The sequence below is a fragment of the Arvicola amphibius genome, chromosome 4, assembly GCF_903992535.2.
Source record: "Arvicola amphibius chromosome 4, mArvAmp1.2, whole genome shotgun sequence".
In the NCBI taxonomy this organism is placed as follows: domain Eukaryota; kingdom Metazoa; phylum Chordata; class Mammalia; order Rodentia; family Cricetidae; genus Arvicola; species Arvicola amphibius.
Genome location: NC_052050.1, coordinates 43,732,644 through 44,285,930, shown reverse-complemented (window position 1 = coordinate 44,285,930; position 553,287 = coordinate 43,732,644). Strand labels below are relative to the sequence as shown.

Here is a 553,287-nt window from a genome sequence, read left to right as displayed (position 1 = left end):
ATTTTGCCTGGTGTATTAGTAGAAATCTTTTTTTTTTTTAAGTTAGGATCATGTACACAGTGTTCTGCCCGCATGTACGCCTGCAGGCCAGAAGAAGGCACTAGATCGCATTACAGATGGTTGTGAGCCACCATGTGGGTGCTGGGAATTGAACTCAGGACCTCTGGAAGAGCAGTCAGTGCTCTTAACCACTGAACCTCTCTAGCCCTGCAATGAAGGCAGAAGTGAACTAATCCAGGGAAGGATAGCCCATCACCGCCATACTAGGGAATGTGTAACTATTTCCCCTCTCTTGGGAACATAGTCACGTGGAATTGAGAACAAGACAGTTGAGGGAACAGGAGCACCCAAACCGGAGGATCACCTGTGTAACTTTTGACGTGGATGTTACTAATGTCACTGTCACTACTCACAGCCGCTGCTTCCAGCTCCTCAGTCTTACCTTCCCCCTCTGCACAACTTCTCTGACTTGTAATGTAGGGGAATAGTCTGTCCAGCCAACCAGCTCCAAAATAACCACACAGAGACTTATTACTTCAAATGCTCAACCAAGGGCTAGAGAAATGGTTCAACGGCTAAGAGCACTGACTGTTCTTCCTGAGAACCTGGGTTCATTTCCCAGCACCTACGTAACAATTCACAACTATCTGTAACTGCAGTTCCAGGGGACCTGACACCCTCACACCAATGTACATTGAATAAAATAAATTTTTAAAAAATTATTGGCCAGTAGCTAAGGCATTGTAGAACATTACTTTAAGGTGGGTGTTATATTTGTTTATGCTGTGGAACATTTGTTTTAATGATGCAGATGGTGTTGCATTCTTTTATGTTGCACTTGTTCAACTTTGTGAACCTGTGTTACTTTGCCTGTCTAAAACACCTGATTGGTCTAATGAAGAGCTGAATGGCCAACAGCAAGGCAGGAGGAAGGATGGGTGGGGCTGCCAGGCAGAGAGAATAAATAGAAGGAAAAATTGGGAAAGAAGAGATCTAGGAGCAAAAGAAGGAGACTCCAGGGGCCAGTCACCAAACTATAAAGCCAACCATGGAATAAGAAGAAAGGTACACAGGATAAAAATTAAAGTCCAGAGGCAAAAGATAGGATAATTTAAGAAAAGCTGGCGAGGAGGGCTGGAGAGATAACTCAGCTGTTAAGGGCACTGATTGCTCTTCCAGAGGACCATGGTTCAATTTTCAACACCCACATGGTAGCCCACAACTGTCTGTGACTCTGAGATCTGACACCCTCACATAGACATGCATGCAGGCAAAACACCAATGCACATAAAATAAACATAAATTCTAATTGATCTTTATAATAAAAACCTAGAGTCAGATATAAGGATTATTGCTGAAAGATCAGAGAAGCAGAGCAGTCAACCACTAGAGAGTTCTTACCTCTACCAATGCTCAGACCAAAAGGGTGATCCTGTCTCTACGAATCCTCAGACTATCCTAGCTCCTGTCCCCTCCTGGCTTACATTCCTGTCTGTACCCAGCCATATCACTCCTGTCTCCACCTCCCTTGTGCTGGGATTAAAGGTGTGTGATCCCAGGTGCTGGGATTAAAGGTGTGTGATCCCAGGTGCTGGGATCACCTTTGTGTGAGCTCTGTTTCTCTTTTAGACAGAGTCAATCTCGTGTATCCCAGTATGGCCTTGAACTCACAGAGATTCATCTGCCTCTACCTCCTGAATACTGGGATTAAAGGTGTGTGCCACCACTGCCTGGTGTGTGTGTTAAAATTCCTTCCCCGAGGAAATATGAACACCTACCCCTTCCTCCTAAGCTCCCAATGACAAACAGGTACCATTCCACCAAAGGTCACTCTAGAAACCAATGAGTTTATTCAGTTCCCTTACATAGCACTGGTGAGGCGTTAGGGGCAGGCTCATAGGTGACCTTAAAGCAGCCACAGTGGAAGTCTGTGCCCAGCGTGGATGGTAAGGCTCCCATGGCTGAACAGTTGGGGTCTCCCCTCCCAGACCATCCCTGCCTATGGTTATATTCTCAGCTCCTCCTGGAGGCCAGGATTGGGGCAGAATTGCAAACAACTGATAGGTGGGGTGGCCAGATACTCAGGTGGGAGTCCCAGTCCTCCATGTGCCTTCTATGAGGGAACAAGCTCAGCTGTGGTGACCTTCTGCAAGCAAACACAGCTGATCTGATAAAGATGGAGGCTCCAAGGATAGTCCTCATAACACCCAGGCTGGCTTCAAAGTTGCTATGGAGCCAAGGATAATCTTGAACTTTGGATCCTCCTGCTTTCGATGCCCGAGTGCTGGGTTTACAGTTGTATGCCAGTACACTCAGTTCTAAGTGGTGCTGGGAATCATTCTCAGGGCTTTGCGTTTGATAGCCAAGTACTCTACCGACTGAACCGTATCCTTGGGCCCAGTTACGTATGTGTTTAAGACATGATTTCATCTTGCTCAAAGTAGTCTTGAGCTCCCAGTTCCTCCTGCCTTTACCTCTGGGTGCTGGGGTACAAACCACCCCAAATCTTTATGAGATTATTAGGGGAGAAGTCTTCTGATTTAATGGGTTAGGAATGTTTATAGAAATTCAGGAAAACTGGTTGCTTTATTATATTTAGAATACCACAACATAGGGAATAAGAGGCCAGTCACAAGAGATCACATATTTTGTATGATGCCTCTTATATTTGTCAGACAGGCAAATTCATAAGGAAAGTAGAATGGGGGCTACATGTGGTGGCATATGCCTTTAATCCCAGCACTCAGGAGAGAGAGGATGGCAGATCTTTGTGAGTTCAAGGCTAACCTTGTCTACATAGTGAGTCCCAGGCCAGCTAGGGCTACGCAGTGAGATTCTATTTTTTTAAAAAAAAAAAGTTTAAAAATAATAAAAAGTAGACTGGTGGCTACCTAAGGCAAGAATAGGGGAAAATGCTGGGCACGGTGGCGCACACCTTTAATCCCATCATGTGGGAAGTAGAAGCAGGCAGATCTATGTGAGTTTGAGGCCAGCCTGGTCTCCATAGTGGGTTCCAGAACAATCAGAGAGCTACATAGTGAGGCCCTAGCTTGAGAAAATAAAAAAATAAATAATAAAAAGAGCGGATAAAAGTGAGGCACAACTGATGGTAGATATGGGGGTTCTTATTGGGGTGGCAAAAATGTCCTAAAATTGCTACGACGGCAACACAATTCCGCGAGCCTGCTAAAAACTGTTGACATGCGTACTTTAGATGAGGCGGATGTTATCTGAAGCATATTTCAATAAAGTTGTTGCAGGGCCAATAGATTCTTTCTAACTTATGCTGCTGAGCTGAAAATCAGAGCCTTACACTTGCTAAGCAAGCACACCACCTCTGAGTTACACCCCCCAGCCCCTGGAGCCTTTTCTGGGTCCCTTAGTGTCTCGACTCTTCCCACTGTTTCTAGGTATGCTGTAATCATAAAAGAAAATGACACGGTAAGTGCCATTGTGCCTGTGTGCTATAAGGAGTCAGCTAGGAAACCCCATCAAGGTGGGGCCGGTGAGATGGCTCAGTGGCTGAGAGCACCGGCTGCGTTTCCAGAGGACCTGGGTTTGATTTCTAGCACCCATGTCAGATGGCTGACAACCACTGGTAACTCCAGCTACAGAAGAAGCCAATACCTCCAATCTCTGCAGACATTAGCACTCATATGCCCATACCCATACACAGATGCACGCGTACACAAAATTGAAAACAATAAAATGAATAATTATAAAAAAATCCTTTTAGGCACCAGTAGCTAAGGGCACTTTCTGCCAGTTGATCCTACAAGTTGTCCTCTGATCTCATGTGTGTACTGTGACACACCCACAAAATAAACTAAATAAATATGTAATCATAATTTAAAACTAAAAAATCCAATTAATCCTAAGTAAAACTATAAACAATAAGAACAGTTATCAAGCTGTATCAAGTTATCATTTACATTCACAATATCCAGTCCATCTGCATTGGGCAAATTTAAAGAAAATACTCTATTATTAATCCCATCTTGCTGAGTCCAAAGTTTTGTACCTAAGTTCCTTCTATTATAACTAAGGAAAACTATAACTATCTAGTTAATTCCATCAAAGACCCCAGAAGGATATACTATTACCCTGGTAAGCAGAAAGTGCAGTGCAAGCCACCTCCAAAATGACAGAGACACTTGGCTTCCTGGACAGTCACCCAATGTTCCTCTGCCACACTGGGGCATCCAGTCTTTAGCCTACAGGCCTAGAATATCTGGAAGGCTTTTCCATGAAGCAGGAATTTTGAAGGATTGTCCTACGTTGTTTTTGCAAAGTTCAACAGTCTTTTTCTCTTGTGTCCTGTTTATCCAGTTTGTACAGCATACTGGCAGCAGTCAAGGCAAGAGAAGTTTCTTTTCCCAGTGGCTAACTTTGCCACAATGAAAACAAACTTCAGATGGAGTTTCTCTGATTCCCATTATCTTCTCTGAAGTAAATTGGTGTTGCCAGGAGCAGACATGTCTCACTGTCATGAAAAGTCTCAGGTTATTAAACATCTTAAATGTTTTATATATATATATATATATATATATATATATATATATATATATATATAAAACTTCATAGAGAATTTATTGGAATGACTTATAGGCAGCAGCTCAACTAATCCAACGATGGCTAACTGTGACTGGAAGTCCAAGAATCTAGTAGCTGCCCAGTGCCACAAGGCTGGGTGTCTCCACTGGTCTTCTGTGTGTGCTGGGATCCTGAAGAAGCAGGCGTCAGTGCCAAGGAAGGACTGGCTGTGCTGACAGGTGAGGGCAAGCAGGCAAAGAGCACCCTAGTCCTTCTTCCATTGTCATTATATGTAGGTTTCCAGCAGAAGGTGTGGCCCAGATTAAATGAGTGTCATCCCACCTCAGGATACAGATCAAAAGCCTGTGTCTTTCAGCCTCAAGATCCGGATCACAGGTGTGCCCTCCATTTCTGGATTGAGTTCATTTCAGGTATGTGGAGGCCCAAAAATGTGAGCCTATTTCCCCCTTGTCTGATGTCAGAGAGTTTGGAGGTTGCTCAAAATGGTTGATAAGTGTAGCTACACACCCCGACTCAGGACATGATTACTTGGTTCTTTTGACATTTAATAATATGGCTCATACAAGTGTAGATCCATTCCATTCTGACACATGGTCAGGATATGCAAATGTACTTTTGTTCCTTCTTTTGAATTATAAGGTCACCTGGGGATTGGCTGCCTTCAGGATACGTGGTCTAGAGTAGCTTCACTGCCTAAACAACAGAATGCTAATGAGCTGATGTCTCAAAGTGTTAAAGCAGTTAACTGAGTTGTCCTTTGTATCATGTAAAAATAAAGTCTTTTGTTACCTTCTTCCCCCTTTTGAAATTGTGTGTAAAAGCAGAAGGAAACACAAACACAGGAACACGGGTGATGTCAGTATTCACTGGACTGCCTTCCCGGTACTGTAAAGTATTCTTTACTAATATTTCCAAACCCTGTGTCCCTACCCTGGAAAGTAGTATTTTTGTTGAGGCCGGTCCCTGACACAGATATAGTCAAGTTGACAACCAGGAATAGCTATCATGGTTGTTAGTACCAGTTCCAGGGCAGCTGATGACATCTCCTGACCACATGGTACACAGACATACACGCAAGCAAAACATTCCTGCATGTTAAATAAGTAATAAATAACTTTTTTTTAGAAAGCTTCATTATGGCATTTGGGTAGGCTCTAATTTAATCAAGCTTTTAATTTATTGTGCTAGATTTAGGTATCAAAGGTGGTTATTTATTCATTGTTATATTTTTAGTACTAGAGATTGACTCTAGGGCTTGCTACCTGCTCGGTATGCACTCAAGCTCTGAGCTACATCCATACGCTTTTTTTCTGATTTTGAGACCCCATTCACAAGAAATTCAGAAAAATTAAATATTTAGTAGCACTCAACATCAAAAGCTTAAAAATCAATACTTAGTCTTTTTTTTTTTTTTTAAAGCTACAGTCTGCTTTTTCTTTCTTTTTTTTTTAATTACTCAGATGGGGTTTCTCTTTGTAGACCTGGCTGTCCTGGCACTTGCTCTGTAGACCAGGTTAGCCTCAAATTCAGGTGCTTGTAGATGTCAGAACAATGTGTCAGAGCCCTGGAACAGGAGTCACAGATGGTTGTGACCCACTGTGTCGGTGCTGGGAACTGAACCGTGGTCCTCTGCAAGAGAAACACGTGCTTGTGACCTCTGAGTCATTTCTCCAGGCCTTGGTTCTTCACCTTCAAGCCTGTTGTCCTGTCAGGACCCTTCTTTCCGGTGTCACCTTTGCCCCTAGCATAGCATGAGCTCCATCCCTTTTGTGTTTCTCCTTTAGTTTAACCATTTTTTGTTCATATGGTGTTTATTGTGGCTGGGAATAGGGACCGCATTTCTCCCAATCTTGTTTGCAGTATCCCAGATAGACAGACGTTCCATTCCCAGCTCTGGCATCAGGAAGCTCACAATGGCCTTTAACTCCAGCTCCAGGAGATTTGATGCCCTCTTCTGGTTTCCACCGGCACCCACCCCCACCCTCACACAGTAAGCTTGTACACACAGAGACACACAAACACCCACCCCCACCCTCACACAGTAAGCTTGTACACACAGAGACACACAAACACCCACCCCCACTCTCACACAGTAAGCTTGTACACACAGAGACACACAAACATACAAATTAAAGTGGATTTGCACCCCAGCATATGAAAGTGTTTGTTTTTAATCTTTTAGCAAACCCAATTGAGATACTTCCTTTCCAGGGTTTCATTAGTGAACTGTCCACCTTGAAAACCGACAGCTCAATCTTTCTTTAAGCCTGTTTCCTCATTTATAAAGTGGTAATGGTATCAGAATCACTGCCTTTCTTGGGAAAATCAAGTGAGCTAGTCCGCAGCCATGCTCCAAACATGTTAAAACTCATGGAAGGGGGTGGGAATGCAGCTCAGTTGGTAGAGTGTTCACCTAGCATGCACAGAACACTGGGTGCAATCCCTAGCACTCCACAAACCAGGCAGGGTGATGAAATGGTGCCTGCAACTCAGCATTCAGGAAGTAGAGGCAGAAGATTCAGGAGTTCGAGGTCATCTTCAGCTACCTCGTGAGTTCTAGGCGCTACATGTGTCACTATCTTAAAAATAATAAAGCTGGGGATGGTGGCGCATTCCTTTAATCCCAGCACTCCGGAGGCAGAGCAGGCCAGTCTCGATGAATTTGAGGCCATCCTGTTCTATACAGAACAGTTTAAGTTCCAGGCCAGCCAGTCTTACATAGAGAAAACCTGTCTCTCTCTTTTTTTTAATGCTAAGATAAAATGTGGCTGGTGGAGAGACAGCTCCGCAGCTGAGAACACTGGCTGCCCATCCAGGGAAAGAGTTCAAGTTCTCGTGCCCACATGGCCCCTCACATTTGGTTGTGACTCCAGTCCCAGAGGGATACGACGCCCTCTTCTGGCCTTCTCTGGCACTACATGCAAACGATGCACAGACATATGTTCATGCAAACATTCATATGCGTACAATAAAAATAAGTCAAATACAAAAAAGAAGGAAAGTGAAAATAACAGATATCTTTTACACTAAGCCACAGAAAATGTAATTCCTGAAACCACAATAAAAATAGCCTCTCTGACGCTCTTCTTTCTGACTGTCTGCACCATTATTTGTACTCAAAAGTTTATTCTGAAGCCACCTGGATATACGACTATCAGTTTAATATCTTCAAGAACACTGTTGCTAGAAAAGTTGCTGCAAATACCTGAAAATGCCTCCCTCCAAACACAAAGTGGCCAATGTTAGGAATTTTTCCTAACGCGAGCTTTCTGCTGACACAAAAATCCCAATCAAGCCAAATCACAACAAGCCAAATTAAAAATATCCAGGTTTAATGGGATTCCAGAGCTCTCAGGTAGCCGTGAGGGGGAACCGGGAGGCCACAAAAGCGATCACCGTGGGTGAGAGGAAAGAGACCACATGTTTCTCCTTTGGGAGTTATCTTAAATACTCTGTGGGCGTGGTCAGGACCTGGCATGCTGGGATTTGGAGTCCAGACCAATACAACTCTCAGGTCTGGGGACTATGCTCCCAATTTAACAGCCAAGAGAAGTACCGTTGGTGGTGAGCTCATCTGAGACAAGATAGCTGGTAATACATGGCCGTCTAATCCGGAAAGGGTAAAGGGCTGCCCGTCTCCACTCTTTTTTTTTTTTTTTTTTGGTTTTTTTTCGAGACAGGGTTTCTCTGCAGCTTTTTTAGAGCCTGTCCTGGAACTAGCTCTTGTAGACCAGGCTGGCCTCGAACTCACAGAGATCCACCTGCCTCTGCCTCCCGAGTGCTGGGATTAAAGGCGTGCGCCACCACCGCCCGGCCCGTCTCCACTCTTAAGACACTCAGGACACATGGCAATCTGACAGCCTAAGAAAACAAAGCTTAATTTCACAAATTTTATTAAAAATGGAGTTTGTTATCAGATATCTTATTGCAAAGATGAAATCTCACAACACGCCAATAAAGTCTGCTGTAATAGCAAGCTTTGAAAAGATATAAATTCTTTTGTAGTTATAGAACTTGAGAAGTTTTGTTATTAAAAATTGATGTTTTCTTTATTCTATGAGTCATGGACAAACATTTCTCCCCCCCAAAAATTCTGTTCATTAAAATGATATCTGTGGCAGGGCACATGCTTATACTCACAGCACTCAGAATGCTGAGGCAGAGGGATCAGGAGTTCCAGGCTAGCCTCAGAAATACAGAGAGACTCTGTCTCAAACAAACAGTAATATAAAGGGGACTTCTAGATTGTCCGGAAAGGAGAGGTGAAGAAGGGATGAATGGGGAAGCCCAGAAACGTGAGCCTATTTCCACTTTGACCAAAGGTCAGAGAGTTGGAACTAACCTCTAGTTCCTTCAAGGTTATTGTGCTTCTACCTCAAGCAAAGGTCCCACCTGGTTGTAAATCAGCGCGTTCTGCTCTCTCAAGGTCATTGCCAACAGGTGAGGCTAACAGCCAGCCCTTGTGCTCCAGGAATAGAGAAGTGGATCTGTTCCTACCTAAAACTAGGGTCTAAGGATCCAATTAAATTCCAGTTCCCTTTATGGAGATAACTTGGAATTCTACCCAGGGAGTGGTTTGCCTATAGAATATTTTGATCTAGGGTGTAAACGTGACTTGTTTTGTTCTAGCAACAGAATGTTTAACTATAAATGTAGCCGTAACCTTCAATTGGTATGTTCATTTCCTTGTATCATGTTAATGCAGTTGGAAATTAATCGGGGGTGAACTTTCAGTACTCACTGGAATTCCCTCCCAATACTATCCTATATGTTTCTCCATTTTATTATTTTCATTCATGTGTTCATATTCTTTACTATATTTCTGAATTCCCATGCGTCTACCCTGGCAAGAGGTATTTTTTGTCAAGGCTGGTCCCCGACAGATGGTGAAGTAGTGTTTAGTTAGTCTTTGAAAAATTCTAAAAACAGTTACAAGTCCACTTCTTAAAATCTTTATTGTTTGGTACTCTTTTGATGTAAAAGCTGCCATTTCTGCACCCAGGCTCTCCAGTATTCATTATTTTGATATTTAAAAGAATAAGAAGCAATTTCCCAAACAGCCATAGTAGTCTCAGGTCAGATAGAAAGCGCAGACTGGAAGGGAGATTTTGAATACATTCTAGTACATATTCAGGTCCGTGTGACTATGGCCACCATAACTGCATACTCTTTAGATAAACTTCTCCTTAGGTAGCCCTTTTGGTTTTACAGAGTGCTGAGGTGAATGCCGGGGAGCAGAAGTGTCTATGGGGCATTCCTTTCCAGTTGACAACAGTTCGTTATTAACAGCATCGGACACACGTCCTAACTATAGTACCAGTCCTTAACGTTTCTCTGGCAATCATTTCTCTGAGAATTTTGCACAAGCAGAGGTATCACTCTTCTTGGGCAATGGAGGTAAAATACAGCTTTTCTGTTTGTCGCTTAGCTCCATGAGAGTTAAACAAACGTGTAACCAGTGGTACAGGAGTTCAATGACAAGATTGCCAAACTTCCATACTTCGATTCGAGAATGATCTGCATCAAGAAAGGAAAAGTTAGTATAGGTAATATTGTACTTTAATTATTATGAAATAAATTAAAATATGCTTAAAATTTATGAACTATGTGGTATATCAAAATCATAATAGCATCTCATTTATATATTTAATTATAAGAGAGATAGAATTTAATATTTTCATTTAATGGAATAATACAAAGCAGTGAATAGTGAAAGAATTTATATATATAAATTATCATTATATATATTATATATACGTATATATACACACATAATGTGTAGAATTTTATACATATTTGGGTATAACTCTTAAAAGTTTAAAAACCTGTAAGGTTTACGAATTCATAAAGATATAGTAAAAGGAAGTCAGGCAGTGGTGGCATAGCCTTTAATCCCAGCACTCGGGAGGCAGATTTCTGTGTTCAGGCCAGCCTGATCTACAGAGCGAGTTCCAGAATGGCCAGAGCTACACAGAGAAACCATGTCTTGGAAAACCAAAAAGACAAACAAACAAGCAAAAAAAGATATAGTAAAAGGAATAAATCAGGCATGAATTTATAAGTGTCACATTTATGAATGCATTACGAGAAAAGAGAATGGGACCAGAAGAGGTGGAAAGTTTCAAAGACACAGTCCAGATCTTTAAAAACCTCAGATTCAGATGGGCGTGGTGATTATCCCTGCCATCCCAGCTGCCCGGCAGGCTGGAGCAGGAAGATTGCTAGTTTGAGGCTAGGCTAGGCTAGAGGATGATCTTGAGCAGGGCCGGAGTGAGACCCTGTTGTAAACCGAAACTAGAAACGGGCTGAGGTGGAGCTAAGGGGTCGAGCGCCTGCTTAGCACGCATGAAGCCCCAGGTCACTGGCCGCATTGGAAAACAAAGTAAAATGAACCGAACTCAAACAAGGCATGCTAAGGTGGGGCATATTAGTTCATAATGAATACTACTATATTTTTAAATGTTCTTTAAAAATTGTTTTCAAATTACAGAGTTTGTAGTGTGAATTCTAGTTGGCGTTAATAAAAACCCATAGCAGGGGAGTGGTGGCGCACGCCTTGAGGTTGTCTTTCACTCACCCTTGCTGTTCCTAGTCTAACTGGGCCTGGACCCAGGTGAAGATCTGTTGATTTGAGTTGAGCAAACCATTATACACACACACAACCGCGAGAGTGTTAAATATCACTGTCCAAGAGTGTCTCAACCATAATCTCAATTACCTGCTAGACTTTTAAGACAGACATTTTTATTACATTTTGTTTACCGATGTGTGTGTGTGTGTGTGTGTGTGTGTGTGTGACCAGAGGACAAACTTGTAGGCATTCTCTCCTTCCAACATGTGTGTCCCAGGGACCAAATTTAAGTTGCTGGCTTGGTGACAGAGACCTTTAATCACGGAGCCATCTTATGCACAGACCCCAGAATATATGTTCTTGTCTTGTCTCCTACCAACACAAGCAGCAAGTTTCCCCGAGTCAGGCTTGTTTTTATCTTGGTTTTGAAGGAACCTCTACAAGCTAAGGTGCAGCATATACCAGAGAAGCCCCTGCGATGAGGAAATATTCACAAGTCTTCATTTTTGTTTGAAGCTGACTTTAAAACATGTGGATGCAATTAATTGTCTAATGTTCTCTTTTCACACACACACACACACACACACACACTCCCTCACCCCCCCCACAAGCACTGTTTTTTCTCATTCAATTGTAAGTGTTCAATAAATGTTGAATTGAAACAACATTAAGAAATAATTTAATTTATTTCAAGTCCTAAAAGTTTTTCCAGATTACAGCTCAATAATATTAGTGACAATTATGAATAAGAACAAGAATGGATGCTAGCCATGAGAACACAGTAGGGATATCTGATTCATCTCACTTTATGGGTAATTCTAGACCAATACAAATACCAGCTTAAAACCCAGAGTGCGCGTTTGTTATCATTGATCCCTCTTTGTGCTAATTAACTTCCTGGAAACTTTACAAAGAAATATTACTGATTTCCAGAGATTACTCTGATTATCTTAATGTTCCAGTGTTATGACTCTAAATTAAATAAGAGCCAAGTTCATCCCAGGACACTCCTAGTACCCATCCCAACGAATTTCCTGAGATAGGACAGCTTGGTTCTGTGTTTCCCAAATTCTTGACGAGGGCTCAGCTGCACCAGTGGTTGTTGATCTCGGCCGAACATCCCAAAGTGCAGACCCCTATCTTCCACCATCACTAAACCAGTCACCGTCTCCATGGAGATTCAAGGACAGGGGGACAGCGAGAGAGCAGAGCTCGTTCCCTTTTAAAAGCTTCTGTTGCTTACGTCCCGTTTTATTGTTACCAGGATAAAAGCTCCGAACCTGTCTGGGAGGTAGCTCCTGTTTCCCTGTCGTTTCCAGAGATGGATGTATTTACAGGGTCCCTATTGAGCCCTCTGAGGAAGCCTCCTGCAGCTGCTACCATTACCATTACCATTGGCTGCCACTGCCCTCTTGCGGTAGAAAGGCGCCTGATCGTCACAGCTTGGCAGACATCCCACACCGACCCTCATGCCGGTTCTCAAGAGAAGTCTACTTTTATTTCTTTTATGAATCTATGAAATTATGAGCATCCTGATTTGCCTTAGCAATGCTTACAGCAATATTTAAACTAAATTTAAGCTCTAAGGAGTAAGACTTTGAATATGTACAGGGATGTATTCAGAAAGCATTTATTATGGTATTTTTAGGTCCCATTTTAATCAAACTTTTAATTACACAGGGAATTCATTATGCTGGAAACATCAGGCTATAAAAAGCATGTTTTTAAATTAAACCTCAATTTGTGGGTCTCTGCTTTAACACTGGATTAATTAAGCTAAATCCTCCGGGAACCATAGACAATTAGTAAAAAAAAAAAAAAAAAAAGAAAAAAAAAAACAGGCAAAGCAAAAAGAATGGTATTTAACTTCAAGTTTAAAATGCTTCCTTCAATGACAACGAAGCCAGGACCAGCAGTATTCCTTGAATGTGTCCCTTCTCCATTAGCTCCTTTAGTTTGAATTCTCTGTTTTTTTATATTTATTTATTATGTATGCAATAGTCTGTGTGTATGTCTGCAGGCCAGAAGAGGACACCAGACCTCATTACAGATGGTTGTGAGCCACCATGTGGTTGCTGGGAATTGAACTCAGGACCTTTGGAAGAGCAGGCAATGCTCTTAACCACCGAGCCATCTCTCCAGCCCTGAATTCTCTGTTTCTATTGCTTCACGTCCCCTAAGTCTTTTTAAAATTTAGCATCTAGCATTACTGCTGGACACGGCAAGCTGAGGTCTGTCCAGCAACGCATACTGCAAGGATGTGCAGTCAAGCTGCAGCTGTTCTTACATCAGCACGGTGAACTTTGTAGTGACAGTTGGGCACTTGATACGTTGCTGTTGATTGGCTGTCATCTCAGAGGCAGACACCTCCCGGGCTGCGCATGAAACGAGCGGTGTTGAACAAGGAGGAAATCCCAGTTTTTGATTTATTATGGCTGAGGTGGAAGTTTGTTCCAGGATGAGTCACGAGTCCTCGCAAGCAAATAGTTCTGCATTATCGCTGCACAATAGCGCATATTCCGGGCTTTTACACAGCGCAGCCATAAATCAAATGTGTGAATTTCGGTCAGTGTAATTTTTTTAAATAATATTTTTATTGATTATTTGGAAATTTTACACCATGAACACCCAGCACACTCACTTCCCAGTCCTCTCAGGTCCACCCAACCTCACCTTTGTGACCCCCTCCCCCAAAAGAAGAAAAAGCAAGCAAACAAACAAGTCCAGTTTGTGTTGCCTGTATACCCACTGGAGCATGGTTAAACTCCCAGTGTTCAGCCCCTTAAGGGAAACAGTCCTTCCCCCCACCCTACCCTACCAGGAGCCATCAGCTGTGGAACGCTGCACTTCTGCATCCTTCTCTCAATCTTTAAGAGTTCTCTTAGATGCTTTCTGCTTAGGCTGCCACTTTTTGGAGGGGAGAAGGGTTAGGGCTCTCACAGAAGCGTTCTATGTCCACCTATCTCACCTGTGAGTCTGCAGTCATCAATACCATGGCAGAAAGTCGCTTGCTTGTGGGAGTGTGGATCACGGTTACACATGGCTTGTGGCCACGGCTCAGATCACAGACATCCACGTGGCATCGGCATGTGCCATGAACCTTAGCGTGGTCTCCAGTGGCAGTACAGACCAAGAATATCAACACAGTCTCTGCTGGAATTTTGGTCCCAGACATCACCATTGCCTCAGATGGTAGTGCAGGCCACTCACACTAAGATGGCTCAGTCAGTGTACTTTATCTTTACAGAAATTCATGGCTTAATGAAATAACTTCCGGCCTTTTAGTGACATACCCCAGGCAAACCTGTGGCTATGCTCCCTTTGTGGCACGACATTCAAAGAACTGTCTTCACTTTCCCCTTCATAAGCCATCTGTGACAGCTTGACTGTAGCTGTCGCCACAAGCTCATTGGGAGCCACACTATTAAGAGGTGTGGCTTTGCTGGAGTAGGTGTGGCCTTGTTGGAGGAAATAGATCACTGTGGAGCTTTGGGTCTCCTATGCTCAAGATACACCCAGTGTCTTAGGCCACTTCCTGTTGCCTGCAGGTCAAAATGTAGGACTCTCAGCTCCTTCTCCAGCACCATGTCTGCCTGTATGCTGCCATGTCCCACCGTGATGATAATGGACTGAACTGTAAACTACCCCATTGAATGTTTTTCCTTTATAAGAGTTGTTGTGGTTATGATATTTCTTCACAGCAATAGAAACCCTAACTAAGACAGAAGCTGGTACCAGGAACTGAGGTATTGCTGTGATAGGCCTGACCATGTTTTTGTTTGGAGGAATGTGAATTCTGGTACTTAGAGTTAGAAAAGCAGTGGAATGCTTTAAGTGCTGCTTAATGGACCTTATTAATAGGAGCAGGGAGACAGTGGTGCTGAGGATGCTTTAACTATGGGGGGTTGGCTCAAGAGGATAAGAATATTAATATGTGGACTAGAGATCATTCTCGTGATATTTTGGTGAAGAATGTGGCTGCTTTTTGCCTTTGTCTGAAGAGTCTGCCTGAGGCTAAAGTGAAGAGATTTGGATTAATTCCCTTGGCAAAGAAAATCTTGAAACAGCCTAGTATTCTTTCTGTTGTATGGTTATTAATAGTCACTCTTCTGCAGATTTATAATGAGTAAGGAAAAATACAAAATGTACGATTTGAGGAGAAAAGGGGCACTAGAAAGTGAAATAGAGCTAAATCCTGCGTTCAAGGAGATCAACAGATTAATAAATAGAATACAGGGAGTGGTAACCTCAGGGCAAGATACCACCAAGATAAGTTTCCAACTTGCAAAAAAGAATTAAAAGAAAAATTTAGAGTCAGGTGTGGTAGTACTTTAATCCCAACCTTCAGGAGACAGAGGCAATGTATCTCTAGATTCAAGGCCAGCCTGGTCTACAGACTGAGTTCCAGGAAAGCTGAGTTTAAGCAGTGAAAGATCACAGGAAACAGAAAGCTGGTGAAGATGTAATTGAATAAGGGTGCACGTTTCAGTCCCAGCAAGCAGCACAACCTGGCAGCTTTGGCTACATGTTTCTGGCTTTAGAGACAAGGGTAGAAGAAAGGGGCTATGGACTTTTCCTCCATGACTAAGGAAAGCTGTTGAGGCCAGGGATGTGTCAGCGGTGTCCCTGAATTTCCCAGAGCTTCATTGTGTGAAGCTGTGAAGGAGAAGCCTGGATTGCCTTGGAGACCCCAAGGTGTTAGAGATGCCAGAGCCATGGAATACTGTTGAGGCAAGCTGCTAACAGGGAGCGAAACCTGCCCAAGAAAGAAGTGTGTTGCAGTCAGCAAAACTGAAAACAATTGGCGATTTGAAGAGAACAGAACCCAAGTCCTCTGCTCCTAACCGCTGAGCCCCGTTCATCTCCTCTCCAGCCCCTTCACCTTGTTAACTTTAATTTTTTTTTTTTTTTTTTTTTTGGAGACAGGGTTTCTCTGTAGCTTTGGAGCCTGTCCTGGAACTAGCTCTGTAGACCAGGCCTCTATCTCACAGAGATTAAAGGTGTGTGACACCACTGCCTGTCAACTTTTAATTTTTAAAATAGGTGGGTACATCTGTGGAAGCATGCCTGTGGAGGCCAGAGGACAGGGTTTGGTCCTTATAAGACTTGGTTATCTCCTCCTATCATGTGCGTCCTGGGGACTGAACTCAGGATTGACATGGAGATGCAGAGTTTGGAGTTTGCCCAGCTGTTTTTCGGTCTTGCTTTAGGCCAGTACTTCCTCACTATGCTCCCTTCCCTACGTTTGGAATGGTAATATATATCCTGTGTTGGAAATATGTGATCCGGGTTTTGATTTTTATTTTATAAGAGATTATGGCTAAGAGATTGCATGAATCTCAGAAGAAACTTTAAACTTTGGACTTTAAAATATTGTTGAGACTGTGATAGACTATGGGGACTTTTGACATTGAACTAAATGCATTTTGCATGTGATATTGTTACAAGTTTATGGGGGCCAGGGAGTGTAATGTGGTAGTTTGAATGTAATTGGCCCCCATAAGCTCATTGGAAGTGTCATTATTAGGATGTGTGGCTTTGCTGGAGTAGGTGTGGTTTTGTTTAAGGAAGTATGTCATCGTTGGGGTGGGCTTTGAGGTCTTCTATGCTCAAGATACGTCCAGTGTCTCAGGCCACTTCCCGTTGCCTGCGGGTCAAGATGTAGGACTCTCAGCTCCTTCTCCAGCACCATGTCTACCTGCACGCCACCATGTCCAACCATGATGATAATGGACTAGACCTCTGAAAATGTAAGCCACCCCAATTAAATGTTTTTGCTTTATAAGAGTTGCGTGGTCATGCTGTCTCTTCAGGGCAATATAAACCCTAACTAAGACATCATCTATTGGCCAACAAATCTCAATTTTATATCCCCACCTAGAGCTCTCTCCAAAGTCCGAGCTCTTTTTCTAGCTACCTACTCCCTTTTCTGCTCACAGCCCAATAGACGCCCCAACCTCAGCATGCCAAATGTGAGTGCTTTAAAAATATTTACCTTATTTATTTATGTGTGTGCATACATGTGCCCATGCATGTGCGTGTGAGAGCCCACAGAGGTCAGAAAAGGGCATTGAATCCCTAGGAACTGGAGTTACAGGTGGTTGTGAGCCACCAGATGTTGGTGCTGGGAACTAAACTCCAGTCCTCCGCAAGAGCAGCGAGTACTCTCTCTGCACGCTAATGCATCTGAGCCACCTTTCCAGCCCCCAAACTTGAACTCTTCGTCTTTCCCCACTGAGTCTCTTCCCTATAGTGCTCTCTAATTTCACTAATGGCTCCTCTAGTCTTCCAAACCATAGTCAACTTTGGCTTTTGCTTTGTTCCCATTTCACACCCAAACTGTGGAGTTAGATTTTGGTTCTAACCAGAGTCTGTACTATGTTTACCTCTGACAGCTTTTCACTGCCTCTGTCGGGTCCACTCCCATTTGAATCCCTGCAGCAGCTCCTCTGATTGTTCTCTTTGACAGCGGCACCCCTCACCCCCAAAAGCCTTTTCATCACGAAAGCAGAATGTTTTTTCCTCCCTCCCTCTCCCCTTCCCTCTCTCTTTCTTTTTTTCTAGTGGGATCTTACTAGGTCTTGGGCAGCCTGGCACTCACTGTATATATAAACCAGATTAGCCTTGAACTCACATTGGTCTGTCTGTCTGCCTTCCAAAATTTGGAATTAAAAATGGGCATTGCCATGCTCAGTTCCTTATATTTATTTATTTTATTTACTTATTTTTTTTTTATATAGGGTCTTGCCATGTAACTCAGGTTGACTTTGAACTCATAATCCTTCTGCCTTAGCCTTTGAGTGCTAGAAGTATGAACCATTATCCCGGCCATCAGAGTGATTCTTTCAAAGGATAAGCCATGTCATGAAATACTTTCTGCTTAATTTTTTCTCATATTATATTATGATGGCATGATTGGTTGAGCCCACTCCCCAGCCCATCACTTCACCTTATATGTATCTCTAATTCTCTTTCTCTGCTCCTGACAGTGCCCTCTAGACTACTTCAGCACACCGCACACTCCTGCCTTCTACGGCCTTTGCATTGACTCTTTGCCCTGCCTGAAGCACACTCTGTAGAAGTTATCTATATAGCTGATTTCCTCACTTAAATTTCACCTTCTGACGAGGTCTGTCTGACTGTTTACATCTGCACTGCTTCGTTCAACAAGCCCTTAGGTGGGAGCCACAGCACCACCTAAGAGAAAACAAAATTCTGCCCCATGCTTCCTCCCTGTCTCCCTCAAATGCACACAATTGCTTTACTCTGCACACCTATTTTAGCATGCCTAGATCAAACTTACCGCATATCCCAGGAGCCTCTCAGGACTCAGACGGTGTCTAGATGCTGTTTAGGAAAGAGAGTTCTTAGGAATCCACCTCATAGTACAGCTCAGGGGGACTTCTCCCACTTCTAGAAATATCTCAGATAACACAGAGAGTTTCAGAGTGCGGCATTAGAACAAGCTGAGCGGCAGTTCTCTGATGAAGAGGGGGAGGATACTAAGATGTATTCTAAATATGGAGGCCCTGTAGACTTCCCCTCTAGGCTCTAGGATGTGGGAGAGTAAGCTGCTTCTGCTCCAGACAGTAAGGAAGAATCTTGTCACACAGGAAGCTTACAGATCAAGATAAAGAGCTTAGAGATGCATAGAAATCAGAAGTGACTTCATTCATACAGGAATCATTTAATCGGAGACTCAGAGATTCAAACACCAAAAGAGAAAGAAAGAGGAGAAACTCCAGGAAGGAGAAAACTTCAAGGTGCAATTACCAATGCCCTCGGAGACCTAAGCAAAATGTCAACAAGAGGCTGAAGAAAGCAAAGGCTTAGAGAATAGCAATGCAGGTGCCCTCAGACATCAAACACACACAACCTCCCCAGTCAATAAATCAGCAGAGGAGACTGAATTTATCAGCATGTAAAGCAAAAAGGTGAAAAGACGGAAAATAGGATGGAAAATAAGACATTAGTTAGCTCGTTAGCTTCATGCAAACTAGTAAGAGATCTGCGGAGCTGTACTCCAGCCACTAAAACTAGGATTTTGAAGACTGAGTCTAGAATAAGCAATGTCTGGAAAATGTGTTACAAAGAAGGACGATAGGAAAGGGAGAGGAGAGTCTCCATCAGTCTCCAGGTCACCTGTCCTGGCTAAGTGCACTGGCCTGCAGCGGGCTGAGCAGAGAAAAGGCAGGCCAAGGAAAAGATGCCTGTCCCTTCCGAGCAGACGCAGCTTCAAGCGAAGGCACACACAGCTCAGTGAGTGGAATCCAGGTTAGATTTAGCTGCCATTTGCCTCCTCAGTGGGGCACCTCTGTGCAGCGCACAACTTGCACAGCTGCAGTGGCAACCTTGATGCTCTGTAGGCATCTAGGAGGCGAGGTCCTGGATTTCACAATTGAAATGGCCCAGCAAACACCCAGAACATTGGGTGAAGACAGCCACGTCAAGGCTCATCATTAGGAAATGTCACAACCTTGGGAATAAAGTGATGATCCTAGAGCTTCTGGGGAGAAGCAAAACAAAGGTAACGTTTGCAAAAGGCTTCCAACACCTCAATAGCTATCTTGGAAGTTAAAAGGCTATGGAGACATTTCCACAGAAGCGGAACAGACAGCTATCATATGCCCGAGCGATTTCACTCCTAACTAAGGTCTCTGACCAGGAGAACAGAATATGCACATTCAAAATAAAAAACAAAAACAAAACTGTAAATAAATGTTCCTGGAAACACAATTCCAAGAGCCAAAACCAAAAATTCCAGAGGCTCATGAACTGATAATTGGATAAATTAAATACAGCTTATCAATATATAGATAATTCAGTCATAAGAAACAAACAACTAATACACACTAAAATGTAAGTGAGTCCTGAAAACACTACAGTGAGTAAAAGAAACCAGACACAAAAGGGCACCTATTACCTAATCGTATTTCTATCAAAGTCTGGAGATGGGCAAGCGCAGACAGAAAGCAGACCAGCAATTGCCCCGGCTAGAGAGGGAGGCCTGCTAACGGGGCTACAGCTCTGTGTGAAAATGTCATCAAACTAGGTAGTGGTGAGGAGTGCACAATTCGCTGTATTCTCCAAACACTGATCTGTATATTCCAGAAAGGTGTGATGTGCAATTTATGTCTATCATTCCTTTCTCCTTTCCTTTTTTTCTTTCCTTTTTTCTTCTCTCTCTCTCTCTCTCTCTCTCTCTCTCTCTCTCTCTTTCTCTCTCTCTCTCTCTCTTTGTAGACAGGAGTTCATATACTCTAGGCTGGCTTGAACTTGTTATATAACTGAGGGTGACCTTGGCTTAAGATTCCTCTGCCTTGGGCAGGAGAGATGGCTGAGAGGTTAAGAGCACTGGCTACTCTTCCAGAGGTCCCAAGTTCAATTCCCAGTACCTACATGGTGGCTCACAACCATCTATAGTGAGATCCGGTACCCTCTTCTGGAAACGTCTTCCAGATATAACAGAGCTGATACATAGATGAACTCACAGAGACTGTGACAACACAGACAGACCGAGGTTCAAGCTAGACAAAATTCTAGAGAGGGGGGACACAGACACAAAGTCCCACCCCTAGCCAAGAAGCTACTTGCAAGCAACACCTTACAGAAAAGAGAAAACGTTTTCTCCAATGGGATGTCACTGGGTCTATCAACCACACCCCAGGCTCCACGCCCTGCCTAGCAGCCCCAATCCCAGGCAGAACCTGCAGAAACTGCTGGTGCCATCTCAGGCTGAGTGGGCTTCCTGAATAGGAGCTTTCCTCAAAGTTACAAGAAGGCCACACAGATTTTTGGATAACAGTTGGCCCTGCCAAAATGGTCCTCTCCCAACACAAACAGGAAGACTGCCCAAAGAACACTTCCCCTTCCCTTAAACACGAAGCTCAGACTTTCTTGATATAACTTCATCTAAATGAGAGAGGATTGATATCCGGTGACCTATGAACTTCGTGGATTGCTATAGAGATTGATAACACGAAGGGGTTGCTGGTTGCATGAAAGGGAAGCCTGTTGGGTTTTGGCTGTCTCCCATTCTGTTACTTGAAGTTCTCATTCCTGCCACCCGAGGGCACTATTGGAAAGCAAAATGCCCCGGGAAGGCCTTTCATGGTCAAGGCGGTTGAAAGAGGGTAGGCGAGTTCAAAGTTGGGGCAAGGGGTGAAAATTTGCATGTGTTCTGAGTAGAGCCTGCACTAGCAGGTGGCTCTAACAAGCAAATCTGAGGCAGAGCCTTTGAGGCATTGGTGCCACGCCACAGAAGGAGCCTTTTGCCTTTCCCTGGGTGGAGGATGGGCTTATTAAGGGTGCAGCTGCAAGGTGCAACGGCAAGGCCTGCTCTTTATCCTTATTCCTTATGACAGAGGGACTGGACTGAAGACTGCCTATGCTTTTGTCTAAGGAGGGGAACATCACTCAGGAACACAAGGAACCCGGCAGCAAGGTCTGCTTCTTGGTTGAGGGAGGTGTCAGGTTGGTGGAGACCAAAGAGGAGAGTACCAATTAGACAAATTGATCCCATACGGGGTGGTGCTGCAGTTCATGGAGGGTGTTCATTCTCTCCAAAAGGAGGAACCAGAGACTGGAGACAGGGGGACTGGGGTTGGGACTAGACATCCTGGGGACACAGATGCAGATTTCTCTGGACTTTCAACTCCTCAAATATAGAATAAGTACATAAAAGTATACAGTGGATGGGTTGTAATCCTAGCCCCTCAGAAGACCCGAGGCAGGAGGATCGCAAGTTCAAGGTCTGCCTGGGCCATGGAATTCAAGAACAGTCTAGGCAAATTAGTGAGACTGTCTCAAAACAAAAAGTAAAGAGGGGAAGGGGTGTGGTTTAGAGGTAGAGTGCTCGCCTAGCATGTTCAATATTTAGTCTCTCTCTCTCTCTCTCTCTCTCTCTCTCTCTCTCTCTCTCTCTCTCTCTCACACACACACACACACATACACACACACATACACACACACACGCTCGGCAGACAGTGGACAGTGCCCAGGTTTATTATTGCTGTTGTTACTGATTCCTTTGAATAGAACTTTAGATCAGGCCTGTGGCACCTGTGAAGAGGCTCCCAGGAATGAGCTCGGAGTGATCAGCTGTTGCCCATGTAGCATCCCAGAGAGGAGTTCTATGCCGGACTCACATTACTCAAGAAACACATTAATTCTTCCTGAGTCTCGTGTCCTCTGCTATTCCCAAGCACACTCAAACTCCTGGGAGCACCTCACTTTCCTAGCAACATCTCTGTGACACCCATCCACCCAGCTCAGTGCTCTGCCACCCCTGTGCCTACAGTCTGAGGTCTGCGGCTGTCCTCCCCGACCTTGCCCTCATCTCTCCCTTGTCCCAGGAGTCTCTCAGATCTGTGCCTCTCAACCTAAACTATCACAGAAGATTGGAAGTGTCTGACTTGGTGGAATCAGAGAGAAGGAGGAGAGGAGAAGGAGAGGAACTGATTGGGCATCCAAAGAAGTATATACCTAGCTCCAGGCTCGGTTCTCCCCCCTACCCTCCCCCCCACCAGTTTTTTCTTTTGGAGAGTCTTCACAGAGCCTTTTCTCTGTTGGAGATGTTTTGTTTGTTTGTTTGTTTGTTTGTTTTGTTTTGGAGACCCTGTGTGGTATTGACTGGCTGGCGGTAGACCAGATTGGCCTTGAACTTGCAGATCTTTCTGCTTCTCCCTTTCATCCAATCAGCGATTAGTTTTTCCTAAATTGCAGGGAGGAAAACACATTCTTTCCTAAGTTCTCTTGCACGCCTGGCCTGAAGCATCTGGAGGAGGAATCCATACCGGTGCAGGAATGTGCCTTTGCTTTTAGACGTGGCTGATTCTCTGGGGCAGGTTCCTAGTTACCTCCAACCCGAGAGCCCCCTTCTCACTCTGCAGTCTTGCTGGCTCTTCTCCGAAAGGCTAGCATTACCAGCTTCTGATACTAGTGCCCTTTAAAATGTTTTTGTTCCTTATTGCAGCTAAAAGCAGAAGACGTCTTGACTAATGTTCCAGTCCTCACTGCTGCAGCTCCCCTTTGCTTGCTTTGAGATGAAGGTCTTGTAGTGTCTGGCCGCCCTGAACGTCTGGACTGAAGTGATTCTCCTGACTCAGCTTCCTCAGTAGTGAGATGCTAACAAATTTTGAGTAATGTAGTGAGTACATTTTGAGTAAGGAGCACATACGGAACTCACTCTGTAGACCAGCCTAGACTGGAACTCAGAGATCTGCCTGTCTCTGCCTCCCGAGTGCTGGGATTAAAGGCACGTGCCACTACCGCCTGGCTCACCTTTAAATTCTTTTTTTTATAGTTACATTTTTATTTATTCATTTATTTACTGTGTGTAGGTATGGCACCTTTAAATTCTTTTTTTTTTTTTTTTTTTTTTTTTTTTTCGAGACAGGGTTTCTCTGTGGCTTTAGAGCCTGTCCTGGAACTAGCTCTTGTAGACCAGGCTGGTCTCGAACTCACAGAGATCTGCCTGCCTCTGCCTCCCGAGTGCTGGGATTAAAGGCGTGCGCCACCATCGCCCGGCCGCACCTTTAAATTCTTAACGTGTGGCATAGACACCTTAGGGGATCGAGCAAATTGTTGATTGTATCCTTTTTAGAAAACTCATGAACATTTTTATTTTCGTGTAAACTCACTTGAAGAACCATTTGCTTCACTATAATGGAATCTCTCACAGTTGTTCTATTGGCATACATTTAAGTTACTAGGCAGACCCTTACCTTGGATGTAGTTCACAACAAGCTGTACATTAACCTTCACATTGCTAGCAGTTGGATCAAACTCACAAAGATCTTCAACTAAGTACTTGTTAATGTACTGCGAACAAAGAACCAAAGAGAAGTCCCATTATCACCAGTAGAAACACAGGGCCCAGCTCACCAGCTTACACTACTCCACACAGGGACATTCTCAACTGGCAGGACGAATTAGCTTTGGGGTGTGTAGTCTGGGGAGAGGGCTTGTGAGAAAGAATACAAAACACAGGTTTAGAGATGTCAGCTGTGTCGTCTGGGAACACAGAGGTGGGCTAGAGGATGTCTTTACTATGAAAAGGTTCCTGCATCTTGTATACCTGTGAGTTGTGCCATTATAATTTGTAGCTTCAAAACTCACAAAAAGACACCCCACCCAGCACTCGGGAGGCAGAGGCAGGCGGATCTCTGAGTTCGAGGCCAGCCTGGTCTACAAGAGCTAGTTCCAGGACAGGCTCTAGAAACTACAGGGAAACCCTGTCTCGAAAAACCAAAAAAAAAAAAAAAAAAAAAAGACACCCCAACTTACAAACTTCCACTTCTCCCACTCTTCCAGGTCACTGGAAGATTCTATCTCCTGCTGAGAAAACAGGACCACTCCTTTCAGGATGTCGTGCACGAGGACCACGTTGGCTTCTATATCCTGGGAATCCAGGTCATGAAAGAACGTTGAGTCCGTGTGGGGTTTGTGCTCATAGAGCAGCAATGATACAAAGTCCGTGGAGGTGAGGAGCTGGAGGCATTCCCGAAGCTCCTGCAGCATGGTGCGGAAGAAGAGAATGCCTGCCCGCGTGACTTCTCCCGTCTTCTCCATCTCTGCAATTACACACATTCTAGATGAATATACTATTCTTTCACAGGATTCTGAGTATAGTATAATATAAATTATAAAATAGTATAAACTATTTTTTCAGGCAAAAGAGAGCCATGTCCCATGATTTTAAGCAACTTTGGTTTCTCTAATCATGAAATAAAAAGCAAAAATAGAATTATATCTGATGGAATTAAAAACTGAAGAAAAACCCTTTAAAAATCTGAGTTTTATAGTTAGGATTTAGTTTGAAGACTTATAATTATTATTGTCCTTTGAATATATATGTAACACATATATATGTTTGTACACACACACACACACACACACACACACACATTCTTTTGTGGGACTAGGGCCAATACCTACTTCTTTGATGAGGCATAGGAATTAAAGGAATAGAGTTCTTATTCTTGTTGGTCCTGGTACCACAGACCTATAATCCCAGCTATGTGGAAGGCTGAGGCCAGGGGATTTTGAGTTCAAGGTCTTCCATAAACTTTATAGTAAGTTCAAGGCTGGCTTGGACGATGTAGTGAAACCTTGTCTCAAAATAAAAATTAAAAATAGGACTAGGGACATAGCTTAGTGGTAGAGAGCCTGCTTTGTCTCTGGGGCTAATCCCAGGGTTTCAGACAGAAGCTGTTATGTCTCAGGATCTGCACACACTGAACACTTACAGGACGTGTGTTTTTGTTTTTGTTTTCCCCCTTCCCTCCTTTATTTTCTTTCTCATCTTAAGTGATCCTCCTACATTAGCCTCTCAAGTAGCTGGGATCACAGGCTGGTGGTGCCACACTTGGCCTTCTTTCTTGTATCACACTCTATATAACAGCTACAAATCGATCCACTTTAATCCCACACACTGTGGCTAAATCTATTCGATTCATTCTAGCTGAGAGGTTTTACAAGCCTTCTTCTCAGCCACTCTCTAAGATGATGATGTGCTAAGAATAGCCTAAGGTACATAGAGTCACGAGGACTTGGGGGACTGGTCTTGGCCCAGCCAGCGGCTTGTTATTGAACCTTGGAAAAAAGCACTTTAGGTTTGTAGGTTTCAGCTCTTTAATCTGTAAAGTAAGATGTTCAAATTAAGTCAAAACCAAGTTTAAGTCCAGTTTTACCATCTGTTGTTTATTTTTACTGAACCTTACTTTCCACACCTGTGAAATGGGCTGTGACTATTGCCCTCCTAAGGTTATGGCAAAGGCAAGGAGAGTGCCTATTTTATATGTTTTGCAGCAGACGGGGCATCTCACCGTCTAAGCTAAGGTCCTGAGAGGATGGTGTATTGGACATGTATGGTCTATAACCCTTTGCTACATATGCACCAGGGAAGCCTGCACAAGGGCACCTTTTCACATGGAAAGATCTACATAGTGGAAACTACAGCCTTCACCTCAGTGTCTGTGATTCCCTCCCAGCAAACCACACATCCAGACTGTTAGCATAGCCACAATACCTATGACCTCATTCTTCATGATTTCTCCAGAGAATTCGCCCAGTATTTCATCGGAGGCATTTTGGATCATCTTCATCATTTTCTGCAGATCTTTATACTCTTGATACACCAGCATCCTAGTCTGGCCAATGTTAACATCGAGGACTCCCATAGCTTCTCTCGTTCTTTCGCGAAGCGGAATTGCAATGTGGGTTTCTCCACTGGTAGAAGCCAAAATAACTTCTGAAGTGTCTATGCACTTAAAGAGGAAATCTCTGAAACCAAACCAAATACATACAGGTCTATTACACGCCGGCCTGCTCACAACATTCCACCACTAGGCTGAGTTTCTCTTTTATGCCTTCCTTGCCCCAATGCGCCCACTATTGCTCTTTCATCTGTCTGGAGTGCTGCACCCCTCAATTTCACATGACTGTCCCTTGGCTCAGCTCAGTTGGATGTTTCTCTTCGTGAACAACCCTTTATCAGAGAGCCTTCCCTGACAAGTGTTTGGGTAGACATTTCACCTTAGCCCCTGGCATCCATATATCCAAAGAATCTGGTATGTTTGGATGGAAAATTCCATCCTAAGCCCCCTCCTCTGGGAGTTGCCTCAGTCCAGACTCCACCTCCGAGAAAGGCCGACAAATGATGACCCCTCCCCAGAGATGCTCAAGACCACTCCCACAGGGCATTTAAACTGACCCCCCCCCAGAACAAACAAGTGGTTTTTCCGGTTTTCTTTCCTCATCTCCTCTCTGGTGGGCTGGAAGGCCACCAGGGAGCATTGGCATCCATTAAACCCGGGCTTTTTCTAATTCGGTTTGATTTGGTCTGATTTTGATTATTGCGTCTGCAGAGAGGTTTATGGGGTGCAGAAACTTTTCAACAAGCTCACCTAAGGTAGCAGCCCCAGGTTGTTCTGCATCATGAGACTCTGCTTCACTGTGTAACACAGGGTAGCTGCAGTTATTTGATGGTGGCTTGTTTGTTTGGTTGTTTTTTAATGTACTAATAGTCTAAAAGGTATTAAGTGAATGCTGGAAGGCTCCCTAGAAGCAGAGCCTCAGACAGGGATGTTTATAAGCAAGTGCTTGCTGGAGAAATCAGGGGACTGAGGAAGCAGGGTTGGGCAGATTGGGAAAAGCTAAGGAAGTGCAGACCCAGTCTGTCCAGTCTAGCCCGAAGGAGGAGATCTAAGATGTCCACTATACCAAAGACTAAGACTTATTCCGAGGCGCGCGCGCGCGTGTGTGTGTTTGTGTGTGTGTGTGTGTGTGTATCCTAGCACTAGTCTGTCATTGGCTGCCAGCTGCTCTAGGTGTATGGTGGGGATCTGGGGTGGGAGAGTTCAAGGAAATCGTAACTCCTAAGGGGCTCTAATCACTTGAGGGCTCTTCCTTAGAGAGTTTCCCGGCAGGGAAGTTGCAGCAGTGGTCAGAGGCATGCTGGGGAGCTGGGCAGGGTGGCTACAAGGCCTGCTTCAGTGAGAGACAGAGGTTTTTTATGGAAATGTAGTAGCCGCCTCCTCTGGTGAGGCAGACACATCTCTTTTCAATGTGCTGCCTCTCCTGTTTGCGCTAGTGATGAGAAGAACACATGTATTCTAATCTTCATAGAACCATGAACAAAATAAGTGTTGTTTGGTAAATTTAAAAAATAATAAACGGGCTATTAGGACAGGTGTGCTAATAAAGGCAGAAGCGGCGTCCTCAGATCTGCGATCATGCCAGTCAGACGAGCCAGGTGTGGTTATACCTGAAGATGCACGACTTCCTCGAGATGGTTGGGGGTTCTGCATGGATTTCTGTTAGGCCCAGATACTCTGTAACCATCATTTTGCGTAAAACATAGCCTTCCTGAGAAAGAGAAAGTGATCTTGTTAGAAAGCAGTAATTGGACCTTTTGGGATGGGAAAAAGATAGGAAAGAAGGGAAGTTTAGGTGGGTTCTGGCTTTAAGGATATTGACATTGTACACATTCTGGGCCACTAAAGAACAATATCCCAAAAGGGAAATTTGAATAAGATTATTTTAATACATAAGTTTTTATATCTAAAAAAGCTATGTTTAGCTTTTTTCTTGTTGTCTGTTTTGTTTTGAGACAGAGTCTCTCTATGTAGCCCTGGCTGGCCTAGAACTCCCTATGTAGACCAGGCTGGCCTCGGACTCACAGAGATCACCTGTCCCTGCCTCCCATGTACAAGAATTAAAAACGTGTTCCACCACGCCTGGCTAAGCTGTGTGTTCATAGTGTTCCTCATATTAAAATGTGCCCCATGGGCCTGCTGTGATGGTGCATGCCTGTAATCCCAGCACTTGGGGGATGGAGATGGGAGGGCCATAAATTTAACATTAGTCTTGGCTACATAGGGAGTTCTCAGCTAGCCTGGGTGAGATGCTATCACACTAAACAACAACAAAAAGCATTGTAAAACATTCAAAAAAGTATAAAAACCTATAGAAAATAGGTGCAATAAAACATATTTTTCAATAAGGTCATGGGCCTACTACTTCACTACAACTGTTCTTGTCAAGGTCTAAGTGAGTCATCTTCAAGTCTATTGGTCAAACACTGGTCATCATCACCTACTGTTTGGCTATTCAGCAACCTTTTATTTTTTGAACATCCCCCACCCCCTTTTTTTGAGACAGGGTCTCACTGTGTCACTTTGGTTGGGACTTACTATGTCGACCAGGCTGGCCTTGAATTCATGAAGATCCATCTGCCTCTGCTTTTCCAGGGCTGGAATTAAAGGCGCGTGTCACCACACTGGGCATTTCTCTTTTTTAAGATTTATTTTTGTTTTTAATTATGTATATCTATTAGTGAAGGGGCCTTCAGAGGCCACAGGCATCAGATCCCCTGAAGCTGGAGCTACATGTGATTGTGAGTCATCTGATGTAGGTTCTGGGAATTGAACTCCTGTCCTTTGCGAGAGCAGGATGCACCCTTCACCACTGAGCCACCTCTCCAGCATAAAGTTCGCTTATTGATAAGCTTTTCTTCGTGTGGCTTTTAGGACTCCACTCTTCACTCTCCCCTGGTTCTTCTCCTACCAGACCATGATTCTTTCTCATTCTCCTCGTTCATCTTTACTTCCCTTACTTCTAAGCAGTTTTCAACTTTTAGCCTTTTCAATGTAAGTCACAACCTCCAAATGTAGTGGGGGGAGTCACATAAAATTTCATCATTAAATGTTTCTGGATGTGCAACAACCAACAATTAGCTAAAAATCAAAATGACTGAGATGTTTCCAGCAACCTTTGCCCATTTGCATCATGTGACATGAACATGTACACCGTGTTGTGCCACACCACACCAAGGAGTACTGCCTGAGAACACTGGCTCAGATTCAAGACTACTGTGTCATTAACCACAGAGATTTCCTTATATACACAGAATAATCTGCTCTTACAGAAGCGTCATGGTTGGATTGGAGAAAACAAAGACTTATGTATGTATGTATGTATGTATCTATCTATCCATCCATCTATCTATCTATCTATCTATCTATCTATCTATCTATCTCTCATATATTATACTGTGACCTAGCTTTCCCTCCCTCCCTGCCACCTTCCCTCTCCTCCAGATCCATTCCTCCTTCATTTCCCTTCAGAAAAGGACAGGCTTCCCAGGGATATAAACCAAACATGGTATATCAAGGTGCAATAAAACTGGGCACCTCCCTAATATTAAGGCTGGATGAGGCAACTTAGTAGGATCCTAAAAGCAGGCAAAAGAGTCAGATACAGCCCCCACTCCCACTGTTTGGAGTCCCACAAGAAGACCAAGCTACACAACCATAATATATATGCAGAGGGCTTAGGTGAGACCCATGCACACTCCCTGATTGTTGGTTCAATCTCTTTTAGGCCCTATGGGCCCTGGATAGTTGGTTCTGTGTGTTTTCTTGTGGTGTTCTTGACCCCTCTCCTTCCTCCCCTGCTTCTGCAGGATTCCCCAGCTCCACCTAATGTTTGGCTATAGGTCTTTTCATCTGCTCCCATCAGTTGCTGGATGAAGCCTCACTGATGACAATTACTCTAAGCTACTATCTACAAGTATAGCGAAGGATCATTAGGAATAATTTCTGTCTACAAGTATAGCAAAGGATCATTAGGAATAATTTCTGTCTACAAGTATAGCAAAGGATCATTAGGAATAATTTTATTGACTTATTTGGTTTTATCCCATGTCTCTGGGCTATCCAGCTTCTGGTTCCTGGCCTCCTAGCGGTGTCAGAGGAGGGCTCCCTCTCATGGCATGGGTCTCAAGCTGGACTTTGGTCATTCCCACAAGTGTCCCACCTTTACCCCAGCACATCTTGCAGACAGGACAAGTTGTAGGCTGAAAGTTTTGTGGCTGGGTTGGTGTCTCAATCTCTCCACTGGAAGCCTTGCCTGGTTACAAAAAATGGCCAGTTCAGGCTCTGTATCGTCCATTGATCTTAACTAGGGTCACCCTCATAGAGTCCCGGGAGTTTCCATTATACTAGGTTTCTCTCTCTCCCTGAAATGCCCCCAATTCCAGTCGTCTTTCTCAGTACTCTCTCTATCCTACCCTCACCTGATTCCTGTTACCTGCCCCCAGTCGGCCCTAGATATCTATTCTATTTCCTCTTCATCGGGAGATTCACGTGTCCCCTACCTTGAGCTCCCCTTGTTACTTAGCCTCTCTGGGTCTGTGGATTGTACCACAATTTGATGTGGGAGGTCCTTCTATATATGTGTTGCTCTTATTGGTAATGAATAAAGCTGGTTTGGCCTATGGAAGGGCAGAATATAGCCAGGCTGGAAGATATATAGAGAGAAAGTAGGTGGAGTCAAGGAGACACCATGTAACTGCCAAAGGAGACATATGCCAGACCCTTACCAGTAAGCCACAGCCTTGTGCTGATACACAGATTAATAGAAATTGGTTAACTTAAGATATAAGAGCTAGCTAGAAATATGCTTGAGCCATTGGTCAAACAGTATTGTAATTAATATAGTTTCTGTGTGATTATTCGGGTCAGGGTGGCCAGGAACGAAAGAACAGTCTCTGCCTACAATGATTATCCTTTCCTTTACAGCTAATATTCACATATAAATAAGCAATACCATGTTTATCTTTCTAGGTCTGGGTTTTTTCACTCAAGATGACTTTTTTCTAGTTCCACCCATTTGTCTGCAAATTTCATGATGTTATCGTTATTTTTTAACAACTGAGTAATACATTGTGTTCATGTACCACATTTTCTTTATCCATTCATCTATTGAGGGGCATCTAGGCTGCTTCCATGTTCTGGGTCTTATGCATAAAACTGCTATGAATATAGTAGAGCAAGAATCTTTGTGGTAGGATGGAGGGTCTTTTGAGTAAATGCCCGGGAATGGCACAGCTGGGTCTTGAGGTAGATCAATTACCAATTTTCTGAGAAACTGCCATACTGATTTTCAAAGTGGCTGTACAAGTTTGCACTCCCACCAGCAATGAAGGAATGTTCCCCTTGCTCCACATCCATGCCAGCATGAGCTGTCATTGTGTTTTTGATCTTAGCCTTCTGACAGGGGTAAGATAAAATCTCAGAGTCATTTTGATTTGCTTTTCCTTGATGACTAAGGATGTTGAACACTTCTTCAAGTGTTTCTCAGCCATGTAAGATTCCTCTTTTGAGAATTCTCTATTTAGATCTGTACCCCATTTTAAAATCAGATTATTTAGTTTGTTTTTGTCTAGTTTCTTGAGTTCTTTATGTATTTTGGATATTAGCTCTCTATCAGGTATGGGGTTAGTGAAGATCTTTTACCATTCTGTAGGCTTCTATTTTGTTCTATTGATGGTGCCCTTTGCATTACAGAAAATTTTCAGTCTCATGCGGTCTCATTTATTAATTGTTGATATCAGTGTCTGAACTATTGGTGTTCTATTCAGGAAGTTGTCTCCTGTACCAATACATTCAAGGTTATTTCCCACTTTCTCTTCTATCAGGTTCAATGTATCTGGTTTGGACTTGAGTTTTGTGCAGGGTGATAGATATGGTTCTATTTTCATTCTTCTACATGCTAAAATTCAGTTAGACCAGCACCATTTTCCATTGTATATTTCTGACATCTTTATGAAAAATCAGGTTTTCATGGGTGTGGGGGTTTACAGCTAGGTCTTTGATTCGATTCCATTGATCAACCTATCTGCTTTTATACCATTACTCATGTAATACAGAGATATATTACTATATCTCTGTAGTACAGTTTGAAATCAGGGGTGGTGAAACCTCCAGAAATTCTTTTAATGTACAGGACTGAAACAAAGACTTTAAGTATTTTTCTCCTATTATTCCTTGGCATATAAGAATTGAATTAGTGTATTTTGGATTATGTTGTGTTAGAATATTTGTTTAGAAATTGCTGTTTGAGTTGCTCATTTGAGTTTCATAAAAAATTTTTAAATGAATTTTAATTTGGGAATAGGACACAATTATCAACAAACTTCTGCCTTTTGTACTATGAAGTAAAGTAGTGTTTTTAGAATTGATGGTCATAAAATCAACACTTCAATCAATTCTGAAAACTGTTGAAGATGTTCTCTATACTACAGCATCAAATCTTCAGCCAAGATTCTAATCTTGCTACGCCTGATAATCTGAGTTTGACTCCTGCAACCCACGTGGTTGGGAGAGAACCAGTTTCTGAGAGCTGCTGTGGTCTCTGCCTTGCCATGCATCACTAAGACCTCGACTCAAGGCAGACTGCCTTCCCCTAACCTTTCAGCATGGTCTTCTCACTCTATGAATGGCCCTGTGTGGATGGACCGTGGCCCTTGTAGTTTTGCCCACGTTGTCACGATACTAAAATTAAACACTGGAAGCTCATGCTTCTTGTTGGCTGACTTGGCTATTTTGGCTATTTGCCCTTAGGTGTTTTATTTCTCAAAACCCTGAAAAAAATGCTTCTGAATCTTTCTTAGATCCTACTTTGGCCTCACTGGGCTAGCCCGATAGAAGGAGCAGATTGCTCTAGGTATGAGGGTAACTGAAAGCTCCTACTCCTATTCCCAATCTACCCCCCAGGAATGATGCAGAGACGAGATAGCCTCAGCATCTCTATCAAGCATCAAGAGTACTGTGCGTCTGCTCTCTAATCCCAAGGCCTCAACAGCTTGGTCAAGCCACTGAGAGAGGAAAACGGGGGCCTCACTTCTTTCCTTTCCTGTCCACGTCTCACTATATAGCTCAGGCTGACTTTGAACTCACAATTCTTTTGTCTCAGTCTCTGAAGTCCTGGGACTGTGAGCATGAACCATCATATCTGGCCTAGTTACTTTTAAAGATGTTGCCTTTTCATCCAGCCCCAAGATGTGGAAAACTCTAAAGCTAAAGATGAGTAGAAGGAAGCAAAGCAAACCTGGAGCAAGCTTTCATTATACAGACAAAGAGCCTTTAAATGTTTATTACTATGACGTAATTTGTCTGAGAGCAGCCTTCTCACCGCTTCCTCCCTGACTCAGACGATTCTGGCATGTGCTGCCTCCTTAGCCACTGGATGCATCCCAGGATGCGTCAGAACAAGTTTTCCTTCGTAGGTTTCAAAATTAAAGCTTAAAAATAAAGTTATAATTCATGTGCATGTATGTGTGCCTGCTTATCTGTAAGTGTATCTGTAAGTGTACCTCATGTGGAGTTACGGGCAGTTGTGACCCACCTGATGTGGGTGCTGGGAACTGAACCCACGTCTTCTGCAAGAATAATAAGTGCACTTAACCACTGAGTTGTCTGTTCAGCTCACCCAAATTGGAATATTTATTTATTTTATAATATTTAGGGGTGTGTGAATGCATGAGCTCATGCCGCGCATTGTGGCCCTGGTCTGCACTCTATGCGCTAGACCCCAGTTCGCAAGCTTCGGGCAAGGGGCTGGAGGTTGAGAATTCACACACAGAGACAGACCAACACGCAGACCTTCAAACACTGATACCAAAGCTCCCCTTTATTAGCACCATGGAGGCTTAAATACCATGTGTACCATGTGCATGCAGTGGCCTATGGAGGTCAGAGGAGGGTGTTGGATCTCCTGGAACTGGAACTGCAAATGGTTGCAAGAGGCTTCGTGGTTGCTGGGAACTGAACCTGGATCCTCTGCAAGAGCAGCCTGTTCTTAACCACTGAGCCATCTTTCCAGCCCCACCCTCCAAATGCTGGAACTTTTAAACTGTATCTTTTTCCTAAGTATCTTACTTGCCTTAAGGAGAAAGTCTATTTTCAGGAGGTCCTGGATCTGGTCATACTGGAAACCAACTAAATTCTCACTCACTGTCTTTCTCACCTACATGTATGTGTGTGTGTACGGGTTATGTGTGCCACATGTGTGGTGGTCAGAAGACAAGTCTCTATAGTTGATTCTCTCCTACGACCATGTCAGATCCGGGGATCGAACTCATCAGACCTGCAAAAAAGTGTCTGCATCCTCTGAGCCAGTTCCCCAACTGACTCGCTCTTTCCTCATTTTGTTCAAGCAATACTCTCTTTTTGCCTAAGGCAATTTGTAATATATTCTTCTTATGTGCAACCAAGAGTTTTGAGTTGGGGGTCAAAATTTTATTTGCTTGTTTCTTTTTTGTGTGTGCGGTTCCGGGATCAAACCCGGAGCCTTGAGCATGCTAGTAAGTGATCTTCCACTGGGCCACATCCCTGATGATATCACTCTTAAATGTTAGTGAGACATTCATATTTAATAATTGTGTAATATTGAAAAGGTCTAATATGGCCTGATTTTCCTACCTGCTCCGAGCTAGGTTCAATGAAGTACGTGGTGATGGAGCTGATGCCAGATGTGATCCTGAAGAGCCACCTGATGCCAGTGACCACAGTGTGCAGGACATGCTCCCTGCTGTGCACATAGTGATAGGCGGTGCTGAAAGCGTTGGCAACACCCTGGGAAGACAGACAGTTCAGCCTGCGTTTTTTAAAATTACAAAGTGGTCACTAATAATTGTCTCTTAAATCTATGATCAACAAATTAGTTAAAATCAGTTCTCAGGAGTCACTCTGAGATTCTGTTATGCAAAAAGGATCATCAATACCTTAAAAGTGTAGAGGGGACCATATAACCGTTTATACTTTATGAGAGATATGTGCTGTCAGAAGAAGATAAACTTAGAAAGGAAAAGTCATTTTGTTATTATTATCATTATTGTTATTGTTGTTGTTATTGAGATGGGTTCTCATTATGCGGCTCAGCCTGTCTAGCATGGAACTTGCTGTGTAGACCAAGCTGACCTTGAACTCATAGAGATCCACCTACCTCTGCCTCTCAATTTCTGGAATTAACCTGACTCCCAATATTAATTTTTTTGTATATATGACCTTTACCATTGGGTGGGTCAACAGAACAGAATATGTTTGATTTCAATACTTACAAATGCTAGTCACACATTCTTCCTATAAGTAAAAGACTGTTCCACAGAGAGGGGATGGATGGGAAGCCCATAAATCCCAGTTGTGGCCTTGTCAAAAAAATCTAGGGTAGTCAGGCAGTGGTGGTGCATGCCTGTAATCCCAGCACTCGGGAGGCAGAGGCAGGCAGATCTCTGTGAGTTCGAGGCCAGAATGGTCTACAAGAGCTAGTTCCAGGACAGGCTCCAAAAGCTACAGAGAAACCCTGTCACAAAAAAATCACAAAATAAATAAACAAACCAAAAAAACCAAAACAACGACAAAAAAACCAAAACAAAACAGAAAACTCTAGGATGATTCCTTGATAGGGGAACCACTTTGAGACTGGATGAAACATAATAAATCTTGTTGGCTTATGACTTATTATTACATGCCTTTCATATGGATAGATAGAGATTTACATTATAGTTTGGTTATGCGATCCAAAGGGACTTATAAAATTGACAAATGCCTTTTATCTGCTCAAAAATAGAACAAAAAAATCTTTAGCTAACTTGTGCACACCACACATTCCATAATTGTGTTAATACAGATATATATGTTACCTTTAAAAGTTTGTATGTGTTTTCAGGAAAAAAAAAGGACCAGGGACCAATAAAGACAAGTATCCCAAGTGATTCAGCCTCTCAGAATGCCTCTGTTGCAGTTTCCTCAAAATTCTGCATCCAGAACAGCTTCAAAACTGCTAGCTGAGAGGGTCTGGGATCACAGACTACTCTATCCAGGACTTCAGATAAGCTCTACACTTTCCCATCACAAGGAGACTGGATAACAAATGTTACAGCTAGTTTTCCCAGGGCTTGATCATTATCCCAGTTTTCTCAGGGTTCCCTAAAGATGTTATCACCCCAAGATGATGGGAAACAGTCTAGAGAACATGACACCCACATTCCCAAGAGGTAGGGAGGTGGTTTTTGGTCATTTGGTGGGGTATGGATGCTTGTCATTATTTAGGGGGGTTGGTTACAAATTGTTATTGGTAATGGGCAGAAAAAAACCAAACAAAGGATATTAGATTCAAGAATCTCTTTCTGAAGGGGGAAAGGGAATTATAATATAGAAATGATAGAATAAAAGGGAATATTATTAAATCTACCTTTAAACTAAAAAAAAACTATTAATCTCAAATATTTTATATTATTATGGATTTTTGTATATTGATACAAATTTAAGGTTATTTTTGTTATACTGTATAGATTTTTCTATTCTTGCTTTAGGTATTATATTTATGCAGCTTATTTAAAAATGTAATGCAAAGTTCTAGTACTTGAAAGCTATTTAAAATAATTTAGAAATACAGGTTAGTAGTTAGTCATCTATAATAATGAAACTTGTAGTCATATTAGATATGTTTTCAAGGTGAAACAGAGATATATATATATTAAATTAATTGGTGGTCTTCAAATACTTCAGAGACCTACAGAATATGGCATTTAAGATGTTTTAATAACCTAAGGATTTTCATGGCATTGAGACATGTCTGCTCCTGGAAGCACCAATTTACTTCAAAAAAGGATGATGGACATCAAAGAACCTCTATATTGAGTTTGCTTTTATTGTGGCAAAGTTAACCACTAGGCAAAAAATTGCCCTTGCCTTGACTGCTGACAGTGTGTTTTCCAAACTGGACAAGAAGGACTCAAAATAAACTTTGCCAAGACAAGATAGGACAGTCCTTCAAAATTCCTGCTTCAGAGAAAAGTTTTTCAAGATTTTCTAGATTTGTAGGTCAAAGACAGACGTCCCAAAATTACAGAGGAACCATGGTTGACTGTTCAGGAGGCCAGATGTCTATGTTGTTTCTTAGTTTTGGTTATTGCTTGCTCTGCATTTCTTGTTTACTCAAATAATATTATATCCTTCTCAGGTCTCTGAAGTGGTTAAAGAGAAGATAATTATAGTTTTACAGTTTTCCTTGTTACCAAATTCAGAAGAGAAACTTACATATGAATTACAAAGTTTATAAGGTTAAGAAACATAAAAGCTTAAGTTGTTTATCTAAGAATATTTTTTTAAGGTCTAAAAAGATATTTTTAAGATGGTAATATAAGCCGGGTGGTGGTGGCGCACGCCTTTAATCCCAGCACTCGGGAGGCAGAGGCAGGCGGATCTCTGTGAGTTTGAGGCCAGCCTGGTCTACAGAGCTAGTTCCAGGACAGGCTCCAAAGCCACAGAGAAACCCTGTCTCGAAAACCAAAAAAAAAAAAAAAAAAAAAAAAGATGGTAATATAAGTAATGATAGAAAATGGTTTAGGTATAAAACTTTGTACTCACTAAGATAAGATTAATAACATTACTTTCTCTGAATTTGACAAATACAAATAGACTGGATATTGTAAATGTAATTCTTACCTGATAATTGTTCTTATTGTATATAGTTTTATTATGTTAGAGTTAAAACCCTTCCTTTTTAGTTAGACAATACCTGATAATTGTCCTTATTGTATATAGTTTTATTATGTTAGAGTTAAAGCCTTTGCTTTTTATTTAGACAAAAGGGGGAAATATTGTGGGATATTTGTACACTGTATGAAGATATATTTGCTGTAATTGGTGTTAATAAAAATCTGAACAGCTAGTAGCTAGGCAGGAGGAATAGGCAGTATTTCTGGGGACAGAGAGGACTCTGAGAAGGAGAAAGGCAGAAACATCAAGAGACATGGAGAAGAAACAGGAGGTGCAAGATGGAAGAGCAGTAACACCATGTAATAGAACATAGATCAATACAAATGGGTTAATTTAAGTTATAAGAGTTAGTTAGGAACAAGCCTAAGCTATAGGCTGAGCTTTAATATTTAATTAATAAGTCTCTGTGTTATTATTTGTGAGCAGGAAATCTTACAACAAAATCTGTGAAGAAAAATCTTACAACAGACCACAGCATCCATGGCTTTAAATCTATAGCTTTATTGCAATTTCTACCCATAAAATTAGATAAAAATATACCAGCTATTTCACAGTCTGAAATGTGCCTGGCATTTTTTTTTTCTTTTTTCTTTTTTTTTGGTTTTTCGAGACAGGGTTTCTCTGCAGCTTTTTTAGAGCCTGTCCTGGAACTAGCTCTTGTAGACCAGGCTGGCTGTGCCTGGCATTTTCATGATCTAATTTGAAAACATGAATTCTCAAGAAAGATTTGGGCTTCTTCATTTTCCTCAAAAGTTAGAACACTAAACAAGAGCTGCAAGGATGCATATCATTATTTTTGTATCCCTTGTGGAGAGAACAAAGGAATTGATAGGGAGCACTATAATAAAAACAAACATATTTCTTTTTCCTAGCTTCATTTTTGCTGCTGTGAAAAAAATATCCTGACACAACTCAGGAAGGAGAGGGCTAACTCGAGACTGCAGTGCACTGTTTCAGGAACTTTAAGGCAGGAACTTAAAGCAGCTAAAGCAGTGGTTCTCAACCTGTTGGGCATGGTCCCTTTGCAAACCTCTGTCTCCTAAAGCATTTACATTATGATTCAAAACAGTAGCAAATTTTCAGTTATAAAGCAGCAATGAAAATAATATATGGCTAGGGTCACCACATCATGAGGACCTGTATTAAAGAGTCACAGCGTTAGGAAGAAGTTATTAAAGGTCAAGAACTGCTGAAAAAGCATCACATGCATGGTCAAGAGTGGAAAGAGAATAAACTTAAGCATCTTTGTTTGCTTGCTGCTAGGTTCAACTAGCTTCCTCCTAACACTGTTCAGGAGCCCTCTGCCTTTGGAATGGTCCTGGCTACAGATCCCTGTCTTTGAATGGTGCTGCCCACAATAGGTTGGATCTTCCTACAGCAATTAACAACCAAGACAACTTCTACAGACATGCCCAAGGGCTAACATAATCTACATAATCCCCATGGAGACTCTCTCCCCAGTTAGTCTGGCTGTGTCAAGATAACAGTTAAAGCTACCTAGCACACCCTTCTACATGTTCATTCCTATTTTGTGGATCTCAGGGGGTTAGTCATTAGTTCTGTTACAAAGCATCATTTTCTCTTCCTATGCTAGTGCTAGGAGAAATATGAACAATAGTCCCAGAGAGACTCGAGTATGGATGTGTCCAAGTCCTTCACAAATTATAATGAACATGTCAAAAGGCTGAGAATAAGGGCAACAGAACAAGCATGGTGACACTGTCTGCTTACAGCTTTACTCTCCTTCCCGCCTTCCAGGGTTGACCTTGAAGACCTATAGACAGAGAAGCTCTTGGCTACTGCTCTTGTAGTCTTCTAACTTACCTGATAGAATTTGATCTCATGAGGTAGGAAGATGTTTGTTTCATGAGGATCGCGAAGAGTGTCAACTGCCAGGACCCCAAAGATCCTCATATACACATCCTGAAGAGGCAGAGCCAGGAATGAACCATTATGCTCCTTCTTACTGCGGGTATTATTCCAGAAGAAGACGTTGCCATGGTGCTGAACTTGTGGGACATGGATTGGCTGGCCTTCATCCACTACTGTAAAGCTGTTGAAAAGGGATAAAAAGGATAGGGAAAAGTCACAGGCTTTAGATTAAACCACAGAGAAGACAAAATATATGTAGGGGAGGTGGATCAGGTAATATCACCAGTTTAGAGGATCTGACTTGGAAAAATTTAAAATAAATCTTAGGGCTAGAAGTAGTTCAAAGGTAGAGACCATGTGTGTGGCATGTGTGAGGCATGCAGTTCAGTCTCCAGTACCACGAAAGAGAAGCAGAAATAAGGAACCAACCTTAGATTCTAACAGAGGCTCCCAATTATAGAGCCAACATTGTAGAACCGAGCCCCTAAATGGTGAACCATTTCCAGAATGAGAAATGATCTGGTAAAACCAATTAGAATCACGGGGCTTGAGTGATGGATGGATCAGCAGTTAAGAGCACTGTTTCTCTTTAGAGGACCTAGGTTCGATCCCCAAAACCCACATGATGGCTCATAACTCTAGTTTCAGGGGATCTGATACTCTCTCCTGGCCTCTACAGGCACCAGCCATACAAGTGATGCACAGACAGACATACATCCCAGCAAAATACCCATATACACAAAATAAATAAATTGATTAAAAATACAACAACAACAAAAACCACTTAGGACTGGAAGCCCATCAGGTCCCATTCTGGAAGCGCTGGTGACTTAGAGACAGTTCTCTCTTGAGCAAATCACTAAGGTTCAAAGCCAATTCATTTCAGAAGGGAAAAAATTGTTTTAGAAAGATATACCCAGAGCCAGGCATGGTGGCACAAACCTGTACTCCAGAATGAGACCCTATCTTTAAAATGAATAGAAAGAAACAGACTCTTCAAGTTCTTACCTGATTCCCTTCATGTCCCTGTAGAGCACTTTGTTCAGTACAAATGGAGCATCATCTAGGGTACAAGCCACATTCCTCAAGAGAATGTTCCCTCTTTCTGGCAGGAGTATGTTTTCTTCTAAGAGGGAAATGTGAGCACTGATCTTCTTATTTCCATGAGCCTCAGCATCCTGGGACAAAATATTTCTGATCATGGATTTGTATTTGTCAAGGGCTACAGAGATCCCCTAATCCCTTTGTTAGCCTATTTGGGAATCTAGCACCAATTATTTCGTTGAATAAATCATGCAGATATTACCAACCATGGGCAGTGCAAAAAAGACATTGCCCTTCAAACCTGACTTGTATTTATGGGGATGAGTGACTTAATGTGTAGTTAGGTTGTTTTACTAAAAATAAACATAACCCAAACTGCAACAAAACCTCTTAACTCTAATCAAATTAAAGGTTCAAAACTTAGATCCTTTAGAATCACATTCCTAGTGAGGTTAGGGCCTCAGCAATGCGTATTGACTCCTGAGGGCGTAGCAAGAAGATGCCTTCATCCTGCTCATGTTTCCTTCTCCATCTAAACAGAAATGGAAAAGCAAAGCTCCTGAGGATCTGCTCTAAGTTTTAAAAAGATTTCTTTATTTTTATGTTATGTGTATGGCTGCTCTGCCGACATGCATGTGTGTGCTCCACGTGCTTGCCTGGTGCCAGCAGAGGCCAGAAGAGGACATTAACTCTCCTGGAACTGGAGTTACAGGTGGTTGTGAGTCACCAGGTGGGTGCTGGGGACTGAAGCTGAGTCCTCTGCAAGAGCAGCAAGTGCACTTAACAGCTGAGCCAACTCTTTCCCGGAGACAAAGACTTATAAGATTAGGTTTTACTGTGGCATTCGTCCAAGTTTGTTTTTGTTCTTTCTCCTTTCACCCACTCTTTCCTCCCCCCACTCCCCATGGCCTCCTTTCTGTTTTCATGCTACATGTGACCCTTCACATTTGCCTCTCTCTCTCCTCAACACTTTTTGTTCCCTTCTCATGGTCTCTCATTTAGTTTCACAGTCTGTACTCATTCCTGTGGTGACTATTCTTGATGTCAACTTGACTGCATCTCAAGTTAACCAAAACATAAGATGCTGGGTACACCTGTGAAGGATTTTTCTTGGTTTAATTATTTGAGGGGGAAGACCCACCCTAAATCAGGATCCTTTGAGGAAGATCTAGCTTAACTCTTGGCCACAACTTCTGGGGGCAGCCTATAAATGACATGGAAGAACAAAGCATTGCTCTTTGCCTGCTTGCTCTCACTCTTGTTGGCAAGGTCATTCCTTCACTGGTATTGAGTCTATTTATCCAGGATTCCAGTGGAAACTGAAGACCAGCTGAGACATCCAGCCCCATGGACTAAACAGCTACTGGAGTCTTAGGCCTTTCATTGGCAGACAGTCATTGTTGGACTAGCTGGACTACAGCCTGTAAGCCATTCTAATACCCCTCCCACACACACATCTTTTGTCTGAGACAGGTTCTTTCTATGTAATCCTGGAGCTCACTATGTAGACCAGGATGGCCTTGAACTCACAAAGATCCTCCTACCTCTGCCTCCTGGATGCTGGGATTAAGGGTGTGTGCTATGTGCGTGCGTGCGTGTGTGCGTGCGTGTGTGTGTGTGTGTGTGTGTGTGTGCATGTGTGTGTGTACTGTCAGTTCAGTTTCTCCATAGAACTCTGAGTAACACATTCCCTTTATTCATAGAGACACATTATTAAAAGTTAGGCTCTGCTTATGAGGGAGAACAAGCAATTCTTATCATCCTGAGTCTGGGTCATGTCACTTATTCCTAGAAAGCTCCATTTTTCTGCAAATGTCATAATTTTTTACAGTTTAGCAAAATTCCATGTGTACCTGTGTCACAATTTCATTATCCATTATTCTATTTATAGTCCTCTAGGCAGCTTCTATTTCTCTGCTGTTGTGAAAAATGTAGGAGTGAATGTGGACATGCGCGTATATCTGTGGTAGGTATAGAGTTCTTTCTTTGGTATATGCTCAGGAGTAATATAGCCAAGCCACATGGTGGTTCTACTTATTAGTTTTTTGAAGAACATCCACACTGATTTCTATAGTGGCTGCATTAGTTTATACGTTCATCAACACTGGATAAAGCTTCCTCTTTCCCCACATCCTCACCAGCTTTTGTGGCCATTTATTTAGTGATGGACAAGTTGTTCTTTCACCTCTACACACAAACCCTGGCATGCTCCCCAATAATAAAAATGAACTTTAAACAACTAAAAATTATTTTTTATGGGTAAATTATTCCACAAGCATCATGCAAAGTAAATGCAGCCTGCACTATTGCATATCTCCCTACTGACATTTTTCATTATCACTCAATTATCTAGTCTTGGCATATTTGATTCTCAGAACAAATATGTTTCCAGGATATCATTTATAGAACAAATAATAAAAACCCAGAGACAGATATTGGGGTTCAACCAAAAGCCAGAAAAGCAAAACAACCAAACTACTAGAGAAGACTCACCTTTCCCAAGGCTGAACAACTGCAGACTAAGCAGATTTAGCAGTCAGAGCCTCTCTCTCCTCTCATTTTATGTTCCCTCTAGTACTGGGATTAATGGTGTGAGGTACCAAAACATTTCTGCATTGATCTTGTGTAACCCAAGGTGGCCTTGAACTCACAGAGCTCCATCTGTCACTGACTCCTAAATCCTGAGATTAAAGGCACGTGCCACCACTTCCTGACCTCTAGTGGCTTAGCTTTGTCCTTCTGATATTCAGGCAAGCTTTATTTATTAAAACATAAATAAACATTACTATATTTCCCCTTTCCATCTAAAATAAAAAGAGGGTTATGACTAATATAAGAGAAACTATATACAATAACTATGTACAATAAATACAGAAAATAATTATGTCAACAATGTCTAGCCATTTGCATCTGACAAATTCAGAGAAAATACTCCATGTCTATCCTTTCTTGGTGAGTCCAAAGTCTTGTACCTAATCATAACTTGTTTTCTGTGTCTGGAAAACTGTAACTATCTAGTCTTCAACTTCCTCAGAGACCAGAGAAGGAAATAATATTATCTGAGAAAGCAGGGAGTGCAGGCAAGTGACTTCTAAAAAAATGTGAGAAATGACAGAAAACGCCGGGTGCCTGGATAGTCACTCAAAGGTCCTCTGCAATGTTGGGGCATCCTTCTTTGGTCTATGTGCCTAGCATATTCAACAGACTTTTCTGTGAAACAGGATAGTTAGAAGGGCTCTCCCTCCTTGTCTTGACAATGTTTGGCAGTCACTTTGTTTTGTGTCTTGCTTGTCCAATTATGACAACATACTGTCAGCAGTCAAGGCAAGGGCATTTTCTTGCCCAGTGGCTTACTTTTGCCACAAAGAAAGTAAACTCCATGAGGAGTTTCTTTAATGCCCATTATCTTCTCTGAAGTAGATCAGTGCTGCCAGGAGCAGACATTGTCAGAAAAAGAAGAACCTATGTTATTAAAACATCTTAAATGTCATATTCTGTAGATCTCTGAAATATTTGAAGATGACCTGTCTAGCTAAAACATATCTTTGTTTGACCTTGAAAATATACCTAATGTGACTACAAGTTCGATTATACTAGGCGATTAACTACTAACCTGCATTTCCTTATTATCTAAAACAGTTGGTAATAATAATTTTCAAGGACTAGAAATTTGCATTTCATTGCTAAGTGAGTGGTATAGACAATACTTGAAATAAGAGTGTATATATATATATATATATATATATATATATATATATAGTATGTTCTAACAAAATCCCAGCTTTATCTTACTTAGCTTGCTTTCTTTTTTATTTATATTTTAAAAGACAGAACTTTGCATAGATCAGTCAAGCCTCAAATTCAGTATATAGCCAAGAAAGATTTTAAATTCAGAGCCTCTTGGTGCTACATTTTGAGAGTTGAGACAGCAAATATGTGCCACTCATACCTGATTAATGAAGAGCTGGGGTTTGAACTCAGAGCTTCATACATGTTAGACACCCTAGCAATGGAACTACATTCCCAGCCCCTCACTTAGGTTTGAGTCATTTATATTTTTTGTAATAAAATAAATCATCTGTAGCATCACTCAGTGATTTGTTTTTCAAGCAAATTTTATGTGTTCCTCCTTTGTAGCCACTGAATATTACATGCTGTGAGAACATATTTCCTCTTACATTACTTTAGAAAGCATACCTGGGTGAGGGCCCTAAAGGTCTCAGTATACACTGGCTCCAGGGACACCCCACTTGTCTCTGCAGCATGTTGGATCTGATGTAGCCATTTCCGTCTTGCACAATTCCTTAGGCCCTCAGTGTGGCTCCTCTCTAAAGCACCCATCAGGAATTCCACAATGCTGTCCAGAACTTGGTCTTCATTGCCTCTGAGTTCAGACACAACCAACTCTATGTACCTCTGAAACTGCTTTGAAGACAGTTTGACTTCATGACCAGGATGGGACTTTGGAAATTGAATGTGCAGTTTAGCTAAAAGACGTAAGTGAGAAACAGAAAATGGACTAAAGTTTATTAACCTGAGAGAAAGCTGAAGCCCTCGCATGTATGTTCTATGGATAAGTGAGTACATTAAAGGGATTTCTGAGCACTGAGACTGACTTCCTGTATAAATTCAGTATGACTTCTATGCTGGCTTTGTTTGTGTTTTGATTCTACCTCCAGCCAGGTGAGTCCCTAGAGCCTACTGTAACTCCTCCTGACTGTTTGTCTTCCCAATCCTATCCTTCTGCTCTTTGGCACTGTCCCTTGTGGCCACTCATTTCCATTCCTACTTTTATAACCCCAAATAGATTTTATCACTTTATAGTAGGCTTACTAATAGTAAATGTATGTAAATTCATACATATTTTTAAAACTAAAAACACTACCTGTTGAGCGAGGACCATGTCTCAAGGGTAGTGGACTCGACTAGTATCCACAGAGCCCTGGGTTCAGTCTCCAGGACACATACATATACCACACACACACACACACCCACACACACACACACACACCACATATAATACTACAAATGCACATACACACACCACACACATACAACACACACATCACACATATAATGCCACAAATACACATACACATACCACACACATACACAAAACACACACATATAGTACCACAAACACACATATACACACCACACACTATACACACATACACATAACACACACAACATACACATATAATACCACACACATACACACCACACACACATACACATCACATCACATCCACACAAACACACACACCACACACTACACACAATACACATCACACACACATATAATACCATAAACACATATACACATCACACATACACAGCATACACACATACACACACACACACACACACACACACACCATACACACATGCACCACACACACGGCACACATTGCTTATATTTTCCAGGATTTAGGAGGCTAAAGCAGAAAGAGCCTGAGGTTTTGGAAATAGCCTGGGCTGCCTGAGAAGATCTTGTTTTTCTCAAAAGGCCAAACTAAAGCAACCCACACAGTTTGCATTATGCAATTCCATGATTCAAGTTCCTTCTTGAATCTAGCCTAGTTTCAAATCATACCTGCCCTCCGTACCATCAAAGAATGGTATTCTCTCCCTACTCATAGTTCCTGACTGCAGCTTGCATATATCTGCACCCGCACTTTAAAAAGCTATTGTTCTACCAGATATTATATTCTGGTCATGGTTTCCCCTCCTTCGTCTCCTCCTAGTCTCTCCCTACCACCTGTCCTAAACCCCAGATCTACTCCTTCAAAAAAGGGCAGGCCTCCTGGGGATATCCACCAAACATGCTTATCAAGGTGCAATGAAACTAGGCCCCTCCCCTCAAAATAAGGCTGGATAAAGCAACCCAGTAGGAGGAAAAGGGTCCCAAAAGCAGGCAAAAGAGTCAGAGACAGCCCCCACTCCCACTGCTTTTTTCTTTTTAAAGCAAGGGGCTAGAGAAATAGCTCAGAAGTTTAAGAGTATTGGCTGCTCTTCCAGAGGACTCAGATTTGATTCCCAGTACCCACATGGCATCTCACAACCATCTGTAACTCCAGTTTCAGAGGATCTGACACCCTCTTCTAACCTCCAAGGGCACAAGGCATGCATATGGTGTATATGCATATATATGCAAAAATGCCCATAGACATAAAGAATAAAAACTAAGTCCAGTCTAGGACTCTCCAGCCCCAGGGCTCTCCAGGCCCAGGGCTCTCCAGGCCCAGGACTCTCCAGGCCCAGGGCTCTCCAGGCCCAGGGCTCTCCAGGCCCAGGGCTCTCCAGGCCCAGGGCTCTCCAGGTCAGGACTTGTTTTTTCATTCAACATTAAATTACCAAGTTCATCATGTTATGTGTGCAGCTCTGACTCATTCATCTTAGCACTGTACTCATTATGTGAGTGAAACATCGAGTATTTGCTCTGGCAATATGCATTTCATGTATTTTTAGTATTTCACCCCTGGAAGCTGCATTATAAGCATTTTGGTACATGTCTCCTGGTGCATCTATGAAAGCATTTTGACATTTATTATACATTAACAAGTCAAACGGATGTGATGGCTTATGATTGCTAACCTGATATGATCAATTATTATCTTGGTAACAAATCTCTGGGCCTATCTGTGAGGGAGTTTTTAGATTGGGTTAATGGAGGCGGCAGGGTACATTCCTTGAGCTAGATCCCTTGAACTAAATAAAAAAGAGAAAGTGAGCTGAGTTCCAGCATTCACCCCTGTTCGCTTCCTGACTGTGGTAGCAATGACAATGTACCAGCTACCTCCCTCTCCTAACACCACACTTTCCTCACCAGGATGGCCCATGCCCCAAATTGAGAGTAAACCCTCCCGCTTTGATGAGGTACGCTGCTTTGATGAGGTATTTTTGTCATAGCAGAGGAGAGTAACTGATAGGGCACATGCCCTTTCCTTCTAAAGTGGGTCCTAGCTTTTCTCTCAAAATGTTTTCCTTGTGCTTTTTCCTTCCCTTTAATGATGAGAACATTCATCCGATACCATTTATTTGACAATTAAGAAGCACTACCTGGAACTTGCAGTCATTCTGTCATGTGCAAGCTCTTATTTCTGTAGTTAAGCATCATTGATTTTTAGCTCTTTAGCATCCACTGATTTTCTTCCTAGTGTTTGTAGTTACGGTTTTGCCTTGGGGAAACCAATCTCCTTTCATTGCTGTTCGTGGGTTTGAGTGGGATCCCTTGTAGTTTTAGAGGTAGAACATGTACTCCAGGGTCATACCAGCCAGGGCATGCTATGCGTCTAGTTAGAGTGGCTGGTTTAGTGTAGTATGACACCAGGTCTTTTCTGTTTGCTTGTTTTTTTTTTTTTTTTTTTTTTTTTTTTTTTTTTTTTTTTTTTTTTTTTTTTTTCCAGAATCTCACTATTCAGTCCTGGATAGCCTGGAACTTGCTGCATAGACTATGCTGGACTTGAACTCCTGGGCGCTAGGGTTAAAGGTGTTTGCCACCATGCTTGAGTGATTAGGTGGAGGATATTCCATTTTATCCTTGTTGACTTGAATGATCCTGAGATAATGTGAGTCTGAACCTGCTTACCACAAAGAAAAGGATTGTATGACAATCGGACCAAAACAGAGAAGAGAGAGGGCTGGGCTGAAAGCAAGAGAATAAGGGAAGAACTGGACACTTCCTAATGTCAGAATTTGAACCCCAAAATCTAGCTCTGAGCTACTCTGAACTAGATGTGGACATTACATATGTGAGTGGGTTCCTTTCTTTTTTGGGGGGTTGGGTCCTCTATTATTTGAACCAAAGCATCCTAAGTGTCTCACTCAGTAAACAGATTAAAAGTTCTTCAAAAGTCGGGTGCAGTAGGTGGTGCACACCTCTAATCCCAAGATTTAGGAGACAGAAGCAGGAGGATCTCAATGAGCTCAAGGCCTGCCTGATTTACATAGTGAGATCCAGGACAGCCAGGGCTAGAGAGATCCTGTCTCCAAAACAAAGCAAAGCAAAGAACAAACAAACAAACAAAAAAGTGCTTTGTGGTTCATCTTCTTACTGATCTTTGTCTGCTCTCATCCCCTTTTCTCCTTAGCAATCTGGTCTTCAGGCCATTGTGATGGGCAGAACAAGGGAAGCATCTGCTTTTGGTCAGAGAAAGTCAAAGTGATGTGGAGCAGAGTATCACAGGTGCTGAGAATGGCATCCTTGGAGAAAAGTTTGGATAGTTGTCAGAGCCTGAGCAGCGTGAGAACCACAGTGGAAGAGCAACCTTTAGCCTGTGTGGGCAGAAAGGTGGCTCTACAGAGACACGGGTGAGGTTTGGCGTCAAAGTCCCATTTAAATTCTGAATGCTGAGAGGAGTGAAAAGAGCATCCAAATGGAAGACCATCTGGTCTACCTACAGAGTCACAGCCTAAGCAAGATGCAGAGAATATTTATAGCCAAGGGAACTCCAATGTGAGAAATCAGTCTTAGTAAGACTTTCAGGTAGCAGTCAGCTCTGTGTCAGGAGCCAGAGCCTGAATGGGCTGAAGAGGGCATCTATGTGAAAAGGGGCCTTGGCATGCATGCAGTGTTAGAGCCGATGTTAGGCACGTCTATGGGGCTGATGTGACAAGGGGAAAGGATCTATAAAAGTAGAAAGAAATAAGAATGGTTGCTGTTGTTTTGAATTGAACATGGAGGTATTGGTGTGAACTCATGATTTTTAATATTAGTAGAGATGTGTTTTATATTCACATAAACATGCATGTGCATATGCAAATTTACTACCTCTGTCTCCTGAGAAACCAGAGAATAGTGCCTTCGGAGAAATGAGCATGTTCACATCTTGACTTCTAAACACTACCCTTCAATTAAAAAAAAAGCTAAGGTAGTTCCTGGGGAAGCTGATTATTCAGGATGGAAAGAGGCGAAGCATAGGATGCACCTGGAAGATCTTATAACAGAAAGCCAAGGAGTGCTCAAGAACAATGGAGACATTAACATGCTAGAGAGAACTGTCTACATTCCTTTAAAAAGAGAAAATACCTACCTGCACAGTGGTTCAGAAATCCTCAATGTCTAAGAATCTTAAGAAAAATCATGCTGAGTGCAAAGAAGCCTTACCTAAAAGAGTGTGTATCATATGATTCTGTTTTCATGAGGCTGGGCAGTGGTGGCACATGTTTCTAATCCCAGCACTTGGAAGGCAGAGGCAGAGGCAGGTGGATCTCTGTGAGTTCAAGGATAGCCTGGCCCCTCTGGAGCACACACACGTTCCTATTCGTCTGCACACGCTGGTACTCAACTGATTCTCATTTAACAGCTCTGAATTTCTGGGTCTGGTGGTATAGGCCTGCAATCCCAGTTACTCAGTAGGCTGAAGCAAGAGGATTGAAAGTTCAAGGTTGGCCTAGACTACACAGCCAGTTTAAAACCAGTCTGGAAAGCTTAATAAAACATTACATTTTTTTTAAATGGCTGGATAGTGGTGGTGCACATGTTTAGTTTAATCCCTGTACTCGGGAGGCAGAGGCAGGTGGCTCTCTCTGAGTTTGAGGCCAGCCTGGTCTACAGAGTGAATTCCAGGATGGCCAGGGCTACACAGAGAAACCCTGTTTTGAAGAAAGAAAAAAATAAATAAAATTTTAAAAACTAAAGAAAGGGATAGAAAGATACAGTTCAGAGAGCTTGGCCATCATACATAAGGCTGTAATTCAATCCCAGGATTGAAAGGAGAAAAAAAATTAAATGTATCAGCAAGTTTGGAACAGCTAACGTGCATACATCTGCGTGTGTGTGTGCGCGTGTGCATGCGTGTGTATGTGTGTTATATACATGTTTATGAGTGTGTGCACTTGTGCATGTGAAGGCCAGAGACTGATGTTGGCTGTCTTCCTATATTCGTTTCCACTTTATTTTCGAGACAGGGTCACCCACTGACTGGCTGACCACTATGCTCCAGGGATCCTTGGGTCTCTGCCTCCCCAGTGCTGCAATGCCTGGCTTTTATACAGATGCTGAGATCCAAATTCAGAGCCTAAGCTCTTATAACGAGAACTTTTCCAACTGAGTCACTCTCCACCTCTAATGCTTGTTTCTGACTTTGTGTAATGCACAGAAATGAGAAACTGAGTTATCACCGCCACTTACATAGGAAGATGCTAATATTTTACCTTTCTTCATGGATTCGCTCTCCATCCCCTCCTTATATGTGTACAAGAGATCGTCAACTTCACCCAGATTCAGGAAGCCCGAGCCATCCTTGTCCCACTTCTGAAAGAGGGCTTCTAGAAGAAGCACCCGTCGGATTCGGAAGGCGTTTTGTCGAGCCTAGGACACGAATGAGAAAATGAGCATGGGAGATGCAGTCTTTTTGTGGGGGCAGGCGGGTTGCATTTAAAGGAAGTGTAGCATCTATTTTTTTAAAAACAGCTTTGCTTTGGTGCTGAGATATCAGAGGGGAACGCGGAGTCTGATTTTAATGCCCATTGCCGTTTCCCTGTTTCACCTCTCAGCCAAACACACCGGAATTTGCTGTGCAAGACCAAAACACTGGATTAGAAAGGGTAATGCACTTTTGAAAGCACATCCTGCTGTTCTTCCAGAAAATCCACATTCCACATTAGGTTTCCAGCACCCACATCTGACCACTCACAACTGCCCATAACTGTAGCTCCAGGGGGTCCAAAGCCTCTGATCCTCATAGACACTTAGACTTGTGCGCGCGCGCGTGCGCGCGCGCACACACACACACACACACACACACACACACACACACACACACACACTAAATAAGTATCTTCTGGCTAAGGGAAGGGAATGGCATTTGAGGAGGCCAAAGGGATATCAAGCCTTGAATAAACTCAGTGGGACTAGTTCCTACATTTCCCACGAGACAGCGTAAGCTGCTCACTTAAGGCGATGTGTGTGTGTGTGTGTGTGTGTGTGTGTGTGTGTGTGTACTTATCACTCAAGAAGGCAGTAAGTCCTCAGGAATGTGTGCCACTGGGGGCCCATGAACACAGATACATACTCAAGGCATAAACCTACCCTAAAGTCTATGCATTGGCACACATATCTGCTCACACAGCAGCCCGTACGCGCACACTGTCACATCTACATCTATCTGCACCTCGGGCTTCAGGGAACAGAAACAAAACTGCACCCTGCGCCACCGCTTGCCAGAAGCCATCATTATCATTTTTAGGAAAGTGTGTTCTCTGGAGTGTGATCTTGACAATCGAAACGGTACTTAGTGGCTGTGCTGGTGGGAACACAGTGGTACACTCGGTCGTACATGTTTAAAGAGAGTGTACTAGGACCAGCTGAAGCTGGGGGATTTATGGCTAATGGTGACCTTACTTCCTGCATTGGTAAATAATATTCCCCACCTGTTCTAAGGCTTTCATTTTCTCTTGTTTTGTTTCAAAATAGTTCTTCTGAAAAAAGGAGGTGAGACTCTGGCTGACACTCAAGGGGGTATCTTCACCGACGAACGTCAAGAGGAGCTGCACAAACTGTACCAGATTGAGGGACACTCCATCGAAGGCGCTCCTCCCTTTTATCTCCTTGTAAGTCTGAGTATTCCTGATAATTGCATGGAGGTCTGCAAAGCAGGGAAATGCATCAGACAGTAAAGTAAATGTTTCTCTAGATTTTTTTTGGGGGGGGGAATAAGTCCCTGCCATGATAGAAACCCACCATCGCTTTGTTCTGGAGCAAGGGATTGGAATACAGGCTTTACTCATCCCAGATATGGACAGTGTCTGAGCTAAACCCTGCCTCCAGCACCCACTGGTTCTGCCTCTCAGGAATCCACACTCCATCCATGACGACAGCAGCCATCGTTTTCTTTGGGGAACAGTTCTCTTCCAGTGTCACTTTGGGGGAGGAGTGGGACGGCACAGAGCCCTCCTACCTTGTCCCGTGGGTGTATGATGTAAGGTGTGGCCAAAAGTTCATGTATGACAACAGGTGTAGCCCATGATAGGCCAATGAGAATTAGCTTCAGCATTATTTTGAGAACCACTAGGGAAAATTTTGTTTTGTGTTCTAATTGCTGAATTCGTAAAATGTGATACATAGTCAGATGCTCCTGTGGCCATTTTTGAGACAATGTGAAGACAACTGCCTAAAATTGAAAGTGACACAGAGAATATGGCTGAGAGATGCTGTTCTCTGTTGGAACTGGGTACACATAAAGCCAGCTATGTCCTGGACTTCCCACTTAGGCACATTAATAAATGCTACACACCAGCTTCTCTCCCTGAGGGTGTCAACTAATATCTTTGTCTTGGAGAGCACTGTGACATGAAGTATTTTTTTCATAAAATGTCAGCTTACTGATTCATGCTTCATTTATTCATTGATCCAATCACTCATGCCGTTATACCGTCTCTGTGGGATCTGATGTAACTTAGAAATGACTACTCATGAGATTTTAAAAACATTGCCAATAAAAGTGGACATAGATGAAGAACATGAACTTGCCACTCATAGGAACTTGACAAATGCTATGCTTGGTCATTAAAATATTTTGGGGACAGATGGTGTGTTATTTCTGCTCTGGGAAATGGTTCTATGGGTAAAGGGTTTTGCTGAGCAACCATGAGAAGCTGGGTTTAGATCCATGTAAAACCTGGGTGCAGCAGCGTGTGCCTGTAATCTCAGTGCCGTGTGGCGTTGACAGGCAGATCCTGAGGAAATGCTCAACAACCAGTGTAGGTGAACTAGCAAGCTCCAGGCTCCATCAGAGATCTTATCTATAAAATAGTAAGATGTCAGCAACAGCAAGAGATAAATCAATCTCTGCTTCCCACACATAACACAGGGATGCCTGCACCCGTACATAAGTGCACACGCATGCATAAATCACACACACACAAATACCAATCAGTTAATTAACTAATTAAATTGAAAACCAGGTTTACTATTTGATTTAGGCTTAAATGACAAAAGATTGAATGTAGAAAATAATCTTGATCTAATTATGATTAGATCTACCACTTAAAGTGATGGAGAAAATAATAAAATAGCATTTTAAAAAATATGAGCATTACTTGAAATAATCATAGCTATAACATGGATTACCTGAGAACTAAGAATTGCTCTTCCTTCAGTTCAATAGTTTTTTTTTTTGTTAAGTCTTCATAAACAATACATGCTGTATGAAGCTGCTTGTTCATTTTCCTGGCCGCCCAGACTCCCAAAATAATCACACAGAAACTATACTATTTATATCACTGCTTGGCCAATCACTTAAGTGTATTGCTAGCTAGTATTAACCCATTTCCAGTATTTTATATTTTACCATGAGGTTTGTGGCCTACTGGTGTGTCTATCTCTGGCAGGGCTACATGGCTTCTCCCTTGACTCCACCCACCTTTCTCCCAGCATTCAGTTTAGTTTTCCCTGCCTAGCTCTGTTCTACCCTAGCACAGGCCCAAAACAGCTTCTTTATTAACCAATGGTATTCACAGCATACAGAGGGGAATCCCACATCAAAGACACACTCACCTGTCTCACATGTTTGGGTGTAGACCTACTAGGGAAATAAATATATTTTTAATTGAGTTCTAATTTCTAGTGTGTGATTCCTTTTGTATGTTTGGATCATGTCTTTAAAGCAGCATTAGGGTATGCAACAGTTAAAAATAAAGTATACCAATGCCAGCAGTTTAAAGCCTGAGAACATTCACCGATAGTATTCGTCACCACCAAAAGCATACCACCACCCAAATGCCCATCTTTACTGCAGCTTTGTCAGTTCCCAGGGATGAGATGGCATAAGGACGTCAGTATGTCCTAGTTCAACCCAGCCTTCACCAGCGGGCACAGTGGTGAACTAGTGTCACCTGTGCTTCCTAGTGTCTTTTTACACACGTACCTGTGAATCTGGAGTCAGCATAGATCAGTTTTGCCTGTTCCTCATCTTCAGATTGGACATGCTTCATGTTCCAGTCAAAGATGGAGAATTCCCCTGTGAAAACACATTCCACCACACAGCCCATTTCATTTCACCTTGGCTGTGCTTTTCCTCTTGGGCACAAAGGAAAGGAGAGCTAAGGGAGCAGCTACCTGACCACTGTTTTCCTTCTACATGTTGGGGCTTCGGGTCACAGGCTTTGTCTTTCTGAGAGTCCTGTTTTGAAGTTTCTAATGGGAATAAAAGAACATGATAAGGCTGGTGTGACGGCTTCTCCGGTAAACGTTCCTGCTGTCAAATCCAACAACCTGAGTTTAGCCCCAAGGGTTCACAGGGTAGAAGGAAAGGGCTGACTCCTGAAAGTTTTCCTCTGACCTTCACACTTGTACTGTGACATGTGCACATGCATGCATGTACGTGCGCACATGCACACACACACACAGGAGAAAAGAAAATTCCTATGGGACAAATTCCTGGCATGTATAACAACCCCAAACTCCAAGACCTTCCCATGTATGTGTCTGTGTCATAATCAACCAAAATAAAATCACTTAATAATTTTAATTGTTGAGAGAGGCTGGAGCGAAAGCTGTTTGTTTGGCTATACAAAGTGAGGTTGTATTTCCCAGCCTCTCTTATAGCCAAGTGTTACTAGATGTCTGAATTTTAACCAATGAGATGAATACATACTGAAAATCAGGGCATTGGAGAGATGGCTTAGCCATTTAAGAGCTCTTGTGCTTGAAGAGGGTCTACTTTCTGTTCCCAGCTCCCAAAGGGTGTCTCACAAGCATCTGAAACTCCAGTTCCAGAGGCTCTCATGCCCTCTTTTGGCCTCTGTGAGTACTGCATACATGGTGCCAACATGTATACAAGCAAAGCACCCATACACATAAAATTTAAAAATACTTTAAAATAGTTAAAATTCAGAGTGTTTTTTTTGTCTGAAATATAGGTTTTTGGAAACTCTTATAGAAAAATGCAAAAATGAAAGAGGTAAAATACTGTTTGCGTGTTTGTTTTTCTGAGACAGGGTCTCTCTCTACAGTCTTAACTGGCCTGGACCTCACTCACTATGTAGACCAGGTTGGCCTCCAACTTACAGCAATTCAGTTTCATCTGCCTCCTGAATGTGAAAATTAAAGGCATATGGCACCATTCCTGGCCCATTTGTTGTTGAAATAAAAGAAAAATTAAAAGTGACTTGCCTTTAGAACAAAAATGTTTCTGCTTTCAAAAAACCATTGAAATATTCCTAGATTTCATATTGATGGACTTTTGGTATAAATGAAATCCTAGGCAAATTATTAATAAGCGTTCTGGCTTTCATCTAATTGAGCGTTCAAAGTCTAGGCTCAAGTGCTGAGCAGGAAAATACACCTGTGGCTTACATGATAAGATATGCCAGCAGAGGCACTAACCTAATGAGTGCTTTCTGAAAAGATCTTTTAACGGTCACTCCAGAAAACAAAACGCTGATTTGATGGAACTAGATAACTACCTGGCGGACGATCATCTTTACTGTACGAGGGAACTTCTTCACCCTGTTGGGAATCCATGGCAGCTTGTTCCTCCTCATTTATGACTGGCAAAGACTTTTCTTCTGGAGATTCCATTTTATCGAATTCCGAGGCTTCACTTTCTTTTGAGGTGTCGCTTTTTTGTGAGGTTGAGTCTGCGTCTTGTTCTTCTAGAATGGTGTCTATTGGTGGTCCTTGCTCTGCCTCAGACTGCGGCTCCTCCGTTATGGACTCTTTGTGTGATTCATACTCTGAAAATGACATTTTGTGTCCTGCTGACCCTTTGCGCTGACCTCCGGATCCTTTGCTCTGTCCTTGTTCTACCCCTGATCCTCTGCGCGATCCGGCTTCTGAACTACGAGACCCTGTATCTGCAGGTGATTTTCTGCGTTGTCCTGTTATTAATGTTCTGCGTTGCACAGGTTCTGAAACTGACCCTCTCTGTGATCCTTCTTCCTCTGTAACTGACCCTCTTTGTGGTTCTTGTTCTGACACCAATTCTCTGTTTGAGTCTTGCCCTGTCTGTGGCTTTTGTCCTGATGCCGACCTTCTGCGGGACTCTTCCTCTGCAACTGACCCCCTCTGCCGTGTTTGTTCTACCACTGAGCTGCGGGACCCTTGCTCTGCAACTGACCCTCCGTGTGATCTTGGCTCTACTGCCGACGCTCTGCGGGATCCTTGTCCTGAAACGGATGATTTGTGTAACCCTTTGCCTTGTTCTTGTCCTGTAAGTGACTCTCTGTGGGGTTTCTGTTCTCTGCTGATTTCCTGTTCTGAAGCCAGCTGTGTTCCTGGCTCTGTGGCTGACTCTGGGGATGGTTCTTTGTCGGCACTTGTCTCTTTCTGCTGTTGTGGAAGATTTTGATCTTCCTTTTCTTGGGGTTTGTCAGCAAGTTTTTTAGCAGCTAACACATTCATTCTTAAGAGCATTTCATCAAAGTCTTCATAAATGTGCTTTTTAATATCTGTATCGCCCCAGAATTCAGACCACTCTATCTCCTCAAATTCGGTTAATGGCCCTATTGCAGACAATAAAGGATTTATCTAAACAATCTATCTTACAATACAGAATCAGAATTATTGAATTAATGTAAAAAATAGCATTGAGGGCAGTCATTATAACATAAGCTTATTACTTTAAAAAATATCAGAACTGGGTGTGATAGCACATGTCTTTAATCCCAGCACTCAGAAGGTAGAAGCAGGCAGATCTTGAATTTGAGTCTAGCCTGGTCTACATAATGAGTTCCATACACAGAGAGAGTCTGTCTTCAATAACAACAACAAACCCACACAAAGAAACAAAATTAGGTACCTTTTGCTGCAACTCAACACCCAAACGAACATAAAGAATTCTCACTACTATGAATTATCAACTCTTCCTGAAAGGTGTGGTTTACAAAATGAACATGTCTTTTATTTTCATATTTGGAGAGTTGCTTGGATTGCTAAAACAAATGACCCTTTCTTTTGTGGTCCCTTTGCATGCAATAAGCGCAGTATAGAGATGGGGACTGTCTTTCCATCTCAAGTATCTTTTAAAGTATCTGCAATACAGGCTGGAGAGATGTGCTTGCTGCCCAACTCTGATGACCTGAGTTTGATCCCCAGAGCTCACACAGAGACAGAAGAGGAGAACTGATCCCACAAAGTTGCCCTCTGACCTCCGCATGTACACCGTGGCAGTCATGCTCCCCTCCCCCTTCAACACACACACATCACACTCATGTTCAAATAATAATAATTAAAATTGAAAAATCCTGTAGTATATAAGGAAAAACTAGCCTTATCGATGACAACCTTTCCCTGGGTTTAATTTCCATCCTTTCCCTTCAATTCTTCTTTTATTATTCAACTCTTCTTCCATGACTTAGGTGGACAGGTGGTTCAGAATTTTATGGAAAAGAGTTAGAGTGGAGCCCAGGGGTAGATTGTGTGCTTAATGTGCAATTTCCAGAAGAGAAGAAAGGAAGGGAGGGAGAGACAAAGGTAATGTAACTGGAAGTTCCTCTCCTGCCTGCCAATCCCCGATAACCACTTGGAGGTTTAATATTAGTCATAAACTCTTCGGCCTTTTAGCTCAGGCTTAATATTAACTATCTCTTACAACTTAACCCATTTCTATTAGTCTATATTTTACCATGAGGCTTGTGGCTTATTACCTCACATTTTTCTTCTCCAGCAGCTGATGGCATCTCCCAGACCCCACTTTCTTTTTCCTTTAATCTTTGCTTGGATTTCCCACCTGGATCTATTCTGCCTGGCTAGAGTATTGTGCAGAGAAGCAAGATGAAAGCAGCTAGCTCAGGGAAGAAGTCAGCTGGCCCTTAATATCCGGCCAAATAATCTGTAGCAGCTCTCCCAAGAAGTTGATTTAGGGAGAGGCTGCTCTGTGGAGCACCTCCCTTCAGAAGCTATATGGCCAAATCGGCTTCTTTATTAACCAATGGTAATAAAACATATTCACAGCATACAGAAGAGTATCCCACATCAGGACGAGATAGTGGAAAGAAGGAAGGACTTTAGGAAGAAAACTGGATGGTTTTCACAAGGATCTTGCTATTGATCCTAGTAACAAAATCTGCTGGATATGACTATACTGGCCATGACCCCAGGTGAGGGGGAGATTTATGGTCCCCAGGACTTACTCGGCTACATAATGAGACCTGGTCTGAAAAGGCACCCCCCAAATAAAATCCCACAAAATCCTTTCTGTCCCCATTCTTCTCAAAATATTTAATAATTAAGTTATAATATTGTGGCCCCTACAACTTTCAGTATACTACCTACAGATTCTTGAGTATCCAAGTAATAAGTCTGCACACAGAAATAAGATATTAATATTGTTTAACAAACGACCATTAAAAGGCATTCTCTTCAAAAAAATAAAAATAGAGCTGGAGGATGCCTCAGAGGTAAAGGAGCATGCTGCCAAGACAGAGGGAGGGGCTGAATTTGACCCTCTGACCCCATATGGTGGGAGGAGAGAACTTATAGCTGCCTTGTGACTTCAATGGGAACGCTATGGCACTCTCTCTCTCATAAAAATAATATAAAAAAAACAACAACCTTGTAAATGGTATTTATTGATAAACATACAAAAGAATATTTTAACATGTTAGTATACATGTATATTTTACCACAAAAGCAAAGTAAGTAAAGCTACTTCAGTAAAGGAAACACCTCTCACAGAAATCTTAGAATTCTAGGTTGGGCATTATAAATGGAATAACTATTTTTAACTTAGTTTCTAAGGCATTCAAAGTATTCCCAAAGCTTTTCTTTATTTGTTCTAGCTGAGTTTTGCGTGACAGAAGTTTGGATATTGCACTCTGATGAAAAACACATGTGTTTGTGAAGAAGAGTGAATTCTGTGGGAATATGAGCAAGTAGATAATGTATGGGTACCATGACTTAAGGATACAGTACAAAGAGATCCCTTGGGAGTAGAATGATCCCATGTTATCTACCATTGTCCTAAGACACCCAACTTCAGTGCACTCTTACCTCTGAACAGCACTTACATTGCCGTGGGTTTCGGAGTAAGCTCCTAGCAGGGTGTGAACTTTGATCATAGAATGTTTCCAGTAAGGCCAGCGTCCGCTGCCGATCCAGGGCCTTCACCTACACAGAAAGTTTACAACAAAGTAGCTGCAGTGGATTCAAAATTTTTTATGATGCTAGATCATGATTTTCTGAGTAATTTATCATTGTGGTCATCACCAGTTCCATCATTATTGTGAAAATAAAAACTACAGCATCAAAATCCATAAGCTGGATCGTATGATCATTTCTCCCTTTCGTTACATGTCAAAACACCTTGGGCTTAGCGGCTATTTAACAAATATTTGCAGTGACTGACTTCCCTTGATGAATTCAATGTACAGTCTCCAATTCTTATCTAACCTGACCTTGCATGTCATTACTTGTTTGTTTATACATTATTTTGGGAAAATTTTTATTACAGAAAAACAAACAAAAAATGGTAAAGCTAACACCACCTGTGATCTCAGTAGCTGGAACTCACAATTGTCCCAAGGAAACAAAAAACAAACAACACCCAGTGTTCTCCTTTGACTTCTACATGTGCATGCATACAAAGGCATGCACACATGAACATGTTTATACACACAAAAGAACACGCATAAAAGTGTATTAGACTGATAAAATATATGTATCATTCTTTACATTGTTATTTTAAATTGTGTTTTGGGAAGAGGGTTGAGGTAGCATCTTGTTATATAGCCTCATATGGCCTGGAACTCAATATCCACCTGCTTTGTCTTTCCAATGTATGCTACAATGTCTAGCTTTCAAAGTGATTTTTTTCCCCTCAATTAGATTTGGGAATCTAATTTTATTTTATTCACTTTAGGGGCTGGATAAATGGCTCAGAATTTAAGATCACTTGCTGCTTTGCAGGTTCAGTTCCCTGCACCCACATGGCAGTTCATAACCATGTATAGCTCCAGTTTCAGAGGATTCAACTCCCTCTTCTGGCACCTGTAGACCCCAGGCACGCATGTGGCACATTTATATTCATGCAGACAAAATATTTATACATGTAAAGTAAAAACTAAATAAACATCAAAGAAAAAAAGTATATTTTATCCATTTTAACTACTATGTAGTACAATACAAAAGCATTGTAATTTCTTAGCATTCTTTTATTAATAGAAATTAGGTTGTTTCTGGTATTTTGAGAAAAATATGCAGCAGTGAATAATCTTATATACACATCCTAGTGTGCATTTAGAAAAATTTTCATAAAGTAAATATGTGGAATTACTATCAGTTTTGCTTGTGCACTGGGTCTGTCCTCACTCTCCTCTGAGCTGTGGGACTAATAACAGGGCTAATACCAACTGAGCAGTAATGGAGGCTGTATTTTCCTAGCTCTGGGCAATGAATAGATGAGATGTCCACAACTCCCCACAGCCTGTTGTCTGGCCCTGGTGGATACATGCAGAGCCGACAGCTAGAAAGCTTTTGACTGCTGTAGGGCTTCAGCTTGCCTAGTCCTCGAAGATCACATGGTTGTGGTCTTCGCAGCTGCCATCTTCCCGTCTTCCGTCCCACTCTGGACGGCAGCTTGACTCTAAAGCAGCAGGCACAGAGCTTCTCCAGACATTCTAGTCGGGTCTTTATCTCATTCCCACACACTCCTTTAGAATTTGAGCAGTTTCGGATCTCTTTGAAATTCTTTACTTCTTTAACCCCGTGTAGTCATTCTGTAAATACACACACGAGCACAAGCGCGCACACACACACACACACAGAGCAGACAGACAGACAGACAGACAGACAGACAGACACACACACACACACACACACACACACACACACACACACACACTTCCTTTTTTTCTGATTTTTGGTTTGTCTCTCAATGTAGCCCTGGCTGTTCTGGAACTCACTATATAGGCCAGGTTGGCCTCTAACTCACTGAGATCCACTAGCCTCTGTCTCCCCAGGACTGGGATTAAAGGCGTGCACCACCACACCTGGTTCAGTTTCCTTCCTTCCAACAGTGTGATTTATTCAAGCCTTTTTCTTTGTAGAGAGCTGAGGTACTTCACCGGTACCGCTACCATCTCCATTTCCAAAGATCTTCGACCTGTTCCTCCTCGTCTTCTCCTAGCTTCTGAAGGGAGGTGCTCCACAGAGCAGCCTCTCCCTAAATCAACTTCTTGGGAGAGCTGGTACAGATTATTTGGCTGGATATTAAGGGCCAGCTGACTTCTTCCCTGAGCCAGCTGCTTTCTTTTTGCTTCTCTGCACAATAGTCTATGCTAGTTCATGCACAGATGCTCTTCTTGGAGTTGGAGAGCTCTTCTTTCTAGAGCTGTTCAACTTTGTTTTCTTTCTAGTATCTTCCTTCTATCCTCCCAAGTACTCCCAGTGATCTCCTAGACAGAATTTTATAGATCTTCTGGGATGTCTGGAAGGATGCACTGGGCAATGCCAGGCAAGATTTTGTAGTTGGGGAAGTTAAAAGGTTGGATTTCCTGACCTTATAATACAGCAAACTTAGCTTTTCTGATGGTGGCCTGAAATGAGACTCTGGGTCTTTCAAGAAGCTGATGTGCGATCACTGCTTCTCCTTCAATCAATATATTATCATTCTTAAAGCATCTCCTGAACAGGTAAGCATTCCCTCAATATCTCTCTGTGTCTCTCAATAACAATTCCATAAGAACCACCCTACCACATAGAATTTTATTCACCAAAGCTATTATTTTTATGAAATAAAAAATTCTGGAATGGGCTCAGTTGTTTGAAGTGCGTGCATGTGTGTAAAATAAAATATATTTTATTTATTTATTTAAATAGATATATCTAGTGCTGTGGAATAATGCTCTTGTACACTATAAAGATTTGATGCCTGTATTAGTTTAATAAAATGCTGGTTGTCCAGTAGTTAGGCAGGAAGTATAGGTGGGGCAACCAGACTAAGAATTCTAGGAAGAGGAAAGGTAGAGAGTCAATTGTCATCTAGAAGCAGGGGAAGCAAGACTGCCTCACTGAGAAAAGGTACCAAGCCACATGGCTAAACATAGATAAGAATTACGGATTAATTTAAGTTGTAAAAGGTAGTTAGTTAATAATAAGCCTGAGCAATAGGCCCAACAGTTTATAATTAATGTAAGCCTCTGTGGTGTGTTTATTTGGGACTGAGATGGTTTTACAAAGACACAGTAGTTATTAACTTTCATTAGAAATACCTGGGAAAATGTTTTCCCTCTATTGTTGAGTGATTCCAGGACTTGTGTGTTTGTGTTCTTTGTCCATTTCTCTTTAGGTGCTTAAATGGTGGCTGCCATTAGGGGCCAGTCATGGTGCTTGTTGACTGTGTGGTATACAGACCTCATGCTGCTTACCCCTTTGGAAGTTTTGTTACAGTTTTCATGTTCTGTGCCCTAGGTTGCCGTCTAGAGATGGTCCTGGAACTTCTCTGCACAGCCGACCCCCTTCCCAGTGCATATTTAGGAGTGCTAACCATTGGCTGCCAAGGTGAGTGGAAAGTGCTCTTGGGTCCATTTCCTTAGACCTCCTTCCACTGTTTTTAAATCCCCCCACCATGCTGCTTACTTGGGCTTTCCAAATATTTATAGTGTTACCTTCAGCCTCCAACTCCTATTAGAGCCAAGGAGGAATGGAGACTCAGGAAGTAACCTAACTTAGAGACCAGCTGACCTCTGAATTAGTCACCGTCTCCAGCCTCCTTCCACCACCTGGCCCCAGTTTCCTAGTAAGACAAACTGCTTGGATGCAATTTTTGGACACTATTATTTATCCTTCCTTGCTCTAGGATTCTCTAGTCTTTCTCAAGAACCCAGTATTTTTATGTTAAAATCCAGGCTTTTCTTTTCTTTTCTCTTTTTAATTCAGGTTTTCTAAATGTTTATTTCAGCCAGTGCTAAAAAAAAAAAAAAAATCCATTCAGAAATTCAGCTGACTTTTCTATTCTGGATTCTGCCTTCCTTCCAAGAGCACCACAGAGACTGTTTAATGATGAGAAGAAGACAAGGAGAACAAGCAAACCTCTACTAACTCCTCCAGAGAGCATCCTGCCATGTTGACCATGGCATTGGAGCTGCTGTTAAATTAGCTGGCCAACAGTGGTTGCCTTCTAGGCATCTTACCAGGAAGGAAAAATCTTGACACCAGAATAACCTGGCAGTTCGGACAAAAGGCACTGTTCGAAGAAGTGCTTGAAAGACAAATAGGCATTGCAGATTTTATAGACTATATTCCTGATTTAAGTTAAGTTAGTGGGGATCTGAGAATTGCATATTGTTATTGCAATATGTCAGTTTCCTTTTGAGAATTACTTTTTGCTCAGCTGGTTATGGCTATCAACATAACCCCGGCACACAGGAGGCTGAGGCAGGCGAATGTCTAAGTTTGAGGCCAGCCTGGTCTGTAAAGTAAGTTTCAGGAAATCCAGGGCTACACAGAGAAACCTGTCTTGAAAAACCAGAAAGAAAGAAAGAAAGAAAGAGGGGGGAGGGAGGGAGGAAGAGAGGAAGGGGGGAGGGAAGGAGGGAGAAAGAAAGAAAGAAAGAAAGAAAGAAAGACAGAAAGAAAGAAAGGAAGGAAGGAAGAAAGAGAGAGGGGGGAGAGGAAGGGAAGGAGGGAGAAAGGAAGGAAAGAGGAAGGAAGGAAGGAAGGAAGGAAGGAAGGAAGGAAGGAAGGAAGGAAGGAAAAGAAAGCAAGAGGCTATAGGGGCCAGCAAGATGACTCAACGGGTTAAGGAACGTGTTACCAAGGCTGCCAACCTGAGTTCAATGCCTGGGCCCCACGTGGTGGGGATGACTGCTGTAAGTTGTCCTCTGACCTCGCATGTGCACCAAGGCATGTGCATGGGCACTTGCACACATCCATAATAGACACATAAATTAGTACATATGTCCTAAGAAAATTAATTGATTCATTTATCAAGAGTACATAATAAAATAAACTCACTGTATTATACAGGATCTCTCTCTCTCTCTCTCTCTCTCTCTCTCTCTCTCTGGTTTTTCAACAGACTTCCTTTTTGTAACCTCAGCTGTCTCGGGACTTGCTCAGCAGACCAGGCTGGCTTCAAACTCATAGAGATGCCCCTGCCTCTGCCTCCCAATAGTTGGGACTAGAGGTGTTCACACCATGCTCAGCCACATAGGATCTCTTTAATGACTATCTTCAGGAGAAATATTTGGTTATACTTCAAACTTCAATCTACATCTGTTTCTATTTTTCCCTCTGTCTCTGTCTCTCTGTCTCTCCCTCTGTCTGTCTCTCTCAGACCTGCAGGTAGACATGCATGCATGTGGAGGCCCAAGGACAATCTCGTCTCTTCAAACAGGCTCTCTCGCTGGCCTGGAACTTACAGAATAGCCTAGGTTGTCTGGCCAGAGCACCTTGGGACCCACCTGTCTCTGCGTCCTCAGTGTTGAAATTTTAAGCATATGCCATTATGCTTGGCTTCTCACATGGGTTCTGAGGCTTAAACTTCGGTCCCCGTGCTTGCACGGCAAATGCCTCCACCAACCGAGCTATTTCCCCAGCCCCTCAACCCTTTCTCTTAAGCAATAATTTGTATTTCTCATAAAAGATGGCCCATGGGTATGTTTTGTTATTTGTCTGTCTCCCTGAGCCCTTCGCATTCACTGGCAGAAACCTTAGATTCAAACTTGAAGATAAATACTATAAAAATTTAGGTCACTGTGGCTAAATTATAGCTCCATTCAGTATTCTCTCTCTTTTGATTCCCTCCATTCCCTGAATTTTTTTTTCTATTCTTGTGATTTAAATCCTTTCTGGAGGAGGTTTTCACGGATGCAGCAGCATGGGGCTCACATTGTCCCCTGCCCTGCTCATACTAGTGAAGAATACTGTCAGGATAGTTAAAGGTGACCCCAAGAAGCCAAGGGTATGTATGATGTCTGTTCATGCCTTCTTTGTGTAGACTTGCAGAGAGAAGAACCTAAGAAGGAAAGCCCAGATCCATCAGTTTTGCAGAATTTTACAAGAAGCCCTCTGAAAGGTAAATGACAATGTTCAGGAAAGAGAAATGTAAAAGTAGATGAAGTACACATGAAATGAAATGAAGGAAATGAAGGATTATGAACCAGTTAAGGGAAACAAGAAGAAAAGAGATCTAATGTCACCCAGAGACCACTGTCTGTATGTTCTTTGATCCACTTTGATTGCTGCACTAAGATCAAACCTACAAACCCTGCCATCTCTATTGATGATATGACCCCAATGGTGGGTGACATGTTGAATGGCTCAAGTGACAGGGAAAAGCAGCTATGCATCACTCAGATTGTGATCATAGTTTAAAAGAAAGTCTGATGGCATAAACATCACACAGAAGTTTCCAGAAAAAGGCAGAAGAGGAAGCAAAGAAGGTGGCAAGGGGAAGAATTTTTTTTTAAAAAAAAGCCTATCCCTCCTTGTGAATGCCTTTGAGTAGGGATACACTGTTTTCAACACATCTCATTTTGTTTTGTTTTTTTTGAGCAGGATCTCATCTATGTAGTCCTGGCTGGCCTGGAAATCTCTGTATAGATCAGACTGGTCTTGAATCCACAGAGATCTGTCTGTTTCTACCTCCTGAGTGCTGGGATTAAAGGCATGTGCAACCATTCCTGGCTTTTGACACATCTCTCATTTGAGTTATGTCTACTGCCGTCATTCATTTTAATTATAAAATTCCATATTATAGCTTCTCCAGGTGCTAGTGGTTTACATGAAGTGGCCAGTGGTGTCTGGACACCTGAAGCTGTATTTTATAGATATTAACATTTTAGAATGAAAAGGTGGAGGCTGGAGAGCTGGCTTAGGGGTTAAGAGCATATATTAGTTCCTCTTCTGCTGCTGTGACAAAGCAACTTACAGAAGGGTTTATTTGGGCTTATGTTCCAGAAGATTAGAATCCAGAGTGGTGGGGACAGCATGGTAGCAAGGGCCATTTGACTTGTTGGCACGGCTGCTGGAGCAGGAAGCTGAGAGTTCACACCTCCATCCCATGATTCAGAGAGATCAGACTGGGAGAAGACAAGGTTCTTCATATCAAAGCCCACCCCAGTGACACACTTCCTTCAGGAAGACTGTGTAAGTGTTGCAGCTCTGAGGACCAGAGGGGACAGTTTGCCCCAGTGCAAGTGCTACAGCTCTCAGGGAAGAGGCTTCCCCAAGTAAGTGTTACATCTCTGAAGGGAAAGGAACACCACAAAGTCACACTGTACAGCAAGTCTTACATAAGAGATTTATCAGTAGAGACCCAAGGGGGTGGCTGCTTCTGCTCTGGCAAGAAGCAGCAGTGAACTAAGCAGAAGGAGGCTTTATATAGGGTTTCTTAGAGGTGGGTGGAGCTTTCCAGGGTGGCCTGGGACTGGAAGGATTATGTGGCCTGATCTTGGGGCAAGTGTGGGGATTGGTGGGATTTTGTGCTCAGGGGTTGGTGGACTTGGGTAAGTTTTTTCACCCAGAAATGGGTTCAGACCTTTTGCTCTACAGGCTGTACCTCCTAAACCTCCACAAATAGCACCATGAACTGGAATGGAGTGTTCAAATGTCCAAGACTATAGGGGACATTTCCCATTCAGACCATCACAGAACACTTGTTGCTTTGGCAGAGAACTTGGGTTCAGTTCCCAGCACCCACATAGTGGCTTACAACTTCCTTTAACTTCAATTGGAGAAATTACAGTGCCCTCTTCTGGCCTTCTCAGGCACTGAACACATGTGGTGCACATACATATAAGCAGGCAAAACAAGCATACATATAAAATTAAATAAATATTTAAAATAGGTAAAGTAAATAAAAGGCATTTGTGTTCTTACACCACAGTTTGCTCTTGGTGTGAGAAGGCACCTGGAGCTGTTTTGGGCGTTTTATTTTCCATTTGTTGATGTCTACTGTATATATCTAAGGTTTGTAATGAGAAGAAAATAAGTGAACGGGCTCCTGATGTACTTTCCTTGATGTGGAGGCTGAGGGGGAGATGCCTTTTAGAGGAGCTGTAGCTCAGGGGATGGACAGAGGCTGAACCTGTGGGCACTGTATGGGGCATTCATTTTGCCTCGGGTTGTCTCGGTTGTTGGTATTTTTAAAATATGGTAACATGGTATTCTGTTGCAGCTCTTAATGTAGGAAAGGGGGATGGTGGTCAGTGGATAGGAGAATATATGGAATTGTTTTTAGTTATATTCTGTACATTTCAAATTATTTACATATGTATTTATATACTTATTTATTTATAATCTAGAACTCTTCATCATCAGCAAAGCCTCAGACTGTTTCTCCAGTGGATGTAGAAGAACCTTGTTACCTTAAATAACTGGCAGTGCTCTGCCACTTCTTGCATGTTTGGAGTACTGGAATATTTGTGAAGTTAAATAGTGCTACATTAAAAATCACTACCGATATTTATCCAGAAAGTTGTCCATCTCTTTTAATTTTCCCAATTTTGTAGAATACAGGTTTTAAAAATATGACCTAATGATCTGTGTCTGTTGTCATGTTCCCCTTTTCATTTATGATTTTGTTAATTTGGATATTCTGTCTTGGCCTTTTGGTTAGTTTGGATAAAGGTTTGTCTATTTTGTTGATTTTCTCAAAGAACCAACTCTTTGTCTCATGCCACGACTGAAGAATTGATAAGGAAAATGTGGTACATTTACACAATGAAGTACTACACAGCAGAAAAAATAGTGAGATTTTGAAAATTGCAGGCAAATAAATGGATGGATCTAGAAAACATCATATTGAGTGAGGTAACACAGACCCAAAAAGACAAATATCATATGTACTCACTCATAAGTGGCTTTTAGACATAAGCAAAGAAAAGTAGCCTACAATTCACAATCCCAGAGAACCTAGACAACAATGAGGACCCTAAGAGAGACATACATAGATCTAATATACATGGGAAGTAGAAAGACAAGATCTCCTGAGTGAATTAGGAGCATGAGGACCATGGGAGAGAATTGAAGGGAGGGGAGCAGAGAAAAATGTATAGCTCAATAAAATCAATTTAAAAAGTAAATAAAATATCACTACCGAGCATGAGAATACAAATAAGCAAACATAAGGCTCATTAAGCAAACATATTTCACTTAAATCTGTGTCTACTGTTGCAAGTCCATTTGATGTCTTAGCTCAGGTCTCCTCTAATCTTATTCTTAGAAGTACTTTTGAACTGGATATGGTGGCACACACCTTTAATCCCAGCACTCAGGAGGCAGAGGCAGGTGAGTTTGAAGTCAACCTGGTCTACATACAGAAAGAGTTTCATAACAGCTGTTACACAGAGAAACCCTATCTCGAAAAACAAACAAACCAGAGAGAGAGAGAGGGGAGAGAGAGAGAGAGAGAAAGAGGGAGGAAGGGGGAGGGAGCGAGGAAGGAAGCGAGGGAGGGAGGGAGGGAGGGAGAGAAACACCTTTGAATATAAACTTTTAAGATCTAGCGTAAACGACTGGAGAGACTGCTCTGCGGCTGAGAGGACCAAAGTTCAGATCCCGGCACCTATATCACACACAAATGCCTGGGACTCCAGCTCCCAGGATCCACACCCTTTCTGGCCTCTGCTGGCACTTGCACACACAGGAGATTGACTTAGAACAGGTCGAAAATGCTGAAAAGCAATACCACTCGAGGTATGCTTCAGGGCGGGCCCATTCAATAACCAGAAAGTACAAACACAGAATAAAATCGAAAAACTTTACAACAATTTGAGAAAATAGCTGATAAGTCAGGCTTTAGCCAGATAATTTTTTAAAAAGTAGATTGCACTCTCTGTTTCTTTCCCCCCCTTAGTGATCAATGTCTTTATCAAATGGTGGTCAAGGGCCACCATTATCAAGTGTGACACAACAGGAACTTACACCACCACCCTCAAGCATCGTGTCAAAGCTGTCCCCTCGGGTCTCACCTACCTTCCCACTGTCACAATGCAGGAAGAGCTCAGCAAACATCTGTTTCTGCATGTCGCTTTTTATGATCACCCGGAACTCTTCTGCACGGTGACAAAGGTGTTTAAGGAGTTCTTCAAAAACTTCACTTTTCAAGTCTGCAACGTGTGAAGAGATGTACTGCAGAAAACAGTGGGACAGATGAAGAATTAAAACCATGTGCTTTGTTTGGGTTTTCCCAATGGTTTTCAGTCCGTTATGAATCATATGAATGATATCATATGAATAATATCAGCTATAAAATGTGTCCGCATCATTTGCTTATCACTTAAAGAGTTTTCATTTAAGTGCCAGTCTGTGGGCTTGCCTTGGCTCCCTCCTTATTGCTATGAAGAGACGCCATGAAATCAAACGAGCGCAGAGCGAGATGGTCTTGACACTCTCACAGTCCTTCTGGTCTACCCCCAAAGCCGTTGAATCAGGAGCATTTTACTATCAGCCCTGCTGAGCTGGTTTCTATTCTTGTAACTAACATGTAATTAACACGCTTGTGGAAAAAGTTCCATTTTAGTAATATGTCACTGAAAACAAGTCATTTTTTTTTTAAAATAGATCACGTCATGAGCACATTTAAAGTATTTCTATTTCAAATTTATTTTTATGTTATGTATATGATTTTTTTTCCTGCGTGTGTGTATGCTTACCACATGGATGCCTCGTACCTAGGAGGCCAGAAGAAGGCATTGGGTCTCCTGAACTTGTGAGTCACCATGTGGAAACAGGATGAAAGTTCAGTTCTCTACAAGGGCGACAAGTGCCTTAACCACTGGGCCATCTCTCCAGCCCAACATGAGGGCATATTTAAAGCTGATCATCTTCTCATCATTATCATCTGGGCACATTGAGGGGATGCAGTATGTAAAAGACATGTTTGGGGCTGGAGGGATGACTCAGGAGTTAAGTATACTTGCGGCTTAATCATGAGAACCAGAGTTAGAATCCCAGAACCCATATCAGATGGCTCACAAATGCCTGTAGCTCCAGTTCCAAGGGATCTGACAACCTCTTCTGACATCTGAGGGAACCCACACACATGTGTGTATATAGTCACACAGATGGAGACACTAGCACATATACATGTATACTTTTTAAAAAAAATGTATTATACTTGTAACCATGTAAATGAATTATAAACTATTACTCGAGTTGCAAAATAATGTTGCTTGTTTGTTTGAAGGCAGGGTCTCATCTTTAGCCTGACCTCAGATTCCTATGTAGACAAGACCAGCCTTAAACTTCTGAACCTTCTGCCTCCACTTCCTGGCTGCAGAGATTACAGTTATGCCCTACCATGCCTGGACTCTGCTGTGCTGGGGGCATGGTAGGAACCGTTCTACCAACTGAGCTACCAATTGTCACTGATTTGATGATGGATCAATGAACACAGTTAAGTTCTTCTCTGTTAACTGGAGAAGCAGAGTGGTATAATGGGTTAAAAGTTTGTCTGGGTTCAAAGCCTGGTTTCCATGCTCTTTCGCTTACAAAATGGGTATCACCGTGGCAGTTATCTGGAGGGACATGGTGAGGTCATAGGAATGTGTGCACAGTATGCACAGAATCTGGGCATCCCATGTAATAGCTTTATAGCCATTTTTCCTGTTTACTCCACAGTAGTTAAGAAATTGGTGAATGAGACTCTCCTTCCAGTGGACAGAAAATACATTCTTAGAGGAGGAGAGCTGAATGAGATCAGTGATTTTCACAGTGTGGCCCATACACCAACAGCATCGCCTGAGAATATGTTGGGAACACAGTTTGGAGTTCTGCCCTTGAGTTACTGCATCAGAAACCTTGGGGTTGAAATCAATCTGTGTTTTAAGAAGCCCTTATAGGGGATATAGGTTTACTAAGGTATGAGAACCACTGAGCTGGATGATGTGGGCTAATTGACCCAATTAGTTCAGTATGCTAAGATCTTATGTTTAGTACTAACGACTCTTTTCTTGATTAGTAGACATTTTATAATTTACTCATATTGTATAATTATTACATAATTGGCATTTTTATATTGTGGATCAATCCTCTAATGTTGAAGAAATATTGGTTCATGATAAAAATATCACATATTCTATCTAGCTTTTGGAAATTAATGCTAAAGCCATGTGAATTTTTGGGGTATGGGAATTCTACTAAATCAAGAATTAGCTAAAAACCTTTCTCTGAAAGACACCAGGGATTCATGACCTATAGGTTTTCTGAGTGAGCATATTCTAATTGTGGAAGGTGTCGGTTATATAACATAAAAAAGATTACCAGTTATCCACCTAACTGAAGATTCAGTTCTAACGAGAACAATTACAGAAAGTTAACCATGTCTTAAAGAACAGAAGAAATGTGAAAATACACGGGAGTCTTTATACCAAGGCTGTTTTTATACCCTTGCAAAGAATGAATCAAAACAAGTCTTTAGATTATTTTAGAACTTAATGACCTTCATTTTAAAAGCTCTGTGAGCTGCTTAGCATTTGAATTGCCCTTTGTCAAACCACCTCTCTGAGTCAGGACTTAAAAAAAAATGGACTCTGTCTGGGTTTTTCTATTCTGATTTGATGTTGAGAACATGGCAAATGCCACATTTAATAGATTGGTAACTGCAGTTAAGAGTCTACTGTGTTGGGCCATCAAGAAGCATGCTTGCTTAATTGTAGAAATAATGGAAGAGTTCACAGAGTAGCTAATGTAAGAGTAATGGGAAGAAAACCATGTTTGGAAACTGATTAGCTGAGGTATTAACTTCTGGATTGTATCTGTAAGCCTTGGTAGTTTCCGAGGAGTATGCAAACAAGGTGTATAGATTATAGTATTAGAGACTGTGTTTGTGATCTAGCATTGAGGAAGCAGTATGTTTGTACAGAAAACTACCTTTCCAGTTTCAGAGAGAGAGAGTTTAGACAAGAACAATTATTGAGAGTTGGGGATACAGATCAGTGGTAGAACATTTATTCATCACACACAAGGACATGTGTTTGGTCCCAAACACTGTATACAAAAAGGCAATTATTGCTAGTTCTGCAGTTAGCTAAGCAATCCTACTCTTGAAATCCTACTTTTAAAAATTCTTATCTAGCAAATGAATTAAACAAATGACACATTTAATAACCAATAAGTAAAAAAATCACTAAAATATACAGTGTTGCCCTTATTAGTGAAATATAACAGGTAATAACATGGACTCAGCGGTGTTTTTTCCCAAATTCCTGTTGCAGGCCCAATCTTTAGTATCTCAGACTATGACTATATTTAGAGATAGAGATTTTGAAGAGGTAATTAAATTAAAATGGGGCTTTTAGATGTAGGCCCTAATCTAGTAGGACTAATGTCCTTACATGAAGAAGAAATTTGAGCCTACACAGCTGGATGGATGTGTGAAAGCGTGGGAGATAATTAGTCATCTATAAGCCAAGGAGACCTATCATCACAAGGGTTAACTAGTCCTCTATAAACCAAGGAGACCTATCATCACAAGGGTTAACTAGTCCTCTATAAACCAAGGAGACCTATTATCACGGGGGATAGCTAGTCATCTAAAAACCAAGGAGACCAGTCACCACAAGGAATAGTCATCTACAAACCAAGGTGACTGATCATAACATAAACCAACCTTGCTGACATTAGTCTCAGATTTCTAGCCTACAAGGTCATCAAAAGTAAACTATTTGTTATTTAATCCACTCAATCTGTGGTGCTCTGCCATGGCAACACGAGCAGAGTATTACAGGTGATGAGGAACTGCTAATCAGTCAGTTCTGTTATGCATTTCTTACATAAGAAGACCATGTCCAGGAAGAGACACACTGACTAAAAGGCTCATTCACCCATCCCTTCTCATTTTTCTGGCATAGAATTCTCTCCCCTCACCCTAAGGTTTTGTATTTTCATAACATACTTTTACTGGGAATACTCTCCCAAAGCCACACAGCCGCCTTCTGTTCTACCATAAGATAACTCAGAGTACACGAGTGAAAGAAAATAAACAAAAATAATGACATAAATGAGCTAGAGGGCTGGAAGCCTTGAGGTGCAAATACTGCTGTGGCAGAAGTTTAAAGCTACAGTCTTTGGACAGTTTATGAAGCCTTTCTCTTTAAACTTAACAGCCACATCAGTTGGAAGGCCTCAGACTTAAATGATTGACATTAAACAACCCCATAAAAAAGGGATCATCCAGAGATGATACCACTAAGAAAGGAACAAGACTCAAAGAAGAGAACAAAGCAGAGGCAAGTCCTTTTTACTCCTGGCTGAGGAATTCATAGTTTCTCAGCTAAAGAACCGAAAATTAATATCAGAATTCCCTTACACAGTATCAATGTATATAATTATCTTTAAGATCATTATTTAATTCAGGAATGATCTCAGATTGTCTGAAGTCCAAACTTACTGAAGAATGATGTGGGATGCCCCTCTCTATGCTGTGAACATGTTTTATTACCATTGGTTAATAAAGAAGCTGATTTGGCCAGTAGCCAGGCAGAATAGAACCAGGCAGGAAATCCAAACAGAGATAGAGGGAGAAAGAAGACAGATTCAGAGAGATACCAGTAGCTTCTGGGAAAGCAAGATGTAAGGTAACAAGCCACAAGCCTCGTGGTGAGACATAAAATAATAGAAATGGGTTAATTTAAGTTGTAAGAGCTAGTTAGTAATAAGCCTGAGATAATAGGTCAAACAGTTTGTAAGTAATATTAAGCCTCAGAGTGGTTACTTGGGACCTGGCGGGCAGGAGAAACACCTCCGGTTTACAGAAGGATGCTCCCCAGAAACCAGCCTTTACTTTTATGCAGTCTCATGTTAATCAAGAACACATTGGGCTGTTTTCATTTGCCTCTAGTGAGCAGTTAAGTGTGTGGCATCTCCTCAATAATCAGATGGGCTAAGAAGTCAGGAAATGATGCAAGTGTCGGAGAGCACACCAACGGCTTCACTTCTGCTGGGACTTCACTCGTTTTAACACTGAAAACCCCACATCCCATCAAACTCCTAGTCCCAGGCAACCAGAATGACTTGATACCCTGCTGTGGTTTGAATCGGAAATATCCTTCCCTTGTCCCATCCAGCATATACATGCATCTATGTCATTGCACACAGAAGCGTGAACTCCTACTTGTACCTACAAATACACTCATTCCATTACAACAGAACGTCCTCATGATGCATTATTGTACCTAATAGCGGATGAACCAGGAGGAAATTTTCTCAAATGGTTACTTTGAACCTTTTAAAATAATAAACAGGATTAAAAAGTGAGTAGATTGTAGTCAATGAGGAGATGACTATCTACTCAGAAAGCATATACACAAGTACATGGTAGACACAGGAGCATCTGTGGGCTTTTATCCTTCCCTTTCTGTGTTCTCCTGTTATGACTCAATGATTGTGCTTCCTCCAAACATAAACATATTCCACAACCACAGGGCAACTGAACTGCCCAGTGCCTCTACTGGGTAGCACTTGTAGCTAATGTCTTGTCCTTAAGCTTAATAATAACTTATTTTTTTCCAGTTTCATAAGCAGGTGCTAAGAAAATACCCTTAAAGTAAAAGCAAGTGATGTAAGCCAGGTGCTGTGGTATGTGCTAGAAAACCCCTAATGCCAGGAGGCAGAGGTAAAAGGATGAAGTTAGTGAGGCCTCATCTCAAAACAAAACAGCAAGTGCTCAAGGAACCATTTCTGTGCCACACAGGATGGCCCAGTGATTTGTTGGTCAGATAGTTAAATATTTCCATGCAAGGTTTTCTTTGTTGAAATAGGGGCCTCACCATGTGGTCTGGGTTGGCTTAGCTTAAGAAACCTTTTCTTGGATTTTACCCAGGTACGTGTTTTCTGTAATTAAAGTGTCTGATTGTGCAATGCTTGCATTTAGGAAGAGGTGTTCAGACATGCTAGGAAAACTAATGTTAACAGCCTAACCCAGCAAATAAGACAAAAATTAATACGCACAATTAAAGGAGAAGACGGTGTAAGACTGATGAATGCCTTTTAGATCTGTTAGCATTCTACATAACACCTTTGCCAATGGGACCCGACCTAATGCTTCCCCTTCTCAACTCTTATCTTTGAGTCTTATCCTTACATATTTATAAAAAATTATCTTGTACCACATAGAAAAATGTATTTTTAGACTTTTACACCTTTGTGACTTTTCTGCAATTGTGTTCCATGATAACAACAGATAGAATAACGTCTGAAATGTGCCAAGAAATTAACAAAATAGGTGGTTATTCCCTTTTATAACTTCTTCGTCTGAGTATACATTTACCAGTAGTCCATAAAATTAGATAGAAGAGGCTGGGGGACATGGTTCAGTTCATAACGTGTTTGTTGTGTAAAGGTAAAAACTTGAGTTCTGATCCCCATTACTTACACAAAAAGCAGAGTGTGACAGCACACATCCATGAAAACCTTATCACTGGGGAGGCAGAGACAGGTCATGGAGCTAGGTGGCCAGCTAGCCTAGCCAATCAGTGAGTTCAATGTTTAGTCAGAGACCCTGTTTCAAAAAATAAGGTGCACAGGGTCCAGGGGAGGCACCTCAGTGCTGACTTCTGGCCTCCACACATGTGTTGCAGCACAAAGTAGATAAGTATAATCACAAGCTTTAAAGGCTAACAATAACAAATACTAGCAAGGACGTGGAACACTTGGAGTTATCTTCTTGCCTATAGGAATGGAAAATGGAACTCAGTCTGGGAGCGCTAGAAACACTGACCATGTAGCCCAGAAATATGCCTCTAGAGAGACACTCAAGAGAAATGGAAATACCTATCTGTGTTTTAAAAAAAACACAAAAATATTCCTGGAAGAATTTATTCACAGAGGTCAAAAAGTGAGAGCAACCCAAATGTCCACCATTTGCTGCCCAGATAAACAAAAGGTACAGGCCCACAGGAAGGAGTGCCATTGACAATATTTTACTTGGCAATAAAAAAGGAGCAACGTTCTGAGAAATGGATGAACCTAGAGAGCATCATACGTGTAAGACACTGAAAATTGCATTGGGTGATTCCATTTACACAAAACATCCCAATGGGCAAAGCTATTGAGACAGGAAGTACATTTGTGGTTGCCGATGCCTGAGGCTTGGAAAACAATGGGGAGTGACAATTACCAGGTGTGCGGCTTCCTTTTCAGGTGAAGGACATGTTCTAAAATAGATTTGGGATGGGAACATGAGCGCTCAGGTTGTGGGGAACATGGGGAAGAGTACTAAAAGAGACTACTGGAAAGCAGCGGTTGGCATTTTGGGGTCAGGTAAAAACCCGGTGCAAGGGAATCTCCTGTGAATCTACAGGAATGACCCCAGCTAAGACTCCTAGCAATAGCGGATATGGAGCCTGTTCTGGTCATCTCCTGACCAGATTGGTGCCTAGCCTGATTGTCATCAGAGAGGTGTCATCCAGCATCTGATGGAAACAGATGCAGATCCACAGTCAAACATTGGGGAATCTGCAGAAAAGGGGGAGGAAGACTTGTAGGAGTCAGACCATCACAAAACTCACAGAGTCAACTAATCTGGGCTCACAGAGACTGAATGGACAAAGCAGGGAGCCTACCTGTGACTGCCCTAGACACTGCAAATATGTTGCAGTTGCATAGCTTGGTCTTCTTGTGGGACTCCTAATGGCGGGAACAGGGGCTGTCTCTGACTCTTTCACTGACTTTTGAGACCCTACTTCTCATATTGGATTGCCTCGCCCAGCCTTAATACTTGGGGAGGTGCTTAGTCTGACTCGATATGCATGTTTTGTTGATACTCACGGGAGACCTGCCCTTTCCTAAACAGAAAGGGACAAGGAAGGAGTGGATTGGGGGGCGGGAACCGGGGTGGGGTGGGAACTGGGAAGAGGAGGAAGGGGAAATGGTGGCCGCCATGTAAAATAATTAATTAATTAATTTGAAACGTAGAGAATATAAATAATTTTTTTCCAAACATTCTCATACCCATCGACCACCATTCTCCTTTTCCACACAAAGAGTTGCAAAACAATGCCATGTTACTATATTTAAAAAAATTACTTTAAAATTGGTTACTCTACTTTGTAAACATACTAAAATCCATTAAATGGGCATAAGGTATTGTATAGTGGGCAGGATAATGACCTGGAATTATCATCAGGACCCTGAATCTGTAAATGGCACCTTACACGGAAAAGGAGTACTCTTGTATTTGTGGTTAAACTAAAGTTTCGGAGTGGGGAAACTGAATTATCCAGGTAAGCCCTAATGCAATGGCGCGCATCTGTAAGAGAGGGGGTTTTCTCAGCAAGGCAGGAAGAGGCAACATGGCTACAGAGGCAAGGTCAGCAATGCTGCAAGCAATAAGACCCAGGAGCGCCAGGAAACCGGAGGTGATCCTCCAGAGGGGCTACATACAGCCTTGCCAACTCCTGATTGTGACCAGTGATGTTCATCTTGAACTTACGGTCTCCAGGTCTGCGAGAGAATAAATTTTTGTTGTTTTCATAAACAAACTTTGTAGAAATGTGTTTCCGTAAGATTTAAGAGAGTCCTATCATCTTTATAAATTTTATAAGTGTAATGTTTTACCATTTAGAAGTATAAAAAAATCATTTTGATCTGATTGAATTACTTTTAATTCTGGAACCTGCTCAGTTTTGTTACTTATCTCATTTGTCTGCTGTTCCTTTACCACTTCTCTCGTACGTTTTGTCATTCTATAATAGACGAGTTGTTTATAAAACAGATAAGGTGCCATCCCCCATCCATTATGAAAAGCCACAGATCCTGACGACGAATGATTGACTAACTTTAAAACATTTTGGGAACTGGAAAGGAGGTTTATTAAAAGCACACAATGAGTGCCAGGTGCATCTTATTTTAGAAATGCAAAAAGACTATTCATCTTAAAATTGGGAAAACTGGTTTTTAAAGTCATAGCCTTGCTCTGTATCCCAGACTGGCCTTTAATTCACAATTCTGCCTCAGCCTCTCAAAAACCAGGATTGCAGGCATGCAGCGCTGTGCCCAGCTGAGAAGCTACATTTAAGAGCTTAAATGTAAGAGTTAAAGAAGATTCTCTTTCTTGAAAATAACTAGGAGTCATTTTTACTGTATCATTATGATAATATTGTTTTCCAAAGAATTTGAGGGGTTGAAAAAAAAGCTCAATGGTTAAGTGCACTTGCTGCTCTTGCAGAGGATTGGGGTTCAGCTTTTAGCACCCACATGGCAGCTCACAACATTCTGTAACTTAGTGTCAGAGGATCTGTCACCCTCTTCTGGCCTCAAGGGTGTCATGCACACATTCATGCATACTTACATACACTTACATACAAGCAGGCAAACATTCATATACATAAACTAATACATATTTTAAAAATCCTAATGATGCTACTTTGCCAAGGGTAAAATAGGGGCCCTAGAAAAAAAAAACTCTTAACTGAACAAAGATTAATAAGTCACTCCAAGATTAATAAGTCAGCTTTTTGTTTCAGTTTGGGAGGTTAAACTTCATCTCCAAAGAGCTAAAAAGACAACGAGCCTGTCGATAGCAGACGGTGAGGTCCGGCTACCTCACACTCTTTCACGGCCCCCACCCACTGCTTCTTCATTTGATTCTCTAGTATTCTGGGAATGACTGGAGATTTTTATCCCCAAATTGCCACAGGTTATTTGCAGATTAGTTTCTTTTTTGTTTTGTTTCTTTTGTTCTGTCCTTTTGGTTTTGATTTCTCTTTTAGCAAGGGAGACTGGGTGATGCATTTAAATACACACATTCTTTGGGAGTTTCCTCTTTCTGGAAAACATGAATTTATATGGGTACCAAACATTTATATCAAATTTTGCAAAATGTTTTCTTTTTCTCTGGAGACAAGCAATGATGCAGATTTTTTTTTCTCATTTGGAAAATTAGCTACTTGTAACAGAAAAGTTTGTTCAATGAAGAGTAATATACTTGGTTAGCCATTTTAGAAGGAAAATCAAGTTAGGTTGGTGATGTGGGATTCATCTCTGTATGCTGTGAATATGTTTTATTGCCATTGATAAATAAAGAATCTGCCTTTGGCCAATGTAACAGAGTAAAGCAAAGTAAGAATTCTAAGCAGAGATAAAGGAGAGAGTAGGCAGAGTCAGAGAAATGCTATGTAGCTGCCAAAGGAGACAGACACTGGAACTTTACCAGTAGGCCACAACCTCATGATAAAATACAAAATAATAGAAATGGGTTAATTTAAGATGTAAGAGCTAGCTAGCAATATGCCTAAGTGATTGGCCAAGCAGTGTTGTAATTAATACAGTTTCTGTGTGATTATTTTGGGTCTGGGTGGCCGGGAAACAAACAAGCAGGCCTCTGCCTATGGAATCTACAAATTGAAGCCCAACATGGGGCTGACTACACTCACATAAAACCCAAGAGAGCTTAAAAAGAAATTCTAGATGCAAAAGAACAGAGTTTAGTACAGCTTCTTGGTAGCTGCATTTTTTTCCCAGATGGGCTCTGTTTGCTGGTAGCTCCTTGAAGATATGTCTTCTTTCCTTACCACTGGCAGTAAAGGCTGCATAGCTTCTTTAGGGGAGGGCTTACTAGTTCATGCTAGTTGCACAAACAGCTCTGGCTCTTTCAGGAGGCCAAGCACTTAGATGGGGTCTTTGAGCAGCGTGTTACAAATTGCTTAATGGTGACATAGACCCATTGTGACCGTGGAGCTGGGGCAGTGTGCGTGGCTCCCAGAGGCAGTGAACATGCCTCTGCCATGTTGGACTGGGTGAAGACAACAGGTAAAGCCACAGAGTTGGTCCTAGCCATGACTGCTTAGCATTTAAAAAACAAAAAGTGCTCCTGGTCAAAAAATAATTACAGATATACATGTAATAAAGAAAAATCAAATGAAAAAAAAAAACCTCTAAATGGATCACAGTGTTGGATAAATGTACCTGGGCTTGAGAGATAGAGAGGAAAAAAAAAAACCTTAACCATCATTTTAGTTTTACAGGATCCCATAGAAAAATTATCAACCCCATGACAGTTAGAAGTAATTCTAGAAGACAACGTCCCCTCTCCTAACAGTTTGTCCTCAGGGTTAGGGACATCAACTAGGGGTTGACCATAACTGGTATAGTTATAGTTGTTATAGGGTTGGGGGTTGGGGTAGAAATTATGTAGGCGCAGGGATCTTCTTTGGGGGAAAAAAAGGGAAATTGGATGGGATAATAGGTAGATTAGTGTGTGTTGGGACCAATTAAGTCCTGGCCTTCAGCTGCTCTTCCCTATCTAGAGCCTTCTAATTGAAGTTACTAGAAGCTGTGCCTAGCTTAGAGGATCAGAGGATGGGATTTTCATCTGTTGGCCAAAGTGAAGGGTGCTTACTCACACTAATAATAATAGTGAGTAATAGAGTAAATACTTGTGAGCTATTATTTATAGGCAATTTATATTGGTATAGATTCTTGTATATTGATACAAATTCAAATTATATTTGTTATATTGAACATGCTCCTATTTCTGTTTGCAATATTTGTACACCTATGCAAAGTTATTTTGTCATATTGTATGCATGCATGCTTTTACCTCTGCTTAAGACATTTTGTATATTGATTGACACAATTTTAGGATATATTTATCATATCACACTATACATTTATACCTCTGACCAAGATACTTATACATTGTTCACATTTTTAGGTCATTGTCCTCATTTGCTGCACAGTTGTTTAAAAATTGTTTAATATTCTAATATGAAGTCTCAGTCTTTGAGCTATATAGGTATTACGAATTATAGGTCAATAGTCATCCATGTTTGTCATACTTATAGTTAGACTAATCAGGTTCTTCAGATACATAGAGATTGTATTCCACATAGATAGGTAATCTTCAACCACTTCAAAAAATTGTAGAATATAGCATTTAAATAACTTAGGGTTCTGTTGACATGAGACATGATTGCTTCTGGCAGCACTGATCTATTCCCAAGAGAATGTTGGGCACCAAAAACACTCCACTTGGAGTTTGTTTTCTTCTTGTGCAAAGAACTGCCCATGTTTCAGCCACTGACAAAATGCACCATGTCCAGACTGGACAAGCAGGATACAAAAAAAACCAAAACCAACCAAACAAACAAACAAACAACAACAACAACAACAACAAAAAACCCCTGCCAAACCTTGCCAAGACAGGGTAAGATAGTTTTCCTGCCTCTGAAAATAGTCTGTCAGTTACATTGTTCCAACGTTGCAAATGAGACTTTGGGTGATTGCCCAGGTAACCAGTTGTCTCAGTCATTTATTGCACATTTTGGAAGTTGCTTGATTGCACTTTTGTCTACTCAAGTAATATTATTTCCCTTTTCAGGTCTTTGATGGGGTTGAAGACTGGATAGTCATAGTTACTTTCCTCTCATGACTTAGCCATTTCTAATATAAGACTTAGACTCCTTAGAATAAGATAATTATTGAAGCCGGGCGGTGGTGGCGCACGCCTTTAATCCCAGCACTCTGGAGGCAGAGGCAGGCGGATCTCTGTGAGTTCGAGGCCAGCCTGGTCTACAAGAGCTAGTTCCAGGACAGGCTTTAAAAAAGCTACAGAGAAACCCTGTCTCGAAAAACCAAAAAAAAAAAAAAGATAATTATTGAAATATTTAACATATGTTTCTTGCTTAATATTGTTTATGCTGGTTGTAATTCTAATTTTTATACTTGATATCTGCTCTTATTGTATATAGTTTTATATTGGGTTTGGAACTTTCTTATTTAGACAAAAGGAGGAGGTACTGGGGAAACTCCTCAGCCTTTGGCCTTTGAGATGCTGAACCTGGTTTGACATGGCCTTGGGTACTAGAAAAGTGCACGGTATTTTATAGCATCCTTTTATATCTTCTTATCATGTTATTTGTTAAAAATAATTTTCAAGCTCATCTTAAAAATAAAATACCCAGGAGAGACAGCATCGACTGAGCTGATCATGAGAGAGCCATGGAAGCAAAGGGCACCAGGAGGCACCGTTAAGTGATCTACTGATATGTTTGCACAGAATTAACAAAAATGTTTTGAAATTAGAGAACCTCTTTAAACTCTTTTTTAATTGAGGAAATTTGAGCTGGTACACACCTTTAATTCCAGCACTCAGAGGCAAAGGCAGGCAGATCTCTGAGTTGGAGGTCAGCCTGGTCTACAGAATGAGTTCCAGGACAATCAGGGCTACACAGAGAAACCTTATCTCAAAAACAAACAAAATAATATTAAAATAAAAAATAAAAATTGAGGAAATTTGAGAAACACTCATAATTGGTGATCACACATGGTAATGCCATCAATCTATACCGAGAATTTACAATTCTAACTTAAACTAAAGATCAGAGGTAAAGACGGACATAGGGACTGTGCTGTGGTCGGCTTGAACTGACTTTGTGTGGCACACAACACTTGACTCAAGCCGGGGCTTGTCCTGAGCAAGCCCATTTCATAAAACAGCGGTTTCCTCCGTCTTCAGTGCAAACACCGAAGCAGAATGACTCACGTCTTGTCTGTGCAAGTGAACAACTGTAGCACAAACATGAGGCAAGACTGCTAAGCAACCTCTTTCTAAAGTGTAGCCACCTATGAACTTCAAATTAGACCAGGAACACCTGGATACATGGGGATATCAAAACCACGTCAGAAACCCAGACCCATGAACTAATTTAACACACCAGACCAAAGGATAATACAATGACATCACTTTGATGCTATAAAAGCTATTTTTTTTCCCCATCCAGGAAAATCGCCATGGCAATGTACCTCTAACTGTTCAAGGCAAGTTTTTCCGCCTAGGAAAGCAGACACTAAAATTACCCTCCCTTCCTCCACCTCAGCAGCATTTGACAACTCTGCACCATGAACAGCTCTGCACCTGCAGTTCTTAGAGCTTATCTGACCCCTGCCCTTGCCCCTGACCCCTGCCCCAACCCCCCACCCCCATCCCCATCCCTCCCAGAGACATTTTCTTGAGTCTGAATTAGCTTTCCAGAAATCTTTGCCTTCAGTATGGCCTCTTTGAATCCTGTGAACTCTTCACCCTTTTGAAGCCATCCCGTAGCTTCCCTCCCTCCCTCTCTCTCCCTCTCTCTCTACTGTCAAGTACATTATACTTTAATACTCTTAATACTGTTTAGTTATTATTAGTCATAGTAATTAAGCTTGGAATAAAAGAACCTGTGATTGCCAATGACTGAGTCTACCAAGTGAAAACAGTGGCATGACACGTGCTGAATTAAAGTCAATGAAATCAAAGTGTCTTGTGACTTCATGAAACCACACATTAAATGTGGAAAGACAAAATGTGCCCATTTTGCAGACCTAGCCTGCTCACACTAGAAAAGAAATGAATAGGTCACATAATAAAGTGTTTTAACATAAAAAAATTCAATCTCTATTTTGAAAATTCATTTGCTTTTAGTGCACTGGTGTTTTGCCTGGATGCATGTCTGTATGGGGGTATCTGATCCCCTAGAATTAGAGTTACAGAAAGCTGTGAGCTGCCATGGAGTGCTGAGAATTGAACCTGGGTACTTTGGAAGAGCAGTTAGTGCTCTTAACCACGGAACCATCTCTACAACCCCTTAACCTCTATTTTTTAAAAAAAAAAAATGTGAGGAGCAGGAGTCCTCAGAGGCACAGCAATTGCTTAGCATGTAAGGGCCCTAGGTGCAATCTCAAGCACTGAAAGAACAAGAGAGCAAATGCAGCTCTCTTATTCTTAGTAATGCTTACTGTAGGTGGGAATAAAGTGCTGAGAGCGCTGTGCACTGCGGCCGGGAGAACAAATCAGTGCAACCAACAGCACAATTGACAGTAGGGACTCAAAGTTTCAGTTGTTCATTCTTTGATCTAGCCATTTCCACTTCTGGGAATTCACTCTAAAAAACATTACTGGACTTCTGTCAGGCTACCAGAGCAATTAAATTAGACTAGGTATTTTTGAAAACTGAAATGATTTTCTCCCATTTCTGGAGGCTGAACTGTCCAAGCCAAAGGCTCAGAAGAGGTGGTGTCTGGCAAAGTCTTTCCTTGGGTTGAAGATTGCTGCCTCCTCATATGGGTGCATGCCCATACCCACATGTGTGTTGTTGTCTCCTCCCTCCGAGAGAGAGGGGGGAGGAAAGAGAGAGAGAGAGAGAGAGAGAGAGAGAGAGAGAGAGAGAGAGAGAAAGAGAGAGAGAGAGAAAGAGAGAGAGAGAAGCTTTTCATAAAGTCACTAGCCCTACTCCACTTGTAGTTCACAGTTTCAAACTGTAAACAAAGATTTACACACAGATACTGATCTTATTTTCATTTGGAATAATGAGAAAGTAACTGTCCAACAATAAAGATAAGATTAAATAATGACAAAAATGCAGAGCAAAGCATTACGATGCCATAACATGTTTTGGGGACCAAGATGGAGTAGAAGCACATCCCCCTATTTCTCTAACTTAAGTAGAGCTAAAACCCCCACATATCTGACTTAAAACAAGCTTAACGGCAAAGAGAGTGGACAAGTAGGTGGCAGGCTGCCCAGGGGCCTACACAGCGGTGAGCACTTTGGGCTTTGCCTCATAAATGGCGTTCAGGAATGCTAATAAGACTCGATGAAAGCAATAATAAAACCAAGAAAGGTTTGCTTTAGCCAAATGAGTAAAAATGGGGGTCATTATTATGATCTGAGGAAAAATATCACAGTGTTAACAGAGATATAAGTTGGCAATAACTACAGGCTTAACACTTTTCCTTAAACTTCTTATCATTTTCTTTAATGAGCCCATATTACTTTCTTATTGAGATATAATTCACATATGATTAAAATTCATATTACTTTTATAATTAAAAATAGCAGTTTCTTTTTTGTTTGTTTTATGAAACAGGGTTTCTCTGTATAACAAATCTGACTGTCCTAGAACTCACTTTGAATATCTGGCTGGCTTCTAACGTACAGAGACCCTCCTGCCTCTGCCTCCCAAGTGTTGGGATTAAAGGCATGCGCCACCACCATGACCAGCTCAAGAAGATTTCTAAATCACCTATTTGTAGAGAAACTCCTAAGACAACTAGGTCACTAGCATTGAGAAGCAATTGAAAAGAAATATAAGTTATGTCTATACTTACATTAGAGAGAGAAAGCCTTGTCTTTCCAGAACTCACTTTTTCCCTCAGGCATGTAAGAGTGTAGAGGGCAGAGAGCCACTCTGCAGCTCCTGGGATCAACCTTAGGACAGCAGGCCTGCCTCTACCTGAAATGCTGAGTCATCTCACTGGGCTCCCCCTAACTACTCCAACTCTGCCATTTGTTCTTTGTTTTTCTGGGAGTGTATCTCATTTGTAGTTGGTCTAGACAAGAACCACTCAGAAAGGATTTAAGAAATCCTTCACACAGAAACTCTGTCTCGTGCATGGCTGTTACTTTCAGCGGAGTAAGAACATGTGAGAAGAAAACGTGAAAGCTGAATTAGTTCTTGGGCTCATTACAGAAAAACTGGAAGAAGAGAAGAAACAGAAAACGTGAAAGCCAGGCTGTCGCAGCCAGAATTTGGGTCTAGGAAAATGGTTTCTTTCACGTATTCCATTACAGTAGAATCATACTTTCTCAGGTTTAAAAATTATGTAGACCTTCAGTCTTAGGTCTCACTATTTGTACAATCAGATTTCACTGACTATAAAATGATGGGTTTTCTTGATCTTATCAGAAGGTGTCAGTAGAAGTTCTTCATATTTTTATGTCATGAACTGAAAGAAAGAAAGGAGCTATTTGAAAACTGTAACCCAACTTCTGAGGGGTTAAACATTTTTGAAGTATGTATCTTAGAAATGATAAATTTTTATTCTTTCATTTGATTTAATCCTCAGATGATGTTTATTACATCTATCAAAATACAATTGAAGCTGACAGAATAATTTGACACAAATATCGAATAACACAGCTCCTTACTTGTATAAATTGCTCTTGATTCAATCCTGGTTCCATAGATTTGATCATAATCAGATTTTTGCAACGCGATTCTAATTTTGGAATAAAAGTTATTTGCTAATTAGTTTAGATGTAACAAATTAGTATTTTATATTTATAATATAGTACTAAAATTATTCTCAATGAATATCTATCCATAGTTACAATAAATAATTTGTAGTTGGGTAACATCCCTATAACGACCAAAGGTTTTTTTCCTGGCTTTATTTAACCAAGAAACTCAGATATTAAAAAGAATGAACCTAAATTTTTAATAAGCAGGTTTTTAAAGAGCTCGCCTTTTTTATTTTATATGTTGAGACAGGATCTCTCTACCTATCCCTGGCTGTCCTGGAACTTGCTCTATAGATCAGGCTGGCCTGGAACTCACAGAGACCCACCTGACTGTGCCCCTGAGTGCTGGGATTAAAGGTGTGTACCATACCCAGTTAAAAACTTCTTTGTCTTTAATGTTTCTCGAATTCACAAGCACCATGTGAATGTGATCTTTTGGTAAAAGATGTAAATGATATAAAGGCTATTCACCACCTCAGAAAATAGTTATGGAGGTAACCTTGTAAACTGTGTGTGAGTATAAACAGCTTCCGGTAACCTTGTAGATTGTGTGTGAATATGAACATCTTCCTGTAACCTTGTAAACTGTGTGTGAATATGAACATCTTCCTTTTTCTATATTTTCCTAAGCATCTTCAGTCTCCCTGGCCTCAGAGTGAATCACTGCTGTTGCTTGTCATCTATTTAGCAAACTTCCTGTGTACTTCCAGATGTGCATGTACATGCAGACACATAGATCTTTTGTTTTTCTGTAATAATAATCATCATCTTGATCAACAACTTACATTTCTCACCAATCATTGTAGGTTTTTCATGTATGATCAGGAGCTCAGGGGGACAGTTTGAAACTGGGAGTCATCAACTAGATTTGTGGGTTAGAATAAGAAAATCCAGGATGTGTGAACAGTGTGGCGGGTGATGAGAAAGTCAAAAAAGCAAACTCTGGAAGCCGACACTTCATGTGCAGAAGAGCTGAGAAATCACAATGCCAAGAGGTGATTGAAAAGAATCTTCTGAGTAAGGGTGACTGGTAATGGGGAACCTTCGTACCTCCACTTTAAGGGCTAGGGACTTAGCTCAGTGGGAATGTACCTATCTAGCAAGCACAAAGCCCCGGGCTCAGTCCTTAGTTCCAGTAAAGCAAAACAAGCCTCCATTTGATATGGTAACTACCAAGTCCATATTGAGCTCACCAGGAGACAGACAGAGTTCTGTGCTGGAAGGACTAAGACACTAACTCTCTCCTGCTCCTAAAAGCATCACCACCTGCAGTGGACCGGACAAGGTGGTAGGGAAGACTCCCCAGTCACTCTAAGAGACACCAGTTATAACTGTCCTAAGAGACACCAGATATAACTGTCCTAAGAGGCTTTCCATCTCCAGAGAATTACGCAGACAAGACTGGTCTCTACCACCAGTGGCTGATATTGAACGACTTAAGGTGAAAAATCACATCTTAATTTTCTTTATTCTTTACTCCTTACAGTGTCTGGAATCAAGTGAGGGCTCAGGAAACTGAACTCATCGTACAGGAAATGAGTACTGCAGTCAAGTAAAAGGGGAGAACGCTCATCTGGCTGGGCAGGGGTGGTTTAGAAGCCATCTGATTTTCAGCAGGATCCTAGCAGACTCTCTTAGCTCACTGCTTCCTCACTCTCCCCCAGAATAAATGAATAAGCAAAGATATTGCAAAGAATTTCGGAAACAGAAATGGAGAATTCCAGTTTTTAAACATGCTGAGAACAGGGAGAGGACAGGTTGTCAGGAAGGAAGGCCAGAAGCATGTTCCCCAAAGAGCAGACAGGATGCTAAGAAGCATGCTTTATTTTAAAAAGCAAGGAAAGAGTGAGCATGGTGGCTCACATCTTTAATTCCAGCACTTGTGAGGCAGAGGCAGGATCTCTGTGAGTTTGAGTCCAGCCTGGTCTACATAATGAATTCCAGGACAAACAAACAAACAAACAAACAAACAAAACACACAGGAAAAAAAGCAAGGAAAGAATGAAAATAGTCTCATAATTTATAGTTACCACTAAACACAGTGATAAAAAAAATAAATTAAAAACAGTGTGTTATACTGGGAGGCAGAGACAGGAGGATCTCTGTGCGTGCCAGGCAGCACTAGGAGTTCTACACAGAGAGTTCCAGGCCAGCAGCAGGTCCTATCTCAAAAACGAAAATAAGGCCAAACAATCAGTGGGTCACAAATTACATAAATCCCAGGATCCACACTCAGATTCTTAGTTACAAGTCAGGTTCTCTTAGCTAGACTCACAGAAAGAAACATTTCCCCAAAATAAATACATCAAAGCCTATGGTCTCCCCACAGGGATGGGCTGCTCTCTCCTGGTGTGCAGAGGGGAAGTTTGTAGGAGAGTTTTTGTTGTCTCGGTGGGGAGCTGGTGTAAAGATAGAATTCCCATGATTTCTACACCATAAAGGCTCCCCGCTCCTGTCAGACATTGGAAAAGGTGAAAAGCTGCTTTAACAGCTCTCAGTTTAGAACTTACTTTATATGCAAATGCAGAGGGCAGTTTTGCTATTGTTTTGTTGTTGTTGTTTTTGTTGTTGTTGCAAAGTTTTGAGCCCTGCCTTTGTATACGCTCAGCACTTTTTCTACTACTGTGAGTCAGCTATATACCTGGCCCCTCATTTTGCTGTTCAGTTTTTTTTTTTTTTTTGGTTTTTCGAGACAGGGTTTCCCTGTAGTTTCTAGAGCCTGTCCTGGAACTAGCTCTTGTAGACCAGGCTGGCCTCGAACTCAGAGATCCGCCTGCCTCTGCCTCCCGAGTGCTGGGATTAAAGGCGTGCGCCACCACCGCCCAGCTTTGCTGTTCAGTTTTTCTGAAAATATTATTACTGTGAGGTTTTTGAGTGAGGGTTGAATGGAAAACTTGTTCTGGAACTTATCAGTATTTGTTCACCATTTCAGAAATTGTCTTATATATAGAAAGTGGCATTGCAACTTTAATCTGAACTTGTATGCAACACATCTGTGTTAGTCTGCATTTGTAACACCCCTAGCCGTAAGAACAGCACACATAGGTGTGTACACACACACACACATGAATATTCATGTATATGTACATACATATATGAATATATAAATTCTTTTTGCCCTTATTTCAAAATGTCAATACAGGGAAAACAGTTACTTAGATACAATCTTACTTTTCTTATAACTCATTATTCATGAAGAATAGGTTAAAAAGGTCTATTTATTATTTCTTCTAGTGATATTGTAACTAAAAGTTTATATATTGAGATATAGTACATAAAAATTTTTAAATATTTATTTATCCGTCTGTGAGTAGATGTGAGGAGAATGGGGGCTGTGGACACTGGAAAAGGGTGTTGGGCCCCTCAGAGTTAGTATAACCGTCATTCTTAGGACAGCAGGCTTGTTCCGTGGGTGTCAGGATCTGTGAGCATTCCTTACAATGCTCACAATCACACTTAGCCATTGAGCTAGCTTTCTGGTCCTACATATAATTTTAATGCCTTTGTTTGCACAATTCCTTTATTTTAATTATGGCATTATATTTTTTCTTCTAAATTCTACAATTGCTATTTTCTGGGAACATCACAGGATAACAAAGGGGCAGGTAATCACACAATATTTGTACTACAAGGGAGCACTGGACTGCAAAGACTGAGGCTGATTGATTACTTCTGTGTTCCTTGACAATTCTGTCTCTGGGAAGAATGGAGAAGGCTTATTTAACTTGAAGTGCTTCCAACCTCATAAGCACTAATGTTGACTATGTGACTTCAACCTCCCTCCCAAAGAAAAAACACTACAGTAAAGGCATATTTACCAAGATGCAAATCTGGCTTCTGAAAAAAATCATAAAGAACATTCTGAATCTGCAGAAAGGAAGAGAAAGAACATATTACTCCTCTGTTACCACATATTTAGTGTCTTAGACTAAAAGTCATGTATTTCTAAGTACTGAGTGATCCAATCTCTTCTTAGTTTAGCATTTTGCCTTCTTGCATATGTCCTTCCTGATTTCCGTTCTCTTCGTGTGAGGACCGAGACACCGAGAATGATCCTATTTTGTCTCCTCCAGGAAATATTTCCAGAAACCTTTGGCAGTGAGTGTGATGTAGCTAAGGAACATTTGCAACATTTGTAACTATCTTGACTGGTCTTGAACTCACAGAGCTCCACCTGCCCCTGCTTCAGAAATGCTGGGAAAAAGCCATGCACCACCACCACCCAGTGGACCTACAATTCTTTAAAGGCATGTGATGCTGGCGTTGTCTCACCCGGTTTATTTGCCATCTGCATATATTATGTAGCTTTGGTGAAGTCTTTGTCAAGTCTTTTGTTCAGAGTGAGAGAGAAAGTGTGTGTTTGTGTGTGAGTGTGTGTGTGTGTGTTTGTGTATGAGTGCGTGTGTTTGTGTATGAGTGTGTGTGTGAGTGTGTTTGTGTGTGAGTGTGTGTGTGTGAGAGTGTGTGTTTGTGTGTGTGTGAGTGTGTGTGTGTTTGTGTGAGTGTGTTTGTATGTGTGTGTCAGTGTGTGTGTGAGTGTGTTTGTGTGTGTGTTTGTGTGTGAGTGTGTGTTTGTGTGTGTGTGTGTGTTTGTGTGTGTGAGTGTGTGTGTGAGTGTGTGTGTGTTTGTGTGTGTGTGAGTGTGTTTGTGTGTTTGTGTGTGAGTTTGTGTGTGAGTGTGAGAGTGTGTTGTTCAGATTGAGTCTCACTATGCAGATCAGGCTGGTCCTGAACTTAAACAACAGCTTTAGCTTTCTGAGTGCTGGGGTTGTAAGCATGTTTCACCAGGCCTGGCTTTTCCTGTTTTTTAAAAGAGCTATTTAATTTTTGTTGTTGAATTTTAATTAATAATTATTTTATGTTTTGGACAATAGCCTTTAATAATTTTGTTTTTTGTTAATATTTCCTCCACAGATCTTTTCCCTTGGTCATTCACTTAAAAGTGAGATATTATTGGCATTTTATGATTAAATATTTTCAAATCTCTATACAATTAAGAGGAAATACTTTATTCTTAAAGAGTAGCTGTTCTTTGGAGTTAAGAGATGTGGTCTCTCATAGATATCACAAATAGTCTCTCTCTCTCTCTCTCTCTCTCACACACACACACACACACACACACACACACACACACACGCACACACACGAAATCCATCTCTGTAATAATTAGGTTGGAAACCCTTGTCAATATCAAGATTTTAAAAATATTACTAGATTTGTATTTTATTTTTCATGCCCATTGAAAAACTGAAGAACTCAATAAGCTTCCATGGGTCAGACAGGTCAGTTGTAGCAAAGATTTCAAGGGAAGCCTCTGACACTCTGCTAACATGCTAGCAGTTTCCCTCTCAGCACGCAATCCTCCACCTGCGCACGCGCGGTTGCTCCTACCACAGCTATCGGAATCATTCCTCTGGGGTCGAGAATCCATTCACCGAACTGCTCCTCCAGAGCCTGCTTTCTCATCGAGGCCACCTTGACTTTGACGGTGCTGATATATTCTCTTTGTTGTCTCTTTTGTTTAACTCTCTCCTTCATTTTGGAGACTCTGGAGTATGAGAACATAGAATATATGTTAAGAACCCTCAGTTTGGTTCAGATAGTTCCGTGGCAGAATCCAAGAGTTCAGGGCCCCACTTAAATTCCGGAGCTGCCTTCCTTCCACCAGCGCTTACTGCGCTCAGCACTCATCTTAGAGTAATTTCTACTCTTAGTCAACTTTTATAGAGGCTGTCCTATTTTACCTCCGTAAGTAATAGATTTAAGAAGTATTGGTGAGGGTATTAATCAACATAATAATTATGGAAAACTGTGGAGACATTTGAAAAACAGAAGTATAACTACCAAAAGACACAGCAATATTACTTTTGGATATTTCTCCAAAAAACTTGAAATCAGTTTGTTAAAAAGAAGTCTACATTCATATATTAATTGCCACACAATTCATAATAGCGAAATACAGAAACCATTCTGAATGAATAAAGAGAATTTGGCATATAAACACAACAGATTTTATGCAGTCTTACAAAACCAGAATCTGTTCTTTATGAAATATGAATAGAGCTGGAGAATTAGGATAAGTGAAATAAACCAAGTACAGAAAGATAAATTCCACGTTATTACTTATATATAGTAAAATATAAAAAACTCAAACATAGAAGCAGAGTACAATGGTGGTTACTGAGAAGATTAAGGCCAAAGAGAACAAAATACATCAATTAGAAGAAATAATAAGGTTTTAAAAATATCTGTTGTACAATAATACAGTTTATAATAGAATGTTGCATATTTAAAAAAATGTTAATAATATAACTTTCAAATGTTCTCTCCACAAAATGATAACTATTTGAGGTGAAAGATGTTAATTAGCTTGATTTAATTATACTACATATTTATAAATCATAACATCACATTGTGCCCTATAAATATATAGAACTATAATTAGTCAATTTCCAGGCCTTTGTTTTTGTTTTTGTTTTTTTTTTTACAAAAAGAAGTAGCAAGAATATTCCCAAAGCCACATGCCTTTAATGCCAGCACTCGGGAGGCATTAAAGTTCAAGGCTAGCTTGGTCTACAGAGTGAGTTCCAGGACAGTCAGGGCTACACAGAGAAACCCTGTCTCCAAACACACATACACACGCACGCACACACACACACACACACACACACACACACACACGAGAGAGAGAGAGAGAGACAGAGAGAGACAGAGAGAGAGACAGAGAGACAGACAGAGACAGAGACAGAGAGAGAATACTGAGAATACCCCTAGAGGCTTTCCTACACTCTCTAAAGACAGAGATGGTCTAAAATCTAAAGGTCATTAGCTTTTTGTCTTCCCTGAACACAAAAGTCATCTGGAGGAACTCTGATCCCCAAGCTAGTATAGAAACATGGAAGGCCCTCTTACAAGAAGGATGCCAGGTCATTCCGATGCTCTGGACTAAACTTGAGAAATCTGCCTGGGAATATTTGTTGGCCTGTTGCTGCTCTCTAGTCAGAGGCAACTGCTTTCGCAGCCCTGCTGAAGGCCTAAGTACAAGAGTAACTATTGTACTCTGCTGGAGATGCATCGCCAGGCTGAGAATGGGCGAAGAATGGAGGCTTCAGTTGTTCCTATGTTAATCATCTCTCTTAGAACCTAAAAACCGACCAAACAAACCCCAAACTGTTTTGACTGACATCAAATCACATGGTTCAGAATAATAAAAACAGCTGGGAGTGTCAAGTAAAATCTTTTTTTTTTTTTTTTTAGGTTCAACAACATTTGGAATAGGTTTTCATCTTTCAAGGGGGAAAGGTCAAAGCAATCTGAGAGATTTGAGATGCAAAGAATTTTCTCTGAGAATGTGGACATTAGGTACCTCTAATAGTCCAAAAGAAAGTACCGAATAGATGCTACTTTATACCCATGGAAAAACCTTTTCAATTCTCTAGGAATATAAGCCTTCAAAAATGAACTTTAGATTTGAAAACAAAGGCATGGAGGAAGGTTAGCAGCACAGAAGAGCCTTGTCTGAACTTTTGAAAGATAGATTGATATTTTAAAGGAAGGGCTACCTCCTCCAGTGCTCTGCAAAACATCCAAAACTCCGCAGTCCCTTCAGCTGTTTCCCAGCCTCCTCTTCCCATACTGCGCTCTCTCTTCTCCCAGTCTGCAGTTTCTGTTTTCGTTCCAGTACGGCGTTCTATTCTGTACCCATGCCTTGTATCTAGCATTCTCTCGTTTACTTACCCACACTCACTTATTGCACAAACAGTTGTTATCTATTCTGCCATTCTACAGGTCAGCATCTGATGTCAAAACAGATCAGTGATTGGGGTAGTGGCACAAGCACTGAGAGTCTCCGGATTCTCATAAGTCACAAAAATAGATTCACACAGTTATTTTTCTGTCACATTTTTATCTGCTCAAAACATTTTCTCCCCTTGCTTTGCCTGATTAGCTCTTCCACATGCTTTGGGTTTCAACTGGGACATCATTTCCTCGCTCATCATGATGCCCATATTTAGAAAGAAAATCTAGTTTTGTGCTTCAGAGACACTGCATATGAACTTCCAAATATAATGCAAATGGATTTTAAATTGATCATGCCACTCTTTGAGGGAATGGATAAAATTTCTGTTGTCTACATTATTTTATGAGACTGCTACACCAACCAACAGAATTTTACACCATGCAACACTTTGTAACTTTGGGTAGATTAGGGTAGATGTAACCTACAAGTTGATTCTAAATATAATTCCCAGGATCGGGAGATAGCTTAGTCAGCAAAGGGTTTGCTTTACAAGCATGGTGATCTGAGTTAGATCCCAGAACCAAGTTAAATGATGGAGAAGGAGAAGGAAGAGGAACAAGAGGAAGCAGAGGAGGAGGAAGTGGGAGGGGAGGAGGAAGGAAAAGAAGAAGAGAAAGAAGAAAAGAAAAGTTAGGCGGGCAATGTAGTTATGCGCTTGTAATCCTGGCACTGGGGAGGTGGCAGAAACAGGCAGAGTCCTAGGGTTGTTGTTCAGCCACACTAGACTACTTGATAAATTCTGAGTCAGTGTGAGACTCTGTCTGAAAAAACAAAGGTGGGCAGGGCCTGATGAACTACAACTGAGATTGACCCCTGGTCATGCGCACATGCACACACACGCACAAACACGTGTATACATGTGCACACACATTGACACACATAAAGGCTAACTAATAAAGCTAGTTATGGTGGTACATACTTTGTAATCCCAGAACCAGGGAGGCTGAGGCAGGAGGATAGCTATGATTGTGTAGCCAACCTGGATTTCATAACAAGACCCTGACTCAAACAAACAAAACAACTAATCAAACATTCCTCCCATATGAACAAGTGTTCTGAGATTTTAAGAAACAAAAAACACCACAGTACAAATTTGATTAAAGAGTAGACATAAAGACTGGGGATGTAGTGAAGGAAGAATGCTTCATAGCATGCACAAGCCCTGCATTTGATCCTCAGCACTAGCAGTGTACAAACGGTGTGATGGTACAACGTAATCCCAGATCTCGGGAGGATGGAGGCAGGAGTATCAAATGCTACAAAGTAATCCCAGCTCTCGGGAGGATGGAGGCAGGGGCATCAAATGCTACAAAGTAATCGCAGCTCTCGGGAGGATGGAGGCAGGGGCATCAAAAGTTCAGTGTCATTCGCAGGTACAGAAGGTGTTTGAGGCCTACCTAAGCTACATCTTATAAGACACTGTTTCAAAAGAAAAGAAAAAAGGAGAAAGGATGGGTGGATGGATGCATGGAAAGAAGGAGGAAGAGAAGGAGGAAGAAAGTTTTTAAAAAATTCTGTGTGCATGCATGATCTATGTATATGCATGTATTAGTGTATGTATGTGTTTGAGTGGAATCTTAAAATTGGGTAGTACAAAATAAGGTAGGAAAGGAAGCTAAATCTAAATATGGAAATAGGAAAAATGAAAAAGTAGGATATCATGGAGAAGGGAAATGTATTTCAAGAAGGAATTGCCATCTTCATGAGCACGACCGGAGATCAGATTGAAGAAGGACCACGGTCTTTCTGGTGGGTCCAGAAGCAGGGAGAATGCGAGGATCTTGGTAAGTACCATTTATTGAAGACAGTTTTGTACAAAACCAAATAAATATAAGAGGTTGATAAATGTGTGGGAAGTAACAAAATATATATGGACAAATGTCTCTAATAAATTGGCCAGTTTTCATTGTATACGATAGTGCTGGAGAGTGCTCAGCAGTTAAGAGCACTGGACACTCCCTGAGGATCCTAGTTCAATTCCCCAACTCCACATGGTGACTCACAACTGTCTATAGCTCCAGTTCCGGGGAATCTGACACCCTTTACTAGATTATGTGGACACTAGGCACACATTTGGTACACACACACACACACACACACACATACACACAGAGAGAGAGAGAGAGAGAGGCAAAATACTCATACATGCAAAATAAAATGAAATAAAATCATTGTATAAAGTGTGTTTTTCATGATAACCAAAATTCGTATTTTTTATAAGGTGTTACTCAATATTGAGTGCTAAATATCCATGCAGTAAAGACCCATAAATAAGTTCAAAGTACTAAATCATCTAAAAACATGTACTGAGCCACAGTTCACCAGGCACATGCCCAGTTTCTAATAATACTGTGACCAAAAAAAAAAAAAAATTGCCTTGTCTTCCAAGAGGTTGTGAGGACATGAATAATTCCCAGTGCTAAAAGGTGGCACGAGACTACAAGTACTTCCAAAACATGCAGACACGACACCTAATGGAGACCAGGTGTGACGGAAGGTAGCCAGGAGAAGTGGTACTCAGGGGAATTCCTGGAGGACAAGGAGAAATGAACCAGCCAGAGAAATGAGGGCTAAGATGTTTAGACAAAGAAAGCTAGCAGTCTGGATTCCAGAAGAGGACACTGGGTTGATATGCATGAAATAGTAAAAATGAGCCGGAAGAATGCAGCCCATCTGGCTGAGGTGGATAGTAGTCAGGGCTAAGTTTACTATCACTGCGTGCTGGGTACCTCCTAGACAGCATGGCTAAGTTTTGAAGCTGGCATTTGTGGTAAGAATTTCCTATTTCTATAGGAGGTGGTTGAGCCACTTTACTGGAGAAGTGAGAGCAAGGCAGAGGACACCAGAGCAGGGTCGTAGTGATATTTCATTTGTTTTATCTTATCATCCCTATATCCTCCCTTATTTCTTTTCAGAGTAGATTCGATAGTCCTCCCTCTTATCCTATCATATCTATAAAGGATATTCTACACAGGACTGGAGTGCGATAAGAAAGTATCTGGTGTGATGGTATAGGATCAAGCTAGGACAGAATATTTAAAAATCAAGGCAATGGTGTGTATGGCCTCCATCCTTAGAGACCAGAGCCTCTGCTATAAATAAGCAAAGCTTATGTTCATTTGAGGATATCAGTTACTTGAATGTTTTAAATGCATCAGCAAAATGAAGTAGAAAATCATAAGAATTCCTGTACATTTTAGGTAGTCTTTGGTGTTTATATTCTAGGGCCACCTCACCTTATGTCTTGGTTAGGGTTTCTATGGCTGTGAAGAGACACCATGACTACGGCACCTCTTATAAGGGAAAATGTTCAGTCAGGGCTCACCTACACTTCAGAGGTTTAGTCCATTATCGTCATGGCAGGAAGTAAGACAATATGCAGGCAGCCATGGTGCTGGAGAAGGACCTGAGAGTTCTTACATCTTGACTCACAGGCAACAGGAAGTGTTCTGAAACACTGGGTATGGCTTGAGCATATATGAGACTTAAAAACCTGCCTCCACAGTGATACACTTACAAGGCCATATCTACTCCAACAAAGCCACACCTCCTAATAATGCCACTCCCTGTGAACTTATGGGGGCCAATTACATTCAAACTACTACACCTAATCAGTCTTTAGGCCAGCTATACAGCTCTAGCTAGAGAGAAATTGACTCTGGATTATTTCAGTCCATTTAACAATCGGAATATTCTATGCCAAAACCTCATTCAACATCAAGTTGCAGGATGAGGTTTAGAATATTGGGCTATCATTTAAGGAGACTGTGATTTTGCCGTCTATAAGTAGCTAATTTTTTTCTTTGACACCACAAGTCATGTATACCAGACTGTCCTCAAATTCACCAAAAAGCCAAGGATGATCTTGAATTTCTGATTATCCTTCCTCTATCTCCCAAGTGCTGGAATTATAGGCACACACCACCATGGCAAATGTATGGGATTCTTGGGATTGAGCCCAAGTTTCATGAGCACAAAGCAAACATTCTACCAACTGAACCACATCCCCACTTGACACACAGCTGAAGTTTAAAGGAACAATGTGGTATACTTGCCCAGAATGTCATTTATAGATGCTTGCTAAACTAACTAGAGTTTGTAGATTGTTATGCTTTAGGTTGAACAAAATTAGGAAATTTTGGCTAAAACCCTCCTATATACTACTTGTATAACAGAAATTCAAATATTGTTTAAAGTATTATCCTTACTTTTGGTAAACTATGCTGTACTAGATTGATAAAATCTGTTTTCCAGTACAAATTGACAAGCTAATATTACTAATATCACCTGTGGAGAAGTACCTGCAGAGTTTCCTCTCATAATTAGTTTCAGTTTGGCTCAGTAAAGAGGTGGCAGCTGGTGTGGAGTGTGAGCAAACAGCTGTCTAGGAAGCCAGTTTCCTGGCAACTGAGGGAAGCCCGTACAGAGGACAAAATACATCCTTGTTGTTGCCAAGTTCCTAGCACTGGATGTTGTAAAGATGAGCTAGACATTTTGAGGCATTTTGGTGTGTGAAATACAAAATAAGAGTACTGAGATATAAATATTAGAATCTTTTGCACATACCACATCCCAGCAGAAAATATATAATGGCTTTTGTCACATGGTCTGTGTAAATTACTTAAAACAGCTATGGATAAATCTAAAAACTGAATTAGTTTTTATTATCATAAGTTTATTTCAGCATTATTTTGAGGTTATATAAATTATAGGAAAAGGCAAACTAATAACTATGTCAATGTTATTAGGAGCCCAAATTTTCAGGGTTAAAAAAAAAAAGCAAACCCAAAAGCTGGCACCATGATGCATACCTATAATCCTAATATCCATGAGTTGAGGCCAGAGTATCCATATTATGTAAATGCTCTGCCCTGAGCTAATCCCAACCCCTAAATAATTTTTAATATACTATTTTATCAATTCTTCCAGAATTGCATACATGTATAAAATGTGCTTTAATCATGTTTACCCCTAACACCTTCCCCTAATTCCTCCCAGCTCCACTCCCACCTCACCCCACCCAATTTCATGTTTCACTGTATATATAAAGTGCATTGAGTCCAGTTGGTGCTACCCATATACTCACTCACAAGTGTGGGGCTATCCTATGGTTAACCTACCAGGGACCACATCCTTAAGAAAATTTTCTCCCTTCCCCCACAGAAGGCATTAACTATCAATAGCTCCTCAACTAGGACCCTACATATTATTTTTGTTGTGAGAAAATATTTGATTCGAGATCCAAATAGACTAGAACTAGCATATAAAGTAAGTTGTTGATGGTGAAGCAGCAACACAAGAACCACTTCTACTAAAGTATTAAAGACAAGAACATGCACAGCACTGTTGTGCACCCCTGAATTAGATGTATTAGTCAATGCAACTAGGTAAGAGAAAGATGTCAGAGGTTTAAAACTGAAAATAAAGCCAGGTGGTGGTGGTGCACACCTTAAATCCCAGCACTGGGCAGGCAGAGGCATCTCTGTGAGTTCAAGGCCTGCCTGAGATACAAGAGTTAGTTCCAGGACAGCTATGGCTGTTACAAGGAGAAACTCTGTCTCAAAAAAAAAAAAACCCAAAAGACAAAAATTGAAAATAAAGATTATTGTTTGAAAACAGCATAGTTGTTTCCCTAGAAAACACAATACAGTAATTCAGTTTTACTATAATAGAACTCAGTAAGGTAACAGAAAACAAAATGTTTTTATAAATTCATAGTTTTCATTTTTTCAGATTACTCCCAGACCCCCCAAAAATGTAGTAAAAGAAGCCCACTTATAATAGCAGCAAAAATTTATAAGACAGCCTGGAACAAATAGAAGAAGGACTATGGAAGCGTGTCCACATGAAAACTCTAAGGCAACAGAGAGAGATACAGAAGACAAGCAACTGTTAAATGGCAATCGCAGAAATGCTGGTCCTTGTTAAAGATGCTTATCGGTTGGGTGCAGGGTTGTCTCAGTAAGTCTTATTGGGATTAGTAAGTAGCCATTTGTCGAATAATAAAGTTGTATCTACATCTTAATATTATACTAACATAAATTACAAATTTAATTTATATTTGTATATATTTAAAATATATATTTGTATATATTCAAAATAAAAATTAGTATTATAATTGAGTGTGGTGGTGTATTTCTTTAATTCCAGAACTTGGGAGGCAAAAGCAGACGGATCTTTGAGTTCAAGGCTGGCCTGGTCTACATGGCAGGTCCCAGGTCATCCAGGGCAGCCTAGTGAGATAGTGAGACTCTGTCTCCAAAAGTTACAGAGACAAGATTTCTCTGTAACCTTGGAGCCTGTCCTGAAACTTGCTCTGTAGACCAGGCTGGTCTTGAACTCAGAGAGATCACCGGCCCCAAATGATGACTGGGACTAAAGGGATGCACCATCATGCCCAGCTTACTGTGTACCTTTTTTAAATATGTATTTTGATGTTTGAATTAGGTTACTCTCCAGTGCAGAGAGTCTAATACAGACATAAATATTACTTGAAGTCTTAATATGGCAATCAAATCCAAGTAACTAGCTAGGTGTGCTGGTGCAGGCCTATAATCCCAGTACTTGGGAAGCTGAGGCAGGAGGATTCCAGTGAGTTCGAGGTCAGCCTCGACTACAGAGTGAATTTAGGCCCAGTTTGAACTTCAAAGCAAAACTCTATGTCTCAATAAAACAAAACAAATAAACTTGTTTTTAATTCATCAGTCCTTGCAGTGCTTTGAGAAGGTGAAGCCCATAGTAAGACCTCACTAATACAGAGCCTTACTGTATAACCTTGAATTTGCTTGGAGTACATAGCTCAGCCACAGGCACAAGAGAGACCCTGCCTCAAAAAGCTGGAGAATGAGAACTGACTCCCAAAAGTTGTCCTGAGACCTCCAACATGTGCCACAGTTACGTGCACCACCCACACACTGACTACATAAAAGGAAAATAGATATTATAGAAAATAGCTTCCACTCATTAGAATTATTAAAAAGACACTGAATTTACCTCAGCTCCCAAATGCTAGGTTTACATGTGCGAGCCACCACCCCTCAGCCAACAGTGGTTCTTGATTAACTATAAACTCATTTCTTTCAGGTCCTGTTTGCATTGCCATCGTTGTTCTAGATTTTCAGTGTAAGGAGACAGACAACCAGTTAAACACACAACCAACTGTACCTGTTACTGATTGTTTGGGGAACATGGACCTTCAGTTCTTCTGTGACCTCTCTCATCACCCGCTGGTAGCCAGACATTCCTGGGTCTTTGATATAATGAGTATTGTTTCTCATTAAATATTCCCCCAAATAATTAATTGGATCAAACTTGGTTGGGATATCAGCTTTGCTCAAAAGTTTCTTCTTTTCTACTTGCATTAACATCTGTTCGACTCCAGGAATCAAGGTGGGTAGAAGCTTGTCCAGCAAATAGGCCCGGGTAGTTAACGTCATGCTTTCAGTATCAAACCACTCTTTAGCCAGGTCATCCCTTGGGAGCTGTTTCGCAATCTTCTTTTCCTGTTCCCTTTTCAGGCTATCCTTCTCTAACATTTTCTGCTGCATGGCCTGGGCTCTTGCTTCTACTCTCTCATTAAGATTTTTCTTCCATGGCAGCTGTGCTTTGGCCTTCAGCTCACTTTCATCCATACCAAGAATCACTTTTGCAGTTTTTCTAACCACAACATTCATGGAAGCTGAATGGGACTCCTTTGGTGAACCAGCTGAGAAGAAAAAAATTAAATGTAAGACATACTAGAAGTATGAGCTGGAGATACGGTGCTGTGAGTAAGAATTCATACGGCTCTTGCAGAGGACCCTGGTGGGTTGCTAGCATCAACGCTACGCAGCTCCCAGGGACCTGAAATGACTGCTCCAGGAAGGTCTGAGATCTGATGCCTCAGGCATCTGTGGGCTCCTGTGCTCATGTGCACATATCCACGCACAGATACACATACATGTAATTTTACATTAGAACGTACAAGAAATACTATAAACAGAGTTTAATTGATGACTTTAGAATATATATTTAGAGCAACAACAAAAACCTCAAAATTGTCTTATATCTTTTTACATGGTTTACTGAGCACCATCCAAGCAAAAAGCCTGAGAACAATCATTTGAACCATAAAAGCATTTGCTATTGTGCTGTGGAATATTAGTTTAAAATGTGCTACATTTGTTTATGCTGAGGGACATTTGTTTAATGATGCAAAGATGTGTTACATCCTTTTATGCGGCATTTGTTTAACTCTGTGATGCTGCGTTACTTTGCCTGCCTAAAATACCTGATTGGTCTAATAAAGAGCTGAACTGTCAATAGCTAGGCAGGAGAGAGAAACAGGCAGGGCTGGTGGGTAGAGAGAGTAAATAGGAGGAGAAATCTGGGGAAGAGGGTGAGGAGTGAGAAGAGAAGGAAGAAGAGAGGAAGAACAAGAAAATGAAAAGAATGAGAGGAGGAGAGAAGGAGGGACGTACCCAGAGTTAGAGGCCAGCCAGATGTTAGAGAAGCAGTAAGTGTGAGAGAGACAGAAGTAAGGAAGTTAAGAAGCTTCGAGGCAAAAGATAGATAGATAAAAACAGGCTAATTTAAGTTAAAAGAGCTAGCAGAAAAAGAGCTAAGCTAAGGCCAAGCATTCAAAACTATATATTAAGTCTCTGTGTCACGATTTGGAAGCTAGTTGGTGGCCTAAAAGGAAAAGCCTGTTACACTACTGACATAATCAGAGGTCGGTGAGCAGCTCAGTGCCTTTAATAAACAACTAACTTGCTGCTACTCTGTGTACTCTCTATCGCAGAGACAAGGTTGACCGCCAGCTCCAACTCCCGCCCCTTTCTCCCACCCTCCCTTCTTCCCTCCCTCCTCCTCCCTTCCCCATCTGCCCTTTTTCCTTCCTTCATATGACTGTATTAAAGACCAAGAAGCAGGAGGTAAAGCATACAGAAGAGCAGAGATACAGGGGGGAGATTAGATCATAGTCCTGAGGCTCTGAGGAGGTGCATGACTCGGAGGGCACAATAAACGGGATGGTCCATCTAACCGCCTCCATTTCCTATGGGAGAGAATAGATACTGCTACAGTGAAGGAATGCTGGGATCATGGACTTGGCATGGAAGATAAAGAACTGTAAGTCAGCTGCTGTAGGTGTGGAGCAGAAACCACACATAGCATTAGCTCTCCAAGAGATGCTGAAAGTCTGAACAGAATGAAAGCAAGCCATGGTTCACGGCATTGGTCCAGAGTAAGGCTTTGCTTCTGGGAGAACTGGTTTGGCCCTGGGTTCCCAGGACATGACTCTGAACAGTAAGCTACCAGATATTTTCCTCTGTTCCAGTGATTGCTGAGGTGAGTGGAATGGAAGAATTAATGGGACTCCTAAGGGTTTCATTTTCTTTCTGACACAGCTATGGAGATGAAGTACTTTGGGGTCTTTCTGGATACTAGCCACTGAAAAAGAACACAGGTGCCCACTTCAGACTCGTGGCTACATACTACTATGCTACTTCATTTTGCTTCTGTTATTTTGTGGATGTAGGTTAAAATAGAAACAGATCTGAAAATTTGTCTACATTGATTTCTAATATGGTTGAAAAGTAACTATTGAGACATGTCATGTTTTAATTAGTAATAACTCCCAATAAACACTACTCTTGAAATAAAAGGACAACATATAGAGCCTCCATAGCTTCCTAGTAGTGGCTATTTAAAAAACTTGTTTTTAATTATGAAATACTTAGAACTGCAAGGAATATATATATAATTTTAGCTTAAGAAAAAAATTCCCTACATAGTTTAAGCTGGGTGGTGGCTTGGGAGGCAGAGGCAGGTGAATCTCCATTTCGAGCCCAGCCTGGTCTACAAGGGCTAGTTTCAGGACAGCTAGGACTGTTACACAGAGAAACCTGGTCTTGAAAAAACAACAAAAAAAAAGAAAAAAAGAAAGAAAAAGAAAAATTACCTACATAGTAATGCCTCTCATTTATTTCTACTTTGACAGAGATACTGTTCTAAATTTTATGTCTATCATCCCCATGTATTTTGATATATTTTATTACATATCACTGATATAATACTAGTCTCACTTTAATTTTATATAATTATTTAATGTCATGTATAGTCTATGGCATTTTTATGCTTGATGTTATAATTAGAAAGTTTACCTAAATTGATAGATATAACTACTTCATTTTATTTTTCTCTGCGGGATAATATTTTATTATTTAACTATATCACAATGTATCCATTCTCATTTTGCTAGCTATTGGGATATTCCAACTTTTTTTCTCATAAAAAATAATCCTACTAAAAAATTATTGCATGTATCTCATTTTCTACATGTTTCCTTAAGGGATATTACCAAGATTTTTACCTATTTTGTGTATGTGTGGAGGGTGATCTAGTCATGGTATGCATGTGGAGGTCTGAAAACAATTTTCGGTTCTTCCTTTCCACCATGTGGATTCTGGAGATGTAATTTAGTCATCAGGCTTAAGGGCAAGTGCCTTTATCTATTGAGCCTTCTTAGCAGCCCCTATTTCTGAGCCTGTTACTCAGGGTGTTCTAGTATGAATGCTTTGTGTCCCTGAAAAATCTGTATATCAGAACCTAAGATCCAACATAATAGTATTAAAAGGTAGGGCTTCTGGGGAAGACTCTGCCCCATGGATGAATTAACACCCAACAAAAGAGCTAGAATGGGGCTGAAGTGATGGCTCACTGGTTAAGAGCATTTATCATTCTTGCAAATGATCCAGGTTCAGTTCCTAGCATCCACAACGGAGAGCTCACAGCTGTCTGTAACTCCAGTTTCAGGGTACCCAATGTCCTTTTCTAGTCTCCCTAGGTACCTGCTCATGCATGGTACATACAGACTCACACAAACACAAACACACATACACATAATTTTTTAAAAAATTAGATGGGCTAGAGAGAACTAGCTAAGACCTTTTTGTTGTCCTTCCACCTCTTTGTCATTTGAAGTCACAGTGTGCTCACCTCCTGCAGAGCGTACTGCATTCAAGGCCTTGTGTTAGAATCAAAGACTGAGCCCTCAAAGAGACATCAAATCTTGACTTGATCTTAGACTTTCCAGTCTTCATAATTGTTAATAATAAATTTATACTGCTTTTAAGTTAAATTTATGCTGTTTAAAAATTATCCTTGCCTGTGTTTATTTTATAGTAACAGGAAGTCAAAACACAGGGTCACAAGTAAGAGCATTTCACTTACAAGGAATATTATTCAATTACTTTCAGAGTTGTTGGTATCAATTTCTAGAAACGCTTGAAAGCTCATCTTTGGAGCATATTGGGTTCATTGTGGGTGGGATCTTGGACAAACCACTTATTCCAATCACCATCCACAAGAGTAAGAGTTCCTGGTGTAGGGGCCGGAGAGATGATGGCTCAGTGGTTAGGAGCATGTACTGCTCTTGCAGAGGACCCCGGTTCAGTTCCCAGCATCCATGTTGGGTGACTCGTAACCACCCACAACTCCAGTTCTGGGAGCCCGGATGCCTCTGGCTTCCTCAGGCACCTGCACTCACATGTACATGCCCCCACACAGATGTGAATGCACGTATACTTGAAAGAATTAAATACCTTTAAAAAAATTCCCCACTGTGGGAGAGTGGCTTTTGAGTTGTGCTGCTCAGGATCCTAAAAAGGAGCTTCGGGATCCACAGAACCCGAAGTTTCTTTGTGGCTGGAGCAGCTGTGCTTCAATTTATTTCACAATTGGAGAATGTTGTAAGATTTCATTGGAAAAGGCTTTGCTGCCTTAAAAAACAAAAACAAACAAACAAAAAACCTGCAGAAAAATAAATACTCGGAAGAATAAATTTTATTCTTTTTTTCCCAAGAGAAAAATCAAGTAGCCTGTAAGAAAACCCTTGAAAGCCCATCTATCGAGAGTTCTTGGTCCAAAGGTGGAAGGCATTTATGAGCCTTCTCCAGGTTTTTATTTCTTCTGTGGCCAAATCACTTATTCCAATCAGAGGAAGTTGAGGAGGGGTAGCACATGGCTCTCTCACAGGTCAGTTGGATTTGCGAAGGGTATTTCTCCATTGTGTTTTGTTGTGGTGATGGTCCGTGCTGATTGTCAACTTGACAAAATCTAGAACTACTTTGACCCCTGGACATGCCTGTGGGGGTTATCTTGATTGCATAACAAGGTGGGAAGACCTGGCCACTATGGGTGGGTCATTCCTTGGCTGGGTTCCGAGACTGTAGAAAAGCGGAAAGGGCAGCTGAGCACTGGAACTCCTGCATTAATTTCATTTGCTCTCCGTGCTTCCCTGTGGATGTGATATGACCATCTGTTTCAGTTCCTGCAACCTTGACATTTCTGCAGACTTGGGATAGTGAGCCACCAAAATCTGTACCATTCAAATTTCCTTTGTCAGGGTATTCTTAACACAGCCACAGAAAATAAAAATAAAACGGTCATAAAAATTATTACTATATAATCCTTTTATTTTTACTTTTTTAAAAAAAGGTACTTATGAAAGAGGAATTGTTTTAAGTCTGCAGGCTTTCAGGTACTTGAATTTTTCCCTTTAATGTGTCTAGCACAAACCAAGGAACAGATGCCCTTGCTTGATTTAAAGGTAGTGCTATAGAAATAAAGCTACTTAATACCTAATGATCTATAATGGCTCGTTAATAAACCCACAAATAAACTTGGTGTTCTCTCTATTCATTGCAGCCTGCAAATGCTTCCCTAACATGGTAGGCCATTCTAGGTTGCTAAGCAATAATCCTAGTGCTTGAATTGCCCCCACTGATACACAGAATAGAGGAGAATGTGTGCTTGGTTAGGACTCTAGTTAAACACCTCTCTTTAGGAGCCATAAAAATCAAGGAAAGAAAAGGAGGCCTAGCAATAGGAAGGTCAATAAATCAAGATTCTATCTGAAGCTGTCTTTTCACATGGTGACTTTGGAATTGAGGCTCTCAAGCTGTGGAAGTGCCCCAAGGGCAGGTTAGTTTAGAGACTTAATTGATTATAGTTTTGAAACACTAGAGTTGTTTTCCAGGATCAACTTTTCAAACTCTTCTTAGAATTAGGAACCTTTCAGGCTCTTTCCTCAATGTGCAAAGCTTCATCTTTTTAGCCACCAGTCAACTTTTTAAAAAGCCACTTTATATTTTTTAAAATTAAGCATATTATCTTGTATATTGTTAATATACTACATTTATATCATTCATTATAATTTGCAAAAGTCATTCATGAATATTAACTTGTTTGAGGTAATATATATATATATATATATATATATATATATATATATATATATATTTGGGTATAGTAGCACATGTACTTAATCCTGGCACTCCATTTGGGAGGCATGGGCAAACAGATTTCTGTGTGTTCCAGGCTAGCCTGGTCTACATAGTAAGTTCCAGGTCAGCCAGGGCTATATAATGAGATCTTGCTTCAAAAACAAGCAAATAAATGAAAATTGAACTATACTGCTTAATTCAGTACTATGGTATTACCAGTGTACTGTGCAGCAAAAAGGAATGTCAGAGAAGGAAGGGGAGAGCTAAAAGAAAGAGGGAGGTGGAGGGGGGTGATCAAGAGGGAGATAGGAAAGGGAATGGATGCCAAAGATGAAAAAACTAGAAGGAAAAAGAGGAAATGTAGAGAAAAGTTACCAAAAGTGACAGCATGAAGTCAAGTTGTTAGACGAGTTTTTTTTAGCAATGAGCAATATTATTGAGGCGTGAATACTTTCAACTAAATAGGAAGGCACATAGAAGAATTCCTTGTTCATAATTTGAAAGGTTTAGACTTTACACTTAATATTGGTCATTTCCTGCACTTAGTACACGGTCCATTGCTAGGCATACTTCATATAGACTCTAGGTAAGTATATAACAGGAACTAAGTAATCTCTATTATCAAAAACCTTACCAGACTCTTGCTAACTTAACACTCTTGGGGCTGGCTACCGGTTAAACTACGGACACTGGCCTGGCAGTTATTCAACAAGCTGTATGCTATTTTTCCAACACAGGTCTTGTCTGAAACTCAGCTGCCCTGACTTTATCATCAGCATTTCTCAATATAATGTAACTGCTTTAACAGAGGGGAAGCACCGCCAACCATCGCTAGAGATGAAATTCAGTTGCAACAGGAACTGGGCGTTTCCTGAGAGCTTTGCTAATCTCTGAGCTTGTGTAATATGAACAGAGCTGGGCAAACTGCAGGTTTTGTTTGTTTAAGGATTTCTAAAAATAAAAACTAATCTCACAGCCCCAAAAAGAAAATAGCTGGTATAAAGAATTGGCACAGTACATTCAACCACAGTATTTTTTTTCTATGCAAAGACAAGAGTTTAAGTGCATTTTGGTAGCCGCTTGGCAGGATTTTGACAAGTATATAACAAGGATTATGACCCTTCCTTTGACATGATGAAAATGCAATAACAGTTCCTCTTCACATTTATTATATATATACATATATATGTTCTGTTGTATATACATATTGTGTTGAGTGATGCTGAATATAAGGTTTAGTATGATTGATTACTGAATGAACAAGAGCTCCATATCTCATTTGCTATCACACAGAGCAACCGTGATGCTTTCAGCGCATATATACTGAGAGGAACAGAGCAACACATGGAACACACTTCCCTCCATGGCACATAGGAAAGAAACTGAAAGTACCAGAACAGGAAAGTCCACAAAGACTCCATTTATACTTTTTTGGTGGGGGGGTGGAGGCAATAAATTCCTTGGCAGAATACATATATGAAGTCATGCAGGTACAAATTGTCCATAAACTAAACACTTCATTGAATTTATAATTAAGTTCCTGTCTGACATGTTTTAAGTGAAAAGTTAATTTATAAAGCTGGCTCCAATGATTAAGAAAAACACAAGGCAGTCTTCTGGGGTATTGCTGGTAGGAGAAATGAGGATGTTAAAGTCAGGCAGAGAAGGAGTACGGTCAGGTGAAAGAGGATAGAGAAGATTTTAAAAGTTAGTTTAAAAAGGGGGGGAGGACTGGTGAGATGACTCAGAGAATAAAGGCCCTTAAAAACCTGTATTCTGTTGCTGAACCCCACATGGTAAAAGAAAAGAATCAACTCTTGCAAGCTGTCCTTTGACCTTCCATGTGTGCCATTCACACACATCGAACAAACACACACATAAAGCCGGAAACTGAAAATAGCACTGACTCCAAAGAAACAGTGCTCTCCAGACACACCAGGACTGAAGCACCTAAGAACCCGCAGCGACCGAGGGAGCATGCACTAGGTCTGCACAGGTTCCAGCCAGATGACATTGCAACACCGAGAGAGGGGGAAGCGGACAGAGGGTCCCACGCAACCAAGAAGTTCTCCACAACTCTCCACAACTCTCACCCGTAGGCAAAGGGAAAGCTAGTTTTTAATGTTTCCAGCTCTTTATTTATTCGCTTATTTGATAGGTGTGGATGGTGCACGTGGGAAGGTCGGAGGACAGCCTGAAGAGTTTACTTTAGCAGCGTAACAGGGAGTATCAACCGCACTCCAGGGAAAGCGCATGCCCAGGAGCAGCTGTTCAATACAGCAGGAACTTGATGGTGTTATAGTGGACTTTTTTGTCTTATTGGTGTTTTGTTTATTTTGATTTTCATTTTTGTGGGATTCGTGTGTGTGTGTGTGTGTATTTCTTATTTTGTTTTTGTTTCTTGTTTTCTTTGAAAGAGAGAAAAAACAAAGTTGGGTGGGTGGTAAGAATCTGTGGAAGGAGAAGCAAAATAAAAATATATATTGTATAAAATTATGTCAATTAAAAATTTAAGTAAAAAAGAGAACACTGAGAACTGAAGGATTAAGTGAGGATGTGGCCACAGGAATAGGAAGAAGAAGGATCAATAGGTGAATTAGCCAAAAAAACCAAAAAAAAAAAACCTTATGAAAACCTGCTAGTTAGTAAGCTAATTTCAAAATATATCCCTTGTGGAATATTCCTTTACACTGTGTGAAGATGTGCCAACGTGACTGATTTAATTAAGAGCTGAATGGCCAATAGCTAGGCAGAAAGAGTTAGGCAGAATTCCTGGGGACAGAGAGATTCAGGGAAGAAGAAAGGTGGATTCGCCAGACACAGAGGAAGCAGGACATGTAGGAGGAGAGGTAAAAGCCATGAGCCACGTGGCAGCATGTAGATTAAAGAATATGGGTTAATTTAAGAGCTAGTAGGACAAGCCTAAGCTAAGGTCAAGCTTTCATAACTGATAAGCCTCCATGTTGTTTTTGTGAGCTGTCAGCCCAAAAGAAAAATCTGTCTACATATGGCATCCAGTGTGAGGGGTCAAATATCCAAACACAGGGCCAGAGAAAGCTAAAAACAGTTCTGGACAAGGAGCCAGATGTGGCTTTCTAGCCCTGTAGTCTCTCAGACAGGCAAGTGCTCAGCATAGAGAGGCACAGCTACTGGCTGCTGCCTGAAGGCTAGAACCACCACCGGTGCCATGTGTCAGTGCCATGTACTAAGCTGAGCTATCAGAGAATGCTGCAGGTGCTCAGTAAAGACAGAAACCTCTAAACAGGTTATAGTGTCTTTAAAAAATATGCACAGGCTTCAAAAGAAAAGAAAATGGGTGTAGACAGTCATAAAAAGTTTATAAATAATAAAATCAAGCCTTTAAAAAGAATAAAATGATATAAAATGGTAAGTCATATATAGATGGAAAATACACAGGGAGTCTGGGTCCTATATGCTGTCCTGTTCACTTGAAATTTTTTTTTATGATAACGAACAACACTTGCTGAGAGACATGGGATTGTAGGAGGGACTGCTGAATCAGCCTAGATACTTTAGGAATGCTTTAACTTTAAGATGAAAGTCAGAAAATGTGTTGCTTTGAAAAAGAGGTTATGATTTGTTTCCAAAAAAACCAAAAGGCTGTGGGTTCCTTCAAGATTAATAGAGATCAGCCGGGCGGTGGTGGCGCACGCCTTTAATCCCAGCACTTGGGAGGCAGAGGCAGGCGGATCTCTGCGAGTTCGAGGCCAGCCTGGTCTACAAGAGCTAGTTCCAGGACAGCCTCTAAAACTACAGTGAAACCCTGTCTCGAAAAACCAAAAAAAAAAAAAAAAAAAAAAAGATTAATAGAGATCAGATTTGATTGGGGAGCACTCCCTGAAAATCCTTGCTACAGACAAAGAAATAAACCTAGAAAAACTACAAGACCAAGACGGGTGACATATATTTTACCTGCTCAAACATAAAGCAAAAAAAAAAAATCATCCTTGCCTGGCTTGTGTACAATGTACAGTCAATACTTGTGTTAATGCAGACGTGCATGTTTCTTATTTGTGTGTTTTCAGAGCAAGAGGAACAGATACCAAAGAGAACAGGTGGCCCAGGGATCCAGCCTCTCAGAGAGCCTCTGCTGCAGTCTCCTCAGAGTTCTACATCCAGAACAGCTTCAAGGCTGCTGGCTGAGATGGTTCAGCCTCACAAATTATTGTAGCCAGGACTACAGCTATGCTCCCATTGCACAGAGACTGGACAACAAATGCTATGACTAGTTTTCCCAGGACTTCACTATTATCCCAATTTTCTTAGGGTCCCCTAAAGATTCTGTTGCCTCCAGACAACAAGAAGCAGTTTAGAGAAAACATGGTGCCCACATTCCCAAGCAGCAGGGTGGGTGGTTTTTGGTCATTTGGTGGGTTAAGGATACTTGTCATCATTTAGGAGAGTTGGTTATAAGTTGTTATTGGTAATTGTCAGAAAAAAAAGCTGAACAAAGGAGATTAGATTCAGGGATCTCTTCCTGAAGGGAAAAAAAGGGGATATACTATAGAAATGATGGAATAAAAGGGTAGATCATTGAGTCTGCTTTTGAACAACCACTAGCCTCAAATATTTTACATTGATATGTATGGAGTTTTGCATATTGATACAAATTTAAGGTTATTTTGTTATACTGCATATATGTTACTATTCTTGTTTATGGTATTATACCTATACAGCTCTTTTTTTCTTTTGAGACAGGGTTTCTCTGTGTTGCTTTGGAGACTGTCCTAGAACTAGCTCTTGTAGACAAGGTTGGCCTTGAACTCACAGAGATCTGCCTGCTTCTGCCTCTTGAGTGCTTGGATTAAAGGCATGCACCACCACAACCTGGCTAGCAGCTCATTTTAAAATGTAATGTAAAGTTTTAGCACTTGAAAGCTATTTAGGATAATAAAGAAATATAGGTTAATAGTTATCTATTAACAATCAGACTTATAGTCATGTTAGGTATGTTTTCAAGGTCATACAGAGATATATTTTAGATATATAGGTGATCTTCAAACATTTTAAAAACTTACAGAATAGGGCATTTAAAATGCCTTAATAACATACGGCTTTTCATGACAATGAGACATGTCTGTTCCTGGCAGCACCAATCACTTCAAAAAAAGATGGTGGGCATCAAAGACCCTCCATATGGAGCTTGCTTTCTTTGTGGCAAAAGCTAGCCATTTGGGCAAAAAGTTGCCCTTGACTTGACTGCTGACCATATGCTGTTCAAATTGGGCAAACAAGACACAAAAGAAAGTGACTGTCAAACTGCCAAGACAGAGTAGGACAATCCTTCAAAATTCTTGTATTACAGAAAAGTCTGTCAGATATTCTAGACCTATAGGCTGAAGAGAGATGACTCAACATTGCAAAGGAAACCTGTGACTGTCCAAGCAGCCAACTGCTTCTGTAATTTCTATAGTTTTGGAAGCTGTTCACTCTGCATCTACTATTTACTCAAGTAATATTATATCCTTCTTGGGTCTCTAATGGAGTTGAAGATGAGATAGTTAAAGTTTTATAGTTTTCCTTGCTACCAAATTAAAAAAACTCACAAAAGAAGTAAAAAAAAAATGTAAGATAGCTTTAAGATGGTAATACAAGTTATGATAGAAAATGATTTAGATATAAAACTTTAAATTCATCAAAATAATATAGATAATAGAGTATTTTCTCCAAATATGCCAAATACAAATGGACTAGATATTGTGAATGTAATTCTTACCTGATAATTGTTCTTATTGTTTAGTTTTATTATGTTAGTGTTAAACCTTTCCTTTTATTTAGACAAAAGGGAAAAATGTTGTAGAATACCCTTTATACTGTGAAGATGTGTTACTGTGGTTGGTTTAATAAAGAGCAGAACGGCCAATAGCTAGGCAAGAAGAGGTTAAGCAGGACTTCTGGAGACAAAGAGGACTCCAGGAAGAAGAAAAGCAGAGTTGCCAGCTGGACACAGAGGAAGCAGGGCATATAGAAAGAGCCATAAGCCATGTGACAGCATGTAGATTAAATGGGTTAAGTTATAAATTAGTGGACAAGCTTAAGCTAAGACCAAGTTTTCATAATTAATAATAAGCCTCAATATCATTTTTTGTGACTTGTTGGCCCAAAAGAAAAATCCATCTACATATAACTTTTAAAAAGTTTGTTTTGAATGACATTGCCCTCCATGGCTGAACAATGTTGCTTCCAAGACACATGTGTTATTAAAGAAAAATCACATTATAAGACATGAAAAAAAAGTTTGAACACCATGTGTATTAAATAAAAATCACATTATAAGACATGAAAGAAAAAGTCTGGAACTGGAGAGAATGCTCAGTGGTTACTAAAGTTTGATGCTCCTGCAGAGGACCAGAGTTCAGTTCCCATCACCCCTATTGGAGGCTCACAACCACCTATTTCTCTAGCTGCAGGGAATCCAACAACTTCTTGATACCTGCTTTTATACACAGAGGCATAGACATAAATATAAAATAAAAAGAAAGACAAACTAAAGATTGGAAAGATTTAATTCTTAAAGTGCATGCATCAATGCATTATAATAACAAATAATAAATAATTTGGCTTAATTCATATAAAGGAAAATTATTCAGAAAAGCATTTGGAAGTTATAACTGGAATCTACACAATTTTATAGTTAAAATTGCTTTTATAATTATTATTTCAATTCAACCTAGACCAGTCAAATACACAGAAACACCCAATACTTGGAAATGGAACTGAGGGAATTTATAACGAAATTTCTAAATTTTAAATTTTGTAGGGCTGGAGAGATGGCTCAGAGGTTAAGGGCATTGCCTGTTCTTTCAAAGATCCTGAGTTCAATTCCCAGCAACCACATGGTGGCTCACAACCATCTGTAATGAGGTCTGGTGCCCTCTTCTGGCCTGCAGGCAGACAGACAGACACAATATTGTATACATAATAAATAAATAAATAAATAAAAAATTTAAATTGTAAAATATTTCGGTTGGTACAGAATTTCACTAAGTATATGGAATTTGAAATGACTGTAGTAAAAGAGATAAATGTCTTGTATACTTTGTTACCTTTTGATCCTGTGATGCTTCAATATGCATAATCACGTGAAGTTGTAAAGAATGGGGCTAGGGGTGACCATGGGTCACACAGAATAAATGTATGATCAAGCATAAATAGCATTAAAACCAATTAGAAAACCAGATCACAGAATTTCTCATTTTTTAAGCTAAATGGGTTGCCTGCTAAAAATCTCTTTAGATCTCTTAGTTAAAATTCTCTTTAATTAATTAGCACAGACTGAATAGTCATGAGGCTGCCTCAAAGGTGTTTGGAGAGGGTGAGGAAACCCATCTTTACACATTGCCTAAATTACATCTAGAAGATCCTCTCAGGATCATATACTTTTTTAAAATACCAAATGCATCCTTGCTCCTTTAGACTCTGTGGTGTCAGGAGAAAGGCTGCGTCTGTACCTTGAGGCTGCATGTCATCGTTTGTCTCTTCCATCCCCTGGCTACTGGTCTCTGAGGCAGGAACACTTTGTGTGTTTGGTGACATCTTTGAAAGGAGGAAAAAAAAACACCCGTTTCAAAATGAATGGCTTTTCCTTAAAGCTGCTTCAGGTTTCAATTAAAAGAGAGTTAATTACTTTGTAGAGTTACTAGCCATTCCTACTTACTTTTCTAGGATTTAGCATTGTGTGTCGGAGGTAAACTACATGTCTGATTCCTGCATTCGCATTATCAGATGTGTTGACTACTATATCTTCTTATTGACAATGGAATGACATGCTTGAGATACTATTCCAGCTGTACACTGACACTCGAGTTACAATAATTTATATGAATGCAATCTGAGACCATCTCATAGTTATATTTGACCTTTAAAAATGTCACCTTCCAAAAAGTGCTAGAACCCTCTTCCATGTTTGTGGTAGAAAAAAGAACACTTTATCTGATTTAAACCAAATTAAAGATGAACTTTATGAATAATGATAGCATTGTAGTTTGTAATACTTTTGCTGGTGTATATAATAATAGGATATTTTTAAAAATCATATTAGTCAACTTAATATGAATTCATGTAACTAATTTCAGTTGTCTTCTTAAAAAAAATGTTCTTTGTCACGCAACCTTGCAATTTTAAAAGCAAAACTAGCTAAGTGATCAATATGGAGATTACATTTTTTTCGCAATAGTGAAGTCACCGTAAAAGCTAGTGGCTCCTACCCCAAGAGTAGCTGTGCAGACTCGAGAGAACAGCAGCTGTGTGTGTAAATTATAACAAACAGCTCTTTACAGGTAATTCACCTGTAAACACTATGGGAGTTTCTTGTAAGGGAAAAAAAAAAACACCAGCTAATAATCAACATGCATTTGCCACTTTGCATGTGCTGCTTCCCTTTGAACATGCACACTTATCTTATCCTTCTTCATAAGGAAACGAATGCAGTCAGCTTACTCTGTCACATTGCTATCTGATTATTTAGGGCAGCTCTACCTCCTCAGGATCCTTTTCATCCTTTGAGTCCTGCTGCCCTTCCTTGTCTTCCTCTTTATTGCCATTGTCCTGAAATGGGAATAATATTAGTAAATGCTAATTACCAGCGACTCAGCTATTACTGTATGACAAATGCTTTTCTTTTCTTTTTTTAAAAAATCACATAAAGAGTGAGTTTAATCCCCAATAAAATGATAGAAAGCTGTTGCATTTGAAAATTCAAACAGTTAGAAAGACATGTAAGCTAGATATGGCAGCAAAAGCCTATAATCCTAGCACTTGGGAGAATTAGACAGAAGGATCACTCTGAGTACTAAGCCAGCCTGAGCTACTTAGCAAGACTTCATTTCAAATAAAATAAAACAACAACAAAACCCAAAAGACATTATAATTAAGGAGTGCCAATCAACTAGAAGCAGGTCACTGTCATCCAACTGTTATTTTGACACCCCCCCCCCCATTTTTCCAAACCCACATTTCTATCAAAGCGTGCCATAGAAATATTTTCAATAAAAAGAAATAGTAAGTGAAGCAGTAAAATATTGCATCTCAGTTTTCTGAAGAATGCTGAATTTCAAAACCTCTCGTAAATGATTAAAAACAAAGATAGGCTAAGAACCTGATCTGGTTTGGACTGATCCTGAGACTCACTCATTTGACCACTATAAAATGCCACCAAAGGATACTGAGACGTAATACCAACACGATATTAACAACTGAAAGAGAGAAGGAAAACGTTAACAAGCAACACAAATACTATGAAAGATCAAAATCTCCATCATCCCCAGCCCCCACCACACCCCAGAATTCTACTGAATGGTCGTGAATTCTCAACTGCTGAGCTTTTCAAGTTGCAGAGCTGTTATTACTGTTACTGACTGAGCCAGGGCACTGTTCCTCTAGTGCTCAGGGAGACAACGCCGCTGAAGCAGTCATCACCACGATTTCTAAGCCTGAAATAACAATGAAATTGACTTTTTAAACATTGCCACCTTCATTAAACTTTATTTTTTTTGAAATAAGGTATTAGTATAAAGCACAGACAGGCTGCTAACTCCTGATCCTCCTGCCTCAACCCCCCAAGTGCTGGGATTAGAGGCATGCTACATCATGCCCAAGCTTGTTCATTAATGTTGAAATAGTAATTAAGGTAAGGCAAAGAATACCTTTGATGTCTAACTAATTAATATGAGAAATTGGTTTAAAAGCATAACAAACTGTTGGTGAGGGCAGATTTCTATGAGGAATATGATTTATTTGGCCCATTTACTCATGAGGAATTACAATAATTTCCAGTTTTCCATTTCACTGGAAATGACTGCATTCCCAGCAACAAATTATAAAATCATTGCTGTGCCAAATATCACGTTGTAGTATGATTACATATGGGTGAGGCGCTGTGCAAAGGGTGAATTATTGCTGGGTGTGGTGGCAGGGTGACTTCTGCACTCTCTGTGCTCAAGAGGCTGAAACAGGATGGTCACCAAGGCGAGGCCAGCAGGGCTACCCTGTGAGATCTTGTCTCAAAAAGAAGGAATTAGATTCCTGTGGTCATCTGCGTCCAGGGAAGTTACAATCTGAGTGCTCTGTGATCTAGTATAGTTTGTAGATGCCACCCTGGTGCGGTCATTTTCTTTTATCAACATAACACGAATTCCAGCGGAATACACTAGAAGTGTCGCCACTGCAGAGAATAGAGAAGATCAAAAAAGCCACTTCCAAACCTTTTAAAATGACTCATAAATAATAGGAAACAGAATTCTGTGCTGTCCTAACTGTATATTACTTGCTTGTAGTTGTTCATCTCCCGAAACTGATAAGAAGTTTATTTCTTGTTAAGATCTATTTTGTTTGGCTATACTCAGAAAAATTCAACTCAACAACCTTCATTGAGAAGCTTCTGTTACATGAGAACTTCCTGGGTTTGAAAAGAGTGAGTTCCAGTTTAGTTGAGGGGGAAACAGTGCCATTCAGTCTTCAGAGTGGAGGTGTACACAACACACTGAGGAACAGAGAGGAATAAATAGTTATTTTTCTTGGGGCAAAGGAACAGATTATTAGGATAAATATTAAAGGACTAGTAAAAAAAAAACTGTACAAAGGAGAGGGAAGGGTATTAGTAGCAGAAGAAGCCTAGACTCAAGAGTAAAAAAGATGAGGCTTTAAAAGTACCTGTAGTACCCAAGTGGTGGTAGCACACACCTTTAATCCCAGCATTCTGGGAGGCAGAGGCAGGTGGATCATAGTGAGTTCAAAGCCAGCCTGGTCTACAAAAGGAGTTCCAGAACAGCCAAGACTGTTATACAGAGAAACCTTGAAAACAAACAACCAAAACAAAACAAAACAAAAACCCTGTAGTCACAGGCTGAAGAGATGGCTAAGCAGTTAAGAGTGCTAGTTGCTTTTGCAGAAGTCTGGGGCTCAGTTCTTACCATCCACACGGCAGCTCACAACCATCTGTAACTTCAGTTCTAGGGGATCTGACTCTTCTAACCTCTTTGGACACCAAGGCATGAACGTGGTGCACATATATGCTTGTAGGAAAAAACATTTTATACACATAAAAATCATTAAAATGGTAACAAATTATTATTTTAAAGTTAATTCTGCCAGTAACATTGAGTACAGACTATAATGTCAAAGACGTTAAGAAAAAACGAAGGTATATTTTGCATCTTAAATATTGCACCATCCCTTGCTGTAGTCTAGGCCTACCAGACATTATTACTACCTGTCCTAGTTAGGACTATACTCCTGCAATGAAACACCATGACCAATGTAACTTGGAGAGGAAAGGGTTTGTTTGGCTTATGTGCCATCATCTAAGGAAGTCAGGGCAGGAACTCCAAACAGGGCAGGTATAAGTAGGTGCTAATAATGTCCATGAAGGGGTACTGCTTACTAGCTTGCTCCTCCTGGCTCACTCAACCTGCTTTCTTATACAACCCAAGACCACCAGGCCAGGGGTGGCACCATCTACAATAGGCTTGGTCCTCCCCCATCAATCACAAATTAAGAAAATGCCCTACAGCTGGATATTATTATGTTACAACCTAATTCCCTCAGGTCCTCAGACAGTACTTGAATTGTCTGTCTTCCTCTATTTGCATTGGTGGCCTCTGACTGCAAGAACCTGAATTTTGTCAGGGCTTTTTGAAGTCTAAATACACATATTAATATACTCTGGCCAGATATGCTTGCAGAATATATGCATGGGAGAAGCCCTCAGACAAAGATGGATAATTCCATGGGTGGGATATTTCTTTTTTTTTTCTGCTTTTTTTTTTAATTTTTTAATTCTTTCTTTTTTTTTTCAAAATTGCCATCTCCTCCCCTCCTCCTTCCCCTTCCCTCCCCTCCCCTCCACCCACACCCCCACTCCCTCCCTCTTGAGGCCAAACAGCCATCAGGGTTCTCTACACTATGTTGAGTCCAAGGTCCTCCCAACTCCCCCCAGGTCCAGGAAGGTGAGCAACCGAACTGACAAGGCTCACACAGAGCCCGTCCATGTCGTAGAGACCAAGCCCATCGCCATTGTCCTTGGCTCCTCGGTCAGCCCTCCACCATCAGCCACCCTCAGAGAGTCCGATTTGGTCGCATGTTCCATCAGTCCCATTCCAAGTGGCCTTGGTGGTCTCCCATTAGTTCTGTCCTGCCGTCTCAGTGGGTGAACGCGTCCCTCATGGTTCTGACTTTCTTTCTCATGATCTCTCTCCATCCGCTCCTCATCAGAACTTTGGGAGCTCAGTCCGGTGCTCCAATGTGGGGCTCTGTCTCTATCTCCATCCATCGCCAGGTGAAGGTTAAGGCTCACAGTGAGCCCGTCCATGCTGTAGAGTTCACATTCATTGCCGTTGTCCTTGGTTTCTCAGTCCTCCTCCACCGTCAGCCACATTCAGAGAGCCCGGTTTGGTCCCCTGTTCCATCAGTTCCATTCCAACTGGACTTGGTGGTCTCCCGTTAGATCTGTCCCACCGTCTCAATGGGTAAACGCACTCCTCACGGTCCTGACTTCCTTGCTCATGATCTCCCTCCTTTTGCTCCTCATCGGGACCTTGGGAGCTCAGTCCGGTGCTCCTATGTGGGGCTCTGTCATTTTCTCCATCCAATGCCAGGTGAAGGTTCTATGGTGATATGCAAGATATTCATGAGTATGGCAATAGGATCTGGACATTTCTGGCACCCTCTCCTCATCTGCCCAAGGACCTAGCTGGGGGCGTCTTCCTGGACACCTGGGAACCCCTCTAGAGTCAAGTCTCTGCCAACCCTAGAATGGCTCCCTTAAGTAAGATATATAATTCCTTGTTCCCATATCTACCCTTCCTATATCCCAACCATCCTATTCCCCCAAGCTCTTCCCATCCTCCACTTCACACTTTTCTCGCCCCATCCTCCCTCCCCCCCATCCCACCCAACCCCTATGTTCCCATTTTTTGTCCGGCAATCTTGTCTACTTCCAGTATCCAGGAGGATAACTATATGTTTTTCTTTGGGTTCACCTTCTTATATAGCTTCTCTAGGATTTTTTATGAATTATAGGCTCGATGTCCTTTATTTATGGCTAGAACCCAATATGAGTGAGTACATCCCATGTTCATCTTTTTGGGCCTGGGTTACCTCACTCAGGATGGTGTTTTCTATTTCCCTCCATTTGCATGCAAAATTCAAGATGTCATTGTTTTTTACCTGCTGAGTAGTACTCTAATATGTATATATTCCACACTTTCTTCATCCATTCTTCCACTGAAGGGCATCTAGGTTGTTTCCAGGTTCTGGCTATTACAAATAATGCTGCTATAAACATAGTTGAACAAATGCTTTTGTAATATGGTTGGGCATCTCTTGGGTAAATTCTCAAGAGTGGGATTGCTGGGTCCTGGGGTAGGTGGATCCCAAATTTCCTGAGAAACCTCCACACTGCTTTCCAAAGCGGTTGCACAAGTTTGCATTCCCACCAGCAATGGATGAGTGTACCCCTTACTCCACATCCTCTCCAGTAAAGGCTATCATTGGTGTTTTTGATTTTAGCCATTCTGACAGGTGTAAGATGGTATCTTAACGTTGTTTTGATTTGCATTTCCCTGATTGCTAAGTAGGTTGAGCATGCCCTTAAGTGTCTTTTGGCCATTCGAACTTCTTCTGTTGAGAATTCTCTGTTCAGTTCAGTGCCCCATTTTTTAATTGGGTTCATTAGCATTTTAAAGTCTAGTCTCTTGAGTTCCTTATATATTTTGGAGATCAGACCTTTGTCTGTTGTGGGGTTGGCTGAAGATCTTTTCCCAGCAGTAGGCTGCCTTTTTGTCTTAGTGGACAGTGTCCTTTGCTTTACAGAAGCTGCTCAGCTTCAGGAGGTCCCATTTATTCAATGTTGCCCTTAATGTCTGTGCTGCTGGGGCTATATGTAGGAAGCGGTCTCCTGTGCCCAAATGTTGTAGAGTACTTCCCACTTTCTCCTCTAACAGGTTCAGTTGTGTTCAGATTGAGTATTGAGGTCTTTAATCCATTTGGACTTGAGTTTTGTGCATGGTGATAGACACGGATCTACTTTCCATTCTTCTACAGGTTGACATCCAGTTATGCCAGCACCATTTGTTGAAGATGCTTTCTTCTTCCATTGTGTGCTTTTAGCTCCTTTATCAAAAATCAGGTGTCATAGGTTTGTGGGTTAAGATCTGGGTCTTCTATTCGATTCCATTGGTCGACTTCTCTATTTTTATGCCAATACCAAGCTGTTTTCAATACTGTAGCTCTGTAATAGAGTTTGAAGTCAGGGATGGTAATGCCTCCAGAAGTTCCTTTATTGTATAAGATTGTTTTGGCTATCCTGGGTTTCTTGTTTGGGATATTTCTAATACATGTTCTATTCTGTTTCCCACACTTCTGTGGGGGTAGTTAAGCACAAGCTCTCCATTGCCTGCCCGATAAAGCATTTGTTTGACTTTCTCTACTTTGCTATATTACTTCCTAACTGCTTACCATTGTTTCCTGGAATTATCTTCCAAATGAAAGTGTACTCAAATCCTCAGGTCCAGGTCTTTTCCTGGGAATATCCCAACTAAAACAAGACAATCATTAGGATTTGTAGCACAATTGATTCTAAAGATTTAATTGGAGAAGCAATCAAGAGGTAATTAAGCATTCTTATTCAAAAAGCTGAATGGATGATAATGTCATTAAGAGAAATAAGAAAAAGAGAGAACAGATTTGAGAAATGAAACTCTATGCCTGGAAATGTACATTTAAGTTACTTGATTGATTGGCTAATGTAAGCTTCAAGTAGTCATTTGAAGGCCACTGAGATGTGTTAAGAGAAATTTTTGAACAATCAGGTCCACTGGAAATAGACGGCAGCATCACCTTGCATTTCAGGTACCCAATGCTGTGGAATATTACTATGTAAAGTATGTTTCTCTTGTTTATGCTGCATTTGTTTAATTATGTAAAGATATGTTGCTGTTTCACCTTGCTTGCCTAAGGCACCTCATTGGTCTAATAAAAAGCTGAACGGCCAGGCCAGTAGCTAGTCAGGAGAGGGATGGGTGAGGCTGCCAGATAGAATAAGTAGGAAAAATCTAGGCTAGAGGGAGAAAGAGAGGGAAAGGGCGCCATCAGCCAGACACAAGAAGCTGTGAAAGTAAGATACACAGAATGAAAGAAAGATAAAAAGCCCTGTGGCAAAATGTAGAAGAAGAGAAACAGGTTAAGTTATAAGAGCTAGCAAGAAATGAGCCTAAACTAAGGCCAAGCACTCACTAATACTAAGTCTCCATGTCATGATTAGGGAGCTAGTTGGTGATCCAAAAGAGAATGCCTGCTACAACCTAATGTGAAGCCCTGCCCAAGATCCCAGAATCTACTTAGATTTTTGGCTAGGAGACGAAATCTGTAGATATAGTTGAAGCCCTCCATAATTTGTAACTTGGTAAATTGGAACACCTGTCATCTTGGTGTGTAGGACTGTCAATCAAATATGATAGAACATCCTTAATTAAGGAGTTTCCCAGATTAAGAAAGAAAGCAAAATTTACTGTGATTATCTTACAGCAATAGATAACAACGCTGCCTTTTACTTAGATTCTTTTTGAATCTGGACAGAGGATGCAATTCTGGACAACGTTAGAAGTTCACCAAAGAGAGTAGTTAGGAGGGGCAGAAAGATTCAAGTTAAATGCAGGGTGGCAAACAAGTGCTTCTAGGGAAATGACGCAGACAGTATAACGCCTGCCACACAAGCATAAGGATTTGAATTCAGTTCCACAATACTCTCACAAAGTCAGGCATGGTGGCATACATCTGTGACCCAAGAAGTGGAAGGATGGAGTGGATTCCCAGAGCTGGCCAGCATATCTATCTAGCCATAGATGAATTCTGGGTTCAGTGGAAGACCCGTCTCAGAAAGGTGGAGAGTGTCTGAGGTAGAGTCCAGGAAACTAAGGGAAATGAAGCCAACTCAATGACAATAGTGTCATATGCTGAAGAGAAATAAAACATTAGAAGGAATGAAAGTTAATCATTTGGTTTATTGGTAAAAATCACTTTTGACCTCTACAAGAGGCAGTACTCTGAATGCTTAATATACATTATCTATTGTAATCTTTCTGGCAGGTTTGTATTAGTAATTCCTATGTAATGCAACAAGACAGAGAATTTGTTTCAAACTGGTAAGTCAGAATGACAGACAGTATCTTGAAACTAGTCTTTATAACATTAATTTAACTATTGAATATTTAACTACAGTAATCAGTAGAGTTACTGAAAGCAAAAGTTGAAAGATGAAGGAAAAATTAAATCATTGAGACAGTTCGTAGCAAATAGGAACTTATTTATAAACGCTGAAGTGATAGCATTAATTTAAAATGTAACTGATTGGAGAGTTAGGATCATGATTTCCAAATATTTTTAATATATTTGTTGAATTAATACATTAAGTAAAACTTATACAGTATTGGCTATGAACAAAATCACATATAGCATTTATATGTACACATATGTACATATATAAAACATATTTATTTCTTGCACAGATCTCCTTAACGACCCCTTGTAGTTTCCTGAGGAATAGAAACATTTGATTCTTTTTTGGGTGGACAGAGGCATCTTTCAGTATTGGGGTGACTTTCTAATGAGGTTATTTCAGGGATCTTTGTTACCTTAGGATAAGGAATGATTGCAATAAGTGGGCCTACTTTGTTATTAATAGGTTGGAACTTTTAGCTGCCCACCAATGCCAGGTAGAGAATAAGAGATAAATGTTGGGTTGATGCAAATGGCCAAAGAAATAATCAATGATGGTTTCATATATGGTTCCATGAAAAGTCAAACAAGAATTTGAAGAACTTCTGGGTTACCTGAAAACACCTTGCCTTAATCATGTCTTCATTAGCCTATTCATGTGTCCTTTTAAGTGTTTTATATTAAACTATTAAACATGTGTCTCTGAGTTCTATGAAAAAAACTAATCCTATCCAAGGAGAGACTAGTAGGAACAGAAACTCTAGTTTGTAGCTAGTTATAGTATACTATATATAATCCAAGTGAATTATAAATTCGCCCACCTGTCAAATATGTCAGGGACCTGAATAGAGTTCTCTAGCTGATGTCTACTGGAGAATTGTTTGGGGAGGAAAAGACTCACTCATCTGGTCACAGATTCACTAGTTCACAGAGTCACTGTGTTGAACTAGAGAGTGAAAATAAGAAAAAAAAAACAACAACTTTGGGTTGGAAGTATGTAGTGCCACCGAAGGTAACTATGACAACAAAACCCAGAATTTACTGTCTAGATTAACTGAACCCTACACACTAATTGCCTGATAAAAGAAATATCTCCATTTTCCCAGGATAAGACTATTTGTCTCCTACTATTGATTACATACAATGTACAGCATTATAAGAAAATCAAGAGATTCATTAAAAAGCAAGAGAAAAAAATCCATTTTGGGGGGCTGGAGAGATGGCTCAGCAATTAAGAGCACTGGCTGCTCTTCCAGAGGACCTGAGTTCAATTCCAGTACCCACATGGGAGCTCACACCTGTCTGTAACTCCAGTTCTAGGGAATCTGACATCCTCACATAGAGTATATGCAGGTAAAACACCAGTGCATATTAAATAAATAAATATTTTTCAAGATATAAGTTATTCTTAAAACCAGATATAGACAGAGCTAAAATATCAGTATATTTCAGGACTTTAGGATTTATAGTTACGATTAATATATAAACAGATTACATATTTTTAAATATGTATTACATATTTCATTGCAATTATTTAATATTCAACTCTAATCCTAGTGTTAATATAAATGATAAAAATAATTATAAGTAAAAAACCAAGTTTGTTTTCCTGTGTCTGTGATAAATAAAGCACTCTGACTAAAGGCAAACATAGGGAATGGGAAGGGCTTATTTGGCTACATTTCCAGATCCACAGGCCATCAGGAAATGAAAACAGGAACTCAAGTAGAAGCATGGTTGAATATTGCTTACTGTTTTAATCTCTGACTTTCTCATTTGGCTTATGCTTAGCTAGCCTTTTCACAGAGCCAGGTCCACATGCCTAGGGATGAGCTGCCCACAGTGGATTGGGGCCTCTCAAATCCATCATTAATCAAGATAATCTCTCACAGACATGGCCATAGACCTAATCTAATTTGGGTAGTCCTTCAGTTGAGACTCCTTCTGATGACTTTAGACTATATAAAGTTGATAGTTGAAGTTAATTAGGACAGATATAATGGAAAAGAAAGATAGCATTCATGGTTTAGTGTTTAGAGCAATAACATGAAAACCATAAAGAAAAGCCAAATTCTTTTTGTAAAAAAAATCATAATATCAGAGATGAGAAATTCCTTTGATAGGTTTGTTAGTAAAGTGGATTCAGCAGAAGAATCAATCAGTGTCCATGAAGGTAGGCCAACAGAAATTATTCATGTCTAAAATGCAAGTCGGGGAGTGAGGAAAAACAAAACTGGGCATTCAAGAGCTACAGAATAATACTAAATGGTGTAATTTATATGGTATTAGAATTCCAGAAAATAAGAATAAGGCAGAAGAAATGTGAAGAATAAACTGGCTGATAATTTTCCAAATTTTATGAATTGCAAGGCATCATAGACTCAAGAAGCTTCAAAAATTCTAAACAGGATGAGTACAAGGAAAATCATCTCTTCACACAAATAAAGAAGCTTCCAGGTGTGGTGGTGCACACCTTTAATCCCAGCACTCAGAAGGCAGAGGCAGGTGGATCTCTGAGTATGAGACCAGCCTGGTCTACAGAGTGAGTTCCTTCTTTAAAAGAGATAGGTAAGTAGATAGATAGATAGATAGATAGATAAACAGACAGACAGGTGAAGAGAGATTGTGTGTGTGTGTATGAGAGAGAGAGAGAGAGGGAGAGAGAGAAACAGAGAGAGGTCAAAATACAATACAAAGAAAATCTCAAAGATGGGCAGAGAAATAAGAAACCTATAGTAAAGCTGACTAATGTCCCATTAGAAGTCACAAAAACCAAAAAAAAAAAAAAATCATGGCATCTCTAAAGTATTGAAAAGAATCCATAAAACTGGTAAAGCACGAATTTTTGTAGCTAATAAAAATAATCTTTCCCAAAATAAAAATGAAAAATTAAAACCCCAAATAAAACACACACACACACACACACAAAAACCCGAAAGGATTTATTGCTGGAGACACTTCTAAGAAAAAATTAAAAAACATTATTTTAGAGAAAAAGCATGTGATACCAGATAGGAAATTAAATTTATACAAAGGAAAGAAGAGTGATTAAAATGGTACAAATGTGGGCAAAATAAAGATATCATGTTCCTAATCTTTAAAAAAGGCATTGACTACCTAAAGCAAAAATCAGTAAGAATGTACTGTGGGATATAAGCCCTTGTAAACGAGAGCAAAGAATAGAATGGAATGTACTGATGCATGCATATCTTTACTATTAAGTAGTATGTAAAGTACAATAGGATGATTAAAAGTTATATTATAAATCTCAGAGCAACTACTACAATAAAAAGATGAAGCAAAACCCAGAGCTATAGTTACTAAGTCATGTAGTAGAAGTAAAAGGAACTAAAACAATCCATAAGAAGGCCGAGAAACAAGGAAAGAATATCAAGTGTAAAAATACTCATGAATATAGAAAATTATACTAAATTCTAATAGTCTAAACATAATATAAAACATAAATTATTAGCTTATGATGTGGATTCCCCTCTGTATGTTGTGAATATGTTTTATTACTATTGATAATAAAGAAGTTGTGTTGGCCTTTGACAGAGCAGAATAGAGGTAGGCAGAAAAACTAAACTGAATTCAGGGAGAAAGAAGGCACAGTTAGGCAGATGCTAGTGTAGCTGCTGAAGGAGGACAGATGCCAGAATCTTACCAGCAGGTTTAATAGAAAATGGGTTAATTTAAGATGTAAGATGCTAGCTAGTAATACACCTAAGGCATCGGCTAAGCAGTGTTGTAATCAATATAGTTTCTGTTGTGATTATTTGGGTCTGGGTGGCTGGGAAACAAAATTTAGTCTCCGTTTAAAGACTAGGCATTAAAATGAGCCAGGTACAATGGTGTACACTTGGTAATCCCAGTCATTCAGGAAGGTATTTGAGGATAGGACTGGATAACATAGTAAGATTCTGCCTAGATAAAGGAGCTAGAAATTGAGATGAAGATAGAGATATTTAAGAGAGATTTTAAATAATCTTTCCATAAAATATGCCTCAGGGTTGGCAAGTGGAGAGATCACTCCTGCCAGTTGTCCCCAACCTCCAAATGCATTTTGTGGCATGCAAGCACCTGCTACCCCTCCCACCTCTCCTACACAAGTAAATAAATGTAAAAAATTAGTTATAAAAATGTGCTTTACACTATAAGATATTAAACATAAGTGAAATGGACACTTATTCCATGATGCAAAGTTTGAATTATAGGAAAGAAGGATGATTTATTAATAAGACAACATCAATTTCAGAAGTCAGAATATTATCAGACAGATTCCTTGGGAGCTGCAAAATATTTTATTCTAGTAGTCACAGAAACAATATTGGTAAAAATAACAGTAATTATATGAGTAAACTTAACATAAATTTTAATTATATGGGCTTCAGAATTATAATATTAATTGAATTAACAGCTAGATTTATGGCACTGACTGTAAGGACCTGAATTTACAATGAGGACATTAGAGTGACCCAAGCTCCTGATCCATCTTGAATCCTCTTGCCAATTGAAAACAGTTCGTTCTATGTTTGATACTAGACATCTCTTAAGCTGAAAACATTGAAATGATCTCATTGCTTGCAAGAAGCCTATTTTCTGCAAACACCTACCCCAACCACATCTTTCTGCTAGAAAATATGTAACTAAAGTGGGTTTAAGCTGTTTCATCAGGGCAAATACAAAGTAAGACAAGGAGGAAGTAGTTGCGACAGAAAAAGAATTTTACTATTTGCTTATGTATTGCAGATACACGAGAAATATGTGTGGGACCATATTAAAAGGAGTTAAGGCAAGAAAGGCAATATAATTAGGTGGATTTGACAGATTTACTGATATGAGTCCAATAATCAGATATATTAGACAATATATTTAATGTGTTAACAAAAGCAGCTCTAAGTGTCACTAACCATTTCCATGTTACTCCACAGTAGCCTAATATCCATCTAAATGAGAAACGAAACCTCCTTGGTATAAAGCAGAGAAACTCCAAAGGCTTAGAAGAATAGACATACTGAAAGAGATTTATATTTATATGACCTGTACATCTCCTTCCCCCAACTATGTACATCACTAAGATGATTCAGGGGCCATCTCTTTATTAAGGTGTTGTATGACTTTTCCTGCGAAGACATGAACAAAATACCTGTTCACCCTAGATAGGATACCTAGGAAAAGAAAGGTTTCAAGTTGTGCTGGCTGGTTTTATGTCACAACTAACTAGTTTTGGCGTATGGGCAAGCCTGTGTACATTTTCTTTATTGTGATTATGTCAGAGGGTCCAGCTCACCATGGGTGTTGCCATCTCTTGGCTGGTGATTCTGGGTGCTATAAAGAAACAGGCTGGGCAAGCCACGAGGAACAAGCAAATAGCGCAAACTCCTCCATGACCTTCCGGCTTCAGTTTTCTGCTTCCAGGTCCCTGACCTTACTTCCTAATGATTGGCTGTGGTGGGGATATGTAAGCCAAGTAGCCCTTTCCTTTCCCCTATTGGTCAGGTGTTATCATAAGAGAAAACAAACTAGAACAAATAGCATGGATGGGAGATGCAGCCTGTTTAGCCCTTCATAATCCATAGTGGTTCCTATAATTCTTCTGACCTCTAAATCCTGGGATGCTGCTGCTGATTCAGGGATGCCATGTGTATCATTATCCCCAAACGGTCTTGACAGGACCATCTTTGCTGCTCAGTCTGGCTCAGGGCAAAGAGGGAGCTTGTCTGTGCTGCAGCCTGAAATTTGAAACTTGAGCTGGTTCTGTGGTTCTGATAGGCTTCAGGCTGGCACCATAGCCCCTTGCTATCATCAGCTTACATCTAGATGTCAAAAGATCCATATCCTCCACTATGCTTTATGCCACCTCTTCGAGGCAATAACTTCACACCCTAAGGATAAGCTTAATTATTTCTTCCATAAATTATCACTCAGGCTTTAAAGTCTTTCAAAAGCTCACCAGCATGGCATTTTTCTTTCTATTGATGTTTTCCCTAGAAACTTCAGCTTGTCACAAACTTTGTCACCTTTGCCTTCGGGTGGCTTGGACAGATCTTGTCTGTTTCACTCTTCTCGAATCCCATCTGATTGCTTTTTTTGTACTCTACAAACTCAATCTATATGTTTGGTCCAAAATCATTTAAATCTCTGACAACTTCCCCCTACCTCATAAAGATCACATCTCACTTTGGCACTAGTTAGTAAAGCCACCAAAGTTCCCACACCAGTCCCAAGGTCCTCGCTCTCATGTCCAGCGACTGGGCAATTGCCTATTCTCGGGCGAGCTCCCTCTGCAGTAACTGTCTTCCTTTTGTCAGCCAGTCCCTGAGATTTATTGACAACAAGTGTCTATAGTAGCTAGTATAAGCCAGTCTATCTGGGACTTGTTTACCTGATATTACCTTGGGTTATGCAGCCTTTGTCTTACAGAGGGATTGGTAGTTATTTTGCTCAGTTTCTCTGCTTACACAGGCTTTTTCATTGCTCATTTGGAAGCTTCCCCATCCAAGTAAATTAGACATTGAGTATTCCCTTTGTATTATAGTTTCTTGTTCTGGGTCATTGTTAAGGTCTCTGTCTGCATGCTGAATTATGGACTTCCCTTCCTCTGTGTTGAAGGTTGAACCTCAGGAATATCCTCATCACTTCTATCTCATTTTATTCCTCTTCCCCGAATGGCTGTGGCAATGGATTGTAAGGTTTGGGATCCCAGAAAGAGTTGTTTAGCAAAGATCTAACTTGCCCCCTTTCTCCTTCGCATGTCACCAGCTGTGAGAATTAGCAAACCATCACCTCTCCCTCATCCTCACTTTGTTCTTTTCTTGCAAACCAGAGGCTAATACAGCTAACAACATTCATGTCTTTTGCCCATCACAATTCCTCCTTAGGTAAGCAAGTTCTTTCCTGGAAGATAGCTGAGCCCCAGAGGCATGTTTTATTGGTCACAACAATGACCACACAATTGATGCCACAGTGCTTATGATCCCATCCTATATGTGCCACTTTCAGGCAGTGTGTTCTCTAGTTTATCAGTTGTTTCTGGGGACATCTGGATTCTCATGTAATGGACCTCACTCATCAAAGAGACATGCCTTCTCAGATTAAGTAGAGGAAGATGGCATCCCTGGATTTCCCACAAAGACATTACTCTCAGATGGCTTGGCCTGGTTGCAAGTTCTATCATCTACTGCATTATAACAAGGAGGCAATCCATCCCTTATCACTGGAGAAAGTAGCCATTCTGAAAATATTCTATCATCACAGAGATATGCCTGAGTTGAATGTCTCATCACAATTGCAGAGGCCATACAACCATTCTGCTCCAATTCATCTTTGTTCCTGCATATCCCTGTTTCCAAGTGCCAATGTGTTGTTGTGACATTTTGAGGGAGACACAAACAATGGCCTATTCACCCCAGATGGAGCACTGATAATAAACCAAAGAAACTATTCTATACATCATGTTTAGTAGAACAATGAGCTCGCTGGGGTGTGTTGCATAAGGATGGGTGAGAGATGACATACAGCAGCACGAGTAACTCAAAGGCATCTATAGAGTAAGAGTCCACCACAGCATGGGTGATGACTCACAAAAGCTGCATCCACGAACAACTTAGAGGCAGTATCAGCTGATCAGAGCTTCTTCTCAGCATACATAACTCCGAGGAGGAGCCTTGTGACTTGTGACATTCAAGGGTTTTCTGAGACATTTTAAGTTCATTTGCTTCTGAGACATGCTGGGTTTTCTTTTCTTCTTAACTCTTAAAACTCTTCTTCTGTAGGAGAGAATATTTCAATTTGAAAGAAAATAGATACACAACCTAAAACAACAATAGCAAATTGGGAGTGCCTGTATTATTTGTGTGTGAAAAGCTGACTTTATCCAAATAATATGCCAACCTTTTATTCACTCTCTTTTCTTTAGCCTTACCTGGTGTTCAAATGCTCTACCTGCATGTATGTGTACCACATGAAAGCCTGGTGCCCATGGAGATCAGAAAAGGGTGCTGGCTCTCCTGGAAATGGAGTTTCAGATGATTGTAACTACTACGTGGGTGCTGGGAACCAAACCCAGGTACTCTGTAAGAACAAGTTCCCTTAACTCTCCGCCATCACTCCAGCCCCTTCTTCCCTTTAGGAATCTGACAATTTGTTAAAACACTGCCTCTAGTATAAACTGAGAATCTGAAAACTAAGTCTCTTTAATACAGACTGGCATCATATTCAAAATATGTGCTGGGGAAAAAGAATTTCCACTTTTTAGGGATTTCAGAAAACCTAACGTTACTTTGGGGGACCCCCTTAGTATTTCCGCAGTCTACTAGTTAGGTGGAGTCTTGCAGTGAGCAAAGCAAGAGATGGAGCTTAAAGCCATTTGAATCACAGTGGTCTGAGTAAGGCCAGAGAACCATTATGTAAAGATTTCATCAGTTTTTTCAAATGTGTAATTAGAATAAAGACACTAGCAATTAGCAGAACCACCATATTTTCTCTCTGGTTTGGAAGAAGAATCATTATAATGTTAAAGGCCAAGTTGAAAACATACACAACAAGATAGAAATGAAAAAAACCAGTCATTTCTTATGGTGAGAGAATGAGGGACTGTAGATATAAATGGTATCACTATCAATAAAGATTTGGAGAAAGTGGGTAGATGGATGCCCTCTTGTGCCAATTTAATTTGTCTCTTGACTAGTGGGGAAACATAGATCTTGGAGAATGACGGTGGATAAATGTAATTCACTCAGGTGTTACTCTACATTTGCGTGTGTGCTCGTCTACATATACTATCTTTTTAAAAGCAAGTCAACCCATCTTCTGGTACCTGGTACACAGCTATTGACCTAGTATATGCTTTTATATTATATAAATCATAAGAATACCAGGAGCTGCTTGCTTTTACTTGGCAGGACAAACAAAATACACATGATTATTCTTTATCCAAAATGATTGAAACCAAAATATTTCTCATTTATTTGTTTTCAGATTTTAAAATATTATTGTAATGAAAAATCCTCTGGGGATAGGTTTCAAGCTTAAACATGAACTTCATGTATGCTTCATATATACATTACATACAGAGTCTAAAGGTATAAAATTTATAGTTTTAATAATTTTGCACAAGAAATAGCTTTGTGGTATTTAATTTACCACTTGTGACAGCATGTTAACAGCAAAAATCATGGATTTGGAAATGATCTTGCCTTCAGACTAGAGATGTTCAACCCTGTATCTCACGTCTTGCTTCAGACTATGTTAATTATCATGTTCTGTGCCATTCACAAATAATCTGAGCTATCAGAAGGCACATGCCGGTACCCAAGGAAAGGACTTGCAGCTTCAAGTATGGCTGGGAGCATGACAGAAAACTCTTAAATGGATTCAACTTTCAATTTCTTATCTTTTATATTAATTCTACATTAATTTCCCCATTTGTGTTTGAGATGCCTTTTACATTATGTGTAAGTTAGTGGATAATTGCTTGTTTTACTAATACAGCATACTCGGCAAATAGAGATTTGTAGTTATTTTGTAATATCTCCTTGATATAAAGTTTAAATGGGTTTTAATGCAGTCATATTATCAGAAGAGATTTTCACATTGTCTTCTAATTGAAGAAAGGTAAGAATGAAGCTACAAGACACAAATATATGATTTATACTTGTTAAAAAAATTTTTTTTTGAGACAGGGTTTGTCTGTATAACAGTTCTAGCTGTCCTGGAACTAGCTCTTGTAGAGCAGGCTGGCCTCAAACTCACAGAGATCTGCCTGCCTCTGCCTCCCGAGTGCTGGAATTAAAGACGTGTGCCACCACCATCCGGCTTTATACTCGTTAAATTTTGAAATGTGACAATTATTTTTTTATTTGTATTAGCAACATGCATGAACTTACCAATAACGACTATGAATAATTTGAAGAGATCATCGTTACAGTTTTTCACAGGACATGAACATTGTCATTTCAGTCATAAGAGTGCATATTAAACATGTTATGTTTACAGAAGGAATCTCTGACACTTCATTAAATTGTAAAAAAGATTTTATTTAGAAACTTGTGCCGATTAAATATTTAACATCTATAATATCAGAAATTCATTGTATTTTTTCACTAAAAGTATACATCATTAAGCCACTTAAAGTTGCATTAAGCCTGTAACCACAACTTTGGAAGGCTAAGATAGGAGGATCAGGTGTGCAGGACTCAGCTACAAAGTGAGTTCAAGACCAACCTGGCCTGTTTTGAGGGTCATGACAGCAGGAATATGCACAATATGCACCTTTGTTATTGCTGTTGTTTCTTAAGGTATAAGACATAAATTAATTTTCCCCAAATACCATGTCTTTAAATCTTTTTAAACTTACCCAGTGATGACATGTAAATATTATTTCTATGGCTGTCAAGATGTGAAGAAAAAAGACTGAGAAACTATTGCTTCTTAACCTTAGGTCTTTCATGAAAGGAAGTGGCTGTGCGGAAATATGAGAAGTATCTTTCTGTAGAAAAGGTCAATAGCTTTCAAAGCTTAAGGGCCAGTTTGACTTCAGGAATTTCAGTACCCCTATAGTTTCGGTCATGGACTCCACTGGCATAAAACAGGCCTCCAGTACCACAGATGGGAAGAGTGAAGGAGCCGTAAGTAAACTGGAGTTTTCATCTTTTGGCTCTGTTGAAATTCTACTCTTGACTCTTTTTTTTTTCCAATTAAACTACCATTGCCAAACTTGGTGATGCCAATACCCTATAATCCTAGCACTTGTGAGGTAGAAGCAAGAGGAATAGGAGTTCAAGGTTAATCTCTGCTATATAGCAAGTTAGAGACCAGCACAGGAGACCATGTTGCAAACACGTGTGCAACCCCCCCCCCCCCCCCACACACACACGATGAAACAAATTAAGCTGGTATAGTCAGGGGTTTGGGGATTTTCATAGTAGATATCACATCTGAGATCACCAGAAGACCCAGCAGGAACCTGGATCCCATAGAAGAACAGGTATAAACAACACATCGAAAATAGATTTCTTCTCTATAATCCAGCCCAATTCAAAATGGAGCTGTTGAGAGTGGTGGCGCACGCCTTTAATCCCAGCTCTCAGGAGGCACAGGACAGCCAAGACTACACAGAGAAATTCTGTCTCAAAAAAAAAAAAAAAAAACAAATAAAAAAGGAACTATCTTGAAATCCATAGTCAAAGCCTGAAAGTTAGTTTTCTTGGAGTCTAGAAAAGGTGACTGAATCCATAGTACCACTGAACTATTATTTAATCATTTGTTGATATGTACACATCTCCTTGACCACAGGCCATGAGCACTTGAGACACCTATGTTAGTTTGTCCTTAATATAGACACTGGGGACCAGTGATGATGGTTCAGTGGACGGAGGTACCTGCTATCAAGCCTGACAATCTGAGTTTGATATCCATGATCCTCATTATGGTAGGAGAGAACTATATTCCATGGGTTGTCCTCTGACCTCTACACATGACCATGACATGTGCATGTCCCTCCATTCCACAAATAATGTAAAAAGAGTGTTATTTTCAAAAGGCCATGTTGACAACACAGCTGTAACCCCTGTGCATTAGCAGCAATGACAAGCAGATCTTAGGGGCTTTGTTTGTTTGTTTTTTGATTTATTTTATTTTATTTTTTGAGACAGTGTTTCTCTGTTTAATGGTTCTGGCTGTACTGGAACTCGATCTGTAGACAGGGCTAGCCTCAAACTCACAGAGATCCACCTGCCTCTGCCACTTCAGTGCTGGAATTAAAGGCGTGTGCCACCAGGCTTCTCAGGGGCTTTACTAGCCAGCCAGTATAGCTTAATTGCCTAGTTTCAGGTTCAGTGAGAGACCTTGTCACAAGAAAAAAAAAATCTTTGACACCTGACATTGACCCCTGTTCTCTACGCATGTATGAATTGGCACATAAGTCTTCACAATCACACATGCATAGACACAGAAATAAAAAACAATTCCTAGTATATAACATACAATCAACATTCTCTCAGCTGATAATCATGCAGCAATAACTTTCAAATCTGTTTCTAATTGAAGATGTATTTGCTCTATGTTAGTAAATCAACTTGATATAACAGTGCAAAGTGAGTAACCATATAACCCAATGTCATCACCTGATATGCTGAACAAAGTGTTGTATAACTTACCTACAGATATGTACCTTGACCATTATTCTACAGTTTAGAAAAAGCATGAATCATATCTTTTAATATTTCTCTTTGACTTGAAGGTATATTCTGCACAAAGGGTACAGTCAGCAAGGCCTCTCTGAACTCAGAACACACTACAGAGAATAGAAAATTATCTTAATTGCATGTAGGGCCTTTTAATTTACATACATTATCTCATTTGATTATGAAAGCCCCTGTGAGCTTGGGTTTCATCATAGAGAATAAGGAACTACAGCACAAAACGTTCACATCATTTGCATGAGGTTTTTCCACATTGGGAACTAGAAAGCTAGGTCTGACTCACAGTAGTGCTCTTTCTCACTGTAAGGTAAATAGAACCAAACATCTCCTCTTCCAGATGACTCTCTTTAGAATATATTACTACGTACAAGAAGTTAGTCAATTTTCAACCACATGTCAGTAAGGGAATGAACTACTGAGAATTACTGATTTGAACAATACTTCTTTGGTTTATGAATACCTTTATTTGAGGTCATTCATTGTTCAGCTATGTAGTTCTTCGTCCTCTACATGGTTTTCTGTTTGGTCTCTAAGATATTGGTTCAAAGTTCTTCCTTCTGAACCTTGCCTTCTTTTTCCTGTTTACGATGGAGCTCTGGGGAAAACACTGTCTCATTTGTGAATCACAGTTCTTTAATTCTTGTCTCCTAGGCACTCTTGATCACCACCAGGGGGCAAAAGCCTACCAGCTAGTTTCTCTGCAGTACACCCTACAGAGGGCTGTACAGTACAGGGACCCTCGGTGATCCTCGATGAAACCTCCCTGCTAATTATTTCAACCACAAGGCCCCAGGGAGAGAACAAAGACCCAGCATAGAGGGCTCTTGTGTCACTTAACCACAAGGCTGAACCAGAAAGAGCACAGGACAGCCCCGTCAGTTTAAAAGGAGCAATGAGATCCAAGAGTGTTTGAGTGACAACCAGAAAGAGGTGGGCTTTAGAAACTGCAGAGTCCTAAGTGCGTGTTTTCTACAGCTTTGAGCTGGACGGTGGCACTTACCAGCTCATCCACTCAACTGTCTCTGTGTAAATATCAATGGTTAGCACTAAGTGATTTTTTTTCTTTTTAATTTTGATTTTCCCATTACATTCTTGGTTAATATCGATAGCTTATCATTTAGAAATGTTTCCCTTTAAAATGTTTTAAATCTACATTTTCACATCTCTGAAATAATGAAATTTAGGGGGAAAGAAGATAGCTCAACCATCAAATCCTTGTTTAGTGGAGATCTTCACAGTAGGGAGCAAATGGGAGGCCAAGGGCAGGTTGGAGCTTTCCAACTCAGGGTCCAGCTCTCGGTGCCCCCGGGATCCCTCAGCATCTCTTCTCTGGTACAGTGACTGACTTCAGGCGGGTAGTTGAGGAAGCATGAGGGTACCACGAAGTTTCCAGTGTTTACCACGGGGAAATCTTTCTTACGAAAAGGCCCTTTATGACGAGGAGGATGGGAATGCTCATTAAGAGCCCTCCTGAGAACCAGGTCAAAGCGGGTGGGCTGGTCTCCGAGGTCTAGCCCAGAGAAAACATCGGGCACCGCGGAGCTCTCTCCAACTAGACAACGTGCTGGCCTCAGGATTTCACTTCGGATTTCCTCTACGGTGGCTTAGCCTGCGCGCCCCACCTCAGAACCTCAGAAAATGGTTGTCTTCCAGGAGTAAGGACTAGCGGCTCCCCCGCTTCAGGTCCCCTTAGCCGTCTGGCTTCCCCGGTCCCTTTCCCATCTCGCCCCACGCCCCTCAGCAGCGGCCCAGCGGAAAGGAACCGGGAGGCGAAAGGCCGCGACAGCCGACCCGTGAGGAGTGGGCAGCGGCCCGAGGCGCGGCGCGCGCAGTCGGCTCGCTTCCGGCAACTCAAGGGTTACGCCGCCGCGGCGGCGCGCGCCGAGGGGAGAGGCGGTTGCTGACAGGTGGCGCCTGCGCACTGGGAGCGCTCATTGTGCCCCGCAGCTGCCGAACCGCCCGCCTGCCCGCCCGCCGCCCGTTCGGCGCGTCAGTCGGCGGGAGTCCGGTGGTGGGTGCGGAGCCCGGAGCCGTTCCTCTTCCTCCTCGTCCCTACCCCGCACCCTCCGCCTCTGCCCCCCATCCCGGCTCCGTCACCCTCCCGCCCCTCCTACACTCGGGACGAGAATGCCCTGTCCGGGACAACCTAGCAGCGCCTAGATGGCTTTGGTCACGGTCCAGCGGTCGCCCACCCCCAGCACCACCTCCAGCCCCTGCGCCTCGGTGAGTCCCTCCAGGCGGCAGCTCCTCGCTTCTGTCACTGCGGCTCCGCTTTGCCTCAGCGGGTCCCGCCGAACGCCACTGCGCACGCGCCCCGCCGCTTCCCAGGCCTTGGCACCCGGGCTGCCGCGAACCCCCCACACCCTCATCCTACCGGCGAGCAGCAGCGACGGCCAGATGTTGGGTTTCTGGCCCGCATCACCCGGAGCACCCAGCCCTTCACGGCGCTGGCTCGGAAATCTCCCGTAGCATGCTTCCCAGGGCTTGAGCACTTCCTTTTGGCTATGAGTCATTCTTGCTTTTCACCCTCCCCCTGCTCTCACCCTCTGTTGCTCTGTTGCAGGGAGGGGAACGGTGGGCTCCGACATTACCCCGGACCCACACCCATATCCCTTACTTACACCATTTTAGGGACCAGACCATTCACTGCGCATCCTTCTTCCGTCTCACCGTGTGTCCCTTTTCATCGGTCTCTGGCGTCTCTCTTGTGCTCCGTGCAGTTCTGGTTTCATTGAGCTGCTCAATGGTAGTTACTCCCTGGTTTCTTCCCTCCCTTCAAAGATGGCAGTGGTCTCCTCTGCCTCTTGGACTTTTACCTTTCTCAGTCAGGTCCCAAAGCATCCGGTACTGCTCGATGACCAGGGCCAATTCCTTTCCATCCCACTGACACTTACACCTTACGCTCATCGCTCATGATGGTTCCTGCTCTAGGGTTGTGCTTGGATGGTTCATGACTTCAGATGCTTGTGCCGCTGAAGGAAGGCTCTTTCCAGAAGGAAAATACCCAGCAACCAGCTTTTTTCCCCACTGGGCTTCTCTTTGCCTCCATCCCCACCCCAACACCTTTACAGCTCTATTCTTAGAATTCATTTTTGAGAATCCCTGCTAACCTGCCTATTGCACCAGTGTGGTAAAGAAAAAAAATAGGCTCCTAGATGAAAATATGAACAATTGGAGAAGCTCTTTCCTATAGAATTGTATGTTTTGACATTGGATTTAGTAGTGTCAAGGTGCAAAGAGGCATTCAGTGAGCACTATGACCTTCCACTGTGTCAAAGAAAGTTGTGTCGTTAATATTTGTTAACTGAGATGTGAGGTTTGGTATCTTGAAAGCATGTTGCCTTGTGATTTCAGTATGGTTTCCTGAATTTCAAAATTTTCTTGCATGTAGTGGTAGTTCCTTCCTTTGCATTTTTAAGTGACTAAGTCGACAACTCTACCATATTCAAGAAATTACTCTATTTTAGATGTTAATTTACCTTGTGTTGTTTCAGGATACAAAACTGAGCTCTTTGGATAGAACATTAGAGAGGAAAATCTCCATTGTTTTAGGGAAGAAGTTTGTAGCAATAAAGTACACTGTTTTGCAAAATAGTTAAGCACACATTGCTAGAAGTATCAAGCAGAGGCTGGGGGCCTTTTGCCAGACAACTGATATAAGGAATTCCTGCAGTGGGGGTGAGAAAGAGGTTCCAAAGCTTTACGATTCTGTGATTGCACTTCAGAGCTGATAAGATGTTTTAGGGTCTGCTAGAAACAAATACCAGAGGGGTAGAAACGTAGTATTTTCATGAGTAGATTTTTCACTTTATGGTAGATATTTCAAAATTTATAACATATCTTTAGGCCACCTTAATTCACTCCACTGGTAACTCCTCTGGTTTTTGTGGTTGCCAGGCTACCTAATTTAGACTATGGAAGCAATCAAGAGTGTCCATTATAGATACTAAGTCATATCAGTAGATACATACATATGAAGAAGAACCTACTATTGTAATATTATTTTCTCTGGGCATTGTTGAAAACATTTTATGTTATAATAACATTTATTAAACCATTGCCATATTAATTGTCTTGAAGTAAGTGGTTAATATACAGTATAACCACATCTCTTTGACATGCTTCATTGGTCAAAGCTTGGGATACTTTAGAATCTTGAAGAATGTTAATAGTCCTTTTTGGCGTAGGTAATTAAAATTGGTCTTATAAATAATGTGGTATTTATTGTAGTAAATATTGAGTGGTAAACTCAGTTGTTAAGCTCAACGACAGATATTTCTGTATCCCCTGGTCTGATGATTTCAGTTGTTTATATTTGGCCCTGTGTGTAAAGAACTCCTGGCACTGGTATGTGTGAGTAACAATCGGCATTGTTAGCATGACGGACAAGCCAGTTATCTTTCCCTTTAAATTGTCTTCCTATTTGACTTTATCCAAAGCTGTGCTCAGCTCAGTTGTCTTGTGGTCCTTGTATTCCAGTATTTGGCTGCTGTCTGACCTGCATATAATTTGCTGTTTTATCTCTTGCTGAATGAATAGGTTAGTTGGCTAGTTTTAAAAGTGAGGAGTGCAAAAGGAAGTTAGAACCATAAGTAAAAAGGATTTCTTTTTATGAGTCTGGAAATTTAATCTTTTGATTACTTTAAAGCATTCTTAATACTTTTTCACTGAGTATGATGGACATTTTAATACTGTCACATCTTCAGTATTTTCTTTTGTATTAAGCATAAAACAAACGGTCACTGTAGTGATTAGTCTTCAACTTGACTGTGAGAATGTGTCCAGAGAGGTTTACAGAGGAGGGAAGATCCACCCTGAATGCGAGCGGCACCATACCATGGGGTGGGTACTGGTCAGAAAAGAAGGAACGGTCCAACAGAGCCCCAGCACTCCCCTTTCTCGGTTTCCTGCTACCATGCCTTCCCTTCCCTGCCACAAACTGTATTTGTAAGCTGTGACCCAAAACAAACACTTCCTCCTTAAGTTGCTTCTTTTTAGGTGTTTGGTCACAGAATCTAGAAAAGCAAGCTAATACAATCACCTACTATGTATGAGTGACCATTATAGATACTAAGTCATAAAAGACATTCACCTGTCTGTCAGATGATGTAATCTGGATCACAGGGCTAGTAGAAGACAAATAAGGGGGTGGGAGAATAGAGATGGTGAGGGCAATAGTACTGTATATATACATGGACCATTTTGCAATGGCCCTAAGTATTATCTGAGTTCAGATTGACATAAGTTCACTAATAGCAAGTATTAATTAGAAAACCAACAACTTCTTATTTCTCTTGGGTTTATCTGTACCAGGCATCATGCTAAATACTTTACTACATGACTTAATTCATTTAAGGCAAGGGGTGTTTAAGGAATGTGTCCTGTGCCACTCAGCCAGTGAATGGGATCATAATTCTAATCCAGATGTGCCTAGCCGTTGAAGGAATGTTGAAGTGATGATGATGAAGTGCATCACAGTAGGTGTCTGAGACTAGTTATTGAAACATAATTTGAATTTTTATAAGCCAGAATTGAAGAGTAAGGTGTCCTAGGTGGAGAAAAGCTATATTTCCTACATTTAAAGTCAGAAAAGCGCATGGCATGAAGTGAAAGGATTAAATAGGTCAGTGTGAGGATTTGTTTGAACAACAAAACATGAAAGTGAGAGGTAGCCAAGGCTGTAGAGGGACTGCTGAGCCAGGTATTTGGGGCTAATGAAGAAGGGAATAGAAAGTTCTCCCAAATTTTGAGCAAATGTGATCACAGTAGTGTTTTAAGAAAACTGATCTAGAGGCTTTGGGCCAGAGGGATTTTAGGGAAGACAAGAGAGGCCCTGAGTTAAGGCTATTGTTGAGGTCTGATCTGGGATTTTGAAGTGTTTATGGAAGAGACAGATGTCAAAGATTATGAGAAAGACTGACTCTATATAGAGATAGAGAAATCAGAGATATCAACTTTTGGAATATATTGTTCTTCCTAGAAAATAAATAGTTCTTTTGGGGGGGACATTGAAACAAGGTTTCTCTATGTAGCCCTAACTGTCCTGGAACTAGCTCTGTAGATCAGGCTGGCCTCGAACTCAAAAAGATTGTCTGACTTTGCCTCCCAAGTTCTGGGATTAAAGATGTGCACTATCATCACCCAGCCAAATGTCTCTTAATTAATAAGGGCAATTTAAGAATACTTGGGCAGGGTTGGAGAGATGGCTCAGCAAGTAAGAGCACTGTCTGCTTTTCCAGAGGTCCTAAGTTCAATTCCCAGCAACTACATGGTGGCTCATAACCATCTATAGTGGGATCTGATGCCCTCTTCTGGCCTGCAGGGATACATGATGACAGAGTGCTCATATGTAAAAAATTGTTTCTGGTCCTCATCTCTTTTCATGTTGTGTTAAGAGAAACAGGACTTGTCGCTTGTCTGGGATAACAGTTGCTAATTGAGTAAAGGATCAAGTCTTGAGATATAATCAAGAGTACACACTCTTTGGGGATTCATTTATGCTGCAACATCATCCAATTCTGTACAAATCAGTTTGAAATGATGCTCTTATTTGGAGTTTATTAGCTCTTTACACAGAATTCTTATAAGTTAGATATTTAGCGTCCTTCTCTTAGAGGATCACCAACAGCAAAGTAGAAATGGAAGTTAGCAGGTACTGGAAAACACGGGGGTGGGAGAAGGAGAGACGAGAGATACTTCCATAAGGCTGGAAAATGAAAACTGGTGATTTCATGGCAGGAGAAGCTGAAACAAGTGACTGGCAAAAGGCGGTGGAGGCTTGGGGTAGGGCAAGTTGGGTGTTGTATGTCTGAATTTCTGGCATTTAGGGGGCAGTGGCAGGAAGACTGTGAGTTTGGGACCAGTTTGAATTAATAGTGAGTGCCTGACTAGTCTGGGCTACACAGGGAGACATTTCAGAAAGAGGTAGGCAATAGAGGGAAGAATTTAGCATTTCTTTGTGTTTAATGTATCCTTCTCAGACCTACTACTCTCTTATAATTTATAGTTCAAATTATGACCATGAATCATCATAAGAAGGCATAATCTTATTTGGTCTTGATTTGAACAATAAAGATTGAGTATGGTATATTTGATAGTTGTCCATCCAAGTTTTGCCAAAGTTTTAATGCACATACTTTAGCATTGCAGTGTGATGTGTGCTTGTCATCCCTGCTACTCAACAGGCCGAGGGATAAGTGTCTGAGTTTAAAGACAGCGTGACAGATATTGTAAGACTATCATCAAGGGCAAAGAAAATGTATGATTGTGGAATTCATAATTCATTCACAAACATAGTTCTTTTTAAAAGTTTTTTTAATGAATGTACTATATAACACCATGATGGTAAATGACTCAGTTACAACTTTACAATTATTATTCTTTAAAATAAGTGACCCTTGTTTACCTCAGACTAAGTAAGCAATTGAAAGATTTTGAGACAGTCACTGAAAGCAGTGAGCGACTAGAAAAGCTTCAGAACTGAAGTAGGGATTCTTAAATATTTATTTATTTATTATGTATACAAAATTCTGAGTGTATTCCTGTAGGTCAGAAGAGGGAACCAGACCTCATTACAGATGGTTGTGAGCCACCATGTGGTTGCCGGGAATTGAACTCAGGACCTTTGGAAGGGTAGGCAATGCCCTTAACCGCTGAGCCCATGAAGTGGGGATTCTTTAAACCTGATGTTCTTCATGAATATTATCTCCTGTAGGTTGCCGGCGTTTGCCAGTGCAATATTTGCCCTCCTCGCTTCTTCTTCCTGAAGCTGCTTACCGTGCTGCCTCTGAAAGAAGCAGTGAGCCCTTGTATCCTGGGAATGGCCTGTAGCGTCTGTGAATCCTGGGACAGGGCTGGAGTGTCCCAGCTGCAAAAGCCCGTTGCAGTTGACTGTAGCTGCACTTGTGACCCTGTTCCAGATGTCAAAACAAGAGACATGTTGGGATTAGTTGATTCTTACAGACAATTTTTAGGTGGGGGCTGACAGAGTCCTGTTAAAATACCACTTTTTCCTTCAAGATACATACAATGCTCATTCCGCCAACATGGGTGGAGTGGTAGGGTGAAGTTGGATTTCAGCACCTTGTCTTCTGTCACCTGTGCTCATGACCTCCCCTTACCTTTCACCTTTGGCCCAATGGGGACTCCAATTTTATTTCTTTGAAAATATTTAAACATTTATTTGTTGTGTGTAGGTATGCATATGTACACTCATGTGACACAGCTTACATGTGGAAGTCAGAGTCAGTTTGCTCCTTTTAGCATGTGGATTATGAGAATTGAACTCAAGTCACCACACTTGGCAGCAAGTATCTTTACTGATTGAACTATCTTGTTGGTCCCTATATCTTATATCTTAATAATGCCAGATAAAAGAGATGTTATTGAATTACTTATACACATTCAGATATGGCCACATTTTCCTTCCTCAACAAAGGAAACAAAACTAAGACATAGAAATTTGGTTTCTGTGAAGTATAAATATTTAAAGTGACACTGTTGAAGGTTTTGAAGACAGCCTTACAAACTTGCACACACTTAAGAAATAGCACATGACATTATACAAAATGTGGAAATGCAAAAAACGTATAGACAAGAAAATAAAAAGCATATGTCATCATTGTATGAGCTCTCTCTCTCTGAGTACTGTGTTACCTCAGCTGGCCTCAAATTTGTGACCTTTTTGATTTAGTGTCCCCAGTGCTGGCATTTCCATCATTGTATTTTGTAAGCAGAATGGCTACTGTATATATAATCTTGTCTTAAATATTTTTAAAATTTGGTTTATATCACAGATTATTGTCCTGTTAAGAATGGCTACACTGTGAAGCTATATTGTGACTCATTCTGACTTTTGTTGTTGGGATTCTTGCTTTCTACATCCTTTTTATCTACAATGAATTACTTTATAGTGAACATTATTGTGCATAGATATTTGAATGCATCTGGAACATTTATTAAGATTTCAAGACATGCTCTTATTAGAACACAGGGTATAAGTACTCTACAGACCACTATTACGTATTTATTTATGCTTTGTGAAAAGGTTAATCCAATTAACATTTATTCCAACCAGCATCATTTCAGAATGCTCATTTCTCCTAATCGTATTAATACGGAACAATCTCATTTCAATTTTAATAATTACTGGTTAGAGGGAAGTAGTAGTATTACTCTAGTATTGGGTTGATTGTGTGTTTTATATCAGATAAGCTAAGCATCTTCAGGTACTCATAGCTCAATTGGTAGAGGGCTTGCCTAGTTTGCAGAGCTGTGGTTTCTGTTTGCAGCCCCACATAATATCAGCTGTGGTAGCATAAGCCTGAAATACCAGTTTTACATGAGATCCTGTCTGTCTTCCACTTACCCTCAAAAAACAGACAAATAAATGAAATATGAAGTATAACTTACAAATTCAGAAATATGTCTGCTTAAATAACTTTACAATTCAGTGATTATTAATAAAGTTACAGAATTGTACAATACTCACTTCAATCCTGTATTTCCTGCTTTTTGAACAATTTCGTTCTTTTAGATTTGTGTACACTCTTGCTGTGTTAGGACTGTTAATGATTAGTTCTATTTATTATGAAGTATTTGCTTTTTAACCCAGTTTTTATTACTCTTAGAATAAAGTCTATAATTGAAATTTGGCTGTAAGATCCTGAATGAGTCAGTCCCGCTAGCCTCTCAAGCCTCGTCTCCCCACTCGCTGCATTGACACTGCTCACAGTTAACTCACAGGCTGAGCTCCCTTTGGTCTTTAGGCTTTGGCACATGCTTTACCTGGAACACCTTTCCTTCACTCTTCACTGAACTAATTCCTACTTATCCTTCAGGTCTCAGCTTAAATGTCACTTCTGGGAAGTTTCCCTGACTCCACCCCCAGACAATGGTAGGTGTTCCTTCTATGCACACCCTTTACTTAATCATGGTGGCTCTTATCAGTCTCCTGTACTTTATTATCTGGTTGTTTATCTACCTAACTTTTAAGCCTGGACCTGAGTCCATTGGCTTATTTTTATATCATCAGGGTTCAACACATTTGACACAGAGATCAGTGATTGGATCCATGACATAGTTACACTTAGCATGTTTTCCATTTTAAGAATAGAAAGATGTCCCAGAAGCCCATGACTCCTTTCAATTTAGATACTTGCTGCCAAATTGTCTCCCAGAAAGGTTGACTCCTTGTTTATAATCACTATATAAAAATTTTTCACTGTACCTTCATCAGCCCTAAGTAACCTCCTTAAGGTCCATTTTGTTTATTATAAAATAACTATTGCTTAGTGAACACTTATTATACCCAGTATCTTTACACCTACTAGGCAAGCGCTTTACCATTGAACTACCGTCTGACCTTCTGAGGTGAGTATCTTTCCTGCATTGCTATTAATTTCACATCACTTCTGTAGGGAGCAGAGAGGAGGAAAGGATCATGTTAGGGACCGAGGGATTTGGTGCAGTGGTGTGTTCCTCCAGTTCCAGTGCTGGGAAGGCTGAGACAATAGGCTGGTCCCAGGGGCTTGCTGGCCAACCATTCTAGCTGCATCCCTGAGCTCTAGATTTAGTGGCTCAGTGAAACCTTGTCTCAAAAAAATGTTGAGAGTGATTGAGAAAGACACTCGACCATGACTTTTGGCCTCCGTATGTACTCCCACACATGTGCACACACACGTGAACACATTCCAGATTGACTCAAGTGCCTGAGAAACCCAGAGGAAGAGAAAACCTGCCTATGATACTCAAAAGTGCTCTCAGATTCCTCATCCTTTTCCTCTGTTTTAAGTGAGAAGATTCAGCTTCTAGATTATGTGCAGTCTGAACATTACACTGTGCACCATTGCTGCTTAGGTAGCATGAGTGGATATCACTTCTGGCTCCAGAGGCTTAGGACTTCACTGTAGTTTTACTAAAGCCTGCTGACTGCTGACTATAACAGTGTCTGGTAGATTTTTCAGTGTTTGTGTCCTTTTGCATTTATTATTAATTTATGGAGAGAGGGGGCATTGCCTTGGGTGTGGAAGTTACAGGACACCTGTTGTAGTGTGGGGCAGCGGGCTGCATTCCCGCCCGGCTCCCGGCTGCCTGGCTAGCTTATGCCCTGAAATAATTACACAGAAACTGTATTCATTTAAACACTGCCTGGCCCATTATATCTAGCCTCTTCTTGGCTAACTCTCATATTTTTCTTAACCCATTTCTAATAATGTATATAGCACCACAAGGGGTGGCTTACCAGTAGAGATCTTAACCTGCGTCCATCTAGAGAGGAGAGGCGTGGCGACTGCCCAAGGCATCTGCCTCACTTCCTTCTTCCTGTTCTGTCTACTCCACCCACCTATGTTCTGACCTATCAGGCCAAGCAGTTTCTTATTAATTAACCAATGAAATCATCAGATAGATAGAAGACCCACCTACACCAACCTGTATTTATTTGAGTCAGAGGGCATCTATTTATGCTACTGGTGGTCTAGCAGTTAGCTAGTTCCTGAACTGAGTAAAGAGACTCATGTTAAATAAAGTAAAATGTTGTAATATTAAATATGTAACCCTGGAAGACGGAAAGAAGTCAGTAGCAAGTACTTTTCAGTTGAGCCTTAAATGAGAAAAATGACATTTAAAAAACAGTGGGAACTAATCAGCAAAGGGTTAGGAATGAGTAGCAGAAGGAAGGGAAGCATGGACTTAAGCCAGTGGGCTAGAAATGATGTGTGCTGAGAATTTGTAAGCAGGAGAGTACCTAGTGCCATGTAATCTGTAGCAAATGGGGGTAGAGAAGTAAAGATAATTTCTTATTCATTGTAACATCTGTAACCTTGCTTTTATCTTGTATATGTGTGTCCCTGGCATCCCCTTAAAGTGCCTTTGTTTTTAATTTGTTTCACTAACTGTAGCCTTGAACTTGCTATATAGCTGAGACTGGCCTTGATTTTTTGATTCTCCTTCTCTAACCTCCTGAGTGCTGGGATTACTAGTACATGCCACTGTGCCCTGCTTAAAGTGATTGTTAAAATTTTATGGTTATTAAGAAATATTGAAATATAGATATTGATCTAAGAATGTAGCTCAGTGGTTAGGACTTGACTAGAATACACAAAGTTCAATCCCCAGCCTTAGAATTGAAAGAGAAGTGAAACATCTTAGTAGTAGCGGCCACATTCTAGGCATTACAAAACTATTTCATGCAGCATTACATTACTATTGTTCCCATTTTACAGATAAAACTGATTCTCAGGCAGATATCAAGTCCAGCTAAAGTGACAGAGTGGGAGTTAGACTTTGGTTGCCACAGAGAGCAACTACTAGACCAGGTACCTTCTTGTTGTCAGAATTAATTTGAGTTTAGGTGATGTTTGATTTCTTCCACTTTTATTTTCCTTTTTACCTTTAAAATTTGTATTTGATCTGTATGAGTGTTTTGCCTGTTTGTGTATCATGTGAGTGCCTGGTGTCTGTGGAGGCCAGAAGAGGGTGATTCCATGGGCCTGAAGTTTTACAGATGATTGTGTGTTGGCGGAGACTGCTCATTTGTTCCTGGCCGCTCAGACCCTAATAATCACACAAAAACTGTATTAATTACAACACTCCTTGGCCAATAACTTAGGCATATTCCAGGCTAACTCTTATATTGTAAATTAACCCATTTCTATTAATCTGTGTATTGCCATGTGGCTGTAGTCTACTGGTAAGATTCTGTCTGGCGTCTGTCTCCTGTGGCAGGCTACATGGTGTCTCTTTTATTTTCAGCCTACTCTCTCCCCCTCTATCTGCTTGGAATTCCCACCTTGCCATACCTCTGAGCTTACAATAGGTCACAAGAAACTTCCTTTATTAACCAGTGGTATTCACACATCCAGAGGGAATCCCACATCAGTTGTGAGCTTGCTTATGTGGGTGCTAGGAATTATTACCCAGGTCCTCCTGGAAGAACAGTCAGTGCACAACCCACTGACCAATCTCTCTAGCGCCATTTCTAACAGTGTTTTTAATCATTTAGTTTTGACCTTTGTCTTGCCATGGTTTGAGTTGCTACAGTTTATGTTATTTGTCCTGATATCATTGCCTGGTATTTAAGAACCTTTCCCTTTCCTACTTCCTTTCCTCCCTCTATCACACTTCAAATATCATCTAATCACCTAATCCCGGCTCCTTAATTCTCGCCAAGTCTCATCCTACTCCCTCCTCGGTTTTTGATGATAGGGTCTCACTATGAGACCTGACTGTCCCAAAACTCACTATGTAGACCAGGCTGTCCTATAATTTCATTAGATCCACCTGCCTTTACCCCTCCAGCACTGGGATTAAAGGCATGTGCTACCACACCCAGCCTAGCAGAGGTTTCTTAGAGACGTCTCATAGATTGTGGGATGATATAAGAGATCACTGGAATTTACGAGTCCAGTAGAGACATGTGTGATCAGAACCAAGTATTGCTGAGTATAGACTGAGGAGGAGAGGCACAAACTAGGTGTGTGTAGTGGAAGAAGACTTCGGGGAATGCGGAACAAAGATACAGAGCAAAATGCCCACAGTTAGCAAATTGAAAGATTATGTACATGTCTATGTACATGTGTGTACACAAATGTCTGTATACTTTTAGGTTTTACTCTCTTCCAGCTGCTTTCACAATTAGATGTCAGTTTTTTTTCCTACCAGGTGATCCTCAAAAGATATTAAAATCTAAGACATAGTTGCTATGGATATTAAAGCTTCTATCTTTGGAAAATGTGTATTTATTATCCTTCCCCTCACTACTATTTCTTGTTTCTGTTCTTCCACTTAGAGAAAACTCAAAAGTATATTTTTAATGCTGCAGATATATATGAGAATATATGATGTTACATTTATTGAAGTTAAAAGAAGGTATCTCCATACAACTTGTTGAAACAATGATTCTATTGGTGCTTCAGACACTTGAAGTAACATCAAAGTGTCTGGTGAGATGGCCTAGCAGCTATTCCAGAGGATCTGAGTTAGGTTCCCAGCAGTCATGTTGGGCTGCTTATAATCACCTGTAACTCCAATACCAGAGGATCCTTCTTATACCGCACCCCACACACCTCTGATTAAAAACAAAATAAAAAACAAAAAATCAAGGATTTTGGAGTGTTTTTTCTTCAATTAAGATATTTTCTGGGGCTGGAGAGATGTCTCAGTGACTAAGAACAACAGCTGCTCTTCCAGAGGATCCAATCCCAGCACCTATAACGTGGTTCACAGCTGTCTAACTCTGGTCCCAAGGAGTCGTATACCTTCTGTCTCCCAGGAATGATGCATACATGTGGTATGTACACAGAAGTACATCCAAGCAAAACACTCAGGCATACAAAATAATAAAAATTAAAAAAAATAAGTAAAAAGAGAAAATCTTCTAAAAAAACGTATTATTTTCTCAGGCAGTAGTTAGGGTAAACGAAATGTTAGCATCTCAATAATACAAAATTTAATTAATCTTGTTTATTTTGGTTTTTGAAAGCAAGGCTCACCTTGTAGCCCAGGTTTTCCTGGAACTTACTGTGTAGTTCAGACTGGTCTTGATCCCATGGTGATCCTCCTGCTTCAGCTTTCTGTGTGCTGGAATTATCCATAGAAATCACTATGCCTGGCTTAGTTTGTCTCCTGTATCTGTCTATTAAAACTGTAACTTTTAAATTTAATAATTTAATGCTGATGTTTTGGGGTTTGAGAAGATATTCTTCATTTAGAATAAACGTTTTAACTGTCAGTTCTAATACAGTCCATATGAAACTGGAACAGCCCTGAAAGTTTTTTCTTTCTCTTTAGGTCTTCAGAAACACTTCAGTGTAGTGGTTAGATGTGGGATCTGGAGACTATTGGCTGAGTCTGAATCGGATTTATAAACTACTAGACTTGGAAGTATACTTTGGGATAATGATAGTATTTCTTTTGCAGAAATATTATGAGAGTTAAATAAAAAATGTTTAGTAATATGATATAAACATGTACTTATGTGTGACGTATTAGTCATAATAGTGATTTAGAGTTATTAGTTAATTATTAAGCCTTTTAAATTATAATTCAAATTTGGTGAGGAGGATAGTTGCTATATAAAAATAGAATTCAAATAGCTTGAGAGTTTAGTTTATACTTAACTTTTTTCTTAAAATTTTTGTATTTGAAAGGAGCTTTATTAGGTAGTTTGTTAATATCATTAAAATTTTTCACCTAGTAAAGGTTTTGTTCTTTGAAATTCAGAGTCTCTAGTTGCTTATCTGTATGGCAAAAGCTATTGCATATAATTGCGTAACAACCTAAAGCATCATATGGAATGATCCATGCAGCTGTCACATTCAAAAATCCCCTTCCCTTCTGAGTTTATCAATTTAACAGGCCATGCTTAAAAGCATATTAATTTATTGACATTTCACTGTTTGATAAGATCACTGCAAGTGGTCATCTTAGTTTGTATAATCAAATTATGGACTCGATATGTTTGTTTTAATGATGTAGACAACAAATCATGTGGTAAAATAAAACAGAAATAGTCAGATATTCTCTAATCTAGAGAATCAAAAGACACTGGATGATTTCATGGGTCTAAATATATATTTTTGTACAAGGAAACAATAGGTTGAGAAGGGTGTACTGTCTAAATTCAGCCATGACAAGCAACTCTTCTTAAAAGATGCATTTCCAATATATTGTGATGATATAACAGGAGATCTTTGGGTTCAGGCCTTTAATTGAGTGATTCATTTTACACACTGGATCTTGTAAGAAAAAAAAAAACGTTTTTCACATAAAAGACACTGAGAAAAATTATAAGAAAGTTTTCCTTTTTTGTTCTACTTCTTCTGGAGTATTTAAAGACAGGGTCTTACTCTGAAGTCCATATTGTCCTAGAAATTACACTGTAGCCCAAGCTGCCCTTGAATCCCTGTGACTGTCCAGTTCACTGTGCTGGGATTCTAGGAGCAGCCACTCTCTCCCACTTCAGTTGTATTGACCTATATAATCTGGAATGTTCTTAATTTTTCTATAAGCATTTTACATCGATTCTTTGGGGAGTTTTTGTGCTTTTTTTTTTTTTTTTTTTTTTTTTTGAGGCAGGGTTTCTCTGTGTAGAACTTGCTTTGTAGACCAGGCTAGCCTTGAACTCAGAAATCTGCCTGAGTCTGCCTTTCCAGTCCTGGGATTGAAGGTGTGTGTGCCACTTCACCTGGTGATTCTGTGGGTTTTAAACTAAACTTAGAGTGCATTTGACCATAAAAGAAAGTCTAATTATATATAGTTTAACTGAAAATGTCTAGGAACTCCCAACATTTTCTTACTAAATAAATTCTTAAATGTTATATAATCTTGAAAATTAAATTAAGAGCTTTATGGAGAAAGCAAATATCCTTAGGATATTCCTGTTTAAACACCATTTGTGGCGTCTTAATTTGTAGGATTTAAAAATGAAGGTAATTTTAGTAAACAAGCATTCAAAGTCTTTTGGAAAAACTTTAAGGACACAAGGATGATTTGAACCTCTGGGGATGAGCTTGTTCAGAATGTATGTCTGATGAAAATAGAAATTTGACTACCAAATTAGTCTTTGGGTTTGTTCCAGTTAATTTGAAAGTACTTAAAGGAAGACCTGCTTTAGCAAGCACAGGACTCATACTTGTTTATGTATTCCTTTTTCATTCTGATTTATACTCTTACTCTCATCCCCCATCTCTGCAACTGAGTTATATTCATTTGTGAATGTTGATACTATATTTCTATTAAGTATATTTAATCTTTAGATCATTTAACTGCTAGTATAGTCTACTCTTTAAAGTCAGTTATCTTATTTTAAATATGTAATTTAGAATATTTGATTGGTAGGATTTATTCATTTTGTCAATATCCTGACATTTCCCTTTTGAAAATTTTTGGTGGGCTGCTGGGAATGAAACCACACATGTGGCCTCGAGGCCAGTGCTGGGTACTGTTCCTTTATCATTTTCTACTTTATATTTTGAGACAATGTCTTTTACTGAACCTGGAGCTCACCAGTTGGCTCTGTTGCCTGGCTAGCAAGTCCCTCAGGTCTTCCTGACTGTCTCCAGAGCTAAGACCACAGGACTGTCAGCCACAGCAGTGTTTTATTTTGGAATCAGGGATCCAAATTCAGATCCTCAAGCTTGCACAGAAAGCACTTGCCTGCTGTGCTGTCTCTCTAACCTCTTTCTTTTTATTTTCAGACAGGTTTTTTCTTTAAGTTGCCCAGGTAGGCCTTGAACTTGCTCGTAGTCCAGTAGACCTTGAATTTGTGAACTTCCTGCCCCAACATCCTGAGTAGCTAAGATTATAGGCCTATGCCACCAAGCCTGACTGTTGCTGTAGTTTTGTATGCATATTTTCATCTTCTTTATCATTTTTTAATGGAGCCTGGGATCAAACCCTGTGCATGTGAGGCGAGTGCTCTGTCACCTGGCTGTGTCCCAGCACTTCCCTTGTCACTCCTATGTAATAACTCTAAAAATTTATTGGACTTTTTATTACTATTAGAATATTGAAGTTATTTTATGAATATTGCTTCATGGGGGTTCATAGAATTTTAGCAGTGGAAAATTGCCTAATTCTTCATGTGGGTTCCAGATTCTGATTCCAAGGATGAAGGTCAGAATAGCCTATCTCTTGGGTAGCCTTAGGAGACTTGGTATTATAGTAAAAACTGTACCATATCTTTGGTAGTAATTGATTGGACATTTGTTAGGCATTCAAATGACCACCTAAATTCTAGACCAGGCTGAGATTTCAGTATAACACAGGAGGTAATGCATTTAACTAGGATTGTGAGCTAGGTAGATGACCTCCTAAATTAATGAAGCTGACTAAGTGGGGGCTGGACTGTGGCAAATGGGGAATATATGCTTTACATTGAAGGGCTCCTGCTGTGATTTAATATACACCCAATATTGCTAGAAAAGTTTTATATTTAAAAAATGCTGATAACGAAGGTGAATGGAATGTTCCTGTGTTTTCAGATCAGCAGGTTGAAATGTTTAGAAAAAAAAATTGACCACAAGAAACAGAAGACCAAGTTTAAGTCATAAGAATATTTTTGGTTTATCTTGTAAAAAAAATCCATGTATATCTAGAGCGGAAACTATTATCTTAGCAGTTCAATTGTATCCTAAACACCTACTTTCTTTTTTTTCCCTCAACACCTGAATCTTGAACCCAGGACCTCAGGCATGCTAGGAAAGAGCCTGCCACTTGAGCTACATCTCCAGCAAGAGCCAAGTTCTTTTTATCTTTCTGCTTTGCCATCAGTAGTTTGTTGGAGTCCTATTTTCTCTTTTCTCCACGTAAAAGCTGGCTAACATAGCACTAAGCAGCACATCTATGTTTGTTGCAGGCAGTGGTAGAAAGTGTTGTGTTAGCAGTGGCTCTACCTTTGGAAAAGCAAAAGTTTTCTAGAAGCTGTCTAAAGGTTTTTGTTGCTATGATAAAACACCGTGACCAAAAGAGGGAAACCAGGACAGGAACTGAAACAGGGCGGGAACCTGAAGGTAGGAGGTTATTCAGAGGCCATGGAGGAGTGCTGCTTATTAGCTTTCTCCCCGTGATTTGCTCAGTCTTTTTTGTTATAGAACATAGCCCCACCAGCCAGGACAAGTGACACAATGAACTGGGTTCCCCCTCATCAATCAGTAAGAAAATGCACTATAGATTTGTCTTATGGAGGCATTTTGTCAATTGAGATCCCCAGTACTCTTGATTCTCAGTGACTCTAGCTTGCCAGGACAGAGGCCAACTCCCTCCTACATTTCTTTTTGAGGTGTAGACATGAAATAGATTACAGCATCACCTCTAGTTGTAAGGTCACCAACAAAAGTAAATATATGGCTTTTTTCTTAAATGTTGAGTGACAGCAAGAGAGAAGAATGTTTGGAATAGATGTCTAAACCTGATCTACCATAACAATGAATACAGTTTTAAACTCTTCATTTTCAACCTTTTCACTACATTTTATTTGTTCTCTGTGTGTATCGTTTGCACACACCCATGAGTGCATTTATCATAGCACATATGTGGAGGTCAGAGGACAACTTATGGAAGTCAGTTCTTTCTTTCCACCATGTGGGTTCTGGGATTGAACTCAGGTTATTAGGCACGTTTGCCCACTGAGCCATCTTGCCAGCCCTAGAACTGTGTCTTGAGAAATAAAGAACTAACCAGTAGCACAGAGTCATCTAACAGGTCACCAGTTTGTGGACACTTTATAAAACCTACAGAAGAGGGGAAGGAAAGATTTTAGGAGTCAGCAGGGATGGAGGACACCAGGAGAACATGGCCCACCGAATCAAATAAGCAGGGCTTGTTTGGACTTACAGAGACTAAAGTAGCAAGCACGGAGCCTGCGAGGGTCTGCACTGGGTCCTCTGTGTATATGTTATGGCTATTAGCTTGTTTGTTTGTTTGTTTGTTTTTGTCAGGGGGACTCCTAACAGTGGGAGCAGGTAGGTCTCTGACTCCTGTGCCTTCTCCTGGGACTCTCTTATTCCTATTGGATTGTGTTGTCTAGCCTTGATATAAGGACTTTTACCTTTCTTAATGTATCTTGTTTGGTTCTATTTTGTTGTCTCTTGGAGGGCTGCTCTTTTCTGAAGGGAAATGGAGGGGAAGTGAATCTGGGAGAGAGGGGAGGTGTGAGAGACTTGGGAGGAGTGGATGGAGGGGGAAACTGGTCAGGATGTATGAGAGAAGAATCCATTTTTAATAAAAAAAACTTTTATTTGCATTCACTATTCTACCACTTGTTGTTGGTTTTAGCAGTCAGTTTTTAATTGACAACGTGAAATTACAAAGCCAGAATTCAAGTCCTGGTGGAGATTTGGTGATATTTGGCAAATATATTTCATCTTTCAAAGTCTACCATTCTTTATGTGGAAAATGTGTATATAGTGTTGTCATATTGAGTAGTTAATTGCAGAGGCTCTGGATTCAGAAAAGCTGAAGCTGGGATCTTACTCCTGCTTAGTATGTTTCATAATCTGTCTCTTCCTCTGTAAAATGGAGTTAATTGTTGTGCCCTAACTGATGGAGTCTTCCTGAAGAAAAAATGAGAAACAGGGAAATCCCAACTTATCAGAGTTCAAAACTGAGAATAAGACAAAAGTCAAATATAGTTATCCTACAGGACAACAAGGCTTTTCTTATTTCTGGAAAAAAATGCCATAAATCACCCATAAACACCAACATCTATGTTTCTGAGCATGTTAACTGTAACTGAAACTGTCTGATGTGACTCAGTGGCTCCCACTGTGTGCTCACTTTGTCTTGTCACATACATTTGCTGAATACAAGTCCAGATAAGTTTATATACATTATAACATTTTTACAAACATTTATCTGTCCAATACATAAAGTCAAATTAACATAACTAAAATGAACACTTAACTCCAGAATTATTATTGATGAGATGGTTAGCTTGCCTTTGAGACTAACCTTTTTAAGTCTTTAAGTTGTTTTTACCATAGATGTAGCTTCGGATAGTTGAGAGTGAAGAAACTTAGGTTGTCTAGGGTTCAACTTAACTCCTCACTGTGCATAACTGAGCCAGTGGGGTTTTTTTCTGTCAAGAAAAGATAACAGATGAATATAGCCAAGGAAATAATATCATTTTAGATCTAAGGATTTAGGATTATCTACTTGTTTTGAAGGAAGACTATTAAGTGTTTCTGGATGTATAGGTTAAAATGAACATGATTCTTACCTAAATAACAAGCTAATTTTATTGTATGTTGTCTGGATTGTGGAGTATACAATTCAAAATATTATTTTGATTTTTAAATTCAAATATTTAATTCCTTTCAGTTTATAATGATGATTTCTAAAGGACAAAGTGTTACTCAGTGGACTGCAAGATGTCAGGAATCTTTAAAGACAGTTCACCAGGGAGTCAAGGGTATTAACCATTTTTAATAAAAACTGCACCAAACTATAGTTATAAGTGGTCTGTTTCAATGTTGACACTAATTTCTAAGAGGATCTTAAACACTGACAGAAAGTATTATGTATTTACTGATAAGAAAATCTGTTATTTTTGTTTTTTTTTTTAAATACTTTGTGATTTCAGTTAGTTGGGCCAGATTGTGGTACTCAGCTAGGTGGTTCATATATACAGAAAGGCATACCTAGAGCTTGAGTGTCCCTAGTATTGCCTATAGGAATATAGGTAGGGTTCTCCATTTCTTAGAGCAAATGCTTATTTGCAGGTTACAAAGAGCAGAGATGCACCCTCTGAATATTTTTCAGAAACCAAAACTTAAAAGTATAAGCAATAATAATGACAGTAAAACTTTCAAGGGCAGTAATATGCTTTTGTTCAAGTTCTGTCAAGTGTTTTCTACTGAAAGGAAAGATGTCTAGACTTGTGCCTTATCACTTGTTGCTTGGTGTAATAAAGTTGTCTTTAAACAAGGGAGGAAAATCTTGTTTTAAAGTGACTCATAGTGATGTAGTAGGTTAGTAATGGGGAGGTATTTCTCTGCTCAATATGTGCACCAGGAATTTTCCCATCAAATTTAACTCTTATATTTGAACTCCCCCCACCCCAAACTTGAAGCTCAGATACAGGGCGTTGCATGTGCTAAGTGGGACTTCTTAGGAAACTTGGGAGTGCGGGGAGATACTTGGTTCTGTGAGAGCCTTAATAGTAAGAAGAATTAAACCTCACTTCCACATGGCCATGGGAATTTAAGGTATGACATTTATGATATATGAGTCATAATTAAAAAGTTCTTAAGAATTCAGTAATCAATCTTACCTGTGATTATTTTCCTATTGTCTTTTGATATTCATTCTTCTGTGACTGGATGATTTGTCCATTTACAGTTAATTAAATTCAGTTACTAAGCCTTATTTTTAAGAAATATTTTTTTAAAAAATATTTCTATGATTATAGAACTAGTTACAATAGAAACGTAACTCTGGAACTTTTGTAGCTATACAGATACTGTCATGGCACAGAATAGTCACAGTTACTTAGAAATACACAAAGAAATTTATTCTCCTAGTTATAGAAACTTTTATAAGCCTTTTATAACTTCCTTTTAAGAGCAATTATATTGAATATTATAAGCAGGGGCTGGAGAGATGGCTCAATAATTAAGAGCTCTTACTGCTCTTTTTTTTTTAAGGGTGAGCAAACATTTTTTTTTCTCTTTTTATCTTTTTTTTTTATTAAAAATTAACGCCTCTCCCCGCCTCCCATTTAGCCCCCTCCCCCTCTACTCCCCCTCCCTCTCCTGTCCAGAGAGCAGTAAGGGTTCCCTGCCCTGTGGGAAGTCCAAGTTCCTCTCCCCCTCCATCCAGGTCTAGGAGGGTGAGCATCCAAACAGGCCAGGCACCCCCAAGCCAGTATGCATAGTAGGATCCAATCCAGTGTCATTGTCCTTGACTTCTCAGCAGCCCTCATTGTCCGCCATGTTCAGGGAGACCAGTTTTATCTCATGCTTTTTCAGTCCCAGTCCAGCTGGGCTTGGTAAGCTCCGAATGGATCAGCCCCATCATCTCAGTGGGTGGGAGCACTCCTCGCAGTCCAGACTTCCTTGCTCATGTTTTCCCTCCTTCTGCTCCTCATTTGGACCTTGGGAGCTCAGTCCGGTGCACCAATGTGTGGCTCTGTCTCTATCTCCATCCATCTCCAGATGAAGGTTCCCTCACGTTCCTGACTTTCTTTCTCATGTTCTCCCTCCTTCTGCTCCTCGTCAGGACCTTGGGAGCTCAGTCCGGTGCTTCAATGTGGGGCTCTGTCTCTATCTCCATCCATCGCCAGATGAAGGTTCTATGGTGATATGCAAGATAATCATCAGTATGGCTATAGGATCTGGCCTTTTCCGACTCCCTCTCCTCAGCTGCCCACGGAACTAGCTGGGGGCGTCTCACTGGATACCTGGGGAACCCCTCTAGAGTCAAGTCTCTTAATAATCTTAAGATGGCTCCCTTAATTAGGATATATGCTTCCCTGCTCTTGAAAAGGACCTGAGTTGGGTTGCTAGCACTCACATGACACCGTACAGCTGCCTGTAACTCCAGTTCCAAGGTTTCTGACACCCTCTTCTGGTTTCCATGGGGCATAAACATGGTACATATAAACTCATGCAGACACATACATATAAAAAAATCTTTTTAGAAAGGAAAATTATATAGGTCTTTTTACAATAGGGCAGAATATAAGTTTTAATAATAAGTCATATAATCCTAAGGTTTGGAAAATCTTTTAATACAAAAACCTAGAGAAAAGATTAGAAAGAGACTACAGTTTTGTCATAGTTGGTGCATGTTAACAGTTCAGCTGTTTTATTTGAGAGAGAATTAGAGGTGGTTTTTTTTAAGATTTATTTTTGTGTGTGGTGAGATATGCCATGTATTTACGGGAGCCCTAGGTCAGAAGAGGACAGTTGATGGAGTTAAATGCCTTGTGAGCGGCCCAGCATGGATGCTAGGAACCAACACTGGTCCACTGGAAGAGGAGCAAAATACTCTTAACCTCTGAGCCATCTTACCAGCTCCAGGGGTTTCTTTATTTTATTATTTTACAAATATGGGTCTTTTGCTTGCAGATGTGTCTGTGCACCACATGTGTACAGTGCCCACAGAGGCCAGAAGAGGGTGTCAGGTCTCTTGGAACTGAAGTTACAAATGGTTGTGAACTATGTGGGTTCTAGGAATTGAATCCTGGTTCTTTGGAAGAGCAGCCAGTGCTCTTAAATCTGAGCCATCTCTCTACTTGTAGGGTTGGTTTTTTTTAAGTGGCTGTGACATACTCATGACAAAGGCTGCTTTATGTATGGGCTTCTATTTTTATTTTCTAAATGAGCAAAGAAGAGTGTTTTTATCATATTAGATATCGATTTTTTATTATCTTAAGATTTTTATTTGTTAGCTGGGCATGGTATCTCATGACTTTAATCCCAGCACTTGTGAGACTGAGACATGTTCCCCCACATGCCAAAATTAAGTTAGTTTGTTTAGTTATATATTTTAAGATAATTATCCATTTCTTACCCTGTGTTCTCATAGAAATTTTGTCTCACTATGTCACCCTGTCAGGCATAGAACTCTGTGTAGACCAGGCTGGCCCTGCTTCAGCCTACTGAGTGGTAGGATTAAAGATGTGTGCCCCCAGGCCTGGCCATATAAATAGCTTTATGATTTTGTTAAAGGCTCAGCTTTCTCCACTAGACTGATGTCGGAGCTTTTCTTGTTCATTTTTTTAACTCTGCAGTGCAGAAACATAAATATATAGTAGATAATAATAAAGAAATGTTAATATCATTACTTTTATAAACTTTGTCATTATTGAAATCATTCTGGGGTTGATAGTTTTACCTAAGCATATTTAATGAATTACTTACATTTTCTAGATTAAAAGATTTGAGAATGATATTTAAATTTATAGGCTAAATTTTATACATGATACAGAGATTAAAGTTCATGAATTGGATAACATACAGCCAAATTTATGAAAAAGACCAGTTGAAAGTAGCCAGCAATAAAGTGGGTGGGAGTGGAATTGATTGAACGCACTAGAGACAGAAGAGTAGAATGTGTTAAGATAAGGTTCTGTGGCTGCTCTTAGAAATATACGTGCTTCTGTTTGGTTGGAGCAGGGAGTGTAGCATCATGAGAAATGTCACTGAAAGAGGCCAGATTATGAAGAGGTTTTTTTTATTATTAGGAGACTGAACTACCAAGGGGAAAAAACATTGACATTTTTAAATAGATGAGTGATATGATCAAAATTGCTGTTTTGAAAGGTTGGTATCTGAAAGTGTATAGGAGGGGAGCCTGTTGCATTTAGGCACTGTGTAGAAGCTAACTTGATTTGGTAAATAACCAGCCTAGCTAAAAGATAAACAATTAGATTTTTATTTATTATAAGGGGAAAAACTCATAAAACCAGAATGAGAAGTCCAATCTCAGTTGTGTGGCAAGGGAACCACAGAGAGAGCGCATCTGGGCCATGCGCCTGCCGTTTTTCTCTGGATCCCAAAAGCCACACCCTAACTTGGTCTCACCCCTTAAAGATAATTGGTTAACAAGGCTTCCCCATCAGCACTGAATTGGGGACAAGGGAGTGGGATGGAGGATTAGTAAGGAAGAATATAACACATGGCTCATTGTTCCAGGTTTGTGTGTGTGTCTGTGTAGTTATGCCATTCACTGAGACAGAAAATACTGGGATGAAAGTAGATGGTAGAATGCAGACATTCTGAATTTGAGGTTTATATGATAGCTCTATTTTGGGAAGATGGATACCTGTGTTGATCAGAAAAGAAAAAGCATCTAGGCTAGAGACAGAAATTTATAGTGATCATTTATTGGCTTTTCACTTAAATGTGTCAAACACTTTATGTATGTTATGCCATTTATTCCTCATGAATTGTTACTCTTCCTAGTTTATAGACTGGGTAGTAAGATCTAAGAGTAAAGGTTGTTGACTCTAAGACCATGTTGAAACTATGCTGATAGGAATAAAGTCACCTATAGAAAGCATATAGGATGAGACAAGTGGAGAGCAGCAATAGGTGACCTGAAGCATGAGATAAGAGTGGACCAGAGATGGACTGTGGGTGAATTGGGCATTTGGGAAGCAAAAAGGGAAGAAATCCTCCAAATGTAACTAAAAGAAACATCAAGGGCAGTATCCACTAGATCATTTATCATATAAAATAGTTCTTTCAAATAGAGAAGAGAAATTTTATTGTTGAAGACATTTGAGAAATCACTGTAGAATCCCACCTTGTAGAGTTACAATGTATATTTGTATATTAAAGATCTGATTGTCAGCACCCACATGGCAGCTCACAACTATCCATAACTCTGGCTCCAGGGGATCTAGTACTTTCTTCCAATCTTAGTGAGTACCAGGCATACATGCATAATGCTTGGCAAGCAAAACATTCATACACATAAAATAAAATAAATCACGGAGTCATGGTTGACACATGCTTTTAATCCCAGCACTCGGGAGGCAGAGTCAGGTCTACAAGAGCTAGTTCCTGGACAGCTAGGGCTGTTAACACAGAAAAACCCTATTTCAGAAAAAAAATGAAATGAAATAAATCTTTTTTTTTAATTGGGGGCTAGAGAGATGGTTCAGAGGTAAGGAGCTCTTGCAGTTCTATTAGAGTACCTATGTTCAATTCCCAGCACCTACGTTATAATGACCAAATGTTCCTCAAAGACAAATAAGAACAGCATCATTTATTGAACACACACTATTCTGTGCCAGACACTGTTCTGAACTCTTGGTATGTGTCCTGAGTCAGTTCTCAGAACAGCCCTGTAAAGATAGGGATTACTGCATCCCATTTTACAGATGGGTATATGAAGGTACAAGTAAGGGATACAATAGGATGCGAGTCTTAGCAAACTGACTCAAAAGTCCACTTCCCTGGGAGCACAGGCCAAAGAACAGCCTTCTGTAATTTTCTAGTCTTAGACTCTAATCCTGAGTTCCACATCATTTTTGGTGGGTCTAGGGAAGAGAAACTAGGAAATAACATTTGTTTTTTTGTTTTACTGCCAAGGCTCGAGCTTATGCCGAAGTAATCCTCATTTAACAATTCTGCAGTGTAAATATCCAAGTGACACAAAACCTCTATTCACATTTCAAGATTCCTCTTTGTATTATTAAATGTATTTTGTAAAAATATTAGCTTGCCTTTATAATGTTAATTACTGGTCATAGATTACATGAAGTTGTGTGTGTATTCTCTAGAAGTGATATAAGCTGCACCATGTTAAAGGAAGTAAAAGCGGCCTGACAGGACAGCCATTCATTTGGCTTTACTATCATTTAGCTCCTGCCCGGGCCATTCTCTTCATCTTTGTAGTTAGTTTTCCCATCTAAGATTTAAGAGTTGAGTGTCTAAGTTCCTGTGAAACTTCAGTGTTTAAGCAGGTTATGTACTCTTAGTCAAGTGTCTGGAATGATGGAGTAGAAACTGAGGGGCGCTGTCACTGGATTTTGTGGTAATTATTAGCGAGCATACAGAGCAGGATAAAGATAATGCAGTTAACTGGCCTCTGGGTCCATGGAGTTCCCTTCCCCCCACAGGAAATGAGGTTCATGTATTCTGTCTTGGAAATGTATTTTTAGATGTTCATAGTTTTTTTTTAAGGATCTGTGCAGAGGCTGTTTAAGTCTTAAATAAATTCCCTAATGAGTTAATACATTTAGAAGTAAAAGTAGATATTTTTCTAGAAACTTGGTTTTAAAAAAATTACTAAAAACAAATGTTTAACTAAAAATATAAAGGGGAGGTAAGAATTATAGGACAATTTGGGAACCAGACTTAGTTTGATTTGGGAAGCACAATAGTTTCTAATATTTGCTTCCTGCTTAGTTTTCTGTTTTCTGTAAACAATAAAACTTTAATAGTAAAAGTAAATTATTGTGCATGGCAGAACTTTGACAAAAAATTCCTTAAAATATACATCAAGTTGCAGTAGCAAATACATGTGTGTATAGAAGAACTGATCAAAACTCCCCTATCCAAGTATTTCACTAAGAAATAGCATGCATGAACTTGATTGAAGGATGCAAAGAAACCCTGATCAAACACAGACTGATGCATATTCATGAAGGCAAAGATAATACTGTAAAGATGCTGCTGGCTGGCTGGCTGCTGCTACTGCTCCTACAATTAAATTATCCTTCAAGACAATTCCAAACAGAATCAGGCTGGGCTGAGAGTGTAGCTCAGTGTTAGACTGTTTGCTTAATATATACAATGCCCTGGGTCAGTTTCTAGCACTACAGAAAACAAGGTATAAAACGAGAATTCTACAAATCTATTAGGCTTTCTTTTCTAACTTGCATGCACATGAATGAGAAGGGGACTGTCCTTGAAGTGAATGTAGCTGCTTCCTTACTCTTTATGGCTTCCTATCTATGAGTGACAGCCCGTATTCCAACCACGACACATGGCCTTGTTAATGGGTCCAAGTTAATGGTTGCCCAATCAGTCAGAATGGAAGGTTTAAAACTGTGAATCAAAATAAACGTTTTTCTTTATAAGTTTGTTACCTCAGATATTTTGTTACAATGATGGGAAGTTGACTACCATAAAACCCTATGTAAGGGGCTGGAGAGATGGCTCATGGTTAAAGCACTGACTGTTCTTCCAGAGAAACTAGGTTCTATTCCTAGCACCCACACAGAGACTCACAATCATCTGTAGCTCCAGTCCTAGGGGATCTGATATCTTCTGGCCTCCACAGGCACCAGACATGCATGTGATAAACAGAAATAACTGCAGTCAAAACACCCACATAATAAAATGCATAAAAATTAAAAACAAAACCAAAAAACTGCAATTAGACTTATCTAAAAAGCTAAATTCCAGGTGAGTTATATACCTAATCATTTTTTATTGATTTTTATTGAGCTTTACCTTTTTTTCTGCTCTCCTTCCTGCCTCCCCTTCCCTCTTTAATCCTCCCCTCAAGGTCCCCATGCTGCCAATTTACTCAGGAGATCTTGTCTTTTTCTTCTTCCCATGTAGATTAGATCTATGTACGCCATTTCGAAGACCTAGACATTTTTTAAAATGAAATGTTGACTTTCTTTCACCTTTTATTATGTCCAGATCCCACAACTGGGGTGGTTGGTGTTTGGTACCTCATTGTGAGTGTTCCCACCTCAGTTAATCTTCTGGAAATGCTCGTAAGTGTGCCCACCATTGTGCCAGCCAAGTAGGATTTAGAATATATAAAGAACTTCTACAAGGGGCTGAAGCAATGACTCAGTGGTTAGGAGCACTTGTTGCTTTTGCAGAGGACCATGGTTTGATTCCCAGCATCCATATGGCAGCTGACATCTGTCTATAACTTCAGTTCCAGAAGATCCAGCTCCCTCTTCTGGCGTCCATGGGCACCAAGCACACATGCAATGCATTTAACATATAGACAGGTAAAAGACCCATACATATACTCATAGGAGGATATAAAAATGGCCCATAATAAAAACATTTTCATCTTCACTAATGATTAGAGTAACTAAAAATATACAATTTTTCACTTTTGGTTAGGGAAAATAAGTATTGTGATTCTTTCTGGTGTAGGGGATGGGAAAAGAAGCACTGTCATAAACTACATGTGGCCACATAAATTGGACCAGCATTCTGGAGGGGGATTTGATGATACATGCTAAAACTTAGATATCTGTATCTTCTGATTCAGCAGTTCCCTTTCTTAGTATATACACTTGAAAAATATTTTTATATATGGTACAAGCATATGTTACAAGGGTGGTCTTTGTGTTACTGTTTGAAAGATCAAAATAGTACAAAACAGTTTTTTCCAAATGACTTAAATATCCGTTTATCAGAAATATTATGCATTATTTAAGAAGAATGGAACAAATCTGTATGTACTGAGAAAGATCTTCCAAATATACTGATAATGAAAGCGAATGATAATAGGGTACCTGTATTTCTTATTTTTATGAATTCTACTTATATAAAGTAAACTATTATTTCTATACTCGTATAGCACACCATGCTTAAAAATTTGATTAATAGGTGCAGTTACTTCTGAAGAGATTGAACATGAAGTAGTAATTAAAGAGACTATTAGGTTTATTAATGCAGTTGAAATTTTATGTAAGGATATATTATATATTTGTTTAAAATAAAATTTTAGTTGACATGGTGCATCTGACTGTAGTCCCAGATACGTAAGAAGCTGAGTCAGGAGTTTGGAAGATTCCTTGAGTTAAAGATATCTCTATACATTCAAGGCTAGCCTGATCTACATAGTGAATTCCAGGACAGTTAGGGCTTTATAGTTAGACCTGTTCCCATCCGCCATCCCAACCCCCCAAAAAAAGGAAAGAAAAGAATTACCATCTTCATTCCTGTGCTGTCTGTGGTTGTACTAGAGTGTGAAATGCCTTTGGTTGTGTGTGGCTGCACTATACTTTGATTGTTTGCAGATTATTAAAGAAAATAAAAGTAAATTTGCTTGTTTTTTTAATCCATATGTTTATCTACTTAAGAGAATGCATGTACTTCTATAGACAAATATACTTTTTCTTTCCTGGTATAAATTTTCTAATTCTCTGTGAGCACCAAATGAATGTGCTACAGTTCAACTCAGTTCTGAGACTAATCACCCAGCATTAGCCTCAGATTCTGCATGTTTAAGGCTCAAGCCCATAAGACTGCCTTCACTTCACACATGAGTGGCAAGGAAGGGAGTCAAGGCTACCCACTCTTTGAGTCAGTTCTCTCTGACTACAAAATTTATAAGATAACCAACTTAGAAAGAGAAAAGTTTAGTTTTGGTTTACGGTTTCCGAGATTTCAATCCATGATCTTTGATCCTGTTGTTTTGGGCTTGTAGTAAAAGTCACATATCATGATGGAAACTGGTTAGGAGTAAAACAACTCCTTAGAATTCAGGGAGCAAAGAATAAGATGCCAACATGTTCTGGTGGCCTAAAGATCTCCCAGTAGACCCTATCTGTTTTGGTGGTGTTTGTTTGATTTTTTTTAAAAGAATGTTAGCATTAATAAGCATCCCTGTGTGGTTTCAAGACACTAGGGACACAGGTATCCCCAATACCTCTTTAATCTCTAGCTTTTCTGCTGAAGAATTTGATTTTCATAAAGGCAGGCAGTTTCCCCATAACTGTGCTGTAGGCCTAGATGAAGAGAAGATTTATCATGAAACCAGAGCTGATACAGACCATACCTCCTAAAGATTCCATAGCTCTCTCCAAGTAGTGCTACCTGGGGACCAACTCTTTTTCTTTTTTACAACTCTTATTTTACCAACTCTTTTTGTTTTTTATGTAACTCTGGCTGGCCTGGAATTTATTATGTAGACTAAGCTAGTTGAGACTCACAATCCTTCTACCTCTTGATTCCTGAGTGCTAGGATTAAAGTGGTGTGTGCCACCATGCCTGTCTGGAACCAACTCCTTAATACATGGGTTTTTAGAGTTCAGTCAACACCCAGATCAGCATCCATATTTCTGTCCACATGGGAACTGGGTTCTGAACTGTAGCCCTTGCATGTGCTGCAAGTGCTTTGTCCACTGAATTTGTCCACTTCCCCAGCCTGTTACTATTTTTAAATTTATTTTTATTTTATATGCATGAGTATTTTGCCTGCTTGTGTGTATGGGCACCACACGCATGAAGTGCCTGGGGAGGCCAGAAGAGAGTATCAGAACCCCTTGGAACTGGAGTTACAAATGGTTGTTAGCCTCCAAGTGGATGCTAGGAACTGAACACTGGCCCTTTGTAAGAGCAAACAAGTATCTTAAGCACTGAGCATTTTGCCAGCACATTCATAATTTCTAATAGAAATTTCGTACATAATTTGGCTGATTAAATCATTCATTGGCTGTGAGTGACTAACTCAATCTCCAGCCCTCTTCCATCTGCCATATTTAGGGATGGGGCTCAGAGTTTCAAACTCCTAATCAAGATTTGGTCTGGTGAACAGCTCCCATACAACAGCCATCCAGGAGCCAGCCAAGAGTTACTTCATTAGAACAAAGGATGCTCTTATGGCTCAGGAAATTCCAGCAGTTTTAGTAGTTATCTGCCAGGAACTAGGGAAAAGATCAAATATATTTTATATGATACCACCGTAAGAAGGCCTAGTTTGGAGTTAACAGGAGTTGGAAATCGGTGCCTGCTTAGATGAAAGGGTGCTTTACTGGGGGACCTGGAGAAAGTTCTTAAAGATCAGGAGTTGGTGAAGTGAAGAAAGGCAAAGGACAGCAGAAGCACAGACGCCAAAGACACTGAGATCAGTGCAGATAATCCATTGAAAACAAAGTATTTGATAGGAGAGAGAGGGAAATACCACGAATAGAGCTAAGTAGAGAAGGGCCAAATCCTTCAGGGCCAATAAACCTTAACTTGCATCTTTAGCTTCAGATTGCACCAGAATCACTTAGGAAGTATATGTGCATTTTTACAAGAATCTTCAAGTAACTCTAACATAGGAAACATAGCTTTTGGTAATGGGGGACTAAAAGTTATGTAGAGAAATAAGGTCAAAATTATACTTTAAATTGAATAATTACAATTGCCACCCCTTATAAATAACAAAGACCCAAGGCAAGGCACTTGGGGTTGAGATTGAGTACAATAAACAAACTCAAGAATTATATAAAAAATAGAATGTTAAAGGCTTCATGAGAGATTCTGAAGAGGCAGAGGGAAAAGGCTGGTTAACTATAGGTTGAGCTTGATTGGGTTGAGTAGATGCTGAGTGCCATAACAAAGATGCAACAAATTAAGTTTTGATGGGAGGCTGAGTTCAACTGTAAATATGTTGAGAATATAATAAGCAGGTGTGTAAAATGTCTGTGAGATAATAGGACATCCAGAGGGCTGCAGGTGAAAATTTAGAAGCAATCAATTCATAAGCTCATGCAGAAACTAAGAAAAATTAAAATATTGAATAAATTCCCATGGAGCTAGACATCAGTGATAGAACATGGAGAATCCATGTTTAAGAAGTAAAAGTACAAATAGACTATATAACAAATAGACTATATAACAAATAGACTATATAACAAATAGACTATATAACAAATAGACTATATAACAAACTGAAATAGGACAACAGCAAAGCAACTTTAGAAACTGACAGAGAATAATAAACCAGAGTTTTAATTAGCGAATGATCTGTCTGATGGAAGTAAGAAATCCTATAAAATCAAGTGTTGTGACCTGGGATTATGGAAGCCCCACTGACTTTTATTGGAGTAGTTTCAGTGGAGAGGTAAGACAGAAACTTGATTACAGTTCATAATGAAACTGGCCGAGTTGGAACAGTGAATATAGAATATTCCTTTCCAGAAGTGTTCCTGTGAATTGAAAAAGAATTGTATGTAGGTGAAAAAATGCAAGGTCAAACCATTTGTTTTGTCTTTTAAAGTGTGCAGTGGATTAAAAAATATTTTATGCTAAGTGAAGTAAGCCAAGGTGATGGGGTGGGAGAGAGACAGAAAATAAAAGGGAGAGAGGATAACTGATGGGGCCAGGTTCCATGGGAGGGAGTGATCTAGAGAGCAGAAGGAGTTAGCCTGGAATTGGAGAAGTTAGCTTGGCTCTGGAAAAGAATTCTTGCATCCTCTGTGGCTAATTATACATTTCCTGTAATAGTTGACTCCTGTACTACACAGGATGGCATTTGCCTTTATTCCCAGGAGAGCCAAAATATATCCAATGCAGACTATTAGAGTCTGTCTGTATGATAGTCCCTATGTATAACTAATATCTAGACATTGTCATTTGTTATGTATGATTAGGTTATCACTACTGCCCTGATTGCTATAAAGGTTAGCAAAGTCATTTTTGAAACATAAGAGGAAGATGTCTTCTGTTAATTTTGAATTTTTCCTCTCTTTTTAGAAGTTGTTTAGAACACCGTAGCAGTTAATAAGAAGACAGCTCACATAGGATTTGGGAAATATTTAAATTATTTTAATTTTTAATTATTTAAATTATTATTAAGATATAGTCCAAAATATATTCAGGATTTATATTCTTTGAACTTAGTAACTCTACAAATTATTGCCAAATCCAGTTCTTACTGATGTCTTTTGTTATATCAGAATCCAACTTGTCAGTAAGCCTAAGAATATAACTTGGCCAGTCTTTGATAATAAGTTGGTACATTTCTAACTTGAAAATGATAGAACGTTTGTTTATTTATTTATTTATTTATTTATTTATTTATTTATTTATTTATTTATTGCTTTTATTGAGGCAGGGTTTCTCTGTAACTTTGGAGCCTGTCCTGGAACTAGCTCTGATAGACCAAGCTGGCCTTGAACTCATAGAGCTTCACCTGCCTCTGCCTCCTGAGTGCTTGGATACCACCTGGCGATAGAACATTTTTTATGTGTATGTGTTTGTGTGTGTGTGTGTGTGTATTGTTTTTATTGAACTATATATTTTTCTCCAAGAACATTTATAATGTGTCTGGGAATATAGGTGAGTGGTAGGGCACATTACTACCATGCACAAGTCCTTGAGTTATACCTTTAAAACTACTGAAAAAATGTATATTAAATGAAAAGCTTGTATTATAAATTTTATAACACATTTAATACAAAATTCCATGTGGGAATAGAATACTATCCTGATTATATGAGGGGGAAAATCTTTTTCTTTCTTTTTTTTTGTTTTTTTTGTTTTTTTTTTTCAAGACAGTTTTTCTGTAGCTTTGTGGGTTTTTGTTTTGTTTTGTTTTTTGTTTTTTGAGACAGGGTTTCACTGTAGCTTTGAAACCTGTCCTGGAACTAGCTCTTGTAGACCAGGCTGGCCTCAAACTCACAACAAAGATCCTCCTGCCTCTGTCTCCCAAGTGCTGGGATTAAAGACATGTGTCATCACTGCCCGGCGAGGGGAAAAATATTAAGACCACTATATTAGTCAGGGTTCTCTAGAGGAAGAGAGCTGGTGTGTGTTTGTGTGTGTGTGTGTGTGTGTGTGTGTGTGTTTAAAGGGCATTTATTAGAGTAGTTTTTTTTTTACATGTGATCTGGCTAGCCCAACAATGGCTCATTGACTTTCTCCCCACAAAAAGGCCAGTAACCCAGTAGTTGTTCAGTCCATGAGGCATGAGGCCTGGTTTCTCAGCTTCTCTTCAGTCTACATTGGCATCCTCAAGAGGTAAGTTCTAATGCCATCAAAGGAATGCCTCTGCAGCAGTGTAGATTGTTTGACAGGTAGAGTGAGGGCAAGCAGGCAAAGGCAAAGCTTCCTTCTTCTGTGTCCTTCTCTGTGGACTGTCACCAGAAAGTGTGGCCTAGATTTGAGCTGAGCTTTCCACTTCAAGGAATCCAACCAAGAAAATCCCTCACATTCTGTTTTGTTGGTTCTAGATATAGTCATTTTAAAACTAAGAATAGCTATCAACCCACCTACAAATCTGCCATGATTTATTTCATTTAATGGATATGAAAGAAACACATATCAGTTTGATTTACTAGAAAAGGAATGAATTGTTTATTTTATTTTTATTTTGATTTTTCAAGACAGAGTTTCTCTGTATATCTCTGGCTGTCCTGGAACTCACTCTGTAGATCAGGCTGACCTCAAACGCACAGAGATCCACCAGCCTCTGCATCCTGAGTGCTGGGATTAAAGGCCTGCTGGCTATAGCCGCCACTGCTGGCTATGATGGTTAGTTTTAATGGTCAGTTTAAAAGCACCTGGGAGTTTGGCCTCTGGCCATATCCGTGAGAGATTTTCTTGATTACATTGAAGTGAGAAGACCCACCCATTGTGGCTCCTTTTCTGAACTGTGTGAGTGGAGAAGATGAGCTGAGCACTGTCATTTATTAATTAATCCATTGCCCTCTGCTCTTGACTGAGGATGTAATGTGACTGCCTGCTTCAGGGTCCCACTCCCTTGACCTCTCCACAGTGACAGACTGTAATCTAGAGTTGTGAACCAAATAGCCCCATTTCCCCGGAAGTTCTTCTGTCGGAGTATTTTTATCACAACAACAGGAAATGAAACTGAAACAGCAATATATCAAATTCTGGTTTATAGTCTTATTTATTTAAAAAGTAGTCATGTAACTCTTTGTTCTCTTTATATTTCATTTGTGTTAATTGGCTACAAGATTCTATTTGAAGACATTAATCAATATATAATGGTCACAGGGTTACTACTTTGTACCTTTTCAATTCTCTTAACCTGTAAATTACATTATTCAAAGCTTAGCACCCTCATTTCTAGTTTGGTATCAATATTGTTATGAAAATAATCAATTGAGCTATAAATTATTTGCTGTGGGATACAGTGCTTCATTCTTTGAGCTCTAGGCTTAGTAAAAGCACCTTTGAATTGAGAGATGAATCCTGGGATCAGACCCTAGCACTGACAGTAGATGGCTTTGTAACATTGAGCAAATCACTGTCTGTGTTTTTAATGAATGTCCAACATAAAGAATATAGTTTATATCAAAGTAATACTCATATATGAGATAATATTTTGAGGAGGAAGGAAAAATCTTAGCATTTGGGACAATAGGGAAGTAATTGTCTCTGTTTAAATTTAGTACCTGGGCTGGGGAGATGGCTCAGAGGTAAAAGCATATACTGTTTTTGTAGAGTACCCAAGTTTAATTCTAAGCACCCATGTTTGGCAGTGCACAACTACCTATAACTCCAGCTCCAGGGACTCCAGTGCCTCTGGCTTCTATAAACACTTGTATTATATACACATACTCTTACCTATACACATAATTAGTTAAAAAATAAATTCAGCACCTACTATTAGGGAAGGCAGTACAATATAAACAAGTCATAACTTGTTGGCCTACCAGAACCAGTTAGATAGCAAGAATACATGAATTAGACCTATATAAGATCTAAGGAATGATCGGTACATGTAGTAAATCAACCTCTGTGCATCTGTTACTTAAACATTTCAGAATTATAGCAAACATATTTTCACAACTATGTCAAACAGCTCTTCAGGGAGGATTCTGCCAAGGAGCTTTTGACATCTCACAACCTCTGATTTAAAGGAAAAAAAATTGGACCAAAAATGGAAGTCACAAGTTTGCCATTAACTAGCCAAGCAATTTCAGGAAGTCACCCTTTCTTTCCCAGCCTCAATTTCCCTCATCTATGTGAGTTAAACTAAACCCATTTCTGATATTCCTTCCTTTTTCTGAGAGTTTTTTTCTTTTTAAGAACTGACATATATTCTGATGGCAGCAAACTAATTTTCTCTCTTAGTGCTTCACAGTAACTCTCTTGGATGATATTGAAATTCCAGTCTTCCTCTACCTCTCAAGGGCTGGGATCACAGGAATGTGCCAGCATGTGCTGCCATGCCTCTTGTAATAGCTCTGTCCTTTGGATCCCTTTTGGTCTCCTTTGTCCTGAGATTGTAAGGGTGTGTTAACATATCTTGTTTGATATGTCTTAATTCCGTTGTTAGCTCAGAAATGTTGGGACCCAGATGAGGAGGCCAAACAATTTCTTGATTCTGTTTATTTTCATAGTAGATTCTTGCAATTAAAATAATTTTCATTCATATATATGTTCATTCTAATAGATATATATTAAATATTTATATACATTATATATTATACTTTCTAGACAATCAACATGCACTGATGAACAAAGCACACATAATTCCTGACCTCATGTAGCTTACTCTGTTTAGAATAGTGAAGATAGAATTAAACATGTATACATGTTTGTAATTACAGATTGCAGTAATTTTATGATTGAACAAGTAGGCATTAGTCCTCTACTGCGTGTTAGAAAAGACTACATTGAACAAGGTTCAAAAGTCCTGAGGTGGGAACAAGCTTGGCATGTTTGAATTATTGAAATAAGTCCAATATGGATGGATGATGATATCATGGGGGAGGGTAACTGAGAAAACTAGACAATTAGGCAAGGGATAGATCATGCAAGCTCATAGACATTTAGATTCCCCGCCCCCCATGAGTTATGGGAATATCATTGAAAGATTTCTAACATGTAAGTTATCTTTATTTCTGCTTTCGAAAATATAGCTTTGGGGTTGTTGATGTAGCTCAGTGGCAGGGCACTTGCCTAGAGTGCACAAGGTCCTGGGTTCAGTCACCTCACTGAAGGAAGAGGAGGCATCAGCAATGGTGGCAGTGACTTTGGAACTGGGCATGTGATGAATACCTGTGATTCCAACACTCAGGAGACTGAGTCAGAGAAAGCTTGAGTTTGAGTATGGGCTGCATAGTAAGGCTCTGTCCAAAAAATAAAGAAGAGAACCTAAGAGATGGCTTAGTAGATGCTTGCCACCAAGCCTGATGACCCGAGTTTGATCCCCAGAACACATATGGTGGAAAGAGAACATCAACTCTCTGTCCATCTCGGTTGTCCTCTGGCCTTCATGTATGTGTGGCAGCATGCACATATATACAAGCATACACACAGTGAATAAATGTAATAAAATTTAATTTAAAAAGAGAAGAAAAGATGGTTTGGCCTGATGCTGTGTGGAGAACAGATAGGAGGAGGAGATGAGGGATGGAATCAAGGAGGCCAGCAGGAAGGTTACTACAGGTGAGAAGTTTCCCAAGGAGATGATAATAATTTAAGTTCATGGTCTATTTTGAAGGTTTAATGATAAGATGAACTAGGAGTGAAGCAAAGGATAGTCAAGGACAACTCCAAATTTTTCAGTGGAGAAACTGAAGTGTGTATTGGCAGTTTTCTGAGATAAAGAATTCCAGGTCAGGACAGGTTTGGGGAGGGAATGGAATAGGGAGTGGACTTCTAACTCAAGTTTCAGATGATTAGAATTCTCAGTGGAACCCAACACAAAAGCAATTGAGTATATGAGTTTTAATTTAAAGGAGAGGTTTGTGCTAAGGTATACATTAGCATATTGTTAAGATTTAAAATCCATAACTAATGGGGTCACTTGGAGAGGGGTTGTGGGTGAGTATCCAAGACTTACTCTTTAATATTCTGAAATTCTGAAACAGTATAATTAACTTGATTTTTCTGACCAGTATAGATGTTGCCTATTACAGAGAATTCTGCAATTCTGTGTTCTCCTTTTTTTTAATCTCATAAAGACAATAAATAAATCCATGATTTTTTAGTTAAATATGTTAATTTGAAAATGCTCTTTAATAAAATGTCTTTCTTTAATGGGTATTTATAATCTTTTCTGGAAACTAGACTTTTAAATTTTAATTTCATATGAGTAAAGTCCTCATGTATTCTAGCCTGTCTTTGAACTGCGCCTATCTCTTAAGTACGGGGATTAAAGGTGTGGGATACTAGGCCCAGTTTATGTAGTGCTGGGGATAGAACATTTTACCAGCTGAACAACATCTCCATCTTTTTTCAATTCGGCAAGTTTATATGCAGCCCAAGCTAGTCTTGAATTCACTATGTAGCCAAGAACAACCTTGAATTTGTGATCCTTCTTCCTCCACCTCCCAAATGCTGGGATTGTGGGCATATGCTGAACCTGGTAGGAAGTGTTTGGAACACTTCTACTTTAAGTGACTATGCAGCACATGTAGAAAGAGAACATTGGACCATGTGCCAAATTTCCTAAGAAGTTTCCAGTGAAACCTACTATGTCGGCTGATTAGTCGATCACTGATTTTCTGTCCTTATTTATAACCTCTTCTAGAATCTAGTAGAAAGGGGCAGGGAATTTAACCTCTGGATTGCTGTAACCAGTTATTTTAAATTTGTTCTAGGTTAAGTTCAGCTTCTTCTAGATCTCTCTCTCTCTCTCTCTCTCTCTCTCCTCTCTCTCGGGTGTGTGGTGTTTACTGTATGTATATATAAAAGAGCCTTATACCTTTATACTCATGTAGCCAGCTTTGAACACATAAAATTCTGTTTCTGCCTCCTAAGTACTGAAATGATATGCTTGTGCCATCCCACCTTCCCTTTCCCCCTATTATTTCTTATATCCATGCATTTGCTCCTATTTGCTTCCTTGAAGGTTTAGCATTAGTTGTACATTTCAAAAACTTATTAATTTTAAAAGTTATATTTAGAAACCATGACATCATTAATCTTTTTGTTAAGATAATCCACAGTTATACATATTTTATTTTACTTGCATGTTACCTTGTAAGTGGAGGTTTTTCTCCCACCTGCCAGTTCCCAAAATATCCATTCTGAGGCTTATATTAATTACAAACTGTCTGGCTGATGGACTCGGACTATAATAAAATAGCTTTTTTTTTTTCCAGATAAGGTTTCTCTGTAACTTGGTGCCTGTTCTAGAACTACTAGCTTTTGTAGACCAGGCTGGTCTTGAAACTCACAGACATCTGCCTGCCTTTGCCCCCCAAGTGCTGGGATTATTAAAGGCATACACCACCACCACCTGGCAAGAAATAGCTTTTACATCTTAAATTAATTCACTTTCTATTAACCTATGTATTGCCACATGACCATGCCATTACCTCATATCTTGCTTCTCAGGGCAGCTGCTAGTGTCTCCCAGACTCTGCTTTCTTTGCTTAGATTTCCTGCCTGGCTATTGGCCAAATCAGCTTCTTTATTAACCAATGGTAATAAAACATGTTCACAGCATACAGAAGGGCATTCCACATCGTTACCTTTCTGGCTTGTTCTATTAAACCCCTATAGCTCTAAAACTTAAAATTATTATTTTTTTTTAATCACTGAGACTTGAACATAGAGCTTGTACATGCTAGGTAAATTCTGAGTCACTCAGCTGTATTCTCAGCCTTATCTATCTATCTCTCTATCTATCTATCTATCTATCTATCTATCTATCTATCTATCTGAGATGAAGGTTTCAGTTTTCTTGGTCTAGAACTTGTGATCTTCCTACTTCAGACCCCTAAGTGATTGAGATTACAAGACTGTTCCACCAAGTCCTGCACCTCTTACCCTTCTGCTCTCCAGGGTATCACTGTGACATCTTGACTGTCCTGGAGCTCCCTATGTAGTCCAGGCAGGCCCTCAAACTCTCCGAGATCCTCCTGCCTCTCCACCTGAGTGCTGGATTATAAATGTGCTCCACTATGCCTGGCTTTAATCGAAGTCTTATAAAGAGATCTGACTGCCTCAGATTTAAACTGTAGTTAAATTTGCATTTACCTGATGATTTGTGGATATTGACTATTTTTAAAAATAGTTATTGGTCAATTGTGTTTCTCCTTTTAAAAACTAGCCCCTTTCTTGATGGTAGTTTTATTTCCTTGCTAATTAATTTCTGGTTTTTATAAATTCTGGGTATTGTCTAAAGTATAGCTGATAAAACTTTTCTCCCATTCTGTGGACCATGTGTTCTGCTTGAGATACAACTACATCCCAGTCTTAATGACTATGATCAAGAAATCTGACAAGCAGATGTTAGAAAGGCAGATGTTGGAAAGGCTATGCAGAAATGTTGATGTACAAAAGAGTTCCACACTAGCCTGGAATGGAGTATAACAAAGGTTTATTTATCAAGGAGTAAACTCACAGAAAGAGTAGCAATCCGCACTCCTATACACTGAGCTGGGAACTGGAACCGAAATTCAGCAGCCTAGAGGTCCCAAGAATGTTTCATGTCTGCATTTATAGTACATGAAACCACGCCCAAGTGGGCTAGTATCTTAAAGGCTGTTGGCTGAATGGAGTTCCCACAGCAGGGAAAGAGGAATCCTATCTCCAAGGTTGATGCAAGTGCAAATTAACTATAGTCATTATATAAATCAGTTTGGAGGTTCATTAAAAATTGAAAATAGAACTCTACTGTATGACCCAGCTATTCCACTCCTGGCATATACTTAATGAGCTTCATATCTTAGTCTATAGATATATTTAACATGTTTATTGCTGCTCTAACATTTAAATAGCAAGGAGATAGAACCAACTAGATGTCTATCAATAGTCAACTTGTTATTTTATTCATCTCTAAAGAAAACTGAAATTACAAAATTTGCAGGAAATGACTAGACATCTACTCATTATATATAATATTAAGTGAGGTCACCCAACCTAGGAAGAAAGAAAAAACTTCATATTCTCCCTCATATGTGGATCCTACATAACATGCATGTATGTAAACAACTGTGTGGGTACATTATAACATTCAGAAATGAGTGAAAGAAAGAGTGATATTAGGTGATGAGGAAGGCTGGAATGCTGTCAAAAAGACACACAAGTCATGAAAGGTTTATAAAACTAATTGTGTTTCTAATTTCAACTGTGGTTTTTGTATCTTTTTTGTAGTGGGTAAGTGCATAAAAATGTAATTGATAATGGGAGTGTAAAACCCTAAGGGAAGTTCCGTGGGTTCAGAATGGCTATGGTAACTGTATAGAAGGTCACGGAGATTCCAAGAGCGTGAAAAGGGCAGGAATTTGAGTGGCCCCGTCATCTAGCTGCACGATGTTTTTATTTGTAGGTTTATTACAATTAAGTGATTTTTTTATTTTTAAATGATGCGTTGAACAAGAGTTTCCCACCTTAGTATTTTTACTAAATAATTTCTAATATACTATGTAATTTTTTTATTCTCATGTTTATTTTTTTTTATATTTAAAAATTTCATCTCCTTCCCTCCTCCTCCCCCCTCCCTCCCCTCCTTCTCCCTTTCTCTCCCCCTCCTTCTCCCCCTTCCCTCCCCTCCCCCTCCACCCATACCCCCCTCCCCTCCCTCTCAAGGCCAAGGAGCCATCAGGGTTCCCCACTCTATGCTAAGACAAGGTCCTCCCAACTCCCCCCAGGTCCAGGAAGGTGATCGACCCAAGCTGAGAAGGCTCCCACAGAGCCCGTCCATGAAGAACAATCAGAGCCCAGAGCCATTGTCCTTTGCTCCAGTCAGCCCCGCTGTTGGCCACACTCAGAGAGACCGGTTTGTTGCATGATCATCAGTCCCCATTCCAAACTGGAGTTGGTGATCTCCCATTAGTTCTGTCCCACCGTCTCCATGAGTGAACGCACCCCTCTCGTTCCTGACTTTCTCCCTCATGTTCTCGCTCCTTCTGCTCCTCATCGGGACCTTGGGAGCTCAGTCCAGTGCTCCAATGTGGGGCTCAGTCACCTTCCCCATCTGTCGCCAGCTGGAGGTTCCCTCACGGTCCTGACTTTCTTTCTCATGTTCTCTCTCCTTCTGCTCCTCATCAGGACCTTGGGAGCTCAGTCCGGTGCTCCAAGGTGGGGCTCTGTCATTTCTTCATCTATCGTCAGGTGGAGGTTCTATGGTGATATGCAAGAAATTCATCAGTATGGCTATAGGAACTGGCCTTTTCAGGCTCCCTCTCCTCAGCTGCCCAAGGAACTAACTGGGGCGTCTCCCTGGAAACCTGGGAACCCCTCTAGGGTCAAGTCTCTTGACAACCCTCAGGTAGCTCCTTAAATTCAGATATATGCTTCCCTGCTCTCATATCCACCCCTTCCTATATCCCAAGCACCCCATTCCTCCGAGCTCCCCCCGCTTAACTATTCTCTTGTCCTTGGGCTTTTTGATATCCTCTGTTTCTCTTGTATGTATGTACTTTCTTCATAGTAGATGAACTACATATTATTTTGTATAAAATAATTTGCCTATAAGTCTTTATATACATCTCTGATTATTTCTTTAAATCCTGAAATGTACTTAGCCCAAGAGAAAAATTCTCTCCTTTAAGATCTGATGTGTTGTTATATTGCTTTACCAGAAAATGTATCTACTTTATATCTCAGACATTAATTTATGAGTTTCACTCTTTTCTCAGCTTTGATAATCTGAAAGATAAAAGTTGTATCTTGTTTTATTTTGCCATATTTGATTGAATAATCAAGGGAGATTTATAGTTTCTGACTTTTTAAATGAAATGAATCAGAAAGCACTACTGTAGGTAGATCAGTGTATCTACACTGTCAGTGAAAAGGAACTTCTCACAATGGCTACAAGAGAATATGCTTTTCAAATTTTGCTATCCCAAAAGAAATGGGCAAATTTTACTTCTGCGGTGAAGACCTCAGTCTCTACCAGTATTTAGTAGGATATTAACATCTGAATCCAGCATTCCAGAAACTAAATTTGCCAGTTCTTTGAAAACACTTGAACACAAATGGAAAATTTAACCCGCCCATTTCAGTGATTGCTTACAGGCATCGATGGGCCAAAATGCAGTTAGGATGCAGCTGCTCTGCATCTGCCCAAACATTTGTGCAGAACTAATTTCAATAGCAGATGTTGGAAATATTTGAAAAACAAAACAAAAAATGGTTAGCCTCCCCCCCTGAGAAAGTTAGACCTATCCCGGTGACTTCTCAGATGCCCCATAACCCTTTTAGCCAGAGCTTCATTCCTGAAATACCTTAATTTTTTTCCTTTCCTTTTTCATGTGAGAAGTTTCAGAAATTAAGGGAATCTAGCTTCAGATCATAGAATTGCTTTAGTTGCCCCCCTAAGATGCTGTCAAGGATAAAATATTTTGTCTACAATTAAAATTTGTCCACAAAAGATTTCATTTTGATCTTTTTATCCAGACTTTGTTTATAGTATATCTATCTAAAAGAAAGCCTGTTTTACCTGGCATGGTAATGTATGCCTGGAATCCCTGCTACTTGGGAGATTAAGGTAGGAGGATAATAAGTACAAGGTCTGCCTGGACAGTTTAACCACAATCCTATCTCAAAACTAAAAGGATAATTTTAAATAGGGATGTTTATATAGTTTAGTGTAGTACACTTACCTTGTTACTCACAGTGCTCTGGGTTCAATCTCTAGTTCTAAAAACAAAACAAACAAAAGTATTTCTTCTTTTGTATTAAAAGCTACAGAAATAAAGAACTTCAAAAGTTATGTTTGTTTTCCAGATGGACAATAAATGCATGGTTATGCCAGTAGGAATTGGCTGAACCAGTGTCTCAGTAATGCCGCATATGGATTTTGGACTAGGAGATCTGTGTTACGCAAGTCTAAAAGAGCTTACACCAATAGAACCTTCTGAATCTAGTCAGGATCCTCATATGTCAGTTTAATCAACTCTGCTTCTTTATGGAACTTGATTATTGCGGAAAGGTTAAATTATTTTGTTACTTGACTTTTAAATTTATATTTTAACTAGCATATCCATTCACAAGATTAAAAAGTTTAAAAGTTATAAAAGATATATCGTAAAACCTTGTTCTGATGTTGTCCCCTGGTCATGCAGCTTTTACAGTGAAGATTAGTTTCCTGTCTCCTAGAATTCTCTGCACAGACATACAAATGTGCATCTGTGGTTTTCGTGTGTACGAATGCTTTTCCTCTCTGTTACACTATCAATAGCTTGCTATCCACCCGTACTGGTTCTCAGCCTTCCTAAGACTGAGACCCTTTAAAACAGCTCCTCATGTTTTGGTAACCTCCAACCATAAAATTATTTCATTCCTACTTCTTATTTTTGCTCCTGTTATGAATTGTAAATATCTGTGTTTTCCTATGGTCTAGGTGACCCCTGTGAAAGGGTTCGCTCTATCCCCACAGAGAACTTCTGCTGTAGACCTGCTCTGTGCCCTACCTTCTGCACTTAGTTTTGACTTAGAACTATTTCCTTAATAGTAAAGTTACCTTGCTGCTATTTATTCTCAAATAGATATTCATTTGTATAGATGTGCCACAGTATATTTAACTAGGCTCTCTGAGCTTTTGCTATATAATAAATGCTGCAGGAATAGCATTGGCAAAATGACATTTCACATAATCATGATAAATTTCTGGAAATGGAGTTGTTGGGCCAAAGGAAATATATAATTTTATTTTTTAATAGACATAAAGCTAGTATGGGACCCAAGGAACCAATCTTAAACCAAACCTGAAAAGAATGAAGGTCATAGTTAGCTAGAATCCATTGACGTTAAAATGATTTTCTTAAATTAAAAAAAATAACAAAATTCTAAATAATTCCTTTCAGTTTGTTGACCAATAAATCAACTTTAACATTTTAAATTATTTCTCATTGGCTTGAATAGTCAAGGATACTATGGAAGTTGATTTATTCAATAGCTTAAGTTTTTTAATTTTATATGTTTGGGTGTTTTGCCTGCATACATGCCTGTGGCCCATGTGTGCCTGGTAATCTTTGGAGGACAGAGGAAGGTCCAGGAACTAGAGTTCAAGATGGTTTGTAAAATACCATGTGGGTGCTGGGATCAGACCAGGTGCTCTGAAGATACCAAGTGCTCTTGCCCTAATCACTGAGTCATCTCCCAAGCTCCTATTTATACAGCTTTTTTTAGCCTACAGCACCTGGTATCCCAGGCAGGTCTCCCACCCAAGCACTAACCAGGTTCAACCCTGTTTAACTTCGAAGACCAGGCTGTTTTCTTTTCTTGGTTTTTTCGAGAGGAGGTTTCTTTGTATAACAGCCGTGGCTGTCTTGGATTCACAGAGATTGCCTGTCTGTGCCTTCAAAGGCTGGGATCAAAGGCATGTGCCATGCCTGATTCTTTATAAGTTTGTTTATTTGTTTGTTTTGTTTGTAATACAGATAGTTTTCCTAGACAGGCCTCAGATTCAAGCATTCCTTCTGTGTCAGACTGTCGAGTATCTGTGACTTCAGATCTGACACTACTAGCCTCTGGCTAGCAAGATGACTATAAATTCATTTGAAGCACACTGAGTGTAAACAGTTAAGAGTTCCTATTATGTGACATTATCTTAGCCTTGTAGGAAGCAAAGTCAAAACAATTTGAGGGAAAATTCACTAAGAATGTCCTTTACTAGTATATTGCCATTCTACTTTATTTCTTCACATATTTCTCTCTTGTAAGTGGAGTGCTCGATTGATTTTCTTCCTTTTTTTTTTTTTTAAAGTTGAGATGCCTGTGCTGGAAAGCTCAGCAGTAGAGAGCTCTTGATGCTCTTCAAGAGGATCCATATTACTTCCCAGCTCATACATAACACCTCAAAATTGTCTGAGACTTCGATTCCAGGGGATATGATATCTCTTCTGCCTGAGCAGGCACAAGGCACACATTCATGCACAGACTATACTTGTAGGCCAAACACGTGATGACAATAATTTAAATAAATAATAAATCTAAAAAAAATGAGGATACCAGTGGACGGTTGATGGCACACACCTTTAATCCAGCAACTTGGGAGGCACGAGGCCGGCGATCTCTGTGAGTTCAAGGCCCGTCTGGACTATGGCGGCTAGTTCCAGGACAGATGGGGCATGTACGCAGAGGAAGCCTGTCTTGAACCAGGACAGAGACGAGAGAGAGAGAGAGAGAGAGAGAGAGAGAGGAGGGAGGAGGGAGAGGGAGAGACAGAGACACAGAGAGACACAGAGAGAGAGACTTATTTTAACATCTTACTTATAAAAATTATGTTTGCAAAATTTCCCCAATATTAAATTTTCTTTATTTTTAAGGTATTTAATTTTATTTATATATGTGGTATGGGTCTGTGTGTATATGTGCGGTGTGTGCTTGTGCTCTGGAGGCCATAGGAGGACATCAACTTCCCTGGAACTGGAGTTACAGGCTGTTGTGAGGTCGCTGAGGTGGGTGCAGGGAAAGTAAACTTCGGTCCCTCTAAAGATCAGTATGTGCTCCCTAACCACCACCTGATCCATCTCTTAAGGCCCCTACTTTTTTTTTTTTTTTTTTTTTTTTTTTTTTTTTTGAGAAAAGATCTTGCTAGTAACCCAGGCTGGCTTTGAAGTACAATCCCCTTGCTCAGTACCCCAAGTGCTTGCAGGCATTGATTATAGACAGTTCCACCCACATTTCCAACTGTTTTCTTAAAGTGTCTGTCAAAGAGCTAGAGGTTTTTAATTGTTAAAATCGACTTTATAATTGTTTATTTAATGGTTTGTGTTTTTTGTATTTTAAAGAAACCCTTTATTATTAACTCAATGTCACACAATTTTTCTCCTATATTTTTTCTAGAAGTTATTTCTGGGTCTAAATTAAAGACATGATTATTTTCTGAGAAACTGAGTAGTTGCTCCATCCTTGAGTGGATGCTCAGAGCCTCAGCAGTCTGAGCAGTCCCACAGTAGCTTCCTCCCTCTCACTGGAGAGACCCACAGTCCTTTAGCTGCTCAGTCACAGGTTGCTACTGTTAGGTATGTTTCTTAAGAAGAGCCCTCTCCGCCGATGCAAATAATTCTAATCAGACCAAATTAGATCGAATACAAGATGCCCACGTTTAATGCTGTGCTCCCGGGTGTCCCTGGAACATGGTGAGGAAAGAGAGCCGGGGAGACCATGCAAAACCCGGAGACCACGTGTTCCTTTTCTGGGGCGGCAACCTAATATACCCTGTGGGAGTGGTCCTGACCCTCCCGCTGGGGAGGTCAGCACTTGGCAGGCTTTCCCGGTCATCTCCAAAAAATTGGGGGGGGAGGGGGAGCTGGGATGAGCCCCCCCTCCCGACTTAATATTACAGCAACAACCCGGAAAGTTCCCGAGGAGCTGTAGATCCGTAGTCCAGGATGGAAGGCTGGAAAAGATCCAGCTGGAGAAGCAACAGGTCAGATCAACTCAGGGAAAGGGGAAAGGTCAATCCAGCAACCTTCCTTTTGTTGTATCCCAACCCCCTCCTTAAAAAAAAAAATTATATATATAAAATCTGGATTGGATTGCTACCAGAAGGTGCTGCCCACAATGGTGTGGGAGGCATGTCTTCCCACATCAGTAAAGCAATTTGGACAGTTTCTTTAGGGGAGGCTCCCAGCAGGTTAATTCTCATTTGTGGCAAGAGGCTAGGCAAAAACAGACTACATTTAGTTTGCTCTCAAGATCTTTTTTGTTTGTTTGTTTGTGTGTTTGTTTTTGTTTTGTTTTGTTTTGTTTGAGACTGGGTTTCTCTGTAGAACAGTCCTGGCTATCCCGGAACTCACTCTATAGACCAGCGTGGGTCTTGAACTCACAAAGCTTCCACTTGCCTCTTCCTCCCAGTACTGGGATTAAAGGTGTGTGCTGCCACGACCTGGCTTTAATTCTCAAGATCTTTACTGCTCTTATTTCCTACTAGAATCTGATGTTTGTTAGCATAACAGTCAAAGAGTGTTTGTTAAATTTACTCTTTTTAATGCCCTTATAAAAGGATACTTTGTACCACAACTTCTAGTTGGTCTTCACTAATCAAACCCAGAGTCAGATATAGGGATTAAAGCTGAAGATCAGAGGAAGCAGAGCAGTCAGCCACTAGAGAAACCTTTACCTCTACCACTGCTCAGACTGAAGGGGCGATCCTCAGACTGCCTAGACTGCACTGTGTCTCCACCAGACCTCAGACTCCACACCTCCAGTGAGTTCCTGTCTCTTCCCTTTATATTCTCTCCTTGCCCAGCATATCACTCCTGTCTTCACCTCCCTAGTGCTAGGATTAAAGGGTGTGTCACCAGTTGCTGGCCTCTAGTGGGCTTAGCTTTGCACTCTGTCTTCATGCAAGCTTTATAATTAAAATACAAATAAATATCACCGTAATACTTCCTAATTAGTTGTATTAAATTAAAAGATGATTTATTAATAGCAAATATTATGAAATTATATTAATAACATCTAACAGATAAAGGAGAGTACTACTTTATTTTTTGATGCAGGGATTCACATATCCCAGGCTTGCCTTGAACCTCTTGCCTCTACCTCCACAGTGCTGGGATTACAGGAGGTATACCGTTTATTCTCAGTTTATATGGTAGTAAGAATCTAATTTAGGGCTTTGTGCATATTAAGTGAACACTCTATCAACTGAGGTACATCCCTACACATATGCCAGTTTAAACGCCAGATATTACACACAATAATGAGTGAATGAGGTAGACCTGGGTTTTTGTGGGTTTTTTTTGTTGTTGTTGTTGTTGTTTGTTTTGTTTTTTGAGACAGGGTTTTCTCTCAAGTTTTGGAGCATATCCTGAAACTAGCTTTTGTAGATCAGGCTGGCCTCGAACTCACAGAGATCCGCCTGCCTCTGCCTCCCGAGTGATGGGATTAAAGGCGTGTGCCAATTATTGCCCTGCAAGGTAGACACACACACACACACAACACACACACACACACACAATGGTGCTCCTGAAAACTGAATGATTCTACAAGCTGCTAATGGGTCACAACCTATGGTTTGGAACAAATACTTATTTGAGTAGACTTTTGTTCTACTGCATTTGGGGGCTGTGGTAGTTTGAATGTAATTGGTCCCAGTAATCTCATAGGGAGTGGCACTCTTAGGAGGTGTGGCTTGTTGGAATAAGTATGGCCTTGTGGAGAAAGTGTATCACTGTGGGGGTGGGGTTTTAGGTTTCCCATGCTCAGGATACAAGTAGCCCAGTGTTTACAGTCTATTTCCTGTTGCCTACATATCAACATGTAGCAGCTCCTTCTCTAGCACCATATCTGCCTGCATGCTACCATGCTCCCCACCATGATGGTAGTGGGCTGAAGCTAGTGAAACTGTAAGCAGTCACCTCAATTGAATGTTTTCTTTACAAGAGCTGCTATGGCCATGTTGTCTCTTCACAGCAATAAAAACCCTAAGACAAGGTGAAAGCTTCCAAGGCTATGGATTGTTGCCAAGGAGGCTCAAGAAATGTGTATGTGATGCTTGCCTTCTTTCATTCCAGTTGCTTACTAATAAGCAGAATATTTCTTACTGAGACCAGAAAACATATAACACATTTCCCACAACTATGCCAGTATGTTCAAATTCTCAAGGAAGTTGCTAACTTCTTCAGAATTGGCAGTTCTTGACATTATTTTTATTCTCAAAATTACCTTTTCCCTAAGAGATTTGAGAGTGAGTAGGAAGTAGCTAGTAAGGAAATCTGTCATTCATTTCCATAATGGTAAAACATACACAGAAAACCTGAAGAATTAGTGAGAAAAATCAAAAGTCCCTTTTTTCATTTGATTGACCGGGATTGAAGAGTAGTGCCTAGTTACTGCGCATACATCCTGCGCAGTCAAAAGGGGCTTTATTACAAAGGGGGCTTTATTAGCACCTTCAAGCATAACTTTGCTACAGAGTCTTAGGTTGGCTATAAAGCTTTAAAATGCAAGGTGAACTAGCCATTTATCTCAGTTTGCACTTGTTTGAAAACAAGGATGATTTTTCAGAAATTTGAAATTAGACACTTTATTTGTTGTTTGTTTTTGTTTTTCTAGACAAGTTTTCTTCTGTGTAGCCCTGGCTGTCCTGGAACTTGCTCTGTAGACCAGGCTGGTCTTGAATTCAGAGATCCTCCTGCCTCTGCCTTCTAAGTGCTGGGATATTAAAGGCATGTGCCACCACTGCACAGAATTTCTTTTCTTCTCTTCCTTTTTTTTTCCTTGTTTTTTTGACACTTTCTTAATTGGAAGAAAATTTATTCTGTTTTTTACTTGTATTAGTCAGAATTTTCTAGAGGAACAGAATTTATAAAATAAATATATTCAATTCAGTTTTCAGGAGCATCACTGTGTGTACATGTGTCTGTGCTAGCCAGCAGAAGTGTGGCCCAGATTAAAGGTGTATCTTCCATCTTCAAAGATCCAGATTAGAACTGGGTCTTTCCACTTCAAAGTATTTAATTAAGAAAACCCTCACAGGTAAGCCCAACCATTGGGTTTAGTTAAATTGACAACCAAAAATAGCTGTCACACTACTGGAATTAAACCTAAAGGTTTAGAAGTGTAAGTTTTATTTTTTTAATCACTAATGGGATTGTAATCTTGTATTTATTATTGTGTGTATATGTGTGTGCACATGTGCCATAGTACACATGTGGAGGTCAGAGAACAACTTGTAGGAATCCATTCTCCTACCACTCGGGTCCTGGGGATCAAACTCATGTCATCAAACTTGGTGACAAATGCCTATACCAGCTGAGCCATCTTGCTAACCTCACCTTGAATATTCTAACCCCACGCCTTCCATGAATTTACACAGCAATAACATTGGCTTTTAAAGATGTGCTCTTGTATTAGTGTTTCTAGAGAATAAAGGATTAGATTTTCACTTCTTATTAGGCTGGTGTCCTTTTCTAATAGAGTTGGTTATAGCAAATGTAAGACAGTAGGTCATCATATTTAAACTGTACTAGCCAATTACCAGTCCAAATTCCCAATGTTGTTTTCATGTCAATATTTGTTCTCTGTCAGTGAGAACAATGAATTGGTCTTGGGACAACTAAAAAACTGAAGGGTTTTGGGGGGTAGTTTGTTCTCTCAAGTTAGACAAAAACAGAATATTTTGAAAGAATTTTCTTACTTGTGAGAAATAGAGACCATTCTTTTTTAGATTCATAAAAACTAGTAAATTTTAGAGTAGAGGAGCGTTTTCTTCATTCAAAGAAATTCTCTAAGGAAGGCAATTTCTCCTGAACATCACAGTTCTAACAGTCCTGCCCAGGCCCAGACGACTCCAGGTCTCTTAGAACCTGACAGTCAGACATCTGGTTCTGTAGGATGTAGCACCTGTCACTTTGCTCTGTTCAGGCTTCTGCCTAGACCTGGCTTCCTTTTGGGACAGACTAATGTCCAATACAATAAGCCCATGATTAAGCTTCTGGATTTTCTCTGGAATTAGGCCAAAACCAGCATAAGTTTATATGTATTCATATTAATTTTTCCTAACTGTGTGGTCTGGAATTCTGTACAAAAGTTGTCACAGACTTTGGATATTCCTGTTTTGTTCTGTCCCTTGGAAAAAGTGCTGATAAAGGGAAATCATCTTTTTCTGGAGATTTGTTTTCAGAGAAATTTCTTTCTGTGTTAGTAATGAAATAGATCATCAAAAGGATCCATGCTAATCCTCTGGCCTGTGAAGAATGACTCTGATCTATGGCTTGTGTGCCCTGACCTTTCATCCTCTCTTTGGTATTTTCCTGTGATGGTCTCTATCTCCTTGCCCTTACAGTTGGAGCTAAAGTCTTGTCTTGACCAAAGGCTCAAGATCCACAATGTTTCCCTTGTGGCCCCTGTAAGGATACACAGTACCTTGAAAACTGCAGTGGTCCCACTGGGTACTATGAGAGGCCAGGCTGATGGAGTCAAGGAGACAGCTTTGTGGCAAGCTCTGAAATCCTTGCATCTAATTTAAGCTTTACTTACCAGAAAGCTGCATGGTTGTCTTAGATATGGGGCATCCAATAACTTGGTTACTTGATGGCTCAGCCTTCAAAGGCTAGACATACAACCAAAAAGATAAGAGATATTTTTGATATTTGGAGCCCCTAGACTAAGTTCCCCTTAGCATTTGTCAACACAATGGCAGTTTTGATATCTCCCAATTATGAATTAGGAAATAAGACCCCTTGCTAATGACTTTTCCTAGACTCCCTGGCCTTTGAAGTATTTTCTGAATCTGTCTCTAAATTCTTTTCCTGAAGTGAAAACTAAGAAAATGCTCTATCTTATCTTTGATTTTCTTTTATGATTGATTGATTGATTTTTTTTTCAAGACAGGGTTTTTTCTGTGTAGCCCTAGTCATCCTAGACTCACTCTAGGCTGACTTGAACCCAGAAATACACCTTCCTCTGCCTTCCCAAGTTCTGGGATTAAGGTGTGCACCACCACCACCACCTGGAAGTTATTTTTGAAACAGGGTCTTATGTAGCCCAGTAGTCCTCAAAATTGCTATTTACCTGAGACCAGCCTTGAACTCTGATCCTCCTGATTGATTCCACCTCCTACGATCTGGGATTATAGGAGTACACCACCCAAGCCTGGATCCTTGGTTTGAGACAGGAAACTCAGTAGGTAGCCCGGACTGACTTGGCAGCCATTACCTTCCGCTTCAGTTTCCCAGTGCTGAGATTTAAAGCACGTGCATCATTCCTGACAAGAAATTCCTGTTCTTTTTTTTTTATTTTTTGTAAGATATATAATTCCTTGTTCCCATATCCACCCTTCCTATATCCCAACCATCCTATTCCCCCAAGCTCTTTCCCATCCTCCACTTCACACTTTTCTCGCCCCATCCCCCCTCCCCCCCCATCCCACCCCACCCCCCTATGTTCCCATTTTTTTTCCCGCCATCTTGTCTACTTCCCGTATCCAGGAGGATAACTATATGTTTTTCTTTTGGTTTCACCTTCTTATATAGCTTCTCTAGGATTTTTTCGAATTATAGGCTCGATGTCCTTTATTTATGGCTAGAACCCAATTATGAGTGAGTACATCCCATGTTCATCTTTTGGGCTGGGTTACCTCACTCAGGATGGTGTTTTCTATTTTCCCTCCATTTGCATGCAAATTCAAGATGTCATTGTTTTTACTGCTGAGTAGTATTCTAGCATGTATATATTCCACACTTTCTTCAACCATTCTTCCACTGAAGGGCATCTAGGTTGTTTCCAGGTTCTGGCTATTAACAAATAATGCTGCTATAAACATAGTTGAACAGATGCTTTTGTAATATGATTGGGCATCTCTTGGGTAAATTCCCAAGAGTGGATTGCTGGGTCCTGGGGTAGGTGGATCCCAAATTTCCTGAGAAACCTCCACACTGCTTTCCAAAACGGTTGCACAAACTCCTTTAGTATCGTGGCAGGTTACAAGATCAACTCCAAAAAGTCAGTCGCCCTCCTATATACAAAGGATAAGGAAGCAGAGAAGAAATCAGAGAAGCTTCACCTTTCACGATAGCCACAAATAGCATAAAATATCTTGGGGTAACTCTAACCAAGGAAGTGAAAGACCTATTTGACAAGAACTTTAAGTCTTTGAAGAAAGAAATTGAAGAGGATACCAGAAAATGGAAGGATCTCCCTTGCTCTTGGATTGGGAGGATCAACATAGTAAAAATGGCAATACTACCAAAGGCAATCTATAGATTTAATGCAATCCCCTTAAAGATCCCATCAAAATTCTTCACAGATCTTGAGAGGACAATAATCAACTTTATATGGAAGAACAAGAAACCCAAGATAGCCAAAACAATCTTATACAATAAAGGAACTTCTGGAGGCATTACCATCCCTGACTTCAAACTCTATTACAGAGCTACAGTATTGAAAACAGCTTGGTATTGGCATAAAAATAGAGAAGTCGACCAATGGAATCGAATAGAAGACCCAGATCTTAACCCCACAAACCTATGAACACCTGATTTTTGATAAAGGAGCTAAAAGCACACAATGGAAGAAAGAAAGCATCTTCAACAAATGGTGCTGGCATATAACTGGATGTCAACCTGTAGACGAATGAAAGTAGATCCGTGTCTATCACCATGCCACAAAACTCAAGTCCAAATGGATTATAAAGACCTCAATATCAATCTGAACACACTGAACCTGTTAGAGGAGAAAGTGGGAAGTACCTCTACAACATTTGGGCACAGGAGACCGCTTCCTACGTATAGCCCCAGCAGCACAGACATTAAGGGCAACATTGAATAAATGGAAATTCCTGTTCTTATGAGTTCCTCCTCTCTAGACCCTGTTACTCCTCTCATCTCTAGTTTCGAGGCCTTGCTATTTTATGGCTAAATTATTTTAAAGATACTTCTATTATCCCTTTGCTCAGTTCTTGACATTACTCATCTTGTGGTTAGCTCTAGTCTCTTATTTCTGTTAGCCATCCACATAAGGTCTCACTTTCCCAAATTATTTTCTATGTTACTTGATGAAAGCAATTGAAAAGCTTTCCTTCCGATTCAGAGGATGAGGAAAAATTACACAGGTGTATGACAGTATTTGACAGAGATCCTTCCAGAATTATCTGGTGGGAAATTTACTTCATGATGTCATCTTGTTTCCAGTATACATGAGAATTTCGCCCTTGGCAGCCCCTGAAACATGGATAGCTCAGAAGGAAGCGACAGACTAAGGTGGAATCATTTAAGTGAGCTTCTCTCCCTTTAAACAGTTTTCTAGACTCAATGGAAGGAGGAGCTCCTCCCAGTGCTGCACCTGACACTGAATATGTCACAGGTGTAGGTCTTGGCATTAAGTGATACTGGTGGCTATGTGAATATTTATTCAGAGTCTCAGGAATCAGTTCCTTTGAAAATGAATACCGGAGGTTCACACTCTTTTTCTTCATTCACCAAAGTCTAGTTAACTATATATACTACAAAAATAATTGAGCTACAGTATGAGATGTTGTAGTCAGAAAAACTATGAAAGAAATTAATTGTGAACACAAAACAGTCACTCATTTAAGTTCATTTCAGTCTGTTGGGCTTTCATTTTATGAATATGTAGCCTTCCTTGCTAATCAACTCAGATTTCTCCTCTAGTACTATAAATTTTTTCAGTTCTCTTATTTGTTAATGAATCAAGCTCTTTACTTGCAGGGAAATAGGCCTAATCCTGGGTTCTGAGTAAACACTATTCTTTTCACAATCACCTGAAACCTGACTTGGTAGTGTCCTCAGGATTCTATCTCAGTAACACTGATCTTTCTGCGCTCGTCTTTCTTTCCTGGCAACATCCCCAGACAGATGTCCAAAGAGGTCTGTCTTGCTCGTCTTACTCAGCATTTATTGCTTTCTGAAGTTCCCTGGTTTCTATAAAATAGCCTTCTTTTTTTCTGTTCTAAACTCCATTCTCCCAGAGAAATAGCAGCTTCGGCTCTTAACACACTACAGGAGCATAGTGATCAGATTATGGGCACACATCTTAGCATCTCTGAAACCCAACTGGCTCCCATAGTCTAAGTTCCAAATCAAGCTACATGGGATGTTTTCTGACTGTTTATGTGACAGAGGCTGGGATAGTTGATGGATTGTTTAAAACCATGAATAGTTCCCATATACTGGTCTGAGTAGAGAAATAAAGAACTAGACTTATAAGGTTTTTAGAACTGCAATGATAAATAAATGGGGTTCAACAAGAATTATATGCTGTAAACATACACAGAATATAAGGTTGTATATAGTGTCTTGTGCTATCCAGGTGTTCCCATGAAGAAGAAAACTGTTTCTTTTCTTTAATTCTCACAAAGAGCAGGAAGGAACTAAACTGCTAACTTGTTAATAGCAGAAGCCTAATAGAAAGCAGTAGAACAAACCAGTGTGCACAGATTACCTTTCACTTGTGAACCAACATATTCAGCAACTCAAGGCAGGAATCCAAATCCCTCTCCCGTTCATGTATTTACTTTTTTACTTTTTGAGACCAGGTTTCACTATGTAGCCCTGACTGGCCTGGAACGTGCTCTGTAGTCTAGGCTGGCATAAAACTCAGAGAAATCTACCTGCCTCTGCCTCCCAATTAATGTGATTAAAGGCATGTGCCATAATATCCAGCATGTTTTTCTTGTATATTGAGATTCTAGGTCCCGAAATTGTGAAATGTTGCTACATTTTCCCCCATTGTTTTCTTTGTGGACTTTCAGTCTAGATTAAATATCTAACATTGGCTTTGCTTTTTCCTGTCTTTATGAATTTGCTTATTACTTATTACTGCTGCTTTTTTGAATGATTATTTTTTTAGACTCTATCATGGTACACTAGGTGTAAGATCTATTGTGTGTGTAATGAACTTTTTTTTAAATGGATGAACCTGTGCATTTGAACAGCTGTCTTTGCATCCCACTACAAATACCCCATTTCCTTTTTCTTTTTCTTTTTATGGCTTTGTTATAATTATAAGTTTAGGAATCTAAGCATGCTCTATGATTGTTTCTGTGAGGATACACATAACATTTCTGAATAATCTTTATATAAACTACAAATTGCTTATTTCCAATTAACTGATTCTTTTCTACACTAGTCTCAAAATCTTCTGGCATATTTTTGTCTCCTTACTTCTGACTTTTATAAGTTGTTATGTATGAAGGCCCTGATCTTTTTTATTCAGAGTTTCAATGCCCTTTATTTTTTCTTGTATTTTAGGGATTTAGAGTGTGTGTGGTGTGTGTGTGTGTGGTGGTGTGTGTGTGTGTCACAGCACACATTGTGGTGGTAAAAGAACAAGCTGGGAGAGTCAGTTCTCTCTTTCAATCATTTAAGTGACTGGTGTCAAACTCAGGTGGTCAGGATTACCAGCAGTCACCTTTACCTGCTGAGCCATCTCACCAGTCCAAAGACACTAATTTTTAATTAGTGACAAATAGGTTTTGTTACAGAACTCTTTTCTGTTTTCTTTTCAGAAAACAGTTTTCAACTGTTTTTCTTTTGTACTTTGAACCAAAATGCAAAACAATTTCATTTGAGTTCAGTAAAAAAAATATATGATAGGAACTAAGCCTAGGAAATGATAAATGATCTTTTTGAGTAATTCTGATTTCTTCTTGGCATCTACAGTTCTTCTTTAAATTAAGGTTAAAAGCTCTCAAAAGCTCAAACAGTACCATATATTTTAGCAACCACAGCAAATCATCCACCTAGGCGAAGCTGAGTCCCAGCAGTCTCTTTCCCAACCCTGTATCATATAGATGGAATATGGAAGTGGGTGGGGAAGCCTTTCTATTTTGGGTTTCTGAGTTTCCAGGCTCAGGTTAAATTCCTGATACTTTTTTTCTCCTCCATGCTCAGAGGACAAAATAATCAATGCAGATATCTCTTGGCACAGCAGCAACACTGATTTAATGTGGTAGTGGTATCACTCTTTAAGTTGCAGGAGATGTTTTACACTTCCTTTTAATTATAGACATAACTGTTTTCAAGTCTTTCTATATCTTAGGAAAATATGTATTATTCATACAGAAAAGACATCCATTATCTCTTACTTCAATTTAGTTATACAGATTATTTTTCAGTGTCTGGAAAGACCATTGGAATTAGAATTTAGAATCTTGCTGCCTAACTGTTTTTAGGGGAGTGATGTGATTTCTGTCAGCCTAACTTTAATGCAGGGATTAAGTGCTGTCTGCAGAAGAGGCTCTCTAAAATTTCAGTGCACATCTAAATCACCTGGAAGGCTTGTTAAAATGTATTTCTAGGTCTTACAGCAGATTTTTTTTTGAAAATGGAATAGGGTAAGAACTTGCATTTTCTACAAATTCTTAAATACTGCTGTTCTTTCTGCCACTGGGAGTTTGAGAACCACATTGAGAATCACTCTCTCCCATATTTCATAACCATTCCTTTCAGGGTAGAAAGAGAATGGGGAAAAGATAACAAAACATGCCAGAGTTTAGTGGACTTTTTAAGATTATGTGTATGATAGTATGAAGAGTTACTACAGTAATATGACATCTATCAGTGTGGCATGAGGATACTATTATAGTGAACATTCAAAGAATGAAATGAAAGACATTGACATTTTAATTATTAAATTGTGTGTGTGTGTGTGTGTGTGTGTGTGGGTGTGTATGACAGAGAGAGGGGAGTGTGTGCTATAATGTCCATTGTGAAAATTACAGAGCACTTTGTGGAGTCAGTTTTCTTCTTCAGTAGTCCAGTTCTTCCAGGGATTAAACAGGTTTCCAAAACTGCACAGGCAAGTTCCCATAACATTTGAGCCATATTTCTGTCCCACATATAAATCTTATCAATGTTAATTTCAATAAAAGACTTAGAAAGAGAGCTTGTAGCATGAATAATAAAAGCATAGAGACCAATATTTGGGTTCAACCTGAAGATCAGAAAAGCAAAGCAACCAGCCACTAGAGAGCTCTTACCTCTTGAAATCTTCAGACTGAAGAGAGTGAGTTTCCTGTTTTATCCCACCTATATTCCTCTCTAGTGCTGGGATTAAGAGGCGTGCACCAACACAGCACCAGCCTCTATGGCTACCTAGTGTGCTGCTTGGATTAAAGGTGTGTGCCATCCACTGCCTGGCCTGTATGGCTGACTAGTGTGGCTGTTTGTGTTCTGATCTTCAGGCAAGCTTTATTTATTAAATACAAATTAAATATCACTACAGAAGCATATAATGTTTCACCCCAACAGTGAACAATAAAAATCCCTGCTTTAAAAACACTCAATTAAAATGAATTTCTTCCTCTTAACTTATTTAAGTAATTTGGAATATTGAGAGAGATATAATGCAAAATGTTCTATTTCTGGTAGCTTTCTGCTGAAGTTATTTATTATTGAGACTGGTCTCCACTTAATACCCCTGTACTTTATATTTTACATGTATGGGTGTTTTACCTGCATGTATGTCTGTTGCACCGCACGTATGCCAGGCACCCTCAGAGGACAAGAAGAGGTGTCAGACTCCCTGGAACTATAGTTACAGAGAGTTGTGAGCAGCCATGTGGGCACTGATAATTGAAGCTGGGCACTATGAAGATCAGCTAGTGCTTTTAATTGAGTCATCTTTCCAGTCCCTAGCAAAGTTATTTGCCTAGAAATTTATTCTCTGTTTGATCACATTTGACCCATAGGTCATATTTTGTCAACTCTGAGTAATAGCGACGACTCAGCAGGGAAGCTCCCGTTTTAATGAAAATGAAGGTTGTTCTATTAGGACGGTCCTGAGACTCTGGGAGTATTAGGTGGTTGCTTTGAAGAATCAGTAAGCTTTAGATTGAAAAGATATTTTCCTTGTGAAAGGCGTTGTCAAGGAAAGTCACCATGACTCAGATTATGTATTACGTGTAGAGCAGAAGGCAGCTATGTCCTTGCAAATGAAATGGGACACAATTGCAGGTCAGAATTAGAGAGTCCTTTGGTATAAGTGCTTTGGCTACTTCCCCCACTGACAAGCAAACTTTCTAAGAAGCTCTGAGAAGAGATGTTCCTTTGACTTCAAACCTCCATGCTGACTTGAAGCCCATGAGAGGTCAACATTTCATGTAGCTTGCTCTTCTATTGGAAAGATAATAACCATGTGTTTAATGGAGATTGTGGTTCTTAACTACACCTGTTCACAGGATTATGTCTCATCTTCAATTGATGCTTTAGAAAGTAAGGAAAAATTGCTAGTAACTCATATGCTAAACTACTTACTCTTTGAATATTTACTGAATGCACCAGGCCCAGAGATAGAAGATGAGAAGCTAATAGTCTAGAGGTGGAGAGAGAATCTCTAGAGAGATATGAGTTGGAAAATATATTTACAAGAACTATAGATATATAGAAGAAAAACCACCCAGTCCATTCTTACTTAAACTTTCAAATATTTTCATGTTTACTCAGTGTAATTAGTATACCCCTCAATAGCCATAGATTGTGTCCTTACTACCAGATAATTATCTTTCAGATCTTGTGCTATTGAGCACAAAGAGGCTTGTAAAAAATACTTTCCTTGGATTATAAGACAATCATTTTCTCTCTACAAAAATATTTTGCTGCTACTACTGAATTTTTAAGAGGATCTCTACCTATGTAAAATACAGTTATAGTGTGTTTCTCATTGTATGTGCTTGATTTTGCACTTTCTTTTGTATTAGTGTAAAAATTAGGTTCTAAATCACAATTGTTTCCCCCAGTGAAATGTTTAGAAAAGACTTACTGTAGTGGGTGTAATATAGTCCTCAAAAGAGAATTTTATTTTTATCCCCTGTGAACCTGAGAATGTTTTATGTTATATGGTAAAGAAAGAAATTAAATTTGCAGTTGGAATAAGGGTATTATAATGTAGCTTTTTTAAGATGGGGAGATTGTCCTGGTTTATTAGAGTGGAACGTAATATGACTAATCACAAGGATTTTTAAAACTAGAAGAGGGCCCAGATATGGTCTATACATGTGTATAAATCCTAACACTCTGCAGGCTGAGGCAAGAAGACTGTGAATTGGATTTGAGGCCATAGCAAGTTACAGCCCAATTTGGGCTACATAGAAGATCCTGTCTTTGACTCGAATTAATGTAATGTAAGTAGAAGTTAACCCAGCTTTGTCTGAGTTTGAAGAATTTGAGTAGCCTCTTACAGGTTCTAGGAAAGGACATGAAACCGTTCCTCTTTGTAATAGTTTTTGAGGTTTCCATAGCAAGAAACAAACTTTAACAACAGATATGTATTTACTCTTCAGGGATGGGGTGGCTGGCTGGCTGCCTGTTAAATATAAATGTTGGCAGAGTTGCTTTCTTCTGGGCTATCTTTTTGGCTTGTAGATGTCTGTCTTTGTCTAGGATTGGAGTCTCCTGATCATTACCTTTTATACATTAACATGTCTAATGGTTATCATCCTTGTTCAGGTCATGTCTAGGAAGCAATGTTGGTGAGACTTTATGAGTGTAATTTCTGGCATTCTAGGATTCACTTTCTCACAACAAACTCTCTGTTCTCTGGCTTCTTACAATTCTTCTATCCCCTATTTTGCAATGTGATACCTCAGTCTTAGGTACAGGAGTTGTGTTTTAGATGTATCAGTTGGGACTGGTCTAACAACTCTGCATTTTGATAGGCTGCGATTTTCTGTAATGGTCTCCATTTGTTACTTGAAGTTTCCTTGGAAAAGGGGTGGGAACTATACTTTTCTGTTGTATAATAATGATAAATACTTAGAATATAGTTGGGGATTATTCTGGTTTAGTAAAGTGGTAGTTGTAGGTTTCCCCGCCAAGATCTATGGCTTTCTCTATCCCTGGGTAGTCAGCTCAGATTTCCAGTATTAGACATTATTTTCCTCTTGTTGAGTGGACCAATATGTCCATCAAAGCTCAAGAGGCCTAAATTAGAGGACCTGTTGGTTACTGCCAAGGTAGCATGCCACTACTGCACCCTTAGGGTTACAGAGCCATGCTGCTCATTGTGTTCCGTAGGAGTCATAACTGGGTAGGGCTATTGGTTGCTTTCCCCCTTTAGAAGCTTATATGACTCCTTGGGAGGATGTTTCAGATCAGATCCAGCTCAAACCTCTGGTCCTGTGTCTGAAGTACATGATGTCCTCAGTGATAGGGACTTACCTTCCCACTGTGGAAGGCAACCAAGGGCAGAAGCAAGGTCCTATAATGTTTTGGGAGTCTCTTGACTAAACCCCGAACCAACTCAAAATAGGGTTTCTCATGCCTGATATTGGGGTTTGTTTGATAGTCCATGACGTGGGAGAGAGCATTGTCAGCCCAGATGGGAAAGTCTCATTTAAACTATTTGTGTCTGTGTATACACTCACATGCAGTATAAGTATTTTTAGGTAGATAATGATAAGTTTTCTTATGATTTTTTTGGGCATCCTTATTGCTATTTACCTTCTTTCTTGTGTATTTACCTGCCTCCCTCTTCATAATTAACCCTCCCATTTTTTCATTTCTCCTCAGATCACTTGTACCTTGTTATTCCCCTCTCTGTTGTTCCTCCACCATCACCCCACGCATAGTGGTCCCTTTTAACTTCCTAGTTTCTGTAGTTACTGTAGGTCATATACTTACATCTGAAGTGCTAGAAAAAGCATTTGAGGACTGGGTGTGTAACTCAGTGGTAAAATGTGTGTAAGGGAAAGGCCCAGCAAACAGAAGACATTTTTATAATATGAATCTCAATAGATCAGTTGAGATAAGAGCCTACCTATCATCTTGAATTGGTGTTATATAAAACCCCACCAAGGAAGTAAATTTTTTATTTTTATTTTTATTTTTGGTTTTTCAAGATAGGGTTTCTCTGTAGCATTGGAGCCTGTCTGGGACTAGCTCTTGTAGACCAGGCTGGTCTCAAACTCACAGAACTCTGCCTCCTTCTGCCTCCCGAGTGCTGGGATTAAAGGCTTGCGCCACCACCACCCAGCAAGAAAGTAATTAAGGAAGTACATTTTGTGCCCAGTTTACTGAAAATGTTTGAAATAGGAAATAAATGTCTTTTAAATTCATTCATTTATCTCTTATTCTTGGAAATAAGTGGCATAGTACCCAAGAAACAGCTCAAGAATTGGAATTGTCAAGTTACCTTTGAAGGCAGGGGAAAAAACTGAAGTCTCCTTTGTCTCCCTTAGGGTTCTTAGACTATAATTTAGAGCTAAATATGATGGTGACAAGTAAATTACATGTTCTAGGAACCATTGCATTGTGATTCTGTCAGCACAGCTAAATGGATAGGTATCTAATGAATTATTTTAATTATAAGGCTATAGTTAAGTCCTGAAATAACATAACAATGCAGATGTGGGTACAGGACCTCATCCTGGTGGTTGTTTGAGAGTATAGTGTGGAATATTCAAAAAGCATAAGGTGAAAGCTGAAGGTTTTTTTTTTTTTCATTCTCATGGTTTATTTTTTTTTTTAGATTTAAAAATTTCCATCTCCTTCCCTCCTCCTCCCCCTCCCTCCGCTCCTCCTCCCCCTTCCGCCCCCTCCTCTTCTCCCCCTTCCCTCCCCTTCCCTCCACCCATACCTCCACTCCCTCCCTCTCAAGTCCAAGGAGCCATCAGGTTCCCCACTCTATGCTAAGTCCAAGGTCCTCCAACTCCCCCCAGGTCCAGGAAGGTGATCAACCAAGCTGAGAAGGCTCCCATCAGAGCCCGTCCATGCAGAAGAATCGAGCCCAGCGCCAATGTCCTTTGCTTCTCAGTCAGCCCCCGCTGTTGGCCACATTCAAGAGAGCGGGTTTGGTCGCATGATCCATCAGTCCCATTCAACTGGAGTTGGTGATCTCCCTTTAGTTCTGTATCCCACCGTCTCCATGAGTTGAACGCACCCCTCACGGTCCTGACTTTCTTTCTCATGTTCTCCCTCCTTCTGCTCCTCATCAGGACCTTGGGAGCTCAGTCCGGTGCTCCAATGTGGGGCTCTGTCATTTTCTTCATCTATCGTCAGGTGGAGGTTCTATGGTGATATGCAAGAAATTCATCAGTATGGCTATAGGAACTGGCCTTTTCAGGCTCCCTCTCCTCAGCTGCCCAAGGAACTAACTGGGGGTGTCTCCCTGGAAACCTGGGAACCCCTCTAGGGTCAAGTCTCTTGACAACCCTCAGGTAGCTCCTTAATTAAGATATATGCTTCCCTGCTCCCATATTCCACCCTTCCTATATCCCAAGCATCCCATTCCTCCGAGCTCCCCCCGTTCTCCCTTCACATTTTCTCTCCCCATCTTCCCTTGGCCCAGTCTCGCCCAACCCTCAAGTTCCCAATTTTGCCTGGCGATCGTGTCTACTTCCAATATCCAGGAGGATTACTATATCTTTGTTGGGGAGTTCACCTTCTTTTTATCTTCTCAAGGATCCCAAATTTATAGGCTCGATGTCCTTTAATTATGGCTAGAAACCTATATGAGTGAGTACATCCCATGTCATCTTTTTGGGTCTGGGTTACTTCACTCAGAATAGTGTTTTCTATTTCCATCCATTTGCCTGCAAAATTCAAGATGTCATTGTTTTTTTCCGCTGAAGGTTTTAATGAGTGTGATTTTTCTTTTCAGTTTGTGGCAGTGACCGGCCCTTTTTTGGTATACTCAATATTACTCTGATTTGTTGGCAGTATAAGAGTTTGGAAGAATTGAAAGCAGCTCTAATCTCCATCTTAATAATTCATTTAATCATTTTATCAAGCCTGTATGTTTTGAAGTAGAATTCTTCGAAATCTTTGAGTATTTTGTACATTAATATGAAAATGAAAGAAGCCAGGAGAGTAAATATTATTTTCCTCCCTACAAAAGGAAGAATAAGAGACTATAGTTACCAGATTTAAATATTTTAATATTTAATAATTTCTGATGATTTTCTAAAAGAAGAGAGATAATAACTGAGTGGTGATGGTTACACCCAGGAAGCAGAGGCAGGGAGATCTGTAAGTTTAAGGCCAACTTGGTCTACAAGAGCTAGTTCCAGGACAGCTAGGACTGTTACACAGAGAAACCCTGTCTCGAAAAGCCGAAGAGAGAGAAAAGAGAGAGATAATTAGCTAGTAAGACTTGATCATAAAACCAAATGTAGACAAATATCAGAGTATAAAGAAGTAAAAAAGAAGGAAACCAGGAACACAGTAGTTAATAGAAATAGTATCTCCCAGCTTTGTGTTCTCTTATTCAAGAGTTTTGTATTCTAAAACGCTTAATCTCTCAAGGTATTCTGCAGGTGAAACATATCCTTGCTCAGAAAAATCAAAGTGTCAGATAGGATCAGCTTATAAAGTAACTACTACATATAACTGGGGTTTCAACCACTGCTCATATGAAGTCCTTGACATCAATGCTCTATGTGATGATAACCTCGGTTTCCATCTACTGTTATCCACAGCCAAGTTAAGTGGCATCTAGTGGGTCAGGAATTAGAGCTTTTTCTGTCCTCTTTTTGTCGTCATAGTCACAGGGGAAGCATTCCTCTGTTACCAGTAGTTTTCACTTCTTTTGTCTCTTTTGTACTATCTTCTAACAGATTCTGAAAAGAGAGAGAGAGAGAAAAGAGAGGGAGGAGGAGAGAGAGAGAGAGCGAGAGAGATGAAGGTGAGGAAAAAAGATGAGAGCAGAGATGAGCGAGAGAGGTGAGAGAGAGAGAGAGGAGAGAGAGGAGGAGAGAGATTGGGGGAATGGGAGATGAAAGGTGTTTAAATTGTTTTCTGGCATCTGGCAAAGGACTTGAGTAGAGTGTGTCTTTTGGCTCTGATAAACACTTCGTAAGCAGGCGTCTAATGAGGTGAGGCTAGTGTTTTTAATCCTCTAATCGGGCTCTATCTTACTGTCTTCTTTCTGTTTCCTGTCTCTAAACAATAGCATCAAGTGTCTATCTTTGGATTGGAGGATAAGTGAATGGAGGTCTGTTCTCAGTTTGGGGAGAGTTTGGAATATGAAAGGAATTGGGAAGCCACAGAAAATGCTTGAGCTAACTAAACATTCTTTAATCAATTTCCTAATCATTTAACTAGTCTATTCACGCAACTAGTCACTAGCCATGTTCTATTTTAAAACAGCCATCACTAATCAGAATTGCAGTTTCCTCACCTATGAGCTAACATTAATTCAGTTATTTTGGTTGGCATATTTTCTCATGCTTATGGGCTCATTTGTCTAGATAATCTGAAATAATGATCTTGTTCTGTATTACAGAGTTCTTATTTGGAAGACAGTGAGTCAGCAGCATTACTTTGCTGTGAATATGGAGAATCAGAAATCTTTAGTAATCTCAATGTACGTAGGTATATGTTTTTATACATATACAAATAATATACAGCCTTTGGTAATAAATAAAAACTTTTGGGGGTGGTGAAATTGGCTCTTGATACAACTAATGTAGTGCCTATTATTTCATCTGTTGACCTTACTCATCAAATAGTAATTGGAAGACAAATAGGTGACTCAGGATAAGTATATGTGTGTGTGTTTAGTAGTATATTTATATATTTATAATCTATAACTACTGTGCTATATTTAGATGCATGGTAATCTCTACTCAAAGCATATCTATCACAGTGGTAAAATGTTGCGTCCTGGAACTTTTAATGTATCTTTTCTGTAATTGTCTATAAGACTACACTTGTCTTTATTTCCCTCCCCCATGGATACATTTTGTGTTGTTGTTTTTAGGGAGCTTTATTACACCATTGGCAGGAACAATAGATCCCACAAGCTTTCTTCTCTCTCTTCTCTCTCTCTCTCCTCTCTCTCTCTCTCTCTCTCTCTCTCTCTCTCTCTCTCTCTCTGTCTTTCATTCTTATTTCTTTTCTTTGTTGTAGAGACTGAGTTTCTCTGTGTTCCTGGCTGTTCTGGAACTCCCTTTGTAGACAGTTTCTGCCTCTTCTACCTCTCAAGTGCTGGAGTGCTGGGATTAAATTATGTGTGCCACCAATGCCAGCTCTTTTCCTTTTATGTACACGAGTATTTTGCCTATATGTATATATTTGCACTCTGTGTAAGCCTGGTGCCCTGCAAAGGTCAGAAGAGGGTGTCAGCTTCCCAGGAACTAGAGCTACAGACAGTTGTGAGCTACCTTGTGGGTGCTGGAACTAAACCCAGAGGTCCTCTGCAGTCATTTCTCTAGTCCCTCTTGCATATAGTTTTAATGGTCAGTGTTTCCCTTTTCCAATATCACCTAGTTGATAATGGTCCTGCCACTGGGTCTCCATTCCTTCCCTATACACTGTGTCCTGACTGTTGTTAATATAAAGCCAAATAAGTCTATTTCTACTGCGGCATAGAGCATTAAACTATATTTCATGAAATGGCATATATCTTATTTATTCCAGCTGATCCTCAGTATAGTTACTGGTGGAGTCAGTCTAGAATTAGAGAATGGCTTGTTTTTTGTGCATTGGTGGTGGGCAATGACATTAATCTGGAGATTCTCGGATACAAGCAAATTTCCCCTGAATTCTGTAAAACCTAGTTGCTCATACATTTGCTGTGTCTTTCATGGATTCTGGAGATATCTTGAAGGGAAGGAAATGAGTATGAGAGCTGTGACTAGGAAAATGAGTGAACTGTCCATTGAATGAATACCTGTCTAAAGGAGAAAGGAACCCTTTGCTCTCTGTTCTCTGCTTCTCCTGTAATCCCAGATGCCTTTCCTGCCTCCCTAAGACTTAGTGATTTTAGTTATGCTCTTTGTCATGAAGCTTGTACAGATTTGGAATGGCACTTGGAGAAAAAAATTATAAAGGCATATTTTGTGATTGTCATACTTATAGAAGACTAGGCTGTTCTTGTCAAACCAGCTTCAACTACCATTTTATGGGTGATCCAACATGGCTTGGTATCTAATTGAAGTTTAGAAACATGGTAGCCATTTTTCCCACTTAAGAGATTTGTTCTGTGTCTAGCCCCTATCGTTAGCATGACATGCTAAATTACAATATTCTTTGAATTGATTTTGACTGATCCCTCCCCACACACTTTCACTAGATTTGGTTTCTTCCAACACATAACTGTAACTAAAATTAGGCCATACAGCTAAGTTCTATGTGTGTCAGATGTTTATTGTAGGTCATAGCGCTCATGGAGACAACATGTCTTAGGGTTGCTTCTCAGGTTTGTTACACCACTCCTTACCCTTTATCTTCATGGTACAGCTTCGGGATCTTCTTTACTAACTATATTGATTCATCTGGTTGAACTTTCATCCCATTTTGATGAAGAGTATGGACTGGTATGAATTCAATTATTGTGACTCATAAATAGTTGGAGTGGTGCTCATTTCTCTAGTGCTTAAGTTAACTGATGAATCCACGCAAACACTCTTTTATCACCATTTGCAGATGACAGACTGAGTGTGGAAAGGTTATAAGATAGTTCAGTTTTGTGATAAGCAGGGACAGCACTGACATCACATCTCAACTGACAGCTATCGGTGAGCTCATTATGAGAAAGCAGAATCATTAATAGATTTTGTACCAGGCACCTATATGGTATCCTACAGTATACGTTTTGTTCAGTGTGTGATGAAATCCTCTCAGCTTGTAGTGGCTTATCGTTTAGGTTGTCTTTCTCTCAGAGGTGAGTATATGAAAATCTATTTAAAAAGTAAACATGTTGGGAAAGATGGGTCTAGTTTAGTAGTTTTTTCATCTTTGCAAACAATTACTTAGATGTTTCTATTCACAGTCGGCTCCTGGATTTCTTTTCCTTCTTTCCTCCCACCTACAACCCCTCTCCCAGTAGTACCTCTGCCTTAGAACTTGCCTTAAAGCCTGAAATGGCCTCATGTTTGTAATTGTCATGCTTTTATCTCCTCAGTGCTGGAATTGCTGACAATTATTTAATAGCCAGAACTTTCATTCATTTGAAAAGTCAGGTTGTGGCCCTTGCCGTGTATGCGTAATGATATAATGATATGTGTTTGATCTGCATGTTCCATAGTCATCCTCTGAACTCCATACACAGGCTGGTAAATACGCACACACACGCAGTGCACACAGACCCACATGCACTCACACACGTACTCACACATTCACACCGTGCAATAAGTTTCTTTGTTTTTTCTCTTAAAGAAGCAAAGCTACGAGCTAAGTGTGGGGTATACATATATAATTCCAGTACTAGGAAGGTTGAAACAGGAGGATCTTGAATCCTCCTAAGTCAGCCTAGGCTATGTATCAAGACCGTCTCAAAATATATGCACTCGGGGCAAGTGGACTGATACTTTTTTGTTATTGTTGCTTCTTTATTTTTGTTTTTGTTTTCTTTGATTTTTGAGACATGGTCTCATGTATTCAAGGCTGGCCTTACACTCACTGTATAGCCAAAGATGACTGGACTTCTGATCCTTTTGCCTCCACCTCCAGAGTGCTCAAACCACCAAACATGTGGCACTGTGCTTGCTCTCTTCACTGCTGGAGATCAAATCCAAGGCTCTGTGCATGCTAGGCAAGCACTTCTGCTAAGTCACAATCTCACCCCTGGACTGGCTGGAGTCATGCTTCATTATCTTTCTTTAAAGGTATTAGATCCTTTTTGCTCACTCAGGTAGTATTTCCCACCCTCCCACTCCTTCTTCTGCCTTTATTCCTACTCCTGTATCAAAGAATTTGAAGAGCCTTCTTCCTAATTTAAAAAAGCTTGGGCTGAGGATGTAGCTCAGTGACGGGGTGCTTGCCTAGTACGCACGAAGTTCTGATTCAGTGCCGAGGTATTGTGTGACTTCCATGCACACAAAGTCACAGTACTCTGAAGATTCAGTATGGGGATGGTATTATTTGTAGAGCAAGCATTGAAATTCCCATTATCTAACTTTCTTCAAGGGAGGGTGATAAGGAATCATGATAACTATTTGAAGTGGAAGTGCTCTTGTAAAGAGTTAGATGATAAAGTCAATCACTGAAAACCTGTCTATATTCTGGGGGTGATAATAGCATGAACTTTGTTAGGTGTACTCATTCATTCAACAAACATTGATTGGCTCTTATGTATAAATCGCTGGGTAAAGAGGTATGGGGATTGGACATAAAATACAGAATCTCTGCTTAGAGAATGTATTAACAAGTTAGTTTTTATGGATGGTTATGAAAAGGAGAGGGTTGCCATCAAAATCCCAGCAAAATTCTTCAAAGACCTCGAAAGAACGGTACTCAACTTCATATGGAGAAGCAAAAAACCCAGGATAGCCAGAACAATTTTATACAATAAAAGAACTTCTGGAGGCATCACAATCCCTGACTTCAAACTCTACTACAGAGCTACAGTACTGAAAACAGCCTAGTATTGACATAAAAACAGACAGGAGGACCAATGGAACCAAATAGAAGACCCAGATATCAATCCACACATTTCAAACACTGATTTTTTACAAAGAAGCAAAAAATATCAAATGGAAAAAAGAAAGCATATTTAACAAGTGGTGCTGGTATGACTGGATAGCAACATGTTGAAAAAATGAAAATAGACCCATATCTATCACCATGCACAAAACTCAAGTCCAAATGATCAAAGAACTCAACATAAAGCCAGCCACACTGAACCTTATAGAAGAGAAAGTGGGAAGTACACTTGAATGCATTGGCACAGGAGACCACTTCCTAAATATAACCCCAACAGCACAGACACTGAAACAATTAATAAATGGGACCTCTTGAAACCTGAAAAGCTTCTGTAAAGCAAAGGACACGACAAAACCACAGCCTACAGAGGTCTGATCTCCAAAATATACAAAGAACTCAAGAAATTGGACACCAAAAGATCACATAATTCCAATAAAAAAAATGGAGTACAGACCTAAACAGAGAACTCTCAACAAGAATCTAAAAATGGCTGAAAGACACTTAAGGAAATGTTCAACATCCTTAGTCCGTCAGAGAAATGCAAAATCAAAACAACTCTGAGATTCCATCTTACACCTGTAAGAATGGCCAAGATCAAAAACACTGATGACAACTTATGCTGGAGAGGTTGTGGGGAAAAGGGAACACTTCTGCATTGCTGGTGGGAATGCAAGCTGGTACAACCCCTTTGGAAGTCAGTGTGGCGATTTCTCAGAAAAGTAGGAAACAACCTTCCTCAAGACCCAGTAATACCACTTTTGGGTATTTAGCCAAAAGATGCTCAATCATGCCACAAAGACGTGCTCAACTATGTTCATAGGCAGCTTTGTTGTCATAGCCAGAACCTGGAAACAACCTAAATGCCCCTCAACCAAAGAATGGATAAGGAAAATGTGGTACGTTTACACAATGGAATACTACACAGCAGAAAAAAATAACAACATCTTGAATTTTGCAGGAAAATGGATGAAGCTAGGAAACATATTTTGAGTGAGGTAACCCAGACCCAGAAAGACAGTTATCACATGTACTCACTCATAGGTGATTTTAAAAAATAAAGCAAAGAAAACCAGCCTACAAACCACAATCCCAGGGAAACTTAAACAACAATGAGGGACACTAAGAGAGACATACATAGATAAAATCTACATGGGAATTAGAAAGTAGAAAGGACAAGATCTAAGGAGTAAATTGGGAGTGTGGGGACCTTGGGGGAGGGTTAAAGAGGGGAGGGGAGAGGCAGGGAGGGGAGCAGAGAAAATGTAGAGCTCAATAAAAGTCAATTAAAAAAAGAATAAAGAAAAGGAGAGGGAAAAAATCATTAAGTGTGTAATTGCTTGTATACAGCAAGAAGAGAAGAAATTTAGATAAATGGTAAAAATTTTGGCCTGAAGCAAGTTATCTAGAGGCCTGGCTGCCTTAGATCTCATGGGGCCCTCCTAGAAGAAAAAAGAGGTCCTTGCCCTTTCTTTGGTTCCACTTGGATAGTGGTTAGAAGCAGCTACCTGTTTCCTCTACGTTGTTGGAAGAGACTGGGTCCTAGAGCAGTGACTGTGAGTAGAAGAGATCACAGAAAAAATACCAGAGCTAATTGCATAAGTTTCACCTTGCCTCTAGATAAGAATTTCAGGGGTACTTGACAAGTGTGCTCAAGGCCCTATTCAATTCCCCAGTCATAGGGATGAAGATGGAGATAAGAAATGTTTGTGTCCATAGTGACTGGCTGACTGGAGCATTGTTTATGGCTGAAGCAACCACTGAATATTGAGGGACCTGAGGTTTCTCTTTTGATTCTTGCCCCCTTACCTGCCTGCCATCAAACCTAAAAGGAGAAAAGGTTGTAGAGAAGCCACAGTTCCAATTACTGGGCTTAGAGGGCTCAGCTGTGAACAGCAGGCTGATAACTATTGTAGGTCTATTTCTTCCTCAGGCAGGTGGTCAGGAAAATACTTTGTTAGTTCATTTCCCAAGAAGAAAAACATTTCTTCATTTCTTTCACATCCTTGTGTCTTCTGACTCCATCCCTACACAGGAAGAGGGGCACATCAGATAATTATGTTGATTTATAGTCTGTTTTATTCTTTTGTTTGTTTTTTATAAAATGCATATAGGGAATGCATTTTACCTTTATGAAATATTAGCCCAATGAAAGGGAAAAATATCAGCCTTTTGCATTGCTAAAGAAAAAATTTAAAAAAAGAAAATCTAAAGTGCAAAATTATTTGGTTGAAAATATTTTACACTGATCAATTGTTGTGATCAAACCCAGGGCTTCATACATGCCAGACATATTCTATACCACTAAATGCACATAATGTCATTTACATTTTAGGCTGTAGTTTTACATTCTCTTCTAGGGAAAGACAGTCTTAGGGTGTTTTAGGCTGGAGGAAGTGATGACATGTAGGCCTATAGCAAGAAATAAACTTTTTAAAGGTCAGAGTCTATGGGGATTTTCAAAGGCTTTTTTCTTTTCTTTTGTTTGTTTGGGTTTTTTGTTTTGTTTTGTTTTTTTGAGAAAGGGTTTCTCTGTGTAACAGCCCTGGCTGTCCTGAACACTCTGTAGATCAGGCTGGCCTCGAACTCTCAGAGATCTACCTGCCTCTGCCTCCCGAGTGCTAGGATTAAAGGCATTTGCCACCACCACCCAGCTAATTCAAAGTCTTAAAGTCCACCTTCCTTTTAAAAAAAAAATAGGTACAGTCATTCCTATCACAGCAATGCCCAATCCTTGATACCAACTTGTGCCTAAGCATCTCCTTACGGCAATAGGACACTCACTAAAGGCCTAGGTGTGCTTCCATCTCTTTTTCAGACTCTTTTGCAGAGAAACAGTTTCACTAGCCAAACATACACAAATGTGAATAGGGAAAAAGAAAAATTAATTCCTACAGAAAAAGATTTTATTATGAGTGTCAAATGTTTAAGAGCTGACCCATCAGCATTCAGGGTTTTCTGGATTGTTTCTTGCCTCGCTTCAGTGCACAGGAATCACTCATATAGTCAGAACAGGAATAAAAGTGCTGCAGCAGAAAGAGCTTGGTCACGAACTAAATTCCGGTTTTCTCCTTTGAAGGAGTTCTAACCTGAATGATTATACTGGTAGGAAGCTGCTTCTGCTGTTACAAATACTTGTATTCATTTCAGTATAAGTTGTAAGATGGAGTAGCTCAACTATTTTAACTCAGAAAAGTCTGAGAAACAAATTTGTTTTCTTTTTATGATGACATGTTTGAGAAAATAAAATTTAAAATGATTTTAAATACAAAGTGTTTTATAGATAACGGAATTATTTAGCTCAGTAAGATTCATTGTGGCTTTACATTAGAATATTCTATTGACCATTTAAAATAATTTAATAACAGTACTTAACCCAAATATAGCTAAATTGGGATCTCTGATTGAAACCCAAGAATTTGTACTTTTGAAATGCTCTCAGGGTTATTCTAGCATCAATCAGGAGTTCAGAACTACCAGAGGTTTTTTTTTTTTTTAGCTCTGTGCTAAGTTTTGCATCACCAAACCAGAGATGCAGTCTGCAGCATTTATAACATCTGTTTTCTTGAAGATCGTATGATATTTGAAATGTACTTGAATCTTAGGAGTTGGCTGATATTTGAAATGAACTTGAATCATAAGAGTTTGGCATAAGCATATGATTATGCAGCTACAACACTTTGAACTTCCACATGTAAATTCCTTGACTAGACTTCTCTTAAAAGAGGAGCAGAGACTAAATTAGGTGACCCAAATCTACCTTAGTTAAGGATGAAATTTCCAAACCTCTTGGAAGACTATGAGGTTTAGAACTTCCTGTATCAACAGTTTTGGAGTTACAGAAAAAAAATAGAGGACTGTTGGGTTTTTTTTTTTTTTTTACTGTGTGTGTGTGTGTGTACTTTTAAAATGTTTTTATTGGCATATGCTAATTATATGCAATAGTGGTTTCACAGTGGCTTTTCCATGCAGATAAGTATTTTTCACATTTATTCAACTAAAATGTACATAGGCAAAAATATGATTTTTTTTTCCACCTTTCTTTTCATTTAATGAATTGTTCAAACTTTATATTAGCTACTTTTCTCATTGTTGTGACAAATGCCTGACAAGAAGCAAATGAGTCAGGGTTTAGCTTACAATTCGATCATGGCAGAGAAAGCATGGTGACAGGAGCAGGAGACTAGCAGGTCACAGTGCAGCCAGGGTCTGCCACCAAGGACCATCTTTCTCCAGCAAGGCTCCATTCCCTGAAGTTTCACAACATTCCCAAACAGCAGCACCAGCTGGAGAACAAGTGCATACACCAGGTGCCCCCTCTCTCTCTCTCTACTGTCTGCTAGTCACCAGCCGTCATCCTCAAAGAATAGCCATTATCCTGATTATTTGACCATATGATTTTTAAAAGATTTTAAAACATATTAAGATTGTCTATTTCCATGTATGTATGCGTTGTATGTGTTTATATGCATAAGTAAGATAATTTTAAGTTATGAAATAGAGGACCAAAGCCAGCAGGATGGCTCAGTAGCTAAAGGTTCCAGAGATAAGATGAGATATTTCACTGGTAATTAGATGATCACTTTAATATTTATATCCAAATTAATTCTCTAGTCTATGAATTTCTTGAGTGCTGCCACCATGTACTCAAGTATAACCTTTCTCTCAGAAGTCTCAGTGCTGCAGGTGGATTCCTGGTGAAGCTGCTATTTCAGTCATTAGGCAAGAACTGGAGAAACACAGCGGGGTGGCCGATTAAGCAAACACCATAAAACAGTTGTAAATTGAACAGCTACTTAATCTCAGAGAGTCTTCTGAGTTATCCCCAATATCTTTTGCATATTTCTTCACAATGTGCTTCTACAGTGGGGAAGCAATAGTAATTCTTTATCTAACTGAATTGTTTGGAACTTGAAGTCTACAAGGTGTGGTGACTTGCTGAGGATTGTTTATAACTGAAATAAGACTAACATTTGTGAGTACTGACCGCAGGCCTGACTCCATGTAAATTTTTCTGTTATTTAACATTGCATTTTATGCCAATTGTCTTATATAACCCTGTTTTAAAAATGACAAGACTGAGCTCATTTATTCTACAATTATCTGCACTATTCTGTGTCAGGCACCAAGTTAGGCAATGATTATCCAATATTGACCAAGCGATGTTTTTTTTAATGAAGATACTTAAGTCCCATCTTTAGAGGTTTTTTATTAAGTTGGTCTTGGGTGGTACTTAACAAAAATCTTTATAAAGATTTAGAAGTGATGGTGCAGCCACTGTTGAGGACCATGATTCTCAGAAATTCACTAGGAAAGGATTATAAGGTTTTGAAGTATCTGAAGGCTGAATTGGAATATTGTAAAGACTAACTTCAAAAGCACAGGGAGATTGAGGTAGCTTAATGTTCAGCTGATGATAGTCCAAGTCTGCTGTGATTGCACTAGGTGCTTATGCATGAGGAAGTGCCCTGGCATGCATGAGCTGGGATGGGAAGTTCCATTTGGATCACCATCTCATTCCCTGGCCTTACTTGAACTTACCTCACAAGGCCTGACCCGGGAGCCAAGCAGAAGAGTGCTGCTGGGAGAAGCTATCTAGGAGGGCTAGGAGATGGCTGACGTCTCCAGGTGTCTGGAAGAATGTAAGAAGAAAGAAAATTCTGTCCTTGGGAAGGGAACAGTGAAGTACACCTTGAATTTAAATGCTATGGTCTCTTGAATTCAGTACAGTGCTTGTTTGTACTACATTACTTTTTGTCTTATTTAAAGGTTCTGTTGCTGTGAAGAGACACTGACCACAGAAACTCTTATAAAGTAAAGCTTTTAATTGAGGTGGTTTTCTTACAGTTTCAGAGGTTCAATCCATTATCATCATGGCAGGTAGCATGGCAGCCTGCAGACGGATGTAGTACCGGAGCTGAGAGTGCTACATCTCTCAAGCAACAGGAAGTCAGCTGAGACACTGGACATAGGAAACCTCAAAGCCCAGCCCCACAGTGTCAGACTTCCTCTGGAAAGGCCACACGCACTCTACAACTCCTAATAGTGCCTCTCCCTATGAGACTATGGGGTCCAATTCCATTCAGGCTATCACACTTTTTATTTAAAGAGTTTTTAACCAGAGTATCTTCAATTGCCTTTTGCTCCAGAAAATTCTGACTAAATTCTTTTTCTCCCAGGAAATCACAGCAATTTTAGGCTGGCCAGATTCAGTAAAGTGTAATGCAGGTTTTCTGACTCTGGATTATGATGCTGTTTAGATGTGAATAATGTCTGGTGTAAATTCCTTTTCAGATAGATAGATATACATCTTACTTGATGAATATATTAGTGGAAGTTATAAATTAGTTTGATCTTGGCAATCTGACAATTTAGGCCTAAAATCTAATTCTTAAAAATTTCTTCTAAATTATTTAAAAGAAAATATTATATATACTATAGAAGTGATATTTTCAGTAATGGAGAGTTATGTGATGGTTTTGGTAATGGTCAAGTAAACTGTGATATTATTGCCATTCATTCATTGAAGCCATTAACATTGAAAGGACTAAAATTATAAAAACTATAGAATTTCATGATAAATTTTTTAAAAATCTTAAATGGAAAAAGTAAATAGGAAGGGTACAGTCATTTCTTTATCTCACTGTTATGAAAACTTTAATTACAGATAGATCAGAATTCAATATTGCCTGTAACTCAGCTTCGGGGCATCAAATGCTTCTGGCCTATGTGGTGGGCACTTATACTCACATGCACATTGCCTACTGGCACATGCACACACGCATTATATACATATTTTTTTTTTCTTGTACAGCCTGGGCTACCAAGCAACCAAGACACTATCTCAAAATAGAAGAACACACACACACACGGAGCTTCAGCAGAGACATTAAATATAAACAGTTTCATTCAGATGATTTGAAGAGCTTATTTATAGAGTCAGTTTTTAAAATTTAGATTATTGTTGTTTTGAGAAAGTCTCATTATATAATTTAGGCTGAACTGGAATTCTCACTTTAGATTTCTAATACTGAATTAATCCAGATTCAACACTGTGATAGCTCTATATTGGAATATTTTACTAGAGGTCCTAAAAGTGGGAAGACAGGAAGGTCTGATTTTGTCCAAAGTTAATACAAGTGAGAAGAAAGCTCTACGGCTCACACTTCTACACCTTTCCCCCACCATTTAATCCTGAATCTCTACAGTCTTGCCCTGAAGTCATGGAACTATTACGAGTTATATTGTAGATGTGTCCAACTTGCTTTAATAAGAGGCATCTTTATAAAATTTGTATATGTAACATCTTCCTTTTAAGGAAGCTTTTTGTGGGAGGGGAGTGTTTGCTTTCGTTTTTAGCACTAACAGTCCCTTACCTGGTTTATTTTTAGATCTTAACAATGAGTTACAGGGGGCTAAAGAAATGGCCTATGGGATGAGTCCTCTTGCAGAGAACCCAGGTTCAGTTCCCAATTCATAAACTGAGCTTCTCACAATGGCCTGTAAGTCCAGTTCCAAAGGATCTAACATCCCTTTCTTGTCTGCAAGGGGGTACACACACATAAACACAGCTTGCATTTGTAAAAATATGTACACACATATGTAAATAAAAATAATAAAAGTAACTTTTTTTTCGAGACAGGGTTTCTCTGTAGCTTTAGAGCCTGTCCTGGAACTAGCTCTTGTAGACCAGGCTGGTCTCGAACTCACAGAGATTCGCCTGCCTCTGCCTCCCGAGTGCTGGGATTAAAGATGTGCACTATCCTCACCCAGCCAAATGTCTCTTAATTAATAAGGGCAATTTAAGAATACTTGGGCAGGGTTGGAGAGATGGCTCAGCAAGTAAGAGCACTGTCTGCTTTTCCAGAGGTCCTAAGTTCAATTCCCAGCAACTACATGGTGGCTCATAAAAGTAACTTTTTAAAGAGAGAAAAGAAGGAGCTACAGAGAAGCCATGTCTTTTTTTGTTGTTGTTGTTTCCCTCAGTACTGGGACTGAACACAGGATCTTGCACACATCAGGTAGCTCTGCAGCTGAACTACATCTCCAGTACCCCACTCCCTTTTGTTAAGTTTTATTTTGAGACAGGGTCTTGCTACATTGCCCAGTTGGCCTCAAACTTACTATCCTCCTGCTATGGCTTTCCAAGTAACTAGGATTACAGGACTACCCCACCATGCCTAATTTAGCCCGGACTTTCTATATATATTTGGCTGGGTGTTTGGTTGGTTGGTTGGTAGGTTTTTGTCAAGATACAGTTTCTTTGTGTAGCTGTGGCTGTCCTGGAACTCACTCTGTAGACTAGACTTGTTCTTGAATTCAGAGATTCTCTTGTTTCTGCCTCACAAGTACTGGGATTAAAGACTTGTACTACCACTACCCGAGACCCAAACTGTATTAAGCAATTCTGGCATTCAGAGAATTATTGCCCTTCCTGTTGTGAACTGTATATAATAAGTAAATATCAATTAAAATTCACTAGAGCAGTAATCAAATGCAACGTTGCCATGTAGTAATAATTTACATTTGACTAGCTAAAGTTATGTTTAAAGTGAATGCCCAGGCCATCGTCTTTCATTAAGACACACTTTAAGGCACCACTGCTTCATTTCCATCCCCAGTCATGTTTTCCACTGGTCTGGTTCTACTGCTCTACCCTGCACTAATTAAACTGGCTTAATCTGGAGCAGCTGCACCAGTACAATATAAAAAGCAGAGGCAAAACTGGCCTGGGCACTTCCTTTACTAGCTATGTTCACAGTTTCTCTCCTGGTGTCTGTGTCTTAAGGGCATAACTTTAGCTTTCATTTCTTGTATATCTGGTTACCTTTATAACTCATTTGTTATCTTAACAAATTTGTATGAAGTACTTCCTGTGTGCCAGACACTATGAGGGTTGCTAAGGATATAGTGGTGTATATGGAAAATATGGCGCTTCTCTTTGGAACTTAACTACTGGAGTAAGGGGCATTAAACAAATAATTATTCAGAAAAAAATTTAAATTTCTTCCAAGTAGAAAGCACCCATTCTGAGAGTGCACAAAGCAATCTAGTTTAGTTTGGAGCAGGATGAGCTATGACGGTTACTAAAGAAGGAGAACTGGTGTTTTAAGTTGTGCTCTTAAATTGCTAGTCTAAATCAAACTAGGGAAAAGTTAGGTGAAAAGAATGGGAAAGGGGAAACATTAAAGTCAGGAAACTGGCACAGTCAAGGAATGGAGAGAAGGCTAGTGAGGCTAGAACAAAAAAGGAGGGGAATAATTCACAAACACATGGTGAAATCACAAAGGGCAGCTGGTACAAAGTCAAGACTTGGTGTTTATTTCTTTGACAAGAAGCCACTGAAGACTTTCCAGACTAGGCTGATATTATTAAAAACAACCACCTAGCTTTCCTGTGAAGAACAGGTTTATTTGTTTTGTATGCCAGAGTCTGTGGGATCCTTGTATCCCTGTGACTGGGTTTAGTTTGTTTTGGCTTCTTTGCCAAAGGCTAGAGCTCTTGACAAAAGGGAAAGTGTCAGAAGGGCAATGTGGAGGCTGGTAAGGACTATGTAACCATGAATAATTGTGTGTCTTTATCCTAAGAATGGAAATAAGAAAAGATACCCCTGCCTTGTGGAATTATCATGAAACATAAGGGTAGCAAACTAAACCCTGGCAATGTAAGCTTCTAATAAGTGCTAGTACTGCTGCACTCTAGCAATCTTCTGAAGGGTTTGCATGGTCCTCTCGGAACCACCTGCCCACTGTGACCCACAGAACAGAACACCCCATAGATCATGTGGACTACTGGACACTAGGAATCTCTAGACTCATCAGTTGATGGAGAAACAACATACATATAGTTGAATTTTGCAGATTGCATTTGGAGGTGGAAAAAAGAAGAGGAGCTAGAGAGAGGACTCGGTAATTAAGAGCACTGGCTGCTCTTCCAGAGGATCCTAACTTCAGTTTCAAGCACTCACACAACATCTCACAAACTGACTATAACACTAATTCAAAGGGGTCTGGTACCCTCTTATAGCCTCTTTGGGTATTGCATGCACATGGTATCCAATTATATTTTTAAACTATTTTTTATACAAACAAGCAAAACACTGATACACATAAAATTAAAATAAAAGATGAAGGAATGGTTTGCTGCAATAAGTTCACTTACCTGATTTGTCAAATATTTACTGTGGTAAGAGGGTTCATGAATAACAAATAATTCCATTTAAAAAATTAGCAGGGCAGTGGTGGCACATGTCTTTAATCTCCAGGACAAAGTGAGCTTTGTATCTTGTTCTTGTCTGGTACAATAACTCCACCTGCATAACTGCCCTTTCTGTTACATAGTCCTCAAATTAAAATGGAAATCTTCAGCTGAATTAGTGTTAGGAGAGAAAGACGACAGCTGGGAAAATGCTGTTATCTAGCTGCTGTAGAATGATAGACCGGAAGGGGCTGCCTCAGATAATTCTATTACTTTTTAGGAAGGGTGTGTGTGTGTGTGTGTGTGTGTGTGTGTGTGTGTGTGCGCGCGCGCGCGCGCGCACGCGCGCATGCAAGAGAGAAAGAGAGAGAGAAGAGAGAGGACAGAGGCAAAAGAGGGCACTGAGTTACCTTGGAATTTGAGTCACAGGTGGTTATGAACTGCCTGACATGAGTGCTGGGAACCAAACGTGAGTCCTCAGCAACAAGTGCTTTTAACCGCTGATCTGTCTCTCCAGTCCCTTAGCTATCTTCTTTAAAGCCATCTTCTTAAAGTATTAACATACAGCATCTCAACTAAAACATAGAGTAGGCATCAATAGACATAACTCTCTCTTCTTCTCCTCCTCCTCTTCTACCAACAAACCATACCAACACTTATCAACTATAGTTTAGTTATGTTGTCTTCCCTGCCCACTTTTTCTGTATTCACTCACTTTCTTTTAAAACCTATATTCTTTCTTTCATTGTTTTATGTTAATCTTGCCTAGCTTCAAAATGTTATTATACAGAGGATGGTATCAACTCACCATGTGTATTACCTGGGGTTTACTGGAAATTAAGTATTTTATTCTGGTGGAAATATGTTTATCTAGATTTGGGGATAATAACAATGGGAAATCCAAATTTATTTCATTGCTGTTGAATATTACTTATAATATAAAAGAAATTTAATTCTTGGACATCTTTCATCTCCCACATAGTATGTGCCAAGACCCATTCTTGCTACATAAGATATGAGCAAAAGGAAAAATCACTTCTCCCATAAGCTAGTAATTGGATACCTGGTACTGTTTTACACTCTGCCTCTTCCCAGGAACAATCAGACCTGTATTCAGATTCTAGTGCTCAGATCTAGTGATGTCTGTGATTTTCAGAAGTTACTCTTACTTTTTAAATGTTATCATCCACCTAGGCGACTCAAAATCATCCATTGAATTTGCTATAGAAGGAATTTCCTTAGAAGGTGATCAGGTGTGTATCCCAAAGTGCCTTATTAAGGAAATATTTTCCCAGGATTTACTTAATTTCAGTAGCAATTTGTAGTATGAAAGCCAAGATCGCATAGTTCATTTTCTATGAGAATTTATCTCACATTTATAGTTAGAGGGGAAAGGGAGTGGTTATTGAAATAAAAAAAATAGTCTTTAGGAGGATAGTTGCTACTTTTTGGTATGTTTTATAGCTTTTCTTTTGGGAAGTTGTGTTCGCCTTACTTTATAGTGTTTTGATAGTGCTGAATATTGCTTGGCTTTGCTTTTTCTACCACTGAATGGTCATATTACCATAGGTTCATGACAAGTTGGTCTACCGTTTTCTTTGGATACTGTGACATCTAATCTTGATTGTCAACTTGGCACACCTACAGAAGAGGAAACCTCAATTGAAGAATTGCCCCTCTCAGACTGCCCTATGAATGTGTCTGTAGGGTTGCTTTTTAAATTGCTAATTGATGTAGAAAGGCCAAGCCCCATGTTGGTAGTGCCATCCTTAGACAAGAGGGCCAGGGCTCTATAAGAAAAGTAGCTGAGATAGAGATGGAGCTGGTAAGCAATGTTCCTCCATTGTTTCTGCTCCAGGTTCCTGCCTTGGCTTTCCTAGACAATGGAATGTAACCTGTAAGATGAAATAAAACCTTTATTCCTCAATTTGCTTTTGATCGTGGTGTTTATCACAGCCACAGAAAACAAACTAGAACAAATACTTAGATAAGCAGTCCATTCAGTGCCATTCTGAGAAATTTATACAGATCTTAGTGGTGAAAAATTATTTTTTTCTGGATCTCTTATTAAGAAGACAGTGGGTACTTGGCAAGGTTGGTATTGATGATCTAAGAATATGAAGGATGTAAGATCAAAAGAGAGTAGAATGTAGAGACCTGAAGATATTGTTGGACTTCTCTTTTTCCATTTGCTTTGTTTTGTTGAGACAGGGTCTCATACTGTAGTCTAGGCTGGCACGGAATGCCCTATGTAAACCAGGCTGACCCTGAACTCATAATTCACCTCACTCAGCCCCTTAAGGGTTGGGAGGTGTGAGTTACCATATGTATGGCAGCATTTTATTCTTTCCTTTCTCCTTCCCTCTTCTCCATCTCTGTCTCTCCTTTTATTTTAAATACAACCATTGCATTTTAAACTTCCCCTTAGATTTAATTGTGTGAGCCTTACATCTTTTTTAAGTAAAATTATTTACAACTAAAACCACCCTTTTCATAATACCTTTTTAATTTTTGAAATTATATTTACATAATTTTCCCTTTTACTCCCTCCAACTTCTCCCATGTATTTCCTTCCCTTTGCTCTCATTCAAATACTTGATCTCTTTTTCTTTAATTGTTGTTACACAGACACACACACATACACACACTCCTAAATACAATTTTCTCAGTCTGTATAATGTTAAATCATTTTTACATGTCAATGCTCTTATCTATACTTATTCTAATATTTGCTAGTGTTTCTGGTTCTCCTCCCAACAGATGGGATTTTATTTCCTTGAGAATTGAACACAGTCATATGACTTTTGCTTTTTTTCCCCTCATACTAGGGATTGATCCTAGGGACTCAAACATGTTTGGCAGGGGCCCTACCAAGATATAGAGATCTATATCTCTAAACCATTTTTAAATGTATTTTTGGTGGTGATGAGATTAGGTTTTTGTTTAGGGGTTGGTTTTTTATTTTGGGGGGGGGTTGTTTAAAACAGTGTCTCATTATAATGTAACTATATAGACTTGGCTGTCCTCAAACTCCTAGACTGCCCCCTGCCTCTGCCATCCCAGTGCTGGGATTAAAGGTGTGTGTGACACCCACAGACATTGAAAGTATTCAATGTGTTTAATTTTGTTTAAAGTTTGTTTAATTTTGATACAGAGTCTCACTGTATTGCTCAGACTGGCTTTAAACTCGTTCTGTAACCTGTGTAGGCCTTGAGTTTGAGATCTTCTTGCCTCAACCTCCAAAGTAGCTGGGATTACAGGCCTGTGCCACCAGGCGTACTAGTTTTTGTCAGCTCTGAGTAAAAGCCTTTAATCCTTAAGAGCTGAAGGATTGATTAGATTCCTTTCTTCCTTCCATAGTGACCAATTCAAGGAGAGTGGACAACATGGAGTTAAATCTGTACCAGCCTTGGATGGATAGGTGCTATGGCTTGAATTTGAAATGTCTCTGTGGGCTTTTATTTTAAACAATAGTTCTCCATTTATTACCCTGTTTTGAAGGCTTCAGGAAGAGTCAATAGAAGGTGGGGCCTGTCTGGTAGAAGTAGAAGACTGGGGGAAAGCCTTTAACAGTTATACGTGATGCTAGGTTGTGGTTCTGAACTTTGTCTCCTATCTAATGCCATGTAAATCAGTAAGCCTTTCCATCATGCTCACACCACCATAGCCAGAGCTACTCTGCCTGTCCTGCCTGCCTTGCTATGCTGTCATGAAATCTCTCAGAAACCATGAAACCAAGAACTTTTCTTCTCTTAGGTTGTTTCTGTTATGTATTTTGTCACAAGTGATGAAAAAAAGTAGCTAATAAACATGTAACATAAATAAGAAAGTATTTTGAGCCAATGAGATTTTAAAGATGCCTATTATGGCCCATCTTTGACAAATATACATTTTTTTCTAAATTAAAATTTTCCTGGTGATTTTAGGTGAAAATATTTTACAGCATCTAAAACACTAATGTTTGAATAATGAGATTATAAAATATTTAGTTTATGTTATTCTGATTTAGTCATAAGCTATAGTCTAGAGGTAAATAGTATTTCCTGGTTTACCATACAGGCACTAACCTGTTTGAGACTATGACCTCTGATCAAATTCTAGATTCTTTGCTTTATATTATGTGGCAGAACAAAGTCTATAATGACAAGTACTTAAAATTCAGTTAGTATGTTAGCACTCTAACCCTGCCACGCAGTTCTTCTTCCATGGGCAAGGCAATGTAGGTGTTCCTATCTGAACATAAGACATAAACACATAGGAGGAAGTAGTCCAAGTACAGGTTGAGTTAAAGCCTGATTTGCAGTTACAGTATCACTGTTGAATCTTGGAAATTGACAGAGCCTTTGATGGGTAACTATTAAGGAAAATGCATGGAACCTGCAGAGTTAGTATGTGGTATAAGCAGCTTTAAGCTTTGTGGTCGTACACATCCACTTTGAACCATAGAGTATTAGAGGCAATGTCATTCATCCATGTACATAACAGATCTCATCTCAGCCTTGGGATGTGATTTGGGAGTACAGTGCTTCTCAAGTATGTATAAGGCCCAGGTTCAATCCCTAGCACCAACATCACCCCCATCTTCATCTCTACTCAAACTGGATTTCAAAATTAATGCATAAATTTTTCAGTGGAATTTAGACACATTTAAGTATATGTAGGTCCGGAGAGATAACTCAGTTGTTACATTAAAGCACTAGCCTCTCTTGCATCAGACGCTGGCTCATATCCCAGCACTCACATGGTGGCTTGTAAACTTTTGTAACTCCAGTTCCAGAGGATTCAATGCCTTCTGGCCTTGACAGGCACTGACTGCATGCACATGGTGTTACAGATATACATGCAGGCAGAACACCTATACATAGCATAGACAATTAAAATAAATGTGTGTAGACAGTATATGAGAACACAAAAATGTAGGTGTTGGAAGATGTCATGTTTGATAATTCTGTGTAGCAGAGGGAGCAACTGTTGCATAATCCAAGGACCCTTGGGAAAAGAAGCAGAAAGAACTAAATCCAAACTAATCTATGCTTTTTTTCCATTTTTCCTAAATAGTTTTCCAATATACTTGTAATTCAAAATCCAGGGGCTAGAGAGATGACTCAGCAGTAAAGAATGTATACTGTTCTTCCAGAAGACCTGAGTTTTTATTTCCAAGCACCCACATTGGCTATCTAACAGTGTGTGTGTGTGTGTGTGTGTGTGTGTGTGTGTGTGTGTGTGTGTGTGTGTGTTTGGTTTTTCAGTCCTCTGGTATCATGTAATGGTTTATCTTATCATCACTCTGGAGGCTTAGTTATCCTTCTCATGGATTATTGAAGTGGTATCAGGAAAGTTAAGGTTTTCTGGAAAGTAAGTTAGTAATAAACATTTCCTGTTGTTGCTTGGAGAGGTGTTTACCGATTAGGATATCTGGGGAATCCCTTTTAACATTTTTCTGTTTCCAGGAAGCACAGTTTTATGGGGTTGCTGGTTCATTGCATTGATGCTTTTAACTATCTATTGGAGCTGCTAGTGCCTTTAGTAACAAGGATGGGTAGATGGATGTTTTAAAGTGATTCGCATCTGTATTAGAATCTGCATAGGGGAGGAGACATCCCATCAGGTGTACCCATGTTCCACACTTTTTGCTTCCCCCCCCCCTTTCTCCCTTTAGTTCTGTTCAGTTTGGCAGGGAACTCTAGATTAAAGAATATCTTGCAAATATAACTAGAATGATCTGATCATGTCATTATAGACTTCCTATCCTTATTTCATTTTTCTGAACTCTAATTACCATAGGAAGACTGCAGAAGAAAAGGGTTATATGAAAGAGAGAGAACTCTTCTCAAGTCTTAAAGGCTTTTACTTGATATGTAGGGGTGGGAGGGAGTCATATTTTAGAGGCAAGAGAATGGCATGTTTGAAGCCTGCACAGCATAGCAAGACTTTGTCTTTTAAAAAAAGAAAAGCAGAAAAAGAAAGAAAGAAAAAACTCACAAAAGCATGAAGAGAAACAATTTCTACCAAATGGCAGAAAGTCAGTCTGCTAAATAGCATTGCTCTTATATCTTTAAAGACACATGTTTAGTAATCAAAGAAAACAAGTTTATGATACTTTGCAAAATCTAGCTTTAGCCTTTAAAAGGTTTATTGAAATCATTTTAGGTGTTAATATTTATGCATGAATATTAAGTTAGTAGGACTGAAGACTCCCTGTCAGCCTTCCTATATGGCAGCTCCTCAGCACCTGCTGAGTCAATGCATACCTCAGAATTTCTTTCCAGTGACATGACCTCATCAGCTCTGACTTTAAGGCCATAGGAACAAGCACTTCCCTAATTGACCAAAAAGAAATGGAAGGCACAGGTTGGAATTCCAGCTCAGATATATACGTAGTTAGGCATTTATTTGGGTGGCTTTTGAGACCTGCCTGAGATGGGTAGGGAGACAGAAGAGCCTGTAAAGATGATTGCTAGCATAGCTGGTGTGCCTGCCCAGTGGGCACATTGATTTTGCAACTTTAGAAGCATCTTATACCACAGATTTCTATGAAAGACTTATCTTCTAATTTGCGTTCTTCCTAAAATTTAAGGCACCTTTAAGTAACAGCAATGTATATTTTCTCTTAGCATTTTCTGTTACTACGTTGCTTTCTTCAGTGTAGCTGCAGTGTAAGCTTTGCCTACTCTGCCCCCTACTGGAGACCAGTGTCCTCTGGTTCTGGGTGGAAAAATGTTTTCCTTAATAGATTTATTGCTATTGAGTCAATATATTAATGGATTTTACTCAGTTTTTTAAAATGATGATACATACCTCTTTGGGTTCCACAACTGTGGATCATCTTTAGAGCCCAGGCCTCTGAAATTTATCATTTGGAACCTACCTCAAAGCAAGCTCTGGTTTCAACTCTTTAGTCAGCTCATTACCATCCCCAACTATATTTCTGCTGTTCTTTCCTTTTTCTCGTGTTAGTCTCTGCATCTCTTCAAAATCTTTACAACTGGGTTCAAAGCCCACTTGTCTTGTGAACAGCATTCCCACAGTGCCAGCTCTTCTGAATTCCTGTGACTTATCCTTCTTTTACCACACATTTACACGTAAAAGTTGGAATCAGCCTGGCGTGGTGGCACACACCTTTAATCTCAGCAGTCAGGAGGAAGAGGCAGGTAGATCTTTAGGAATTCAAAGTCTATACAGAGTTATAGTCTCACATAGTGACTTCTTGTCTTAAAATAAAAAAAAAGGTTTTTGCATCAGGGCTTGTGAGAAGGCTCAGTAGATAAACATGCTTGCCACACAAGTGTGACATGAATTTGATTTCCCAGCATCTAGGGAGAGGTAGGTAGAGAGAACTAATTCCACAGAATTGTTTTCTGACCTCCACTTTCATGTCATATGTGAGCACATGCAGACACATACACATGCTATTAATAATAATAATAATAATAATAAATTAACCATTAATAAAATATTTAATTAAAATGTTGGATCAATTTTTCAAATATTATAATACCTCTTCAGACAGATAAACTTTATGAATATGGCATTCTTCTGTGTCCCCTGTAGACTTCAGCAGCTCTCAATAAATATATTATTTTCTATTTAAAGATCAATAAATGGGCTGAGGGAGTAGCTCAGTTGGTAGTGATTGTCTAGCATGCACTAAGTCAAGGGTTTGGTTCCTAGTACCTCTTAAAATCAGGCATAATAGCTCACCTGTGATCTCAGCACTCTAGAAGTAGAGACAAAAGGGTCAGAAGTTAAAGGTCATCCATCCTCTGCTGCATAGTGAGTTGGAGAATAGTTTAAGTATGAATAATATGATAACAATTCATTTCCCACTAGTAAAAACTATCATAGCAAAATGCCTCTATCTTAATATTTTAATTTATTTCTGGCCAGAGCTATTAACTGTGTTTGTTTACTACCTAATTTAAAAAATCTTTAGAAAGTTTGAAAAAGTCATGCTGTCAGTTTAGAAATAATTGGTTTTTAAAAAGCAACATTCCTTTGTTGCATTTCTGTGTTTGTGTTCCTCTTCTTTTAAATATCTTTCAGTTTATAATTTTGCTTAATCCTAATCTAATTCTTCAGATCCAAAAAAATAGCATACTTAATAGTAAAAGAAACTTCTGTTATCAGTTCCTTTTATAATTTAAATCCTTATGAAGGCATGATAAATTGTGTAGCAAAGGACTAACAGCATTCAAACCATAATCAGATTCAGCAGTTGGAGTGCAACTAGTAGGCAGAGAACTAACTACTACAGGTAAGGACAGAGACAGCAGGAATATGCAGGCACTGGCCCAGGGGTGAATGGACCCTACTCCTTCTGCTGGGTCACCTTGCCCAGGCCTAATACATGGGGAGGTGCTTATTCTTATTGCAAATTGATAGGCTATGTTTTGTTGGGAGACCTGCCTTTTCCTAAACAGAAATGGAGGAGGAGTACATTGGGAGATGGGAACAAATGAGGAAGTGGGGAAGGAACCAGGAGGAGAGGAAGGAGTGGAAACTGCAACCAGGATATTAAACAAATAAATTTATTAATAGAAATCAGACTTAAGTTTTAAATCAAATTTTAGAGAACAGATGAGAATTTAGCTCAATGATAGGGCATGTGCTTAGCATGTGCAAGGCCCTGGGCTAACTCTCACACACCAAAAACAAAATTAACAAAGTTTAGAGAGCAAAAAAATGTGGCTATTGGTGCAAGAAAAGATATTCAAAATATTTAACTTAAATATGGCACAATCAACCATTTTGACTAGGCAGGAACAGGATCTGGAAGTCCCAGACAGGAAGACCTGCCTGTTTGGTTTTGAACATTCAGAGGGGCCACCATTCATCACACACACATATTTCAGCATTTTAACAATTAATTCATTTGTACCAGTGTGTCCTGGCTGAAAAATAAATTGTATAACCATACTAAGAGCTTGGGCTACAATAAAGAAAATGGACCAAGTGTGGAGTATTCAAGGAATGGGATCTAGAATTTCACTTCAGTGAAAGGAAGCAGAATCTGGATAGAGTCTTAGACCAACCCTCAAAGTACCTGGAGCATCACAGACAGAAAACTAACTCTGATGCTCACTCTTCCGTTACTTTGAACAAAGTATCTCACTTCTGTGAGATAGTTTCATCATCTGAAAAAATGAGGTTCTGATCAGACTTACAAAGCTTTGGTTCCAGGGTAGTTCAAACGAGGTAAGAGTCATGAAAGAACTTTCAATTTTAGAGAATCAGATATTGACACAAAAGCAGACTTCTGTCTTATAAACTCGACTGTGTGCTCTCTGCCCTTATTTGAACACTGCTCATGTATGGATAAGCCAAGTATATGACTAGTAATTTAATAGGAATAAAGTACATAACATAGGGAAATGAGTCAAAAGGTTTATTCAGTTTACCTTTTGTGGTTATAATGTGCTGCACTATATTTACTTCCTCTAGTATCTTTTGTTTTGTTTTGTTTTATTGAGACAGATTTCTCTCTGTAGCTCTGGCTGTCCTGGAACTCACTGTATAGACCAGACTGGCCTTGAACTCACAGAGATCCACCTGCCTCTGCCTCCCAAGTGCTGAGTTTAAAGACATGTGCCACCACTGCCCAACTGATATGTTGCATTTTCTTTATTTATTCATTCATTCATTCTCCTCTCATACATTACATCCTAACTTGAGTTTCCCCTCCCTTCTATTCTCCCAGGCTCTCTCTTTCAACATCCCTTCCCCACCAGATCCCCTCTTCCTCTGTTTCCCTTGTTACTTAGCCTCTCTGGGTCTATGGATTGTAGCATGATAATCATTTACAGCTAAGACCACTTATAAGTGAGTACATACCATGTTTATCTTTCTAGGTCTGAGTTTCCTCAGTATTTTTTCAAATTCCATCCATTTGCCTGCAAATTTCAATATTGTTATTTTTTAGCAGCTGAATAATACTCCAATGTGTAAATGTACCTCATTTTTTTTATTCATCCTTCAGTTGAGGGACCTCTAGGTTGTTTTCAGTTTGGGGCTAATACAAATAAAGCTTCTAAGAACATAGTTGAGCAAGTGTCCTTGTGATAGATTGGCGCTTCCTTTTGGTATATGCCCAGGAATGGTATAGCTGGGTCTTGAGGTAGACCAGTTCCCAGTTTTCTGAGAAACCACCATATTGATTTCCACAATGGCTAATACAAGTTTGCATTTTCACCAGCAATGAAGGAGTGTTTCCTTTACTCCACATCCTTGCCAGCATGAGCTGTCATTGTGTTTTTGATCTTAGCCATTCTGACAGGTGTAAGATGAAGTCTCAGAATCATTTTGATTTGCATTTCCTTGATGGCTAAGGATATTGAACATTTCTTCAAGTGTTTCTTGGCCATTTGAGATTCCTCTGTTGAGAATTCTCTGTTTAGCTCTGTACCCCATTTTTTAATTGGATTATTTGGTTTGTTTCTGTCTAGTTTCTTAAGATCTTTATATATTTTGGATATTAGTCCTCTGTTAGATGTGGAATTGGTGAAAATTTTTCCCATTATGTAGGCTGCCATTTTGTCCTATTGATGGTATCCTTTGCGAAGCTTTCCATTTCATAAGGTCCCATTGTATTGTCAATCTTAGAGCCAGTGCTATTGGTGTTCTATTCAGGAAGTTATCTCCTATGCCAATTCGTTCAAGCTATTCCCCCACTTTCTCTTCTATCAGGTTCAGTTTGATTTTCTGTTGAATTCTTTGATTCACTTGGACTTGAGTTTTGTGAAGGGTAATAGATATGGATCTATTTGCATTCTTGTACATGCCAGCATCCAGTTAAACCAGCACCATTTGTTGAAGATACTTTATTTTTTTCCATTGTATATTTCTGGCTTCTTTATCAAATATCAGGTATCCATGGGTGTGTGGATTTACAGCTGGGTCTTTGATTTAATTCCTTTCTGCTTTTATGGCAATACAATGCAGTTTTTATTACTATAGCTTTGTAGTACAGCTTAAAATCAAGGATAGTGTAACCACCAGAAGTTTATTGTACAGGATTGTTTTAGCTATCCTTGTTTTTTTTTCTTCCATATGAAGTTGAATATTGTTCTTTCAAGGTCTGTTTAAAACCAAGAAACTCAGCTGTGGAAATGGCTCATCTGGTTAAAGCATTTGCTGCGCCAGCCTGACCAGCTAGGTTGGAGCTGCAGGAGCCTCAGTGTTGCACAGGACTATCTCTGAGCCACACTTGTTGCCATCCATCTTCAGGTGTCCTGTTGGACCTGCTCACAAAGATCTCAGCAGTGCTTGTTGACCGCTGGATTCTCTCACAGGAGGAGCATGGAGGATCATGGAATCCTCACGCGAGTACTCAGCCACCCCTCCCAACTAGTTGTATCCAATTCTGCCCATAGGTCTCAGGAAAAGTCAAGTGGAGAAGGAACAGGGTAGTGGTCTCTATCTACAAAGCCATGATGGAATCATATCCTTGCTGAGTACAGACCTTCCAGGGTGGCTACTTTAAGGTTACCCATAATCTCATAATCTCTCATCCATTGCTCTGTAAGTGAAGTTAATAAACTATTGATTTTGCACAATGAACTTTAGTAAGAGTCATGCCTCAGGTTTTTGTTGGGACTATAGGAGGATGGGGCAGACTTTTTATGTTTCTCTACATTTGGGTAAGGAATTTTAGCAACACTCATGAATGTGAAAGGAAATAATTGACTCACAGAGTTGTCCTCATACCCAAGCTGTGATACACGGATGCACCCCCATAATAATAAATTTTTAAAAATTAAAAAATAAATTCAAGAAACTGAATCTCTGATAATAGAAAAGACAATATTACAAGTGCACAGTAAGAACCATAAATGGATGAATTAAGCTATATACAGTAAGTAATCTTTAAGTAGAATAAAGATTATAGACACATCCACACAGAAACTCGGGGTTTTCCTCTGAGTGTTGACTGGACAATGTTTCTTCAAAAGTTCTTGACTGAGGACATTTTTTTTTTCAGAATTTTAGCTGTTTTATCAAAATTTAAATCAAGCTTTCTTGTCTCTGAGGAAGCAGCTCATTTGGTTGTTTTGGTTTTACAGTACCAGTGTTGGACATGTTAGGCAAGCATTCTACCACTGGTATGTCCCCAGCCTCCTTCCCACCTGCCTCTTTTAGACCGCTTCTAACGATGTAGCTCAGGCTAGCCTAGAATTAGGATCCCCTTGCCTCTGCCTCCCAGGTACTGGGATTATAGGCTTGCATCAGTGTGCCAGTTATGTATTTTATAATAGTTTAAGGAAAATACTCAGGCTACACAGATTTCAGCAGTTAAGAGTAAGTACTGCTTTTACAGAAGACCTGAGTTCTGTCCTCAGCTCCCACATCAGGCAGTTCACACCCACCTGCTAACTCCAACTCCCAGGGATTAACACCTTTTAGCCTTCACACTCATATGCACTCATAAACATAATCTAAAACACAAAAAACTCTTGAAAAATGGTGGATTTTCGCAGAAATTTCCTATTGCTTCAAATGATAGGCAAGAAAGTTTTATTTAGGTTTTCTTTTAACCCTGTCGTAATAAAAGTATGATATGACTTTGATTTCAATTGCAGTTGTTGCATACTTCATCTAACTTATTATTACTTTACTGCTTGTTATGTTTCTATAAAGTATGATTAAGTTGAATCTATGTTTTGGCTCCTGATTCCAGCCAGCATCATACTTTCTTTCCTTGTTTTCTCTCCTGTTCCTTTGCTTACATGTTCAACTAGCTAGTCACCAGAATTGGTGGAGGTGCTTAGCAATGACTGTGGATTCTTGCTGCTTCCTCCCTGAGAAAGAGGAATCCAGTTCCTCTCCCCTCCAGGCTGCCCTTTACTGTATCAAGAACATGTGACATAAGCAACACTACTGCTAGCTCCAAACCTAGCCAGCCCTGAAACTACTCTCTTTGAGGAGGCCCAATCCATAGTAGAAATCACAGGCACTGCAATGGACGTCTGCAGTGGATCCCAGCTTTATAGCCATCCAGGTTAAGACAACAGTCATGAGAGTAAAGCTGCTTAGGTCCATCATTTGTGCCCATGTGCTGTACAACATCTAGCTAAGTATTCCTTGAATCCATTTCTTACAAAGCAATTAATAACCCACAACACTGGTTTCATCCCCACTTTCTTTGCTTTTAGGAATAGTCTAAGCCTTCTCTAACAAGTAAGTCAAATGCTATAAATAGTATTTGTATTAGCAGAGTTTATTAGAGATATAGAACCAACAAAATTTACACACACACAAGCATGTGCACGGACACATTCTGGAGTAGTACAGGACCAGGCTCCCGAAACAAGTAAGAAATCCAGTGCCGAAAGCCTGGAAGCTCCCTGGAGAGCCATATTGAGTCCATACTGAACGACTGGAGAAGGTGGAGTTTGTTGTCAGTAGATGGCAGCAAATAGAAAGGAGCTTGCAGGCCATCACTTGCTGCTGTCCTCTAGCTTCCTTTGTTGAGTTGCTATTTGGAAGGTGTTTGCCCCCCGCCCCCGCCCCGCCGCCCCCGTTAAGAGTGGATCTCTGCCCCCTCCCACTTGCTCAACTTCCCACATATTAATCCTTTCTGAAATGCCCCCAGCCCCACCCCCTACACACAGATGCATTTCACCCGTCTTAGAAATCTTTAAATCCAACCATGGCGACAACAAGCACAGCTTTCGTAGTGCTTTTACACCCTCCTGCTTTCACAGACCAGAGGCACAGCACTATCGTCAGTTCCAAAGTGCACATTTCCTTTCAGAAAGACTCAAGTATGTGGCTTTTCTTCCTGATATCCACCCCCCCACACACACACACTATTAGTTTATTTCCAAGAGCAGAGACAACTGATAATCTCTGTCACACTGAGTTAATGTATAATCCAGTTTCTTGGCTATAGAATTGCCATGTTAGGATACCTAGCGTTATAGACCCATAGCAGCAATACTGCTTGATAGCCTTAACCTCTAATATCTTCCTTTGTCTCAGAAATCCACATCTACTCAGTGTTCCCCAAACTTACTAAATTGTTTTCTTTTTTTGTTCTTTGTGCCTCTGCCTGAAGTAAATTAGTTCTTACCACTTGACAACAGCCCACTAATTCAAGCCCTAAGTAAAGAATTTCCCAATCCTGGTTATTTCTTCCTCTGTGCATATATATCCTGTGCATGCGCACACGCACACTAGACAACTGCTCTAGCCCGAGTGGGGCAATTTACATTTTTAATGGAACCTTCTCCCTGAGATACAATGTGAACTATCCAAGATCCAAGGATAAGGACCAAATTTGTTTACTGGCTAGAACATAAGACTTTAAGTAGTTAGTTGATATTGAATGAATGAATATACAATGAAAACAAGTGAATTGTCAGCTTAGCCAAAAGGAAAACCTAAGTATTACTTCCAGACCTTAGGGCACAGGTCACCTCCTGAAAAAAACCAACAGCAACAACAAAATTCTTGTATCTTGTTAAAGCTAAAATGTTACTAACACATAGTTTTTATTTGCAGAAAATGCATAGCCAGTTGGTTTCAAGTGTTCATCTGTAAAATTTAATCAGTTAGCCACTCTAGCCCCATCTGTACATAGGGCATTGTGGTAAACAGATGAGATTAGGCATGGTGCTTGACTTTAAAAAAAAACTTACATAATTACACAAATAAAATCTATAAATTCCTCAGTAATAATGCATGAGGTGAAGCTATATGTAATAAGTAATACATATGAATCTAGTGAAAATGATGTTTTATTTTTAAAGAACAAGTGCCTAGGATGTCCTAGGCCCTAGGCCTGATCTCCACATTCTTAAAAATCAGACAAATGCTTATTGGAAATAATACATACATTGTAATAAAATTTGAAACCATTTAACAGTCAAAGTAAATGATACATTAAGAATATAGGCATGAACCAATAAGATGGCTCAATGAAAAAAGGAGCTTACCTTCAAGACTGATTACCCGATGGTTGGATGTGCTGATTCACTCTTGTGGCCTCAGCACTTGAGACTGGCTGAAGTAGGGGGAGTTCTGTGACTTCTAGGCCGCCCTGAACTATAAAGTGAGAAGAAAAAGAATGGGTTGATGGATGGGCAGAATGAATGGATAGGTGATGAAACAAGTAGAGAAAAATGTTAATGATAAAATCTAAATTGTGGATATACAGGTTTACTATATGACATTTCAACTTCCCTATGTATATGAAATGTTCTTACAATAAAATTGAATGGAAAATAAGAATATTATAAGCATTAGCAGAATAGTTGCATCATGAAGTAAGACAGAAATCAGAAATAAAGATACAAGATATTGGATACTATTCTAGGTTTTAAGTAGAATAGTGTTAATTTTACTACTTTACTATTACTTAAATATGTTAAAGTATTTTATTTAATAAAAGTGAGAGGAATACATCGAAATTTGAGAGTTATCTAAGTAGTGCTACTAATAATGAACCAGTATTTATTAAATTATATCCCAAGAAATCTTTTCTATTTATTAAATTCTTTGGGCACATTGTGTGCCTGTGTGTGCATGTGCACACACATGTGTGCTTATGCACATTTACATTCAGGTCCATGTATCCTTGTGTGTGTGGCGGGCAGAGTTTGATGTAGGAATCCTCTTTTATCACTTTTCCACTTTCTTTTGAGATTGGGTTCCTGTTGAACCTGAAGCTTACTGGTTTGCTAGACTGGCTAGCAAGGTCTGAAGACCCAGCCGCCTCTGCCTCCTGAGCGCTGGGATAAAGGGTGCGTGTGTTACACCAGATCCTTCGTTTTCATTTTTGTAAGATTTCCAGATTCTGTGTATTTTCCCATTCAGTTCCTTTCCATGTTAACACTTTCTTTCTAAGTTCCTAAAGATGGTATCTTCTGATCCTAAAGCCTGCTCTACAGCCATGGCTACTGCACTCGGACTCCCTGCGTCCTCCTTCTAGGAACAGAATCTCCTGTAGCAGAAACGATGACAATGACTAAATGAAAACCAATATTGAGAATAGCACAGGAGTAAAAGTTAGAGTTAGCCATGAAGCAGAGTCAGCTAAGCAGGGCTCATAGGGACTCACAGAAACTGAAGCTACAAACACAGACCCTGCACATGTCTAGCTAAGTCCTCTGCATATACCTTATGGCTATGTAGCTTAGTGTTCTTGGGGGACTCCTAACAGTGGGAGTAGGGGAAGATCTCTGACTCTTTTACCTAACTTGGAACCCTTTTCCTCCTACTGGGTTGCCACATCCAGCCGTGGGCTTGTGCCCAGTCTTATTCTATCATGTTAGGCCACGTTCAGTGAATATCCCTGGGAGACCTGCTCTTTTTTGGGGGGGAGGGGGGAAAACAGAGGGGAAGTTGATCTGGGGGAGAGGGGAGATGGGGGAGGGACTGGGAGGAGTGCAGAGAGAGGAAATGTGGCATGTAATGTTTGAGAGAAGAATAAAAGTTAAAGAGAGAGAGAGTTGGCCATGGATACCCAGGGATGAGGGTGGGATGAAGAGGTAAATGGGGACAGCTGCATAAACTACAAAGCATGGGGTGCACACAGTGTGGCAGACAGTGCACACATGAGTTAAGATTATTTTTCTCTCCAGGTGGTGGTGGGGCACACCTTTAATCCCAGCACTCAGGAAGCAGAGATAGGTGGATCTCTGCGAGTACGAGGCCAGCCTGTCTACTGAGTGAATTACAGTACAGTCAAAGCTACATACAGAGAAACCCTGTCTAAAAAAAAGAAGAAGAAAGAAAAAAGATTATTTTTTCTTACTGCTTCTGTGTTTCACGAGCCAGGCAAAAGTAATGACAGAATAAATCTAAAATCAAGAAGCAAATGTAAAGAAAAAAATCTTCATATTCTATTATCTTTTCTCACTTTTTCATCATCAATATCCTTGCCTCTCTGAATATCTGTATATTATAGTAATATAACTTGAAGCACGATTAATAAAAACTCAGAGACAGATATTGGGGTTTGGCCAGGCAGTGGTGGCACGCTCCTTTAATCCCAGCACTTAGGAGGCAGAGGCAGGCGGATCTTTGTGAGTTCGAGGCCAGCCTGGTCTACAAGAGCTAGTTCTGGGACAGGCTCCAAAGCTACAGAGAAACCCTGTCTCGAAAAAGCAAAAACAAAACAAAACAAAACAAACAAAAAAAAAACAGATAATGGGGTTCAACCTGAAGACGGAAAAGCAAAACAGCCAGTCATGGGCTATTACCTCTACCTCAGTCTGAAATGGTGATCCTGCCTTCAGGAATCTCAAAATGAGACTGTCTGAGAGCTGTCTCCTCCTGTTTTATATTCCTCTCTAGGGCTGGAATTAAAGACATGTACCACTGGGATTAAAGGCATTCACCGCCTAGTTTCTGTGGCAACTAGTGTAGCTACTGGAATTAAAGGTGTGTGTTACCACTGCTGCCTGGTCTATAAGGCTGACCAGTAGGGCTGTTTTACTCTCTGATCTTCAGGCAAGCTTTATTTATTAAAATACAAATGAAATGCCACTACAATAACTAATTCCTAAGGTAGGCCAGGCATAGGTAAATGATAGTTTCCAGTCAGGCAGAAGGGAATATTCTTGTGGTTTTAATTGTACACCCTATGAGTTTCCTTGGGCAACTTATTTTTTTGTGTGTGAATTTTGTTTTCTTAAGATAAAAGTTATTAAATTTTCATAAGTTAAGATCCAATTATGTTATATACCACTGAGAATAGTACAGTTTTACTATTCTGCGGTGTATTATTGTGTGTGTGCGCGTGTGAACGCCACAGCGCACATTTGGAAAAGAAGCGACAGTGCTGGCACCGCTCTCCCCTTCCACCATCTCATGCTGCCAGGCTCACCTACTGACCCTTCTCACCTAATTCCATGTGTCGAATTATAGTTATTTAGCTTCTCACATGTTCTAACCCATGATTAATATACTCCTATCAATTCTTTGAATTTTTACTTTTATTGAAAATAGATTTTTTCATACAATATTTTCTGATTACAGTTTCCTCTCCCCCTATTCCTCCCAGTTTCTCTCCACCCCACCCATTTATCTCCACACGCCCCTTCTGTCTCTTATTAGAAAACAAGCATCTACGGAATAATAATAAGATAAAATACATCAAAAACAAACAAATCAGAATATGGCAAAACAACCAAACAAGAAAAAGGACCAAAGAAAAAAGCATAAGAAATGTATAGATGAAGAGACACACATCCACACACATAGGAATTCCTTAGATACTTAAAATAGGGAGCTATAATGCATAACCTAAAAGAGACAGAGAGAGAGAGAGACAGAGAGAGAGAGAGAGAGAGAGAGAGAGAGAGAGAGAGAGAGAGAGAGGAGAGAGAGAATGCCCTGATTTAACGTTACAAGACAGAGAAAGATGCAGTTGGCTTTGTTTTGTGTTGATCATTTACTGTTGGGGTCTACTACCAGTAAGAGTGGTTTGCTTTCCCAGAGAGACTCCCTTAGAGAAAATTATTTTTTTTTATTTCCAAGTGGCTATCAATTTGAAGATAGTTTTCTGGGTTAGGGATGGAGTCATGTGTCTGCTTCTCTGTTCAGCTCTAGGATCCCAGCAGGCCCCACACACTCTATGAGTTCATATGTGAACCAGCACTGCTGTATCTCTGTTATAGAAGGCTTTGGTTCCTTAGTGTTCTCCATCCTTGTTAAGAAGTCAGTAAGGCTAGGTATGGCAGAGGCAGGCAGATCTCTGTGAGTTCAAGGCCAGCCTGGTCTAAGAGTGAGTTCAAGGACAGCCAGGGCTACACAGATAAACCCTGTCTCAAAAATTAAAACCAAATCAAAACAACAACAACAACAAAAAGATAATATATTTAATGTGTCATACATAGTGCCTGGAACATTGTAAGTGCTCAGTAATTGAGTAGCCATTGTGTTGATGGCACTGGCGGTTTTCCATAAGTATTTGGAAGGTTTGCTCATTGTTTAGATTGTTCTTTGTGGCTCAAAATCATTAGGTCATTTTGATAATGTTTATTGGTGGTAATATGATGAGTGCTTATTTTAAAGTAACATAACAATGCAGAACATGTTTGGTTGGTGTTCAGAGGTAATTATTTTAATGAGTAGCACTTTGTTTTCAGTAAAATTTGTTTATAAACTGTTACTGATACTTCATCCCAAAATAAATTTTAATGTTATCAGTCTCTTCATTTAGTACAAATCATCTTTTGTGAAGAAAATTAATTTAGATGCAGATCAGTATGAATAACATATCTCTGCATTTAAAATTAGTTAAATGCCATTAGTTATGAGACCATTTTAATTTTTTGTAATTTCTGTTTATACAGGAGGCCGACAGTGGGGAGGAGGAATGCCGGTCGCAGCCCAGAAGGTATGTTTGTTTATTTTATCGTATATGATTTATGTAGTTACCTCTTTTTTCTAAATCTTTGAGTCTTGCTGAATTAGTCTGTCCTGGTTTTACAAGATGCTCCACTGATACTTAAAAAAAATGAACTGCTGTTTTGTGTAGTGACTCCTACCTGTAAATCTCAGTACTCAAGAGTCTGAAACAAGATAATGGGTATAAGGCCAGCCTAGGCTACTTAGCCAGTCTCTGTCTCAAAAGCAAACAAACAGGGCTGGAGAGATGACTCAGCAGTTAAGAGTGCTTGTTGTTCCAGAGGACCCAAGTTCAATTTCTACTACCCATGGGGCAGCTCACAACTACCAAGGCATCTAAGGCCTTATACAATCCTCTGTGGGCACCTACACATATGTGGTTCGCATGCACATACCCAAACACCAACAAATAATTTTTTAAAAATCTAGATATGGGCATGAGAGAAGACTTGGTGATTAAGAGCATTGACTACTCTTGCAGAGGATCCAGGTTCAATTCACAGAACCCACATGATGGCTCACAACTATCTATAACTCCAGTCCTAAGGAATCCAACTCCCATTCTGGCCTCTAAGCACACCAGCCACTCACATGATGCACAGACATACCTGTAGACAAAACCCATACACAATTAAAATTTTTTAAATTTAAAAAATTACTTTTTAAAACTAGATAAATGCTATTTTAAAAATGAATGAATGGAACTGCTTTAAGAATCCAGTTATTAACTCAGAAAGATTTCAAATGGTTGTTTTTCAGTGATATGGAAGGCTAGTTTGGGCACAGTTTTCAGTCTCTTGGGGACTGGAAATGTAGCTCAGTTGATAGAGTGCTTGCCTAGCATGCTTAAAATCCTGGGTTTGATTCCCTGGCAATGCATAAGCCAGGCATTGGTAGTCTACATCAACAGTTGAAGCACTTAAGAAGTAGAGGTGGAATAATCAGAAGTTCAGGGTCATACTTGGCTAAATAGCTGGTCTGAGGCTAGCCTGTGCCACATAGGGAATCTCTGTTCTGCAGAGTTCTAGCCATTTACGTGTTTACGTCCTCTAAAGTCATTCTGAGTGACATATACAATGGATACAATAAGCATGCTTATTATAAAGATGCTAACCAGCTAAAGTGAGTTTTATTCAGCTATAAAGAATAAAATTATGTTACTTATAGAACAAAATGCATGAACTGGAAATCTTCATGTTAAGTCATATAAGCTTGATGCAGAAAGACTATCTCATGTTCCATATGTGTGGAATCTGGATTTTTTTTTGTTTTGTTTTTCGAGACAGGGTTTCTCTGTAGCTTTAGAGCCTGTCCTGGAACTAGCTCTTGTAGACCAGGCTGGTCTCGAACTCACAGAGATCCGCCTGCCTCTGCCTCCCGAGTGCTGGGATTAAAGGCGTGCGCCACCACCGCCCGGCTTGGAATCTGGATTTTAAAAATAAAACTAATTAAAGTAGAAGGAAGAGTGTTTGAGAAGAGGAAGGGAACAAATAGGAGTGTGGGACAGGGGCGAAAGAAATATGATCAAAGAAAGTTATTTACATGTATGAACTATAATAATGAAACCAATTGTCTTGTACAATTAGTGTATGCTAAAATAAAAAATGGAAATATAAAATTGTAAGGTATTTGTTACTGCTAGCATACCATAACTTAAAAGAAAATGTAGTTCCTTTTCTTTAGTAACTAATGTTATTAGCAACATTTTTCCTGTCGTGACTATCATAAATGTTGGCTTAAAGCTTAATTTCTCACTTTCTTAGGAAAGATTTGGCAGTAAAACCTCATTTTGCATAAGGCTAAGAGATAGAAACTCAGTAGACATTTGTGCCAGAAGCATTGTAAATGTTACTCTCATTAGAATTTTATTTGTTTATTTTAAAGTTTTTTAATTAATTAATTTTTTAAAATAACTGTCTCTTCTCATTTTATATAACAATCCCAGTATCCACTCCCTCCCCTCCTCCTGTTCTCTCCACTCCCCTCCCCCCCCCAGAGCGTAAGGCTGCCCATGGGGAGTCAACAAAGTCTAGCACATTGCTTTGAGACAGGACCAAGGCCCTCCCCACTATAGCTAGGCTGAGCAAGTATCCCTTCAAAGAGAATGGGTTCCAAAAAGCCAGAACAAGCAGTAGGGACAAATTCTGGTCAGTGGCCCCACAGTCTGTCCCAGTCATACAACTGTCACCCACATTCAGAGGGCCTAATTTGGTCCTATGCTGGTTCCCTCGTTGTCACACTGGAGTTGGTGGGCTTCCATTAGCTCAGGTGAGTTGTTTCAGTGGGTGTCCCCATCATGGTCTTTACCACTTTGCTAACATTCTCACACCTCCCACTCTTTGACTGGGCTTTGGGAGCTCAGCCCAGTGCTCCACTGTGGATCTCTGCCTCTGCTTCCATCAGTTGCTGGATGGAGGTTCTATGGTGACATTTAAGATAGTCATCAACCTGACAACAGGACAAGGCCAGTTCAGGCACCCTCTCCTCTATTGCTTAGGGTCTTAGCTGGGATCATCTTTGTGGATTCCTGGGAATTTCTCTAGTGCCAGGTTTCTTGCTAGTCCCATAATGGCTCCCTCAATCAAGGCATCTCTTTCCTTGCTCTCTATCTCTTTCCTTCCCCCATCTCAACCATCCTATTCCCTCAAGTTCTCCTCTCTCCTCCTCTTCTCCCCTCTTCCTTCACATACACCCTCCCTTCTTCCCCCATCCCCATTCTCCCAATTTTCTGAGGAGATCTTGTCTATTTCCCTTTTCCAGGGGGATCTATATGTGTGTTTCTCTGAGGGTTCTCCTTGTTACTTAGCTTCTCTGAGGTTGTGTACTATAGGTTAGTTATCCTTTGCTTTCCAGCTAGTATCCACTTATAGTGAGTACATACCATGCTCATTTTTCTGGGTCTTGGTTACCTCACTCAGGATGGTTTTTTCTAGTTCCATTTATTTGCATGCAAATTTCAAGATGTCGTTGACTTTACCACTGAGAAGTACTGCATTGTATAAACGTACCATATTTTCATCTATTCTTTCATTGAGGGGCATCTAGGTTGTTTCCAGGTTCTGGCTATGATAAATAATGCTGCTTTGAACATAGTTGAAAATGGGATACAGATCCAAAACAGAGAACTCTCAACAGAGGAATCTAAAATGATTGAAAGACACTTAAGGAAATGTTCAACATCCTTAGCTATTAGGGAAATGCAAATCAAAACAACTCTGAGATACCATCTTATACCAGTCAGAATGGCTAAGATCAAAAACACTAATGATAGCTTATGCTGGAGAGGATGTGGAGTAAGGGAATACTCCTCCTCCATTGCTGGTGGGAATGCAAACTTGTACAGCCACTTTGGAAATCAGTATAGAGATTTCTCAGAAAATTGGGAATCAACCTACCTCAAGACCCAGAAATATGCACTTTGGGCATATACCCAAAGGATGCTCAATCATACTACAAGGACATTTGTTCATTAGAATTTTAAAAATAATCCAAAACATCCTTAATATTTCCTCATAGATCCAATCTAAAGATCTAATTATCTCTGGGTATTAACTTGAGATTACTCAAGCTTTACATATTGTCTTGGAATTCATGAGAGTAATTTTTCTTTCAAAAGAATTACATAATTATGAAACAGTAAAACTTAAATATTGTATTTATAGCACTAAACTGTCAAGCCATGAAAAGCCATAAAGACCTGTTTTAAAGTTATTAGTAATTAATTTATTAATATGATAACAAACTTCAGTTTACATGAAAAGGATACTTGCACAAATATGAACTTAAAGAAAAACCTAGTGGTCCCATTTAAAAATAATTTGCCAGTCTAATTTCTTATCTTCAGTGTATTTGCCAGTATGTTTTAAAGTTTTTATCTAACTTAAAGTGAAGAAACTTTGTTCCCTACAGTTAAATGCTCCTTATAAAGGTTAAGTTTTGTGTCTTTGGCTACTGAAGATCACTCTGGCATTCTCTATCAGTTACCATAAAGCAAACCAGCCTGAGTGTTTTCATTTCATTCTGGTGACGCAAATGGGGTTTGGAGTAGGAAACTAAATAGTAAATTCCCTTGCTAGTAGAATAAAAGACAGTTCCAAACTACTTATTTTTTTTTTTTTTTTGGTTTTTCGAGACAGGGTTTCCCAGTAGTTTCTAGAGCCTGTCCTGGAGCTAGCTCTTGTAGACCAGGCTGGCCTCGAACTCAGAGATCCGCCTGCCTCTGCCTCCCGAGTGCTGGGATTAAAGGCGTGCGCCACCACCGCCCGGCCCAAACTACTTATTTTTATTTTAATTTTTAAGACTTACTTTATTTTATGTGTTTAAATTTTTTCTACATGTATGTAGGTGTACCAGGTGTTTGACTGGTACCCCATGGAAGTCAGAAGTACCCTGTGGAGGTCAGAAGAAGGCATTGGATCGTTCAAATTAGAGTTACATGTGATTGTAAACTACCATGTGGGTGCTGGGAAGCCCTAGTCCTTTGCAAGAGCAACAAGTGCTCTTAACCACTGCTTCATCTCTCCTGCCCCAAATTATTTTTAATGCATCAATAATATATTTCAACTAAATGTATGTGTTAAGAAAGCCATGAGTTAAACATAATCTTTCAATGTGGGTATACAAAACTAGTTGCCTATAAAACACCATGGTCAGGCCAGGAATGTAGCTCAGTTGGTACAGTGCTTGCCTAGCGTGCACAAAGCTTTGGTTTGATTACCAGCACCACATAAACTGGGTGTGGCGGCACACACCTGTATTCCCAGCCTGAGAACTCGCCCTTCTTTTCTTTTTGACAATGTCTTACAGTGTGGACCTGATGTTCTAGGAACTCACATAGATTCACCTGCTCTCCCCCAGATACTGGGATTAAAGGCATGCACTGCCACATCTGGCTAGATTATCTCTTTTTTTATTGTTAAATTTTTTTCTTTTCCTTTTTTTATTTTATTAATAGCCTTAAATTCACAGAGATCTGCCTACCTCTGCCTCACAGAGTGCTATAAATTTATTTTGTAAATGTAGCCCAGTGGTAGAGTACTTGCTTACAATGCTAGATCTTGGCCTACGTGTTCCATCATTATCAATTCTACAGTCCAAAATCTCATCCAAATAACATCAAAATCAGGGCAGTAGATATGACTGTGTGATTAAGAGCACTTGTTGCTGCTCTTCTAAAGAACTCAAATTTACTTCCCAGCACCCACATCAGGTAGATGACAACTGCCAACAACTCCAGCTACAGGGAGATCTATAGCCATCTTCTTGGTCCTGTAGACAACTGCACTCATATACACATTCTCCCCAACACACACATATATAATACAATTTGAGATTAAAGGACTACCTAAATAACATCAAAATCAGATGTGAGTGAGAACGTATGATTCATTTTGAATTCAAATTCACCTCCATCAGTGATTTTCTAAAACAAGATAAACTATAGACTTTGAAAATATAATGGTAGCAGGCAGTGTGTGCATAGACACCTTTCTAAAAGGACAATCAGAAAGAAGTTAGGAGTAACAAGTCCTAGGAATATCCAGAACAGCAAGACAAATTCCATTAGATTTTCCTATCTGTCTGCCAGTCTGTCTTTTTTCTACACAGGTCTTACTGTGTAGCCCTGTCTGGCCTAGAACTCATATATCTACCTGTCTCTACCTCCTGGGTGCTGAGACTAAAGGCATATACCACCAGACCTAAAAGCTAAACCTTTCTCTCTTTCATTCATTTTTTGTTTGTTTATTTTTTGATACAAGGCTTCACTGTGTAGCCCTGGTTGACCTGAAACACACTTTGTAGACCAGTCTGATCTTGAACTTATGTATGCCTTCCAGAGTGCTTTGGATTTCTTTTTTTCTTTTTGATTTTATATATGTGTACTATATTTACATCATTTTCCGGCTTCCTTCTCCTCTCTCCCAGGAACACTCCCCCCCCCCTGAAATTCATGGTCTCTTTTCCTATTATTGTTACATATATACAACTTGCTGCATCCATTAAGTGTTGCTTGTATGTATATGCTTTTAGGGCTAGCCACTTAGTAGTGAATAACCAAATAGGTGTCTCATCTCTGGGAAAGACTAATTCTCCCTCTTTCAGAAATCATTAATAGCTCTTCATCTAGTGGCGAAGCCTAGTGTGGTTCCCCCAACTACATTGGTATGTCAACTGATATTGTCATAGTCAATATGTCTTCTTTAGGCAGCCATATTGTTGATAATTCTTGGGCACATCTTCCCTGTCACATATAGAAGACACAGTCTCACAGGCAGCTTCTTTGTCCTCTGGCTCTTGTAGTCTTTCCGCCTCCTCTTCTTATATGGTCCCTGACCTTAGATGTAGAGATTGTGCTGTAGATGTATCAATTGAGGCTGGGTACTCCATGGTCTTGTGTTCTGCATTTTGATCAGCTGTAGCTTTCTGTAATCGTCTGTCTGCTTCAAAAAGAAGTCCCTTTGATGAGGGGTGAGAGCTACATTTATCTATGGGCATAAGGATAATTGTTTATAATGCAGTTAGGAATTGTACTGGTTTAATAAAGTGGCAGTAGTAAATTCTCCTGTAAGATGTAGGACTCACTAGCCATCGGCAATTGACTGGGTGTTTCCAGTACCAAGCAAGAGTCCCCTACTATTGAGTGGGCCTTAAGTCCTATTAGACAGCTATGGCTGTCACCAATATATAAGTGCCAGTATTACATCTTTAGGGATATTTTAATGTGCTCATCATTGCTGTGGTTCATAGTATAGCCAGATAGGATTCCTAATTGTTTTCTTTTTGTGGCAGCTCACATAGCACCTTCTAGTACTATAAAAACTAGTACTCAGGGAGGAGGATTTTGTGTTAAATCCAGCTCGATTCCTTTGAGTCATGTTTGTGGAACTTACCTTCAACTTCTAGAAGACAGCCAAAAGCAACAGCAATAGCCTGTAGTGTTTTGAGGGTTTCTTGAACTCCCCTAATCAGCAACTTGAAAGGAAGTTTCTCATACCTAATATTGGGGGGGTTGTTAGTCTGTGGCTCTTGGGGGGAAGCATTATAACCCCAAGTTGCATGATTTCATTCAATCTATATACTCCATTCATTGCATTCAATTTTCTGTTGTATTTAGTCCCACGTATAAGTAACTATGCTGGCAAATAAATCCCTTCTCTATTTTGTCTTCTGTTGAAATCCATAAAGATACTAACCTTCAAATCAGCAATGTTTGTCACACCCCTGATAGACTCTTCCAAACGTATTATATGTGTGTGTTTGCATGAATATATATATATATATATATATATATATATATATATATATATATATATATATATATATACACATACATACATACAGGATAAGAATTAATCTTTAGGTGCTGGAAATAATGGAATGGCTCAGTGGTTAAGAATTTATACTGCTCTTCCAGAGGTCCAATTTCAAGTTGTTCCCAAAATCTATGTCAGGCAACTCACAACCACCTGTAACTCCAATTCCAGTCCAGTGTCCTCTTTTGGACTCCATGGGCACCTGCACATATCACATACCAACACAGAGATATATACATAATTAAAAATATAACTTTTTAAAAGGATTAATCATTAAGTTATAATTCCTTTTTGCATTTTACCATAAGCAGTGAAGAAGACCCAAACCACACCTTCAATATTTTGCTTAGAAATTACTGCACTCTTCACAGCTTCAAGGATTGGCCTAACTGGGGTGGTGAAGGAATGAAGAAAGAACAGACACACACACAGCAAAGCTAGGAGAGGTGGTCTGTGCTCTCTCTGATGGAGGGTAACAATCTAGAAACTCAGAATGTTTATTTCATGCATCTGAGTCAAGGAGCCAGGTTTATTGTATACAGCTGAACAAGTAAGCAGGTTTAGCTAATCATAATAATAGGTCTCTGTTGAGGATCAGTCTCAAAGTGCAGTCATCCTGGAGGAATAGACTGTGGTTGATAAATTCTGTTACACTGTCTACATTTGCACTCAGACCGCCAGAAGGATGCTTTGCAATCCATTTGAGCCTCACCTGGGGAAAGCTTCAGCTTTATTGGAGTCACTGAGGTCCTCGACATGACTGTGCTCATGTCAACAGCTCTCATTAACTCAGGACTTCATCAACTCCTTACACATTCAGTCAGGGTTTTTCCACTCCTCATAGAAATAAGCTAAATATCCAATTTCATCACTTACAAGTTCTCTCTTCCATCAAACACTAGAACATTGTTCCTCACCATAAGTCTTTGCCATTGATAGATAACAGGTAACATCTTTACTGTTTCTAAGGGCCTTATCAAAATAATCTTTTCCATCCACGCATCTGCTAATTTTCTATTCAGAATTTATGTGTATGTATCTAAAGTGGAGATACTCTCCTTTTATGCCTCCCTTCCCAACTACTCTTGCTAACTTCTAATGATTATTCTGTTATTTACTCTTTTTCTACTCTTTATTTCTATGAGATCAACACTTTTAGCTTCCATATATGTGAAAAAATACAGTATTTGTATTTTGGTGCTTGCCTTATTCTCTTAACGTAATATCATCAATTCCATAGTGGTTTGTGGAAGAGAAGGAAATTCTGACAATGCTTCAGTGTGAGTAAACCTTAATTACACTGTACTGAGTGTAATAGTCACCAAGAGGTAAATTCTGTGTTATTCCACTCACTTGAAGTCCTTAGGGTAATCAAATTAATAAAGTCAGGAGAATAATGGCTATTAGAAGTTGATGGGAGGATACACTGGGATGTTATTACTGAATGTGACATAGTTTTAGAAAATGAAAAGAATTCTGAAATGAATGGTGGGAAGAGCAGCTGAATACAGTGAATATATTGAAAGAGTTAAAATGGTAAACTTAATATCATAATTGTTTATGATAATTAAGAAACAATGTATTCATGCCACACTATCTCATTTTGTGATATTTAAATTCTGACAAGATTTTTTTCTTTCTCGCAGGATAGATATAAATATATATTGTTATTACTGAAAGTCACTTTGAATATTATCAACTTTTTGGTATCTAAAATTGAAAGCAAATATAATTTTTGCATATCTATAAACTCTGACTGGAGAATAGCCAGAAAAATAACTATAAAACTAAACTATATAAGTAATAACTTTTAGCTATTTGACCTATAAATAGTTGTTTCATTTGTGTCAACCTAATAAAATTATAAGATAAAAATTAAAAATTAATGTATTGACTCTTTGAAAGCTTGAGGCACTTCACTTTTTAAGATTTATTTTATTTTGTTTTTATCTTTTTATTTCTTTTATATGTATGGGTGTTTTGTCTGTATGTATGTCTGTGTACCGCCACATTGGTGCCTGGTGCCCTTGGATGCACTGGACTGGAGTTACCGATGGCTGTGAGCCAACATGTAGGTTCTGAGAATCAAATTCTGGTCCTCTGGAATAGCAGCCAATGCTCTTAACCATAAGTTATCGCTCTAGCCCATTCCCCCCTTTTAGACAGGGTCTCTATGTTGTCCTTGCCATCTAGGAGTTCAATATGTAAAACAGGATGACCTCATACTCTCAGAGATCCTCCTGCCTCAGCCTTGTGAGTACTGGGATTAGAGGCAATAGCTACCATGCCAGACTTGAAACATTTTTTTTGAGACAGGATTTCTATGTGCTTCCCTGGCTACCCTGAAAGTTGCTCTGTAGAACAGGTTAACTTCAAACTCAGAGATCCACCTTTCTCTGCCTCCCCATTGCTGGGATTAAAAGTGTACATCTTTTTTCTTAAGTCAAAAGCGAAGGAAATAAATATTTAATTATAGTAAGATTCTTTCATTCCTCTGTATAGTGGCTACAAGCTAAAAACTGTATGAAAGGACAACGTTAAAAAAATTGTCTTGGAGTCACTACTGTATATTAATACCATTTCTAAAAGCTAGAGAAATTGTCCTTTAAAAAAAGACAAATGAAGCTATGTGTGGTGGTTTGTGCCTTTAACCCCAGCATTCATGAGGGTAGAGGAGAGGCAAGTGTATTTCTGAGTTTGATGTCCAGGCCAGCCATGACTACATAGCAAGACCTTGTTAAAAAGAGAGAGAGAGAAAGGGGAAGAGAGAGGGGAGGGAGAGAAGAAGAAGGAGGAGGATGAGGAAGAGGAGGAATGAATACTTAAATCATTCAGAACAGTTATTACATTTTCCCTCCTATTACTTTGGATTTTGTTTTGTTTTGTTTTGTTTGTTTCTATGATAGGGTTTTGTATAGATTATCCTGGTTTCAAACTTGGTAGGTAGCAGAAGATGACTTCGTACTTCTGGTCCTCTGCCTCAACTTCCCAGGTGCTAAGATTGTGGTCATGCATCATTGTGCCTTGAATATTCAGTGCTGGGCCTAAAAATCAGTGTTTCAAGCATGTTAGGCAATCACTTTCCTAACTGAGCTACTTGAACAGTCCCGGTCTTAATTCAGTGCACAAAATGTTACAAAATAAGGTCACAGGGGAGTCTAGCAGCGTTCTAAAGTATGAAGGGATGAAAGAAAAACTATTCAAGAATCTGTTGTAGTAATTTAAACAAATGGCTAATCCTCATCCGAGAGCAGCATGGGGACAGCAATTAGCAGCTGGCACTCAGTAAATGAGTATTGAATGAATATGAATGCTAACATCTTTTCTATAGTAATATAGTTGAGAAAGAATTTTTATGAGAAGCTACAACAAAAAAGTTCACCTTTGGGCTTATAAAACAGAAGGAAAACATTAAGTAGACAGAGTTTGATGACAACTAGAACACATAGGGATTTTGGGTGTAGCTAGTAGTGGAGTACTTGCCCAATATATGCAAGTTCTCATGCCTAGTCAGATCCTCCTGGCATGTCCTTGTGTACAACATAGTTTCACAATGATGTTGTGTTAATAATTCATTCGATTTATGACCAAGTCTTTCCTTAAGACCTCTGATCTGTACTTTATCGTGCTTTCCTTATCTTGTGTTTGCACTTTATTATTTTTTTTACTTTACTTTTGAGATGCAACTTCTTTACTGTCAGCCCATTTGGAGTCATGACTTGTCTAAGGATTTAAATATCATGACCAATAAGTACACAGCACTGCCCATTTTTCCTTATAGGGACTACAGATGCATTTTTGTCTGGATATGGTTCCAGTAAGAAATACATTAACCTAAAGAATGAGTATTATATTTAAATTTTAAAAGAGAGAGAAATAAGTATAGGTGAAGTTTTCCTGTGCTGTGGCTGCTCCCTAATAATTACTCAGAGTCTTAATATTAATTATAAATGCTCAGCCAGTAGCTCAGGCTTGTTACTAGCTAACTCTTACATTTAATTTAACTCATTTTTTTTTGAGACTAGGTTTCTCTGTAGCTTTGGTGCCTGTCCCAGAACTAGCTCTTGTAGACCAGGCTGACCTTAAACTCCCAGAGATCCACCTGCCTCTGCCTCCCGAGTGCTGGGATAAAGGCGTGTGCCACCACCGCCCGGCTATGTTTTGCCACGTGGCTTGGTACCTTTTCTCAGTACAGCATGCCCATCTTACTTCTCTCTGCATCTGCTGGTGACTCCTCACTCCACCTTTCTTCCTCCCAGCATTCTCAGTTTGGGCCTTCTGCCTAACCTTATCTTGTTCAGCTATTGGCCAGTCTACTTGTTTATTAAACAAATTATCGCCACATATATTCATACAGTGTAAAGGACTATTTCACAAATAGGACAAAGGAAAACCTATTATAAATATGAGCTGAAAGTTTAACCCTAATCTTTTAATTTTTTAATTTTTAAATAATCTCCTCATTAGGAAAAAAGTTAAAAATTTAATACAAGGAACTTCTTCCTGATCACTTGAGATGCTTTGTCCACCTCTTTTTGGTTTTAGGAAACAGAGTGATAATGTTAACCTTTCATAGAGAAGCCAAATATTTACCATGCTTTTAGCAGGAGAGATAATGAGTAGATTGATGGATGTCGGGATGGATGGGTGGATAGACAGACCTCCTATTAGAAGTAAAGCAATCAGGCAGCAGTCCGGCTAATCCAACAATGGCTAGCTGTGAATGAAAACCCCAAGAATCTAGTAGCTGCTCAGTTCCACAAGGCTGGGTGTCTCAGCTGGTCTTCTGAATATGCTGGAATCCCAAAGAAGTGGGCTCCAATGCCAGTGGTAGAATGAATGTGCTAGCAAGGCGAGGGCAAGCTTCAGAGAGCAAAAGCTTCCTTCTTCTATGTCCTTATATAGACCTCCAGCAAAAGTGACCCAGATTAAAGCTATGTCTTCCTGCTTCAAGATTTGAGTTAAAGGCATGTGTCTTCTCACATCAAGATCTGAATCAAAAGTGTGAGTCTTCCTACCTCAAAGGTCTGGATAGAAGAGGATTCACCTACTTCACAAACCAAGCAGAAAAATCACTCACAGATGTGCCCTCCATTTCTGGATTGTAGTTCATTCCAAATATAGTCAAGTTGACAACCAAAAATAGTAAATGACAAAAAGCAAGTTGAGGAAGAAAAAGTTATTTGATTTACACTTCCATAGCCTATCACTAAAGGAAGTCAGGACAGGAACTCAAACAGGGTGAAACCTGATAACAGGAACTGATGCAGAGGCCGTAGATGGGTGTCATGTACTGGTTTGCTCCCCCTATCTTGCTCAGCCTTCTTTCTCATGGAACCCAGAAACACCAGCCTAGGGGGTGACCCCACCAACATGGGCTGGCCCCACTCACATGGGCTGGTCCCTCCCACATCAATCACTACTTAAGAAAAATGCTGTATAGTCTTGCCTACAGGCCCAGTCTTGTGGATGCATTTTCTTAGTTGGAGTTCCCCACCTCTCAGATGGCTAGTCTATGTGAAGTTGACATAAAATTAGCCATTACACTATCTAATCAGATGAGATTCCATACCTACAAGTGTTTTTTATACATACAAAGAAGTCATCACAGAAAGTGTGCGTGCCCAACAGTGTAAACGAAAGGGCCAATGAAAAGACCAGATTTTAGTTCTATCTAACCTCAGCCATGTAAGTTACATGGCACTTGTTTGTAAATGAGAATGCCTTCTGCATGCCTATCCTTATAGGATTTCTGTGGGCTAAAGTAAATCAGGAAACTTTAATAAATAATAAGCACCCAACATTATGTTGGAGATGTAAGGTGGTGGTACTTTTACTATGTGTCTGAATTATTTTCCATTTCTATAAACTGGCATCCCAGTTTCCGTAACTTTGTGCTGTAAGTTAACCTCTTATTTCAACAGAGCTAAGACCATTTACTAAGGAAAAGCAAGAGAACAAATTGTGACACTTCAGATTCTAAAGCATTAAATTTAGTACTAATCTAGCATTAAATTAGAAATGAAAACTTATTTCTGGATCAGTAAGTCAAATCTGTTTAATCATTATTACCAAAAATGACAACCGTCAGATGCCTTTTGGAAAGCTTTGGTTTAAAAGAACTTATTGTGACTCAATTCACTCTGGATATTCATTACAAAAACATTCATGCATTTGATCTGTTACTACTATTCCATGGTCCTGAGGCAGAGGAACATATTGATAAACATAAATACCAGACTGTCCTAGAGTTAAATTCTCACTGAGAATTTCCTCCAGCTAAGCAGACATATATAGAGAGAAAGGGGACCTGTTACCAATTACCTAACCCAGCCCTAAAACAGCTGTCTGTTGACATACTAAACAAAAGTCAGGAAATTTAGAAACTCCTTGAAACACGAGGTGTTTGTAACCTACTTGTGCTTCTAACAGCTCTGGCCTCTCAGTGCACAAGTTGTCACCTCACCCTCTCACAGCCCCTGCTTCCTTCCACAGCACTTCCAGTGCTATTGCCATTATTATAGTTGTCAAGGACCGTCTCTGTCCTGTTTGTGATTATTGATTAGGTTTTTAATTTAGACACCTAGAAAACAAATCTCGTAGCTTCTCATCTATTTCAGACTCTGGAAAAACAGGTTTTAAGCTTCTTTGAGAACCTTGCCTCAACAACATAATAAAAATCTTTTTATAAGGAGAGACATAAAGTCAAAGTACTTATTCTTAGAATATTTTAGTCAATAGATACTAGAATTATTCCTTTTTAAATTTTATTTGTAATGTATTATTTATTTTGAGACTGGATCTCTCTATGTAGCCCTTGCTCTACTCAAAAACTTTATGTAGACCAGGTTGGCCTGGAACTCACAGATTTCTACCTGCTTCTGCCTACTGCTGGAATTAAAAGCGTGTGCCATCAAGCCAGCCATTCCTTTTTTTATAAAGAAGATTATGGGGACTGGAGAGATGGCTTAGCAGTTAAAGAGTACATACCACTGTTGCAGAGCACCAAGTTCAGTTCCCAACATTCACATCCAGCACCAAGGGATCTGATTCCTTATGGCCTCGTAAGGCAACCACATGTGGCAGTCACTTAAACACACACACACACACACACACACACACACACACAAATAATTATAATAAAAATAAATCTTAAGATTTTTATTATTTTATATATAATGTGGGTGTAAGTGAATACATACCATGGTGCACATGTAGAGGTCAGAGGACAACTTTGTAAACTCCATTTTTCCTTCCACCTTTTATGTGGGTTTCAGGGATGGAACTCAGGTTGTCAGCCTTGAACAAGTACTTTACCTGCTAAGCCATGTCATTTGCCCTGTATTATTTATTTCTTTTTTTGTTTTGTTTTGTTTTGTTTTTCTGAGACAGGGTTTCTCTGTAGAGCCCTGACTGTCCTGGAACTCACTCTGTAGATCAGGCTGGCCTCAAAATCACAGAGATCCACCTGCCTCTGCCTCCCGAGTACTGAGATAAAATATGTGTGCCACCACCACCCAGCTATTATTTCTTTTCATAATTATAAAAGGAATTCTTCCAAAAATTATCGATGTCTACAAAAACAAATCTTTGTACCACATAGTTTACAAATCTTCTAGCAACCTCACTTGACTCATAACCCTCCTGCTTCTATCTCCTAAATGCTTCGATTCTAGGCAGGTGCCACCATGAACTTTGACACTCATTATAAAGGGGTCTGGAACAATCTTTTCAGCAGGCACCTTGGGCAATGATAAGAAAGGGAGCAACATACTGCAAGTACAAATGTATAAGAATTAACGTTGTTTATGGAGAACATGGAGTATTTGGGGCTATTTCTTCATCTGCCTCATCTTTCTTCCCTCCTTTATTGTAAGCTATATTTTATGTGTAACTATATATTCTCTACCTTGACAAAATACTAGCAGAATTGGCATTTATTTGGTACAGTCTTGTTTACCTATATGTAAAGCATGAAAGAAAGTGTATGTATATATATGTATGTCTGAATACAAATTTGTATTTGAAAGAATCTTTCAAAGCCCTGCTTTGAGGTTCATATATAAAATTCAAATTCTGTGTACTAGAGGGTCCCTTTTTATTACTGTAGGATTGCATGTAAATTCTCTCATGTCTGTATGAAAATATAAGCAGCAGGGGCTGGAGAGATGGCTCAGCGGTTAAGAGCACTGCCTGCTCTTCCAAAGGTCCTCAGTTCAATTCCCAGCAACCACATGGTGGCTCACAACCATCTGTAATGAGATCTGGTGCCCTCTTCTGGCCTGCAGGCATACATGTAGACAGAATACTGAGAATACTGTACACACAATAAATAAATTTTTAAAAAAGAAAGAAAATATAAGCAGCATTACGTATACATACATATAGATATGATTAATGCTTTAGTTTGTCCATCTAAAGCTGTCCTTTCTTTAGATTAAAACAGGGAGGAAGTTGTAGGTGGAGACTGTCACCCAGACCCAAATAATCACACAGAAACTATATTAATTAAAACACTGCTTGGCTAATCATTTAGGTGTATTGCAAACAAGTTTTTATATCTTAAATTAACCCATCTCTATTAATCTATGCATCACCACTAGGTCGTGACCTACTGGCAAGGTTCCAGTGGGCTCCTGCGGGTATCTTTCTCCTTCCACAGCTACATGATGTCTCCCTGACTCTACCTTCTTTCCTCCTCTCTTTGCTTGGAATTCCTGCCTTACTCTATTCTGCCTTTCCATCTGTAATGAGAATCTGGTGCCCTCTTCTGGGCCTCTTATTGGCTAATGCTCATATCTTGCTTTAACCCATATTTAGTAATCTTTGTAGCACCACGAGGTGGTGGCTTACCAGGAAAGATCTTAACCTGCATCCATCTCGGAGAGGAGAGCTATGGTGACTGCCTGAGGCATCTGCCTTCTTCCCAGCATTCTGTTCTGTTTACTCCGCCTACCTAATTTTCTGTCCTAGCAAAGGGCCAAGGCAGTTTCTTTATTAACCAATGAAAGTAACACATAGACAGATGACCCTCCTCCATCAGATCTTGTTTGGCCAAACCATATTAGCTGGTAAGGAATCCACAGCCTTCTATCCTCTGTGGAAACAAAAGCAGGACCTCTTTTCCAAAGCAACATATTCTTAGACCCAAATTTTGAAGTCAAGGTACCTTTAAAATATATATGTTGGTTTAGCTTAGCAACCCATACAGTAAAATGTCTCTCTGTACTTAGCTCATTCACAGTCAAAAATTCAAAGAAAAACACGATAATATACATAATCCAGACTCTCAATGTATTTTCCATCTTTATGTGGCTCATTTTTTTTGCTCCTTTAATCTATTGGTATGGGAAGTCCTTCTGTATATGTGTTGCTTTTATTGGTTAATGAATAAAGAAGCTATATATGCCATCATACCCTGCAACAACTTTTGAAAGCCTGGGTACTAAACAGCATTCACGTGGTTTTCTCTAAATGTGTTACTTTACCTATGAAAATTCCAATTGCAAATGTAATTACTATTAAATTAATGTAATTATTATTAAATTATATTGCTTAAGGATAACATATTTTATAAACAATTAAATTAATAATGTATTCCCAGTAATGTGGTACCTTTAAGATACAACTAAAACAGAAATGCTCCTTTAGCTTCTACTTAAGGTTTAAATAGTAAGCAAATATTAAATATTTAAAATAGTAAATTAGTATTGTACAAATGTTTATAGTTCCTATCTCACTGTTATTGGGGGGCATGTTTTTTTTGATTTGATTAAAAGATCTTACTAGTAGCTCTGATTAGACACCATCTCACTGTTTATCATCCCTTCTTAATCCTTCTAATTGCAGTTGAGAGCTGTGATACCAACTGACAATAAGAACAAAGCCAGAGCCAGTCACCTTAAATCCCAACAACTCAGGAGGCAGAGGCAGAGGCAGGCAGATCTCTTTGAGTGGAAGCCAGCCTGGTCTACAAAGCAAGGTAGTTTGATAGCCAGGGCTCCACAGAGAAAACCCTACCTCAAAAAGGAAAGAGAAAGGGAAAAAAGAGAAAGAGAGAGAGAGAGAGAGAGAGAGAGAGAGAGGACAGACAAACAGACAGACAGACAAGAAAGAAAGGGAGGGAGGGAGGGAGGGAGGAGGAAAAGAAGAAAAGAACAAGACTGAAGACATTTATTATTGATAAAAAAACAACTACTTGTCTACACAAGCAATAAATAAACAATTATTAGGAATGTTCATGAACCATAAACTGTTGGTGGAGGCTGCTTGTTTGTCCTGGCCACCCAATCTGAAATAATCACACAGACTTTATTAATTAAAACACTGTTTGGCCAATCACTTAAGCATATTGCTAGCTAGCTCTTATATCTTAAATTAACCCATTTCTATTATTTTATGTTTACCACAAGGCTTGTGGTTACCAGAAAGGTTCTGGCTGAAAGCTCACATCTTTTCTCCTCCATCGGCTTTCATGACATCACATTGACTCCACCTACTCTCTTCGTCCTATGTCTGCTTGGAATTCCCATCTTGCCTATTCTGTGCTGCAATAAGCCCAAAGCAGATTCTTATTAGCCAGTAGTATTCAACAGCATACAAAGGGTAATCACACACTCAATAAGCCTTTTTCCAACATTGAGTTTATCATTATTATGAATTTCCAAAAATGGCTTAGTAAAATAAAAGATAAATAACTGTTTTCCAAGAAATAACTGTGAAGATAAATCTTGAAGGAACTAAGCTTTACCCTTTTCATTATTAATAATAACACTAGAGCTCAACAGTAATTAAACTATCAACCTAATTATTGTTTTCCACTAGCATACTAGTTTCCTTAAAATCTGAAAGCACCTAATCCCTTCTCACTAAGACTTTTGACCAAAATAGGAAATAGAAGTGGTTTGTTTGTTTGTTTGTTTGTTTGTTTGTTTTGAGAGAGGGCCCCACTCAGCAGCACAGAGTAGCTTGAACTCATGGTGATCTTCTTGCCTCAGCCAGTAGTGATATTATAGGTATCTAGCCCTTATTCCAGTTCACTTCTCTAGCATATTGTTTGAAAATTTAAAGCATGCAAGCAAATTAGATGAATTAGTAGGCAAAAAACCCAAATGTAACCTCTAGGTTCTTCAACTGATATTTTGCCGTATTGGATTGTTAGGTATCAGTATCTACCCATTTATTCATCCCTGAACTAAAAAGGAGTTTGGGATTTTTTAAATATATTTATTTCTTTATTGTGTAAATGTAGCATGTTGGGAGGGCATGTTGTGGAGATCAGAGGACAATTTTCAGTGGTCAGTTTTCTCCTTCAAACATGAGGGTATCAAATCAGATCATAAAATAGGCAACAGGCACCTTACCCAGTGAGCCACCTTGTTGGCCCAGTCTGGATTAGAAGCATTTAAGCAAGAAAAATGTTTGTATTTCTCTATGTATTTTATATGTCAACCTAGAGAAAAAAAAAACCAAAAAACTTTAAATGCTTTATGAGCAGTAATTTCTTTAATAGTTTTACATTAAAATTGCCATATACATAAATTAAATAGGAAAAGAAAGATAAGCACCAAATTCAAGAGTATAATTACTTACAAAGTGAGGGTCAATGAGGTTCAGACAAAGTTTTTTAGAGCCTTTGTTTTTTTTTTTTTTTTGTTGGTTTTTCAAGACAGGGTTTCTCTGTAGCTTTGTGAGCCTGTTCTGGAACTAGCTCTCATAGATCACACTGGCATCAAACTCACAGAGATCCGCCTGCCTCTGCCTCCTGAGTGCTGGGATTAAGGTTGTGCGCCACCCACTGCCCAGGAAATGTTTCATTTTTAGATAGTAAAATGTTAATAAAACATATTCTTGAGTATTTGACTGTATACAGAATGTGTAATGAAATACTTCATGATTTAAAAATAATAGAAAGATTTGCTATTTAGGTCTTCCTCCTCCTTTGCAGAGTATTTTGTACTTCACTTAGATCCATGGTCCAGCTGGCCTTCCAACTAAGGTAGATGAATAGGATCTGGTAAAAGGTACCTTTCTCAGTTAGTTGATGTATACAGCTTAAAAAAAATGATTATTTAAAAAATGACAATTTCTAGCAAGGATTAAGAAACATACATCATATACCCTTGGTTTGCTTCAGAGTAATGTGATGGAACTGGGCAGTGGTAGTGCACGCCTTTAATCCCACGACTCCCAGGAGGCAGAAACAAGCAGATCTCTGTGAATTCAAGGCCAACCTCATTTACAGTGTGAGTTCTGTGACAGGCTCCAAAACTACACAGAAACCCTGTCTCGAATAATCAAAAAGGAAGAAGGAAGGAAGGAAGGAAGAAGGAAGGAAGGAAGGAAGGGAAGGAAGGACGGAAAGAAGGAAGGGAAAAGGGAAGTAACTGGAACAGAAAGAAGCACAGAACAGAAAAGAGAGTTTAAGCGTAAGTATGCATGATGAGCATTGTGCTTACCATTCTTTAAACATATAGGCACATGGCTGTTAAAGTTGCATAATTGTATATAAACGTGTGTGATTTTTGCATGTCCACATCACATTCAGGAATAAAAGTCATAGCCGTGAAAATGCCATCACGGCAGTTTAATATGTGAAGGGATTCAGAGATAATGATGACACTCTGCCAGGGCTGGAGACCTGAACATTGCTAAAACAAACTGGCATAGTCACTAAAAATGCTTGAGAAGGGCTGAATCAGTCCGGCTGCAATTTGTAACTTTGGCTCCTGAAAGGTTCTAGTGGCAAGCTTGAAGAAAAATAAAGCCCTTGCCTCCTGGCCGTGTATTCCAGGGCCCTTCCGGAGTTATCTGTATGACAAGTCGTAACCTACAGAGCAAGAGCAGCAGGTAAGGAGGTGAGGCAGTGAAAGGCGAAAGGAACTTTAGGAACTGTTCCTTTTAATTATCAAGAGAGATTAAAAATCCCAAGGAAACCAGAACCTCAGTATTAATAGTCTATGGTCCTTGGGAAATATTTGTCTCTAGAGCTTAATGTATAACTGTAAAACAAGGCAGCTCCCAGAAAGAACAGTGGGCTGTGGTATAAAGGCTCAGTCATCCAACCAGAATGTGCACGGGCAACTTACTCTGTATTTCAGTCCTCGACTGGCCATGTTTGATTAGCTTCTATAGAGAACAATTAGAATATTCATATACAGTTCATATTTTATCATGTGACTGGCAGTTTATATTATGTGGAATATAGGGAAGTTTTGTCTTTGTTTTGACTTTCTTTTTTTTCTGAGACAAGGCCTTGCTATTTGCTTGGCTGGTCTGGAACTCAATATATGCACGAGGCTGACCTCTAACAACAACAAAAAAGATCTTTCTGCCTCTACTCCTTAGTTACTAGCATTAAAGCCATCCACATCTGGTCTAAATTTTTAAAATTATTTTTATTTATGTTGTATAGGGTGTTTTGTCTGCATGTATGTCTGTGCATCACATTCACATCTGGTGCCCAAGGAGGCCAGAAGAGGGCATTGGGTCTTCCTGGAAACTTGAGTTATGGATGGTTGTGAGCCACATATACAGCAGCTAGGAACTGAACGTGGGTCCTCTGTAAGAGCAGCAACAAGTGCTCTTAACTACTGGTCTATCTCTCTAGCCCCTCATATTTTGCTTTTTGAGACAGTCTACAGTGTAACCCAAGCTGGCATCAAACTCGCAACCCTCCTACTCAGATGCTAGAGTGCTGGGTTAACAGGCGTGAACTGCCATGCCCATCTTGAATTCATTCTAAAGGAGTGATAAACAGTTAATGCCACCCCATAAACCTTCAGCTTGATCACTGGACCTAACCGTAAGACCTACTTTTCTTTCTTTTTTTAAAAAAGATTTTATCTATTTATTATTATACAGTATTCTCAGTATTCTGTCTGCATGTATGCCTGCAGGCCAGAAAGAGGGCACCAGATCTCATTACAGATGGTTGCGAGCCCCTATGTGGTTGCTGGGAATTGAACTGAGGACCTTTGGAATTTGGAAGAGCAGACAGTGCTCTTAACCACTGAGCCATCTCTTCAGCCTGGAAGACCTACTTTCAAACCCTAGCTCTGAGATCTACTATATAAATTTGGGTCCTTACCTTCTAGACCTCAAGTTTCTTCATCTCTGGAGTAAAGGTGATGATAACAGGCTTTCCTTACCTAATACAAATAGAGTGATAAAAATCTTTATGCCAGGCACTTGGCATTCTTGTATATAAATCATGATGGTACATTCCTATAAGCCTGGCACTTAGGAGGTGGAGGCAAGAACATCAGAAGTTCAAGGTCATTTTTCAGCTACCTAGAAAGTTTGAGGCCAGCCTGGAGTATATGAAACACTGTTTCAAAACAACAAAAAGAATCCAGTGAGGGATTCTAATTACTGAAAGATAAAATAGGCCTCAAAAATATATATGGAGAGGGAGGAGGAAGGGGGAGGGAAGGGGAAATGGGAGGAGGGGAGGAGGTGAAAATTTGTAAAATTATATAATTTAATAAAAAAATGAAAAAAAGAATTAACAGAAACAAAACTTAACAAAAAAAATATATGGATAACTTGAAAGTTTAGATGAAAGTGGTCCTAGATAGGAAACAGTTTGAACACTGAAAATAATAAGACTTGAAGACAGGAAAGAACGAAACCACCAAATTAGCTGGGTGTGGTGGCACAGGCCTATAATCCTAGTGCTCAGGAGGTTGAGGCAGGAAGATGTTGAGTTTGCATCTAGGCCAGGCTACATACAGAGACCTGTCTTTATAAACAAACAAAACCAGATCAGCAAAATGGCTCAGCAGGTAAAGGTGCTTTTTGCCAAGACTAACAGAACTGAGTTCAGATCCTAGGATTCACAAGGTGGAAAGAAAAGCACCTTTTCCCATGTGTTGTACTCTGACCTCCATAGCGTACACCATGGCACCATCTCATCCAATCTCTCCCCACCAAAAAAAATTTTTTTTTTAAAAAAGAAAGCAGTAAGAGAGAGAAATCAATCCTGAAGCCAGGATGACTAGCTGGGTTTGAGATAGTGTTGTGGAAACTGGAGAGGTGGCTCAGCAATTTATAGAACTTGTTGTTCTTGCAGAGGACCAACCCAGCCCCCACATGGTGGCTCACAACTATTTAGAGGAATCCAATAACATCTTCTTCTTCTGATAATCCAGGGGACACTGGTGGTTTGAATAAAAATGCCCTCCATAAGGCCCCCATAGGCCCTTAGAGAGTGGCACTATTAGGAGGTGTGACCTTGTTGGAGGAGGTGTGGGTGGCGTTGGAGGAAGTGTGTTGCTGCGGGTGGCTTTGAGGTCTTAGATGCTCAAGTCTGCCAGTGTATCATTCCTTTCTTCTGCTGCCGTGGGATCCAGATGTAGAAATTCTCAGTTGCTTCTCTAGCACCATGTCTGCCTATACACCACCATGCTTCCCACCATGACAATTATAGAGTTAAACCTCAGCACTGTAAGCCAGCACCAAGTAAATGTCCTGCCCTTATCAGAGTTGCCATGGTCTAGTGTCTCTCTTCCCAGCAATAGAAACCCTAACTAAGACTGACAGCAAGTACCTAAGTGATGCACAGACATACACATGAAGGCAGAATGTTCATACACATACAGTAAAATAAATAATGTGTATGCTTAGACAAATTATTTAACTACTCTGAACCTCATAAAGATAATAATTCACTAAGAGTTATTTGAGAATTAAGATAATACAGCTAAACTTTTTAAATAAAGTTTGATTTATTTATTTTGTGTGTATAAGTTTGTGCCTGAGCCTGTGTATGTACACCACCACAATTGTGCCTGGCGCTCACGAGCTAGAAGAGGGCGTAGAGTCCCCTGAACAAGAGATAATGATAGTTAAGAGCTGCCATATGGGTACTGGGAACCAAACCAGGGTCTTCTGCAAGAGCAACAGGTGGTTTAAACTGCTGAGCTACTTCTCCATCTCCAACACATGTAAATTTTTAATAAAGCACACTGGATGTCAGCTCAGCAAGTATTAGCCTATCAGTTATCATTTTCCTCTTTCAAGACTCGTCTACTCTCCAGTTTGTTACTCCCAAATTCACTTCCAGCTTTCTCTGTCTCACTCCATTCTACTACATTCTTAGTATAGGTTGTAATTGACTTCATTCTCCTATATTATACAGTATGAGGGTTAGAATTGATTGTATTTTAAATTAACTTTTTTAAGATTTATTTTATTTTGCATGTATGAGTGTTTGCTTGCATTTGTGTATGCCTGGTGCCCAAGGAAGCTAGAAGATGGTTTTATATCCCCTGGAACTGGAGTGTGTATGCGGATGGTTGTTAGCCTCCATGTGGGTGCTAGGAACTGAACCTGGGGTATTCAACAAGAGCAACAAGAGCTCTTAACTGCTGGTCATCTCCCCAGCCCCCATTTAAAAATATCTATAAATTTATATTATCTTTAAGGTAGTTTGAGGAAGAACAATGCTATGAGGGACTATAGTAGAGTTATGGGAAATTGGGCATGGAATGATCATATTTCATTATATACATGTACTAAATTCTCAACTAAAATTCTAATAAAATGCATTGTATTTATTTAATTATAGTCTGAGTGATTCTTTGGGAATCTATAAACCATGATATAGTTCCTAACAATGTTTTCTCTTTATAATCTTGTATTTTTTTATAGTTTCATTTGAGGCCTACTTACTTTTCTAATACATACACCAGTCCTGATGTAGTGTGTGTGTGTGTGTGTGTGTGTACATGAACATGTAGCAGTTGTGTGTGCCTATCTCTATGAACATGTAGAGGTTGAAGGACAACCACAAGTGCCATTTTCTCAGGTACCATCCAGCTCCTCTTCTCTTTTTTCTTTCTCACCCCTCCTTTTTTTTTCCTTTTCTGTTCTTGAGACATAGTCTCTCACTGACTGAAACTCAGTACAGTAGGCTGCCAGCCAATAAGCACCAGGATCCTCCTAACTCAATTACCTAGTATCAGAATACATACAATGGCTTTTTTTCTTAATATGGTTTCTGAGGATCAATTTTAGGTCCTCGTGCTTGGAAGGCAAACACTTTACTGACTAAACTATCTCTTCAGTACTCGGTATACTTGTTTTAATGTAATAGGGCAGATTACGGCATAGAAAACCCATCTTGGGTCCTAAGTTTGTTTTTTAATAGATCATGGGGTAGGAGAGACTAAAGATTCCATGGAGAAAACCCTTTACTGAGGGCAGTTAATTAATATCTACTACATCTTAAGATATTGAAAACATCTTTAATTAACTCCAGTTCCACCTCTAAGTATCCATGAACATATATGTTGATATGCATGCACAAATTTTGGGAACTACAAAGTCTACCATTTGTAAGGCCCTGGATTTAATCCCAGTAACAATGACTCTTCTTTCTCTCCAAGTGTAAAAGCATGTTCAGTGATTAAATAACTGGAAACAAATGTCTATTAGCAGAAAATTGTTTAAACAAATTATATAGGTCATATAATTACTCCCTTAAAAGAATTAGGTAGGCCAGGTATGGTAACACATGCCTCCCTAACATGGGAGGCAAAGGCAGGCTGAGCCCTTGAGTTAGAGATCAGCCTAGTCTACGTAGTGAGTTACAGGATAGCCATGGCTATGTAGAGAGTCCCTGTCTCTAAAAAAAAAATAGAATTAGGTAGAGTTATATAATCATGGGAACATACCCAAGATGTAATGATAAACAGTAGCAATAAGCAAAATAAAAACACATCATACCATTATGTGTTCATGTTTATCATGTGAACATCCTAAAGGGTAGCTACATTCTTATTTGCATATGTGAAGAAATTTTCTGAAAATAATTATTCTAATTACCTGTGAGTGACATGAGATGAGAAAAATAACATTTCTTTTACCTTTCTGAATTCTTGTGGTTGGGAGTAACACTTACCATGTGTTGCTGTGTCTTTTAAGTGGTTTAAAAAACAGAATGAAGAAATAGAGCAGGAACTAAATAGTTAATGTTTTGTGAGATGTGTTGAATGTGAAAAGTGATCCATAAATGCCTATTATTTTTACTAAACAATAGAAGTGTGGGAATTGTGTAACCTGAAGAAAGCAGTATTGCTGCATGTCCTTGTGCAGGAGCATATGGTGGCTAAGACCAGGGGGGATGAATGCTTTAGAGATCTTTTCTACAGTGTTAATATGCAGATCCCTCCGTGTTTCCACATTGCTCTTGTGTGGAAGTTCTAAGTACATGACTATAAAGGCTTAGTGACATTGTTCAACTCAAGTGTTTAAAACACTATTGTCAGGTATTTTAAACTAAACACCCCACCAAACATGATGCTTTCAGCAGGCTGTCAACATCGTGGTGTTTGTATTGTTTAAGAATGTCTTCGACTAAGTGTGTTAAGATAGCTCTGAGTCCTGTATGGACAAACAAACCTGATAATTGGTAGTGTTATCTTGAGAGTTTTGTCCTGGCGTTTTACAGATTAACAAGAGACAGCAGGTTTGTGTTACGTCCAGGTAGTAAGATTTTTGTTTTGTATCTTTAAGGCACTCAAGGGATTGATTTCTATTTATTTCTCTATAACCAAGCCCTTAGAGAAAAAATAAAAACAAAATTAGGCCCTCTGCCTTAGTATAATCATTTTTCTTATGATCAAGTGCTTAACAGACTATAGTTGCATAAGTTAATGCTATTATTTGAAAGCTTAAAAATAGAAAAATCCAGCAAACATTGCAAGTATCCAGACGATGATAGACTGTGATAATGAGTTACCATGATGAGCTGCCTTGTGAACAATGACAGTGAACTTCCCAAATGAGATTTTGATGCATAAAGATGTTTGTATGTATTTCAGTTTTCATTCATTTCATCAACTTTTAGATAATAAAACAAGTAAATAAAAGTAGTTTCTGTTACTGGAAACTGAGCAGTTTATGATAATAAAAACTGTCATGTTGTCCACATAATACTTTTGTTTGTGGATCTTAAAAAGAAAAATCATTTTTTTTTTCTGTATGTGTATATGCACAGAGATGAGAGACAACTTGTTAGAAATTCGTGCTGCCCTTCTACCACGTGGGGCTGAACCTCAGGTCAGCAGCCTTGGCAGCAACTGCCCTGAACCACTTGAGTCATTTCACTGGCCCTAGAACTTTCTTTTTTTAAACAGGTTCTCACTATGTATCCCTGATTGGCCTCAAACTCACAGAGATTCTCCTGCCTCAGCGTCCTGAGGGCTGGGGTTAAACATGTATGCCACCATGCCCAGCCCTAGAACTCCTTATATCATAGTCATAAGCACTTTTTAATGTCTATGGAAAAAACAGAAATTCATGCTACATAGTGGGGGCGTTAATATACCAGACATTAAAGCCAAAGAGTAGATCGCTGTGCTAGGTATTCTTTTAAAATATAGATACTGTTTTTAATTAATCCCCAAAATAACTCCATAAATTAAGTACAAATACTGTTGCCTCAACTCTTATTTATTAGTTATAAAACCAGAGTTTTTAACTGCCAGTCTCTATTGATTTGAATTAGGTGACTATCTTAAGTGAATTAAATATATATTTCATGTTTCAGAGTCTCTTTATATCTATTGTTTGCTTGTTTGTTTTTTCAATTACACTTATTTATATTGTGTGTGTGCATGAATGTATGCACGCATGTGTGCACATGTATGGGCACACCACAGCACCACAGTGCCAGTGTTGAGGTTAGAGGACAACCTGTGGAAGACATTTCTCTTTAGCCTTGTGGGTCCCAGGGACTGAACTCAGGTTGTCCTGCTTACTGAGCCATCTCACTGGCCCTGCTTGCTTATTTGAGAGAAGAGTTTTCCTGTGTTAGTGCAGGCTAACCTTGAATTTGTAATCCTGCAGCTCCAGCCTCCCAAGTGTTAGATTATATTAGCACACACTGCTACACCTGCCTCCTCAGGATTTTTAGTTGGGATGAGAAAAGTCTCTGTACGATTTCAACTTTCAGAACAAATTTGGAGATTTTTTTAAAGGTCTTATTATATCATTTAAACAGATGAATTAAGTGACACTGATCAAAGTCTTAGTTTGTTAAGTGACCATTAGAACTAGAATTATGCCCTCTGAGATGTTTCTAGCCGCATTCTAATTTGCAATTAATTCAAATGATGTTCCCAGCAGCAAAAGTATGACTACATCTTTCAGTCACACTGCAGTGCACCTCCAGGTCTAGAGTACAGTCAAGTAAGCATGCCAAGTCTCCAGTGGTCATTGTTTTAAGTAGTTGAACCTTAGTGAGAGAAATGTGGACATGCAGTAATAAAAGTACTTTATGGGACAGTTCAAGGGACATCTGGGGTACTTTAATTTTTTAAATGCTATGAACATTTTGAACCTTTGAAAATATATGTCACAAGTGATATGACAAAACTCACCTTACATCTTTTAACTCAAGTAGAAAGAGTACAAAGAAAGAGGATAGTTTTTCTTCGCAGACTTGGTGAAATTAAAAATAAACAGGAAAAACAGAAAGCCCCTCTAATTTGATATAGAGTATGAAATTAGCTTAGTTTATTTCTTGCTGTTTAGTCTAATTTGGAAGAATTTTTTAATTTCTTTTAATTTTCTTAGGTTTAGAGAGCTTGACTGTGGAGAGAATAAGGGATTAAATTGAACAGAAACTGAAATGATTGACATTTGACCCTACAGACTTAAAAGAAAAGTGTTCCATCTTTTAAAAACAGACAGTAGCAGAATCTTTTCCTTAAAATTTTCCCAGTTTAAAGTGATAGCTTGATTAGCTGAGTGATGGTGGCCAGTCATGGTGGCATACCCCTTTAATACCAATACTCAGTATGCAGAAGCAGGGGTTTCTGTGAATTCGAGGCCAGCCTGGTCTACAGAGTGAGTTCCCAGGACAGCCAGGGCTATACAAAGAAAACTTGTCTTTAAAAAAGAAAAAAAAGATAACTTGACTTTTCTCTAAAAAAACAAAACAAATCAAGAATGTGTCTTAGCAACTTTCAGATTTCTCTGTTACTGTTCAAAGTTTAGGAGGACTAAATTAGAGGCATTAAACTGTTTACTTACTTGGATTGTGATGAGGGTCTTTTAGGGAAAACCATAGGACTGTGCACTTCTGGGACATCATTGTGGGAACCTTTTATGTGACATAAATATACATATTTACAAATATGTATGTGTGAATCATTATCCCTGGCATTTTTAAATGCAAGAAATAATTATTTTGATAGAATCAAATAATAAAAATTTTCTGCTGAACTGCTTTTCTTTTCAGATAATGATGACTACCATGCCATCATCTTTCCTAAATGACATTATTTAATAGTGACTTCAATAAAAATTTCTATCTCTTGCTGTGTCATGAAAGGAACGGGGCTCACCTTGATGCTGTTCTAAAGTACCTCCTGCCTTTTTTTTTTTTTTTTTTCCGCAGCAGGCGACTGTAATAAATTACAGCCTGGAAGAAGTTTCAAACTGGCAAGTTTGCCAGATATTTTAAGCATTTTATTTTGGGGTGTATCAGCAGATTTTTTTTCTTATACTGCCATTTGGGTGCCTGCTGACACAGCTTGAACAAATCTTAAAACATTTCCTTCCTAGAGATGGGTGAAGATGATGAAACTCTTAACATCCAGTCTTTCCCTTAACCCTTCACTTGCCACCTGGATCTTTTCTATTACCAGATCTCTGAGACGCTGGACACCACCTTTTGTATGCATCACAGAATTCCAAGCTGCTCAGCACCTTGGTAATAGCTTGAAGTTTATAGTCAACTAAATAAAAAGTAATCTTGGTTTTAAGCATAGAATTTTATGTTTTAGATTATTTCATTGTTGCATATTGAAAATGGTTAAGCTCCCCTGTACTTTATTATAAAACAAAGATTTGTTGTTGTTTTTCTTGATCCTAATACGTGAAAGTGACTAGTCCTTTCTAATTGGTTGATTTAAAGTTTATTAATTTCTGTCTTTTGGATTCTTATGGCAGCACCATTAATATATATATATATATATATATATATATATATATATATATATATATATATTTTTGTCAGTTATTCAGAAATGCTAAAACAAAAAAATACTGATTCCTAAAATATTTGCTCTGATGTAAAATTGGGAAGAGCCAGAGGATAGGGAGCTTGCAGAGTGCCCACTCCCTGAAACAGGAAAGAGGCACCTTTTACAAAGATAGTTCCTAGTGAAAAGCACTACTTAGCAACTCCAGGAAGGAGTGCGGGAAGGGCTTAAACCTTGGAAGGTTTCAGAGAATGCCATGTGATGGGAAAAGCAAAAGATGGAAACAGAAGATCTTCGGAAAAAAAGATACCGACATCTAGATCGTATTCCAAAGACAATTTAGTTGGTCTAAAGTGTAGGTTAGGCACTGATGTTTAATCTTCACAAATTGTATGTACAGCTAAGGCTGTGAATCTTCTTATTATTTATGTACAAGGGTTAGCAGATTTTATCTAGAGTGTAAAGGTCCACACGCCATTATCTCTTGAGCTCCACTTTGAGGACCCAAGAAAGCCATTTATTAATATTTAACTACGCGGTGTTAAAGCCTTAAAAAAAACTATGAAGACCATTCATAAACTTGGTTTGTTTCAGGTTTAGTGTATAGAGCTGTTTAAGAAGCTACAATACATAGAGCTGGTGCTTTTCAGTTAATCATTCCGAGTAGAGAAATTCTGCAAACTACACTCACTCAACCAGGCTGCGGTCTCCTGCAGACCCTTACCCAGCAGGCCCGGACGCACTGCGGGATCCGTGTGGGTGCCTGGAGCTCCGGGGCGGGGCGCCGGCGGGGCCCACCCTCCGGACGCTCTAGGCCGCTCCTCCCGGGTGCCCCGCCCCGGACGCGGATGGGGGAGGGCTGCTGGCGGCGCCCGTCAGCCCAGACTCCACAACCGAGCCCGGGGCTTCGGCGGCTGCCTCGGAGCTCCCCTGCGGATTCAGCTCGGCGGTCAGGAACCGCGTCTCTGGCCCGGGTTATTTCAGCGCGGGTCCAAGATGCGGAGCTGTGCTTCGTGAGTGGGCTCCATGACCCTGAGTACTTTGGCCGGCGAAAGGAAGGCGCCCCCTGCCAGCACCTGCAGCCTCGGTGGCCCCGACATGATCCCCTACTTCTCTGCCAATGCGGTCATCTCGCAGAACGCCATCAACCAGCTGTGAGTCTGCCACTTCAAATGCTCAGAAAGTTTGCTTTTCCAAGCGGCTTTTCCCAATATCCGAGGGCGCGAACTAGTGAGCGAGGGTGAAAGCACAGCGTGCGTGCTTCGAGGTTTCAGTGCTTCTGGGTTGGACGGTGGGGTGAAGGTATTGGGCGATTCGTGGAGGCAATGAGTGTCCCGGAGCCTGGTGGGCAGATGACTCTTTTGGAAGAACATCGGGAGAATCTTAAGGGAGCCTAAGACTGGATTGGCCTCCTAGATGTCTGTGGTGACCGAGTGACAGCCGGGCTTTGTAGCAAGCGAAAATCTGGGGAGAATGGTTGATAGGATCAGAATAGCTGCCAGAAAACGCAGGGGTTTTGTGGATCCTGCTGGCAGCCCAACTTCTTGAGGTAGTTGGTCTTAAGTTTGCATATGACTGTAAGTTCTGTTATGGTTCACACAAAGAAAGACAACCTACTCGGTTTACACTGTTGTAGTCTGGAAATTTCAGAAAATTTTATTTCAGTATCTTCTGTTATGGCCCCCGACTAGTACATACTCACAACTCAAGCCTTCCTGTACTCTTTGAATCACTGAAGTGAAGAAAGGATTCATGTGCATCTTTAAATCGTCATTGTTTTTGAAGTCAGGTTGGTACTCCTTTCCGTTGTGGTTTGCCTGTTTGTGAGAACTGTGTGCCGAAGCTTGTGGTTAATTTCACCTCGCAGTTATAAAGTTGAAAGTAGAGAAACACCACCAATTAAAACTTCATCTTTAAACCAATGGAGAGGTTTAGGTTACTAAGATAGTAGCAGTTTTAGTGTGTTTGAGCTCCTTCTAAATTGTCTTAAGAGGAATCACTGCAGAGATTTTCCTAGGCCAGCCCCCAAACAGGGTTGCTACTGTCTCTTTCCTAAAGAACTCCATTTAATGTCCAGCAAAACCATTTCATTATCCCTTATTAAGAGCACAGTGATTTATAGATACATTCATACCTAATTTGTTATTTTAGTTGCTAATAAATTGTCCTATCCTCCCAACTGAGTTAAACTGATTTGAGGGTCACCCATTTCCTTTATGTTGATTTGTGGTGGAGCTCCTGAGAAAAACAGCAAGGGGGGGGGGGGGAACAACTTTACTGCCACTAAACTACCTTACTTGTGTTTTCGTTTCAAAAAGGCCTGAGGGATGAAGGGATAGTGGAGGTAAAGAGTGAATAATCTGAAACATAGTAAGCAGGCTCAAGTGAATAGTGTTATCAGTGCTTAAGAAGGAGCGTGGGCAGGGTAGTCCAGCCACAGATAGCAAATGGGTGAACAAAATGCTCTGTATATATTTGCAACATTATTCCACTTTTTAAAGGAAAATCCTGGAGTTGGAGTTTAGCAGTCAACAGTGACTACTGCTTTAGGACAAGTTCCCCCACACTCTAGGCTGTTCACAACCACTTGTAACTCCAGCTCCAGGAGACCAAGGCCCCCAACACCCATACGAGACAGATAACTTAAAATAATAAAAATAAATCTTTAAAAATACTGACTCTTTTGAAAAAGGAAACTCTGACACATACTAGAACATGCTGAACTTTGAAGGCATTGTGCTAAGTGAAATAAGCCCATCACAAAAGGATAGACAGTACTGTGTGCTTCTGTTTGTATGGCCCAGCTCCAGAGCATATAAAGCAAAGTTTCTAAACTTGAGAGAGGAGTATTCTTAAACTATACTTCCTAGTGTGATCAAAAGTTCAAATACCTAGTCCTGCTAATTAATGTCCTTGGGTAAATCATTTTACTTGTTCTTGCCCACTGTAAAATGGGAATACAATACAAGGGTTCCTGCTTGGTAGAATCAGGAGAGATCATATGTTTAGCTAACACTTTGCAAAACTGTAAATCCCTGCAACAAAAATGAGCTAATTGAGTTGAATAATAGCTGTCATTTATGGGCCACTTGTCCTATGCTAAGAGTTTAATGTGGGTTATCTCATTTAGTCATCACAGGAGTCTTGTGAACTAATTTGTTTTGTTTACACTGATGAGGCTGAAGCCCAAGGCCATCCTAGTAAATGACAAAAATCCACATCAGGTGATTTTAAGATTTTTTTTTTCTACTCTCCCACCTCCCCCCTTTGGTTTTTCAAGATAGGGTTTCTCTGTGTAACAATCCTGGTTATCCTGGAACTCACTCTGTAGACCAGGCTGGTCTCAAATTCACAGAGATCCAACTGCTTCTGCCTCCTGAGTGCTGGATTTAAAGGGATATACCACCATGACTGGCCCTAATTTTTAGGGTTTTTCTCCCTTGCTCCCTTTTCCTTATCTCTGGTTTCTCTGGCTCTTCCTTGAAAAGCTGGAGATTAAACATAAGACCTCACACATGCTAGGTAAGCAGACACTCTACCACAAATTGTATCATATGCGGCTCACTTTAGTCTTAAAAGAAGCTTGTTGTAGTATTGACTTCTAAACTACACTTACTGGTATTGCTTTGGATATGCTTATTAAACATTTATAATGCTGCCTAGCTCATCATAATTCAAAAATAATCAATGAACTCGGTATATATATTGTTGTTACTTAATGTAAACATTCTCAGTCTGGAGACTCTAGTCAACTGGAGGTCTATGGCTTGACTTCAGAAAATTAATGAACTCCCCGAAATAAAATGTGAAAACCTGAAGTAGATAAACAACATAGATTTTTCAAATCAGAGTCTCAATCTGTTATCTTAGAACAACGCTAATCTCTTCTAAAGGGAAATGTTTTTCTAAAATCTGATTACAGGCAGACTTTTCTCTTCCACCAGCCAGTTCCAAAATAACCACAGGGATACTTGTTATTTATGAAAGCTTGGCTATAGCTTAGGCCAGCTCTTATAACTTAAATTAACTTATTTCTATTAACCTGTGTGCTGCTCTGAGGCTCATTTACCTCATCTATGAACTTCCCATGTTGCTGCTTCAGGGTCTGGTTTGGGATTCTCAATGTCTCTACCCTTTTTCCCAGCATCCTCTCTGCCCTGAAAATCCTGCCTAGCTATTGCTCATTCGACTTGTTATTAAACCAATCCAAGTGACAGATCTTCACAGTGTACAAAAAGATTATTCCACAGCATCTGATAATGTACACCTTAACTGATGGAGGAGAGTTATCTGTCTATGTTTCTTTCATTGGTTAATTAATAAAGAAAACTGCCTTGGCCCTTTAAGAGACAGAAAATTAGGTAGGTGGAGTAGACAGAACAGAATTGTGGGAACAAGGAAGTAGAGTTGGGGAGACGCTTCAGGGAGTCTCCATAAGGAGACTACAACCCCCAACACTTAACTGATAAGAACATTTCATGTAGTAGCAGATATAGAAATAGCAAAGACTAACCAGAAAAAGTGAAAGGTTTACAGTTAGGAGCCCAGCGTAGTAGCTGTGCCTGTAAATCCTAACTATCTGGAGGGAGAGGCAGGGGAATCTTGAGTTCAAGGCCAACTTGAGACCTCTGTCTCACAAAGGGGTGAAAGTGAGGGACTCAGATCTAAGAGTTCCAGATGAAGACTGATATAAACATAATCTGAGTTTGAGGGAAATGATTCATGAACGCTTGTCCAAGTAGTTGTCAGAATTCAATTTGGTCTTTAGATGATTTTTGTTTTCTTTCTCATTTGCTGGCTCAAAATAGCTGTGTATTTAGAAACCAAGTAACAAATCTTGTGAGACTTGAGTCCAAGATTAAACAGGTCACAGTGAGATTAAAGGGCTTCCTATCAGAGAAAATGTATGGTGCTTACAGTGTGGCCTTTGGACACCTGTTTCAATATTATTTCATAGACTCTTTGATTTTCAATTGTGATGTGTATGTAAATTAAATATACAAACAATAGTTTGTATATGAACTTTACTGATTATGCTATTATTGTTGCATTAAAGTCTCCATTTGACACTGCCTAAAACTTAGCATGTGTGTTATTTTTGATCTGTCAAGTGAAGCTGGCCGTGATGGTCCATATCTGCTACTTTAACACTTAGAAGGTAGGGACAGGAAGATCAGGTGATCGAGGTTATCCTCTAGGACATAATGAGTTGCAAGCCAGCCTGGGCTTATAAGATTCTATCTCCCAGAAAAAAAAAAAGTGAACAAAGTTTATTTATTATCATAAATGTTAATTCTACTTGGGGGAGGATATGAGCAACCTAGAAAATTATCTGATCAAATTTCAAGAGTTGTGGGACACCCAGTCAGTAAAGTGTTTGCCTTGCAAGCATGAATACCTAAACTGAATCCTCAAAATTCACATAAAAATGCCAGGCCTGGCAATGTACACTTCTAACTCCAGAGCTAGAAAGTAGGGACGGGAGGATCCCTAGGACCCAGGTCATCCGGGCCAGTGAGAGAGACAGTCTGAAAAGCAATGAATGGCATCCCTGATCCTGCCTCAGTCTCTTGTAATTTGGTGGTGTTTGTTTTTGTTTTTAATTTTTCAGTTCCTCTTTCTGGTTGTTCAGTTGATTTCATATGTTCTTTTTCCAGATTTTACGTTTGCATCATAAACACCTTGAGGGCTTGTTAAAACACAAATTGCTTGTTCTGAACCTGTAGGCAGAGAGTTTTGTACTTCTAACAATTCCTAAATGATGTCATTGGTGTTAGTGTATGAACCACACTTTGGCAGCCACTATTTATATTTTTTAGAGGCAGATTGAGAAAGTCATACAACTACACTTTATGTAGCAAGTAATTAGAAAAAAATGGTGAAGTAATTTGGAAAGAAATACATGACTTGTTTCTGGTAGAATGGAAACCTAGAACACAATTTCCTATCTCTGATCCAAGTTCTTATGAAGCAACATGTGCCTAAAAGTTTGATATGTGTGAGTATGTGCTCATGTGCACACATCGGCTCATAAGTGTGCATGTGTGTGCTTGCATGTGTGTACATGTGTCACAGCACAGATAGTGAGTTTTTAGAATTGGTTCTCTCCTATCTTGTTAAAGCAGGATCTGACCTGCTTCTGTCTTGCTGCGTACTCTGGGCTGGCTGGGCTTTGAGTTTCTAGGGAATCCTCTTGTCTTCCATCTTGCTTTAGTAAGTGCTAGCATTACAGATGGGTGCCACCACATCTGTCTTTTCTACATGGATTCCAAAGATTGAACTCACACTGTCAGGCTTGTACAGCAGTGCTTCTATCCACTGAAACATTTCAACTGTCCCCAACCTATTCAGTGTTATTATATTAACACTAATGATGCATGATTAATAAAAACTCAGAGAAATTGGGGTTCAACCTAAAGATCTGAAAAGAAAAGCAGCCAGCTATTGGCTCTTACCTCAACCTTAGTCTGAAATGGTGATCCTGTCTCCAGGAATCTCAGAATGAGACTGTGTCTGAGAGCTGCCTCCTCCCGTTTTATAATTCTCTCTAGTTCTGGGATTAAAGGCCTGCAGCACTGGGATTAAAGGCATTCATCACCTGGTTTCTATGGCAACTACTGTGGCTACTGGGATTAAAGGTGTGTGTTACCATTACCTGGTCTGTAAGGCTGACCAGTGGGGCGGGACTGTTTTACTCTCAGCTCTTCAGGCAAGCTTATTTATTAAAATTACAATAGAAATGCCACTACACCATTAATATTGTATTAATAGTAACATTAAATAGCAGATTTTTTTTCTTTTTTTTTTCACTGCACTCTTACCCTTTTTACTTAGCACTCACACAGGTTTGAGTGCTATATGTATATTTTCTCGACGTTTCCTTACACCAAACTTTTTAAAATTTTGTGCTGGGGATCAAATCCCATAGTTTGCACATCTCTGTCAAGTATTCTACCATCAAACTCAATTTAAGTTGCTAGATGTTTTACTTATTAAATTTATAGATACTTGAGGTCTACTTTTTTTAAGATTTATTTTTAATTATGTGTATGTGTGGGGCATGTGCACATAACTATCTCAGATGCCAGAAGTGTCAGATCTTCCTGAAAGCTGAATTTAGAAGTGGCTGTGAGCCAACTAACATGGGGACTGGAAATCAAACTCAGGTTTCTAGTTTCCTGAAGGCAGTGTGGACTCTTAAATGCTCAGCCATCTTTCCAGCTATACTTGAGGCAGACTCTAATAGTCTTAAGTCTTTTGTTTGTGGTTTTTATATTTATATACCAACACTCACAGCATTTCCTTAAAGAGTTAATAGATCTTTTGATATCTGCTTTGGAGGACTACCATCATTGTCTTTTGTTGTTATTTAATTTTCCAAGTCCTTTTTTTGGGAGGGGGGGAAGAGGTATAGGATGTCAAGACATTTTGTTTCGTTGTCTTTTTGAAATAGGGTCTCACTTTGTTGCTCTGGCTGTCCTGAAACTCACTACACAGACCAGGCTGGCCTTGAACTCACAGAAATCTGCCTTCCTCTGCTTAAAAGTGTGTGCCACACCTGGCTATCAATTCCTTTAATTAGTCGCATGTGTGTTATTAATGCAACTATTGCTTTTCATATTTTCTTTTTTATTTATTTTAATTACATTTATTTATGTATGTGTATATGGGTGTATATATAAACCATATCATGGAGGTTTTTCTACCAGATGGGTCGTGGGCATTGATTCAGGTCATCAGACTTGATGACAGGTGCCATAGCCTGCTGAGCTGTCTGACATGACCTATGTGTTCTATTTTATCAGACCATTTGTTTTTCTTTGTTTCTAATATAGATTTTATTTTTTAGTTTGTTTTTCTCAACTTCTTTGGGGTGATGATTATATTATCTATTGGTGAGTTCTGTCTCTTTGAGAACAACTCTTAAATTGCTTTGACTGGGGCCTCTAGTCAAATATTGAAATACTTGTTTTATTTTCTCTTGTAAATGGAATGCTTCTTATGTTTTGTAAATAAGTATGCTCTATATTTTATGCTGTAGATTTCAACATATACCACTTAATGCATTGAAAGTATTAAATTGTACTGCAACTAATTTGCAAAGGCTTTTATGATTTAATTTTATTGACTACTTTGATACTTGCTGAAATGATAAGATATGCCCCCCTTTATTCGTAATAGAGTAGCATTGAGTGGCTAAAGCTTACCCTTACATAAGTGAGCTACACCCTGGTTGTATTGTTCACTTAACGTATTATTGGATTTGGCTTACTAATGTTTAAGATTTTGCATTTACAAATTCAGATATGTATTGAATCTTTGGTGTTAACATTGTTCAACTTCAGACCAATCTCTAGAATCTATAGATAGGCCCTTTGTTTTTTTCTGTGCTCTGAAACATTTTTTGTCAAGATTATCTATATTTTAAAACCTGAATAAAAAATGTCTCCAACTGTTAAAATATTATAAAGTAGAGCTAGTGTGCAGGTCAGTTTGAGTGCTTACCTAGCATATGAGAATCCTGTGTTCCATGCCTGGCGCTACAAACAGCAATAAGGTTTAAAATATTCACATTTTTTTCATCTCAAGGTTTCAGTTGTTTTTGTTTTCATTGGTTAAATGTAACTTTGGTAGTTTTTCAACTCTAGAGCTTATTTTCTGATGAAATAGACACTCATTTATTGTTTAAAAATATTTTTTCTTTTTCATTGGAAAAGAAACTAATGTAAGTTTTTAAAAGAGGCATGAAAGGCTGATGATCTAGCTCGGTAGCAGAAATTCATGCTCAAGGCCTTGAATTTAGTCCCCCAAGGCTTAAAATTTTTAAAAGTAAAGAAGCATAAGATGTCTTCTTGATTTTAAATTAATACTGTTTTTATGATTATTTCTGATCCTTGAATAGTGTATTAGTTAGGATTTCTGTTGCTGTGAAGAGACACCATGACCTGGCAACTCTTATAAAGGAAAGCATTTAATTGGGTGACTTACAGTTCAGAGGTCCAGTCCATTATCATCACGGTGGAACATGGCAGCGTGCAGGCAGACGTGGTGCTGGAGAAGGAGCTGAGAGTCCTACACCTTGATCCTATCTTGAGCATAGGAGACCTCAAAGCTTGCCCCCATAGTGACACACTTCCCCCAACAAGGCCACACCTACTGCAGCAAAGCCACACTAAAATGTCACTCCCAATGAGCTTATGGGGCCAATTACTTTCAAACTACCACAAATAGTCTTGTCATTTTTTAGAGTGTATCAAATTAGTTTATATTCGAGTCTTTTTAGTGTTATGGCCTACAGATGTAAAGGACAGGTTACCAGGGAGCTGTTGGGAACTTACAAAGATATATTTCTGTTTTCATTATTGATACTAAGTTTATGTGGCTTTATCTACACTTGATTTTTTTTTTTTTTTTTTGCAGTCTGTCAAGCAATAATTAGTCTAGAAGGTAGGTTGGGCAACATGAGCTCTGAACTTTGGCCTTGGAATTGATGCTTAACCAAGTTAACTGAACTGTAAATCTGTACAATGAATGAACTGGAACAGGGGATTGCTGTAGTCCAGATTTCTGAATGATAAAAAGTAGGCATTTCTGAATAACTGCTACTTATCTGTTCTCGCTCCTGAAATAGGGCAGTTTTTCTAGACCTACTCTGCTAAACCACTCCCCAAAGTCAAAATGATTAAAGATATCAACCTCTGTGACCAAGAGCTGTTGGACCTTGGGAATAATGAAGATGCACTAACTTTCACAGATCATCTTTTACATTTCTCTTGGTTCTGTCTAGTAAATATGAATATACTGACACACACACACACATGCACTCACTGTTTGTTTGTTTGTTTGTTAAGCTGCCTTGGGACTAAAGAAAAGTGATATAGGTACTATCGTATAACTTGTAATGTATCATGTAGTTCCTGGATTTCTAAGGGGGAAACAAAAGAAAAACAGTTAATTATCCTAACTGTGCGCAGATAGAATTAGTTGGTTTTTTTAAATTTTATTTGTTGAATGAGGCAGGATGTTGCCACCCATGACTCAGTTATGTTTAACTTGAAGAAATGTGCTAAAACATTAAGGACATTTTAGCTTTCCTGTGGTTTGGAATAAATATAACTAATTATTTATAAATAGACTGTTAATAAGACATACCAGAGATTAAATCTGGGTCCACCCCCTTTTCAATGTTGTATGAATTTAGCAAGTTGGCTTTCTATGCTAATTTGTTTTAGAAGGATGTGACCTTTCACTCAGTAACCAAATGGATTTTACATTAGTTGCATCTGATAAAGCAACAAAATCCGAGTCATGAAGTCCTCTAATAAAGAGAAACCTCAGTGCTGACCAGTTCTCAAAATTTATATCTTAGTGCTATGAAGTAGAATTATGTTTGTAATAATGAGCTAAATGGTCCAAATTGTTGCATATTTTAGATTATTGACTGCTTCATTTAAAAAAAATTATATAGCTCAAATGAGATGATTCACAAGAAAGGAATAAACTTTTTAAATATGAATGTTACTTTATTCTCTATACTTTTTATTTATCCAAAGTTCACTTGTATACCCACAATCCATAAGAGAGTATATTATGCCTAATGTTTTAATTTTGGACTATAATTGACTGTCTTTTGTAGTGGCTATGTAAAAAAAATTATCTTTTTTCATCTTATTTAAGCATCCTTTGGTCCCCGCCCCCAGGAAGAGGCTATGGGAGCTTATGAGCTCAGCATCTTCTCATGCATCTTATTTCTGTTCTGTTTGTATTTTATGTAATAAAAGCCAGTTACTATCCATGAGGACCCAGTGAATGAGACTTTCTGACTTTACTGATTTGAAATAAGTATTGCTTATAACAGAAAGTATGAGACCAGTTCTTAATACCCTCTTACATTCCAGGCCTCTTTAATTACAGTTTATCTGAATGTTAATATATATAGTTCTCAAAAACATTCTTTAAAAATCCTGTTGTTGTGTCATCTGTTTTTGTTTGCTGTTGTTATTTGTTTTGTCTTTGTTGTTTTAGGACCCGTAGTCTGGGAACTTGTCAATGCAGTTGTGGTGGTTTGAAAGAACATGGCCCCAGAGGCTAGACTGCTCAGTCACCAGGGAGTAGTGGACTGGAAGGATTAGGAGATGTGCACTTATATGAGGAAGTGTGTACTGGGGGTGGGTTTCAAGATTTCAAAAGCCCACACCAGGCCCAGTCTCTCTCTTCCGGATGTAGCCCTCAGCTACTTCTCCAGTACCAAGCCTGCTGTGCTTGTCACCATACTCCCTACCATGATGATAATAAACTACTTTTTGAAACTGGTAAGCAAGACCCCAACTAAATGCTTTCTTGTATATAAGAGTTGCCATGGTCATGGTGTCTCTTCACAACAAAAGAACACTGACTAAGACAGGGGTGATGTGAAATCTCAATGTCTTTTTTTAAAAAAAAAATATTAGTCAGGCAGTTGTGGCACACACCTTTTTCTTTCTCCAGCACTCAGGAGTCAGAGGCAGGTGGATTTCTGTGAATTTTGAGGCCAAGCCTGGTCTACAGAGCAAGTTACAGGACAACTAGGACTATACAGAGAACCCTGCTTGATTTTTTTTTTATTTTATGGCTATGGATATGGGTATTTTACCTGATGCATATCTGTCCACTTGTGCATGCCTGGTGCCCATGGAAAGCAGAAGACATTTGAGTCCCCTTAGCTGGAGTTTCAGAAAGTTGTAAGCCATCATATAGGTGCTGGAAATTGTATCCAGGTCCTCTTGAAGAGCAAGTCAGTGCTTCTAACTACTGAACAAATCTCTTCATTCCCCTCACCCCTTTGTTTTATATGGGTTCTTATTAAGGGGTTCTGACTGGCCTCAAAATCAAAGAGATTCGCCTCCCAGGTGCTGAAATTAAAGGTGTCACCAGGCCCAGCATACAGTTCTCTTAAAATTTTTTATGTAGGTATATGTGCCTACGTGGGTTTATATACTCCACTTGTATACAGGTTGCCTTAGGAAGCCAGAGGGTATTGGATTCCCCAGAAACCTGGAGTTACAGGTGGATATGAGCCACCATGTGGGTTCTGAGGGTACAGACCTAAGTCCCCTACAAAAAGCAGTAAGTTCCCACTGAGCCATTTCTCCAACCTTATAAAAGAGATTTGTATTTTTTAACTATATACATACATGTCTGTGTGTGGGCATATGTGCATGTGATGCAGGTGAGAGGAGGCTGAAAGAAGTATTTGGTATGCCCCTTGAAGCTAGAGTTACAGGCAGTTGGTAAGCTGCACTGTGTGGGTGCTGGGAACCAAAACTCATGTCCTTTGAAAGAAGCAGTAAGCCCTCTTAAACCACGCAGCCATTTCTCTAGCTCCAAATTTTCTAAGAGATGGATAAAATTGATGGAAACAATGAATGAAACTGAACCATTTGAAATTCCCTTTGATCGTGTTAAGATGGTATATCATTCTGTCAGCCCAACTTTAGTAAAATCTCAAGCTTAATTTTGCCTGCTACCCCTTATGGTGTTTTTGGCTTGATCTCATGTAGCCCGACTGGCTTCCAGACTCAGTATTTGCCAACAGTCTCTGTAAACTCTTGACCTCCCATTCTCCATTTCCTGCGTGCTGGAATACAGGTCATATGTGCCACCAGACCCAACTCACACTTATTCCTTAAAGTGCTCTGTTCCCTAAATACTCTTTTTAATGACTCTTAAAAGTTCTCTTGGCTCACATGTTCCTATATCTTACTTAATACTATAGTATTTAGAGTGAAAACAACCCTTATTAGGCCCATAATTTTACCATTAACTGCATGACATATTAGATAGCTTCTCTAAGTCTTCATTTTCTGTATGAAAGATGGAATTTGTATTATAAGGATTAAATATAGTATTTATGAATTGCAGACAATAGTAAGAACTCAGTAAATGTTAGTTAAGTTTTTTGTTTTATTTTGTTTCAAGACCAGGTCTCACTATGTAGTTCTGACTGGCCTCAAACTCACAGAATCTGCCTGTCTCTGCCTCCTGAGTGCTGGGGTTAAATTTGTGCCTGGTTCTTTTGGCTTTTTAGGAATGTAGAGGACAGAATCATACTGTGAATTATCCATCAGTCAGGAAGGATATGGGGATAGCAGGATTGGAACTGGGACGCAGACCTTTATGTCTGGCACCTTAAATGTCTTAATCTATGTAAATAGTAGTAAAAGATAAAAAAAAATGCTACTGTGGCAGATAACTTTCAATTAATGACTTACTAATCATTTGTTTTAAGAAAATCTAGAAAGGCTTTTGCACAGAGATTGCTTTTTACAGAGTAACTGCAGTGTGTTTTGAGTCTGTCAATGGGGGAGTTGTAACGTCTACAGATGCTGGTTACTGTGCTGGGTACCAAGTAGGCTTTACATAGATTCTCTCAGAAAGCTTCCAGTTTTGGAAATCTGTTGCTTGTTAATGAAGCAGTGTAAGAGGCTGGGATTACCAAGTAAAACCCCACAGGCTGCTTAAGAACAAAAATTATTAGACTCTGCTGGTGATTTTGTACTTAAAAGAGTATGGAAAGATGCTCAAGTAATCCAAAGTAAGCCCTGTCTCAGCTTTGTCCAGGTGCTAAGCTCTACATATTCACCAGCATCATATTCTCAGCAGAACATTTTACATGGCATGGAGCTCTATACTATTTAAGAGAATGAACTATAAAATGGAAGATGTTTTGATTGATTTTTTCTTGTTCTTACTGACTTGATTACCAGCTTTATGACCTAATGGCCATTAGTAGCTTTCCATTGTATCCATTCAGTGTAAGCAGTAGCATTTGTTTAGTTTCTAAGCTAAACACACATGAACCATCCTGGTGGATATTGGTAATCATTTTGTGTCAGTTACTTAAATTCAAGTACTATACACAAAATGGTCTGTTACCCCAAGCCCAGGTCAGAAAAAAAATTACTCTTAAGTACTCAGAAGTTAGTGACTTGTGCCTTATTAAACACCAAGAAAATGGCAAACTGAGACTATTGGGATAAACTACATATTTACTTTATTTTAATGTAGCGGGTTTCTAACCAAATGAAGTAATTTAAGCATACAGTTTTTTTCAGACTGAAGGATAAGTGGAAGTTTAAACTTACTAGTTGACTTATCTTTAAAGATTACAAACAGGTTCAGTGGATCCTGTCTCAAGGGAGTAAGATAACAGGCGATGGTAGGGTCTCCACAGGAGTGCTCACCAGTGTGTATTCACACACCGTATCTAAAGACAAAAAAGCTTTATGTACACAACAGTTTATATTACTTTCAATCTCTATCATCCACTTAGTTCAAAAACAAACTTGCACCGGGCAGTGATGGCACACCTTTAATCCCAACACTCAGAGGCAGAGGCAGAGGCAGAGGCAGGTGGATTTCTGTGAGTTCAAGTCCAACCTGCTCTACATAGCAAGTTCCAGGACAGCCAAGGCTACACAGAGAAACCCTGGTCTCAAAAAACAAAAGGGGAGGGAGGGAGGGAGGAAGGGAGGAAGAGAGAGAGAGAGAGAGAGAGAGAGAGAGAGAGAGAGAGAGAGAGAAACTTGCCTGTATGAACGATTATTTTAAATTGAACTGGCCTTCTTAATAAATAAAGGAAAATAGTAGTTATTTTTTATTATTTTCAGATAATACATATTTTTGTTATAGAACAGCCAGAAAACATTGTTTTTCCTCTTTTCAAAAAGTATTACTTTGCTAGGTGTGGTGTCTCGCGGCTTTAGTCCTAGCTTTATGTCAGCTTAACACAAGCTAGTGTCATCTGAAAGGAGGAAGCCTCAACTGAGAAAATGCCTCCATAAAATCTGACTATAATGCATTTTTTCCCAATTAGTGATCAATGTGGGAAGCACAGTCCATTATGGATGGTGCTCTCCTGGTCTGGTGGTTCTGGATTCTATAAGAGAACAGGCTAGAGCAGGTCATGGAGACCAAGCCAGTAAGCCGTGGCACCTCTCTATGGTCTTTGGATCAGCTCCTTCCTCTAGGTTCTGACCCTACTTAAGTTTTGTCCTGACTGTCTTTAGGTGATAAACAGTGATATAGACAGGCGTAAGCAGAATAAAACCCTTTCCCTCTCCAACTTGCTTATTTGCGTTATGGTATTGTCAAATCACGCAAAGAACTCTAAGACTGTTTCAATCATGCGGATACTCTGGCTCAAAGCAAGGACAACAACAACAAAATTTTAATGCAGTTGTCTTCAGGGACCATTGCAAAAGGGTAGGGTATAACTGAAGATTTCTCTCCCACCTGCCTGTTCTCAGGGTGTCTCTGAGGCTTACTAGTAATTACAAACTCTTACAACTTAAATTAACCCATTTCTATTATTTTATATTTTACTATGAGGCTCATGGCTTGTTAGCTCACATCTTGCTTTCCCAGAAGCTACTGGTGTCTCCCCAACTATGCCTTCTTCCTCACAATATTCAGTTTAGCTTTACCACCTAGATATATTCTGCCTTGCCATAGGCCAAAGTAGTTTCTTTATGATAAAACATATTCACAGCATACAGAGGGGCATCCCACATCATCTCCCCTTTTCTTTTTTTTATCGTGATTACTTTATTTATTAAAAATTTCCCCAGCATGCGGGAGGCAGAGGCAGGCGGATCTCTGTGAGTTCAAGGCCAACCTGGGCTACAAGAGCTAGTTCCAGGACAGGCTCCAAAAGCTACAGAAGAAACCCTGTCTCGAAAAAACCAAAAAAAAAAAATTTCCACCTCCTCCTATTCCCCTCCCACTCCTCCCACCCCACCTTCCACCCTCTCCAGTCCTAAGAGAAGTCAGGGTACCCTGCCCTGTGGGAAGTCCAAGGCCCTCCCAGGTCTAGGAAGGTGTGCATCCAAACAGACTAGGCTCCCAAAAAGCCAGTACATGCAATAGAATCAAAACCCAGTGCCATTATCATTGGCTTCTCAGTCAGCCCTCATTGTCAGCCACATTCAGAGAGTCCGGTCTGATCACATGCTCGTTCAGTCCCAGTCCAGCTGGCCTTGGTGAGCTCGCAAGATTAGATCAATCACACCGTCTCAGTGGGTGGATGCACCCCTTGCGGTCCTGACTTCCTTGCTCATGTTCTCCCTCCTTCTGCTCTTCATCTGGACCTTAAGAGCTCAGTCCAGTGCTCCAGTGTAGGTCTCTGTCTCTATCCATCGCCTGATGAAGGTTCTGTGGCAATATGCAAGATATTCATCAGTGTGGCTATAGGAGAAGGCCAGTTCAGGCACCCTCTCCTCTGCTGCCCAAGGACCTAGCTGAGGACATCCCCGTGGACACCTGGGAGCCCCTGTAGAGCCAAGTCTCTTGCCAACCCTAAAATGGCTCCTTTAATTAAGGTATCTTCTTCCCTGCTCCCATATCCACCTTTCCTCCATCTCAACCATCTCATTCCCCCAAGCTCTCCCCAATCCTCCCCTTCTCCCTTCTCTCTCCCCATCTCCCCTTTTCTATCTAATTAAAAAGGAAGATTTTAACTTTAACATAGTAAAACTGCATGTAACAAAATAGGTATCAAGCCAGAATTACAATTAAAATATTTAGTCTATTAGTATTTGGCAGAATTAAAGAATATACTCTATCATCCATCCTATCTTTGTAAGTCTAAAGTTTTATATTTTATTTATTGTTTACCATAATGAAGGAAAACTATAATTATAACTATCTAGTCTTCAACTTCATCAAAGATCCCAAAAGGATATAATATTACCTGAGTAACCACGAAGTACATTGTAAGCAAGTTCTAAACTCTAGAAATGACAGAGACATCTGGCTGCCTGGACAGTACCCAAAGTTCTTCTGTAATGTTGGGGCATCCATCTTTGGCCTACAGGCCTAGAATGTCTGGCAGATTTCTCAGAGAAGCAGGAAATTTGAAAGACTATCCTGCCTATATTTGCAGTTTGTCAGTCATTTTCCTCTGTGTCCTGCAGAATGTCTGGCAGTTTCTTCTCAAACAGGAGCTGCCTTTCTTTGACAGAGATAGTGTTCATTTTCTTGTGGGTTCTACATGTCCAGTTCATACAGCATATTGTCAAGCAGTCCAGTCAAAAGCAATTTCTTGCCCAAATGGCTAACCTTGTCACATTGAAAACAAACTCCATAAAGAGCTTCTTTGATGCCCATCATCATCTTGAACTAATTGATGTTGCCAAGAGAAGACGTGTCTCACTGTCAAGAAAAGTCTCAGTTCTTAAAACAGTTTAAATGTCATATTCTATAGGTCTTTGAAGTGTTTGAAGATTACCTATCCATCTGAAATATATTTGCATATCTAGAAACCCTAATGTGACTATAAGTTTGACTATTATAGATAACTATTAATTTATATCTCTTAAATATACATTATATTTTAAAATGAGCTGCAAAATGTATCTTAAACAAGAGTAGAAATACTTTTTTTTTCCATCATTCTGTGTCATACCTCCCCCTTTTCTTTAGAAAGAGATTGACTATGACCATTAACCATTTATAACCAACCCCCTTTAACTGAATCCATAAACCATATTTTGGGAATTTGGGCATAGTTTTCTGTACTACTTCCTGCTGGTTGTGGGTGCTGGTAATCTTATGGGGATCCTAAGAAAATTTAGAATTATGATTAAATCCTGGCTATAGTACTCTGTGAGACTGCATCGTCTCAGCCAGTTGTCTTGAAGCTGTTCTGAGTGTTAGATCACCTGGACCATAGCTCCCTGTGAAGACCTCAGGGTGTCTCACTCTATCAAACCATATGAGCCTGGAAGGAATTCACAGCTTTTCATCTTCTCTGAAAACAGAAGCAGAACCTTTTTTCCAAAGCAACAACATATCCGTAGACCCAAATTTTGAAGTCAAGATACCCTTATGTTGGCTTAGCTTAGCATCCCCTACAATCAAATGTCTCTCTGCAGTTAGCTTATTAATAGTCAAAATATTCAAAGAAAAAACAATAGTATACATAATCCAGATTCTTATATAGTTCCCATTATTACATGACTTATAATTTTATTACTCTATTTCCTTTTTAAGAACCTCAGTTTAACTTTGTCATCTTTATCCTGTCTCTCCCAAGCCTATGCATATTTATCAAACACATTGTGACCTATTTAGAGGCCTTTTTGTCTGAATCTGCCTTTATTGTATATCTGTAATCATTTACTGACAAGGAGAGTTTTTAAAATGTTAAGCAGGCATGGCTAGGACCAAAGCTGAGGCTTTGGCTGTTGGCTTCACCCTGTTCGACTTTCACATAGCAGAGGTATGTATGTTCACAGTCAGCTCTGGGAGCCATGTTCACTGCCCCATCTCTAGTGACACAGCAGGTCCAAGCTGCCATCAAACAGCTTGTAACATGCTGCCCACAAACCCCATTCAAGTATTCTGTAGCAGGACTTCTCAAAAAAGCTGTCCATGCCAGTACAAACCAGGAAGCTTTCTCTTAAAGGAGCCATGCATCTGTTTGTCTCCAGCAAATAGAGCCTATCTGTAAAAATGTGGCTACCAAGAAGCTGCATTTGACTTCATTTTTGTGGGTCTAGAAGCCCTCTTTAAAAAAAAAAGCTTTTTTTTTTTTTTACTCTATAACCAGATGGTGGGTGCCATTTGTAACTGCTACCCGCCAGTTCTCAAATAACCACTTGAGGCTTAATATTAGTTACAAACTGTTTAGCCTATTAGCTCAGGCTTATTCTTAACTAATTCTTACAGCTTAAATTAACCCATTTCTATTACCTAACATTTTGCTTCCCCAGTGGCTGCTAGCGTCCTCCCCCACTCTGCCTTCTTTCTCCTCTGTATTCAGCTTGGCTTTACCACCTAGCTATATTCTGCCCTGCCATAGGTCAATGCAACTTCTTTATTAGCCAATAGTAATAAAGCATGTTCACAACATACAGAGGGGCATCCCACATCAGCAGGGAGCATGGTCAGAAAGACTGTAAGAGCCAGAGTTTGGGAAGTACTATAGCAAAACAGTGTCTCCTGTTCCTATGAACTTAGCTGCTGTGTTTGCCTACATTAAACCTGAACAAGATCAAACCATTGTTTCCACCATAGCAGGGAAAAGTACTCACAAGCCCCCACCCCTAACTAAGAACCTGTTGGCAGACAGTTGATGGCTTTGGAGAGACAGGAAAAAAGAGCCGGTCAGTTTTCTTTAAAGGTGTGGCCCTTGGTAAGTCAATCATGTTCTCGTGGATTGCCCCACATCCCTAAGTATTTGTGTAGGCAAATGAGACTTGGTGAGTTACTTAAAAAGAAAAAAGAAGACAAAAATGTTGGAGTATGGAAATGGATTTGTGAGGACTTAATGGAAGGATTGAAGGTGGAATACAGTTATGTGTTATATATGTATATATGTATACATATATATACTGAAATTCCTCAAAGAATATAATAAAAAGATTAAAATTCTTAAAAAATTAATCCAGGCAATAACAAAAACAATAACAGTAAAGTCAGTTCTTTTCTCTTGGGAAAAAGACAAGCAAAAATGCAATTGTCCTACATCTATATAGGGTTTCTGTAATTTAGGTGTGTGTGTGTGTGTGTGTGTATGTGTGTGTGTGTGGTATGTTTTTAGTTTGGCATATTGGGAAGATCCTGCCATTTGTTTTCAAAAACATTCTCTCTAGTAGCCTTCTCACTGGGCTGTTTTCCTTGCCTTTTCTTTATTTCTTGCCTCCTTTCCTTCCTTCTTTCCTTTCATTACTACGTTTTGCTTTCTGAGACAGTGTTTCTCCATTATGTATCCCTTGACTGTCCTGGAACTAGCTCTGTAGACGAGGCTGGCTTTGAACCCACAGTAAGCCAGCCTGCCTCTGCCTCCCTGGTGCTGGGATTAATGGGCATACGCCACCACCACCTGGCTTCATTGAATTGTTTTCATTGAACCATTTTATATTCGCTCCACTGTTGAACATTTGTATCCTTTTTCTACAGTTATAAACAAGTGGTATTCAGGGAACATGCCTTGTGCCTAAATCTTTGTACATATTCCTAAAGAGTGTCATAGAACTCAATTCTGTGATTTCTAAGCTAAAGGATATATGGTTTGTTTGAGGCTTTTGACATGGATTATAAGTTTGCTCACCAGCTGTAACATTCTATTCCCACCAGGCAAGTATCCAGTGAATGTCAATTTTTATTCCCGAAGCAAAATAAAACAAGGAAAGCCATATTTAGATTCAGTTCTTCTGAGCTACTTGGGGACCCAGAAAAACTTGGCCTTTACTTGGGCTTGGGCTATCAAGACCTCCTTTTAGGACTTAAGCACTAATTTTTTAAAAATTGCTTGGTTTATAAAGAATGGTGCAGTGTTAAGATGAAACAAATTCCAAGTTACTTTGAGCTTATATGTAATTTATTAATTTTAAATTTGTCAACTCAAATTTTCATTTCACATTTACAATTTTCATGTAAAGGCATCACCATTTAGAGAATTTCAAGAATAAAAATCAATCAAAGAAGCTTACTTAGACTGCTTTAATGAATTAGCTTGAAGCCCATGATGCTCTTCTATAGAAAATGGAAAAAGTATCCCTGAGATTTTCCATAGTACTGCCTTACTAACGATATTGAAATTTTAGGATGATATTAGTTTGTAATGCTAATTACCTTATGAAATTAGAATTCCTGACCCTGTTTATTGTAAACAATGAATACATGTAACCAAATTTAGGAATGTGTCACTGACCAATAGTTTCCATCTTTGAGACTCTATGAGTATTGTGTAGGAGGTACTAGCAGATCTAAATATCCCCAAGGACTAATCTACAGAAAGTTGACAGGGGGTGGAAATTGCAAGGCAGAAGTCATAGTTTATATACCAGCTTCAGTAGTGCTGGTTGCCATCTTCCTTTTAAATCAACCTGCTTCCTAAGGAGTGTGTTTAAGGGCAGGAGAGTCCTTTTAGGGAAATCTCGTGTTTATAGTGGCAGCCGTCCTGCACACTGCTGTACAGAGATGAGTACCCTTCCAGTGCCTTCTCAATCCCTGTCTCTGCCCACAAACTCATCTCTTTTCCATAGTGAGCTTTCGTTCATCAGAGTGGGCCTCTGTGACTGGCCAGTCCAACTCCTATCAGAAATCAAGGCATTTAAAGGTCCAAAGTGGAATAATGTGGGGGCACTTTTGCTTTAGGGGATCAGTTTTTGACCCATTAGAATGGGAAATTGAATGCAAGCCCAGGAAATGCTCATTTCATCAGCTTCAGCCTTTAAGCTCCAAAGGAAAATTACTAACCTATTTTCTGCAATCAGCAGGAACAGAAAAGAAACAAAATGTCTGTAAGAGTGCTTTTTGGCTCAGCAATTGAGAGTGGTATATATGCAAGCAAAGCAGTCATACATATAAATAAAAACAAGTAAATCTTTCTCTTAAAAGAGTGTTTTTTAAGGTAAAGATGGGAGGTACTAGAGATTTCAGACTCCAGAGGATTGTTTAAATAGGAATGGGTTACTGTGAGGTTAACAAGCACAATTAAAAAGAAAAAAAAGCAAGCAGTGTGGCTTCAGAAGACAGATATCAGATGAGATTTATGTAGTTCATTACAACATCATTTCTTTCTATTTAAATTGTATTTATGGTGTATAGATGTTTTTGCCTGAGTGTTTCTAGGTATCACTTGTGTTTGTGGTGCTTGCAGAGGCCAAAGAAGGTATTGGATCTCCTAGAACTGGGAGTTACAGAGGGTTGTGATGTGTCATGTGGTTGCTGAGAGCTGAGACCCAGGTCTTAAGAGCAGCCAGTGCTCGTAATGCTGAGCCATTCCTCCAGCCTTTAACATGATAGGAGTCAAAAAATAGAAAAGGAGGCAAATAATTGTCATTTCTTTTAGAGCTATTAAAAATTGGCTCTTACTAAACAATTTTTGAGAACTTTAGAATTCAGGAATTCAGTGTACTACAAAGTGTTTGATCCTTAGCCTAATTAAAAGTCTCCTTTCAAGTCAGGCATGGTAGCACACAGATGTAATTTCCAGACACTGGAGGCAACTGGGGCCGGAGAATTATGGTTTAAGAAAGGCCAACAATAGTTACATAACAAACTAACTACCTCAAAAATAAAATAAGTCACTGGGGTGGTGTGGCTCACAACCTTTAACTCCCAGCACTCTGAAGGCAGAGGCAGGGGTGGAGTCTCTGTGAGTTCGAGGCCAGCCTGGTCTACAAGAGCTAGTTCCAGGACAGCTGGGGCTGTTACACAGAAAAAAACCCTGTCTTGAAAAAAAAAAGAGTCTCCTTTGTATTTAGCAGTGGTCCTTGTTGTCCATCTTTGGAAACTATAAACTATAGTTCTTGTCCTCTAACCTATCAAAAAGATTGTAAGCAGGACAGTGACATAATTGGGGGCCTACTGCAAATTAAATATATAGACCCTATTTTCATAATCAACTCAGAATTTTAAGATGCCACCAGCAAGGGATTAGCCAAGTGTGGAGCCATCTAAAGCTTGGACTTTTCATGACTGTACAACCCATGAATTGGCCATGATTTTAAATAGATAGAATTAATGAGAGCTCTGTTACTCATCCTCCCACCCTATTTTATCGTTCTCTTTTTGTTTGGTTTTTTATTACTGTGGAGGAAGGGTAGACACCATACTTCAGTCCTTGTACAAAGGTCAGGAGACAACTTGTAGAGTTGCTTTCTTATTCACCTTTTTGTGAGTTGCAGGATCAAACTCAGATTGCCACAGGCTTGTGTGGCAGTAACTGTAGCCACTGAGCCATCTCACCGGTCCGCACATTAGCTTTTAGAGATAGGCTGGCCTTGAACTCACAAGTAGCCCAATGTCGTCTTGAATTAGAGATCCTCTTGTCTCAGCTTCCAAGTGTTTAGCTGACATGTGTGCCACCATGGCTGGTTTTTCTTCTTTTTGTTCTTAACTTTCCATTCTGATCCTTGGCAGTGTAGGAGCACCTATGGACAAGAATTGGAGGTTATCCATAATAGAAAAAATGCGTATACTTCTGATAGTCCATGTGAAACTTGTGGAATAGTCTCTTCTGTTTGGTTGGTGAAACAATTAAGATTTGAACTTTATTTTTAAGAAATGTAATTAATTGATAAAACTAGAAAAACATTCCCTACATTACACTTTTTAAAAATCTCCCAATTGCTGTCGCATTTTGTTCAAGCAGTTGTATATTTGAGGCTGTTAGTATTTTTCCTCTCTCTCTCTCTCTCTCTCTCTCTCTCTCTCTCTCTCTCTCTCTCTCTCTCTCTCTCTCTCTCTCTCTCTCTCTCTCTCTGTCTCTGTCGGGAAAGCCTTTGGGAGTTATCCTGCATTACCTATGGCAGGCTGTTTTGTCTTTACAGATGAGAAAGGCCAAAGATAAGATGAAAGAAATCTTGCTTTCTTAAAATTAATCTCTTTTACGACTTTTTTCCAGTTTCCAAGAATAACTTCTGGAGTATAGATATAAACTAATATGTGCCTCGAGTTTTATTTTCATTATTTTCATACAACCATTGCAGTAACTGGTGTGGGCTCATGTGGAAACCATAGATTGACTTCTGGATATGTTCTTCAATTACTTCTCCACTTTATTGTTTGAAATGGGTTTTTTCACAGAACCTTTGGGCTAGACTGGCTGGCCAGCACAGCACCCAGGATCTACCTGTCCTCCCCCAGTGCTGGGTATAACCCCTAGGCCTGTAAGCTGACTTGGGTGCTCATTCTTGCATAGCAAGCATTTTATTCAGTGAGGATCTCTCCAACTCCTATTCAACATAGTTATAAGAACAAGATTGAAGTTGTGAAGAGATTAGCTTGTCTTATTCAAGGTCATTTAATAAATGAATGAAAAAAGCAGGACTGAAAGCCTAGGTCTTCTTGCTTAGTTGTAAGCTTTATTGGCCTCTAGTTAGTTTTATATCCCCACTAAGTGAAAGTTCATTCATTAATTGGTCACCCAACAAAGACCTGGGAGCTGTGATTATATCAGAACAAAGGAGACTAAATACAGTGCTCAGACCTTAAATTCCATCCCACTAGTTGGGAGGTGAACTCAGTTTATTGTAGTTGAGGCCAGCCTGGCTATAGTGAGATACTGTTCAACAACAAAGAAGAACTTACATTCTAAGTGTAAACAAATTACTGTAGCTAAAATAATCAGGTGAGATGCAGGCTTTAAAGAAAACAATAAAACAAGCCGGGCAGTGGTGCGAGCACGCCTTTAATGCCAGCACTCCGTGAGGGCAGAGCAGCGGATCTCTGTGAGTTCAAGACCAGCCTGGTCTACAAAAGCTAGTTCCAGGACAGGCTCCAAAGCTACAGAGAAACCGCTGTCTCGAAAACAAGACAAAACAAAACAAAATATGGAAAGCAAGGCTGGGATGACAGTGCCAGGTTAGAGAAAATAAAGCAGAAACTAACAAGATATTAGTTGAGGCACAAATTGAAGTCTAGAGCATTTTATGTTAATGGATAAACATTTCTAGGCATAGCAGATATCTATGATATTAGGCTACTACATCATGAGCATTGATGTAGGTTTTTTATTGTTTGTTTTACTTAAAATATAATTTCTAATGGTAGGCTGCAGTGATAAATAGGTTGATATCTTTCTTCATTTTCCTAAATACAAGGTCTTCTAAGATTTGATTATCTTGTTTTTTGATTTTGGGAGTGTTTTTTTGGTTGGTTGGTTAGTTGGTATGCTTGGTTGATTTTGGTTGGATTTTTTGTTTTGAGACATGTATATGTAGCTCAGGCAAATCTTAAATTTGTTGACCTCAACTTGAAGGTCTCAAACTTCATGTTCTTCTGTCTCAAACTCCAGAGTGGTAGGATTACAGGTATTCACACTCTGCCCAGCTGAGGGGTGTTAACTGTTAATATACGTTAAGCCTTGTCCTAACCTGCTGGCACCCTACATTTAATCTTCTTTTCCTTGTAGCACTGATTATAAGATCCTCAAGTCACTAAAGCTGTAAATTTCGTCATTTCTTTTATACTGAATCACAATAAGATCAGCTGTTGTAGCTGATGTTCTTCTATTTCTCTCAGTGATAAAATGTGTATTATAACTAAGTGACATGCTCTGGTAGCAGTTAACTTTCTTAAAGTCTTCAATAATGCAAGAAATAGATGACCTGGGGGCTGGAGAGATGGCTCAGTGGTTAAGAGCATTGCCTCGTCTCCAAATGTCCTGAGTTCAATTCCCAGCAACCACATGGTGGCTCACAGACCATCTGTAATGAGGTCTAGTGCCCTCTTCTGGCCTGCAGACATACACACAGACGGAATATTGCATACATAATAACAAACAACAAACAAACAAATATTTTTTAAAAAGAAATGGATGACCTTATTTGTTTGTCAGACGTAATTATAATGATCCTTAAAATATTACCTTTATAGCCGGGCGGCAGTGGCGCACGCCTTTAAATCCCAGCACGATCGGAGGCAGAGGCAGGCGGATCTCTGTGAGTTCGAGGCCAGCCTGGTCTACAAGAGGCTAGTTCCAGACAGGCTCCAAAGCTACAGAGAAACCCTGTCTCGAAAACCAAAAAAAAAAAAAATATATATTACCTTTATAGTACTGACTCCTGATATGTCTAGTGCTACGGGCCTTCAGTAAATGAACTTCCACTTAACTCTTAAACCCATTACAATATAAAAATGTTTATTAGAGCAGGGTTTTCAGAAGTTGGAAAAGAAGGAAACAACATGAGTGAAAGGTTGTCTGCTGAAGAAGCAGCTGTCATAAAACATTCTCAAAACTAAGAAAGACGCCTAAAACTCCAAACAAGCTCTGTTTCCTCTGATTTCAAAGTTAAATTAATATGTATATATTCCACACTTTCTTCTCATCCATTGCTTCCACTGAAGGGCATCTAGGTTGTTTCCAGGTTTCTGGCTATACAAAATAATGCTGCTAGTAAAACATAGTTTGAACAGATGCTTTTGTAATATGACTGGGCATCTCTTGGGTAATTCCCAAGAGTGGGATTGCTGGATCCTGGGGTAGGTTGATCCCAAATTTCCTGAGAAACCTCACACATGCTTTCCAAAGCGGTTGCACAAGTTTGCATTCCCACCAGCAATGGATGAGTGTACCCCTTACTCCACATCCTCTCCAGCAAAGGCTATCATTGGGTGTTTTTGATTTTAAGCCATTCCGACAGGTGTAGATGGTATCTCAACGTTGTTTTGATTTGCATTTCTCTGATTGCTAAGGAGGTTGAGCATGCCCTTAAAGTGTCTTTTGGCCATTCGAACTTCTTCTGTTGAGAATTCTTCTGTTCAGTTGGTGCCCCATTTTTTAATTGGGTTCATTAGCATTTTAAAGTCCTAGTCTCTTGAGTTCCTTATATATTTTGGAGATCAGGACCTTTGTCTGTTGCGGGGTTGGTGTAGATCTTTTCCCAGTCAGTAGGCTGCCTGCCTTTTTGTCTTAGTGACAGTGTCCTTTGCTTTATCAGAAGCAGCTCAGCTTCAGGAAGTCCCATTTATTCAATGTTGCCCTTAATGTCTGTGCTGCTGGGGCTATACGTAGGAAGCGGTCTCCTGTGCCCAAATGTTGTAGAGGTACTTCCCACTTTCTCCTCTAACAGGTCAGTGTGTTCAGATTGATATTGAGGGTCCTTAATCCATTTGGACTTGAGTTTGTGCATGGTGATAGACAACGGATCTACTGTCATTCTTCTACAGGTTGACATCCAGTTATGCCAGCACCAGTTGTTGAAGATGCTTTCTTTCTTCCATTGTGTGCTTTTAGCTCCTTTATCAAAAAGGAGGGGAGGGAGGGGAGGAAGGGGGGAGGAGGAGGGAAGGAGATGGAAATCTTTAATAAAAAAAAATGAGGAAAAAAAAATTAAATCCAAACATAAATCATTAAGTGATTGCCTCATTAATCTGAGCTGTTACCATGCTAAGAAGCAAAGGGTAGACATGGGAAATATGTCAGTCCCAGCTAAGTATAGTTCCTTTAAGGTGATTTACCAGAGTCTTTAGTTCCAAACATATCTATCCTGCAAACCATAGCTATGGATGCAGCCTACATATGTGTAGGTTTCAACATCATCACAAGCAATCAAGGAGCTGGACTCCCCTGAAAGCTTTTGAATGGAAATTCACAAATATACTGAAAAAAATCAGCAAAGGAGGCTCAATATAGAATGTTGATTAATTTTTCTAGAAAAAGCAAAGACCATGATTTTCATCTGTTCTCCAAGAGAATCCATTGACATTCCTCACACTGTGTCTCACACACACACACACACACCCACACACACACACACACCGCTTAAAATCTGGAATAGAAGCAGGGCATAATCACATATGCCCTTAATTTCAGCTCGTGGGAGACAAAGGCAAACATATCTTTGTGAGTTTGAAGCCAGCCTGGTCTACAGAGTGAGTTCCAGGATATCCAGTGCTATGTAGAGAGGTTTCCCCTGTTGCTAGCACCACTTCCATGGCCATTAGAGAACTCAGTCAGTCAATGAACCAGTCCAGTTTCTACAAGTACATTGGACTGGATGCAGGGAAGGTACAGGAGTCAGCTTTGCCCTCACTTGAGTCTTCTTTGATCGATACATGATCCAGGAAGCTGTCAACCGGAAGACTACTGGGTAACTCCCATTGTTAGTCTCTGGTGCTTCTGCAGATTAATGATTCCCAAGTTGAAAACCTGTTTGTTCTAGTTCCCAGGAGACAAAACTGCTGAGCATTTTACCCTGTTAACTGGACAGCTCTCTTGTCTCTGCATGAGGTGTGGCAGGCAGTCCTGGCAAGTGAGTTACCTGAAAAGTATTCATAGCATTGCTTTAGGCATATGACTGTGCCAGAATTATGTATGATAAAGAGATTGCTCTGTCCTAGAGAGTATACCTCTGTTCAGAATGGAATAAAATTGAGCGTTAGTTGTTCTGTTGACTGTCAAGGAATGAATGCTACATTGATAGTTTTGCTTTTAGTATCTCTCTGTGACAGTTACCAGCCCCAGTGCTGTGAGCTAAACGTAGGACTAAGTCGTCTTCTATCTTTAATAGGGTGAGCATATCTTGTCTAAATATAGTAAGGTGTGGACTTGGCTAGTGCTGTGAAAGACAGTAGAATGACCTTCACTGGTCTTCATCACTAGCGTTAAATGTTCTATTTAAAGAAATAGGAACACTCTTTCCAGCAACACAGGTTTCAAAAGGTAAAATGTTGAGTACTAGACAAAAAATAAAATATAAAAGACTACTTCTGAAACCAGCCTACGGTTCACAATCCCAAAGAACCTAGACAACAAAGAGGACCCTAAGAGAGACAGACATGAATCTAATCTACATGGGAAGTAGAAAAAGACAAGATCTCCTGAGTAAACTGGGAGTGTGGGGATCATGGGAGAGAGCAGAAGGAGAGGGGAGATGAAGGGGGAGCAGAGAAAAATATATAGCTCAATAAAAACAGTTTTTTTAAAAATGGGGGGGGGGGTTGTCTACTTCTGAAAGAAGATAGGCAAGCCAGGTATGGAGGTATACATATCTGTATTTTTAGGTACTTGGAAAGTTGAGATAGAGGATCCCACGTTCAAAGCCAGTCTTGGTATCATAGAGAGACCCTTGTTACAAAAGGAAAGAGATTAAGAAAACAAGACAAGAGTTATTTTTATGTATTTTAAACATGCCTCTTACACCATTTTTTTCTGCTTTATTAACCAAAAGTTAACAACTATTGAGAATGAAAAAGATACAGCATAAGCTTCCTTAGAACCTTTAGAGTAATGATTTGTATTTTCTAATCCTGGCACTTGCTGCTTTTAGAAAGCTTTTGTTTACTAAGAAAAAAGGGTGTTTTTGTTTTCCCATGCCTGTGATATGTAGTGTAGTTATTGCCAGTCCTGCCTATGTAACAGAAGAAACTCAGACACAGAAGTAAACTGACTTAGCTAGGAAAGTAAGTGAATCAATATTACAACCAATGGTGGTGATCTCAGGATGCATTGTTTTTAGATTAAATGGGCTTCTTTTGCTTTCTTCTTTTATTTTTTTTTAATTTTATATGTATGGGTGTTTTCTCCGCATGTATGTCTGTGCACCATGTACACCTGAAGAAGACATTGAATCTCTTGGAACCAGACTACAAATGGTTGATAGCTGCCATGTGGGTGCTGGGAATTGAACTTGAGTTCTCTGGAAGAATAGCCAGTGCTCTTAACTGCTGAGCTATCTCTCCAGTCCCTTTCCTTTTAGAGTGTAAAACTACCCCAGCAGCCTTTCTATAATGAGCATTCCTATGAAAGAATTTCTCCCTTCCTGTCCTTTTGTTGTTGTTGTTTAATCGATCGACAGAGAAGGGAAGGATTCTATTTACAGCAAAATTTTGCAGTGGAAGCATGGAGCCAGTGACACACTAACCATTTGGTTTCTTAAACAATATGTATTTTCATATAGTTTTTGAACAGTCACGTTTGCCAGATAGTCTGACCCATTTTGACATAACCTTTAAAGGCATTCTTTAAGGGTTATCTCTTCTGCTAAGAAAAGCTTGGCTGGTGTTTTTGCATTTTTAATTGCCATAGAAATATAGTGATCTCATCTTGGGCTGAAGTTGTACTTTTAAGATTTTCAATAATAATCTGAAATAAAACTGATGAGGGTTTTCATAGTGTTACACAAAGAAACTGAGATTTATAATAACTTCATCCATACTATATAGTTTACTCATGATGCTAAAACTGTGGTTGCCATGGTCTTTTATTTTAAAATTTGTATTACATTTTTATCTACTGTTTCTGTGCATGCCACAGTATACATGTGGAAGTATATATATTTGGATCAAATCTTATTCTCTAGACTTACAATTCTTTCTGTGGATGGCCTGTGATTGTGTGGTTGTGTTTTATGTCAATTCTTAATTCTCCCTCATTCTAGAGATGGGAGATAATAATTTTCTGAAAACTGTCTTCCTGTAGATATTCTTAACTATGGACAGTTTCACTACGAGTCATGCAGATTTAGTGTTACTTGGATACCACCAGCTTTTCACTCCAGTCCAGTACAATACAAATGAATCTGTAAAATTCTGATTAAAGTTGATGTCAAGTTTCTGATTTACCTTTCGCTTGCTACATTTCTTTAAACTTTTAAATGGTTGTTTCAGAACTCAGCTGTATTATCATTCACTTAACAAAGCCCATCAGTGTACTGTCATATCCGTTTAAAGGGGAATAGGAAGGAGGGAAGTCCTTTGTGTGAGAGCATTCCCTTCAGCTGGTCTTCCTTGATGCTGGGAGTCTGGTGCCTGGCAGGAAATGATACAGACATGTGTGATAACAAAGTGACACAAGGACGAGTCACGTATGAGGCCCCTGGTTTGTCCAGATTGGTTAGCTTGTCAGCTGGCAGACAATTTTATTTCAAATGTGAGGTTTAGCAAAGTATTACCTAACAGAGGGCTAAGATGGTGGGGAAACTGGTTTAAGAAAGTTAGTAGTACAGAGGCAGGTGATACAAGAGTTAATAGCCATGGGAAACAGAACTGTTTTAATTTTCTTGAGTGTGAAGGCTTAAAGCATGGGTATTTGTTAAAGACCAAAAGACCTGTCAAAAGAGTCAGAGGGACAAGGAAATTATTTTTATGAGTAAAAGGAATTTGCACATATCAAAACATTTTTGTCTGGTGTTATTCTTACAACTGGAATTTCTTTATGAAATAAAGTGTTTCCATTGTACAAGAAAGTGAACTAGCAGGAGAGGATGGGCTGATTAGCCATCTTCTCTGTGTTCCCTAGCTTTAGACCTAACATACCAAAGTAGTACCTGCCTCCCCATGTCTAAGCCTCACCCATTTCCTCCAGCCCGTTTCCTCTACTGTGGTAAACTATGGCTTTCTGCTATGCTCAAGATAAAGTCCAAAATTCCTGGCAAGCCGTACGGGATCTGTCCTGCTTATCTTCCCTCATGTTTACAGCAGCCCTCTCCACATTTTAACTAAGACAATAGTGATCTTGTCTCTGTTTCTCCAGGACAAATCATCCAGGAGGAGGACAGTTCTACCCCTCCCTGCCTCTTTCTCTCGGAGGGCAGTGATGTATTTCACTTGCTGTTAATTTAACTCTTCGCCCTGTATCATCCTGGCCCGAGAAGGGTCCTTGACCGTGCTCTTCTGTCACTGTTTAGCCTCTGAACCACTGGTTGGTTTTGGTTGTGGTTTTTTTTGTTTTGTTTTGTTTTGGTTGTTTGTTTGTTTGTTTTTAGCACATTTACACCACCTGACATTTCACTGACTTGTCTCATCCTACCCTCTTTGGAATTTTATGTTTATTGTTATATTGCCAGTACCTAGGATAGTACCTTGCTGCATGTTGCATTCTCAGTAAATAATTTTTGAATGAAACTTATGATAAAATATTTTTTCGAGATGGGGGTTTCTCTGTGTGGTCTATCCTGGAAACTTGCTCTGTAGACCAGGCTGGCCTCGAACTCACAGAGATCCACCTACCTCTGTCTCTGGAGTACTGAGATTAAAGACCTATGCCAACCACAACTGACTCAATAATATTCTTTTTAAACATTAATTTATTTTATGTCTGTGGATATTTTTGCCAGCACTTTATGTCTGTGCACCACTTACAAGCCTGGTGTTCTCGAAGGCCAGAAGAGGGCAGTGGATTCCCTGGAACCAGAATTACAGATGGTTATGAGCCACCATGTAGGTTCTGGGAATCAAACAGGGTCCTCTAGAAGAGCAGCCAGTGCTCTTAACTACTGAGCCATCTTTCCAGCCCCTGTGTTTGTTTTTGCTGTTGCTTTTAATGATGTGTTCTTGAAAAGTAATTTAAAAGCAGACTTTCAAAAGCAACTGCAGCACTTTTTTAAAAAAAAATTGTTGCTAGCTGGTTATGGTGGCGCACACCTTTAATTCCAGGCACCAGGGTAGGCAGAGGCAGGCAGATATCTCTTGAGTTTGAGAACAGCCTGGCATACAGAGAAAATTCCAGGCCAGAGCTACATTCTGAGAAAAAAAAAGTGTGTGTGTGTGTGTGTGTGTGTGTGTGTGTGTGTGTGTGTGATGATTTAGGATCCCTTTGAATAGTTCTGACAAGCCACACTTTAAGACTAGCCACACTGCTCAATTATATAAATACAAAAAGACTAGACTCCTTCTTGCTCTTAATGTGTTCCTCTTGAGCTGAAGTCTCCATGCAGCTGATAGTCTTTGATTACTTGTTGTAGCTTTCTGCTCTGCTTCATCCTCTTTCCAGTGGGAGAATACAATTTGGTGCTGTGTGGGATTTATCAGACTAGGTTAGCGGTCCATTTAGTTTTAACCTAACACATTTATACAAACCTACATATGGCATTCCTTTGTCACAGAAGGGAAAAGTTACTATATAAGACCCAGGGAGGCTCCAGTATCTGAACAAGAGATTTCTAAGTCTTTTGTACTCAGCTTGCCCAGAAGACAGATATAGGGCAGTAACCCATATAACACACCCGACTTCTCAGAAAAGGAAGTTTAAGATAGAGCACAACATAGGATTTTGCAAGTCAGTTGAAAGTTTTTTTATTTTGAGTTGAAGGAGTTGCCAACTCAAGGTGCCAAACAAGATCCTCTTGTAAGAGGTAAGAGAACCTCTCCTGCGGTCTGTTAAACTATGTGAACTTCCTTATTTGCCAAGTAAACACCAGAGAAGACACAATACCACTCATACTTTATTTTAAAGTATACTTCAGTCTTTGGCATCCCTGTTACCATTTCCAAATGTTTATTTAACTATATGGCATTACCCTGGGCACTGTATGAAGTAGTATAACAGTCTTCCTGTACTGTCTTCATACAAAAGCAAACAATATAGACCTAAAATATTCATCTAACTAAACAGAAAGGAAATTGAATATACATAAGACACAAGGCAGTAGAGCAGATCAACAATTGTATTATCTTTGCTTTTTCCTAAGTTTTTCTGCATATGATAAGCTTTTTTAGTTAGAGTAAGAACAAGAAGGGGAGAAGGAAGAAGACAGCTTTAGGCAGTAAGTTCTACCTCATCTGTTCTCCCACAAGAGTGGGATAGCTCTGTCTAAGAGTTGAATGTTGTTGATGGTAAAGAACCTCAGTCACTTAAATAAAAAGACATGGGCAGAGACTAGAGAGTAACTTAGCTGGTTAAAGAGTACTGGGTGCTCTTGCAGAGGACCCTGGTTCAATTCCTATCACCCACATGGCAGTTCACAGCCATCTATAGCCTTAGTGCACATGCATACACACATTTAGGCAAAACAATTATACATATTGTTACAATTTGAAAAAAAGTGGCGCAAGAGAAAGAAAGACATGAGACAGAGCTCAGGTGAAGAGTTTTTTTTTTTTTAATTGGGGGAAGGTGAATGGGGAAAGGGGGGGAGGGGAGGGGGGAGACTGGCCTCTGGGGACAGGAGTGGCAGAAGAGAAGAGAGAGACAGACAGACAGACAGAGACAGAAAGAGGGAGAGATGGGAGGTGGGCAGGGCTCTTTTTAAAGGAAACATAATGAATGTGCACAGGAGGTGCTCTTAGTGGCTACAGCTGAGGACATATACCCAAGGTCAGGCCAGTACAGACGCCTGAATACTAAGAGATATGAAAATAAAACTAAAAACAAAAAGACAAGAGTTCTTCCCTGTTTGACTAGTGAACACTGCTGTTGGATGGTATTTGGGGCAGAGAGGTAGGCAATGAACATAGAAGTTAACCTAAAAAAACTTTGTACTTCTCTGCCCTGTGAGTTGTAATTGCTGGTTTCTTCACAGCTCACTTTCCTCTAGAAGCCCCACCCCTCATGCAGAGAAAAACTTGTTGACCACAGCTCTACTTTTCAAGTCTTGCACAAAGGCAGATGTCTCTAAAATGTAGCTTACGCAAAACATCTGTTTGTGTGCTTGACTCTGTTCCCACGGTGGTGTTTTCCTTCACTGCCTTGTTTAGTTTCTTTCCTTCCCTCCTTTCTCTTGCCTCCTCTTTTTTTTCTTCTTAAAAATTGAAAGCACATTATAACTTTAATTTTCTTTATGAAAAGAGAAGAAAAACAACCACTGCCACCATCCTTCTTGATAACCATTTCTAATCTTCCCATTTTTATTATGTATAGTTTTTTTTTACCCAATTTTCCTTAAGCAGAAGTTCAAATATTTTGTCATGCAACCACTTCCTTGTTTTTTCCTTGTTCTGGTATCATCATTTGGTTTTTGGTTGTAAGTTAACAAAAGGGCATTGCATCTTATCAGCACTCTGCCAGTGAGGCCTTGCTTATTTTTAGAATATCTTGTTATTGTTTAGCTATGTGTATGTGTGTATGTGCACATGTGTGCAGATACCCTTAGAGTCCAGAAGCAAGTGTCAGATCTCCTGGAGCTAAAGTTACAAGTTTTTGTAAGCTGCCTATTGTATATGCTGGGAACTGAATCATGTCCTCTAGAAGAGCAATTGCTCTTAACCAGTGATCTTTGCATCCTACCAACTTTTATTTTTAAGAGTAAGATATTAGCCAGGTGGTAGTGGTGCACACCTTTAATTCCAGCACTCGGGAGGCAGAGGCAGGTGGATCTCTGTGAGTTCGAAGCCAGCCTGTTCTTCAGAGCTAGTTCTAGGACAGCCAGAGTGTTGTTACACAGAGAAACCCTCGGGGGGGGGGGCCTCTATATGGAAAATTCAACCAAGATGGTAAAATAACTTTTTAATAAAAACTAAACACACATCTGTACTCTTAACAGGTGATAAATTTTAACATTGTGCATGAATAGATAGAGAGTCCAGAATCATCAGCATATAGGAGGATGACTCTAAGTATAAATCCAAGAGAATGTATAAAAAGCAAAGAGGCTGATAATGAAATCATGGGACACATGATAGTTTAAGAAATTGACTGAAAAATAACATCCACAAATAAGAATATGAAGGAATAGTCTGAAACATGTCTGTAACCTCACACTCAGGAGGCAGAGACAGGAGGAATACTTCAAGTTCAAAGCAAACCTAGTCTATGTGGCAGGTTTCAAGCCTGTCAGCACTACCCAGTGAGACTGTCTCTAAAACAAATCAAAACAAGCTAACAAAAAGTCCATAATATCAAATGATTGAGCAAAATTAAGTGAAAAAAAAAGAAATGCCCATTACATTTTAAAAGGAGAAGTTTCTGTGTTTTGCATGTTGGAAGCTGGATTAGCCATCACCAGGAGACTGACACCTTGTAGACACTTACCTTCCAAAACTCACTGCTGACCGCTGACTTCCTCTAACTCCTTGCTGTCTCCCAAAGCAGCCAGCCTCAGTTGTGCCTCAGAAGACTTCCTTGCTGCTCCTTCTGCCTTTCATCTTCTAGTCCCTGCATCCCCTTCTAAGTATAGAGCCCCAGGTTCAAACAGTGGAAAGTTCAAATGCTACTTTATTGGAGACTCTTTCTCTGACCTTCTAACACAAATGTACACACTAGTGTCCCCTGTCCCTTGTCCTCTAGTTCTCACAGTCCCATTGTGTGGTATCTAAAGTGGCAGCACTACTGCACACCCTAGCGCCGGGTGTTAGAAGGGACTTTGTGTGTTTCTGTTCAAACACTCCAATTTTTCAAGAGAAGCTAGAAGTTCTATTTTTTCAACATTTTATTCAATTTGTGTGGGTAGGTAGGATGCTTAGGGACCATGAACACCTGTGAAGGTCTGAGAACATTTACAGGAATGATTTTTTTCCTGCTGTGTGGGACCTCGGATCTAACTCAGGCCATCGTGTGATGGCAAATTCCCTTATCCACTAAGCAATCTTACCCGCCGATTTTTAAATACAGTTACTTGTTTGTGAATTCATTTTCAATACTATCTTTAATGGCTTAAATACAGTGGCCAGGATAGGGGAGTACTACTGACAAAATACTGAACTGGGATGCCCAAGAGAGTTTCAGAATAGATGCCGTATTTTAGAAGCTATCTGGAAGTAGAGTCTCGAGGAGATGAAAAGTGTTTACATATCAGGTGTTCAGTGAAGAGCAAAAGATTGTTGAAGAGAACACCCATAGTCTCTGCCCTCGGGTCTGGTCATTTTGGATGAGGAGGGGGTTCCAGAGGAGTCACATGGGAGAAGTGAGATGACATGAGAGGGAAAATGACTGGCAAGGGAAGAAAATGACAACAGTGGGTACAGATTTATTTTTTTATATTTTTTAGTAACAAATATATTCTAGGAGGGGACACAAAACTAGGTTAAGAGTGAGTGAGTGAGTGGTGTGTGCATGTTTGCGCGCACGCACACCCACGTGTGCCTTTTTTTAAAGAATGTAAGAATCCAGTCTTGAGAATATTTCTAGGCTAGGAAAAAGCAATTCCTAGCAATACAAACTAGGAAGTAAGGAAATGGAATCAAGGACCCAGGATATATTGTTGTCTCTCACTAAAGAAAGACAGTAAGTTTTGAGGTCAGAGAGAGTAGCTGGGAGAAATCACAGCAGCTTCCCCATCCCCAGCATTGTAGAAGGCAGGTTAGCAGTGGAGCGCGGGATGTAGGGGAGCAGGAAGGTTCAAAGGTTCGGATTGACAGGGAAGGGGGAGGAGTTGTAGTGAGGTGTAAAGTGCCCAGTTGAATTATCTCCGTGTTCTTGCTGTCATCTCTGACCTTGGATTAACTAAGACCATAGGTGTATTGTGGCATTCTGAGGCATTGCTTTATGATCCTTTCAGCGCTGGACTTCTTTTCTCTTGTTTATATAAACACTGTATATTTATTGAATGTACACTTGGTGTTAAGCACTCTGCTCAAAAGATAGCATTGAACAAGGTGCTTACTTGCTCAGGCAGGTAATAAAAAATTCATTAAACTGTACAATTTTAAGCTCAGGAGCAAGGAGGTATATTTCTGGGGAAACAGTTGAGAAATGCCACATGATGTTATGTTGGTTAAGAAAGAAAAGTCAAAACTGGGCAGTGGTGGCACACACCTTTAATCCCAGCACTCTGGAGGCAGAGGCAGGCGTTCAAGGCCAGCCTGGTCTACAAGAGCTAGTTCCAGGACAGACTCCAAAGCCACAGAGAAACCCTGTCTCGAAAAACCAAAAAGAAGCCGGGCGGCGGTGGCGCACGCCTTTAATCCCAGCACTCGGGAGGCAGAGGCAGGCGGATCTCTGTGAGTTCGAGGCCAGCCTGGTCTACAAGAGCTAGTTCCAGGACAGGCTCCAAAGCCACAGAGAAACCCTGTCTCGAAAAACCATAAAAAAGAAAAAAAGAAAAACCAAAAAGAAAGAAAGAGAGAGGGAGGGAGGGAGGGAGGGAGGGAGGGAGGGAGGGAGGGAGGGAGGAAAGAAAGAAAGAAAGAAAGAAAGAAAGAAAGAAAGAAAGAAAGAAAGAAAGAAAGAAGAGAAAGGGGGCTGGAGAGATGGCTCAGAGGTTAAGATCATTGCCTGCTCTGCCAAAGGTCCTGAGTACAATTCCCAGCAACCACATGGTGGCTCACAGCTCTGGTGCCCTCTTCTGGCCTGTAGACATACACACAGACAGAATATTGTATACATAATAAATAAATAATTTAGAAAAAAAAGAAAGAAGAGAAAGAAGGAAGGAGGGAGGGAGGGGGAAAGGGGAGAGAGAGAGAGAGAGAGAGAGAGAGAGAGAGAGAGAGAGAGAGAGAGAGAGAGAGAGAGAGAGAGAGAGAAGAAAGAAAAGAAAATTGATAGCCTGGTAAAAAATTAGGAATCAAGGGACTAGAAGTTTCTCTCAGGTTGAAGATGGAGTTAACATACAGGAGTCAAAAGAAGGATAGTATGGTTTTGTTGTTGTTTGTTTGTTTTGTTTGTTGTTTTTTGAGACAGGGTTTCTCAACTCACTCTGGAACTCACTCTGTAGACCAGGCTGGCCTCAAACTCACAGAGATCCTCCTGCCTCTGCCTCCCAAGTGTTGGAATTAAAGGTATGTGCCACCACCGCCAAGCCTGAGAGGATAATATCTGAAACCAAATCCATCAATATTTCATGTCTTCCAAAGGGAACTTGGGAATTTGAGGTCTATTTGAAGAGTCTCGGTGAGGGTTTTTGGAAATTGGAATGATGAAAAGTTTAGGGGCAAAGTTGTTGAATAAACTATAAAGTCCCATTAAATTGTAGGGAAAGCCGGGGTGAAAGAGACTGAGGAATAGGTAACTGACAGTAGCAAGGGTGTCAAAGGTGCCGACAGTGAATAGAATGACCTGAACCCTAGAAGAGGCGTTTTTAAGGGAGAGGAGGAAATGGATTGACTGAAAATGGGATTTGACTTCTTAACCAAATACTTGAAGGCTTACCTCGCATTCCTCCTGCTGCAGGGATGTTTTCAGTGCCTGGGAAAGCATTTGTTAAATCACAAAAATGAATGATTCTTCAAATGCTGAGTAGCTTGCCGTAAGTGCTTCTCTTCTTATTTTGTATTGTTTTGTTTATTCCTATCAATCACTTTAAATTTCCTTCCTACTAATGTTCATCATGTCTTCTTGGCATGTCCAGTGCTTTAAGTGCCGGGAAAGAACTGCTCAGGCCATCACTTCGAGGTCTAGAAAGTCTTTTCCTTTCTAAAGGAATGTTTGAATCAAGACTCTAGGAATGAGCTTTGCTAACTCAGCCTGTAAGGGAAATGGGCTCCTTTGATGTGAGCAATTTCTCCTCTTGGAGAAAGACTTCCTCAAAAAACAGAACTTGCTATCACTGTCAGTCACCGAAGTCTATGGCCTGTTTTGTGTTCCAACCACCTGCTCTCATGGACACTCGGTGTTTTTTTGTGGTGGTTTTGTTGTTTAGGAGAGTTATTTTTGGATGATTGCTAGAGACAAGGTTGAAATTGAGCTTTGCAATGGCAGCTGCAGAGACAGCAAGGCAGCAGAGTCATAGGCAGACCTGGACTCAGGCTTAACTCAAACTGGAAAGTGTTTGGGAGCCAGGCTGCTATGTCAGAGTTTGGAGCAACTTGAAGGAATCCAAGAATACATTCTCTTGTCCATTATAAAATCAAAATTATTTTAGATCCACACTAGTCTCACAAAGGGTATAAACTGGGCCCTCTTGTTATTCTATGAAGCCCTGTGCTACATCCACCAGCTTTGGTCTTTAATGCTTAGTAGTTCTGCTAAAACATACATCAAATGCATGCTTTAAGTCTCTGTAAGGAGATAAAATGGGTGTGTGGTCAGATAATATGTAGAAAGAAATGTTCTTAGTCTTCTAGAATACCGTAAGGAAGCCAAGGACTGGGTAATTATCCACTTCTTCACCTGTGCTAGGCTTGCCTGCCTTCGTTTAAAAGCCCATGGTTTTCCTGACATTTTAGCTTGGGTCGAGGGGAAGTGGTTGGTTGGTTGATGGTTTTGTTTTGTTTTGTTTTGAGGCAGGGTTACAGTGTAGCCCTAACTGACCTGAAATTCTGTAGACCAGACTGACCTCAAACTCACAGAGATTCACCTGCTTCCTGAGTACTGGGATTAAGGAGGTGTGGCACCATACCCTGCATTTTGGTTTTAATAGCTAGTTTTAGTTTTATTTTGTTTTTTCCTTTGGTTTTTTGAGACAGGGTTTTTCTGTGTAGCCCTGATTGTCCTGGAACCCACTCTGTAGACCAGGCTTGTCTTGAACTCACAAAAATCCACCTGCATCTGCCTCCTGAGTGCTGGGATTAAAGGTGTGCACCACCACTGCCCGGCCATTTTGGGGAGGGGTTAGTTTCGTATTTTTTTAAGTCAATTTTATTTTTTTAATGATTTATTTTTATTTTTATATGCATTGATGTTTTAGCTGCATGTATGTCTGTGCGAGGGTATCAGATCTCCTGGAACTGGAACTACAGAGAGTTGCAAACTGCCATGTGGGTACTGGGAATTGAACCCTGGTCCTTAGGAAGAGCAGCCAGTGTTCTTAGCCGCTGAGAAATCTCCCAGCCCCTAAAGTCAATTTTAATACCTGAGAAACTTGATGGAAAAAGGAACAATTTAAATAATATGAACATATTTACCTCATGGAAATATATTTCAATTTTTTCCCACTCAGGCCTGAACTCTGTTTAAGAATCCTTAGAAGGCCAGCCCGGTCTACAAAACAAGTACCAGGACTACACAGGGCTGTAGGTAGGGCTATACAGAGAAACCCTGTCTCAAAAACAAACAAACAAACAAAAGCTTGAAAAACAGAGCAAATAACAAATGTCGCCATCAAATCCTACTTTTGTTCTATATACACAGATTGGCCGGATCTAGCACTTGGGTTTTTGGTTGGTTGGTTGGTTGGCTGGCTCATTTGTTTAAGAGAGTGTCTTTGTCTGTAAGTCATACAAGTTTTCATTCTTCTGACTCAGCCTCCTATGTGCTATAATGATAAGTACACACCATCACACCTGTCTGACCAAATGTGCATTTTGTTTTGTTTTATATATAGTAATTTTCTTCTTTATATATTACTTTTTCTTTCAAATGATTTATTATTTATTTATTTTTACTTACATATATGAGTGTTCACATGTGTGCACAAATGCATGTGGGTACCCTGTGGAAGAAGGTGTCAGATCCCCAGAGCTGGAGGTACACTTGTGAATCACCCATCAAATTCCAGTCCTCTGCAAGAGCAGCAAACAGTCTTAACCACTGAACCATCTGTCTACCCTAGATGTGTTTTTAAATGTTACTTGCTTCAAACTATTAGGATAGCAATATATCCTTTGATGATAATATCTAACAGGTTACATGCCATCCTGGGTGTCAGGTGATATGGGGGGCTTAGTAACCTGGCTCTGTTGCTAATCAGCTGTGTGGCTTGTGGCAAATGATTCAAATCTCTGGCTTCATTTGATACTTGGCAGTCTGTAGCAAACTCAGAAATGAATTTTAAACTATTTTAAGCAGAATATTTATTAAACAATGTAGAGTACACTTAGTGGATGGGAGTGCTAAAGGACCCAGCTCAGAGAACAGCTAAAATGAAGGGTATCCTTGGAAGGCCGTTAAACAGAAACAGACTAGTAGAGAACTTGCAGCTCCCCACAGTGAGCATGACCATACCCTAAAATACCTCTTCCTTTGATTCACTTGCTTAAGACTTAGCCCCAGAGGAAAGATCCTGTCAGGCCAGACATAAGCCACATTTCAGCTTCCCTCACAGCCTCTCAAAGATCCTGAACTGGAAGTCACCAAGTCCACATTTGGTAGTTTCTGAAAAAAGAAACAGAGTAGCCAGATCTGCTACTGTAGGTCTGTCCTCTCCACTGTTCAAGAGGCTGAGGCAAGAGGATCATGAGTTCAAGGCCTGCTTTAAGCATCCTTGAGATACTGTCTTAAAAGCAAAAAGAGGGCCCAGGGAGATGACTCAATGGTAGGAAACAATCTGAGCCCACATAAGTGCTCATCTATAACCCTGAACTCCTGTCATGAAATGGGCAGCAGAGACAGGAGGATCTCTATAAGCCCTCGGGCCAGATAGTACAAGTGTAGCAGCAAAAACAAGAGAGACCCTGCCTCAGAAACAATAAGAGAACAAACTCCAGAAAAGTTGTCCTTTGTCTTCCACTAGTGTGCCATGACTTGTGCCACACATGCCTTGGGTATACCTCAGTGGTAGAGATTTGTCTAATATGCAACACTCAGGATTCTAATACCAAAATGAATGAATGAATGAATGAATGAAAAAGATGAGTTATGTTAGAAGAGGAAGATCTGTTGATAGATAGCCAGAAATAGCAAACATCAATAAATTGAAAGACTGAATTGTAGAGTCAACAATAAAATTATTGTTTCTATCAAACATACATATGATATAATGTATATTACCAAGGCAGCAATGAAATAAGATCTTATTCATAAATGAACATTTAAAATGAACAAACATAAAAGACATTTTCTAATATTTTAATTTTTTGTCTCTCCCTCTCCCCAATTAAGGTCTATAGGGAAAGAGCAGCAAGGTCAGACAGTCCTCCTTGTAATTTGTCTCATGGACTTGAACAAAGGCCTTCCCCAGACTCTGCCCTCTTCAACTGTAAGAAAAGTAAAAGGGAAACAAATAACTGACTATAGTTTTACTTGTAATTGCACAACAGAGTCAAGATGGAAAATTAGCTGGAATTAAAATGCCTGATAGTTGTAGTTAATCAATAAGAACTGGAAGACTAAGCTCTTGTGATTTACTAATTGGTCTACTGTACTTTTGTATTCATAAGGAGAGAATTAACCTTGCTACCTCTATTCATCCATAGATCTGTGTATGGGACTTGATGTCCCAGGGGAATGGCTTCCAGGTATGATTTGCTGTTTCCAGTATTGTCCAGTCTGGGGCTGTATGTAGGTATGGGGAATGCCTAATCACCCAGGACAGCATGATACCTGCATTTCTATTTCCTTCCTTGTAGTCTGGGTTCCTTTAGGAATACAAAGTTATGTTTTTTGCCTTACTTAGAAATATGCTTCTGAGTTTCTTGCAGTCATGAAGTGCAAATGTCTTTTCTGCCCTGTTTTTTGTTGCTGTTGTTTTGTTTTGTTTTGTGTTTTGTTTTTTTGTTTTGTTTTGTTTTTATTCTTTGATTGGTTTGGGTTGGTTTTTTGAGACAGGGTTTCTTTGGGTAACCTTCGCTGTCCTGGAACTAGTTCTGTTGGTCTCGATCTCACAGAGATCTGCCTGCCTCTGCTTCCCAAGTGCTGGGATTAAAGGCGTGTGCCACCACTGCCTGGCATGAAAGTTCCTTTTTAAAATAACTTTTTAAGATTTGTTCATTTACTCACCACATGAGTGCCTGGTGCCTGAGGAGGTCAGAAGAATTATAGGTGGTTGTGAGATGCTGTGTGGGTGCTTAGAACCGAACCCAGGTCCTCTGTAAGAGCAGCCAGTTGTTTTAACTGCTGAGCCATCTCCCATCCCTGAAACTTTTATTTTCATAGTAAATTACCCATTTCTTTCTGTGTATGTTTCATTATAAAACAGAATCTCTGGTCCAGCCAACGTTCAATCATTTGGCCAGGTGTGCACTGCTTTGTTTTGTTTCCTTAACCTTCTTGCCTGGTCACTAGCGATCACTCTGACCACATTCCTCAAAGATTTTTCCAGTCTCAGAATGGCTAAGTATTTTCTTCCTTCCCTTAGTTGACCTTTTCCTTTATGTACTTTGCCTGAGAAAAAAGCAGCCAGTTAACAAATGGCTTGCTTTAGGAAGTGATTTTAATCTGATGGCTTTGGCCAGGGGTGCTTGCCCAAAGAACACAGTGCTCTTTCCCCCCATTTTTGAGACTGAAATGCTACTATCATTCCCAGTAGAGGTTGCAGTTCTTAATTATCCAGCCCAATTAGATTAATCTCTCAGCCAGATGTTCTCCATTACCTTTAGTTCTCTGACTCTGTGCTATACTTTTAAATTCTCTTTTAAAATTCTTTGTAGAGAAGATACTATATTTCATCTATTATACTGTTCCTAAAATTAGAGTAACAAAGAAAAATTATTTGGAGTAAGGACTTTCACATCAGATCATGAATCCTTGTTCTGAGGTTACCAGCTATATGGTCTTAGACAAATACTGTTTTGAGCCCCTCTGATACTTCTAAGTAAAGTGGAACTAAAAGTAGCAGGTTGTGTTATAAAGTTGAAATGAAGCACTTAGTGCCTAGCATTTAACATAGCTGGGTTAACTTATTAACTAATCTCTTTTTATATAAGCAGCAATGCCTTTCGCTTTCTGAGTAGTAGTCTTATGGCAAAGAGAAACAGACGCGCTTCAGCTTTATGCTGGTAAAGACTGACGAGCATTACCACTGTCACTGCATTAGACAAGCCATCCTCTAAGAGCTGTTCTATCATCTTTAGAGCAAGAAGAATTTTCTCTATCATTTTTCTTTTTTAGATAGGGATTCTTAAGTCCTTTGGGCTTTGTATTTGAATTAAATCCAGGTCATCAGATGTGACAGCAAAACACCTTTACCATTGAACCACCAGGTTGGCCCCTCAGAACAGATTTTTAAAGAGCAATTCCATCTACTGAATCTTTGAACAGTGGTTTCAGAAACACTAATAGTGGCGTAACTAGATTTCTTCCTATTCTTGCAAGATCACTAAGCTTCTTACCTTACACTGAAGGACATGAAATTAAACTTACATATAATTTTTTTCAGTACAAAGTGTTTAATCTGGTTCATCGAAGCTAAATGATTACAAATTTTGTTTTCCCAGTTTGACCGCTGTGCTTCTGTTCATCTTTGATAGCATGATTTACTTCACTCCCACACACACATCAGAGTAATAAAATGTAGTCAGCCACTTCTTATTCCTGATCCCTCTTATACCAACAGTATGTCACTTTTGTCATCACTGAGGACTGATATCTAGGCCCATAGAATAAGGAGGACGGGATGTGTCATCTGGAGTGAGTTGAGTGCCACTCCCCGGGGTCCTCTGTCACACTTGGTCACAGTCTTCTCTGCTGTGCATTTATTGGTATTTGTGCAAATGAGCCTAATAGAAAGACTGGTTTCCCTTATCCCTATGAGGGTTGATCCCTCATCTATTTGTACAAATTTATGTCACTGTCGCCACATCCAGTCTGCAGTCCTGGGGATCAAACTCAGTACTTTGTACATGCTAAACAAGCACTTTTCAAACTGAGCTACATCCCCAGATGCTCCTGTTCTTTCTAATCATGAATTTATAGAATCCAAACACCTTTGAATTAACTAAGGCCATTGCCCCAAACATTACTTTTGTGAAAACACTACATGCATTTTGAAAAGTACATTTAACTGTTTAAAATGAAACAAAAAAAATGTTCATAGATATTCTTTAACACATAGACAACAAAAGTTGTTACAGAACTCCCCAACCAGGAAGTTAGTTTCAGCTGCTGTTTGTCAAAGGAAACTACTTGTGTCTCACAAAAGGAGTGACTGGAGTGTGCTCAGCTGCTGCCCTGTCACTCGGCAAATACTTCTTTCGTAGGTATAGATAGCTGCTGTGTTCCTGAGAACCAAAGTGCCCAAAGCTGTTAGCTTTGCTTAGTGTAGGTAGACTATTTAACTTACTTTGTTTTTTCGGTTAGTAAAGCAGACAGTTGCTGTGTTGGCAGAAGTGTGAATTTCATTTCCTGTCTGTGGTGTACCCCACTCATCCTGTCACTCAGACATTTTGTTTTACATTGTTCCCATAATGTCAGTGAAACTGGTCCACAACACAGGGGCATGTGCACACCACGGATGTAACAGGAGACAGGGCTTGCTCAACAGACCACAAGAGAACAGTGCTTTATTTAAAGATGAAAACAAAACAAAATCAAGGCAGCCTCTCCTAGCCAGCATGCAAGTTTTTAATGACATCTATAGATTCTTAATGTGTTTTCTTTTTTTAAAATGTGTCCAATCTCTCTGACTGCTTACAACCTCAAAAATTTTATCAATCACATACCACTTTATTGAAGCATGACATTGAGCCAAAATTGAGCATTATAAAGCTGCTGATTTCAGCTTGCCCACTTACCATAAACAATTTCATTTTTGATCCATTAATCTACTATGTACATGGAGTTCTATAACACCTTTTTTTTATGAGACAAGATCTCATAAAAAATGAGATGTAGCCCTGGTTAGCCTATCACTTACTATGTAGACCAGAAATTGGCCTCACAAGAGATCTGCCCCTACTTCTCAAGTGCTGCAATTAAAAACAGTCACCACCACACCCAGTGAACTCTATAACACATTTTTATACATTTTTATTGATATTTATTGAGCTCTACATTTTTCTCTGCTCCTCTCCCTGCCTTTCCCCTCCCCCTTCAGCCCTCTCCCAAAGCCCCCATGCTCCCAATTTATTCAGGAGATCTTGTCTTTTTCTACTTTCTACTTCCCATGTAGAATAGATCTATATATGTCTCTCTTAGTGTCTGCATTGTTGTCTAAGTTCTCTGGGATTGTGGTTTGTAGGCTGGCTTTCTTTGCTTTATGCTTAAAAACCACTTATGAGTGAGTACATGTGATAATTGTCTTTCTGGGTCTGGGTTACCTCACTCAAAATGATGACTTGACTGTTCCGAATTTGTCCCAAACAGCTGTGTAGATGAATGTCAGGATCAGTGTAAGGAAGTGCTTAAGAGTTTGGAGGACTGGGCCTTAGCTCCATAGTGTTGCTCTTGCCTAGTTGTGTGAGGTCCTGGGTTTGGTCCCCAGAACCACAGGAAAGGTTTAGAGAGATTCTTTGTTATTTTTGATTATATTTTTTTCAGGTTTTTTGTTTGTTTGTTTGTTTTTGGTTTGGTTTGACAGTATTGGGGGACTAAGCTAAGATTTTTTGCACATGTTTGCCAAGTGCTTTACCTGTAAGCTGTGTCCCCAGCCCAGTAATTTAGCTTTGACAGTGGAAATTTGAGATGCCAATTAGATTTTTCCAAGTAGAAAGTTTTGAGTAGACAGCATTGTTTGCATGCACTGGTTAACCCGGGATAGCGCTACATACTTGGGGGCAAACGTAGAAACCTCTATTACATGTTTCTAAACTTTGCCATGAGTGACTTAAAAGTTCTGACTTTCTATCCTTTTCAGATTTTGTGAATAATAATGAAGGTTTCTTAAGTCCATTGTTATAAAAGAAATTTCGATGTGTTTTCTGTGCCTATCCACTTAATTATAATTTTGAATATCTTCTGTCCTAAGCAATAATTCTCCACTTATGTTATCAGCCTCCCACATGAATGATACTAACATGGACATCCACTTCAGGGAGTAAAGCTCGCTGCCTCTGTACTAGTCCCCTTCAGTGCAGCTTACTGAGAGTGCAATTCTAGTTCTTTATTTTTAATGTGCACACAGCAGTTGTACATATTTATGAGATAAAATGTAATATTTTGATACCCATATACAGTTTATTTCTTTAGATTTGTTTATTTTTACTTTTGTGCATGAATGTTTTGCCTATATACATGTGAGTGCACCGTATGTTTGCTTGTTGAATCCCCTGGAACTGAATGGTGTTGAGCCACCATATGGGTACTAGGAATTTAACCTGTGCCCTCTGAAAGAGCAAGTGCTCTTAACTGGGGAGCCATCTCTCCACCCCGTGTAGACAGTGTTCAGTGATAGGTCTGGGTGCTCAAAGGTCATAGTCATCACCTTAGACATTTATCGTTTCCTTTTTAAGGAACCGTCAAAATCTTATTGCTAATTTGAAGTGTACACTTGTAATCAATCATAGTTATGTTACTGTGCTATAAAATATTAGAAGTTATTTGTCCTATCCAGCTAGACTCCTGTACCCACCAGCCATCATCCCCTCTTTGTCCCCCACTTCATATTATCCTTTGCAGGTTTTGGTAACCACTGTTCTATTTAATGAAGATACAATTTTGAGCTCACACTTGAGAATGGGGTGTGTGTGTGTGTGTGTTTACATATTCTTTCAAACTCTGACAGTTAAAAATAAATATTGAAGCATTCAGGGCAGTTGGTGGTAAAGTAATTACCAAATATATGTAAGGCCTTGGGCTTGATTCCAGGACCTAGCACCACAAAAATTAAAAACAAAACTTAATATTGAAAAAAGAAAACAGGAAGCTTTTTCTATCTTATCAGAACACCATTGAAATATTATCACTGATAATCACTAATAATATCTAATATTTATTAAGAACTTAATTTCTTCTGGGCATTGGTGGTGCACAGCTTTAATCCCAGAACTTGGGAGGCAGAGGCAGGTGGATCTCTGAGTTTCAAGGCCAACCTGGTCTACAAGAGCTAGTTCCAGGACAGCCAGGGCTACACAGAGAAACCATATTTCGGGGTTAGGGAGAGCTTACTTCTGTGAACCCAGGTAACACCTAAGGTAGCTGTATGTTCATTAACTTCTCATAACTTCATTTATAGAAGAGTAAATAACCATACAGCAATAGAGCTGGGATTTAGACCTTACAATTTAGTTTCTAGAGCCTTTGCCCTTTTATTTATTTAAAGTTGTTCTTAATTTCTGTCATGAAATTTAAATAAAATATTTTAAGTTTGTTTTAGAAAAATTATCTAGAGTAGGCGGGTCTATATGTTTGCAACCAGAATAATTAATAATTTCTACTCTTGAAATTGCTGAATTTTGGTTTGGTTTGGATTTTTTATTTTTAATTTTTTAGTGATTCTTAAATTTGGGTTTGTTGTTATTATTGTTTAATTTCCTTTTCATTTTGTTTGTTGGCCCTGATTGGCATGCAAATCGCTTTATAGCCCAGGCTGGCTGGCCTTGAGCTCACAGAGATCAGATGCCTGCCTCTGCCTCTCCAGCCTCCCTGTGAAGTTGGAACTTTGGACAAGGCAAAGAAAGATATCCTAAACAGGGTCTCCCTTTACTTTCCATCCTTAAGTGATGTTTCTCTTAACTTTTTCCTTGCAGTATCAGCGAGAGCTTTTTAACTGTCAAAGGTGCTGCCCTTTTTCTACCACGGGGGAATGGCTCGTCTACACCAAGAATCAGCCACAGACGCAACAAGCATGCAGGTAAAACTGCACACATATGTTCTAATTTCCTTTTTGTTGCTAGGATAAACTGTTTAGACAAAAAGCAATTCTAGGAAGAAAGAGTTTGTTTTAGCTCATAATCCCAGATTATTCCATTATTGTAGGGAAGTCAAACAGTAGTCACATCACATCCACAGTCAAGAGCAGTGAGAAATGAATGCATACATGCTCACTTTCTTGCTTGCTTGTGTTCAGCTCAGTTTCTCTACTCTTACTCAGTTTAGGATCAAACCTGCCTAGGGAATGGTGCCACTCAAAGTGTACTGAGTCTTACCCCATCAGTAAACTTAATTATGACAGTCCCCTGGATACATGCCCTCAGGCTGCCCCATGTAGGCAGTCCCTCACTGAATCTCTTCTCAGGTGATGTAGGCTCTGTCAAGTTGACAGTTAAAGCTAACCACACAGCCCTTTACCTTAACTTTGTTGACTTGTGCCCTACTGGAGTAGAAGAGATTACAAGTAATTGAACTTGAGCTTACAGATCAGAGGTGAAAGCAAGAAATACTGGATCCTATTGAATCAATAGTTGAGTTTAGCCATAATCAAAATAATCTCAGCTACTTTAGAGGCTGTGGTACTTCTTGTTTGGGCTTTCATCTCATTAGAAGTGTAGCAGTCCACAATTATAACTAGTTTCCCTAGGCTATGTTAATAACTTCCTGCCAAAACTCTCTGGCAATAACAATTTTTTTAAGTAAGGGAGAGACAGCTTTTGAAACTTAGCTTGGGTTTACTTTCACAGTGCTTCCTCCTCAGTGTCCTCCACCATAGGTAGGGATGAGCACTTTGCCAGGAAGTCTGAATATGCAAAGGAAATGATCTAAGCTCTGCTTTTTATTTCTGTTGGATGTGGATATTTCTGACAGTAGAAAGAAGACAAGCTGTTGTCTTCTTATATTCTGTGTGGATTACCCCCTGGCATAGAAGAGTTAGTGGGGTTATCTGCTTTTCAAGCTCCTGCCTGGCACTGGTTGACTTTTTTTTTATTTTGGATGAAATTTTCACACTCAAATATTTCTATTTGACATTGTTCACATAGGTAAAAAGAAAAAGTCAGTTTAACACGGGTTGCGTGGAATTGACTTGTGATCCAGACTAGAAAGATGAGGTGATATATGTAGAAATGAAGTTTACACAATCCAAATCTTCACATAAACTGCTTTGGCTAAGTAGAATAGCGTGCATCAGGGGCTTACAGTGTCTGAAGTTATGTTCCTATGCATATTTCTTGAATCTGCCTAGTTTTTTTTTAATCTGGGCATTTAAAATATCCAAATACTGTTTGGCAATTTAAAAATTATATTATTAGCAAACATCTAAGTATCTTTAAAAGGAAAATGATGAAAATTCTTTAATCAAACTTGATCTGCACTGCACTATTGGTGAACTGTGTGTGAAGAGTGTAAAGTAAAGGAGGACTTCAGAGGTGCACTGCCTGTTGGTCTCCTTCAACGTGGGTTTCCCTGTAGGAAATAGCACCTTGCTTGCTCATAGCTAACCTTTTCACAGGTAAGGAAGCTAAACTTCTAGATATACAGCTCAGATAAGAGGCCTCACAGCAGAAGGAAGAGTCCTGGGTTTTGCCTGGCTTTGAAATAAGTCAGCTGGATCTTTATACCACTAGTGCCTTGAGAAATTTTGCGCTGCTACTCAGGGTTCTCCAGAGGTTCTGCATCCTGTCTTTTCCAAGGCTACCCCTCCTGGTCTTCAAGAGGAATTTAGGTTAGGTTTGTGGTGGTGTTTGTTGCCTCATTGTGCTAAGGATGGAACCCAGGAGCCTTGTTTCATGTATGGCAAGCCCTCTACTGCTTCAATATATCACCGGCCCTGATTTTAGTTTTTTGGGGTTTTTGTTGTTGTTGTTGTTGTTGTTGTTACAATCTGTAACCCAAAATGGCCTTAGATTTACAGCAATCTTCCTGCCTCAGCTTCTTGTGCATTGAGATTGTACTTGTGAGCCACTATACCTGGTATAAACTTGGTGGTTTTTTTGTTGTTTTGTTTTGTAGTTTTTTTGGGGGGAGGTACCTGTTTGTTTGATTCTTTTGAGGCAAGATCTTAAGCAACTCACCATGTATTCAAAGCTTACTTTGAACTCCTAATCCTTCTGTCTTCACCTCCCAAGTGCTAGAATTGTAAACTGTTATGAACATAAAATTGCATATAAGTTTTCATCTGCACATGTTTTTTATTTCTCTTGTGTTTATGCCTGGGAACCCATCCTGCTTCTTCAGATTGTATCTCTGGGCTTGAAACAGTAGAATGGATGGATCTTCTTTTGAATTTGGAAGTTAAAGGCTTCTGTTACACTGGTATTAGTCAGAAGCAAGCAGTGAAATGGGGAAGGAAGCAAAAATTATTCTTTGAGAAAAGGTTTCCAGACTTGTCAACCTTTTAAACATGCCTACCTGCATTTTTCTTCTTATCTCACACTACTTCGTGTACAGCTAGTGTCCTACTTAAAAGCTATGAAGTGAACACAAAGGAAATTATATACATAGGTTTCAAGCCTAGTGTGAAAACAAGCTATACTGGCATCCATGATTATGTGGCTGTATCAGACATATTAAAGCTCTTTTAAAAGTGCCATAGGTGAATAGCAATAAAGCCCTGGGTTCTTAGATTGTCTTCATTTGTAACAGCATATTATCTGTTTCCTGTTAGCCAAATCTTCAGACTTCCTAGTACAGATCGGGGAAATAAAAAAAAGAAAATGAACTTGGTCTTAAATCTTTTTTTTTACTCATCTGTCATTTTTAAAGACTTATTTTTAATTATGTATAGGTGTATATCTACATGTGGGTGTGTACACATGATTGCAGATGCTTGAGGGGGGCAGCAGCATCAAATCTCCTGAAGCTGGAGTTATAGGTAGTTGTCAAAATTAAACCCAGGTCCTGTGGAAGAGAATAGCAAGTGTTCTTAAATCCTGAGCCATTTCTCCAGCCCCACTTTTTTTTTTTTTTACAGAATACTTTTAGTTACTTCTTGACAGTTTCATCATGTAAACAGTCTTGATTGTATGCATCCCCAACACTCCTTCCTACTCCCCCAGGAACTCCCAGTTCCTCCCTCCCACTTCTTCTGACACCTCTAGCACATGCCCCTCTCCCTTTCCTTTTTTTTTTTTTTTTTGTTAATAACCCACTAAGTCCAGTTAGTGCTGCCTGTTAGAATGTTTACTGATCTTGTTTGACTTGATCTTGTGCTGATAACCATAGCTGCAGTGAGTTCCAGGGTGATGCCCAGCATCTCACACTCCTTCCTATCCTCTGGCTCTTACATTCTTTCTGCCCTTCTGCAGTTTTCCTGAATTTGTGTTGAGACGTAAGAGGTGAATAGGTGCCCTATTTTGGGATGAGCCCTCAGCAGATCCTCTCAGCACCTCCACCAGTTAGGAGTGTACGTTAACTGTTGACCACTGCAGCACCTTGACCAGTTAGGAATGTGCATTACTCTTGGCCACTACAGAAAGAAGCCTTTCTGGTCAATGCTGAGGGCAGTGCTCATCTGTGGGTGTAAGCATAAGTATTAAAAACAAGTTCAACAACATGATATTTGAGAAAGCAATAGTTATAGGTTCTTCTCCCAGAGCCTATGCCCTTCAAAATCTTGGGTTTTTGACCAGGTTTACAGTACAAGGCCTAAATTCTTTCATGTAGAACAAGCCTCATATTCAGTCTAAAAGCAGTTGGTTATCACCTCACCTTTGTGCCGTTGTTGCACCAGTGGGTGCATCTTGTCTGGGAGGCCAGTGTTGCAGCATGCAGGATTGGCTGCATGTCTCCTCCCCACAGTGGTCTGCATGGCACCTCTGGCACTATAAAAATCAGCCAGCAGAGAGAAACTTTCAGGCCAATTCCAGATTGATTTCTATATCCTGCAGCCAAAGTCTATTATGTCTTCAGCAGTAGGGGCATACCATCTAATTCTGTAGGCAGCTAAGAGCAATGACAATAGCCTGTATTTTGGGGGATGCCTGTAAAGTCTCCCTGACTAATAGCATGCAGAGAGGGAACCCATACCTAGTACTGGTGATTTTCACTTAATAGCCCATGTTTTCTGTGAGAATCATTGTCCACCATATATATAGCTGTGTTCAAATTCCTATTCTTTTTATTATTATTATTATTTATTATTTTGGTTTTTGAGACAGGGTTTCACTGTAGCTATCAAGCCTGTCCTGGACCTAGCTCTTGTAGACCAGGCTGGCCTCAAACTCACAGAGATCCTCTGTCCTCCCAAGTGCTGAGATTAAAGACATGCACCACCACTGCCCAGCCCTATTCTTTTTAAATATGTATATATATTCTGCCACAAACTTACAAAGTATGAGTTTTCACGGGGTTTTGTTATATATTGTTTTTTATCCTTAGTCTCTTTTGGGTTTAGTTTGTTGTTGTTGTTTGAGACCTCACCACATAGCCCTGGCTGGCATAAAGCTCACTAGGTAAACCAGGCTGTCCTTGAACTCATAGAGATCCACCAGCTTCAGCCTCCTGGGTGTTGGGATTAAAGACATTTACCACGATGCCTAGCATCATCCATATCGTCTTAAATCCTTTTTTGTTTTTGTTTTAGTTTTTTGAGACGGGGTTTCTCTGTGTAGTCCTGGCTGGCCTTGAACTTAGAGATCCTCCTGCCTCTGCCTCCTGAGTGCTAGTATCTTGAATCTTTTGTTTTGGTTTGGTTTGGTTTGGTTTTTTTTGGGGGGGGAGAGGGTCCAAGACAGAATTTCTCGGTAGCTATGGGGCATGTCCTGGAACTTGCTCTCTAACCCAGGCTGGCCTTGAACTCACAGATATCCACCTGCCTCTGGCTCCCGAGTGCTGGGATTAAAGGCGTGTGCCACCGTCGCCTGTTTTTTCTTTTGATTTTTGAATGGAGACTAATAATCTTTGTAAATTTCACCAGGTGATCTCCAACAACATCTTCAAGCAATGTTCTTATTACTTCGCCCAGAGGACAACATAAGGCTGGTAAGTTAATGGCATTATCATAATTGTCTTTCTCAAAAGGCTGCCTAAAATAACCAATATTTAAGTCAATTTTTGTTAAAACACAGTGCTAAGACTAGGTGGAATAGAAATGGAGATTGATCTATTGCTATCCAGCTGAGAATTTAATTCTTGTAAAGTATAATATGAAGTGATATAAAATACTTTGATGACTCAAGATTGTTGTTAAGTGCTGGTTTGTAAGTTATTATCCACAACAGCAATTGAAGTTCAGAAAAAGGAGAGAAAACTTGGGAAATTGACCTGGTTGAGGAAGGTTTTATGTTAGACAATAGAACTTAAACAGATCTTAAAAGATGATGAGATTAAGCAGACAGAATTCATCCTAAAAAAAGAACATAACTTAAGCAAAAGCACATAAAGGAAGGGATAAGGAGGTATAAGTGAAATAACTAGCAAGTGTTACTGACCTCAGAGTCAAGAGACCTGGGCTTGGGTTCTTGCTGACCGTGTGATGTTGAACAAGTTACCTTAAGCTGTCTTTGCCCTTTTCCTCATCCCCTGACTACTCTCACAGTTGGCAGTATTAGATGGATACATTAAAAAGTATGAAATAGGGGGCAAGTATGGTAGCTGAAGGAGGAGGAAGAGGAGGAGGGGGAGGAGGGGGAGGAGGAATGAAATGCTGCTGTAGGAGTGAGGCCGGCAGATGAGGCTTTAACGTTGTAAACCAGAGATCTCAAACAGACAGCTCACAGACTAGAGGTATGTTCTGTTTAGAACACCCAGCTGTTTGGTTTGGTTGGTTTTTATATTATCCAGAATTTTAAAGCTGGATTACATATAAAAGTCCAAACCTGGGTTTTCAGAAGACTAAACTTCTAGCAGTGCCAAGATTTTATCCTCTCATGACAAAACATAACTAGATTGGCATGTAGAGATCCTGCTAGATTCCTGTTTGCTGTAATCTGCATACCCTGTTGTCTCCTGCACACTTAGAAGTCGTGTGTCTTTTTTACATGGTTACTTTTCTGACTCTATTAAAAATAGGAAAACCAAAGTAGAATGAATACCTAGCCTAGTGGTACACACCTATCATCCCAGTTCTTGAGAAGCTGAAACAAGAGAGCTACTTCAAGTTCAAGGCCAGCCTGGTCTAAATGAAATAATACACCAACAAGACACTCTCAAAGACCAAACAACACCTAGGCGTAATGGTACATACCTTTAATCCCAGAATTTGGGAGTCAGAAGAAGGTGGATCTCTGTGTGAGATGAGCATGTGGTTCTGTTTAGTGTCCATGTGGCTTATTTCACATTTACATTTGTATTTGATCCCCTAGATTACTATGAAGCCAGTCATTCTTCATGAAGCAGTTGCAAAATACAAGTTTTTGAGCCAAGAAATAGTATGAGCCAGCTATAGTATCTAAGGAAGATTGTCTAGAAGCTAATACAGAATAGACAAAAGGACGTACACTAGGCAATTATTAAAGTTATCCAAGTGTGTGGACATCAGACCCTCTAGGTTAGAGTAGTAGTTTGGAAGTTGACTAAGCCATAGGCGTATTAAATTCAAATAGCTGGCTTCTACTTTCTCCCCAACAAGAGAGTGAATGAGCAAAGTGTGAAAGTGACTGTGGAAAGTCGACCAATCTTCTGACCCTCTGGTAATCACTGACTCATCCTTTACTTTACTTTTTAAATTTTGTTAACTGGTCTCTGAAATGCTGGTTCTGTGCTCTGTGTGTTACATATACATGTAGAAGCCAGAGGCTAATGTTAGGTATCATCCTCCTCAATAACTCTTCTCTTTAATCATTCTCTACCTTATTCGTTGACTGATGCATACTTTTTCTTTCTTTCTTTTTTTTTTTTGTCCTGGAACTCACTTTTGTAAACCAGCCTGGTGTCAAACTCAGAGAGCCACCTGTCTCTGCCTCCTGAGTGCTGGGATTAAAGGCGTGCACCACCACTACCTGGTCAAACTTTTTCTTAAAAATTTTAATAATTTATGTTTGGTATATACCTGTGCGCGAGTACACTCACCATGTGTGTACATGTGGAAGCTTTAGGTTGACCTTAGGTGTCTTCTCCACTACACTCTACCTTATTTTTTAAAAATAAGTTCTCTCACTGAGATTTTACCTGCTGTGCCATCTTCCCATTATTGTCTGCATTTTAAAAAATATTTAATATGTGTATATATGTATGTTTGTATGTACATGTGAGAAAGTGAATAGGGATACTTATGCCAAAATGTAGTGTGGAGGTCAGAGAGCTTTCAGGAGTTGGCTTTCTCCTTCCACACTGGACTCCAAGGACTGAGCTCAGATCACCAGGTTTGTACACAAATTTTACCTGCTGAGTTGTCTTTCTGGCCATCTGCATTTTTTATATATTTTCTCAAGTAATTCTTTAAAAAGCCAGCTGTGGGACATGGAGCACCATTCTTTTGGCACTAGTACTCTAAAGCAGTGGTCCTAAGACTTTAGGGTATATCAGAATCATCTCAAGAGCTGCTTTCAGCTACCAGTTTCTGGACTACACTGGCAGAGTTTGGTTGATGGGGAGGAAGTAGAGATAATTTACATTTTTAATAAGCTTCCAAAAGATGCTGATCACGCTTTTGAGTATAATTTTACTAAAGCCAGTCTCCATAGTCAGTTGTACAGGCTGGAAATTTGCCCGTAGCTTTGAACATGGTGTGGCTTGGGAAAGCTAAAGCTAAGGATGTCATCCCATGTTCTTTTTCTCATTAATAAACTTCTGAAGTTTAGTTTGAACCCCTAAATTTTCCACATGAGATTTGAAAGAATGAAGGATAAAGTTAGGAAAGCAGAGCCGAGAATTAAAACCTCTTTTCCTACTAAAATGTGCAGCTTCCGCTTCTTAGATTTTGACACAGAGACTCGTGTATTACATTTACAGAGCATAAGTTCAAAAAGTTGTAACTCGTGCCTCTGAATTAATCATTAAAATGACAAGCCATTTTATAGTTATTTTGAATTGTTACAAACACATACTCATTATGTTTCAGATTATTGACTGAGTCATTTTCAGGAAAATGAGTAAATGCATTGTGTGATTTTGGACAAATTAGCACTTTCTAACTGAAAGAGGCATTTGTAGACCCAAAGCAAAGGCTTTTGTTTGGAGTTAAATTTGGAATGCTAAAACTCTTATCTCAGGACTTGTACATAAGTTTAAAAGTTGGATAGTCAACTGAATCAAAGTCCTGCTTTCTTCTCCACACACCCCCCCCCCCACCGCGGTTTCTCGAGACAGGGTTTCACTATCTATCCTAGCTGGCCTGGAACTCACAGAGATCCGCCTGCCTCTGCCTCCCGAGTGCTGGGATTAAAGGCGTGTGCCACCCCTACCTGGCCTTTTTCTGATTAATAACCCAGCCAGACCCCATTTTTTACTTAAACATTGAAAGCGATGTTTTCCTCTGGGAGACTTTCCAAGTACAGGTAGGTATAACTGTTACTTCAGTATTTAAGAAACTTGTTGTTAAGTAAGGAAATGGTTTATAGTGGATTTCTGGATTATCAAAGGACTACTTAAAAACCAAGTGAGAAATTAATGATTTTTGGAATATTTACAGAAGCTTCAATGAAGTTTTTGTAAAAACTAAGAACTTGACAGAATAATCTAAGAAAATTAGGGTTTTTTTGTTTTAGTTTTACAACATGTTAAATTTTTCAACAGTGGAAATGATTTTTTTAGTAAGTGTATTATGTGCAGTTTGGTTTTTGTTTTCCAAATCAGATAATTCAAAAGGAATGAAGAGGAAACCGCCATATCCCACACCCTGGGAAAGACCATTCCTGACTATTTGAATAAGCAACTCTCCATTCTGTCTTGGTTTTTGCGTAAGGCCAGGGTGGACAGAGCATGGTTTTCAGTGATTCTACAGAATATAATTTATAGAATTTTTTTAAAACTTGGTATTCTTTTTCATCCAAATGTTTCTCAAATTCTTGAAGATAGTTTTCTTTAGTTTATTAATGTCATATCTAAAGTTTATTTTATTCTTAGCCATTGAATTTACTTGTTCTTTTGGCAAGAATTTAATACTTACATACTTTTGTAACTTTTCTGATGAATTGGGTGAACTGCTTCTCTAGACATTGTGTTTTTATAGTGTGGCTTCCCTGAGGATAAACACTGCATGCAGAGGCGTGGTCTAGAATCACAATGAAAAACAAAGTTAAGGACCAGGCTATGGTAGCAGGACAGGCTCCAAAGTTACAGAGAAACCCTGTCTTGAAAAACAAAAAAAAAAGAAAAAAGAAAAAGAAAAAAGAAAAGAAATTTTAAAAAAAGATGTGGTATATGTTTTGAGCCAACTGTTTCTGGCTATCAGATGATGGGGATGAGAAAAGCTCTTGTGCCAGGTAGGACCTGTGAATTGCTCTACTTAGGTTCAATATTTGAATTGGACTGAGATGGACTTAAGATGATTTCTTGAATAAAGATTCTTGATATTATAAGTTAAATAATAAAAAGACAGGAAATATTTGTACTGAATATCACTTATCAAAATGTCTTAGGCCAGAGAGCATGCTTATAGACTATATTTAGGAAGATTTTTTTTCTTTCATCAACCTTGACTTAGTCAGTTGCCACTAATTGGCATATGAACCATCAGACATAGAAAGCTAAAGAGATGGCTTAGTCAGTATAATGCTTATTGCACAACTCTGAGGACTTGAGATAAAAAAAGCTGGTGTTAATAGTACATACCTATAATCTAAGCACTGAAGAGGCAAAGATGGGATCCCTGGGCTTGCTGGCCATCCAGTCTAGCCAAATCGGTGAACTCAAGTTTCAGCAAAAAAGCCCATTTCAGAGAATATGACAGAATGATTGAGGAAACAATGGCATTATGAAATTTGCAGACAAATGGATGGAACTAGAAAAAATCACCCTGAGTGAAGTAACCCAGACCCAGAATGACAAATACGAACCTTCATCCAGTAACTGCTGGAAGCAGATGCAGAGATCCACAGCCAAGCACTGGACCGAGCTCCTGGAATCCAGTTGAAGAGAGGGAGGAGGGATTATATGAGCAAGGGGAGGCCAAGATGATGATGGGGAAACCTACAGAAATAGGTGACCCAAGCTAGTGGGAACTCATGGACTCTGAACTGACAGCTGGAGAGCCTGCATGGAACTGAACTAGGCCCTCTGAATGTGGGTGACAGTTGTGTGGCTTGGTCTGTTTGTAGGGCCCCTGGCAGTGGGACCAGGATTTATCCCGGATGCATGAACTGGTTTTTTTGAGCCCATTCCCTATGGTGGGATACCTTGCTCAGCCTTGATGCAAGGGGGATGGACTTGGTCCTGCATCAACTTGATATGCCAGACTTTATTGACTCCCCATGGGAGGCATTACCCTCTCTGAGGAATGGATGCAGGGAGTGGGGGGTAGGAAGTGAGGGGGAACTGTAGTGGGTATGTAAAATGAATAAAAGGAAAAAATAATTGAGGAAGACACCCATTGTTGAGCTCTGGCCTCCACATAATGTACAACACACACAAATACAGTATACATATATGTACTACATAATACATAGCTAAAGAAAAATGATTCAGTTTTTTAAAATTTATTAGAATCACAGTTCAGTTGTTTCCACACCATTTGTATTTGTAGGTAAAAGTGTTCCTAACACATTTCATCAAAGATCCTGTTTACATTCCAGTTTTCTAAAGGTGTTTTGAATGTATATGCAATGAATTAAAACTTTTAAAAACTAAGAAGCTTCTGAAAAGGAATCTTTTATTGTTGATGTAAAGAAGAAGCTGAGGCAGAGGTGGGTGGATCCCTCTGAATCTGAGCCAGCCTAGTCTATATAGTAAGCTCTAGCACATCCAGGGCTACATATACAGTCCCTGTCTTAAAAAAAATTTTTAAAGGCCCAAAGGGATGGCTCTTCCATTAAGAGCACTAGCTGCTCTTGTGTAGGATCCAGGTTCAGTTCCCAGCACCCACATGGCAGCTCACAACCTTCTATAATTCCAGTTTGAAGGGATTTGATACCCTCCAAGGGCATCAGGTATACATGTGATGTACTTTCATGCTGACAAAACACTTGTACACATAAAATAATCTAAGAAGAAGCCACGCAGGACAACATGTGCCTATGATCCCAGTACACAAGCCAACCAGTCTAGACAAATGATCTTTAGGATTAGTGAAGAGACCCTGTCTCAGAAAGTAAAGCAAAGAGTAATTAAGGATAGAAGAAGATGCCCAGAATCTACCTGAATTCTACAGATCCATGCAGAGATGGGTGCACCACACGCACACAAATTAAGCGAATATGGTTTTAAAATTCCTGAACTATCCTAAATTATAAGGTTAGAGGATAGAGAGGAAGATATAAAAGGAAAGTCAATCAGTTAATACCTTTGTGCTAAATTAACTTAATGGATTTTGAAACCTAGGCTGAATTCTGGAGAGCATAACACTAGGCTGTATACCATGTCTCCTTATAAATGCATTTTTCTGGACTGTTCACACCAACCAGTCAAGAAACAATGAGTCCTTCGTACAGATTGACCTCCTGCCTCAAACTTCTTCCTGCTTCTCCTTAGTTCTTTCCTTCCTGTAGTCAGTGTGGGTTCAGTGTAATACTTTGTGCTTTCCCGCTCAAACTTTTCTCTATAAATGTGTAGTGGTTTGAGTAAGAAATGTTTTCTGTAGGCTCAAGTGTTTGAAAACTTGGTCCCAGTTTCTGTTTTGCTGGAGAAATCAGTAATGCCTTCCTGGAGGACATTCATAGGGAACAAGCTTTGAGGGTTTATAGCCTCTGTGCTTCCTGCCGCCTGTGGGTGGAAACATGATACCTGAGCTTCCTGCTCTAGCTAACTTCTGGCACGTCTCCCCGTTATGGACTCTCCTTCTGGAACCCTAAAGCCCAAATCAGCACTTCCTTCTATGAGTTGCCTTGGTCATGGTATTTGATCATAGCAACAGAAAGTAACTATTTGTACTATTACAATATGCTTTCACTCAGAAGCCCAGCAGGCTTGCTTCCATCTGCTACCTCACTTCCCTGCAGGTGGTTAGAAAACTTAACTGTAGATAAGGTCTTTCTCGGTAATAGCTACATAGGCCTTTTATTTCAGAGAACCCTCAGTATCAAGTTTTGTCTTTAAATGATTTAGAGGATTTTAGTTGAAGATTAGCAAAGGTGATCATAAACCACTTGGGAGATGGTGGAGGATGAGAAACCCAGGTAGATGTCAAGGATTATCAGGTTAGGATGATGTGGACTCTAGATAAACAAATTTATTGGGAGTTCTTGCTGAAGTTTAATTTTGTAAGGAATTGCACAGCTAGATCTAAGTAGGACAAAGTCCAAAAGCCTGACTAAAGCTTGGTGAAACAAAGACTCTTTACCAGGAGAAATGGGTGTGGTAAAAATGGTTATTACCTTACCCCAAAGCTTGTGGAGCTAGGTAAGTACATAGAGATACATAGACTATATAAGACAGATAAAAACATTATATATTGTTTTATTATATAAAAATAATATATATATTGTTTATTTTATAAAGTATTACATATATACTTTATAATATATGAATACTATATTTCAATAAAATATACATCTATAGCATTTTGAGTTTGACCAACTTAATGTATATTTATAGTGACTTATATACTTATCCTGTATAAATGTTCATTTTATTTTTTACTGAAAATAAATTTTTTTCATACAGTATATTCTGATCATAGTTTCCTCTCCCTCATTTCCACCCATCCAACTCCATACTTTCTCTCTCTTTAAAACAAATTAGAATAAATAAGAAAAAACAGTGAAGATGCACAAGAAACGCAGATACACACAAAAATCAGTGAAAACACAAAATCAAAAACCATAATATATGCAAGAGACCAGTAAGGTTAAGTTTAAAAAAAAAAATCCCAAAGAAGTACAAGACTCTTCTTTCCCCCCCCCCCAAAAAAATCTACAAAAATACCATTGAGTTCATTTTATGTTGGCCATCTGCCACTGGACATGGGGCCTGCCTTAGGTGTGGATTGTATACCTACAGTTATAAGATTCTTAAAGCAACATAGGTGTTATCTCCCTCCTGTTAATTTAGTATTATATCAAAGGATTTATAGTTAATATAGGAGTTGAATTTTTAATTTAGGTCTCCCACTATCACCTCTTTTGCCTTGGTAGCATGCTATGAGATACTGGATTTTTTTTAAAAAAAGATTGAATGATTTAAAATTTCTCTGAATTCTTTGTTTCTTTGTTCTTTTTGACCTCAGGCTGTAAGATTGGAAAGTACTTACCAAAATCGAACACGCTATATGGTAGTGGTTTCAACTAATGGTAGACAAGACACTGAAGAAAGCATTGTCCTGGGAATGGATTTTTCTTCTAATGACAGGTGTGGTACCATAAAACTGCCTTTTGAATAACCTAGTATAATTATTTGAGCTAGTACAAAAATGTCTTACATAATTATGCTTTTAAAATTCTAGATAAAGTGGGACAAGAAGGTAAGAGGGTGAGGGGTGTGCATGCGTGCTTGCGTGTGCGTGTGTGTGTGTGTGTGTGTGTGTGTGTGTGTGTGTGTGTGTGTGTGTGTGTTGTCTTTTTGAGACAGGATCTTTCTATGTAGACCAGGCTGGCCTCAAACTCAGAGATCAGCCTGCCTCTGCCTCCCAGGTGCTGGGACTAATGGTGTGAGCCATCATGCCCAGCTTGTATTCTTGATATATGTCTTGATCACTGTTGTATTGCTAAGAAGAGACACCATGACCACAGCAACTCTTATAAAAGAAAGCATTTAACTGGGGCTTGCTAACAATTTCAGAGGTTTGGTCCATTATCATAATGGCAAGGAGCATGACAGCACACAGGCAGGCTTGGTGCTAGAAAAGAAACCAAAAATTCTATGTTCAGATCCACAGGCAGCAGGAAAAGAGAACCATTGGGCCTGACTTGGGCTTTTGAAACCTCAAAGCCCACCCCCAGTGACACACTTTCTCCAAGAAGGCCATACTTCCTAATACTTCTCAAGTAGTGCTACTTCGGCCAGGCAGTGGTGGTGCACGCCTTAATCCCAGCACTTGGGAGGCAGAGGCAGATGGATCTCTGTGAGTTCGAGGCCAGCCTGGTCTACAGAGGGAGTTACAGACCATCTAGGGCTGTTATACAGAGAAACCCTATCTCAAAAAACAAAAACAAATACAAAACAAAACAAAAAGTAGTACTACTTCCTGATGACTAAGCATTCAAATATATGAGCCTATGGGACCATTCTTATTCAAACCATCACAATATATATTTTATGATATTATTGGCATATGTGTATGAAAGTATCACAGTGAAACCCATTATTTTTTATAGTGAATATGTGATAATGAAAGTTTTAAGTTAAAAAGTAATTCATGACAGCCTGAGGAGATGGTTCAATTGGTAAAGTATTTGCCATGCAAGCTCAAGTACCTGAGTTCAATCCCTAGCATTGGTGAAAATCTAGGCACAGCAGCATATGCCTGTAATCCCAGCACTGAGGAAGTGGAGACAGAGTAAGCTCTAGGACTTGCTGTTTGCAGATGGTCAGCCAGGGAGTCAGCCTAGCCAAATCTATGAGAATGGAGTTCAGTAAGAAACTGTCTCTAAGCAATTGAGGAAGATACCCAAAGTTGACGTCTGACTTCCACATGCACCCCATAAACATATGAACATATGTACATACACATAGACACACAAATAAAGGCATAAAACTAGAAAAAAAAGTCTTGGCCATGATCTTCAGAGACAAGCAAACTTGTTAAATGTCTTTGGCTATTGCTAATTTACTATTATTCCTTACCTTTCTCTCATTGCTAGGTACTAATGATAATAAGTAAACAAATGGAAATATATATTTTGGGGGAAAAGTTGCTTTTTGCTGTTAGTCTGTTCCTTCCATCAGTAATGTTCTACCTTGGTAATCCTTGGGTACATGCCTTTCTTGGTAACATACCAATAGTCCTGTCCTGGGTTCATGTATACTTTGCTTCCTGTAATTAAAGATAGATCTGACAGAACCTGGATTGTTGTTGTTGTTGTTGTTGTTGTTATTGTTGTTGTTGTTTTGGGTTTGGGGGAGGGTAGAGGGTTGTATCCTTAAGGCTTGAGGCTTCTCTGTTCTATTTTCCTACTCTTTCTGAAGAATCTTTGGAAAGACTATGGAATGTGGCTGCTAAGCAGATCTTTACACTCTGAGATAATAAGCCTCAGGAAATCCTGCCAGATGTCTCAAACCATAACTTCCTGGTTCAGGACTAGAATGGAATTGAGCAGTAGCTAGGGGAGTGACCCAGGCCTGGGTGAATTTATCCACACACACACACACAAAAAAAAAATGGTAGCAGGTAGAGAGGGATTGTTAGCAAGAACATAGCCCTGGGTTTGAAGGCAGGGTTATAGATGACAATGAGTCTGATTGTAGAGAAGCAGGGAGATCCCAGTGTTACTAGAAAAAGTTTCCAATCCAGCTTTTACCCTAGCTTGTGCATAGAAGTTGCACTGGTTTGCTTTGGGTTGCCGTGATAAAGCACTGACTAAAGCAAACTTGGTGAGATGGCTGAATGGGTAAATGCACCTGCTGACAAGCTGACAGCCTGAGGTCAGGTCCCTGGGACCCAGATGGTAGAGAGAACCAACTCCCTCAAATTGTTCTCTTCTAACCTCCAACATACTATCCCATGCACACAAAATAAAATGATTTTTTTTATTAAAAATTTCCACCTCCTCCCCGCCTCTCATTTACTTTCCCCTCCCCCCTCCACTCCCCCTCCCTCTCCTGTCCAGAGAGCAGTAAGGGTTCCCTGCCCTGTGGGAAGTCCAAGTTCCTCCCCCCTCCATCCAGGTCTAGGAAGGTGAGCATCCAAACAGGCTAGCCCCCACCCCCAAAGCCAGTATGTGTAGTAGGATCCAAATCCAGTGCCATTGTCCTTGGCTTCTCAGCAGCCCTCATTGTCCGCCATGTTCAGGGAGTCCGGTTTTATCCCGTGCTTTTTCAGTCCCAGTCCAGCTGGCCTTGGTGAGCTCCGATTAGATCAGCCCCACCATCTCGGTGGGTGGGAGCACCCCTAGCAGTCCTGACTTCCTTGCTCATTTAAAAACAAACACATACACTGTAAGTCCAGATGGGGTAAAAGTCCAAATCAGAGGTCATAAAATTCCAATGTGGAAACACAGGTAGTTTCCTACTTCCTTCTCCTTAAGACAGTCTTGTTATATATAGCCCTTGTTTTATATATGTAGTATCTCAGAAACAAACTGGGACCTGAAAGAGCTAAAAAGTAGTTTCTTTTTGGTAAGCCTAGCATTATGAAATTGTTTATGTCTTCTGTTTGAGTGAGCCTGTTGAACAGTGAAAGAAATGCTTGATTTCAGAATACTAATGCTCAGTTACTCTCAGTTACTTTTAATTTTATACTCTGTTACTGTATCATTTTATATATCTAAAAATATTTTAAAACAATATTAAGTCAGCTGGGCAGTGGTAGTACACGCCTTTAATCCCAGCACTTACTTGGGAGGCAGAGGCAGGTGCTAGCCTGGTCTATGGTAAGTTCCATGACAGTCAAAGCTGTTACATAGAGAAACTGTAATGGTCTGACCTGTCCCTTTAAGAGACAAGCCAACCCCACCAGGCAAGCAGATCTTCCTTCTGCTTCTAGTCTTCCAAGAGGCAGCTTCTCCCACTTCTCTCCTTCTCCCCTCCTCCCTCCCTCCCTCCCTCCCTCCCTCCCTCCCTCCCTCCCTCTCCCCCCTCTCTCTCTCTGTTTCTCTCTCTCCCTCTCTGCTCTTCTCCCTTCTCCCCTTCCCCCTCTACTTTTCCCCTCCATAATCCACTAAATAAATACTCACTTTGTCTGCATGGCGTGCCTAATAGGTCTCTGTCTCTCACTCGCGGCATAGCTCCCTGCCTGGGACTGGTTGTTTTCATGGCCTACTGCTGCCACTCGGGGAGCCTGTGGCATTTTATTTTTGCCATAACAGAAACCCTGTCTCAAAAAAAAATGAAACCACATCAAGCCAAAAAACCCAATATTTAGTCAAAGTAGAAGCCAGATTGGTTGATATGTACAAGGTAGTGATGTTGTAGCCAATTCATTTAGCTTATTTTGAGAACTGTATTGTAGTTTAAGTTACAAAGTATCCTAATAATACAGTGTAACCTTGTTTTTCAAAATATCTACAGTGTGCTTCAGTTTATAAAATAGCAGAGCTTTATGGTCTGATGCTTGTTTGTTTGTTACTCTTCAACAATTATCCTACCTCACCCTCCCATGTACTTTATGCCATCATGCCTACATTTGTTTTAAAACTTCTTTTAAAGATTTGTTTTCTTTCCTGGCGGTAGTGGCACCTGCCTTTTACGCCTTTAATCCCAGCACTTGGGGAGGCAGAGGCAGGCGGATCTCTGTGAGTTCAAGGCCAGCCTGGTCTACAAGAGCTGATTCTAGGACAGGTACCAAAGCACAGAGGAACCATGTCTCGAAAACTTTTTTAAAAAAGATTTGTCTTCTTTATTTTTATTTTATGTGTATGGGTGTTTTGCCTGCATGTATGTCTGTGCATTGTGTGCATGTAGTACCCATAGAGGCCCAAAAAAAGCATTGGATCCTCTGGAATTAGAATTATAGACAGTTGTAAGCTATTATGTGCTTTTTTAAATTTTTCTTTTTAAGCTAAGATATAATTATATCATTCCCCCCCTTTCCTTTAACCTCTTCCTTTGGTTTTGTTATCTATGTTTAAAGATAAACCTAAGACTGAGAGGAGTTAAGTAACTGCTCTGAGGAGTTTCAATACCAAAAGAGATCAAATCCAGATATTTTGACATAGTAGATACTTATGAAATATAAATTATTGTTTAGGCGCCCTTATGTGTGTCTTTATACACCTGATCTTAAAACAATGCAATAAAGGTTATTTTGTTCCTCTTTCATAGATCAAGAGACAAACACAAAGCAATTAATTTGTTTAAGACTACATAGTTAAAGGCTGAGGTGTAGCTCGCAGGTAGAAAGTTCTTTCCTGGTATGTACTCTAAGACCCTGGGAGAAAGACTCTTACTAGAACTCTATCTGGCTAAGAGTCCATGGTCCTAACCGTACTGTGTCCCATCCCACACCCAGCACAGTGTTCTTTCTGCTGTACTGCTTTTCTAGATATATTGGGAGGGAACCGATGAAGGATCCTTTGGAAAATGGCCAGAGGCGGGAAGTAGTATTAAAGACACATCTTTAATAAGGGGCAGAAGAGATGGCTAAGGAGAGCATGCATGCATTCTTGCAGAGGATCTAGGCATGGTTCCCAGCAAAAACGGGTTGCCTCACAACTGCCTATAACTCTAGATCCAGAAGATATAAAGCCTCTGGCCTCCACAGGCATCTGCACTCACGTGAATATACCCACACACAGATACACATTCATGTATCTTCAAGAAGATATTTTTGTGTGTGAGATAAGAGTCTTATATGTCACCCTGGCTGGCCTGAAACTTATATTGTAGAGTAGACTGGCCTCAAATTTTTGAGACAGGGTTTCTTTGGGTAACCTTCGCTGTCCTGGAACTAGTTCTGTTGGTCTCGATCTCACAGAGATCTGCCGGCCTCTGCTTCCCAAGTACTGGAATTAAAGGCGTGTGCTACCATACCAAACAAAACTAAAAACTTTAAAGATCCTTAAGAGGAGAAAGGGACAAAAATGGCAAAGGTCATCCAGAGAAGTGGAATCACAGTAGTTGGTCAGGAAGCCAAGGCTTCCCGCACTAACCTATTCTATTCTCAGAGAGCCAGTTTCATGCCTCACACATGGTGGCAAGTACTCTGCCGCTGAGTTGCAACCCCCAGAACCTGGAACAGTTTTTAGTATGGCATAGTAGGACCACCCTTTTGTTCGTTGCTGATGTCTCTATTCTGCATTTCAATAGTGCTAGTTCAATACATAGCATTATTTTATCAGGTGTGGTAGCATGTGCCCGTAATCTCAAAGTAGAGGCAGCTGAGCTGAGAGAATTTTGAGTTCAAGGCCAGTCTAGACTACACTGTGACAGTCTTAAAACTAACAAAACAAGAGTGTGGAAAGGTGGCTAAGCAGTTAAAAGAATGCCAACTTTCAAGTTCAGTTCCCAGCACCCACATGACAGCTTACAGCTGTCTATAACTCAAGTTCCAGGGGATCCAACACCCTCTTCTGACTCCCATAGACACAAGCCATGCAAGTGGTGCACAGAAATACATGTGGGCAGAATACACATAAAATAAAAATGAATTTGATAAAAAGTTTTTAAAATCTCATTTAAACACTCATACACTCTTTCATTTCAATGGTATTTTTTATTTCTCTAACTTGATAACAATTCATGACTATTACTTCTGTACATATTTTAATTCCTTTCCTTTTAAGACTGAGTGTTTCTGGTGTTCAGTAATCCTTATAATTGACCAAGTCATTTATTCCAAGATTTTGAATAACTAGCAATAGTTCTTGACATTAGAACTAGTCCTTGAGGGCAGGTAAATTGGTGCACACCTGTAATCCCAGCACTTGGGAAATGAAGGTAGGAGGATCAGGAGTTCAAGGCCAGTCTCTGCTTTGTTGTGAGGCCAGCCTGACTTTTCATGATACTTTTCCCATGCCTTCTAACCCCCCCAAAAAATAAAAAGATAGAATCATTGGAATTGAGTTGGATTTTGTATCCTGGGCAAATGCAAGTCAGCAGTGATTTCTTGAATTTTTTAATATATTAGCTACTTATAAGACAATTTAGGAAGTTCGATCAATAAATTTTCTTTGTCAAATATATAAGGAATGACTGGCCATCTCCTAAAATAATCCTGAGAATGTGTAAGGATTAATAGTGATATGATAGAAATTTCTCTGTCTAACATTTATGAGACTGTCTGTTGCTTGGAGGTTTATCCTTTGTGTTTAAAGTTAATAAATAATGACTGCTTCCTAGAATAACAGGAAGTAACTTAATGATTATTTCTCATCTTGCAGTAGCACTTGTACCATGGGCTTAGTCTTGCCTCTCTGGAGTGATACCCTAATTCATCTGGATGGTGATGGGTAAGAGCTTTCCCTCTTCTACCCCTTCTACAGAAAGCTCAGTGGTGTGGTTCCATCTTAGTCTTAGTGGCTCATTCATTTGGCTGAATGAGAGGCCCAGTGTGCCCACCTGAGCTGGCATGTCAGCAGCTCAGTGCGGCCTTTTAAACTGCCACTTTGTAAAGTAGAATAAAATGCAACTCGCCAGGTCTCTCCCTTCTAGTCTTCTAAGCTGACAGAGAAGTAGTTTGTTGGCTCACCCTTTAATGTGAACACGTGGGACTGCTCTTAGTGTTACCCTAGAGGATAATGTGTTCTGTTTGAAATAACCTCTGCAGCTTCTGCCAGCTGTCAGCCTGCTGTGTATCCCTTTTCCTGAGCCAGTTCCTTCCAGTCAGCCACCCCCACCTCCTGGTGTTTTTAGAATGTGTTCCAAAGAGATTGAAATGTTTGCTCTAATTTATAAAATCCAGGTCAATTTGCTATGAATCAAAAGACTTCCAAATAGAAAAGTACATCAGAATACCTTAATTTTGCCTAGTAGATATCATTTTGTTGATGCTTTTCTTTATTTAAATTTACTTTTGAGGATTTTATAATGACTTTGTATTTATATAATTTCCACCCTCTCCCAGCTTCTCTTATGTTCCCCCACTTCCTCTCAAAATCATGACTTCTTCATATTTATGCATAGGTATATATAAATACAGCTTACTGAGTTCATTTAGTATTGCTCATATGTGCATGTGTTTAGTAATGACCACTTGGAATTTGATTACCTAGCATGTAATCCTTGTCCCTGGAGAAGACCAGTTGTCTTTCTCTCAGCTGCCATGTTGGAACTTTTCAATCACATTCTACTTCTAGTTAACTTCTAGATGACATACTGATTATTTCTTCTATTTAGTCCATCAGTTGGTGTAGCAAACTTGAAATACCTGAAAATCCCTTATTTGTGGACTTTTGTCTGTTCTCTTTTGCTCTTAGTGGGTTCAGCGTATCAACAGATAACAGAGTTCACATATTCAAACCTGTATCTGTGCAAGCAATGTGGTAAGTTGACTTTTGATATCTCTATAATACCATGTTTTTTAAGAGATCCTACAAAAAAGTTCTTTAATGTTATTAAAATAATATTTTGTGAGAGTATAATTTGAAGTGATGCAATTCACTATTCATATGCTTCCTGTATTGTAAGGATTTGTGTGTGTGTGTGATCTGTTTGCATGGTAACCATGATTAAAGGTGACCTAGAAATGTAGTTTTTCAATTGTGACAGTGGAAAACTTCGTGCATTGGTGAACAAGTGAAATTCAGAGGTAATATTGGGCTCTAGAAGCAATGCTAATGGGTTAGAGTCTGTTAGAACTGTGTTTCACACTGACCATGCTTAGTGTGAGAGCCAAGTATGTACATTTTACTGCTATGCACTAAGTTTTAGTTTCCTAAGATAATCAGAGATTATCTTATTTGACAACATTATGGTATAGATAGATACATTTCCTTTTAAAGTACTGGTAATTGTTTGTGTAATGCAAATAAAGCCTAGGGAAATCATTGTTAATAACCATCCATACACTGACACTTTTAAGTTATTCACTGTGTTCTGGATGCTTTACATGGCTTATATTTAATCATTACACTGGTGCCACACAGTAGTGTTGTTAGCACTCTGTTGTGGATGAAAGAGCTAAGGCATTTCAAGGATTACATATCTGGCCCAAGAGTATCTTATTTATTTAGATAGAACAGAATCTTATTCACTTATCTAGAAAATGATCTAATAAAACCAAGGAATAATGAGGCTTTCTGCTCAATAGTCTTTAGCCTCTGGGGACTGAAATAATTCAATCAGTAAAGTGTCATGCCACCATAAGGGTCTGAATTCAGATCCCTAATGCCCATGTACAAAACCAGCAGTGCTCATCAGTACCCCAATGTTGCAGGGAGTTAGCTACAAACTAATGTTTTTCTCTTGAAGGAAAAGGAAGTGTAAGAGAATTATATAGCCATTCATTTACATACTTTTCTTTATAACATTTATTTTTTAATTATTTTATGTGTATGAATGTTTTGGCTACATGTATGTCTGTGCACCATATGTGTATCTGGTGCCCAGGAGGTTAGAAGATGAAAGATCCCCTGGAACTGGAGTTGGAAATTGAACTTGGGACCTCTGCAAAAACAAGTATTTTTAACTGCTGAGCCAACATTCCAGCACCTATCTTTTTTTAAAAAAAAAATGTATTTATTTGTGTGTGAGTGGGTTTGTAAGCCACAGTAGCAAACATATGGGGCAGAGGTAGATTATGGGGCCATTAGGGCTTTCTTCCACCAGGTATAGCCTGGAGATTAGACTCAGGCTCTCAGTCTTGCTGGTCAGTGCCTTTAACTACTAAGCTATTTTAAATGATCTTATATATTTTTGTTAAGAATATCTTTTATCTGTCCTGCCTCCTAAGAAAAATAATCCTTGCTCATTTTGAAAAAGTTCTACAGTTGGCCAGGCATGGTGGCACCTGCCTTTAATCTCAGCACTCAAAAGGCAGAGGCAAGCAGATCTCTGAGTTTGAGACCAGCCTGGTCTACAAAGTGAGTTCCAGAACACTCGGAGCTATGTAGAGAGACCCTGTCTCAAAAAAAAAAAAAAAAAAAAAAAAAAACATAACAAGTTGTATATTGCTTGTAGCATACAGGAGGCACTGAGTCCTTATTCACAGTGCTACAGAATAATAAAATAAACAAACAAACAGATACATGAATGAATGAATGAATGAATGTTAGTTTGTAGCTAATATGACATTTATTTGAGCTCCAGCTATGATCTAGGCCTTGTTAAGCACTGGAGATAGACCAATAAACAAAATGTAGAATGATCATTTTCTTGTGTAAGTTACTTCCTAGTATTTCTTTTTCTGTCTTTGTTTACTTTCTAGCGTTTTTTAGCTTTAGCTTAGGTAAATAGAAAAAAATGTAGTTTTTAGTTTTGTTTACCCTTCTTGGGTTTCTGAGCTCAGAGTCAGGGGTTTAATTTAGTCTTAGGGTAGAGCCAGAGCTATTCTCAGAAAGTAACTCATGTGAATGAATAAATGGTTTAAAGAACTAGGAGACTAAGGTAGCAAGAATGGTAAATGCCATTAGGTCAGTACTTCCTGGACATCAAAGGACGCAGACTAATGGCTTTAGGGGCATCTGCCTATCAGATCTTTGTGGAGCCTGTAAGGATCCTAGAGAATAAGTTATCACATGATTCTGTGCCAAAGGGAAACAAATTTTGAATAGTTAATTGTTGAGATTTTTGTTTGCTATTGACAAAGTCACATGAGTCCAAGGATTAGGTCATGAGGCCATAGGTTCCTAGACTTTTTTTCACTGAGGAGTTGTCAGTTCTCGTCCCCTCTCCCTACCTTGAATGTGCATCATGACACAGAATATTGACTTCCAGGGAGGGAGAAAATTCTATAGAGAATAATACTCTGTAGAATTAAAAATTTAGAGGAGTTTGAGATAGACCTAGGTTTTATCCTTTTGGTATCCCATAATTCTATAGTGCTCATTTCTGAGCCTATCTTTCAGGTCTGCACTGCAGAGCTTGCACAAGGCTTGTGAAGTGGCCAGAATGCATAACTACTATCCAGGCAGCCTTTTTCTCACTTGGGTGAGTTATTATGAGAGCCATATCAACTCGGATCAGTCCTCAGTCAATGAATGGAATGCTATGCAGGATGTGCAGTCTCATCGACCTGACTCTCCGGCTCTCTTCACAGACATGTAAGTTGGCTTGCTAAGGACTGTGACCCTCTCTTGTGTGCTAAGCAGCATATTCCTAACCCTGCCCCATTGACAATAGTTACAATGTAGATTACACTTCTGTCACACATGAAGATCCTCTATTTCCTGCAAAGGCCTGAGGAATTTTACTCCTGGGCACAACAGAGTGTCTGTAATCAAGAATGTAATGCTATAAAAATCTAAGAGATGGCTCAGTGGTTAAGAGCATTGGCTACTTCCTGGATTCAATTCCAACACCAACATGGCAGCTCACAACTGTCTAACTACTTTTCCAGGGGATCAGACATCCCCACACAGACATAATGCAGGCAAAACACCAATGCACATAAAATAAAATTTTAAAAGCCAGGTGGTGGCACACACCTTTAATCTCAGCACTTGGCCGAGCCAGGTGGATCTCTGTGAGTTCGAGGCCAGCCTGGTCTACAGAGAGAGTTCCAGGACATCCAGGGCTACACAGAGAAACCCATTGGCGGGCGGGGGGGGGGGGGGGGGGGGGGGGGGGGGGGGGGGGGGTAGCGGGGGAGAGACGACATGACTCACCAAAAAAAACTATTACTCAGATTCCACTAATTTGAAATTTTAATTTAGAGAAATGACTATAAAAAGAAGCATTTGATAACAGTTAACAGCAAGAGGCTTTTGGAGGGATGTTTGTCATACCTGAGAAGTTAAAGTGTCTTTCCAAGGGTAGCAATCGCTCCTATAAACACAGTCCCCAGGAGCAATAGGTGATGTGTTCTCTTTTTTCATTTACTCTTGTAACCAATAGAAACTGTTTATATTCTTTAAAGCTGGGGTGTTACTCACCTTTAACCCAGCACTCAGGAAGCAGAAGCAAGTGACTCTCTTGAGCTCAAGGTTAGCCTGATCCACACAGTGAATTCTCAGCCATCCAGAGCTGCATAGTGAGGCCCTGTCTCAGAAAGGAACAAGGAGAGAAAGATGTTTCCAATCCACTGAAAAGAATACTGGGTTAAATTTATTTCTGCTGAGTTGTGGTTTTATTTTAGTTGAAGAAGCAGTCAAAGCATCATCAATCTTTTTTCTCAGGGAATTGTTGGTTCCAGAGCCTTTCCAGTAGGCCTAGTTCTTTCAAGGTCTCTTAGTAACCAAAAAAGCACATCTATGGAAATGATCTTCATAATTTTATATTGTAAAGCTGGTTGGTGGGTTTCAGAGGAATGATTGTTTAATCTAGCTCCAAAAAAAAAAAAAAGCTTATCCTAAACAATACTTAGAGAAGAAAATTCATCACAGCCAGGGATAGTAGCACATAGCACACTTGGTAGACTGAGATAGGAGGGTTTCAAGTTCTAAGCCAGCCTGGACTACAAATAGTAGAATCAACTGTTAGGATTCAGGCATTGTGCTGGCCCCTGTCACCTGACAGGATGAACCGAGGCAGCACTCTGGCCAGCCCAGGGTTTCTATGGCTGCTATGTCAATACTTAGTCTATACGCAGGTGCAAAGGTCCCTTTAAGAGACTAGTTCTGCCCATCCCACCCCCTGCCGTTTCTCTGAGAAGGCAGATCTCTCTCTCTCTCTCTCTCTCTCTCTCTCTCTCTCTCTCTCTGTCTCTCTCTCTCTCTCTCTCTTCTCCCTTCGTTCCCCCAATAAACTTCCTTCCCATGTAACCTCTGTCTGATGGCGTGTTTGTCCTGTACACACACACCATAGGATCCATGCTCCAACCTTGTGCTGCATATCATTGCACCAACCACATCTCAAAATAGATAACAAATATCTTAAAATCAGTAAACTATTGTTTTTCCTTCCTAATTTTGATTTGATTTGAGAAGATTTTGGCTCTAGCACAGAAGAAAGAATTGCTTTACATCCCTAAGCAAAAACAACTCCCCCCAAAAGGATGAAAGATCCTGGCAGATAGTAGACACTCACTGAACATTAGTTCTTAGTTTTAAGATACATTTATTACACTATCTTTGTAGAAAATGAATAAATAGAAACTGTAGGCCAGAATATCAAAGGTGATGTGCAGGCTAGTTTTATGTCAACTTGACAGAGAGTTGTTGGAGAGGATGGAACCTTGATTGAGAAAATGCCTCCATAAGATCATAAGATCAGCCCATAGGCAAACCTGTAGGGCATTTTCTTAATGTGTGAGGGCCCAGCCTATTGGTGGAGGGGCTATGTCCCTGATGGTGGTCCTGAGTTCTATAAAAAAGCAGACTGAGCAAACCATGGGGAACAGGCCAGTAAGCAGCACTTCTCCATGGCCTCTGCATCAGGTTCCTGCTGTCTGGGTTCCTGTCCTGACTTCTTTCAATGATAGACTACAATGTGGAAGTGTAACTCAAATAAGCCCTTTTCTCTGCAGCTCACTGTTGCTCATGGTATTTCATCAAAGCAATAGTACCCCTAACTAGGACATGATTATATCTGGATAGAGTGGTTTTTAGTTTTTGTTTTCTCTGTTTTTTGCATTTTTTCCAGTGACATCAAAGAGGGGAAAGTATGTTTGTATGCCAAATGCTTTTTCTGTGCCCTCTTCCTACCCAATTTGACTTAAAAAGCCTATAAAAGGATAGTGAGAATATAGGAAAAATGTGAGCCAAAATGCATCTACAGAATTCTGTTGTGAACAGTTTGTTCTTGTAATCCAAGAAGGTCATGTACTGTGTGGTGCCCCAATGTATATCTAATGTTGTCTGCTCCCAAACTACTCCAGCTCAGAATGTGAAGGACTCAAAGAAAAACTGCTTAACTAGGAAACCCATGCATGCACACAGGTGCTAAAATCTGTTTTGATCAATACATCTTTTCAGTAGAAGACTGTCATTCTGCGTTTCCTCCCACATTACTGTGTCTGGGAAAAATGAATCCTAGATAAGAATTGCCCTTCTGTTCAAGACAAATGCCTTAGCAGAACAGCACAGGTATTAGCTATGTTCTGCAGAGTTCATGAGAAGTGCCTATGCAATGTGGTGCCCCAAGTGTGTGGAGATGCAGCATACAGAATTGGAGATTACAGAGGCTATTTTTGCAGCCAGTGATAAGGCTGCAAGCAGCAGGAACAGGCAGGATGCCTGAAGACTTAGGCCATGTCCATATCCAAATAAGGAGATCCAAAGCAGATACCTTTCTTGAATAGGTAGGAACAAAGATGAGACAGAAAGTACTCAAATTCTCCATAATATGAACCATGCCACTAGAAAGAAGCATCCAGTTACACTGAACTAATACTTTTCTTTTTTGGGGGGGAGAAGGGGTAGAGGGAATAGTTTTTCAAGATGGGGTTTCTTTGTGTAGCCTTGGCTGTCCTGGAACTAGCTCTATAGGCTGTAGGTCAAACTCAGAGATCCACCTGCCTCTGCCTCCCGAGTGCTAGGATTAAAGGTGTGCACTACTACTGCCTGGCTGAGTAAATTCATTATTATTTATTTTGAGACAGGGTCCACTATGTAACCCTGGCTATCCTGGAAATCACTATGTAGACCAGGCTGGCCTCTAACTCAGCATGCTAGGACTAAAGGCATGTGCCACCACACCTGACCTTGAGTAATTTTAAAGAGAACAAAAACTAAAAACCACACAGTCCTGCAGATGGTGGCATTCTAGGGTCTGGCACTATTGAGTTATACCAGTGTCCTGTCCATATTGGTATTCTAGTTCAGCAGGTGTTGCTATCCAGGGGCTCTTGATAGGGACATGAAATATACTTGATATGCCCAGCTTGTCTTTGCTTCTTCATAGATATGTATATTCTTAATGTATTTAAAGACACATGGGTCCTACTCAAGTTAATTTTTACATGTTTATTATGTTCTATATGGGGTTGTTTTGTTTTGTTTCTTGGTTGGTTTAGGTTGGGAAGGTGTTTTGGTTTTGTTTGTTTTTAATTTTGGGTTTGAGTTTGGGTTGTTGTTGTTGTTGTTGTTGTTGTTGTTGTTTTCTCTGTATTACAGCCCTGGCTGTCCTGGAACTCACTGTGTATATACTAGGCTGGCCTCGAACTCACTGAAATCTGCCTGTCTCTGCCTCCCACGTGCTGGGATTAAAGGCATGCGCCACCACTGCCTGGCAGGAAGGTATTCTTGATGTTAATTTGGTTTTGGTTTAGGTTTAGACATTGTCTCATTATGTAGTACCTGAAACTCACTGTGTAATTGTGTACAGTTTTCATTTGCTATGCTTCTGCAATATAAATATGAGAGTAAGAGAAGTAATTTGGAAACATGATCAAATAGTGAATTCATTGTTTTGATTAAATTCTTGTTTAAGAAAAACCACTACTTGTCTATCCTCAGACCAACTGAACGTGAACGAACAGAAAGGCTTATTAAAACCAAATTAAGAGAGATTATGATGCAAAAGGATTTGGAAAATATCACATCCAAAGAGGTAAGCAACATTGAATCCTCATTGTTCCGAAGCTAGGAGTAGAATAACAATAGGTATGGGCTAAAATGGTATTGAAAACACAGAAGAACTTTACAGAGATTAACATGGTACATCACCTGTTTCAGATACGCACGGAGTTGGAAATGCAGATGGTGTGCAACTTGCGAGAATTCAAGGAATTCATAGATAACGAAATGATAGTGATCCTTGGTCAGATGGACAGTCCCACACAAATATTTGAGCATGTGTTCCTGGTAAGTTTTAAAGCCACTTTAAGTGGTATTTTGAAACTAGCTTTGGACTCAAGACAATTGTTGTTTACTATATTTAAATAAAATGTAACTGGACTGAAGAGATGGCTGAGTGGTTAAGGGCACTTACTGTTCTTGCAGAGGACATGGGTTCAGTTCCCAGCACTCACACGATGACTCAAAACCATCCATTACTCTGGTTCCTGTGGATCCAAAGCCCCCTTCTGACTTCTGCAGGCACCAGGCATCCACCTGGTGCACACACATACATGCAGGCCAAAACTCATACACTTTAAATAAATCTTAAAAAGGTTTATTGTAACTGAATTAAAAGGATAGGCAATATTACACAAGCCTCATTGCTTTCTAATATTTTTGCCACATTATTTTACTAACACTGCTAATATTATCTGTACTTTTTAAGATTAATTGCATGTGTTGTATGCTGGAAATGTTACATGATGGCTTACTGCCATTCATTTCTTCCCAGTTCCTCTTTCAGTAGATTTTTATGTGGATTAAAACTGAATATAGTGGCAATATTTATACCTGGCGTATTTCATGTAAGCAGATGGTACTACTTATAACAGAACTTTGTTTGCTTAGTTGTTTTTTGGGGCCCTAAGGATCAAAGTCTGATCCTTGCACATGTTAAGCATGTGCTCTACCATTGAAAACATCCTCAGCCCTCAACCTTTAAACACAATGAAACTATGTCACAGCATTTTGAGGCCTCCAAATTGCTTTTCATTGTTACCAAAATGTCAATGACTAAAAATTTTTCTTCATAGTACCCAAACATTCAGTCACCTGTAATTGCCTCAAGGAAGATACAGAGAGACTAGATAGGAAGCCTCTAAGGTTGAATAATTCTAGTTTCATGTGTCCATGGTAGTAGGAACAAGACTATATCAAAGTAAAGAAGGGTGCTAAGACATCATTTTGTTTCTACTTTTTGTACATTTTGGCCAAATTTATATTATGGAAGCTTCTTATCCTTATAGAGGGGCTAGTACCCTCTACATCCAGAAATATGGCACTTCCATTTTCTGATGAGCACATATGTGAACTGAACTGGTTAGAAGCCAGGAATACAGATAGAAGAGGAACAGATATACAGATGTAATTGGAAGTTTCTTTCCCACCTGCCAATTCCCAAATAACAGCTCAGAGGCTTAATATTACTTATAAATACTTATACTTATGGCTCAGGCTTATTATTAGCTAGCTCTTACATTTAAATTAACCCATATTTTTTATCTACGCTTTGCCATGTGGCTCATGGCTTGTTACCTCATTTTTTTACATGTCTTGTTCTTATCATGGCAGCTGGCTGGCATCTCCTAGACTCCACCCTTCTTCTCCTCTATCTCTGCTTGAATTTCCCACCTGGTTCCATTCTGCCTTGCTATAAGCCAAAGGAGCTTTATTTATCAACCAATGAGAGCAAAACATATTCACAACATACAGAAAGAGCATCCCACAGCACACAGAAACTGACTAAATGCATTACCTCACTCTGAACATTCATAAGAGTTTATTTTACCATGCAGTCAGACTTGGTACCATTGGAAGTCTGAAATTTTAGAGTATATTTGTCTCTAGTTTGATTAATATGTCCCATAGCTGTGAAATTACTGTACAAAGCTGTGAACTGACAACGGATCTTCTTTTCTGGTACTTTTTGTCAGGGAGTGGGGGTGAGACAGGAGCTCTCTTACATATCCCTGGCTGTCCTTGAACTCACTCTAAATCAGGCTGACCTCAGACTCACAGAGATTCACCTGCCTCTGCCTCCTGAATGCAGGGATAAAAAGTGTGGCTGTATTGCTGTTTCTGGATGTAGATTGTACTATCCTTTCTATGGATAAGGAGACTGAATTTGTTGTCTCTAGTGTGTATTTTCACGAGGTCTCAAAAATATCCTATTCTAACTTTGTTGGAATTCTTGTGTTGTCTGTAGAAATCTTAGGAGCCACTCACTCAGATATTCTTTGCTCAGACTCCATGAAATATGACTGAATTTTTGTGAAGAAAAAATGTTGGTAGCCAAAAAGAGCTTGTGTTAGGTAGTGGCCAAAACTGGCTGAAGATGTAGCCCTGGTGGTACAGTGCCTATCTGTTGTGCATATGCTCCTGAGTTTGGTCCCCAGCACCTTGAAAGCTGGGTGTAGTGACACTCCAGTACTCATGACAGGGTCATCCTCAGCTGCATAGAGTTTGGATTCAGCCTGGGAACCATGAGATATAGAAAGTAGGGGGTTAGGAGCAAACTAAAGTCACTTTACCATCAAGCATTGTTTGTTTGTTTGTTTTTTTGATACTGAAGATCGAGTATAGATACCTGTGTAGACAAGGATTCTACCACTGAACCACATTTCCAGCCCTAAATATGGATTTTAAAACTTTTAAAAAAATGTGGAATTTTTCTCATATGTGCTGGGCCTGGAGTTGGATCGCCAGCACCATGCACACAGAGGATGCAGACATGTTGCCTAGCATGATGGTGCACACCTGTAATTCTAACACTCAAAAGGCCAAGGCAGGTAGAGAGTTTGAGGCCAGCCTGCTCTACTGAGTGAGCTCTAGGCCAGCAGGAGTTAGGTAGTGAGATCCTGTCTCAAATAAATAAATGAATATATAGATAGATACAGATAATATCTGTATTATAATATTATAATATGTATAATATTGATAAATATCCAATATAGCCATTTTCTGACTGCCAACCTGTCTTGTTCCAGGTAGGCATGTTTCCTATGTCTCTGCCATCACTCGCTTCCATCTAGAATTCAGAGCTGCCTCCTCTCTACCCTTTCTTCAACTGGTTTATTTTATGGTATATAAGCAATTTTTAATAATACTGAAAACAGAAATAATAGTCTAATTTCCCCCAAATTATGTTTCCCTACCCAAATTATGTTTCCCTAATCACCACAAGTGTGTTTGAATATTTCCACTAACAGATTCCTCTTAGGAGTTCATAATTCTTTCTTGAGTTTTTTTTTTTCTTATTACAAAGATAATTTATGTTCGCTAGGCACGGTAGTTCATGTCTGTAATCCCAGTACTGCAGAAGCCAAGGTCAATCTGAACTACACCGTGAATAAGTCCAAACACTGATATGGTTGTCACAACCATCCAGAACTTCAGTTCCAGGGCATCTGAAACCCTTTTCTGATTTCTAAGGCCACCAGGCACACAGGTGGAGCACACATGCGCTACAGGCAACACATTAATACACATAAGAAGTAAGATGCTTGCCAGGCGGTGGTGGAACCCATCTTTAATCCCAGCACTCGGGAGGCAGAGGCAGGCGGATCTCTGTGAGTTCGAGGCCAGCCTGGTCTACAAGAGCTAGTTCCAGGACAGGCTCCAAAGCTACAGAGAAACCCTGTCTTGAAAAAGCAAAAAAAAGAAGAAGAAGAAGGAGAAGGAGAAGGAGAAGGAGAAGGAGAAGAAGAAGAAGAAGAAGAAGCAGCAGCAGCAGTAATATGCCTAAAGTTCATTGTAGAATTTTTAGAAGATAATGAATCACTTTTAATCATTACCCAAGAAGGTCTCATTGTTGTCTTTTGTTACTGCTTCCTAGTCATATTTTTATTTTAATACTACATATATCTACATATACTTCTAGTATGTGTTTTTAATTTTAGATATATTTTAGATTCATAGGAAAATTAAGCAGAAGATTAAAAATTTCCCATGTATCCTCAGCTGCCATGAATGTGTAGCCTGACACATAATCAGCATACCCTGTCAAGAGTGGTCCATTTGGACTGGGTGTGCTGGTGTACACCTTTAATTCTAGTCAGGAGTCAGGTGGACTCTGGGAGTTCAAGCGTAGTCTGGTCTGTGGAGCAAGTTCCAGGAGAGCCAAGGCTACACAGAAACCCTGTCTCAAATAAATTGATTGATAGATAGATAGATAGATAGATAGATAGATAGATACATACATACATACATACATACATACATACATACATGAAGGGTACAGTTATTAGAGTTAATGAACCTGCATTGATTGGCACATCATTATCTGCTGAGTCCATAGATTACGTAGAATGTTTGTACACTGTATGAATTTGGACATATTTATGACGTGTCTACTATTAGAGGATGAGAGTTCTTATTCTTTGTAAATTTGGTTGTTTGTTCTGTTTTTCATTTTATTTCGAGACAAGGTTTCTTTTTTTTTTTTTTTTTTTTTTTTTTTTTTTTTTTTTTTTTGGTTTTTCGAGACAGGGTTTCCCTGTAGTTTCTAGAACCTGTCCTGGAACTAGCTCTTGTAGACCAGGCTGGCCTCGAACTCAGAGATCCGCCTGCCTCTGCCTCCCGAGTGCTGGGATTAAAGGCGTGCGCCACCACCGCCCGGCTCGAGACAAGGTTTCTCTGTGTTGCCCCAGCTGTTATGAAACTCTATAGACCAGTCTGGTCTCAAACTCAGAGGTCCTCCTGCCTCTGCTTCCTGAGTGTTGGGATTAAAGCTGCGACTGATTTTCTTATTTAAGAAAATAAGTTCCAAATAGGAAAATTATAAAATTTACCTCTTAATTCAAAATGCAAAATAAATGCTTGCAGATGTTACCTAAACATTTTATATTTGTTTTGGTGCTTCCCCTCAGTTATGTACCACAGGTCCTGTGTCCAAACCCCTTCCTCCTCTGCAGGGAGTCCCCTTCCCCGCAGCTGACACGGGGAGAGGTCTATCCTAGTTCAGTCGCAGTGCTGCTTCTCTCAGTCATCTCATTTCATGCATAGTTGCCATGCCTGGAGCTCAGCCAGATTGTGAGAGGGGAGGCAGCAATCCCCTCCTTCTGAAGAATGCTCAGCTCTACCTTATACTACACAGAGGTTTGTTTATTCAGGGCGCTATCAGCTGATATGGAGAAGGAATGTTTAGAACATAGTTTAAAGAAATCTGCAGTGGGAAGGAAAGATTGATTGGTGGGAAGCCAAGTTATTAGGAAAAAGGATTCATCTAAGTCCTCATAAGATTGTGCAATTGCTCTGAGCTGGAGGAAGCCTTTGCCCAGCCAGATTTTAGTATCAGCAGCTGTCCTGGAGGCTTTCTGATTTGACTGAGAAAAGCCTACTGTGAAGAGAGACCGTTTGTAGGAAAGCAAGGTTTTTTAGCTTAGCAAGGGAAACATGAGAGTATTGGACACCATAATTTTGCTTATGAATAAACTGGCTGATTATCTTTTTCAAGATTTGACATTACAGATCCTTTCTAGAAGAGTGTTTTCAAATAGAAATGCAGCCCCAGGCCAGTTATCCTTGTGGTGGTACAGAGAGTGCGTGTACTGCTGAGGCGTTGCTAAGTGTCACTCTTAAGCTGCCACGCTTTCCATCTGAACTGGAAGCATGTGCCGTAAACGTCTCTTAAAGGAAAAGCCGGGGGCTGGCAAGATGGCGCTTGCTCCCATACCTAACGACCTGAGGTCAGTCTCTAAAACCCACATGGTTGAGGGAGAGAAAAGGCTCTTTTGGATTTTCCTCTAACCTCCACATGCGTGCCATGGCATGAGTGCACCCACACCAACATAGTTTGGTGTGTACACACATGTAATAAAATATAATTTAAAAAACAAATAGGGCTAGGCGGTGGTGGCACACACCTTTAATCCCAGCACTCAGGAGTCAGAGACAGGTGGATCTCTGTAAGTTCAAGGCTAGCCTGGTCTACAGAGCGAGGTCCAAGACAACCAGAGCTGTTACACAGAGAAACCCTGTCTCAGAAAAAAAAAGGGGGGGAGAGCTAAAGATGTACCTCAGTTGGTAGTGTACTTGCCTAGCCTGAACACAGGACTCCAGCACCTTATAAACTGGGTATACTGGTATACCCCTGTAATCCCATGCATAGGAGATGAAAATTGTAGGCTTTGAAGTTCACGATCATTGGGTCAGCAAGACGGCTCCATTGGATGAAGACACTTGCCCCCAAGCTGACAATCTGAATTTGACCCCCACATACATACTGTGGCACTTGTCTGTTCTCATGTGAACATACACTCACTGCTCCCATCCTGGGGGGGGGGGTCATTTTTGCACTATCATTAATAAAACTAAGTGTGATAACATGAAGACCCTAGTATTTAGAGGCATTAAGTACGTGTTGTTGAGTCACTTTTCAGAAACTGTTTCCCCGCAGGGCTTCTTTCCAAATACCCTGTTTAGTTGACTTGTTTAGTTTAGCTCACTAACTTTGTCTTTTTGGCTCCATAGGGCTCAGAATGGAATGCCTCGAACTTAGAGGACTTACAGAACCGAGGGTGAGCACACAGAGCAATTGCCTACTCCTTTGTACGGCAGAAGTCCCTGTTTTAGTCTTTCTGTTTTCCTGTCAAAAAAAATATCGATGGGTAAACTTTAATCCTTAGAGTTGCTTTCAATTCTCAGCTATAATCTTAGAAAAAAATCAAAGCAGTTATTCTCTCAAGCATTTGATCCCCTTCCCTTCCAAGAAAGATCAATTGTACTGATGGAATGGCTTTGAAAAACAAATTCCCAAGTGTTTGGTACTCCTTAAAAAACAAATGTAGTTGTTAGGAATGTAGTTAAGGGATAGGGCTTGCCTACGCCAGAGGAGGAAGAGAGTTGCTGTGATAGACTGAGAGTCTGGGGCGCTTACTGACAGGTGCCATGCATACTCCCTACTTTCCTCTCTCCTGACATGAAAGGTATTTTATAATTGCTAAAATGAACCAAAAAAAGAAAATCCCAGGTATGAAAATCTAGTTGCAGGGCTGGAGAGATAGCTTAGCAGTTAAGAGTACTGACTGCTCTTCCAGAGGTCCTGAGTTCAATTCCCAGCACCATATGGTGGCTCACAACCATCTGTAATGAGATCTGGTACCCTCTTCTGGCCTACAGATATACATGCAGACAGAACACTGTATACATAATAAAAATAAATCTTAAAAAGAAAATCTAGTTGCTTAGTTGAAGATATAAAAATAACTATAACTTGGAAAGTTTTAATTGGTAAAGATTGATCTGGAGCTTTTTTAAGTTATAGACTATAGTCTCATCTTTTGAATTTATATCATCCTAGCTCAAAGCTTCACACTAAGATGATATTCAGTGTAAATGAATGTTAAAAAAAATCACATGTGAGAACTGTCATTTGCCCGATGACAGATGAAGGGAGGAAATTAGCTAATAAGCTGGGCTAGAATTCAAAAACCTCAACTCTCATCCTGTGTCTTTCATTTGCCCTCTTGATACTAGACAAATTTGCCAGGCAGTGTTGGCACACACCTTTTGTCCCAACACTCGGTAGGCAGAGGCAGGTGAATCTCTGTGAGTTTGAGGTCAACCTGGTCTACAGAGAGTTCTAGGACAGCCAGGACTACACAGGAACCCTGTCTAGAAACACAAAAGAATAAATAGGTGATAGGTAGGTAGGTAGGAAGGTAGGTAGGTAGGTTGGTAGGTAGATAGATAGATAGATAATTTTAAAAAATTAAAAACGTTAAAAACTAAATTGTTGTTGTTCACTGGTAGGTTTCTAGACTAGGCCCTGTTTGGACTTAAAAAAAAAAAAACCCAGCACTGCCACTGCCAGGCGGTGGTGGCGCACGCCTTTAATAATAGCATGGGAGAGGCAGAGGCAGGCAGTTTTCTGTGTGTTCAAGGCTAGCCTGGTCTACAAAGTGAGTTTCTGGACAGGTAGGGCTGTTAAAAAGAGAAACCCTGCCAGGCGGTGGTGACACGTACCTTTAATCTCAGCACTCGGGAGGCAGAGGCAGGCGGATCTCTGTGAGTTCGAGACCAGCCTGGTCTACAAGAGCTAGTTCCAGGACAGGCTCTAAAACTGCAGAGAAACCCTGTCTCAAAAAACAAAAAACAAAAAAACAAACAAACAAAAAACCAGCACTGACTCTGCTTTATCTGCAAACGTTCACTTAAATTTCCTTGGGAGAGGAACACAGTTTTTGACAGCTAGCAATAATTCTGTAAAGTTTAAAAGCTCTATCACTGTAGAAAATTTAGATATGATATTTAATATGAAATCTGAAGTTTGACATGGCACTGCTCGCCAAATACATTGTAACCACATTGTATATGCATACAATAGGCTATATAATACTAGCTGAAGATGAGAATCTCTGTCTCATATGCTGCTTTTATTAAAACAATTTATAAAATACTAAAATTGTGTACATTAACGTGTACCATTTGATATTCAGGTACATATATTTAATGTTTTTAAATCAAGTTTGTCATCTGGAACATTTTTCAGGTTTTTTTAAATAAGTTTTACTTTGTTTTTTATGTGTATGGGTATTTTGCCTGCATGTATGTCTGTGTATCACTTGCATGCTTGATGCCCTGGAGACCAGAAGGGGACATCCAATGCCCTAGAACTGAAGTAACAGATGGTTCTGAGCTGCTGTGCTGGAAATCAAACCTGAGTCCTCTGGAAGAGCACCTAGTGCTCTTAACTGTTAAACCATCTCTTCCGCCCCCATTTATCAATTCTTTATGGTGAAAACCTTCAAAATCTTTTCTTTTTGCTTTTTGAAGTGTACAGTGTGTAGTTATCCATAGTCACCCTGCTGTGGAGTGACACCGTCATTCACTCATACAGGGCTAAACTGCAAAGTGCTCCTGACTCTAGCTGTCTTTAAAACAGAATGATTGGATGGACAGACATCTACTTAGGACTTAGTTCTTAAATTTAATGGGTCTTAAACTTTAGTGTGACACAAAACTGTATGTACTGTTTCCTGCCAGTGATTTGTGGTATTTCAAAGTGCAATGCTTTTGTTTGTTTTTTGATTTCCGAGACAGGGTTTCTCTGTGTAGTCCTGGCTGTCCTGGAACTTACTCTGTAGACCAGGCTGGCCTTGAACTCTGCCTGCCTCTGCCTCCCAAGTGTGCCACTGCCCGGCTCAAAAAGGCAATTTTAATAGTAAGGTCATTTCCAGAGCATCTACTGACTGTAGAAACTAACTCTAAGAATTACTCCACATAAAGTCACAGAATTGCTGATAAAGCAAAGAAACCTTAAGGAGTTAAGTACCAGTTGGCAGTGGGCATTTTCAATTCTGGAATGAAAAGAATTAAGAAGTTTTTTCCTGTCTCTATAGAGATGATGCCATAATCCATTACTGATGTATAGGATTAGAAGTAGGAGATTCATTGGGTTTTGTGAGGAGGCAGAAGAGAGCATCTAACCCACTGGTGCTAGGAAGTCATGAACTTCTCCACATGGGTACTGAGAACTGAGCTCTGGTCATCTGAAGAGCAAGCAGCAAGCCCTCTAACCCGCTGAACCATCTCTCCAATCCCTCATTTTTATTTTAAATAAGATCAGTGAGCCAGGCATGGTGACTTACATCTTAATTTGTGGTCAGCCTCTGGTCTATATAGAATTGCAGGGAAGCCCAAGTTACACATAGAGAGCTCATCTCAGAAAAAATAAAAAAGTGTTCTTGCTTTTTCTTCTAATTGTTTTATTGAATATAATTTATATGCAATATAGTTAACAGTTAAAATGCACAATTCTGTGGGTTTAGGTAAATGTTTCTGAGTTATGCAAACTACCTAGTTAATTAAGAATATTTTTTTCAAAGCAGAAAGAGATCATCTTCTTCCCTGTCTCTAGAAGTCACTAATGTCATCAACTAGCAGCCACTCTTTTGACTGTCAAGAATGATAGTGCTAGCCGGGCGTTGGTGGCGCACGCCTTTAATCCCAGCACTCGGGAGGCAGAGGCAGGCGGATCTCTGAGTTCGAGACCAGCCTGGTCTACAAGAGCTAGATCCAGGACAGGCTCTAGAAACTACAGGGAAACCCTGTCTCGAAAAACCAAAAAAAAAAAAAACAAAAAAAAAAAAGAATGATAGTGCTGTATGCAGGTCGTGGAGTGGGGCTGGGAGTGACTCTGTTTAGCCCTGTTGGTGACTGCTAAGCTGTTTTCCACAGCAGTTGCACCATTTCACGTTTCCTACAGTGTGCTCCACTTTTTAAATTTAAAAAAATCATTTTTATTAGTAGGTTTTAGTGCTTCATTAAAACGAATTCAGTTCATGTTTCAGAAATTTTATCCTTTTCGACAATGATTATATCTCTTCCAGTAGTCTTTTCGTCATCATCATCTTCTTCTTCTTTCGTTTGCGGAGCCCCACATGTGGTTATTTGAAGGAAACAGGTTTTTTTATATTTATTTATTTTATTTGTTATGTATACAATATTCTGTCTGTGTGTATGCCTGCAGGCCAGAAGAGGGCACCAGACCTCATTACAGATGGTTGTGAGCCACCATGTGGTTGCTGGGAATTGAACTCAGAACCTTCGGAAGAGCAGGCAATGCTCTTAACCTCTGAGCCATCTCTCCAGCCCAAGGAAACAGTTTTGTAGAAAGAGCTGAGCTTGTACCGCTGGAGTAAACTCCAGTGATGTTTAATTCTATACAACAGTGGAGAAAAAAAGAGCCTTGGGTCAATGAAGCCCACACATTGGTTAAGGTGGTGCAGGAGAGAAATGTGGAAACGTTATATAGAACCGTCCTGCTAGCAGCTCCACATGTGAGAGCACTTGGCAGGAATGCAGCCACATAGACTGGAGGGAGCTTTAGGTCCAGCTTTCCATGGACCCTCAGTTTCTTGCCTAACAATCTGGCATTCAGAAAAGTAAGAAAAATTCCCTTTTCTCTTTCTTTCTTGGAGTTTATCAGTCATCTGGTTTTATACAAACAGCTTCCAAATAAAATTTTACTGTTTGTAATTTTAGCAACAGAAATTGCTAGGTTGTGGTGGGTGTTAAGTTGATTTTTAGTTAATATAGATATGGGTACTCTTTCCAAAATACTATCAAAGATGAGACTGTGTAACCATATATAAGGTGAAATGGAATTTAGGTATTGAATTTGCAGATATGGTTCTGGGAATTCATTTTAGCCTGAGAAACAGAATACATGCCCTGCCTTGGTTTCTTCACAGGGTACGGTACATCTTAAATGTCACTCGAGAGATAGACAATTTCTTCCCCGGAGTCTTTGAGTATCATAACATCCGCGTATATGATGAAGAGGCAACGGATCTCCTGGCATACTGGAATGACACTTACAAGTTCATCTCTAAAGCAAAGTGAGTATTATCCCACACAACATTCTGATCCCTCTTCATGGTTTGAACATGGTTGGGAATAAGTGACTGAGATAATTTACTGATAGTACTTAGAAAAACAGATGTAGAAAAGGCAGAGTTTTTATAATCCTAGACAAAAGATCTAACACTTTCCCTTTAAGCAAATGAAATCCCTTAGAATAAGATAATCTCACATTGCCCCGTTTTCCACTACACACAAAATTAAAGAAAATGGAATTACACTGCAGCTAAAGAAATAAAAATGAGGGGCTGGAAAGATGGCTCAGTGATTAAGAGAACTGGCTGCTCTTCCAGAAGACCTGAGTTCAATTCCCAACAACCACCTTGTGGGTAACAACCATCTATAACGGCATCTGATGCCCTCTTTGTACATGCAGCTAGAACACACACACACTCACACACACATACACACATACATATATTAAAGAAATCTTAAAAGAAAAATAAATAAAGCTGGGCGGTGGTGGCACACACCTTCAATCCCAGCACTCCGGAGGCATAGGCAGGTGGATCTCTGTGAATTCAAGACCAGTCTGGTCTACAAGAACTAGTTTCCAGGACAGGCTCCAAAGCTACAGAGAAACCCTGTCTCAAAAAAACCAAGATAGATAGATAGATAGATAGATAGATAGATAGATAGATAGATAGATAGATAGATAGATAAAAATGAGAAATGGGTGAAAAACATTTCTGAGACAAGATCTCATTGTGTAGTCCTAAATGGACTGGAACTCTAAGAAGACCAGGCTGGCCTCGAACTTATAGAAATCTGCCTGCTTTTGCTTCCCAAGTGCTAAGATCAAAAGCACACACTATCCACCATAGCTGGCTCTGAATTAAATTCTTAAATTGGCACTGGAGATATTTTTAAGTTGTATAGCGAAAACTACTGTGAACACGTAAAATACCAGGCCTTTTTGAATACAAGGAAAGAGACAGTAAGCTTTGGAAATCTTCCCAGTCATAGGCTTTACTGTGGATACTCTAAATGGTAAGGTTTTTCTCTTGCATTTTGTTGATGTCATCTACAAATCAATTGACTCCTAAAGCTCTGAGAGCTTCCTTTCCCAATTTTAATCATCCTTTCAATAGGAAGAATGAATCATAAGTGAGCTACCTTGGCCACATTCTCTTCAGAAAGGACAGCATTCAAATCATCTTTAGCAGATGAGAAACGCCTCTTTTTATTAACTTCCATCAGAAATTACTCTACACTCCCCTCAACAGTCTTCATAGACAGGACAGTCACGAAATCCATCACCTCTCATAATTGGTGAATCAGAATAATTAAATGTCATTTGTCTCCTTAATTTTGTAAAATAGTTCATACAATGAGCTTTCAAATATTCTGCAAGCTCCCAGGAGAGACTTCAGTAACAGGACTGTAGGGCTGGCAAAGTGCAAAGCCTATTCCAGGAGTTTAAAAGCTTCATCCTTACACTTCTGCTGCTCTAGAACCACTTTAGGACCAAAGTCTGTATTATTGAGAATTCTCTAGATAAACAGAACATATAGAATGAATATAAATATATGTGTTATATATATATACATATGTGTGTGTGTGTGTGTGTGTGTGTGTGTGTGTGTGTGTGTGTGTGTGTGTGTGTGTATATATTCTAATGACTTATAGGCTGCAGTCCAGCTAACCCAGCAGTGGCTGCCTGTAAACAGAAAGTCCAAGAATCTAGTAGTTGTCCAGTCCATGAGGCTGGATGTCTCAGCTGGTCTTCAGCATACACTGGAATCCCAAAGAAGCAGACTCTAATGCCAGTGAAGGACTGGACTGATAGCAAAGGCAGAAGCGAGCAAGCTGCCAGCAGAAGGCAGGCCCAGATTAGAGGTGGGTCTCCCACCTCAAAAGATGTGGATTAAAGGTTTGGCTTCCCATTTCAAAGATCCTGATTAGAAGTGAATCATCCCACTTCAAATGATTTAATTAAGCAAAAATCTCTCATAGCTGTGCTCATCCATTTTTAAGTTTTGATAATTCCAGGTGTAGCCAAATTGACAACCAAAATAGCTATCACAAGTACCAAGGTTATAAATGGATTCAGTTGTTCATAAATTTCTCAGGTTTGGCTCAGTCTGAGAGGGAACTCCTCCTGTATCGCTTTCTACAAGGCCCTACTCCTACTGTGATGATGCCAGACTTAATATAGACCATCCTATACAGGGATTGAGGGGTGAAATTGGGTTCGATGAAAACTAACTTAGAGCCTTCTTAAATAAGTTAGAAGCTGTACACTTAAGAAGCCTAGTTGAAAAATTCCAAAGAAGCTGGGTATGGTAGCACATACCTTTATTTCCAACACTTGGAATGCAGAGGTAGGCCAGTCTCTTGAGTTCAAGCACAGCCTGGTCTACAGAGTGAGCTCCAGAACAGCCAGGGCTACACAAAGAGGTGATTCGTAGGGAATTGTCCGTTTTGTTGTTGTTGTTGTTGTTGTTTTGTTTTGTTTTTTATTGATATTTATTGAGTTCTACATTTTTCTCTGCTCCCCTCCCTGCCTCTCCCCTTCTCTCTTTAACCCTCCCCCAAGGTCCCCATACTCCCAATTTACTCTGTAGATCTTGTCTTTTTCTACTTTCTAGTTCCCATGTAGATTAGATCTATGTAAGTCTCTCTTAGTGTCTGCATTGTTTTCTTAAGTTCTCTGGGATTGTGGTTTGTAGGTTGGCTTTCTTTGCTTTATTTTTAAAAACCACCTATGAGTGAGTACATGTGATAATTGTCTTTCTGGGTCTGGGTTACCTCAATCAAAATAATGTTTTCTAGCTCCATCCATTTTCCTGCAAAATTCAAGATGTTATTTTTTTCTGCTGTGTAGTGCTCTATTGCATAATTTTTCTTATCCATTCTTCAATCGAGGGGCATTTAGGTTGTTTCTAGGTTCTGGCTATGACAAACAAAGCTGCTATAAACATAGTTGAGCACATGTCTTTGTGGCACGATTAAGCATCCTTTGGATATATACCCAAAAGTGGTATTACTGGGTCTTGAGGAAGGTTGTTTCCTAATTTTCTGAGAAATCGCCACACTGACATCCAAAGGGGTTTTACCAGCTTGTGTTCCCACCAGCAATGCAGAAGTGTTCCCTTTTCCCCACAACCTCTCCAGCATAAGTTGTCATCAGTGTTTTTTGATCTTGGCCATTCTTACAGGTGTAAGATGGAATCTCAGAGTTGTTTTGATTTGCATTTCTCTGATGACTAAGGATGTTGAACATTTCCTTAAGTGTCTTTCGGCCATTTTAGATTCCTCTGCTGAGAATTCTCTGTTTAGGTCTGTACTCCACTTTTTTATTGGATTATATGTTCTTTTGGTGTCCAATTTCTTGAGTTCTTTGTATATTTTGGAGATCAGACATCTGTCTGATGTGGGGTTAGTGAAGATCTTTTCCCATTTTGTAGGCTGTCGTTTTGTCTTGTTGAGCATGTCCTTTGCTTTACAGAAGCTTTTCAGTTTCAGGAGGTCCCATTTATTGTTTCTCTCTCAGTGTCTGTGCTGCTGGGATTATATTTAGGAAGTGGTTCCCTGTGCCAATGCATTCAAGTGTACTTCCCACTTTCTCTTCTGTAAGGTTCAGTGTGGCTGGTTTTATATTGAGATCTTTGATCCATCTGGACTTGAGTTTTTTGCATGGTGATAGATATCGGTTTATTCTCATTTTTCTACATGTTGATATCCAGTTATGCTAGCACCACTTGTTAAATATGCTTTCTTTTTTCCGTTTGGCATTTTTTGCTTTTTATCAAAGATCAGGTGTTCAAAAATGTGTGGATTGATATCTGGGTCTTCTATTCGGTTCCATTGGTCCTCCTGTCTGTTCTTATGCCAATACCAGGCTGTTTTCAGTACTGTAGCTCTGTAGTAGAGTCTGAAGTCAGGGATTGTGATGCCTCCAGAAGTTCTTTTATTGCACAGAATTGTTTTGGCTAGCCTGGGTTTTTGAGTTTTTTGTTTTTTGTTTTTTGTTTTTTGTTTTTTTTTTTTTTTTTGCTTTTCCAAATGAAATTGAGTACCATTCTTTCAAGGTCTTTGAAGAATTTTGCTGGGACTTTGATGGGCATTGCGTTGAATCTGTAGATTGCTTTTGGTGGGACTTGTCCAAGTTTAAGCACATTCCATGCCTACAGACCAGGGCCTAAAATTTGATATGTTTAAGTTGTTGGAGTTGAATTGGAAAATGTAGAGCACATGTCTAGATTTTCATCTGAGTCACTGTGCATTGGCTTCCAAACTGTAGTCTAATAAAAACTCTATAGTAAAAAAACCAGCAAGATGGCTCAGTGCTTGCTGCCAAGCCTGATGACCTAAGTTTAATCCCAGAACACACAAGGTAGAAGTTGAGAGAACCGACTCCTCCGAGTCATCCTATGACCTCTACATGGGTACCACCACACTCACATGCCTGCCTGCCCACATACTCAAATAAATAAATGCAGTTTTAAAATTAAGGAAAATTATTCTATTCCATACTTTGCATTTTATAGTTTATCTGTTCACATGTTTGGGCAGGTTACCTCAAGCACACTTGCACTGGTAATCCCTCGCTCATGCCTAGCTCATGTCCCCAAAGAAGCAAGACTCTAAACTTCTGGAAGAAAGCTTGTTAGTAAACAAAGGAATAGATTGTCCCCTTATGCTCACATATACATGTATTGATTTGTAGGAACAGTTACTTGAAAGGATTCTGGAATCTGAGCAGTAGCCATAAGAGTAGCAGTTCTTTTTCTCTAGGTTTTAAAGTATTCCTTCTTCAACAGCTGGTCAACAGCTGGAGGGTGTGGTGAGCAGGTCCACATTTATTCGTCTATTTAACAGCGCTATAACACTACCTTGCTAGAATCATAACTGAATAGTGTTCATATCCAAGATAATTAGTTTTGACCTGTTCAGGCTGATGTGATTTGTTTTGTGGCAGCTTTGTTTTCTCTTCCTTCCTTTTCATTAAAAACCCGCAGGAACTGGGCGCAGATCAATGATAGAGCATGTCCTTAGTATGTGTGGAATCCTGAATTTAGTTCAAAGCATCCAAAAAAAAAAAAAAAAAAAAACCAGGCAGCTCTCATTCATTCTCTTCATCACTGAGAAAGCCATGTGCTATCTATCACACACTTTTCTCGCTGGGATGCGGTGCTGTGTGAAAAGTGCTATCTACAGCTGTGTCTGAATAGAGAAGAAACGTCAGCTCCACGTCTGCTTTCCTCCAGGGACAGAGCCCTTCCTGGGAACCTCACTAGAAACAACTCTATTAGAATAAATCAGATGAGTCATTACCACACCTGTAACAAAGGAGCGTGCCAGCCAGGAGCCATGCCTGAGGGCTGTGAGTGAACTGGGCTCCACCGCACAAGAAATGAGCTCCAGCTCCCAAAGCTAAATTCCCATCTCCACTTTGTGACCTTCAGTACACATTGAATTTTAATGATCTGTTTCTGGAACTAAATCCTACCCTTTAGGATAAAAACTGTGTTACTTAAGTTTGTGTCTAGCACCTTGTACGTATTAACTTATATATGGTAAATACTTGACAAATCTTTACTGAGTAGATGAAGAGACTCTATATTAAAATTGAAAAAAAGAAAAGGAGCTGGGTGGTGGAGGTGCACTCCTTTACTCCCAGCACAGGGAGGCTGAGAGAGATGGATCTCTGAGTTTAAGGCCAGCCTGGTCTACAGAGTTCAGTCCAGGATAGCTAGGACTACACAGAGAAACCTTGTCTTTGGAAAACAAATAAATATTATTTAAAAGTACAGTTAAAGCTGCCTACTTTACCCTTGTATTTGATCATAGAGGCACATGGATGTACTAAGATGAAAGCATTGCATAACAGAAAAAAAAAGGAGGAAAATACAGGAACCTAAAACCTTAAACTGCTTAAACCTTAAACCTGTTGTCCTGTCTTTTTTTCACCTCAATCTCCCAACCAGGAAACATGGATCTAAATGCCTTGTGCACTGCAAAATGGGGGTGAGTCGCTCCGCCTCCACCGTGATTGCCTATGCAATGAAGGAGTATGGCTGGAATCTGGATCGAGCCTATGACTATGTGAAGGAAAGACGAACAGTGACCAAGCCTAACCCCAGCTTCATGAGACAACTGGAAGAATACCAAGGGATCTTGCTGGCAAGGTGAGTCCTTAAGTGGCTTTCTCTGACTCTCATTCCTTTACACTTCCATAAGGCAAGCTGAAGAGCCATTTACTGCAGCCAATTCTTAGCCTAACTCGGATGTGATATTTTTTAACTTGAATTTATTTCTCAATCAAGTTTTTTCAAAATATGAATTTAAGATTAGCTTGGAAGATGAGACAGGTAATCTTTGAGGTATTTGATAGATATACACTAAAAGAAAAATTAGAGTCGCATTTCAGTTTTCAATTAGGTACACATTTAATTTAACACCTGTCAATATCTTGTGATGCTGACTACATCCTCTTCAAGATGGATACTTATGGATGCTCCTAAAGTTAACTCCTAAGGTACTGCTAGTGTTCCCTAAAATTCTTAAGGAAGAAAATACCTGCTGTGATTTCTTTTCAGCATTTAGTTTTATTGCACTCTCTAGTAATTTTGGTCATGTACCAACTGTATACTCTCCTATTTGAGGATTATGCCCAGAAATAGCCCACTCTTTTAAAAAAAATACAGATCATTTTTAAATGTATTTATTTTTATTTTATGTGCGTTGGTGTTTTGCCTGCGTTAGTATCTGAGTGAAGATGTCAGGTCCTCTGGGAGTGGAGTTAGAGACAGGTATGAGCTGCCATGTAGATGGTGGTAATGGAACCAGCCAGTGCTCTTAACCGCCGAGCCATCTCTCCAGCCCAAAAAAATACAAATCTTTAATCAAATTTTATTTATGTGCTGTGTGAGATTGAAAAAAAAAGTTACAGAGGGAAAAAACGTCTTAGGTTAAATATCCACAAATAATAGTCAAGATTGCCTTACCTATCTCTCTAGACTTCGCTTTATCATACATTTTGGTAGATACTTTTTCACCAAAATCAGTTTTTCAGCTTGCCTTTCTACCCGCTGCTGTCTTCAGTTATTTCCTTTATCAATGAGAGTCATCTGTTTTTAATAATAATTTGGTAGTTGATTATGAAAATGAGTAATTTCACTACCTTTGAGGTTAAAAATCACCTTCATCTACTCTTGCATCCGATAGTGAATGACTTGAGGATCACTTCATTGAGCTGTCAGATCTAAAATCCTCTAACTTGGTAGATGTGGTTGTTTTCCCTGTGAGATTGTTCTAGGCTGTGTTTTTAGGGTAAAGGCACAGCTGTCTAAAAGCACTTGCAGCTGGTGCTAGGGTTTGACTCCAGTGAGTCTCATGACTTGGTCTTGACTCTCAAATCTGGGCTGTGTTTCCACAGAAGAGAATGCTAACAGCCTTCCAGCCTGTCCAGGCAGAGGGGCCACCCTCCCAGCCCCCAAAGAATTGTGAAAATGTGACCACAACATAACATTATGGTTTCCACTAAAAACCCCTCCCATTTACTCAGCATTTGGAATGATTTCATCTGAACCTTTGTCTGGGAAAATACTCAATCCTCCTCTGTTTCTAAGACATTCTAGGTCTTTAGGACCCGTTTTCAATGACACTTTTACATTAAATGAGAAGGTAGGACACAGAAAATCTTTTTGTCACAAGAAAACGGTTCCTAAACATTTGAGAAGAACATAAATATTATATGTTCCCAGACACACACAACACACATAACGGATATTAGGCAATGTCCTCATGTGACCTACTGAGAGGAAGGATACTACATGTTCTGCCAACTTCAGTATTTATTCTGGAATCCCAGGCTACTGCAAGCTGTTGGGTTGGTTCCCCTCCCCCGGTACCCCCCCCCCCATGTGTGGTTTTCCTTAGATGTTAAAAGAATTTCAGAAAAATCTTAAATGAGGATTTGAAGGACAGCATAAACCAGAAAACCACATTTTCTCTTCCCTCTTCCTTTCTTTTCCTGTTCCATCCTGACTTCCTGAGCTTGATTCAGAAATGGGGAGCAAACTCTAGAGAGAAAACACAGAATTTGCATCATTAGATCTATTTCTACTCCTGGGTCACCTCTTTGCTGCAACCTGCAGAAGTTACTTCATGTTTCTAGTCTTCACCTGGTCCCATCTGTGAAATTAAAACAACAAGATGAAGTTGAAAGATCTGGTACATGCCTTCAACTGCAGCACTTGGAGGCAGGCTCTGTAGATTCAAGGCCAACCTGGTTTACATATGAAGCTCCAGAACAGCCAGGGCTACAGAAAGAGATCCTGTCAAAAAAAAAAAAAAAAAAAAAAAAAAAGCCAAGATACCTGTCTCCCTTGTAGACTTTGGAATAAAAATGATAAAAAATGTTCACTCTGAGAGCCAGGAGGTGGTGGCATATGCCTTTAATCCCAGCATTTGGGAGGCAAAGACAGGCAGATTTCTGAGTTTGAGGCCAGCCTAGTCTACAAAGCAAGTTCTAGGACAGAACAGCCAGGAATACACAGAAACCCTGTCTCAGAAAAAAACCGAAAAGAACTAATACAGGGAGAAACAAAAAAAAAAGTTGGTGCTGTATTTTTTTTCACAATATAACACTTTTTCTTTCTTAAGACAGGCTATCACATACCACAGGCTAGCCCTGAACTTACTATGTAGCCAAGGCTAGCTTTGAGCACCTAGTCCTAGTCCTCTGCCTTATCTCCCAAGTGCTTGATTCTTTTCATTTCTTTTATACCACAGTGTATTAAGGGCTGTCTCTCATCTCCTTTCTCTGTGGTTACCCAAAAAGCAAATGTTAATATATGTTATTTATTCCATCGTCATTGCCATCGGTCTGCCTTCCAACATCACAAGCACACTAACTGCCCTAAAAGTGGGATGGGAAGTGTTCCTAGCATTTCTTGTAATGTCCAGGTCAGGAATATTATCACTTAGGCTGCTTCTGGCTACAAGTAATAGAACACCTTCATTATTGAGGGTCAACAAGAAACAGCTTGCTCGGGTTAGGGTTATTTAAAGAGGGTTTTAGAGGTGAATTATTTACAAAACTGGACCTTCCATGACTAGGCTGCTTGTTGGATAGTTCCTCAACTCCAAGAGAGGGAACATTTACTACAGCCTGAAGGTTGAGACTTCTGTGGAGAGCTACCTTCAAAGACAAGCAGTGACCTTGTCAGAGGGATACAGCCTGAGGTGACTTTGCAGAGAGGGAAAGCTAGAGATATAAAAATCTTGCCTTCAGCCTGTTTCTTAATGTCTTAGTCCATGATGTAGTCGGAAGGAGTTTTGGTTGCTGGAAGCTAACTGCAAGTGAATTGGGTCTAGGAGATTCTTTTTTTTTCTTTCTTTTTTCTTTTTTTTTTTTTTTTTTTTTTTTTTTGGTTTTTTGACACAGGGTTTCTCTGTGGCTTTGGAGCCTGTCCTGGAGCAAGCTCTTATAGACCAGGCTGGCCTCGAACTCACAGAGATCTGCCTGCCTCTGCCTCCCGTGTGCTGGGATTAAAGGTGTGCACTACCACCACCCAGCTGGTCCAGGAGATTCTTGCTGACCCCAAAGTCCTACACTGGGAACTACCTATTGAGAAGAGCAAAGAAGAGCCAGGCATGGTAGAGAGTGGCTGTAATCTAAACACTGGGGAGATTAAGAGGATCAGAAGTTGGCTATATAGTTAAGTGTGAGGCCACCCTGAACTACATGAAATCCTGTCTCAATAAATAAAGTAGCAACAAAGAAAATGGAGTCCCCAGATTACTGTGGCCATCCAAAGCTCTAGCAGACTATATAATTTAGGAAACCAGAAGACCAGCATCCTCAGGAAATCCCACTCAGTTTCTAAGAGATTCCATTTCCTGTCCTGGAGCTTATATTTCTTAGCAGTTGTTCTGTTTTATTCTGTTTTATTGGACCTTGTGCTTCATATCCTAGGGCACACAGATGGCTGTCAGAGAGTTAGAGTTGTGGTCTAGCATCCTGTAGCTGTAGTTACTCAAAGCAGTACTGGGTTCTTATTTGGAAGTGGCAGCTGTCTATTGGAGAGAGCTTGGTGTGATGGCCTCTTAGTTATCCATTTCTGTAGTAACATCTGAATTGATTACAGTCTTAATATGAGCATGAGGGTACAGGCCACGTGTCAGCCCTCTGAAATTCAAAGGATTTCTTATACCCTTCGAAATACCATTGGCAGCTTAGAAAAGACTGATTTATGACTTGCTCTTCCCCTCGGAGACCTAAAAAGGAACACATCATTAAACTATTGGCATTTTTCATACTGGATTTACTTTTTCCCATTTTTATAGTTGTTGGGTCTTTACAGGCAAGATGAGTGCTGAAGCCATTGAGCTGCCAGCAGCTCTCTCTGGTGTTCTGTGTGCTGACCATACAGGTGTCTGCAGGTTTGTGTTCTGTCAGACAGGTTCAAGTTTCAACCCTACAATTTGTAAGCTGGGCCGTGTGTCTAAGGAATGAGGTTCCGGTGTGTGGGGGAAAGGAGGAAAGCTAAGTGACAGCTAGGGAGAGCTGTGTCTCATGGCCTAGACATGCCCACTTTGCTTGTTGCAGAACCCGGTCATGAGGGCCAGAGGAGGCAGGGATTTCTCTTTACCCTGCTACTGGGGAAGAACAGTGTAGGGAGACAGTAGTCAGCCAGCAGCAAGGATCCTAAAATGACAGGACATGGCTTTCTGGCCCCATGACAGCCAAGTCTAGTTGTGTCTTTAAAGTATTTTTTTCTTAATAGCTTTCCAGTTAAATAATCAAAACTATTCAGGACCATGCACAGCCCACAGAAATGCCCAGTGCCCTAGAAATAATCACAACGATTCTCATTGTCCTGGTCAGATACCTCTAGCAATATTTTCCTCTGTATAAATTTCTAAGAGTTGATGCTTTTTTCCTAACATATAACAGAAAGTAGAAGCAAGAGAATGAAATGGCTTATACATCTTGTCATTTACATTTTTTCCTGTTCATCTAATAAATAAAAAAACAAACTGTCGCCCAGAGTAGTCATATGTGTGTCTGTGTTTACATGAATCCAGATTCAGGTCAGAGGCCACTCAAGGGAGGGGAGATCAGAGACATGGTTGCATCATCTAGGCCACGGGCCAGCTCTGAAGTTCTTTTTTAGCAACTTGTTTATTTACTTGGCCTACCTAGAATAGGAGTGGGGGTCAGCTGGATTAAAAGTTAACAGTTTAAAATAATAGATATGATCTAATGTTGTCCATCGAGCCCTGTCAGTGTCAAAGCATTAGAACACACTGGCTCCAGAGCCTCACTGGAAAACAGTCTAGTGTTACCAGTAAAACCAGTGATGTACACTTGATCCATGGCCAATGTATTCTACTCCTGTTATATAGCAACTTTGAGAAACTGAAGTGTACCAGCCACAAGAAGGTCCATGGCATATTGTTTATAGTAGCCAACACTGTTTGTCAACCATATGGATAAATTAATTTTGACACATTTATTTCACTTTATGAAAATACATTTACATACAGTGATAAAGCTTGAAAACATGTTAGCCAAAATAATGGTTTAGGTTCGGGTATGATGGGCATGCCTTTAATCTCACTAGAGGCAGGCAAATCTCTGAGTTCAAGGCCAGTCTGGTCTTTATAGTGAGTTTTATGACAGCCAGGGCTATGTAGTAAGACTCTCTTAAACAAAAGAAAAAAGGAAAAGAAAACACCTGCAGTAGCATTTTAAAGAAAAGGAAGGGAAATACACATAGACTTCAAGAGGGAGGCTGCCTCCTGGAGAGGTGGGAGTGCTGGCCAGTCGTCAGGGAACATGTGGAGTTTAAAGAGCTGCTTCTCTCCATTGCAGACCAGTCAGTCATATTCCCAAGCCCCCGTGAAGTATTTTCTGATGTCATCTCCTCCAGGAACAGAAGGAAGTCCCTCCTGGGCAACAGACTGTGATGCTAGCCACTTCCTCGGAAACGGGTTGATGTTTACACTCATTAGCATAACTTTTATCTCATATTTCCTCCTGACTGATTTTTTTAATGCATTAGATTTATTCATTTTATGTATGAGTGTTTTGCCTACATGTGTATGTGTACAACATTCATACTTGGTACCCATGGAGGTCAGAAAGGCATCTGATTCCCTGGAACTGGAGTTATGGATGGTTGTGAACCACCTTGTGGATGCTGGGAATCGAACCTGGGCCCTCTGAGAGCAACAAGTGTTCTTAGTCATCTCTGCAGTCCTGACTGATAAGTAATTTGCAAGTATTTTTTTAAATTATACTTTGGAGGATTCTAGAGTTCGTGGAAAGTTTGTTAGCTAATAAAATCAGCTCTGTTTCATGCTGTTAGATGGCTAAGAACAGCTGCCCTCGGAGCTGTCCCCCTTCACATGCATCACAGGAGATATCCAACCTACCTCACCATAGGTGATAGTGGAGAAGTTAGAAAACACAACTGTATTTATGCCTGGAAACTAAGACACCCGGATCTAAGAAAAGAAACTTTCATAGGAAGCAAACTGGCCTTGGTTGGTAGTAATATAGTTGAGTCCACACTTAACCCAAATTAGTCAGCTTGCAGCTCCTGACAACTGCTCACTTATTTGAGATGTGTGATATGTTGTCTCCTCCTAGGGGTGGCTGGAGGTCATGCAGCTTGAAAAGGGTAAAAACTCCACTGTATACCCAGCAAACTGATTATACCTTGTCTTCATAAGTAGACTTGAGCTGTTCCCTACAAGGAAAAGCACCCCTCTGCTATGAAGGCCTGAGTCAGAGCGCCCCACCCAAACAGCAGACTGTAGAGGGAGCTGAGAAGAAACAGGGTCACATCAGTGTAGGCATATGACTCAGCAGAACCCATGTGTGGCCCCAAGCCCAGGGCAAGTTGTTTGAGGCTGAGTTTCCCTTCCACCCAGAAGTTAGGTAACCCTTTGTCTCCTTATAAATCATGGGGACTGTCAAGCATCAGTCTTAAAGATCTAATCCCTGGGCAGGTGATCCTGACCAGCTATACACGTAGCTGAGAAATTTTGACTGGGGCTTTGGGAATCGTGCTTCCTATAAACATGTAGTTTGAAGTGACTCTCATCACCACCTCAGACTTCACTTCATGGAATAACCAGAGAATGACTGTGTAGTGGTCTTTGAGGTTGGTGAAGAGCCTTCTCTGGCCCACATGTTTTTCCAAGTGTTGTCTCAGCTTCTGAGATCTTTGGGAAAGGCCTGACCTTTATGTCCATTCTCTTCATTCTGTTCTGGATCATTCTCTCCAGATTTACTAGTCTTCCTTAATTTTATAATGTAGCCAGGTATGGTGGCACACACCTTTAATCCCAGCACTCAGGAGACAGAGGCAGGTGGGTCTCTGTGAGTCCAAGGCCAACCTGGACTACATAGTGAATTCCAAGACATCCAGGACCACATAGAAAGATCCTGTCTCAAACACTACCCCACCCACCAAAAGAAAGAAGAAAATTGATGTCTCTGTGATTAAGAGCACTTACGGGTGTAGGGAGAAAAAAATAACAAACAGCTTCTTGGTTAGGATTAGGACTCTGCATCTACTTCCCCTTCCTTGTGCTGAGGTTTGATCTGGTTTAAACTTTTGCAGGTCTTGTATGTACTGTCACAGTTTCTGTAAATTGATATGTGTATTAGCCCTGTATGTCTATAATACATTTCCTTCACGACATCCACCACCTCTGGCTCTTACGATCTTTCTGTCTCCTTTTCCACGTAGATCCTTGAGCCTTGAAGGGAGTAGACTTTTTTATCTTATTTTTTGTGTATGATGTTTTGCTTGCGTGTATGTCTGGGCACCATAAACATGTCTAGTGCCCATGTGCCTTTGGAGGCCAGAAGAAGATATAAGATCTCCTGGAACTACCACGTGGGTGCTAGGAACTGAACCCCAGTTCTCTGTAAGAGCTCTTAGAGCCAAACCCAACATTCTCATTTTTTAATTCAAAATTTAGACAAATAATGAACTTTCCTAGAATGGTTTCTACCTTTCTTGAAAGAATCACATACCAAATAACGTTCCTCCAGACTTTCCCCCTTCTTAACACTAGCATGTAAACTGAGCATTCTAAATATTAAACTTACTTTTTCACTTAACAGTATACCTCAGATATCAGTCCACTAAAATGCCTAATGAAAAATTGGGTTTTTTTATATATTTTATTTGGAGAGCTGGGGAGATGGCTCAGTGATTAAGAGCACTTATTGCTCTTCCAGAGGTCCTGAGTTTGGTTCCCAGCACCATATTAAGTAGCTCACAACAACCTGTAACTCAGTTCTAGGGACCCAATGTCTCTGACCCCTATGGGCACCTGCAGTCAGAGTCACAGACCCCCCACACACACACACCCATAATTAAAAGAAACAAAAATACATTATTTTTTTGCTAATTTTTTTTAAGTATTTACTTTATTGGTGTTTTAGCCTATATGTATAAATGTGTGAGGGTGCTGTATCCTGGAGTTACAGACAGGTGTGAGATGCCATATGACTGCTGGGAATTGAACCCGGGTCCTCTAGAAGAGCAGTCAGTTCTCTTAACCGCTGAGCCATCTCTCCAGCCCCCATTATTTTATTTTATCTTATTTTATTTTATTTTGGTTTTTCGAGACAGGGTTTCCCTGTAGTTTCTAGAGCCTATCCTGGAACTAGCTCTTGTAGACCAGGCTGGCCTCGAACTCAGAGATCCGCCTGCCTCTGCCTCCCGAGTGCTGGGATTAAAGGCGTGCGCCACCGCCACCCGGCCATTATTTTATTTTTATTACTACTTTATGTATATGGGTGTTTTACCTACATGTACATTCTTGGTGCTTATGGATGCCAGACGGGGATGTCAGATCCTCTTAACTGGCAGTTGTGAGTCAAACCCAGATCCTCTGGAAGAGAATCCAGTACTCTTAACTACTGAGCTATTTCTCTAGCCCCATTTTTATTATTTTTAATTATGTATATGCATGTGTGTCTGCATGAGAGTATGATGTGAGCAGATTCCCAAAGAGGTCAGATGTATCTAACTTCCCTGGTGCTAGAGTTATAGACAGTTGTGAACCCATGATGGTGGGTGCTGGGAACAGAACTTGGGTCTTCTGTCAGAGTGGAAAGCCCTCCTAACCGCTAAGCCATCTCTCCAGCCCCCAATGTCTGACAGTTTTAACAACCTTATACCTTATAGAATATACTTATACAGCCTGTAATTGACTTTTGTATTTTTATCTTATGTGCACCTGTGTTTGTGTGTGTGCAGATATGTGTGCGCATGTTTATTTGTGTGTGTGTGTGTGTGTGTGTGTGTGTGTGTGTGTGTGTGCAGGTATGTGTGTTCATGTGCATACAGAGGCCAGAAGTCATTGCAGGATGTCTTCTTCAGGCACTTCTTCACCCTGCTGAGACACGGTCTTTCACTGACCCTGGAGCTTACCAGTTCAGCTTGTGTGGCAAGCACTTTACCAGCTGAACCATTTCCCCAGCCCTGGCCTTATATTTAAATAAATCCACTTTTCTTTTTGTTGTCTCATTTTTCAATACCACAGACAGTGCTGCAGTAAATATCCATACGTATAAATGTACGTCCTTAAAGTATTTCTCCAAGGAAACATCTGACAGGAAGAACTGATTATTTAAGGGTTAAATCTGGAGAGCTATGACTTTTAAAATCTGCAGGGCCAATAAAAGGGCCCATCAGGGAAAGTGTTTGCTACTAAGCCTGCTAACCCGAGTTCAATCCCCAGGACCCAGGTGGTGGAAAGAGGAATCAGCTATCCCAAGTTGTCCTCTGACCTTCACTTGTATGCCATGGTATGGCACAAACAGTAAATGTAATTAAAAATAATAATACTAATAATGTCTATAATTCACAATCCTACAAATACCATGAAAGAACTTATCAACAATGACTGTTAACAATTTTGGCTCCCATCAATCTGATAAAAAAAAAAAAAAAGACCTCAACACTTCAAGGCATAAGCAAGGGATCTCTATGATCTATATATAGGAGTTCCAAGTCAGCCAGGGCTATGTAGTGAGACTCTGTCTCAAAAGGACAACAATAAAAAAAAAGTCAGATCTCAGGAATTCATTGTTGTTTGTTTTGATTCTATTAAGTTATGTACATTTTGAAGTGTTTATTGTCTTGGTCCATGGATTAGTAAGAAGGCATTTTGCAGGTGATTGAGGTTTCTCTGGATGTGGTTTCCTAGAAGGATGTTGACTTTTTTCACAAACCAAAGTAAGGTGTTTCCCATATGTGTCCTCCACAGCAAGCAGCGGCATAACAAACTCTGGAGATCTCATTCAGACAGTGACCTCTCAGACCACCATGAACCCATCTGCAAACCTGGGCTCGAGCTCAACAAGAAGGAGATGACCACTTCAGCAGACCAGATCGCTGAGGTGAAGACTGTGGAGAACCTCGCAGCCATGCCTCCCGTCTTTGTAGAGCATGTGGTTCCACAAGATGTAAATCAGAAAGGGCTTCATACCAAAGAAAGAGTCATCTGCTTGGGGTTTTCTTCACAGGAATTTCATACCGGACAGATTGAAGATGAACTAAACTTAAATGACATCAATGGATGCTCATCAGGGTGTTGTCTCAGTGAATCAAAATTCCCCCTTGACAACTGCCCTGCATCTAAAGCCTTAATACAACCTGGACAGGCCTCAGAAATGGCCAACAAGTTCCCAGACTTAGCAGTGGAAGATCTAGAGACAGATGCACTAAAAGCAGACATGAATGTCCACTTACTGCCAATGGAAGAGTTGACATCTCGACTGAAAGACGTCCCCATGTCACCTGATCCGGAGTCGCCAAGCCCCCAACCCATTTGCCAAGCCGCCATCTCTGATTTTAGTACAGATCGTATTGATTTTTTTAGTGCCCTAGAGAAATTTGTAGAGCTTTCTCAAGAAACCCGGTCTCGGTCTTTGTCCCACTCAAGGACAGAAGAGCTAGGTGGAGGAAGGAGTGAGGGTTGTCGCCTGTCAGTGATAGACGTGGCACCTTCAGAAATGGCAGCTGATAGCCAGAGAAGCAGCTCTTTGAGTAACACTCCCCATGCATCTGAAGACTCTTCAGTGGATGAGGACCAGTCAAAGGTAAAGCTACCTTATAGTCTGTTTAATGAAATTCTCACCAAAGAAACCACTGGAGACTCTGCTCCGTTCACTTCTTTGGAGGGGGTCAGACTCATTCTTGCTAAGCCCCCACAGTACCGCTGAGCTTTACTGCTGGCCCTAACTTGTATTATTATTATTATATGTATGCATGTTGGCATATTCAAATGAGTGGAGGTACCCAAAGGGTCAGAGTGATCAGATTTCCCCTGGAGCTTGAGCTACCCACCACAGGTGCCAGGAACTTAGGCATCATCCCCTGTACATGCTCTTAACCACTGAGCCATTTCTTCAGTGCCTTGGCTCATATTGATGTTAGTAAAGATTTCACGAGTAGATAGTGGAACAGTTGGGCTGAGAGCATCCTTTAAAATGTAGCGTGCTTTTTTTAAGGATTTTATCTTTTCAGGCTTTGGTGTCATTTTAGATTTATTTTATTTTATGTGTATAACTATTTTGCCTGCATGTATATGTGTGTACCACATACCTACAGAAGTCAGAAGAGGGCTTCAGCTTCCCTAGAACTGGAGTTATAGATGGTTGTGAGCCATTGTGTGGGTGCTGAGAATCAAACCCAGGTCATCTCCAAAAGCAACAAGCACCCTTTACTGCTGAGCCATCTCTCTATCCCCTGTTGGAGCATTTCTGAAAGGGGATGAAAAAGGAGAGAATTAGCCAAAACAAATGTCCTGGCAAAGCAAAGGGATACCTGGGGCTCAGATCAAATCTCAGTAATGATGAAATGTCACAGTGCTGCCTGAGACCTATCCCTGAGAAAATGATATATTTGAGAAACATTTTATCCCAGAAGGTTTTCGAGCTAGACAAATGCAGATAGTTGCTGGAATAGCAGCAGATGCCCATGCTGAGTTCAGTGATGCTGCTAATAACATTTGTGACTTCATCTCCAGTCCTTTGGTGCTCAAGAACCAAGAGATGGTTTGGAAACAGACAGTATCCTAAAGATTCCTAAGTGGCATATGATTTGTTTTGTTTTGTTTTTCAAGGCAGCGTTTCTCCATGTAGCCTTGTCTTTCCTTGGAACTCACTCTGTAGACCAGGCTGACCTCGAACTCAGATATCAACCTGCCTCTGCCTCTCAAATGCTGGGATTAAAAGCATGCACCACTGTACCTGGCAATATATGATTTCTTGTGAACCATCTCAGAAGTAGGAGGAAATACCATAGATGATCAAAAAGGTTGCTTTGTTTTGTTTTGTCTGTTTTGAGACAAAGTCTTAGATTAACATACAAAATGTCCCCTGATAATCTTAATGGACTTGATTGTATTTTTGTGATGTATTTATTTTGCAGTACTGGGGATTGACCACAGGGCCCTGTGCATACCAGGCAAGTGTTTTACCAACTGAGCTTGGTACTAACAGCCCAAGTGAGATACCTGAGATCTTATGATTTCTGCTATATTTCATCTTTTATTTCTTCTCCTCAATTACCCAAAACAACTCCTGCCTCTACTTCTGTCTTCTGCCTTTGTTGTTTTTCTATGGGAAGCCAGAATGTGTAAGCTCTCTTTATGGACCAGTCAGTGTAGTAGCACTGACAGAAATAGCCTCCCAACTGAGTCCTTGGTCATACGAGTCCTCCTGCCATGGCCCGTGCACATACCAGGCTTACCAGGTCTGCCAAGATCACCTCTGCTTGATGTCCTGGCAGATTTCCTCCAAAGGCAAGACTGACCTTGTTAGTTATGCCAGCTGAGACGCTTTTAAAGGAGAAAGACCAGCACAATTCCTGAGGAAACAGTGTATTTTGGAGTCTTACATAAAATGTTAGCAAACAGGCTGACGGTGATAATGCTCTGACTTTAAGGAGGCCATTTCTAGTTTTTGAACTTAATATTTTTGCAGTTGAACCTGATTTTTTTTCTGGGTTTGGGGTGTTTGTTCTAAACCCATGGGAATTGTTACCTTGTAAAGGAAGGAAATACCTGAGAGTGAGGTTCGAAGGTTGCTGAGGGACATGGCTGACAAGCTAAGGATACTGTTCCCAGAAGGAGCCACATGAAATTTAAGGATTGTTGCCAGGTACATGCTTTTAATCTCAGCACTGGAGAAGCAGAGACAGGCAGACCTTAGAGTCCAAGGCCTGGTCTATGTAGAGAGTTCTGTCTGAAACAGGACTGGAGAGATAGCTTCTCAGTTTAGAGCACTTGTTCCTGAAGAAGTCCTGGGTTTGATTCCTAGCATCCATGTGGTAGCACGCAGCAATTCACCATTCGATTTTCAGGGGACCTGCCTCTTCTGACCTTTATAAACACCAAATATGCATATGTATGCAGGAAAAACAGTCATACACTGTTTTAAGATTTAAAAATCTTAAAAGATTTGTTAAAAGAGAGATGGCTCAGCGGTTAAGAGCATCGCTGCTGCTCTTCCAAAGGTCCTGAGTTCAATTCCCAGCACCCACATGGTGACTCACAGCCATCTGTAATGAGATCTAGTGCCCTCTTTTGGCCTGCAAGTGTACATGCAAATAGAGCGTCCTATACATAGAACAAATAAAACTTAAAAATAAAATATTTTTTAAAAAATCTTAAAAGAAGCCAGTTGTGGTGCACTAGTGCCTTTAATCCCAGCACTTGGGAGATAGAGCAGACAGATCTCTGAGTTCTAGACCAGCCTGGTCTACAGAGTAAGTTTTAGGACAGCCAGGGCTACACAGAGAAAGCCTGTCTCTAAAAACAAAAACAAAACAAAAAAATCTTAGAAAACAGAAATTTAGAAGAGACTGTGAGATGAGACATAAAGCAGATTCTTGCAGGAACAGTGGTGTGGTGAGAACAGTGAGAGAAAACAGCAGAAATCTTCCACGCCAGACAGCAGGCGACAGCCACAGCCATCTGGCCCCATCTACACTGGGCATACTGAAGGTGGCTACCAAGCATTTGAAAGAACTGTGGTCATTACCTGAATAAGTTCCTTTCACATTAGAAGTTAATAAGCCAAAGGGCTGGAGAGATGGCTCAGTGGTTAAGAGCATTGGCTGCTCTTCTATTGGACCCAGCACCCACGTGGCAGCTCACGACTGTCTGTAACTTCAGTTCCAAGAGATCTGGCACCTTCACAGACATGCATACAAACAAAAATACCAATGCACACAAAATTAAGTAAATCTTAAAAAAAAAAAAAACCAAAGAAGTTAATAAGCCAGCTAGGAAAGGTTTCGTTTACCTCTTTGTGATCTAGGTTCTAGAGGCTCACGGGACTATGAAAATATGGATTACAGAAGCTCCCATGTCTATTTGCACATTTTAAAACAAGGTCCTGGATCAAGATGTTGCTTGAGTAAACAGAACAAAATTTAGTAGACAGTGTTATACCTTATGAGTTTCCTCTCTCTAGCCTTTAATGATGACTCCTAGTTTGTTTCCATGGTCTGACAACACAGTGAATCTATGCCCCTGGTACCCATAACTTATGTCCTCAGAGATAGACAGGTTCTGTTGGGTTAAAGAATCACTAAGTGAAGTACTAGCCACATTTTCCATAATCATCTCACTGTTTTCTCTTCTTAGGCAGTCTCAGAACTTGTCAGCCCAGACATCATCATGCAATCTCACTCAGAAAATGCAATTTCAGTCAAAGAAATTGTCACTGAAATTGAATCCATTAGTCAAGGCGTTGGGCAGGTTCAGTTAAAAGGAGATATGCTCTCTAACCCATGCTATACACCAAAGAAGAACACCATCCATGAGCTGCCCCTGGAAAGAACACATGCCCCTGAGAACAAACCTGGGCATTTGGAGCAGGACGAGAGTTTCTATACAGTCCAGCCTGAACTAGCCGAAGATTCAGGGAAGTACAACCCAGAAGGCTGTCTAACCACACACCCATCCACAGCAGACTTGGAAGAAGAGGAACCAGTTGAGGAAGAACATGACTGGGGCCCAGGGATGCACCCTGGTGCCAAGTGGTGCCCTGGGTCTGTGAAGCGAGCCACCCTGGAGTTTGAAGAGCGCCTGCGACAGGAACAGGAGCACCATGGTACCACCTCTGCGGGTGCCACATTATCCAATCGCAAAAACTCTAAGAATGATTCTTCTATGGCAGACCTTATGCCAAAATGGAAAAGTGATGAAACCACTCCAGAACATTCGTTTTCCCCCAGAGAAGCAGAGATGAGCAAGGGAAAAGGAAAATGCAGTGGGTCTGAAGCTGGACCACTGTCCCACTGTGAACATAATGCCACTGCTCCAGCCCCCGAGCGGGAGAGTCATTCCTTGCAAACACCTCAGAACTACCTAGGGTTGGATACTGGAACCAAGAAGCAGGAAGGAGACTTGAAGAAACAGAGGACTGTGATTCCAAACCAGGAATGTGAGACACAGGCCATCCCGCTTCCCCTTCCCAAGAGAATAGAAATTATTGAGTACACACAAACAGTTACACTTGATCACACTGAGCCAGGAGGTGAAACAGCACCCAGCAAAGAGGGCGGAAAACAAGAACTGAGGAAGGTGAAGATGGAGAGATCTGTCACTGTGTTTTGTGCACTGGATGAAAACCTGAACAGGACTCTGGACCCCAGCCAGGTTCCTCTGCATCCCCAAGTGCTACCTCTGCCTCACTCTTCCTCTGAATATGAGAGGCTCACTGACCCAACCCCCATGCTAAGTAGCCCTGAAGACAAGGGAAATGGCTCTTCAGCACCCTTCGAGAAAGCAGCATCTTTGGTGAGTGGCAGTACCCACATAGCATCCATCAACTTGGATTACCTGCATCCCCAGTCTGTGGTTCACCTGGAAGGCTGCACAGAGCAGAGCAGCACCACAGACAGCGAGCCGTCTACAGAGCAGGTCAGCTGGGAAGACTGCCAAGAGGGCTTCCTTTCAGGCTGCGGTGGAGTGGCACACAAGTTATCTCAGTTAAGTAATGAAGACCTAAATTTAATTAACAAACTTGGTGACAGTGCTGGGGTGTTACAGAAAAAACTGGACCCATCACCTGAAGCCTGTAGAATCCCACATAGCACTAGTAGTGAAAATATAAGAGATCTCAGCCACAGCCCTGGTGTGGTGAAGGAGCGCGCTAAAGAAATTGAGACTCGAGTGACCTTCCAGGCAGGGCTCACCAAGACATCACAGATGAGGCGCTCAGCTTCTCTTGCCAAGCTGGGTTACCTAGACCTTTGTAAAGACTACTTAGCGGAGAGAGAGCTTGTCTCCTCGGAATCCCCTCATCTCAAATTGCTTCAGCCCTTCATCAGAACAGACTCAGGCATGCATGCCTTGATGGCCCAGGAGCCCTTAGAAAGCCCAGGTGCCCACCAGAACCCACAGCCCACCAAGTATTTTGTAGAGCAACTCAAAACAACAGAGTGTATTGCACAGAGCAAGCCAGTGGAGAGGCCCCTTGTGCAGTATGCCAAAGAATTTGGGTACAGCCAGCAGTGCTTGCTCCCTAAGGCAAGACCAGAATTGACTAGTTCTGAAGTAGGCCTTCCTTTGCTACAGACACAGGGCCTGCAGTGTACAGGCCCCGCTCCAGGGCTGGCTGTGGCACCCCGCCAGCAACATGGCAGAACTCACCCCCTTAGGAGACTGAAAAGAGCAAATGATAAAAAACGGACGACCAACCCCTTCTATAACACCATGTGACCCTGAGCCTGCACACGGTTTTTTGTAAAGGGCGGTGGAATATGTAAGGAACATGCACTTTATTGGTTAATTTTATAATATTTTGGTCATTTTACTGCTCCTGACTCATGCAGGGTTTGGGTTTTTTCGTGTGTGTGTGTGTGCGTGTGTGTGTGTGTATGTACATACGTGCATGTGTGTTTGTACGCATGTGCGTGTGTACTGATTTGAATGGCAAGATCATTTTAGCATTTTTTATTTTTAAAAAATTCAAACCTCAAAAATTTTTTTTTCAAAGAGCACCTTTATCAAAGGCATATTGCTGTTTTTCAATCAACTGCCACCTGTCTCCTTACTTTGCCCTCTGAGAAAGACCTGCCTGCTTGGCTGAGGGAAAGAAACAGGGTAGGTGGCACTGAGGCTCAGAAGTAGAGATGGCACACCAGGCCTGAGACAGCCTGCCCACTGAGGGCGGAGGGAAGTTGCTGCTTCCTTTGGAGTTCATGAAGTTGCAGGTTCTGCTCTGCTCTAAGATGCAGTTGAGACTCCATTTCTCCTGGTATCCCAAGTATATCAATCATTGCGATAAAGGGATTTGTGATTGGCCTGGTGATAGAATTCTACAAAGTAAATAATTTTCCCCAAAAAAACAATCTGAAAATCTAAGGGGACCCTAAGCAAAACTCAGGGTCATCTGTAGAGAGACACATTAAGAGAGAAGGTTGAAGCAAAGGTGGAAAAGCAGCCACTGAGTGACTTCTAGGTTAGTGGAATCCACACAGGTGGGGCCTGGCCCCTCTACGAGGTGACGGGCTCTGCCACAGCCTCCAAACTAAAGACCTGGAAACAGGTTTGAAAAACAGCAAAGTCAGTGTGCTTTTGTAAAATGAATACATACGTGGGGTTTAACCCTTCCATTACTTGAATATTCTGTGGGCCTTCAGAGTTTAATGGCCATAGCTTTCCAATTCACTTCTTCTCTCCTGCTGTTTTCCCTATCTGCCTCTTTCTTAATTTCACAGATTATATTTTAATTGTTACATCATATACCTATAACCTATTGAACACAGTTTTCTATGTTATCCCTGTTAACACTTGACATAAGTTGGGTTTTTTTCCCTCATTTTCCTGGAAGATTTGTCTTTTCTCTACAGTTCATACACAGTATTTATGTACATAATGTCACTTTTTAAATGTTTTATTGTTGATATTGTGGGATCTTTTCCGAGTTATTCTTTTTAAGGAGTAGAGTTGCAACTGGAAACAGAGAGACCAGAAGTGAGCAGACAGTTGTTGGTAGTGTATTGATGGTGACTTTGATTGTTTTAAATGGAAACTTCTAATTGCCAGCTCCTGCCAAATTATGCACTTCCTCTTCAGAAACCCCTATAGGCCCCCATTAGAATACCCTGAATGCTAAAGTCCCAGAACATTGTTTGCACAGCCAGGCAATGTATGTGCATTGCTCAAAGTAGCCTCTTAGTAGGGCTGATGCTTGGGGGCAGCTCAGCCAAGGGCGCAGCTTCCATTTAGGACGCCATTGCTTTCTTGTTGATGTGCTGATCTTCACACTGGAGGGCCTGCTGTAAATAAGCCTCTGAGAGTCCTACAAAAAAAAAAGTCTGGCCTGAAATGAAAGAACCCAGTAACGCACCACAGCTCATCAAAACTGAAAAGGTCTACAGATTTGCTTCCTGCTTGCTTTTGTTGATGTCCACATTGCTGAGTACTGTATAGGTAAGAGCCAGGGACTTAGGTTTTTAATTCATCACAGCCCTAAGAAAAAAGACAGACAGATTATCATCAGAGACAGAATTTGGAGGGAGCAGATAGTAGGATACAGAAAAGGAAAATTGGGGCCATTTTCAAGTTGTCCAGAGCTGTGGATCCAGTTGCCATACTAAAGCCATGGTTGGGTATAATGTCACTGCTGCTGAAAACACATGGTGTTGAAGTTGCGTATACCTGTGCTGTCTGGTAGTTCCTTTAAAGCCCACAACTTTGTGAGCCCTGGATGTTTATGTGTTGTCTCACTACATGGTAGGTACCAGCGTGAGGGTGGCTTAGGAGGCAAGATGGAGGATCGCAGGGCTCGTGCTAAAGAGCCCCATCCACCAATATGACAGGAGGACAGGAGACAATGGAAGAGTGAGGAGTGTTTGCGTGGGGGGGGGGCATCACCAAAAGTGATGAAAGCTGGGTATAGTGGCACACATCATTAACCCCAGCACTTGAGAGACTGAGGCAGGAGGATCTCTGTGAGTTGGAGGCCAGCTTAAGCTACAGAGTGAGACCCTGTCTCAAAAAAGTGACATCTATATGTCACACATTATCAGCAATGGGCACTGTCCTCTCATTTGCCAATATAGAAAGCATTTCTCATGGCAGAGACTAAGAGAAAAACCCTCTGGTGCTTGGGGTGGTGGGGGGGGAAGGGGGATACCTGTTTCTGTTTTAAAGAATGGGAGAAACCATCTTGTGCTGTCTTCCTTCTTAATTACATTTCTTACCATTTCACTCACCTGCCTAGATATCTCACACAGGGTATATAAGTCAGCTATGCCAAAGGGTCTTGCCAGCCCTCCCAAATCCCCACATTTGGGTGTTCTTAAGTCATGTTCATGGCTAAGGCAGGTACATAATAAGCTGTTGAGAACTTTTTTTTAGCTTCAACTTTTGATAATTTGATTGCCTGTTTGCCTTTTCTGTTCATTGAAAGCCCAGACCTGACTGATGAACAGCTGAGCAGGAAAAGCTTTGACCTCTTAACTAGTACTTCACCTCCTGCTCAGTGCCTCTCTCTCTTTACTGCAGCCCCACCCGTGGTCCTGGAAAAGCATGAGCACACATGTGAGCACTTCAACAGGCTGGGCTGACATTTCAGTGCCTGGGGTAACGGCCCAGGAGCAGACAGGATTGGACCAGGGAGTGGGAGAGGATCCCAGCCAACTGCTGGCTCTGAGAAGCAGCCGGTGGACGGGTTAACAGCACAGCAGGCGCTCTCACATCTCAGTTTGCTTTCCCCTTGCTCTTTTTAACACATTTCCTCCTGCATGCCACCTCTTCGGGATCTTAAGTATTTTCCTGTTCTGTGCCTTTGTCTCTGCCACTATTTTCTTCTTTCTCATCTTGAGAACTACCAAGAGCTCCAAGGACAGCCTCCTAAGGCCTCCTGCTCCTGAGCCCAGATGCCTCATCCGAGAAGCCTCTGGCACCACGCTCACAAGAGTCTTCACCCGAGGGCTTCACTTAGTAAAGATGTTCTCTGTGGGAGTTGGGTTTGGTTTTTTTTTTTTCTAAGAAAGCATTATGCAAAAAGTTTTAAGGGCATTTTAAAGAAAAGCCATTTTTGGGGGCTTTTTCCAAACTATTTGTGGATACTTTGTTTACTTTGTAAGTATTAAAATATGCATCATCTTGGTGGCCACTCAGGCACTGAAGCCATGGCTGTCCTATGAGTCCTTCCCCAGAGAAATGCCATATTATCATCAGCCCCTGTGGATATGTGGGTCAGATGTGGCTGATTTCCGTCTGTGTCTGGCACTGCATCCAGCAGTCTTTTTTCCTCAATAGTAGTGTGTGTCCGTAGTGATGGTCGTGATGGTGAATGGCTAGTATGGTGGTTTCATTTTCAATTTTCGGTGGTAGACAAGGTGACATTTTCATTGTTTCAGCACCAATCCAACTTAAAATATCATGGACATTGTTATCCCTTCCAAACTAAAAAGATAAAGCATGTATTGGACATAAGTGTATGTGTTGCCTCAACTCATCTGGCACCGATATTAGGAAGAGGCCTGCCACCAAAGCAGGAAGCTGCACACTCCTTCCCTGGGCGGGCGCTGGGATTTCTTGATGAAGCCATGGAAAGCGACTGCACGGTGCTTCTACGCCGCTCCAGCTGAAGTGGAGTGGACTAGGCCTGGCTTCTGCTACGAAGAGAACCAGCCTCATCTCGGTGTCCCAGAGATCCAGGATGGGGTATCTAAACTGGAATCGCCCCTTAGCTTGAAGAGCCCCTTCCCCTACCACCAAGAGATATATGGTTGGTGCCGCCAATCTGTCTTCACAGCGATGCTAGTGGCAGTGCCCTGCCCACAGAGAGCTAATACCCCAAATGGAAAACTGAGGAACTGACCTAATGTTTCCTAGTCAGTACACCCATTGGGAATTGTTTGGTTTTATGTTTTATTTGATTGTGATTTGTTTGGCATAGCTAAAGGTGCCTTCCCCACCTCCCCCCGCCTTTTTTTCAGACTTTGTTTTGTAAGACTTGTTCAAAACGTAAACAAGTCCAAAAGACTCGCACTGACTGTTACCTTTGCCCAGGCTGCCCCCAAACTTCTATGCTCTCATTTTATTAAATAAAAGCAGGTGCTCCCTGGAATCTCTGGGACCTTTTTGAGGCATTTAAAGCAGAATATAAAGAGTGGTCTCATCTCCTTCCTTAATCTTCCTGGTGGTTGGGATGTCCCACTTGTATCATAGCTGTTTTTATTATTACTGATGTGCTCCGCTGTTTTTAAATGTGAACTTGTGCGCAGATGTGCAGATTCAATGTTCTTGTTACAGATTGAATAAATTTTTATTTTGAAGACAAAATGTGTACTTCAAATGCAACAGAGGAGGAGGTGCTGGGGAAGGTGGGGAGGTTAGAAGAGAGCACTAACGTCAGACAGAGTAGTGCTCACCGTTGACTCAGGCATCATTGAAGAGCTCTGTATAGAGTGGGGATAAATACACATATTGTGTGTTTGTGTAACTTACCTTACACAAAAGACTGATTAGGAAATGGGGCTACCAAAAATTGCAGCCAAGGAGGCTCCAGTGTGGTGCCCAGGCTGAGGACTTGGCCAGTCAGAGAGGTGCTCACCAAAGCAGTCACCTGAGTGCTAGAATGAATAAGCAAAATTCTTCCATGTGGTGCAGAGTGACCTGTGTGGGGCATCTGCAGTGCCCTGCCCTAGCAGGGACCGGATTTGCAGGGTGAGTGACCTCACCGGACATCAATGCAGAACAAGTTTCCACCACGGTGAAGTCCACACTGGGCTGCAGAGATGGTGGAAGGGTTCTTCCAGAGGCCCTGAGCTCAGTTTTCAGCACCCACATAAAACAGCTCACAACTCCAGCTCAAGGGATCTAAAGCCACTCTGCTCCACAGACACCCATGCTTATGTGTACCCCCTCATACACATAATCAAAAATATTAATAGACATCAATGGTGCAAGAGAGACAGAGCCAATGGGTGTATCTGGCTAGGTCCCCACTTGTGCCCTTTTAACAAACACATGATGAGATGCTAGTGCAGCACTGCTGTCCAGGGAAAGCTCCGGTATTGCCCAGCTGCCAGCCAAACTTGATGATGTTTCCAAAGGAAATTCCAACCTGCCTCTTTCTGAATCAGGCAAGTCAGGGGCGTGCATGACACACCACTGTTCTCTAGAGGGTGTCCATGACGGTGAAGGTACGGTCACTTCTCAAAACATTCCAGGAGTGCTCAGGCTTCTGACTAACCAAAATATGTTGTCTTTGCTTTATAGCCAAAGCAGATGGACCAAATCATTTCTCTGTTGTTAGGTCTCTTTCAGGAAATGAGATCATGAAATGAAATCCCTGTTGGCCTCATGGATTGCAGCTCAGAGCCCACTGACAAACAGCTCTGTGGAGTACCAAGCCCAGGTGGCTTCTTCCCCTGACTGCTGTTTTGTTTTTAGCTTTATATGTGTGGATGTTTTGTCTGCATGTATGTTGGTGCAACAAATGTGTGTCTGGTACCTGTGGAAGCAAGAAGAGGGTGTTTGATCCCCAAAACCTGGAGTTATACATAGTTGTGAGCTGCTGTGTGGGTTCTGGGAACCAAATTTGGATTACCAGAATGTTAATAAGTCTAGTTCTCCCAGAACAGCGTGAGTTATTAGTATCATAAAGAAGCAACTAGTCATTTGAGTCTTATCTGCTTAACCATGTACCTGGAATCTTAAGGTAAAAGACTCTATCCATCCTCATGGCTACAGAAACACACATAGAAGCCTTCAATCATTTCTGTAGCACCAACAATTTCTGGTTCTGGTTCTCTACAAGCCACCAAACACCTAGACCTCTCCTGAAAAAGCCGCCTGTAAGCACCCTCTCTCTCTCTCTCTCTCTCTCTCTCTCTCTCTCTCTCTCTCTCTCTCTCTCTCTCTCCTCTCTCCCTCTCTCCTCTCTTCTCTCTCCCCTCTCTCCTCTCTCTCTTCTCTCCCTCTCTCCCTTCTCCCCTCTCCCCTCACTCCTCTCTCCCCTCTCCCCTCTCCTCTCTCTCTTCTCCTCTCTCCCTCTCTCCCCTCCCTCCTCTCCCTTCTCTCCTCTCTCCCCTCTCCCCTCTCTCTTCTCCTCTCTCCCTCTCTCCCCTCTCCTCTCCCTTCTCTCCCCCTCCTCTCTCCCCTCTCCCCCCTCTCTCCCCTCTCTCTCCTCTCTCCCTCTCTCCCCCCTCTCTCCTCTCTCTCCTCTCTCCCCCCCTCCTCTCTCCCCTCTCCCCTCTCCTCTCTCTCTTCTTCTCCCCTCTCTTCCTCTCTCCTCTCCTCCTCTCTCCTCTCTCCCTCTCCCCTCTCCCCTCCCTCCTCCTCCCCTCTCTCCGCTCCCTCTCTCCCTCTCTCCTCCTCTCCCCTCTCTCTCCTCTCTCCCTCTCTCCTCTCTCCTCTCTCCCTCTCTCCTCTCTCCCTCTCCCTCTCTCTCTCTCTCTCTCCCTCTCTCCTCTCCTCTCTCCTCTCCCTCGCCCCTCCTCCTCTCTCCCTCTCTCCCTCTCCTCTCTCTCTCTCTCTCCTCTCTTCTCTCTCTCTCAACTCTTTTTCTTCTCTCCTCTCTCCTCTCTAGCTTCTCCCAACCTTCCCCTCCCCTCTTCCCTCCCCTCTCTGCCCTCCCTCCCCTCTCTCCTCTCTCTCTTCTCTCTCTCTCTCTCCTCTCTCCCCTCTCTTCTCTTTCCTCTCTTTCCTCACTTCTCTGCCATGCAGAAGACCGATCCTATGTGCAGCCTGAAAGTGACCCCATACTGCCCTGGGAGGGAAGAAATCATGAAACCACGGGCAGGCATTGGGTAAAGAGCAACTCCAGGAACTGGCTGCTCTTCACAGGCTGTATTTTATCTCCTTGACCTTGAACAGTAAGTACTTCAGACCAGTAGGTCTTGGGAGTGAGGGAATTCTGTCCTAGAAATAGAGGAACCGACTCAAACAAAGGCCCTCATCTTCAGAGTTGGTTCCTCTGACCTCTAAAATGTGGCCAAATATCTGCCAGCCTTTTCCCCTTGAACCTGATGCTGGAATTAGTTGTTTTTTCTGCCTGGTCTCTGAGCTTTCCTGCTTCATACCGTGCTCCGTGGAACCTTAGAAGGTTCCACTTATTAGAATAGAATGAAATACCTATACCGGTGCCAGTGTTTTAAAATCTCAAACAATTGCTATCGCTAGTAATAAAAGCCATAGCCTCGCAGTTAGTTATCCTGGGCCAGCCTAGACTTTCATCAAGCGACTGAGACGATTTCCTCAGAGCATCTTCTAGGGCCTCTTCCCAGCCGGTCCTGGCTGTACAGCCCCACAGCCCCGCCCGCTGGGAACGACTAAATTAGCTGCGCGATTGCGGCAAGAATGCGGCGCTCAGGCACCTGATCACTCGCGGTGGCTCCCAGTCTCGGTGTCCCGCTTTGGACAAAGCGCCTGGGCCACCCGAACCTACATACGAGGGGCGGAGGGAGACACGGGGTACGCACACCTCTCAAGCGCACGCACACTTACTTTTCCCATTTTACCGGGGCAGGCGAAGTTGAGAAGCAGGACTTTCCCGCGCTGGACAGGGCGTGGCCGCATTGGCCTGGCCCTGCCCCCCCCGTTCGGCCCCGCCCCCCCAGGTTGATGGCAGCAGCAGCTGGGACAGCAGCGGAGCCGGCAGGCAGCTGAGAGCCGCAGGCAGCGGCCGGAACGCGCGACCCAGTGCCCGGCCTCGGACGCGCCGCTGACGCCTCCCTCGGCCTCCCGCGTACCCCGGCCCACTCCACAGAGGAGTCACCGCGAGAGCACCCCCGCCCGTCTTAGGACCAGGTACCCTCCTCCCCGCCTCCGCCCCCGCAGCCAACGGAGCGGGCGGGGTCTCTGGAGGGGGCAGAGGTCTGCGCCCCCCCCCCCCTTCCCCGCCGCTAAATTCGGTCCCGCAGGGCGGACTTGGTGTCTATATTTGGCCGGACAGCGGCTAGCGAGGAGACACCTAGTCTCACAAGAACTCACTGCCAGAGCAGGAGGCTAGAGGAGGGTGCGGGTAGGCCGGGCTTTAGGCCTGGGGCTGCAGGAGCGGTTTGAAGGGCACACGGATGCCCGGGCTGGGGAGGGCCAGGAAACAGTTGGCCTCTGGGAGAGCCTGGTGTGTCCCCTTGGGGAAAATGGCATAGCTAAGGTCCTGGCTCCAGAAAAAGGACCTCACCTCCTCACTGGTACACATCTGGTCCTTGTGGTCCTTGCCGATGGGGTCAAGGACCGACACTCTCAGGAGAACCTACTAGAAGCCCCAGCGCAGGCACAGGCAATACACTCAAAGCCCGACCAAAGTATGATACTCATGTCACTTGACCATAACAGGGCTTCTCAGAGAAGCCTGTGCGTGGTAAATGGACGGAAGGGAGAGCCACCTTATACTGCCCACTCCCGCATATCCCCACCCCCTCACCACGGGAGGAAACAGTAGTTGAAACAGGCTAACCAGAGGAACGAACGTTTCTCTTGGCAAATTTGTAGAAAAAGACACTTGTGCCTGAACTGTGCCAGAGATGAGAATTTGGGATCTTGAGGGCGGGAGTGCTAGCCCCACAACTAACCTTGAACTAAGGTCCAGTGACTACCAGAGAGTACGTTGAGTAGTGTGTCACTAGGAGGGATAAACACTTGCAAAAAAAGTGCTCTTCCATGACCAGCAGCAGGAGGAGACCCACCGACACTGTTCCTCAAAATATTGTCCGGCAGCAAGTTTCAGTCCTATGTCAGCCTCCACTACACCCTAGCCTGTGTGTCTAAGTGGCCGGACTCCCCATCCTAGCCTCTCAAATTAAACATTTGACAGGCGACAAAGATCTGCCTCCTACCTTGATCACTTTGAAGAAAACCCCTACTCCTTACCAGGTAATGCTCACTTCCTTCTCCCTCTCACCGCAGTTGGCAGCATCAAGGACCAACGCGCCTTTAGGCTCTGCATCCCCATATTTGCTCCAGCCATGAGCCGGAGAGTGGTTCGGCAAAGCAAGTTCCGCCATGTGTTTGGTCAGGCAGCAAAGGCCGACCAGGCCTATGAAGACATCCGGGTATCCAAGGTCACATGGGACAGTGCCTTCTGTGCCGTCAACCCCAAATTTCTAGCCATTATTGTAGAGGCTGGAGGTGGGGGTGCCTTCATTGTCCTGCCTCTGGCCAAGGTGAGGGATGAGGGGAGGGAACCGGTTGGCTGGGACCCCTGGGCTGTCTCCCTGGAATCTAGTCCTCCATCAGAAGGGCAGTCTCTGTGAATTGGCCGCTCTCCCCTCCCCGTTCCCTGAGCAGCAATTGGAGTGGCCTATGCTCACCCTCTAGGACATGCAGCCCCTGTTCCCAAGCAGGGACCAAGAGGAGAGCTAGTGATGGAGCTGGTCGGGTGCAGCAGAGCCAAGCAGTCAGATTCTGACCTTAGAGAGAGAATGTGTTAGATTCTGGTTCCGGTACTGGGGTAGAATGAAAATTAAATGAAAGGGAAAAAGACATAAAGCCAGAGTCCTCTGCACACTAGGAAAGGGGCAGGCAATGGCTGTCACCTTCGCAGACACTTGGCCATCTCCATCCCGGGGTAGAGACCGAAAGCATAGCCTTGATCTAGATACTGACCCCTATACCTTGCTAGAGGAGGCCCCGCAAGTGTCAGGGTCAGGAAGAGGCCTGACAATAGCCCATGACTCACCCTGGACAATGCAGACACCATCCAGAGACACCATCCCAAGGGCTCAAATTTCAGCCAGAGCCACCTCCTCCCCAGCGTGACTGCCATTTCAATGCCTTTAGCCACCCCCTCTCCCAGGCTGCATGGTCTGGGCCAGTGCCAACCCCTGCAGAGTCTTCATAGCTCCCAAAATCAATTGACGGAGATAAAAAGAAAAGTGGCCCCCAGCCCTGGCTAAGGGGCATTAGGCACCAGGATTGCCTGCTTGTGGTTCCAAGTGTAACCTGGAACGAGGACACCGCTCTCAGGGTTGCTCACTTCAGTCTCTTAAGGAGCTTCCCACAGATCCCAACTTGGAGAACAGGCTTAAGTACAGCCTCCTCACCGGGTGTGGGGGTCCATGCCTGTGAGCTCAACATAGAGCAGACCAAGGCAAGACCAACATAGGCTGAAAAACATAATGAGACCTTATATTTAAAAACGGAAGTCCTCCAAGTAGGTGTCTTTTGAAGAACGCTGGGTTTAATTCAAGTCTGTGTTCTAGCGTCTTGCCATGGGTGCTTCGTTAAGTCGCCATGCCTCTCTGAATCAGATTCCCTGATGCAAACGATTTTACTCTGTGCTGTTCAGCAGAGTTCAGAGAACAAACTGGCCAAGAGGATAAGAGATGTCCGCAAAAAGAAAACCAATGATACAGAATCGATGGACGGGTCAGCAAATGCAGTGACCACTCCAAAACCACATCCAGGAGGGCCTGGGGATGCAGCTCAGTAGTTTAGCGGTTGCTTAACAAGTGTCAGGTCCCAGTGTGTGCACATGTGTATGCACACGCGCGCGTGCGCCCACACATGAGAGTGGTCCCACATCTCCTTCTCTGACCCCTCCAGACAGGACGTGTGGATAAGAACTACCCACTGGTCACTGGGCACACTGGCCCTGTGTTGGACATTGACTGGTGCCCACACAACGACAACGTCATCGCCAGCGCTTCAGACGACACCACTGTCATGGTAGGAGCCAGGTGGATGCTGCCAGCTGGGTAGGGGAGCAGAGAGGTGCCTCACCTGTGCTGGGGAAGGGCACCAGGGGTCCTGCCCTACCCTGCCGGTTCCCAGATTATTTTTAGTTAAATTCACTCCCTCCCAGAATGCACTGCCTAGAACTAATTATAACCGTGGTCAACTTGGGGCCCTAAGAGAAGGGGTACAACACTCTGAACCTTTTCCGACAGAGTGAATGGGGAGGTCTCTGGAGAGCTGGCAATGCTTCCTGGTCCTAAACTGCTGCTTCTCTGTCCAGGCACCACCATTACACTATCCTGTACTTGACACTTACCACTCAAGAGGGCCAACAGCACTGAGGGGGCGGAGCTATCCCCGTATCCCACCTACTTGTTGCATTTTCTTCCTACCTAGGTATGGCAGATTCCAGACTACACCCCGGTGCGCAACATCACCGAACCTGTTATCACACTCGAGGGCCACTCCAAGCGTGTGGGCATCCTCTCTTGGCACCCTACTGCCAGGAATGTCCTGCTCAGCGCAGGTCTGTGGACGTTTAAGAAGGGTCCCGACTATAGATGCGGGTGGGAGTGAGGAAGGCGGGGGCCCAGATGACCAGGCCTGGACACTCTGGACAGGTGGTGATAATGTCATCATCATCTGGAATGTGGGCACTGGGGAGGTCCTGCTGAGCCTGGACGACATACACCCTGACGTCATCCACAGTGTGTGTTGGAACAGCAATGGTAGCCTGCTAGCCACTACCTGCAAGGACAAGACCCTGCGAATCATTGACCCCCGGAAGAGTCAGGTGGTTGCGGTGAGTGCCTGGCCTGACTACTCCCTAGCACCCCTTGCTAGATAATAGCTGGTAGCATCAGATACCCACTGTCATCAGAGCCACTGGTCCCAGCTCTTACCTGTCCTATCCCTACTCCAGAAATTAGTCATGACCCCCGCACCCCTTGAAGGCTTTGCAGTCTCAACCCCTACCCTGAGTAAGCCCCAGACTGCAAGCCTCTGCCTGCTCCTTTTCGTTCCCCTCCCATGCATCTCGAGCTCCGAGGAGAGCTCCTTGCCTTTAGATTGAGGGCAGAAGCTGGAAACCGCATCCTCCAACCAGAACCTGCATGAAACCTGAACTCCGGGACCCTCTCCTCTCAGATAGCCAACGCCATCTTCCAGGGTCAGGGGCCTGAACTCGGACTGACCCCTTTCGCACCCATTGGGGGATGAAACAATCCTCAAGCTTTGCATGTCCCAGCTGGGTGCCCTGGGAGGGCAATGGCCCTGTCCCCCTGTCCTGGCCAGCCTCTGTCTAACCTGGGGTGTTGGGGTAGGGGATGTGCATGTTTGCGTGGAGCACAGGCGTGGCGCGGCTGGGAGCGGCGTGGGGCGGTTGGGTGGGTGGGTACTCTAACCCACTAACCCTGCGAGCAGGAGCGAGCCCGGCCTCACGAGGGCGCCCGCCCGCTGCGGGCCGTCTTCACCGCAGACGGGAAGCTGCTCAGCACCGGCTTCAGCAGGATGAGTGAGCGGCAACTCGCACTCTGGGACCCGGTAGGCCAGGCCGAGCCGGCCAATGGCTCGCTTTGCAGGATCAGCCAGGAGCACCCTCCCAAGCGGTGGCCCGGCCCAAAAGGCCCAAGCGGAGCACAGGGCTCCCTTGTGTGTAAAGCCCCACTGCAACCCCAGGCAGCCAGCAGACATCGCCTGCCCCAGGGATCGATCGGCCCTTGAGAGTGCCTAAGGTCTGGGACCTGCTGAGAGCTCCGCACCTCCTGCTCGGTCCCCGCCCTGATAAGTCTCCAGGCCAGGGTCCTGCCACAGACCTCTGTGAAACTTCTTTCTTAGGACCCTTCCCCCGCCCACCCCACACTCAGGTTGGCAAGGTCTCTCAGATCTCCATCTTCCCCAAGGCAGGCAGTAGGGTGATGCTCCTCCCTTCTTCCCCTACCCCCCCCAGGAGAGGTTTGCAGCCCACGAGGGGATGAGGCCCATGCGGGCTGTCTTCACACGGCTGGGTCATATCTTCACCACGGGATTCACCCGCATGAGCCAGCGAGAGCTAGGCCTGTGGGACCCGGTAACACAGTTGGAGGCTTGGGATGTGTGCCCCGGGGGCTGGCATCACGGGCGAGGGGCCAGACGCCCCGCACCCGCAGGGTATGCCCGTTCTGACAGGGCTGAAGGTTGCTGCCACCTCACACCCGACACTGCCCACCCAGTTTTCTGGGTCGCCTGAAGGAGCTCGCGCTGGCGCCCCCTCCTGGTGATGCCTAGTCCCTGGGGGTGGTTTGCTGTGACTGCATGCAACCGCACAGGGTATATTTGTGCCAGGGAAACGGAATGAGAAAGTCTAGAAGAGAGCCTGTGGGGTCTCACCAGATCTGCCTTGGGAATGCATGGGATTGCGAGTGGGCATAAAGCGAAGTCTGAAGCAGCCCGGGAGGATGAACAGGGCTGGTCACTCTTTCTGTGCTCGGCAGAACAACTTTGAAGAACCGGTGGCCCTGCAGGAGATGGACACAAGCAATGGAGTGCTACTGCCGTTCTATGACCCTGACTCCAGCATTGTCTACTTGTGTGGCAAGGTGGTGGAGGCTGGGTGGGAAGGACCACGGCTGGGATGGAGATGAGGGCCCTGTCTGTCCGTGCCTCTCAACTGACTGGTTTTGCAGGGTGACAGTAGCATTCGGTACTTTGAAATTACGGATGAACCACCCTTTGTGCATTATCTGAACACTTTCAGCAGCAAAGAGCCGCAGCGGGGCATGGGGTTCATGCCCAAGCGGGGACTGGATGTCAGCAAATGTGAAATTGCCAGGTCAGCACTTCAGTCCTTTCTATCCCTCTACCCCTGTTCCTCATGTCGGCTCTTGCTCTCCAGGTCTTCCCCTAACTGAGCTGCCATTTGGAAAAGAGAAGGGAGCCACGCTGGTCTTTTTCAGTGACTGTCCCGGCACCCACTAGCCTGGCATTCCACCCGAGATGTTTTACCCCAAAACTGATAATGTGTGCAAAGTTCAATGTACACGGTAGTTACTCCGGTAGTTACTCAGCGTATTGGCTTCCAACTCCTTAGTCCCAAGCATGGGGCTTTAAAAAGAACAGGGAGACAGCAAGAGCGTTGAATTCCCCTTCCTCATAGGTTCTACAAGTTACATGAACGAAAGTGTGAACCCATCGTCATGACCGTACCTCGAAAGGTAAGGAAGGAGAGGAGTTCGGCAAGGGGGTTGGTTGGAAAGCATCAAAAGGCAGCCATCCGGTGCCCAGCTCACACCGGCCCTCTTGTCCACTCTACCCCTCAGTCGGACCTGTTCCAGGATGACCTATACCCAGACACGCCCGGCCCTGAGCCAGCCCTGGAAGCAGATGAGTGGCTGTCGGGTCAGGATGCAGAACCTGTACTCATTTCGCTGAAAGAAGGATATGTACCCCCCAAACACCGCGAGCTCCGGATCACCAAGCGCAACATCCTAGATGTGCGTCCGCCAGCTGGTCCCCGGCGCAGCCAGTCAGCCAGCGACTCCCCCTTGTCGGTAAGCTCTCAGATCTGACCCGCTCTACCCTAGCTCTGCCCGCTGCCTCCCGTTCTCTGCCATGGTCTCCTCTGCTCTCCATGTATCAGCAGCAGCACACCCTGGAGACTCTGCTGGAGGAGATGAAGGCCCTTCGCGAGCGAGTGCAAGCCCAGGAGGAGCGCATTACTGCTTTGGAAAACATGCTGTGTGAGCTCGTGGATGGCACGGACTAGCCTGGCATATTTGCTGCAAAGCTCTGCATGCTGCAGATCCGATGGAGCAGGGCGCACAGACTGGCATCGCCGACCTTTGGTCTGGAACTCCATACCCTGCTTCCTGGGCTTGGGGTTAGGGGCGAGACCAGAAAAGAAACTCCATCCCTCGCAGGAGGCCTGGACACAGGGATCTTAAGTGGCAAGGACTGAGCTCCGTACTAGGCCCCGACTTTACAGGATTAGGCCTAGAGGGAGCCTGGGATAATGCCAGCCTTAGGAATGGTGCTTAATGGTGAGGTGGTGTCCCTCTGTCCCTTACCCTGGGCAGGGAAACTGCTTAGTATTAGTGTGCTGACTGGAGCTGACCTCACATGGATCTCAACAGGTATCCCCAGAGTCTCAGGAAAATCCCCTCATTTCTCCTAAAAAGCTCACTTGATTTTCTCCACAGTATGTGGAGGCAGATGGGCAGCACCCCATATCTATTGCTGGCAAAGCCTGACCCACTGGCTTCATCCGTCCCATCCATCTATGGCACAGGGCTCTCCTCTTTTTCCCACTTCCAAAGATGGCAGCTTCTTGGAGACAGATATACCCCGCCAGAGAAATCTCAGGAGAACTGGCATTAGGAAGCTCTCTCTCTCTCTCTCTCTCTCTCTCTCTCTCTCTCTCTCTCTCTCTCTCTCACACACACACACACACACACACACACACACACTGCCTCCAGCACTCTACTGAGTCTATAAAAATATTGAGGCATAATTAATGAAATGATTTACTAAATACAAGTCTGTGCCTCCTGCATGGACGGCTCCCCCCCCATTCCCTTTTTGGAATCCTGGGGAACCCAGCAAATACAAGCTGGACTGAGGACCCGCCAGGCAGCCTCTTACCCTAGGTCAGCCATCTTTGCATTGAGGTTCCAAAGACCCCCACCTCCCACCCACCGCAGGCACTCCTCCCCTAATAAAGTTAGGTAGAAAAGCATCTGGTTTGAAACCTCTTTATTTGTGCCTCAGAATCAGTCTGGTGCCCCTGGCATCAGGGAAGGGAATAGGAAGAACAGCTTCACTTTGTTGCTCTTTCCTTGCCCCCCCCTTTTGTGCCCCTTCTGAGCCCCTGGCAGAGAAGCCAGCCAGAAGGTGGCCCCAAGACAAGGGTGTGCATGGGCCCCTGCCCAGGGAGGGGGGACTGTGCTTCTTTAGGTGGGTAGGGAGGAACAGGGAGAGCCGGGGTTAGCACCATTGGATAAAGGGTGTTATTCAGCCCCTGAATGGGGGCAAGAGGGGTGCACAACCACAGAGGGCTAGCAGCAGCTGGCAGGACCGGGTGGGTGGTGGTAGTGGTGCCAGGGCCCCGATCAGTGCCTTTGTGTCGGGTCTAGTGCTTGCCCCCAAGAGCCAATATGCTGCCCCCACTCCCCAAGGCACCATGAGGGAATCAGGCCTTGTCCAGACTAGGGGGCACCTTAGACACACTCCCTGATCACAATAAAAAACGTGCTGCGGGCATGGGGACTCCAATTTCTGGCTGCCTAAGGAGAAGCTGGGACCACCCTGAGACACAGGACAGGTGTGGGAGCTTGTGTGGGAGCTGGGGGAGCTGGGCACCCCGCTAAGTGCACTTGACGCTGAAATGCCGGGGTGAGGAGGGGCTGGGCCCTTGATGTGCTGGTTTGTGTCTGGGACAAAGCAGCGACAGAGCACACAGGGCAATCAGCCGCCTCCCAGGGGTGAAGAGCTGAGACGAGAAGGCTTCAGGGGCAGTGTCCTGGAGAGGGGTCAGTGAGCAAGAAGGAGGACCAGCCAGAAGGAGCATGGGACAGGGATAATGCTCCTCTCAAGGATTCATTTCCTTTTCAATACCACCTGTCTCCGCCCCTGGACAGACCCAAGTCCAGAGAAGCAGATTAGGGGATTAGGGAGCACAGCCATGCCTCTAGGGCCCTGGCTTGGAGAGTTACTCCATGCCTGTATCAAACCCCTGGCATCTCAAGCCTGGTACACCCCTACACCCCCGATGTGATGGCTCCAAACTCCTGCAGCAGCACGGCAGGTGCGCGGACCCGGGTCCTGCGTGGAGTGAGCGAGGGTCCCAGCAGATGGCGCTACTGTTCGGTCAGCGAGAGACGCAGGATGCGCTCCAATTCTTCCTCCTCCAGGCGTGCTCGCCTCCGTCTCTCCTCCTGCTCCTGCGCAGACAACTCCATAGCCAGCCGCAGCTGCTCGTCGTAGCTCCGAAACACGTGGCTGCTGGAGCTGGGACCCGGGCTGGGCCGAGGGCTGGGCACTGGTGCCGGGGGCACGGGCTGGCGCTGCGGCGTGGGTGGGGCGCTCCTGGGGGCGGGGAGGATTTGTCGAGCGCTCCCCGCTCCCGGCACACCTGGGACACCTGCTCGTAAGTGGGGCAGGAGACATCGTGGAGGCCCCAGGGCTGGGCAGACTTGCCACCCTTCTAGGGGAGGCCATGAGTCTCACTGGGCTGTCCTGGCCCCACCCGGTGATGGAAGATCCCAGGTCCCGCCAACCTGTCTGTTGAGGGTCTGAACGTCCTGGGAGTTAGGTCCCTGCTTTCTGCACATGCCTGGAGCACTGGCCACCCACCCTGTGCCAGGAAAGGGGTTTGGCAGAAGCCATCTTGATAACGGGTTTTTGATACCAGATGGAGCCCTGCTGTAGGCACTAAGGGTTCTCTGGGCCTAGCAGGGTTCCGGTGTCACTGTGCAGTCTGACAGGTTAGTGGGAGTCTCTGTGCATGTGTGTTGGGGATAGGAGAGGGAATAGGCACCTCTGAGTTCTCTTCGACCTCATGGCCACTGACCTGTCCTGTCGGCGGCCTTCACAGGACATGGGGTGGGTGCCTGGCTTGCTGTTGGTTAGCGCCTCCCAAATGGTGACCTGGAGGGAGCGGACTGTTAGCTGCGTTGGCCTGCACTTGGAATGGCTTGGAGTGGCGTCAGGAACACACCTGGTCATACTCACTGCCCGCCTCAAGCAGGCTCTGCTGGATGGCAAACTGCAGCAGGTCATCATCTTCATCACGAGTCGCAGCCTCTCGCTGGCCACCCAGCACGCTGTAGCCACGGGGGGCCTCGAACAACGCAGGGGAGATCTCACAGCCGCGGCAGGAGGCTGGGGGCGTGGGCCAGGGGTCAGGTGTGGGCTGGGCTCACCCCTGGGTGTGAGGGAGGGAAACAGAGCCCAGCTGTGAGAAGGCCGGGCTCTGTGGGGAGTGGAGAGTCTCACTGGTAGAACTGGAGCTGCTGACGCTGGAGGAGTCGCTGCCAGGGGACGGTGTCTCGCTGCTGGGGCTGCCTCGCACGGAGGGCACTGGCTCATCGCACCCGTTGAGGTTCCCGAAGGTGATGCGGGCGTTGAGAATGTGAAAGACGGGGATTTCTGAGGACAAGGAAGCCATGAGCACCAACATCTAGCCCCTCATACCTCAGACCCACTGTCCAGATTTCCTCTAAACCTCACCCTCCCAAAGTGACTGAGGAGAAATTGGGGGAAGGGGGCGCTCACCAATCTTGACTGGGAAACCAGGAGGCAGGCGCAATGTGATGAAGTCCCGGAGCTTGGCGAAAAGTGCATTGCTGACAGCCATGAGGTCAATGATGGGAGCCACCTGCTCACACAGGGACAGGGGATGCTCCTCACACAGCCACAGCTTGGCCTTGAACCTGGTCCCCCAGATCCCAAGGGGTAAGGGAAGCTGTAGGAAGCCATGGCCTCCTAGCACCTCTTAGACCCCCACCCTGCCCATCCCTCCCCAGAAAGAGCAAGGGGCCCTCACTTTTGTGTCTTGGTGGTCAGTTCCATGGGACGACCCATGTCCCGGTTGCCAAGCTCAAAGTTGGGGTTGAAGTATTCCTCCGCAGTGATGGCAGTGGGGTTGGCTTGGCTCAGGGTCTGAGTGATCAGGGTCTGTACCGCACGGAAGGAGGCTTTAGCCCGATTCCAGGCCAGGGGTTGGTGACACAGTCCCTCATCCCTCCCCCTCCAGCATAGAGCTGACACTGGCTTGGGAGTAGGAAGCCCACGTAGGTCATCTACACAGGTTGCCACCAGAACCTCCTCTTAAGCCACACCCACACCCTTCAAAACAGTAACACCCCTGACACACACTCACCCCATTTTGGGGGCCCCCGTGCTGCTCAGCAATTCCCAAGAAAGACTGCAGAGGTGTCTTACAACCTAGAAGAAATGTGGGGCCTCAGGTCTGCAACTGCATACACATGGGTGCCTCATGCCTAAGGCAGGGGTGTGGGCAGCTCTCACACCCCACATTCCTAGCTACTTCCACCTAAAGTGATGAGGTCTCTTAGGAGCATAGCCCAGGACCCACTGCAAGCTTGGGCAAAATGAAAGGGCCCCTAAGCCAGACATGGTGGGTGGCCCTTTGATACCAGCATTTAGGAGGCAGAAAGGTAAGTGGGTATCTGTGAGTTGGAGGCAAGCCTGGTCTACATCAAGAATTTGGGGCCAGGGCTACGAGTGACACTCTGTCTCCCTAAATTAATAAATAAAATAAATAAAAGCACTTAAAGCTCAGAGGAAACTTCCCAAAGTGCCACTCTCCAGGCTGGTGACCTTGGATAGCAAAACTTTGGGGAGTTTGTGGGAGTGCCCCCTTTAGGCGCGTCCGCATTAATGACTTCATTGTCTTCTCAGACAAGTAGAAATTACACGTCTCCACTTGAGACAAGTTAGACAGTGCCCAGTGAATGTGTGTGACACAAGCACACGGACTCAGTGGCAAGGCTCTGAATCAGATGCCTAGATGAACCTATAAGTGGCATGCATGACATTTTTCTCCTAAATGCAACACAGACATTAGTAATTAATCACTGAACCCAAATGAGCCTTAGGAACCTTTGCAGTATGGCAGGCACCTATCTGAGTTGAAATCAATTTGCCTGATTGAGCTGTCCTGGCACTGGGCAGCTAGAGAATGCTATTGGGGGCACCCTCCCTCCCACTGGTGACTGGTGGTCCCACCCATCTACAGCGTCTCCCCCCATTTGTCTCAAGCTTGTTACCTTTGGCCTTGCCTTTGTGTTGTTCTGAAAGATGCTCCGTCCGAGTCCGGGTGATGAGCTCCACGTTGGAGGCCCCATATACCTGAGAACAGAGAGGGAGGGGCTGGGGACAGCCTGGTGCTGCTCAAGGGAATGCTAAGCACTCCCTCCAATAGAAACCTTGGAGGGGATCTTTGCCCCGTCTCTAGGCCTGTCGTACAGTGGGCAAGTGTTCTCCCCCAGCTGCAGCCCTAGTCTAGGCGAGCAAACTTTCGGAGGAGCAGTTAGAGACCAGCCACTGAGGTCGGCATCAGGGACACAATGAACAAACCTGACACCATCCCTGCTCCTTTGAGAGTCACACTCTAATTGGAAAGACAAGAAAATGTGCAGTCAGTCATAAAACAGAGAGAGCTACATGCCCTGGTGGGGGCACCCAACGCCCTTATCTGAGCACCTAGAACCGGGGAGGGCTTCCAGAAGGAGACAATATAGACAGCCCTAAAGTCTTCATCAGCACCTTCATTCATCGGATGCTGGGGAGGCGGGGCCCCAGAGCGGAAGTTTTCCAGAGGTTTGGTTTTGAGGCCAGGTAGCCAAACTGTGATCCCCAGCTCTGCTACACAGAAATGTGCACCGCTCCTGTAAGTGTCTCAGTGACTCTGCTAGCTCAGTGCAGCACCGCAACCCTCATCTGTAGGCCAGAAGAAACAGCCCAGCAAGCCTACTTAGTGGAGTACTAGGATTAAATTAAATGGGGTGCGATGGGGAGGGCTCAGTACACATGTGTAAGGTGGGGTGAGAGCACCTGCCTGTTGTGAGGACACACCCACACAGCACATCAGAAGAGACCTCCGGCCATGACTGTCCCAAGGACTCCACAGAGGCCTACAGTGGGACTCTAGTAGTGTAGCTAGGTAAACGTTAGAATACAGCAGCTATTTCTCACCGTATCTGGGCAACAGCTGAATGTATTAGTGTTTGGTGAAGGTGCCTAGACCTTGAAGAGGTCACAGTAGAGAACAGCGATTGTTTTCCATGCTTTATAGAATTATTTTCTATCTATGCATGACTTTGGTCATAAGACTACCCAGGCACACTTGGAGATCTTGAATTACCGGGTACCACAAACACCACACAATAAGGACTAAAGGTTGCAGGGGTGGGATGGTTTCCTTCAGAAAACATGTAAAATAGATCAAAGGGGCTTTGGTTTCAGGAACTTGTATCCCAAACAGAGTCTTTGTGTACAATCAATAAATTTGCTTCTGAACAGAGGTTCGAGGTTCTGTTCACAGAAACTGTTCCTCCCCGCTGCCAGAGAGCCTAAAATTACATTCTGGGGAGACTCTCTGTTTTTGAGCAGTTCATGCAACACAGAACACCCAAAAATGCCCCTCTGCAGGAGGGACTATTGATCTCATGCCTTTCTCTATGCTGCATTGCCTCTGTGCCCACAATGCCACAGAGAGTGGGCTGGGAGCGCTCTGTTGAGCATGGCTGAGCTCCGGGACCCAGAGCTGTACCCTCACCTTGGCTTCATACCCATTCACCATCTCTGTCTTCTCGCTGCGCCAGCCCAGAATGCCAGTCTTGTTCCTGGGGAGGTAGAGTCGTCCAGGTGAAATGGCTGCCCATCAGGCTAGCTTCAGGCTAGCCACACTGCACCAACTCACCTCTCAAAGGAGATGTTCTTGGTGTCAAGCTGTGTGGTGACAACCGGTGCAGTGAGCCGGCTCAGCACTTGCTCCTCAGTGGGTTGGGCAGCAGCCAGCAGCAGTTCCCGATCCTGCCCGGCCAGGGCCAGCGTCTCCATGTACACCACACGGCGGTCATGGTCAATCTCCATAACCACAGCACTTGTGTCTGCCGCCAGGGAACAGCACAGAGGTCAGGGTGGTCGGGGGCTATCTGCTGTCTCCCACCCTGCCCTATTTACTGCCAGACTGACCTTGACCCCTGAAGACAAAGCTGCGATTCCCTCTCTGCCAGGTCATATGGTCAAAGCCCAGAAGTGTGGTGTCTACCCTCAGGTTCTGCCCACTCTTCCACACTTTGTAGGTGTCACTAGGGCAGATCTTGGATACCAAGGGCACTGGGTAGAAGTGAAGGTCAGAGGGGTTTCAGTCCCCTGGGCCAGCCCAGGGCACAGAACTGAGTTGGTAGCACAGCCAGAAAAAGACTAGGGAGCTTGCAAGGGAGGAAGAAGCCCTTCCTTCAGCCCTGGCCCCCCGGGGAGATTTGAGCGATCTGAGGTTGGGCACAGGGATGGCTCACACACCACTGCCTCTGATACCCACTGTGTATTCATTCACCCACTCAGCGTCTCACCCACGCTTTCAAGAGATATTTACTGAACACCACATCCACGCCAGGCACTGTCCCAGTCACTGGAGGTACAACACCGGACAAGGTAAGACTTTTGCCTGCTGGACTTTATCTTAGAGCAAACGACAGGCAAATCATTACAGAGGAATAGAGCGATAATAGCAACCAGATAGCAGCTGAGGCAATCTGCAAAGACCTGGCTGGGAGTTGGCATTGCTCTGAGGCTAAGTGAGAAGGAACCCAATGAAGAGCATGGAGCCACACTCCGACAGGGGACAGTGAACTCAAGTCTCCAGATCAGATTCAGCCCCTCTTACCCCAGCTGGTGAACTCCCATTTCATCTCCACGTAGAAATCCTGGGCCTGGAGGAAGACAAAAAAAAAAAGGGCTGAGCGGGCACTAGAATTGGATGCTGGGCCGCAGCGGGCAGGAGGAGCTGGAGCTCACCTTCCGGAGCTTCTCCAGGAGCATGGGGATGCCTGCCAGTCGCTTCACCACCCGCTGGTAGTCTCGGTACCGCAGCACCAGCTGCACCAGCTCCAGGTCCCTGGTACTCACAGCCTCCTGTAGCACTGGGGGCGGGGAAGCCACGTCACAGGGTGAGACTCTCTGGCCCACTCCAGGACACTGGCTGAAGAACTAAGACAACAGGGTGCCCACCTGTCCAACCACTGCGATTCTCCCTGCCCACATCTGCGCCGTGTGCCAAGAGCACACGGGCACATTCCAGGTGCCCCAGCGTGGTGGCCAGGTGCAGGGGAGTCCGGCCACGGGGATCCAGTTGTTCAATGTCCACCTGTGGAAGAAGTTGAGATGGAGCCCTGGTCACTTCGGAGGATCTGACATGGGTCTAAGGGCAGCTAAACTGGCAGCAGGTCTCTGGCTGTCACCTGTTCTAACTCACAAGGCCATGACAGAGACCAGCAAGATGAGTGTGGCCCTGTGAATGGCGGAGGGCATAGGAGACAGGGGGAAAAGGACTCTGGGAGGGGAAAGCAAGGGCCTTCCTTCCGGTCTGCTAGGCCTCCAGCTAGAGTTATGTCCTTCAAGGCACCACGGGCCGCCTGTGGGAATCTAAGGCAGAGTTTGAATGGTGGTCCCATCCAAAGAGGCTGTTAGCCAAGGAGGATGCCTAAGGCTACGCCGGGCGAGTGGTGTCAAGAAGCGCCACAACCACTGTGTAACTGTGGCAAACGGGTACGACAACACCCACAGAGCAGGTAGTGCACACACCCACAGTCCCAGCAAAGAGAAGGCTGAAGCAGGAGGATGGTGAGGCCAAGGCTAACCTGTGCTACACAGGGAGCAGTGCCGTCCCATGTGTTTCCTCCCCTGCCCCCACCGCCCAGATACACTGGCTATGATGAAAGAGCATGCTCACAGCCCAACTTCAGAGCCCTGTGTTATGCCTTTGGGCTCAGGTAGCGACATTTTGGCATCAATCCTGTGATTTCAGGAATGATACTCCACTACATGCAATTGTACTGTGTTGTGAAAAGCATATATGTTAGACATAAATATTTAAGCATATCTCAGGAGTCTGAACTTCTGGCTAAACTCAGTGACTCTACCATATACATGTTAATGCCTTTCTAAACCCTATTAAAGAGTGTCTCTCCCAAGCAAGACAAGGTAACACAAACTATACTGAAATGGATGGGGTTGATATCACTTCAAAATATAGGAAGCAATTGTTTTCAACCCGGTGTCTCCAACTGGTATCCCTGACTGTGCTTTCCTTCTGACTGTGGTATCCCTTCCACCTGGAGGAACACACTGATTGCTATTCAGAGAGGGGAACCATCAGCAGACTTGGAGTTGTGGGGACAGGCAGGACTAGGAAAGCGGAGCAGTAAGAGGAGGGGAAGGGAGGGCTGCTCCTTTGCACAGGGGTCCCTTCGAGTCTTTACTGATTACCAAGCATCGTGTGCGTGCAGTAAAACTCAACACGACTGGGAAAAACAGAGAAGTGGACAGACAGACACAGCTCACCAAGGGTGGACAGACAGACAGCCCTCACAGCTCACCAAGGGTGGACAGACAGACAGCCCTCACAGCTCACCCAGGGCAGCCACTCACACTCAAGATGCTAAGAAGATCCCCCCTTCTCTGTTTCTCTCTCCCTCTCTCTCCCTCTCTCTCCCTCTCCCTCTCTCTCCCTCTCTCTCCCTCTCTCTCTCTCTCTTTCTCCTCCCTCTCATAAAGCTTTATGTCTAAAAAAATTAAAAGAAATAAAAAAAAGATGCTAAGAAGAATTCTGGACCCACCCACTACTTAGTAGACCCCAACAGTGCTGTGCCTTCCCAGCAGGGCTAAACTAGCCTAGAGAAGAGACTCACCTGAGCCAATCAACTAGATTAAGAGTTAGCATCCAAAGGTTTACGGGCAAATAATTTAATTAATTTGGTCAAAAGAGGCTAATCCTCTTTAAAGGAAGATAAAATTCAGATGTTTGATACGTATCTACAAGGTCCACTAGGTGGGATGGGAAGCTGGTCATCCCAGCAGTCAGGAGGCTAAGGTGCAAAGGCAGCTTGGACCACGCAGTGAGACTGTTTCCAAAACCACCCACCGATGCTTCCGGTGTGTCTTACTTTCTGTTGAGCGCCTTTCTTCCTCTGAGCCCTCATACTAAAGCCTACAGCCAATATCTTTATTAAAGCCTAACTGGATGTCATTAAGAAGACAACCGCCCTTCAAAACTACTGTGCATGTCAGAAGGAGGGAGACATGGTCTGTAACACAGAGGAAGAGCACGCAATAGAAACACCAAGAAAGTAAAGACAGTGGTGCATATGCTCAGCCAGGCACTGGTGGCGCACGCCTTTAATCCCAGCACTCTGTGAGTTCGAGGCCAGCCTGGTCTACAAGAGCTGGTTCCAGGACAGGCTCCAAAGCTACAGAGAGACCCTGTCTCAGGGAAAAGAGTGATACAATATGCTCAAAGTTTGCGATTTCAGGAGGCTTCTTTTGTTGGTTTTTTGTTTGGTTGGTTGGTTGGTTGGTTTGGTTTGGTTTTTTGGTTTTGGTTTTTCAAGACAGAGTTTCTCTGTGTAACAGTCCTGGCTGTCCTGGAACTCACTCTGTAGACCAAGCTGGCCTCAGGCTCAGAAATCTGCCTGCCTCTGCCTCCCAAATGCTGGGCTTAAAGGTATATGCCACCACATCTGGCCTTTTGTTGGATTTTTAACGAGCTCTCGATATGAAGCCCCAACTGGCATGGACAGGGCTCTCCCTCCGCTCCTCAGTTGGCTGTTGTTATTGTGGGAGGGAGGAGTTGTGGGAGGGACAGGGTCTTAGCTGGCCTTGAACTCAGAGATAGCTGAGGCAGGCTCTGAATCCTTGTTTCCTCACCTCAGCCTCCCTAGTGCTGGGATTGTGGGTACGCACTACCATACCCAGCTGACGTCTGGAATTAAAGGCTTGCTCTACTATGCCCAGCGGTAAATTTTTGTCTTAACTCACCCATTTTTGTGGCAATTTGTTGTGGAAATGAGTACAGTGAAAACCCTACAGAACCAAGAACTGCAACACCCCATAAAAAGTCGATGCCAGGGCCCCTCATCATGAGACACTGGGAAGGAGCTAAGAAAGCCCTAGGAGCTCAGAAAGGAAGGAGGCCAGTATCAGTGGGACAAACAGAAAACACCTGACTTCTCGTGACAGCTGATACAAGCCCTGAGCCAGCATAATGAACCCTTATGGTACTGGGGTGCAGGGAAGGAAGAGTTGGTGTAAAACTCTACACCTCGTGAGAAGACTCTTCCAAAACGAAGGGGACACAGAGACTGGTAAACCACAGCTAAGAGAACGCAGTGCCAGGAGACGTGTGGAAAATGGTCAGGTGGGAAGAAAATGATACCAGATGGAGACTTGGATCCACACAAAGAAACCGAGAATGCCAAAAATGTTAAATTTGCAAGTATAAGAATGTCAGTAAAATATTTAAAACCCACAAGAATAAGGAGAAGAGATGTCAGCAGATGAAATTTTTCAACACGTCTTCAGAGGATGGAAAGTGCCCAAGGAAGTCTACTGATTTACTGGAGCAGGGAAAGCCAGGACCCACTCGGTGGCGGGGGAGGGGCAGAGCAGCAGCCAGGTCACCCCAAGATCACCAGCATGGGGTGTGCTAGACTGGCCAAGGATGAGGTTATGGAGTGCAACCCTGGCGACCAGTGCGACCAATCCCTTGCACTGGATCCCATGGTTGTGGTTTGTCCCCTCCACCCAGGTGGGGTACTTATTTCTTCCTTGGAGGAAGTGAAGACTGGAATAACCTCTGGATAGAGATATCTGGGGTTCCCAGGATGGATCCGTAGCTTCTACAGTTGTGCTGTCAGTGAGCTCCAGGCCACGCCCCCACACACATGTCCCTAGAGCCACAAGGAACTGGACACTGGAGGCAAAGTGTCTACCATGAAATCAACCAAACGGACAATGGGACATTATGAACAGGAGGAAACTGTCTCTGCAGGGAGTGAAAGGAAGTTGGGGGTAGGGGTGGGGCAGCAACTTGTATCCTCAGGAGGACATGAAAAGCTTACTGAGTTCTCAGCCTGAGACCTCCGGCCTCCTGTCACCGTGCCTTTCCCCACCCGGGTGCTCCCTCTAGAAGCATCTTCCAGGAGTATCTTCCTTGCCTTTGCTGGCTTGCTCCATTCCTGCACAGCTGCCATGGGCTCACCTCACAGTGGACAGCGCTCACTTCGCTGCACCTCAGGTTGAAACAAATGGCACTGGCAGGTGGCGAGGCACTCTGCAGGTAAGGACACCTGCCTGCCACCAGGCCTGGTCACCTGAGGCTGAGAGAAGTGATTTCCAAAACTGTCCTCTGACCTCAACATGTACACAGTGATGTGTTCATGCCTCCCCCAACACACACACACACACACACACACACACACAAAACTTAAACTTTTGAAAGCAAAAACCCACGCCTGCCTCCCCCACCCCAGTATTAAGGTAAGGCTTAGGGCATGAAAAGCACTGATCCTCCAGAACACCCTGTAGGCCCCCCTTTCCCTCACCCTCCACATCTACCCTATCCCCATGATCTATCTGTGGGCTCAACCTTCAAAACCGACCTCGAGGCCCTGGAAGTTCCCACCTCAAGCTACCATGCTGCTCCCAGTCACCTACGTGACAGTCCCCTTAGAGCTCGCAGCACCTCTCTCGTGTCTCCACGCGACCAAGCTGAACTGAACTCAGGGGAGCGGAGCGAGAGATGGCTCAGTGGTTAAGAGCTCACTCACTTCCCAGCACCCACATGCTATGGTGCCTCACAACAACCTAACAGCTCCAGTTCTGGGGATCCGATGCCCTCTTCTGACCTCTGAGGGCCCCAGGCCTGCATTCCATACACATACAGGCCTGCAGGCAAAACATTCACAACACAAGATGAGACAAATAGATCCAAAATAAATAAATGAAATTAACTCAGGGCTTGATATACTTTGGCACTAATCTCTCCAGAGGTTTTAGTTTTTTTCTTTGTTGTGTTTACTTTGTCTTTTGTTTTTTTTATTGTGTTTGTCTAGAAGCCTACCCTGGACTTCTCTCGAAACTCATTTACCCCACCTATCCACACTATCTGTCCCCTTAGAAATGATCCCTTGGATAGCCCAGCACTGTGATTTTTACCCCCAAAAGTTCATGTGCTGGAAGAGCAGGATAGAAAGGCAGTGGATCTATAGAAGCTGGGGCCCAGAGTGGGGTGACTGAAGCTAGGCCAGGACCAGAGCAGGTCAGGTCTCAGGGGACTGGATCAGCTCCCACAGTGAGTTCAGCTTCCTGGCTCTTTGCCCTGCCCCACCCCATGCTCCTTCCAGATGGGCTAATTTATTCACTGCCCTGTGACACAGCCAGGTAGGTGGTCCTGGCCAGATGCTGCTGCTGCTTCCAGCTCTTTGAACTCTCTCCACTCTGACCTTTCCAGTCCCCAGAATCGTGAGCGACTGTGGGCTACCCCAACCTCTTTTTCTTGTAGTCTTCAGTTATGGTGGAGGGTTTGGTTTGGTTTGGTTTGGTTTGGTTTGGTTTGGTTTGGTTTGGTTTGACAGTATGGGGGATCAAGCCCAGGGTGGGTGTGTCATGCTGTCTGCTAAGCAAGCGCTGCACCACAGGCTCACACCCCAGCCCACCAGGAACCTGTTACACAACACAGACCGAGTGTCTACAAAACCTTTCTGCCCGCCTTCGGGTTGCCACCCAAACGTCACCTCCTTATATTAGTCTGCTCTGACAACCAACCTGAGGTGACAGCTGCCCCTCATCCTGTCCCAGATCTCTGCCAACACCCAGGCTTCTTCGCTTTTTCAGTTTCCCTGATCCGGCCTATTGTGTTCACCAATGGCTTCCCAGACCCTGGGCAGCATCTGGCATGTAACCAGGGGTTACACATTTGTTAAAGGTATAGGTGACTACGTGGAGGGTTAGGAGAAGGTTTAAGAAAAAAAAGTGTATAAAAGTATAAACCATGATATCTGGTTCTTGGAGTGGCTCATAATTATAGAGGTTAGTATCGGGGAAGAGCTCAACGAGGGAGTGAGGTGGGGAGGGAAGAACGGGAGGTGTTTCCTTAGAAACCCAGGAGCTGGAGAGACAGCTCAGTGGTTAGTGTTGCTGCTGTTCCACCACGAGGACGAGCATCCACGTCAGGCGGTTCACAAACGCCTGTAACCCCAGCTCCAGAGGATCCGATGTGTCTCCCGGCTTCTTACAGATGCACAGACGCACACAAATAAAAACAAATCTTTTTCTTTCTTCCTTTTTTTTTTTTAGTACAGTTTCAGGCCAGGTAGACTGGCACCGGTGCGTACAAAAACACAGACACACATCATGAGACTGCTTCAAAACACAAACTGGGCCAGGAGTTTACACCTGTGCTGTGACGTGCACTCTGCGCACGCACGCGCGCACACACACACACACACAAATGAGTGTAATAACATTTTTCCTTTTTCTCTGTTTTTTTAAATTTTTATGTGTCTGGGTGTTTTGCCTACATGGATGTCTGGGCACCAAGTGTATGCCTGGTGCCTGAGAAAGCCAGAGAAGGGCACTGGATCCCTGGAACTGGAGTTATTGATGGAGATGCTCTGCCGTGTGGGTTTTCCTTTAACTGAACCCAGGTCCTCTGCAAGGGCAGCAAGTGTTCTCAGTCACAGAGCCATCTCTCCTGCTTAGTAATAACTGCTTTTCAAAAGAGTGGAAATCTTTAAAATAATGGTTTGTTTTTGTGACAGTTTCTCATGTAGCCCAGGTTGGCCTCAAATGTGTGGTGGTCCTCCTGCCGTGGCTCTTGTGCCAGGGTCACAGTGAGAGCTACCACACCCCATTAGATCAGTTTTTTAAACGTATTGGCAGTTCTTTACTTTTAAATGCATTGGGAGCCTCAAGAACAAGTGGCCTTGCCCCTCTGGGCCCCTGAGCTGTACCTGGAGCTCTGAGGAGTCCCAAAGCACCTTGTGCCAGCTCCTACAGAGAAGGGGGAGTGAATTTACTGTCCAGGGTGGGCTGGACGCCCCCTGGTCCTGACCTAAGTGGGGTTCTGAGCCATGAGGTGGAAATGAAAGAGCCACAGACCCTGAGCTGGCTGAGAAAGTCAGGGCATGGCCTTTAGGCCTGTGGATGACCCAGCAGGGAAAGATACTGCAACCAAATCTAGTGAATTGAGTTTGATAGCCAGGCCCCACATGGCATAAGGGGAGAAACAACCCTAGCCTCCACACCACCTGCACTATGGTGTGCATGCATGCACACACACACACATACACACACAATAAATGCAAATGTTAAATAAAAAAAGAGGCGGCCTTCCCCCAGAGTTTCAGGTGAGCTGCTGAGTGTCCCCAGCTCCGCCCTAGATGCCACCGCTGTTGATGCTGCTACTGAAGCTAACAAGGCTCTAGGGAACTGGTAGGCACACTGCCTGGTCCCAGAGCTCCTGTGGGCCTCAGCTCCCAGCTCTAGAGGTTAGCCCTCCTGCAAGATGGATGCCTTCCCCACCCCAACTCCTCAAGACTGCTCCCAGCATCTGCCCCCAGGCAACCCCGAGTCCCATGTGGACCCCATGCGCCTGTCCAGGCCCTCAGAGTTCCTCCCCGCCCATCCAGAACAGGACCTACAGCGCAAGTGGCAGTGCCCTGGGCCCAGGTGGGAGAATTCATTAACTTCCTCAGCAAAAGGGCCCAGCTGTTGGTTTAATTGCTGCAATGAAAAGGTTTCCATGAAACCTAACACCGGTCCTCCCCACAGAGAGAGTAGAGACTCTTGAACCTCCACAGGCTCAGAGGGAATCAAAGCTGGAGTCTTTAGGGCTTAAGTCTTTAGGGAGCTGGGGCTGCCTGGGCAGAAGCCTCCCTGCCTCTCCTCTGTGCACCTGCACATTGGCACGCACAGGTTCCAGAAGAAAGCATGCCCACCCGACCTACCCAGTGGTCCCTGCGCAGGCACAGGTGTGCCTAGCTGCTCTCTGGCTCTGCAGGAGTTCACTTGTGTGCCACGTGTTTGGTAGCGGCTCACTGGGTCTAAATGTTCAGGAGCACTGCAGGGGGCTTTCAAACTCTTTTATCACAGACAGAACTATTTGTCAGGTAAAGCCTTAAAAGCACTTGCCAGATATACAGTAAGTCTGGGCACTGAAGAAGGGTGGGAGATCACGGAGCCTTGGCCACTTGGCCTCCTCTCCTTCCCCGGCTACCCTCTCCTCCTTCCCAGGCCTAGGGAAGATGGCTGGAGTCTGAGTTAGTCATTGCTTCAGAAAGCTGCCACCTAACAAGGGTGATGGTCAGGCACGCCTGCGCTTTCTCAAGGATGAGAGGGTGGAGGGTGTTTCCCCAGACAGCATGGGGCAGCACTGCTGACTCCACCCTTTCATCCCTGTGTGGCCCTTCTTCCACCTCAGAGTTCATTGATTTGTTTGTCTGTGTGTTTTTGAGATTTGCGGTTCTCTCTGCTGAACTTCCTAGCTTCCTAACTGGTGTTACCCCCACACCCAGGACTATAGAGTGAGGGAAGGGACTAGGTGCCCCCCCAGGTTCCCAATATATATAACTGGTACTTCTAACGGCCTCACCGAGTTCTGGGTGGGAAAGCTGAATGGAAAAACCTGGAAAGGAGGACCAAGGCAGAGGCAGCCCCAAGAAATAGCAATGCTTCCCAAGGACCCCTTCAGAGTCCTTGCTGTCCATGGCCATCCCTGCCCCCTCACCCTGAGGGAACGCATGATTCTAGAACCTGAGCAGTGCCAGGCGAAGAAGAAGTGACATACATTGCTTTCCACCACCGTCCCTCCTGCCTGGCAGGACACCTGACCACCACACCATTTTCAGGCTCCAGCGAGGTTCCTTCCTTGCACCTCTTAACTGTTCACCATTCCCAGAAGAGCCCCCCCCCCCCGCCCCAGTGGCTGAACCACTCTGAAAGCTCTCTGTTCGGCAGACTCAACCAGTCAGCACCGTCAGGCCTGCCCACGGGAGGCCTCTGCAGGCTTTTGTTGGAGCAAAGCAGAGGCAGCTATGCCAAGCAAGGACCAGGGAGTCCCAGCTGCCAAGGAAAGCCTGGCGGTTTTCTACAGTGACTTGTGCCAGGAGCCTTAGAGGTCAGGGACCCCCAGCACACACCATCTGGCATGCTAAGTGTCTGCAGGAGTGCTGTCATGATGTCTGGTGGCTCAGTCCCAGGTCTGTCTCCCGAGAAGATATTCTAATGCCCCAAAGATGAGACAGCGAGCATTTGAATGTGTCACCCTGTATCAGCCTTGGGGTTGGGTACAGCCAGGGACTCTCTCACCGAGGCTAACTGGTATGTTGCTTCCTGGTACTCAGGAGAATGCCTGCTTGAACTCCTCCTGGTACTCAGGAGAATGCCTGCTTGAACTCCTCTTGGATGAACAAGGGTTAATGTCACTGGTGCCCCATATTCTCCTGGCTTGAATCAAGAATAGGCAGGCAGGTTACCATTTCAATGATACATTGACTCACCAGATTCAGAATGGGCTGAGCAGGGTACCTAGCCACTATGGCATCCTGAACATGAGAAGAACATTCTCAACAGCCCTGGCCACCAGACCTACAGCAGCTGAGGCTCCCCAGCAAGATGGCTGACTTGAGGTCTGTCAACAAAGGCCTGGATGAAAAAGCCCTCTTCCAAGACATTCCACTTCTTTCTAGTTTTAGGAAGAGGACCACCCACACCCTTCAGTTAAGGGAGTAGAGCTGAGACATTCTGGGGATTCAGTTTCTAGCCTTCTAACAATCCCTAGATCTTTGGGGGACTTCCTCAGGCAAGGAAAGTGGAGAGGAGCCAGGGAGGATGGGATTGGATCTTTACGGCCTGTGTTCAGCACACTGTAATCCCAGAACTAAGTCTCCTCCAGGCCAAGTATCGGTACCTTGTATTTGCTTCCCAGGCTCTCTGACCTTCTGTCTTTACGAAGCTTTTATGACAGATAAACTAACTTGGAGACAGCTTGTGGAAACAGACACAGAAAGGAAGTGAAGCCCCAGCCCAGCCCAGAGGCTTGCAGATCATTTGATTCTGAAATGGGAGTGCAATGCAGAGCTAAATGCTGTACTGATCTGGAGCTCAGGGGGAATGTCAGACAGTCTGATGTCCAGCCTTGTCCTCTTCCCTTGGGAATTAGGGCCTCATACTGAACTTCCATGACTGAGGAAGTGGGCTCACGGTCCCTAAGTCTCAGACCCTAATGAACTGGAAGGCCTGAATCCTAGGCCCAGCTCTGCACACTGCTTTCCCTGGGGGCAGGGGTTGCATCATGACTGCTTTGCAAGTTGCCTGAGTGGCAAGGACAGAACTGAAGACTATTAGTGTCCTATGCCTGCTTTTGTCCTGAATAATGGCTAAGAAATGCCACCATTCCCCAGTCTTTCTGCTTGTTTTGGTTTTTGGATACAGGATCTCACTATGTAGCCCTGGCTGCTCTCAGACATGAAGTAAGACCAGGCTAACCTTAAACTTGTGGCAATCCTCCTGCCTCTGCCTCCCCACTGCCGAGACTATAGGCATGCACCACCACTTCAGGCTCCCGGTCTTCTTTGAGGTCACTGCCTGCCCAAAGCTGTCTGACCCATAGGTTTCTCTGATTAGCAAAAAGCAGGGCATCTATAGTCTGTGCAGACCCTCAAGTCCTTCCTGTGGCTCCCTCCTTCCTCCTAGGTGAGAAGGTAGGCCCTAGCAGCAAAAGACAGGAGAACGTTTTTTCAGCACCTGGACAAGATCCTTTCCTCATAGGGTCTTCCCCCACTCCGGCTCCGGAGCCTAGGCCGGGAACTGAGGCGTCCATAAGCAAACAGGGACCTCATTCACCAGGAAGTGAGAGGGCACTGGGTGGGGCTGGGATGCCTGAGAGTGCCACAGAGCTTGTTCCCCGATCTTGTGTGGGCCCCCTCCCCACGCAGGCCTTTCTAACTCTGCACACTCACACTCACACAGGGATGTCGCGCTTAGACCGAGTGGGGTGGACTCTCCCACCACATGGAGCACAGATAGAACCGACAGCCCCTCCCTGCAGTCCCTTAAAGCCCCGACGGAGGACAGCACAGGGTCCCCCCCCCCTACACCAGTCTCAGAGGGCCCGGAACGTGTGGACCACCGGTCCTGGAACCAGGGGTGCAGGCGGGGGCCGCTCCCATCACCCTCGTCAGGTCAACAAGCACAAAAGCCGCGGCTGCAAACAAAGAAGCACTGCAAACTAGCCGGGGAGGCGGGACAGGCGGCGCCGCGCCCCCTCCCCACGCCGTGCGGGCGTGCCGGGCCATGGTCCCCGACGGCGCTCCTACCTGGCCGGCGCGGACCTCCTTCTCCAGCTCGCGGTGGCGGTTGTGCCACACGAGGTAGTGCAGCGGGTACTTGCCCTCGGGCCCCTTCCTGGCGGAGGCGTTGGCGGGGATCATCGCCCGCTCCTCATGCCGGGGCCGCGGCGCCCGGCCCGCGGGGAGGGACGGCGCGGGAGCCGGGGCCCGGGGCCGCGGGGCGGGCGGCCGGCGCTGTCTGCTCGCGGGGCTGCGGCTCGGGCATGTGCGAGCGGCGGCGGCGGCGGCGGCGGCGGCGGCGGGCGGGGGCGGCGCGCCCGGCGTGGTGCGGGCGGCGGGCGTCCTCGGGAGGCGGCGGCGGGCGGCGCGGAGCAGCCCCCACCCGCCCGGGGAGGGAGCGGGCACTCGGCGGCACGCGGCCTTGCGCCTCGCCTCCCACACCCCCGCACACAAAGACGCTGCTCCGCACAGAGAGCAGGGGCCCGCAGCGGGAGCGGGGGCGCACGGGGCGCCGGCCCCGGGGACGCCGCCGCCGCCGCAGGGACGCGCGCCCGCAGCCTCCGGCTACCCTAAACCGCATAGCCCGGCCCTCAGCCCGAGCGGCCGGCGAGGGATGAGCGGATGAGGGAGAGAGAGGAGGGGGACCCGGGTGCCCGGAGTTGGGCTGGTTACAGCTTGACCCCGCAGCATCATGGGGCTTGTAGTCCGCTTGGTGGAAACGAGTGTTTCAGATGACCAGAGCCGGTCAGGAACCGATTTCCTAAAAAGGTGACTGAGAGTTAGGCCTGGTCGAAAGGGGGACCTTATTTTTCTGCCAGGTGGGTTGGGACGCGCCTCCACCCGCTGGCATTTTGCCTTTTGCAAAGAAATGGAAGAGGCTTACAGGCCTGGCTTGAAGGGTTGGGGCGGGGAACGTGTGGCCTGCAGAAGTAAGCTTGGGTCCTAGGAAGGGTGAGGAGACATCTGGATTCTTAGAAGATATTGACTAATGAGTGGCCCCGAAGAGAGATTCAGGGCGTCAGTACCAAGGGTCATTGAAGTAGCCAGGGATCTGACACTTGAAATGTTTCTCAAGTCTTTTGCTCTTTCAGAAAATTAAACCTCATCCTCCACACATCGCATTGGAAAGATTGTCCAACGGGGCGAAGAAGACTGTCCTTCCCCTATATTGCTCAGCAAGAACCAGGATAAGGTTGAGCAAAGACAGCAGCAGGTGGCAGCTCCCCACCTCCATCCCACGTGGGTCCCTGCCTAAGGGAAATGGCCGAGTCCAGATTGCCTCCTTCCTGAATGACCAAAGTAGATGAGCCCTTCCATAGGATCCCTTGCAGAGAGTGTGGTAAAAGTGAAAATGGCCTCTGTGGTGGCCAACTGCAAATGTTAAAAGAACCAAGATGCCCTGAAAGAGAAAACGGATCATGGTGTCAAGGGACTTGTGTTTAAACACCGCATCAATAGCTTGATCTTAAGCAAATTGTTTACATTTCTGAGTTTCCCAGTACACTCACCTCTAAAATGGGATTGGATGCTACTTCGAGGGGCGGGGGTGAGCTAAGGACAGTCACTGCCTGAAAACTGTGTCTCTCTCCCTCAACCAGGCTGAGACAGGTGGTAGGAATGAACATGTTGCCTTCCTTGAGCCCACCTTAACCAAGGCAGAAATAAGGGATTCCTCGGCAAGCCGACTCAGAACAACAATCGAAAGAGTGTTTGTGTGGGAGGTGCCAGCGAAAGCTTGCAAACTCCTGGTGCCTCCCTCGGGTTTCTTTGTGTGGTCTTCTCTTCTGCCTCCTGCACAGCCAGCCTTGCCAGGCCCGGGAGGGCTGAGGGAGGAGCTGACTGCCTCGCCCCTTTCTGCAGCCTGGGAGGAGCCGGCAGGCGGCTCCACAGACCAGGTCCGCGCCCCACCACCTCCGCTAGGGGCCAGCAGAGTGTCGCGATTGCAGCCCGAGTTGAGGAGGGGGCTAGAGTAAAGGAGGAGCTTCTAGGAGAGGCCTCTAGGCTTGTACACTACCTCATTAAATCGGTTTCAGAACCTCGTGTGTGATTCCACTTGAGCTGTGCCGTTTCCCGGGATGGTGACATCCCCGGGGAACCCAGAAACCCTTCTATCGCCACCTTCAAGCACTGACTCTTGGCTGTGGTGCGGTTGGGAGTTCTGGAACAAAGTTTGGACCATGTATAAGTATTAGGGTCACTCCCAGGCAGTCCCTGAGCTAATAGGAAGATGGGGCGACAGGGTTAGGGGGCCGTGAATCATTCTTCCCCTGAACAACTCTGTAGCACTAGAAGGGACCGAGGCCAGCATGCATTCGGAGGAACTATTCTTTGGGTAGCTAGTTTCCCCTTTTGCCAGATGGTCGTCTACCGACTCTAAAACCCAGGTCGCTTTTCCTTTGCTCTCTGCGCCCTGGCTGCCACGTGCTCGAGACGCACCCACACAGCGAAGAAACAAAGGCAGCCAAGCGACAGGGCTGCCAGCAGCCGCCTCGACATTTAATAAATGAAATTCCATAGATGGGGGTCGATCTGGGGTGAACGGGCGGCCACTGCTCCTGGGCTGCACGCCCAGATTCAGCTGCCAGGCTGCTTCCCACCTCCAGTGCTGGGGCCACCAAGCCTACAGACTCTTTGGTAGGAGTGAAGCATGGGGTGGCATCACCACCACCTTCGAGTTATCTTTGCTGGCAGAAGCCCCACCTGCTGAGCTGCTGGCTGGGTGTGGGGGGGGGGAGGGTGTCTGCAAGATTTTTTTTTCTTAAGGTGAGATTATAAATATATCCTGTGGATCGCAATTTCAAATAAACTTGTCAATCTGGGTTACAGCAAAAGGCGATGGCACTTTGCGTGTATTTTGGGTGGTGTGACTCATAAGCATTGCTTGTCTCCCCTAGGGAAGGAGCCTGCCCACCCACAAGTCCCCGCTGCTCTGGCACTGGTGGGAGGAATCGACCCACTCAGGCACCCCTATCAAAGGACTCCCCCAAACCCCTGTTCTAGAACTGAGCAGGAATTCCTGACATCTAGGAAACTCTCCCTTAACTAGTGTCACCACTGACCTGCCCCCTCCTCTGTGTCCCCCCCCACCTTGTGCATTCTGCCCACTCCACCAGCTGAGTGCTCTGACAGCCCTTTAGCGACTGTAAGGATGGGGGCTGGGCGCAAACGGGTCACACGTGTGGGGGGAGCATGCTCAGTGTGGGGTGCACCCACGTGCAGCCTGCTCTTCAGCTCCTAGCCCCCCTCCCCCTCCCTCTCCTGGCTATGAGAAGTTGCCCCCCCCAAAAAAAGGTCCTTACAAGAATTGGTTCCTATATGTTATATGCATATGCTCTGAATACATACACACCCGTTGGGCCGCCCAGAAACATCGTTGATGCATACAAAACAGAGAGCAAGCTTGGGCTGGTGCACACAACATTGTGGTCACTCTTAACCAGATTCTTTGCTTTCTTGTTTGAAACAAGGATGGTGTAGTTTTAGTCCCGCAGGCAGGGAGTCACACTTGAGTGACCTCTCGGGCACCTGGCCTTCCATATTGGTGGTAGCCGGTGTACTTGGCGGGGATGTGACAACAGACCCACCTGGACACTGACATGGACACAGAGGGGACGAGAAAACACACCTCACCCCATCCCAGCCTCTGACCGCAAGGAGCAACGTGCCTGACGATGCTTCCTGTCTGCCCCAGTCCCCACCACGTCCGTCTCTCAGCTCCTGGACCACTCTCCAATCTGAAAGTGAAGGTCAAAGTGCCAACGGGTGTCTGGGTTGCAGAGCAGGCAGGAGAGGGCCGCGGCTCCTTTAAGAGCCCCCGTCCACTCCGGCGGGCGCGCAGGCTTCCTCTCTCCGAGAGGCGCGGCCTCGGAGCGGAGCGGCGGGGCGGGGTGCGTGCGCCCCTCCCCCGGTGGGCAGGGCCTGCGCTGCTTCCTGCAGGAGCGGCCCGGGCCGCGCAGGGGGCGGGGAGAGCGGCTAAAGGCGGCGGGGCGGCGCGGGGCGGCGCGGGGCGGAGGGCGCCCGAGGGCGAGCGGGCGGGCGGGCACGGCGGGTTCCGGGCCAGCCCCGGGGGCGGACGGTTGGCCGCGCGCGCGGAGCCTCGCCGGGGCCTTGCGGGAGCCGGGCCGGGCCGTAGGGCCGCCGCCGCCGCCCGGGCCCGCCGCCCGCGCCCCCCACGCTGGCCCAAAGGGCTGCGGCCGCGTCGCCGCTGAGGATGTCCCGGAAGGGGCCGCGAGCGGAGGTGTGTGCGGACTGCAGCGCTCCGGGTAAGCGGCGGGGACCAGGCCGGGGGCGGGACCGCACCGCAGGCCGCCGCCGAGCGGGCGCCGGGGCCTGGCGGGAGCGCCGTGCGGGGCCGGAGGGCGGGGCGGGGGCCACTGCAGAGCGGCGTCCTTGGCGGGAGGGCCGGCTGCGGGGGGCGCTGTGCGTTGGAGCCAGTGGACAGGAGGGAACCGCCTCCCACCTCCATCTCGGCATCCAGACGGAAGCGCCCGTCTCGGGTGGCAGGAGGGCCGTGGCGGAGGCCGGCAGGCTGTGGGAGGTGGGCGCTAGTATGGTTTGTGTCATCCCTGCCACCCCCGCGTCTTGCACCTGCTGCTCACATGGTCCGCGTGCCCGCCGGAGCGGTGGAGGGCAAGGGGCCTGGATACGGGTTTCTCGGGAGCACCTGACGGGGGTGGCTACTCTAGGACGCCCAGCCGGATTCCCAAGGCTGGGGCTCCTTGTAGGGCCGGCCCTACGTTCAGGGACGATCTTAAGTATGGGCATCTTCCCCGGAAGCATCTCCAGGCCTACTGGTGTCTGGGAACAGCTAGACTCAGCTTTTCCTGTTCCGGGTAGGCTTGTTTAAGAAGGTGTGCTAAGTATTGCCTCAGTCCAGACACCGATTCCTCCTGCTCGCTAGCCCATTCTGGATAAGAGAAAGTGCTAATTGGTGCCTAGACTCCCCTTATCCGCCTGGCTCCTGGACTGACTGGACTTAGACGCTGCTTCCTCCCTTCCTCTCAACAGAGTTAGGTCTGAACTGTTTGAAAGCCCCCTGGCTTGCTGAGGAAGTGAAGGGAAGGCAGCAACTTAGCAGGCTGGTCCCTTAGTGGGAAGACAACCAGTGATGAGGACCAGCAGCTGACCAGAGGAAGGAAGTGCTGGCCTTTGCCCATCCTCTGTAAAAGAAGCTGGCTTCCCAGGTGGCCCCGGGGCCTTCTGAACTCTGTGGGGACAGTAGATGTGATTGAGAGTGTGGGGTGCTGACTCGCAGGCACCCCTTAGAAGTCCCAAGATCTAACAGTGTGAGTCCCACTAGGAGTGATGGTCCCTTCTTGGTTCTTGTGGATAGCTGGCGGGGGCATGAACATGAGACCTCCTTAGGGTATGTCATGTTCTGTAAGGGCCTGGAGGATCTAGTTATGGATAGCTGTCCTGGCCCCTAGTTACCTGGAGACTGTGACTCCCTTCCCCTGGTCGGAATGGAAGAGCTAGGTGTCTCTCCAGGCTGTTGTGCACCGCTGTGGGATGAGCCTAGCGGGTGCCATCAGGGGAGCCTGGGTTCCGGTGCTGCCTTTGTTTCCAACTTTACCCTGTAACCTATGGAAGCACTGTGCTCACTGGGGCCTCAATTCCCTCAGCTCTAAAGCAAAGAGGGCGGAATAGAAATGGATTTTGAGGGCCCTCCCGTTCCCCAGTCTCCATCTCTGGCTCTGGAGCAGAGCCGCAAAGCTGTATCTTCCATGTTGTCTGTGACTATCTGGCTGGAGCCTCTGGGGACCCAGTGGTGCTAGGAGGAATGGGTGTGTTAGATGTTAGGCCACTGAGCTTATAGCCCCCGGCCTCATCTGACGGAGGCAGGCCTAATCCAGAATGCAGACCAAGCGTGTGTGCAGAACAGTGCCAGTCTTACTCGTTATCCCACCTTAGTACCTAGTGATTGACACACAGCAGCCACTCCCCAGTACAAGTGTTGTGTTTGTTAGGACTGCCCTACACCACACTGGCCCTGACAGACAGTGGCATTCTAGGTCTGGGCCTATAGCATCCTGGACAAGACAGCCTGAGCATGCCCAGTATTCTCTTCTATCACATATATGATATATAGATATGTGATTGATTGATAGATAGATGGATATCACATGTCTATATATCACATATCCCGTACGCTCATACATTCCAGTATATCTCTAGCCCAAAGTCACAGTCACTGTATAGAACTCTGCTGTTGGCTGGGTATGCTGGCACATTCCTTTAAACCCAGCACTTACGAGACAGAGGTAGGCAGATCTCCAAGCCAGCCAGGGCTGTGTAGTGAGACCATGAGGTAGGGTCATAGCCCTATTATAGTTTAGTAACTTGGAGGGTGATAAAGGCAAGCGGTGAGATGCTCAGAGACAGGTGTAAATATGTTGCAAGGCATCTGGACACAATGTAGCTGTTGTGGTAGTTTATGACACCTTACCAGGTGCTGTGCCCCTGCCTGCCTTGGGAATCTAGGAAAAGGCAGGAGTCAGGGTGCCATAAGAATGTTGATTGTCCCTTCTTTGCCTCTACCCACTCAACCTCATTGCCTTGGCTCCCATAACACTGGCCTGGCTATCAAGCATCCACTTCTCAACACACAACCTATACATCAGCCTTTGACTTTGATACACAGGCGTAAAGAGCTCCAGATACCCAGTCCATAAGTGACCAGAGCTGACCACCAGCTGGGGAGATGTTACAGGGCAGCCTTCAGGCTCATTTGTCTTCTTACAAGTGCAGGACAGGTGGTGGGCTTTGCGTCTTTTTTTCTGAGACAGGAAAAATTTTCTCTGTGCAGCCCTGGAGGTCCTGGAACTCGCCCTGTAGACCAGACTGGCCTGGAACTCAGAGATTCGCATGCCTCTTCCTCCTGAGTACTGGGATTAAAGGTGTGCACCACCATTCCCCAGCAGCTTTTGCTTCTTTTATTAGGGTATAACCTAAGTACAGCTTAGTGTCTGTCTTTAGTCTTTCTTTTTGATTTTGAGACAGGGTCTCACTATAGACCAGGCTGACCAAGAACTCAAAGAGATCCCCCTGCCTCTGCCTCCCGAGTGCTGGGATTAAAGGCGTGCATTGCGATGCCTGGCTGTTCGTGGGTTTCAGACATGCGTGAGCTTGTGTGGTCACTACACTACTCAATGTATAGAACATTTCCATTACCCTCACAGCTGTCATCTCTGACCACACCCCCAACAGTAACCACCACTCTGACCTCTGTTCCCTTGGATTCCTCTTTCCTGCTTTCTGCATAGCAGATTTTCTTACTTGTTTTCAAGGGTTTAGCCCTTAGCTTAGAGGGAGGAAGGCCTGAAGCTGGTCTTTATATATAGACCTGCTGGCCCTAGAAGCCACTGGTGGCTTTTGAAGGTGGCGTAAACTAACGTTAGGGCCTTCCTGTGGCTGGCACCAGTCTCCTCTCTGATACCTGGCCACATATACCAACCCTCACCTGCCTGTGGAGCAGCTAGAGGAAGGTGCCGCATCCTCTAACCCTCACATGTCCCCCTCTGCCCCAAGTTTGCAAGGAGCTTCTTGAGGCAGAAACCTTCTGTGGCCCTTATGCTTCAGAACTGGCAGAGATGGGGTTTGAAACTGGCTTGGCGGGCCAAGGTCATTTGGACCTAGGGTGCAGGTAGAATTGTTAGGGTGGACTTCCTATGTGTGTCATCCAAAACTGGCCCAGACCAAAACAATGTCCCCTGCCCACCCTTCCTGTTTGAGGTCACAGCTGAAGAATGGGAGGACCCTCCTCAGGCAGGGAAACCATGCCAAGCAAAGCCTTAAAACTTGAGGCTCTGGGACCATTGGCCCTGGATATCGAGCTGGTTCCTGTAGGCCTGGTTGGTGTCTCCACAGGGCCACAGGCCGGGGTGGAGACCTCAGGGCTGCCCATTTCTGATCCTTGCCTGGGCGTCTCCCGACTCACAGGAAACCCTACCTCTTCAGCAAGAGGAATTTAGGCTGCATCACTTCCCGCTTCCTGCCTGGGCTGCAGGAGGTGACTGGCAGGCAGACCCCCCCTGACCCAGTGGTGTTTGGAAGTGGGGGAAGGGAGTTTTCCATGTGTGGGGGGTCGGCGCTCATTGTTTGGGTAAAACCAACACAAAAGACTCTAGGGCTCCCCCTCTTGGCAGAGGTGGCTGGTTTCCCAGTTCTTAGAATCAACACCCTCTCTTCTGGGGCGTGTAGTGGTCACTTTGTACATCCCTCATTGCCTTGTTTTGTGAGGTTCCAAAAGAAGCCTTGCTCCAAAGACAGCTCTTTTACTTCCTGTTTCCACACTGTATTGAGGGACAACCCCCCCTCCACACACACACACACGCACACACACACGCAACATGGGTAGAGCTTAAGCCCTGACTCAGTCAGCTCCTGATTCTGGGAACTTTGATGGGGACCTTGGCTCCCCGGGCCTGAGGATTGCCTTCCGGTTGCCCAGAATCACCTTCATAGCAAACCTGTCCAGCCCTTAAGAGTGCCCACTGCTGAATATCCTGAATTCTAATACGGCAAGACAGAGAGCCAGCCCCACCTCCAGAACAAGGCTTCTTGAGCCTGGGTGGGGGCCTGGGCAGAGCAGAGTGTCCTGGGAGAGCAACTCCCCGCCCCCACTCTGGACAGCACACAATGGCCGCTTTCTCCCCCATGACCTTTCCTTTTTGTAGCCTGAGCTGTGTGCAGCTGTCTCCTCCTCTTTTAGAGGGGCTTGGGGTGGTAGTAACCTTACTACCCATGAGGACCCAGGAACTTTTACCCATTTGTCCCCATTCCTGTTTCTCCCCAAGGACTGGAGAATGGCTCCCCAGGCTGGTCCTGAGGCTGCAGGGGCTGAGGGCAGCAAGTTTAGGCTTAGGCTGGTCTCTGACATTGAAGTGCCTGGCTCTGCATCCCCAGCAGTTCTGCTTTGTAGCTGTGTGACCTTGAGCAACCCCTTTGACCTCTCTGAGCCACTGAATCCCCATCAATAGAGCAAGCTAGCACTTGTGAAAGGAATCTTGGGCAAAAAATTACTTGGCCAGTAAATAGTGAAAATTCAGGCAAGGTTAGTTCCATTGCTCACTCTGTCCATAAGACTGCGTCCCACAGTGATGGTGGCATGAGGCTGGGGCCTCTCAGCTGTGCCAGAGTAGGGTTAAGAACCATGCTGTCAGGCGGGGTCCAACAGGAGCATGCCCAGGTCTGTGTGGCATCAGGATGATATCCCACAGGAGGCTCCTGCCTCCCTCTGGAATAGCTGGGAAACAGTCTTGATTCCTGAGGAGAGGCTGGGAAGCTGGTGCTGTGGCTGTGGGACAGGACACTGTGCCCACTGAGCAGCCCTGGGGACCATGCGTTCCCAAAGGTACAGTCTTATAGGAAAGGGCTGGTGGCCAGTTCCTGGGCTCCTGGGGAGACTGAGTGAAGTACCTGAAGCACTGAGTGCATGCCAGGCCAGAGTGGGTGCTGGGGAAGTGGTGCCTCTCCTGTGGTGGCAGCTGACTTCCCTTCTCTCTCCCCCAGACCCTGGCTGGGCATCTATCAGCAGAGGTGTGCTGGTCTGTGACGAGTGCTGCAGTGTGCACCGGAGCCTGGGACGCCACATCTCCATTGTCAAGCACCTTCGCCACAGCGCCTGGCCTCCTACACTGCTACAGGTAGGGAACTGAACCAGACACTGTGTTTCCCAGTGTGTAGTGCCCAGGTATCCCCACCCCCCTTCCCATCCTCCCACAGACACACATGTACCTGTCCATAATCTGCACCTTCCAGGAACTGCAGCCATCCAAAACAGTTTGTCCCTGAGTCCTTCCACCAAGCCCCGTTCCCTATGGTGTCTACTCATTAGCTTGGACTTAGTGTATTGAGCAAGTCACTTAGACTCTCTGAACCTTGGCAAACCCACCACGGTGAGCCAGCATGAAGTGCTAACTAAACAGGACACATGACTTTGGGTGGCCTGACTGGATAGAGGTCAGCTATACCAGGCACACAGTAGGACCCTTGGTATTTCCAGCTGCAGCAGGCACTCTGGGGAATGTCTCCCCCAGTGCCCAGCATGGAGTGGCACTCTCTTGCTTGGCATCTCTTCTCCACAGATGGTGCACACGCTTGCCAGCAACGGGGCCAACTCCATCTGGGAGCACTCCCTGCTGGACCCTGCACAAGTGCAAAGTGGCCGGCGCAAAGCCAACCCCCAAGACAAAGTCCAGTAAGTGGGGCTGCAGGAGTGGTGGTCGGGCCGTGTTCCTGGGACAGGGGCCTGGAAGGTAGCTTTCCTGAGCTCTGCTCACATTGCCTCCTGTGTGTTCCGTGCAGCCCCATCAAGTCAGAGTTCATCAGGGCAAAGTACCAGATGCTGGCGTTTGTGCATAAGCTTCCCTGCCGTGATGACGATGGGGTCACTGCCAAAGACCTCAGCAAGGTGTGAGGGGCCCCTCTTCCCACACCCATGTCACCCTGAGGCCTAGGTCCCAGTGGCAGCCCAGGGCCAGGGAAAACAGTAAGTGCAGACCCCTGAGGGTGAGAGAAGTTTGCTCCATCATGCTGCTGGTAGCTAAGGGGCCTCCATGCCCAAGTGGACACACAGGGCCTTCCATCTGCCACTTGAAAGCTTAGGAAAACTTGGGGTACTGGCTTAGCTGTTCAAAGCTGTCATTTCCTCACCAGTAAAATGGGAAAGGAGTAACAGCGCCTCCCTCCAGCTGATGTGCTCCGAGCAGAGCACACGCAGCTAGCAACTGCAGCTGTTACTCACTGGCCTCATCCTCTAGCGGGGCCGCCCTCTGGCCCGCCTGACATGGCCCAGTTTTGGCGAGGCCCCTTGGAACTGGTAGGAGGACAGGAGCAGCCAGGTGTCGGGGAGGCTCCTCGGGCACACATGCATCTCTCGCACTCCACTTAGCGCGGTCTGTCTGCTCCTTGCAGCAACTGCACTCAAGTGTGCGAACAGGCAACTTGGAGACATGTCTGCGCCTGCTTTCCCTGGGCGCCCAGGCCAACTTCTTCCACCCGGAAAAGGGCACCACCCCTCTCCACGTGGCCGCCAAGGCAGGGCAGACCCTGCAGGCTGAGCTGCTGGTGGTGTATGGAGCTGACCCCGGCTCCCCTGATGTCAATGGCCGCACGCCAATAGACTATGCCAGGTGAGAATCGGCTAAAGGGCGAGGCTCAGGTGGAGGGAGTGGACTCTTGCTGTAGGGCTGAGCCGTGTCACCTCCCCACAGGCAGGCGGGGCACCATGAACTGGCAGAAAGGCTAGTTGAGTGCCAGTATGAGCTCACTGACCGGTTGGCCTTCTACCTCTGTGGACGCAAGCCCGGTGAGCAGAGAATGAGTTGGGCCTGACTAGGCCAGGCAGGTGGGACCTAGACACACCCAGCGGCAGGTGCCATAGTGACAAAGCCAGCTGGGGAACTGTGTTGCTAGGCAACTGGCTCCTGTGAAATTGCTGCAGGCTCTGGGTTGCTGCAAGCATGTTGGGGCCAAGGAGTGGGGGTGGGCCTGACTTGCAGCCAGCTTTCAATGCTCTTGGGGTACCCTGCCCTCCTCCATTGCCTCTGACACTTGCAGGTGTCAGATCCTGCTCATGGTAGTGAGGTAGGTTCCTGGATGCTGGCGCCACCTGGCATCAGTGACTTGGCATTTTTATTTTTGTTCAGATCACAAGAATGGGCATTACATCATCCCACAGATGGCTGACAGGTGAGTGCCCACCTGATGCCCCTTTCCAGCTATTAGATGTCAAAGTGGCATGACCCCAAGCTTCAGTGGCCTGGCACTCCACCCTATAGTGACTAGCAACACAGGAATGCATAGCCTAGTTGCCACCAATTATATATGCTAAGGAGGTGAGAAATGCCAGCTCAGCACACACCATGCCCCTGAGCCTTGTGATTCCTAAGTATCGGGCGGGCTTTGGTACAAAGGCCTGACTAGGTTGGATCACTTTGCTTGGACCTGTTGTGTCGCTGCTTCCAATAAAGGATTCCATCTGTGTCTGTGGGGAGAAGATAGTTCTGGGAACTGGCTGACTTTGAGACTGCTAGCTGGGTCCCCAATATGCTCCCAGCTCGGCAGGAATCCCAGGGTAGTAATGGGGAATTTCTGCCTCTGATCTCAGAGGCCCCAAGATACCCAGGCAGTGGAGGATACCCCCAGCCACTTAATCCGTTTTTAGGACAGATGTTGGCGCCACCTAGTGGTCCCCAGAGGGCTACAACTTGATGCCTAGCAGTGATCCCTGGCATTAGGAGAGGATTTCTACCACAACCTATGCAGACAAGTGGTCAGAACTGCCCTGTTCTAAGACCCCAAGACTTAACTATCCATCTCTAGTCTAATCTGCCTGGTGATGTATGTCTCCACGCATGTGTGTCTGTCTGTATGTATTGTCAGCTCATGCACATGTGGACATAGATTCAGTGGTTGTTCACTTAGCACCTTCTCAGAGCCAGCTGCTGCTCTAGGAACATCAAGGTAACACAGACACCACCACTACCCTTGAACTACAACTCAGCCTGAAGGGACAGCAGCAAGAGGGGCTAGGACAGAGGTAGTAACTGCAGGCAGCTTATGTACCACAGCATGATGTGAGGAATAAGACTGGAAAGAGCCAGGTGAGAATTACCCTGGTGGGGAACCTCAGCAAGAGTGGGACCATCCTGAGGGTAGGGTTCCAAGCATGGGTGATGGATGTGATGTAGGAGGCTCTGCTACTGCCTGACCTCTCTGAGCCTCGGTTATATCATCTCCATACTTACCTTTGGGGAATGTCGAGAGTAAATACAACAAACGCAAAGTATTTAGCGTACTTTTTAAAGACAGCATTGTGAGTTATGGTTTGTACATGTTACTATTGGACTGTTTTAGGGCAGAGTATAGCCAGGCATGTTAGCACTCTGACCACTGGATGAGAAAGGGATCTAGAGGCAAACCTAGAAGCGAAGAGATAGAATGAGAGATTTCTAAAAACCCAGACCAGAGGAAATGAGGGCAGAAGAGGTCAGCGTGGCTAGGATCTGAGGTAGAGGAGGGAGACCTTGGGTGGCTCCCCGAGCTGACAGTGAACAGAGGAACCTGTTGGGGAAACGTGGTCCCTTGCGCACTCTGTGTCTGTGGTGTGTGTGTGTGTGTGTGGAGATGTGTCTGAGCTGGAGTGTGCAGGCCATGCGCCTGCTGCTCTGGGTAATTGCTGCTCTGTCCTGTTCTTCCCTCTGCTGCCATCCTGGATTAGATCTCGGCAAAAGTGCATGTCTCAGAGGTACTCGCACCTGCCGGCTACAGGCCAGGGGGAGGCTTGATGTGTGGCCTCGGGGTCTCAGCTCCCTGAGCTTCCTGCATGCTTGGGGGGCAACCAGCAGGGGCCTGGCTGTCTCTCACGTCTGGCCTTTCCTTCTCACAGCCTGGATCTGTCTGAATTGGCCAAAGCTGCCAAGAAGAAGCTGCAAGCAGTGAGTCTGCCTCCACAAGCTAGGACTACTTAGAGCTGCCCTCCAGCCCTGTCGCCCCCCCCCTCCGTCACCTCCCCGTGCCCTTGTGTTTGATCCTGGTTCTGCCCCACAAATGTGCCCATGGCCTCATCTCCCCTGAGGCGCGGAAATGGCCTGGACTCCCTTCTTCCTTGCATATGAAACCTCACTCACCCCTCAGTTGAGACAGGCTGGGTGATACAGGGGTCATGAGCTTCCCTGCATCACACATCTTCCTGACAGACCCTGGGTCCCCTTCTCTGCCTCCAGCTCAGCAACCGGCTGTTTGAGGAACTGGCCATGGATGTGTATGATGAGGTGGATCGGAGAGAGAACGATGCTGGTGAGTGGCAGGGCAGGGCGCCCTGTCCTTCAATGAGTAAGAAAGGGGAGCTGGGGGCGGGGCAGTGTGGAGCTGTGGGCAGCAGTCGCCTCCCTCCCTGCCCCACCGGGCACTGGAGCTCATCCTGCTCTGCTGCCTCCCACTTTGGCTGTCTCCCCAGCCCTGCTGCACCCCACCCCACCCCACCCTGCATCATCTTTCCTGGCCACAGCCAGATTCCAGCCCAAACTCTGGGTCTGGCCTGGTGGGCCCTGCCTTGTTGTGTTTGTCAGTGGGCGGGCTTCACTGGGCCTTGCCCAGCTTTTGTGTTCGTGGAGACCCTGCTTCCTGCCGCACTGGCCCTCTGGGAATAAGGAGGACCTGGGGACTCTGCTTTCTCACCTCTTCTCTGAGGCCCTACTCCCAGCGGGTGATCTGCTCCCTGCCCCTCCCCCACAGTGTGGCTGGCTACCCAGAACCACAGCACCCTGGTGACGGAGCGCAGTGCTGTGCCCTTCCTGCCAGTCAACCCTGAATACTCAGCTACTCGGAACCAGGTAAGGAGAGATGGGCAGGAGGCCTGGGTGGTTTCCTTTCTGGGTCCTCTGCCCTTCCTTAGCTTAAAGCCAACTCTTCTGAGGCTTCCCTTAGGGTCTGACTGGCTTTGGGATTTGGGAAATGGGATGAAGCTATCCTTTAGTACTGATGGGTATTGTAGCCTCCTTCTGGGGGTTCCCCTGGGTGCCTCACGCCTTTGCTGGCCTGGGCCTGCCACACGGCTCACTAGGGTCGAGGTGTCCTGCTTTGCTGCTGTATTTTAGCCAGTGTGCCAACCAGAACGGCCCCTCGTGCTGACCGTGCCTTTTCTGCCTTGCAGGGACGACAGAAGTTGGCTCGGTTTAATGCCCGAGAGTTTGCCACCTTGATCATTGACATTCTCAGTGAGGCCAAACGGAGACAGCAGGGCAAGAGCCTGAGCAGCCCCACAGGTGGGGACCTTGCACGAGCAGGCCACGGCATTGTCAGGCCTTGGCACCACCTTTGCTTAGGATAAACAGTGTGGCTGAGCAAGCCCTGTGTGACAAATCTTGTGTCTTCAGATAACCTCGAGCTGTCTGCACGGAGCCAAAGTGACCTGGACGACCAGCACGACTACGACAGTGTGGCTTCTGACGAAGACACAGACCAGGAGCCCTTGCCAAGCACAGGCGCCACTCGGAACAACCGTGCCAGGGTCTGCGCACTGTCCCCGCTGTCCCCTCCCATTCTCCAGACCCAGTTTCATGTCATATATAGCTCAGAGTCCTGAGATCAAATGAGGTGATCATCTCTGCCTCCGACTGGCTCCTGTCTCTGCAGAGTATGGACTCCTCAGACCTGTCGGATGGGGCCGTGACACTGCAGGAGTACCTAGAGCTAAAGAAGGCGCTGGCCACCTCCGAGGCCAAAGTGCAGCAGCTCATGAAGGTCAACAGTAGCCTGAGTGACGAGCTCCGGAGGCTGCAGAGAGAGGTAAGCACTGTGGCTGAGGGAGGGGTAGAAAAGCATCCAAGGCTCTGCGAGTATGGATAGCCCCTTCCCAAAGGTGGTACCTACTTTGACCCAGAGTTGGGCACCACTGTGTACACTCAGATCCACAAACTGCAGGCAGAGAACCTGCAGCTCCGGCAGCCGCCAGGGCCAGCACCTACACCCCCACTTCCCAGTGAACGGGCAGAACACACACCCATGGGACCCGGTGGAAGCACCCATCGCAGGGACCGCCAGGCCTTCTCCATGTATGAGCCAGGCTCTGCCCTGAAGCCCTTTGGAGGTGCACCTGGGGATGAGCTCACCACACGGCTCCAGCCTTTCCACAGCACTGTGAGCAGCCTGTGGGTCGGGGGGTGGGGAGGTAAGACGTGAGGGTCGCACTAACACAGCTTGTCATGACACTCTACGCTACCTCCCACAGGAGCTGGAAGATGATGCCATCTATTCGGTGCATGTCCCTTCTGGCCTTTATCGGGTAAGCAGGACCTGGGGAGGAGGGTGAGCCCTGCACCGGTGACACACCAGCCCCTGACTGCAGGTGGAGACTCACTCTAGCCCTGTCTTGGCTTTCAGATCCGGAAGGGGGTGTCTGCCTCTTCTGTGCCCTTCACTCCCTCCTCCCCACTGCTGTCATGCTCCCAAGAAGGAAGTCGCCACACGGTAATTTCCATCGCAGCACCCAGGGACAAGCATGTGGGCTCTTGAGGTCCATGTATACTCACCATAACCTTGCCCTCCATCCTCCAGAGCAAGCTTTCACGCCATGGCAGTGGTGCAGACAGTGACTATGAAAACACACAAAGTGGGGACACTCTGCTTGGGTGAGACACCTGTGGGTCTCCCAGCCCCTCCTTCTAGCACCTGAAGGGGGAAGTGGTGAGGACCCAGCCGTGCAGCTGGCTGGAACGGCTCCTTTTCTCTTCCCACCTGGGCCTAGACTGGAAGGGAAGCGATTCCTAGAGCTGGGCAAGGAGGACGAGCTGCACCCTGAGCTGGAGAGCCTGGACGGAGACCTGGACCCTGGGCTCCCCAGCACTGAGGACGTCATCCTAAAGACGGAGCAGGTCACCAAGAACATTCAGGAACTGTTGCGGGCAGCCCAAGAGTTCAAACATGACAGGTAGGATGGGCACAGGTTGGTGTTAACTTCTTTGTATTTGGGTAGAGGGTTAATGCTAAGATCCTAAGAGTCTGAGAAACCCCTCATCTGATTCCTGCCCTCCCCTGACAGCTTCGTGCCCTGTTCAGAAAAGATCCATTTGGCTGTGACTGAAATGGCCTCTCTCTTCCCAAAGGTACAGGGGCCACAGAGAAACAGAGTGGGAGGGCCTTGCATAGAGGGTGGAGCAGATGCAAGTGACCTGCCTGCCACCTGGGTGGAGGTGAGCACCCTGAGCCACAATCTGTCGCCTGGCTTAAAGTCCAGGGTTCGACCTTTCCTTGCCCCTCCCTCCAGAGGCCAGCCCTGGAGCCTGTGCGTAGTTCACTGCGGCTGCTTAATGCCAGCGCCTACCGGCTGCAGAGCGAATGCCGGAAGACAGTGCCTCCAGAGCCTGGCGCCCCTGTGGACTTCCAGCTGCTGACTCAGCAGGTGATCCAGTGCGCCTATGACATCGCCAAGGCTGCCAAGCAGCTGGTCACCATCACCACCCGAGAGAAGAAGCAGTGACCACTCTCCCTGCCCTTACCCACACCCTGGGACCTCACTGGCCATGGGAGCTGGGCCACTCCAGACACTAACCCACCCCCAACAGAGCCACTGGCACAAGTGCCCTTAGTGCCGCCATTCTCCTCTGGCATCCAGATGCCCTGGTGCCCACCCCCTCAATCCCCAAGGATGGGAATGTGAGGTGGCAGGAGCTTCTGTCTCCCACATTCCATGCCCATCACTCTGTACATAGCATCCTTACCCTACTGATGTGCAGGAGCCTCAAGGAATTCCTCTCAGCCCCTCACCCTGCCTTCCAGGGTACCCTCAGCAAAGAGTGGGACAGGGACACTCCACATGGGGCAGCTCCGCCTACTGCACTCTATCCCCATGAGCCAGTTTAGCCCTAGGGGGGCTGAGCAGGGGCATCCCCCTCGTTTGTACATTATCTCTGGATGTCTCTGCCCTGTAGCCATCAGCCCCCTCTTGCTGCTCTTTCATGCCAAATGGCCCCTGCCTAGAGCACAGGTCCCAACTTGTGTGCCAGGGTCCCCAGCAGCAAACACTGGAAAGTCTTCTCCCCTAACCTTAATTTTAACTTTGTGGTAACTGAGTGTCCCTGTGTGCCTGCAACTGAGTATGTGGACGGCAGTGCCGTTCCAGAGACCTGGCCCACCTGGAGCTTTGAGGGGCAAGGGACCAGCATTGGGGGTCAGTGTCCCTCTCCCCTACCTGGACAGAGGGACTGTCAGGGTAACCAGCTGTGGTCCAGTTGCTGCTCCTACTTGTGGCCCTACACTATAAACGTAAAAGGAAAACCACTTCCCTCCATCTCTTCCCCATCCCCATGGGAAGTGTGCTGGCCAGGCAGAGTACAGAGCACCCGAGCCTGGGGCTGGCTCCCCAGGGTCCCCAACTCAGCTGGTGGCTGTGGAACTGAGCCCCTCTCCCTAACCTCTGCAAGGCCAGCACCCACATCACTACCTGCACCTACAGTGACCCACCCCCGGAAGCCTGGGGATCTGGCTACAGCTGGGAAGGCTGGCAAGACACTGACAGCACCCACCAGCTATTCTCCCCAACCACCTTCCCCTAGGTGGCCCAGCCCTACCTGTGGTGGTGGGTAGCTGTCAAGACGTGTGTCATGTACATTTGTATCAAAAATAAATAAGTGACCATGTGCCATTTCTGATGTCTTAGAGGTTGGAGGTGGGGCCTAGTACAGTTGTTGGTTCTGGTCAGCATCCCTGTCACTTACCACGTCACATTCCCCATCCGCAGTCCTTGGGCGGCTGAGGCCATGTTTAAGGCTGTCTTGAGCTACAGAAATTAGGGATGGAGAAAGATGCGTGTGTATTGAGTGGGGGAGACCTGCAAAAAAGATAAGTGGAGAGTGCCAGCACCTGAAGCGACCCTAATAGCCGCCGGCTGCCGGCTGCCGGCTGCCCAGCTCGACTCTTAAGTCTCCCGAGGGCCGGTGACTTGAAGGAGTGTGGCTGAGGGCAGATACATTCGCCCAACTCCGAATTCTACTAAAAATAATTTAATTAGAAACGGGAGTTTGCATCAGGGAATCTAGAAGGATACGCTCTAACCAAATGAAGCCTCCAGGGCCTCTTCGCCTGCCGCCAGGGGGCGCCCGCGCGTGGCCCACGTGGCAGCGGACACCGAGGGGGGCGGAGCCGCTCAGTCTGAGCTCTCTGAGTCAGGGCCGCTATCCGGTGTGGGCGGGAGCAGGGGCCGTCTGCGAGACCGCTTGATCCGGCGCGAGGGCAAGGGCAGCCTCCGTTTCAGCACCGCTGTAGGAAGGCGAGAGGTCAAGGGCAAAGAATTCAAGAGGCTGGGGACACCTGCCGGGGGTCTGGGGGGGGGCGTCTTCTCACCAGCCACTGTGTCCTGGCTGTCTGCTGTGGGCCCCCAGTAGATGCTCTCGCTCCTGCGGAAGTTCCGGTGCAATCGCGTACAAAGCGTGGCCAGGGTGAGCAGGACCAGCAGGAAGGTCAGGGCCATGGCAGCCCAAGCAGCCTCTTCTGTGCGTGGAGTGGGACCTCGGGCTACCCGAGGAGGCACTGCTGCTCGAGGAGCTGGGGAAGCTTTGCCCGGGCAGGCACAACCCCCTGGATTGCCTTGCCCACTGGGCATCTGAGCCTCTGTCCTGGACCTATCATTGCCTCCAGGTCCCCCAGTCATCAAGGAGACAGGGGCCACAGATGAGGTTCCCAAAATGGGTTGCTGGGCCTTCGGGCTCTGTGAAGAGGCCAAGGAAGCCTTCAGGCCTGAGAGAGTGGATTGGAGACCAAAGGCAGCCCGGAGCCTCCTTCTCTTGACAACATTGAGAGAGCGCCGCCCGGGTCCTCTAGATGTCACCTCTACACCAGGAGGTCGCCAGCTCCGCAGAGCGAAGGCCAGAGTCGGGGCCTAAAGAGAGTAAGAGGAGTCACCCTCTGGCCTGCTTTGCTAATCCAATGCTCCCACCACCAAGACTGGGCCCAGCACCCCTCACCTGTACACACCGTCTCCCACACAGCTCCCCTCTGCTGGGGGCTGGCATCATGGGAGTGGGCCCAGAAAGAGTATCAAGCAGAAACCACACACTCTTTCTCTGCTTCCGCCTTCGCCGCCTCTTCAACCAGTGGGCAGCCCAGGCTGGCTCTACCCATGCCATCTCCAGTGCAGTCCCCCATGCTGTCACCACCAGGGGCTATGAAAGAAGGGAACTTAGATCTAAAGATGACGCAGCAGCCCTGAGTTTTCCCAAGGGACTGCACCCTTACTCAGAACAGGAGCTTTTTTTTTGGGGGGGGGGGATGTTGGGACAGGGTTTCACTGTGTCCTGGAACTATAAAAACCAACTGCCCCTGAACTCAGAGATCTGTCTGCCTCCGCCTCCAGAGTGCTGAGATTGAAGATGTGACCCACCATGCCCGGCTTTTTTTTTTTCTTACATTTTTGTTTTTGTTTTCGACGCACCTCTCACTGACCACTTACCCGGGCCCAAGTGAGATTGGAATCAGGAATGAGTGTGGGCTTAGCCACACACACATGGGCCAAGAAAGCAAGCTGGAACTTCAGCCAGGGATGGGCACAGGGGTGGTAGAGGAAGGCAACACCATCAACCTGGAGGAAGAGTGGAAATATCAAGCCAGACCCAGATCTCTCCCAGAGAATCATAATTTCTCCTAGGTGCCAGGATGAAGGGGTTATCAGAAGGTGCCCTTCCACTTCCAGGGAAGGAGAAGGACCTTGGGTACTGATGTACCCCCCTCCCTCCTTTTGAACGCACCTCTTCTTTCCATCAAGTGCAACCCCTCAAAGTTAAGCCTCTGGGCAAGACAGCATGGCTAATTAACTGTTAGACTCAGAACAAGCTCCTTCGCCTCCACCCATGGTGCTGGGGATCAATGCCAGGACCTTCTTACCACTGATCTACATCCCTGGCCCTCAACAGTCTGAACTGTATTTCTCCGAATGCAATAATGGCTCTGCAAGTCTAAAATCTAGACTCTTAAGTATCCCTCAGATGAAGATCAGGTCCTCTACCTGTTGATTTAATACATGCAGTCTCCCAGGAGTATCCAAACACACAACTGCAGTCTCGGGATGGAAACCTTTCATTGGTCATTATTATTGTTAGATGCTATAATAAGATACCAAAAAATAACTCCTGGACCCTGAGGAATGTATAAGAAATGCAGCTGGGTCAGGCAGTGGTGCTGTACACCTCTAATCCCCATACTCAAGAAACAGAGGCAGGCATATATCTTTGAGTTCAAGCCCAGCCTGGTCTAGAGAGTGAGTTCCAGGACAGCAGGGCTGTCAAGGTGAAACCCCGACTCAAAACCAAACAAATGAAGGAAGGAAGGAAGGAAGGAAGGAAGGAAGGAAGGAAGGAAGGAAGAAAGCAAAGAAAAAGACAAGGAAGGAAAGAGAATGAAAAAGCCATGGGAAGCTGAGTGTAACAGAGCTCACCTGTAACCTAGCCACGTGAAGCATTGGTAAGTAAGAAAACCAAAGTTTCAGGCCAGCCTAGGTACACAATGACTACCAGGCCAGCCTTGGCTATGAAGCGCTATCCCAAAAGACCAGAGAGTAGAGGAAGAGATTCAGGGAAGCAAAAAAAAAAAAAAAAAAAAAAAAAAAAAAAAAAAAAAAACCCCATACAAGTCATGGGTATGTGTGGTAGGCGGGTAGTTGGGAGGGAGAGGGCTTGGGCTCTATGGGCTGGATCCATACAAATGCTCTCCCAGCAAGCCATATCCTCAACTGCCTTTCCACTCTTTCCTTAAACTTTGTAACAAAGTCTCACCAAGTTGCCCAAGCTGGACTTGAGTTCACTTTCAGTCCTCTGGCCTCAACCTCCCAATCAGCTGGGATTATAAAAGCCTGTACCGCTAAGTCCAGCTTGCTTAGTTAACTGTAATCACAGAGGACAGGATAACATCGGGCAGGTTTTGGGGTTCAGGTGGTGCTGTGACTCCTGTAGGGAGTTTGGGAATGGTGGGAATGGTTGGAGGTGGGGAGCTGTTGGGCGTGGAGCCCACTCCTGATGGCCAATAGAAAATAAACCAGAGAAGATGTAGGAAATGAGCCAGAATTCATATGTATGGTGAGGGCCCATTGTGACCAAGATAAACTAATTGAGAAATCAGATGAAGATAATTTAACAAGTCCTCACAAGGAAGGCAGGGGAACTCAGCCATGACAGGTGGGCTATAATCAGAGGGGTTCTGAACACTGAAGTAACTTAAAAGAAGGACCATGTGCAATAATGAGGTAGCCAAATCTAAGTGTGTCTGCTATAATCCTGGCCCTTCAGGAGGTGGAGCAGAGGATCAGGAGTTCACCGGCCACATAGCAAGTCTGAGGTCCAGTTTGGGCTACATGTGACCCTGTCTATAAAATGGGGGGGGGGGGGGGGTAGTGATATGGCTGGTGTTTAAGACCATTTGCTGCTCTTGCAGAGGATTTGGGTTCAGGCTCTAGCATCCACATGGCAGCTCACAACCAACTCTAGCTCCAGTTCCAGGGGACCTGACACCTCTCCTGAACACATATACACACAGGCAAAATTCATACCCACAAGATAAACCTAAACATTTTTTTTTAATATTTATTATGTATACAATATTCGGTCTGTGTGTATGCTTGCTGGCCAGAAGAGGGCACCAGACCCCCTTACAGATGGTTGTGAGCCACCATGTGGTTGCTGGGAATTGAACTCAGGTCCTCTGGAAAAACAGTTAATGCTCTTAACCACTGAGCCATCTCTCCAGCCCTAAACAAATTTTTAAGAAGAAAAATATTCTTGAAAGCTGAACCCAGTTTACAACATAGTAAAGCATATACTCCTAACCTGATACTGTGTTTTGTGATCCAAAGCGCTGTCACACACTATTCGTTCACTTCGTAAAGCTGAAGGGACAAATGCCATCTCTAGCAGAAAACTAGAGCACAAGAGAGCTCTCGGTCACACCTGGCACCAGGATGCGGGCTGGTTTTGCCACCTTCAGAGCTCCACACGTCTAGCCACTCAACAGCATCCCTGACACTGCACTACAGAGCTGTGGCTCACACTGTCTGTCACTTGTCCAAGAATGGGCAACTGCAAGCCTTTCCTCATTTGCACAAAGTGGAGCTTTGAGCTGAGAGCCGAGAGACGGAGGTAACCTTCGAGGAGCACTCTGCCTTCAGGGAAGGATACAAAGATGGGCCCCTCGGTGTACTTACCTGCCCTTGTCTCACCTGCGTGTAAGTCACTCTTGGTAACACCTACACGTGGGGAAAGAAGAAAGCAGCTGGGGACTTCGTGGCTGGGGTGAAGAAAGGGACAACCAGCCCCAAGCCCTGGGCTGAGATGAAGACGCTGGGACTGAGAGCAATAGACACCCCAAAGAGGGCGATCACCGAGGGTGCAGCGAAGCTATTCGTACCCCTCCCGTCCTCGGCCCTCCAGGATTCCTACCTGTGGAGGCAGAGGCCACAGGCCCTTGGGACAACGGGTTCCTGCCTCCTCCGCTGTCTCAGCCACCACCTGTGGGTCCAAGGCGTAGAGCTGGGCGTTGGCCTCTGCTAGGGCCCCGCCCTTTTGGTTCCAGGACTGGGGGCGCAGACCAATGGAGGAGCCTCCGAATCCCCTCGCGCGCGCCACTCCTTCCAGAACAAAGTTATAGCAAAGCGCTTTGAGATCCCTCGGCCAAGGCCTTACCAGGAGTCGGTCGCCTTACCTCGCAAAGACTCAGGAGCCCCACCAGGGCTACCAAAAGCAACTGGGGCGGAGGTGGAGGAGGAGGAACCATTTCACCAGGGTCAGCAGTCCCGCCAACCAACAGCCGTGCCGCTCGCGCGCCCCCGCGGTCCCGCGCCGCTCGCGCGTCCACGCAAACCCCCGCTCGCTCACAGTCCTGCCCCCTCCTGGCCCGGCTCGGGCCCCCCCCCCGCCCACCGCCAGGCCCGCCCCCGCCCCGCCCACCGCCTGGCCGGCGCACGCGTCCTGGGCCCAAAGCCGGAAAAGTTGTAAGCCCTTAAGGATCACTCAGTCTCCAAGCCGGCTGGACCATCTCCCTCGCCCGAGGTGCGTCTCGGCGCGTTTGCCCGGCCAGAAGAGCGCAACTGCATCGCCTAGGCGGATCTGGGAACCCAGCAAAGGGCGGGAAATGAGATTCCTAAGGACCGGGTGACCCAGGCGGAGATGTGTGTGCTTTTCTGGCAAACCCGCTAAGCACTCGGTGTGTCCCAAGGGCCAGAATTACGAAATCCTAGCTGTCCCGAGAGAGGGTCGGCTTCGAGCGCTTCGCCTTCACGCTGCCCCATTCCTGCCCTCGCTAATATGAATCCTGAGCACCGAACTCTCACCGGGGGTCTTAGGCCCTTCTTACATCAGGCCCAGAAGTCCCGGGAAGTCTTGTCTCCCTGTGTCTGCTTTGTTCCCCACCTTCTCCCGGTTCCCGCTCTCGTTCTTTGCCCAAGGGTGACGTGCGAGACCCTGACTGGTTCGGGTGAGTTCGAGGAGCTCCAGTGCTCAGCTGAGACTGCATTGGAGCCCTGCAATGGACGTAAGGATTGAGACGCCCAGTCCAAAAGTGGGAAACAGAGGCCTGCATGATGGCTCAGTGGGTGACGATGCTTGCCCCAGTCTGACAACCAGAGTTCAGTCTCTGGATCCACGTGGTGGAAGGAGAGACTCGATTCCAGCAAGTTGTCCTCTGACCTACACACACATCCACAACTAAACGTAATAAAAAATTTTTTTAGGGCTGGAGAGATGGCTCAGGGGTTAAGAGCATTACCTGCTCTTCCAAAGGTCCTGAGTTCAATTCCCGGCAACCACATGGTGGCTTACAACCATCTGTAATGGGGTCTGGGGCCTTCTTCTGGCGTGCAGGCATACATGCAGAATATTGTATACATAATAAATAGATAAATATTTTTTTAAAAAATTTTTAATTCGAAAAACAGCAAAAACAGTTATTTCAGGCATCTCCCACGGACTCCGATTTACAAGGGGAGGATCCTTGGTCACCCACCCTGGCAAGAATGGCCAGATGTTGATCTGACCAAAAAGAACCACTATGCACCTCTGCCATAGCCCCATCGTGGGGCAAGGCACCCCTAATCCTCTCCCTTAGCTTATTCTGCCAAACTTGAGGCTGTTTCTTCTGCAACCCTTCCTAGTGAAGAGTGGTGGCGGGTGGGCTGGGGAAGCCAGAAGTGACAGCGTGCCAGCGCCCCGCATGACCTCCAGAGAAGCGACAGTCTCCTCCCTGAAACCCGTGGTCAGGGTCAAACGCTGCGGTCGGCCTCTGGCCAGGTGCAGACACCCCAACCCCCAACCCTGTGGCGTTATCGCGCAATTGCGGGTCCTGGCTAGGGCGATGTATGGCTCTGGCTGCAGATGCAGCAGCGCGTGGAAACAGTGGAGCCAGCGAGGGATCAGCGCTTTACTCTTTTATTGCTGTTTGCTACCCATCAATAGCGGATCCCGAGGACGCAGAGACTGAGGGTCTCCCCTGGCAGCCAGACTTCATAGGGGACCGGAGTGGGAGCAGGCACCTCGTGCTCACTCAGGCCGCCAAGCCTCAGTCTCCCCAATCCTTTACTGACTCGCCTCCTTATTCCCCTCTCTTCTGGTTCGGCCACACGTCCCTGCTCCCCCTTTGTGGCCGGGATCTCTTTCACCCTCTGCTCCAGCTTGTCGCAATCGCTGTACAAAGGGCTGGGGGCGGGAGTGGGGGGCGGACGAGGGGAGCTCGACCCGAACTGGCTGTCTCCGCCCGGCCGCGACCAATCCGGAGCGCACGCGCCCTCCCGCTAGGGAGGACGCTGGGCAGCCACGGGCCTCCGGGCGGAGCCGCGGGCAGAGCCGGGAGCCCGGCGAGAAGGACAGCTTTGCTCCCCACCGCCCAGTGCCGCCCGCCGGAGACTGTCCTGCCAAGCCATGCCTCCGTGGGCGGCCGTCCTTGCGCTGCTGCTGGCGGCGCTCGCTCTGCTCCTCCTGCGCCCCTGGAAGCGCGCCGTCGGATCGCGGACCTCGGTTCGGGACCAGGAGGAGCAGGAGGTGGTGAGCAGAGGCCCCACCGCTCAGTTCAGCGACCGGTGCGAACCGCTCCCCGGGGGCTGCAGCCTTATTTGCAAGCCCTCGGCGCTGGCCCAGTGCCTACTGCGCGCTCTGCGACGCTCGGCGGCGCTGGAACCCACCCCAAGCTCCTGGCTGTCGGGGCCCCACCTGCAGACCTTCTGCCACTTCATCCTGCCCGTCGGGCCAGGTCCTGAGCTAGCCCGTGAGTACCTGCAACTGGCAGATGATGGGTTGGTGGCCCTGGACTGGGTCATAGGACCTTGTGCCAGGGGCCGCCGGGTCACTAATACTGGAGGCCTCCCTCCTGTGCTGCTGGTAATCCCCAATGCGTGGGGACGCCTCACCCGCAATGTGCTGGGGCTCTGCCTACTCGCCCTGGAGCGCGGCTACTACCCGGTCATCTTCCATCGCCGCGGCCACCACGGTTGCCCGCTGGTCAGCCCCCGTCTACAACCTTTCGGGGACCCGTCCGACCTCAAGGAGGCGGTGACTTACATTCGCTTCCGACACCCGGCTGCCCCCCTATTCGCGGTGAGCGAGGGCTCGGGCTCCGCGCTCTTGCTGTCCTACTTGGGGGAGTGCGGCTCCTCCAGCTATGTGACCGGCGCCGCCTGCATCTCGCCGGTGCTACGCTGTCGCGAATGGTTCGAAGCAGGCTTGCCTTGGCCCTATGAGCGTGGGTTCCTGCTGCACCAGAAGATCACTCTCAGCAGGTGGGTACCGGAATAGAAGTCTACAGCTCTGCCTGGTATGGAACCAACCACGGGTAGATTGGGGCAAAGTTCCCACACGATTTCCAAAGCTGTTCAAACCCCATAATGGAGACAGAACTAGGAAAGTGGGTTCCAAAGCCATAGACAGCTTCATGGCCGCAGTCGGCATCCTTCTACCACAGCAAGGCTTCCTGCCAGGGCCCCATCAGTTCATCTCAGTCTCAGGTGTCCTAGCAACCGGTGGTCAGCAGAGGCCTGCACCTGACATTTACCACTTAGTGCATAGCCAGGATAGGTCGGCAAACAGAGCTCTGGAAGCAATTGCAGCTGATTATCTGTCTGAATGTTTACTACTGACTCTGAGCCCGGGAGGTGGCAGGAATGAGAAATGTGGCATTTGGTTTATTAAAATTCTTTAAACTGACAGATGTTTTACATATTTCTAGGTGAGTGTGCAACACTTAGCTGTTTGTCCTTTTTGAGACAAGGTCTCCTATAACTCAGGCTGTATAGCTGAGGTGCTGCTGAACTCCAGAGATTCCAGGCATCAGGCACCACACAGCTACAAAGAAAGTGAAAAAGGAAGAAAAAAGGAAGGGAGGAAGGAAGGAAGGAAGGAAAAACACGAAAGCAAAACACTAAACTTAAATCTCCAAAAGTAGAAACAATTTTAAACACCAGGCAAGACTGTTCCATAGAAACACTTGAATGACATTTCCAGTCTTCCTAAGAGATGGCAAACTGACTTCAGAGCTATGCTGGCGGCAAACAAAACACCCAGGGCACGGGGTAAGGCCTAGCTGGGTTCAAATCTTGACTTTACAGAACATTAGCTAGCCCCTTTAAGGCTCACTTCCCCTTCGGTTAAATGAAGTTAATAATAAACTCCTCTGCAGGTGCTGTGATTATTAAATGAAAACACGAGAATCTGGCAGACGTCAGGTAGAGGCCAGTGTGGTGGCAATTAGGATTTTTTTTTTTTTTGTCACTTTCCTCCTGTTTTGAAAAGGTCAAACACTGGGGCTGAAGGAGAAGCGAGAGGTGCTGCCGTGGCAACTCAGAGGTTTGGTACAGGGCTCGCTCATCCAGCTTAATTACCAGAGTTTCCACTGCCAAATGACCGCACCAGTGTCCTCTGCCCAAGGCCCCAGCCGGAAGTTGGGTGAGGGAAATGAGGAGGAAACCATGCCTTTGGGAGCCACCCTTCCCATGGTAGTCTGGGGTGCAAACTTGGGCACAGCTCTAAGTTCAACTGGCTGAGGCTAAATTAATCTGCGTAAAGGATCAAGCAGAGCTGCCCACCCTGGCTTCCTTGTGACCTGTCCAGACCCTCTCCAGGGAGCTGAGACAGCAAAGTGGTCCCTCTTCCCAGTACAGCATTTGCAGGCCTCTGCTTGGGAAAGCATCTAGTAGATTAGAACTCCGTTGTTTTCTCTGCCACCGAGCACTTGCTAAGGTCACTTACCCCCCCTCCCCATACCTGACCAAGGTTATTACACCAGGCATGCATGATAACACAAAACCACAAAGGCACCAGGCAATAGTGGCCTTTAATCCCAGCACTCAGGAAGCAGAGGCATGAGGATCTCTGTGAAGTCAAGGCCAGCCTAGTCTATAGAGCAAGTTTCAGGACAGCCAGGAGTACACAGAGAAACCCTGTCATGGAGAAAAATAAAAACCAAAACAAAAAAAATCCACAAAGGCAGTGGATGGTCTAAGACAGGGATGGACTGCGGGAGAGGCATCGGCTCTGGTCTGCATGGTCTGAGACAGTGAGTTCTCTCAAGGCGCCTCCGTGGACACAGGGCATGAGTTCCTCGGAAAGAATCAAAAGTTACAGGGAGAGCTAATCTTATAGATTAACAGCTGCGAAGTCAGATGCTACCTCTGGGACAAATGACAGTGCTGGTGGCAGATGTGACAGAGAAGGAATAATCACCCTATGGAGAAGTCAAACATCTGGAGAGATGACTCAGTGGTTAAGCACCCTTGCTCTTACAGAGGACCCTGATTCCATTCCTGGCACCCACATAGCAGCTTGAGCCATCTGTGACTCCAGTTCCAGGGGAGCCACCACCTTTGCACATGGTACACACATATACATGCAGGCAAAACGTTCATACACAAAGTAGATAAGTCTTTTAAAGGGGGAGGAGTGTTGTTTGCTAGCGTATGTGTCATTGCTTGGAACTCAGAGATCCACCAGGCCTCTGCTTCTTGAGTGCTGAGATTAGAGACCCATGCCACCAGCTCTGTTCTTTTCTGTAGCTCCAAAGGCTCTGTGGCCAGATTCTAGCCTAGGGGCTGCCTCCACAGTAACTGCCTGTCATCTGACTTCTCTCTCCCATTCACCTTCTGTGGACAGGTATGCCTCCGCCCTGGAGGACACAGTAGACACCAGCAAGTTGTTCCGGAGCAGCTCCCTGAGAGAGTTTGAGGAAACGCTGTTCTGCCACACCAAGAGTTTCCCCATCAGCTGGGATACCTACTGGGACCTGAATGACCCACTCCGGGACGTGGATGAGGCCGCTGTCCCTGTTCTGTGTATCTGCAGTGCTGATGATCCGGTGTGTGGACCCCCAGAGCACACTCTGCCCGCGGAACTCTTCCAAAGCAACCCTTACTTTTTCCTGCTGCTCAGTGGCCATGGAGGCCACTGTGGCTTCCTGCGCCCTGAGCCCTTGTCAGCATGGAGCCACGAGGTTATCTTGGAGTCCTTTAAGGCCCTGACTGAATTCTTCCGAATGGAAGAGAGGATGAAAGGTCTGAGCAGGCGCAGGACTTCATTTCTGGGGGGCCGGCGTCGTTGGGGAGGCCTGCAGAAGCGAGAGGTCTCCCCTTCTTCCAGTCTGGAGGAGATCTTCAGCTGGAAGCGGTCTTACACCAGGTGAAGCTTGCCTGGGGAAGCCCCTGCACCTTTGAGAAAGATCACAACAAGGGACCCCAGTGGCTGGAAGACTGAGGACTGAGTGGAGCGGGGAGCTCTGCTCCATTCTCCCTTCAAACTGGAGAGAGGGAGAACTTGCAGCGCCCTATCCTGGCTCTTGACAACCAACATTCTTACTCACCCTGCTTGGCCTACTGTCTCCTGTCATCAAAGTCACAAGCCAAGTAACAGCGTGGGCTAAGAGGACTGGGGCAAAAAAAATGCTAACTGTCCTTGTGGTGACTCTAGGGAAGATGAGCTTATAAGAGTCTGTCCCACATAAATAATCAGCTTGGTGACTCTGAGTCTCGAGCTGGAGCCTCTTGGTACAGAAAGGACAGGATGTTTGTGTCTCAGTCCCGCTCCCTCATGTGTTCTGCGGTTGTGGTTCCGCTCCGACTTCTGCACGAGCAGCTGAGGAAGCAGGCTGTCAGAGTTGCCTAGCTCTCCCCAGTCTGGGAAGGCAGCAGAGGCAGGACATGCCGGGCTGAGGTCAGGTTGGTAAATGCTGGCTAGGGTAGAATGTGAGTCTGTCCCTGGACGCCTCTCATGATGGCTGCGAACTAAGCAGGACCTCTAGGCCACGCCCTCCAGCCCAGTCTGAACCGTCTCCCAAGAGTATTTTAGAAATACGAGATGCTGTTGCCCAGGGTCTAAGGGCTCTGCTAATACCATGGCTGTGGTCTAGTCAGGTTAGGCCAGATGCACCCCCTGGTTCTGATTCAGGAGACTGTTCCAGAGAGCTGTAGCCAAATGTGTTCCTCTTGAGATGCAGGCTTCCTCACAGTGACAAAAACAACCCTCAAGCAGGATTTCTAATCATTTTTCTTCTAGTACTACCTTCTCCTTTTCCAGAGACAGGCGAGGTATCTGGGATCAGAGGACAGAAAAATCCCAAGAGCCCGATGAAGGCACTCCAGCTACTTATGAGTGTCTCGCCTTACCAGCCTTGTTCAATTAATTATTCAAAAGGCAGAAAAACTGCTTTCTGGATCCAACTGCTCAGCCACTAAGCAGGCATTTGGTTTGATGAAGGATAATGCTGACGACCAGAGTAAAATAAGTAAGGTACAGCGCACAGATCGACTTACATATCCTGGATTGTATTAAACCTTTAAAAATTATTTTGACAGTTGGACATCTGGAGCCATGTGTTGTTAAGATTCAAAAATCTACCCTGAAATTGTATTTTTTTATTTATTTGTGGTGCTTGGACCTCACTTGCTAGGCAAACACTCTACAACTGAGCTACATAAATCCAGCCGAGAAGTTAGCTTTTAGTTTTATCAATGGAAAATAAGCCACCGGTTTTAGATTTAAATCAGTAAAATGATTTCAAAGAGTATCTTACAGCAAAGGCATTCTGGGACATCCTGGGGCTGTGATTCCAGGTTGGGGTCACCTTGCCCTCCCGCTCTTGTTTTCTGTTTTAGCATTGTTTTGTGTTCTGCCTGGATCAGAACTCACTGTGCAGACCAGGCTTCTCTCACATCCTGAGACCCACCAGAGCGCATTAGAGCCATGCGCCAGCCCACCCCGCCTTTCACGCTTGCTCTTTCAGGTTAAGTAAGAAACTCTGAACTAACCCCAAGCTATAAAACAGGCACCGTTTAGTTTTCTAGGGCACATATCCTGCTGTGAAAGGAGGTGCTCCGTCCCTGTGGTCCCCACTTCTAGCCCGTCCCCCTAGCCCGTCCCCGCAATCCTCTTCTGGCATTCTTTCATCACTTTTGAGCAAAAGAAATAAGAAGGAACTGAAGTGGAAAGAGGAAGTTTTCTGTCGCTGGTGAACCGCAGTCACGGCGGAGGGCTTGCTGAAGGAAGCCTGTGGCATATGGCCACCCACCCCTGCCCCCACTTCTAGGACAGTAGGGGATTTCAGTTAATTAGGGTCCTGCTGTCCCGTATGCCATTGGATCCTCAGAAATAATAGGAAGATGGGAAGCAGCCTGGTGGTAGTTCAACCCTAAGGCTTAAAGCATCCCTAATGGCAAAAATCTGGGCAATTTTTTTAGGCCAGCTGCCACAGGACCCTAGTTCTCCAAGAGAACATTTGTGAGAAAAAATGGCTGGTTTGCCTTTTTTCTTCACCCCCCCCCCCTCTCTGACAAGAAGCTTGCTAGGGATGGGAGTTTTACTTACAGTAAGTTTTTGTCTCCCTTTTGTGGAGCTTGTGGTTAAGCACAGGGCTTTGCACATACCAGGCAGCACTTGACCACGGAGCTCCCAGAGCCCCGGAGCTCCACCCTCTACCCTCATGGTCGAAGCCCTCAGAGGAATGGCAGAACAACTCTTGTTCAGGTTCTTTGGGTCCCAAGCCCCACTGGTTTAACCCTAAAACATTTCCCCTTTGTGCTTCTCATACAGGGTGTTCTCAGGGAGCGATTTATTGTTATTATTGTTGTTGTTGTTGTTTGAGATGGCATCACACAATGTAGCACTGGCTAGCCTGCAACTCACATTATATAGACCAGACTGGCTTCAAACTCAGAGAGATCTGCCTACTTCTGTCTTCTGAGAGCTGGGATTAAACTGTGTAGCACCATGGCTACCTTGCATAATTTTAAAAAAGAAAAATCTGTCCATTACTATTCAAAGACTAGGGGTGAAGGCTGGAGCTGGAGCTCAGCTGGCAGAGCTTACCTCATACCCACAAGGCCCTGGCCTCAGTCCTCAGCAGGGCATGAACCTGTGTGATAGTCCCAGAGCGGACCAGGAGCTTCAGAAGTTCAAGGTCATCCCCGAAGGAGCTTGAGTTCAGCTTGGGCTACTTGAGACCCCATCTCAAAACAACAAAACAGAAAAGCAAACAACACACACGCACTAGGGCAAATCTTTACCAGAAAGTGTGATTTCTGCTGAAGCAGGAAGGGTTTGGGTGACCCTGTTCTTCATCCAGACTGGGGCAGTTTAGGTAAACAGCTAACCATGTGAAACAGCCGTTTTGCCATTCACACGCACACTATTCTGAGAAACTGTGGCTCTTTGAACAACAACAACAAAACAAGAAATAAAATAAAAAAAACAAACCCCAAGAAATACCAGTGAGTCTCCATGTGGGTCCCCGTCATGGTCATGATCCGTGCAGACCTCCTTACTGCCAGCCTTTGGTCCCTTGGTTACTCACAGCATTCTCCAAGGGTAGAGAAAAATGGGGCTGGGGAACCAATGGCTTCAGGGAGACGTTACCCCAGGAGTAGAGGACTGAGCAGAGTGGGTGACTTTTTTTTTTTTTGCATTATAAGTTTTTTTTATTTTTTTTTTTTTAAATTTCTGCCTCCTCCCCATCTCCTATTTACCTCCCCCTCCCCAGAGTGGTGACTTTTGCCTGCAATCCCAGACTTGGGAGTTAGAGACAGGAAGATCAGAAGTTCAAGGTCAGCCTCAGTTACATAACAAGCCTTGCCTATGTCTCAAAAACCAAAAATAAATAAATAAAATGTGAGAAGGAAATGGAGATGCTGTCCTCTGTTTCTACCAGGGAGGCAGAGTAGAAGAAACAGACAATTGCCTCAGAAAGCGATCTCTGATTCCTGTTAAGTTTTTACTGCTGATATCAGGACTATACTAAGGGACTGGGGAAATGGCTCAGGGCTTAAGAGCACTGGCTGTTCTTCCATAAGACCCAGGTTCAATTCCTAGCACCACATGGCAGCTCACAACTGTCTGTAACTCCAGCTTCAAGGAATCCAAGACCCTGTTCACACAGACAGACATACAGACATGTGCATGCAGAACACACATCAATGATCATTTTATAAAAATAAATTATTAAAAAAGTAAGATGGAGAACAATGGAGGAAGACACTTGACATGGACTATTGGCTTCATGTGCAACTGCACACATGTGCACACGCACACACACACACACACACACTGAACTAAGCTGTAACAATTCTCGTGAAGACTTAGTACTTATATATAGGTTTCTAGTAGCTGGAGACAACAGTATGAAAAGCAGAACACCAGAATTCTCTTTTGAGAAGACATCCGTTTTGCGTAAAGACATCCTTCCTAAGCCCCAAATGCTATTTAAAAAGAGGGCTTACACAGGAACTACTGTCTTGGCTTCATGTATAACCTCAAAACCACCTGCATCACAGACACCTCTGTGCTCATCTTCCAGCCAAACCGCAGGACTCTCTCTGTCAGTCAGAAATGCTCAGAATCATCAAGGTGTCTTCCTTTAGATGTTAGCAAGCAGACACACGAGCCACTTGGCTATCTTTACATGTTGACCAGGAGAGATCGGTACAGGCCATGGTCAAGCCACATTGGATGGTATTCAGAAGCTTTTACTAGTTATTACGGTTTGCTTTTCTAAGGTTTTTTTTGAGGAAGGTAGATCCAGTGAGTATATGTGCCCAGAAATGCAATGAAACGCCCTAAAACTAGCAAGGCCCAGGTTTTCAGTGAGCTAGTCATGCTAGACTGGTCTTTCGCATGTAGTGATGGACGGTTGCGTTGCCACTAAGACCTGAGGATGGTTACGTCCATTGAACATCATTTTTTTTTTTTAAGATTATTTATTAATTCTTAATTATCATTTATGTATGTGTCTGGGTGATGTCTGTGACTTGTTGTACAGGTTGCCTGAGGTAAGAGGTAGTGGACCCCTGAAGCAGGGTGGTTATTAAACCCTGATTGTGGGCACTGGGAATGGAACCCGGGACCTTTGCAAGTGGCTTTTGACCTCCAAGCCACCTCTCCTGGCAATGAAAGTCTCTTCTTTTTTGTGTGTGAGCTTGTTTGTTTTGCAAGACAGGGTTTCTCTGTGTAGTCCTGGCTGTCCTGGAACCCACTCTGTAGACCAGGCTGGCCTGGAACTCACAGAGATCCACCTGCCTCTACCTCCCAAGTGCTGGGATCAAAGGTGTGCTGGAGAAATGGCTCAGGGGTAAAGAGCACTGGCTGCTCTTCCAGAGGTCCTGGGTTAAGTTCTCAGCACCTACATGGAAGCTTACAATTGTCTGTAACTCCAGTTTCAAGGGAACCAACACCATGGCAAAACCACAAATGCACATAAAAATTAATTTAAAAGGTGTGCACTACTATGCCCAGTCTTTGTGCTGCTTGCCCTCTAAAGTCTGCTGTGTACTGATCCCAGCTTACCTGCCAAGGGGTTCACAGAGCCTCCTGCATGCACTGGTCATTCCCTCCTGTTCTCTAACCAGAAACAGTTCTTTAGATCAACCACTAGTCCTCTTGCTCTGAGCCAATAATTTCTCAACAGGCTTAAAATTCCTTAAAATTCATCAACAGTAGCTTCATAGACAGATTCCAGTGGGTAATAATATGTGTTAGAGGAATTACATAATAAGTTGGAGCTACAAGGCCTCTAATTGATGTATGACTCAAACAATCCTGGGAAAAGCCAGGTATGGCGGCTTTTTACATACCTGTAATCATAGTATACAGGAGACTGAGATAGGAAGCGTTTCGAGTTTGAGGCTACCCTGCTACAGTAGCAAAACCCCGTTTCAACTGCCCACTTTCTCAAAAATTTATTCAGCGGCCTTAAAGGTATTTTATTAGTTGTCTCATAGGAAAAGATTGAAATCTTGTGTGAGCTTTAGTATGTAAGATAAGACAGGATCAAAGGAGAGAGTGAAAGCTTGTGGAGGCCATTCTTCAACTTGAATTCGTCAGCCAGAACCCAAAACCTCTAAGGAACATGTCCCTGCTTTCGCATCAGACACACTGAGAACACTGCAATTAAGAGGCTTCACAATGCTTTTTAGCCGAAACTTATTTCTCCTAGACTGAGTTCTGAGACGTGACTTTTATCATTTTGTGTGCACGATGTATACACATGTGGGTTTATATGCTAATTTGTACATGGGGAGGCTGGAGGTCTCCAATAGTGTCCTCACATTCATTCACTGCATCTGGAACTCAGTGATTGGCTACACTATTTGGCCAGTAAGCTTCAAGGATCCTTCTGCTTTCATTACCATCTCACCAATTGCTGGGGTTACAGATGCAAAACACCACTGCACCTAGCTTCCATGTGGGGGTACTGAGGACCCAAACTCAGGTCTTCACCCTTGAGCAGCAAGCACTTTACCCATTGAGCCATGTCCTCAGAGCCCCCAGAGATGTAACTTTTAAGATCTGGTTGAGGATAACCGTGAACTTCCTGCCTACTGCCTCTTACCTAGTGCTGGAATTATAGTCATGCACTACCCTACCATGCCTGGTTTATGGGCTGCTTAGACTGGAACTCAAGGACTTCTGCATATGGTGCAGGAACTCTACTGAGTTAATACGGATCCTCAGCCCCACACCCTTTTTTGAGACAGGATCTTTTACTGACCTGTAACTTGTCCAGTAAAACAGACAGACAGGCCAGTGAGCCTCAGGGAACTGTCTGTCTCCACTACCTCCCTAGCAATGGGATTAAGCCTAGCTTGTGTGTGTGTAAAGCACACCCTCCAAAATGGAAGGTAGACTCCACTGAGCAGCAAAGGCATTACAATTTCTTTCTCTCTTCTGGAGACTGAACTCGGGTCCGCTTGATTCAAATTCAAGCAGCTGCCCTTCTCCCCACATTTTCTTTCTTTTCTTTTTTGGTTTTTAAGAGACATGATTTCTCTGACAGTCCTTAGACCAGGCTGGCCTCCTGAGTATGGGGTGAAAGGAGTTTCAGGATCACCAAGTCAACTCTCTCCCACTGCTACAGTCTCACCCAGCCAGTTCTAGTTATGTCGTAAATAAACTGCTTTCCTCGACAAGCTCCCATCTGAAGCGGTAGTGGGACATGTCCACCTTGGACTTTGTAAAAGATAATGACAAAAACAGAAATTATGGAGTTAGAGTTGGCTCAGTGGCTAAGAACACTGGTTGTTTTTCCAGAGGACTTGGGTTTGATTCCCAGCACCCACAACCATCTGTAACTCTAGTTTCAGGGGACCTGATGCCCTCCTCTGGCCTCTGCAGGCACCAGGTACAGATGTGGTGCTCAGACATACATGCAACCCCTACCCAACCCCCCAAAAAGCTCTCTTTGGAGATGCTGGGACTCCAAAGTGTACGACTCCAAAGACACATACACGTCCACCTGTAAAAATTCCCTCCAGAGTCACGAGTCACTGTGTGTAGCCCCATACAGCTGACAGCACCCTTAGCAGCATTGACTCCCTCTATTCATTACAAACAAGCATTGAAAATTAATAGTGGGGGAGGTGGCACACACCTTTAATCCCAGCATTCTGGAGGCAGGTGGATCTGTTCGAGGCCAGCCTGGTCTACAAAGCAAGTTCTAGGACAGCCAGAGCTGTTACACAGAGAAACCCTGTCTCAACACCCCCCCCCCCCCCACCAAGGAAAGAGTAGAAATTTGAAATTTGCCAGGACACAAACAGGAAGACTGGTTCGGGAGCAGCACTGAGATGCAAGCACAGCACAGGTGCCTTGGAGTTAGCCAACATCTGTTTATATTCTTGCACTCTCTACTGTTTAAGAAGAGGGGGTAGGGGAAGGGAGGGAAAGGAACTCTCCTGCTGTAAATGAACAGTAGAAGCAAAGCAAAAACACTCTGTATTTTAACCCTCTTGATTTCTTCTACACTTAAGCAGAAACACTGAAAACGGACCCAATTTTGGTTCTACCACATAATGTGACAGGCACATTCAACTCTTTGGGAGGCTGAGGAAGGAGGGTGGAAAGTTCAAGGTCAGCCTGGGAAACTCAGAAAGATCCTGTGCTATAGCTAAGAGGCCTTTTAATCCTCGTAGGTGGAAAACAGAGGCAAGTAGATCTTCTAGTTGTTTTGTTTTTTAAAAGGGGACATACCTTTAACCTGACCAGAGGTAGAGGCAACTGAGTTCCAAGCCAGTCTAGTCTATAGGGTAAAACAATCTCAAAACGAAGACAAGGAGTTGGTAAGAGGGCTGAGCAGGGTTATAATGCTCACCAAACCTGACTGATTCCTGGGATCATGGTGGAAGGCGAGAACTGACTCTTGAAAAATGACCTTGGCACCCCGCCTCCCTGCCCCCCCCCCCACCAAATACATGTGTCAATGTCAATGCTTAAAAACAAGTTAAAGAGGGCTGGGGGATGAAGCTCAGTGGTAGAACATAAATCCCCCATTCTGATCCGGTGGAGGGAGTGGCAGGGGGGTGGTGATGTAGTTGTCAAGCTCACAGCTAGCTAGCACTGTACCTGAAATATCCTTACAGAAAAATTTCACTAAAAAAACTAAACAGGGCTAAAAGATGGGCCACTGGTTAACAGCACTTGCTCTGCATGATGTGATGGCACATGTTTTTAATCACAGTGACTGGGAGGCAGAGGCAGAGGCTCTGAGGATCTCTGAATTCAAGGCCAGTCAAGGTAGCATAGAGAAGAGCTCTTACTGCTCTTTCAGAGAACCCAGGTTCAGTTCCCAGGGCTCAGCAAGTCTGTAACTCCTGTTCCAGGGAATCTGATGCCCTCTTTTGACATCTTCCATTACCAGGGACACACAAAGTGCACAAACATACATACAGGCAAAGTATCCATACACATAAAAGTGAGTAAATCTTTAAAAAATTAAGAAAAAGAGCAGACACTCTGTGTACTAAAATTACTTTTATTACAGTTGATCTTTTAAACATTTCCTTTGCTATGATACAAAGGATACTTACAAACAAAATATTACATATGACCTGTTTTCGTTCTTAAGGTTCTGACAACTTGGTAACAGCTTTAAATGCACAATCTATACAATTAATACAGGTTATATACGAACTATAAGGTATGCTGAACCAGAGAATACTGACAGTATACTGTACAATAGCCTTACCAGTTAGTGCTGTGGACCATTTCTACCAAAAGGAAATGCACACCTGCGGTCACCTTTACCAGCTGGTGTGGACAGAGAGGGAGAGGCTTCTTCCTCATCGCAACCCTTGTAAGCCTCCACTGTGGGCATCTGTTTAGTCTAAAATTGGAAAGGACTGGGCTTACTCAAAATTATCCACTGTTAAAAGTGCTAGGATACTGTATGTTCAATATATCTCTTGCCCTTTCCCCAAAATCTATCCCAGTTTTAAACGACCATAAGTCCTTTGTCCACTATGAAAACCCTACAGGCTCAAGGGCTTTAGGAAATGAAGGCTGCCAAAAAAGGAGGCAAGAAACCAAGCCAAAATCTAGGTCTTGCAAAATCACTTTCCCCTTCACCAAAGGGAACTAGAAATGTACAAATTCATTGACGAACCTCAATGATATCATATCAGTTAGCTGATAACCCTCATTTATCAGGACCTGACTTGTGGGAATAACTGAAACAGACTGTGGACAGCACATTCCACATTTTGTACAGGACATCTCGCTTAGTTCAAGTATTCCCTTTAGCCACCAAAGCTGGTCCTGGGACGACAGGTGTGCACTTCTCTCTCAATGGTCTACTCAGAAATGATAAGGTTACAGCTTTTTTTTTCTTTCTTTTTTTTTTAAATTTTAAATAAAAAAAAAGCAATTGACTGAAGCATTGTCTTTTTTTTTTAAGGTAAATAGCAAAAATAAAATAAAAACCAACCCTGGCATTTGCACAAATAAAGCAAATGGAATGCCATGGCCTTTAAGAGGTTAGTAGAAAGACTGAAGTGAAGAAAATTCAGAGAAAAAATCATGTATTAATTTCCTTCTTTTTAAAAATTTCTACATGTGCAAAAAAACCATGCTGTTTGAGGAAAATGAAAAGAAATGAGTACATAAAACTAAAAATATAAATAACGTTTAGATGATTCGGTAAAAGCAGAAACCAGCCTGGGTTACAGAAGGGTTATACATTCAAGATGCTTTGAACCCAGTGGGGTAACTCACGTTAAAACTGTGTTAATAGTTAACTTTAAAAATCTCAAGTTTGTTCTTACATCTTCACAATACAAGCAAAGCTGTTTAAAATATACACTATACATATTTCTCATAGTCTCTCCAACCTCATTAATGCGCATTAGGCTTTTTCATATACTAAAAGGAGGGGTTCTCAAAGCTAACTTGCTCATTATAACCTGCATTATTTAAATGTTTTACATGGGATAAAAACCTTTTCAGACTTACATAAATAGGATTTAGCAACACAGTGTTAATTTAAAAACTCTAAAGCATTTACAAAGTCAGGTTGGAACAGCCTAGGGAAGTTATGTGCACTGTACTTTAAAAGGTTATTTACATCAGACCATTGCTTTTGTAAAAATTTCCCTAAAAAAATTTAAAAAAAAGAGAAAACCTATTCTAAACTAGCAGAGGGTCATAAAAAGTAAAATAACAAAATTATTTCCTAATGGAAACCCCACACATCCCTCTTCACTTGGACTTTACTCTATGAAACCACGTGACTCCTAATAGGCTCTTCTATCAAGTGTCAAGATAATGTGGTAAGTTTGCTAGGTAAATTACTGGCCAAGTAGACTTGAAAAAAAAATGTTTTACCACCTTGACTCTGGCTTGGGTTACATGTGTATTTAACTAGAGGGGCAATCTAAATAGGCACAATTCCCATTTAATGTGGAATAAAAGGCAAAATAAAATTGCTAGGAAGAAAGGATGATGGCTTCTTTGAGAGTATGACATGCAGGGAAGGACAACAGCACATGTGGAATGAATGGGCAGCAAAGACAACAGCATGGCAATACCCCAGGGGCAGCCAACGCCTTGATAAATTGATATACCTGTTTAAGACCCAAAAAGGGGCAAGAAGGGCTCCCATACCCACACTGTTATTTGAGATAGAGACCAACCAAACTTCAGACATCAGGCAGCTGCATCTTTCAAAATTACAGAATTCGCTTGATGACCATGTACAATTTATATTAACAATAATGTTCATGCCGAGGCAATGTATTTGAGGGCTAAGAAAAAGCAAAATGTGCCACTAAGAGAAACCTGTTTCCATAACTGGTCTTCATGCTTTCAAGTGGCTCTAATATACCTTGGATACTAAGCCAAGCCATGCAAAAGCAAAGAGTACATACTTTTTCATTAACATTGGTATCTCATTTCTAAACCACTGACTTCAAAGTTGCCATAGAAACATATAACACAATACTGAAAGCATACAATTGAGGGTTCATGGATTTTTAAGAAACACATTTCCCTCATCTATGTTCAACAGTCTTTAATATCTTAGCTACAAGGCATATCAGAGGAAGGGAGGTTAAGTGGGGATAATGTCAAGGAACATACGGAATTCTGGACGTAGGAAAAATGTTCCAGAAATGGGATCAATGTGCCAGCAATAAGCATAGTTCATTTCATTTTAAAATTCAGTTAAAAGAGCCCATAAACAGTCCCAAACCATAGTTATCACCTGCATAATTTACATAACATTAACACACTTGCACTTTATAGACAAACACTCTGTAAACATGGCCACTGGGGGAGGGAGACTCCCTACACCTCACTCATGACTGACATGTAATCATATTAAATAAAATTACTTAGTTTCAAAAGATTTCAAACCTGACCAATGATTAAGCTCCATTTCTCCCTGTTTAACAACATTTAGGCATTAATTCTAAAAATGTCACCTAGGATGGTTTCAGGGTTAAATGCTAGAACCACAACTAGCAATGACAGCAACTCCTCTCTAGCTGGCACAGACCTATAAACTTTAGTACAAAACCAAAAAAAATACAGAAACTAGGTCAATTTGTTAGCTACATATTTACAGATAATTACATGATTTCTCACTCATAATTGTTGAACTACAAGTGAAAGGAAACTGTGCAGGCTGAATTACCCGTACTTTAGGGGAGGGGGATTCTTGAGCATCAAGACACCCTTTGTCATTCACTGAGAAGTCTTACCTTCTCTTCTCTCTATATTCCCAACTACCTACAGATGTAAAGATTATTATATCCAGTGGGCATCAACTGGAGAGGATTAACTTTTTCCTCTGTTTGAAGAAGAACCCCTTGTATATTTAAAAGGAAAGCAAAGCAAAATAAAATCACACTCATTCACTCACACACCAATATCACACACACAGTTTGGATTGCTGGAAACAGTTAACAGATATGGTGACACAGTACATGGCTCCCCAGTTTGTGTTTTCTGTTTCTTAAGATACTTATTTTTGCATGAATGGGCAGTGCAAGTTTCAAAAGTCTGCAATAGGCAGATACGGTGCATATTTCATACATTTATAATCTGAAGGCCAGCACTTGTTTGAATAAAACTTTGGAAGTCTGAATATAATCAAAGAGGAAAATAAACAAGTCAATACAACTTTAAAATGGGCTACCAGAATTCAGCAGAAAATATAAATGCACAAGAAGGAAGAGTTCTCCGCTTTACTTTCTTTTTCTACAGTGTTTAATAAAAATTTCCTTACAAATCAATAGTTATTTCCAACGTAGATCTACTGTAGTGATTTCATAAAAGTGCAGACAACATAACCAGACACAGCAAAACAGACGTCAATCAGTAGTCCTTGCATACAAGAGGCATGTATGCTGAGTGTACAGCACACTCTTCATCCTTTAAGGAATCCGAGGGTGGGAATTTCCAGTTCTTAACTAAGGGTGAGCGCCTTTTAAAAGGCGATGCTAAACAGGGAAGGGAGACTTCTGTTAAAGGGGGGAACAAAACAATGTATTTATCTTCAGTAATGATCTGTAATTTGAGAAGCAGCTCAGCGATGACAGCCCACATTTTGACTTTGCTCCTTAGAGAAGGCTCTATGTAAGAAGTAAGAATTTCTCATTATAGCAGATTCACACTTAGGACAGCTCAAATATATTATTTTTCTGAAGTTAATACACATTAGGACACTTCACATTCTGAACGAGTGAATGCAGAACTATAAACCTCCGAAGGAAAGGGCTGCTGTGGCTGAGCATGGTGGCCCACACCTATAATCCCATCACTTGGAAGGCTGGGATAGGAGTGCTAGAAATTTGAGGCCAGTCCTGGGTGAACATCAGTTACCAGACCAGAAAGCAAGACCCTGTCTCAAAAGAAAAGAAGTGAAACTAAGAAAGGGATTGCGTTGGACCAAATATCTGCTTGAATAGTAGTGGCTCAGAAGGGGTCGAAGGTGCATAAAGAACTTACTATTAGCAAGCAAGAAGAGTAAGTTAAAAGGAGACAGCCCTTCAAGAAGCCAGTATCATGCCTTCTCTCCCAGTGGTCATCTCCTGTGATTTTACAGTGTAGGAGAACCTTACATATGTTTTAGTAGTAGTTTCTTTCTTGGCAGTTTTGATCCTCAGCAAAATCAGAACTATCAGTATTAAGAGTGGAGGATCATGGCATGAACAGTAAGAATGGATCACTGGCTTTCCACCTTTGTGGAAAATCACCACCAGTGTTCTTTGCACAGTTCACTTTTCTCCTGCTTTTATCTTTTGTTGCATTGTAAAACAAACTCAAAGAAACACCAACTGGCTCCTTCCCTATCATATTTTTACTACACTGAAATTTATGGTTTCATTTTACTTAACTTTCTCTTCACTGATACAAGTGCTAAGAGATTAAAAAGGAAACAACTGAATCTACTAATCACCTTCTCATAAATATCAGCTCAGAGTACTCTTTAAAAACACACACATCCTTGCCTTAACAGAAGATAAAAAAGAAAACAACAGAACTCAAAACTGAGCCCTGGCAGACATGTATAGAATGAGTTTATCCATCCATCTATACACACATATAGACACTCATATATATATATATATATGTACACACACAATATACACATACAAATGAAAATAGCTATACCAAAAATGTGCATATGTAACAGTTTTAAAAAGCCAGTAGATCATGGTATAATACAATTTATTTCCACTTGTAAATGGCACAAATGGAGAAATGCAAAGGTGTTCAAGTACAATGAAGTCATTTTTATAGGTGAAAATAAATCATATTATTCCAGTGTCCAAAACAATGTAGTCTATATATGCTTAAAATGCTAGACATTTACAGAAGCACAAAATTACTGAATTCTGCCTTAAGTTCTGAAAAACAAAAAAAGGATGTACACAAAAAAATTGTTAGTAGCAAGATGGAATCTCTAGGACATTTTCTTTAGTGTTCTGAATGTTGTTTACTTGATGTCCAGACAGTCAAAAAATCATAATAACTATTACAAAGTTCCATTTACTAGCAAGGCCTTGACTTGAGACTGAGTGTGTTCACCTGTGGGTGTGACTCCATGTTCAGGACTGTTCAACTCTAGTTAAAGAAACATACAGAAAATAGGAGCTCTAATGAAATAAACTCGCTTTCAGCTAATGTTGTTTACACAGTGCAAACACTTTCTGATGTCACAACTTAGGGTTAGAGCTAAGTTTAAAGGAAAAATTATGTGCAAAGGGCGGGGAATTTAATTAGGAATAAAATGTCTTAAGATATGAAGCTATGTATGTTTAAAATGCTGACCCCAAAAAGGGAGAACAAGAAACGTTTCCCCACTAGGCTCTGGATACCAGATATAGATCCTAACTTCTCCACACTTCTCACCTTCTTAAACACACACATAATAATGGGGAGGAGGTAGTGTTAAACTGGTCAAACTTTGACATTTCCACATTTTTTTTTTTTTCCCAGAAAGTACATGCCCTGTCTTCAGGGTATTTTAAACCCTTTCAAATTTTCCTGCTACCAGTTTTTACTGTCACAGTTTCTGCCATGTACACGATTACTCAGAAGTTATAGCTTACACACAACCTATTAACGCTAATCATTTTGCAAACAACATGTATTTTAACTAAACTGATGGTATAATCATGACCTATATGGGAAAACCGGTGCCACACAATTAAATGAGGCAGAGATCTCTTTTGGACACAACACATAGTCATTACTCAGTCACACTAGTATGAGTACATTATGATCAAAATGGACTCAGCAACTCAATCTGACCAAGTGAAACTCACAGCTAGACTATAGGATGTATCTCTGGTAATAGTTTGGAGTCTGAAGGAATTTTCTATTCACATCTGATTTATTTTCCCATTCTAACCCTCCAGAAGTAGATAGGGTCAGATGCAGAAGCATGGTGTTTAATGGTTTTATAAGATCATCTTATAAAGATGGTCTTCTTTTAGATTTTGAACATCCTATTAAATTTAAAGCTTTCCCTTATTTCCTTCAAATATATAGAACTCTCAATTTGTTTGAAACTCTTGAATAGAATTTTGAATGCAGGAAGAAAAAAAAAACTAAAAAAGCCCCTTTCATTAACTATAATGTTTACCTAAAAACTGATGTAGATCATGTTTAAAACCCTGACTAGAGTGTGTGTGAACTCTGCCACCAACCTTATATTGGTTTTCAAAGGATCTATATAATAACATCTTCCTTTCTTCCCTCTGTGAGACAGCTGAAGGCAGCCTTGAACCCCAGACTCCTATCTCCCAACTGCTGGGATTTTAAGTATATGCCACCACACCCTGATCTAATTTCTCTTCTAATTAGTGTCAGAAACCCTTAAACCAAAGTCAGAAATTCCTTAAGGGGGCAAGTCATAGAGACTGGAATGACATACCTGGACAAGATTTAATCTGTTGTTAAGAAAACCAAGAACTTCAATAGTGGCAGATGACAATTTGGTCGCTAGTTTGTTCTAAGTATGCTTAAATGTGTTCTTGCCTTCCAATTACAGGAAAAGCAGGACCCAGAGTTAGCAGCAAGAGCTCTTCAAGACAACTGAAGAGGGAGCAGGACAATAACTTGTAAGAAACTCTGGTCTGTCACTAAAAACGGCACTGCCCCTTGCCTACCTCCACCTCAAGCTCTACACAAGCAACTGGAGGATACTAACTAGCACTGACTTAGAACACTGGATTAATCCTTCATTGAAGAAAACATAGAACACATTCCCAGGTTAGTGGTCCCTGATCACTATAACTTACTTTTAATTTTTGTTGTTGTTTTCTTTCACTCACCAAACTACCTAGTTTCTCCTCAGTAGTATTTTCGCACTAGAGACTTCTGAAAGGGACTTTACTATTGTGGGGAAGTAACATGAACCAAGATGGTTACTAAGTCTCAATGAACTAAAAGTTTGTAAGGTACTGCAGCAACAAAAACAGCAATTAAACATAGGGGACCTGCAGATGGAGCAACATCTACAGTGTGAAGATTAGTCAGCAGCTGGTGGTCATTGGCTCAGTGACTCCTAGTGGCAACTAAATATTTAAATAATTGACTATTGCTACTTGTAAACAGGAAATCCCATAAGCCAAAAGGGGGATAAATAAAATTATGTCTATGTAGTGTGATGAGTATTCTAATAGATGGCAGTTCACAAATATGGCATCATTCAAATACCTCTGGCATTTGCTTTGTGTTGGCTAAGTGTCTTTGATTTTGTACAAACAAAGCAAAGGTACTTTTTGGTGTCTTATAGTTTGGGTAGCATGAGCTATCACTCTACAAGAAACAAAATATCATGATACATAGGCTTTATCTCCTCATTCCATGCTGAACACATGTATCACAGGAACTTTTAGGGTCCCAACCCTCTGTTTTTCCTCTGATAGCTGCTGACAAGCCTGTTAGTGCAATCCCCACACAGCTTATGATCTCCTTAAGCAATGCCATCTTAACAACAACACAACCTACAAAATCAGGGACAAACTTCTGATGCACTTAGCAAAAAACTAAATGATCTTCTACCACCTGAAAAGGTAAATACAATCTTTTAATGTTCATGGTTTTCTGCTGTAGTCCAAATGAGGTTGCTAAGTCAGAGCAGTTTCATAAAGAAAGGTGTGGAGGTATGCTTCAGTAAGAACATGTTTCAGCACAGACGCTGCCTGCTGTCAGTGACTCACAGAATTTGAAATATGGAGGAAGTCTTTAGATCTTTCAATAAACTTCTTAGGCTATGGACATCCTAAAGCGATGATTCAGGCCAGTATGCTTCATTTTATTTTTATATTGTTCTGATAAAACCCCTTCTATTAAGCCAATTTCTTTTTTGCCACACACATGAAATATTTATCTATTCCCAGTTTTAAAATTTTCCAAAAGTTAAAAACAAGGAAACAAAAAGCCAACCACAAATACCCGGCAGCCAAATACTATGACATCCCAATTAGTAAACACAAAACATAACGCTTTACAAAAACAAATAAAATATACCATATGCACTCAGCTTCCACATGGTAGTACCCAAGTGAGGCTGCTGTGATGATGTCTGTAGGCAGTTTCTTTTGGCAGACAGCTCCAACGGAATTGCCACTTTCAATTATTATGTGTAAGACATGTGTGACCCATTGGATATTTGAGAAGTGACACTCGTGCTTCTGCTCATGCCCTGTTCTGTCCGTCCCCCAGAAGCTGTCCGCCTCAGAGCCTGGGGGCTATTGCGGACTCCCATACTGCTACCTCGAGGGACCCCTTGCATTGGCCCTGAGGGATGACCCCATGGCTGGGGTCCACCTTGCATTGGATGGCCCCAAGCTTGTGGTGTGCCACCCATGGGATGACCCCAGTGAGGTCCAGGCCCCCCAGTAGGATTGTGAGACCAACTAGAAGCTCCTGGGTAGCTGTGGCTGAATGCCTCAGGGGAGAGATTAGAAAGGACCATGTTACTAAAACCTAGTCTCATGCTTTCAGAGTCAAAAGCTTCAATTTCTCTGGCTTGACGCTCAAGCAGGCTACGTATTCGTTCTGTGCGTTCATTCTGCAAAGCCAACATCTCTTCTTCAATCTGTCAGGGTAGGAAAATGGAGCAAAAGAATCAATTTATGTCTCAAATCAATAATAAGCTAAAGCAACAAAAACTACTCAAAACAATCAACAGCTATTTTATGGCTATATACAGAAAATTATTTTAAAAGATATGTTAAGCCGGGCAGTGGTGGCACATGCCTTTAATCCCAGCTCTTGGGAGGCAAAAGCAGGCAGATCTCTGTGGGTTCGAGGCCAGCCTGGTCTACAAGAGCTAGTTCCAGGACAGACTCCAAAGCTATACAGAGAAACCCTGTCTCAAAAAACAAAAATGAAAGATATGCTGAGATTAAAGGTGTGTGCCACTGCCACCACTGCCAAGTTTTGGAAAATATTCTATTCCCAAATAAAAAGGATCTCACTGTGTAGCCTTAGCTGGCCTGGAACTCAGTTTATAGATCAGACGGCCTGGAACTCACAATCCTGACCCTACATCTGGAGTGTCCAGCTAAACTGTACTTTTTTTTTTTTTTTTTTTTTTTTTTGGTTTTTCGAGACAGGGTTTCTCTGTGGCTTTGGAGCCTGTCCTGGAACTAGCTCTTGTAGACCAGGCTGGTCTCGAACTCACAGAGATCCGCCTGCCTCTGCCTCCCAAGTGCTGGGATTAAAGGCGTGCGCCACCACCGCCCGGCTAAACTGTACTTTTTGATTTCATGTTAATAAGAGTTAACAAAATAACGACTTCATTGTGATATCTAATAAACTGGTAACAAATTTTTAGTTTTTAAATTTCTAATATCTCAAAAGTCTTGTTTATAACTTGTTTATTTGGATTGAGGCCCAAACAAAAACCATACATTTTGTTATTTGCCCTTAACTTTTTTTAGTTTACAGCAGTCTGTCCATTCCCCTCACCCTTCACATTGTAAACTGGCTCACTTGTCCTATTAAAAATGTCTAAATTACATCTTGATGTCATCATTTAGTATTTTCTCTTGTGCTCTACTTTATATATTTTCTATAAATGGTAGATCCAGAGGGATGTTTATATTTAAGTTGAATAAGGATTGGCGAATTGGTCATTTGATATAAACTGGCCTAAACTCACGATCTTCTTGCATCAGTCATAATTCTCTGTGTCGGAGGACAGTATATGCATGTTTTAAACCAAACCAAACTGCACCGGATTCAGCATGATATGGCATACCATCTTATCAGTTTCCTTGAAGTTTAAACAAAACAAAACAAAACGTATGGGGGTGGGGGATGGCGATGGATGAAGTTAGTACTGGTGATTACACCATGGGTCTCCAGCATTCCAGCATGCTAGGAAAACACTACCAATTAGATACTACAGGGTTTCTCTTTATCTTTTGGAGCCTGTCCTGGAACTAGCTTTTATAGACCAGGCTGGCCTCGAACTCAGAGATCTGCCTGCCTCTGCCCCTCAAGTGCTGGGATTAAAGGCATGAGCCACCAACGCCTAGTTTGATACTACCTTTTACATTACATAAGATGTGTGTCTGTTCAAACAGCTCACTGCTTTATGTAGTTTATGCTATGCTGGAATTATGGATGTTCCCACCTCAAACCTCCCAAGCACTGGCATGGCAGATGTGTCACCATGCAAGGCTTTATCCTTCTTTTAATGTAATAAAAACATTTTGAATTATTTTTATTTATGTATATGGGTATTTTGTCTGCACCATGTGTGTGCCTGGTACTCATGGAAAGTTCAGATCCTCTGAAACTGGAGTTACAGGTGGTGATGAGCTATTATAAGGGTGCTGGTAATTGAACCAGTGCTCTTAACCACTAAGCCATTTCTCCAGCCCCATCTTTTGAGTATTATTAATATTAATCAGTAGATTCTGATTGTTAACTCATGTATGCAACAGAAAGTTTTCCTTTTACTGTTTAAATGGACTTCACTGCTGGGCTTCATGATGTATGCTTGCTACCCCAGCATCCAGGAGGCTATTCATCTGGAGGAAAGATTTGAAGTAAGACTCCATACATTTTGAAGAACTGGGGCTGGGAATGTTGCTCATAAAGCATGTGCTTAGTATGTAAAATGTTCTGCATCAAAGAGAGGGCAGGGGAGTGAAAGGTAGGGGAAGAAGGAAGAAGGAAGAAGAGGGATAGCAGAAGCGGTGGATGACAGTTGATGTGGGTCCTGGGGAGCTAACTTGTCAAATAGGCAGCAAATACTACCTGCTCAGCTATCTTACCAGCCCTATTTTTATTTACTTATTTAATTATGCCCCATTCCAGGTAGGGTTTCTCTGTGTAGCCCTGGCTGTCATGGAACTATCTCTGTACGCTAGGCTAATTTCAAACTCACAGAGATGTGCCTCTCTCTGCTTTGCAAATTCTGGGATTAAAGGTGTATGATGCCAACACTATCACCCAGCTTCTGCTTTTAAGACAGGGTCTTGTTGAGTTGCTTTTTATGAGACTGAACTTGGCCTCCCCAGTAGCTGAGATTGTAAGCCTGTGCCACCAGGCTTGACTAAAATAAATAAACAAACATTAATTTCCTAATTAACAGTAACACAACAACAACAACACATACACACACACAAGCTAAGTAAGGCATTTTATTTTTAACAAGAACTACATGAACAGAAAACTACAAGCCAATGGTACAATGGTAATTTTAAGACGATCAATAGGCAAGTACTAATACTGTACAATGGACTGACACTACTTCAGCTATTGTGAATTTACTACTCAAGAACTTTGGAACATATCACTGAATTTAGTATATAAATGACTACCATTTCTCATAAAGAATGTCTTCCCTTTATAAAATTTTCCAAAAGCTTTGCTAATATCCTTTTTATGAAATTAATCTCTCTCAGACAGACAGACACACAATACACCTTAGTACTTTGAACAGTTTTTTTTTGTTGTTCTTTTGTTTTTTTTGGTTTTTCTGTAGCTTTGGAGCCTGTCCTGGAACTAGCTGGCCTCAAACTCACAGAGATCCGCCTGCCTCTGCCTCCGGAATGCTGGGATTAAAGGTGTGCTATCGGGTAAAATCAAAGCCAACTTAAGCTATAGGACTTGTCTTTACCATCCCCCCAAAAAGCTCCAAATAGTAATGATGAATCTAGATGTATAAGAGGTATAACTTTTCAGCTTGAGAAACTGGTTTTAACTTCTGTTTCTTAATAATTTCCCACCATTTGCATAGTTTCAGACCAAAGATACTACGAGTGAAGTATGATTTCTTGGTTGTCTCTCTCTCAGGTAATCACTGTAATTCTTCTTCCTCACTATGTAAACCTTCCTGCAGCCCCCTTAGATGGAGCTAGGCAGACCAAGAAGAGAAACGGAGCCATCATTGCTCCCCTCACAATCTGTGGTTTCACATAGCTTTATATTCTTTTTGTTTGTATTGAGATAAGATCTCATGTAACCCAGGTTGACCTCAAACTTGCTATGTAGGCAAGGATGATCTTGAATGCCTATCCTCCTGCCTCCACATGCCAAGGGCTGAGATTATAGGTATGTGCCACCAGGCTCAGTTCATTTTTGTGTGTGCTTTATTGTTTTGGGAACCTCAGGCCTTGATAAAGTACTTTTACAGTGGGTAAAGCCCACTACTTATCTTTCTCCTTGGGCTCATTGGTGCATGGGTCATTTTTTCTTGGGTCATAGGTCCATCCATGGGCCTATACTTCATGTCCCTGTACAATTTTCTGTGGTTTTCTTTCTGAGTCTGGTTAATGATGGTGAGAACATAAATGAAGGATTTGTGGACAATTCAGATCTTAGAGAGCATGGACACAGAGATGCATGTAAACTTCAGTATTTGAGAGAGCTCCACCTTCATTGAGTTGTTTCAGCAGCTCCTTCATACCTCCACAATCCCAAGTCTTAGTCTTCTCATGGCTCATAATCTTTACCCAATAATCATATTCCTTTGAGTTTTAGAACTCATTAGTTAAATTATTGAGCTGGGTGTAGTGACACATGACTTTTAATCCTAGCATCCAGGAGGCAGAGGCAGGTGGCTCTCTGTGAGTTCAAGGCCTGGCCTACATAGTGAGATCCAGGACAACCTGAGATACATAGTGAGATGATGTCTTGAAAACAAAACAATAAATAAAAAGTTCAATATTGAATACTTAAACTACCAAACTAGAACTAATAAAAGACAGTATTATAAAAGAAATCTAATGCAACCCCTGTTGATATTAGTAGAGTTCTTGTAAGTGCAAGGCCTTAGGCTCATTCCCTCAGTCTAAAAATGAAAATAACAAGATGTGATGGTGTAATTCTTTAATCCCAATACCTGTAGAGGCAGGGAGAGCTCTGTGAGTTCAAGGTCAGCCTGGTCTACCTAACAAATTCAAAGCCTGTTAGGGCTGTGGAATGAGACCCTACCTCAAAAGCAAACAAGAGCTTGGAGATGGCTCAGTAGGTAAAAGTGTTTGACATGCGAGCATAAGGACCTAAGTCCAGATCTCCAGAACCCATGTAAAAGCTAGAATAAGTCAGGTATACTGGTACACCTTCTCTGTGAGTTTAAAGCTAGCCTGGTCTACACAGAACTCCAGGACAGCCAGGGTCACATCGTGAAAGCTTGTCTCATAAGAAGGGAGGGAGGGATGAAGAGAGGGCAGCGAAATGTGAAAAGGCACATCTGTAATTTATGTGTTTATGGTAAAATGGAAAGCAGTGTGGGTCAGCTACCATAAACAAGGTGGAAAATGAAGAGTGACACCTGACATTCTGATTTCCACACAACCCATGGCACAAAAGCCTGTCCTCACACATAAACATGTATATGTACACAGACAATATAACATACATATATATTGGAAGAAAATAAAAATACACGACCCCATCTCCAAGCTTGTGCGCACACACATACACACACATATAGTTCTTTTGATAAAAAACAATACTAAAAGAACTCTCTTGCTTCTGCTATCTATACCTTTTGTTCTAAGAGTGCCCTGCGAAGGGAGACCCTCTGTTCCAGCTCTCGAAGCTCTCGATCATGTTGGGCCTCAGCCTGCATCTTAATTTTGCTCTGATATGCATTCAATAGCTCCAGTTCCTGCTGCAGCTGCATCTTCAAAACCTGGCATTCTGCTTCCTGTGCTTCATCCAAACGCAGCTGAAATAAAAAAAGAGAAACTGATATATTTTTCTGTGAACTATCCATTCACAACTTTCAGAAGAATGAGAGAAGACAGACCACGTTTTTGTAAGCTATATAACTGGGTGTGGACATCCCTGAAAAAGAAATACAATAACCAATACTGCGTGACAGAAGCTGTCCTGAAGATGCCTGAATAACTATACTTTTTCTTAATAAAAATCTAAAATATGATTGGGTAGTTTAAAGTGCTCAATCTCTCCATTCCTAGTAGAAATCAAAGTGAATAAGCACAGCACACAAGCCAGATCTGGGTGGCTGCTTGTTCAGTACAATAGCTAAAACTAGGTTTTACATTCTAACATAGTTACACTTTTAATAGTTAAAAGTACCTACACAAGCGGGTTGGTGGTGGCACACATAACCCTGTCTCGAAAAACCAAAAAGATATACCTACACAACACTGTCAATTTTACCTTCTGGTCTGCTAAGTCTAAAATATTATTTAGTCCTTTAAGAAAACACTTGGACAGTATTTTAGTTGTGTGCTCCAAGGTAACCATTTAGGTTCCTGTACACAGAAGTATGTTTTACCTACAGTTTACTCATCTGATCATGATAAACTGTTGAAATCCACACCTGCAGAGGGCCTTTATAGGATCTTGTGTTTAAATGTATTAGTGAAATTCTATATACACCATGCTTTTTCTAAGCAATGCTAAGAATAGGAAGAATACGGATGACCACTATTTTTCCTGGGCTATTAAAGAGCTATCATTCCCAACTTATCTTTCAACTGCTAGGGTTTCATATAGGTTATAGAAAGAAAGGGGCAATAAATTTGTTTTGCTTAAACAAAGCAAACTCACAGCTTGTGTGGAGAGCATTTCATTAATGCTATGATCATACTGCTCAGCCAAGATGGCTAACTTCCGAGTCTGTTCCTCCTTGAGTCTTTTCAGAACAGCTTTGTGCTCACTCTTTGGTGTAGTCTCCAGTAGGTGGTTTCTTAATGCTTTGTACTGTCTGGTTTGAATTTTGCATGTATCCTGAAACTGCTTTTTTATCTGAAGTTCTTTAGACTGGAAAGAAAAAAATTTTATTTATACACACACTGGAAAGAAAAAAATTTATACACACATGCACACACACAAAGACAGGAAGAAAACAGAGAAAGCCACAAAGTAAGACTGCAGATACTTTTTGCACTTCGCAAAGATTCAAGTCATAAGCCTAAATTTCATCTCCTATATCAAATTATGGCAGTTATAAACACAAGATATTTTACCACATATCTGAGGCACAAAATAAAGCATGTTTCTTTTATTTCCATGATAATCTCAATTCTTTTTTTTTTTTTTTTAAATTTCCAAGACAGGATTTCTCTGTAGCTTTGGAGCCTGTCCTGGAACTAGCTCTTGTAGACCAGGTTGGCCTTGAATTCCCAGAGATCCACCTGCCTCTGCCTCCCAAATGCTGGGATCAAAGGTGTGTAGGTGTGTGCCACCACCACCCAGTTTGATAATCTCAATTCTTTTTTAAAAAATATTTATTTATTTATTATGTATACAATATTCTGTCTGCGCATATGCCTGTAGGTCAGAAGAGGGCACCAGACCTCATTACAGATGGCTGTGAGCCATCATGTGGTTGCCAGGAATTGAACTCAGGACCTTTGGAAGAGCAGGCAATGCCCTTAACCGCTGAGCCATCTCTCCATCCTGATAATCTCAATTCCTAAGCACAATCTATACAGATTCTACTTCCTATGGAATCTAAGTACCAAACTTTAGGCTGATTATTTAGTATGCAATAGTAAATGATCATTTCAACTGTCTTTCTTTAACACAATAAGCTAAAAGAATCATACTTAGTATACTCCCCCCTGCCCTACAATACCCAGGGCATCATACATATCAGCAAACACACAACCATCAATTCACATTCCAACCCCTTTTTAAAAATGCTTTATTTTGTAACAAGATCATGCTAAGATTACCAAGTTGTCCTTGAAATCCTCCTGTTTCAGTTTACCCAGTGTTGGAACTACAGGATGTACACATGCCACCTGTAGTAATGGCTTACTTTATCTTTTCTATTTTTATTTATTTATTTTTAGTTTTATGAGACAGGGTTTCTTTGTGTAATCTTGGTTGTCCTGGAACTCACTTTGTAAACCAGGTTGGCATTGAACTCAGAGATCTCTGCCTGTCTCTCAATTACTGGGATTAAAGGCATGTCAAACCACTGCTATAACTAAAATACTATAAGGTATGTTAGTTAGGTGTGTTAGTTCAGCCTTTAAGTGAGACTATATTCACTTACTATAGTCAACTGTAGGTTCTGGCACAGCTAACACTACAGTTAAAAAATATTTTTACCATTATAGATAATGCCAGGTATAAATTAGTTAATTCAATATACATGTCAAGAAAACAAATATAAACTCAAACTTAGCTGGGGATTAGTCTACAGAATGAGTTCCAGGACAGCCAAGGCTACACAGAGAAACCCTGTCTCAAAAACCCAAAGACAGTATGATAGATTCAAATTACATTATTTCTACCCATATAATACTGACAAAAAAGCTATTACCTGGAGAGCAGGTTGAGGAAACAGCACCCTTCTCTCACTAATCCTAGTCAACATATGTAAGTACCCAAACTGAAGTCTCTCCTCTAGCTCAGCAACTCATAGAAAACTATAAGTGGCACAGACAGGCAGGCAGACAGAAAATTATTAGGATATATTGATGGTAAACCAAAACATTTTGTTTGAAAATGACCTAAGCAAATAAGAGAAATATAAGAGGAAATTTTCTTCCATACAAGAGGGAAACCTTACATTCATTTGTCATCAGAAGAAGGCATTCTACTTCACGTCTGAAGTAAGATGGTGAACATTTTCCTCACTTTCACGTAATGCCCAGGAAAATCAGACTGTTTTTTTTTTTTTTTAAAGCTCTCAAACTACAAAAGTTATATATAGGAAGAAAGGGTTCAAGTTGAATCAAGCCCTAGGAAAATATAGTCACATCAGAATTAGGTATGACTACAGAAAACAAATTAGGTGTCAGTTTGGTTCAGTTCAGGTTACTGTTGGTTTAAAGACATTACTTCAAAAACAAATACTGTTTAAAATATCTTTGGTGGGGCTTACGATGTGAGTCACTTAGTACAGTACTTGCTCAGCATGTACAAAACTCTGGGTTCAGTCCTCAGCACTTGGTAACATGGAGTGTTGGCACATCCCAGCAATTCCATCAGCTTTAGACAATGAAACTCAAGGTCATCTTTGGCTACATGATGGGCCAGCTTTATACTGGTATGAGACATCATCTTGAAAAATGATAAGAAAAAAAAAGCGGGTGGAAGAAAAAACCCCCTTTTGGTGGGTATCTGAACTATGTATATAGTGGAGAGAGAATCATCTGCTTCTCTCTCAATTATATAAATGTAGAAGTCCAAAAAGTCATGAATTTCAACTTTTTAAAACAATGGCAATCAATATGACTATTCTGTAAGTGTTGAGTGCTGGGGTACCAGACTTGGCAGAAAAAGAATCTTTCAACACAAATACTTTGGGACCTGGAGCTTACAGGACATAAAAAATTTTTTAATGTGCAAACAAGTACAGATTAAGTGAACTTCTATCACTGATGAAAACCTTAGAGTGAGTGCTTTTCGTTTGCTTGTTTATTGTTTTTTGAGTCAGGGTTTCTCTGTGTAGCCCTGGCTGTCCTAGAACTCACTTTGTAGACTAGGCTGGCCTTGAGCTCACTGAAATCTGCCCTCCTCTGCCTCCAGAGTTCTGGGATTAAAGGTGTGTGTCACCACTGCCCAGCTTGGTGTTTTGTATGCTTTAAAAGACTAATTCAATTTCTTCAAATATTCATTATAAATTATGAAATTTGAAAATTTTCTTAGGATTGTTAAGTGCCATTTGAGGAGGACAGATGAATATTTTGAAAAAAAATCTTGGTGGGGTTTAGGAATGTAGGATAAGGGACGAGAGCAAACTTTTACATTAAATTTTTAAAAAATTACTTGATTTTATAATTATGCATGTTTTGCCTGCATGAATGTATGTGCACCATGTATGCCTGGTGCCTGGAAAGATCAAAAGACCAGAGTATTGGGATCCCTGAACTAGAGATGGAGATGGTTATTAAGCACCATATCAGTGCTGGGAATCAAATCTAGGTCCTCTGAAATAGCAACCACTGCTCTTAGTTGCTGAGCCATCCCTTCAATTCCACTTTGGTATTTTTAAATTTTATATAAATCAACTGGGTGGTAGTGGCACACACCTTTAATCTCAGCACTTGAGGAGGCAGAGGCAGGCAGATCTCTGTGAGTTTGAGGTCAGCATGGTCTACATAGTGAGTTCCAGGACAACCAGAGCTTCATAGTGAGACCCTGTCTCTAAATGCTGAAAATTTTATATAAATCATACTGACATCAAAGTAAGAGTCCAAGACTGAGTTACTTAGAATAGAAAGAAACTAACAGGTTAGTGTGTTGACCTGTAGACTATAATGTCAGCATCAGATAGTGTGTATATTTAAAAAATACTGATGAAGAATTTCTACAGTAAAAAATCTTTTTCTTTGATACAAAGTATATAACCGAAAAAAGCTGAAGCAACAGGCAGTCCATACAGGAAACAAGCAAGCATGCTAAAAATGAAATGGTCTAAGTCAACTTGATTCCCAATGACTAGACATATATACCTTGTCAGGAGCTACACTAACAGTACCTTCAAACTCCTTAGGCTGTTGTCGAACTTCCATAAACATGTTTTCGCCTTAGTTCTCGTTCCCATTCGCTATTATATTCAGCTGGTTAGTAGCTGCTCAGTTTGATGCTGCAGTCTGATCAACTCACAGCGCATCTTCTGAATAGTATTGAGGTGGCGAAACTCCAGTTCTTGCATGGATTCATGCTGTCGTAGCAGCATAGCATGTTCCAAGTCCTTCTGAGTCTGCCTTTTGTTTAACTCCTAAAATATAATTCAAAAGAAAAAGGTATAATTTATAGCTTAAACATGGTGGAAGGCAAGGACCAACACTTGAAGTTGTGTTATGATCTCCACATGCAGACATTGGCTAATGTGTAGTTACACTCATAGGACTGAGTGTGCATACAAACCCACTCATTAAAAACAAAGAAAAAACTAAACAAAACACAAACACAAAAAGTTGATGTAATTAACCCTGTGCTCCAATAATGGCTGCGTAGTAAATACTAAGTTTCCATGCCTTTTGTGTTTGTGTGTATGAGTGCTGTTTGTACATAAAAAGAACTCTCCCTCCTATTATTATATCCTAGTTCTATTTCATAGATTTAATGAAGAAATAAGTTCTTTTTTATTTTATTTTATTACTTAAAAAAAAAACCAATCCAAATTCCCATCCCCTCTCCTCCTCAAAGAACTAAGTTCTTAATCAAAAGCTTCTCAGAATAATATGTAGCACACGATGGTGAAGAATGAATGTTTTTCTTGCTGGGCATGGTGGCTCACAGCTGTAATAGCAGAACTAGTAGGCAGAAATACATTCTACTCTGAGGTCAGGTCCAACCTTGTCTACATATCAAGTTCCAGGTTAGTCAGAGCTACAGCAGACACTTTCAAAACTAAAATATAATAAAATAAAAGTAAAAATATTTGCTGGATGGTGGTGGCGCCTGCCTTTAATCCCAGCACTCCAGAGGCAGGGGCAGGGGCAGGGGCAGGGGCAGGGGCAGGGGCAGGGGCAGGGGCAAGGGCAGGGGCAGGTGGATCTCTGTGAGTTCGAAGCCAACATGGTCAAGGAGCTGTTACATGGAGAAACCCTGTCTTAGAAAACCAATAAATAAATAAATAAATAAATAAATAAATAAATAGATTGAGAAATTTATTTCTCTTAAAATATTTTTTTCCAAATAAAAAGGGGAGCTGAAAAGATGATTCTGTGGGAAAAAAAAAAAAAAAAAGCACTTGATGTTCATGCAAAGGAGTTGGTTTCTGATGGAGGACTCTCATTGGTTAATAAAGAAACTTGGCTTTTTGATAGGGCAGGATTTAGATAGGTGGAATAGACAGAACAGAATGCTGGGAAGAAGGGAAGTTAGTCAGATGCCATGCCTCTCCTCTCTGAATCAGTCACCATGAAGCCAGCTACCAGGTCAGACATGCTGAATCTTTCCCGGTAAGCCACCACCTTGTGGTGCTACACAGATTACTAAATATGGGTTAAATCAAAATGTGAGAGTTAGCCAGTAAGAGGCTAGAGCTAATGGGCCAAGCAGTGTTTAAACGAATACAGTTTCGTGTAATTATTCTGGGGTAAAGGTAGCCAGTGGCCGGAGCCGGGCAGCAGGAAGTGGCCCGCCACTCCTCCTACAGGTTTCAGTTCCCAGCACCTGCATAGTGACTCACAGCTTCTTCCACTTTCAGGGCATCCACAGGTACTGCATATACATGGTGTACATACAGTCATACACACGTGTACAAAAATATTTTTTAAAAGTAATGTATACCTATAGACACACAAATAAGGTGAAAATCAATGACATCCACTATCCTGAAAACTATCACTAGAGGTCAACAGCTTTTTGTAGATGTTTCTCAGTTTTATCTTATTTATTGGGATATAATCCATTATTTAAAAAAACTCAACTGATTGAATAATATAGGGACAAAGCTTTATTTTCTTTATGTGACAATCTAATGCATACATGCCCAGACCAAGAATGAAAAAAGCCTTCTTGCCTATCCCTCTCAAGTACTGGGATTACAAGTGTGTGCCATCACATCCAGAAAAAGACATTTTATTTTTACTGGAAGTTACTACTTTGTAATACAATTTTCAACCATTTCTACATGACTAGTCATTTAAGCTGGTTCTCTTTATTTTGCTTTTACCAAAGGTAACAATGAAAGTCTAACTATGTTGCATCATATCATGCTACTATTTATACAGGATAGAACTCCCAATGTATAACTGATAAGTAAATTTATGTGCATTTTCTAAAGATTTCTTTTAATTATGAGTATGTGAGTACATATATAGCACATGTGTCTGGGTATTCTGAGAGGCCAGAAGAGGATGTCAGATCCCCTGGAGCTGGAATTACAAACTGTTATGAGCTGCCTGCCTAATGGGAGTGTTGGGAACTGAATAAAAGAAAAGTCCTTTGAAAGTCATATCTCTCTCTCTCTCTCTCTCTCTCTCTCTCTCTCTCTCTCTCTCCTCCCTCTCTCTTCCTCTCCTCTCCCTCTCTCCTCTCCCTCTCCCCCCCTCTCTCTCTTTCGGTTTTTTGAGACAGGGTTTCTCTGTAGCTTTGGAGCCTGTCCTGGAACTAGCTCTTGTAGACCAGGCTGGCTGCCTCTGCCTCCCAAGTGCTGGGATTAAAAGTGTGTACCACCACTGCCCGGCCTTTTCTTTGTTTTTGTTTTTCAAGACAGGGCTCCTCTGTTTATCTATAGCTGCCCTAAAATTCACTCTATAGACCAGGATGGCCTCAAGTTACAAAGATCCCCCTGCCTCCTGAGTGTACCAGCATGCAAGACAAGGGGATAATTCTTAAAATAAGACTGGGGCTGGTGGCACAAGCTTTTAATCCCAGTGTTCTAGTAGCAGAGGCAGGTGGATCCCAACATCTTAATAGAAAAATGGGCTCTCAAAGTTGGCAAGATGTCTCAAAGGGTAAATGTCTGACTGTCAAGCCTGAAGTTACCCAGGACCCACAAGACAGAAGAATACAACTAAATCCTGGGAGGAGTTCTCTGACCTCCATACACTCATGTGTTCACATCCAAAAATAAATAAAAGCATAAACAAAACCTTTCAACAACACTTGCCCGAGTAATAAATAACATGATTATTAAAAACTGTTAAATGGTAATATATACCTCATGGTAGCTATTCCAAGTCGGAAAGGTAAAAGTTGCCAAATTAATTTTCTCATACTTAAAAACTAGTTTTTGTCAAGCACATATTATCAATGAGTTATTTATCGAATGTTTACCATAGGGTAGACACTGGGGCATATAAAGAACTGAACAAAGTCTGTGACTTTATAAAGTCAGTTCTAATGAGGAAGATAAATACACTGACCTCCCAAATGTGTTTTGCACGGGTTAGTACATAAGGGAGAAAAGCAGAGCCCTTTTAGAAGGAAGAAAAACTGCTAACAGGAGGATGTTTTTCTAAGGCGCTATCACAGGGAAAGAAAGGTCTTGTGGACATTTGCACATTAATGACTCAAGTAAAGAGACATATATGTAGAAAAGCAGTGATTTGGAAGTGACTGAAAATTTTCAATTTTCTTCTTTTTGTTTTGTTTTTTGAGACAGGGTTTCTCTGTTGCCCAGGCTGTCCTGGAACTCGTTATGTAGAGTAGGCTGGCCTCAAACACAGAGTACTGGGGCCTGGCCTACCACACCTGGCAAAAATTTTCAACTTTAACAAAGGTTTCACTGATAAAAAAAAGTTTTACTGCAACAATCGGGAGATGAGGCAGGAGTTATCACACACAAGTTTAAAACAAGCTTGAACTCAATAGTGAGTTTTAGGCTAACCTGGCCCATAGAGTACAACCTTGTCTTAAAATAAATGTTTTAATTTCCAGCACTGAATATATTTATCTATTTAAATTTCTATAGCATTCAAATGTACATACCTCCCTGACGAGGTCCTGTTCCAAGTTATGTCGCCCAAGTAACATTCTTCTCTTGAAGCGGCGACATTCTAGCTCCAGATACTGCCTTTGACGTCGAAGAAGGTTAGCTTCTTCTTCTGCCTGGAAATGTTGTATATTCTCCTTCTGCTTTGAAAGCCATTCCTGCTTTTCTTTTTTAGGTGTGCTCTGGTTTTCATTCAGCTCCTGGAAACAAAATCAACCAAAAAAAAAAAAATTCAGCTAGATAAAAATTAACTACATGAATGTATAAGGTAACCTGGTACATTTAACCAGTAATGTTTTGAGTTTTGATACTGTTATACTATGTAGCCTGGGCTGCTCTTGAATTTATAATCCTCCTGCTTTAGCCTCCTTGGTGGTAGAATTATGTAGTTATGCATCCTCATGACTAGCTATGATAAAATTTACTTACTTTTTTAAAAAAAATTTTAATATTAGCATCCATTTAAAACATGTGTATTTTAAGAGCTCTTTTTTTTTTTAAAGATTTATTTATTTAGTATGTATACAACATTCCTTTCATGTGTGCCTGGAGGCCAGAAGAGGGCACCAGATCTCATTATAGATGGCTGTGAGCCACCATGTGGTTGCTGGAAATTGAACTCAGGACCTCTGGAAGAGCAGTCAGTGCTCTTAACCTCTGAGCCATCTATCTCTCCAGCCTCTTACTTACTTTTCACAATGAAGGGAACTTAATGTAGGGCCCTGGCAATGAAGAAAGCTACATCCCCAATCCATTACATGATAAACTTAAAAAGTAATAGTGTTTTCTCTCTAACAAGAGCTCAGCCGACCTGGAAAAGTTAAGTAATTTGTTTCTATGTACACCATAATAAATGAATAGCTTTAGTTTTTACACAACTTCATTTCATGGTTCCTGACTTTAAAGCACAGAATGATTGGCTAATAAGTAAAAGTTCAAAAATCTTTCCAAGAAGAGACAGAATTGATTTCAAGTTAAAAAAGAAAAGAAAAAAGACAAAAAAGGTATCTTAATAAGAATTAAGGATAGGGCTGGAGAGATGGTTCAGAGGTTAAGAGCTCTGACTGTTCTTCCAGAAGTCCTGAGTTCAATTCCCAGCAACCACATGATAGCTCACAACCATCTATTATGAGATTTGCTGCCAGCACCATATACACAATAAACAAACAAATAAATCTTATAAAAAATTAAGGATAAAAGATTTAAGCATAATTTTAACTCCCTTGTTTTACAAGATTCTAAAAATTTCTTTAATGGAAATACATTCATATTGGGCAAAACTGAAAAAAACAAACAACTAATCATATTACCCAAGGAGATAAACTAAGATGATAATTAATACTGGTAGATTTTTCATCAGACTCCTGAGTACAGGCTTACAGGTGAACAATACCATATCTATTTTTTATTTTACTTTAAGATTTATTTATTATGTATACAGTGTTCCAGCTGCACACCAGAAGAGGGCACCAGATCTCATTATAGACGGTTGTGAGCTATCATGTGGTTGCTGGGAGTTGAACTCAGAATCTCTGGAAGAGCAGTCAGTGCTCTTTACCTCTGAGCCATCTCTCCAGCCCCTAAATTTTCTTAATTTAGATTAAGGAAATGATTCTATATCACTCCTACTCAACTAGAAAACTTAAATAAATTATAGATTATAATTAATGCTTTCATGTAAGCAGATATTTACTTTGTGGCCACAAATAAACCTTTATGCTAACTGCTAAGTAGAGAACTATTAAACACAACTAATAGAAAAACACAAGGAACTTTTGTAAAAGAAGTACCTCCTTAAGCTGCTCTTTTCGAAGTTTATATTCTCTTTTTTGGGACTCCAAAAAGCTATTCAGTTCTTTCTTCTGTTGAGCTTGAATGTGTTGCTGGAATTTTTTCTCCTCATTGGCCATCACTTTAGCCTATAGAGAATTTTTTTAAATGAATCAAATTAGTTAAGAAGATAAATTTAAAAATCAGTTTAATATCCACCACCAAGAAAAAATACATAGTAGTAGATGAGCAACAGAAGCATCAAAAAAACAAACAACAAAACAACCTAATCAGTTTATCCTTTTCAGTCTAATTTCAGAGATCAGTAGGGTGGATTTATTTTATTTTTAAGTGTAGTTACAAAACCAAAATGTTTTCCTAACTTTATTGAAAAAGAAAATAACATTCTGCCTGGTAGTAGTGGTACAAGCCTTTAATCCCAGCACTTGGGAGGAAGAGGCAAACAGATCTCTGTGAGTTTGAGGCCAGCCTGGTCTATACAGAGTGAGTTTGAAGGCACCCAGGGCTGTTACATTGAGGAAACCCTGTCTCGGGACGGGGGGCGGGGGGGGGGGGGATATGAGGGAGAGAAACAGAAACAAAAATAAATATGAAAAACTCCAAAACAAACAAAGAAAACCACAAAACCCATACAGACCCTTCAAGAAATAAAAACAAAATACATATTTATCTTCAAACATAAATGAATAGTTTAATAAATATTTTTAATTACACGTGTATGTGTCTGTGTATAGGTATGTGGAGGTGCCTGCCAAGATCAAAGAAATAAGCTCCTCCTAATGCTGGGGTTACAGGCGTTGTGAAGCACCTAATGTGTAAGCTGGAAATTCAACTCAGGATCCCTGAAGTATGTGCTCTTTAATGCTGAGCCATCTCTCAGTCCTCTACCAAGCTTTTTTAGCTGAGTTAATTTATATATTAGAAAATGAGATACATTCATTTTCAAATTAGATCCTTACCTGTAACTATATTAAAGTGAATGTTAAATATTATATATGTGTTAAATATAATTTGGGTGGAGTGTGAACTGTTTTGAGCTTGCATATGTGAGTGTGTACAAGTAGAGGCCAGAGGTTGATTCTAGGTGTATGAGATTCTCACTGAACTAAGAGCTCATCTATTTAGCTATAACATTCAGCTGTAACATTTTATCGCAGTCATTTTCTTTTCTAGGATGTAGCTTTAAACTTTTTTGTTGTTGTTCTTACAGTGCTACAATAAAACCCTGAGCTTGTACATGCTAGGGAAGCACCGTATCATCTCCAGATCCTTGCTGTGTGACTCAGGTTACTTGTAAATTTGCTATGTGTATTGCTCCAGCTAGCTTTCCTTCAACCTTTTTTTTTTTTGGTTTTTTTTTTGGTTTTTCGAGACAGGGTTTCTCTGCAGCTTTAGAGCCTGTCCTGGAGCTAGCTCTTGTAGACCAGGCTGGTCTCGAACTCACAGAGATCCGCCTGCCTCTGCCTACCGAGTGCTGGGATTAAAGGTGTGAGCCACCACCGCCCAGCTTCCTTCAACTTTCAGTACTGTCTTTGTCTCACAAATATGCTGGGGGTTACAGTTATGTGCAATGACACTTGGCTTAACCAAGTTTACTTATTTATTTAAAGATAGGTCTTACTGTTTTGCACTGGCTAGACAATTAGCTGAGCTCAAAGTCACAGAGAGCCATCTTCCTCCACCTCCCAAGTGCTGAGATTAAAGGCATACACCACCACAACTAGCCCGCACAATTATTTATTTGTCTGCTTTTTGTTGTTGTTCTTTTTTTTTTTTTTTTTTTCCCAAGACACAGCATTTCTCTGTAGCTTTGGAGCCTGTCCTGGAACTAGCTCTTGTAGACCAGGCTGGCGTTGAACTCACAGAGATCCACCTAATCCTGCCTCCTGAATGCTGGGATCAAAGGTGTGTCCCACCACTGCCAGGTCTGAACCAACTTTTAATCACAATGAAAATCCAATTTAATGAGTTGCTTTCGTACATATGCTAATATTTACAGCTTCTTAAAATAATACACATTTTCTCATCACTTAACAAGACTCTAAATATATGTATACTGTATCATAAAATTACATCAAAATCAAGTATTATTTATACTTTTAACATATACTGTCAATTCCCTAATATTCTTTTATTTTATTTGAATAGGAAGTAGAAACTAGTAGCTGCAACAATTTTCAATGCAGACGAGGTATGTGTGTGTGTATATATACCTACACACCTACACACACACACACACGTATGTATGTCATGCATGTGCGGGTACTTAAGGAGCCAGAAGAGAGTGTTGATTCTCCTGAAGCTGAAGTTAAAGAGCAGTTGTGAGATACCCAGCAGACATTAAGTATTGAAAACTGAATTCAGGTCCTGTGGAACCTGAGTTTCAAACCAGATGGCTCTTTGATAAAGCTGTATAAAATTATTAAGCTTACATTCTACTTAATAAGTATGACTAATGAAGTAAAATTGATGAGAGAACAAAAACATTACATGGAAAAGTTTATGTAACAAGAATATTAAAAATTATACCTGACACCATATATATCGATACTGATTCATAAATAGTATGAATGGAATGGGCTAATGGAAATAAATTAATCTGAAATTCTCTATTTCTAATCTCAAAAATTCTTGAGGTGTCACACACCCACACACTTTAGATCATCATTTTAGATAATCTGGCTAGCCATCCTGCTCTTGTGATTCTCTATGTGCTGGGATTAGAGGCAGGCTGCCATGCTGTGTTCCTCAGGCTTTTATGCAAAAAGTGTTTTACCCCAAACCATTTCTTTATCACTCTGTTATGTAAGTTTGAGTAAGGCTTCTAAAACATAGAAGAGAATCACAAACTTTTTGAAACCTCAATCAACTATTTATAGGTGATTTCCCAAAAATCTTAGGTAACCTCAGGATAACAAAACTCTAGAAGAGATGAATAATCCCAACATTCATGTATCAGAGAATGACCCTATGACTACCAACACCCAGATCTACTAAATGAAAATAAAACACACCAAATTTTCAGATTCACAATGCAGAATCATTTACAGAACTAAGAAGAGAAAAAAACATACAGAAGCCAGTTTTGTTTTTGTTTTTAAACAGAAAGCTTTATACAAGTTGTATAAGTGCTTCTCTTTCGTGGGTCAATTTACTTAGTTCTTAGGGTTAGATACTTTAAACATCAAAATGTATTCAGAGAGGGACACAGTCTAAAAGAAATAAATAATATTAGTCACCTCTTTTTCCATAGCAGCTTGGTGTTTCTTGATAAGTTTCTCCATTTCTGCAGCAAAATTGTTACGCTGAGTTTCAAGGTCTTTGTCTAATCTGAGACGGTGTTCATCCATCTCTGCCTTTAATTTATTTTCCAGAGTCATCAGCTGCTTTTGATGCTGCCTCCTCATCCTCTTATAACCAGACATCTGTTCTCTAAGTTCAGAGTCCTGCTCATGCTCTTGCATCTGTCTTGTAACCTAGACACAAAATTGAGAAAAAAAAAAAAAAAAGACCAAGTAAAACATTTTTTTTCCCCACAAGAATTTAGAAAGCTCGGCATGGTGGCACAGGTCGATAATCCTAGTGTTTGCTTGGCTGAGAAAAGGAATCACCAAGAGTACAAGTCCGGACTGGTAGTATATACACATAATGAGTCTAAGGCCAAGTCAATCTTTTATGTCATAAGACCCTATTTCTACTAAACAAAATAACAATGATAAAGCATTTAGAACATTTCTATTACTTGAAGAGGTATTTAACCTAAGAATTGCCATTACAATTTGCAATTAACTATCTAGCAGATCGGGGGCTGGAGAGATGGCTCAGAGGTTAAGAGCATTGCCTGCTCTTCCAAAGTTCCCAAGTTCAAATCCCAGCAACCACATGGTGGCTCAGAACCATCTATAATGGGGTCTGGTGCCCTCTTCTGGCCTGCACGCATACACACAGACAGAATATTGTATACATAATAAATAAATGCTTAAAAAATATCTAGCAGATCTTTTAAAGAAATAAGCTGAAGAGATGGCTCAGAAGTTAAGAGCACTATTTGCTCTTCCAGTGGACCTTGGTTCAATTTCCAGCACCCACATGGCAGCTCACAACTGTCTTTAACACCAGGGGACCCAACACAAAGAAAAAACACAGACAAGCTGACTCTAAAACTTATATGAAAATATACAGATTATATGGATTTGCTAATCTATATCTAGATTAGCAATATATTACTGAGGAAAGTAACACAGTTAAGATGTGCATTATACTAATCAAGAAGACATCATGGTACTAGCATAAGGCTAAGATAAGCAGATGAAGAAACAAAACTGGGCTTAGTGGCACATGCCCTTAACCCCAGAACGTGAGAGGCAAATGTAGGTGTATCTCTATGAATACAAGATTAGCCTGGTCTACAGAGTGAGTTTCAGGACAGCCAGGTCTACACAAAGAAACCCTGTCTCGAAAAAGCAAAACAAAAAGGCGTGCATGGGGGCATACACCTATAACCTCAGCACTTTCGAGGCAGATGCAGGTGGATCTCAAAGTTAGAGGCCAGCCTGGACTACAGAGAAAGTTCCAGCACAGCCAGGGATACACAGAGAAATCTTATCTTGAAAAACTGAAAGAAAAACAAAAAATAAAGAAAAAGACACCAACAAAAATTAGAAATATCTATATACAAAGGTGTATGCTTATAGCCTCAACTACTTGAAAAATCTGAAGTGGAAGATCATTTATCCTAAAGAGTTCAAGCCTAGTCTGTGCAAGAGATTGAATCGCCATCTAAAAAACTAACCAACAACAAAAAACAAATTTCAGGTAGAAATGAACAAGATGGAACTAAAGCGACAGCTGTGAGTTGTCATGTGGTTGCTGGTAATTGAATCTTGGTCCTCTAGAAGAGCAGACTCTTAAATGATGAGCCACCTCTTCTCTCCAAGAAAAGTGGTTTTTAACAAACTATAAAAACAATTGGTTAGCCGGGTGGTTAGGGCATACGCCTTTAATCACAACACTTGGGAAGCAGAGGCAGGTGGATCTCTGTGAGTTAGAGGCCAGCCTGGTCTACAAGAGCTAGTTCCAGGACAGGCACCAAAAGATACAGAGAAAACCCTGTCTCAAAAATCCAAACAAACAAACAAACAAACAAAAAAATCCAAAAACAATTGGTTCTAAACACAGAAAAAAATTATCCTTACTCTTTTTTTAAAAAAAAAATATTTATTTATTTATTTATTTATTATGTATACAATATTCTGTCTGTGTGTATGCCTGCGGGCCAGAAGAGGGCACCAGACCTCATTACAGATGGTTGTGAGCCACCATGTGGTTGCTGGGAATTGAACTCAGGACCTTTGGAAAAGCAGGCAATGCTCTTACCCTCTGAACCATCTCTCCAGCCCTATCATTACCCTTTTTATCATTATTTCACATTTAAAAAAAATAGAGGAAATGGAATGCTAAATAAGCAAGGGAAATGGAAATATATTCCAGAACACATGTAAAAAAAGCCTGGAATAGTGGAGTATTCCTATAATCTGAGTGCTAAGGAAGCAAAGGGAGGAGGATTCCTAAAGCTTATTAGCTCTCGAATCTAGTCAAATTGACAAACTCTGGGTTCTAGTGATAGATCCTTCTTCAAAAACAAACCCACAAGGATCATTTGGGATAAATATAAAATAAATATAAATTTTTTTGCAAAGTAAAAAATCCCCAGATTTTCTGGATGACCAATTGTTTTAGAATTCTTTATTTTTCAAGATTTATTTTAATAAAAAATGATCTAGTTTATGAATGAGTGTTTTGCCTGTATGTGTGTCTGTGCATATGATTCAGTGCCCTGAGAGGCCAGAAGGGGCGTTTTATCCTCTAGAACTTGAGTGCCATATTTCCAATCTCTATTGTAACTTTTTAAAATTATGCGTGTGGGGAAAGGGTATGTGTGTGTTGGTGCAGGTGTTCAAGGAGACCAGAGGTGTGAGCCAGAGTTACTGTCAGTTGTGAGCTGCCTGACAGGGTGCTGGGAACCAAACTCCAGGATTCTGCAAGGTCAGTACACAGTCTTAACCGCTGTTAACATTTCGGCCCCGTTCTACCTTTAAATAAACAAGTATTTCCTGGGCCAGTCAAAACAAACAAACAAACAAAACAACACTGACCACAAAGATAAAGATATTTATGTGTATGTGTGTGTGTGTATGTGTGTGTGTGTGTGTGTAATTTTAAAACTGAAATAAAAATTTTCACATTTACTTATTTTAGGTGTGTGTTTAGGTGAGTACATGTCACAGCATGGTCATAGAGGGTGGAAAACAACCACATGGGCTCCAGGATCAGACTCAAGTTGTCAAGTTTGACAGCAAGTGCTCTTTTACCAATGCGTGAAGATAAAAAGAACTTTCTGCGATGACAGAAATTTGACATCTTATTTTGTACAAGGACTAACATAAGTAAAGCATGTATAATTATATAAATTTAAAACTGAGTATGTAAAATCTGTGTAATTTATGTACAAAGGCAGAAGGTAGATTAAATTATACAATTATAATGAATGAGTATAGCTATATTTATTTGTGCAAAAATACCAACACACTTTCAAGATAATCTACTAGAAATAAACAGAATAACTGTTTAAGGATATAAATATTTTCTAGATTTTTCTTCTTTCAAGGTTTCATTTATTATTTTATGTCTATAGCATCTTGTCTCTATGTGTATATCTGGTGTCTGTGGAAGCAAGGGTGCTGGATCCCCTGGAATTTGAATTACAGATGGTTGTAGGTGCTGCGAATTGAACATCAGTCCTTGGGAAGAGCAGGTAGTGCTTTTAACTGCTAAGGCATTTCTCCAGGCCTTTCACATTTTTTTATTAAACTGACAAAAATATCTTTAGCTAATTTGAGGAAGTCAAAACTCAGGAAGTGTAAAAGGAGACTGTACGTTGGTTTCCCAGCGGGAAATCCCACATCAAGGAAGGAAGAAACTGACATTTAATGTGTGAGGTCATAAATTTGAGCCTTGTATTTGAGCCTTCTCTACATATCTGCCATAACAGTCATAAAAAACAACTTTTGTCATCTCTATATAACGTGTTATTTACACCCTACACAGTAATCAGATTTAAATGAAAAATTATGTTCTTTGTATGTCTCTGTACATGTGTGCACATACACAGGCCAGAGGCCAAGGTCATGTGCCCTTCTTAATGGTTATGCACCTAATCTTTTAAAAATAAATTTAATGTTTTACTACATTTATTATTTATTCGGTGTATGGGAGGCATGCCATGGTGTTTGTGTTGAGGTCAGAACACAGCTTGCAGGAGTAAGTTCTCTCATTCCACTTTGTGGGTACTAGTAATAGAACTTAGACTGTCAGGCTTGAAGGCAATTTTCTTTCCTGGCCCCACTTTACTTTTTTTCTGAGACAGTCTCTCACTGAACTTCGAGCTTTTCTGATTCAGATAGACAAGGTGACTGTTGAGCTTCCGGCATCCATCCTCACTTCTTAGTACTATTAATACAGATGTGTGTTGCCATAGCTGGCTTTTTACATGTGTGCTGGGGATCCAACTCAGATGGGGTTTTTTGGTTTTTGTTTTGTTTTGTTTTGTTTTTTTCCTTCAGACAGGGCTTCTCTGTGTAGCTGTTCTGTAATTAGCTCTGTAAACCAGGCTGGCCTTGAACTCAAAAGATCCACCTGCTTCTGCCTTCCAAGTGTTGGGGATAAAGGTATGTACCACCACCACCCAGCCAACTCAGGTTCTTATGCTCATGTTGCAAACACTTTAATAACTGAGTCTTCTTCCTAGAACCACAAACACTGTTCTTGACTGCAATCATATAGTTTCATGGCTATATAGCACCAATGAGACTGGCAAACCAGACAACTCAGAAAACTTTATTTTGATGTGTGGTGTTTGGGATAAAGGTTTGGAATAAATGATTTAAGTGCTCTTCTATTGATGTAAATTGTCAATCCTTGCTTTTTTTTAGACAAGGTCTCAACTAGGTAGCTCTGATTGGTCTTGAACTCAAGATCCTTCTCTATCAATCTTTTAAGTGCTAGAATTACAGGCATATCCCACTATGCTATATATTTTGTTATTTATTTATTTGTATGTTTTTTGAGACAGGGTTTCTCTGTGTAGTCTTGGTTGGTCTTGGCTGTCCTGTAATTCACTCTGTAGATGAGGCTGGCCTAGACAGAACTCACAGAGATCTCTGCCTGTCTCTGCCTTCTGAGAATAAAGGCATGCACCACCATAGCCAAGCAGTCATGCTATATATTCTAATAACATAATCATAATATCTTTATGTACTTTCCTTTTAACTTGGGAATCTTTTATCATGCTTCTACAGGGTCTCACTGTGCAGCCATGGCTGGGCCATATACCAGGCTGGTCTCAAACTCACAGAGATCCACCTGCCTCAGTCATCTGAATGCTGGGATTAAGGACATGTAACACAACTGGTTACTTTTAAAATCTCTTACAATTTCATGTATTTTTTTTACCAGTGGGGTCTTCGGAGGAAGAGTGAGACTATCAAAGCAATCGTGCTTATGACTCTGGCCAATATCCCAAGAAACAGAAAAAGGAAACATTATACTTTTTTAGTTAGAACTCAAAAAAGTGGACAGGCTTAGCAATGAAGACCTGCAAGCACGGCTGGAACAGGATTTTAAATGTTCCATAATATGTTTGTAATGGAAAAATACCCATATTTATTGTTTTTTTTGGAAAATAGAAATTACATTTAGAGCATAGTAATACAATCAACTGCAATTTTCAACAGTTCCTTCTTTTTGGCAACTCTAACCACATATCTTGAACAAAGTTTGTGCTAACACATCTGAAATGTTAATTTTATGCAGCAATACACTGATTCTCTTCTCTGTGCCTAAAACCTAACTTGATACTGCTTTAAAAAAAAGTCTTAAAATTTATCTGAATGCCTGTTTAATTAGTATTTTGTAGGTCTCTTACACGTTCTAAAATATTTACTACATGAATAAATATCAATACATTACTAGTTTAATATTTCTTAAGAGTGCTTTCTTCTAACAGGGAAATTAAACACTGAATGTTTTACAAAATAAATATCAAACAAAAAATAAGAAAGTTAAATATATTTGAGTCCATACTACCAACATAACAAAGATACTCTTTTTGGACAGGCGAATACATACCAGTGATGCCGTTCGTATGGTTGCAAAGTGTTCTCTATTACGATAATGTGATTTGTGACGGGACACTTGAGGTGGAGACTGTGGATCTGATGCTCTTGTTCTAGGATCTCCTTCTTCTCTATAATTTTCCTCTTCCTTAACAGAGAAAGAGAGAGACAGAGAAAATATTTTGTAAGGTGAATCTTTTTTTGTGGTTTCAAGGAAAAGACTAAAGACAATTTTAATCAATAATTTCAAAGAAACATAATTTTAAAAAGCAGAAAGAGAAACTAGAAATATTATTATTTTCAACACAAGCTGAGTTAGCTGAAATTATTTCCATACTGTGTGAAAAAGTACAGATTCAACATACAAAATATACAGTTTTATATTCTATATATTATATACAAACAGAAAAGCCTGAGCTGGAGAGATTGCTTAGTGGTAAACAGCAATTCTAGCACAGGACCCAAGTTTAATTCCCAGCACACACATCGGGTGGCTTATAAACACCTTTGACTCCAGCTTCAGGGGATCTGACATCTCTGGCAACTGTTCTCATATGTATGTACCCCCACATATACACATATTTTAAAATAAAAATAAAACTGAAAAGCTTTAATGAACTTAAAAAAAATAATATCACATGTAATCAATGTTTCAAATGATGGTGATTAAAAAATTAAATACTCGTGAGTTTTATAAGCAATGCAGTGTAATACTACTTTGCTGTGTTTTGATTACAGACATGTCAAACTATAAGTTTAAGATTATATTTATGCCGGGTGGTGGTGGCGCATACCTTTAATCCCAGCACTCGGGAGGCAGAGGTAGGTGGATCTCTGTGAGTTCGAGGCCAGCCTGGGTCTACAAGAGCTAGTCCCAGGACAGGCTCCAAAACTACAGAGAAACCCTGTCTCAAAAAAAAAAAAAAAACCAAAAAAAAAAAAAAAAAGATTATATTTATAGTCATTTGTCTAAAATAAATAATTTTAAGAGATGCACCACAGCCACACAGCAATTAATGTTTTTTAAGATTTATTTTCATTTATTTTGTAAAATGTATTAATTTTCATTTTATATGCCTACATGTATGTCTGTGTGAGGGTGCCAGATACCCTGGAACTGGAGTTGTAAAAAGTTGTGTGCTGCCAAGTGGTTGCTGGGAATTGAACTCAGGATCTTTGGAAGAGCAGCCAGTGATCTTAACAGCTGAGACATCTCTTCAGCCCCAGTAAGATCTCATTTAAGTTCCAGGTCAGCCAAGGCCACATAGCCAAACCTTGTCTTTAAAAAAAGAAGTTAATAATTTTTCCCTTTGGCCATTACAATTGGCACCAATTACATTTTCAATGTTATAAATCTATCAACACTTTACATCACCTCAAATAGAAACTTTCTTCTTTCTTTTTCCTTTCTTTCTTTCTTTCTTTCTTCTTTTTTGTTTTGTTTTGTTTTTGTTTTTTTGAGACAGGGTTTCTCTGTACCTTTGGAGCCTGTCCTGGAACTAGCTCTTGTAGACCCAGGCTGGCCTCGAACTCACAGAGATCCGCCTGCCTCTGCCTCCCAAGTGCTGGGATTAAAGGCGTGTGCCACCACCGCCCAGGAAAACTTTCTTATCAATTAGCAGTATCTTCCATTCTGTCATCTATGCAAATCATAACTTCTTTATTAGCATTTATTCCTAAAGATTTTGCTATGCAAACATTATAAAATATTCACTCATTTGTGGCTGGATAATGCTTCTGATCCGATTTTTTTTAAACAAGGTCTCACTATATACCCAAAACTAGCCTGAAATTTTAATTCTTCTGCCTTATGTGGATAGGATTATATACACTACAGATTCTATTACATAACATTGTTCCTATTTATAGATAAATAATACTCCATTAATTTATGTGGTATCTAAATGAAAATGGCCCCCTTAGATTTATAGGAAGTGGCACTACTGGGAGGTATGGCCTTGTTGGAGTAGATGTGGCCTGTTTCAGAAGCTAAAGCCAGGCCCCAGGGCTGCTCTCTTCCTGCTGCTTGTCCATCATATAGAATTCTCATCTACCTCCTGTACCATGTCTGCCTATGTGCTTCCATGCTCCCTGCGATGGAGATACTGAAACTAAACTTTTGATCTGCAAACCAGCCCCAATTAAATATTTTCCTTTATAAGAGTTCCCCTGGTTATGATGTCTCTTCACAGCAATAAAACCCTAAATATATATACATAAACACTATAATTTCTTTATTCACCCATTTGTTATGGTTGTTCCCACTTCTTAGTAATTGTGTCTAATAACTTCTAGATAAAACCACAGCTTTAAAATTAAAAAGATTATTCTCAGATGGAGGGGCAGGAGGACTGCTGTAAGTTTAAGAACAGTCGGGCTATGCAGCGAAACACAGTCTTTAAAAACCCAGAAAACTTAAGAACATGTTTTTGTTGTTGTTCAAGATTTCTCTGTTTAACAGCCCTAGTTGTTCTGGAACTTGTTTTGTAGACCATGCTGGCCTCAAACTCACAGAGATCCACCTGCCTCTGCCTCCACAGTACTAGGACTAAAGATGTGAGCCACTACTGTTTGTCAGAACATTTCTATTTTAAGTTCTCCTGCCAAGAGTTACCTGACTTGTCTTTTTTTCCTAGTATTGAGAACTGAATCAAAGATGACCAACCCAGCCTGCTTTGAACTAAACTCAGGGTCACATGTATGCTAGCACACCACTCTACCACATTCAACGTACACTCAAAACTGCAAAGAACTGGGAAGACAGTGCAATTGAGAGACCTTGCTTCTAAGCTAAGGTGGAGAGTGATCAAAGAAAAGTGTTCAACCTGGGACCTCGACATGTGGGAACATACCAACATATGACATGCACAAAAAACTCAGCAGAGAATATAGCAAACGCTGACATTTACTAAACCCTAAATTTATTGTTGTATTTTAAATATAAAAGTGGATACTGATAGGCAGTGGTGAAACATACCTTTAATCCCAGCACTCAAGAGGCAGAGACAAGCAGATTTCTATGAGTTCAAAGACCAACCTGGTCTACACATTTCCAGAACAGCCACGGTGGTTACACAAAGAAATCCTGTCTCAAAAACAAAAAGGGGTGGGGTGGGAGGAATACTACAAAAGTTGCTTCCGGTTCATTATTTATAATCAACTATTTTTAAAAAATTAAATTAAATTTTTAAAAAAATCAACTATTTTTTTCTTTTTCTTTTGAATTTTCGAGACAGGGTTTCTCTGCAGTTTTTGGTGCCTGTCCTGGAACTAGCTCTTGTAGACCAGGATGGCCTCAAACTCACTGAGATCCACCTGCCTCTGCCTCCCGAGTGCTGGGATTAAAGGCGTGCGCCACCACCGCCCGGCAACTATTTTATTTTCTAATTGCAACTATTCATAAATTTCAAATATATATTCTTGCTATTCCCAAATATTCCAACCATAGGTTATGTGATTTTTTTTCATTCTAAAATAGCTTCATGTCTTTTTGTATTTCAAAACAGCAATTTCCCAAATTCAGGTAACAGATTAACACTTCAGACCACTGCTATGGAAAACAAAAATGATCTAAAGTTTGCTTTTCTGGGCATGGGGTGGGAGGATGTTGTCCTCTATGTAACCCTGAATTTTAAAGATTTTGTGTGTGTGCATGAATATGCACATACACAATTATCATTACATTTTGAATGCAGATGTCCATGGAGTCCAGAACAGGGCATTATATCCTTTGGACCTGTGACAGTTGCTTGCTGTGGATGCAGAGAAACAAACTCAGGTCCTCTGAAAAAGCAACAAATCATTGAGCCAGCTGTCCAGCATACAGGAACTGTGTTTTTGGGTTTTTTTTTTTTTCTTTTTTTTCCCTTTTTAAAGGATAGTGGTGATGGTGATAAAACAGAGTCACATATAGCCAGCCTCAAATTTACTGTAGCTGAGGCAGCCCTTGAATTCCTGATTCTTTCAAGTGCTGGGATTCAGGTGTGTGCCATCACACCCAGATTCCAACTTCTTAAACTTCAAAAAAACAAAACAAAACAAAACAAAACAAAAAAAAACCTCTTGAATTAATGAAAGAAAATGATGGATCAAAGTAGAGGTTTTTGTTTGTTTGTTTGTTTGTTTGTTTTTCTCCCCCCAGAAAAAGGCAATACTCACAGGTTTTAAGTGGATGACAGAACTATTAGACATCACTGTATGGTCTCCCTCCATCATGTCAAGCTCACTCTTGTCATCCGAGGCATCTGGAAGACTGTTAACACTGCTGCTTTGGCTGCTGGCACTGATAGACATACTGGGAATAGACTGATTACTTCCAACACTATTCACTGTTCCTGTCCGGCCAACACCATGATCTTGCTCCTAAAGGAAAAGAGCATTAAATTACAATATCTGAATCTTTTCTCAATTATAGATTAAAGGAGAAGAGAAGCCTGATGAACACAAACAGGTTTCTCTAATAAAAGACTTCTTGTATCCTTTACTATACAATATTAAAAAAAAAAAAGTATATAGTAACAAGATTTCTCTTTTTTTTTTTTTTTTTTTTTTTTTGAGCTGAAGACCAAACCCAGGATCCAAGTGTTCTACAAATGAGATAAATCCCATACCCCTAAAATAACATTAAAGACCTTTATTCATAACTAGAATTTCAGAGCATCAATGATAAGAGCACAATATACTGGAACCAGAGCTATAAAAAGTATGTTTGGCTGAACAAGTAGTGTAAGAAATCAATAAACCCAAATAAAAATTTGGGCAATTATACCTCCTCTTCTTCCTGTGCTTCTACCGCTGGTCCATTATGTGCCTCCTGGAAAAGAAGTTTCTTCATCTTTCGATACTGCAGATTGTCCAGCTCTCTTACTGCATCCTTAGTCCTTTGAATAAGATCTATTAACACTGTTTCCGGACGCTCTCGAAGAACAAACATGTGCTGGAAGAGCAGAAAATAAATAAATAAATAAATAAATAAATAAATAAAGTTACTTTTCCTCCCTAATTAGTTCAAATACATTCCTTTCTCAATCTACAGTTATTACCCTATGATACACAATTCATAGAATCTATAGCTATCTAATTCTATCACATTTATGACTTCTGATACTTAGAAAGTAGTAATTTCCACATTTAATTTGTGCCTACATAAATACTCTTGAATAAAATCCTCATCATGATATATTTATTTGGCCAATGAAAATACAGTTGAAATTATCAAAGCTAATAAATTCTTAAAAAAACCACTACTGATTATAAGCAATGCTTGATTTAACTAGGAAAATTTACTAGCAATAAATTAAGTAATAAGAACTTAGACATTATGGATTTCTTTTTCTTGTGACAGTCAATGCTGGCTTTGAACTCGTGATCCTCCTGGTGCTGAATTACAGGCATAAACAGCCATGCCCAGACTATTAAATGTGTTGCTAGTGTGAGTGTTCAGTTGGCCAAACTTTTATTTCTGAGACCATAGGTGAGCTTATTCCCTGGAACTACAAAAGCAGTATGGAAAATTTTTACTCTTTTTCTATATAATGTGATTGAATAGTATTATCAAATGTATGTATGTATTTATGTATGTATGTATGTATATTTGTTGTAGTTTAATTTAGCTGACATCTGTAGGTGAAAAAAATAATGTAAAAATAGTTCATATAGAGGGCCAGAGAGATGCCTCAGTGGTTAAGAGCAGTGGCTGTTCTTCGAGAGGACCCAGGATCAATTCCCAGAATTCACGTGGCAGTTCACATCTGCCTATAACTCCAATTCCAGGGGATCTGACACCCTCACACAAACATACATGCAGGCAAAACACAACTGCACATAGAAATAAATAAATAAAATTATAATATCTATGTGGAGGACAGAAGACAACCTCTTAAGAGTCAGTTTTCTCCTTTTATATGAGTTCCAGAGATAGCACTCAGTTCTTCAGGTTTGGTAGCAAGTGCCTTAACTCACTAAGTCATCATATCAATCTAAAGCTAAATAATTTTTATAGTATTTCATTGCTAAGTGAGTTAAGAGTTTGGATGCCAGGATCCATAACAAGCTGAAGTGCTTATAAATGGAGGAGGAGCAGTAAGCCTCGCTAGCTTCTAGCCTAGCTGAGATCCTGCCTCAGAAGAAATACCTCCCTCCCCTCACCCCCGTCTCACTCATTTGTGAACTCTCCCCCACACCCCCCCCAAAAAATCTTTAAAACAAAAATACAGTATCTAAGGTAAGTTACCAAGGCTAGGGGTGTTGCTCAATTAGGAAAACGCCTACCTACTATACTCAAAGTTCAGAGTTCAATACCCAGAACCACAAATACATAAGTTTCAAGAGATAATTATATAAAAATATTAGTATTTTTAGCTGAGTGGGTGGTTCATATCAGCACTTAGGAGGCAGAGGCAAGGGGATCTCTGAATTCAAGGCCTGGTGTCTATATGGTAATTTCTAGGACAGTCATAGCTATAAAGTTGAGACACTATCTCAAAAAGCAACAATTAGTATTTAAATAGCCTGGGAAAAATAGCTGAATAACAGTACATGCTTCATACATAGTCCCATTTTAGTGCCAGCACTGGAAAAACAACAACAACAACGCCTTGATTACATGTGTTTATTATTTATGAAGGAGAAACACAACACAAACATGTATGCTGAAATTAGTTCTCTCCTTTCAACCATGTGGATTTCAGGGATTCAATGCAAGTTCTTAGCACTGGAAACAAGTGCCCTACTTGTTTACTGATACTGAGCTATCTCACTGGCCCCAAATTTCATATTTTAGTGAAAACTAATATAGTTAATCCTGATTGAGAAAAAAACCAACAAAGCAATTTTAAATAATTTTCTAAGGGTTAAAGATAATAGAGTTTTATAAACTGACCTTTAAAAGTTCCTCTGATGTAGGGCGATCTTGAGGGATTTTCTGGAGGCAAGAATCTACAAAGTTGCGAAAATAATCAGACCTATTGTAAAGAAAGTATCATGTGAACATATTGCTATTTCCTTTAAAAACACATCCAAAAGGCTTAAGCCTACTCACAGGAGAAGAATGGAAAAGAAATGATAATATAATTTTATCTATTCAAGGTGATCCAAAGCAACCAATTACTGTTAACATTTTCCAAAAATAGACTAACACAGAACATTTAAAAATCCTAGGCTGGGGGTAGAGTGCCATGGCAGACTATACTTAGCTAGAAAAAAAATCCTGTTTCACAGATTTATCTATCAGAAATCACTCAATATTGAGTCAAAAGGAACAAAGGCCATCCAGAGTTTTTCTCCATTCAAATAGCAGACTCCTTCTCCCTTTAATTATCTTCTTATTTGTACTTTGGATTGTTTTATATAGAACATGTTTAGAATATAACTCTTATTCCCTCTGGAGAAGAACATTTTGTTTGTTTTGCTTTTCAAGACAGGTCTTTTCAGTATAGTTCTGAAACTCACTCTGTAGACCAGGAAGGAGAGAAGGGCATTTTTAAACACCTGAGCAATTGCTGATCCTGACCAAAAGGATAAGACTTCAGTTAAAAATCTAGAAAACCAATAGATATATTTTTAAGATATTAAAAGCCTATAATGTGTCATTATAGGATTGTTAATGGGACTTCAGTGATCATCCAATAAATAATTATTCCATCAATGTTTATCTCCAATATTAAAATGGTAACAAATTTTGTTGTTGTTGCTTGTTTTTTGAGATAGGGTTTCACACTATAGCCCAGGCTGGACTTGAACTTGGAGTAATCCTCCTGCCTCATTCTCCTAAAGGCTGGGATCACAGAAAATTGTTTTTCATTGCACAAGTGATCACAAGTTTACCTTACCTCTCAGAAGAGACCTCAGGCAGTGGGTTTTTATATAATGTTGGAACTGTTAAAGACTATGGAAACTTTCAGAGATAAAATAATATTTTGTATTAAGAAATGAACATGCAACTTTAGGGGAAAGAAGTGTAATGCTGACAAGGGGTAGAATAGTAATGGCTAATTCTATCAACTGAACAGAATTTAGAATTACCATGGAAACACACATGAGTGGGTCTATGAGGGTGCTTCCAGAAAGGTACAACTGAGGAAGACCCACTCTGAATGTAGATGGCACCATCCCATGGGGGGGGAGTCCTGGGCTGAATAAATAGGGCAAGGCAAATGGAGCTCCAGGATCAATCTCTTTGCAATTCCTCACTGAAGACACGATGTATCAAGTTCCTACCTCATGCCTTCCCCATCATGATGGACTATATCCTTAAACTGTAATTCCAAATAGCTCTTCCTTCTTTAACTTGCCTTTTGTCAAGTAAATTGTTACAGAAATGAGAAAAGTAACTAATGCACAATTTTTTTCAACTCATGACAATTCTACTTGTTAATCTCTTCTCCACATACTACTTAACATGAAGTTTTATCAAGTCAATGACTACACACCAGAAGAAAAATCAGAGCAATGAGAATAACATAGTTAGCTAAAGTGTTCCCAAGGTTTTAAATAACCTAGCAATTTTCAAAGAAAAACAAAATCATGCCATCTTACCTATGTCTTTTGTAATATAAATGATAATCTATTTATCAAATAATTATCACAACAGGTTATAACAATCTATGCATTTTGTTGTAAAAATTAATGCTTAAAAACACTATTAAATTACTAGGATTATTTGTGCTCCAAAAATCTAATGAAAAAGTAAACCTACTTATTTTTCAAGTAGTAAATTTACTTATATAAAATTGAATCATGTTGATAACAATTTATATTTTATCAATATTTACAAAATTTTCAAAACGTTAATCAATATCTTGTGAGAATACTCACCATTCATTAGACTGTAGTGTAGGGGATTCATTTTGGGCTATGTGATATAAGGCACTCATTGCATTCATATTAAATAAAGGAGGTTTCCTCTCCGCTATGAAAGAGAAGAAACCCTTTTGTTAAAATATAAATATATAAGAACACTAAAATGTTGATCAATTTTTAAAAAATATTTATTTTTATTTGGTATACAATATTCTGTCTGCGTGTATGCCTGAAGGCCAGAAGAGGGCACCAGACCTCATTACAGATGATTTGTGAGCAACCATGTGGTTGTTGGTAATTGAACTCAGGACCTTTGGAAGAGCAGGCAATGCTCTTAACCGCTGAGCCATCTCTCCAGCCCCTAAAATGTTGATCAAATTTTTAAGAACACATTTCGAAAACAACTTTAAGCTTAATTTTAAAAAACCGTAGAAAGACCTTCTTTATTTAGTTGTTTTGGAGTCAGGGTTTCTCTGTGTAACAGCCCTGGCTGTCCTAGAACTCACTTTGTAGACCAGGCCAGCCTCAAACTTGTAGGGAACCACCTGCCTCTGCCTCCCACATGCTGGGATTAAAAACATCCACCACCACTGCCCGGCTATTTCTTATTTTTATGTATATGAGCGATCTGTCTTCAGGAACACCAGAACACCTGGCTACAAAGAACATCTCTTTAAAAATATATGTGTATGTATGTATTTATCTATTTATGTATTTATTTTTGTTTTGGTTTTTGGGGGGTTTGTTTGTTTTTGAGATGGTTTCTCTGTAGCTTTGGAGCCTGTCCAGGAACTCGCTCTTTAGACCAGGCTGGCCTTGAACTCAGAGATCCGTCCACCTGCCTCTGACTCCAGAGTACTGGGATTACAGGCATGCACCACCACCGGCTGGTTATTTATTTATTTTATGTATATGAGTGATCTGTCTTCACAAACACCAGAAGAAGACATCAGATTCCATTACAGATAGTTGTGAGCCACCATGTGGGTGCTGGGAATTGAACTCAGGTCCTCTGGAAGAGCAACCTTAACAGCTGTGCAGTTTTTTTCAGCTCCTACAAAGAACTTTTAAATGTGACTCAACTGAGATAAACTACTTGCTCTGATGGCCCACCATCCCTAAACACTTCAATTATAAGAACATTTTCATAAAAACCACATGATATGCATTAAATTATGCCACTTAATGGTATTAAGAGCTCCCTGATAGCAAACACCATTGAAGTTTGGTCCCAAAACCCTAATCAATAATAATGCCATATGTAGTTTTAATCATCTGTGTCTGTCAAGGAATCAGACCACAGCACCAAGTCTTCAAATTCAGACAGAAAACTGTTCATATTTTTATATCATTTTCTGGGGTACACATGGTTATACACACCTTTGCATATGGATCACTGTCTTCCTTTATTGCCCTAACACAGGGATTTCTTTTTTTGTTTTGTTTTGTTTTGCAAGCCTGGTTTCTTTGTGTAGCCTTGGCTGTCCTGGAACTCACTCTGTAGAACAGACTGGCCTCAAACTCAGAGATCCACCTGTATCTGCCTCCTGTGTGCTGAGGCATATTGTACTCTGGCCATATTTACAAAACAAGTGTCCTTATTCACATCTCCTCTGGCTCTCATTTTCTTTTATTTTTGTTGCTATTTTAAAATTATTTATTTGTGTCTGCATAAGGTATGTATACAAGTGGGATGGTCAGAGAAACCTGAAGAGGGTGTCAGATCCCCTAGAGTAGTATGAGTACTTTAACTGCTAATGCATCTGTTTAGTCCCCTACATAATCATTAATAATCAGTACTAATTGTTATTTCTCATTCACAGCCCCTATCTTTGATTTTACTTTTCAGACAATGTCTCACACTATAGCCCAGGCTATCTGGAACTCACTACATGGCCAAACTAGCTCCAAACCATGGTGATTCACCTACTGTCAGTTTCCTAAATCTTGGGATTATAAATATGATCTATCACACCTGGTTTCTCTCATTCCTAGTATTAGAGATTTGTATCTTTTTTTCTAACCAAAATGAAAAAAGGTTTATCCATTTTAATGACCTTCATAAGTAGCCAGATTTTAGTTTCAATGATGTTTTCTCTTTTTCAATTTTCTGCTTGAGTTTTTATTTTGCTCTTACTTTATTATTCTGTTATTTTTTTATTCTGAGTTCAGATTTATCTAAAAGGTGAAATTGGGGGAGATAGCTCAGTGGGTGAAAGCACTTGCCACCATGCCTGATAACCTGAATTCAATCCCCCAAAACCCACATGATAGAAGAAAAAAAGAAAGGACTCCCTGAGTTGTAAAAAGCCATTGACACCAGAAAAGCGTGTCAGATTCCCTGGCAGTGGAGTTACAGGCAGTTGTGAACCACCTGATAAAAATGATGAGAACTAAAGTCTGGTTCTCTGCAAAAGCAGCAAGAGCTCTTTACAGCTAAGTCATCTCTCTTGCCCATTTTTACATCTTTTCAACAGAAAGAATTAAAGGACACATGCATAAACTTAAGACACATATAACACATTTCTTTCTACATTATTAAAAATAATGGCCAGGTGTGGTAGTGCAAGCCTTTAGTCTCAGCACTCAGGAGGCAGAGTCAGGCAGCCTGGTATACATAGTGAACATCAAAACAGTCTGCTACATGAGACCCTGCCTCAAAAGAAACCAAACTCGCCGGGCGGTGGTGGCGCACGCCTGTAATCCCAGCACTCAGATCTCTGTGAGTTCGAGGCCAGCCTGGTCTACAAGAGCTAGTTCCAGGACAGGCTCTAAAAAAGCTGCAGAGAAACCCTGTCTCAAAAAACCAAAAAAAAAAAAAAAAAAGAAATCAAAATCAAAAACAAAAGAAAAAACAAAGAATAATTCAGCATTTCATCTCAAATTTCAACCCCAAACCACAGTATTTGCTACACTGTACTTTAACAATGGCAAATATTATTCCTATTACCTTCTCCCTTGCCTTTCACCCCATTTTAGTCTTATTCTGCAGTGCAGGCTTACCTAGAATTCATGGCAATCCTCTTATTTCAGTCTCACAACTACTGTGATTATAGGCATAAATCATACTGAGACATTACTGCTTATTTGATATTCTGCTTTTGTGTGTAACTAAGGTAGCATTTCTGCTGTCACTCTCTGCCAATGCCCTATTCCAAACACACTGAGAATAACTTTTTGGTTTCTGACACCTCAGGCAAACCAGGTCTCTTCTCTGCAGTGAGGAATGCCTCATTAGGGGAAGTCCCCATCATTTTTATATTTGGCTATAGTAGGTTATCCCAAATATGGATTGCTTCTATAAACACTAACTCTCTACTTCCCTACTTTCCTCGATCTCTAATAATTCTTAAATCATCTCCAGGAATGAATGCTTTACTAACTCTACCAGACCTTTTAATCCTCCACACTGAACCTTCCTCTTGCATACATACTCTTTATCCATTTCTAATTTCATACTGTTACAGGAACTCACTACTACACTCAAATCTGACCTTAGGTTAGCACAGTTGGTTCACTGGCTAGCAGGTTATCTATATTCTACCTCACATAGTAGTTTGAAGACTACTATAGGAAGCCAGGCAGTGGAGGTACACACCTTTAATCCCAGCACTTGGGCAGCAGAGGTAGGCGGATCTCTGAGTTCCAGCCTGGCCTACAAAGTAAGTTCCAGGACAGTCGAATACACAGAGAAACACAATCTAGAAACAAAGAGGTGGGGGAACAAGAACTATAGGGAAAGAGAAAAGGAATACTGAAGATATTTGGAATAAATGGAAGAATAATATCCATTTCTGTTATTACTAAGGTCTTCAATTAGGTAGATTCAGCTGACCTCTATTCTCATCTCTTCTAGGTTTTATAGTCCAGGAGAGGTTCAAACTTTGTTATATAGTTGTGGATGACTTTGAATTTCTATTCATTCTGCCTCATTCTTAGTTTTATATGGTTCAGGGGAATCAAACCCCAGGTTTCACTTAGGTAGAGTGAATCTACCAACAGAGCTGTATCTCTAGCCCTTCAACAGACAATTTTAGTTAAATTTTTTTTTCTTTTTTGATGAACATAGTGCTTCACACCTTTAATCCCAGTACTCTGGAGGCAGAGGCAGGCAGATCTCTGTGATCTATCTAAGCCAGCCAAGAATTTTTGAAATTCAGTGTATCCCTATGTCGCATTGACTGACTTGAACATCACTATGTAGGTCAAATAAAGATTCTCCTAAACCTTCTACCTAAATGCTGGCATTACCGTATGTGTCATCAGGACTTGTCTCTTGCCTTGATCTCTTTTCTTTTTTCTTTTTTTTTGATAAAGAATATCTTGTAGCCCAGGCTGCACTCTAAATCATCATGTAGCTCAGTATGACCTTAAACTCCTGATTCTCCTGAGTTATGGGATTAGAGGCATATGCTATCATGCTTGGTCTCTGGGCTACTGGTACCAAACATAAGGCTTCATGAATACTACACTACACCAAACAAACTATACCCCCAACTTCTCACATTCTTATAAACTATCTAAATTTCATTTAAACAAAAGAATTATTTATTTAATAAGTATTACTTCTTAAAAGACAGGCTCTCACTATGTGGCCCTGGAACTCACTCTCACTATGTAGACCAAGAAGGTCTCAAACTCAGAAATCTGCCTGCCTGTCTCTATTCTCCAGTGCTGGGACTAATAAAGGCATGGAGGCATATGCCTGGCCAAATTTATTTTCTTAATTTCAGAGGTCTTAACATTTATTATTATGCATGTATGTTTTCCCAATTCTAACCCACACTACATACCTATAACACTATGGTTCCACTTGAATAAAGTCTGGCTTACTGTCTTTTGCAGGTCTTACTAAATTTCCCAGGCTACTTTGAATTCACTCTCTTGTCAGGAAGACCTTGAATTTGTAATCCTTCTGCCTTAGCCTCTACCATAACAGGAGTCAAGGCCTACCAAAAAGGGACAGTTTGGACACCTAATTTCTAAATTTAAAAGTAACTAACTTGCAGGACAGGGATGGCACACACCTTAATCCCAGCACTCAAGAAGGCAGAGGCAGGTAGATCTCTGTGAGTTTGAAGGCAGCCTGGTCTACAAAGAGAGTTCTAGTGCTGTTGTTACACAGAGAAACTCTGTCTCAAAAAAAAAGGTAACATATAGTAATGAATGATTCATAAAAGACTAAAACATTCTGTGGAAAATATAGTAACAGTAAGTTCATTGTAAGTGTTAAACAAACATTAACGTCAGACATAGATATTTAAGACAACAGTGAAAAGTTATTTTTGAACTAACAGCAAATATATTTTATCCAATATATACTAGGTTAATATAGAAATTACCAGATGATCAAAGTAAAAGTTTTAAATGATTTATTTTTTTCCCCTTTAAATTTGAGGCTGAAGAGATGGCTCAAGAGTTAAGAGAACTGCCTGGTCTTCCTGAAAACTTGAGTTCAGTTCCTAGCACCTACACAGAGGTTCAGAACCATTGGCAATTACAGTTCCAAGGGCTCCAACACACTCTCTTCTGGTCTCCCTGGATACCAGATACCAGGCACATGCATGGAACGCACACATACAGGCAGAGAAAAATACCTATACACATATAAAACCAATTAATTTTTCAAAAAATTGAGATCTCAGACAAAAGTCTAATTTAATATGGTAACTAAAATAAAACACTGGCTAAAAACGTAATTCAGCTAGGTATGGTGGCTCACACTTTTAATCTTAGCACTCAGGAAGCAGAGACAGGGGGATCTTTGTGAATTTAAGGCCACTCTGATTTACATAGCAAGTTATAGAACAACCGTGGGGGGCTTCACAATGAGATTAAAAAAATAATAATCCCTAGTAATAAAAAACGCTTACCTAATTCAATACATGTTATTCCAAGAGACCATACATCAACTTTACCATCATACTGTCCTTCATCCATGGCTAAAATTACTTCTGGGGCCATCCTAAAACATACAATATTCAATCAACAAAACTTTGAGAATATAAGTTCCATCAACATAAATAACATTGGATTGAACTCCAGTCAATATATGTAAACAAAAAATTTTTACAACGGGAAGCAAATTAGAAGTTGTGGTGCACGTATTTAGCAATGCTCAGAAAACATGATACTCATTCTCGTCATCTGTCATGATCATTCAACAACATTCTAAAGGGAAAATACCAAAGTAGGCTCTCAGAATTTCATTACAAAATTCTAATACTTGTCTGAAATATTGAAGTCTGTCACGGGCAACACTGTCAGTTGTTTTACCTGTAATGAAAAGGCGCGGCACAGGCCTAGCCATAAAATTATATCCTGACCCTTTAATGTTTTAGAAACTGGACAGTCACAAATGTCTAATATGCTTTTGACACTTTACATTCTAGAGCAATATAACATTTAATCAAGTCTTTCTTTTATAAAATAAGAGAGATTTCAAAGACAGATTAAAAAGTGAAAAGAAGTAGTTTTAAGTTGATACATGGAAGTTTAAATATCTGAAAATATATTTCCTTCAAATTTTCACTGACAGATACATATAAAATTATTCAAAGACCAGAGCAGATATTACCTAGAATTTCAATAGAAAATATCTGGGGTAGAAAGCAGGTAAGGCAGAATTAACCGTGTGATAAAGGTTACTAGGCTGAGTAATTAGGATGAAAAACCTCATCACACTTCTATTTTTTTGTACATCTGAAATTCTTCAAGCAGAAAATTCAAAACAGCAAAACCCCTCCAAATCAGCTACCAGTCTAAGTAGTAATACAAAGTAAATTTGCTCTCATAAAACAGAAGGAAGAGGAGCTGGGCGGTGGAGGCACAAGCCTTTAATCCCAGCAGGGAGGCAAAGGCAGGTGGATCTCTGTGAGTTCAAGGTCAGCCTGGTCTACAAGAGCTAGTTCCAGGACAGGCTCCAAGTTCCAAAGCTACAGAGAAACCTTATGGGGGGGGGGGGGGGGGGGGGGGGGGCGGGGAGGAACCAGAAAGAAGAGGATCAGAGATGCATATCACCCTCAACTAAAGTCCAACATGATAGCATATTTTCAAGAAAATGATATTATAGAAAGTATAAAATACTGCTTATTTTAATTATGAGCACACCAATAGCAGATGACCATTCTTACCAATATGGCGTTCCCACAAAAGAATTGGCAGGGGAGGCCATGGAAGCAGATCCAAAGTCAGCAAGTTTCACCTGGCCTGGTTCTGTCAGAAGGATATTTCCTGCTTTGATATCTCTGGTTTAGGAGAAACAGAAAATTAGTTAACTTCCCTTCAATAGACTGTGTTAGAAATTATTTTTAAAAATGTAAGATAGCAGAAAGGAAATAAAAAACAAGTGTTGCAATAGTTTTGATTTGTGATAATAAAATTATTAATAAATTGTGATAATAAATTTCGTAACAACAAAAACAGAATTCAAGTAAAAATATGGTTAATAATTAGGAGAATAGTTAACAAAACAAAAAAAGTCAGGCAATTGTATCACACTACATGTGATTGAGCTTGTTTATCAGTATGAACAATGGCTTTGAAAATATAATTTAATAATCCTTTCATCATTTTACAAGATTTCCAATATCCCTTTTAACAGTTTTCTTCTCTTTCCTTTTTTTTCCTGTTTTTTTTTTGAGACAGCCCTAGCTGTCCTGTAACTCACCACCACCTAGCTTTAACACTTTTCTTTAAAAAAGGAAAAATAAAGAACCTTATATTCCAAACTGGGTTTGCACCAAAAGGATTATCCCCTTCTCAAGCTTTCACATAGTTCCCAATTAAACATGGGATGAAAACTGAAGCACATATATAATACACTATCAATGGCCCCAAACACAGTATCCAAATTAAGCTATATGGATGTTTACACAAAAGAAATACATGTTCCATGGATGCTAAAATACATACTTAACATTTTAAAACTTAGAAAAAAACAAATTTACAAGACTTACTGATTCTTGTTACAGTACATGTAATACTGAGTATACTGTAATACACTTCTATGTGTGTTTTTCCTTTTTAAATGGGAAAGTACTTTCTCCCTGCCCACTGTGATATGATTATGTGTGTGTGTTTGGGAGTGTGGCAATGTGGATTAAATTCTAAGCCTTATGCATAGTGAGGTACTTTTGCAGATGAGAAAATATATTCCAATTCTGCCACTTGCTCACTTGCTACCATATGGATTTCTCTTGGAGTTCACCTACCCTCATCTAAAAATAATGACAATCCATTAACTCAAAATGAATGTACTGCATAGTTTAATAGTTACTGACTGGATCACAAAATATTTTAAATACTAATATCTCAAACAGCCAAAACTAATAGCAGTGCTAAAAAAAAATATGCATCGAAATGGTTTTTGTCCATGTCACAGAATCAATGGAACAAACCTGCAATTATTAGTTATCAGGAAGAAAAAAAGATCACTAAGTTCAAACTCTAATCTATTTGGCTTTGCAATCTTAGGGAAATTATAGTCACAAATTAACGTATCAATTAAACAAAAAGAAAGACTCTGTGATTCCTAATACCCCTTCCAGTTTACAAATTAGGTAATTCTACAATTAAGTTCCATACAATACATATGCTTTAGGAAACATAGCAGGCAAAAATAAAAATTATCCTAAAGAAACATGCAAATACTACGTTCTTTCTAATATGTAAACAGTCTAAATAGTGTTTGCATATTAGAGTTTATAGGCAATTCTTTTTGGCTGAAGTAAACAAAATTCCAGAGACACTGAACCTATAGGAGTGATAAATTCAATAAACCACTTGCTTGTCAATATATGATAATTTTCAAATCACTTACCTATGGATCATGGTATGAGAATGTAAATAAGCTAATCCCTGGAGAGCACCATGTGTAATTGCTGCTATTTCCACTTCTTGTAATGGCTTTTTATGAACTGAGAAAAGAAAATTTATTTGAAAGTAATCATATAGAATATTCTTGTTTAAAAATATATACAGGGATAACAAAACAGGTTAATGAGTAAATGTGTAAGCCTGTGGATCTGAGTTTAATTCCCTAAACCTGCCTACCTACTGGAAGAAGAGCTGTCAAGTTGTCCCCTGGCTTACACACATACACTGTGGTGCACATGCACATAAATACAAACAAACCCATATAAAATAAATTTTTTTAAAAAAACTATTTTTAAATGAATATACAAATTGACACACTGGCTTGTTTGTTTGTTTGTTTTCCTAGTCAGGGGTTCTCTGTATAGCCCTAGCTGTCCTGGAACTTGTTCTGTAGACCAGGTTCGCTTCAAATTCATAGAAATCTGTCTGTCTCTACCTCCCAAGTGCTCAGATTAAAGGCATGTGCCACTACTACCCAGCTGACACATTGGTATTTTAGTGACTATGAGTATAATATGTGTGTGTGTATCATAGAGGTCAAAGGAAAACACTGATCTTCACCTCCTACCTTGTTTGAGGCAGTCTCTTTAGTATTTGCTGTCTGCATATGCCAGGCTATCTAGGCCACAAGCCTCTAAGGATTTTCTATCTCCCTGTGGAGCACTGGAATTACTGAAGCACACAATCATGCCTAACTTTACTTGTGTTCTGAGGATTTGAACTTAGGTCCTAATATTTGTGCAGCAATTGCTTTACTCACTGAGCTATCTCCTCAATTTTTTAAAAAATATTTATTTATTTATTATGTATACAATATTCTGTCTGTGTGTATTTCTGCAGGCCAGAAGAGGGCACCAGACCCCATTACAGATGGTTGTGAGCCACCATGTGGTTGCTGGGAGTTGAACTCAGGACCTTTGGAAGAGCTCTTAACCTCTGAGCCATCTCTCCAGCCCCTCCTCAATTTTTGAAAAACAGGCATTTAGCAGGAGAAAATTTCCATGGTAATAAAACAAGACCAAAAAACTATAGCTAGAATATACTTATGACAAGTGTTAACAATATACAATCAACTGTTCCTCTAAACTTAACAATACCCAACAATTAACCTGATGACTTTATTAACACAACAGATCAAATAAAGGAAAAAGAATTTTTTTTAATGCATAGAAAGTTTCAAAGAGAAAAATCTGCCTACTTTGTAAGGATAGCAAATTTTATATGAAGAAAATGGAAAAAATGGAATATACTTTCTGCAAAATTTTATATTTATTTAGCATTAAAATTATTTAAATAAACTCTAACTGAATTGTTTTGTTTGATTGATTTGGTATTTGAGACAGGATGTCTCTGTATAGCTCTGGCTCTTCTGAAACTAACTCGTTATGTATGTGGATCAGGGGCTGGCTTCAAACTCAGAGATACACCTGTCTCTGTCGTCCAAGTTCTGGAATTAAAGGAGTACACAACCACCTCTAAGACCAAATTGCTATTTTATAAAACTTTAATAAACAATGATCAAGGTCAGGAATGGTGGCACATGATTTTAATCAAATCAGGCAGGATATAGAAGCTTGGTCTACATAGCTAGTTCCAGGACCTCCAAGGGCTCCTTAAAGAGATCATGTTTCAAAATTTATTTATTTATTTTATTCATTCATTCAGCAATGCATTCATTTATTTATTTATCTATGTTCTTTAGAGACAGGGTTTTTGTGTAGCCCAGGCTTTTCTGGAATTCACTCTGGAGACCAGGCTAGACTCAAAATCAGAGATCCACCTGCTTCTGCCTCTTGAGTGTTAGAATTAAAGATATGTGCCACAATTGCCTGGCTTTAAAATTAAACAACCAAAAATCAATAATCAAAGATAGTTTACCTTCTAGCAAATCTGAAGCAGATCCCAAACAATATTCCATTACAAGCTGCATGGGTAGAAAAATTATTAAATACTTTGAGATACATTATAAAAACTTAGTCTATGAGATAAATATGAAGTCAAGAAGACAATATAAAGTAAAATAAACTTGAGCTATCATCCACATTTACAATACAGTTATATATTTAGCAATTTGTTAAACTAAGCTAATGATTCAGGCAGGGTGACACCACTGATCTCAGTAGTTGAGATGCCAAGGCAAAAAATATGAGAACACATAGCAACATTATTTCTTTAAACTATTAAACAAAATTTAAGCCAATAATAACACTTGTCTTCTAAAAATGTTAACATGAAACCAATCATATAAGCTATGTATTGTATATATATACATTCTTATATAAAGAAATTTATAATTACATATAATTACATCTATAATACAATTCTTATGCACAATGTCACAATTTTCTATGGTGTTATTCAACTACGGAATTATGTCACCTTAAATTTCATCAGGATATATCAAAACTTCACAAGGATCTTTGTACTTAGATGTATTAACACACATTTACGTCAATAGGGTATGTTCACTTTCATTCTCAAATAATGGTACTACTCTTGAGATGCTGAGTTGGTACTTCTGAAGTTATGAATGAACTCTGGAGAAGTCTTGAAAAGTTTTTATCTGTTAATAGTTGCAAGAATACTGTTCTTCCTCTCCTAGGATGAACTAACAGTTCAAGTGTAAAGCATGTCTTCATACAACCAGTCTGAGACATTAAGTTATGCCAAATCAAAAGAAACTAATTTAATTTACAACAGGAAGAGAACAAATACCAACCCATGCGGTGTGTTCCCGTAAATAGCAGCCTTTATATTCTATACTGTTGGGATGTTTTATTCTTTGTAGAAACTTGACTTCCTTAATAATATCCTGCCATTTCTATGTGGAGGGAGAAAAAAAGGAACAGGAGGAGGAATTATGAACAGCTGATTTTTCTTTGAAAAATACATAAGAAGTAATTACTATACTTAAGAAGGTAAGAACAACACACAACTTTATGATCTATACCAGAAATGTCAAAATAAAGTTTAAAAGATCCGTACTCAGACCACTACTTTAGTTATATAAGATACAAAACATTTAAGGACAAATTTCAGCTTAATGATATTCATAATCAATGAGTACTACTATGTTTTATAGAGTAGACTAGTGAGATGGTTCTGAAGTTAAAAGCACTTGTTACTCTTCTAGAAAACCTGAGTTCAATTCTTAGTACCCACATGGCAGTTTATCCATTTACAGTGGTGCATCCTTTTCTGGCCTCTAGAGGTACCAGGCACACACAAGGTATACAAACATACACACAGACAACACTCACACATATAAAATAAAAATAAATCTTAAATCATAACAATCAAGCACATTGACAAAAATAAAACACACATGGGTTTTCTTTCCCTCAGAAGTCAATCTTTTTATTTTCTTTAAATAAGATTATTTTTAAATGATTAATTAAAGTTAATTTTATTAATTTCTTGAACATTTCATAGAATGTATTGTGATCATATTCATCTCCTTACTTTGGACATTCCATTCACCCCACCTGCTTACCCACCCAATTTTGTTTTCCCTCTCTTTTTTGCTTCAAAGCTAATCAAGTTGGGCAGTGGTGGCACAACACTTTAATCCCAACACTTGGGAGCCAGTGGCAGGTTAATGTCTGAGTTGGAGGGCAGCCTGGTCTACAGAGCGAGTTCCAGGACAGCCAAGACTACACAGAGAAACCATGTCTTGAAAACCAATAAAATAAAACAAAATCATCCAGTTCAACTTGTGCTGTCCAAATACTTTTGGGTGTTAGACCTGCACTGCCTACTAGGGGTCACACCCTTAAAGAAAACTTACTCTTCCACCAGCAGCATTCAATTGTTACCACTTTCTTCTGGACTCCCTGGGCACCCAGCACATATGTGGGGCACAGAAATACATGTGGGCAAAATACCCATATACATAAAATAAAAAGAAAATGCTAGAATAACTATGTATTAAAGGTAACAGAAAAAAAGGGAGTATAATAATGATTTTCCTACATATTCTGCTAAGATCTTTCTCTCACAAGTATGAAATATAGAAAACATTTAGGGCAACATCCTTAACTCTTCTTTTATATGTGTATGTGTGTACAGATGTCCATATGTGAGTGCAGGTACAGCCATGCCACGGTGCATGTGCAGAGATCAATAGACAACAATAGGGTGTTTTGGGAAACAGGGCCTGCTCTTTGCTCTTTGCTGTACATGCCAGGTCAGCTGTGCAGTCAGATTCTGGAGATTCTGTCTTCACCTCCTATCTCATGAAAGCCCTGGGATTACAGACAGATACCTAGCTTTTACGTGAGTCCAGGGGAGTCAAATTCAGGTATTCACACTTAGGTGACAAGTACTTTACACACTGAGACAACCCTCCAGTACCTACACATAATTACTTGTGTGTGTCCACACATGTGTATATTGCTGGGAAATGAAAATAGGGCCACAAATATGCTGGCTCTATTACTGAGCTAAATTTCCAGACCTACATAATTACTCTTTTTTAAGTATTTTTTATTTATTTATTATGTATACAATATTCTGTCTGTGGGTATGCCTGCAGGCCAGAAGAGGGCACCAGACCTCATTAGAGATGGTTGTGAGCAACCATGTGGTTGCTGGGAATTGAACTCAGGACCTTTGGAAGAGCAGGCCATGCTCTTAAACGCCGAGCCATCTCTCCAGCCCCCCTACATAATTACTCTTATGAAGCAAATCAGTAAACTTTAAAAATAAAAGTCCTGTCTAGAAGAGCTAGTTCCAGGACAGGCTCCAAAGCTACAGAGAAACCCTGTCTCGAAAAACCAAAATAAATAAATAAATAAATAAATAAATAAAAAATAAAAAAAATAAAAGTCCTTAGGTCCAGTAAGCCATTCCACAAGTTCAATAAATATCGTATAGAGACCAATCTGTTTGGGGTTCTTGTTTTAGTCAATCTATTAGTCATAAAGTTGATTTAACACAATAGTAAATAAAAGTACGTTTCAAAGAAGTATCAGTTTTTAGATACCAAAATGACAGAAAGATATAATAGTATTATCATACCCCTAGCTCAATAATCACCAGACCAAGATTTACCACAAAACAGATTCAAAATAAATAGGACAGATTCAACGCAATGCCCATCAAAATCCCATAAACATTCTTCAAAGACCTCGAGAGAATAGTACTCAACTTCATACAGAAAAGCAAAATACCCAGGATAGCCAAACAATCCTGTGCAATAAAAGAACTTCTGGAGGCATCACAATCCCTGACTTCAAACTCTACTACAGAGCTACAGTACTGAAAACAGCCTGATATTGGTATAAGAACCAATGGAACCAAATAGAAGACTCAGATACCAATCCACACATCTTTGAACACCTGATCTTTGCTAAAGAAGCAAAAAATATCAAATGGAAAAAAGAAAGCATATTTAACAAATGGTGCTGGCATAACTGGATATCAACATGTAGAAGAATGAAAATAGACCTGTATCTATCACCATGCACAAAACCAAAGTCCAAATGGATCAAAGACCTCAACATAAAGTCAGCCACACTAAACCTTATAGAAGATAAAGTGGGAAGTACACTTGAATGCATTGGCACAGGGAACCACTTCCTAAATATAACCCCAGCAGCACTGACACTGAGAGAGAAACAATAAATGGGACCTCCTGAAACTGAAAAGCTTCTGTAAAGCAAAGGACACGGTCAACAAGACAAATGACAGCCTACAAAATGGGAAGATTTTCACTAACCTCACATCAGACAGAGGTCTGATCTCCAAAATATACAAAAAACTCAAGAAATTGGACACCAAAAGATCACATAATCCAATAAAAAAAATGGAGTACAGACCTAAACAGAGAATCCTCAACAGAGGAATCTAAAATGGCTGAAAGACACTTAAGGAAATGCTCAGTATCCTCACCTATCAGAGAAATGCAAATCAAAACAAATCTGAGATTCCATCTTACACCTGTAAGAATGGCCAAGATAAGCCGGGCGGTGGTGGAGCACGCCTTTAATCCCAGCACTCAGGAGGCAGAGGCAGGTGGATCTCCGTGAGTTAGAGGCCAGCCTGGTCTACAAGAGCTAGTTCCAGGACAGGCTCTAAAAAAAAGCTACAGAGAAACCCTGTCTCGAAAAACCAAAAAAAGAAAGAAAGAAAAAAAAAAGAATGGCCAAGATAAAAAACACTGATGATAACTTATGCTAGAGAGGTTGTGGGGGAAAGGGAACACTTCCGCATTGCTGGTGGGAATGTGAGCTGGTACAACCCCTTTGGATGTCAGTGTGGCGATTTCTCAGAAAATTAGGAAACAACCTTCCTCAAGACCCAGTAATACCACTTTTGGGTATATATCCAAAGGATACTCAATCATGCCACAAGGACATGTGCTCACCTATGTTCATAGCAGCTTTGTTTGTCATAGCCAGAACGTGGAAACAACCTAAATGCCCCTTGACCGAAGAATGGATAAGAAAAATGTGGTACATTTACACAATGGAGTACTACACAGCAGAAAAAAAAAAACAATGACATCTTGAAATCTGTGGGCAAATGGATGGATCTAGAAATCTTATTGAGTGAAGTAACCCAGACACAGAAAGACAATTATCACATGTACTCACTCATACACGGTTTTTAAACATAAAGCAAAGAAAACCATCCTACAAACCACAATCCCAGAGAACTTAGATAACAATGCAGACACTAAGAGAGACTTACATAGATCTAATCTACATGGGAAGTAAAAAGTATAAAAAGACAAGATCTCCAGAGTAAATTGGGAGTATGGGGACCTTGGGTGAGGGTTAAAGAGGAGAAGGGAGAGGCAGGGAGGGGAGAAGAGAAAAATGTTGAGCTCAATAAATATCAATAAAAATAATAAAAATTAAAAAACCAAACAAACAGGAACTCAAGTCTTTGAAACAAATCCAGCAAGTTCCCTTTTAGACATATAACCAAAAGAAATTAAAACAAGAATCTACAGAAATATTTGTGCACTCCTATTCACAGCAGTATTATTAACAAAAGACTGAAGGAACCCAGGTCATTTGTAGGTTTGAAAAGAAATGTGAGGTATGAATGCATGCAGAGATAAAGTAACACATATACACACAATGGAATATTTCTTAGTCTCTTGAAAAGGAAGAAAATTTGGGCATGTCATACTATGTATGAACACTGAAAATATTGTGTGATATAAAATACATTAGCACCAAAAAGACAAATACTAAATGACTCTACTTGCAGGAATATCCAATCTGTAGCTCTATGGCTTCACAGGACAATATGTAGCTGAAGATGGCTATGAATGCAGTATAATACAGAACAGAAAACTTACTTAAAACATTTTTTCTCGCTGGGCGGTGGTGGCGCACGCCTTTAATCCCAGCACTCGGGAGGCAGAGGCAGGCGGATCTCTGAGTTCGAGGCCAGCCTGGTCTACAAGAGCTAGTTCCAGGATAGGCTCTAGAAACTACAGGGAAACCCTGTCTCGAAAAACCAAAAAAAAAAAAAAAAAACTTTTTTCTCGAGAAAAAAACTTTTTTTTTCTCAATTTTTAAAAAGCTCAGTTGCAGAACTTTCCAGCATGAACTCTATACATGACAATATACCACAGTGTCAAAGGTTAGAAATGCTTGAAAATGCCCCAGTAGTTAAATTCATAAAAAACAGAATTCTGGAAGCTAGCGGGTAGGTGTTTGAAAAGAACTACTGTTGTTTTGGTGGTACTGGGGTGGTCATGTGAACAGATAGCAACTACTTTATCACTAAACCAAATCTCATTCCATATTATGAGTACATTTCCCATGTCCCAAAATGAAAAAAATTCTAGCAAAGGGTGTTGGTAATGGTTGAATGGCTTGAATATAAATAACACTACTGCCATCTACTTGAAAATGGTATAACATAGCAAATTTTGCTGTGCTTTGCCACAACTAAAAAACTATTAGTTTTTAAATTAAAGACCCTCAGAATCCTAGTTTATTTTCTTTCTTTCTTTCTTTCTTTTCTTTCTTTCTTTCTTCCTTCCTTCCTTCCTTTCTTTTTTGCTGTTTTGTTTTTCTAGACAGGGATTCTTTTTTTTTTTTTAATATTTATTTATTATGTATACAGTTAGCCAGAGAGGGCACCAGACCTCATTACAGACGGTTGTAAGCCACCATGTGGTTGCTGGGAATTGAACTCAGGGCCTTTGGAAGAGCAGGCAATGCTCTTAACCACTGAGCCATCTCTCCAGCCCCCTAGACAGGGATTCTTATGTAACCCTGGCTGTCCTGGAACTCACTTTGTAGACCAGGCTGGCCTCAAACTCACAGAGATCCACCTGCCTCTGCCTCCCAAATGCTGTGATTAAAGGTATGTGCCATCATGCCAGGCTCAGAATTTTAGATTTTAAAAGCACTTTTTTTTATAAATCTGTAAATTACATAGGCCAAACATAATCTAGAAATAAGAATACTGGCAAAATAAAACAACTAGTTCTATTTTTCCTTTCTCAAATTATTACATATTATCTTTGGATAATTTTTTAAAGATTTATTTATTTATTATATATACAGTGTTCTGTCTACATTATGCCTGCAAACCAGAAAAGGACACCAGATCTCATTACAGATGGTTGTGAGCCATCATGTGGTTGCTGGGAATTGAACTCAGGACCTTAGGAACCTTTGGAAGAGCAACCAATGCTTTTAACCTCTGAACCATTTCTCCAGCCCCTTCGGATAAATTTCTAAAACAGCCATGAAATATTTTCTAAATCATTTTTAAATAAAAGGTTATGTCCTATTAATATACTGTCGCATACACCTTAATTTGTATTTAGAAAACAAGATAAATACAGAATAATTATTAAACCACAGCTTAAAAAACTAAAAGCATAAGACACAGGTTAGGGGGCTTTTGGTATGTTACTAATTTTGATTATGGCTCTAAGTAATAGCTAAATGGGCCTCACCCATTTGTAAAAGAAGATTCACTGATGTGACGTGGACAGGTGTTAGGAAATTTAAAAAAGGGCCAATTAGAGGGCAAACAAAAAAGCTTTATAGAAGGGGGTGGGGAACTGGAAAGAGAAATACTAGGGCAGAAGGGTACAAACTGACTGTAAAGGTAAAAACCGATCAAGAACAGGAAGATGAGTGGAAAGGGGAATCAACCACAATTAAGTATGTATAAAATTAACATGAAGAAATCTGGGGGCTGGAGAGATGGCTCAGTGGTTAAGAGCATTGCCTGCTCTTCCAAACGTCCTGAGTTCAATTCCCAGCAACCACATGGTGGCTCACAACCATCTGCAATGAGATCTGGTGCCCTCTTCTGGCCTGCAAGTATACATGTAAGCAGAACACTGTATATGTAATAAATAAATAAATATTAAAAAAAAAAAAAAGAAATCTGGGATTTAGTACAACAATGAAAAAGGTTAAAAAAAGTGAATGAATGAACAAACAGACGAAAGAACAAGCAAACAGGATAAAAGAAAAATCTACAAATACATTTAGGATTGTATACCTTTACACATATCTATTTTAAATTTTTTTCTCCATTATTAAAAAAATAGTACATTTTCCTAACATTCCAAAAATGTACATAATTAATTTACCTCAGTAGACTGCTTTCCACTATAAGACATTTTCTTAATGGCCACCACTTCATTAGTGCGCACATCTCGAGCCTTAAAAAGAAACAAAGAAAGAACCATTGTGAAATAGAAACCGATTAGATTGAATCTGAGACGTTATTTCTTTGAGAATAAAGGTGCTTGTAAACTAGTAATTCAAAAAATATCAAAATTAGCTTTTATGGCAGAAAAAATAAAGAAGAAACAGGAACCTAAATAACTAATAACAATTCAAATCTACAGTTAAAAAAATTGTATTAGGGACTTTTGTTAAGTAAAAGTAGCTTTTAGCGGCTTGTCACATACGAAAGTCACTATATAAGATAATAGGTAAATCATGTACTTCACACTATAGTCATCATTTTACAATCCATACTGTAAACCTCAAATATATAACCAATTAAAAAACCAAAAAGCTAAGATGCAATGAAGTTCCTTTTAAAGAACACTTGTAAAAACCATTATTGTATTTATATGCATAATGTATGTATATGTTTGTGAGTTTGTATGAGTCTTATGTATCTACAGGTGAGTATACAACTTTAGAAAATCAGTTCTCTTTCTACTATGTGGATCCAGTATATTAAATTCAGGTCATCAGGATTGGTAGCAAGCACCTTTACTCACAAGTCCATCTTGCCAGCCCTTGTAGAACACTTTATTTAAAAATAAAAACATTTAAAAAAAAAAAAAAACACCCCACTGCCTTGTAAGTATGAGAACCTGAGTTTGATCCCTAGAACCTACCCTAAGAAAAAAACTGGGTATGGTACCATGGATTTGTAAGCCCAGTACTAGAGCCAACTCCAACTAGTTTGGCCTACTTGGGTAGTTCCCAGCCTAAATGACCTTATTTCAAAAAAACATAGTAAGAGACTAGAGACTGTTTAGTGGTTAAGAGTGCTTGGGGCTGGAGTTAGGTTTCCAGCCCCACATTAAGTGGCACACAATCACTTGTAACTCCAGTTCCAAGAGTCTAATGCAATCTTCTGGCCTCTAAAGACATCCACATAAAGGTCGGTCGGTCTATCGCGCTCTCTCTCTCTCTCTCTCTCTCTCTCTCTCTCTCTCTCTCTCTCTCTCTCTCTCTCTCACACACACACACACACACACACACACACACACACTGCACACTTTTAGAAAGTATTCTTTTTTAATAAACATGTCTTCTTTAACTTAAAAACAAAAAAGGAGGGGCTGGAGAGATGGCTCAGCAGTTAAGAGCATTGCCTGCTCTTCCAAAGGTCCTGAGTTCAATTCCCAGCAACCGCATGGTGGCTCACAACCATCTGTATTGAAGTCTGGTGCCCTCTTCTGGCCTGCAGGAATACACACAGACAGAATATTGTATGCAGAATAAATATTTTTTTAAAAAAAGGACTGGATAGATGGCACAGTGAGAATGCTAACTGCTTTTACAGAGGACCCAAGTTCAATTCCTAGCAGCCAGAACAGCAGCTAACAACCATGTATAACTCTAGTTCCATGAGATCCATACTTCTTCTGGCCTCCACAGGTACCAGGCACATATGTGGTAAACATAAATAAATAAATGCAGGCAAAAAACCCATACACAGAAAATAAAAATAAATTGAACAAAACAACATGGACTGCTCCTGAGGTAGTCCTCTAGTCTATACACATAAAGATGCACCTGAACACACACACACACACACACACACACACACACACACACACACACGGCTTGGGGGGAAGATGGGGTGTTTGTGTATCTTTTCAGATATATAAAAGGGAAGAAGAAATGTCTCATAAGAATGCAGTATGATCCTATATTTAAAACCTATTTAAGTTATATACCAATTTAATTCATAAATATAAGCAGGAAGACTATAAAATTTTATAGGGCATGGGGATGTAGATAAGGCTCGGGAGTAAGTTATTTGCCACTAAACCTGGTAAAGTAGATTTAATCCCTGAGACCCACATCCTAGAAAGAGAACAAACTCCTGCAAGTTGTCCTCTGACCTCAATGGCCCTTCCGCAACAAATTAAATAAATGTAAGTATTTCTTTTTTTTTTTTTTTTTTTTTTTTTTTTTTTTTTTTTTTTTGGTTTTTCGAGACAGGGTTTCTCTGTGGCTTTGGAGCCTGTCCTGGAACTAGCTCTTGTAGACCAGGCTGGTCTCGAACTCACAGAGATCCGCCTGCCTCTGCCTTAAATTTTATATGACATTAACTATCAGGATAAAATATAAACTCAGGGGCTGGAGAGATGGCTCGGCAGTTAAGAGCACTGACTGTTCTTCCAGAGGACCCGGGTTCAATTCCCAGCACCCACATGGCAGCTCACAACTGTCTGTAGATCCACTTCCAGGGGATCTGACACCTCCACACCAATGCACATAAAGTTAAATAAATCATAAAAAATTATTTAAAAAAATAAAATATAATATAAAACTCAGAACTTGATAGTAGAAAGCCATTTCAGAATTCCTATTTTGTTCCAGTTGTTTTGAGACCAGGTTTCTCTATGTAGCCCTGACTGTATTGGAGCTTGCTATATAGACTCAGTAGGCTCCAAACTCAAGAGTCTCTGACTCCTGAGTGCTGGAATCAAAGGTGTACACTACCCTATATAAACTTAAATGCTGAAAGTTTAGGAAGGATTACTTCCAAATCTTCTCAACTATAAAGAAAGCCAACACTTACAAAACCAAAACTAGAAAAGTTAAGTGTTCAACACGACAAATCATCATAGGCCTGGGGTCTATTTTTGTTTTTTTGGTTTTTTATTCTTGTTTTTTTACACTCTCTAAAAATTATAAGCTAGACTAGCCTTGAATTCACTAATATATCCTATTATGGCCTCATACTCAAAGTGTTCCTTCCTCAGTTTCCTAAGTACTGCTACTGGGTGTTTTTAGCCATGGCTGGCTTTACCCTATATCATCTTTACATATCACCCTCCTATCTGTTTTACTCACCTTCTCTAAGCAACAATATACTTCCTATGCCTGGAGATGTGTTTATTCTGGACATTTCATTTAAAAGGAACCACATGTGACCTTTTGTGATTACTTAAAAAAAAATTTCAAAATTCATGACTAATGATATTTTTTTGTTGTTGTTGTTTTGTTTTTTCAAACAGGATTTTTCTATAGCTTTGAACCCTGTCTTGGAACTCTATAGACCAGGTTGGCGTTGAACTCACGAAGATCCACCTGCCTCTGCCTCCCAAGAGCTGGAATAAAAAGTGTGCACCAAAACTGCCCAGCTAATATTCAACATTTTTTATAAGCTTATTGTCCATCTGCAATTTTCTTTGGAAAAAACTTTAATTCAAATATTTATAATATTCATGTTCTAAACTATGCATTTTTATTATTGAGTTCTTTATATATTCTAGACAGAAGTCTACTTAAAATACAAAGCCAGAGACCTGAGAATGGGGCTGGAGGTCGCTCAGTGATTAAAAATATTGGTTGTACCTTCAGAGTATATATAGTTATAAGTACTCTTATTGGGTGTTTCGCAGCCACCTGTTAACTCTAGCTTCGGAGAATTCAGGCTCTCTTCTGGTGTCTGAAAAATATCCTCACACTTGTGGCACACACACATAAAGTTTTAAAAATATTTAAAAACTTTTTTTTTTTTTTTTGAGATAGGGTCTCATTATGCAGCCCTGGCTGGTCTGGAACTCTCTAAGTAGATCAGGCTGGCTCAGATTCACAAAGATACACCTGTCTTTGACACCTGAGTGCTGAGATTAAAAGTGTCCAGTTCCACATACAGCTTTAAAACAACAAAAACAACCAACACAGGTTGGGAATGGTTTGAAACTATCCTGATCCATACAATGAGATTCAGGAAAGCCAGGGCTACAAAGAAAGACCCTGTCTAAACAACAACAGAACATGTTCAACATCGGCGAACTGAAAATGAAAACCACTCCACAACATTGAGACTGAATAATCAAAATATCAAGATAACAGGCATTTTCACAAAGGTAAAGAAATTAAGTCTTGTGGGGGGGAGTGGGAGGGAAATGGGAGAATGTAGAAATTTTAAATTAATTAATTAAAAAAATTAAGTCTTTAACTACTGGTGGGAATGACACAGCTGCTGGGCTTGCAGTTAGATTATTCCTCAAAAATTTAAACACAGAAGTGTCATAGGTATCTGAAATTCTACCCTTAAAGCACATACATACTAAAAACTGAAAAATGGACTTGTGCTCTAACACAATATTCCAAAGTATGGCAATTTATATCAACTGGTTTGGTATTTTGAACTAAAATGCAGGCTCTGAACCTTGGTCTTTCTGACCTATGAAGGCTGTCTTCCTCTCTTTCTCACCTGGTTTTCTCTAAAGGTTTGAAACTGTTTGCCGTTCTTAGTAGCATATTCTATCTGGCTAGGACATGAATCATTTCTTTTGCCCAGATATCTACGATGCATACTCTACCCACCCATAAGTGACTTAGTAGCATCTAAGATAGCTATATAGTTTTGCATTGGTTATCTAAGTCCTTGTGTTCGAACAATCAAAATTTACATAATAAAAGTACCAAAATATAATACTGAGATAATGGCAATCCTGACAGCCAAAAAGAAGAATGTTTCCTTTTAGGAAAAAATAAAAAGAATCCAAGAACTTGATAGAGAGAAGCAGATAGATCTCTGTAAGTGCAAGGCCAGCCTGGTCTACACAGAAAGTTTCAGGGTACTCAGGGCTTCACAGAGAAATCCTGTCTTAAAACAAAGTAACAAAAGGGAATGCAGAAGATGGCTCACTGGCGACAGCACTCACAACACAAAGTATTATAATGAGTGTAAAGAGGAGCAGAGTATGGATCCCCAGAAAACCAACACCATACATACTGCGTAGATTTGATAGTCCAACTATAATTCCAACTCTAGAAGTAGATAAGATCACTGGAGCAAGCTAGCTAACAAGAAGCCCTAAGAGTGAGCTCTGAATTAACCCTGCTTAGACAAATGAGGTAAAAGAGGAATCTCGGATGAATCCTAACATTCTGATGACATCCATGCCCACACTCACATAAAAATATGCACCACATGCATACACACATACATACACACTCGTACACATGTGCGCACACACACACAAAATGGAAAAAGAAAAATATGATAAAGAAATTTCTAACTTGGGAGCTAGAGAGAAACATCAATAGATAAGAACCTTTACTGCTCTTATAAGACCCGGGTTTGGTTCCCAGCACCCATCCACAGACAGCTTACAACCACCAGGTTGTTTCCAGGTCCAGAGGATCTGATACCCTCTTCTGGCCTGAATGGGAGGAAGTGGCCACAGGCCTCAAATTACAGCACTTGGAAAGCAGGGGCAGGCGGATCTCATTGAGTTCAAGGTCAGTCTGGTCTAGAAAGTAGGTTCTAGGACAACCAGGACTGTTACACAGAGAAACCTTATCTTGGGGGAAAAAAATCTCAGCTGTATGGTGGTGGTGTACACCTTTAACCCCAGCAGTCAGAAGGCAGAGGCAGGCATATCTCTGCGAGTTCAAAGTCAGCCTGGACTACATAGTGAGTTCTAGAACAGTCAGGGCTATGTAAAGAGACCTTGTCTCAAAAACAAAGTTATATTGATGCTGCTAAAACTCTACAATAAGAACAAGATATCTATTTATAAAATTATAAAGGGAGCTAGAGAGATGACTCAGTGGTTAAGAGAACTAGCTATTCTTCCAGAGGATCTGGGTTCAATTTCCAGCACCCACACAGTAGCTCACAACTGTCTGTAACTCCAGTTCCACGGGATCTGATACCCTCACACAGATACACACGGAGGCAAAATGCCAATGCGTATTTAAAAAAAAATTTCATAAGGAAGTGAAATGTATGCTAATGCCATACCTCAAAATGCAAAAGTTATGGCCACAGGGCATGAAAAGTATTAAAGTATTTAGCTCAGACATTAATTTTTTTTTCTTTTGGGGGTGTTTCAAGACAGGGTTTCTCTGTAGCTTTGGAGCCTGTCCTGGAACTAGCTCTTGCAGATCAAGCTGGCTTTAAACTCAGAGATCCACCTGCCTCTACCTCCCAAGTCCTGGGATTAAAGATGAGCGCCGCGACCACCTGGCAAGACATTAAATTATAAGGTTCAGTATTATCTTTAGTTTCAAGTATGGGGAGGGGGATTCTAGACTATATACTCTGAGGACAAATGAAAGCTATATAGAGAAGTTTTACATTTGTCTCTTCCTCAGAAGGTTCAATAATTTTAGTCTACAAAATGAACTAGTAATAGAGAAAAAGGGGAAGGAACAAAGCATACTAATTATTAATGTGTACAAACAGGAACCATACACAAAGTAAGAAAACTGAGAAGGACCATATGGTTGACATTGAAATAGCATACTGCTCTACAGAATGAGGGTCCTGAAGCTTCTGAGGAGGATAACAACAAGCAGACTATGAGAGGCTAAAGAGACTACAGTAAGGCGAGCAAGACTATCCTATTAAGCTGTCAAGTCTTCTAAGGATAGCATCTCAGAGTCATTCTTGTGTCTGCAGAATAACTAACATAAATCTTGCCAGAAGATATATTTAGGGTGGTTTGTTTTTATTCCCCTAAACTATTATCTTGGTAAAATATTTGGATTTTTGTCCTTGGTTGCAAGCAACCTCCAGAACAGCTACATTGGTGAATAATAAAAGAGCCTTTTTTATTTACAGCAAACCACTTTCAACCACACCTGAGGTGTTTTGAGGAAAGAACATGGATAATAACAGGATTGAAGGGAAGGATGGTTCTCAGGGAAACCAATCCTGAGTCAGAAAAGTAGAACTGGCATTACGCACCCAATTCTCACCTTGGGAGAAAGGAAAGCAGCTAAAGGTAAAATTAATCACCAACAGCCAATAACTTACTAATCACCTTATGTAATGAATAACAACCCCAGAAGACTAGGGATGATGAGGAAGATGAGAGCAAACATCCAATGGCCAAGAAACTGATATACTCCATGTAGACAAAAGCTCCTGTACCAAATAGGGCTCAATCTTTTGTTGTATCATTTAAAATAAAATCTTAAAATTGCACTTAATTATACCCAAGGAAAGGGTTGGAGGATCCCAACTCCATAGTTAATCAAAATACAAACTAGAGCTTTTAACAGGCATCTCAAAATAGGAGGCATTCTTATACGACTGGGCCTAGATTACATTATATCTCTAGGTAATTTTGAAATGAGATTGAATTAGAGGACAACCAAGTGATGTCAGCTGCAAAAAGTCATTGCTTGCATAATGCATGTCGGCATATGTGGTATAAAAAGCAGTATGAGAGCACGGATTGTTTTCTTAGCAAATTCCTTATCTCTTCAACATCTTTAACTCCAACATTACTGACGTCAAGCCTTTAACTCACAAAATATACTGCTCCAAAGCTCCCATGGCCAATTTCTCTTAGATCTGTGAAGAGCTTTTCCGGATCTTCTTTGAAGAAGAGCTCTGCAATTTCAGGGTCCTTTAGACTGCCTGCTCTGTTAGTTGATGGCATCCTGCTGAGCAGTCAGCTGTCTGATTCTAATTTTATACTGTTATTCCCAATGCTTGGTTCATCTGTATGAATGAAGCCACGCTGACATAAACTAGGAAAAGAAAAAAGAAAAAGGAAAAGTTAAAAGTTGCTAAGAATAATTAAAAGATAATTTGCAGTTATTATCTATAAAATTGTATCAGATCTACAATGTTAGGAACAGTGCAGTCTCATCACAATCATTATAATTTTAAGCTCATCACAATCACCTGTGGCACTTTAAAAACAACAGCATTCCACAACACAGCCCATTTCAATGTTAGCTGCAACTTTAAACCATGGGAGACTTTCTACTACTTAAATTATCCAATTTTGACAAAGTTAGAAGAAGAGACAATTAACAGACTATTAAAAACATACATAATAACCCACCAAAAGTGGTGATGCATGCCTTTAAACCCAGCACTTGGGAGGCAGTGGCCAAAAGACCTCTGTGACTTCCAGATCAGCCAGGGCTACCTACTGAGACATAGTCTCATAGCATAAACAAAACAGGTTCCGGAGAGATAACTCATTAGTTAAGTTCATATACTGCTCTTCCAGATGACCTGCACAGATTAAGTACTGAGAAACTTAGAAAACTTTGAAAAAAAGAGTAGATTCCTTGGTGGTTCTGCCACTAATTCCTTTATATGAGATTATCTACCGCTTAAAGATGGTTGTCATAATTGAGAGAGGCTTAAGCATCTGGGTTCTGGGATAAAACTGGCTGAATGGGGGCTGGAGAGATGGTTGAGAGGTTGAGATCACTGACTGCTCTTCCGGAGGTCCTGAATTCAATTCCCAGCACCCACATGGTGGCTCACAACCACCTATATTGAGATCTGGTGCCCTCTTCTGGCCTAGAGGCATACATGCAGGCAGAATACTGCATGCATAAATAAATCTTTAAAAAACTGGCTAAATATAAATCCCAACACTATTCAGACACTGTCTCCTTTATTTTTAAAGTATAAACAAAAAACCTACTTTATACTTTATAGTTATGAGGGTTAAATGAGTTATCATGTGTAAGTTCAGACTACTACTCTACCATAGTAAGTACTATAACAAATGTTAGGGGTTTTTTTAGTTCACTTAATTTCAGGAATTAAAATTGGAGTGTATTACATTAGATTTCTAGTGGGAAAAGTGCCATCCAATTCTTCCTATGCTTTTTTTTAAACTTCTAAGCCAATCTCATTTTACTGAAGTATTAGAATCAATTAAAAAGTTTAATTTCTAAGTTTTATTTGTATTTACATTTTGCCTGTGAGGCACTATACTGGGAATCAAACCTGCATCCCCTAGAAAAGCAGTAAGTATTCTAAAATGTTTAACCATCTCTCCAGCCCCAAAAGAACTAACTTTAGTTCTTACCAGAAAATACAAGTCTTTTGAATCTCACTGTAGCAACACCACACTGTAATAAAAAAGGTGTGCATGTATATATATACACGCACACACACATACACAAACACACACACAAGAAACTGTCTTGGCCTGTGATAGGACAAAAGAATAGAGGTAGGCAGGGAAAACTAAACTGAATGCTGGGAGAAAGGAGGCGGAGTCAAGCAGAAGCCATGGAGCCACCACTGGAGAGAGACAGGTTGGAACCTTGCCATTAAGCCACGAGCCTCATGGTAAAATATAAAATAATGAAAATGGGTTAAATTAGGATGTAAAAGCTAACCAATAAGAAGTTAAGAGTTAATAGGCCAAGCAGTGATCTAATTAATACAGTTTCTGTATGGTTATTTCAGGAGTCTGGGCAGTCGGGAACTCACAAGAGGCCTCCTACAACAATGAAGAGTGTTAATTTGAGTCCTGTTTTTTCTAACATATATGTAAAATGTGTGTATATAAAATTAGAAAAAAATGTATGTATACACACATGGCCAAGACATCTCAAACTCATGGCAGTCCTTTTGATTCAGTCTTCTGAGTACTGGGGTTACAGGCAAGTACCATTATACCCCAATTCTAGTTCTAATAAACATCCAAAGCTAGTTGTAGTGCACGTGCCTATACTTCCAGCACTCAGAAGCATGAGGACAGGAAGATACAGTAGCAAGCTTGAGGACACCACCACCAAACCACATATACAATCTTTTTCTTTTTTTTCTTTCTGAGACAGGGTCTTACTGTAAAGTCCTAGGTATGTAGATAGTCCTTGCTATGTAGATCAAACTGGCCTCAAACTCACAGAGATCTGTCTGCACCTGTCTCCTAAATGCTGGTATTATAATCTTCTAAAAAGACTAGAAGAAGCTGGGGAGATGGGTTTAGTGATCAAGAGTCCATACTACTGTAGTTCAGATCCAACATCCGTTATTAGGTGGCTAGCAAATGCCTGTAAACTCCAGTTCCAGAGTTATCCGACATCCTTTTCTGACTTCCTCAGGTTCTTGCACACATGTGATACACATTCCCAACCATATAAATAAAATCTTTCTAAACTATGTAACTTAATTCCAAAGTTTCAAATATGAGTTTTTTTAAAATATTTATTTATTTATGTATTTATTTTATTATATATAAAATATTCTGTCTGTGTGTATGTCTGCAGGCCAGAAGAGAGCACCAGACCTCATTACAGATGGTTGTGAGCCACCATGTGGTTGCGGGGAATTGAACTCAGGACCTTTGGAAGAGCAGGCAATGCTCTTAACCACTGAGCCATCTCTCCAGCCCCGAGTCAAAGGATTTTTTTTTTTTTTTTTTTTTTGGTTTTTCGAGACAGGGTTTCCCTGTAGTTTCTAAAGCCTGTCCTGGAACTAGCTTTTGTAGACCAGACTGGCCTCGAACTCAGAGATCCGCCTGCCTCTGCCTCCCGAGTGCTGGGATTAAAGGCATGCGCCACCACCGCTCGGCTTCAAATATGAGTTTTTACAGTTAAATAACTTCAACATTTCCCTAACACAGTCAGGTATTTAACCAAATAAGCCAAAAGCAACAGAATTAGAAGACAATCAGAATATATTCAGTATTACTTAAAGAATGTTTCTTGAGTCAAAAGTGATGATTTCACAGTATTTCATCTTTTATGAATCTTCAAATTTTCATAAAAGGGACATTACTGCCCCTAAGCAAATGATTATAAGGCCTATAAATCAAGATTCTGGCCTGGAATCTTGACAACAGCCAACTGAAGTCAAATGCTTGGTTCCTCCAGAGGAAAAAAATGGAGTCTTTTATACACAAAATTGACAGAGAGTACTACCTACTGTATCTTTTCCTCAACATATGGATATACAAAGAAGCATGCATATTAATTAATAATTACAATATTAAATACAAACAGCAAAGGTCATCAACAGGATGAACTAACATATATTACTAATATATTACTTACACTCAACCTTTAAATTATTTGACAGCTAAGTCAATCATTTAAACATGATTTTAAGTTTAGGGTTAGAATTAAACGATTATTTGGCTCTAAAAGGTCAAATAGCCTTTCTCAAAAATCACAAGATTAATGATAAGAAATAAACCATTAATACTCTGAAGCATCTGCCTAATATTACAAATGGAAATGAAGGACAAAAATTAAAAACAAAGATACTACTATTCAAAGTATCACTGGGTCCAAAAGTGATGTTTCTTGCCTGATTTATCAGCACTTGAGCAAGAGGATCACAAGCTGGGGGTTAACTTACAGCAAACCCCCATTAAACACAAACACAATTTCTAAGTTCTTGGCAACAAGAAAGTATAGAGCAGATATCATAAAAACTTTAATTGGTGTATTGATAAAGATAAAAATACTGTCGGGCTGTAGTGGCGCAAGCCTTTAATCTCAGCACTGGGAGGCAGAGGCAGGAGGATCTCTGTGAGCCTGAGGTGATGTGAGGATCTCTGTGAGCCTGATAGGGGTGATGATTACTAACCAAGGACTGAAGGTAACAGAAATCCTTCTAGGCCTTGCCCTATGTGAAGTGAACTCTGGTAAGGTTAATTCTAATTTGTATTCTTTGTAATAAAACTGTACCAGTAAGTACAGTACTTTCCTGAATTGTCTAAGTTGCTCTGGAGGAGTCAAGAGGATCTCCCAAATTGCAGACAGATGATCAAAAATGTGAGTGGCTTTCAGACATCCACCCCCGCAAAAAAAAAAAAAAAAAAAAAAAAAAAAAAAAAAAAACTAGTTTGCTTTTGAAGAACAATCTAAGTATATGCCCTAGGGGTATATTATAATACTAAATAGGCATTCTATTGAGCTATAGTATCAATTTAAGATCGTGCCCCCACTCTATGTATTACATGAACATTCATGTTCAAGCAGAGATTACTTTGTCATGGTATGCTTGGAGGTCAGAGGACAACTTTCAGAAGTCACTTATCTCCTTCCACAATGGGATTTGGGGGTTTTATAGAGCAAAGCAAGCACTTTTCACCCACTGAACCATCTCCCAGGACACCACGCCCTTTTAAAGCTGCAATTCTGGTGTTAATTTTAGTCAGTTAACATTAGAATTGCATTATTTCACACAAAAGAGAGATGGGGAAGAAAAGAGAAACATTTAGCCTGGCAGTGGTAGCAAAAACCTTTAAATCTTAGCACTGAGGCAGAGACAGGCGGATCTCTGTGAGTTTGAGACCAGCCCGATCTATAGAGGACAGCCAAGTGTAAGTCCGTCTGGGGGGGAGGGGGAGAGAGAGAGAGAGAGAAAGAGAGAAAGAGAGAGAGAGAGAGACAGAGACATTTCACTCAACAAGTTTGGTGGCTGAGGACAAGACTCAGAGGATTTGCCCTGAAAGCATCATGAAGATCCCAGAATCCCCAGTAACCATGCATGTAAAAGGCCAAACATGTCTGCATATGTTTATAACGCCACCTCTGGGAGGACCTGTAACAGAACGGACACTGAGGCTTACTGCTAGCAGCCTATCTAAAAACCAGCAAATTCCAGGATTCGAGTCCTTGTCAAAGTATAAAGCAAAGAGCCACAGGGAAAGAAGACATCTGAAAGTCTTCTCTGGTTTCCACATTAATGTATACAATTGTGTGCATAACACAACACATACAGAGAAGGAAACTTAGACTATTATGGAAGAACTTTGTTTTATTTTGCTTTAATTTAAAAAAAAGAAAAAAGGGGGGAAAAAAGGAAGAGACTCAGAATCTGAACATTCTGGCTCACAAATAGCATTTGGGAGGCTGAGACAGAACTACTTCAAGTTCCAGGCTAACATGGGCCATAGAATGAGTTTGTATCATTGTGCAGTGGTGGCACATGCTTTTACCCAGCACTCGGGAAGAAGAGGCAGGCAATCTCTGTGAGTTCGAGGTCAGCCTGGTCTTCAAGAGCTAGTTCCAAGACGGGCTCCTGTCTTGGGGGGGGGGGGGGGGGGGGGGAGTTTCTCTCAAGAAAAAGTTATGTGCTGGGACTACGTACAAGTCTGTAATCCCAGTTACTCCTAACACCAAAGCAGAAGGATCACAAGTTCAAGAACCCTGTCCCAAAAACAAACATGGTGGAGGGGCCACAGAGGGAACATAACTCAGTAGTAGGGTGCCTGTTTAGTATGTGAGGCCCTGGATTTGATTCTCAGCACCACAAAGGAAGTTACAATACTATCATTTTTATGAGATCATCAATTTTTATGCAGTTTAAGTAGTAATTTTTAAATTTTGTGCTTTAAGTTTTAATTTACTATACAAAGTGGTTGTAAAGACATGGTAGTTATATATATAAAAGTGCTGTGAAAATACACAACCCTACATTACATCAATATAAATATTACTACTATTAAAGAGTTATATTAATATAAACTCTTAATATTATTGGAGTCTTGTTGGATAGCTCAGGCTGGCTTCTGCGATCCTCCTGCCTGGGCCTCTTACCTCAGCTTTCCAAGTACTCAAATGACAAGATATGTGCCACCACACCTAGCTAAAAAGAATTAAGCTTAGGGGGCTGGAGAGATGGCTCAGTGATTAAGAGCACTGGCTGCTCTTCCAGAGGTTCCAGGTTCAATTCCCAGCATCCACATTGCAGCTCACAACTGTCTATAACTACAGTTCCAGGGAATCTGACACACTCACAACAATACACACAAAATAAAATTGAATAAATTATTTTTTTAAAAAAAGAATTAAGCTTAAATACCCAGATCACTGACAGGGTTAAAAAAACAGATTTTCATTATACACATAAACTATTACTAGAAAAATACTTATAGCACTGGTAGCTTCCGGAGAAGAGAGGAATCAAGAGGCTGAGATATACCATACGAAGGAGACAACAGTATTTTACATTTTCTGAATGATAACTATATACTGTTTGTTTTTTAAAAGATCATTCTGGGGGTTGGGGGAGCTTAGAGATGGCGCAGCAGTGAAAAGCACTTGCTACTCTTTCAAAGAACTTGATTTAGCCGGGCAGTGGTGGCGCACACCTTTAATCCCAGCACTCAGGAGGCAGAGAGGCAGGCGGATCTCTATGAGTTCGAGGACAGCCTGGGCTACAAGAGCTAGTTCCAGGACAGGCACCAAAGCTACAGAGAAACCCTGTCTCAAAAAAAAAAAAAAAAAACAGAGAGAGAGAGAGAGAGAGAGAGAGAGAGAGAGAGAGAGAGAGAGAGAGAGAGAGCGCACCTGAGTTCAGTTCCCAACAACCACATCAGATGCCTCACAACTGCCTGTAACTTAAGCTCTAGAGAATACAACTTGCTTATCTGGCTTTGCCAGCATGGTCATGCACACACTTAGGCTAAGGCAGGTATATACAAATACAACAAATGTATTTGTTTTTAATCCGACAATAAGACAAGCATGATGGCACAAACTTTTAATGTCAACGTTCAGGAGGCAGTGAGGCAGATTTGAGGATGACTTCGTCTACAGTGACACCAGCCAGATCTACACAGTGAGACCCTGTCTCAAAAACAACAAAACAAAATCCACACTCCTTGCATAACTATAGGCATATGCCTTTAAATGGCAAAAGATGGGTGTGAAGGAATTTTTTTAGTCGAATTTAGATATCATTTTTATTTATTTAAGATCAAACTAGAGGGCTGAAGATCTGGCTCAGCAGTTAAGAGCACTGGCTGCTCCTCCAGAGGTCATGGGCTCAATTCCCAACAAGCACATGGTGGTTTACAACCATTTACAATAGGATCTGATGCCCTCTTCTGGCGTGCAGGTATACATGCAAAGAACACACATAAATTTAACATAAATAAAATTTAAGATCAAACTAGATACCTAAACTCTACTCTATTACTTGCTATTTAGATATCTATAACCTAATTGTCACAGGTATTTTTGTGAAAATGGCAATTACCAGCAAAACAACTATCACAGACTCAGGAAAATACATTAAAAAAAAAAAGCCAAGGAACCATTCAAGTTTAATTAATAGACACCAAATTAATGGACACTATAGACAGATTGTATCTAGAGACTAGAGAGCTGGCTCAGCAGTTAAAATTACTTCCTGCTCTTCCACCCTGAGCTCAGTTCCCAGTACCCCTGTGTGGTGAGTCACAACCACTGTAACTCCAGTTCCCAGGTACCCAACACCTCTTCTGGCCTCTGGGTACCTGAACACAAGTGATATACATTTACACAGACTCACACATGTACACACAAATACAAGGAAAATTTTGAGAGAGAGGTGGCAACTAAATTCCATGTCTAGCTCCTGATAGCAAGGGGAGGAACCTTGCTACATTTATAAATAAATAAGATATGCACACACACATATATATTATATATATAAATATATTATACAAAGCACATGAAAATGGACATCATTTTTAATGACTTGAGAAATGCAAGCAAACCCATAAGAAGCCAACTTCACAATCACTAGGATGTCTATAAAGACAACTTCTAGTGTACATACTCAAAAGGCCTGAAAATAGGTATACTCAAGTATATTTAAAAGTTATATTTACAACATCATCATTTATAATTGACAGGAGATTTAAAAAAAAAAAAAAAACAGCCTAAGATAGGCATGGTGATGTATGCCTTTAATTCCAGCACAGAGGCAGAGGCAGGAAGATCTCTGTGAGTTCAACGCCATGCTGGTCTACATATTGGATTCTAAAATAGTCAGGACTACACAAAGAGAACCTGTTTCAATACAAACAGAAACAGTGTAAATGACCATCGATAGATAAACTGAAAAACATGACTAAGGGGCTGAAGAGATGGCTCAGAGATTAAGAGCACTGACCACTCACTGATTGCTCTTCTGGAGGTCCTGAGTTCAATTCCCAGCAACCACATGATGGCTCATACCCATCTGTAATGAGATCTGGTGCCCAGAACACTGTATACATAATAAATAAATAAACCTTAAAAGAAAAAAGAAAAGCATATACTATTATTCAGTCATAAAAGAGATATAGCAGTGATACTACAAAAAAGTTATATACAAAAAGTTACATATCGTGTGATTCTATTTAATATGAAATATCCAGAATAGGAAAACATAAGTAAAGGATGATGGTGAACACCTGTAATGCAGGTGGGAGGTAGAAGCAGGATGATTAGAAGTTCTGGGTCAGCCTGGCCTACACAGCAAGCTTGAGAACAGTGTGAATTTCATAAAACCTTGTCTCAAGGCAAAAAAAAGGGGGGGGGGGGGTAGCCAGGCATGATGGTACTCTTGGGGGACAAAAGAGGATCTGAGTAAGAGACCAACCTTGTCTACTGAGTGAGTTCCAGGACAGCAGGAGCTACATAGAGAAACCCTGTCTCAAGGAAAAAAACAAGCAAAAGAAAACAACAAAAGGAGCTGAAGAGATAATTCAATGGTTTAGAGCAATGACTGTTCTTCAAGAGAATCCTGGACTCAATTCCCAGCACCACATGCTGATTCACAACTGCCTGTAATTCCAACTCCAGATGATAAGACACCTTCTTCTAGCCTCCTCAGACACAGCACACACATGTGGTACACAAACAAACACACAGGCAAAACCCCCATACATATTAAAATGAAAGGATAAAATTAGAGGAAAAATAAGGACAAACTGACACAATATACAAATTGACAAATGAAACAGAATGAAAGATTAGTGACTATTAGGAGAAGAGAACAGAGACAATAAGAAATCATTTGTGCCCTGATGTTGAATTGCAGTTAGAAAACGCTTTGGGGTGCTGGGGAGATGGCTCAGCAGTTAAGAACAAGCACTAGCTGCTCTTTCAGGGAACCTGGTTCAATTCCCAGTATCAACATAGCAGCTCACAACTGTAACTCTAGTTCCAGGGGATCCAACATCCTCACACAGACATGTATGCAGGCAAAGGACCAGTGCACATATTTATTTTTAAAAAAAAAAAAGAAAAAAAAAGCATTGGATAAGAAAATGCTTTGGCTGCACAACACTCTGAATAAACTAAATGTAAATACTTACTCGGGAACTGGGAATGCAGCTCAGCAGTAGTGAACACTGCCTAACAAGTGCAAAGCCCCGGATTCCATCCCAAACACCACAACCATTCGATTTAAAAGTGTACATACACAGAGATAGAAAAAGAAACGACTGAATACAAGGTTTGAATCATATTAAGCATATATATGTATGTATGTGTGTATGTGTGTGTGCATTTATACATAGATATATAAGCTATATATATGGAGAAAGAGAGATAGAGAATGAGAGAATGAGAGAGAAAAGAGAGCGTGTGCACTATATATATTTATAACCCTACACTGATGACCTCATCCTTCCCTAACCCTCCTCATCTCTTTCTTTCTTAGACAAAGTCTCTAGCCCAGACTGGTCTCAAATTCCTTATATAGCTAAGAATGACCTTGAACTTCTGAACTCCCTACCTCTATCTCTTGAATGCTAGAATTACAGATATGTCCCATCACACCTTATTTACTCAATGCTGGAGATCTATCTATGACATAGTGCACACTAGTTAACCACTCTACAAACTGAGCTAAATAGCCCCAGCCCATAAATGGTAAGCTCTTCTTTGTTTAATATATAAATATGTGAGTGTATGTGTGTGTGTGTGTTTGTGTCTGTTGTATGTATACGCATGAGAGGGGGCAATAGAGGCCAGAAGACGGCATCAGATCCCCTTGTAGTTACAGATGGTTGTGAGGTTCCTGATGTAGGTTCTGAGAATCAAACTCAACTCCCCTCAAACAACAATCAGTTTTAAGAATTGAGTCATTTCCCCAGCCCAATCTTTGTGTAACCCTGGCTGTCCTAGAACTCACTCCATAGACCAGCCTGGCCTTGAACTCGGAGATCCACCAGTGTCTGCCTCCCAAAGGTATGTGTCATCAATGCCTGGTTCAAATTTTAAATTCTTAAAAGTTCGGGTTTTTTTTTTCTTGGCTAGTCAGCCATCAGTGAGGCAACATGGGTCACCAACAGCTCTACTGGAGTCACCCGTGGAAGTTCGACCAGGGATCTGGCTCCTGCCGGCGTATGCTAAAACCGCCACGGTATGAACACACCAGTCTCCAGTGTTTCCGGCAGTACTCAAGGACTTCATTAAGTTGGGCTACGAGACCTTGAATGGATTCTTCAAGACTCTACCCAGTGAAACAGATCAACACCAGTCTTTGTACATAAGAATAAAAAAAGTGAAGACCTTCAAAAAAATTCTTAAAAGTTTATTTAGAGATAGAAATGTTTCTGATATTTCTCTCTTTAAAAAACTCTCTTTAAAAAAACTTAAAAAATTTTTATTTTGTGTATGAGTATTTTGCCTGCATGTAAGTATGTGCACCATGAGTGTGCCTGGTGCCCCTAGAGATCAGAAACACAGGTAAAATCCCCTGGAACTGGAGTTACATATAGTTGTGAGCTATCATGCGGGTGCTGGGAACCAAATCCAGATCCTCAGAAGAGCAGGCAATGTTCCTGACACTGACATCTCTGCAGCTGCTCTTCCATATTCATATTTTCCCTTTGTTAAGCAGAGCACAGTAAATCTAAAAGCTTCCTATCTAATCAGGATCATTACTATGAATAACAATGACATCTCTCATGTCTCAACTATCTTTGAGCCTCAAGTATTTGTTATTTTTTGCAAGATAAAACAGTATTTTTTTCAGATACCTTGAGAATACAAACAAATTATGAATTCTCCCCCTGAAGAACTGCTCCTGTATACAACTTAACACACTGCGTTCATCTCAAGAAGTTAACAGATCTACTATGACCCATATCAGAAATTTTTATTTAGCATGTTCAATAGTAAAATTACTTCTATGATCCTTTCTGGTTCTAAGTTTCTGATTCTTCAGTATAACACAATGAAAATAAAGATTTTCAGACTCATGGAGTTGTGCTATACTTTTTGGTTTTTGTAGTTGCCCTAGTCCACTGCCAATTTCTCTATGACTGCTAGTTGCTATCCAAAGCTTTAAAGAATGTCAATGAGATTCTACTATTACATGACCTATGTGAGGCACTAAATAAGGAATACATGATAACTGTTTTGATAAAGCTAAGATAAATAATTACACAAAAGAAAGGCATCTTATTAGGTACTACACTAGAACACCAAAATGAGTCCAAAAAAAACTCTTGAAAAAAACAAGAACAGAATAATTAGAGCACTGGGGACAGTTTTGTTGAAGAGTACCTAAACAGATAAACCAAGATTAAAAATAATAATAACATCAAAGGAGCACAAAAATGACACCATATACACAGGCAGAGAAGGTATTATAAGGTATATTGGGCAGAAATGTTTAAAAAAAATATGCCCGGCAGTGGTGTCATGTCTTTAATCCCAGTACTCAGGAGGCAGAGGCACATGAATTTCTATGAGTTTGAGGCCAGCCTGGTCTACAGATCAAGTTCCAGGACAGGCCCTGTAACTACTGGGAAACCCTGTCTAGAATACCAAAATAAATAAGTAAGTAAATAATACATACATACATACATACATACATACATACATACAACACTGGTTATGGCGGTGCCTGCCTTTAATCCCAGCACTCAGAAGGCAGAAGCAGGTGGATCTGTGAGTTCAAGACCAGCCTGGTATACAGAGCTACTTCTAGGACAGGTTCCAAAGCTACACAGAGAAAACCTGCTTCAAAAAACAAAAAATAAATAAAATAAAAAACACAAATCAGATTTTTATCGCATATCTATTTTTATCATTTTCACATCATTTAGAAACAGAACAAAATAGAACTTCAAAGAATAACAATATATAGCACAACACCTGAAGTCGTCTTCTGGCCACCAGCTGAGAACACACACACTACACATGTACATACAACACAACAAACATACATACATCATACATATAAAAACAACAAAAAATAAGGATTATAAACTTAATTTTTAAAAAAGAAAAAAAAAGAGCTGAAGATATAACGTAGTATCAGAGGCTGGGAATGGTAGTGTGCACATATATTCACAGTGTTTGGGAGTCAGAGAAGTTTTAGGCTACACAGAGAATGTTGGGGAGAGAGGAATCTTACTCCCTGAGGAGTCATTCTTCCTGAACACCCTGTAACTGTTTCTTGACCTGTACTGCAACCATTCTCTGTACACGGCACCTCAACATCCACTCCACCAACATGTTTCTCAGTGGTGATTTTGCTCCCCAGATAAGATCTGGCAACATTTGGAGACAAATTTCACTGCCAGAATGAGCAGACAAGGGCTTGCCACTTACAACATGAGCAGAATTCAGAGATATTAAAAATATGCTACAATGCACAATACAGATCTCTGTAACAGCCTGCCCTTTCCCAAATGTTGATGCTATGCTATGGTTGAGAAATTCTGTATTGCATGTATTTATTTCTATGTCTGGACCTTACTCAACTACTCAAATTAAGATGGTATCAGGTGTTACTTATTTCTGTCTCCTGCAGAATTTAGTAAAAAACACATTTAAAAACCTATGTTATAGGGCTGGAGAGATGGCTCAGAGGTTAAGAGCACTGACTGCTCTTCCAGAGGTCCTGAGTTCAATTCCCAGCAACCACATGGTGGCTCACAGCCATCTATAATGAGATCTGGTGCCCTCTTCCGGCCTGCAGGCAGAACACTGTATGCATAATAAATAAATAATTCTTGAGGTGGAAAATTAAAAAAAAAAAAAACCTATGTTATAAATACAGATAAGTCTTAACTGAACCTGTTTTGATAACCACGGACAGTGCAGATTGTAGCATTCAGAACAAAAGAAAACATACATAAAAGAGAAGATGGATGGCTCAGCTGATAAAGCACTTGCTGCCAAGAGTGATGACTTGAGCTCAACCCCCAAGACCCACATAGTGGAAGAAGACAACCAACAGCTGCCCCAAGTTGTCCTAGTTGTCCTTTGACTTCCTCATGTGGGACACGCTAGTGCACACACAGACAAATAAGTGTAATAAAAAAATGTAACATGAGGACACCAACCTATGTTTGGATTTTGTGTTTTCCTAGCACATGCCATTAAAAAAAAAAAATCACAATTTATAACTGTTATCTCCAAAAAGTATTAATCTAAAACTGGTTTCTGTACTTATTACACCATAAGTAAATCAAGTGGCTTACAGACTATGATTTTTTGTTTTAATTTTACACTTTATTATTAAAAACTTGTAGATAAATAAAAACATTACACACCAGAATTAACTAGAACCAAAGGCTATACACTCAATGAACTTTTTTTTTTTTTTTTTTTTGGTTTTTGTTTTTCGAGACAGGGTTTCCCTGTAGTTTCTAGAGCCTGTCCTGGAACTAGCTCTTGTAGACCAGGCTGGCCTCAAACTCAGAGATCCGCCTGCCTCTGCCTCCCGAGTGCTGGGATTAAAGGCGTGCGCCACCACCGCCCAACTTCAATGAACTTTCTATACAGTCAGAATAGGTATTTGGAATGGAAGTTGTAGAGCTTCACATTAAACTTTATACTCTCAGTACTGAATATATTTTATGCAATAATCTACCATCAAAACAAAAAATCCAAAACAGAATCTAAGTGTAGAAGACCAATTAGTTGCCGGGCGATGGTGGCACACGCCTTTAATCCCAACACTCGGGAGGCAGAGGCGGGCGGATTTCTGTGAGTTCAAGACCAGCCTGGTCTACAAGAGCTAGTTCTGGGACAGGCTCCAAAGCCACAGAAAAACCCTGTCTCAAAAACAAAAAAAACAAAAAAAAAAACCCAAAAAAAAACAAAAAAAAAAAAAAAGAAAGAAAGAAAACCAATTAGTTTATGCTTCAAAGGAGAAAAAGGAGCTAGGCACGGTGGCTCATCTGTATAATACTACTGCCATAGAGGGCGTGATAGGAAGATTGAAGTGAGTTTGAGATCAGTCTAGATTACATCATGAGTTTCAGACTAGCCTGAATTGCAGTATGAGACCTCTCTCCCAGAAAGAAAGGGGAAAGGGGAATGTGGAAGAAATTTTCAAAAATACTTGAATGCTAACACAGTGCTAACTAAATAAAGTGCAAAAGATGAGTATTAAAATCTGATCCTGCCGGGCGGTGGTGGCGCACGCCTTTAATCCCAGCACTCAGGAGGCAGAGGCAGGCGGATCTCTGTGAGTTCGAGGCCAGCCTGGTCTACAAGAGCTAGTTCCAGACCAGGCTCTAAAAAAGCTGCAGAGAAACCCTGTCTCGAAAAAAAAACAAAAAAAAAAAAAACAAAAAAAAAATCTGATCCTAATAAATTCCTAACCCTAAAAAGAAAAAATTTTGACCTCGCTTAGTAATACTGTTTCATCAACTTTTCCTGAATTAATCTCTTTCTTGGTCTCAACGGGATTAAACTGGCATAATCGATCTACACACAAACTACAAGGCCAGGCACTGTAGCATATGCTTGTAATTTCAGCACTTAAGAGGATCAGGAATTCAAAATCAGCCTTGTTTACATAGCAAATTCAAGGCTGCCACCCTACAATGACACCCGCTGTTCCCCTCATATTATGCTGGGAATCAAAGCCATGTCCTATGCGAGAAGTAGTGCTCTTAACTGTCTTCTCTAGCCCCAAATCTTCCTTAAACAAAAAACCTAGACTAATAATTACTTCTATAAAGGGATTAAAAGAAATCAAAACACAAGGTCTATAACATACAAATACACTGAAATCTTTTTTTTTTTTTTTTTTTTTGGTTTTTCAAGACAGGGTTTCTCTGTAGCTTTGGAACCTGTCCTGGAGACCAGGCTGGCATCGAACTCACAGAGATTCACCTGCCTCTGCCTCCCAAATGCTGGAATTAAAGGCGTGCTTCACCACGGCTGCCTCACACTGAAATCTTTAATACACTTAGTATATCAGTTATATTCATTATATAAACTATATACCATAATTAATATTTGAACATTAAATCTATATTCTCAAGCAAAAAAATATTACTTTCTTAGTATTCTTCAAATAAAAAGTTTTACTACTGAGCACAGTAGTGCATACCTCTAAATTGAAGCTACTTGAAAGCTGACATAGGAGGATCACTTAGCCCAGAAGGTCATGACCAACCTGAGCAATACAGCAGAACCTTGCAACAAGTGAAAAACTATAAATAAATAAATAAATAAATAAATAAATAAATAAATAAGGGAGCTAGAGCTAGAGTCTAGTTGGTAGAGTATTACCTAGTATGTACAAAACCCTGGGTTTGATGCCCAGTGCCACATAAATCAGAGAAGGTGGCACAAGGTGGTAATTCCAGCACTGGCTACATAACAAATTTGAAGCTAGACTTAGATACATGAGACCACATCTCAAAAATACAAGTTTTCCTTTTTGAGGGTCAGGGAGACAGGATTATACTTCAGTAGCAGTACACAAACTCACTTAAGAACAAGACCACAAATTCAATTTTCAGAAATCCCAGAAAGTTTTCCCTACTAATTCTGCCATATACAATACATTATACATAAGATGTGACACATATTCCCATTATAAAAACCTCAGGAGTTAGCTGCTCCATGGTGGTGTATGTCTTTAATCTCAGCACTCAGGAGGCAGAGGTAGACATTTATTTGTGAGTTTGAAGCCAGCCTAGTCTTCAGAGCAAGTTCCAGGACAGTTAAGGCTACACACAAAAACCATGTCTTGAAAAACCAAAAAAAATCTCAGGAATTACTTGCAAAACTCTTTAGAGTATTAACCCTCCCCAGGATCTCTTTGATAAAGTCCTTAATACCTACCAAAACTTAAGACCTAGGAAAGGTAAATATACCAATATGATGAGCAAGTAAGACTAGACACCGAAATCAGTAAAGATTTAAAGGTAGAGAATTACTGAAATAAAGGCAATACAAGCATTCTTCAAAGACATGCAATTAGAAGTAAAGGGGATCTAGAAGAGCTCTTGCCTAGCATATGTAAGACAACTGTTTCCATACTCAGCTGGGATAGAATTCTTAACCAAAAGATAACAAGGTACCCAGAAAACCTTATAGCAAACAAATTTGCCTTAATAATGTTACCCCTTACTAATGTACCACACTGACATTTTCATCACTTAATTGGTACTGTACTTACTAAATTGAGTCCACAACATTAATGACTCACAACCTAGAAAGTAATGGCTTAGAGTAATTATCATGAGAAGACCTTGGATTTCTATGAATATCTATATAAATTGAAAATAAATTATGTAGAAGACTTAAAAATAAAGAAAACCCTTACAGGATAAGGACAGTAACTTTTTTGTTTTTTTTTTGTTTGTTTGTTTGTTTTTGTTTTTCGAGACAGGGTTTCTTTGTGTTATCTCTGACTATCCTGAAACTCACTCTATAGACCAGGCTGGCCTCGAACTCAGAGATCCACCTGCCTCTGCCTCCCTGAGTGCTGGGATTAAAGGCATGCACCATCCACTGCGGCTCATACAGGTTCCCATCACTTAGGACACTGAGACAGGACTGTTACAAACTCATTATAAGCCAGGGCTATACAGTGAATTCCAGGTCAGTCAGGGCTACAGAATGACACCGTTTCAAAAATAAATAAATAAAAAAGAATAGAAAATATATGGGGGCTGGAGAAATGGCTCAGGGGTCAAGAGCACTGCCTGCTCTTCCAGGACCAAGGTTCAATGCCTAGCACCCATATTTCGGCTCTCTAACTGTCTGTGTGACTCTAGCCCCAGGAGTTCCAACAGCTTCACACAAATACACATGCAGGCAAAACACCAATGCACTTAAAAGAAAAAGAAAAAAATGGCCTAAAGAGATGACTCAATCATTAACAGCATTTGTTTTTCTTGCAGAGGATTTAGGTTTAATTTCCAGCACCTACATGACAGCTCATGACATCTGTAATTCCAGTTTCAGGTGATCTGAGGCCCTTTTTCTGACTTCTGCAGGCACCAGGCATCAACATGACAAACAGACACGCATGCAAGCAAAATATGCATACACATAAAAACATAAAAAATTATACACACACATATATACTAATTTGTCAAACTAATATATTCCATTAATATATTTTCAAGGTGAAGACACAACTACAAAGACTATCTAAATAAAAAAGCTTAGATGGACTAAAGAGATAACTCAGCAGTTAGAGTATTGGTGGCACTTCCAAAAGACCTGGGTTCGATTCCCAGCACCCACATTGAGTGGCTCACAACTCTGTATTAGCTCCAATTCCAGAAAGGTCTAACGTGCTCTTTTCGTCTCTGAGGATACAACATACATATGGTGCATATACATACATATACTCAGGAATAAACACATGCACACAAAATGTTTTTTTAGGAGCAGGTGGTGGCAGCACACACCTTTAATCCCAGAAACTCAGGAGGCAGAGGCAGGCAGATCTTCAAGTTCAAAGCCAGCCTGGTCTACAGAGTGAGTTTCAGTACAGCCAGGGCTACACAGAGAAACCCTCTCTCTAAAAAAATAAAAAAAAAATTTACAAGCTATCCTCTTACCTTGCCTCCTCACCAATAAAGTAAACATAATAATTTTAAGCTCAACTTTAAAATATGCCAATTTTACTATGACTGCTTCTGTCCCATTCATTACCTGGTAATTATTTTATAGAAACTGAACTTTGCATGCCTTTCTAAATGTAATTCACCTGCTTAAAATTACTTGATCAAAAAAATTAAAAGGGATTAGAGAAATGACTCAGCAGTCAAGAGCACTTGCTGCTCTTGCAAATGACCTCGGTTCAGTTCCCAACACCCACTGGTAGCACAACCCGTAACTTTAGTTCCAGAGATTTAATGTCCTATTCTGACTTCTGTGGGAACAAGGTACACAAACATTACACAGACATATGTAAGTGCAGACAAAGCACTCATTCATTTAAATCTAAAAAGTAACAGAATTTTAAAAAAAATTAATGTATCAAAAGAAAAAATGGGGGCTGAAGAGATGGCTCAGAGGTTAAGAGCATTGCCTGCTCTTCCAAAGGTCCTGAGTTCAATTCCCAGGAACCACATGGTGGCTCACAACCATCTGTAATGAGGTCTGGTGCCCTCTTCTGGCCTGCAGACATACACACAGACAGAATATTGAATCCATAATAAATAAATAAATATTTTATTTAAAGAAAGAAAAAGAAAAAATGGCCTTTCTTTGCTTAGATAAGTCAGGGAACTGTTAAATGCAGTTACATTTAAATAATAGCTTTGCTGGATACAATGGTGCACACCCAGTAATCCCAGCACCTGGGAAGTCCAGTATGGACGGCATAGTAAAAAGAACAAGAGCTGGAGAAGTACAGATGTACTCCAGTAGAGTGCTTAGTATGTGCATAGTTCTGGAATCAACCCCCAGCACCACAAAAAAAGATGCAGTGGAACATGCCCATCATCCCAGCACTGGGGGGTGGAGCAGGAAGATGAGAAATTCATAGTCATTCTCAGCTACACAAGTTCATAGCCAGCCTGGCTACATAAACCCTGACTTGATAAATAAATGCCTAACACATACTGATGCTTGTTTTGAAATGGAGTTTCCTTGTGTTGCCCAGAATGGCCTAGAATTACCAACTGAGCTCAAGAGATCCTGCTACCAAGGTCTCCCAAGTAGTAAATTGACATTTTAAAAAGAATAGCATACCTAGCTAGTAAGCATGGTACTTAGTAATATATACTCTTATTTAGAGGCAATTTTATATTTTAAAAAACTCTTCCAGCTTTTAATTTTGTCACTAGACTATAATTCAGAAACAACAAAAATCTGCTTCTAGCACAAATGGAAGAGACTGATACTGATACAAAGAATTGTTACCAAATGATGACAGAGACATCTCAAACGGAACTGTTCCTAGTAGCTAGCTAGGAATTGTTGATTTTTAGAAGGAATGAAACACTGCTAACAAAATTAAACATCAAATTTTATCACTAAAAAAAAAATTCAGTATTTTAACCCAGCAATGGAATAAAACCAAACACTAAAAAGTTTTTAATCTTCTCACATTTTATAACAGGAAACCTTGAATATACTTTTTAAAAAATCCAGCCATGAATAAGTTCAGAAACCTAAAAGGCGGATAGATGAACATATGTTGACACTCTATTTAATGGGACAGTCCCATTTTATATCGGATTCAACTACATAAATTTGACTTTTTTTAGAGACTAATTCATATATGATTCTGAACTGAACAGCAGCCCTTAGCCAAAAAGCTTCTAATTTCTAAATGGTTAAGTTAGAAAAAATGAAGTTTGCTGTTATAACAGACTACTGATAACCAAAGGGATAGGAGTAATAAACAAACCAATTTTAAAGCATAAATCAGCCAAACACTGATATGGGATGTTTTTCTGTATATGTGTTGCATTTATTGGTTGATGAATAAATCTATTTCAGGCAATGGCTCAGCAGAGTAAAGCAAGGCAGGAAATCCAAACAGAGATATATAGAGAGAAAGTAGGCAGAGTCAGAGATGCCCAAGAAGCAAAATGTGAGGTAACAAACCACAAGCCTCGTGGTAAAATATAAAAGAATAGAAATGGGTTGATTTAAGATCTAAGAGCTAGCTAGGAATATGCCTGAGTCATTGGCAGTGTTTTAATTATTATAGTTTTTGTGTGATTATTCGGGTCTGGGCAACCAGCAAACAAAAGCACAGTTTCTAGATGACATGAAGAAAACAATCTTAACTCTAGTTCCAATGTCAACATAGCTGACCCTTATAAAACTTACAGTGTTTACTAAGTATTCATGTCTCCTGGTTGAAATTTGCTGTGGGCCAGACAAAGATTCATATGCCTCTACCTCCCAATTGCAGGGATTAAAGGTGCGCACCACTACGCTCAAGTAGAACCAGCAAATTCTTAAATTATCTCTTATGGTTAGTAAACAGCATTCAATTTTAGCTTGTGTGGTATTCAATGCCTGTGATCCCAAAACCCAAAGGTAAGAACAGTAGGAACACTGAGTTCAAGGACCACACTGCTATAGGCTACTATGCAATACAGCATGACCCAGACTAAAAAATATTATTAATTAATTAAAATAAAATACTGCTGGAAAGAGTGTTCAGCAGTTAACACCTGCCGTTGTTATTATTATTTTGTTTTTGTTTTTCAAGACAGGGTTTCTCTGTAACACGCCACCACTTCCTGGCTTTGCTGTTATTGGAGAGAATCAAGGATCAGTTCTCAACAACTACATGGCAGCTCCTGTTCCAGGGGATGTGATGCCCTTCTACTGGACTCTTTGGGCAGCAGGATACATATTAGAAAGAGAAAGACAAAGAAATAAAGGGAGAGAAGGAGAAAGAATTGTGAATGATCACTCAAGAGTGAACAAAGGAGAAGGCACGGCAGACATCTTTAATCCCAGCACTTGGGAGGCAGAGGCAAGTGGATCTCTGAATTCGAGGTCAACCTGGTCTACAGAGTAAGTTGCGGGACAGCCAAAGCTACATAGAGAAGCCCTGTCTCAAAAATATTATGTATGCAACATTCCTTCCATGTATGCTTGCATGCCAGAAGAGGGCACCAGATCTCATAGATGGCTGTGAGCCACCATGTGGTTGCTGGGAATTGAACTCAGGACCTCTGGAAGAGCAGTCAGTGCTCTTAACCTCTGAGCCATCTCTCCAGCCCGTAGAAATAATTTTTTAAAAAGAGTAAGCATCAAATTTTTCAAGCATCCTATAATCAGTATGTTTTGTTATTGGTAGAATGGTATCATAATATGGGACTAATACCACTATATGCTTCCATATATAGATTTTTTTTTTACAACAGGGTCTTATGTAGCCCAGACTAGACTTAAACTTAATCTGTAGTCAAGAAGGATCTTTAACTTTTGATCTTCCTGCCTCCACCTCCATGCTGGGATTACAGGTCACTGACAGAATTACAAGCATGTTCTCCCATACCCAATTTATACAATGTTGAAGATTGAACCCAGAACCTTAAGTTGATCACTGACTTACAACCCTAGCCCTAAGATATACTTATTTTGTATTAACATACAAAAAATTGCCACATTCAAAAATTCTCTAAAAATATAATTATAGCTGGGCAGTGGTGGCACACGCCTTTAATCTCAGCACTCGGTAGGCAGAGGCAGGCAGATCTCTGTGAGTTCAAGGCCAGCCTGGTCTACAAGAGCTAGTTTCCAGGGCAAGCTCCAAAGCTACAAAGAAACCCTGTCTCAAAAAACAAAACAAAACAACAAAAAATATATATAATTATAGAAAACATAGTAATTACTTCCTATTTAGTGTGCACATATACTTGGTCCTGTAACTCAATGATAGGATTACTTGTTTAGCATTCTCAAGGTCCAGGGTTTGATCCCCAGCACAGCAAAATAGGTAATTTTCATCAAAGTTTAAATTTAAGACATCATTCTTTAGAATGGAAGCAATGTTTTGATACTATTAAGATATTCTTGCAATGAATGTGAACTCTACATCATGGACGGGCTCACTGTGAGCCTTAACCTTCACCTGGCGATGGATGGAGATAGAGACAGAGCCCCACATTGGAGCACCGGACTGAGCTCCCAAAGTTCTGATGAGGAGCGGATGGAGAGAGATCATGAGAAAGTCAGAACCATGAGGGACGCGTTCACCCACTGAGACGGCAGGACAGAACTAATGGGAGACCACCAAGTCCACTTGGAATGGGACTGATGGAACATGCGACCAAATCGGACTCTCTGAGGGTGGCTGATGGTGGAGGCTGACCGAGGAGCCAAGGACAATGGCGATGGGCTTGGTCTCTACGACATGGACGGGCTCTGTGTGAGCCTTGTCAGTTCGGTTGCTCACCTTCCTGGACCTGGGGGGAGTTGGGAGGACCTTGGTCTCAACATAGTGTAGAGAACCCTGATGGCTGTTTGGCCTCAAGAGGGAGGGAGTGGGGGTATGGGTGGAGGGGAGGGGAGGGAAGGGGGAGGAGGAGGGGAGGAGATGGCAATTTTTAATAAAAAATAAATAAACTGGAAAAAAAAAGAACTAGAAAAAAAAAGATATTCTTGAAGTCAGGTGATGGTGGTGAATGCCTTAATTCCAACTTTAAGAAGGCAGGCGATCTCTAAGGTCAGCCTGGTCAACACAGATAAACTGGTGGGAGCGGGATATTCTTGGTGCAGGTGAGATTACTCAGTGGTAAGAGCAGTTGCTGAACAAGCATGAGAGCCTGAGTTTAAATTTCCAAAACTCATATAAGAAAAACCTAGTTGTGGCCATGTGCACCTGTAATCCCAGCATTGTGGGAGGCACAGAAATGAGAATTAATGGGGCTTGTTGGCCATCAGCTTACCTCTGGATTCAACCAAGATACCCTGGCTTTAAAGGAATAAGGCAAGAGACTCGACATCATCCCACACACATGGACATACACATTTTCTTAAAAGACACTCTTAAATCGGCCAGTAGTGGCACACACCTTTAATCCCAGCACTTGGGAGGTAGAGACAGGAGGAACTCTGTGAGTTTGAGGCCAGCCTGGTCTACAAAGCAAATTCAGTTAAACCAGTCTTGGTGGAGCACGCCTGTAATCACAGTTCAAGAGGCAAAGACTGAACTGCAGCAAGTTCAGGACACCCTGGTCTACCTACTGAGTTTCCGGCCAGCTAGGATTCACAATGAGATGCTTAAAAAAAAAATACTCCATTAAAAGCCTCTAAACAGTTAATTCTTAGAAATTCTTCCACTTATAAAACATGAGAATAACCAAATTAACAAATCAGATATCAAAATGCCAAAAATTAAGTCATTAAAAGGGAATCCAGAGAAAGAGCCAGTTGTGAAAGAACAGGAAGTGATGTACACTCCATTTTGTGGATGAACTATTTAGAAACATAAGCACCACACTAATCTGGAATCAGCTCAGACTAACAGCTCTCAGTATTCTCTGACAATGGCATCAGAAGTCATGAAATAACCCTCAGATAGTTCTTTCCTTAATAATAAATTTCTCTAACTGATCACCAACATACTTTTGCCACTCCTGCCAGCTATAAAGAAGATAACTTAGTTCTAATATGAAATAGTAAAGTAAGCAATTAAACCTATACCCTGTATATCCTTAAGTTTTGTGGCCATTATTGATAAGTCGCTCTTCTTGCATCTTTCCAAGATAAAAATAGTCACTCTTTGCTAAGCAGTATGTTTGGATTTATATTTGCTAGTATGATATGAACCCATTATCAACAACAAACCATAAAACAAAAAATTAAGCATGGCCTAACTTTTCCTGTATGGGGAGAAAACTATATATCCTGCAAATAGGACAACATGCACTTTATGTCATGAAGTAAAGAGTCAAATAGAGCTTGGCTCAAAAGCTCAGCACTAAAAGATTAAGGCACAAGAACTGCCACAAATTCAAGGCCAGCCAGGACTGCATAGTAAGAACCACCCTCAGTGGGCACTGATGGCGCATGCCTTTAATCCCAGCACTCAAGAGGCTGAGGCAGGTGGATCTCTCTGAGTTTGAGGTCTACAGAGTTTCAGGACAGGCTCCAAAGCTACACAGAGAAACCCTGTCTCGAAAAACCAAAATAACAAAAACAAAAAAAGTCCCTCAACAAAACAAATTCCAGGCACATTGGCACAGATTACACCTGAGGTTCAGGTCAGGGTTAGCCTCAGCCACACAACATTTAAAGATAATCTGGACTGCACGAAATCTTGTTCCACCATCAAAAGAGAGAAAGAATCAAATGAATGGTGCTACTTACATTAAATGAATATTAAAATAAATAAGGCAGAAAGTTTCATTTTGAGAAAAACATAACGCAGCTTTCTCAAAATCATGAATTAAAAAAAAATTTAGGACCAGCATGGTGGCCCACACCTGTAATCCCAGCACACAGCAGGCAGAGACAGGGAGATCTCTTGTGAATTTGAGGCCAGTCTGGCCTGCATAGCAAGTTGCAGGTCAGCCAAGGAACTCACTACTATGTAATAAGACCCTGGTGTTTTTTTGTTTCGTTTTGTTTTTTTAAGGCAGGGTTTCAAAGAGACTCTGGGTTTTTTGTTTGTTTGTTTGAGGTTTTTCAAGACAGGGTTTCTCTGTTTAACAGTCGTAGCTGTCCTGGAACTAGCTCTGCAGACCAGGTTGGCCTCAAACTCACAATCCACCTGCCTCTGCCTCCCAAGTGCTGAAATAAAAAGTGTGTGCCACCACTGCCCAGCCAAGATCCTGGGTTTTTGGGGGGTTTTTTGCCTTTTCTTTTTGTTTTTCTGTTTGTTTGTTTAGTTTAAACTGGATGGTGGCAGGCAGACACCTGTAATTCTAGAACTTGGGAAGTTGGAGACAGAGGTTATCAGTAAGTCAGCCTCAGCTACACAGTTACACTACCCTGTGCTACATGAGATAGAACTTAAATCAATGCCTAACACTACTGCTACAGCTTTAAATCTTTGTATTCATAACTTAAAAGTAACTAAGTTCAGACATCAAATATCATTTGTTAATAAAATGTCAAGACAATTCATTAACATATTTTAGTAATCTTTATTACTGCTAATATTCACATATGGAACATTTTTAAATCATTTCACTAATAAAACTAAATAGTTAAAGAAAAAAATGGAGTCAGGTGTGGAGGCTCACACTTGTAATCCCAGCACATGGGAGAGTTAGGCAGGAAGATTGCTGAGTTCAAGGCAGCCTGAACACAAAGACCCTTTCTATAAAAAGGGGTTGGGGGGATGTGTTTGTACATCAAGACTCCTTTAAGGAAGAAAGAAAGAGTAAAAAATGTATATTAAGACTTCTTCAGGACCTGAATGCTAATTTATTTCAGAAGGAACTTACCAGAATGCCCAAACTGCTATTTTTACTTCTACTCTACTAAGGACAAAATCAACAAGTTCTGTTGGCAAACCAGACAAGATGGATTCTTTTAAACAAGTATGACATGTAGCAAAAGGGGAGCGGGGAGTACAGGACACAGACCACCCGCATTTCCTTAAGAAGCAACATCAGCTACATAAAAGTTTATAACAATCATTTTCAGAAATTTCTGTATCAATGTCATGCAAAACAGTATTAATCTTACAAAGTCACAGTCCAGGGGCAAATGTCTGATCATCTGACAGTTTGAATATAATAATTTCTAATAATTCTCCAAGAACTACAAAAGCTAAAGAGGAAAAGGGGAAGGGGAAAGAATAATGGGAGGGATATAAAATTATTTTATTAAATCCTAACAAAAACTAACCCATCCAACCGCCGTGCCAAAAGTCAATCCAGGCGTCCTCTCTCTCAAAACAGAGCAAGCAAACTGTTCTAACATGAGGCCATATACCAACAGTAACAAGAGCGTTCATACTTCCCATGGGCATATCTCAGGGGAAGAATCCGAACAGTACTGTAATCGACTTAAAACCAAAGGGAAAAAAAACTAACCTCCCCATGGAAAGTGCCATTACTTGCGTGTGTGTGTGTGTATATATATATATATATATATATATATGTATATGTATATATATATATATATATATGGATCTGTGTATGAAGAAACTGACTTGGACTTCTGCAGCATTGCAGTAGACTAGAGGACAGAGAGAGGGGGAAGGGGGGGACAGAAATGCTTCCATCACCCCCTACAGAAGGTATAGATTTCCTGAGGGGGGGGGCGGGGGAGTTATCCAGTTGGCTACCCAGAGCATTCTCCGTTCCCAAGAATACAGACACTACAAAGGAGGAGCAGCAGGATGAGGAGACCTGAAAGGGACCTCGCGCCTTTAAGTCGGGGTGCACGTCAACTCAAATCTCCCTACTAGGGCCACACCTTCCTAGAAACATCCCCTTCCACCACCTCTTCCGGTGACCCTCAGGAAAAAGGAATGCAATTGCTCTGGCCCCTAGAAACAGTAGGGCACCCAGCTCACCAGTGTCTTCACCCCACCCACAGAAACACAGACCCTCCTTGTCTCCCTCCCCCACTCTACCCCTAGATCTCTCCCTCCACCCAGAGGCCTGAGTGGGCCGAATTTCCCCGCCCCCTCCATGTCTTCCTTTCCCAAAGCAGAGGTGCCCTTACCCCTTCGCCGGCAGATCTGGGGCGGAGTAGGCAGGCGCAGACCCCTGGAGCGCTCCGGTGGCCGCAGTGCTGGAGAGCAAGGAGTGAGGAGGAGGGGGCCCGGCGACAGACCGCCGCCCCCCCCCCAGCCGCCCAGCCCAAGCTCTGCGACAAGGGGCCGGGGGGGGGAGGGGGGGACGAGGGGACGACCGGGGTCGAGGAGGCGCCCTTAACGCTCGGACTCAGTTAAGATGGCGCGGGGAAGTGCCGGGAGCCGCCGCCGCCGCCGCCGCCTCGGGGGAACCGGCCCGGGCCTCGGCCGCCTCGGGTTCTCACAGCCGAGGCCCAGTCGGTCCCCCGCCGCGGCCCCTCGGCGGGCGGGCCCACGCGCACCCCTCCGCCACCACCAGCACCCCTGGGAAGGGGGCGCTCACAAAGGGAAGAGAGGCCGCGGGCCGGCGGGCGGCGGGGCGGGGTCCCCAGGGGCCGAGAGGCCTGGGAGTTTCGCGACTGCTCCGCGCTCTCGGCCCGCGAAGGGCGCAAGACGAGCGGGACCCCTCCTCTCTCCTCAGGCGGGCGGCGGCACCGACTCACTCTCCTCGCCACCCTCCCTCTCTCCTTCCAAGCCCTGAAGCCACAGAGCTCGGCCGCTGCCCAGGTTCCCCCCCTTTCCCCGACACCACTCCCCTCCTCCCGACAGACATCTCAGTCTCAGATCTCGCGAGATTTCTTGCCTGACAGGCCCGACCCTGCTCAAGATACGCCTGCGTGCGCGCGCGCGTCCCCGGGAGCGCGCGAAGCCTTAGGCAGGGCGGCGTTGCCTGGTCTGCCTTGAGTGCTGGGCTGGGTCCAGTTCCATAGTCAGCTGGGTATTGCCACGCGGACGTCAGGTGCATGCTATTCAGCCCGGAAATCCTAGGGAGATGAGCTTGTCTGCACTCTTCTTCCCCCCCTTCCCACCTCCAGAACATCAGCCTCCCACTAATCCTGCCAAAGTAAAAGTTTGCTCCAAAGTGTAGAACATTTCATTCCTACACACCTTAGTTGGACTCTTCGTGGGATCCAGGCATAAACTTGGCAGCATAATCACTAAGTAGCTGCGTTCGTACGACTCTTAATAGTTGAATTTGGAACGGCAGTTAGACTTGCCTGTAAACCACCCTGTATATCTGTGATGGAAGGAAAGCAACTTAAAAAGGCTTTGTGGACTTAGGAAGAAACTTTTTTCAGTATAAAAGCAGCAAACTGGTGGCACACCCTTTTATTCCCAGCACTCAGGGGCCAGTGGCAGGAAGATCTGAGTTCTAGGTCAGTCTGATCTACTACATGGTGGGTTCCAGGTCTGTCAGAGATAAACAGTGAGATCCAGTCTAAAAAAAATATCAAAATAGTTCTTTCTTAAAAAGCAGCAAAACAAAGGATCCTATGAAGGAAAGAGGTAAATTTTATCATGGGTTTAGAACTGGTTTTTAAAATCCATCCAGTAGTCGGTGGTGGCAAAGGCCTTTAGTTCCAGCACCTGGGAGGCAGAGGGCAGGCAGATCTCAATGAGTTCAAGGCAGTCAACAAAACAAGTTTCAGGCAGGCCTGTTACACAGAAAAAAAACCCTGTCTCAAAAAAAAAAAAAGAAAAGAAAAGAAAAGAAAAGAGCCAAGTGGTGGTGGTACAAACCTTTAATCCCAGCACAGTAGCATTTGGAAGGCAGAGGCAGGCGGATATCTGTGAGTTCAAGGCCAGCCTGGTCTACGAGAGCTAGCTCCAGGACAGGCCCCAAAGCTACAGAGAAACCCTGCCCTCCCCCCAAAAAAAAGAAAACAAAAAACAACAACAAAAAAAACGGTGCAGGCCTTTAATCCTAGCTCTTGAGAGGCAGAGGCAGGTGGATCTTCGTGAGTTCGAGGCCAGCCTGGTCTACAGAGCTAGTTCCAGGGCAGGCTCCAAACCTATACAGAGAAACCCTGAAACAAACAAACAAAAACATCAATCTGGTAGTGTTTGTTTCCTCACTCCCTTACACACACACACACACACACACACACACACACACACACACATGTCTCTCTCAAGTCACCCTTATACCTCACTAGCCTGGGACTCCTTATGTAGAACAGACTGGCCCATCCCAGCCTCCATTGTTCCAACAAGTGAATGGATTGGGTTGTGATGGTGCACACCAGTAATCTGTAATGCACCACACAAGAGGCTGAGGCAAGAAACTGCAAGTCTGAGTTGAAAGCTAGTTTAGGCAACATATTAACACCCTGTATACACATATACGTGTGTGTGTGTGTGTGTGTGTGTGTGTGTGTGTGTGGAGAGAGAGAGAGAGAGAGAGAGAGAGAGAGAGAGAGAGAGAGAGATGGTTGAGCAGTTGAGAGCAAGTACTGCTTACTCTTGCAGAGGACAGGAGTTCAGAGCTCAGCACCCATGAGGGGCAGCTCATAGCCAGCGGTAACTCTAGCTTTATACTGTCCGATGCCCTCAGGTACCCTCTACCGGATCTGCATTTGTGTCTGTTTTGTTTTGTTTTTCTAGTGTGGTGACCCATGGCTGTAACTCTCCCAGTATTTTGGTGTTTGGTGTAGAGGCAGGAGAATCAGCAGTTCAAAGTAAAGGTAAGCATAAAGAGTTTGAGCCTGTCTGGATTATATGAAACTCAAAACCAAGTGGATACACAAAAAGAACACCTAAAGCCATTTAAGAAGACTTGTGCTGGAGCTAGAGAGATGGCTCAGCTAATAAAGTGCCTGCCACACAAGCAGGAGGTCATTAGTCCAGATGCCTGGCACCCATAGGGTTTCCACCTATAATCCCCAGACTGCGGAGATAAAGAGGATGCCAGACTCACAAGCATCCAGTCCAGTCAAATAGGGCAAATTCCAGGACTGGATGGAGAGGAGGGAGGGGAACCAAGGTCAGGATGTAAAAAAAACTATGTGTGTGTATACATATATATATAAATATAAATATAAATATATATATATGTATATATATATATATATAAAACAAAGAGGGGGGAAATAAAGTGAAGGGTTAGCAAGATGGCTCACTGTGGGTAAAAGATCTTGCCTTTAAAGTCTGATGCCCTGAGTTCAATCCCTGGAACTCAAGTAGAGGCTGGAGAAGAGAACAGATTCCACAAAGTTCTTCTCTGACCGCCACGCCTGACACTGCAGTGTTCATGCCTACGTATGCACATCATACACCCACATATTAATAATAATGTTTTGAAAGAGGAGAGGCAGCATAGTGGCTCGTGTATGGTGGCTCATTGTGGCATCATACACCCACATACTAATAATAAATATTTTTTTAAGTGGAGGTCAAAGATGGTGGTTTATGCCTTTAGACCCAGCATTTGGGAAACAGAGGCAAGTAGATCTCTGTGAGTTCATGACCAGCCTAGTTTACATTAGTGAGGTCCAGGACAGCGAGGGATAATGTAGAAAGATCCTGCTTCAAAACAAACAAACAAACAAACATAAAAACAAAAACATGGAGAGCCATAAAGGGAGACATCTGATATGGACATCTGTCATCCACATGCACAAGTTCAACGGACAAACACATATGCATACATACACAAAATTATGGACTGTTTGGGTGGTGGCTTATGACTGTAACCTCAGCACTTGGGAGGCTGAGGCAGGAGGATGATTCCAGGCCAGCCTTTGCTATGTAGTGAGATCATGTGTCAACAAAGACAACAAAGAGGAGGAGCAGGAAAGGAAAATTTGCAGCCTGGGTAGAGTTCTGATGGACAACAGTTGCTGAGCATACATACGGCCCTAAATTAGACTACCAGGCACCACAATGGTGGCTCTTTAACCAACATATCGACTTCAATAAATAGATCCATCTTGGTAGTTTTATGAGCAGATTTTACTTAGAAAATAAAAACATTGGCTCAGCGGTTAAGAGCACCAACTACTCTTCCAGAAAACCCGGGTTTAAGTCTCAGCACCCACTTGGCAGCTAACAACTGTCTATAACTCCAAGATCTGACACCCTCACACAGACATACATGCAGGCAAAACACCAATGCACATAAAATAACTAAATTATTTTTAAAAAGAAAGGGAAAACAATTTAATTTGAAGAAAAATAAGCCCTCTGCTTCAGCAGTGTGCACATGACTGTCCTCAATACTCCTGTTGGAGTCAAGAGCCTTGCTCCGTGAGTCACTGGTTCCTCTTTCTCCCTGTACCCTCATCAACTCTCAAATGACAACTTCCTCTCAGCATAAAACACAGGCATTAGTTTCTCAATGGGGATGGGGAGAAGTGACGATCTTCGCCTCCCTTCCCTTCATGATCCGTCTTCGGGGGCAACTTCTTAATCTTGCACCACCACTGAAACTTGATCAGATTGATCTTGGTTGTACATTGGTGAACTCATTTAATCCTGTCCTTCCTGTCATCTACATCGTGTGGCCTAGCTGTCACTCCTTACACCTTGAAACTGTTCCTCCTTGGTTTTCAACACCCCTCAAAAACCAGTTTTCGCAGGCAGTGGCGGCATGTGCACACCTTTATTCCCAGTGCTCGGGAGGCAGAGGCAAGAGGATCTCTGAGTCAGAGCAAAATCCAGGACAACCAAGGCTACAGAGAAATCCTGTCTCGAAAAACCAAATTAATAGTAATAATAATGATAATTTCTACCTTCCTTTTCTGACAGGGCCTTTCCCTTTTCCTCCACCCAGCACTTAAAATATGTGTCCCTCTAATTCTGGTCTATTTCAGCAAGAGATTGTCACCGTAAGAATGCTTTCTCCCAGAGCCTGGGGTTATAACCCTGTAATGGAGCTCATGCCAAGACACATCTTCACACACACCCCAAAATGTCCTCTGCTACCTCGTTATTTTCATACATGGGAAAAGACAGAGATTTGAGCCTCCCATAGGATTTTTATGGGAAACTTGAGGCGGATAAAATAGAATTAGTATAGAATAGTAATTTCCGTGACTGTCATCCAACTTTACTTGTTTGCAACTTTTTAGTAATGGGGGGAGGCATGAAACAAGGTTTCTTTTATCCCAGGCTGGCCTCAAACACTCTGTGTAGCTAAGGCTGGCCTTAATTCCTAATCCTCCTGTCTCCAGTTCCTAAATTCTGGGATTACAGGCTTATTCTACCATGCCTAGCTAACATTTTGTCTTTTTCTTTTTAAAGGCTGTGCCACCACTGCCCGGCTTTATTACAACATCTTTATATGACTTGTCTGAAATTTTAATAGTATTTAATATTAATCCATGGTCATTTATCCCAGTAATTTCCAAAACATCTTTTACAGTTCATTTATCTGAACTGGGATCTGAACATGATTCACATTTTGCACTTGACTGATAAAGATGTATCCTCATCTTGTTCTCATGTACAGAAAGTTCCCTGTCAATTATACCTTCTTTTTTTAATTGTTTGTTTTTATTTTCTGTATCTGCGTATATCTGTGTGGGGGTGTCAGATCTTGGAGTCACAGACAGCTCTAAGTTGCCATGTAGGTATTGGGAATTGAACCCAGGTCCTCTGGAAGAGCAGTCAGTGCTCTTAACCACTGAGCCATCTCCCCAGCTCCCCACGTAGACCTTCTTAGTTTGTCTTTTTTCTTTCTCATCATTTGTTTAAAGTTTACTTGCCAAAGAAATGAGATCATAATGCCAGGGATGTTAGTTCAGGCTAAGAAGGCTGAAGCAGGAAGATTGCTGCAAGTTCAAGGTTAACCTAGAGTACTGTGGGGTCTTTTCTCAGAAAGAGAAAGAGCAAATACCCTATAAAAATCTTCCACATAGCACTCGGGAGGCAGAGGCAGGCGGATCTCTGTGAGTTCGAGGCCAGCCTGGTCTACAAGAGCTAGTTCCAGGACAGGCTCTAAAAAAGCTGCAGAGAAACCCTGTCTCGAAAAACCAAAAAAAAAAAAAAAAAAAAAATCTTCCACATCTGGATTTCAGTTGTATCCTCATGATGTCATTTCTATTTGCTTCAAAGAAAATATATTTATATAACTATATCATATAATATATTATATTTCCTCAAAATTAGTAGTTAAACCTAAAGGTTTGATTGTATTTAGGATAAACTTATTTTTTAGGATTGATGTTTCTAAAATATTTTATGGGGGGTTGTTTGATTAGTTGGGTTTGAAGTTTTGTTTTTGTTTTGTTTTTGTTTTTGTTTTTGTTGTTGTTGCTTTGTTTTGCTTTTCAAGACAGGGTCTCTCTGTGTAGCTATGGCTGTCCTGGAACTCACTCTGTAGCTCAGACTGGTATCAAACTCACAGAGATTCTCCACCTCAACCTCTCAAGAGGTGTTATTTTTATTTTTAATTCGGTGGGGTGGTGGGTGTGTGCATGTAAGTGAAGATACCTGCAGAAGCCAGAGACTTCAGATCACCCTAGGGTTGGAATTAAAGGCAGTTATGAACCAACTCAGGTCTTCTGCAAGAGCCACCTGGGCTCCACACTGTTTTAGGTTTTTTGATGCAGGGCTCCTTAAGTAAGAAGGCTGACCTTGAACTCACTACAGATCCCAGGCAGGCTGACGTCGAAGTTATGGTCATCCTCTTGCCCCGAGCTTCAGTGTACTAAACTTGTAGGTGTACACCCCGGTGGCTGGCTCCCACCTGGTGTTTTCCTGTGTGTTTGCCACCACTCCAATCTCATACTTACCCTCCACCTCAGCTGCTACAAGTAGTTCCATTCCTCCCCATTTCCCTAACATAAAGAGAAGAGGTGGTTTGTTTTGTTTAGGGCATGGAATTAAGCTCAGATTCTCAAAACAAAACAAAATGTCCCCACCATCTTGACCTATTACTCTAAACTATTAATATGTTGTTACCAGGGTGTAGCTCAAATCCCTATGGCTTCTCTAGTTCACTAAGTCCTGCAACATTCAAGTTAAATGTCACTTTGAAAAGGTTTTTCATATCTCAATTAGGTTTCCTTAGAATTGGGGCCAGAAAACGTTAAAGGAAAACAAGTAGTACCAATGATGTTTTGATCTTGATAGAAAAGTTATTCTCAAAGTGACAAAACTCTATCAACATTAATGCTTCCATTATAAGTAACCCAAGGTACTAAGAGCTTGCACTGTATATTGCAAATCACAGAGCTGGTAGAGGAGGGCAGAGCTAGAATCTGAACCTAAGCATGAATGTATCCCCAGCACACTGTATTTCTATCATCTTGTATTCTTGTCAACTGCTGACCAAGGATATGCATGATATAAACATTTCTGGTATGTGTAATAGATGCCCAAGTATGTGTCATGTCTGTTTAGTTGTTGTCATACATATATCTGCATTTGAAAAAGATAGTTTGTCAGTGTGTCATCAGGGGACTGAAAAACATGACCATCTGTCCAATGGGACTCTTCAGGATTGTCACCCAGTCAAGAACTAAGTCACGGTGACCTCAATTTAACAAGGACTTATTGGCATGTGATATGGTGGCTCATGCCTATGAATCCTAGCACTTGGGAGGCTGATGCAGGAGGATTGCTTTAAATTCAAGGCCAGCCTAGGCTAGAGAGTAAAACTCAACCTAAAAACAAACAGGCAAGCAGCAAACAAGGGCTGCCACAAGCCTGACAACCTGAGTTAGCTTCTGGGTAGGAACCACATGGCGGAGGGAGAGAACCTCTGAGCTCCATGTGGATGCAGTGACACACATGCCCCTTCCCCTCCCACAGGCAATAAGTGAATGTAACAACAATTTAAACAAATCCAGACAAGAATCCTCTACCCTGGAATGGAAAGATGAAAAAGCAACTTTGTTGAATTCCTATTGAACGTCAGCGTTCTTTTTTAGTGTTGGAGACAGGATTTCATGTAGATCATCTAGCTCAGCCTGGCCTGGAACTCAGTATGTAGCCAAGAATCACCTTGAACTCCTAAACTCCTGATCCTCCTGACTCATCCACCCCTGGACTGTGATTACAGGTGTATACCACTATACCTGGCTTAAATCAATGAAGTATACAGATCTATTGTTTAGAATTCCTCTGTGTCAAGAAATGTTCCCATATTTTTTTCTGTGGTCTCTCCAGCCACCTTGGAAAGAGCTAAGACAATGATGGCTCCCAACAAGAAACTTGGAGAAGTAACTTGGGTAACATCACAGCCAGTAAAGAAAGATAGAACACAGACTCTGGTTATTTGCTTTTGTTTTTGTTTTGTTTGTTGGCTTGTTTCTTGAGACAGGGTGTTACTATATAGCCTTGGCTGGCCTGGAACTCACAAAGTTCACCCTACCTCTGTCTCCCAAGTGCTGGGACTAAAGGTATATGCCACTATGCCTAGTCATTAAAAGTTAAAAAGAAAAAAAAACAAGGGTTGGAAATGTTGCTTTGTTGTAGAGCTCCTGCTTAGAATGCATGAAGCCCTAGGTTCAATCCCTAGTAACAAACAGATTAAAAACATTTAAGTGAGAAATTAATTGTTGGTGGTAACTTTTCTCTCCAATGTCAGTCAGTGTTAGCTTCTTGCAATCACATTGGCATTCCCTATAGAAATCTCTGTGCCCTCTCGATAGTGCTGGAGCACGACTTTAACCCCAGTACTCTATGGATACAGAGGCAGGCAGATCTCTGAGTTCAAGGACAGCCTCATCTACAGAGTGAGTTCCAGGACAGCTACACAGAAACCCTGTCTTGAAACACCAAAAATAAAAAGAAAAGAAAGAAATCTTAATTACCTCAAAAGAGAAGAAAAGACAGACATACAGAAAGAAAGTTGAATGAGAGGATATACTTTGCTAAGAAGGATGTGTCCTAGAGTTATCTATCCATTTAGAAACAAATAGTGAGGCACTCCATGAACAATAATCATCAAATAAATAAATACGTTACTAGGAAGAAGCCCATTCAGTGTATCGTAGGATGTTATCAGTGCACCCACGGATTTTCTTCTTTATTAAACACTCCTCCCTCCTGTGTCTATCTCCCTTTCTCTTGGATAATTAGAGCCCCTGACTCCCATTTTTCCGTGCAGCCATAGATTTGGCTTTAGTGCCAGGAGCAGCCTAGGAGAGCAGATTACAATGTGGCTGTCACTCCTCACTCAGAGGTCTCTAGAATGATGCCTGCTAGAAGCTCTTTCACAGGCTAGAAGATAAAGCTCAGCATGTACAGAGTTACTTTTTTCTTGGGGTGGCTGGGCTTTTGCTTTGCTTTAGTTTTGGGGTTTTTGCTTGTTTTTTGTTTTGTTTTGTCTGTTTGTTTTTGCTTTTTGAGCCAAGGTCTCACTCTGTAGCTCTGGCTGCCCTGGGACTCACTGTACAGACCAAACTGGCCTCACACTCACAGAGCTCCTCCTGCCTCCTCGGGGCTGGGTTTAAAGGAGTGCATCACGATGCCTGGTTTCAGAGCTACTTCTTTTTTTAAAAAAAAAAAAATATTTATTTTTATTTATGTATAGTGGTGTTTTTCCTGCATGTATGTCTGTGTTAGAATGTTGAATCACTCGGAGCTAGGGTTAGACAGTTGTAAGCTGTCATGTGGCTGTTGGGAATTGAACCCAGGACCTCCAGAAGACCATTGAGCCATCTCTTTAGCCTCCAGAGTTACTCGTTAAGTTTCCATTCTCCAGTAATAGGATCCATCTTGTGAACATCTTTTTCAAGCCCAGTCTTATGCACAAAACCATAGGTTTGATTCCTAGCACTGGGAAGAAGAAAGAAAGAATGGGTTGGGGAAAGAAGCAGGGAGGGAGCAATAGAGAGATGCAATCTTTTAAAAAATACCCTGCAAGTGGAAGGAACATTCCTTCCATTTTAAACCACAAGAATAAATGGATGTTGGGTCCGGGTACCAAAAGATGGTAGCATGCAATTCCATCTGAGAAAGTCATGACCTGGAAAACTTTCTTTCTCAAGTATGCCATAAGTTTCTGCAGCAAGCCATGAATAAGTTAAAGCATCTGCCTAAAAGAACCTAAAAGAAGCCAGCCCTGGAGAAATTAAGCCGTGAACGGAAAAGAGTCGCAGCTGTCATTGAAAATACTGACTTTGCAGTCCCAGCTCTATCACCAATCGTCAACGACCACCTCACTTTGTATCATTAAAAAAAGTATGCCGAGTGAGTGTCTCTTCATCTGTGAAATGGGGTTAATTGAGAGCTGAAGACTCAGCTCATTAGTGAATTGCTTGCCTGACATGCACAAGACTCCGGGTTCAATCTAAAGTACCATTTAATAAAATGGAGTTGACATTAGCCCCCTCAGAGGGTTATAGGAGGATTAAATAAAATAACATGTAAAACGCTTAGTTTAGCTCCGTGCCTAACCCATGGAAAATGTTTTACATGGTTGGCTATTATTGCCTATGTGTAAGGGGGTAAATATTTACCCCACTGCTCTGCCACTACCCACTGGCAGGCATCCCATGATCAGTGTCTCATAACTGTGATTGTCTGGGACATCTGTGACGACGGAAAAGGTTGGGCAGAATGTTTGTGGACTGAGAGGGTTTTTTGGAATTTATCTTCAAGACCAATTGGTGATTTTGTCAGGGTTTTTCTTTGCCTGACATCTGCTAAGATTAAAAAACAAAAAGCTATGTGAATTCTTATCGGATTTG

General features: G+C 41.4%; 8 protein-coding genes across 19 annotated transcripts; 4 read left to right on the top strand and 4 right to left on the bottom strand.

Annotated features, from left to right (window-relative positions):
- Positions 1-9,624: 9,624 nt before the first annotated feature.
- Positions 9,625-102,213, bottom strand: Efcab5 (EF-hand calcium binding domain 5). The gene is made up of 18 exons (XM_038327891.1): positions 101,746-102,213; positions 92,172-92,328; positions 69,755-69,910; positions 59,845-59,944; positions 56,275-57,339; positions 54,953-55,030; positions 54,762-54,854; positions 52,267-52,481; positions 51,049-51,205; positions 45,088-45,377; positions 40,855-41,024; positions 39,799-40,027; positions 34,894-35,046; positions 27,894-27,994; positions 26,157-26,410; positions 24,413-24,699; positions 23,851-23,947; positions 9,625-10,071 (listed from the first exon to the last, which is right to left on the bottom strand). The coding sequence occupies exons 1-18, from the start codon at positions 102,210-102,212 to the stop codon at positions 9,896-9,898; spliced, it is 4,245 nt and encodes a 1,414-aa protein (XP_038183819.1). The 5' UTR covers position 102,213; the 3' UTR covers positions 9,625-9,895.
- A 36,153-nt stretch (positions 102,214-138,366) lies between these two features.
- Ssh2 (slingshot protein phosphatase 2) lies at positions 138,367-380,817 on the top strand. 3 transcript variants are annotated; one of them, XM_038327316.1, is made up of 15 exons: positions 138,367-138,505; positions 236,129-236,172; positions 313,801-313,904; positions 318,843-318,907; positions 327,186-327,307; positions 333,934-334,002; positions 334,969-335,034; positions 337,558-337,752; positions 342,046-342,139; positions 342,265-342,393; positions 348,619-348,665; positions 353,343-353,489; positions 359,445-359,645; positions 369,766-370,600; positions 374,155-380,817. In XM_038327316.1, the coding sequence occupies exons 1-15, from the start codon at positions 138,443-138,445 to the stop codon at positions 376,234-376,236; spliced, it is 4,263 nt and encodes a 1,420-aa protein (XP_038183244.1). In that variant the 5' UTR covers positions 138,367-138,442; the 3' UTR covers positions 376,237-380,817. The 3 variants fall into 3 exon arrangements, with proteins under 3 accessions (XP_038183244.1, XP_038183243.1, XP_038183245.1); XM_038327315.1 differs by lacking the exons at positions 138,367-138,505; positions 236,129-236,172 and adding an exon at positions 266,352-266,645; XM_038327317.1 differs by lacking the exons at positions 138,367-138,505; positions 236,129-236,172 and adding an exon at positions 267,246-267,280.
- Positions 380,818-384,150: 3,333 nt separating this feature from the next.
- On the top strand, positions 384,151-391,870 carry Coro6 (coronin 6). 2 transcript variants are annotated; one of them, XM_038327537.1, is made up of 11 exons: positions 384,151-384,288; positions 385,390-385,646; positions 387,028-387,150; positions 387,556-387,685; positions 387,780-387,961; positions 388,582-388,701; positions 389,631-389,735; positions 389,823-389,968; positions 390,293-390,350; positions 390,456-390,686; positions 390,776-391,870. In XM_038327537.1, exons 2-11 carry the CDS (start codon positions 385,449-385,451, stop codon positions 390,899-390,901), a joined length of 1,419 nt encoding a protein of 472 aa, XP_038183465.1. In that variant the 5' UTR covers positions 384,151-384,288; positions 385,390-385,448; the 3' UTR covers positions 390,902-391,870. The 2 variants fall into 2 exon arrangements, with proteins under 2 accessions (XP_038183465.1, XP_038183464.1); XM_038327536.1 differs by lacking the exons at positions 384,151-384,288; positions 385,390-385,646; positions 387,028-387,150; ... (1 more) ...; positions 387,780-387,961; positions 388,582-388,701 and having other exon boundaries at positions 389,422-389,735; positions 390,779-391,870.
- On the bottom strand, positions 391,871-410,177 carry Ankrd13b (ankyrin repeat domain 13B). Of its 6 annotated transcripts, none has more exons than XM_038327534.1 (16): positions 410,037-410,177; positions 398,893-399,028; positions 398,680-398,804; positions 398,549-398,594; positions 397,855-397,998; positions 397,580-397,769; positions 397,436-397,502; positions 395,925-396,006; positions 395,015-395,079; positions 394,679-394,809; positions 394,408-394,565; positions 394,129-394,281; positions 393,851-394,014; positions 393,704-393,780; positions 393,411-393,487; positions 393,137-393,274 (listed from the first exon to the last, which is right to left on the bottom strand). In XM_038327534.1, exons 1-15 carry the CDS (start codon positions 410,148-410,150, stop codon positions 393,442-393,444), a joined length of 1,698 nt encoding a protein of 565 aa, XP_038183462.1. In that variant the 5' UTR covers positions 410,151-410,177; the 3' UTR covers positions 393,137-393,274; positions 393,411-393,441. The 6 variants fall into 6 exon arrangements, with proteins under 6 accessions (XP_038183458.1, XP_038183459.1, XP_038183462.1 ...); XM_038327533.1 differs by having other exon boundaries at positions 393,157-393,219; XM_038327535.1 differs by having other exon boundaries at positions 393,167-393,265.
- A 3,958-nt stretch (positions 410,178-414,135) lies between these two features.
- On the top strand, positions 414,136-428,149 carry Git1 (GIT ArfGAP 1). Of its 3 annotated transcripts, none has more exons than XM_038327121.2 (20): positions 414,136-414,271; positions 419,520-419,653; positions 420,095-420,207; positions 420,315-420,420; positions 420,924-421,141; positions 421,223-421,317; positions 421,658-421,700; positions 423,400-423,448; positions 423,737-423,809; positions 424,248-424,345; positions 424,666-424,777; positions 424,889-425,022; positions 425,148-425,300; positions 425,436-425,651; positions 425,743-425,796; positions 425,895-425,981; positions 426,069-426,142; positions 426,259-426,441; positions 426,553-426,616; positions 426,778-428,149. In XM_038327121.2, the coding sequence occupies exons 1-20, from the start codon at positions 414,220-414,222 to the stop codon at positions 426,988-426,990; spliced, it is 2,271 nt and encodes a 756-aa protein (XP_038183049.1). In that variant the 5' UTR covers positions 414,136-414,219; the 3' UTR covers positions 426,991-428,149. The 3 variants fall into 3 exon arrangements, with proteins under 3 accessions (XP_038183049.1, XP_038183051.1, XP_038183050.1); XM_038327123.2 differs by having other exon boundaries at positions 425,421-425,651; XM_038327122.2 differs by lacking the exons at positions 414,136-414,271; positions 419,520-419,653; positions 420,095-420,207; positions 420,315-420,420 and adding an exon at positions 420,566-420,828 and having other exon boundaries at positions 425,421-425,651.
- Positions 428,150-428,496: 347 nt separating this feature from the next.
- On the bottom strand, positions 428,497-433,372 carry Tp53i13 (tumor protein p53 inducible protein 13). 2 transcript variants are annotated; one of them, XM_038327124.1, is made up of 7 exons: positions 433,194-433,372; positions 432,932-433,000; positions 432,697-432,738; positions 429,958-430,086; positions 429,473-429,670; positions 428,853-429,387; positions 428,497-428,768 (listed from the first exon to the last, which is right to left on the bottom strand). In XM_038327124.1, the coding sequence occupies exons 1-7, from the start codon at positions 433,263-433,265 to the stop codon at positions 428,656-428,658; spliced, it is 1,158 nt and encodes a 385-aa protein (XP_038183052.1). In that variant the 5' UTR covers positions 433,266-433,372; the 3' UTR covers positions 428,497-428,655. The 2 variants fall into 2 exon arrangements, with proteins under 2 accessions (XP_038183052.1, XP_038183053.1); XM_038327125.1 differs by lacking the exon at positions 432,697-432,738.
- Positions 433,373-435,264: 1,892 nt separating this feature from the next.
- Positions 435,265-442,640, top strand: Abhd15 (abhydrolase domain containing 15). Its single transcript, XM_038328159.1, has 2 exons — positions 435,265-436,257; positions 438,623-442,640. The coding sequence occupies exons 1-2, from the start codon at positions 435,404-435,406 to the stop codon at positions 439,146-439,148; spliced, it is 1,380 nt and encodes a 459-aa protein (XP_038184087.1). The 5' UTR covers positions 435,265-435,403; the 3' UTR covers positions 439,149-442,640.
- Positions 442,641-447,740: 5,100 nt separating this feature from the next.
- Taok1 (TAO kinase 1) lies at positions 447,741-543,374 on the bottom strand. Its single transcript, XM_038325002.1, is given in 23 exon segments — positions 447,741-456,836; positions 461,748-461,930; positions 462,782-462,994; positions 466,222-466,228; positions 466,679-466,704; positions 466,706-466,751; positions 466,753-466,913; positions 470,579-470,782; positions 472,373-472,501; positions 475,613-475,849; positions 481,560-481,694; positions 485,705-485,908; positions 486,315-486,482; positions 488,427-488,508; positions 490,361-490,454; positions 496,219-496,310; positions 497,479-497,592; positions 499,167-499,263; positions 501,101-501,146; positions 501,942-502,043; positions 508,803-508,874; positions 516,192-516,414; positions 542,737-543,374. Coding segments are annotated over 22 exon segments (3,006 nt in total). The 5' UTR covers positions 516,324-516,414; positions 542,737-543,374; the 3' UTR covers positions 447,741-456,374.
- Positions 543,375-553,287: the final 9,913 nt, after the last annotated feature.

Bases quoted from the DNA above. Each gene is read 5' to 3' on its own strand.
- Efcab5 (XM_038327891.1), bottom strand. From the start codon at position 102,212: ATGGATGAAAGTGAGCTGAAGGCCAAAGCACAGCTGCCATGGAAGAAA. The intron at 92,329-101,745 runs GTACAGTTGGTT...CTCATACTCCAG, and splicing joins CCCCAAACAATCAGTAACAG to AGTCTCCAAAATGAAGGAGA. The intron at 57,340-59,844 runs GTAAGTGCTGTT...TGTCTGCAATAG, and splicing joins ACTCCGAAACCCACGGCAAT to GGCCATTAACCGAATTTGAG.
- Ssh2 (XM_038327315.1), top strand. From the start codon at position 266,518: ATGACCCTGAGTACTTTGGCCGGCGAAAGGAAGGCGCCCCCTGCCAGC. The intron at 318,908-327,185 runs GTAAGTTAATGG...TTTTGACCTCAG, and splicing joins CAGAGGACAACATAAGGCTG to GCTGTAAGATTGGAAAGTAC. The intron at 342,140-342,264 runs GTAAGCAACATT...CACCTGTTTCAG, and splicing joins AAAATATCACATCCAAAGAG to ATACGCACGGAGTTGGAAAT.
- Coro6 (XM_038327537.1), top strand. From the start codon at position 385,449: ATGAGCCGGAGAGTGGTTCGGCAAAGCAAGTTCCGCCATGTGTTTGGT. The intron at 385,647-387,027 runs GTGAGGGATGAG...TGACCCCTCCAG, and splicing joins TTGTCCTGCCTCTGGCCAAG to ACAGGACGTGTGGATAAGAA. The intron at 388,702-389,630 runs GTAGGCCAGGCC...TGTGCTCGGCAG, and splicing joins AACTCGCACTCTGGGACCCG to AACAACTTTGAAGAACCGGT.
- Ankrd13b (XM_038327530.1), bottom strand. From the start codon at position 410,150: ATGATCCCCGCCAACGCCTCCGCCAGGAAGGGGCCCGAGGGCAAGTAC. The intron at 393,781-393,850 runs GTGTGTTCCTGA...CGCTCCCTCCAG, and splicing joins CGGGCAGTGAGTATGACCAG to GTCACCATTTGGGAGGCGCT. The intron at 393,275-393,703 runs GTCAGTGGCCAT...ACTTACGAGCAG, and splicing joins GAAGGCCGCCGACAGGACAG to GTGTCCCAGGTGTGCCGGGA.
- Git1 (XM_038327123.2), top strand. From the start codon at position 414,220: ATGTCCCGGAAGGGGCCGCGAGCGGAGGTGTGTGCGGACTGCAGCGCT. The intron at 421,701-423,399 runs GTGAGTGCCCAC...TCCTTCTCACAG, and splicing joins ATCCCACAGATGGCTGACAG to CCTGGATCTGTCTGAATTGG. The intron at 425,023-425,147 runs GTCTGCGCACTG...CTGTCTCTGCAG, and splicing joins CTCGGAACAACCGTGCCAGG to AGTATGGACTCCTCAGACCT.
- Tp53i13 (XM_038327124.1), bottom strand. From the start codon at position 433,265: ATGGTTCCTCCTCCTCCACCTCCGCCCCAGTTGCTTTTGGTAGCCCTG. The intron at 429,671-429,957 runs GTAAGTGGTCAG...CTTCTTTCATAG, and splicing joins CCAATCTCACTTGGGCCCGG to CCCCTGGTGGTGACAGCATG. The intron at 429,388-429,472 runs GTGAGGGGTGCT...TACTCTCTTTAG, and splicing joins GTGGGAGACGGTGTGTACAG to GCCCCGACTCTGGCCTTCGC.
- Abhd15 (XM_038328159.1), top strand. From the start codon at position 435,404: ATGCCTCCGTGGGCGGCCGTCCTTGCGCTGCTGCTGGCGGCGCTCGCT. The intron at 436,258-438,622 runs GTGGGTACCGGA...TTCTGTGGACAG, and splicing joins CAGAAGATCACTCTCAGCAG to GTATGCCTCCGCCCTGGAGG.